Raw genomic sequence first — 576716 nt, 5'->3', positions numbered from 1 at the left:
TTAATGCATCAAGTAATCATCTATGACAGCGGTCCCCAACCTTCTTGGCACCGGGACTGGTTTCATGGAAGACAGTTTTTCCACAGACGGACTGTGGGGAGGCGGGGGAGGATGGTGCAGGCGGTAATGCGAGCGATGGGGAGAATCGCGGCAGATGAAGCTTCGCTCCCTCGCTTGCCGCTCACCTCCTGCTGTGCGGCCCGCTTCCTAACGGGCCGCGGACCCCTGATTTATGAAGCACTACCAAGTGCCGCTGCCTTGCTGGGCTCTGGGGATCCAAGAGTACAGAAGCAGACTTGCCTCTGAGCAGGCTTACTCTCCATCTCCCTGACTGCCTGCCACTCTCTCTTTAACACCATCTTATCCTATCCCCTGTCCTTCTTATACGATGTTAAGCCCCCTAAAGTCTGTGTTATTCATCTTCTGCCTGGAGCACTTGCTCCAAGATCTTCTGGGCAGAGGTGATGAGAAAACAGCTTTGAAAACGAACCTACTGACACTTTGCGGGGGGCTGGGGATGGGTGCCTCCCGAGCTGGTGCCTAGAGGGGAGTCCCTAAGGTGGCAGACTTCAGTCTGGAGGGACTACCTGCCCTGGCCCCAGTAACAAAGTCTGCGGACACTTGCAGGGCTGAGCCACAGTTGTATGCCTGTGTGTCCGGGGACTCTGCAGGTGGAGACGCGTGTGCACATGTCTGCTGTGCAGGCATGTGCGTCTGGGCCCTGTAGGTACTTGTTGGATACATCTGTGTTCCTGGACCCTGTGCACTTGTCTGGGTCTGCGCATGTTGGCATGTCTGTGCGATTTCCCTTCAGGCTCTGTCTGTTTCTGTGAGGATGAAGAACCCCTGTCTCACCTTGGAAACAATCCCGTTGTTTGTGATTTCCTGATGGTGACAGTGTCACCGCACCCGCCTGTCACTTGTGCACAAGCACACACATACCGGGCAGTGCTCCAGAGCTGCTTGCTCTGGGAATTCCTGAGAGACTGCCACGGCCCACCTTAGTGGCTCACTAATGGGCTCGCTTCCTTCCTCGGAAAAATGGTCCAGGAAACGTTTCTGGAAATTAAATTTCAGTATTGGTTTAACTTCGGTAAAATACAACAAAGATGAAGTAGCAAGGATTTGGGAACTTCCTCTGTCTCTGCTTGGTGGGAAATCTTCTCCAGCGTCTGGCGTCTGGGAGGAGAATCCTTCCATGAGGTTCTAGGGACTCAATAAAACCCAAAATATGTGTGTCCTTAATGATGTTTTATACCCAGGGGCCTCTGGAGAAGAGAGCTTCCAGAAGATTAAGTGGGACAGGAGGTCCTGCTTTTGGTCCTGAGCCTTTCATCAAAATGCTGACAGTGAGGCCAGGTGCCCTAAAGGGTGCATCTCTGCAGGTGCCAGAGAATAACCCAGCAGTCATGAGTCAATTTGTCCAGCCAGCCTCATTTTCCCACTGGAGACAGGCACTTATAACTTTGTTTCTAGACTCAGCCATCTTCACAGACTCCTTTCTTGGTGAATGGCATTGCCTTCCTCTCTCAGGCATCACCAGCTCCTAAATCTCCATGCTTTCAGTCCTCCCTGGAACAAGATGAGAAAAGAAACAATTGACTGAAATCAATACCCACTGTTCCCCCACGTGTTACCGGTCGCTCACAAGCTCCCTCCAATCTGCTTTCCCCTTTTCTCTTCTCTGAGTGTATTTGAGAAACGGAGAGGACCTCATTTGTATTAAAGCTGCCTGAGGCAGCATTCGCTTTTCTTGTTCTCTTTTACTTCATAGAGAGGCACTGCAGGACAGCTGAGCTGCAGTCTTGTAGGAAGGCAGCTTCGGGGGCCTCCTGGTCAATAACATGTTCAGTTGGCCCTCGGCCCCCACCCCATCCCCCCACCCCGTGCTCTTTTCAGGCTACATTCCTGAGCTGGGATGGTGATAACTGACCATCAATATAAAGAAGACCCTCCTCCCTGCCAAGAAATGCAACACAGACTCCAAGAGCCAGGGCTTGAAGTGACTTTGGAGTTCCTTTACTTGCACCCCTCTTTTCCAGATGGGAAACTGAGGTTCAGAGAGGCTTAAGCAGTTACTCCAAGTCGGCCTGATGGAGGCAGGCCCAGAGTTCAAGTACCCGGACTCCAAAGTCGCTGCTTTACTTCTCTGACCCGGACTACAGACCATACAGAGGGGGCAAACCACACCATTCTCAAAAGATTTTCAGCCAGCGTTGACGCAAATAGTCCTGACAGCATGATAAAAAGCCAAGGCTCTGCAGTCCCCAAAACCTGGGTTCACATCTCATCTTTCCATTGACCAGCTGTTAGTCATAGGCCAGTTACCGTCATTCTTTGAGCCTCAGTGCCCTCATCTGTAAAACAGGGACAAGGGTTCTACCTCCTCTCATAGCCCTTGGGAAGATTCGAGGAAATCCCCTATTTGCAATCCTTCTAGTATCCCTGGCTCAGAGTAAATTATCAACAATTGTTAGTGCCCCCTCCATCTGGAAGGGGACAAATTCAATTAACCAGAACTGCCCCCCCCACCCCCACTTCCCGAGCCTCCCCTTTCACAGACTCATAAATCTTGTGTTGGAACGGAGCTCCATAAATCAACTGGCGCAGCCCCCGGTTCGCAGAGCTCTCGCTGCATGTGGCTCTGTGTGGTCCCCAGTCTTCTGCTGGCTCAGCCTACCTTACTGCAAGCAGAAGAATTCCCACCAGTGCAGACAAAAAAAAAGGGAATAATGCTATCAGTGGCTTCCACAAACGTGCTAATATTAGCTGGGCAGAAGGATAGGCAATGTACCTATATTTAGAATCGGTGTCTTCAGCCCTTTCCTGAAGCAGCAGAAGTTGGGGGGAGAAGGGGAGGAGTGTTTGCAGCCAGCCGACCCCCAGGGGCAGGCAGAACAGCTGGGCTGGTTCTCCTTTCATCTCTCCTCGGCAAGTAGAGGAGCAGGAAAGAAGGCCGGCGGGGAGGGAGGGCGACTGCAGAGGGCGCCCCACAGAGCAGCAAGGAGTATGATAGTGACAGAGGCCTTGGGGTTCCCACTGGGACCCCAGAGCGATTGGAACGGGGTGGGGAGGTGGCCCAGATGTGCAGCGTCTGTAACCGTCTAGTCTGATGGTGTCCAGAGAGGGATTCCTGGCCTGGTCCTCCTAGAGATGCCTGCAGTCAGGGCCCATGTGTTCCAGGGCACTGGGCCTGGGCCAGGAGAGAGCCGCAGAGACTGCGGACTCTGATACATCCCTTTGCACGTCCTCCTCTCACAGAATGTCTGCCCTCCCTTTCTTTGCCTCATAAACTCGTCTCAGGGCCTTGCTCCAGTCTTTCCCCTGTAAACACTTCCTGCTCCCCGGAAACCCTGCTGGCCCTTGCAGCACTTCTGTGAGAATGAGGAAAAGATGCCCTTCCTCCAGGCAGACACAGCCCTGCACCAGGGCACGCAGCTGGGCGGGCAGAGTGGGAGCCAGGTATCAGGTCTCATTCGCTCCAGAGCGGGTGCCCCTTGTGCAGGGCACAACCTGACCAACCGCGCGTGGCAGCCCTGACGCTCCTCCTACACACGGGTACCATGTCCCCACATGTGCTGTGCACAGCCCTTCTGTCCTGTCTTACCACAGTGTGCTGTGACCAAATGAAGGCCACAGCAGGAGACTTGAGCCTTAGCAGGTGAGTAAAATGGCCAATGGCCTGAGGTCCAGACTAGCTGGATGATCTCCAGCAAGGAGCTTCCTTACATGGGGTCTCAGTTTTCTCATCCTTCAAATGAGGCAGGTGAACTAGATGATCTCTAGGGCCTCTTTCAGGTTTATAGTCTACGTGTCTCCCCATTTTTAGGTGGCATAGTGAAGGTATAATCAGAAAAGCATGTGTGCTCTACCTTTCCCCCAAATAAAACCCACAGGATCCAGAGAAATAGATTATTATATATTATTATTATTATTGTAGATTTATTCACAGTCTGGCTTTCCTGTCATTCGCTCCCCTCTGCTGGAGTCTTAGGCTGGACCAGAAGGCCTGTCTGTGCAGAATGCTGAGGATTACCTGTCACCCAGGGAGAACCAGCCTCAAATCTTATTTTCCCTCAGGCTGTCTCTGCAGCTGTGGTGCTGGGATGGGCCTGGGTCTGGAAGTTTCACCCAATAAGCCTTGGGAAACTTTGTAAGTCTGCAGCCCTTTCCGTGCAGGTTTTCTAGTATCACATCACCGTCTTGAGATGGTTACCAGATTGCATTTTCTATCTTCCTTTTTCCATCTTGGAGAGATGAGAAAGAATCAGGGAAGGCCTGGGGGAAGGAGGCAGTCCATCAGGAGAAGTAGAAAGCCCAGGTTGTGGGTACCTGCCTGGCAGAGCTGTGTTTCTCTCAATTGGTTTGCTCGTTTGTAAGCCACAGGGCAGCAGTGTCCTCCCCACCTGCAGAGGACAAAGCAGAGAGCTGGCCTGGGCACAGACACGCATGTGTCTCACATCACCTGTGGGCATTCTGTGCACAGAAATAAGTAGAGAGCAGTCAAACTTCCCAGGTGACATGTTTGCATGTGGTTTGTGTCTGAGAGACTGAGGCATCCAAAAAAAATGTTGAAGGATTGAAAACACACACACACACACACACACACACACACACACCCCACTTACCCATATCCAGCAGCTTGAGACTTCTTTGGGCATTGTTTGTTCCGGCAAATAGATTGTAACTTGGAGATTTTTAGAATCAGAGAACGTCAAGTCTGAAAGCAATATACGAGATTATTCAGTCTGGCGGATTCCGAACTTTTATTGGCCACAAAAACCTCTCTTCAAAGGAAATTTTATAGGGTCCCACAGTGTATATAAAATAGAGGAAGGCAGGATAGAGTGGGGGAGGAAGGGGATGGGAGGCCTTAGGACACTCATGAGTATAGTATGAAAGACACTGAGCTCTCCCAGCTCCTGAAGGAAATTGAGGCCCAGAGAGAAGTACCCTGGCTAAGGTGTACAAGTGAATGGCGGAACCTAGAATGATCCCAAGCCAAACCACGAGGAAGGTCAGGTCACAGCTGAACTAAGATGAAAATACCGCTTTCCTCTGTGATCCAAAGCCAGCCATCTTTCTACTCCATCAGGCTGCACTCTTACATGGCTAGGCTTTTTCCCCCCTAATTTATAGGAGAATCATTGAAGGCCACAGCCGGAAGTGCCAGCTCAGTGGCTTCTAATCTCTCTTCGGCCAGTGCTGGGGTTTCAGCAGAGGATGGAAGGGGAGGGGTCTGATGGGTAGCCTGTTGAGTCCTGCCTTCCACTTGGCCAGACTAGCTCCTCTCTTACCTGATTTCCAAAGATGTATTCTAGAAAAATTATGACGGGGATGGAGGGAGCTACTTTAAACAAAGAGAAGGCCTGAGAAATTCTCATGAAGTCTAAACTTCCGTAGATGAAGAAATCAGGGACCTGGTTTATTTGACACCATGGAAAGAGGCTTAACTTTCAAAGGCAAGAGAATTAAAGGCGCAAACCCCCTGTATCTTCAATCTGCAGGAACAGCGTTTGACATCCATCTCAGCCTCAGTGAGCCTGGGAGAGCAAAAGGCTGATGCCTCCTGCGAAAGACCCTCACAGGGATTTAAGAGCAAATCCGGTCCCCCATGGCTAGCGTGAAGCTTCTGCTTTTTTGTTTTTTGTCCCCCGCCCCTGCTACCAACTAGGTGTTTGCATTTGACGTGTAAATTTCAAGCACTGATGACTTCAGGTGACCCCCCCGACACACACACACACACACATACACACTAGGGCCTCCCTTCTGACAGCACCCCCAATTTTCCACCCCTGGCCATCCCAGCCCTTTGGACTCTTCACCTTTCTCCCCACCCACAAATGGGTGCTCTGGAGGAAGGTTGAGGCTTGCTGAGGCCGTGGAGGGGGAGACCAGTGTTCTTTCTTCCCTTCCACTGGCTGTGGAGTGAGCAGAGCTGTGCAAACCCCTCTCTCTGCCAGCCTGCAGCCCCTGGAGAGCGAGGCTCCGCTCCTTTCACAGATCTTTGCAGGGGTCTCCTTAACCTGTAGTTTGCAAGGTTTGTTCCTGGCATTAAATCTAATAAGCTCACGCCTGGCAGTTTGATCCTGAGCTTGTTTGAGGAGGTTAGGCCTTTACGGGGCATTAACAGGATGCTGCTGACAAGGCTTGGGGAGCCTGCCTCAGCCTCAGGAGCCCAGGGCTTTCATACTGGCTGGGCCGGCTGGAGATAGCGGGGCTCTGCTGACACAGGCCCAGGCTACAGTATTCTAGCTGGGCAACTTACCCTCTCTGAGTCGCCATTTCTTCCTTTTAAAAATGAGGAGTATACCCAAGAAGATTGTTTTGAGGAGTAAATAAAACAATAGTGGGCACTCGGTTAGAAGTCATTCCTCACCTTCCAGTGAAGCCCTAGTCTCATGACTCCATGTAATTTGACACAAATCAGAGCTTATTAGCATCTTCTCCCTAAGAGTTCTGCTGGGGTACTCTCCAGGGGAAGAGGGGAGCTTTTACCATACGTCCTCAATTAAAGACACATGCAATTTAACATTTTAACATCTCTGAAATTGAGATGCGTGTTACACGTCATAGGCATGTCAGAGTTTAATTGGTACTGTTGTTGAAGTTTTTTCCTCTTTTCTCAGTGGCTAATAAAGTAACTATGTGTCTTATGACTGGAGCAATTGTCGTTGATGTCATCTTCAATGTGATGAAATTGGGTGTTAGGTACTTACCATGTGCCCGGTGCTATTCTCAACCAGTTTACATCAGTTGCTTAATCTGTGCAACAGCCATGCAAGGTAGAGAACGATAGCCCCACTTTACAGATGGAGAAACTGTGGTTCCAAGAGGTGAAGGAACTTGGCCAGGGCCCAGATTTATTAAGTTGTGGAATCAGAATTGGAACGGAGAGCTGCCTGACTCCAAGACCTGTGGATAGGTTGGTAGGTGTGTCGAGAGGAAAATCTAGTTTCTTTTTGTTATTGGCAATTTATTTTATTGATGTATAGTTGATTTACAATGTTATATTAATTTCTGCTCTACAGCAAAGTGATTCAGTTATACGTATCTATACATTCTTTTTCATATTCTTTCCCATTATGATTTATCACAAGATATTGAATATAGTTCCCTGCTCTATACAGTAGGAACTTGTTGTTTATCCATCCTATATATAATAGTTTACATCCGCTAATCCCAAACTCCCAGTCCATCCCTCTCCCACCCGCCCCTTGGTGACCACAAGTCTGTTCTCTATATCTGTGAGTCTGTTTCTGTTTTGTAGATAAGTTCATTTGTGTCATATTTTAGATTCTACATATAAGTGATATCATACTGTATTTGTCTTTCTCTGTCTGGCTTACTTCACTTAGTAGGATCATCTCTAGGTCCACCCATGTTGCTGCAAATGGCATTATTTCATTCTTTTTTATGGCTGAGTAATATTCCATTGTATATATATATACCACATCTTTATCCATTCATCTGTTGATGGACATTTAGGTTGTTTCCATGTCTTGGCTATTGTGAATAATGCTGCTATGAGCATAGGGGTGCATATATTAAAAGCTAGTTTCTCTTTGCTTCTTAGGACCATCCTTGAGTGGATCCATGTCCAAGGTCTGGAGGGTGCTTTATTTTAACAAGCAAAATCACATACTTTACTGGGTGTCTGTTATGAACTAGGCACATCATAGGCATTGGAGGTTCAGTGATAAATAAAATACATGTGGAGCTTAAAGTCCAAGAAATCTGAGCAATTACAACCCATTTAATAAGTGTTCTAATGGGACTCTACAGAATGCTGTGGGAGCATGTAGGAGGGACCCTTACCCTAGGCTAATGGACCCATGGGGAATTTCTAGGAGAAAATGACCTGATTTGAAAGTTTAGCCCAGCAGTGTGGGTTGGAGGTGGTGGAGGGCATGTTCCAGGCAGAGGGAAGAGCATGTGAGAAGAGGCCAGAGAGTGTGTGGCCCCTTGGAGAAGCTGAAAGAAGAACTAGATCCACACTATCCAGTATGGTAGCCAGCAGCCACGTGTAGCTATTGAGCACTTGAAATGTGGCTAGTCTGAACAAAAATGCACTGTCAGTGTAAAATACACACTGGATTCCAGAGACTTAGTATGACAACAAATGTAAAATGTCTCATTCATAATTTTATATTGATTATGCATTAAAATTATGTTTTAGATAATGTGAAAATTAATGACATTTTTATTACTTTTTTAAAGAGTGGCTTCTAGAATATTTAAAACCGCATGCGTGGCCCAGATTTGTGGCTCACATTATTGTGGGACACAATGCACCAGGAAATGGGAAGTTATTAAAGGAGTGTAACCTGGGGAAGATAAAGCTAGGGATATCAGTTAAGAAGTTGCAGAATTCCAGTGCATTTGCTATGTTAACTCACGTAATCCTCAGAGCAACTCTAGAAGTAGAAATTGTTAAATTCGCGTGTACAGCTAAAGAGACAGAAGCTGAGAAAGGAGGATGACTTTACCAGGTGACCCACGTGACGCTGCTCTGTGCAGGGCCATCTATAAGCAGTTCAGAGCCCACAGCCCAATATTGCCAGGGGCACAGCAAGAACCCAGGTCTTCTGAGTCCAAGCTGGCACCCTTCCCACTTCTTATACCCCATCTCTGGCTGTCAGCCTGAAAATGACGTTGCAGCTTAGGACACAGACGCCTGGATCATCTGAATCTAAACTTTTCACACCATACCTGCGATGGGGTTCCGTTTTGCAGGTGCTTTCCCAGGTCCCTTACTCCAAGCAATTAGCAAAGATGTGACACCTGGCAATTACCCGCCCCCCCCCCCCCGTAAATGAGCTCTGATGCCTGGCTATTTCCCCACCTTCATTATTGATTGTTTAGATCATAACTGTTTTCTGAAAGAACCTGGAGCACTTCTGAGCGTTCACCACCACTTCTAGAAACATTGCTTTGTGCCCACCCCCTTGACATGAACATATAACACACCCTGTTCTCCATTAGTACCATATCCTGTTCACCAGAAGCCACAGGGTTGAGAGGCAGCTGAACAGAGCCATGGGAATGGTTCCAAACTCCTTAAAGGACAGCGTCTTCCTGGGGAGCAGCATTTTGTTTTAATTTTCTAAAATCAAAGATATACTTACAAATGATTGCAAAATAAAATAGTGCAGAAGGTCTTGTAGTAAAAAGCAAAATCCTTCCCCAACCTCATACCCCCTCCCCGAAGGCAGCCACATTTAACTACTTTTGTTTTTAGTTCTTACGGTGGTTGCTTCCACATCATTAAATAGCATTTGCTTAAACTGCTCCAAAGTGATGTATCAGCTTTACACGGTATCTGTTGCCTCCCTGCTGGATTAAGTGAAGGCTTAGCTCACTGACACCCCACCTCTCCCACCTTCTCCCGGGGTGCACTTGCAATTAGGAGTCAGTATTATCACATTTTTAGTTCTTCCTCTGGTTACCTTTGTAACTCTAAATAATATACTTAAGACAATGGTTCTGAAGGGTCACTTCTTCCCCTGGACGCATTTCTCCAAAGCTTCTCTTCCAGCCATAAGATAGCTTTCTGCAGAAAGGCTCCTTTAGAGAAAGAATTGTTATATGCGTAGCACCTAAAGGGTGCTTGTTCTTAGTATTTTGAGGTGGGTAGCTCTCATTAATTCTTCAAAGTTTGAATTTCTACCTTGCAGGAGGATAGGGGGATGGTAGGGCTGTTGGAAAGCACTGGAACACATCTTGCCAAATGTGCAGTTGTGGTTAAGAAAGCTTACTCATCTCCATCATTGAAAAGACCCTTCACAATAGTGAACCTCAGAGGTCCTCTTGCCTGATTCATAGAACATCACAGTTTTAGTTGGAGCCTGACTGTGTTTTTCTTTTGAAGAACTAAGGTATAGGGAGATGAACTAGAGAGAATCAGGTTAATAAGCTACTTAGAGCAGGTTCTAGAAACCCAGTTCTTCCAAATGTGATACAAGAAATAGTGCATTTCTATCACATTACACCTTCCATAAGCCTGGGATTTCCAAAGTCATCTGCATGCCACAGAAAAGGCTAAGAGCAAAGTTCAGAATAGGTGGAAGTTAACTTTCTACCAAGGTCTGGAGTTAACCAGGGTTATAATAAGTAAGTTGAAATAGCAATGAAATTTTAGCAGGAACAGCGCTGTCTTGGACTTTGTGTATGTGTGTGGGTGGGAGTGAGGGGGTGCAAAATCATTAATGCTAAGCTTAACAGTTAATAAAATATTTGTCTTAATTTTTAGAAAATAAAAAACATGTTTCATTAGAGACCGATAGTATGTAGGGCACTCTGCTGAACACTGAAGATATAGGAACACTTAAAATATTCATTTGATAAAATTCTAGTAAGTAATGACTAGGACATCCAAATGCAATGCAGGCCTTAGAAGATAAATCAGTGATGCTATTCCGGCCTTCGAGGAGTGCACCATCTGTTCACCGGTGGATAGACATCTACAGAAGGAGACAAATACAATACCAGCACAATAAAGTAAGAATGTGGACTTAAGGGTCAGACAGATCACCGGCACGGGTCATTTTATCGTACTTGGCAGATACAGTTGACCCTTGAATAACATGGGTTTGAACTGCGTGGTCCACTGATATGCAGATTTTGACCAGTAAATATGCAGTCAGCCCTCCTTATTAGCAAGGTTTGAATCTTCAGATTCAACCAACCAACCGCGGATGTTTCCACTGGCTGGTTGGTTGAATCCAAGGGTGCGAAAGTTGAGGATACAGAGGGCCGACTGTATTCATTAAACGACACCATTTTATATACGAGACCTGAGCATCCTTCTGTTTTGGTGTACCCAGGCGCTTCTGGAGCCAATGCCCCACAGATACCGAGGGACGACTGTATTGCACTCTTTACAAATTGAAGGTTTGTGGCAACCGTGCATGGAGCAAATCTATCGGTGCCATTTTTCTAACAGCGCTTGCTCACTTCATGTCTCTGTGTCACATTTTGGTAATTCTGGCCATATTTCGAACATTTTCGTGACTATTATACTTATTAGGGTGCTCTGTGATCAGTGATCTTTGATGTTACTGTAGCAAAGATTACCACTCGCTGAAGGCTCAGGTGATGGTTAGCACTTTTCAGCAATAGGGTATTCTTTCATTAAGGTATGTACTTCGGTTTTTTTAGACATAATACTATTGCACACGCAGTAGACTACAGTATAGTGTAAATATAACTTTTACGTACCCTGGAGAACCAAAAAATTCATGTGACTCGCTTTATTGTGATATTCGTTTTATTGCTGTGGTCTGGAACCAAACCTGCAATGTCTCTGAGGTCTGCCTATAATTCTCACTCTGTTGCTCACAAGCTGGATGACCTTGAGCAAGCCATGACACTCCTCTGTGACTTGTTTTCTCTTCTGTATCATGGTAACACCTGCTTCATGCAGTAAGAAGTGTAGAAGCAAAGTGAGATTTAAAAAATGTAATTATGTGAACCCCCCCAACCCAATGCCTTGTAAATGCTAAACTGTTCATAAGTTGAGTCCCCCTTTTTTTCCTCCAACCCCCAGATCTGAGACCTGCTAGAGGAGTTTAGAGGAAGAGGTGATCATTTATCTGAAATGGAGGGGGGAAGACTCCAAGGGAGGCTGGGAGTGATCTGGACCTTGCAGGGTGAGGAAAACGGGAGAACCCAGGAGGTGTGTGGTGACAATGCCTATGGCACACTAGAGGAGAATGTTGTGTTTCTTAGGACCAAAATCAGGGGAGAACTTTTAAAATCTTCAGTGAATTACCTTTGCTTTTGTGAGGAGTCCTAGAAGAAAGAGACTGGAATACTGTTTGGGGCTAGAAAGCCACCTGCTCCCAAGAAGCCTTTCTTGACCCGCGGGTATAATGCACAGTCGATTCTAGCACAGACTTTGTCTTTGGGCTGACCTGGCCAGGCCTTTGTCCTCACAACAGTGTGACCATGGACAGATGACAAAGTCACCTTGAGTCTCAAATCCCTCCATCTGTAATATGGGGAATAACAATAGTATGTCCCCATGGTGTCGTTACGAAGAAACAATAAAAAGCCTTCAGAACACGTCTAGCCTACAGTAAGCACTCAGTAGACGCTAGTTGCTTTTGAAGTCTTTGCCTTGCCTTACTTCCTAGCATGCACCACTTCCTGCTGAAAGGAAGGCTTCCACGTTGGGAGGGCAGGACTGTGCCTTAATTATCTCTGTCCTATGGCCCTGGGGTGGGGGATCACATCCAGCTGGCTCTCAGGGAATGATTACTGAATGGGGCTGAACTTGCACTGACTGGACCTCATGATTCTGTGAAGTGGAGCTCAAGATGGAGTGAGTCAGCCCAGGAGGTTGGGGATGTAGGTGGTGTTAGAAGCACCCAGACTTTGGAGTCATGAAGACTTGAGTCTGAAAACCCCTATTTTGCCATTTACTCTTGGCCTTGATTTTGTCATCTGGAGAATGGGGACAGAAATCGCGACCTCCTGGGGTTGTTATGGGAACCAAATGAGATAACCTGTGTTATCATGCTACTTGGCTATAGGCTGTGTGTGTGTGTGTGTGTGTGTGTGTGTGTGTGTGTGTGTGACAAGGTATCTGGTACATAGTTGGTGCTTAGTGCACAGTGAATATATATTTGCTTCTGCTTCCCTTTTCTGGGGCTGGGGAATATGGTTACAAGGTGGTCTCCCCCAAGAGGCAATGCCAGGTCACACACCACCACTCCCTCTGCTCCCAGCCCCGGTGGGAAGCTTGTGTGCTGAGGAGCCCATGCTGGTGCCATTCGCCGAGTCCAGGACTCGTGGGTGAGCAGTGGAAGTTGGGTTCCCCCCAGCTCCACCGTTGAACATTGGGTGCCTTGGTCAGAGCCCCCTGCAGGCTGGACCTGGGGTCCCTGTGGTAAGATGAAGAGGTGGCCTCAGCAGACCCAGTGTCCCTCAGGGGACAAGTATGAACACAGTTCATCCCCTCTCCCCCAGAGAGAGGCCATGGTCTCTTACAGATAAAGGATCAGTTAATAGAACATTCTGGAATGGTGTGGAAGGTACAGATAAATGCACAGACACACAAGAACCCAGAGGAGCAAATGGCTTTACAGTCTCTGAAGTCCTTTAGAAAGACACAAGAAAGGCTCTAGAAGCATAAACCTGTCTTCCTAGTCAACATTCCGTGGCCTCTTCCAAGGCATGAGTCCTCTTGGGAAGCTTATGTGACAGGTCAGGATAGCTGGCTGTTGAGGGCAGTCTGAACCTTCCCCTTCCAGCTTTCTCTCAGTCCAGATCTCAGAGTCCTCATTGGCCAGTGAGGTGTACAGTTACCTGCAGGCCTTTTACCCTCAGACTGACTTAACACCGTCGTGAAGAAGTTTGAGTTTGTCTCAGTTTCCACATCAGGCGAACTCAATGACTTAGGACATTTCCAAAATGTTTGTGACAGTAGAACTTTTCTTCAAACAAATTCTCTCATGAAATCTGAGTAAATACAACAGGAGGAGGCAGAGCTGCTTCTAGTTGGGAAGAGAGGGGCTGTTCTCCCTCCTGATGGGCTGCTTCTGTAAACCTGGCTCTCTGCTGGGCACTGAATCCCATCTGCTTCCTGCCTGGGCCTGTCGAGTAGGGTAACTGCCCTGCAAATTATACAGATTATACAAGGGGAGCTCAGAGAGGCAGCCTGAGGATGAGAGGAGTCATGGTCAGCTTCCTGGAGGAGGTGATGCCTTGAGAGCCTTGAAGGATGAGTAGGCATTTGTCAGGGAAGGAGGTAAGCTGGAAGATAGACTCTGGACAGCAGGCAGAGCTGGAATCCAAGTGAAGCGGATGCTGGAGTGGGGCTGGGAACCAGTGGGGAGCAGTGAGAAGAGATAAATGGGGGAGATAGACAGGCCTAGAACTTGAGGAGTTTGCGCTTGATCCTATGCGGTGATACCTAGTCATGTAAGAGTTTTGAGTAAGGAAGTATGGTAACTGGATTTTCAAAATATATATAGCAGATTTATTTGGATATAATTCATATACCATGCAAGTTGGTAATTAGATTGTGGGACTAGAAACTAAATCACCTTGGCTATAAACTGGCAAGGGGAATAAAATCACTGGGGGATCATTTTGGATGGCACATTCTGTGTCGTGCTCACCCCCAGGCCCCAAGCACCAGTTACACTCCCTGGCTTGTGTCTCACAACCCAAACCTGCCCCACAGGCTTCCAAAAGCCTGGTGGGGGAAGGAGCCTTCTGGATCGTGAACAAGTGAGGGAAGCAAGCTTGAGAGGCTCTTGTTGGCGGCCAGTTTAGAGGTGGTGCTGGGGAGAGAGGGCGATGGGGACAAATCCAGGAGCCACTGGGGAGTCCTGGCCCGGCGAGGCTCTGTGCAGGCCTTGGTCTCTCCATGAGGCCCGTGAAGGTCTAGAAAGGAACCTGCTGGGGGGAGAGAGAGGGGACACCCACAGAGCCGCAGGGAGAAGAGAAAGCCCAGAAGCAGTTAACCCTGCCGGTTGAATTGTTTTATAAACGACACTCTAAAATCAAATAGATGCAATAAAAACACAGTGGTCTTTTCATTAAACATGCCACAGAGGCCCCTTGTTTAGCAGCCGTTGTCAATCAGACCGAGGCCATTGTCTCTTTCCCCAGCCCCCCATAATTGGCATCTGTGTGGGAGCAAATAAATAAATACCAGGCTGGCATTTTAACTAGGGCAGCAAGGAGAGGGATGCTGCTTTCCAGAGTCTGCTCGGCCCTCCGAGCAGGGAGGTCCTGGACAGGCCTGTGTTCTCCGGGAGGGCCCAGCCGCAAGTCCCCACCAGGTACAGCTCCCTGCTTCTCTCCTGGATGGAGCCACTCAGACCGTTACCCCAAATCACTGCTCCAGAGAGCCCTTATTTCTGTTTTCTGTCTGCAGAAGCCCCTGGAAGATAGTCAGTAGAAAGGCCTTCTTTTTGGTATTTTGCCTGCAGGATGTCAAGGGGAAAAAAAGACATGAACACATTCTCTAGCTGATTTTGTCTACAAGCACTTAATAACAGCAATCTAGCACCCTTATTACATAATACAAATAGAATTGAAGCAGCATGGTTAATTAGTAATAGCATCGTGGCAGCATAAGGAGATAAGACTATTGTGATTCACTAGTAAGAATAGCATCGTCACAGCATTGTTACTTACTGAGAGTTCTGTAATGGCATGACTGTCGCCCACTGCTTTGGACAACATGTTCCTATACAGGCGATTCTCCTTATTCCTGGCAGTTACGTTCTAAGTAGCCGTGAACACTGAATGAATGAATGCTGAACCACTGCTCCTAGAGAAATACAGAGTTAGGTGCCTGCGAGCCTCTGGTCACATTTTCATCAGCTGATCAATACATCATCTTTTTTCATGGATGTTTCTGTGTCAAAGCACCTTTTAAAGTATATTTTGTTGATTCATTAACATTGAACTCAGAGCTAACGGTGCTGTAACTGATGCCTGAACGAAGCTTATCTAATGCGCGTATTTTCTCGGAAGGCACATCAGAGCCTTCTTCCTTAGGAACATTAACAGCACTTCAGCGCTGTGCCTGGGGCCACTTTAAACAGCAAAATCCCCAACAAAAATGTGGAAAATGTGGCGCTAAATAGACCGCGAAAAGGATACTTGTTTACAGGATCAGAGCAGAAACTAGACCACAGAGCCTTGCCTGGCTCTGCCTCAGCTGGGAACTCGAGCATCAGGAGACTCAAATTCCCCCATCCTGTGTGTGTCCCTGAATGACCACAAGAGCCCACGAGTATTGACGTGGGGGTGACAAATAAATTGTAGGCAAATTCGCAAATACATAGTCCACAAATGAGGGTTGGCTAGCTTTTACTGCACTTAGTTCTCAATCAAGCCAGTAACTCCCATCTTTTGGTATTTTGAACTAAGGTTCAAAGGGCAGAAGTAAATTGTTCAAAGTCACATAGCTGGATTGTGGTTCATCACATGACACCAGGGGTCAGTGAACTGCAGCCCAGGGGCCAGCTGCCTGTTTTTGTAAATAAAGTTTTACTGAAACACAGTCATACTCATGTGTCTACATCCTGTCTACGTGGCTGCTTTTGCGCCGCAATGGCAGAGTTGAGCAGTTGCCACGGAGATCAGATAGCCCACAAAGCCTAGAATAGTTACAATCCAGCCCTTTAGGAAAAAGCTGGCCGATCCCTGTATTATCCCAAATTCTCTCCTTTTTAGTTCAGAGGGGAAAACGTTCTCTCTGGTCTCAGTACCGGAATGGTTTGTGCTTTTCCTAAACACTCTGTTTTTCTCTCTTGAAGAATGGGAATTTTATAACTGATTATGTTTCCTTCTTTACATTGACGTAAAGAAGCTCAAAGCCTGGGCTTCCCTAGTGGCACAGTGGTTAAGAATCCGCCTGCCAATGCAGGGGACACGGATTCAATCCCTGGTCCGGGAAGATCCCACATGCCGTGGATCAGCTAAGCCCGTGCGCCACAACTACTGAGCCTGTGCTCTAGAGCCCGAGAGCCACAACTACTGAAGCCCGTGCACCTGGAGCCCATGCTCCGTAACAAGAGAAGCCACCACAATGAGAAGCCCGCTCCCCACAACTAGAGAAAGCCCACGCACAATGAAAGACCCAACACAGACAAAAATAAAATAAATAAATTTATAAATTAAACAAAACAAAAAAAGAAGCTCAAAGCCTAAAAAAGCTAGAGATAACTGGCTCTCACATGATAGGAACAGAAAGGATCTTCCATCTCAGTTACACTAGAAGGGGGGTTAGATTATCTCCACACAAAAATGTGATCAATTTAGAGAAGGTTATACAGGCATCTGGAACTTTCCAGTAATGAATTGTTTCATCTGGAGCAGGACCAGGATTCTATAGGAATGGTAGTTTTCACTAAGGAGAAAAAGACTTACTATCTGAAAATAATCTTTTTAGCTCATTACCATTTACTGAGAACTCATTATGTGTGAGTGCTATACATGGCTTACATCATTTTTTCTCTACGGTATGTAGTATTTAGGCCAAGAGAGTCTGTGCCACAGAGCTCAGTGTCATGATCCCTTTTCACAGATGAGAAAACCAAGGACCAAAGATGTTGATGTGTCCTAGGTCACAAAGCAAGGCAGTGAGAGATTTGAGATTTGAAGCCAGGTGTGTCTGACTCCAAAACTTATTCCCTACACCCTACTCCATCATTCTAGATAGTTACCCAGCATCAACCTTCATCCTTCCAACTCTCAGAATCAGGACTGTGGGCTAGGCAGTGAGGCGTTTCTGACATTCCTCTCATGCTAGGACATTCATCTTTGGATCTGAACAGGGTGGGTGTCCTTTGCAGAGCATTGGGGTGGGGCGGGAAAGGGGACCGTGCCCAGAGCAGACTCACGGCGTTTGGCGAGAAGGCTCTGCAGCATCCGGGGGATGTGGGTGATGGTGGCTGGCGTGAATCTCAGTTCTCTGAGATTGGAGAGAAGACGAGGAGCTGGTTCTGTGTGGGCTGAGCTTGAGGCTCCATGAGACGTTCAGAGGAAATGCTCACTTGTGAGTGCTGGGAGCCTTTGTCCATCACTTGTATGTATTTCATAATGTATGTCTCTCACTCAAAACTCTGTGGGATTGAAGGGCGGAGAGCCTTTGTTTAATGAATGTGATGGCTTCAGTTAAAAAAATTTTAATTGTTCCTCTTTCTTGATTATCCTGAAAGTCTTACCAGTCTTCTTGGTCGCTTCCGCTATGCCTGTAAGAAAAGGGAAAGCTGTGCTTGGGTCAATTCAGAACCTCCTCCGTCTCCATCAGAATCCATAAATATCCACTGTCCCACTGCTACAGCACCTCCTAAACTCTTGAGTACACGGTGTAAGTGGAGGGCTGTAAAGACTCTGTTAAGGATGTCTCTAGCGAGAGCAGTAGCAGATATAAGGGCCTGTGCCTTTCAGGAGGATGGGCTCTGGAGCACAGGAACTTCTCCCCCCCACTACCCCCATCATTCCTCTTCTCCAGCAGCAACATTTATGAATATTTGTTGAACATCTGGGCATCAGGATGATGCAAGGTACTTACCAGCACTAGTGTGGAAGCTCCTGAGAGCAGGCATTTGAGAATTGCTGTATTCTCTGGGCCTAGACTGTACTTCGTAGGCTTGATACATGGTAGGTCCTCAGGAAGTATTTGTTGAGGGGATGAAGGAGTGAAAAAAGATACTTCCCCATGACAAGGAAGATCCAGTCCGTCATCCAACACTTATTCAGCACGTGTCAGATCTTGAGTCAGACCTTGGGAACACACTGAAGTGTAGACCAGCCCCACACTCAAGATGTATTATGAAAGAGACCAGCTGGTCAAAAGATCAGAACGTTCCTGAGAGAAGTGTGACTATAGTAATAGGAGCTGAGTACTAAGAGAGGCAAGAGGGGGTCCTCTTGACTCCAGCTGGGAGATTGGGGCGGGCTTCACAGAGGAGGCAGCATTTGAGCTGGTCTTGAAGGATGAGTAACAGTTCCCTGAGTGGGCAATGGGAAGGGTATCCAGACAGAGGAAATCTTGGGCTGAGGGAGCTGAGACAGTTGTTCTGGTCATTTACAAGGAAACATGTTGGCCAGTGGGTGGGAGGTGGGAATAGACAGTCTATCCTCCCAGCCCTAGGGAAAGACTAGTTGTTTTTCATCTAAATACCTGCTCCCTCCCCATCTCTCATATTATCATCCTTCTAGAAGATGAGAAGGAGAGGAGAAGAGAGGGGGATAAAGTTTATTGGTGGGAGAGAAATGTTGGGGTAAAAAAGCATGCACAAGAAAGACATGGATACATACCTGAAAAAAATGGCTCAGAGCAACACTTTCCAATAGAAATAAAGTATTCAACATTTTCTAGTAGTCACATGTAAACAAGTGAAGTTAACTTTAATAATATATTTTATTTAACATAAAATATTCAAAATATTATATCATTTCAACCTGTAATTAATATAAAATTTATCAGTGAAACATTTAAATTCTTGTTTTTCATTCTCATTCTTTAAAATGTTATATATTTTATACTTACAGCACATAGCAATCCGGACTAGCCATATTTCAAGGGCGCATGGCCACACATGGCCACACATGGCCAGTGGCTGCTGTATTGGACAGTGCAGACCTAGACACCTACACTTTTTAGTTTAGTACACAGTGTAAAACTGAAGAATTAAGGAATGTCCGGGGCTCACCCATTCCCATTCATACACCTTTGTTCACCTGTTCATACATACACACAGCTTTTATTGAATGTCCCCTCTGCACCTGGGGCTTCTGATATGAAGTCAAACAAGGGATGGTGTGTGTCACCAGCAAGCGTGGAGTTTCATGAATCACAGGCCAGTGAGCTGGCCATCTACAGGGGCCTGGGATATGTCTGTTTATCAGTGGTCTCAAACCAGGGCCTGTGGGCTGTCTGTGGCTGGCAAATGCTTTGGGTTTGGCTGTTTGAATTTTCCTATACCATGTCTTAAAAACAATATAACCCAGCAGGTGTTATGCGTAGTCTCAAGGCAGGTTAGCATCTTTTTCCCGTACCTGGTACGCTTCACTCATTAGGCTACCGGTGGGCCCACTGCAGGCATTGGTGTCTGAGAACCCTGGATGAGAACTCTCTAAGAAATCCCAAGCGTTGATAAGACCAAAGGTAGGATGGACCTAGAGAACCACCAGGTTGTGGTTGGCCATCCCCGCTTGCGTTCTAGAATCACCTGGAGCTCTTCTCAAACACACTGTTTCCTGGGCCCCGCCCTCAGGCATCTGATTCAGTTGGTCTGAAATGGGATGGAGACCCAGTCTTTTTTTAAAAGCTCTACCAGTAATTTTAGTTCAGTTTCTAACATGCTCCTGCTGAGAAACCGCAGCTCAGAGAGGCTGTTTGTTTTGGCCAGAGTCACAAAATACACTAGCCCCCTAACTTCCAACCCCCTGCTGTTTCCCCCAAACAGCCCTGAAGGCAGAGGGGCCCCCCTAACCTCCCTGAATATTCAGGAGGCGTCCCACACATTAGGAGCTTGGAGCAGGGGAGGCGGGAATCTGTAACTGCTGTGTCGCCTCTTCAAGAACAAAGCCCTTGCCGGTTTACCACTCTGGGAAGATTGCCAGGCTCAAGTATTAATAATAATCTCTTTGTTTTTTAAATGCCTTATAACTGCATAAATAAAGCTTACTTTCTCTTCTTTAATGGTAATGAGGCTTATTTGACTGATTTGTTGATTAATAATACTCTAATTTCTTTACTGACAAAACACGAAGGCCAAATGATGGATGCTGGGTGCTAGTAGCTTGGGATGTGAAGCAGCCATTCCAGCCTTTTTTTTTTTTTTTTTAACTTCTTTATTAGAGTGTAATTGCTTTACAATGGCGTGTTAGTTTCTGCTTTATAACAAAGTGAATCAGTTATACATATACATATGTTCCCATATCTCCTCCCTTTTGCGTCTCCCTCCCATCCTCCCTATCCCACCCCTCTAGGTGGTCACAAAGCACTGAGCTGATCTCCCTGTGCTACGCGGCTGCTTCCCACTAGCTATCTACCTTACGTTTGGTAGTGTATATATGTCCATGCCTCTCTCTCGCTTTGTCACAGCTTACCCTTCCCTGTCCCCATGTCCTCAAGTCCATTCTCTAGTAGGTCTGTGTCTTTATTCCCGCCTTACAGCCCCTAGGTTCTTCATGACCTTTTTTTTTTTTTTTTTTTAAGATTCCGTATATATGTGTTAGCATACGGTATTTGTTTTTCTCTTTCTGACTTACTTCACTCTGTATGACAGACTCTAGGTCCATCCACCTCACTACAAATATCTCAATTTCGTCCATTTTTAGCTACTGCTCTGGCATCTCAGAGAGAAGAGTAGCAACGGCTTCTCTGCCATCGGGTACTGATAAGCAAGGGCTACAGCAACTTCAGGAAGATGGCCCCTGAGTCTTCCTGCAGGGCTATTCCTGAACACCCTTTTCTTCATATTATGCAGTGTCTGTCCTATGAGGACGTGTGGGAAATATTTCTCTCTGATATCAGTACCAGTAATGGTTGCACTCATCCTGGTAGTATTGTACACACACTTGTAGACTCTGGGAAATTGTGAACTTGATAATGTTTGCTGTTTCCCATTGGACATCAGGAAACTCGGAGTCAAACCCATGTCCTACCAGCAGCAAGCATAAAGTCCTCAGCAAATGTTTGATGTAATAACAGTTCACATTTGTTGAGCATTTACTGTCTACATGGACTCCCTTTATGTAACTTACTTTCTGCAAGCTTCAAGTTCCTGGAAAACTACAATGCAGCTCTCCCTTTTATAAATCAAGTAATGTTTTTAATGCCCTAGGGGAATAAAGAACTCATTTAAATCCGAGATCCTGGTGCTGTGAATAATGACCTCCTTACTCCACCGTGTTTGCAGTGTCATCTGCTGGTTTTCAGACTCTCTCTTGACCTACAGAGGAGGCCAGCTGGGATGGCTGCTGCCTCCGAGTTGGCTGTGAACTTAGCTTTCCTTTCCTGAGCCCAGAAAAAAACCCTGCTCTAGCTACGAATCACAGGCCAGAGTTGAGCCCTGACGGGGGCCCACGGTTGCGGACGGCTTTGCACGGCCACACACTGGCCCAGAGACAAAGGGAAACGGGAGAGCTTTTATTGGTCACCTGCCTCCTTGCAAGGGATTCCTGATAGATAACAGATGGAGAGACGAGGGAGTTAATGAGGTCGGCGTTCTGGCCAAATGCTTTCCATCTTCCTGTAGCCACTGAGTCCACTGGAAAAGAATGTTGTGCTGGGCGGGTGGGGCAGGGAGAGCTAGTGAAGCTGAGCTTTCACCAGAGATGTTGGGTGGAGGCAGGGAAGCAAGAATGGTGTGCGCTGACTCGATTCATCTCAATTCAGTGAATATTTATTAAGCATCTCCTACGCTAGTCACCTTTATGTATCACCCCACCCCCACATATGCCTCCAAAATACTCTTCCATGTAGTTATCCTTATCCCTGTTTTATAGCTTAGCTACTTAAAAGACTCAGAGATGTTAAGTAACTTGGCCAAGATCACACAGCCAGCCTAGAACTCAGCTGGGATTCGAATCTAAATTTTTCCCTCTCTTTAAACCTAATACATCACGCCGCTTCTCCAAGCGGTTCGACCACTCGCTGTGTCACACATTCCTTTTAAAATTGTTTTCAGGGTTGCATCTCGAGGTCTCATTTCCGAAGCATCTCTTCTTGCTGTAGTGAGGAAATGGGGGTATGAAAGAGCCTGATCTTCAAAGCATTGGGAGAAATGGGTGGAAGGAGCAGTTTACACTTAGAAAATTTGTGTTCGGTTCTAGCCAAGGGTTAGTGGTAATTTAATCGTCGGGGCCGATGTCCACTTCCTGGGGGGCTCCCTGCCCCGAGCCAGATGTTTTTTGTTGAATCTGGTAATCTTCAAAGAAAGGTCCAGGCTGGTCTCCATGAATAGAGCTCGTGGAAGACCATGAGAAACCTCCCATAAACAGTGTGCTACATGGCACTTTACAACTCCTCAGCCTCTCGGGGCTCTCTCACAGCAGCCCCGTGAGGCAGGCTCATTACTGGCCCCATTGTACGGGAGGGCAAACTGAGCCCCCTAGACTCCCCCTGGTCAAGTGCAGAGCTCGGACCCATTGTGTGTAGGAAGGTGCAGGCTTGGTGCCTGGCACATCTGGGCATTCACAAACCACTGGAACTTCAGATTCCTAGCTCTGAGGCTTTTTCCTTCCATCACGCTGTCTCCACCTCGAGAAAAAGTAATCTATCCTGAAGGCTGTTTTTCTCAAAAAGTAAGGAAACCCTTGCTGGGCTGTGATCTCATGTTCCTCACAGGCCCCTTTGGAGCCTCCATGGAGCATGCATATGACTTGCTTTCATCCATCCAGAGGTTATAAGAAACCAAATGTTGGCAACATAACATCTTTCTTCGGAGGAACTCGGAGGCCTACCCCAGGATTTGTCTCTGGGGGTTGGGGAAGAAATTTGAGAGACTGACTGTGGAAGAAGCACTGGCTTTGTTTTGTCGAGATCTGTGCTTTTTAAGCAGTTTCATCCCCAAACCCATAACATCCCTCCTCCTAAAGAAAACAACAATCAAAAAAAAGTGCAAGCTGCCATATCCCGCTGCACCCACAGCTCGCTCTCTCTGTCCTTGGGTATTCCTCGACTGGCCCCCAGACCCAGTGGAGAGTGGGGAGAGCTCTTCTCGGGGGTCAGTGGTGTGGGATGCAGAGGGAGCTGAGGATGGGCTAAGGGCTCAGACCCACGCCACACCCAGAGGGAAAAGGCAGGTTGGACTCTAGAGGAACCATCCCATGGTTGAGAGTCCTTGAATTCCAACAGATCATGGGACCCTTCAGAGTAAAGAGCAGGGGTGAGGACCTGGGTGGGGGAGGGGACCAGAGGAGGGCACCAATGCTTGTGGAGTGCCCTGTATGGGCCAGCTAATTGCCATACACGTTCTCCTCTTTTTCCCCAACGAGCCTGTGAAGTTGCAAGATGAGGAAGTTGAGGCTCAGAGGCCCAACAGCGCATCCGTAGCTTGTCAGAGGCAGAGCTGAGACCAGAGCCCAGGTTTCCGATGCCAGAGCTGGAGGTCAGGGAGTAGCCAGGCTTGCTAACTGAGCAGCACGCAGTCCTCGTGGGCCTGGCCTGGTATATCGTGTGGGGTCAGAGGTGTGCGATCATGAAGTCAGGTGTGCATCTATTCAGACACGTCATATGTATTAAAGGTCCAGACCTGTGCGCCGCTAGCCATATGGACTATTTTAATTTAGTTAAAAGAAAATAAGATGAGAAATTCAGTGCCTGAATTGCATTAGTCACATTTCAAGTGTTTTAGTCTACGTGTGACGAGTACTGTATTGGACAGCGCAGGTGTATAAAACACGCTGTCAGTGCAGAAAGTTCTATGGGACGGTGCTGGTCTAGAGGGGTTCAGAGCCAGCCAGTTGCAAAAGCGAACAGTTTGAATCACCTCTGGGTCTGAACCCCCTCCTGGGCCTGGCGCAGAGCGGCATGAACAACCCTGGCCCCTCCTCTGGGTGCTGTTGGTGGCTCTGGAGCTCAGAGTCCTGTGACCCTTGTGTGTCCAGCACTTTGCTTCCCTTGGCCGGGCTTGTCAGTATCAGCTGTGTGTGTCCTGCAGCTTCCCCAGATTTCCTGAGTCAGCTCCAAAGTCACATATTTTGTGCTACTGCACCTTTTAGAACATTTCACCACAATCATTTTATCCTGAATATGTGCAGAACAGAACCCAGCACAAAAGCCCTAGGCGTTGGTGAAATCATAGCTCTTTGAAGAAGACAGATGAGTAAACAGTCATTACAGCCTTGTGATAAGGGTTACTTACAGGCAGGCATTTAGTCACTCGCTCACTCACTCATTCATTCATTCATCAACAATTCGGTAACTACCATAACTGGAGACAAAAATAGTGATATTTAGGAGGGAGTGGCCATCCTTCATAGGTAGGACAAGGGGGAAGATGAAGTCAGGAATTAACAAGGTTTCTGGGGAGCATAGCCCCAACTCTGTGTGGTCAGGGGGCCTCCTCGGATGCTGAGAATCAGGAAGGTCACAGGTAGGGCCAGCGCGCCTCCAGGACTCACAGCCAGTGTGTAGCCCTGAGACAGCAAATTGAGTGGGGACCAGGCCTTGGACTGAGAATCTTAGGGTTTTAGGGCAAAAGGAAGCTTAAAGGTTTCCCGTCTGACCCTTTCATTTAACAGAGGACGAACCTGAGGCCCAGACAGACGCAAGGAACAGCAGGGCTTGGTGGCAGAGCTGTATTCAGAACCCAGGCACCAGCTCCCGGGCCAGGGCCCTTCCCTTTCCTGTGCTGTGTCTGAAGGACTGCGTGTCCACATTCCCTACTCCTCTGTAACACTCACCCCAAGGGTCACTCCAATCCCAGCAGCCTTACAGAATTTAGATCTCGGGGAGGGAGGGCACAGGGCAGAGTCAGTGGTAGTGAGACAGGGTGTAAGGGGGCCCGTCAGCCTCATAGTGTAGAGGTTGTGTTAACTCAAGCCAGAAAACCAGGGCTGGAAGAACTCTGCCACTTACTTGCTGTATGGCCTCTGGTGACGTACCACACTTCTCTGACCTTCAGGCCTAAATGGGATTATAGTACCTACCTCGTCGGGTTGCGGTGGGGTGTAAATTGGTTGTTATATCTGAAGCCTTTAGAAGAGTATCTGGCGTTATCAAAAGCACTTATAACTGTGTAAGGGTTGTGTTATCATGATTTGTCCCCTGTTCCAGAGCTGGACATGTGATCTGACATGTGTACCAGTGGGGACACTGGGGCAGAAGTTTTGCATTCCCAGCGCAACTTAGAAAACCTCGAATCCGTGACCCCTCTGAGCTGGTTCTGACAAACTCTCATGTTCCTGCTTTAATCTCCCGTGGAGTACTTACCCTGTTCCATCTTACATTTTTTAATAATTTGAGTATTTTCCTTCTCTTCCCTATTAGAAAATAGGGATTGGGATTGACATATATACACTAATATGTATAAAATGGATAACTAGTAAGAACCTGCTGTATAAAATAAATAAATAAAATAAAATTCAAAACAAGAAAAGAAATCTGAGAGCAGGAACTGTATTTTATTTAGTTAGAGATTCACACCTTGAGTTAGAAAACATGGATTCAAATAATATCCTATTAGTGATACACCTTTTCTTTTTCTTTCTCCTTTTTTTTTTGATAACAGCTTTATTGAAATATTCACAAGGCAGATCATACACAGTTCAGTGGCTTTTAGTAGATTCATCAAGTCGTGAAACTGTCACCATCATCAATTTTAGGACATTTTCATCACCCCAAGAAGAAACCCATCCCCATTCCCTGTAGCACTTCATGGGATGGTGATGAATACATGGAAACAGGCCTTAGCACAGGGCCAGGGACATGGTTGGTGCCTAATTAGTGTCTGTTCCACGGGCCCCAACACAGGCCTTCGTGCAGGTTTGTGAGGTCAAATTCTACAGCTTTCCCCCACCCCAGAAGCATGATGGCAGCTCTGCTGGGTCACCTCCCAGAAGCCCAAGGAGGCCCAGGTCCACTGCCAGGTACTGCGTTATGCTCGAACGTGGGGTGCGAAGGTGTTGGGGCGAGGGGTTCAGTGGATGGGGGAGGTATTGCCCCAGGAATTTCCCGTACATGAGGTCCAGTCTGCAGGGCTCATTGTCAGAAATTACCTGCTAGGCAGCCTCCCTCTCCACACCTGTCAGATCAAGGTACACAGGTACACGGGAACACGGGTCCTTGTGCCTCATGGCAAATTGTTGTTCAGTTAGAACCACTTCAGAGCCCAGGTGATTACACACTGACTGGGCTGCCCTCTCAAAGCAGCTTCATTTTCTCCCTTTTCTTTTCCTCTTCTCCCAAGAAGAAGAAAAGCCAGGCTCCAAAAGCATCATTTTCACAGCTCAGTCGTCTCCTTGCTCAAGGAGTTGCTGGAGAAAGGAATGGAAGGGCTCGGGGAAGACCGGGCACTGTCGGGTTTGGGTCCCAAGCAGAGCCTCAGGCCCTCTGTGTCAGGAGCAGGGACTCCAGGGAGGGTGAGATAATGTGGGGCAGCCTTGGAGAGCCTTGAGCTGCCACCAGGAGGTGAGCTGTCCGGGGAGGGGGAAGGGAGCTGAATTAAGGCAAGGGGTTGATCACTGATCCCACGAGCATGTGTCTTCTCCAGGACGCGCTCCACTGCCTGCTGGCTCACAAGGGGGCCGAGTCACATTGTCTGCCCTCGAGGGGGTCTCTAGCCAGAAAACAGGCAAGTCTGGGTTCCATGGATTTCCTCATCCTGTGCCCTTCCGTAAATCACATACTTTCTGTAGCCTCAGTCTGCTCTCCTGTAAAATGGGGCTGATAAAATCTATTTTGTAGGATTAGTTTAAAAGCTACATAAGGTGATTGCCAGGTATTGTGAAAGCTACGCACTTTGCCAGGTACAGACCAGCATGAAGGTGATTTGCCTGCCTAGAGAGGTGAGGGCTCACGTGAGTGACAGACACATCATTCTCGGGGGCCCAGGAGACAATGGGGCACTTGCATACAATGGCAAGCCGCTTTCCCTGGCACCCTGGTTGAAATAACTGGGGGTGTCTGCCTAAGCCCCCAGCTTTGTTAGCAGGAAAGGATTATGTGATGTGCTCCGAAGGCTGGCCATCTATTGGTATTTAATGGAATCACTGCTGGTAAAGATTCCTAAAGATTCCCTGGTGCAGGAGGCTAATAGGATTTAGAGATGCAACAGGAAACTTCTCACACTTGAACACTGGCGTTTTACAAGTCGAGGTCACTTTTACTTACTGCAGACTTGACCCCCGTGAGATAAAGCCTTGTCCTTGTTCCTCGCCAGCAGTGGATGAGAGGTTGTGTGCAGTTGTTGAAGGGGCTTAACCTCTGGCTTCACAAAGACTTGGGCTCAGATGTGGCCCCTGCCTCCTAGCTTGGGGACGCAGGAAAAGGACGTAAATGGGAAATGCTTTCTGGGCATCCAGTTCGTACCAGGTCACTTGGACCATTGTTGAGGTGCGTTAATTCATTTAATCCTTCTGTTAGCCCTGCGGTGCGTAGGTGTAGTTATCTCCGTTTGACGCACAAGGAAACCAAGGCTCCGAAAGGTTATAATCTTGTCCAAGGTCTCACCGTCAGTATCTGATAGAGAGGCCTGTCTGACCTCAAAACCCCTTTCTACCTCAGCACATGACAAGCCACCAAGCCTCTCTCCCTCTCCTCATTCATGCAAGGCATTTTCTGTCCCCTCTGTCTGCACTGTGAATGGAGTGACCCCTCACCCCCGGGGGTGCAGGAAGAAGGCTTGAACTCTTGCACCTGCGCAGCCTCACATCCTGCAGGCTGTCTGCACCCACGATGCTGGCGGATTCTCAGATGATGAGCTTCTTGAACACTTGCCAGTATCTCAGCCCTTCTAATTAAAGCCACATTATCTATGATGCTTCTTAATGATAGCATTTGTGGAATCGGGATCCTCTCTGGTCTCAAGTTCAGCTTGAAGTTTTCCCTTCTGAACAGCACATGCAGTGGCCTTGATAACAGGTCGGGTGGAGATTCTGTGTGATCTGCTCTGCCGGCCTGTATATTCTCTTTTACTCCAGGAGCCTCTATTTGGGGCAGGAGGTGGGCGGGGGGGGCGGGGGTTGGTAGCCCATGTGCCAAAGACATGTGTCGGCTCTTTCTCATTTATTACTTTTATTTCTTTAGCTCTGTGCCCCTAATCCTCCACCCTTCTATAGGGCAGGTGAACAGAATCAAGTGGATCAGTATTTGTTTGTCTTTTTTTTTTTAATTGGAGTATAGTTCATTTACAATGGAGCGCCTCTGGCTGGGGTTCAGCTGGCTGACCCTTGATGCCTCCCACTGTCCTGTCCTTGTAACTGAGGGTCTTTGCACCTGCAGGCCAGGTGAGCTTCAGGCCCTAGGTCCAATCCTGATCTGAAACTGGAGGAGATTACAGAACAGCACCCTGAGTCATAGGTCTGTAGGGGTTCATTAAAGTATTGTCTTTACTTCTGACCAGGTTTGAAAACTCTTTAAATAAGTTCTTTAAGAAGGTAAAGCAGTCTTTGGGGAGATAACCATACAGTTCTTGAGGCTTCTAGGCTGGCCTCGACACTGAACCCTAATCTTAGAACTTAGGCCTAGTCCCTTAGTACCCTGAGCAAGACCCACCATGTCTGTTCCTTGGGTGCCTTTCCAGCCCATTTTCCACCACTGGAAATGCTGAACTTCTGGCATTCCCTGGCACTCATCCTTTGCTCAGGCTACTTCCTCTGCCTGGACTGTCCCTGCCCTCCCGCCCGGCCCCGCCCATACCCCCACCACCCTAACTCCTACGCATCCTAAAATGCAACTCAGGGGTTGCTTTCTCAGGACGCCTCTGCCACTGATCCTGGCTAGGTGAAGTGCCCCCTTCTGTGCTCACACTACATCTTGCACAGATCTCTTTCCACCACATAAGACATTCTGCTGTGTTTTGCTCATCTTAGCAACCCCACGGGACCCGGAACAGAGCAGTCCCTTAGTAAATGGAGTGACCAGATGAACGGATGAGTAAAGACGTAGAGGATTGATTAATTACCTAGCTGAGCATCTCCCTAACTCCCAAGCCCCGTCCCCAGAAAGCCCGATAGCCCAGTGGAAGTCACAAAATCTGAAGGTGGCTTGCCTTGTGAGACTTGGAGTCCAGAAACAAGACGTTTAGGAGTTGGAATCCAGGAGGCAAAGTAATTGGTAAAATGCAGGATTCCTACCAGATCTAGACACACCTGTCATGAACAGTCTTAAAGACCCAGCCTTCTAATCCTTTCAACTCTGAGAAACTTTCCAGTGGTTCTCTTGTACATTTTGCAAATTCTCACTGATTGCTTTGGTTTCTCAGCAGTATAATCAAGCTGTCAGATCACTAAGGTTTAGGGTTAGACATACCAGGCTGGGGATTCTGGTTCTGCCGTTTCCTAGAGGTACGACCACAGGCAAGGGGTCATCCTCTTTGAGGCTCTCTCTTCTCTTGGAAATGGGGACACTACATGAGACAATGAAAGGTAAGTGCAGGGCGCTGATGGCCACACTCAAATGGGGTGATTGAGGAGAGGTTAATTAATGTCAAATTGTCAGGAAACCAGTAAGGGACGGTGCAATAGCCCAGGATTAGCAATAGCAGGGAATCATCACCACCCCTAGGCCTACAAGGGAACGGGTGGGAGCAGTTGCTGAGAAAGAACTGTGTCTACAGGAGAGGATGCTGGGCGGGGACCCATGGCCTTGGAAAGAAGAAAGAAGCCCTTGCCAACTCACAGCCTAGCAGGGAGGTATGGGGGGGAGGAAATACCCCAGCCTCTCTGTCCTCTGGCCCTCCGATGCCAGTGCCTCCCATTGGCTAAACCCAGGCAGAAGTCAGAGGTAAAGGAACACCAGCGACAGTACCTCCAAAGGTCAGCCTCCTGGGGCACAGAACAAGGTAGGAAAAAGGAGAAAAAGGAGGTGGAGGGGCAAACAGAGAATGCCCAGCCCAGCCCTGGCCTGACACACAGTAGATTCTCAGCACAGGCCACTTCTGTCCCTGACCTTATCAACACGTCTACCTCTACAGAAAGAGGGACAGAATAGAGGATTCAACAAATCTGAGTATTTCTTATAGGTCCTCACAAGAGCGTGTTCGGGACAACATTGAAATGGAGAGAAAGAATAAAGGATTGTTCATTTTGATTATCTGTGGATTTCTTTTATCCACGTTATCTCTTTCCGCCAGTAGCCGGGATAATTGAAACCTCCTTGCCTTCCCTAACTGCAGCTGTTCAGTGCGCTGAATGCACATCAAAGGTGTTTTTGTAAGGAGCTGTATGCTGTAGTTTTAAATTAATTTTAATTTTACATTTGATCTCATAGAGTCAAATGAATCTTTATTGTTTAGATATTGCCTAACTGGTGAAATAGGTCAGCCTTTCCAGGAGTTCTCTGAACTTCTCTGCATGGATAAATAACTTCTGGCCACAGAGCCTGTGCTCTGAAGGCTACCTGGCTGCAGTGTTGCAGGGATGTGTGTGAGATGCAAACAAGGTGTCGGGAAAATGAGAGGCCAGACTGAGCAGCAGGTGTCAGGCATCCCATTTGTTCCACAAACAGGTCCTACTGTGTGCTGAGCGGTAAAGGAGACAGAGAGTCTTCCTGGGCTTCTCAGTTAGAGTCCGGTGGGAAAATAAACATGGACACTTGAGATAGAATAATAGGAGGCACCTTTATTTTTCCCCCTCACCCTGCCTAACTAACTGCGGGAGGATTTGCACCATGCCCACCCCTCCCCAGTGGCTTCCAGAACTTTCCAGTCGCGCATGGGTTTGCTGCTTATGCTTCTCAACCCAGGGGGCCCTCTCCTGGGCTCTCGCCATGGCCCTCCTGGGATCCTTCCCCTCCCTGTTGCCTGGAAGGCATGCTGTGCCCTTGCAGTATCTTGAGACTTTGTTCTATTCCCTTCGTGTCTTTCAAGGCTGCACGTGGAAGCGTCTGCCCAACTCTGCCATCCACTGTCTCCTTTCCACCTCCCAAGCCCCAGTTTTGTCTTTTTTCTGATTGTCCCCAGAGAGGACAACTCGGGCTTTCCAAAAAAACCCGCTTAGAGGATTCGGTCTCTCCTTCATGTCCTTCCCTGTACACGAGGCCACTTCCACGCACGTGGGTGACTCCCAGCCTTGGCTACTTCACCCTCACCTGCCTGGCACTTGAATATGTTAGGGTTAACACATCTTTTTTTTATAATAAATTGTAACATTTATTAGATTTTTAACGTGTGTGAGGGTAAGGAAAACAAAAAAGACCTTTAATCTCCTTGCCCAGATAATTCCTGTTGTTTAAAAAAAAAAAAAATAGACATGGGGGAGTTCCCTGGTGGCCTAGTGGTTGGGGATTCTGGGCTTTCAGTGCCACGGCCCGGGTTCAATCCCTGGTTAGGGAACTGAGATCCCGCAGGCCACGCAGCGTGGCCAAAAAAAAAAAGCATAGACCCGCATGGTCAGAAAGGGCAGCGTACAGAAAGATAAAACATACAACTCATCTTAGGTTCCTAATTGCCTCTCTCCAAAGGTGATGACTGTAAAAGATTTTCTTGTTATTCTTCCAGGAAAAAAAAAATGTAGACCCAAGTTTTATTTACACGAAAGAGGTTTCTCTACCCATTGCTCTGCACCTCGTGTTTTCCCCTTGATGACACGTCTAGATGTTTTGCTTTCAATCCCTGCAGAACTAACTCACTCTTGTTCACTGCTGGATATTCTTCCATTGTTTCAATGTACCTGAGATTGTTAACTTCAACCTCTGTCCGCAGACACTTAAATATTTCTAGATTTTTGCCATTACAGGTAACTTCTTAGTGAATTCCTGACACGCCTATCTTGACCTATTTGGGGAGGTGGGTATAGCTGGAGAGTAAATTTCCAGTAATAGAACTGATAGGCTAAAACGTATGTAGTTAAATTTTGATGGATGTTGCCAAGGTGTCCCTTAAAACGTTCCACCAGCCTGTGCTCCCATCAATAGCATATGAGATCGCCCCTTCCCTAGGGGCAGACACTGGGAATTATCAAGCATTTCCAATTTTATCAGCCTGACGGGGGGGGGGGGGGGGGGGGGGGGGAAGGCATTTCATTATTGTTTTGATCTGCATTTCTTCAATTATCAGTGCGGCCAAACATCTTTTCATATGTTTATTAGCTGTTTGTGTTTGTTCTTCTCCGAATAGACTGTTCCTATCCTTTGTCTAATTGTTTTCTACTGAACCAGAAATAAATTTTAAACTATTTTGTGAAATCAGAAGCAGGATCCAAATCTCAAGTTTTAAAATTTTATCATCGATTTTATTTCTGTTTATGTTGAGATGGCCAATCTCACAGAGGGATGAGGGTCTAAACACGTTTCTCCTCTGCTACTTGAACAGGGACCCTCTGTAGCCTCTCAGAAGGGTCTGCCTGTTCCCACCCCAAGTAGAACAAGGCAATTAATTATTTACCATCCCAGCGGTTCAGGAGGGGAGCTATTCCAGTCAGACTGTGCTTCTGCAGCTGCTAAGCACCAGGCTCTAAGACACGGATCAGCTGTGGGCCTCCGTGTCGTCCATTTAGATGAGGCCTTCGTCAGCTGCCTGTTGTGAACCCCCAGAGGTCACATCCTTGACACCCTCTGTTGGACCATGAAGACCATCCGCTTGCCAGCAAGCCTGACAGTCTGTGATTATCTTCCACTCCAGTGCCGTCTTTTCTTCCCCCTGGCATGAAGGGGATTCATTTCCTGGGCAAGCTGTTTGTGTAGCAGACACCTCATAAAAGGAAAATGAGCCTCTTCGGATACGTTGATGAGTTTGTTGTGGACTTAAGGTGGACAGGCCCTAAGCATGCATTTGGGTGAGTGCAGTCGATGAAATGTTATTCATCTGTTCGTTCATTCATCCAACCAAACATTTGTTGAGAAGCAGTTTGATATAGAAGCTAAAACTTTGGGCTGTACAGGCTGAAGGAGCCTCAGTTCTTGAATCTGCTCTTGCGTGACACAGGGCACGTTGCGTTACTTCTTGATTCTTGGAGCCTTTGAGTTTCCTTAACTGTAAAATAGGGGCCACGATGCCTATACCAGAGTTGTGAAGTCTTTTGAGATAATATATGCATTCGGGCAACTGTTGCCACAATCACGTGGCATGAACAAGCAACTGGAAACTTCAGGGGTTTAAAATGATCATTTATTCCCACTCATGTGGCTAGGGCTCAGTTGGGCGTCAGCTGAACTAAATTGGGCTTAGCTGGGTTTGACTCCAGTCTGTGGGTTGGATCTGTATTGTATTGACTGTGTAAGTCTCTCATCTCCCTTGAACTAGCAGGGTAGCTGGGGCACATTTTTCCCTCTGCCTTTAATAGGAAGTACTGAAAAGTTCAGGGCAAAGGGCATGAGGTGAGGAATGAAGAATTAGGAACACTAATGAAATCTTCCACTCTATAGCATTCATGGTACATAGTAGTTACCCTGGTTTTCAGACTGATACGATAGAGAACAGAATTGCTTGACAGAGCACCAGTCTCCCCAGGGATGATTGCCCAGTCTTGTGTGTCTTTTAATCCATGGACGCTTCTTATTTCTTAATTCTTCAGCTGGCCAAAGATTGATCCCTTTGAGAAAACTCAAAGAAACCAACACTTAAGAGCTTTTATAATTTTTTCTTTGCCTTTACTATTCCGTAGTTTCATGTCATTCATCATTTTTGGAACATTCTCCTCTGTTATCACTTCAAATATTTCCTCTCCCCCATTCTCTCCTTTTGAAATTTCCATTAGATGTACATTGGATCTTCTGATTCTCTCCTCCTTTGTCTTAACAGGTCTGTCATATTTTCCATCTATCTCCCTGCACTACGTTATGGGAAACTTCCTCAAACTTCTCTTTGAGTTCATTGTATCCCTCTTGAGCGGTGCTTAATCTGCCATTTTATTCAGCCTGTGAATTTTAATTGTAATGACTGTGTTTTTTCATTTCTCAAGTTTTATTTGGTTCTTTTTCAAACCTGCCTTCGTAGTGCCTTGTCCTTTTAATAGATTGTTATCCCTTCATTTATCTTTTTAGTCGTTGAAATACATTTGTGATCTCTCAGACTATTTAAGTATTTCAAGGGCGGTAAGCCTCCTTATTGTGCCTGCTGGTAAAGTGTTTTCTTGGGTGATTTGTGATTTTTATTTTTGGTAAACTCATGTTCAGGTGCTATGGTTTTTGTTCTTGTTTTTATTTTTTCCAACGGGATTTTCTTGCATTCAAGGTTATGGAAGTGTCCTTACAGAGTCGATAGAGCTGTTTTGTGCTGGATTTAACCAAGCACCACAGAGGTTTCATTGGCCCTGGGCCAGTTTTTACATTAATTTCTTGGTTTAGGATTCTAGTAACCCACAGTTGGTGCAAATTTAAGATTTCATACTTGCATGTGCCACAGGCTTGAGTTTTTCTATATCCTGGCATAATTTGTTTCTTTTTCTATCCAAAGACCTGAGCGAAAGCGAGCTTCTTTGCCTCCTCTGTAGCTCGATGGGCAGAGATCTCATGCATGGATGGAGGAGACTCTTCCAAGGTCCTGACATCATGCAGGGGTTTCGGGCTCTCTGTTCTAACTTGCTGCCTCATGTGGCCCTGGGGCCACATCTTATTCCGCTGACACGAATGTTCAAACCCCAGCTCTTAGCTGTTAAGGTTCATGCTTATGCCTTTATACTTCTGGGCCATCACAGCTTCAGTTCTTTCACTTAATGCTCTGGTTAGACATTCCTTCCTTAATTTTCTTCCATTTTATTTTGTTCCACATTTCTATATGGCTTTGGCCTTGGTACTGAATTCTCTCCGTAAATTCAGTCTACCATATTGCCAGAACTGGAAGTCTAAATAACACTTACAGCTTATCAAAAAAATCACTTCTAGGTCCTTTTATTTTTAAACTTCTTCCCAGGATATAGCCGAAAGAAATGCATGTTCATTAAATAATTGAATAACCAGACACCTATTGAATTTAAAAAGCGAATGAGAATTAAAGCTTTTGCCTAGCAAGTTGCTGTCTAGAGTTGCCTTCTATTGACTCTTGTAATAATTGGAGTTTCAATTATTAATTTTCAATTAGAAGCATGGCATAATGATCAGAAATGTCATTAAGAAATTGAAATTGTGTCTAATGTTGGATTGATAGAAGGCAGTATTTCCCCAGGACCACTCCTTTCTTTAATGCCTAGAAACCAGGCATCCTCAACGAGAAGAGCAGAAGTCACGGCAGAAATTTTGAAAGTTGCAAAAAGGAATGTAGGTCAGCTGAGTTGGCTTCAGTGACTTGGGAATGTGTGAGAATCTATTCCCCATTTGGGACAAATGTCTCCAATCTAATTATTCCCGGGTGCAGGATTGGAAGCCACCAGATGTGTGTTCAAATTTTAGCTCTGCCACTTCCTACCTTGTGTCCTCGGCTCCAACAAAAACAATGGCCCTGTAGCCAGAGAAGAGCCTTCAATGGGCAGAACCGAAACCATCTGTGTGCCTGTCCTATGCCTGGTACCCTGTTTAGCCTGTACACTGATTATCTCATGAGTCTCACAACTGACTTCCTGGGTATTTTCTTAGATGAAAATAAGTGCAGAGCATAGACAGAGTGCTGGGAATCATCAACACATTGTAAGCGTTTCTGTAGTGAATTAGTAATGCCACAACTACTGCTAATAACAGATTTTTCAGCTCCTACTAAGTGTCAGTTTTAAGAATAGTCACCTTACATCTATTTTCTGATTTAATCTTTAAAACCACCTCAGAGATATTACTTCTATTTTAAATATTAGAAACAAGCTTGAAGGAGTTAGGTAAATCACCCAGTACTCCATAGCTAGGGAGTGATGGACCTGGAATCCAAACCCAGATCTCTGATTTTAGATGACCAGCTATTTACATTGTGTATAGAGAAAGTAAAGAAGTTGGGGGAGTATTTCTCAAATAAATGTAGTGCGTGAATGTTACGGTATGTTTGGGTGGCTCAGAGACTTTTTTGCATAATTCTTTTTTCTCACAAGAGCTTCAGACAGCTGAGTTTGCTGAGTACATGAATTTGAAAGAGGGCCCAGTACTGTGCCTGATATATAGTTGAGGCTTAATAAATATTGAGTCAATCAATTCATTCATAATTTAGTTACTGACTGAGGGTTATACTATCATTTCTTTTCAAAGGTAGACTAGAAGCATGGTAGAAAATGTGTGGACTAGGTTTGGATTTGAGGGACCCATGTCCAAATCTTGCTTTGGGTGTTTATTAGCTTGGTGCCTGTGGGCAGGTGGATTAATCTCTTTGTGCCTCAGTTTCCTCATCTGTAAAATGGGGATAATCTTAATATCTACACGGTCCCTGTGAAGCACATGTAGTTCACATATACTTGTCCCTACAGATAGTAAGTACTAGATAAAGACTATCATTCTCATTGTAAGTGCTCCAGCAAATGGAATTCCTAATAATTGTTACTGCATGCTGCTAGGGTTGTTGTTAATGATGCTGAATAAAATGGGAGAAGAGTAAATCATTGCTGAAGAACAGGTGAGAACACCTGGATCCCACAGGTAGCATCCTCCGAAAGTAGGAATTCCAAGGACATTCTTCCTCTTTCTCAGCCTTCTGGAAACCTGGGAGCCAGCTTCTACTATCACAGAGATGTGGCCGAGGAAGTAACCACATCAAAAGGAATGGGGCAGAGGAGGGGAACCTTGTCTTCCCACAAAAGGAACAGAAACAGCCCATTATTCAACGTCTCTGCTGAAAGGGAAAGAAAGAATATCCTCTGCAGAAAAAGTTGACCATATTCAGTGGAAGATGCTTTGGTTTCCATGGCAATTAATGGTGTTAAGTGCGCTTCATAACTCAAAGGTCTTTGGTGAAGATGGAAAAGGAGAAGAGAGGAAGGTGTGTGTTTTTTTTAAAAATAGTATTTGAAGGGGTTTCTTGGTGGTGTTGTTTTTACTGAAAATCCTTTTACCACCTCTATCAGGCAGGAGTTTTATTTTTGAATACTTGCAAAGATGTGCAAAATGACTTCAGGGATAGAATTATAGATACAATTGAGACACCCAAAATAGGCTGTCTCTGAGGCGTGGTGGACACTTCTGGAAGAATCTCCAATACCTTTACCCTGTGCGCCAGCAGAATGCCCTCCTCTGGCCCTGATGGGAATTCTGTAACGCTGTGGTCCCTGGCCACGAAGGGAAGGATTTGCTTATTCAGATTGCCAGAACTGTGCAAACTCTCACGAAGGAGAGGTCTGCAGGCCCCCTGCTCTAACCCCTGAATCGTCTAGGCCATTCAGTGAAAACTCAGTCAACAGGCGTTTATTTATTAAATGCCTACTGTGTGCCAGGCGCCTCACTGGGGGCTTTGCACCGGTAGCCCACCTAATTCTGAGTTAGTGTGGTAGTACCTCATTTTGGAGGGGTCTGGGCCTCGGAGGAGCTCAGTGAAGTTCCACTAGGTCACCGCAAAGTTGCAGAAGATCCTTGTAATCTCAGGCTTTTGTATCTTCAACAAGACAGAAGACTTGGTCCTGTGCCTTTGTAAAGGGCCAGAGTATGAGCCCTCAGGGTGAACAGGGCTTCTGTGCCCGCTTGTGAAGACCCAGCCAAAGGTACGGGCCACTCTGCAGCTCACGCCCTTTCTTTAGCTTCCTTTCCTATAAGACGTCGGAGGCAGGAACACACTTTCTTTCCATGCACGTACCTGTGGGTTTTGGCCTGAAATTATATAAGGCCTTCACCTCTTACACTGCTCTCTCTGTCTCACATTTCGGGTCTCATGTTCTAGTAACTGGATCCTTTCTTTTCTTCCCTTTTCTTTTTTGACTGTGTGCTGTGTTTTTCATGTGTCATCTGATTTAACCTTCCCAACGATAACCATGGTGCCAATTTTGTTATTATCTCTGATTTTCACACGAAGGAACTGAGGCACAGAGAGGTGAAGTGGCTTTCTCTAAGTCCCCCGGCCTGAACGAGGTGGAGCGGGGTTCATAGGCTTGCTTTCTGCCTCCACGGAGGGTACCCAGCCAGGACGCAGCATGGAGGAACAGATTTGGTGTCAGTTAACGCCCGATTGACGTCTGCCCACTGACCCTCTTCCTAGTTTGGGTTTTGTTCGCACAGCCTGGGCTTACTTCCACCTAGGAGGTTTCCTCCTTCAGTGTCTGAAAACAGACATGGAGACTGAGGGTCTTTATAGAGTCAATCAGTCAGTTAGACATGCAGGGTCACAGTGCCATTGAAGAGTGATCATGGCCATAAAGAGCTGGCACAGAAGGAGATGGTCCTCTGTGCTCAGGGGCAAAGATAAAGGGCCATGCAATCGAGAGCATGTCTGCCTGGGGAAATCAGGGAAGGCTGTCTGGAGGAGTTGACCTCCAAGGCCTTTCTTCTTCAAGCTACCGCTACTCTTAGCAAGTAGGCCCAACATTAAAGAAGGCTTTTTCCTCAGGCAGCCTCTCTGGGCTCTGCCTTCCTTCATCCCAGAAGTCTCTGGTTAATTAAGAAAGGCCCGGGGCAGAGAGTTCACCCCTCACTCTAAGTCTCCTTCCCTGTCTTCCCTTTCCTTCCCCCGCACTGCGGGGCTGCTGCAGATACAGGCTTGTGAAAGAGAGGACTGTTTGTTTTATAACAGGAGCTTAACATGATTCATTTCAGATTCCCCAAGGACTTTTGTAAAGTTTGGAATGAGTCATAATATATTTTTTTATTAAACTCCAAGACCCAACAAGCAGGAAGCTCTGTTCGACAACGTGATATAACTGATGTACTGCAAGGTGGACTTTTTTTAATGGTGAGTCTTCAAGATGCTGCAGAAACTCTCTGGCCTCTCCTATCACTGTCTGGTTCTGGAAGGAGATTACAAGGGCTTTGGAGACTCATCATACCAATTCCCAACACACACACACAGACACACAGACACACAGACACACAGACACACAGACACACACACACACACACACACACGTCCTGTCCCTCCTAATGCCATAGCCAAGTGCTGAGGGTCTCAGGACAAAAGTAGTGCCTCTTTGCAGTCCCACTTCCAGACCTTCCTAAGAACCAGGGCCTACAGTATTCTCCAGAATGCAGAAAGTCCCCCAAAGCAGCATCTGAGCAGTCTGAGAACTGTTCCCCCACCACCCCAATAGAGCTATAGTGTAAAGCAGGATTCTCAGAGGGTGGTACCCAGACCTGCAGCAGCAGCATCACCTGGAACCAAATTCTCAGGCCCCATCCCAGACTTACTGAGTCACAGACTCTGGAAGTGAGGCCCAGCAACTTGTATTTTAAGGGATTCTCTAGGTAATCTGATGCTAACTAAAGTTTGGAACCACAGTGATAGGGTCTTGCTACTCCAAGTGTGGTCCCTAGACCCGCAGCATCAGTGTCACTTGGGAGCTTGTTGGAAATGCAGACTCTCGAGGCCCTCCACAGACCTGCTGAATCAGGATCTGTTTTTTAGCAAGACCCCCAGTTGAATCTCATGTATGTGAAAGTTTGAGAAACACTCCTGTAGGACATCGTTGGACCCAGCCTCAGCTGGCCCTACATTGAATTCTCGCTCTGCCTCTTACTAGCTGTGCGATTATGGCTATAGACACATGACTCCTCCCAGCCACAGTGTCCCGATCGGTAAAAATGGAAGCCTTGGCTCTTCTGGCTGTCCCAACATTTACGAGAAAAACCTCCCACAGTCCCGCTTCCCCAGGAGGCGCTCAGAACCTTTCTTTCTGCCTCTCCCTGGTGAGCATATAACCTCCTGCCCCGCTGACACTCACCCTCCCTCCCTGGATGCCAGCGGCTCTGTTCCTTCAGCCCTCCCTCCTCTTGTGTTTATGTTTTTCTCATGATTAAATATCCCCCATGGCGTTTGGCTGGAGCTCTCCGATTCTGCTTGTGGAAAGGCTCACACGGTGTCCCCTTTGAAGTGTTTTGTTTTTTTCTTTAAATTCAGCACTGCCCTTGAATCAGGGCATGACCGGTGACCTGTATAGTACAAATCAGAAAGAGGGTTTCTCCAGGGTTCTCCAAAACAGACGCCAAAACACACTGGGTGAGGATGGGTTTGAGTACAGCCAATTAGACTTGTGCAGCAAAGTCTTCTCATGCGCATGGTGGTGATACTTAAGAAAGGGAGCAAACAGGACACCTTGAGTCTGATAAATTGCTGAGAAGCCCTAAACAATGACCTCGGAATCACAGACACCTCCCCCATTCCCCGCCTCCTACTGTGTCAGGGATCCTTGCTGGGAACAAGAGGCTCACAGAGCCCTCTCAGTGCCCCAGATGAAAGGCCTGAAGCCAGACACAAGGGGAGGGGACAGGGGGGACAGAAGTCCACTGACCCTTCCTGGGGCCACCAAAGGGGATTCAGAGGAATTAAAGCCCTCCTCAGGCTCCAGGCCCCAGACAAATGGCAATGTCCCTTCCCAGGGTGTAGGGTTTAAAAAATGCACCAGACAGGGCTACCTGTATGCACGGAGGGGCCCTCACACACTGCAGGGGGTTGGGGCCGGTGCAGAGGTTGAGACTGCTGCTCAGAAAAGCAGTCTGGCAAGAAGATTCAAGAGCTGCAAAAAAGTCTATATCCTTTGACCCAGTAATTCTACTTCTGGGAATCTGTCCTAAGAAAACAATCTGAAATGCAGACAAAAATTTATACACGTGGGTGTTCCCTGCAGCTTTATTTATAAGAGTGAAAAATTGGAAACCACTAAATGCTCCACTTTGGTGAATTGGTTAGGTAAATTACAGTTCATTCATAGAATGGAATATTTTGTAGCCGTTAAAAATGATGTTTACAGAGATTTTAACGACATGCAGAAATGTTTATGGTATATACCATGAAGTGCAGAAGGCGGTATATAAAATCACACATACAGTGTGATCTCAGCCACGTAAAACAGAGAAAAATTACAGAAAGGAAAAACACACAAAAAACTGTTAACCGTGGTTGTCCTTGGGTAGCAAGACTGTGGATGATTTTTTTGCCTTTTCTTTCCACCTTTCTGGGGTTTTTCTACATTTGGAAACGATTTCTCATGAGCTTTGGGAACTATATTTATTTAAGCTTCACAGGCGGTGAAGGGAAAAATCACCATTAGTCTGAGGGCTGGTGGGGGCTAAGACAGCTGTTTTCCCCTCTTGCCCATATATTGTTTTTGGAATCAGAGAAAAAAATTAAATAAACATTATTGACCAAATTAAAATCAAATCAAAATAAATAAATAAAGCATCTGAGGAAGGCCTCTACTCCCCAAACAAGAGATTGTCTGTCTCCCGCTTATCATTTTTCAGGGATTTTATAAAACCAACCACTGTGAAATTGACTTCCAACTGATCTTAATTGAGATGGGGCCCAAATGCAAGGCTTAGAAATGAAATTCGGGAGGACCGCCCCGTGGGCTAGCCTGTTGATGGGACCCTGCAAATCCCAGGTCACAGATAAGCTCATGGGAGGTAATTTCACAGGGCCAGGTTTCACCTGCTGCCTTTCACAAAGGACTCCAGGGTCCCGCCACCCATTGGCTTTTTTTGGGGTGTTTTGTTTTGCTTTACCTAGCTAAGGGCTGAGTAGTCGTTGACGTTATACTTCCTCGGCCTGCAAGTATTCTCTGAAGGCTTGTGGTTGAAGGGTTCAGCCTCAACCCTACCAACATTCCCCTGCCCCACCACGCGCGCAGTCACTCACGTCACGTTTGCACGTATCATGCATGTGTCCATCCATCTACAGAGTGTATATGACATTTAGTGATGGTCTGCAACAAGCAGGCACCATGCTAGGCCTCTAGCGTGCATCATCTTGTTTAATCCCCACAGTGACCCTATGAGTTAAGTATTAATCAAGTGTAAAAAACTCACTTAAGCATTCTTCCTTCTATCGGCTTAGGAAGCTCCCATGATTTCAGGGGTGAGCCTAGTCTCCTCACTGGGATCTCCTCCAACCTTGAAGGGACCAATCCTCTTCATTTTAAAAGCAAACAGCCCAGGCCCCAACCCACAGACTGCATGATGCCCACGCCCTCCCTTGTCACCCCAAGTCTCCCTGGCCAACCTTTCCCTGCTTGCCACCTTGGTGCCTGGCCCTCTCTTCCTGTCCTCTTCCCTTTGGGTCCCCCCAGAACCCCTCTTCCAGCAGTCCACGGTCAGATTCATTCATTGTTTGTTTAAACCCAGAAGGCCTCCCCTTTCGGAGCCAAACAGTCTTATGATGGCTTTATCCTCACCAAAAGAGTCCTCTCTCAAAGATATATTGTGACTCTTTTTCAAGCCAGGCAGCTTTCTCTGTGACCAGCATTTTAAAATAACTTCGTGCGTGTGTGTGCACCTCGTATTGAACCGTATACTGCAAAATAGATGTAGCACTGGAAAATCATCTTCTGTTAAAAAGAGGAGAACTAAATACATGAGAAAGGAAATAAAGCAATGATGTGATTTAAAATGGTAACAATACAATGCACTAGTGTACTCTAACAAGTTTGCAAGTCTCCATAAGACAGGCTGTTTTCTGGGAAAGTATTCAATACAAGCTTCTCAAACTAACTCAAGAAAAAGTAGAAAAACTTTAAAAAGGTCCTGTGTAGGGAGGAACATTGAGAGAGAAGTTTTAATGAAATGATTGCTTTTTAAAAGACCCCAGGTTAAGATGGTTTCATGCTAAAACTCTCCAAGTATCAGGGCACAGATGCTCAAATGATTCCCATGCTTGCATGGACAAGTTTTGGGATCCAATGTCCTGAGTTTAAATCCTAGTTTACCATTTACTAGTTGCATAGCCATCGATGAGTTAAAAATCTCTGAATCTCAGTGTCCACGGGAATTCAGCAAAGGAAGTGGTTATGGTAAGACAGAGTGGTCCAGGTGAGCTTTCTGGAGGAGCTAGTCTGTGATGAATCTCAGTTTCCACGGGAATTCAGCAAAGGAAGTGGTTATGGTAAGACAGAGTGGTCCAGGTGAGCTTTCTGGAGGAGCTGGTCTGTGATGGATTTCATTTATGAGCAGTGGTTATCAGGAGCCTTTCTCATCCTTGCTCAGACCCCTTACAATTAAGGGATGGACTTACAACTTGCCTGGCCAGAGTTAGGGTAGAGTCCATGTCATAGAAGGGCCGAAGATTCACAAGTTCTATTATTAATTCTTGGATATCTATAGCAGAACTTCCAACACTGCTCATGACGATTTAGATCCCTGTGTCAGGCACAATGCTAAATTCTACATGCAGTAGCCCACTTAATCCTCAAAACAACCCTATGAGGTAGATGCTATTATTGCCCCCCATTTTAAAGAGGAAGAAACCAGGGAATTCCCTGGTGGTCCAGTGGTTAGGTCTCCGTGCTTCCACTGCAGGGGGCACGGGTTCAATCCCTGGTCAGTGAAGTAAGACCCTGCGAGCTGCGCGGCACGGCCAAAAAAAAAAAAAAAAAAAGATGAAGAAACCACGACAAAGTGCCTTACCTAAGGTCACGCTCTCAAATAACAGATATTAAATGGCCAGGATTGGAACTCAGGCTGTCTAGCTCCAGAGCACTTAACCACCATAGTTTTCAGCTTCAATTAGTGTCTTGCTTTGCAGAGCTTTTTTTTTTTTTTCTTTTTTGTATATTTTATTATTTTAAAAATTTTTATAGGGGTATAGTTGATTTACAATGTTGTGTTAGCCTCAGGTGTACAGCAAAGTGAATCTGTCATACATATACATATATCTACTCTTTTTTAGATTCTTTTCCCATATAGGCCATGACAGAGTACTGAGTAGAGTTCCCTGTGCTGTACAGTGGGTCCTTATTAGTTACCTATTTTATATATAGTAGTGTGTATATGTCAATCCCAATCTTCCAATTTATCCCTCCTACCCTCCTCACCTCCCAGTAACCATAAGTTTATTTTCCACATATGTAACTCTATTTCTGTTTTGTAGATAAGTTCACCTGTAGCCTTTTTTTAGATTCCACATATAAGTGATATCATACGGTATTTGTCTTTCTTTCTCTGACTTACTTCACTCAGTATGGCAATCTCTAGGTCCATCCATGTTGCTGCAAATGGCATTATTTCATCTTTTTTTATGGTTGAGTAATATTCCATTGTATATATGTACCACATCTTCTTTATCCATTCCTCTGTTGATGGACATTTAGTTTGCTTCCATGTCCTGGCTATTGTAAATAGTGCTGCAATGAACATTGGGGTGCATGTATCTTTTCAAATTATGATTTTCTCCAGATATATGCCCAGGAGTGGCATTGCTGGATCATATGGTAGTTCTATTTTTAGTTTTCTAAGGAACCTCCATACTGTTCTCCATAGTGGCTGTACCAATTTACATTCCCACCAACAGTACAGGAGGGTTCCCTTTTCTCTACACCCTCTCCAGCATGTATTGTTTGTAGATTTTTTGATGATGGCCATTCTGACCCGTGTGAGGTGATACCTCACTGTAGTTCAGATTTGCCTTTCTCTAATAATTAGTGATGTTAAGCATCTTTTCATGTGCTTTTCAACCACCTGTATGTCTTCTTTGGAGAAATGTCTACTTAGATCTTCTGCCCTTTTTTTTTTTTTTCGGTTTTCAGCATGTGGTGTTTTTTTTTGGTTTGTTTGTTTGAATTTTATTGAGTATAGTTGATTTACAACATTTTGTGAGCTTTTGACAGTTGATGGCATGATGTCATATACCCCTGCTCATTTGAACACTGCAGCAATCAGGAGTTCTCGCCTTTACAAAGGAGGAAACAGGCCTGGAGAGCTCTGAAATGACTTACCCAGAGTCATTCTGCTAAAAAATGATAGATCCAGGATCTACCACTAAGGCTTCCCTGTGGCTTTTGGAGGCCCCAGAACTGTGGGGAATACAGGTTCATGATAAGACGTCCCTGTCCCTAAGTAACTTGTAGTCTACTTATGGAACACAGCATGTGAGCACAGCTAACGTGGCAGCAGTGCTCATTGGTTTGCCCCCAGGACTTGCCAGGCCTCCTCTCTGCACCCATCAAGGCCACCACCTTCCAGAAGCCTTCCCAACCTCTGCATCCAATTTCTCACCTCTCTGATGTCCTGTAGCCCTGATGCTCCTTAGCAGCCCTTTGTGTAATGAGTGCTGAGTGAATGTCAATAATGAGTGTAACTGTTGTTATTATTATTATTAAGTGACTGTTATTCCCTTTGCCCTCCTGGAGCACAGGGACATGTATCTAATCTATGCTCTGTGATGCCCAGTCCGTATCAATGCACTGTCATAACAGAGTTAATGAATGCCAGTTGTCCTGGACAGAGCATGGGCCCTAGATTCAATGCCTCCAGGTCTCTGTGGCCTCCTACGTTGGTCCCACACTTTGTGATTGACCTCCTTGAACCTCAGTTTTTGCATCTGTAAAATGAGGATGATAACATCTGCCCCACAGGGTACTTGGGAGGATTTATGAGCTGATGTATTTTAAAAGTGTCTGACTCAGAATGTGCAACAGCATATATGACTTCCTTGCCCTTCCTTGGTTGTGTTTTTCATGGAACAGAGCCATGTTTTCAACAAAAAGCAGACATATTGCAGGGTTTCTGTTGTGTTTTTAGTAGGACATTTCATGGCTGGTCTGATGAGAAAGCATTAACTGAGCACCTACTACGAGTACAGGGCTATGTGGGGATACAGAGAAAATATAAGTGTGCCCCTGCCCAGGGCGTCGTGTGATGTTTTGCCGGTAGCTCAGATTCCGGTACAACCAGAGCTGGCTCTGCAGAGAGAACTCATCTGCGAGCACCTAATTTTGGGGTCCCATTGCCTTGAGTCCCTAAGTCAAGGACAGCTTTCAAGGAAATGTTTATTTTCAAGTAGGTAGAGGAATCCAATCCAGACAGCAGTCCCAAACTGTTAGCTGCGTTATCAATCTGCAAGGACAAATATCATAACAAAATCAGTACAGCAGTGCTCCCGGCTTAATTGAAGATGCTGTATATGAGGGCAGCTAATGAGAAATGCAAGGTTTGATGATTCAGCACTGCTGAGATTTAGCGGTTTAGGGGGTGTAGCGAGGAAGTGTTGGATTTATTTCCCTTTGTTATTCTCTTTGTACATCTGGACAGGAAGGGGTCTGAAAGGAGTTACTAACAGTATGTATGGTTAGAGAACTTTGATTATCTGGAAGTCGCTCAGCTACTTGGAACACGGCAGAGAGCCAGCCAGGCGGGAAGCGGGGGGGGGGGGGGGGTGGTGGGGGAAGCCTCTGCAGCGACAAAACACATTTCGATTTGTCTGTGCACCTCGGTCCTTTCACTTTTCTGATAAGAAGTCCTCTCAACCCACATCACAACCTATTTGTTTATTGTTCCTTTGCACAAGATCTTAATAAAGGAGGTGATCTGATTTCCCAGGCATTAGCAGGATAGCAACAAAGCATCCTGGCAGTAGTGGGCGGGGCCTCAGGAGATACCTGTCTGTCCACCCTGACCTGAGTTTAGTCCCATAGTCAGTAGAGATCTTAAAGGCACAGAGTATGTTTTGGCCCCAGGGGAGAGAAAGACGCGGGAGAATCCCTGCTCTTAAGGAGCTTACAGTTTGGGGGCGGACAGATGTTGTCTCAGTCAAGATTCTTAATTTCAGACAAGCTACTCTGGATAGTTTAAACAGAAAGGGACTTCAAACAGGATATTAGGTGGCTTGAAAACTTTCCAGGAATGCCAGGGACCCAAGCTTGGATGCTGCAGAACCAGAGAAGTACCCAAACACTACATAGGCCTATTGGACTGGAGTCTCCTTTATCCCCACCCCATGGGACTCAAAACTCTAGGAACTAAACAGTTAAACCTCCATGCAGCCGTCCAGATAAATGATCACCTTGGCCACTGTGCTTACGGGAAGCCCTGATTCACCTGAGCCCAGCCACCACGTCCCAAGCCAGCGTCTGCCCTCTGTGATCCTGTGGGTGTGTTTGCTCAGGAGAACCTGGGTGTAGCTACAAGGGAGTCTGTGTGATGTTTCCAGCTATCTAGCCTCTGTAGAACAGAAAGCACACTGGGCCGGGGTGGGTAGGGGTGGACAAGGGTGTTGGGAAAGCCAGTCTGTGGAATCGGCTGAGTTGGAGCCAGATAACTACAGCCCAGTGAGCCAAGTCCTCTTGTAGAGTTGTTCGAGGGCTGACTCACGGACAAGGTGCATGATAGAGCACCGCACGAAGTGTCCCCTGAGTGCTGATGGTCAGGGAGGAGATGCCAGCACGAGAAAGAGTAAGCATAGAAACTTCACAGGCACAAAACACTGGGGCCATTTCATTTAGGAGCAAATACCCCTACAGAGGTACTCACTCCATCCGGAGGGGCGTCGGTCATAGACCATCAGTAGTAATAGAAAATCAGTAACAGTCAGTGACAGACCCCACAACTAGAGAGGCAGACAGGACCCCTATCCCAGATCTCAACCCCACCTCTCTCACTTCTGCCCTACCACAGGACCAACCTGCCTTGTGAAATTAATTAGAATTTGTCGGGGAAATTCTAGTGGAATTTTTAGGCTTCTCCTCTTAGTGTGATGACATGGCCCTGTCGCCTCCCTGGACTCCATGCCAGCTATTTGGTTCTGGAAATCTGAATGCTTCCGCAGGTATTTGCTCCTTGCCTGGTCAGTCCTCCGGGCAGGTGCCCTGCACCCAGGGAAGGAGCCCAGGGCAGAGCTCCAGCAGCCAGGATGCAGGAAAGGCTTCGTGGGCACGCTCTTTCTTTTCCTAAAGCACCAGCCCTGGGAGATAGAGCTGCCTCCTTTTCCTCGTAGCAATTATGTGCACAATTACATTTCCAGCAGGTGTCACTTAAGAGGGTGAAACCCATTAAGCGTTCAAATGAGAAAGCAGAAGGGAGCCTGTGAGAAGGCTGGGAAAGCTGCTGAGGTTCAGGAAGTGAACTCGGACGTGCCCTGAGCAGTTGCCCCCTTGGCACTCACTTTGCCGTAAGTGATCTCATTCCAGCCTGGGGACAGCCCTCGGTGCAGAGGTTAACAGGCCCTGTTTGAACCTGTGAGAAAGCTGAGCTCCGAGCCCTGCAGTGAATTGCCCGAGGTGACTTGGCCAGGATGGATGAGCCAGCGGGACAGGAGGTGCGCATGTCTATAAAGGGAATGGCGTGTGTGTAGCCATCCATTTCCTTTAAGTCCAGAGAGGACCAAACCCTCTGTTAGACTTTTCTCTAGCTTTCACGGGGCCCAGCATAAAGCAAGTGCCCAGTAAGTACTTAACAGGCTTCTTTATGACAGTTTTCTCCCCATTGCTCTAATGATGAATGAGGTATCCAGAGGAAAGAATGCAGGCTTATTTAAATAGAAATTTACAATCGAAAGTGGGAATTCTCACCCGCTTTTATGGATGAGGAATCTGAGGCTAAGAGAAGTGAAGGGAATTGCCCAAGACTGCTTGGCTAATTAGCAGTAGACCTAGGATTGGAACCCAGGTCTGCCTGACTCCAGAGTCTGCGTTCCTTGCAGTCACTGAATGGCCTCCCTTGGAATCCATCACAGGGCAGAGGTGACCACGTGCTCCCCTTGGGGATGCGGTGTGAGCGGTGAATTCAGGGCTGTCAGCCTCTTCCCTGCAGCCATATAGAAAGAGCCCCTTTCTTCCTGCTTATTGGAAGGTCCCCAGATGCTGTGCTGAGTCAGAAGAGCCTTCTGTTTGCTCTAATCACCTAAACCCTGTCGGGCCATCTTAACCACGGCTTGCCCACTGAAAGTTCATGAAGGGCCACCAGAGGCAGGGGAAGAGTATGTACTGGAACTCTGCCAGTCCCTAGGCCTCCTTCCATGCTGATAAAACTGGGTTCACCATCTCCTTTCCCAGTTCCCCACCCCTCACACCCAATATGAATCGTTACCACTGGGTCCCTATCTTGCCTAAGTGCATCCCATTCTGCTCCATCTGGAAGCCAGGGGTCAACTTCCCTGCACCATCTCTCTCAACCTTTCCTCTCCGTGAGCTTACCAGTTTCTATTAAGTCCCTCGACCAAACCCACTGGAGTCCTCTGCATCCTTCCCATCTCCCTGCCTCTGCCATAGTCTAGACTATTGCACCAACCTCTCCACTTGTCTTGTTCATATCTCTTTCCATACCCCACCCACCCCCTCCGTCTTCCATACAGTTACAGGTGAGCTTTGTTAAAACATTTATTTTATCCATCCAACCTTCCATCCAGCCAATAACTATTTGTGGGATATATGAGTACTTGGCATCTGTCAGGCTTCATGCTAGACTTAGGATGCAGCATTAGATAAGAAGTGGTCCAGTCTCTCGTGGTAGAGAGAGAGAAATAAACAAAGTCAACTGCAGGTGAAGGGAACCCAAAGGAGTGATGTCTGACTCAGGTGGCATCCTCAGCAGAGGCTTCTGGAGGAGCTGACATGGGATCAGAATTTTTAAGGTGAGGGTGGGGAAAGGGGAGACAATCTAGGGAGAGCGACTGCACACTTACAAAGGCTTGACACTGCCTTACACCTTTGGGGAACTGCAAGTGCCTGGTGAGGTTAGAGAGAACTGTGGTTGCTGGATCATGAAGCGCCTTGTTCTGTGAGTCTGGAATTTCCTCGTGGATGGTTTTCAGAAAAGGAGCAGCATGGACAGAGGGCTCTCAGCCACCCACTCTCCGTGCCTCACTTGAGCCTCCTGGCCGTTTTTTGTCCAGGCTCCGACCTCCAAACAAATCACTTGATTAGGCTCCTTTTCTGGCTGGCTGAGGTTCTGCCTGAAGGACACTTGTGGTCTCCTAGACACTGCTTATCCATAAGAGTTCTGAGCCACGCTCAAAGAGATTCCTTTTCATTCTCTCTGTTCCCGGACACAACGTGTCTTGAATTTAGTGCCTGGGCCCGTGGCTGTTGAGCGTGTGGAGAGCACATTGTTCGGGGATGTGCTCAGTCATTCCTGCCTCACTACATCTGCCCATCACTCCAGAGTGTCTAGGAGGAGCAGATAATACACAGGCCAGCTGCCACCTCCTGCTTTTCTAATCATCTATCAAAGAAATGGAAAACCCACTCACTGTCATTGCTGAACGCAGATGGGGTCCACAAGCACACCTTCAGTTTAGGAACAAGTTAAGAGGAAGGGCTTAGGGAGTGGACCACCCCCTGCATTCCACCCCCACCCCCGTACAGTCCGGCCCCACCTGGCCCTCTCTCCTAACCTCCCCCCAGCCTCTGAGCCACCCGAAGTGGTCGACTCACCAGCCTCTCTTCAGAGTCCCTTACACATTCCTGCTTATGCAGGAAGCAGGAAGAACTGGGTTGGACCCTTTGGCTATATGACTTGGGGCGAGTAACTTCACCCCTCTGAGTGTGGGTTTCCACACTTAAAGCTCAGGACTAATGCCCCCTGCCTGCCAGTTTCAGTGCTGGGTGAATCACAAGTGTTAGCATATGTGAATAAACTTTGTAATTGTCACAACTGCCCTAGGGAGAGGTATCATTATCCTTATTTTACAGATAAGGAGATGGGAAGCTCAGAGATGTTAAATAACTTGCCCCAGGTCACACAACTAGAAAGTGGATTGTGGCTGGTATACAGTAGGTGCTAAATAAGTACACTTAACTAACTGGCTCCAAAGCATTATGAGGAAAAAAAAGGTTACTAATTTAGGTATAATGGCATTTTATTTTTTGTTCTAATTTGTATTTCTTTGGTTACTAGCGTAACTGAACATTTTTTCCATGTGTGTATTTGCTTAATATACTTAATGGGTAACATGCCCATGTCTGCTCCCAATTTATTTATTGGTGTCCTTAAATTTGTTCCCACATCAATTTGCACCAGATCTTTTTTGAATGGACATTAACCCTCTTCTATGCTACAGATATTTTTCCTGCTTGATGTCTTTTTCACTTTATTTTCTTTCCTTTTCGTTGTGTAGAATTGTAAAGTAAAATTAATTTCCGCTTACGTTAACTTGTATAATCAGTGTGCTAAAACCCCAGCCAAGGTTTGGAAGCAGGTTTTCCCAGGCAGCACATACCTCTTCCCCAGCACATACCTCTTTCCCAGTGGGTCCAGTGGGTTGAAAGGAACATCAGAGGCAGACTAAGCCCAAGACCCTTTGATAAGCAGCCAGAGGACACATCTTTTGTACCATAAACATATGATTGGCTTATGTGTATGTTTTATAGTAAACACTTGATTTTGATCTAAGTCAAAAGGCCCAGCGACTGGTTTATAAAGTTTAACCTGGTAATGCCCATCCCCCCCACGTGCTGCCTGACTGCATTATGGGTTATGGAGGGCCCAAGGGCTCCTGCAGTGTCATGGTCTCGGAAAACTTGACCCCTGGGCTAGTTGTTGGTGATGTCAGCAAAAGTGCTTTAGATTGGGTTTGACAGATTGTAAAGTGCTTTGCCACCCATTTTTCAATCGCTCACAACAGCCCTCTAGCAGTAGTGTGAGTAATGATGTTATTTCCATTATCTGCTGAGGGAACTGGGGCTCAGGGAGGTTTGTCCGTGTCCTCATGCTAGTTACTGGCAGAGACTGGTCTCCTCTCCTTAGGTGTCAGGGCCAAGTTAGCTCCTGGGGATGGTCCCAACCGTCCAGTAATGGAGCAGGGGCATTGTTCCAGGCCAGAAATCCAGCTCTAGAAAGAGAACGGCCTCACCCCTGCTTAGAGCTCTTAGATTATAAACTTCTGGAGAAGATCTTGCATAATAATACGCTGCCTGTCCCTTCCAGCCACAAGGAGATGGTACTCCAGAGAGTGTGGGGGACGTCCTGAAAGAAGGGACAGCAGTTAATGATAATCGGGGTGTCCTGAAACGATCTGCAGGACATGGCTTCAACACAAGGCTTCTCTTGTTAAATAGGATCTGGTCATTCCCCTGGAAGCTCATCGTCACGTGAAGAGACAGAGACCTACCCAAACATCAAGAGGCTTATATTCTGGCAGGGGAGACAAACAATAAATAAGTTAAACATAGAGCACGTCAGATGCTGAAGAGTACTATGGAAAGAAATAGGGAAGGGGCTGGGAGTGTCGGAGGGTGTCACAGTTCTAGGCAGGGTGATCAGGAACGCACAGAAATGTACAAAGAAGCACAGAGAAGAAGGCCAGTAATTCTGTTTGGGATCAGAGAAGACTCCAAAGAGGATGCTTTTTTTTTTGTGCTAGGTCTTGTCTTCCAAGGGAGGGTTTCCAGGTAGCCAAGGGGAGGGATGCATTTTTGGCAGAGGAAACAGCAACTGCATAGGCATAAAGATCTGAAGGTATGGGTGTGTTTGGGAAATTGCAAGCAGGTCTGATACGGCAAGAGAAAAAGGAAAGGAAAACGCAGCACTTGATGCTGGAGAGGTCGGTTGTGGCCACATTGTGAGGACTTTGTGGTGTACAGTGTGACTCCGTAGATGCTGTGGTGACTCCAGGGCACATCGACCACAGCTGCCTTCCTGAGCTAGTGACCAGTGGCCCCAGCTGGGCTAGAGCCATGGCCTTTATAACAAAGAAAGAGTTAAAAACAAGGCACATTTCCTCCCAATGGCCCATAACCTGAGTCTTATTAGACAAATTCCAGTAGTGGGGCATCCTACAAAATACTCTTCCAGTATTCCCCCAAAGTGTCAAGGTCATCAAAAACAAGGAAAATCCGAGAAACCGTCATAGCCAAGAGGAGCCTGAGAACCTGTGATGACTGAATGGCATGTGTTGTTCTGCGTGGGATCCTGAAACAAAAACGACACTAGGGAAACACTAAGGAAATTCAAATAAACTATAGACTTCAGTTAATAATAACATTAATATTGGTTCATTAATTGTGACAAAAGAACCATACTGTAAGATGTTAATCCAGGGGAAAATAGAAGCAGGGTATATGGGAACTCTCTGTACTATGTTTGCAATTTTTCTGTAATCTAAAACTCTTCTACAATATGTTTTATTAAAAAACATAATAGACGTGATAACATGGAAAAAATTAAAGTGGGGAAACCTTTGTAACCCCCCAATTTACTTGGGTTTCCTCATCTCTGGAAGGACTGGTTCTTTTCCAATTCAGTTTCTCCCCCCACAAATGTTTCCAGCTTCATGAACATAGAAACAAGCACGTGTGTCAGCGTGGGTGGGGATGCTGAGGTCAAGACCACATCTTTGCTGAAGTCCCAGCACTGGTTTTCCCTCTGGGACCAATAGAGGTTTCCAGGGAGGTGAGGCATGTGGCAGTTCGTTAACAGCCCTGCTCTTCCACACCTGGTGGTCCTTTCAGTTCCTGTGCGGGACATTGGTCTGGGACAATTGGATCAGTCACTGAAAGGCCACCTGTGACAAAGGGCCTGAGCAGAAGCAGAAAGCAAATGCATCAGGGTTCAGAGCCCCCGTTCTGACTGTAAGAAGCTGACCTTTGCTAGGAAACTTGCCTGCCACCAAGGGGCTAGCTCACAAGGAGAGCTTGCAAAGCCATTCTCCCTCAATTTCTGGTGCACTCTTTTCTCCATTGCCTCCTCTGTCCCAGCCTGTGTCTGTCTGTGTATGTATACTTTTTCACATCTAAATTCTTCTTTAGTAACCAAGAATGTTCTCTCAGCAGTCCCAAAAATGTTCTCCTATTTTATTCCTGTCCCCATCCTCTCTCAAGAAAGCATGGCTTCTCCCACCTGTCTGAATTTGGAAAGACCAGTAATAACCCTTAACAGTCGTAGGTGTCAACAGAGACAAGATCCAGCCACATCACGTTAAGTCTCAAACATCTCACTGAATCTGCTAAGAGATGTCTTTCTGGATCTGTCTCAGTTTCACTAAACTCCTGGTTTCCCTACAGAGACCCAGTACACCCTAACCTGCCAAAGGATCCTGAAGCTTCACAACCAAGCTCCTTGGCATCCCTTGCATCAGTAATTGGCCTTTCCCACATTAGTTTACTGACTGACACAAGAAGTCACATTCAAGCTAGCTAAATTCATGGGGGGAAAAAAAAAGCAGAGACCTGGCTTTGTCCTCCTTCCAGGGATGCCTTTCCAACCTTCCAGTGCCTGACAGGTGCTTCACCGATCACTTATACCTTCCTGGGCTTGACTGCAGTGGTCAGTTTTGCAGTGGCTCCCCATCCCAGCCCAAGCACTGGGAGGCTTCATGCATTCATTGTCCTCGAGGCTGCAGAGTGGCACTTCCACCTGCAGATTCTTTCTCAGCACCTCTATCCATCAGAGTCTAGGCAGGGAAATGGAAGCCACCATAGGTCTTTCAACAGAGGGAATTTAATAGAGGGAATTGGCCGCACAGTTAATTAAATGGCTAAGAAGCTAAATGGTACAAGTTGAGTCATCCCAGAGATCAACAACAACAGGGAACCACTATCACCCCTAGACCTGGAGGTACAATGAGAGCAGGTGATGTTTCTAGAGCCCCAAAGCTGGGACAATCCAGCAGGAGACAGAACCATTTTACAGGGTCAGGACCTGAAGCAACAGATGTTATGTGGCCACTGCCAGGGATGCTGTCTAAAACAAGCAAGAGAAGGAGAGATACCCTCGCTTCTCTCTTCTTCTTACCTCCAATCTGCTGCCAGGGTCCTCCATTCATAAGCCCACCTGTCCATAAGCCAGTGAGCAAAGATTCTGAGCATTGCTGTTCCCCATGAGATAGAGCAGAGGAGCAAGTGTGGGGAAGGGGCCTGAGAGCAAACAAACGAAGGGCACAGCATCCATTCAGTCCTCTCACCCTCCCCACCCTCTTTGTTCAAGGCTGAGTTGTCCCTCACCCCTCCCAGAAAACTGCTTTTTTTTTTTTCCAATTTCTCTCATCAAGACAGCTGGCAGCTTGATACAGGCATCATATTCTTGTTTGTTCTCCTGGATTGAACAGATGTGGAAAAAAACCAGGATCCTCCTTTACTTTGGGGCAGGGCAGTGAGCTCTGTAATCTCTGCAGTCATCAAATCTTGCTCATGTGGATAATTGCTGTCCCTAGTCCTTTGGAAGAGAGCCGTTTCTCTCTTCTTTTGTGGGATGGTCAAGGTAGAATGATTCCGCTTATTCTTACAACGGTTGCAGCCGCAGAGGCTCAAGGACAGCTTGAACAATTATCTTCTATTCTACAAGAGCAGACTCATAAACCAGACCCCGCTATGCAGCCACATTCTGCCCTGGAGGGCCCGTGTGCACTGGTTATTCCAGAGGGCTGGTGAGTTGCTTCAGGGGACCTCAGCTCTTGTCCAGGATGGTGAATACTTTCCAAGCTGCCTTCCCTCTGACTGCCTCTCTCCTGCTAGCTTGGAGCCCTTGCTGCTGACGTAGGAGGTCACACAGAGGGGAATGTGGACAGGAAGCGTCCAAGGGCAGAGCAGAAGAAACAAAGGCCCCTAAGTTTGTGCAGCCAAGAAAACAACATGAAAAGAGATGAGGGATTTGGGCTGGACTTGTTTTGTTTTGGAGCATTTCAAGGGGCCAGGCACGCAGTTGTGTTTGGATTGGGAAGAAAGGCATAACTGTGCAGAAGAAAATCCTTTTCAGATTTTATTCTGGCTGTTGCTGGATTAAAGAAAACAGCAAGCAGATTAATCTGTGTGAATATATGACAGCTGCCGTACCCAGATAGGAGGGAACCCTGTCTCTTCCTGGGACATGTTTGGACAGCATTTGGAAGCAGTGAGCTTGCTTGTCCATCCATCACCATTCTGGTCAGTTCAGCACCGCTTGGAGCCACCTCCATTTCTTTTCTTTTCTTAACATTAATGATAATGATTAAATATTAATAACAGTGCTGCTTAGGGCTCTTGATTCAAAGCGACAGAAACCCCAGAATTAACTTACTCAAAACAGAGGGACTTTTACTACTGCCTCGTCAAATCCAAGGAGTTGAACCTTGCAGCCAGAGAAAATGCAGCGGTGCAGTGGAATTGGGTTCACACTTCTAATTCTGTTAAGATTTGTTCTGTTTCTTTTTGCTGCTCTGGTCACTTCTCTTATACTTGTGAGCTTCTTTCTCTCCCTGCAAACCAGCTCTCCCTATTTTTTCCGTGTTAGTTTGCAGGGCTGCCATAACAAAGCACCACAACTGAGAGGCTTAAACAACAGAAATGCCTTGTCTCACCGTTCTGGAGGCTAGAAGTCCAAGATCAAGGTGTGAGAAGGACCGTGTTCCCTCTGAAGGGAAGGGTCTACCCCAGGCCTCTCTCATGGCTTCTGGCAGTTCCTTGGCTTGTGGCAGCATAACTCTGATCTTCTCTGTGTCCAAATTTTCCCGTTTTTATAAGGACACAAGCCATATTGGATGAGGGCTCACCCCAGTAACCTCATTTTAACTTGATTACCTCTGCAAAGAACCTATCTCCAAGTAAGGTCCCATTCTCAGGCATGGGGGCTAGGATGCCAACATAACCTTTTTTGGAGGACATAATTCAACCCGTAACACTCACATGGCCACCAATAGCTAGCAAATTTTCATATCTTACAATCATCACTACTAGAGACTACATTCTTCGTCACTTCCTGTTTTCAGAAATCCCAGGGAAGAATTCTAACTGGTCCAGCTTTGACCAGTTTCTGCTCTCACCGAGAACTGTGATTAATCTGGCTTTACTAAGGCACCCAGCCTTGAACCAATCAATGATGGCCAGGGAGGCAGGGTCCTTCAAGAATATGACAATTCCATCTAAAAAAACAGCACAAATGAACTTATTTACGAAACAGAAACAGACTCACAGACATAGAAAACAAACTTATGGTTACCAAAGGGGAAGTGGAGGGAGGGATACATTGGGAGTTTGGGATTAACAGATGCACACTACCATATTTAAAATAGGTAAACAAGAATTTACTGTATATCACAGGGAACTATATTCAATATCTTATAATAAACTATAATGTAAAAGAATCGGAAAAAAGTGAATTTATATAACGGAATCACTTTGCTCTACACCTGAAACTAACACAATATTGTAAGGCAACTATTCTTCAATTAAAAAAAAAGAATACGACAATTCTCATAGAACCCATGAATCTGTCAGATCAGCTTGTTAATGCTGGGTACACATCACCCCCAAATCATAGTGGCTTATAACAACAAAGGGTTTCATTCTCTCTCTTTTTTTTTTTTTTTTGCGGTATGTGGGCCTCTCACTGTTGTGGCCTCTCCCGTTACAGAGCACAGGCTCCGGATGCGCAGGCTCAGCGGCCATGGCTCACGGGCCCAGCCGCTCCGTGGCATGTGGGATCTTCCGGACCAGGGCACGAACCCGCGTCCCCTGCATCGGCAGGCGGACTCTCAACCACTGAGCCACCAGGGAAGCCCAAATCGCAGAATTTTTGATGGTGTGCTTGAAGGGCTTAAAGGTGAACATTGGTGCAGTAAAAGCAAGATTCAGAACACTGAGAAAACTCTCCACTGCTTCCACAGACATCAGCAGGTTGCTTTGTAGTGCCTGAGAACTGTTTGCCCCCACCCTGTGCTTGCTTCTACACCACGTCTTATAGGCAGAGTTCGTATGCATCGCCGTAAGCAGATGATCTTGTCTGGCGAGAGCCCAGTCTCTCTTGTCTTACCCTCAGGCAGCTGAACGCTGATGCCCCCATCTGCTCCACCCAATCTTCTCCCTGACAAAGGTCCCTGCAATAGCATGGACCCGCCTCAATCCTTTGCAAGAAAAATCCGCATGTGGTGCGGATTTGGGCAGCTCACCTGTGAAGGATTCATGAGCCATCGTCTGCCGTGGCTAACATTGAGAGCTGCTGGGGAGGCCACAGGGGGAGAACCACATAGGAGAATACTGAGTGGAAACCTGGATACAGCCTATGGACCAGAAAATGGCAAATGAGCTCCACCCACCTTCCCTGCATGAGAGACCCATCCTCACCGGCCCCCAAGTCTGGGGCTGGCTCACTGGACCCATGGAGGTCCTGTAAAAAAAACTCTCTCAGGCCTTCGTGAATGAGGATACCCAGCGAAAAATTCACAGGAAGATTACATAAAACCATCTGCTGCCTTTATTTCCCCCTGTGTGCATTAAAAGTGCACAGCTGCTCGACATGAAACATTCCATTATGCTGCTGTGTGGCTCACCAGCTGGGCTTGGACGCTGGGGCCCGAGAGGAGGCGATGTGGGAGGGGAGGCAGGTGGTGAGCACGTCCGGGGATTCCTGCCTGGACCTGAGTGTCTCCAGCAGGACAGTCCAAATTTCTCCGCCCCCTGGATGTGCTCTCTGAAGGAGGTGTCCTTCTGCGAACGTAGTAGATGCTGTCGATGAGTTTGTCTCTGGGGGTGTGTATATGTATTTTTCTTTTTAATCTGAAAATTGGTCTGGCGATTCACAAGCGGCAGCTGGAGCAACCATAATTAAAATGAAATAACCTGCTTCCTTCAGTCCTCAGGGAGAAAAGCTTAAAAAAAAAATCAGTTTTCTAAGTGGACTCAGGAATGTGGCGAATCTTCTCTTCTCTCCCCGTTTGCTTGAAACAAGTTTCATGGCTTTGCTTTTCTTTGGAGTCAGAGGAAGAGAAGGGAATGAACCTTTGCTGAGCATGTATCCCCATTGCAGGCACTACACAGGGCTGTCCCAACTGTACAAGCCAGGGTTTGAATCTAGTTTTAATGCTTCATCTCCTTCCCGTCTGCCATACACCGTTCTGGTATCTTGTTAGACCCCAGCTCTCTCAACCTCATCCGATTCTGTCCAGAGACCCGGGAGGTTTGGCATTATTAAGATGTTATTGAATATGTTGGCTCATGTAATTGGCTTGGATTAGGAACCAAAGGTCTTAGCAGAGTAACAAGGTGAAGCATTCCATGCTGATGATTCCATGCTAAGGAGATGGTTTTCAGAGGATTGGATTTGCTCTTGAAGGCGTTGCTTAGAAGTCACTCTTCAAACCAGGCTGGGAAAATAAAATCCCAGAAGAACTGCAGACGGTGTGGTTTGCTTGGATCTCAATCTAACGGAACTAAGGTAGAACGGGACAGCTGTGTGCCGGGAATTGAAGCCACTGTGGTCAGCGTCTTCAAGGAGGTCCCAGTCTGGTGGAGGAGAAGGACGTGTTGACACATAATTCTAAGACACTGGTAATAAGCGCTAGGTCAAGGGTATGAACAACCTGCTATAGCTGCAGCATTTTTTTCTCCAAATATCCATTTCTTCAGTTGGTAACTTTGTGAGGAGGAGAGCAACCTCACTGGGAGGGTGAAGCCAGAATGTTGCACATAAAGACAAGAAGAAATTATTACACATTCTTATGTATGTACCAAGTGCCTGGCGCTTAGTCTCTCTAATCCCTTATGATCATTCCCATTTAATAATGAGGAAATTTAAGGAGCTAAATGGCTTGCCCCAAACCACATAGCTGGTAACCCAGTGGGGTGTGATTAAGACCCACCCTATTTGCTTCCAAAGTCGCTGCTCATGCCACTGTGCCAGGCTTCCTCGAAGAAAGCCTGCACCCTCGATTGTCAGGTGTACGGTACAGCCATCACCATGTCCCGTACTTAGAATGAGGAAATCTTTTTTTTTCCCTTGAAAAAAAACAAGTTTTAGCAGCAGGCATCTTGATGGGAGGGATTCATAATCATCCTCTCCAGGCTGCAGGTGGAGTACATCGAGTCCTCTGGGCAGTTCTCCCAAACAGTGAAGTCAGCCCATAGATGCTGAGTTCTTCATTGACATCCTCCATGGCCCAGCAGAGTCTTGGGTATTCAAATATGTTCCCCTGGGCTCCTGGGTCCACTGCTCCTGTGAAGCTTAACTGAGAAGGGAAAGACAGAAGCAAGCATGCCTTATAAGAGAGGAGGGTGGTCTCCCGCTACCTTTGAAATTCTCTGCAAGAGACTGTAGTCCATGTTGTTTCGGACCTAAGTCAAGGTATTGTCTTTTTTGCTTGATTTGGGGTCACTTTGGGGAAAGCTAGCAGGAGCAAAGGCCCTTGGCACTTAATTTCATCTGAGTCTCTCAAAAGGCAGCCCAGGAAATATCCTGCTTCCCCCCATCCTAGGGCGGGTGGGAGGCATGTTGGGAGCAGAAGGTGTACTGGGGGGTCCGGTGTACGTGTCTGTGCAGGGTCACAGCATGCTTTAAGGCTCACCTGGAAAGGGAAAACACAGGATCCAGATGTCGTCTCCACCACTTCCTAGCTGGGGGATTAGGGGCAAGCTGCTGAAATTCCCCAAAGCCTCATTTTCTCGTCTGGAAGGAATAGGCTTGCTTCCTACGGTTGTTTAGAAGGTTAACTGAGATCAAATATGTACCAGCACCGAACACTCTGCCCAGTGCCTGGCACACAATTAGCTCCCTCCCCTTCCAATTCAAACTGTGCAAGCTTGCCAGATCCATCTTCCTACAGCACATCTCCAATTACATCCCATCTCTGCTCCAAAGCCTTCGGTGGCTCTCTATCACTCATTGAATAATGGCTACTTTCTCTGCCTTGGCTTGCAGGGCCCTGCTCATTGGGGTCCACGTCCCCTGTCAGGTGTGATATCCTCTGCTTCCCTCCACACAGCCCGCACTCATTCTTTTTTTTTTTTTTTTTGCGGTACGCGGACCTCTCACTGTTGTGGCCTTTCCCGTTGCGGAGCACAGGCTCCGGACGCACAGGCTCAGCAGCCGTGGCTCACGGGCCCAGCCGCTCCACGGCATGTGGGATCTTCCCGGACCGGGACACTAACCCGTGTCCCCTGCATCGGCAGGCGGACTCTCAACCACTGCACCACCAGGGAAGCCCCGCACTCATTCTTTGTCACGCTTTCTCCTCCTGTGACTTCCTTCCTCACACGAGTGCCCTGCCCTGTGCCCATGCCACCCCACCTGACACTATCTCTGGTGCAAGGCTGGGCTTAAACGGTATGCTGTGACTCCCGTTTGCTCCCTGATTTGTCAGCCAGGGTGACCTCTCCATTCCTCCCTCCTCTCACTGTTTTTTCTGTATCCACTTACAAAACTGCCAAGTATTTCCATTACCTGTGGCCATGTTGTCATATTTTCCTTGTCATCCTGTGAGTTTCCCGAGGGCGTGGTTTGCTTCTGAGTCATCGGTGTGTCCTGAATCACACCTAACACTCAACATAGAGATGAATGAGTGAGTGAACAAGGAAAGGAATGGATACACCCTCATTCCGACCTAACTGGATTTCCCTTCATAAAGTGCTAGGGCATAAGTATAATACTTCTAAAACCTTTGACCAACCCATGGGCATTTTGGTTCCATTAACAGTTTGGGTTTCATTAACAGTCATGTGGTGCTTATTGGAGGTACAGCCGGCTGTTTATATCCATTGGGTTCCACATCTGTGGATTCGACCAACCACGGATCAAAAATACTCGGGGGGAAAATTTCTAGAAAGTTCCAAAAACCAAACTGGAATTTGCCCCACTGGCAACCGCTTACGTAGCAGTTACATTGTATTTACAACTACTTCCATATCATTTACATTGTATCAGGTATCATAGGTAATCTAGAGGTCATTTAACGTATATTGGGAGGGTGTGTCTAGGTTTTATACAAATACTGCACCGTTTTATATAAGGGACTTGAGCATCCATGGATTTTGGTGTCCATGAGGGGGTCCTGGAACCAGTCCTCCTGCATGTGCCACGTGATGACTGTACCTTGAAAAAGAGGGAATTCAGGGATACACCTTGAAAATAAAAGTAAATAGAAGAAAAGGAGTTGAGGCTTTCCCTGGAAGCGTGGCAAAGATGGTGGAAGAGGGGTAGAACTGCAGTTCTGCAGCTTCTTAAAGGGCCGGGGGGGGGGTGGCTTGGATCAAATGAGACACAGATGACGGCCCAAAGCACAAGCTTTGGCCTGAAGCTATGGAGGCAGAGTGGAATTGTGTGACCTGCACAAAGGAGAGAGGTTTGAGAAAGACCCTGAGTGTTTCATCCAAGTCACAGGATAGGACTAGGACCCCAGCAGGACCCTTGGGGGCAAAGCCAACAGCTTTGAGTCCTAAAATTCTCAAGGCTCTGGGCATATGGGGAGAGGCCCTTACACAAGAGAAAGGGCCTCTTACCATGTCCGTTGTTACAGTAAAACAATTTCCTGCTCCTCTCTGAAATTTTGGAGAGTAAACTGATCATGAACAAGGCGTAGTAAATAGAAATTAAGGCACAATAACTATTACTGCTCAATAAAATGGTAGTCATCTCCTATGGAGTGTACTGCCAGTTGTTTATTTTAGTGAATATAGCATGATTTATCAGGACTTTTCTAGGTTTACCTCTAAACTTTGTCTTGTTGATTCTCTTTCGGCCCATCAGATCTTCTACCTGGGGGGTGTTCGGGAGCCTAGCCCCCGAGGGAAGGGGTACTCTGCACCTGGGCAGAGGCTGGCGAATGTTCCCACCTAATATAGTCACTCTGTGTTTAGAATAATGAGAATTTACAATAAAGAAACAGGAAATGCAGATGAAACTAGCAAAATCTCACAGCTAGGAGAATTTTGTCTTTAATGATGATTACCAGTCATTCCTCACCTTATGATAGACAATAATGTCTTCTTAGCTAGGCTCCTAGGTATATTTGGCAAATAGGTATTCAGGGAATTTCTCCAACAATGACTTTTTGCCTCAGATGCCTAAATGTATCCTTCATGCATTGTCCTTTAGCCTAGAGTGTCTTTTATATAAAAAGCTCCTCCTCTTGCAATGACCTAAGTATATGAGGACCTGTGATCAAATCCCAGCTCCTCCTTTTGCAATGACCTAAGGCAAATGGCTTACAACCTTTCAGCCTCTCCACACTCTTCTTTTGAGTGAGATAGGCATTCTTTTATTCATTTCACAAACCTTTATTGTGTACAGATATCTCCTTGGGCACTGGAGGTGCAGAGATGAATCAACATTGTCACAGAATTCTAGGGGCAGAAAGGACCTGACTAGTAGCCTAGTTCAGAATTTTTCTCTTTCAGACAGAGGCTCAAGGAGGGGAAGTGATTTACTAGAGGTTTGCAGAGTGATAAGCAAGTGGGCCAGGGCCAGGCTCTTGTGTGTAAGGAATTCTGCCTGCGTGACTCCCAATACTCCCATGCGGTATATCACAGGGAAGATGGGCCCATCCTATAGGGCAGGACACTAAGGTTCAAAAGGTTCAGTGATGTATTTATTTGCCCAGTGAATCAATGGTAGAACTCTTGCAGGGGCCAGTGTCTCGGCCACATGTTCCACACGCTCCCCACCCCCGTCACAGCGTACAGGCAGTCCTTTGCGAAACACTCTACTTCGCTCCAAGCTGCCTGGGTTGTACAGAGGACCGATCTGCAGTCCCTGCCCTTGAGGGGTTTGGTCAGCTTGAGGAAAGATGTCAACAATGGCTGTCAGACAAGACCAGAGGAGATGGGAGAAGAAACGAAGGTTGCAGAGAGTACGTTTGTGTGGGATTCCCAGGGCGTCTGGGACCCCACTTGCTTCTCTTCATGGCTATGGGACCAGTAACAAGCCCCCTCTCCCTACTGGTGTGCATTTGCCCTGACTGCCAGGGACAGATCTGTGAGACCGGGTCAGGGACACCTTGCCACCTCGCTCACTTGGGTCTGTGTCCTCTGCTTTAACAGAAGGGATCCCGCCTCATCCTCCAGGATCCGATGGCCCCGGAGAGAGGGCTGCAGGGCCCACGGACACTGCTGACTCTTCAGAACATGCTGACATGGAGCCAGGTCAGTCCCCTTGTCTGCTGTGATCTTCTGCATCATCGACTGCAAACCTGCGGTCTTGATGAGAAATGTCATCTTGGAATCTGAAAAGAGGCATACTTTCTGTTTGAAGGCTTTTGCCACTAAGCCACATGGGGAGTGGAGAGGGTCAGGCCGGGGTGGAGGTGGCTTTCTTGGGAAGCGGATGCAGTAGCAGGACTGGTGGCTGCTGGAAGCCAAAGCCAGCAGCCAGCATTGGTGGGCGGACAGAACAGGCAAGGGCCAGCCATCCAGTGAGGATGTGATGGGGGAGCTGGCAGCCAGGAAGCACCGTGCAGGTCCCGGGCCCACAGAGGCCGCAGTGGCCATGAGAGTCATTCTGGGGCCCAGGTCACCAAGGGCGGCGTCCAGAGTTTGGTGGTTACATTTCAAACTGAGTTGGAGTGGGATCAGAGGCATAGCTGGGAATGAGGTAGGAGCAGGTGAGTGGGCGGCTGCCCAGAGGACAGGCAGTCCGGGGGCCAGGTCCAGCTGTCCAGAATGGTTCTCCAGAGGCTTTTCTTATACTGCTGTGCAATGACAAAAACAGAACACACTTGGGGGGTTGGGGGGAAGTAGAAGGATGTTTCAAGCTAGAGAAGAAACACGGCAGAGAGAATGTTCTCTCTGTTCTGTCTGCCATGTTTCTTCTGTAGCTTGAAAGGGAGAATCATACATAGAGTCTGGGTCATGAGGAAGGCTACAGAAGCCGAGGAAGGAGCCAGGACCCAGGGAGTGAGCCCTGTATTGAAAACCTACTAAGAACCAAGCACTTTTTATCTTCGGGGCAATCTTGTAGGGTAGAAGTCTGAGTCTGTCTTGGCTCAGTTAATGCTGCAGTAATAAATGAACTCCAGAATCTCAGTGGCTTAACACAGTGGTTTATTTCTTGCTCTAACCCGGGGAGGTGGAGGGCTCTGCTCTACCTGGTGACTCAGAGGCCAGCCTGATGAAAGCTCTGCCGTATTTTAGGTGTAGCCCCGGGAACAAGTGGCCACCTTGGTCTCCGCAGCAGGGGAAGAGGTAGTCAGAAGGTTAGGCACTGGCTCTGAAATGCTTTGGCCCAGAAGTGACACGCAGCCGGTGGGCCAAAACTAGTCACGTGGTCCTGCCTGACTTCTAGGCCTCTGGGAAATGTCGATATTTGATGCGCAGTAACTGCTTCTGCCATAGTAGATATTATGATTTCCATTTTACAGGTAAGATAACTGAGACTCAGAGAATTTTTTTTTTTTTTGTACATTTCATTGAGTTGTTTCAATCTGGTGTACCTACCAAATAACTCATATTCGGACCTAATAATATTAACACATTCTAAAGGGATTATCAGTAATTTATTTTTTTTGACTCAGAGACATTAATTATCTTGTCTGAGGTCTCCCAGCTAAAAAGCACCAGAGCCTAGATCATTCATAACCTCTGATTCAGTCATTTATTTAGCATTCAGCAGAGACATATTGAATATTGACAAAAAGGCCCAGCACCATGCTAGACTCTCAGGATATAACAGGAAACAAAAACAAAGACGAAGGAAGCCTCTGCTCTCAGCCTGATGAATGTTTATAACTACAAACTTGGATAAATTCTTGGCAGTGGAGACATAATGGTTCTCTGAGGACACCTATTAAGATTTTTGCCTTTCGTAGAGAGGGACAGGTAAACTAGGGTCACATTTATTGACGCACTGTGCCAAGTACTTGACTGATGCATCTCATCGAACTGCTGCAACCCCAAGAGGTAGTTCTTACAATTTGGTTTTTTTTTTTTGTTTTTTTTTTTTTTTTTTTTTTTTTGCGGTACGCGGGCCTCTCACTGTTGTGGCCTCTCCCGTTGCGGAGCACAGGCTCCAGACGCGCAGGCTCAGCGGCCATGGCTCACGGGCCCAGCCGCTCCGCGGCATGTGGGATCTTCCCGGACCGGGGCACGAACCCGTGTCCCCTGCATCGGCAGGCGGACTCTCAACCACTGCGCCACCAGGGAAGCCCCACAATTCCATTTTTAAGATAAGAAAACTGAGGTTCACTCAGCAAGGGAAGATGATCGGGCTGAAGGTAAACTCTTCAGCCCCATCCATGCTCACTTGTAAGGAGGACGTGACTGTTAAAATTAAAAATTGAATCTCCTCCTCCACTGCATCTAAACCCAAGAAATGTGGTCTCCTCTTCCTCCTCTAAATCCCCCCCAACCAGGGCCTTTGTCTCGTTGGTTCCCCCAACATCCCACGGTGTTACATGTGAACGCAGCTCTCAGCTCTGACAGAGGGGCCTCTTGGAGCCTGGAGACGGGGTCGCTCATCCCCACCCAGAGAGCTGGGTCCAGAGCAAGGCTTCTTGAACTCACCTGCAATGAGAGAGAGAAGAAATGAAGAAACATAGGTAGTAGGATCTGAGCCTGGCATGATGGGGTTGAATTTGAGCCTTGGCACTGGTGGGCTCTTCTGTCTGGAATGGTCCCCCTTTTCTCTCTGGCCTCATCTCCCCCCTTCCTTCCCCTCGCACTTTGTGCTACATTTACACTGACCTCATCACTTTTCTCCCCTCCTCAGCACATGTGACCACCTCCTCTGTCCCCACACTGGCCCAAGCCAGCATCTCAGACCTGGATTCTTGCAGCGGCCTCCTCAGGGGGACCTGCTGCCACCATTCCCTCCCAGGATCTGACACAGAGGCGTCTGTTAAGACATCAGTCAGATCAGATCACTCTTCGACTCAAAGCCCGCTAATGGCTCCCCAGCTCATGTAGAGGAAAAGCCACAGGCCTAACCCTGACCCACCAGGACTCACCTGAGCCGGCCCCATTTCCCTGCCAACCCCATTCCTCACTCATGCCAGTGACCTCTTCGCTCTTCCTTGAACCATAAACACACTCCCACCTCAAAGCATAAGTCATAGAAGCCTTTTTCCAGTCTTGGAGAGAACTCTTCATGCAGAGGGAACAGCAGTGAGTAGATCTCCAGGTCACCATCCAAGGGAGCAAAGCACTGATGCGGCTGAATCAGCAAACCAGTGTGTTTGCTGCTCAAGGAGAAGCAGGAGGCCACCAGCGTGAGCAAAAGTGGCTATAGAGGAGGTGAGAATGGAAGGCAGTCCTCACTCTCTGGGTCTTTCTGTGCCCCTCTTCGGTTTCAGTGTGTCTAGGTAGCATTTATCTCCACCTAACGCATTGTATATTACTCTATAAATTTAATTGTTTTCTGTTCTTCCCCCATTGGAATGTAAGCTCCATGAAGGCAGGAAGTTACTTTGTGCTGTTCCCCGCAGGGTTCCTACACCTGGAACAGTGCCTGGAATGTAGCAAGTGCTCTGCTTGCCCAGCAGGGCCACGCCCCTGCAGTGCATCACACAGGCACTGTCCCCCCCATCCCCATGGGCCCGGGCAACCACGGATCCTCATCTGTAAGCCCCCGGTGCCTGGCACGCAGGTAGGGCCCAGTTACTGTTTGTTGGCCTGAGCTGAGTGGACCAGAGCACTCTGGGAATTGCAGCCCAGGGGCCCTGTCCTTCTCCTCTGCAGGTTCCCTCACCCTCAGTCAGGAGGCAGGAGCCCTCGCTGCCAACTGAGTCGCCTCTCGCTCAACACCTGCCTCGGAAATCAGGAAGATGAGGCAAATGGGACACTAATGAAATTCAGAGAGAAAACTAAATTGGGAGGTGTTGCAAACACCGTGGAGGAAGGAGATGTGATTTAAAAGGCTCACTCTCTCTCCAGGGTGGGAGGGGGAGTGGGGGCATATAGAGAGCACTGAGCTGGAGGGAGCATCACACAGTCCCGCCGCCGACACCTCCGTGTGGGGTGGCCTGTACATCACTTTAGCTCAGGGGCTTCACTGTTCTGACTTTAAATGAGGGGCCTTTTCTTTGCTTGACTCATTCGGTCATTCATGCCTTCCCACCACCTTGCCAAAAAAGATGTGAGTGGGCTACCAAATTTTAATTGATTAGTTAATTAAGACCAAGAGCATTTAATGCAAAAATTAAGGTAGAAATTAAGGGAGGAAAATTAGGGAAAGGAAAAAGAAAAGATGATCGGGTTCTTGGGAAGGGGGGTTGCAAACCACTCTCCACAGGATGGCACAGATTCTTGTGACAAGCACATGGGGCTGTGAATGTGAAAGATCTTTAGGGATAGGAGAGCTCTGGTCCCGTTGCAGTAAGGATGACCAATGTCTCAGAGTACTTCCTAATCCATTGTCTGTTTCTTCAGTTACAGGCATTGGCTGGCTGCTGTGTGCCAGGGACCCCTCATAGCTCACTTTTTTCTCTCTATCTCGTTGAGGGCTCACAGTACCCTACAAGGCGGTCTTTCCAAGCTTGTTTTAGAGATGAGGTGATTGAGGCTCAGAGACACTGAGGTGCTTATCTCTTCAGCAAATGGTGCTGGGACAACTGGAGATCCACATACAAAAACATGAAGTTAGACCGCTTCCTCACACCATATACAAATATTAGCTCAAAATGAATCATCCACCCAGCACCCTGGTGGGTACCACTAGGGTAAGCATTGCATGGAAGAGTGTTGGGAGGTTGAGCACTCCTGTTGGCAGGCTTAGGATGCCAGGCAGAGGAGCTGGGATGTTCTGTTATTCTTGTTTAAGAAATGAGAAGCCACTGAAAGGTTTTGCACAGGAATTGATGACTTGATCGTATAAAATTTACATGTGCAGAGGCCTGTAGTCATCAACGGGCAGATAAAAGTCATCCACTACCCATTCAAATTCACTAGCAAATAAAGTCATGTCAGTGATCTAGAAGAGACGGGGAAATGAGGAAAAGGAGGAGGAAAGAAACTAACAGCTAATCAAGCACTCACTGTGTGCTAGGCCTTCACCATGTTATCTAATCATCACAGCAGTTAGGTGGTATTTTCTCCATTTTACAGCTGAATAAACTGAGGCATCCATTCCCTCCCCTCCTTTCCCCAGGATACCTTACTAGTAAAGGTAGTGCAGATTCAAAGCCAAGTCAGTCTACTTCTAAAGCCCACGATTGCTTTTCCCACAACTCCACCTGGGCTTGGCACTGTTTCTTTGACCTAGCATGTTTACTGCTACATCCTGCTCTTTTAAAAATGCGTTTCTATCTTTCAAGTACACTTTTTTTTTTTGCGGTACGCGGGCCTCTCACTGCTGCGGCGTCTCCCGTTGCGGAGCACAGGCTCCGGACACGCAGGCTCAGCGGCCATGGCTCACGGGCCCAGCCGCTCCGCGGCACGTGGGATCTTCCCGGACCAGGGCACGAACCCGTGTCCCCAGCATCGGCAGGCGGACTCCCAACCACTGCGCCACCAGGGAAGCCCTCAAGTACACTTTTTAGCTCTTGAAATGTCGAACAGGAACACCAGTTATGCTTTTTTGTTCCACCCTTTTGGAGTCTACCATGGCAGCTCCCCTGCACACAGCAGATAGTCAATAACCTCACTTCTGTATTGTTCACTTTTCATAGAAGACTTGGCCATTATTGAGATGTTAGCTATTAACTAGCGTTATTAGTGACTCAGAGACTACTGAGTGGTCAGGCCCTGCTAGAACCATCCATCCTGGTTGGCGATGGGAACCTGGAGGTCAGAGGGCTTGGGACAGATTCATTTTGCTCGGGTCAAGTTGGAGAAATAATCCTAATTGGAACATCCTAGTTCTTGTATAAATACTGAGTAAGGCAAATAAGGCTTCTGAGGCTAAGAATGTGTTGTCACAGATGGTGCCAATTATGGCAGTGAAGCCAGGATAAAAGAACATTGATTGAACTCGTTCTGTGGGTTAGTATCTGTGCTGGGCACATTGCATATTTTATTCTCATTATGAAAACCTATGTGTTTTGGGCTCTATGAGATAGAGAGACTCCCATTTTCCATCAATCAAACAGAGACACAGAGAAGAATCTTGCTCAGGGACACATATGTCCTAGTACCTGGTGGAAGTGTGGTATGAAGCCCAGGTCTGTTTGACTCGCCCTTGGGGGTCACCACGCTGTTCTCCAGCTGGAGAGAAGATGCCGAGTCTTGTCCCGGTGAGGCGCCGTGCTTCCACTTGTGAGGTCCAGTGGTCCAAGCAGTGCTGCCATGGCCACCCATACCCTTGTGCTGGTTTCAGGCTCTTTCTGCCCAGACCATCTGTTTATCCTCCAAGATTCCTTTTCCCTCCCTGAGTTTGCACCTTCATCGTCACTCCAAGCATATGGCATGCCCACCACCCTACCATGCTACCGGCCTCTTTTCAGTACCCTGTATCTGCTTAATCAATGTCTGGGCTCAGTGAACACATAGATGGTCTTAGGGGGAGGAGGAAGGATCTGGTGACCTAAGATGAAATCTAAAAGGGGATAAAGATGGAGCTTGAAACTCAGGAGTTCCCTATTTGCTCAAAAGAGGAATCCCTGTGAGGGAACCATTTTTGGACAGCCTCCGCCAGTGTTTTGGGAAGTGAAAACCAGGCAGCTGTAGAAGCCGAGGGTGGAGCTCTGCCCTTCCCCGAGGCCTGCAGGGGTCGGGGTTCGTGTAGGGATGCAGCCACTGCTGCGGATGTCCCTGCCCTTCTGCACCCCCTTTAATGTAATCCCTATTTACCTGTCCCCCATCACTCAGGCTGCACAGCCCTGGGTGTACAGATTGATTGCAGAACCATTTATAAACCTGCTTTATTTCCAAATGGGAAAGTCAGTGTCACTCCCCTAGGCGGGTTCAGTGACCAGATCCTCATAAAGGTAGGGCTTCCTCCCTGTTGCTAGTGGCATCTTCAGCTGTGCATCTCCGTGGCTTTAGCCAAAGCAGCCCAGGTCATGGCCTGAAGGCCCTCTTCCGAGGCTCTAAACCTCTGTCACCATATTGCCTTGGCTCACCTGCTGTGAAATGGATGTGCTTAGCTATCTTCCACCCCCCCACTTCTTTATGAAAGCTCCCCAGGTGGGAAAGAACAGCCATCCAGCATCTCTTAGCACAGAATCCTTTGCCTCTTTGGATTCTAACCCTGGTGGAGAAGCCGAGTGTGCAGAAAACGCTCCACGAGTGAGAAAAGACATTCGTTGGGAACCTATTATATGTCAACCACTGCACTAGGCATTTCACAGTCCATTTAAGCCTCACAACTACCTGTGAGGTAAGCATTGTTATTTCCGATTCACAGACGGGGCGGTGGAGCCTCAGAGAGGCTTGAAGTCACACATGCTGGGAAGTGGGGGAGGCTGGAATGGAATCGAGGGCATCTGCGGCCAAGCCCGACTTCTGCCCGCTGGGTTGAAATTAATAAGAACAAAGCAAGAGCCACCGTCGGCGGCGTGCTCATGACACACCTGACTTGTATTAACTCACTGAATCACAGCAACAACCCAGGGATATCAGGTACTGTTACCGTCCCGATGTTACCCATGAGGAAACCAAGGCACAGAGAAGTGCTTTCAGAATGAAACATTTTCTGAAAGTGGGTGATCAGGAGGTAAGCCCTAGCAGTCTGTCACCGTTGGCTGCTCTGTCATATGTACGTCTTGTCTGAAATGAGCAGAGGCCTTGCTCATAGGATATACTTAATAATATTTGGTTACTGATAATTAACTCCACGATGTTCTTGCTACCCACTGGAGTTGGAATCCTGGTTGCTCTTAACAGCCTGGGCTAGCCACTGAGCTGCCCCTTGCTGTGGGAGACTTCTAGGTCAGGGGATCCTAGAGGTGGAATTCCAGGTGTTAGGAGTCAAGCATGGTAGAAGGATATATAGTGGAAGAGAGCAGGCTCTACAGTCAGGCTGGTGGAGTCCGAGCTGGCTTACCAGCTCTGGACTCTGAGCAAGTTACTTAATCTCTGCTTCAGTTTCCTAATACATGAAATGGTTATAATAAGAGCCCCTATCTCAATGGACTATTGTACGGATTTAAAATCTCATAAGATGCTTATAATCAGGGGTAACTCAAAAACCAGGTGCCCGATAGCTGAAGTGTTGTATCACAGAACATCAGTTGACAGTGTTGGACTCAGGAGGTGATCTAGTTCCATGCTTTCATTTGCAGTTGAGGACACTGATGCCCAGAGACAGGCAGTGATTGGCCCAAGACACACAGCATTTTAGTTTTCTGATTCCAATGCTAGGGTTCATTCTGATACTACACACAGACCGTATATAGAACAGCCTCAAGAAGCCCATATGTCAGTCCCATTTATAGAAGTTTTAGTTGGTTATCTGTCAACCCGTTTTTATCTTTTTTGAGAGTCTGTTCTTTGTTTATGCTTTGACTACTCTTATATATTTCTTTAAATATTATACACATTTATTTTATTTTCGGTATCTGATCGTTTTAGTACTGTAGTACTAAATCTAATCGTTTTAGCACCTGTAGTACTCATAGGTGTGATTCTTTTGTTCATTATTTCTGCTGTCTCTTGCTCACGGTGGCTCATTTCCTCCCATGTTCTGTGAATTTTCAAATCATGGGTTCATGGTTGTTAAAACTTTGTGGGGCTTCTTGGAGGTCTGAGTTGAAAATTCATCGGTCCAGAAAGGAAGGATTTGCATTTTCTTCTGCCAGGTGCCTGGTGGAACCACCGACTTGGGGTCACTTTACATTCAATGCTCAGCTTGGACTTAGGGGTCTTTTCTGGCCACAAGGTAATACGTAGTCAAGCACCAGACCCACGTGAGGACCACTTTGTGATTGGGAATTTTCAGAGGAGACTGTAAAAACTTTTCCTTTCCCTTCACCCAGCCCCAGGGCCAAGTTTCCTCACTGTCTCCTTTTGTGGGGTGGAATTTAGTTTTTTTCTGATTCACCTGTTCATTAAGGCATAAATGTCTCCCTTTGAAATCCTAACCTAAGTGAGGTCTCAGTCTGACTTCTACCTTTTGAAGGACTTTGACTATGCTGCTTTCCTTGGACCTTTAAAACTAAAATCCCCAGACCACTAGGGACTGGCAGATACCCCCCCAGGACTGTCCCCCGCTCAGTGCTTGGGAACCTCTAGCGATTTGTGATATCTCGTGGTCATCTGACCTCTGAGTATTTCCTTCTCTTTCTTGACAGGTCATCTCTCTATATCTTTTGCATATTTATTTGTTTATTTATTATTTACTTATTTATTTTTGACTGCACCGGGTCTTAGCTGCAGCACGCGGGATCTTTTAGTTGTGGCATGTGGACTACTTAGTTGTGGCATGCGGACTCTTAGTTGCGGCATGTGGGATCTAGTTCCCCCACCAGTGATCGAACCCACGCCCCCTGCATTGGGAGCGTGGAGTCTTACCCACTGGACCACCAGGGAAGCCCCTCTCTCTCTATTTTTTAAAAATTGTTTGTTTATATGTTTGTTTGGTATTTTCCATGTCCTGCATTAGGGGAATTCCTTAGAGTGAATAAGCAGCCATATTGCTGGAAACGGAATTTGAAAGCGGTCACCACTGTCTTTCTTTGGTGTGAACAAGGAACTTCATCAGCTAGGACTTCCCTGGTTATTATGGGTTGGCAGTTTATTGTGTTTTTGCTCCGGAGTCCGTGAAATACGCCAAGAGAGCCAAGGGGAAGTTTCCAGGCAACAGGCCAAGCCCATCTCGCAGTGTCATCATCTCTCTTCTGAGATCTCACCCTGTGCTCATCTTAACCCCACAGGGGCCTTGACCAAGAACCTTACCTATAGATGTTGTCAAATGAAAACTCTGATTTTCTGATAACCTTGAAGCAGGCCTGCGTGTTACTGCTGTGATCCAGCCGTCCCCAACGTGATCCTTGCTAAAGCTTTAGCCATGTGCAGCAGAGGCAGCGTGAGCATTTGCCCATTGGTTCATTCACTCCACAAACATTTACTGAGGACCTGCTACATACGGTACCCATGTTAGGCCTTGAGATGCAGAGATGGATAAGCCATAGTCCTTCCTCATGTGTACAAGGACATTTACATGGACAGTTGACCATTGTCTGACCATTGCTTTGGCAGAATGAAACTGGAGGCAGAAGGGAGCCAACCCAGCCTCGGGTAAGGAGGTCTAGGCAGGCTTCTCATAGGAAGTGACAAATGAATGTAAAGTATGAGGAACAGATAGCACATCTAGAGACAAAAAGACCATGACTTGCCAGTCCCTCCAAAGAAAACATGGACACTGCACTTGAGAAGAGATGGTACATCTTATTTTCCCCTCCTGGTTTGGGTTTATGGGGTAGACATTGCTGTCGTCCACTCTGGGGCCAACACTTTGATCCCGCTATAATGTACACATCCTCAACAGGGGCACTGTCATCCCCAAAGGGCGAGATGGGTCCTTGGGGGTTAGGGGCGAAAAGAAATCTCAGTTATTACAATGGCTTGTGGTCCTCCAAAGAGTCCAGTACATAACAAATATATAGCATACGTGTGGTATTAACATTTCATGGGAAGTAGGGGAGTTTTGGGAGTCTGTAAAGTCTTCTTAGCAGTAGGGTTTTGGGAGTGCGGGGTGGTGGTGGGAAGGATTATAGTGGCAAAAAGACAGAACCGCTGGTGTAACTGGATGAGCAGACGCGTTGGAGCCAGATACACCTGTTCAAAGCCACCTCTCTCACAACTGATATAATCTTGGACAAATGAATAGCTCTCTCTGTGCCTCAGTTTCCTTATCTGCTACATGGGATAAGAACACCTACCCTCACAAGGTTGTTCTAAGGATTCAATGAAATCATGCATGTAAATCTCCTGGCACTTAGTAGCTACTCAATAAATGTTATTAGACGTGAGTTCCCAGCCTAATATATATGTGTTCAAGAGAGGGCCCAGAGCTGAAGGAACTTGTTGCAGAAGTTGTTTTCATTGCAGACCATGAACAGCCTGTATAGGAGAATTCCCCTCTGGGGCTACGTGAATGTGCAATGTCCCAGGAGCTCTTGGAATTATCCAAGAGAGGGATCGGGTGATCCATGTGAGTTATCAAAGACAACATTTCCTGGTTCTCGCTTCAGAGACACAATTAATATTCAGCCTGTTTGGAGCAATTAGTGTCAGGGAAGCTGACACATGCAGGTGGAGTTAAAGCTTTTGAGTGATTGTCTTTTAAGGGAGAGAGCCTGGGATTTCTCCCAGGGGTTACTAGTTAATTTGGGAGGCTCAACTCGAGCTCTTGGCCTCTGTACCACCATTTAGGGAAGACACTGTTGACCCAGCGCCAGCCAGGTGGGGTGTGAGTAGGAGGGAGTAATCTGTGGAAGGAGGGAGGAAGGATAGCAGGAAGAGGAGGCTTGGGTGGCCTTTCTTTGTTACCGCGAGACTCCATGCTTCGCTCTGTCGGCATCCTCACCAGTGCCCCTGTGAGGGCCTGCAGAGATTAGAGTTACCGGAATAGTGCTTGGCACAGAACAGGCCCTCATTACATATATGTTGGACAAGTCATGAACTTTCTCCCCTTCCCCTGATAATTATAACTAATATCATTACTAAATACTGTGTTGTTTTACTGTTTTATCTCAACCCTCACAGTAACTCAAACTATTATTTTCACCATCATCATCCCCATCTCCCTTTTACAGATGAGGAAACTGAGGCTGAGAGAAGTTAGGACTAGGTTGCAGAGCCAGGGCAAGAAGCAGCTCACCCCGCTTGGCTTCCAACCCTGAGCTCACGTGCACTCTGCTGTCTCTGCCTCTTCCTGAGGGCGAGGCCAGAGGCTGGTGCAATTCTGAATCCCAGTAGCTGGCACAGGGAAGGGAGAGAGCCGCGCCTTGCAGCAGTGGGCCTAGCTGGCCCCCTCCCCCAGCACCTCTGCAGCCCCGATTCCCGTCTAGGCCTGTCCGAGTCAGGTGAGACTGGAGCGCGGCCGCCTCTATATCACTGACACGCAGACCAAGCCCATGAGCGGGGAGCGCGGTGGTGCTCCTAGGGGCCTTCTTTCTGACACCTGCTCTGTTTCCCCACAAGGCCTGTCTCCTGCAGTGATGAACGGTGTCGGAGTGGGTTCATTGCCTCTGCTCGGCACGTGCCAGAGCACAGGCCCCACAAATCCAAGCACGGTCTGGAGGAATTCGCTGCAGCTCCCCCAGCTCCTTCAGCCCCAGCGGACACCCCTTCCTCATTCTTCTGCCCACCACCAAAGGAAACACACACACACACACACACACACACACACACACACAAGAAAGACAGGGAGTCGGGAGGCACTGGAGATAAACTAGGTTATGAAATAATGAAATCACCTCTCGCTCTGTAAAGCACGTTGCTGTTGGCCTGTATTTTCCTGTCTGTTCTCTGGTTCATCTTCACAACGACCGTGAAGGGGTGGAGGGTTTGCTGTTGCCGTCTCAGCCGGCAGGCGAGGGCATGCTCAGCCCTGGGCACTGCGGGTTCTCTGGGAGGAGTTCCAGGGCTGGATGACCTTTGACATCTTCTCACCCAACCTCCTCCCTACCTAGACGCCCAGAGCGGGGAGCATTCTCCTGCCCACACAGGTGGTAAGTGGCAGCACCAGGGCTTGAACCCGGAACCCGCTGGCTACAAAGGCCACGTCCTTCCCCTCCTTTGTGTGGGGGTGTCTCAGGAGATGGGAGAGAGGCCCTGGACAGCCACTGGGCCCAGACAGCCGGTAAAGTATGGGGACCCTCAAGGAGGACAGCATCCAGGTTTGGAGAAATACTGACCAAGCGGCTTCACCGCGCTTGTGTCTTGTGCTGGAGGCTACGGGCTGGACTCGGATCCAGCCATGCCCAGTGGCGGTTTAGAGTGGGGAGGCAGATGGAGCAGGAGTGGGTGATGTAGAGCTCAGTGGGTCTGGAACGCTGGAGAGAGGATGCTTCTTGTGCTGGTTTAACAACCTCACCGGGTGCCTGCAATTATGGACAGAGGTGTTGCCTTATTCTCCAAAACAAGAGTAATATTATCTCACTGAAATATTAACATGCAAGGCAGGGAAGAGGCTCCAAGGAGCTGGGCCTTCAGGGGTGTTGAGGAGGGAGCTCAGGGCGACCTCCAGGATAGCGTCCTCGAAACAGAAGTCTGCTTGTGACCCTTGTCTCCTTAGTGATTTTCTGTGGCTTCCCCTCGCCTCCAGAGGAGCCCCAAACTTCTCATAGTGTCATAGCAGGCTCCGTAGCATCCCTTTTCTCAGAAGAGTTTGTCATCAACAGCAAAGAGCTCAGGCTCTGGGTTCAAATCCTGTTCCTCCTTCCAAGGTGTGTCACCAGGAGCAAGTTTCTTAACCACCGTGTGCCTCTGTAACTTCGCGTGTAAAATTGACACGACAGTAATTTGTCATGGTGGTGGTTGTTAGGATCAAGTGAGATGTTTCACATAATGCTGTGGGCACAGCGCCTGGCCCATAGCATTTTCAATCAGTGTGAATTGTGATATTATTATTATTAGCAGCAGTGGTAGCAGCTGTAATTATAGTACGTCCTTGCCCCAGGGCCTTTGCACATGCCTTTCCTTTGGAGTGGGGAGCCCTTGGGATGCTTTGAGCCTGTCAGAATCTTCCTCATCCTCCCGAGCCTGCCTGGAAGGTGAGCTCTGTGGCAACCCTCCCTGACCTAGGCCGGTGCCTTGTTCCTGCCTCCCTCCAAGGATGGGTCATCACAAAGCCCCCTGGGCTTCTCAGCACGTTGGTTCTAGTTCCCTGGGCCACACAGAGCATTTTTGGGTGTCTGGGGGCCTCCTGAGGGCACCAGGCAGCCCCCATGGGATGTTCAATAAGACGAATCTGTCACTGCCCCACGCGCTGCCCAGGACTAAGAAGGTCATAATTGATGTTTGCAGGGATTTAGGCAGAGCACGTTAAAGCTACCTGGGCAGAGGCGTGGGTGGCACACAGGAAGCCAGGGCCACCCCTGTCCCCCTGCACCTGGCAGTAACAGATAGGATCAGGGTCTCATTATCCACCCACTGGAAAGAAAATCCCCAAACAGCTTTAACCTGAGGTTAAAAGGAAGTTCCCAGTGTTTTCTGTTTCCTTCCAACTGGCTTTCTCTACTCCAGCACTGTTCAGACAGCCACTTTGCTGCAATTCTGGAGTTTTCTCAAGGGCCTCAGGAGATGCCAGACTTCACTCTGCCTCCCTTGAGTGCTACCCCCGTTTCATCTGCTCTCTTGGTGATTTTCCCATTTGGGGGCAGCCCACCCACACACCCAGGCCAGAGAAGGAGCTTGGTGACCAGAGGTGGCATTTTTTCAGACACTTGCCCCAGAGGCTGAAGGATTTGGACAGGCTTCCTTGCACCCACGTGAGGCTTAGGATTGCAAAGCAGGTAGGTGCCTCGGTCCCACTTCCTGAACACCAGACCTGAGGGGGGGCCAGAGCCTTGGTCTCAGTTGTCACCCTGAGCCCTGCACTCTGGGCCACCCTCTTGTCTGCACAAGAGTGGACCACATTAGTAGTATCCCTTCCTCCCTCCCTCCCTCCCTCCCTCCTTCCCTCCCTCCTTCCCTCCCTCCCTCCCTCCTTCCTTCCCTCCCTCCTTCCTTCCCTCCCTCCCTCCTTCCCTCCCTCCTTCCTTCCCTCCCTCCTTCCTTCCTTCCCCCCTTCCTCCCTCCCTCCCTCCCTTCCTTCCTTCCTTCCTTCCTTACCTCCCTCCCACCTTCCCTCCCTCCTTCCTTCCTTCCTTCCTTCCTTCCTTCACCCCTTCCTCCCTCCCTCTCTCCCTCCCTCCCTTCCTTCCTTCCTTCCTCCCTCCCTCCCTCCCTCTCTCCCTCCCCCCTCCCTTCCTTCCTTCCTTCCCCCCTCCCTCCTTCCCTTCCTCATTCCTTCCCCCCTTCCTCCCTCCCTCTCTCCCTCCCTCCCTCCTTCCCTCCTCCTTCCTTCCTTCCTTCCTTCCTTCCTTCCTTCCTTCCTTCCTTCCTTCCCCCCTTCCTCCCTCCCTCTCTCCCTCCCTCCCTCCTTCCCTCCCTCCTTCCTTCCTTCCTTCACCCCTTCCTCCCTCCCTCTCTCCCTCCCTCCCTTCCTTCCTCCCTCCCTCCCTCCCTCTCTCCCTCCCTCTCTCCCTCTCTCCCTCCCCCGCTTCCTTCCTTCCTTCCTTCCCCCCTCCCTCCCTCCTTCCCTCCCTCATTCCTTCCTCCTTTCCTCCCTCCCTCTCCCCCTCCCTCCCTCCTTCCCTCCCTCATTCCTTCCCCCCTCCCTCCCTCCCTCCTTCCTTCCTTCCCTCCCTCCCTCCCTCCTTCCTTCCTTCTTCCCTCCGTCCCTCCCTTCCTTGCCTTCTTCCTTCCTCCCTCCCTCCCTCCCTCCCTCCCTCTCTCCCTCTCTCCCTCCCTCCCTTCCTTCCTTCCTTCCCCCCTCCCTCCTTCCCCCCTCATTCCTTCCCCCTTCCTCCCTCCCTCTCTCCCTCCCTCCCTCCTTCCTCCCTTCCTTCCTTCCTTCCTTCCTTCCTTCCTTCCTTCCTTTCTTCCTTCATTTCTTCCAAGTATTAACCCCCTTCACATCAAAAAGTAGAGTAAATACTATAGTAAAAATCCAAATACCTGCCATCCAATTGTAGGACTAAAGAAATCATTGTAGGTATTCTAATAGCCAAACACTAGAATGAGTCCAGATGTCCTTCACAAAGTGAATGGTGTAACAAGTTGTGGAAAGAAGTGAACCGTTGATACCTGCAACAACTTGGATGGGTCTCTAGAGAATTGTGCTGTGCAAAAAATGAAAGCCAATTCCAAATCATTGCGTACTGGTAGATTCCACTGATAGAATATTTCGAAATGACAGAAGTTTAAAAGTGGAGGTCAGGTTGGTGGTTGACAGGGTTTAGGGACAGGGCTAGGGGTTCAGAGTGGAGTGGGTGGGTTATAGAAGGGCAACACAGAGATCCTGGCAGTATCTTGACTGTGATGATGGACACACAAACCTAGACAGGATAAAAGTGGGTAGAATTTGACACACGCGTACAGGAATACAAGTAACACTGTAGAAACCTGAATAATATTGGTGGATTATATGAATATCAGTCTGCTGGTTGTGGTAGTATATTTTGCCATTGCAAAACGTTACCATTGTGGAAACTGGGCAGAATATATAAGGGATCTGTGTACCCTTCTTACAACTGCTGCCCAGTCTTATCCCTCTCCTTCCTAAGAAGCAACCAGTGTCCAGAATTTGGTACTGATCATTCCCACGCCTGTTTTTAGACTTTTGCTGCATATGCCCCTGTGCATAAGTAACGTAGTGTTGTTTGGTGTGTTTTTAAACTTTGTATACATTGTATTTTGGTGGAATTTACCTACTGTGTATAATTCATGTGTGAGTGTAACAGTTTATTTACTCGTCCTCTTATTGATGGGCTTGGTTATCTCCAGTCTTCTGGTGTAAACTGCGCTACCATGGACCTTGTTCATGTTCCCTTGTGCCTCGTGCAGGAGTTTATCCAAGTGATACCCTAGGGGCACTTGGAATGTCCAGGTCAAAAGGCCTGTGCGTCCTTAGTTCTACTTGAATGGCTAGGTTGTAGGGCATGTGTATCTTTAGGTATGCTAAACACTGCCCAGCATCTTTCCAAATTATACCTATTTATTCTCCCTCAGACAGCGTATCAGAATATCTGGGGCTCTGCATCTTTGCCAATGCGGTAATGTCAAACTTTTAAAAATGTTGCCAACCCACCGGGTGCGAAATAGTATCCTCCTGTTTAAATTTCCTTGGCTTCTTCTCCCATGAATCATGATTATCTGTGCCCACATCCTATCTCTTCCACCCGGACTAGGAGCTCCTAGTCACAAGTTCCCAGATAATTTGCCAAACTCATAATAGGGGATCCAGATTTGTTGAATGAATGAAAAAAATTATAATAATTCTAGATGCTCTTACTTGGAAGGATCATGACTTTCTTTTTCATACCTTTAAAATAGTTAATCATGGGCTTTAAAAAAGAATATCTTGGTGGAGATATAATTCATCATTTAAAGTATGTGATTCAGTAACTTTTAGTATATTCACAGACTTGTGGAACCATCACCACAATCAGTTTTAGAACACTTTTATCACCCCCTCCTCCAAAATACCCATATCTATCACGGTCACTCCGGATTTCCCCCTAACCCCCCAGCCCTAGGCAGCCATTAACCTCCTTTCTGTCTCTTTGAATTTTCCTATTCTAAACATTTCATGTAAATGTAATCATACAGTATGTGCCCTTTAGTAATAGGCTTCTTGCACTTAGGATAATGGTTTCAAGGTTGTAGAATGTATAGTACTCCACTTCTTTCTATTGCTAAATGAATTCCATTGTATGGATATATCAGTTCATCAGTTGATAGACATTTAGGTTGCTTTCACTTTTTTACTATTATAAATAATGCTGCTGTAAACATTCACATACAAAGTTCTTTGTGGATATATGTTTTCATTTCTCGTAGGCATATACCTAGGTGAGGAATTATCGGATCACATGGTAAATCTATGTTTAAGCATTTGAGGAGCTGCCAGACTGCTTTCAAGTGTCTGTAGCGTTTTGTGTTCCCACCAGCAATGTATGAGAGTCCCAATTTCTCCACACTTATTATTTATTTTTTTGATTACATCTCAATCATGGGCTTTTGAGTCAAGCAACCTGGGTCTAGAATCCCAATTTTGCTGTTTACTAGCTGTGAGACCATCATTAACATTTCCCTCCATTGTCTTCCTCTGTAAAATGGGATTATTATTACCCACTTTTCAGGACGGTTGTGAGAATGGATTAAATAAAACAATAGGCTTATAAAACCCTTAGCACAGTCAGGGGTGCAGCCAGCTGTCCTTGGAACAAAGTAATAGAGATAACTTATCATTATGGGTCTCCTCTAGTCTGCTGTCTTTCTGACTGGGTTACTCTTAAGTCACCTAGAACCTTCGTGAGTACCTCTTCTCCATTGGCTGGGGGCTAAGCTGTGAGTGAAAAGCCCAGAGAGCTGCCCATCATTAATGCCCAGAGCTCAGAGGGGATGCCAGAGCAGTTCCACCGTAATGGCGATTCCCAGAGCTTCCAGGGGCCACCACTGTGTGCTGTCCCACCTTGGCAGGGTCTCACAAGGCAACTCCTCACCCCTGTCAGGGTAGAAGGGCAGAGAACCTTAGCAGGCCCCAGTTTAAGAAGCCTCAAATTGGGTCTGAACCACTTGAGTTTATTTAAATAGATTTTTTTCTCCTTTTCTTTGTCAGGAGCCCCAGTTTTCAGTCCATCATTTTTGCAACAATCACAAACTTTATCTGCACACCCAGGCATCGTATAAGAAAAACAAAAAAGATGATCGCTTGGTGATTGCTGCTGGTGGCCATTTTGGTGATGACTCCACGGATGGGAAGGACGCAGCTCTGTGTTAGAGCAGCAGAGCTCAGCCATGCCAGGGCATGGGGAGGGAGGACAGGGGGAAAGTTCTTCACAGTGGGGGAGACCTGGCAGTCAAAGTGGCAGTGGCTCACGGGACAGGGTCTGTTCATGGCCCTGACACGTCCAGGAGGCACAGGCTTAACATCTCCATCCTAATCACTTACCCATTCCTCCCCACCTTAGTCAGTGAAGCAGAAACCTGGGTACTCTCTTGATTCTGCCGCCTTTTTTGTCCTGCGCATCTAATCTCTCAGATGCATCCATTTCTGTCCATCGTCTCACTCCTGCATCACTGCAGCAACCTCCTTACTGTCTTCCTGCCTCTCTGCCTCTAGCCTTGCCGCTCCCAGTGGACGATCCATGCTCCAGCCCACGATGATCTTCCCATAAAACAAATAAGAGCAGGTCACTTTCCACCTTAAACTCCTACAAAGGCTTACTTTTGCCCTGAGAATAAAATCCAACTTAAGCCACTCACCCATCTCTTCTCCATGCTTCTACAGCTTACTGTGATCTCTGCTACTGCATCAACTATATCAGGGGATCATTTATCTGTCTTCCCCATCCACCCCTGGGTTCTCTAAGGACAGGAATTCTGGCTCATTCATGTCAGTATCCTTACATATAACAGAATTTCTGACTCATGGTCAGCACCCCCCAAAATGTTTGCTTCCCCTTACATTTGAATAGTTGTTACAATTTCTAGAACTCTTTTGCCGTATTTGTTTCTCTCTTTGACCCTCACCACTCTGAACTACAAAGATTAGTTGTTATTCCCATTTTACAGATAGGAAACCTGAAGCTCAGAGATGATTAGTGATGGTTCAAGGCTCCTACACACCACGCAGATGACAGAACTATACTGGCATACAGGTCTTCCAGAGGAGGCAACATTAGAACCCCATGAAGAAGGCCAGACAGGTTACTATTGCCGGTGGTTCTCAAAGTGTGGTCCCTGGACCACCAGTACCAATATTGCTATTAGAAATACAAATGTGGGGCCCCACGCACAAGATTATAGAATAGCAAGTGGTCAAGCCCAAACTTCCCAGCTGCCTTCCAGCCAAGATAGCATTCTCTGTGTTGTCTGATGTCTTACTTCTGGAGTTACTCATGTCCTTCAGCCCTAGTCATGGGCTCTGCTGTACCAGTTAGAAGGTAACCTTCTTCCTACAGACCCTCTGCAGTATGGCCTTTTTTCCATAAACTCAGAAAGCTATGTGGGACATAATAGTGCCCATCCTTCGAGCATACTTCCTACCAGGACTGATTAAACCTGGTCTGACAAGTATCTCTCCTGGGTGACTCTGAGTGTTAAGGTGACCAGAGTATGAGTCACTTGTAATGCCCCGGGTAGAAGTATTTCCAAGGCAGGATAATCCTCCAGTGTGAACAGAAACTACATTGTCAGGCACAAAATTCAGAGGCTGTGCTTGTGCCTGGAGCAACAGCTTTGTCCTCTCCTGCTCTGCCTTGACTTTGAAACATTCTGTCAAGAATGATCAGCCCGGAATTGAAAGGCCTCCACATGCCAGCTGAGCAAGAGAGAGGTGGGATGAAAATAGAAGTTTCCCTCAGTGGTTTTGCTGGATGCCCACGTCCCTCAAAGACACCAAGCATGGCCACACAGTGATGAGGAGTAAGCCTAGAAGGCCTGGCCTGCATCCTCTGATGTGTGACCTTGGATGATTCTTGCCCCCTCTGGGCTAGATTTGCAAAGCTGCGAAATCTCCAAGGCCATTTCTGGCACTGATGTGGCACCTATGGCATGTCCTAGGGGGACTGCAATGGGAGTCTGGCCGCTTTCTCCCAACTTCACGGATGGGGAGTCAGTTGATACTGCAGAACACAAGTCGGTCCCAGCTGTTTCAGCTGAAATTGTGTGGCCGTGGCATCTGAAAGACAAGGGGAGAGGAAGGAGGGAGGTCAGTGTCCTCCTGAATCTCAGTGTCTCTGGCTCTGAAGGTTTGTTAAGGGTCATCCCGTCCTTTCCAGTCTGCCTGTCCATTCGTAAGTCTCCTCTAGCCCGTTGGTTCTCAAATTTCGCTGTGCACCAGGATCACCTGGAGGGCTGGCAAAAAAACAGACTGCAGAGCCTCAGCCCCAGTTCCTGATTCTAGTAGATCTAGGGTAAAGCACCAGAATTTGCATTTCCAACAGGCTCCTGGGTGATGCTGCTGCTGTTCTAGCATCACAGTGAGGACCACTGCGCTGCGGCATGTTGCCCGGCGGCCATCCTACTTCTGCTCTCCTGTGTCCTGTTGGGAGCTCTCCCTCCTGAGGCGGCCCTTCCAACCCTTGGGCAGACCCTCCTTAGATGGCGTTTGTAACCTGTCTCCTCTGTGGCTTCCACCTACTTTTGATAAGTCTTAGAATCCAAGGCAAGTACAAATACTTGAAGGTGAGAATAACCACAGTTACCCTGTCTTGCCAGGCACTGGACCAAGCACTTTACACGCAAAACTTCGTCGATCCCCTCCAATTATACAGGGATTAAAATATGCTTTCTACCTCCCAAGATCACTGTAAAAATCAAAACAATCAAAAAATATGAAATTACTTTGGAAACGTATACACTGTTAAGAGTTTTGTTTTTAAGCTTTGTATTAATTTGCTAGGGCTGCTATAACAAAATACCACAGACAGGGTGTTTTAAACGACAGAAATTAATTTTTTCACAATTGTGGAGACTAGAAGTCCAAGATCAAAGTTCCAGCGGTTTGCTTTCTCCTGAGGCCTCTCTCCTTGCCTTAACAGATGGCTGCCTTCTCACTGTGTCCTCATTTGATTGTCCCTATGTGTGCATTGTCCTAATCTCTTCTTATTCCAGTCATATTGGATTAAGGTCCACCCACATGACCTCATTTTACCTTAATTACCACTTTAAAGGCCCTATCTCCAAACACAGTGACATTCTGAGGTGCTGGGGATCAAAGCGTCAACGTATGAGCTTGGGGAGGATACAGTTCAGCCCATAACAAACTTCTAAATAAAACTTGATGAATGATTAGCTGTGTGGCCACAGAGAAGTCACCTAACCTCTCTGAGGTTGTTTTCTTCATCAGGGCCCAGCTTGTAATGCTTCTAGGTGCCATGAAAGGATCTAAGCGGAGGAAAAAGATACTTCAACTTCCTAGGGAATTGGATATAGAGATGAAAGGTGATCAGGATGGAATCTGGCTGAGAATCAGAGGAGGAAGCCCACTGTCCAGGCACCTCTTTAGGCTGGAGGCACGGGGCCCTAATACACATAGGGGAGGGAGTCTGCAGAGGGAGCCCGCACGTCACATCATTCCAGAGCTTTGGGGAGAGGCAGGGCTCCTGGGGAGATCATGTGTGTAAGCCTTTGCCAGCTTGTCCCTCCCCACCCCAATCCACCAGCTAATCTGTCACTCATCTGCAAAGTTTCCGGCCAGGATGCCACCATCATAGCCCCCCACCCCCACCCCGTGGATTCCAGAACTTCCCAGAGAGGGGAGGAGTGGTGGGAGAACGTGGGCTTTAGAAACAAGCTAAATAGCTATCAACAGGAGAATCATTAACTCAATGATAGTTCAGTAGAGCTTGTTGGTGGTGGTATTATCATTACAAGCATTTACTGAGAAGTTTTAAAGAAAGTACTATACTTTACCTGCCTAACAATCCTGAGATGAATACTATTATTGACCCCATTTCATAACTGTGAAAACTGAGGCTTACAGAATTTAAGTAGTTGCCCATGGCCACAAAACCTGCAAGCCACAGAGTCAGAACTTGAACGCAGATCTTTCTGAAGCAAAACATATGTACTTTAACCTCTATATTATACTCAAATTAAAAAATCGCGTTGGAGAAGAATACTTAGTGACAAAGGAAAATACCTTTGATGTGATAGTCAGTGGAAAAAAAGACATAAAATGCACTATCCCAATTCTATAAATAAATGTATGTGTGTGTGAGTGTGTGCTTGCGCGTGCGTGCACGCGCGCGCGCGCGTGTGTGTGTGTGTGTGTTTAGAGAAGGGAAGAGAGAGAACAGAATAAGATTAGCGATTACTTCTGGATGATATTACCTTTCAGTGTTTTCCATAATACCTAGAATAAATATAATACTTTTAAATCAAGGGGAAATGGATTTTTTTAAGTGGAAACAGATAGAGCAAGGGATTTGGAAGGAGACAACCTGGATGAGACCCCCAGCTCTGACTCCCCCCAGCATCTGGAGCTGCTATGCTGTCTCTGAATCCTTCTGAAGGATTCTTTCTGGGGCTGGTGGGGAGAGAAAAGGAGTTAGGAAGTGTACCTGATTGGGGTTCTATTTTTGAAAGAGGCCTGCGCTGGCATCTCCAGAGGTGGAGTACAGTGTATTTCCCTAAGTAACCACTGCTATTTATAGAAGGCGCCAATGAACTGCACCCAAGGACAGAGGAAAAGAGGAGCGACTGGATGCTTCTGGACACCCTGCAGGTCCTGAGCTGGATCTCAGTCCCTGTCTTCAGAGGTGCCTGCCTGGGAAGTTGCCCACCAGCTTTGCTGTGCCCTTAGTTGGTGCAGCAGCAGGGCCGCTGGTGTCCCTTCTGCTGTGACGGCAGAGAAGGCTGGGGGGCCAGCTTGAGGGGACCACCTTACACCCTTGAATGACATGCTCTTTACAAGCATTGTCAACTTCTGGGGCAGGACATGTCTGGATTTGATGTCTCTTTGCGGAGGCAAGAAAACAGGCAGAGGAGGAAGCCCCCAGGATGTGTTTGTGAAAAGTTGTAGAGCTGGGCTGAAATTGACAGAGATTAGAGACAGGTAGAATCACAGATTCTTGGCCTGCAAGGGCACTTCATGCAGCCGCCCTGCAGAGGGCCCTGCCCAGCCCTGGGCTTGCATTCCTGCAGGGAAGGGCACTTCCCCCGGGAGAGCCCCTCCCATTTCTGGAGAGTCGGTTGTTTACAAGCTTGCTCCCAGAGGCGTGGCATATCCTCTGCCCAGCATACTTGATGATTAAATGTAAACATGGTGATCCTGAACTTGAATGGCGTGCGTACCACGATTACCAGGTAGTGTCATCAGTATTCCAGCTCTACTCTCTCATTTAATCTTCACAAAAGCGTTCTGCGTTAGACATGTTGTTACTCCTATTTTGTAGACGAGGAGGCTGAACCAATGCCATGATAATAATGATATCAAATGTTTATATACTACTTAATGTGTTCCAGGCACTCTTCTGAGTGGTTTGTGTGAATTAACTAATTGAATCGTCACAAAAACTCTTGGATGTAGGTAGCATTGGCATCATCTCCAATTTGGAGATGGGGCCTCCAAGGCACAGAGAGGTTAAGTATGTAACCCAAAGTCACAGAGCTTGTAAGCAGCTGAGGCAGGATTTGAACCTGGCACTTCAGCTCCAGCAGCTGTGTTCCTGACTGCCAAGGAACCCAGCCCGCTTTCAGTCACACCTTTGCCATACAGAGGAACCAGCACCAGCCCCGTTTTCTAGTTGGCACAGGAAAAAAGCCCTGGGAAAGGGTCTGCGGTTGGCATGGAACGTCCAGGACTCAAAGCCTTTCTCCATTTTGCTGAAGTCCCATCACCCGAGGCATGGCATCTGTTGACCACACACATAGCCTGGCCTTGGGGGGAGAAAGTGCCTTCATTCCCAGGACCCAGACTGCTTGCCCCAAGGAAGCTGGTTGGAAGGTTCTAGAAATGTAGGTAAGGCAGGCTGTAGGCCAGGCCTATCACAGCAGAGAGACAAATCCCCAGGTCCTGAGGAGAAGACAAAGCGAGCTTTCCGGCCTCCAGAGCCTTCTGTTTGCTGAGCAGCGTGGTGCGGGGAGAAGCCTGAGAACAGGTGTCACAGAGGCCCTGAATTTCCCTGGAAACAGCCCTCAGGAAACATGGAGAACGAGTCCCGATGCACGTGCAGCCCTCTGACCTGTGCGTTCCTGACGACAGTGGCTGTCGCTTGGAGGACCAGGCAGGTCTGACGGCTCAGACATGGTCACTACCCCCGACAACCCTGGGAGGCAGGGCTGAGGATCCCGATTCCACAGGCAGAGAACCTGAGGCCCAAGGGGCCACAGAACTAGTAAGTGGTGAGGTTCAGGCTTTTGAGAATTGTAAGCAGCAGCTTTCAGACCGTTTTCTCATTTGATCTTTTCAATAAGCCTATGAGATGGACAGAGGAGAGGTTGTTATCCCTATTTTAAAGATGAGGAAAACTGAGGCTCAGAGACACACGGTGATTTCTCCAAGTGTCACAGAGCAAAAGATCACCAGTGCCTGGACTCGAGGCCGGGCCTGTGGGGCTCAGATCGGTGTTCCCTCCCCTCGGCCCAGGCCTGTGGCACATTCCCTGCTGTCTACCACTCCTGTCCCCCTCTGGACGCCTCACAGGCCAGGCTGCTCCAGGCTCCAGACACTCCCATCCTTCCTTCCCCTCCTGAAACCCACCCTGCTTGCCGTTGGCTAGCTGTGTGACATTGGACAGCTTGATTACCCTGGTCCTCTCTGAGTTTTCACTTTCCTGCAAGGTGGAGAGCCCACCTCCCAGGGTTACTTGAGAACAAATGAGGTAATAGTCCGGGTACCGGGCCTCGCACAGGGTCCCTGCTTGGGAAATGGCTGGGCTCCCTGCTGGGGGCTGATGGAGGCTTACTGGATCTGAGAAATTAATCTGTGGGGGATTTCACAGAGCATCACCCAGCTCAGCCCTTCACTTACAGAGGAGGAAACTGAGGACAAAAGGGAACAGTGACTTGACCGGGGTCACACAGCAAGTGGAGGCTGGGCCAGCTGGCCCCCAGACCCCTATATCCTGATTCCCTGTCCAGTGCTACACACGCCACACCAGACAGCACCCTAGGACCTGGGGAATGGACAACACAGGGGACCAGACCTGGGAAAGATCCCACTGCTGTAAACCCCTAAAATGGAAACCATCCTGGCGGGTGGCAGCGTTTCACTAGGAAGCAGCATCCCTGTTCCCTGCCCCGCAGTTTACCAGTGTGAGGTCCTAGGCAGGGTTAGGGGTCCAGGTTCTGGAAAAGTCTGTGATAAGAGGGCGGAGAGGACTGCTCAGGAAGTGGTGCCCATGGTTCTGAGGCTTCTTCTCAGCCCTCGTGCCCTGAAGGGAAATGGCGGAGTTGGTGGTGGTGGTGGAGAGGCCAGTAGGACATCTCCGCTGTCTGGGTGTCCGGCCCCTCACTGCTCGGGCAGGGTCCTGGGAGCTGGGAGGTGTGGAGGATGAACAGATCTGGGTGGAGCTTGTGTGGCTTCTGGTACCTTCTGCAACATCCCGGGACCCTGCCCCCGCACCATCACCTTGCTGGGAAAGGGGTCACAAGCCAGGAACTTGGAGCTGATGGCCGAGAGAGGTTGTTGCCCCTTTATCCCTGTGGAGAAAGTAGCCATCATTCCTGGATTCTTCTCCAAAACTTTTTTTTTTTTTTTTTTTTTTATGCCTAAGATGCAGACTGAAAAGACTGAAAATCTTTTTTTAAGCCGTAATTATAATTAAACCTGCTTTGCAACATGGAACAAAAAACACTCCTTGTATCGCACCACCTATTTGAATTATTTGTGTTTTTATGTGATTCCTTCCACATTTATTCTACCACAGACTGTATTTCTGTTTGGAGGGCAGTCTGTACGGTCTGTATTAGGGTCTTCATGGTGCTTGGTGGGGAGGCATGGAGGATAGCACAGTGTAAAGTCTGACACTCATTCATTGTAAAAATAAATACGGAGCATCTCCCCTTTATCAGGCTCTGTATCAGGTCCTTGAGAGTCTTAAAGAAAATCAGACTTGGCTCTTCCTTCCAAAGAGGGCAAGGAGAGGAAAAAGAAGGGGGGTTGCCATTTACGGGGCACCTACTGTGTGCAAGGTCTGGTGCTAAGCACTGTGCACACTTTGTCTCGTGTAAGCAGAGATTCTTACACCCATTTTACAGATGAGGAAGCTGAGAGCCTGGAGGTAGAGCCCGTGCCTGGGGCAATCTAACTGGTAGCTGGGAAGAGGCAGAAATGGGAGCTTGTGCCTGTTTCACAGGAAAACCTGATCATCTTTTTAAGTGCCCTGGTGGCATCTACCAAGTAAGATAAACACGCACACAGTGAACCAACCACCCTGTGATGGGGATAAAGCTACAGGATTTTTTCTCTCAAGCTATATAGCAGGAGCACAGAGAAGGGAGACATCAACGTTGCCAAGACAGAAGACTCCAGAAGGCTGCCCAGAGGGGCTTCATTTCAGTAGACTGGAAATCATCTTAAACCCTGCGAGGTGTGGGGAAGGCAGCCTCCATTACAGTAAGTGACTGACTGCCCGCTGAGGCCTTTCCTCTGAGCACCAGTGGCCTGGAGGTCCTACCGTGCTCTGTGAAGTGACACCAGGACTAGGGCCATCAGCTGAGTCTGCCTGGACTAGATCTAGTCTAGATCTGGGCAAGCCCGCAGGACTGATGGTACACTCTCGGACCTCTTTCTTCTATTATTCATGCCAACTGTGGAACCCAGTAATATTAGCTTTGATTCTATCTCAAATCGAAGTAAAATGCATTTGGCAAATATTTATTGAGGCCCTGCAACTTCTCCTATAGGCCCTGCTTACCCAGGGTTGAGAAAGATGGGTAGGACCTAGCTTCAAACTTCAGGGGGCTCTCTCATTCTAGGAGGGAGAAGAGAGCTAATTCATATTGCAAAAGCTATCACAGGCACCACAGGAGCATTTGAAAAAGACATGTTTGACAGATTAATTTGCCACTGTTTCATGAGCACCTACTCTGTACCAGCATGGTGCCTTGGCCTGGGAACCGGAAAGGAAGAGGATATGGTCCCTTTTTTTTTTTTTACAGATGTGAAATTGAGCCTAATGGAGTTAAAATAACTTGCCCAAGATAACCAATTATGAATACATAAAATTTTGCATTCCATGTAAACATCCATATTTACATTCATGTAAAACAATGTTTTAAGTGACTTGCTGATAAGTAAAATTGATACCCACTGGGATTTACCTCATGTGTCCACTGCTCACTCTTCCATCCCCTTGTAGAGGTTCAGCCTGAGAAAGTAACAAGAGTATCGAGAACAGGAGGAAATAAACAAAAGCCCTGGCAGGTATTTTTACATTCCCTAAAATGCAGCAAAAAAGAAATCCCACCTAAGGAACTGTGCCAATTACATCTATTTTAATACCTGTGGATTTCATGCTAATAATTTTCTTGAGCATATCCCTCTTCACAATTTCAATGAGAGGTTTAAATATTTATTTTGCACGTGTTCAGGTAATACCTGTGCTAAATGTCTCCATATTTGAGCCTCCAAGTATTGACTGCCCTTCTGAGGTTAGGACTTGGATTTGCCAGCTGCCACATGTTAGCCCGGCCTGGACCAGTCGTAGACAGAGCTCAGCCCCAGACGGTCCCCTCTTGCCTTCTCCCGGCCCCCTCCTCTAATACCCTTCCGCCTTCTCTCCTCCTGCATCCTCCCCTCCTCTCTTCTCTTCTTTTCCATCTTTGCTCCCTTTCTGCTCCCCTCCCTTCTTCTCTTATTTTCCCTTCCATCTTCCCGGCATTCTCTTCTCCTCACTGCTCCATCCTCTTTTCTTTCCTCCTCTTATCCTCTGTCCTCCTCTCCCTGACCTTCCCTCCTCTCCCTCCCTTCTCCCCACCTCTCTTCTTCCTACCTTCTACTCCACCATCTCTTCTCTATTAGGACTCCACTGAAAGCCTCTAGTCTAGTGGCTTATAAGCTGGAGCTCTTGATTCCCTGCAGGGTCTGTGCACAAGTTGAAAGTGTTTATTAATCCTGGGAATAGAATTCAGCATCCTACATTTGTGGACAGAGGTGTCTCTTCCGGGGGAGAAGTTGCACACCTTTGACCAGATTCTCATGTTCCTGGACTTGGGCTCACTGCTTCTCTTTTCACTTCTTAGTTTCCAGTTCATTGTTTCCTGAACGTCCCACAACAAGTGAGATTCACAGTGTACTTATAATTGATTGAAAAATTTGCAACTATTGACAAAGTAAGTGCACAGAAACCCTTTGTAAAGAGAGCTCACCGCTAGGGAAGTATGAGCATCTCCAGCCGTTGTGTGGATTACATGAGATCTCATGGGTCAGTGTTCCGCATGTAGACAGTGCTAAACAACAGCTAGTTTTCACCTCGCCCCCCAGCCTACACTGAAATGCTGTTCCTTGCAGATGGGTAAAATTGTTAATCATTTGCTAGGGCTGCCATAACAAAGCACCACGAACTGAGTGGCTTAAACAACAGAAATGTATTTTCTTCTAGTTCTGATGGCTGGAAGTCTGAGATCAAGGTGTTGATAGGACGGGTTTCCTCTGAGGCCTCTCTCGTTGGCTTATAAATGGCCATCTTCTCCCGGTGTCCTCACAGGGTCTTTCTTCTGTGTGTGTCTGTGTCCCAGTCTCCTCTTAAAAGGATACCAGCCACATTGGATTAGGGCCTACTCGTATGACCTCATTTTACCTCTTTAAAACCGTATCTCCAAATTAAGTCACAGTCTGAGGTATTAGGGGTTGGCACTTCAACACGTGAATTTGGGGAGGGGTACACAATTTAGCCCATAACGAACTGGATGGAATCCCTCCCTTGTACAGTCTCACCAGGGCCCTGCTGAGGAGGCAGGCACAGGGAGGGGAGAAGTGCCCAAAGGCACTCAACTGAAAACTAATTGCATTTAGAACTTGGTCTTAATTCAAACCACTATGGACACAAGGTTATTTAGGAAGCGCTTTCTGGCTGAGTGGGCCCAGGATTAATTATTAAGGACCCATCCATGGACCTGGCAGGAGACGTGGACACTACATGAGCAAGGGACAGGCCCACGTGGCACCCTCATCTTCCTGACCGATAGGAAGAAGCTGTCTTTTATGTATATGTGCAGCTATTCTTAGTCTTGTACTCTCCCCTTATCCCCAGTGGAAAGGATTATCGTAACTATCTTGAACCCCTCTCATGGTCAAATTAATAGATGGGGTTCAGGTCATTGCCCTGGAGTTCAAGAGCCAGGATGTATTAACCCAAAAGCATTAGCGGGTCATTAGAGCTGTGGGTGTAAAAGTTGAGTATCCAGAACAGGAAGGGGAGGGAGGGATGGGAAGGGGGTAGGGGCACCGGAGCTAAAAAACATATTTAAAGATTTCATATAAATATGCCACTCTCTTGTGAGAGTCTGGTTAACAAAATCCTTCCTATAACGTCACCTTCTGTGTAAGTACATGGTCTGAAGAGAATCTTTTGCCAAAGCCAATAGCTGGAGAATCAGGCTCCACGGGGCTGTTTCAGATGCAGTGAATTAGTGCTTAATAATATACATTGGATGCGGATGAATCAATAATCTCAGTGCATTCAAATATAGATTCAAAGTCCTTTATTCCAGGAACAATAACCTGTGTGATTGATTTGCATAGTTCTGTGACCTTAGGTGATTTCTTTGGAAAATTTGAGATGGTGAGGGTCTCTCTACTCTCGTTGTCCCACCTCACCCTCCAGTGGTTAATCTTCCTAGATTGCCTGCCTCATGGGTTGTAACCTAATTGATAACCTCGCCACCCTCTGTTTTTCTCTGTTGTGCAGACTGATTCTGCGTTCTTGCCATGAGGCACACTACCATAGGAAGGGGAAGGTTCGCCCCTGACTAGATGTCATGCTTCGACGTGTCATTTACTTTTCCCAGCCTCATCTGTACAATGAGGATAAAATACCTGCTTATGGAATTGCTACAAAGATTAGAGATAAAGCATGTGAAGCCTCTTCTATAGTGCCTGGTATCCCAGTTCCTTGACAAATAGGTGAGATCGTTATTACAAGGCTCTGTAGATGGCTTGGAGGGGTTCTCAGGGCAAGCAGTACCCCCAGATTCCTGTGTACTCTCTGTTACCTAGGGCACCTCCTCTCTGAGCTACAACTACCAGCCTAGAAACTACAAGCTTGCCTAGCCAACTACAAGCTGGAGGCTTGGCAAGGTGATAGTAATTAACTCATCTCTTAACTAATGAGAGCATTAGTTAAGGTGGTGTGATATAGAAGAATATGGTTTTGCAGTTAGAGAGATCTAGGTTCAAATCCTAGCTTTGCCACTTTATCTTGGGCGCGTTACTTCAATTCTCTGAGGCTTGGTTTCTTCATCTTTGAAAGTGAGGTAAGGACTATTTGCTTGGAAAGATGATTGGGACAATGAAATTAAATCTTCTACACATGTAGAGTACCACCTTTAGTTGCTGGCACAGAAAAGGCACTCAAACCTGGTAACGGCGTTGTTATCATCGTCATGATTATCATTGTTACGCATATTACCTCACCGGCAGTCGTTTCTGGAGGTTTTGTGAAACCTCATCAGGAAGAATTTCGAAAATGGAAGGATTCTCGGCAGTGGTCATGTTCTGTTGCTATTGTTGCTGTTTTCTAAGCCAAAGCACTTTTTCTAAGGACTGCCAAGGTTTATGATTTCATCAGAATAAAAAATTTGGCGATGAGCATGGACAGTTGTGCCCCAAACCTTGGTTATTTATGTATCAGTCGTTATTTTCACATGGTCCAAACATGTGAAAATTGAATAGTGTATGCCAGTACTCTTGGTAAATAGGTTTTCTGTGGAAAATCCCACATGGATTGTCTCCTTATGGTACCAAGGCAGCTCCTCCTGGTGCAATATGGAAATTGGCTGGCCATTTAACCGGACCCAGTCAACCTATTAGGCACTGCCTCAGATATGAGGCCATAAACTTCGATTCTGTCACTTTTGCAGTCATGGGCCCAGAAGTAAAGAACTCTGATTTTATTCATGTATTTTTTAAAGTATTTTTTTTCATTTCAAAGAAATGTATAGATTGGTTTGGCTAGAATATAAAGCATAAGCTCCATTTGTCATTTACACCTTAGAATGAGATATTGAGTCATTTATTTTTATAATTTTTTGAAGTGTGGTAAAATATACCTAAGATAAAATTCATCGTTTTAACCATTTCTAAGTGCACAGTTTTATGGTATTAAGTACATTCATATCGTTGTGCAACCGTCAACCATCCATCTATAGAACTCTTTTCATCTTCCAAAGTGAACCTCTGTACCCCTTAAACAATCACTCCCCCTTCCACCCTTTCTCCAGCCCCTTCAACCACTGTTCTGCCTTCTGTCTCTGAATATGAGTCTGCCAGCTTCCTGTAAGTGGAGTCATATGTTGTGTGTCCTTTGGTGACTGACTTACACTTAAGCATAATGTACTCACCATAATGTTCTCAGGGTTCATCCATATTGTATCATGTATCAGAATTTTCTTCTTTTTGAAGGCTGGATAATATTTTATTGTGTGTACCTATTGAATTCTATTTATTCATTTGTTGATGAACATTATTTGCTTTCACCTTTTGGCGGTAGTGAATAATGCAACTGTGAACATGGGTGTACAATTATCCGTTCAAGTCCCTGCTTTTGATTCTTTCAGTTATATACACAGAAGCAGAATTGCTGAATCATATGGAAATTCTATTTTTAGGTTTATGCCATACCACTTCCCACAATGGCAGAGCCATTTTACATTTCCACCAGCAATGCACAAGGGGTTCCAATTTCTCCACACCCTTGCCAACATTTGTTATTTTCTGGTTTTGATAATAGCCACTCTAATGAGTATGAAGTCTGGAGATTTATTTGTTTGTTTCATTTCTCCTTTTTTATTAATAAACTGTATTTTTAGGGCACTTTTAGGTTCACAACAAAACTGAGCAGAAAGGATAGAGTTCCCATATGCTCCCTGCCCTCACACATGCACACCCTCCCTCACTACCAGCAACCCCCCACTACAATGGTACATTTGTTACAATAGATGACCCTACACTGACACATCATTGTCACCCAATGTCCACAGTTTACATTAGGGTTCACTCATGATGTTGTACATTCTGTGGGTTTTGAAAAATGTATACTGACATGTATCCACTATTATAATATCAAACAATAAATTCACTGTCCTGTAAATCCTCTTGCTTTGCCTATTCATCCCTCCCTCCCCCAACCCCCCGGAAACCACTGATCTTTGTACTGTCTCCAGAGTTTCGCTTTTTCCAGAATATCATATGGTAGGAATCATACAGTATTTAGCCTTCTCAAACTGGATTCTTTCACTTAGTAATATGCATTTAAGGTTCTTCCACTTCTTCCCCTTGCTTGATAGCTCATTTCTTTTTAGCGCTGAATAGCAATCCATTGACTGCATGTATCACAATTTATTTAACCATTCACCTGCTGAAGGACATCTTGGTTGCTTGCAAATTTTGGCAATTACAAAGAAAGCTGCTATAAACATCCCTGTGCAGGTTTTTCTGTGGACATAAGTTTTTAATTCATTTGGGTAAATACCAGAGAGCGCAACTGCTGAATCGTATGGTAAGAATATATCTAGTTTTGTAAGAAACCTCCAAACTGGCTTCCAAAGTGGCTGTACCATCTTGCGTTCCCATCAGCAATAAATGAGAGTTCTTGTTGCTCCACATTCTCACTAGCATTTGGTGTTATCACTGTTCTGAATATTGGCCGTTCTAATAAATATGTAGTGGTATCTTGTATCTCATTTGCAATTCCCTAATGACATATGATGTTGGACATCTTTTCATATGTTAACTTCCCATTTGTATATTTTCTTTGTGACATGTCTGTTCAAGTCTTTGGCCCATTTTTAATTGGCTTGTTTATTTTTCTATTGTTGAGATTTTAGAACTGTTTATGTATTTTGGATAACAGTCCTTTATCAGATGTGTCTTTTGCAATTATTTTCTCCCACCATGTGTCTTGTCTTTCTCCTTGTCTTGACATTGTATAACAAAACAGAAGTGTTTAATTTTAATGACGTCCACCTTATCATCTTTTTCCTTTCACGGATTGTGCCTTTGGAGTTGTATCTAGAGTCATCACCATCCTGAGGTCACCTAGATTTTCTCCTATGTTATCATCTAGGAGTTTTGTAGTTTTGCATTTTACATGTAGGTCTATGATCCATTTTGAGTTAGCTTTTGTGAAGGGTGTAAAGTCTGTGCCTAGATTCATTTTTTTTGCATGTGGATGTCCAGTTGTTCCAGCACCATTTGAGAAAAGGCTGTCTTTGCTTCATTGTATTCCATTTCTCCTTTGTCAAAGATCAATTGACTGTATTTATGTAGGCCTATTTCTGGGCTCGCTATTCTGTTATGTTGATCTGTTTGTCTCTTTTTCACCAATACCACACTGTCTCAATTACTATAGCTTTAAGGTAAGTCTTGAGGTCAGGTAGTGTCAGTCCTCTAATTTTGCTACTCTCCTTCAATATTGAGTTGGCTATTCTGGGTCTTTTGCCTCTCCACTTGAGAATCAGTTTGCCAGTGTCTACAAAATAACTTGCTGGTGTTTTGATTGGGATTGTGTTGAATCTGTATATCAAGTTCAGAAGAGCTGACATCTCGATAATATTGAGTCTTCGTGTCCATGAGTATGGAATAGTTCTCCAATTATTTAGTTCTTCTTTATTTATTTTTTTTATTTTTGAATTTTATTTTATTTATTTTTGTATACAGCAGGTTCTTATTAGTTATCCATTTTATACATATTAGTGTATATATGTCAATCCCAATCTCCCAATTCATCCCACCACCACCACCACCACCACCACCCCCGGCACGTTCCTCCCTTGGTGTCCATACGTTTGTTCTCTGCATCTGTGTCTCAATTTCTGCCCTGCAGACTGGTTCATCTGTACCATTTTTCTAGGTTCCACATATATATGTTAATATATATTTGTTTTTCTCTTTCTGACTTACTTCACTCTGTATGACAGTCTCTAGATCCATCCACATCTCTACGAATGACCCAATTTCATTCCTTTTTATGGCTGAGTAATATTCCATTGTATATATGTACCACATCTTCTTTATCCATTCATCTGACGATGGGCATTTAGGTTGCTTCCATGTCCTGGCTATTGTAAATAGTGCTGCAAAGTACATTGGGGTGCATGTGTCTTTTTTTTATTATTATTATTTTTTGTGGTACACAGGCCTCTCACTGTTGTGGCCTCTCCCATTGCGGAGCACAGGCTCTGGACGCACAGGCTCAGCGGCCATGGCTCACAGGCCTAGGTGCTCCGCGGCATGTGGGATCTTCCCGGACTGGGGCACGAACCCATGTCCCCTGCATCGGCAGGTGGACTCTCAACCACTGCGCCACCAGGGAAGCCCGTATGTGTCTTTTTGAATTATGGTATTTACTGGGTATATGCCCAGTGGTTGGATTGCTGGATCACATGGTTATTCTATTTTTAGCTTTTTAAGGAACCTTCATACTGTTCTCCATAGTGACTGTATCAATTTACATTCCCACCAACAGTGCAAGAGGGTTCCCTTTTCTCCACACCCTCTCCAGCATTTATTGTTTGTAGATTTTTTGATGATGGCCATTCTGACCAGTGTGAGGTAATACCTCATTGTAGTTTTGATTTGCATTTCTCTACTGATTAGTGATGTTGAGCATTCTTTCATTTGTTTGTTGGCAATCTGTATATCTTCTTTGGAGAAATGTCTATTTAGGTCTTCTGTATTGGGTTGTTTGTGTTTTTAATATTCAGCTGCATGAGCTGTTTATACATTTTGGAGATTAATCCTTTGTCCATTGATTCGTTTGGAAATATTTTCTCCCATCCTGAGGGTTGTCTTTTCGTCTTGTTTGTAGTTTCCTTTGTTGTACAAAAACTTTGAAGTTTCATTAGGTCCCATTTGTTTATTTTTGTTTTTATTTCCATTACTCTAGGAAGTGGATCAAAAAAGATCTTGCTGTGATTTATGTCATAGAGTGTTCTCCCTATGTTTTCCTCTAAGAGTTTGATAGTATCCAGTCTTACATTTAGGTCTCTAATCCATTTTGAGTTTATTTTTGTGTATGGTGTTAGGGAGTGTTCTAATTTCATTCTTTTACATGTAGCTGTCCAGTTTTCCCAGCACTACTTATTGAAGAGACTGTCTTTTCTCCATTGTATATCCTTGCCTCCTTTGTCATAGGTTAGTTGACCAGAGGTGCATGGGTTTATCTCTGGGATTCGTATCCTGTTCCATTGATATATATTTCTGTTTTTGTGCCAGTACCATATTGTCTTGATTACTGTAGCTTTGTAGTATAGTCTGAAGTCAGGGAGCCTGATTCCTCCAGTTCCATTTTCTTCCCTCAAGACCACTTTGCCTATTTGGGATCTTTTGTGTCTCCATACAAATTTTAAGATTTTTTGTTCTAGTTCTGTAAAAAATGCCATTGGTAATTTGATACGGATTGCATTGAATCTGTAGATTGCTTTGGGTAGTACAGTCATTTTCACAGTATTGATTCTTCCAATCCAAGAACATGGTATACCTCTCCATCTGTTTGTATCATCTTTAATTTCTTTCATCAGTGTCTTATAGTTTTCTGCATACAGGTCTTTTGTCTCCCTAGGTAGGTTTATTCCCAGGTATTTTATTCTTTCTGTTGCAGTGGTAAATGGGAGTGTTTCCTTAATTTGTCTTTCAGATTTTTCTTCATTAGTGTATAGGAATGCAAGAGATTTCTGTGCATTAATTTTGTATCCTGCAACTTTACCAAATTCTTTGATTAGCTCTAGTGGTCTTCTGGTGGCATCTTTAGGATTCTCTATGTATAGAATCATGTCATCTGCAAACAGTGACACTTTTACTTCTTCTTTTCCAATTTGTATTCCTTTTATTTCTTTTTCTTCTCTGATTGCCGTGGCTAGGACTTCCAAAACTATGTTGAATAATAGTAGTGAAAGTGGACATCCTTGTCTTGTTCCTCATCTTAGAGGAAATTCTTTCAGTTTTTCACCATTGAGAATGATGTTTTCTGTGGGTTTGTTGTATATGACCTTTCTTATGTTGAGGTTGGTTTCCTCTATGCCCACTTTCTGGAGAGTTTTTATCATAAATCGGTGTTGAATTTTGTCAAAAGCTTTTTCTGCATCTATTGAGATGATCATATGGTTTTTATTCTTCAATTTATTAATATGGTGTATCACATTGATTGATTTGCGTATATTGTAGAATCCTTGCATCCTTGGGATAAATCCCACTTGATCATGGTGTATGATGCTTTTAATGTGTTGTTGGATTCTGTTTGCTAGTATTTTGTTGAGGATTTTTGCATCTATATTCATCAGTGATATTGGTCTGTAATTTTCTTTTTGTGTAGTATCTTTGTCTGCTTTTGGTATCAGGGTGATGGTGGCCTCATAAAATGAGTTTGGGAGTGTTCCTTTCTCTGCAATTTTTTGGAGGAGTTTGAGAAGGATGGGTGTTAGCTCTTCTCCAAATGTTTGATAGAATTCACCTGTGAAGCCATCTGGTCCTGGACTTTTGTTTGTTGGAAGATTTTTAATCACAGTTTCAATTTCATTACCTGTGATTGGCCTCTTCATATTTCCTATTTCTTCCTGGTTCAGTCTTGGAAGTTTATACCTTTCTAAGAATTTGTCCATTTCTTCCACGTTGTCCATTTTATCGGCATAGAGTTGCTCTTAGGATGCTTTGTATTTCTGCGGTGTCTGTTGTAACTTCTCCTTTTTCATTTCTAATTTTATTGTTTTGAGTCCTCTCCCTCTTTTTCTTGATGAGTCTGGCTAATGGTTAATCAATTTTGTTTATCTTCTCAAAGAACCCGATTTAGTTTTATTGATCTTTGCTATTGTTTTCTTTGTTTCTATTTCATTTACTTTTGCTCTGATCTTTATGGTTTCTTTCCTTCTACTAACTTTGTGTTTTGTTTGTTCTTCTTTCTCTGGTTCTTTTAGGTGTAAGGTTAGATGGTTTTTTTGAGATGCTTGTTGTTTCTTGAGGTAGGATTGTATTGCTATAAACTTCCCTCTTAGAACTGCTTTTGCTGCATCCCATAGGTTTTGTATTGTCGTGTTTTCATTTTCATTTGTCTCTAGGTATTTTTTGATTTCCTCTTCGATTTCTTCAGTGATTTCTTGTTATTTAGTAACGTATAGTTTAGACTCCGTGTTTTTTACATTTTTTTTCCCCTGTAATTGATTTCTATTCTCATAGTGTTGTGGTCAGAAAAGATGCTTGATATGATTTCAGTTTTCTTAAATTTACTGAGGCTTGATTTGTGACCCAACTTGTGATCTATCCTGGAGAATGTTCCATACGCACTTGAGAAGAAAGTGTAATGTGCTGTTTTGGGGTGGAATGTCCTATAAATATCAATTAAATTTATCTGGTCTATTGCGTTATTTAAAGCTTGTGTTTCCTTATTAGTTTTCTGTCTGGATGATCTGTCGTTGGTGTAAGTGAGGTGTTAAAGTTCCCCAGTATTATTGTGTTACTGTTTCCTCTTTTATAGCTGTTAACAGTTGCCTTATGTACTGAGGTGCTCCTATGTTGGGTGCATATATATTTATAATTGTTATATGTTCTTCTTGGATTGATCACTTGATCATTGTCTCTTGTAACATTGTTTATCTTAAAGTCTGTTTTATCTGATATGAGTATATTTACTCCAGCTTTCTTTTGATTTCCATTTGCATGGAATATCTTTTTCCATCCCCTCACTTTCAGTCTGTATGTGTTCCTAGGTGTGAAGTGGGTCTCTTGTAGACAGCATATATATGGGTCTTGTTTTTGTATCCATTCAGCAAGCCTGTGTCTTTTTGTTGGAGCATTTAATCCATTCGCGTTTAAGGTAATTATTGATATATATGTTCCTATGCCCATTTTCTTAATTGTTTGGGGTTTGTTTTTGTAGGTCCTTTTCTTCTCTTGTGTTTCCCACTTAGAGAAGTTCCTTTAGCATTTGTTGTAGAGCTGGTTTCGTGGTGCTGAATTCTCTTAGCTTTTGCTTGTCTGTAAAGCTTTTGATTTCTCCATTGAATCTGAATGAGGTTCCTGCCGGGTAGAGTAATTTTGGTTGTAGGTTCTTCCCTTTCATCATTTTAAATATGTCATGCCACTCCCATTTGGCTTTTAGAGTTTCTGCTGGGAAATCAGCTGTTAACCTTATGGGAGTTCCCTTGTATGTTATTTGTCCTTTTTCCCTTGCTGCTTTCAATAATTTTTCTTTGTCTTTAATTTTTGCCAGTTTGATTACCATGTGTCTCAGTGTGTTTCTCCTTCAGTTTATCCTGTATGGGGCTCTCTGCGCTTCCTGGACTTGGGTGGCTACCTTTCCCATGTTAGGGAAGTTTTCGACTATAATCTCTTTAAATATTTTCTCAGGTCCTTTCTCTCTCTCTTCTCCTTCTGGACCCCTATAATGTGAATGTTGTTGCATTTAATGTTGTCCCAGAGGTCTCTTAGGCTGTCTTCATTTCTTTTCATTCTTTTTTCTTTATTCTGTTCCGCAGCAGTGAATTCCACCATTCTGTCTTCCAGGTCACTTATCCATTTTTCTGCCTCAGTTATTCTGCTACTGATTCCTTCTAGTGTATTTTTTATTTCAGCTATTGTATTGTTCATCTCTGTTTGTTTGTTCCTTAATTCTTCTATGTCTTTGTTAAACATTTCTTACATCTTCTCGATCTTTGCCTGCATTCTTTCTCCGAGGTCCTTGGTCATCTTCACTGTCATTATTCTGAATTCTTGTTCTGGAAGGTCACCTATCTCCACTTCATTTAGTTGTTTTTCTGGGGTTTTATCTTGTTCCATTATCTGGCTCATAGCCCTCTGCCTTTTCATCTTGTCTGTCTTTCTGTGCATGTGGTTTTTGTTCCACAGGCTACAGGATTGTAGTTCTTCTTGCTTCTGCTGTGTGCCCTCTGGTGGATGAGGCTATCTAAGAGGCTTGTGCAAGTTTCCTGATGGGAGGGACTGGTGGTGGGTAGAGCTGGCTGTTGCTGTGGTGGGCAGAGCTCAGTAAAACTTTAATCTGCTTGTCTGCTGATGGGTGGGGCTGGGTTCCCTCCCTCTTGGTTGTGTGCCCTGAGGTGACCCAATGGTGGAGCCTACTGGGGCTCCTTGGTGGGGCTAATGGCAGACTCTGGGAGGACTCATGCCAAGGAGTACTTCCCAGAACTTCTGCTGCCAGTGTCCTTGTCCCCACGGTGAGCCACAGCCACCCCCCGCCTCTGCAGGAGACCCTCCAACACTAGCAGGTAGGTCTGGTTCAGTCTCCTATGGGGTCACTGCTCCTTCCCCTGGGTCCCGATGCGCACACTACTTTGTGTGTGCCCTCCAAGAGTGGAGTCTCTGTTTCCCCCAGTCCTGTCAAAGTCCTGTAATCAAATCCCGCTAGGATTCTCTAGGAATTCCTCCTCCCGTTGCCAGTCCCCCAGGTTGGGAAGCCTGACATGGGGCTCAGAACCTTCAGTCCAGTGGGTGGACTTCTGTGGTATAAGTGTTCTCCAGTTTGTGAGTCACCCACCCAGCATTTATGGGATTTGATTTTGTTGTGATTGTGCCCCTCCTCACGTCTCATTGTGGCTTCTGCTTTGTTTTTGGATGTGGGATATCCTTTTTGGTGAGTTCCAGCCTATTTAGTTCTTCTTTAATATCTTTGATCAGAGTTTTGTAGTTTTCCTCATATAGATCTTGTTCATATTTTGTTAGATTTATACCTAAGTGTTTCATTTTCAGATGTGTGAATGTAAAAGGTAATTGTTTTTAATTTCAATTTTCACCTGTTCATTGCAGTATATAGGAAAATGATTGACTTTTTATATTAACCTTGTGTCTTAAAATCTTGATGTAATTGATGATTAGTTTCAGGAGTTTTTTGGTGTGAATTCTTTTGGATTTTCTACAAAGACAGTCATGTCATCTGCAAACAAAGACAGTTTTATTTCTGTATTCCCAATCTGCATACTTTTTATTTCCTTTTCTTATTTTATTGCATTAGCTAGGACTTCCAATATGATGAGAGAGGACATCCTCATCTTGTTCCTGATCTTAACAGAAAAGGTTCACCTTTCTCACCATTAAGTGTGATGTTAGTTGTTGGGTTTTTGTAGGTGTTCTTTATCAAGTTAAGAAAGTCCCCCTCTATTTCTAGTTTGCTGAGAGTTTTTATCCTGAATAGCTGTTGGATTTTGTCAAATGTTTTTCAGCATGTATTAATATGATCATGTGATTTTTCTTCTTCAGCCTATTGATGTGATGGATTACCTTCACTGGTTTTGAATGATTTCCAGCCTTGCATACCTTGGATAAATCCCATTTAGTTGTGGTTTATAAATCTTTTTATACATTGTTAGATTCAATTTACTAATATTTTGTTGGATATTTTTACACCTGTGTTCATAAGAAACATTGAACTCTAGTTTTCTTGTAATGTCTTTGTATGGTTTGGGCATTAGGGTAATTCTGGCCTCATAGAATGAATTAGGAAGTATTCTTTCTGCTTCTGTCTTCTGGAAGAGGTTGTAGAGAATTGGCATAATTTCTTCCTTAAATGTTTGGTAGAATTTACCAGTGACCTCATCTGGGTCTGGTGCTTTCTGTTTTGGAAACTTATTAAGTATCCATTCAATTTCTTTAATAGATATAAGCGTATTCAGATTTTCTATTAGTCCTATTTATTTTTAACCGCATTGTTACAAAAATATTAGGACAATACAAATTACTGAAAACAAAAACAAAATGAAGCATAGCCATGACTAACCACCATGACTACTATTTATTAAGTGCTCCTACAGGCCTGCAAACTTATGAAGCACGCATTATTATTTTCACTTAACAAATGAGAAACCTGATGCTTAGAGAAATTAAAGGACCTAACCAAGGCAACGCTGCTGGTTCATATCAAGCAAAATCCAGTTCTGCCTGATTGCTTCGCTAGTGCTCTAGACACTGCACCACGATGCTTCTTCAGTCTTTAAGATAAATAGTTTTTATGTGCCATGAGGTTCCTGTGAGGAAACCCATGTCTGATTCCAGGCTTTGATTATCTCCCCTATGGTCACATTCCTATTATGGTAGCTCCACACTCAGGCATGTCCGAACTGTAGGGTACGGTCATGAATACAGGGGAAGTTCTGTCCGAGGGAAGTTCTGTCCGAGGGGGTGATCCACCCCCCTCCCCACTTTTTTTGTCAAATGCATTTTTCAAACCATGGTAATGAAGCTTGAAAAGCAAAATCAGTGTGTTCCCTTTGCATGTCTCCTTGGTTAATGATCAGCCTGTACCTAAATATATTTACACAAGATGGCACCGTTGAATCTGCATGGCAATCCACAGGCTCAGACCTTAGCCTTAGGTGTCAGAGGTCCTGATTCAACTCCCAAAGCTACTATTTTCTCATTGTTTGCCAACGTGGGAAACACTGAATCTCTCTAAGCCTCAGTTTCTTTACCTGTGAAATGGGACAGGGTTATAATTCTGAACTCATCAGAGGGTTGTGTGAATTAAATGAGCTAATGCATATGAAGCCTTTGGCACTGCTCTTGAAACAGGCTAGTGATTCGGTAAATGTTAAGTAATATTATTCCAAATCATTCTGAGTACCTACTCTATGCCAGGCCCTCTCTTGTATCACCTGCTGCATCCTCAAATGTTTTCAGCATCTGCCCCAATAGTAGATGGTTTTTGACTGTCCATTCTCAGCACTTTCATCTTTATTTATAAATTAGATCCATGATTCACTCTCAATCCATGTACTAAGCATTAAGAAACTTAAATGTTCCTTTTCTTAAAATTAAGAAGAGAGAGAGAGATGTTGGGATATTTTCTTCCCAAGTCCCAATGGGTTGTCTTGAGCACCCTGTTTTAGGGACCTCTGATTTAGCTTGTCTAAGACAGGTGTTGGCCAGCTTTTTCTGTAAATGGCTAGGTAGTAAAGGTTTTCAGCTTCGCACAGTCTCTCATGCAACTACTCAGCTCTGCTGGGTAGCACAAAAACAGCTGGAGGCAATATGCTAACATACAGGCAAGGCTGCGTTCCAATAAAACTTTATTTACAAAAACAGGTGTTGGCCACAGTTTGTAGACCTCTGATCTAAGGCAACTTGCCCTGCTAGTTATATCCAACTTTTCCTTAGGGGACTACCTAAGCCAGCAGCACTTGCAAATGTTGTGAGGTAATTGGTAACGAGGAAAAGCGAGGTGGTGCATGTGATAGGCCCTTCTAAAATGTACGAAGTATACTTTATGCTAATCATCATCGTTGTTGTTGTTAAAATTAAACATTTTCCCAGACATAAGTGAGCAAAGACACTGACTTCCTTTTACCAACCTAATTATGTAGGCATGATATGGAGTCTTGTGTAAACAAGGGCAGCCCTAGCTGAGCCTTTGCAAAGAAGAGATAGTCTTCTATTTGATTTTCTTTCTTACCTTCTTCTAATCCCTTCATCTGGTCCAGATACATACACATAGGAAAGGAGTAGGTCTTTTCTGTGAAAATTATTAGGGTCCACGAACAGGGACATATAAAAGATTAGTGACTTCATGGAGGAAATGGCTCATCCATCACTAGATATTATTGCCCACTGTGTGCCAGGCACTGTGCTGGATGCTGAGTTGCGGAGGGGAGGGTCATGGAGGATACAGCAATGAATGACAGGTGGTGTCTGCCCTTGAGGAGCTCCAGTCAGATGTTCCCCCCACCTCCCATCCAACATCACTCCTGTTCAAGGTCTCCAGGGATCTCCATGTTGCTAAACCCTGTGGTCACTGCCCAGTCCTCACATGACTGGACCAATTTACATGGATGGTAACACTCCTTCCTGAGTACGTCCTTCACCTGTGCTCAGGAACTCCATGCTCTCCTGGTCTGTCTCACCTCACTACCCACTACTTTTTCTGCCTCTTTTAGTGTTTCCTCTGAGTCTCAAACCTCTAAATGCTGGGAGGCCCCAGGGCCCAGTCCACAGACCTTTTCTCATTCCACTCTACACTTCCTTGGAGACCTCATCCAGTCTTATAGTTTAAATGGATTTAAATGTAGACGACTGTCAGATTTATATCTCCAGCTTGGACCTCTGTCCTGAGCTCCTAATGCGTATATCCACCCAAGCAGGCAGTAGCTCTTCTCAAACCTAACACGCCCAAGCCCATTCCCTGGTTTTCTCCCATCACCAACCTGTTCTTCCCACAGCAGCTCCACTCCTTGCTTTGCTCAGGCTAATTTCCTGAGAGTTTTATTGTCTCTTCTTTTTCTCTCTCTTTTTCCAAATCTAATACATCAGCAGACATTGTGAGCTCTACCTTCAAAAGCATGTAAAGAATTGCACCATTTCCCATCACCTTCACACCCTCACCCTCGTCATTTCTCAGCTGGATTCTCACAGTAGCCTCCTACCTGTGCTTCCTGCTTCCTCTTTGCTCCCCTCCAATCTGTTCCTGTCGTTCTTCTGCTCAAAACCTTTCAAAGGTTCCCCATCTCAGAGGAAAAGTCAAAGCCTTTACAGTGTCCCACGGGGCTCTGCACGTCTGTGAGAGCAGCATCCCACCCTGATGCCCCCAGCTCATTTTGCTCTCTCCTTGGTTCCTCCCAGCCCAGCGACACCAGCCTCCTTGCTGCCCCGCTAACACGCCAGGCACTCTTCTGCCACAGACCCCTTTTGCCCTTGCTGGAACTTTAATCCTCCCAGATACCTGCAGAGCTTGCTGCCTCGCTTCCTTCAGGTGTCTGCTCAATGCCACCCCTTCAGCGAGGCCTTCCCCGACCTAACTGTACAAAACAGACCGCTTCCACCAATCTCTTTCCTTCTTATTTCCCTCTATTTTTTTCATAACATTTACCGTCACCTAACATGTCATGTATTTGTTGTCTGACTTCCACTTTAGACTCTAACACCCTGAGGTTTTGTGCTCTGAGCCTGGAACAATACCTATAGGTACTCGCTGACGCTTTGAAAGGGGAGGGAGGAAAAGAAAAGAAAAGAAAAATGGTCTACTATCCACTAGAGCTTAGCACTAAAGTAATTATGTGTAGGTCAGTGGGTGCGGTAGATCAGAAGACCATGGAAGCCCAAGGGGGTTGCAACCCCTCACTTTAATTAGAGCAATTCTTGTATCTGTTTATCTACTGAGCGCCAATATAAGTTTCATTTTAGGAGGAAAAGTCCCTCTACTAGAAAAAAGTATTTAAACAGCTCATTAAAAACAACTGTTCTAGGCTATAGATGGCCATCTGAGGGCATGGAGCTGGCAGGTGGCATGATTATGTCTGCCTGTGATGACGATGAGCCTGGCATGGGTGTGGAGGTTAGCAGGTAGGGCTGAGAACCAAGCAGAGAATCTAGGAGCAAAGGCCATAGCCGGGTCAAGGTGAAAGGTAATGACACTGAACTTCTCAAGCAGGGAACCAGCAACTTCCCACTTCTTTCTCTAACCTGGTAGACAGATGCTAGCAGCTTGCTTCGGCCCATGCCTTCCCCTCTTCGGTGAATAAAATGGATGTGATTGTATTTACATGTACTAATACTATATTATTACTACTAAATATGTACTATATACTGTATATTCCTGTATACTAAATCCTACATCTACATGCATGTATAGGAAGTTGTCTTCACATACACAGGAATATGCATGCAGCTTCATGTTGGCTAATTAGCTTCCTTGGGTCCTTTGGAGAAGGAGGCAGCGTAAAAATGAAGGAGTAAATAATTAAGTGTCAAATAATTAAAAGTACTGTTGAGAAAGTATGTCTTTTAAATCGTTTTTTTAATTGGGTTCTTCCTAAGACTGACTTGGACAGTTTCTCTTAGAAGATGTATTGATTGACGGCCTATATAGGTATTAATAATATGCAATCTGCTAGGAATATATGAAGTGTTCAGGAGAGAGAACATCGGGAACTGGATGCCAAGAACGCAGGCAGCAGTCTCGACTTGGAACACGTCGTTTTCTTGGCAGAGAGTCAGTGGCCATTGCCCAGAGCTGGAGTTGTTTGTGTATAAGACTGCCTAAGGGTCTGCCTCTCACTGTTCTGAAATGTCAAGCACTTCTAGTGAGACCAGAAGCCATCAGTTAAATGATTGGTCCTACGGGCAGTGCATTCAACAAATAGTTTATAATCAGAGGCTCCTGACCAAAATTTTAGGCGTGTCTCTGAAACTGGGTGTGTGACTTAAAAAAAATTTGTTGTCGTATTTTCTCATTTAAAAATTATACTTATTTATTCTTGAAAATTTAGAAACTACAGATGAGCAAATGGAAGAAAAGAAAAAATATCGATTACCTTACCACATTGAAAAAAAACACTGTGGCTCTTTCTGTTGTGTAAACACACACACACACACATCACCTTTTTTTTTTTATTTCTAAAAATGGAAGCACACTCTGTATTAAATGTTGTGCTTTTTTAATTTAACGATGTGTGTAATATACAACTTTCTATGTCATTAAATATTCATCTACAGAATCATTTTGTAAGGCTGCATAGTATTTCATCCTACAGAATGCCAGAGTGTATTTACATTTCTCCTGCTGTTAGACTTTCAGGTTGTTTCCTACTTTTTTTCAGTCCTGCACTCACTATTGTGATGAGTGCCCGGTGCCGATATTCAGCCAGTTGGCACTGATACAATAATATAGTCTGTCCTGCTCAGTGAAGCAGTGCTCATATCATTATATACTTTTAATATCACCCTAGAAAACATCTTTATATAAATCCAGGGATTCCCTGGGATACTTTTTAGAACTATTAGAATTTCTGGATTATCGGAATTCAACATGTTTACTGATTTTTGCTATATTTTGACAAACTGACTTCTCAAAAACAAGCCCTAGATAACAGCAGGTTGGACAGTCTAGGAAGCCCTTCTGAGCTCAAACCTTCTGGGGCATTTGTTCAAGAAGTTTGATGAGGAAGAAAAGCAAGAAACAGAGCTTGCTTTTGAGTCAAATAAAGACTGACAGAGATATTGACATAGAGCTATTGCGTTTCAGTTGGGGTCCTGGCAAGAAACAGTGGCATTTGTTTTGAGGTATAATTAAGGGGAGTGTGAGCAAGGGACTGTTTTTTTTGTTTTGTTTTGTTTTTTTTATCTTTATTGGAGTGTAATTGCTTTACAATGGTGTGTTAGTTTCTGCTTCATGACAAAGTGAATCAGTTACACATATACATATGTCCCCATATATCTTCCCTCTTGCGTCTCCCTCCCTCCCACCCTCCCTATCCCACCCCTCCAGGCGGTCACAAAGCACCGAGCTGATCTCCCTGTGCTATGCGGGGCTGCTTCCCACTAGCTATCTATCTTACATTTGGTAGTGTATATATGTCCATGCCTCTCTCTCGCTTTGTCACAGCTTACCCTTCCCGCTCCCCATATCCATTCTCTAGTAGGTCTGTGCCTTTATTCCTGTCTTACACCTAGGTTCTTCATGACATTTTTTTCCCTTAAATTCCATATATATGTGTTAGCATACGGTATTTGTCTTTCTCTTTCTGACTTACTTCACTCTGTTTGACAGACTCTAGGTCTATCCACCTCATTACAAATAGCTCAATGTGTGGCAGGATTGGGGGCAATCACAGAGGCTGGTGAAGCCCCCTGGGGCTAGTAACAGCTGGGAGCTGTGACCACCCGTAGCCCAGCTGGGCAGGGGAAGGGAGCAGGCACTGGAACCTGGAGAGAGCTGTAGCTGTATTGTAGTTCTAGCAAAAGGCTGCCCCAAAAGAGTTGTGTCCTCCCACACAGGAACACAGCCACTGCCAACCCACAGCCTCCCAGGCAGCCTGCCAGGAGAATAAATACCCCAAACTCACTCTCTTCCCAACTTTGACTTCCTGCCAGGGCTCCCGCTGGCCGAACCCAGCTGGTAGCCAGAGGGAGCCCTTTGATGCAGGTTAAAGAACAGCCTCCCAGGGCACCAAGCGGGCTGGAGAAGGGCGGGAAGGCTCTGGACAGGCACACCAAGACATCTGACTGGCATCGCCCTAGACATAAGCAGGGATGTCGAGTTTTTATTTCAAATCAGGGTCTGAAAACTGAGGGAAGGATGGATTGAAGAAAAAGAAATTAAGGACAGTGAGGAAATGAAATCAGAATTCTGACCTGGTCTTTTGCCTGCTGTGGAAGTATCCCAGACACAGGAATGTATGAGTCAGTAAATCTCTCCCCTGACAGCTTCGTGAACTAGGTTTCACATTTGCCACTTCTTACAAGCCACTCCCAGCACAGTTTTTGAAGGTTTTCAGTAGCATCTGGGCAAAGGACAAAGGACAAAGGGAGGTGGGAGGGGGGAGGAACCAAGATAATCTTATGTAACTTACATCCTTCTGAAAACTGTTTTGCTTTTATTTTAAGAAGTGCTATTTATGAATTCTCCAGGGGGTTAAAAAGCCTAAGAGATGGCTTTTTGATGAGATGTCAGTAGCACAATCTCTTAGCTCCTGGAATAAATGATGCTTTTGTTTGGGCTTTCTGTTTTTCAAAAAGGCCATCTGTTTTCATAAACATAAATGAGAATCTCTAGCCACCTTTTCCCTTCTAACCCTCTGTCTCTTTGCACAAATGACAATATTCCCTTCATGATTCATTCCTGAAGACGTTCTTCTGGGCTAAATGCTGCTACTAAATTTGTACTTGGGTTTTCACTGTGAGCCCCGCATGATCATTGCTCAGTGGCAACTGCATTATTACAGCTTTCATTTCTCAAGTCCCAGATTGTTATACCCTTGGGTTGCCAGGGGCTCTGCACCAGGCTTTATGCAACTGGTTTCTCCTGTTTCTCGTGGGAGGTTCGAGGTCTTTGGGGGAGCCCAATAAATATCACCCCTCTTTCCATACGAGCTCTGAACAAACTGAGAAATAAACAGGGTGGCAGATGGCAGCCAAAGATCATGTTTATTACTGATAATGAATCACTTGGCTTGGTATGAGAGCCAAATTGACTTGATAATTGGATCCAGGATTAGGCAGACTGACCCACCTGGTCACGGGCAGTGCTGGATGGGAGCAGAGGAAGAGCCAGCCCCTGGAGGAATAGCAAAAACATGTGGCCAGCTGCCAAGGGGAAGAAGAGTGGGGCTCAACTGAGCATGCCCAGTTTCTTCCTCCTCAGTTTACCACCAGTGTAACTCACTCCACTCCCTGTGAGTAAAGGGGCAGAGACAGGCCAGAAGGCTTACTGATGGGGCTCCCTTCACGTGGAAAGAAACATCAGGAATTAGAAGGGAGTTTTCTTCCCAACAGTGACATGGGTCACACTGAAGCTATAAGACACGCCTTGCATGAGTCTAGCACAGTTGTCCCTCAGTATCTGCGGGGGTCAGTTCCAGGACCACCTCCCCACTGTGGGTACCAAAATTTGAGGATGCTCAAATCCCTTATAGAAAATGGTGTACTCTTTGCAATATAACCTACCACATCCTCCCCTATACTTTAAATCCTCTCCAGTACTTACAATACCTAATACAATGTAAATGTTATGTAAATAGTTGTAAATACAATGTAAATGCTATGTAAATAGTTGTCAGTGCGGGCAAATTCAAGTTTTGTTTGGGGGAACTTTCTGGAACTCCCTCCCCCGCCCCCTGCAAATTTTTGATCCACTAGCAGATGTGAAACCTGCGGATGCAGAGGGCTGACTGTACATAAAATATACTCAGCAAATACTTGTTGACTTGTATGTTTGTTCACTTAACACATACTTATTGAACAAAGACATGGAGCCAAGATAAGGAGTTTAGCTTTTTTATTCTCAGTACCGTAGAGAGCTGCTAGAAGATTCTGAGCAAGGGAGAAACATGATCAGATTTACATTTTTGAAGAATTACTCTTGTTGCCTTTTGGATAATGGATTACGAAAAGAACATGTGTGGAAGTGGGGAGACGGATTAGAAGGCTCTCACTGCTGTCCAGGTGAGAAATGATGATGCCTAAGACTAGGGTGAAATCAGAGGACAAAGACATAGATGAACAGGTGGGGAATAACTTGTAGATGGAGTTATCAGGATTTGCTGATGGTTTGGAGCGGGGCCGGTGGGGGGGGGTGGCGGGGGAGGGGGAAGACAAGGGACCAAAGGAGACGAATTGCGGGTGACCTGGATTTTTATTTGAGCAATTAAATAGATGGAGGTTAAATAGACAGAGAGGGGCAGGTTTGGGGTAAATGAATGAATGATGACGTCTCTGGGTTACCCAGTCTCTTTTGGAGGCTTGTGGTGGATTGATCATACATCCCTGTTTGCCTGGGACTGTCCTGGTTTACACCTGCTGACCCAGCATAATTATTAAGAATGCTTCCTTTGAGCCTCAAAAGTGACCTGCTTTGGATGATAAAGTACCTGGTCACCCAAGCTTAGAGAGAATTTTAAGCTTGTAGAGAATTGTTGGAAAAGTGCTTTGAAATGTGAAAAACAGTACATAAATGTAAAGCATCAATCAACATTAGCTATGTTAATGAAGATTTGTCCAAAAGCGGAATCTTCTTTTGCTCATTAACTTACGTGATTATTTTAGGTTACATTCCTTTGCTGTCTGATTCATCATCTATGCCTTGTAGCTCCAGAATAGGACCCTGTTCCCATAACATCCTCCCCTCAGCCCCTCCCCCTCCCCCTCCCCCTCTTTCTCTTCACTCCAACCTTCCCCCAGTTTTCAGTGATTTTTAAAACACCAGACTTCATTGCCCTATGGGGACTCTCCACTTAAGGGAACCCAATGGTTAATGTTTTTGTAGATCAAAACTTTGTTAGGTATTAAACAATGGTTCCCTGCTCTACAGCTTTTTCTTGGCTAGGTTCACCTCAAGGGAGACAGTCTTAAAAAACAATCCTCACTCATCCTGGCTCCCAGAGTACTTTATGAAAATGAAAATAGCCACGTTCCAGCCGCCTTCCCTTCTTGAGAACGTCTAAATACACAGTTGTGCCCACAGAGGCTTTTGCATTTCACACAATGCCACAGCTCTGTATATTAGCTGGGTGAGACATGTCAAGATTTGGAGAAAGACATCTGTAGGTGCCAGGGTTCTGGTCCCACCTCTACCCCTTTGTGGACTGTGACAAAAATACTCCCCCACTGAGGTCTTCATCTCCTTACCTGTAAAATAGGGGAAGGGGTCTCTCTAACCTTTGTGATTCCGTCCAACTCACCATTTCTTTTCACGATGTAAAATGAAAAAGTGCGGCATGGGTCACAATGATTGTGGAGCCAGGGCGAATTCTATCACAGCCCTTATTTCTCAAGTCAAATTTAAACTGACTTGAGCCTTCACACACAGATTGATGCAAATCCAGATTGTTCTCTTATGATTCCCCCCGCCTGCTTCCCTTCCCAACGTATACTAGAACCAAGGACATTTATACAATCTGCCCCCCAACCAAAGGTCTCTCACACTCCCCTTCCTGTATTAGTTTGCTAGGTCTGCCATAACAACGTACCACTTACTGGGTGGCTTAAATAACAGGAAGTTATTGTCTGGAGGCTAGAAGTCAGAGAGCAAGGTGTCGGCAGGGCTGGTTCCTTCTCAGGGCTGTGAGGGAGAATCTGCTCCTTGCCTCTCCCCCAGCTTCTGGTGGTTTGCTGGCATCCTTGGCATTCCTTGGCTTGTAGAAGCATCATTCCAGTCTGCCTTTATTTTCACATTCCATTCTCCCTGTGCGTGTGTCTGTCTCCAAACTTCCCCTTTTTATAAGAACACCAATCATGTTGGATTTGGGGCCCACCCTACTCCAGTATGACCTCGTCTTAACTATTTACATCTGCAATGACCCTATTTCCAAATAAGGTCACATTCCGAGGTACTGAGGGTTAGGACTTCCAACATACGTATTTGGAGGGACACAATTCAACCCATAATACCTTCCAAGTATTGAAATGCTGTTTTGTTCAACCCACTGCTGTAGTTAGCACCATTTTACCTTATGGATAGCCACTGGCCCATGGCCCTCTGTCTAGTACTGGTCTCCCAGTGTAGCAAAGTCTCACTTGCCCAGCTTCCTACTCAAGCCTGCATGACACTTGGAAGGAGAGGGGTCTTCTTCGTGCTAAATTTCACCTCTGATGTTTTCCACTAGACTTCTGAGACGACTAGCCCCCTTAGCAGCATTCTCCTCCTAGCACTGCCAAGGTCCCACCATCTCAGAGGTGTTCAGCACAGCTGAACATGAAGAGCTCATAAGACTGCAATAAAGCCAGCCAACTCTCTTTAGGGGCAAACCCCAGGCCCCAGAAACAAAGTCCTCTCTCGTTCTCCTTCTTCCTTGGAATAGGGGGAAAAAAACTTACATTTTTTTCCAAATTAATGTCAGCTTCCCCTGCCCTCCCCACGATGGCTTTCTTGCTCTATCAGCAAAAAAAGAGACACAAGTTAAGTTCCCCATGAGACATCCTGCTGTAATGTATGCAATCAGTAAATGTTCACTGAGCAGCTACAATGCATTGTACTGGGTCCTGGGTTCAAACGTGACCACCCCATGTTTCCGCCCTCAATTTATGGTGAATGACCCAAGTTTCAAATAATCACTTGACACCCAGTCTTCCAGAGAAGGGCAGTGACTTTCCCAAGGTCATGCAGTGGGTACATGTCAGAATTAGAACTACCATCACTAGCTCCTCGTCCATAGTAAAAGTCCGTGTGGCTTTCAACCTGTGTGTCAGGACGTTCTGAACACGTGTCTTTTGCTGCCTGACAGTGTTGCCTTTGTGCAGGTCTCTGGCCACGGTGGGACTAGTGGTGGCTTGTGGTTGAGTGTAAGTCTCATCACACTTCGTGTGGGAAGAAGCATATCACACAGTCTGACACTGGATCTTGTAAAGGAAACCATCGTAAGAGCCTAGGCATGACCAGAGATTCGTTAAATTAACAGTCTCTGGGGGAGCTCCAGTTACTGCAGCATAAATGTGCTGACTACAGAGGCAGCTTGGTGGAAGGGGAAGGTCTGGGAGACCTGGGTCTGCGTTCCATTGCCAATATGCACTGGCTCTGTGGTCCTGAGCGGGTGAATTAACTTCTCTGAGCATCAGTGTCTTCCCTCTCATGACCCACTCAGTGCCACGTTCAAGGAGAGGAACCTGGTTCGTTCCCGGTACTGAGGCCGAGAACCTGGGCCTCATTCCCAAACGTACCGGCGTATCTGTTACCCATTGGCGTATAACAAACTTGGTGCTTTCAAACCACAAACTTGGCGCTTTCAAACAACACGATTTATCATTGCATCCCCGGCTGTGGGTCAGCTGGGCAGCTCTGCTGATCTACGTGAAACTTGGCTGGGCTCATTCATACATCTGAAGCCAGTTGAGGATGACCTGCCATCCCCATTTGCCTGGGACTGAAAGCGTCCCTGGGGTGTGGGGCATTCCGTTTAAAACTAGTAAAGTCCCAGGCAAAAAGGGATGACTTGGTCACCCTGGGTCAGCTGGTGGATGGGCTGAGGTCTGATTGTTATCTGGGGCCCTGGAGGGATAGGGGAGGCGTGGCTGAGCCATGTACCTCTTGTCATCCAGTAAAATAGCGTGGGCTTGATCACCTGGCAGCTGGGCACAACTCCAAGAGAGCAGGAAGACGTGGGCTCAGAGCTGACGCGTCATCACGTTGCCTCATTCTGTTGGTCAAAGCAAGTTACAAGTTCAGCCCAGATTTAACAGATGGGGAAATGCTCTTCATCTCTTGATAATAGGATCTGCAGTCACATTGCAAAGGGGGATGAATACGAGGAGGGGAAGACTTGTGACAATTTTATGATTAATCTGCCGCAAGCGCCAGGAGCTCTGCCTTCCGCAGTAGTCTGATACTGTGTCTATCAGCCGCTGGGATGCCAGAAGCCAAGAGTGTGATGTGAAACAGAGCAGGCTTGGGTCCTCCCCAAGACTCTCCTCTTTGTGCCTTGCTTTCATTCTGCTCTCCTTAGCCCATGTGGTTCCCATTTACTGGAATACCCTTCCCTCCTCTTTGCCTGGCCAACTCTTCTCTTAAGGAATGCAGCTCGGTAGTCACTTCCTCCAGGAAGCCCACCCGGACCTCCCAGGCTGGCTTAGCATCCCCTCACTACCCTGGACCACCACCCCATTCTCCCACACCCTCTGTGCTTCCCTGTATCTCAGCACCGATCACTGGCACCAGCTCTGTGGAGACCTGGAGCTCCTTGATGTCAAGGGTGGTGGGATTTGTCTCTGCATCCTGGCAGCCCACTGAGGGCAGGGGACATAGCAGGTGCTCAGGAGGTGTTTGCTGAAGAGGTGACTTGAGGTCACCACTAATTAAAGTTCCAGCTGGGCTGGAAGCTCAGGTCTTTTTGAGCCCCGGAGTCATTGTTTTGCCCGCTCCACTCAGGCCCCCGTCAGCTGCAGACATCAGCGTCATCGTGCTCCCATCTGCCAGGCACAAGACAATGATCTGACTGTGGCCTCACCTCTACAAACCGGTTCCTGCACTTTTGGGCCTTGGCACTGTCTAGGGTGAGAGTCTGCACACGAACGACAACAATGATGGGGGTGTCAGTGTGAAAGTCAGACCTGTGTCAGCCTCTGCCTGCCACCGTGCTGTGACTCTTTTTTCAGGATCCCTGCAGCTGTCCAGCATTGGCGCCCCGGCCACAGTCCTGCAGGCCCTGTGGATGTGGAGGAGTCTGGTTCAGGGACGGGGAGAGTCAGACAGTGCTGAGGTCCTCCCCTTCCCCTCCTGCCTTCCCCCCTTCTCCACCCATGGCTACCACCCTTGTATGGGTCCCATCCCCTCCACCTGGAGGGTTCAAACAGCCTCTACACTGAGCTCCCTGCCTCTACAATCACACAGCCTCCGCACAGAGTACGCTTTCTAAAATGCAGGAGAACGTGGTGATTAAGAACAAGACTCGGGAGCCAGACCACTCAGTTTCTGCCACTTCTGGCTGGACAGCCTTGGGTGATTTGTTTTAACCTCTCTGTGTCTCCCCATTTGTAGATGGGGATGTACCTGTGTCTTAAGGTTGCTTTGAGGATTAGTTGTAGTACATGCCTAAGGTGATATGTGAAATGTAGAACATTTCCTGGGGCAGTTAGTGGTCAGTCCATGTTAGCCAGTATTGTTACCATCTCTGCCCTGTCTCAGACACTTCAATGGGTCCCCAGTGGCCACAAAATGGAGTTTGAGCTCCTATCACAAAGATCAGACTTTTGCCGTTTACCCTTCCTCCTTCCTGCCTTGAACACAGATAGACCGCTGGGAGGTGCAGCAGCCATCTTGCAACCACGAGGAAAATGTTAAGGATGGCGGAGCTATAAGGGAAAAGGAGCCTGAGGCCTTGACGACACTGCTGAACTGCTATGCCAGCCTGAACTACTTTTGCGAGACTGTTTATTGCATGAAACAAATAAATCCCATGTTTATTTAATAGGGGGAAAAAATCCTAGCTTCTGTGCCTGACATTCATGATTCTCCAGGAGCTGGTCCGTTTTCCTTCTGCAACCTCATTTCCGAAATCATATCCCATCCTGCCTTCCTTGACTTTATGTTTTAGACTTACTGAACTACCTGGAATCCTTTCCACACACTGCTCTGTTTTGAACCTCTCAACCATTATTCATGCTTTTCTCTTTTTAATTCTGTCTGGAACTTCCTGATCCACTCTCACCTATTTTCTGCCTGGCAAACTCGTATTCATCCTGCAAAACCCTGCTCTGATATTAGCTCCTCTATGAAGATGGAACTGACTTCTCCCCCTATTCTGGGCAAATTAATCACTGCCTGCCTACAAAATTGAGCTAGAATATCTGAGTTTGATTCCCACTTCTGCCACTTTCTAGTAATTCCTATCTCTCTATGCCTCAGTTTCCTCATGAATTAAATGAAGCAAATAATAGGGTCTTATGGCAATTAGATAAGATAATGTGTTGCTCATTCTGAACAGCCAATAGTAAATGCTCAATTAGTGCTAGCTCCCGTCCTCTTCATCATCCTTATGCTACCAGGTCTGTCACCCCCTCTTGCTCATAAACTCTCAAGGGCAGGCACTGTTTGATTCCTCTCTGGAGCCCCTGCCCCTAGTGTAGTGCCTGGCACACAGAGTGGGCATCAGGAAGTGTGGCTGAATTTGCCAATGAAAGCCTTTTAGAAAGCAGAGCATGCTCTATCCCCTTGGCGTTCCCAGAAATGGAGCCGATAAGGCCTGGAAGAGGAAACGGCCTCGGCTTCCTGCTCTGGAGCCTTTCTCAGTGAGATCACTAGTGGAGCCTGTCTCAACCTACATCACCTCAGAGGAGATAATAAAGGTATGAGTCCTGGGGCTTCCCTGGTGGCGCAGTGGTTGAGAGTCCGCCTGCCGATGCAGGGGACACGGGTTCGTGCCCTGGTCCGGGAGGATCCCACATGCCGCAGAGCGGCTGGGCCCGTGAGCCATGGCCGCTGAGCCTGCGCGTCCGGAGCCTGTGCTCCGCAACGGGAGAGACCACAACAGTGAGAGGCCCGCGTACCGCAAAAAAATAGGGAAAAAAAGGAGAAAAAAAAGGTATGAGTCCTCCGTGGAGTGTAAGGAGCCATTGAAGCGTGGCAGCACCACTGCTGCTGCTGACACGGAAGATCCTTGGATGCAGTGCGCATGGAGCAGGAGCCAGTAGAACCTGCTCTGGGGCTCCAGGCCCCTCTGGGTATGGTCAGGACCTGAGAGACCCTCCCTATTTGGAAGGCATGAAGAAGGTATGAAGGCATGAAGAAGGCCTGTCTGATTCTCCTGTGGTGTCGAAGAAAAAGTTAGGCAAACCTGGGCATCTCTGACAGTTCCGGGCTACGTGGCTTGAACAAGTGATTTCAGCCTTGAGCCTCAGTTTTCACATCTGTTACAATGAGCTTATAGCATAGGACTGTTGTGAGGATGAAATGTAACAGCAAACGTGAAGCACCTGGCACAGTGCCTGGAAGGCAGTACGTACTCCGCTAGTGTCCCTTCCCCTTTCCCTTTCCCCCTTTACCTTCCCGCCTTCTGTACACTTGGGCCCGGGGGATTGCCATCCTCCCAGTGACAGGGCCTGGGTGTGTTGTAAGCAGGCTGGCTCTTGAGATTAAACATGCCGCTTTCACCTAGGACGGGGTCTAGGAGCCCGCAGGCAGAGAGGACCGCGTCTGTGCCTGCAGAGGCAATTTGCTTTCCCTGGAGCACCGCTCGGGCTACGGAAATGGCCCCTCCAGGGCTGAAGAGCCGTCCCGGCTGGTGCGGACACAGACTGGGGGATCCTCACCTGGCCCCGTGGTGACCTGACCGGGCTGCATGGCTCAGCGCACTGAGCGCCTGACTGGGACTGCTGGCGCGGGGAGGTCCTGCTGGGCTCCAGACCTGCTACCTTGGGTCCAGGAGGGAGAGCTTCCGGGCCCTGCTAGCCAGAGCCTGGGAGCCCAACAAGCAGACCACATGGGTGTCTGAGCAGCCAGGGTGGGTGGAGGAGAGGGATTTAAGGGGTGACTGTGGGCTGCCATTTCATCTGTCTGAGGTTTTGTTTCCTTGTCTGCAAAAGGAGGTTGATGAAGATTCAATGCAATAAGTGTCGGGGTTCCAGGGGAGCTGGAAAATAATACCCACCTTCCTGGTCTAAACTCAAAATTAACTGAGACATAGCAGAGTCAGATAATAATAACAAATACTTACATACTGTCATCACTAGTTAAGTGCTAACACTGTCTTAGCACTTACTGTTTGTCAGCCTCTGTTCTGAGCACTTCATGGTATAACTAATACAATTCTGTGTAGTAGTAGGTACTATTATCATCCCAGTTTTACAGGTGAAAGACACCAGTGAAAGTCTAATTAATTTGCCCCCAAATCCCACAACTAGTAAATGGTAGAGCAGGGTTTCATGCCGGTGGCCTGGCTTCAGAGGCTGTGATCCTGACCACTACACTGCACCAAAGATGGAAAGCAGTGCAGCTACAGATCTGTAGCCAGAGGGGCTTGCTAACACTGCATTCTAGAATTAGAGACAGCCCTATCCATTCCATGCAGGAGAAGAGAGGTTGGCTTTCTATAGGCCATTTGGGGGGCCTGGGGCCAGAGGTGTTTCAGGTGGGGGGAGGCAAGTCCAGTTCTGTCTGCCAAACCCACCAGTCCAATAGCTGTCCCTTGTAGCACAGTGTTAGTTTCCTATCCCAGTTCTAGAGTCTAAAAGTCTGAAATCCAGGTGTCAGCAGGGTTGGTTGGTCCTTCCTGGAGGCCCTGAGGCAGAATCCATTCCATGCCTCCCTAGTAGCTTCCTCGGTGTCCCTTGGCTTGTACGCACATCACTGCAGTCCCTGCCTCCATTCACATGGCATTCTCTGTGTCTCTGTGTCCTTCTCCATCTTTTTAAAGGACATTTTCATTGGATTTAGGGTCTACCCTCAACCCACACGAGCTCATCTAGTTCTTTGCCTTGATTACTTCTGCAAAGATCCCAATTCCAAATAAGGTCACATTCTGAGACTCCCAGCAGACAAGAATTTTGAGGAGACACTATTCAACCACAACAGAGAGGATTAAGTGAAGGAGTGGGAGAAGCCAAGAGTGTTTCCATAAGGAAACACGATGCAGAAGATTCCTCTGGCATTAGTAGATATTAGCTTGGCTGCTTTAACAGAGATCAAAACAACAGTATCCAAAGCATAACAGAAGCTTGTTTCTCTTGCACATAAAATCTCAGCGTGGGGGATAGAGAAGTTCTTCACAAGATTCTGTGGGGACTGAGGCTTCTCTGTCTGGGGCTCTGCTGTGCCCTAGGATATGCCCTCCATTCCAAAGGCAAAGTTGGCTCACTAGAGAGGGCCATGCTTAAGCTGGCACGTGGTGAAATTGGAAGTGGAGGGCATCCAGCTTCCTTCTAAGGGCACAACCAAGAAGTTGCATATAACACCTCTGCTCACACCCAGAACTTAGCCAGTCACACCTGGCTGTAAGGGAATCTGAGAAATCTAGTCTTTGGCTGAGAGGTCATGTGACCAGCGAAAACTCAGAGGATTCTATTTCTAAAAGAAGGACAGGGAGCTGGATTATCGAGGGATGCTAACATCAAGTATGGGAAGTCCCTGGCACTTGGTAGGTAGTTCAGCTAATTATGATTTCGATCTTCTGCCATGACATTGCTGATAACTTCTTCTCACTGGCCCTGTGCCAAGAAACCTCTGCCTTTTCCACTGACCATGTCACCAGTCATCACAGTAACCCAATCACAGACTGATCATGACTCTATAATCCTAAGACAGTCCACTCCTTTTCACACTCCTTCTCACACTTCTTAACCTGGCTCACAAAATCTGCTGCTCTTTGGGCCTGCCCTCCTCTCCAGCACATCACTGGACCCCAGGTTACAGATCCCGGGAGTAGGGAGGCTCTCCCATTTTCCTGCATCTCTGACTGCGGGAATCCCCTGTGTCCTAGAATCTGAACCCACTGGTGCTGCAGGCCCTGACCATGCTGAGTGGATGACTTCCTGCATGCTGGAGGAGCTTGTAGAATTTTCTGGCATTAGAGGGTGAAAGACAAAACGGTAATTACAAGAACATCTGTTCCTGAGTGGAAAGCATATCCTCTGCACACCAGGACACATGCCTGCACAGTTCAGCAAGCTGGTTGTTAAAATGGAAGGGAATGTTCTGGGAGTGGGGACTAATGGACCCAGCCGTGACGGAGGCTCCGCTTCCTGGAAGGAAGCTGTGCTGGGAAATAGGGAGGAATAAGTGTAGGTGGCGAGTGAGGGGCTGAGGGAGTGACTGCATGGAAAAGGCAGTGGGCGCGTAAAGGAGAGAATGAATGAAAGGGTGAACGAATGAGTGAGCTAATGAGGAGCAAATGAAGAAATAAAGAAGTGAATAAATGAATGAATGAGTGAATGAGTAAATAAATTGAAGAAGTCAATGAGTAAATGAACGAATGAATGAATGTGTGTGATTTTGAGTAACTGTATAAGTAAACATTGGAGAAAATGAGCATGAGTGAATGAGTGAATAATTATGAATGAGTGAATGAGTAATTAAGTAAAGAGATGAATAAGTGATTGAGTCCATGCATGAGTGAGCCAGCCGTTGAATTACCCTTCTTTTCCCGGCAGCAAGACTGGAATTGTGGGGCAAGACTGGAGTCTGGTCTAGGTGGAGGTCCAAGGTCAGGGCTAGCATGGCAGAGCCAGGGCTCATACCCTGGCTGTCTCATACCAAGGGGTGTCCATCTGCAGCGCTCACCATCACCCATGCTTTAGCTGCTGCGAATATACTTGGTAGGGCGAAACGATCCTCTCTTTCTTAAAGAACCTTAGCAAAATTCTGGTGCAGCCAGAAAAGCTTAAGGTTCTAGAGGGACTTTTTATTTGTGAAAATGTTTCAAAGGTTGATTTTCTTTGGATCAGGCACGCTCATTTCCCAGCAAATTCACAGAAAGTCTTGAGAAGGAATCAGAAAGGGGGTCAGAGGATACAGGTGCAAACTGTCAGGGTGCAGGGAGCAGAGTCCCTGGGTCCCCTATAAGCTGAGAATAGTCTCTGAGAGCAGAGGGAAGCTGCTGAGCGAGGTAATGTTGGGTTTGCTGGCAGGACAGGTAGTAAGACAGATGCCCTTCTGTCTTTTCCTCTGAGTCTGGGTGAGTTAGAACGTGCTGGTCAGGAAGTTTTGACAGCAGTTCATTTCAGCCAGGCTTTCTCCAGCACTTGCTGGGTGCGCACTGCCATGGATACAGTGATGAAAGTACACCGGCCAGGGCCTCACGGAGTTCAGAGCAGTGGAGCCACCAGACAAACCCACCAGTGCAATATGGTGGAATCATGGTAGAAAGCAGGGGGCTGTGCGACCCCAGCAGGAGGAGGTCAGGGAAGGTGTCACAGGGTTAGGTGGCTTGAGGACTAAACCTTGGAAGGGGCTTAGAAGTTTGAGAGAGTCCAGGCAGACACACTGCATGAACAGAATCGTGGAGGATTGGAAGGACAATGAATGTTGGTGACGTCCACAGCTCTAAAAACTGCGTGACTCAGTACCAGGAAGGGGGGCCTGCCTCATTAAGAAGGCAGGTCCTGGGTCAGGTGCTTGGTGAGCATTTGTTGAATGCATAAACGAATGAAGGTATGAAAGAAGGAGAAAGCAAAGGAAGGGGGAGAAAGGAAGATGGAGGGGTTTACTCCGAGTTATAGAGCAGGTTGTTTGGGGCAGCCCAGGGCTTTAGAGACCTGCATATGGGAGCAGGTCCAGGGGAAAGTGTTGGTCTCTGGGTGCCCTCTGGTTGTGCTCAGGTCGGCACCTGGCACACAGTTAACACTTAGTACATATATTTTGAAGAAATATTAGTAGGTTCTTGAATTTGTATCAGAATAAGACAGATGAGGCGACATCACATGAACAGTGGTCTGTTTACTCCTCAGCACTTTTTCTTTTTTTTTTTTTCTTTTGTAACCTCAGCCTCATAGGATTTACAAGCTGGAACAGCCTCCAAGAATGATCTACTTTAACCGTCTGCTTTTGTGGTTGAGAAAACTGAGGCTCAGGGAGGGGAGGTGGCTTCGCCTTCTGCAATTTCCATTTCCAAGGGGATCTAGAATTACCAGAGTTCTAGAGGCCCGAGTTCTGTTTCCTGTGCTTTCAAGAACTGGGAGGCTTCCCCCCCATCTCCTCTCTCTGACCTCAGTTTTCCTCATCGACATGAGTGATCTCTAAGGCCCCTGCAGGTCCTGCCTTCCATTCGTCTCACTCACCCCACAGACACTCACTGAGCACCTCCACGTGTCAGATTCTGTGCTAGGTTCCGGGGGAGACCAGAGGGAAGACTCCCCCAGCCCCACCCCAGGCCTCCACCCACATCACATCATCTCAGCTCCTGTCATATAATATTTTTTTTAATGCTTATGTGTCTGCCATTCTACCCGACTCTAAGCTTCTCAGGGGCATTTTTCATTTTTGCGCTGCCTTAAATTCTCCCTGGAGCAAGGCACAAAGTTGATGCATAGATTAACCAATATACTGATTATTATTTTTTTGTACCCAAAGCTCCCTGCCCTGGTAAGCGTTCATCACTGGAGTTATTCATTGGAGACAGTGAAATAAGCAAATAATTTCACCAAAGTGAGAATCGTGCCAGCAGGGGAAGCCCAGGGCCTGTGGAAGCTCAAAACATGGGCCCCTGATCTAGCCAGAGGGTGAGGGAGGCTTCCAGGAGGAGGTGACCTTCAGCTGAGCCTTCAAGGACAAGAAGGAATTAGGGGAAGATGAGGAGACAGAGACATAGGAAATAGTATGTACAAAGTGCTTGAGGCCCGAGAGAGCCTTGCCCATTTGAGAATCTGCTGGTAATTTCTGACAATGCTGGAAACACACCCTACACCTCTCCCCTCTCCAGGATTCCCTGAGGGGCGTGTGTCACCCACACAGGAACAAAAGCCAGGGGGGAGCTGGGTACTGAGCCGTCCATGCTGATGGGCACCCGGGGAATAACCCCCTTACACACAGCACTTTGAGAATGGGGCCGGGGTGCTGGCCCAGCAGGCAGCGCAGACTCGAAACGTCACCTCCCCAAGCTGCCGGTCAAGTGCAGCCAGAGCTCAAGGCGCATCCCTCTGGAGCCTGTGCATCGATTGAATACCACCCGGCCGGCCTTTATTCTGGGCGGGTGTGTGCCGTGGGCCAGCCTCCTTCCTGCCAGGAAAGTGAGTCATGGTTGTTTGCACTTTTCATGGAACTGAATCTCACCTCTTTGTGGGGAATATCTTAAAACCATTTTTAAAATGTAAACATTTTGGGGGACTTCCCTGGTGGCGCAGTGGTTGAGAGTCCGCCTGCTGATGCAGGGGACACGGGTTCGTGCCCCGGTCCGGGAAGGTCCCACATGCCGCGGAGCGGCTGGGCCCGTGAGCCATGGCCGCTGAGCCTGCGCGTCGGGAGCCTGTGCTCCGCAACGGGAGAGGCCACAACAGTGAGAGGCCCGCGTACCGCACAAAAAAAAAAAAAAAAAAAAAAGTAAATATTTTTGAAGTTCAGTTAGTCCCCTGGTAGGCCCCATGTAGGTCGGATGGATTGGCTGGGAGGAGTGGGGAGGTGGTGGATGGAAAAGAGTGATGGGAGCCAGCGAACCCAGTCAGGAGGCAAGTTCAGAAACCCACATATGCCCCAGATGCACATCTGCATGCTATGTCCCAAATTTCAGGGAGAAATCTAAGGCCAAGATGTTCTTAGAGTAGGAAGGGAGGAAGAGGAGAAGGGGGCAAGGAGCGGGGGAGGGAGGCGAGCTAGCGAACTCCCCTTGGAAACAAACACCCGCTTTCATTTAAACACCTAATATTATTAAAGGAAAAAACAGCAGGTTTCCAAAGTGCTCTGGAGTCTATCTGGATAGGTTGCTCTTGCTGTGAGGTTAATGTGAGGAAATAGCATTCTTAAGCACCCATATTAACCTGTCTGTTGTTCTGTGGACTGTGACAGCTGCATTTTACATCTTAATGGCTAACCATTTATTTCACTCCAAAAAAAAAAGAAAAGAAAAATGCATTGTTTTAGCTCATGACGCAGGTACTCAGGCCGGAAGCTTTGCCCCCAGAAACACGTTTTGGGGCAGAATCTCCAAGTGGACTCAAGTGGTTGCCACGAAAAGACCCCACCCCCTCCATGAGGCCCCCTCTGTTTACCCAGTTTGTCTGGCTCTCTCCCTCTTCCGAGTCCCCCCTGGCTTACCTCTCTAGACCTTCCTCTGGGCTGCTGTGGTCTCTCCGGGGAGACAAGTTTGTTATCTCTGGGATAGCAAACAGTGTGTGGAAGGGTCCCCAGTGCAGAGAAAAGCCCTGAGAGCTAGCAGGAGGGCCAAGCTGGACCAGCTTCAGAGAAGAGGAGGGATGTGAGCGGAGTCAGGGCAAGAGGATGAGGAATGATCTTGATAAGAAGGGATAGCCACACTTAACTAGTACCTGCCTGGCCTTGCTCCAGGAACTTTCAATATATTATTTAATCCTCACAACCATTCTAGGAGGTAGGCACAACTATGATTCCTTTTTGAAGAAACTGAGGCACAGAGACATGAAGTCACTTCCCAGAGTAACACAGCTCTGAGTGGAGAGCCAAGGTCACACTGAGTGTTCTGTCTCCAGAGGCCATGATTTTAACCTCCTGCTATACACCCTCTCTAACCAACCTTTACACGTGCATTCATCCAACAAGTATTTATTGAGCACTGACTGCCACGCAGGCTCCAGGTGCTAGGGGTACACCAGTGAACAAAACAGACACACTGAGTGGCTGAAGACACCCCTTGAGGACATCTTGGTGACAAGACAAAAGTGGGCCCTGCCCCGTTCTAGCTGGGGAGGCACACATCCATCAACTGTCATTCAAAGAAGTACAAGTGCCCTGAAGAACATGTAGCAGAGAAAGTTGCCCCAGGAAGTGACTCCCAGTCTAAGCTGAGACCTAAATGGGGGAGGTGACTTCTGGGAGAGGAAACAGCATTTGCTCCCTGAGTATAATGGCCCGAAAGATGGCTGGTTTGCACAGAGCCAAGGAAACAAGGGGTACAGACAAGAAGATAAGAGTCGACGAATCATTCTGTGAGTTGGGAACAGAAACAAAATTTCATGTTCAGTGAAGGGCAATAGGCATCTCTTGAGGGTCTTGAATGAGAGTGACAGATCCTTCAGTGTTTCGCACAGTTTCCAAAGTTTTTCACACTCACCCTCTTTTGTCTGACAGCAGTCTGGTGAAGCAGGCAAACTGGGGGTCTTGTCCCAACCTAACTGATCAGAGCACTGAAGTTCCCCCAGAATGATCCCTAAGAATTGCAAGCGTGAGGCTGAGGGTCCGCCTGCTCAGGGGGCTGGTTGGAGAGGCAGAGGGGAGAGGAGACTTCACGGGCTGTACACGGTGTAAACCAAGGTGCCATGTGACACTGTGACGGGGGTCACCTCGCAGGGTGTGAGAGGAGCTGGGAAAGGTCGGGGAGGAAAAGACTTTCCTCTGCTTTACTAGCCAGGTTCTTCTGGCTGATCTGAGAATGAAATTGACAGGAGACAGATTAGCAGGAGAAAGTCAAAAGTGTAGTAACGTGTACATGGGCGAGACCCCAAAATGGCTGAAGCCCTCACCTTAAATACCATCTTCAGCTCAAGACAAAAGAGAATGTTGGGGGTAGTAGTTTGGGACTTGGAAGCGGTGGGGGGAAGGCAGTTGACGTGGAGATGGAAAAACAAATGTTTTGTAAATAAATGTTTGCTGGTCCATGCAAATAGACAGTGGGCCACAGAGTAGACTCTGATCCCTAGGCCCTGTTTCCCCTACCACACGTAGCCCATATTCTTTGCAGATGTCTCTGGTGATAGCTCTATTTTGGGAACAAGCCCTCTATCTAAATTTTTTAGGCAATTAGGGGGAAGGCCAAAGTTTCTTCCTGAGTCTTTTGGGCCTTGATTGTTTTCAGTTCGAAATAACTGGCATACCAGAGAGACATTTGTCGTGGTGGGGTGAGGGGGCAAGTTTTGCTCCCCTGCAGAAGTGAAAGGGCCCAGCACTGTGCCTGTGGCATGTGGTCGATGCCCACTGAATGCCCATTTCCCCCGCCTTCAACGGGAGGATGCAAGCATTGCTTTGGTTTTGCACACCGCCTGGCCACCGTCCTCACCTTCCGTGTCAGCGTGTGTTCTGGAGGGTGTTTGGCGCAGTGCGTGAGAAAGGAGAAGGTGGTTCACGTCCCTTGCCCACAGCAGGATCCCTGTTTCCTAGCGTCACGATGTCCTGCCGGGAGACCTTGCGGGAAGTGAACGGACTGGCCTCTGCCTGGATTCTGCAAAGGGAAACTCAAGAAGACAACTTTCCAGGTTTTCTGCTGCCCACCCCTGGCGCCCTACTACAGCATGCCATAGTGCTTTGGTCAGGAAGAGCCCTCATCAGAAAGAGCTACTCTGGAAATGTATTCAGTCAAAAAGAATCACCAGTATTTACTTACAAAACCCTTTTGATACATTTTTTTTTCATTTAATCCCCATGATAATCTTGTGAGGAAGTTACTTATTTGTCAACATTTTATAAAAGAGACTTGAGTGGCTGTTATTCATGGCACACGTGAAACAAAACCCAAACACAGTTCCCCTCTGACCCCACGCAGTCTCCTTTTAGCTGCATGGCCATGTCCCTCTTGGGCCAGCCTTTGATACTGCCTACTCAGAGACATCTCAACAAACATTCCCTGCCCTTGGGTTTTCCAGCTCATTGGAGAGATGATTTAGGACATCATCCTGATCACTGGAAAAATGAGCATGGACCCTTCGTGGGGCAGGGTTGGGGGGTGCTATATTCTAGAAGTCATGCTTCCCAGGAAGCCCAGAGCTCAGAGTTACAGCCCTTTCTCTGTGGCACATCCATCAGACATCAGTAGATGGATGTCAGCCAGCATCCAAACTGTGGCATCGGGAAGGGGCCAGAGGAATGCGGCTGGCTCCCCGCCTCTTATTTTAACATTGCACTGGAAGGTCGTGTTCATTCGAGCTTTCAAACCAAAAATAAATTATTGTAATCCATTTGCTAATTACACCATGCTGAAGTTCTAGACGCTGTAAACTGCAGCCGTGATAGATCTAGATGAAGTTTCTGGGAGTTTATTTTTAGCCATTCAGAGAGCACTCAGTTTCCTAGAGGCTTCATTTGCAAGTCGGGGAGGGGACAGGGAAAATGCGTCTGCACAGTCCTTCCTGCCCTGTGACTTGGATGGAGCCATTTAACCTCCCCAGCCCTCCTCTGTACAGCAGGTAGATGTAGTAGCTGATCTTGAAGCCCTGTCTAACTTTAAGCTCTAACTCTCATTTCCTAACTTTGGAAACTAGAATGTGTTCAGACGTGGTCTTTGCCTGCCTATTCCATCCTGGAGAATGTCAAAAGCCACCACCCCAACGTGTTGTGAACCGTGGGACACAGGCCTTCAGAAACCTCGGGCTGAGTGGATGCATGGTCCCCCTTTTCTGATCCTTATTGTTTGGGGGTGGAGAGAGACGGAAGGATTTTATATGTATTTTGCACCAGCTGTGTGCATCCTCCAGCGCTAGGTGCTTGCATGTGAGTGCTTTTTGGATGGCCTCCCCCATTCAAGGCCAACGTCATCCGTTTCAGTCGGCCAGTCGCTCATGATTATCTGTGTGTCAGGCACTGGGCTTGGTTCTGAAAACATCATGAAGGTGAAGTGGGTGCAATTCCGAGCTCCAAGGAGACCAGCAGGGGAGGTAAAGCGTGAAATGAATATGTTGAAGTGCTTTTTGGAACTGCAGTATTAGCCATAAAAGTGCTGAGTGTCATCGGAGATGTCACAGACTCATTCTGGTGGGGGTCCAGGTTCATTCGTGCCTAACGGGGGAGGAGAATCAGGGAAGGCTTTGAGGATGAAGGGGTATTTGAGCCAGGTTGGATGTATAAATAGGATTTAGAAATGTAGGGATTGGGTAAGGGAAATTGCACAGACCTGCTTTGGTAACCTTGGAAACCACGCTGGGCAGATCACAGGGATGGCTGTCCCTGACCAGTCAGCATTCCCAAATGCCTAGCAGAGCACATTTCTTCCCCAGATGCCATGACCTCCAGCAAATTTTCTTCAGCTTTGACAGAAGGATGACATATTTTTTTCCAAAGTGTGAGCATAAAAAATTCCTGTGTTTAGATGCTTCTGGATAAACAACCTTCTACTGTATTTGTGTGATTCTTGGGTGGATAGATGGATGCGTGGTCAGATGGATGAATGGATGGTTTGGTATCGTTGTGGTGCTGCCACAGGAAAGAGGTGGAAGCAATTAAACTGGCTGGGCTTGTGGGTAGTTTTATGGGAAGAGGACATTGGAGCTGAGCCTTGAACAATGAATTTTCTCAGCTCACGGTGCAGATAAAGGTCTTCCATTCTGAGGGAGGCAAACTGGAAGCATGAAAATGCGTGACACTGTGGAGAATGGCGAGTTGCAGAGGCCAGGGCATAGGAAGGGAGGACGAGTAAATGTAGTAGCTGAGAGCACAAGCTTTGAATTAGACAGATGGTGTTTTGAATCCCAGCTCCGCCACATAGTAGCTGAGTGATCCTGGGCAAATTGCATTTCTTTTCTTAGCTTCTCCTTCCCCATCTATAAAAAAGGAGCTTTAATAATAGCCACCCCAGGTGGTTACTGTGAAGATGAAGTGAAATAGTGTTTAGCACAGCGATTGGCATGCACTTAATATGCACTTAATAAATAGTAGCTTATGGTTCTTATTTTATCGAAACAATTCTAATTAAATTATGAAAGACATAATGTCACATACCAATTTTAGGTCAACAAAAAACAAATTATGAAAATGCCAGTTTAAACCACAGAATTTAAGGAAGAGGGGGCTCCTTACTCTTTCACATGTAAAGGTGAGGCAAAGAAAAAAGAACTAGCAAAAAAGGCAGAGGAAGTCCTTGCAGGAAAAAGAGAATCAGAAGACACTGGTGTTGTAGATGCCAAGGCAGGATTGTTTCTAGAGGAGAAGGTGATCCTGCTGGCGGATGACCCAGGGAGGCCACTGCAGACTGAGAAGTCTCTGGAATTTGCAGTGACAACATCATTATGATCTTAAAGAGAACATTCTGGAGGTGGAGCCCCACCACAATGATTTGTGGGGTGCGTGGGTGTGCAGGAAGTGGTTTAGATGACTCTTTCAGGAATTCTCTCAGAGAAGGAGAAAAAGAACTTGGACTGGGATGGGGACAAGGTCACGGGAAGGGCTTAGTTAGACGAAGACTATTTGAACTCAGTTATTTTCGTACCTTTTTAAACCCATGCCTTCATTTGATAGACATAACATCACTGTCCCCTTCACGATTCTGATATTCCGGCACCCATCACCCAACACTTACCCTAGTCCCACTGGGAGCTATGCCTGCCAAGAAGATTTTGTCTGGATGTATTTCTTGTAGTTGCATTTTAATAACAGTAGGAATTTAATGATCTGTTGGAATAAAGCAGGTAACAAATGATGTCGGCATTGAGGGTGATAAGTTGACAGATTCGAGAGACAGTAAGTAAGCTGACTTGAGTGGATGTAAGGAGTGAGGGGGAGGGGAGTCAAGGAGGGACCCTTGGGGTTCTGGTGTGGAGGGCTGAGTGAAGAGCCACACCAGCTGGTGCGTGTCCCTCCTCCATGTCGGTCCTCACCTCCACCCATCTGGGTGGCGCCTCACGGGCTCGTCGAGAGTAAGAAATCAAATGGCAGATGTGGTCATCATTTGGAAGCTTTCAAATGCTTTATAAATCTAGGTATTCTTATTAACATTGTTATAAGCAAGAAATGGTGCATCCAGCTGTCTTTCTTATGCACTGTCTCTGTTTTTATCTGCACAGCCTCTTCGTCAGTAAGTGTTGTAATTCTAAATGGCAGGAGGGAACTAGTGTGTATTGCTCAGGTACCTTTTTACAGATAAGGAAATGGAGGGGCAGGGAGGCTTAGAAAAACTAACCTGAGATTGCACCCAGTGACTAGAGGATACACGTTCTTTCCAAGTACACATGGAATATTCACAACAATTGACTAAATCCTAGGCTATAAAATGTGTCTCAGCAAGTTTCACGGAATCAGTATCCTGCAAACCACATTCTCCTGCCACTGGACAGTTATAAGCTAGAAATCAATAACAGAAAGATGAGTTTAAAAAAAAATACGTTGAGGGGGAGGGATGAGTTAGGAGTTTGGGGAAAAAATGCATTGAGAGATATTCACAAAAACACTTCTAACTAACTCATGAGTCAAAAAAGAAATGCTAATAGAAATTATAAAATATTATAAATGAATGATAAGAGAAATCAAATATCGAAGTTGTGGAATATAGCTAAGACAGCAAAAGGGAAATGTTTGGGAAAGAAGAAGGGCTGGAAATGAACTAATGGGCTAAGTATCCAATTTAAGAACAATAGTAAGGGAGGGTAGGAGGGAGATGCAAGAGGGAGGGCACATGGGGATATATGATAGGTATGGCTGATTCACTTTGTTATACAGCAGAAACTAACACAACAATGTAAAGCAATTATACTCCAACAAAGATGTTTTAAAAAAATAAAAACAATAGTAAACATAAATAAACAAGACAGCCCAAGGTTGCACAGTTATAAGTGGTAGAGCCAGGATTCAAACATAGATATGGCTGCTTCCAAAGCCCTCACTCTCTCCACTACACCATGAGCCTTTCTCTGTGCTGCTTTCCATAAATATGCCCAGTGCCTGGAAATTGTTTCTCCCTAAGGCTCAAAGAGCTGAACCTATAGGGTAACTCCCTGTATCAAAGGTTGATGATAAAGCACACTCGTTTATTCATCCGTCCTTTCCCTCATTCATTCATTAAATATTTATTGAGCATTTGCTATGTGCCAGGCACTGGGATCACTACCTTAGTCGCCTTTCCTCTGAGTGTTCCAAAACCAGTCTTCAGCCTGGGGCCCAAGCTGCCGCTGCTGCCCACCCCCCGCCCCTCAAGCTACCTAAACCTCATCTGCTGTTTGTCAGAAGAGCAAAACCTCGTCAAAAATGACTGATTTCTCTCTTGTCTCTTTCAACAGGTAGACTGAAATTACCATGTGTCCACATTAAAATTGCGTACTTCGAGGATTATTTGAAGGATTATTCTTAGACCCTGTTAAGAAGATTTAAAGAAAAGTGAGTTGATTTTTTTTTTAACACTTCAGAGAGTATTCATGATTTAAGTTAATGATGTGGGTGCTTTTTTATTCTACACGTTAAGTATATGTTAATAGGTAGATTTTATAAGAAATTGTTTCCCTAAAAACAATGAGCAGGGAGTACAGGATTACTGCTTGGCTTCCCTGTACGATTTTAGTGCATTTCAAAGGCTTGTGGAATCTTAGAGATGAATGGTTCTTAGAGCTGTGGATCTTTGGTAGGTAGGTAGACAGATAGATAGATGATAGATGGCTAGACAGACAGATAGATTTGGTCTGTGCTTGGAAAACTCCAGGGATTAATGAGGAACTGGTTATCTCCCCCCATTTATGATTTTTATTTTAAAAATCTGGATTTGACATCCAGTGTATCCACTTCTCCTCACATCTTGCCAAGCCTCTTTTTCACTACACAGTCCTAAAAATGTTTGAAGACAAAAGATCATGCCCTTCCTTGAGATCTTTTTTTATTCTTTGTCCCTCATAATTTAGTTTTAAGAGCAATTCCTTCCCTGGTCATCTTCTTTCCAACACTGTAAATGTCTCCTCAAAAAGAGGCATCGCCTGGAACACAGACAGTGCTCTATCAGTGTCCTTTGTCCCAGGAGATGCGTGAGAATCAGAGGAAGATAAACCCAAGGACCAGACCTGGGTTCCAGTCCCAGTTCTGCTCTGACGATGCTCTCGGGAAAGTCCCTTCACCTCTCTGAGATTGGAGAAAACAGGAGGGTAGGACAAGATGGTCCTAAGATGCTGCCCACCTCCATGTGGATAGTTTTGCTGACTCAGGGTAAAGAAGTTGCTGCTTCCCTCTGTCCCGGGCACTGGAATGGGCCAGGACTTGGGGATCAGTGGGATGTGGGTACAATCCCAGCCCTATCACTTGCTATGTGACCCTAAACTGTCTCTTCTCTCTGAGCATCTATTTCCTCATTTGTGAAGTAAGGATATTAATACATGTGGCAAGGGATTCGTGTGAGGTGTGCTGGGATAAAGTACATAAAGCGGTTGGTACCTGGTGTGTAGGAAGTGTTGAATAAATGATAGCCCCTAGTAGCTGCATAAGTAGTGATGGGGCTCCTTACCTCCAGCTGGAGGAGAAGACAGCAGGTGGTGAAGAGAGAAGCGTGAATATGTGGGTGTGCTTGTTAGGGATGGGGGAGGAGGGGCCACGTTCCAAAAAGTCTCATGCAAACACAAGCCCAACACTGGAAAGTTCATGAAATTAAAACTCTACTCAGAATCAGACAAGGAAAGATTGGTTGCTGCGGAATGTACAGTTAAAAGGGAAATTTTTAAGGAGGATCTGAGGGGCTGCATAGATTCTGCCAATCTCTGGCTGCTGCCACCGCCCCAGTCCTGGATAGTAAGGATTGGTGTCCCCAGAAGGAAGGTCCTTAGACCCCCAGTAGACCTGGGGGGCTTGAGAATCATCATATATCTGTGTATGTTCAGAAGGCTGGTTGTGAGGTTGAGATGAGAGACTGAGTGTGAAAGGGATTTACAAACTGTAGAGCACCCTCCACATATATGTACGTTTGTATTATTTATGTATTATGAGATATTTCAGTACTTTGGAAATCAGGAGAGGGGGGAAACTCCATGTGTAATGAAGCAGTAGGGTCCAGCCCACGGATTCCTGAGCAGAGCAGCGTGTGTGTGAATGCATGCACATGTCTGTGTGTGTGCACACGTACGCCTGTGTGTGTCTGCTCATGTGTGTGAGTTTGTGTGTGCACGTGTGTGTGCATGCGTGAGAGAATCTTTGGGCCCTTGGGATGTGGTCATCACTCTGCACCGTGACTGGCGGCCTGGAGAGAGTGTGACATAGGAATGAAAGCACAGGGTGTGGGTCAGTCAGCTTCGCTCTATAACTGACTGGCCGTGTGACCTTGGCCGCATTTTTCCAAGAGTGCCCCAGCTCCTGCCTTTGTGGAGGTTAAAGGGTATGGGCAGGGCTACTCTGGGGAACTGGGAGGGAACTGCATAGAAGGTACCCTTCACACTGAGAAGGCGTCCAGGATGTGTGAGTGCCCTTCTCCTGTGGTTAATGGAATTTGTCAGAGTTTAGGGAAGTCTTCTTGACCTGTTGGCTGAAAGGACCCTACCCTGAGGGCCCAGGCGCCTGGCTGAATGGAGAAGAGCACACCCTTCAGCCCTGTTGCAAAGGCTCATTCCAGAGGTGTTTCCACACCTCGGTCATCCTTCCCAGTCCCCTCCCTCAATCTGGCTGTGGGGCTGATAAATCTTAAATTCAGGAGGACTGGGAGCTGTGTTGTCAGTGAAGGTGTGGAACAAGGATTTTTTTTTTTTTTGAAATTATTATAGCTAATGTCATGGCCTTTGTTCTCCAGACAGCTACTGGCTCTTCATAGCAGGGTGCTGCCCCAGGCTAACACTGCAGTGGATGCCACTGGCCAGAGGTGCCCATTTCGAGGTTTCCAGATCCGGGGAATACTATATAATCGTGTATTATAGTGTTTTTCGAATTGTGGGTTGTGACCCATTAGTGGGTCATGAATTTAATTTGGTGGTTCAAGATCACCATGCATTAAGGTGAAGCAAAGTGATCCAGTAGCCCATAGAGTGAGTGACGGTATTTATATTATGTATTCAACACAGGTCTCATATCCAAAATATATACAGCTGACCCTCGAACATGCAGGGCTTGGGGCACCAACCCTCTGTGCAGTCGAAAATCCAAGTACAATTTATAGTGGGCCCTCCACATACACAGTTTGTCAGTATCCCAGGTTCTGCACCTGCAGATTCAAGCAACCATGGACATATTGAAAAAAATCTGTGTCTAAGTGGACCCATGCAATCCAAACCCATGTTGTTCAAGGGTCAACTGTAAAGTAGGAAGAAAAGAGGAAACTCCTACAAATAAGTAAGGAAAAGACGAGTAACCTAATAGAAAAGTAAGCAAAAGATATTTCAAACAGATACTTCACAAATGAGGATATCCAAATAACCAATAAGCATACGAAAGCGTTACCAGTTATCAGGGAATTACAGATTAAACCAGCAATGAAATACCACTATACACCCATAAGAAAGGCTAAAATGAAAAGAGAGAGGCAATACCTAGCGTTGGCAAGGATGTGAAGCAGCGAGAACACTCACACATGTCTGTCTGAAGTATAATTTGGTATGATGACTTCGGAAAACTGTCTGGAAGTATCAACTAAAGTGGGACATATGCATACTAGCCATTCCATCCTTAGATGCACTCATGAGATGTGTATACGCGTGTCCACCCTAAAACATGACCATCGGCAACGGCATGGATACATGGTGATACAGCCCCACAATGGAATATTGCCCCCAGCAGTATGAATGGCCCTCACAAATACAGTGTTGAAAGAAAAAGCCAGGCACAGAGAAACTTTATGACTACATGTATATGAAGTACAAAAACAGACACACTGAGCTGTGTTGTTAGAAGTCGGGAGAGCAGTTATCCTTGGGGGAGGGGCTGGTAAATGGGAGGGCGCAGTGGAGGCTTTCAAGGTATGGGTAATGCTCTGTCTTTTGATCTGAGCGCTGGTTACATGGGTGTTTTCAATTTGTGAGAGCTTATCCAGCTCTTTATCTATGACACGCACACCTACGAGACTTACATTTTGCTTCAATAAAAGTTTACAAAATGAATGTATAAATTATGATTTATAAATGAATAGAAAAGAGTAGAAAACGCAGCAGGTAGTAAGAGTAAGCACTGTAGAGGGAAACTCAAGTTACATGTGGGAACTGTATGTGTGTCTAGGCTGAGCTGAGACGTCCAATGTACTCCCTCCTGGGAGTCACAGGCCAAAACATGGAGAGCCACTGATAGCGTCTAACCCTCTCATTTTAAGATGAGGAATCTAAAACCCAGAGCAAAGGGAATCAAGTGCAGAGCTAGGAGGAAAGCAGGGCGGGGGGAGAAGACTGACTCTAGGTCTCCTTCTGCCGAAGCCGTGTCTCCCGTTGCCACTGCCAATCGGTGGAATGGCGAATTCGGCTGAGCAGGCTCCGTCTGGCACCGTAGTCTCTGGGAGGCGGCCCCGTGCTTTCAGTCCAAGGGGAGCATTGTTTTCCCACCGCAGACAGGTAGAGTCGGAGACCCAGCCGCCTCTGCAGGCGCCTGGCTCTAGCTCCCCACGTTCCCTGCCTCCTCCTTCCTGCTGCTTCTGCCTCATCTGCTCCCCTCCGAGCTCCGGAAACACCACTGCACTCAATCGTGCTTTCATTTGTGTAAAACAACTGTCATGCCAAAGCAGTTTTATGGTTGTAGAAGTTGGAAAACTGTGAAGAAAATACATTGGGAGAACACGAGCCGACAAAGCATGAGTCAGTCCTGGCTTTGGGCTTTTATTTTGTTACAAAATTGTGAGTCTGTTCCTCAGACCTCTCCTGGGAGGGGTCATGGGGCTACCAGCCCCTGAGGGCACCAGAGGAGCAGGGATGTAACCCTGTCTCTGCCAGGCAGAGCTTCACAGAGGAGGAAAACGTTGTGCAGATTTTAAAAGGCTCAGTATGAACCTCGCACAGAGCCTGGAACCATCTGAAATAGGAGGGTTACATAACATCAGGGGCTTTCCAACTCTTTTGACTGTGACCCAAAGTACAGAACACATGGGGCATCTTCACTCAGCACACACCCCTACCCACACTGGGAAACAGGTGCAGTTTACGATGTAACAGCCCAGGCCCCCCCAGCACGGGCATCTAGCTGAACCCTGGGGAGGGGACGCCGGAGGGAGTCTCAGCGGTTTCACGGAAGCCAAGAGGTTTGAGCTAAGGATCAAAGAAAGAAAAACTGCACAGGCAGATTGCTGAGAACTGGCCAGCAGGTGAGAACCTCATTTGAAAGAAGCCATCTTGCATTCTGGAAACGGCCTGAGTTTCCACAGAGTCAAGGCTGAGGAAATGTGTGGTGTAGGAGAGGATCCAGAAGAGGTGGACGGGGGCCAGCTGAAAGCCTCCATGTCCTGACAGGGAGTGTCTGGGGTGAAGAGGAAACATCGCCTGAGATTTACATAAGCAAGAAATGCCTGTAGCCTTGGAGACAGGCTAAGAGATGCAGGCAGACGCAGGTATGAACCTTGGTGCAGTCACAGAATTTTGTTTTACAGCACTCACCTGTGTCATTTGCAAAGAAAACTTTCAGAGAACGCTTCTGATCCAGGCCTGGCTGAAGGCAGGAGCTGGAGAGATGAGTAAGACAGAGTTCCCGGCCTCGTCGTCCTGCCAGTGGACTGACAGGTCAAACCCAAACATTTGACATGGTAGTTATTATTCTAGGGCAAAATGTCCCAAATAGTGTTTTATGATACATCAGCCCCACAAAATGTTGTTTGAAAAAAAAAGGAGTGTTTCCGTGTTGAGCAATCTGGAAAGTACTGTATCACTGACTCGCTCTTGGAAGACCTCACTGCCTCTAGCACTCTAAAGGCTCTGAGAAGTCCTGCAGGGAGGACGCTCATCTAATATTTCCCAAACTTACTTGCCCCAGAACACATTTTTGCATGTCTATTCAAATCCCTCTGTTTTTCCACATTGATTTTGGGAAAGTCCATCCTAGAGAATGGCAGGAAGGCTGGTGGGGGGCTCTGAGGAAGGAGAAGTGGGCTCTGCCTGGGAGAGGACAGGGAGAGCCTCCTAGAAGAGGGAGATTTTGTGCCCACTCTAGAAGGCCCAGTCTGAACCTAGCACAGGGTCTGGCCCCCAGCAGGTGCTCGGTAAATAATTAATAAATGAAAGAATGGCTACTGCGTTTGCTGGTGAAAGGAGCCTGGCGTTCTCGGCAGAGGCTGGAGACAGAAAGTACTCAGAGCAGTAGGGCTGTGCAAGTGTGCCTTTGGCAGTTGAATGTAGGGTTTCTTTCCTCAAACTTGCCCCCCTCTCTTGACCGTTTTGGAAAAGGCAACAAACAGGAGGCAGCAAAGGCAAAGTGGCTTAAGGTCACGTGCTCTGGAGCCAGACTGCCTTGAATCCCAGCTCCATCACGTCCTAGCTAGTTCCTTGTACAAGTTGCCTTAACCTTTCTGTGTCTCATCACCTCCATCTGTAAAATGGTCCTAAAAATAGTGCCCAGCTTCCTAGCGCCCAGGATTAAGGGTTCCTATAGGCATGGCCTTAGACAGGGGCATGCAGTAAGTACCCCATAACCGCTAGCAGCCCTCATCTGTTGGCTACTTTCGGTCATTGCCTCCCAGGCCGTTGTCCGAGTTCCCTTCCCCAGTGTTTCCCCGCAGACTGCGGTCCTCATATTTCTGAGTGAGGTGATCTGCACATTTGTTTTCCTTCCGCCAGTATCAAGAAGGGCCAGGCTGATGCTTCTGCGTTTTCAGTAGTCGGGGCTGCGTGAGGTGAGGCTCGGGTTCCGCTCCTGGTTATTAGCCTTCAACCACTCCGGCTGGGTAAATATTTCTGAGGGAGTCCAGCACATCTATTATTAATTTACCGCAAGCAGTTTCTGTACTTTCCGGAATAGCTCTGTGGACAGATGTTTTGTAGGCCGTGTAGAGTTCTCGTGACCTTAATGCTTTCTGTGGGGTGTGGTGGCAGCGTCCCTGCTGGCTTGGCCTCCCTGGGGAAAGGTGGACGGTTGTGCGAGCAGTGGGTATGGGGGTCCGTGCTGGATCCTGGGTAATTCGGGTGATGGAGCTGGTGAATCATGTGCTTTACACCCCTACTTTCAGTATCATACCTGCCTTACAGGCCAGAGACCTGGGTGTCTTCCTTGAGAGCGTGCTGTCTGTCATGGCCTCTTGTCCGGGCGGTCACCAAGTCCTAGTGATGCCATCTCCAATCCCTTCTCTCTTGTACTGCCCCCAGCCAGCTAGTCCAAGCCACCATCTTCCTCATCTTCCAGGTCCCAGCTTCCCTGATGGCTGAACTAAATCAGAACCCCTGCTTTGTGTTCCCATTGAGCCCCCCACCCTGATTCTTTTTAAATCACTTTTCAATCTTTAAATTACCTGTTCTTGGTCTGGCTTCTCTGCTGGACTATAAGCCAATGAGGGTAGGGATGAAGTTCATCTTCCTTTTTTTTTTTTTTTTTTTTTGGTACGTGGGCCTCTCACTGTTGTGGCCTCTCCCATTGCGGAGCACAGGCTCCGGAAGCGCAGGCTCAGCGACCATGGCTCACGGGCCCAGCCGCTCCGTGGCATGGGGGATCTTCCCGGACCAGGACACGAACCCGCGTCCCCTGCATTAGCAGGCGGACTCTCAACCACTGCGCCACCAGGGAAGCCCAAGTTCATCTTCTTAATGGTGCTCGACAAATATAAATCTCTTCCCAGTTAGCAATAGACAAGACTGTGCTTTTCCTTTCTCCCTCCCTCCCTTCTTCCCTTCCTTCTTTCCTTTCTTTTTCTTAACTACCGTTAAAAGGGGCCTAGTGATCAACTAGTCAAATTCCCCAGAGGAACCTCAACACCACAGTGGGAGGAAAGGAGGCAAAATTGGCAGGACCCTGAGCCCCAACCCCTCACCAACGCAGAAGCGACCCTTTATCTCCTTTAGACATTACAATTTTACTTTAGCTTTTCTTTAGAGAAAGTAAAAAGTGGTTCTTCTATGATAAAAGGTTCGGAAAACACTGATCTATTCTTAGATTCTCATTTTTCAGAGCAAAAATCTACCAAGTATTTTGCATATGTTCACTCAGATACAAGGAAGGTATCGTCCTCATTTTATAGATTCAGAAACTGGTGCCCGGAGTAGTTAGGAAACTTGTCCGTGGTCACACAGCCAGTGTGTTCAGTGGGTCCAGAATTCCTACCCAGGGTTGTCAGACTCCGAACTCTTTCCACTGCCACCTGCTGCCTCCCCACAAACCATCATCCAACAAACTGTGGCTTCCCGAGCCAGCCTCTCCGTCTGGCACAGCAACCAGTGGCCAGAAACAGATCTTCGGGATTTAACTGGACACCGCTTGCTCAGAGGGTCAGGGCCTTCATCCCTAGGGCTTCCTGGCTGTGTGGGCCGTGAGACACTAAGCAGAGAGAAGCAAAGACCGTGTAAGCCAAGGAAGAGCTGGGCTGCTCCAGCAAATTGTCCTTTATGCCTGAAATAAAGTGACTTGAGCTGGGATCCCTGAGTCCCTGATACCTTCAGCAAAACCTGGGTCTTGCTTCCCATGTGTCAGGAATTTCTCCCAAGGACATCCTGGACAAAGTGACAACCCAGGAAACGAAAACTGCTCTAGACTGTACAAGAAGAGAGCATATGTTTCATCGTGAACCTTAGTGTCTCTTGCCTTTCCTTTGTCCCCATGCCCAGGTTATTTTGACTTTAACTTGGGAATGAAGTCTGGCTTATTTAAACAATAATGACACCAGAATGGAGAACGGGAAATCTAAGTTCTCACCCCCAGTTCCCTCAAGAACTCACCGCGTGACTCCCTCTGGACATGTCACATGGCTTCTCTTAAGTCTCAGCCTCCGCATCGTTAAAATGAGTGTGCTTGGACAAGGTGCCCCTGCCCACCATGACAAGGAGAGTTCAGAGTACTGACTCTGCACCTGTACTTCCCAAGTCTAACTCCCAGATCCACCCTTACTGATGTGTGCCCTTCGGCGAGTTACGGAGGCTCTCATGGGCAGCTTTAGCATCTGCCAAGTGGGGTAGTGGTAGCGTCTATCTCATAGATTTATTGTGGGGATTAAAAGGTAAGTAAAGCACTTAGAATAATGCCCAACACATCGTTAAGTGATTTATTTAGTCCACGATTGTGGTGATGGCTGTGATTATCTCCATTCGTGGAACCATACGTTAGGATTCTGCACTTTCGTTGTCTAGACCGTGTCCAGATCTCCCAGTGGTTAGTATTTATACTTTTATTTTTCCATTGGCTCAGAAAAACCATAGTGACAGAAAGCTTCATTGGATTCAGTAATTTTGAACTCGATGTGAATTCGTCATAGCACCCCTACCCATATTGTGTGAGACATTGATTCAGTTATAGACAATGCTTGGTGAGCTAACATACAGGTTCCTAGATTGTTCCAGGAATAATACGTCCCCGGTTAGAAACCTCTGAGCTAGGATCGTTGCTGTTTCTTCCGGCATAGTTCACGGCCCACGGTAGGCACAGAGTTAATGTTTGAATAAACAAGTGACCGGATGGATGGATGGATGGATGGACGGATAAGTTGTTGAATGAATGGATGGATGAGTCTGTTTTTTATTTGCCTCTTGATTTACTTTGAGTAGAATCATAAGTTTGTATATGTGTTAATGTGTGTATGTGCCTATGAACATTTTCAGAGAAAGCCCCACCTATTTCTGTCCCAAGGAAGAAGCTAGTCATAGTTTGCATGATCCCCTCTCTTTTAATGTATAGGGTCATTTTTCACTGGAGTCCTTTCAGCTGCCTGGCACTGACAAAAGATAAGCACTCCCTCTGCCTCTCCCATGCTTTCCTCCTCCAACAATTAAGGCTTTGTGCTGAGAAGACTGCCTCTAGATGTTTCTTTCCCAAAGCCCTAGAGCCTTGTCTGGCTTCTACCAAGAGTATTGATGGGGGAGGGGACACAGACAGTTGAATTCAGGGAGCAGTGCCTATGGCCTGGTGCTAACTCGACAAGTCGGGCCAGGGTGGACAACTCAATATCTCTTCTGGGATATAGGCAGCCCGGTTACCTGAGCTGGTTATCCAGCTGTCTGCAGCCAGCGCCCTGGAAGTCCTCAAGCTCTGGTTTCCCAGAGTCTTTTGCTCCGCGCCCAAGGGAGAATGCAGGGCTGGAGGGGATGGGTGGGAGATGGCGGAAGCAGAGGGACGGGGAGCCAATCTCGGGGTGTGAAGAAGTTCACCCCGTAGGCACAAGGGGCTGCCGCGGCTACTGCGTCTTAGGGCTTCAATTCACAAATGAGATTAAAATGCCAGCAGCCTGCCTCTGTACACACACTTAGGAACACGTTGGCTTGAGCTGCTTAATGAGTCTTATTAGTCAGGAATCGAAGAAAGGCCGGGGCGGGCGCCTGGCTGATGCCTCGTTGATTAGAACACTAAATGTGTCACCCTTTGAAAGCCAGCACTTGGAGAGCAAACCCAGGGTTGAGATCTCCTAGGAACCCTTACATTCCCCGCTGTTTCCGGATGTTTACAAATCAGTAAGCTGATCTGAGTAAGGGATGGTTATGAGGACATTTGGATAACGGCAAGGACAACGATAATAAGCATTGCCTCAATAATAAACAGTGGTTATCAAACCTGGCTGCCCACCAGAAACACGGAGGGTTGGTTTGTTTCTTCGTTTGTTTGCTGTTTGTTTTTTGTTATTTTGAAAATACACACTCCTGGGTCCTATCCCTAGTGATTCTATTTCTCTAGGCCTGGGGTAGGAATCTATAAGTTTAACAAGTACAACATGTACTTGTTCATCATACTGGATGATTCTGATGTTTGTGGCTGAGCCCTGGCCATGAGAACCGCTACTCTGTAGAATGAGGCCACGTTGGACCCAGGTTGGCATCAGACTGTCCCTTCCTAAGCTATGGCCTCAGGTCTATTGCTTAGCCACTCAACCTCAGATATATCATCTCTAAAAAGGGATTAGGTAAAATCATGCAGCCGCTATAGACAACAGTGTATGATGATTCCTCAAAAAAATGAAAAATAGGATGATCATGTGATAAAGCAATTCCACTTCTGGGTATATACCCGAAAGAATTGAGGGCAGGGACTTGAAGGGATAATTTATATGCCCGTGTTCATAGCAGCATTATTCACAATGGCCAAGAGGTGGCAGCAGCCCAAGTGTCTGACAGTGGATAAATGAATCTACAAAATGTGGCATACACACACAATGGAATATTAGTCAGCCTTTAAAAAGGACAGGCGTTCTGACACATGACACAACATAGATGAACCTTGAGGACGTTGTGCTAAATGAAATAGCTCAGTCACAAAAGGACAAATACTGTATGATTCCACTTATGAGGTACCTAAAATAATCGCATCGTAGAGACAGAGAGTAGAATGGTGGTTGCCAGGGGCTGAGGGGGAAATGGGGAGTTTTCCACCCCAGGCTGAGCAGGTTGCTCCTCACTGTTGCTCCCACTGAGTCTCTCCATGGGAAACCCCACTGTGTATTGTAATTTTCTCTGTGTGTGTGTGTGTGTGTGTGTGTGTGTGTGTGTGTTTGTGTATGTCAACACCTCCCCCATCTCCACCATCCAGGTGCTTATTCCCTTCCTTTCAGGTCCTGAATCAGATAGTAATGTGCCCTCCTCTTCCAGACCTTTCTGTCTCCCTCATCCTGATTCATTTTTCTTCATAGCACTACCCAACATAGATAATTGGTTATTCGGTTATTGTCTGTCTACCCTGACTAGCACTGAAGCTTGATAGAGTGGGGACTTGGCCTAGTTTGTTCACGACTGTGTTCCTAGAGCCCAGGAGAGAGTTTGAGGTGCTCGGCAAACAATGGCTAAGCGTCCCCTGGCTCTTGACATGCCCAGGCTGAACATCCCCCGTTCTCATGACCATCCTGGTCACAGCCTGTAGACCTGGAGACCCTTCCCTGACACAGCAAAGACTACCTGCACTGTTCAGCCCTGAATAATTAGATTGTGATTTCTCTTGATGAACATACTCTGATGAACAGGTCCAGTTACATCATCTGTGGGGTAAAGTACAAAATAAAAAAGTGGATCCCCTGTTTAAACATTATTAAGAATTTCAGGATAGTCAGAGCAGAGCATTCACCCAAGCCTGGGCCTTTCTGAGTGCAGGTCCCTGTGTGACTACACAGGTCACACATTCATGCAGCTGGCCCTGTAATGAGGACCAGGTCTTAGAAGGTTGTAAATACCAGTCTCAGGGTTTCTATTTTGTCATGTAGAAAATAAGGAACTACAGAAGGATTCTGAACAGAGGTGTCATTTAAGGTTTATTTCATTTTTTTCCCTGACTATAAACTATACTCATTGTGAAAATTTGCACAAGTAAGAAAGATATGAATCCCTGTTAATCTGCTTGTCCCTCCTGCCCTGGAGGAACCAAACCCAAAAGGTACCAGTGAACATTTTGTTAATTCCCTTCCCTCTTTCTGAGGTTGTTTTGTTTTTGCTTTTGTTTTGCGTGTAACGTAGTTAAGATCATAGTTCAGCTACAGCTTCTTGTCCTGCTTTGTTCATGTGACAGTGGAAGAGGAGGAGAGGGACTTCGGTACGTGGGCCTCTCACTGTTGTGGCCTCTCCCGTTGCGGAGCAAGGCTCCGGACCCACAGGCTCAGCGGCCATGGCTCACGGGCCCAGCCGCTCCGCTGCATGTGGGATCTTCCCGGACCGGGGCACGAACCCGTGTCCCCTGCATCGGCAGGCGGACTCTCAACCACTGCACCACCAGGGAAGCCCAGAGAGGGACTTCTTAAATGCATGCTTAGGGGAGACCGGCCTGGAAGTCAGCTTATAGAGCAGATTGCGGGTGCGGAGTTGGCATCAAGGATTGAGATGGAGGCAGCTAGGTTCCTGGAAGAGAGAACAGAGGAGGCCCAGGATTAAGGGTCAGAGGTAAGAGTGGAGGGTCAGTTTGGGAGTTGGAGCCACTCTGATAGGAGGTGACCGCAATCCCCACCCCTTTTGAATTCCCTTGACCAGTGGGAAAGAACATCAAAGTCTAGCCCTGTCTTTCAGGGATTCTGCAGTGACAGCAAGCACTGGGGCCATTTCTCAAACACAACTCTTTCGCTCCTGCCCTCTAAAGCTAGACCTTCCCTTCCCCCTCCCTCAGGGCTCAGACTCTTAAAGCTGGGCCCCGGGACAGCCTATGACAATAGCAAGTGGGAATCCACGGAGAGACCAGGCATGGTGGGGTCAGGGTTTCCAGTGGTCGGTGGCAGACGCCTCAGGGTTTAGATTTGCCCATTTTGTTGGTAATCCCCAGTGCCCGGGCTGGCAAAGGGGAGCGTTAACATTGTCACTGGATCCTTAATTGTGCGTTGTATGAATTTTCATGTTTCCGCTTGCAAGCTTAATGTTGCTTCCTTGGTGAGATTTTTTTTGTACTTGAGCATAAGAGCCTTGTAATTACAGAGTGTTGTGGATTGCAGAGGGTGATTAAAATGGATTTCATGACATCTGAAGCTCCCTCCCCCTACCTCACACACACACACCGCAGCCACCACCGGCAATCCAACAGGCGACAGGGAGTAACTCAGACAGAATCCCACGAAGTTCAGAGGCTCGGGTTGTGAAGGATATGAATTTTCTTCCCCGTGCTTTTCCTCCCCGGGTCTTGGCTCTGCTCCCAGACAGCCCCCCTTCTCCTCCTCCCTTTCCTGAATGAAGTCCAGCTACATCCCTGACCCCCAGCCAACTCTGACCCCCAGGGCTCAGCACAGCAATAATAAAACAAGAAGTAGATTTTCATCTTTGCTTTCGTACAGCCATTAAGTGTGTCTCACTTACCTTTACAATCAGCCTCTGCTCCCGTCTCAGAGGGTGGTTTACTTTGAATAGAGGCCTGAAGATTGCTGAAACCTGCGAGGGTCTAAGAATTCCCATTTCAGCATCTCTTCTCCTAGGACAAGTTGATGCTTGATGGCAGTGAGATCTGCTCTTCACCTTACTCTGAATCAGGGAGGGCTGGCTGGTGCTCCGAGGATGTTTAAAGAATAAGTGACCTGGGAGCAGGGCGTGGGGAGGCGGGAGTGGGTGGCTGGAAGGCTTCCTGGGGGAAGCAGTGATCTGCCTTGAAGGAAGGCAGATCCCTGGAGAAGGACAGCAGAGAGGTGGGGAGTCTAGGCTGGCCAAACCAGAAGACGATGCTGTAGGAATGATCCTCCTTGACCCATGAGGAAACCAAGTGCACTTGTGCATGTGTGTAATATTAGTGCTGGAAGGGACTTGAGACATCACCTGAGCCAGTTCTCCCATTTAAAAGAACCTCTACTTCACCACAGCCAGCCTGACCAGTGGAGCTCAGGCAGCCTTTTTGTGTGAATTAGGAAATGATGCTCCTTCCATCCCCAGGTGAACACAAGTGAGCCCATCCCTGAATCACTCCCATCAGCCGTATGTCCTTGAGCAGTGAACAACCTGCGCAACCGTATGTAGCATCCCTAGAACAGAGACCGAAACTGGGTCAAAAGCAGGCTTCTCTCAATTACAGCTCTCTCTGTGCCTCCTAGCATACCCTCTGCCACGCTGAAACCCTCACCATACTGAATTCTACCTGGTTTCTAAGAAGTTCCCTATATCTCAGAGCTCAACCACCCACATTCTAGAATTTGAATGTTCATATTATATATACACAAGCATATATGAATTAACAGACCCTGGTATACTCACGTGTGTGTATACATCCCCTTAAAGTATTCAAAGATGGCACTGCTGATGGCAGAACGTGTATGTATACAGGATGGGCAGGTTGCCGCTTACTTCTGCGCTTGTCACCCAGCCTCTCCCTGCTCACACCTTGACCTTTCACTGTGAATGCAGGGTTCCCCCCACAGACAATATTTTTCAACACTCGGTCCCTTTTTGCTGATCCCTCTACCTGGAGTGCTTTTCTCACACTGATTCCACCTAGCAGATTCCTTCACAGCTGTGCTCCGGCCACAGCTCCTCTCCGAGGCCTTCCTTGAATCACGCTCCCACCCCTCTTTTTACCCGTGTCCCTTGTGCATCTGTTGCATGCGTGGCACCGTATTGTATCTGGGTTTCCATGGTAGTTTCTGCACTAGAGAGTGAGCTCCCAAGGCAGAGCCCACAGTCTAACCCATCTCTGTGTCCACAGTATACATCCTGGCACACTGAGGAGGCACCCACGATGTTTGTGGTTGGATGGAGCTGATAGCCCGATGGTGAATGAGTTAGCACCGAAAGAGGAAGGGAGATCCTTCATTGCACGGGCCCAGGAAAATGGACACAGCTTAATATCCTGGGAAAGCAGGGGCAGGTGCTCGACTGACCAAGGGCCTGTCTCAGATACCCTGTCCCAGGTTCTGGTGTCACCCTTCCAAAGTAGACACATCCCACCCATCCTCCCAGATAGGGAGCCTGTGGAGAGGACAACCTCTTTTTTACCCTGCACTTTGAAACTTAGCTGAAATGCACATCCCCATGCACCTGGCTGGGTCTCCCTTCTCCGCTTCAACTTGTAGATCCAGGAGCCCCAAACAGACAGTCCTTTCCTCTCCTCAGCCAGCACTGTCACCTGGTCCTACTCAAACTGTTAACACGGAGAGGTGGCAGCTGCTAAGAAAATCCGCATGACCCATCTCATCTTTCTCTCCCCAGCACACATTGTCCTAGCAGCTCCTGAGTGCTGGGCCATAGCCTCTAGGCACCAGGCCAGAACTACCCACCCCAGGTACCCAGTGTGAGTGAATGAGTTAACACGGGGGCACAGCTAGCGATCCCCTCTGCTCCAGGGTGGTTAGAAAGGGGGCTGCCAGACCAATACAGTCAGCCCTGCTCTTCATAACCACAGGTTCTGCATCTGCGCATAAGGAGGGCTGACTGTACTACAGCCATTCTATATAAGGGACGTGAGCATCCACGGATTTTGGTATCCATGGGTGTCCTGGAACCAGTCCCCCTCGGTTACCGAGGCACAACTGCATAAGGGCTGGGCAGCTGTGTAGTAGGTTTGCAGCAATGATAAAACCTGGTCCCACCCTGAAGGTGGTACAGGTAGGAGGGTCTCCTATAAAAGAGGATGGGCATCAGGCTGTGAGAGCGATCGTGATGGAGATGTACAAAGTGTCTCAGCTGCAGACAGGGGGATGGTATTATTTCTGCAAAAGTGATCTAGAAAGACTTTACAGGAGAGGTGATATTTAAACTAAGCCTCAAAAGATAAGTAGAAATTTACCAGCAGGAAATGTCTCTGGGGCCAGACCATGGAAGGTGATAGGCAGAAAGTAAGGGAAGAAATGAAAACAACAATAAGAGCAGCTCTATTAGGTACTGACCGAGTGCCCGCTATGAATTATCTCATTTAGTCCTTAATACAGCACTGCGGGTATCCCCATTTTACAGCTGAGGGAACTGAGGCACAGAGAGGTTCACTAATTGGCCAGAGTCACACAGCTAGTAAGTGGCAGAGCTAGGATTCAAAACTAAGCTTTGTTCCATAGGCCACCTTCTTAGAAACATTAAACTTCAGATATCTGTGTACCTGTTATTTGGAAGGCCCTGGATGGTACTTTCCAAATGTGGACTTATTAAACCCTCTCAGTAATCCTTTGAAACCTTTTATGCCCATTTTACATGTGGAGAAACAGAGGCTTAGAGGGGTTGCCCAGCTTGTCCAGCTCCCATGGCTTTGAACCTGGGCTTTGAACCTCCACCTCCTGCCTGGCTCCAGAACTCCCTCTACCGCATGGTAGAGCCAGCCTCTCTGGTTCCATCAGTCTTTTGCACCCCTTGCTTCCTTGCTAGAAGGCCTCCTGGGCTTACCCCCTGGGTGATCACAAAAAGAACCACTGCCCCAAAAGCCCATAAAAATAAGGCTGGTTCATGGCCAGGCTGGAGAAGGCTCACTTCACTGACTGCCTCTGCCCTCACAGCAGTTAGGCCCTGTAGCACCAAGCCTGCTGAGAGGGCTTCATAAATACTTGTGCTCAGCCAAATTTATTGGCAAGAGATATTAATCACATTTTAAAACTAAAAAGTGAAATAAATAATAAGTGGCAATATTCTGCTTCCGTAAAAACCACCCGCAGCTCCAATAGGTAGCTGGCACCTTGCTCTCTTGAACTGTCACACAGCCCTGCTCACTGCCGTAAATGTTACCATCCCTCCTTAGACAGGTGACCAGCTCTGACAGGAACTCACAGATGTGTGCAAGTGACTCACGGCTGCCCCGGCATCGTAAAATTGAGCAGACGGAATTTTCCTGGGCCTGCTGGGTGGCAGAGAGGAAATTACTAACTATGAGTATGTTTGAGTCTATGTGTGTTAGGGGGTGGAGGGCGAAGGCGGCAGAGAGAAGGGGAGGGCCGACAGAGAACAGATCCTCATCTGGACACAGTCACCAAACGTGGACCCATTTCTGGGCCAGGGGCATGAAGGTTACCAGGGCCAGCGACCAGTGCCATTGCTGGCCTGGGAGCACGTGAGGAAAGAGGGGAGATCTGTTTTATTGTTTGATTAATAGTTTGTCTTTTTCCGATTACAAAAGTAATACTATCTGAACGATGTGTCCTTCTGAGGGTATAACATTTGCAGGTACATGACACCCTTTTGGCCCTTTTGGGTGATGTTAATTTTGATCACGTTGTTAAGATGGTGTGTCAGGGTTCTCCGGAGATGCACAATGAATAGAATATATATATATAAAGAGACTTACATATCTATATGTATGGGGAGAGAGAGAGAGAAAGAGATTGACTGATTGATGGTAAGGAATTGACCCACAATTGTGGGGCTGACCCATCTGAAATGTGCAGGGCAGGCAGGTAGGCTGGAAACTCAGGCAGGAGTTGATCCTTCAGTCTTGAGGTAGAATTTCTTTCTCTGAGAAACCTCAGGTTCTTCCCTGATGGTGCAGTGGATAAGACTGCACGCTCCCAATGCAGGGGGCCCGGGTTCAATCCCTGGTCAGGGAACTAGATCCCACATGCATGCCGCAACTAAGAGTTCGTATGCCGCAACTAAGGAGCCCGCGAGCTGCAGCTAAGGAGCCCGCCTGCCGCAACTAAGACCCCACGCAATCAAATAAATAAATATTTAAGAAAAAGAAAAAGAAACCTCAGTTTTTGCTCATAAGGCCTTTCATCTGATTGGATGAGGCCCACCCACATCGAGGATAATCTCCTTTATTAAGTCCACTGATTTCAGATGTTCACTACATCTACAAAACATACTCACAGCACCGCCTAGATTGAGTAATTGGGTATTATAGCCCAGCCAAGTTCCCACATAAAACCTACCATCACACATGGTTTCCAGGTCCCCTACTGCAGTGTTTTCCTTTGTGGTAACTGTTTTGTAGGGAGACACTTCAGGACTATGTAAATATCCTATTTCTCATCAAATCGTTTCCCCCTCAATTGGCATCTATTACTGATTTTTGCTGGAATCGGTCTTTACAGGGACAGTTCCATAAAGTGCATTCCCCGGGAGAGGGGATTGGGAACCTGGTTTCAGGCCCCAGCTCTACCACTCACTTGGTCGTGTGACCTGGGAGATGTCACCTGACTTTCCTGAGCCAGGGTCTTCCCTGCTCAAATAGGGGTGACCGTACTTGCTCTAAAGGCTTGGACTGGTTACTAAATGCAGTAACAGGTACCAAGAAGACGCTCCCCGAAGTCTGTGGCATCAAAGGCGCGAAATATATATGTCCATGCCTCAGTGAAGTAACAGCTGACTCGTCCTTGGGCAACGTTGATTAGCAGAGTGAGCTGAGACCACTGGGAAAGCCCCTTAAGCCAAATCATCGCTCTCCTCATCCCCCTCGTCATGGGATGCAATGTTAAATCCCACCATTAGCACTGCCCCAGGAATGTTAACCAACTGTGACAGGAGACGCCGTCTGAAAAATGTTCCCAGAGCTAGCAACATTGAAGCCGAGTCCTGAAGGACAAAGAGGAAAAGTGCCCCCAGTGGAGGGAGTAGTGTGGGCATTGGAGTTGGGGTGCGGGGAGGAAGAGGGAGAGTGGCTATCTGGGAAGCTTGGGCAGGTATTATTGTTTTCCCGAGAAAGCACAGAGGGAATTGTCTGTGTATTGTCCTTTTCCCTGTTATTACTATTATGATTGCGATTATCATTACCATTCTCAAGTAGTGCATAGTTACACTCTGGTACACACAGAAGAAAGCATCTCAGTCTTCTGAGTGAGAAGCAGCATGGCACAGTGGTTATGATATGGACTCTGGAGCCAGAATGCTTGGGTTCGAATCTCAGCTCTGCCACTTCACTAGTTGTAGGACCCCGAGGAAATTAATTAACTTCTCAGTGCCTCTGCTTCCTCCTCTGTAAGATAGGGATGACAGTAATAGTAACTTCCTCACAGGACTGGAGGGATGATTAGGTGAGTTCATGTTTCTTAAGGCCTTAGCATGGTACCTGGCAGGCACAGAGTAAGCAATGTGTACGTGCCGGATAAATAAGAAAATATATTTTAGACATTTACTTAAAAAGTTACTGTTTTCCTTCAAGCTACCCAACAACACACTGTCAGTGCTCTCATTTATCTCCAGCCTACTTACTTTACAGTTTACTTGGCTACTTCACTGAAGAGCTCGTCACTGCTGTCGTAGAAACTGCAGGAGACGGAGAGGGGGAGGGTCAGGAGATGTGAGTTCTGGTCCCAGCTCTGCCATTACCCTGCACTGTGACCTTGGACAAGTCACCATCTCTGTCTGAGCCTCGATTTTCCCATCTGTAAAGTGGGAGAGTTGAACAAGATGTTATCAAAGAGCACTTCCAACCTAAAACCCTGAGTGTTGGTGACCCGTGGAGTGGCTTTCCTTTCAGGGACAGGCAGGGTACTGGTGTCCATCCAGCACCTACTATGTGCCAGGCGCTGCTGGGTCCTCTCCTCACATTCTATCTGCATGTGGTCTTCACAGCAGCCCGGTAAGGGAGGAATTCTATTCTCACATTACAGTTGGAAATGCCAAGACTCTGAGAGGTTAGGTGGCCAGCTGGTCACTCAGCTGATAAGGATCACAGCCAAGACTCCAGCCTGGGACTCCCCATCGCCAAGCATTTTTTTTCCATTAGGCTGGCGTTCTCCCAGTTCAGCAAAGGTTTAATGAAGGAGTGAGTGAGTGAGTGAAGGAACAAAAGCTTCCTTGCCAGTTATGCTTGGGGACATTTCTCCTCTACCTCCTCCTTCAAGTAGCTGCACTTTGGAGCTAGACAGATGGTTCGAATCCTGCCTTTACCGCTTACTAGCTGTGTGACTTGGGGCAAATTATGTAACCTCTCTGGGTCTCAGGTTCCTGGTCTTTAAAAGAGGGACGGATAATGATTCGTACTTCATACAACTATCTGGAGGCTTGAAGAAAGAGCACGTGTAAAACATTTACTACAGTGATTAGAATCTAGGTAATTTTTTAAAATAATGTAATGTGGTTGCATAAATCAGTGGTTTTCAGATTTTGAAATTTCACAGGAAAGTAAAATTTCAAAAGAAAAGTTGCCAACTTTGTGTTTTGCTAAGTAAGCCGATTAAAGAACATAATTAACGTCTTCTAGCACCATTAATTGATATTAGTAACTAGAGTCTGCCCGGAACTGAGCTGGTTCTCACAACCACCCAGCTACTTGATTACCTCACTCTTTCAGAGGGCTGCCCAGGGTCAGCCCTTTACCTCTCTGGTTTAGATAAATATTTGCCAAAGTGAAGTTTGGGGAATCCTTTAGGTCAGCACCGAAAGGTTGAAACTAACTAAGGGGAGAGGGCAGGGGATAGGCACTGACCAGCCTGGCCCATTTGGCAGGTCCCTCCAGCCCTACCCTGATACAATGGAAATAGCTCTGAACTAGGAGTCAGAAGATGTCGATTTAGCCTCAACTCTACTTCCTGTTTGCTGTGTGACCTTGAACATGTCCCTTCCCTGACTTGAGACTCAGTTGACTCATCTCTAAAATAAGCGTTACTGCAATAACCCTGCTGGGCCAACCTCCCAAGGTCATTGTGAGTATCGGGTGCCACAAAGGGTGCAACACATATGATAGCCTGTGATGTGCTGTTTACATGTGAAGGGTCAGCACCACTCTGATATCTGACTGCAGTTAAGGCGGTCCAGGCCAGAGCTGGGAGGGGCAGGGAGAGAGTCAGATTTTGAGGGTGTGAACCCTAGAGGATGGGGAAGTCCATGTTGTCACACATCCTTTGTTCCTGGGCTTCCAAACTGGAGGATTTTACCCAATGTTAGACCGGATTTGTGGGGGACAGAGGTGACATGAATTGTAAGGAAGCAATGACAGAAATGGGAGTTCCAAATGAAGCCAAATTATAGTCATTGGTTTTACACTAGCTATTAAATATGTTGAGAGGGAGAAAATAGTGATTTCACCCTTTTGAACTGAAATCGGGGTTAGTTGGTGGCTCACACCTGTGCCGTACTAAGTTGTGGATTCGGTCAAATATAATTACAGAATTTAATTATAAATTGCACTTCACTGGCATGTGCATGTGTATTTATTTCAAGAGACAACCTTTCAACGTAGTTCAACCTTTCAAGATAGTCAACATTTAAAAAAGAAAAAATGTCTACCATAAGAGTGCTACCACTAAGCCTGTACCGGTTCAAGCACTAGCTCTGGAGGGCTGTTGAGGCGGGGCTTAGGGCCTTCGCGGGGGTGTTCGGCCCTGAGTGCTGTGGCCCTGGGGGATTTTATAAATCTCTCCAACTAGACAGGAGTTGCCCAAGGAGCGGAAGTGGGCCAGTTTCCTATCTTTTTCTCAACTTCCCCTGAATCTTGCAAAGTTCTTGTGCACAGTGGGATTCCTCAACTGAAGAGCGGCCCCATTCTTACTGTCTATCCAAAGTCCGGTAGTAAGTCCATACCCTTTGGCCCAATAATAACACTTTAATGGACATAAGCAGATAATCATGCAAAGGTATTTGTACAAAGATGTTCCTTTGCAGCACTGCCTGTCATAACAGGACTGGGACAACCTAAAGGCCACTTGCAAGGGCTGGTTAAATCCAGTAGGGTCACTCCGTACAAGGAAATAGTATGTCCCCTTTAAAAACAGGATTGGCCAGCCATGCATATGGATGTGAAAGGTATTCATGATATAGTAAGTAGAGGGGGAAAAAAAGCAGATTACAAAGCAATGTAAATAGGTTGCATCTTTAAAAAAAAAAAAAAGAAAAAAGTGACTGTGTGACCACACACACCTGCAGGAAACACCCAGAAGGATATTAATTGTGATTCCCTGAGTAGTGGGGACACAGGGGTCTTTATAATTTTCTTTAATGCTTTTCTGTGTTTTGGGTTACTCACAAAAATTGCTTGAGTACCTACTAGACAAAAAAAATCCTTGCTTTTGAGTAGCTTGCAGTGTTGTTGGCAAGAGACAGAGAATCAAAACATACACAATTAATTCCAAATGCTGATAAGTGCTGGGAAGAAAATGAGATCCTTAATGTGAGAGAAACTGACTGGGGGAGGATGAGACCAATTTTAGCAGGGACAGCGGGGAAGGTGGCTCTATAGAGAGACCATTTAAATGAGACCTGAAAAGTGAGAGAGAGGCACCAGATAAATCTGGGATAGGAGTGTTCTGCGAAGAAGGAACAGCTAACGTAAAGGCCCTGGGATGGAAAAGAATTTTGTACCATAACCATGTATTATTTCTATAATCAGAAAAAAATTTTATTCAAATATCCATTTGATCCATTCAAAAAAACATAGGACACATCTGAGTCCTCCTGTCGCAGGGGCCCAGTCAGAGAGCAGTAGGAATAAGACTGAGGCTCTGAGGAAGGTGCCCTTCAGGTACCACATTGAACGATGCTCTAGAGGGACATCTCCCAAGAGGCCAACTCAGGTTTGGCTCGTTTTCTTGGAGGCAATTTTTTTTCTTTACATTTTGACATTTCTGAAAGCAGAAAGTGTCTTACAATCAATGTGTCATTTACACACATTGTGCCTTGTTTTCTTTTTCTCAAAAAGGCTACCACTGAACTGATGATGTACTTACAATTGCTGGTGTCTTTGGACTGATGGAATACAGTGATGTGTGTGAGGGATGCTAAGAGGACCGGCCTTGGGAAGTGGAAGGACCTTGGTGGAAGTCGATGCTTCTTCCTAGAGTGGGAGCATTGTGGGACCATAAGGATGGACTGTGTCTTCTAGATCTCTGTGCCCCCCAGAGCACCACCCATAGCCAAGCCTTGGGCAGGGCCCTGGGGTACAGAAATGCTTACAACATGGCCCTGGTCAGCTCTCAGGGAGCAACTAGAAAGGGAGAGAGGCCTGTAACCACTCAAGTACAACCCTACTGTATAAATGCTGGGGTGAGGAGAAGCCCTGGAAGCTGGCATAGCCAGAGGCGGTACTCTTGGCCACTTAGGTGGGAGGGGGTAGGCTGAGAAAGCTTCTGAAGAGATTACCATGCAGATACAGAAGGCAGGAAGGGCATCCAAAGCAGAGGGATGCCGGCACAGGCCAGTGTCTGCAGGTAATGGTGTGCAACGGTGGTTGCAGGGCAGGGTGTGCGGAGACGGCACCCTTCCTCTGGAGGCTGTGCTGGGCCTTGGGTGCATGTCAGAGGGATTGGAGAGCTGGAAAGATGACAGGGCTACATACCGTGCTGTCCAGTATGGTAGCCATCTGTCACAGGCAGCTGTTTAAATTAACTAAAATAGCCTTTTAAAAAGCCATGAGAACAGCTGAGAAAAAAGTTAAATTAGATAAAACCTCAGTTCCTCAGTCACACTGGTCACATGGGCAGAGCTCAGCAGCCACATGTGACTTGTTGGACATATGGGCAGTGCAGATACAGAACGTGTATCTTGACAGAAATTTCCTTGGGGCCGTACTGCTTTCGGATGATCCCTTGAGGATGGGTGGGCGGACAGATGGACAGACAAAAGAAATAGCAATGACCATAGTGCTTACTGTGTACCAGAAACCGTCTAAGTGTTTCACATGTGTTGTTCCTTGAATGCTCATGACACCCCACAGATTCATGAACAGGTCCACCGGGGGACAAGGCTGGGGGCCATTTATCAGCTTTTCCAAACCTCTACCCTGCTCAGATTCTGGCTTCTCCTGAATCCCGGGTTCTATTGCTTGTATTTCTGAAGAGCGTTGGAGTCCTAGCTTTGCTAAAATGTTTGCCAACTCAACCAGATCATAGTTGGCCAAGAAGGTGCTAAGTGGGCATCCTCCAAATTCCATGATGAGCGCTAGGCAACCTTGCCAGGAAGTCCCTCCAAGTGTCTCACCCAGATCTCCAGTTGATAATGGGAGCTGTTGCCTATTTATTCTGTTTAATTTTTCCCCCTCAGAAAATGGAGGTTATAGCACACTAATATGGGCTTATTCTGTTCTAGGCACTGTTCCGAGCACTTTGCATACCACCTCATTTAATTCTCATAAGAGCTCTATGAGTTTGCTGTTATTTCCCCCATTTTACACATCAGAGAACCGACTGAGCCTTAGAGAGGTGAAGTAACTTGCTTAAGGTCATCCTTTGTCCAACTAGTAAGTGGTGGTGCTAGGATTTGAACACGTGCTGTCTGGCCCTGGAGTCCGGTTCGTAGCCACGGCATTCTCATCATCAATCCTGTGGAACTAGAAGACAGATGCTAGGTGTACTTTCCACCTGTTTTGGCTGGAGTGGTATGAGAACTTGATTCTGTTCCAGAAAACCTTGGCTGAGAGGTATGCCCAGTCATTAGACAAATGCCTCACAACTGGGGGGCACTTTATGTCATTTTTAGACCACTTCTCTGCCAGGAGTAGTTATGGCAGTAGTCATCCTACAGTTTCGCCATGTTTTCTGGTTTACAAAGCACCTTCATTTGCATGTTCTCATTTCCTCCTCACATCAGCCCTGGAGGAAGGTGAGGCGAAGACTGTAGTTTATCCATTTAACACAAGGAGACCAGGGAAGTGAAGGTACCTGGTCGGGATCACTGAGTCCCTCAGGGATGCAGCTGTTTCTTGAATTCTGCTACCATTGGTCAAGAGCCTCTCAGCGTTGTCAGTGGGTTTCAAAGTCAAGCCAGCGTAGGGGTTGGAAAGCCACGACCCTGGGTGCCAGCGCTGTATGCCAATGTCAAGACACACAGTCCAATAAACAGAAATCATTTCAGAAGAACTCGAAACCTCCACTTACATTTCTTAGATGTTGCCAGAGACACCAAATCCACAGCAAAACTTCTTAAATCTGCCTTCTCTGTGTTCCCTCCACTGTACTTGCAGACAATAGCTTCCACTGTGTGTCTTTTACAATATTTATTATGAAATTTTGTAATAATAATACTCTTTCATGGTGAAGAGTATTTATAACAAATGTGTGGGGTTTAAAGAATAAACTCTCATGTCCTCACCAGTGGGCTTAAGAAACAGAACATGATACTGCCTTCAAAGCCCTGTGGGGTCCCCTTCCCACCCCTTATCCCGGGGAACTGCTCTCCTGCAGTTATTCTCTTTATAGTCTGGCTTGGTCATCTCGAGCCGCTGTAACAAAATGCCATAGACTAGGTAGTTTATAAACAGAAATTTATTTCTCACATTCTGGAAGCTGGAAATCCAAAATCAAGGTGCTGGCAGATCCCATGTCTGGTGAGAGCCCACTTCCTGGTTCATAGCCGGCCTTCTTTTCACTATAACCTCACATGGCAGAAGGGCTGAGGGAGCTCTCTGGGGTATCTTTTAAGGACACTAATCCCATTCGTGAAGCCTCCACCCATGTGACCTAATCACCTCCCAAAGTGATTAGAGACCTGATACCATCACATTTTGAGGGACGTTAACATTAGTTTATAATGTAGTCCTGGACCACCCTTCAACCCTCTCAGAGGAAACAGGTAGAATCCTTTTTCAGTTAAAGGAAGTGGGAGATTAGGGACACTCGTGTACACACATTGGGAGGAGATGGGGAGAGGCTTCCTTATAAACTTATTCCTGGAGCAGTTTGTCACTGTGTCACTTGGAGCAAGCCTCTTCACCATATGGACTTCTAAACTGGAAAGGGACTGGGGTTTCCTAAGATTGTCACTTATTCTACAGATGTTAACTAAGCACTTGTGTTCCAAGCAGTGTCATAGGCACAGGGGATGTGGTGGGAAAATCTCTGACCTTCAGGAATTTGCTGTCCAGGATAGGTCTTGTCCCTGCTCCACCACTGGCCCTCATCCTCCCTTTGTCACCATTACTAACTTACTCATCTTTAAATGTTGGTGTGGGGATAAAGTTGCTGATAAATATCCAAGTGCCTGGAAAAGCTGAGGCAGATCCTGGCTGACATTGCTTGTAATCACTGCAACCCCTGAAGTGACGTGTGTGAGGCACATAATGGGTCTGGAGCTTTGGGTACTCACACCTGCAGTTATCCGCTCTGCCACTAGATGTCAGTGACGTGTAGGAGGGGGGCAGGGAGCTTAGGGTGATGAGCTTTTTGACGAAGTCGTAGAAAAGTGCAAAATAACTGCTTACTGTGTCCTGGATGCTGATCTGTTATATTTGTATGTCATTTGATGCCCACAGAAACCCTCACCCCCATTTTACAGACAAGGAAACTGGTGCTCAGAAAGGGGGTATAAATGGCAGTCTCCCCTGCTCCATCTGAGAGTACCAAGCAAGACTGCTAAAGAGGCAGAAAACAGCCCTGGTATGAACGTGTTCAGCCATATGGCCCTTACTGCTACTAAACTGCAATGAAATCTCTCCACATATGAGACAGCAAATGGCTACACAGATGCATGAAAGCCAGAAAGCTCTGCAGTCATTAAAACCCCGTTGGATGCCCATGAGGGCTGCAGTACAGGTGTTCATTAGGCAGATACAAGGATGCGGCTGACTAGAGCCAAGCAGTGGGAGCAGGGCTCTCTGTGTTCTCTGTCAGGTATGTTGGAACCAACAATGGCTATTAGCATGAGCTTGATCTAAGGATTACGGAAAGGCCCCTAAGGACCCAGCCCTAATCTTAAAGAGCACGTGGATGCACAGAATGTCAGCTATGAGGGACTCTAGTCCAGGTCCTTTCTAAATATCCCTGAAAAGTTAAAGAGGAAAGTAGGGGAGGGTTCAAGGTCAAATTCAGTTGGTGAAAATCTGCATGTCATAGTTCCAGTGATAGTTTCAATGATGACATCGTCCACCTCCTCATTTTACTCCCCAGGGAGCAAGTGCCCATGGGAAGAAAAATGACTAGCTCAGGGTCACACAGACAAAGAGGAAACCAATTCTCCGACATAATTATCCACAGACCTTAAATTCATGGCATGGGGCATGACAGAGAAAAAGGCATGACCTACGGGATGGGGTGTTCCACAAAAAGACTGCAGGGAGATCTTGCCAAGGGGAGAAGGGCTGGTGCAAAGGCACTGGGGTTAGATCCCCACTGAAGAAAATCCCAGCAGCACTCTTTCAAATGCAGATCCTCCCAGGAGAGGGACCCAGGTGATGCCAGTAGCAAACCAGAGACCCCCACCCCATCACACCTACCCCCGGCAATGGCTAAGGGATGGGAATGGCTAATGCTCAGACAGGAGGAGGGAAGACTCAGAAGTCCTGATGGCAAGATTAGAACCATCTCTGTGTGATGTCTTAGGCACCTGTAGCCACAGGGTAAGTTACCAGGAGGCAGATTTCAGTTCAGCAGGATAGATGCTTACATTCGTACAAATTAAACAGTTTATAAAACCATTTTTATCTGTATCATCTCATTCAGTCCAGACAGTCACCCTTTGAGGGAGTTTTTAATCCCCATTTAAGGATGGGGAAAGTGAAGGTCAGAGAAGTTCACTCATTCCCCCCAAGTTTTGGGGCTGTGATTAGAAACCCAGAATACCATTAGAAAACCAGAACACCGTGTTCTTTTCATACTGAAATTGTCCAGAGATGATATGGGTGGTGTTCATGATGTTTTCAATGGCAACAAAGTGGGACTTGTTAGCTACATTTTACAGATGAAGGGTCTGAGCCCCAGAAGGGACTGACCCATCACTCGCCCATCGTGGCACAGCTGGAACTGGGAGAGATGGGGATGAATGCAGACATCAGTCCTAAAGCCAATTTCTTTTTCAGCTCCTCTTCCTAATGGGAGTGAGTGAGCCCCTCGTTCCTGGAGCAGTGAGGGCAAGTTCCAGATGACTGTCCGCCAGCTCACCTGTAGGGTGAGCGCTCCCAGGAGAGCAGTTGGGAGGTGACGGTAGCCAAGGCCCCTGCTTCCTACCTGGAGGTTCCCTGGCTGTGCAGAGTGGAGAACAGCACACAGCCAGGTGCCTTGCTTGAAGCAAATTCCTGGGGAGTGATGAGCAGAGGTTGTGGGGTAGGGGGAGGCTGCCAGGAGCAAGGGGCCGGGAGAAGGGTCCCGGCAGAACTAAGTGTTTGGCTTTGAGGAGAAGGGAAGCTGGGAGAGATAAGCAGAGCAGGGAGTGACGTGATCAAAAAGCGTTTGTGAAAGACAATTCTCACTGAACTGGGAGATGGGGTCGGGGAGACATAGGAAACCCATGTGGAGGCTTTTGAAGATGCAGAACCAGGGGTCTGGGCAGCCCGGACCAGGACAGCAGACAATCCTGAGGACGGCCGATTCTGTGAGTTGAGAATAACCCCTGCGCCTTGGCAATTATTCTTGCTTCTTTGCAGCCTTCACCAGTTACCGGATAAACACCTCCCTTCTTCTCTGGGCTCAAACTTTACGCGACCAGTTTAGTTTACCTCGGGTCGCTGTCTTCTTGGTTTCACTAAATTATCTGTATAATTTTAGGTTTAATTTGCTTATGGTTGGTCTGTTAACTCAGAATTGCAACCCAGGCAGTGTTCATTCATTAAAGTCTCTTAATGTTTTAGATCTGATTTTAAAGGAAAAGGAACTTGTGATGTAAAAGCCCAATGAGGAGTTTGGGGATGAGAAATATCACCTACTGTAAACCTGAAGTTGCCAAACGGTGTTGAGACAGGTCCACACGTTCGCTATTCTGTAATGTCTTGGAAATGCCACACGGAGTGTTGATTTTTCTGTTCTCAGCTTACAGGGCAACATGGTGTTCACTTTTTCTATTTAGTTTTGGAGAAAGTTCAGGAGAAAGAAGAAATTCCTTTGTCATATTTCGAAGAGGACAAAAGTACAACCTGACTTTTGTGTGGTGAAAACGTGGGAAATTTCCATTTCCGAGTGTCTAGGCTAGAGGAAGCAAGCTGAACTTTGAGGCTTGGTTCCCGGGCCCTGGATTCAGAGGAGGGGATGCCTGGCAGGGGCTGAGCTGTACCAGAAAGTCAGCAGTGGTTCATGTTAGAAAATTCAGCTTGGGGTTCCTTCCCCAGCCTCCAGGGTCATGGACTCCAGTGGTGAGAAAGACCCTCTTCTTAGCCAACCTTACATGCCCAAAGAAAAGAAAAAACATCCCCAAGGAAAGAAAATCTCTCCAACCAGTTAACTCCTTCAGCATGTTTGAGAAGGCAGCACAGGGCAGAGATGGGGCCCCTGGGCTCCAGGCCCTCCAGATCTGTGGCAGTGACTAGCAGCATGCCCTTTGCACAGGAGCCCATCTCTGTTTCCTCATCTGTAAAATGGGGATACATAGAGCCCCATCTCAAGAGTCATTGTGAGGACTCTATGAGATGGTGAGTTACTTCTTAGCATATACTGAACAAATATTAGTTATTGCTATTACTAGATTTGTCACTGAACTTGTATTTAACTATACACAGGAACAAATTAAAAGTGTATGTGTGCCTGGGAGGCTTGGAATTGGTTTTCCAAGAAAAGAGATTTAAATGTGTGAGAAAGGAACAAATTGTTCCCTTAGAGACTAGGATATCCTGGGAAATTTCCTATAAGTTGCTGAGACTATGTCTTCTCATAGCCAGAATATTCCAGGGAACAGGGGAGAAGTCAGCCAGTGGCCCAGCTGTTGGCTCTACAGGGTCAATGATCCATATGTCTGGCCGGGTTTGTCCTTCTGGCATCCCAGCCTTGGGGGCAGGGGGGTCGCACATCCCAAAGAGTGGCGGCCCTGGGTGGCTTCCAGACAGCTGCTTTGCTGAAAAACAGAACACAGGGGGAGTCTGAGGCACACCAGGAGAAGGGAGGATTGGCGCTTTCCTGGCTCGGGTGGGCCTTGTAGGCAAGGGAGCCCCAAACCGTGGAGGGGGCAGGGGGACTCCCCAGGGGCCTGAGCCATCGCACTAGATGCTGGTGTTGAAGAGCTCCATCTGGGAACCTCCCCACCTCACCCCACCAGCAACAGCAGCAGTTTTACCCAACACTTTGGCAGTACATCATCCCAGTCCATCTCCTTGTTGAGTCGACAGGCCTTTCTTATTGACTGTGGACTCAGTGTCAGCCCCGTGCTGGCCACCAGGGGGAGCAGGGTAGTCGTGACAGTGAACACTTGTTGATTTCTCCCCACAGCTAGTCTGGTGCTGGGTGCTTCCTGGGATGGTCCTCGGCACACTAGGTCCCTGAGGTAGGTAGGCAGGCAGGATCCCCCACTTTGAAGAGTAGAAACAGAGACCCAGAGAGGTCATGTTACTTGTGTAAAGTCACACAGCTGGTAAGAGGCAATGCTGGGATCCAGAGCCAGGCTCTGACTCTAAAATCCACACTTGTAACCTCTACTGTATGCATTATTGCCCTGAAGTGAGTTACCATCTGGCAGAGAAGCAGAGATGGCACTCACAGGGCACATCATGGACCCTCTCTGGGTTAACCCAGGCTGGCTGGTCTTAGAGGCTAGATACTGCAATGGGAACATAGTGGGGTTAGAAGCAAATACAGCCAGGTTGAGCCCTAGTTCTGCCACTTACTGGCTGTGGGGCATTAACCCCTCTGAGCTTCTGCAAATCAGATAAAGATATTTATTTTGCCAGATTACTGAAAGAAATTGTGATAACTGGGTGTCCCGGTACCTCCTAGGTGTCTTTAAATGGCAAGCAGTACTAGGATTGCTTGGGCCTGGGAAGTTACAGCTACAGGGAGCAGTGGGGGTTAGCTCCCCTCCCATCAGGAAGACCAGGCTAATAATCACGAGGGCCTCAGTTGGGAAGAGAACTCCAGAGGTCACCAGGCCCACAGCTCTTCTGGCAGATTGCAGCCTGGAGGTTGGCCCTGGCAGGGGACTCATCTTGTTTTATAAACTTCCCAGGGCTGGATAATGCAGCCTCCTCTCACCACTCATTCAAACTGATGAAAGAGTTTGAAAGACTGTAAAGGAATGTGTACTCCCTATTAAAGACAGAAGTTGTAAGTTTTGTCTTTGTTGGTCAAGAAAGGCTTGCTGAGTGTGGGGTGCTGCACGAGGACACAGAGTGTGACAAGCAGGGGTTTGGTGTCAGACCTGGATTCCAATCCTGTCCTGCTGCTAACCTCTTGGGCACGTCACTTGACCTCTGTGAGCTTTCACTTCCTCCTGTGAAAAGGGGGCAGTCCTAGCTCTCTGGAAGGGCTGCCATGAGGACCGAAGGCTGGCTATAGGGCTGCTGCTGTAGACAGAGCTCCCCAACTGCAGCCTGGACCCCATTTCCAAGAGTGACCCGGCCCTGCTTCTTCACCCCTCTCCCCATTCCCTATCAGATGGACCAAAAGTGCCCCGGCTGATCCAAGATCCTGGAGATGGACACATCTCCTGCCAGGCGTGGCTGACTCCAGGCTATCTTGCGGGGGAGAAGAAACAGATCCAGCCCCAAGCTGGGTCTAGCCTCAGATACTTTGATCTATCCCTGGACTAATGCATAGCTTGGAGCTGGTGCAGGCGCTGCTCTGGGACAGCTTGGAGCCGCTGGCAGCCTCGTAAATCAGGCCTCGGCCTTTGAAGCTTCTGCAAGCTCCCTGGGAGAGCCTGAGCAGCTTGATCTTCTTGCCGAGGGATCTCCTCCCCCCTGGTCTGGAGTCTCCAGGAGTGACGGGGGCCTGATTTACAGAGGTTTGTGACTTATGGAGGTCTGTGACAGCAACAGCCTGGCCTGGGAGAGGAGGCCCAGTAAAGAACGAGTCTCCCTATGACCTGGTCTCCTGGGCCAAGGAGACAGTTGGAGCTACCCCGAAGTGGGGGGTTGCCTCCCCCTGGGCCTGTGTGGGCGACACTCCCATCCCTACTAGAATTCGGGCCTCCTTGCTGGAAAGGCTCATCTCTTCCCTCCAGAGTCCCTTCAGACAAGAGTGAGGGAAGGAAGGGACTCTAAGTTGACTCCTGGAGAGCGGCATGGTAGAGGGAGCTGGGTTTGGAGTCACATCTGGGCTCCTGTCCCAGCTCCAGCATTTCCTAGGTGTGTGGCCTTGGACAAGTCTTTTCACATTCCTGAGCTTTGGTTTCTTCTTCTGTCACTTGGGGTTAATAAATGGCAATGGTCTAGAGTGGGTGGGACGGGTAAATGAGCCAGCAGATGTAAGGCACTCTGCACAGTGCCTGCACACCCTCGGCTCTCAGAGAAACCTCTGCCCCCTCCTTTCTCCTTCCTCAGTCCGAACCCCCAGGCCTGGTTCCAGCTCCATGCTTGGGTCACTGTGCAGGCCTGTGCTCTCCAGGCAGGGATCTATGAATTAGTCTCTGACTGTCCCAAGCGTCTGGACCACTCCCAGTCCAGTAGCCACTATCCACATGTGACTTTTGTACTTTTGAAATGTGGCTAGCGTGACCAAGGGACTGACCTTTATCTCACTTTAATTAGAAATTTAAATTTAATGAGCTGCGGGTGGCTAGTGGGCTGCCATATTGGACAGCATAGTCCTGGACCATGAGGCAGACCTGACTTGCTTGGTATTGACTTAAATATGTGACCTTGGGTGAGCCATGTCACCTCTCTGCACTTCTGGTTTCCTCATCTGTAAAATATGGGCCGTTGGTACAACTAGATGAGGCAAGAAAACGTGCCTCATTTGTAGACACACATGTTCAGTATGCTTATTCAGTGTTTATTGAGCTGCGAGCAGTGAGAGGGCATGACCACGTTCTTTGGGACGTCATGCAGGTGAGATGTTCACCTATGACGCAGAGACAAAGGGGCAGTTCCAGCCCCTCCTCCAGCTTTTTCTGACCTCTAAGCCAGTCCCACTCTGGCTGGGGCCTCCGTCTTCTCTGCTCCGAAGACTTTCCAAATAGGACCATAACTACTTTCCGGATCAGCATCTCCCCATGCTTCTCCATCTTAGCAGCTTGACCTCCAGAGTTTATCATCAGACGGTATCTAGTTAGAGGCTGTAGCCACCATGCAGGAGAGAGAGGATGGGGCCTTGAATGGGGTGGGTGCCTCAGGAATGCGGGGAGGGGGAAAGGAAAGTAGATCCTCTCCACCATCCTTACAAGGTGATTTTTAGTCCTCATACCTGTCACTTCACGGCCCCGAGAGGGCCACCAGAGCGCATGTGTTACCACATTTAAGACGTGAATTAGGAGAAAAGTGGTATCACCTACAACCCTCCCCAAACTCCCTCTGCCAGTAGACTTCCTTTTCCACCTTATTGGCCAGACGTGGGTCACATGGTTACCGTTAGCTGCAAGGGAGGCTGGGAAATGGGGTATCTGGCAAACAGAAAACAGGCTTGTCTTGACTGCCTGAACCAAATCATGATTCATTGCCCAGGCCTGAGCATGTGGCTTTCCCAAACAAAATTGGGCTTGCATTAGTCTGGGAAAAAAAATGGCCCTGGGGTTGGCCACTAATACTGCCTGCCTCAGTAACCATTGCACAATTAGTACAGCACTTTACAGTTTACCAAGCACTTTTGATTTGTGATTTTCCAGTTTGTGAGACAGCACAGGGATTGGAATCCACATATTACAGATGAGGACGACGAGGCTCTGAGAGGTAAAATGGCTTAGTGGGCCAGTAAACACTAGATTCCAGTTCTCCAGACCCTCAAGCTGCCTCCTGTGGATTGGGAAAATGACCCCAGCTGAAGGCAAGGACTAAAAGTCATTGAACTTTGTATCGCAGATATCTGGCTCAACGGCCCGGCACAAAGTAGGTGTTCAGTAAATGTTTCATGGATACATTAATGAATGCATTGCTTTAATTAATTAGTCCTCATCCCTGCCACTGAGGACTTCAATTAATTTATTAACTTGACCCAGGGTGCATGGGATGGGAGTAATGGGAGTTGGCCACCTATTCTTCCTTCAAAATAGGGAAGCATTGGGCCTCCCTGGTGGCACAGTGGTTAGGAATCCGCCTGCCAATGCAGGGGACACGGGTTCGAGCCCTGGTCCAGGAAAATCCCACGTGCCGCAGAGCAACTAAGCCCATGTGCCACAACTATTGAGCCTGCACTCTAGAGCCCACGAGCCACAACTACTGAAGCCTGCATGCCACAACTACTGAGCCCACATGCCACAGCTACTGAAGCCCCTGCGCCTCGAGCCCGTGCTCTGCAACAACGGAAGCCACCGCAATGAGAAGCCCGCGCACCACAACGAAGAGTAGCCCCCGCTTGCCGCAACTAGAGAAAGCCCGCACGCGGCAACAAAGACCCAACACAGCCAAAAATAAATAAATTTATTTAAAAAAAAGAAAAAATAGGGAAGTATCGTCCCTTTCCACGCCTGACTGGCTGGAAGCATGTCACTCCCTAGCACTCGAGCTAGACATGTGAGAATACAGAGGCCAGGCTGAGGGGGGCCCCGTAGCCAGGAAATGGTTCACACACGTGACTCAGCCTCTTGAGAACTCAGTCCCGAAGCCAGGAGTGCTCCCTCAGGGGACAACGAGAAAGTTTGCTGGGAAAGAGATGAGGAGGGGGAGCCAATGGTCATTTGCCCAAAGAGTAAAGCAATCTGGCTCCACCAGCCTTGCAAATGGTTCAGCTCAGCAAACATCATATCCGTTGCCACAAACCTATTTCAAAAACTTGCACTTGTTACTTCGAAAGCCAGCCTGGCCCACCAGACTGGGTGCTCCTCAAAGCAGACTCTGGGCCTTCCCTGGTGGCGCAGTGGTTGAGAGTCCACCTGCCGATGCAGGGGACACGGGTTTGTGCCCCGGTCCCGGAAGATCCCACATGCTGCGGAGCGGCTGAGCCCGTGAGCCATGGCCGCTGAGCCTACACGTCCGGAGCCTGTGCTCCGCAACAGGAGAGGCCACAACAGTGAGGCCCGCGTACTGCAAAAAAAAAAAAGCAGACTCTGAATCCTCTCTGCATCCCCAGTGATTGGCAGCACAGGGATAGGGTAGTTGGATGTAAAGAAGGAAAAGGACCACCCCTTGCCTCCAGGGCTCATTGTTTTTTGAAGGAGACAGATGCCCACCTACACGACACACACAGATTCCAGCACACTGAGCTGTTTAGCAGACACGCAGACACTGGGCTGGCTGCGGTCGTGATGGGACGATGGGGCCACAGGTAGGAGTCAGACTGCAGGTAAGAAGGGAAAAGGGATCTGATGAAGCTCCTAGAGGATTTAAGTCTGACTTCCATGAAAGGAAGGAATTGTAACTGGCAGCCAGCAGGGGAAGGGTATTCTGGATAGAGGGCCCCATGTGTACAAAGGCTTGGAAGTGGGAGAGGACAGGTGGGCAGGGCAGACTGGCATTGAGTATAATGTGTTTGAGAAAAGGGGGTGGAGATGAGACAGGTAACAACAGGTATCAGGATGTGAAGGGTGGTGTTGACATCTTATACTTCTGTACTTCTCAGATCCCAATGTCATAGAAATCACCTGGGGACCTAACTGCAGATTCTCGTTGAGTAGGTATGAGGTGGAGCCTGAGATTCTGATTTCTAATAAACTCCAGGTAATGTTGATGCCACTAGTCTGTGGCTCAAAGCTACTCTGAGTAGTAATGCTTTAGGCAATAGGGAGCCATTGAATGTTGTGAGCAGGGACATGACGGTAATCTGATTTGCTTCTTAGAAAAATCACCCTGAAAGCTGTGAAGAGGCTTCAGCAGGGTAGAAGTATGCAGACAGGGCGAGAGGTTTATTTTTTCTGTATCTCCAACACCCTAGGATGGTGTCTGGCTCATATCAGATAGCCAATAGATATATGTAAAGGAATAAATTGGCCTTTTATGATAGACTTTTTAAATGAAAAGACAGGAAGAATAGATGAGTCAAGTTATGCCAGGCTGATAAGCCAATATTATATAAAACACTCCTTCAGGCAAACAAATTGGGAATATGTCTTAAGGCAGTGGTTTTCTAACTTGTTTTTGGCCAAGGATCTCATTGCTTAAATGAAACCCTAAGTGGAGGCCCAATATGTGAATCAGATAAAAAACAATTCAGTGCCCTGGTTGGTGCAGGGGTGAGGGCCCTGGACCTGACACCCTGCTCCTCCCCTTTTCTCCCCTCTCCCAATGACTGGCAGATTCCCGCTGCATCACCAGACTCTGGAAAGCATCAGGTGCCCCCAGGAAGCCAGCCCAACTGGCTGGGTGAAGTGACTCTTCTGCAAGATTCTGGATGGGGGTTATCTGTTTCTGGCTCGGTTTCCCCTGCTAAACAGTGCAGGCCTACAGGAAAGGACCATGCAAGACCACCTCGGAATCCTCATGCCCAGCACAGGGACCTGGTCAGACAAGGCACTCAGGGAAGGTTGATGGGCAGAGGTGGATAGGTGACCCAGCAAATCCCAAAGAAAGGGCTTGAGTTCTCAGAGCCCCAGACATATAACCCTGTCCCTTCCAAACAGGAAAGGTAGTGTGGGCAGCAGAGAGATGCAGGGGATGGAGTTGAGATTTTAGGGCAAAACAATTCTGGGTTCAAATCCCAGCTTGGGCACTCACTGACAGTGCAACCTTGGATAAGTCATGAGCTTCTCTGGGCGTTGGCTTCTCATCAATCAAATAGGAATAACAAGTCCTCCTTCGGACTTGCAGTAGAGAATGAATGGGTTTAGATGAGAGCAATGCTTTCTAACCAGTGCGGCCCTCTTCACACGCCGCCGCTGTCGCCCGCTCACAGCCTGCCTTTCTTCTGTGCAAGTGTCTGCACGCTGCATTTAAGCAGGAAGCATCAGTCACACTGACAAATCTCTGTGCCCCTGGGTGGTGTTCCTAACCAGTTAGAGGCTTGGCATTTATTCTCAACTGTTTGTTGTTATATTTTTCAAATAGCCGAGTATTTAAATATCATCAGTCTGATGGCTCCTAGAGATTTGTAGCTTTTGTGCAGTGCTGGCAGGTGTTCCAGATGGCAGCTGCAGCCTAATGGAAGGGACAGTGGGCACCAGAACATGGAGATCAAGTCCCGGCTCTGCTCCTTGCCAGCTGGGTGACCTTGGACACGTCACTTCACCTCTGGGAGCCTTAATTTTCTCAGTAAGGATAACAAATATTTGTATAGGACTTCCAAGCCGCATCCACCTGCTCCTGTGACACTCCAACCTCTGGATATAACTGATCTTCATCATCTCCATGATATGGCTTAAAAAATTGAGACTCTCCGTGTAGGGCTCTGAATCCTAGCTCTCTTAAAATGCTGTGTGACTCAGGGCAAATCCTTGCCCACTCTGATCCTCAGTTTATATAAGATGGCAACAATTTGGCAAACAAGGATCACCAGGCACATACTGGGTGAGCCACAGTTTGTATTCACCATTTATGTATTATTGGCATTTGCTTAGGATCACAAAGCCAGATCTCAAAGTAGGGTTCTCCTGAGCCAGAACCCCACATTCCTGCCTGCCTGCCACACTTCCCTGTTGAAATGAGGTTGTAAAACCTACCTCTCAGGGCAGTAGAGGGTGAGCAGAGGTTGCCTGATTGTCAGTGCTGTGTAAACTCTAAAGTGCCAGGTTTAGGAAATGCCCCAGCATTATGTTTTCTCAGTGTGGCCCCAGGGCCTCTCCCTCTGGCAAGGTAAATCCAATTGCTTGTCATAGACTGTAAATTTTAAGCCTGGACTTTTTCTAGATGGTGCTAAACGTCATTCTGCAAGCCCTTCCCATTTGCTTCTCATTTTTTTTTTTTTTTTTTTTTTTTTTTTTTTTGCGGTATGCAGGCCTCTCGCTGTTGTGGCCTCTCCGTTGCGGAGCACAGGCTCCGGACGCGCAGGCTCAGCGGCCATGGCTCACGGGACCAGCCGCTCCGCGGCATGTGGGATCCTCCCAGACCGGGGCACGAACCCGTGTCCCCTGCATCGGCAGGCGGACTCTCAACCACTGCGCCACCAGGGAAGCCCTGCTTCTCATTTTAAGGCTCCGATTTAAACACTGTTCTGTTGCACTGAGGATAAGAAGAGAAAGAAAGGCAGCAGGCTCCTTCCTCCGGCATCAGGCTGAAGGGCACACAACTCAAGAAGACTGAGGCAAAGGGGCCAGTTTCCAGCCATGTGGCCTCCCTGAGGGGCCTGGCCCTCCTGGGGGCTGGTCCCTGCTTTGTGATGCTCCCTCAGAGAGGACACAGAGCCTGAGCCAACTAAATCCCTCTCTTTGAAGGTGGTTCAGGTTTCCCAAGGCCACTGCTTTAGGGACCACTCTCCTCTCCCCCCAGCTGGCCAGAGTTGGAGGAGGGCTGGGGCTCTGGTCTGGAAAGGTTCTAGAACATACTCCCCCTCCAGGCCCCCAGATGACCGCGTGCGTCCTCGGAAGAGGCAGGATGGCCGGGCTACAGATAATTCCCCATCTCACAGATGAGGAAAGGCCCAGAATGAGCTGCCCATGGCTCATACCTAGTAAATGCAGGGCTGAGATTCAAAATGGAGCATTGTTCAAAACTGGTGCCCTTTCTGTCTTTCTGGAACAACAGTCCTTGCATCCCAGCACAGCTCTGGGCACATAGTACATTTCTAGTAAATATTTGCTCAGTGACTGAATGAGTAGATACATAATGCTGAAGAGGGATATAGATGTCCTAATACATTAGTGTGAATGGGGTAGAGAAATCCAAACCTGCATCAGGGCCAGAACGCGATACCTTATAATAATAATAGTCATCATCATCATGGCAGCCAAGTGCTAAGCCTTTTCTAAGTACTTTGCACATATTAACTCATTCAGTCCTCCCAAAAACTCTACCTTGTGAGTACAAGTATTCTCTCCACACTTTAGTATGAGGCACTGAGAGGTTAAATAATGTGCCCAGGGTACACAGCTGGGGAGTGACAGAGCTGGGATTTGAACCCTGGCTGTCTGGCTGCAGGGTCGATGCTTTTAACGGCTCCGCGCTGCTTTCTCTCTACCAGGAAAGCCCTCCTCTGTAACCTGGAAACAGTGATGACCTGCACTCTGCCTGGCTCAGCTTTACGGTGTCTTGGTGACTTTTGAGATAGGAAGGGGCTTTGCATTGGAAAGAACACACTGGACAAATCTGAGGAGTTGCCTAGTAGAGGTCAGGCTGGGCCCTAGATAATGTGATCCCCCTGGGTTCCTGCCCTGGAGAGGAGCAAGCAGCACCCCCATCCCACTGCCTCTCCAGGCTGGCATCACCTTAAAGACTGGTACCGTTAACAACTGAGCTTAACAGCCCTAAAAAAAGGCAGAATCAATGGAGTGACAGGCAGAGCTTGTTAATGAAAACAAATTTAGGGCTACAGTAAAGAGAACAAAGTGAGGGTCTGGCCCCAGGAAGCAGGACTGCGGCGACCCAGGTGTAACATTAGCCAGCAGAGGGTCCAAGGGTCAGAGCTTCCCCACAGAGAGGACAGGCTCGAGGCCCTCCTGGAAGGCGGAGAGGCAGCTGTGGCCACCGAGGGGGGGGCTCTGCTCAGCCCATGTGAGCCCACTGCGGTGCTCGGGCAGCCTGCTGGTTCTGGAGGAGCATGGTGTCTGTCCTCAGAGCTTGGTGCTAACATCTGCCGGTTCCTCTCAAAGGAACTCACGGGCTGGCCCATGGCTGACAGCAGAGCTGCTTAGGGGGCCTGTGCCTGCTGGGTGGTTATGCATTTGACTGGGACGCCCCATGGGGATTTGGGGCTGGATGGTACCAACGACGTGAGACTTGTGCTAACAGGCACCTCTGATCCCGTGCACTGGGGTTCACATCGCGGCACATTTCTGTCCAGCTGGAAGCTTGGTTTGGTCAGAATCCTCTTAGCATGGGGATTGGCATGCCTGAAACATATGGAATTCATCCAACAACATTCCTTCCTAACTGTGGGGTAGTAATTCATTTCCTTGTCTGAGAAACCCTCAGGATGCACAGAGAATTTAAGGCAGACCTCTGCACTTAGGGTCAAAGACCTGGGCTGCATCTAAGCACTGCCTCTTGCTGGCTGTGTGACTTTGAAACAAGCACTTCACCTCTCTGAACATCAGTTTTCTGTCTAATGTAGGATCATGACATACCTTCTCAGAGGTATTTGTTCATTTATCCAGCCAGTCATTACTTATTAAGTGCCTACTGTTTTCAAGGTTCAAAGTTGACATTCGGTGCTGAACGAGATAGACATGATCCCCACCTGCTTAGAGCATATAATCAAGCAACTACTTAAACATAAATGTAATCTTGAAAAATTCCAAAAAAAGAGAAGTACAGGATGGTGGATTAAATGGCACAAAAATGTGGAAAAATGTATAAGCTCTGAAGTACTGTTTAAACATTAGGTGTTACTCTTTTCGTCCTCATAACATTTCCTCTTATTTTTTAAGGTACTTTAATGATCTGAGCCTCAGTTTCCTCACCTGTAATACGGAAATTATAATACCTATATCAGTTAGCCTTTCTATGTAACAGATCTCTGTAAAATATGGTGGCTGAAAATGACCATTTTTTTCGAATTTTTATTGACATATAGTTGATTTACGATGTATAAGTTTCAGGTGTACAGCAAAGTGATTCTATTATACATATATATATATATATATATATATAAATATATGTATTCTTTTTTTCACATTCTCTTCCATTATAGGTTATTACAAGATTTTGAGTATAGTTCCCTGTGCTATACAGTAGGTCCTTGTTGGTTATCTATTTTATATAGTAGTGTATATATTTTAATTCCAAACTAATTAGGAGTTTGGGATTAAAATGACCACTTATTGGTTCCTGTTTCTCGGGGTCAGAAATTTGGGCTGGGCGGAGATGGGTGGTCCAGCCACTGTCATCTGGGCTCACTCCTGTGGCTGCAGTCTGTGGGGCTGGTTGGCTCAGCCTTGGGTCTCTAGCAATAAGCTGGACAACGTGGGTCTTGCTACATGATGGATGTTTTCCCAAAGTAGCAAAACAGGCAAGCCCAAACACTCAAGGGTTTTTCATGCCTCTGATTCCTGATTGCTAATATCCCCTTGGTCAGTGCAATCACATGGCCAACCCTGGAGTCAGCAGGGAGACTACACAAGGGTGTAGTACAGGGAGGTATCATTACTAGAGCAATCGACCCCCATACCTAACTTCCAGAGTTGAATTTAGGAAGTTGAAGTTGAATTTAGTTGGGAATTGAATCAGAAGAAGGCACAGAGATAATTATCCTGTTGATAATGGAGTCCTTACTTATGCACCGTGCATAGAGTTAAGTATTGCCATGGATTGCCTCATTTAAGCCTCAGGAAAGCCCTGTAAGATAGTAGATACTATCCCCGTTTTATAGATGAGGAAACTGAAGCTCAGACAGTTTCTTTGTCCAAAGTTGTACAGGAAATACACAGTAGGTTCAAGGTTCAAACCTAGGTTTGCCTGACTCAAAAACCTGCTTTTTTTCTCTTCCGGGCTGACCTTGTTTTTTTTTTTAATTTATGTATTTTATTTATTTTAATTTATTGAGTTATATTGATGTAAGATATTATATAAATCACAGGCGTACAATATAGTGATTCACAATTTTTAAAGGTTATGCTCCATTTATAGTTACTATAAAATATTGGCTATATTCCTGTGTTGTACAGTATATCCTTGTAGCTTATTTTATACATAATAGTTTGTACCTCTTACTCTCCTATCCTTAACTTGCCCCTCCTCCCTTCTCTCTCTTCACTGGTAACTACTAGTTTGTTCTCTGTATGTGTGAGTCTGCTTCTTTTTTTAGATTCACTAGTTTGTTGTATTTTTTAGATTCCACATATAAAGTGATACACAATATTTGTCTTCCTTTGTCTGAGTTATTTCACTTAGCATAATACCCTACAAGTCCATCCAGGTTGCTGCAAATGGCAAAATTTCATTCTTTTTTATGGCTGAGCAGTATTCCATTGTATATATACATTACATCTTCTTTATCCATTCATCTGTCGATGAACATTTAGGTTGCTTTCATGTTCTGGCTATTGTAAATAGTGCTGCAATGAACATTGGGGTGCATGCATCTTTTTGAATTATGGTTTTCTCTGGGTATATGCCCAGGAGTGCATGATATTGCTTATATGTGGAATATTAAAAAAAAAAAAAGGTACAAATGAACTTATTTACGAAACAGCAGTAGAGTCATGGATGTAGAAAACAAACGTATGGTTACCAGGGGAAAAGGTGGGGGGAGGGATAAATTGGGTGATTGGGATTGACATATACACACTACTATATATAAAATAGATAACTAATAAGGACTTACTGTATAGCACAGGGAACTCAGTACCTTGTAATGAGCTATATGGGAAAAGAATCTAAAAAAGAGTGGATATATGCATATGTATAACTGATTCATTTTGCTGTACACCTGAAACTAACACAACATTGTAAATCAACTATGCTCCAATAAAAATTTAAAAAAGAGATAATTGTAGTTCATGCGCAGTTGTAAAAAATAGCACAAATATATCCTGGGTACCCTATTCCCAGTTTCCCCCAGCAGCAGCATGTTGCAAAACTATTGTAAGAGAATAGATATCACAACCAGGATACGGACATTGGTACAATCCATTCGTTTTATTCAGAGTTCCCCAATTTTACTTGTACTTATTTGTATGTATGCGTGTGTTTACTTCTACCCTATTTTATCATCTGCGTCCAGTCAAGACAGGGAATATTTCCATCACCACAAGCATCCCTCTCACTGCCCTTTTATAGCCACACCCACCTACCTCCCACCCCTACCCCATCCCTAACCCCTGGCAACTACCAATCTGTTCTCCATTGCTAAAATGTTGTCATTTCAAGTGTTATACAAATGGAATCATATCGTATGTAACATTTTGTGATTGGCCTTTTTCACTCAACATAATTCTCTAGAGATTCACGCGTATCCTTAACTCATTCCTTTTTCTCACCAAGTAGTATTCCGTGGCATTCCATTTACAATAGCCATTCAGCTGTTGAAAGACATCTGGACTGTTTCCGGTTTTTAGCTATTATGAGTAAGGCTTCTATGAACATCTCTGTAGCGGTTCTTGTGTGAACCTAAGTTTTCATTTCTGAGGGTTAAATGCCCAAGAGTGCCATCGCTACGTTGTACAGCAATTGCACGTTTAGTTTCATAAAAATCTGCCAAACTGTTTTCCAGAAGGGCCGTAATATTTTATATTCCTGTCAGAAATGTATGGGTGATCCAGGGTCTCTGCATCCTTGCCAGCATTCAGAGTTGCCACTATTTTACATTTTAGCTCGTCTGATGGGTGTGTGGTGACACTGTGGTTTTCATTTGCATTTCCCTGCTGGCCGGTGATGTTGAACATCTTTTCATGTGCTTATTTGCCATCTGTATATCCTCTGCAGTGAAATATCTGTTCATATCTTTTGGCCATTTTCTAATTGGGTTGTTTGGGTTTGGTTTTGGTTTGGTTTTTTACCGTTGGGTTTTGAGAGTTCTTTCTGTGCTCTAGGTGCTAGGCTTTTGTTGGATATGTGGTTTGCAAATATTTTCTCCCACTTTGTAGCTTGTCTCTTCATCCTTTTAACAGTCATTCACAGAGCATGAGTTTGGATTTTGGTGAGGTCCAATTTTATCCTTTTTTGTTGGTGTGGGGATTGTGCTTTTGATGTAGCTTGTGGTTTTGACCACTGTGCTCTACTGTTCCCTGAAGCTTGGGGGAGAGAAATCGTGATCTGGAGGGCAGGGATTAGGCTTGTCTGTGAGGTTTGAAGGCAGAGTTAGGGTCAGTGGGAAGGCTCTTGAAGGAAGCAAACTTCAGCTCACTATCAGAATGAACTAAGGCCAAACTTAGGGGATGAAACATGTTAGGAGTAAGTGGTATCATCGGAGATCACGCAAAGGCTGGCTGGTGTCCATGGGGACGCAGAGGAATGCACGCATCAGATGGGGCTGGGCCACTACGTCCTTTATGATCCCTCTACCTGTAAGAATCTAGGATAGTGGAATCTGAACTACCCCCACCTGATTGGACGCGTCTAACAAATATATCCCCCAGAGACCATCCAGCTTGCGACATTTAGAAAGGCTTTGGTTGGGGCAGGTTGAGCCAGGCTCCACAGGAGGTGGCCAGCGGCACCACAAGGTCCGCAGTTGTCCTGTCTTGGGGCAGAATGCACCAGGCCAGAGGCTTAAAGGGCCCAGTGTCAGGGTCGGGGCCTCTTCCTTGCCCTCTGTCCCCAGCCTGGGGGCCAGCGGCATGGCCACCTGCCCCATCCCCACCCCAGCCTCCTCTTCTTCACTCAGACTGCCAAGGAGAATCCCTTTCTTTACGGCACTTAGGAGACTTAATTACCACAGGCGAAGTCCTTTGAGGCCTTGGATGAAAGGGATGGGAGCCGTGCAAGCTTGATTAGGCTTGTAGAACTCTGGGCACAATTAGCTCCATGAGAGACTGGCCCTCCCTTTATCTGTCTCCAGTTCTGTGTGACTTACAGCAGCTAATTATTGAAATAAAAATTGCCTGACCACCCAGCTGCTGGAAAGAGGGCCCTGATACCTATTAAGTCTGCCTTTAATTATTGAAGATGGCCGCAGCTTCAGGCAGTTGGGGTTTTCCCATCGTTATGGGCCTTTTCCTCCGCCTCTTTGCGACTTGAGTACACGGAGATGTAAGCGAAATTCTGCCAAAGCCACTTCTGTCTCCCTTGCTTTCCAGCTGGACATCCCTTTCTGGGACACCTTCGCTAACAAGCTTTGTCTGCTGCAAGCACCGCTCCTGGCACCTCCCCAAGGGGCTTTGCAATCTTTGCACTTTTACAGAACTCCTGGGCCTGAGAGAGAGAGAGAGAGAGAGAGAGAGAGAGAAAGAGAGAGAGAGAGAGAGAAAGAGAGAGAGAGAGAGGGAGAGAGAGAGAGAGAGTGTGTGTGTGTGTGTGTCCTCTTCACTTGTTGGCTGTGGCCGTCAGCAGGTCACAGCCTCTGAGCCCCAGCTTCTCCTCTCCATGAACGCAGGGCCCTGGACAGCTCTCGGAGGGCACAGCGGTTGCAACCTTCACCATTTCCAGGAGCCTTAAACTAGTGCCTGCTCCCCTGGGGGGCTGGTTTTCCCCTCCAGCTCTCCCTGTTCAGGGCTCCCCGCCTTACAGAGTGGAGGCCTAACACAGGAACCCCCAGGTAATTACAGGATAAGCCTTGGACACCACAGGGGATGTGCTTGCCCCTGATTATCTCATCATGTGGTCCCAGAAACCGACAGAAACTCAGAAATCGGTGTAGGGCCCCTGTGCACTTTTTACAGAGAGCCAACACTCAAATAAGCTGGGTTTCAGGCTTGACCCTTGACTGGGTTTTCTAGGGAGAAGGAAAGAGGGCCCTATCAGGAGGGGCTGCACTGCAGAAGAGACCGTTTCTCCAGGTGTTGTTCACGGAAAAACTGAGTCCCAGCAGACAGCACATCCTGAGGCCCCCTACTGGGTGTGCCCCGTGGGAATATGGTGTCCGGTGCAGGAGAGAGTGGGGGTGAGGGACATGCAGACTACACCCCACAAGAGAGGCATGTGGGCACTCCCCTCTCCTTGTCCCCTGTTTAACTCCTGCTCAGACTTCCCTCCTCAGCGCAGGTGTCACCTCCTCCAGGACACCCAAACTGGTGTCCCTCTCTGACCCACAAGTGTCTGTGTCAGCTGATCTTTTGTGTTCACTGTGCTGGAATCACCTGTAGATGTGTCTGTCCCTCTGACTGCTTCTGGTCAAACTGCTCGTTCCCAAGTCTTACCCTGGATTTTTGGGGGGTTGGGAAGAAGGGAGGATTAATTACTTGCAGCAAGTAAGGAGAACACTGGGGGTCTTTTCCCAAAGCAGTGTCTCCCCAAACTGCAAAGCTGGGGGAGTTTTAAACTAAGGGTGCGTGCGTACTCATGAGGGGGCTCGAGCAGGAGAGTTCAGCACAGAATTGGGGCAGAGGTCAACAGAGTCCAAGCTGTAGTTGATTGAGGTCAGGAAGGTTGATATCATTCCGTCCTCCACCTGGGTGAGGGCCTTACTTCCTGATGTGAGGACTTACCGAAGCTCAGGTTCTTTATGTCTCAAGACAGAAAGAATGCAGTGAGAGGCAAAGTGACAGGTAAGAAGGGTATTTATTTAGAGAGGTACACCACATTCCACAGACAGAACGCCGTCTGTCTCAAAAGGCGAGAGCGGCGCTGGGAGAGAAACACTCCGCAGGGCGTGAGCCATCTCAGAAGGTGAGAGACCTCACCCTGGATCTTATAAAGCCTCGTTAGGTGGGAAAGAGGGAGTGAGATAGATGAACCTGGGGAAAGGTTACTGGGAAGGTGAAACGTTCAGTCTGATGAGAAGACTCAAGGATGCACAGACTGGTGCCTCTTCAGTCTGTAAGGCTCTTGCCAGGGCAAATTGTTAGACTTATTTCCTGAGACCCCAAGGAGCAGAGCTGAGGCTTGTGGAAGGAAGCTGAAAGGAGGCAGGTCCAGCTCCATGTCAGGAAGCACAATCTCACAGCTAGAGCTGTCCCTGGGGGGAATGAGGTCCCCAGATTTGGAGGGGGTGTGACCACCTGGTGGGGATGGGACAAGAACCTGCTGACCTTTGATGGTGCTTTCAATCTTAAGACAATAAATGCCACAGGTTCTGATTCTGACATGCCACCATTTGTAAAGGGGAATCATTTGGCTCATAAAAAGCTTTGAGAGGAGAAACGATAGATGATGGAGGAATCCGGATACCCCGGAGCCCCCGTAATAGCTCCTGTTAGCCAAGGGCCGAATGTGTCCCCTGTCCTGCGTGCGCTCAGCCCTGGGAGGGGTCAGGGCCACCCTGGTGGGAGCTCCCCACAGCCGGGATTGGAGGAGCGGTGCCCGTACAGCAACCAGCGGCCCTTTGATGCCTGACCTGAAGGGCGACATGGCTTCTGTGGGCAGCGGTACCATCTGTCACCTGCCTGCCAGCCACTGATTAGGGACGTCCCCACAGCCAGGCTGGGCACAGGGCCACACTCCACTATGTTCCCAAGAAAGCCCTTCCCCTGGCCCACAGTGCTGGCTTTCTAGGTGGGGACACTTGGAGATGAAGCTGTAAAAGCCCAGGTCAGGTGCTAACTGAAGAATTCTTCTGAAGGTTCATCAGAAGAATTAATACTGCTTAAAATACTAAGTGAGAGAGCAAACAGAACAGTTAAGCAAACTAGAATAAGGGGTGACCTGTATGAGAAGCAGTACAGGCTCTGATTAAAAGCTTGAGCCTGAGGGTCACACAGACCCAGGTTTCAATCCTCACTCTGCCCCTTCCTTGCTGTGGTCCTCTGGGCCAGGCATTTAACCACTCAAAACCCCGGTTTCTTTCATCTGTCAAATGAGAATCGTTGAAGGGCCTGGTGAGGGTTAAATGAGGTAACGCATGAAAAGACCTTGCCTTTAGCCACCCTTATTATCATCACTCTCTTACCATTTTCAAAGGCAAAGAATTCCCTAGTGTGACAGATCAGGGAAATATGCTCTACCACAGGGAGAAGAGAGCAACAGATTCCAGTCTTGGCATTTTGTGTGAACTTGAGCATACCTTTGTTTCTCCGAGGCTCAGTTTCCAAATCTGTAAGGTGGGGATACGGTGCCTGTCTCTTTGGTTTGTTCATAGCCCAGCACAGTACCTGGCACAGACTAGGTGCCTCTCTCCCTGGCATTCCCCTTCATATCACACTGGAGTTGTGAACAAAGGTCTTGCAAGAGCAAACTTTGAAGGAAAGTAAAAATTTATGATGACTTTATGCACACATACACACTCAGATACTGCCTAGGACTTATATTTTGCAGAACACATTTTAGCTCAAATATTTATGAGCCCTTTTTGACACACTAAGAACTGAAAATATCACCATGTGCTTATGTTAAGGAAAACTTATAAAACTTTAGTCCAGTAGGAATTCAGTCAATTTCCTGGCTTGTCTCTGGTCATTTCTGAGGTTGCGAGGAAGTCCAGGGTTGTAACAGCCCCCGTTTCCCTGAGGCTTTGGCAGGGGCAAAGGGTCCTCGGCAGGTCTGTAGGTCTGATGACGTCTCCCTGTGAATGCTCCAGGCCCCTGCCTCTCATAAATATTGCTGGAGCCCATGTAAAGGGCCCAAGTTGGCTTTTTGAGTTTCTCCCAAACACCAAAAGCTTTGTTTCCCCATCTCCTCCTCTCCCCCCGAGTCCCACATCCTCCTTGTCTTTCTTCCAGGCCAGCTCCCGGCACCACAAAACCAGCTAGAGGACATGCTCCCCTGGGATCGCCAGATCCAGGCTTTCTGCCACCCGCACTTTTACATTTTACTGTCCACTTGTGTTATCATCATTCATGGAAGTGCCTTTTTATTTTTTCTACCAGGCTGCTCACTCCTCACCTCTCAAGCTTCATCTTAGACCTCTTTCCCTCACTGAAGTTTGGATTCTGTCTGTTCCCAAACTCCCTCACCCCTCCCACTTTCATGCAGGTTGTGACCTAGAATGGTCTTTTTCAAACTGTAGGCTGGCAATCCACCAATAATTCTCTTTTAGTCAAATAGAATAAGAGAGAAAATATCAGATTCCACCCTTGAGGAAAGGTTAGGCATGGTTTTTGAAATTTTTGTTTTAGTTAGAACTTTGTAGATTTATGTGTGTGAAATAAATGTTTACTGTAGGTGAGAGAAAACGGGGAAGTCACAGATCTAGATTCCCTTTCTCTCCTTACCTCAAAACCATCTGGCCTGTCTCACTTTTCCTTGACTTTCTTTGGTCATGGTTTAGATGTCACTTTCTCTGAGCGGTGGTCCCTTAATCATCTCTCCATCTTTGGCCCACCTGACCTAGGTTAGGGGCCACTCTGGTGTCCTTCCCCTGCCTCTCTCCCTGTCTGACTTGCCCACTATCTAGAAGCTCCAAGGAGTAAGAAGCTCATTTGTCTTGTCCACCGAAACCTCACACAAGGCTTGGAAAGCAGGGTAGGAAGCCAGTGTTGGGGGGAGGCAGGGAAGGGGGAACAGGGGGAGAGGAGGGGAGGGCACAAGGGAACCTCATGTCTTGCCTTCATGCAGCTTCCTCCACAGTTAGAAGAGTCCTTAGCAATTATTTACTGAATGAATTAACCTCTGGTACTAGGTGTGTGTAATACCTTTCTTCAGGTTTAAACATTTTCTTCTGATTCAAATCTAGACCCTGATATTTGGAAGCCATGTGATTTAGAGCAAATCACTTAATCTCTTTGAGCGTGTTATCTCATTTATAAAATAAGAGTAAGTAAGAGAAAATATAAAATAAGAGGATAATATCTAACCTGCCTAGTTGTTGTAGAGATTAGAAACAAAATGTACAAAGTTCCCAGCATGAGTAGGTATTAAATTAACAGTCATTTTGGGACTTCCCTTGTGGTGCAGTGGTTAAGAATCCGCCTGCCAATGCAGAGGACATGGGCTAGATCCCTGGTCCGGGAAGATCCCACATGCCACGGAGCAACTAAGCCCGTGCACCACAACTACTGAGCCTGCGCTCTAGAGCCTGTGAGCCGCAACTACTGAAGCTTACGTGCCTAGAGCCCGTGCTCTGCAACAAGAGAAGCCACTGCAATGAGAAGCCCGCGCAGTGCAATGAAGACCCAATGCAGCCATTAAAAAAAAAAAAAGTCATTGTATTGTCACTGCCTCTCTTCCTATCACTACCATGTGTCTCCAGGCTTCCCCACGTTAACAGACCTGTTCAAACCTTCCAGATCCATCTGAACCAGCTCCATGTAAAAGAAAAAGAAAAGTGGATTTTAGAATCACTGGCTCACTAGCTGTGTGAACTTATCAACCAACTGGCTCATTGAGTCAGCTCTATAAAATGAGAAGTAATTAGGGCACTTCCCTGGCGGTCCAGTGGTTAAGACTCCATGCTTCCAATGCAAGGGGCGAGGGTTCAATCCCTGGTCAGGGAACTAAGAGCCCACATGCTGTGAGGTGTGGCCAAAACAAACTAGAGTTCCCGTGGGTCTGTGTGGGAAGCACCAGCCACAGCACCCGATGCAGACATGATTCTTCCCTTCTCTTGGCCAGAGCCCACTCTCCTTCCCTGTAGATAGACCAGAAATGACGCCCGAAAGTTATACAACTACGGTTCATGCTTTATCAAAGCACTCATCATTGAAGGCCCCTATGGCTGACACCCTAGAGAGACGGTAGCTGCCCCCGCAAGGCTTGTGTCCTGCTCATCTCTGGGCCCCAGTCCCAGCGCGAGACTGGTCTGTAATGGGTTGTGGAAATGAACTCCTCTGCAAAGGCATATTTGTGTGCTCGGGGCTTACCTGGCGAAGAGTTTCAGCAGGCAGTAGGGGCGTGCGTCCGTGAGAGTCGAGTTGGGTGGCGGGTTGTTCTGTGGGCAGTGAGAGGAAGCAGAGGAGGATCAGGAACCGGCAGGTGGGGAACCCGGAGGTCAGCAGGGTAAGCAGGGACTGACTTGTGTAGGCATGGACGTGTGCAGGTGCTTCTGGCGCCCTTCCCGGTACTGCTCCCCCCTCCAGGGTCTCAGAATCGCTATGCTGCAGACCCTTGCTCCGAGAGGAGCTTTTCTCCACTGTCACTTCTTTCATCCCGACCTCTTCTTTTTCTCTCAATTAAATGCCAATTTGAGGGACTTCCCTGGCGGTCCAGTGGTTAAGACTTCGCCTTCCAATGCAGGAGGTGCAGGTTCGATCCCTGGTCGGGGAGCTAAGATCCCACATGCCTCGTGGCCAAAAAACCAAAACATAAAATGGAAGCAATATTGTAACAAATTCAATAAAGACTTTAAAAATGGTCCACATCAAAAAAAACTTTTTAAAAAAAATGCCAATTTGAGTGTGAACCATGACTGATCTCCCATCTGTTGAAAAAAAGTAAATATTTACTGAATTACTATATTAAGACTGAAAAGGAAATGAGAGCAAGGCAGACGTTCTCCTTGCCTCTGCTTTGTAATAGGGAAGCCATGAGTTTGGGGACTGTGTTCTTAATTTGCAATTACTGAGCCTCTGCTTTGAAGCCAATGTCTTCAGTCAACAGGTACACACTGGTAAGACACGTAGTCATCCACCAACTTAACAGCCTAAAATGTGTCTCAGCCTTATTAACGTGTGTTTGAGGGAACGTTCCTTCTCCAGTTATAACGGACATCTAGCTGGAGCCTTCCAAAGTATGCCTTTTAAAAATAAAAGGTGGGTTTTTTCTGATGATAATAATGGCGAACGTGTATTGAGCACCCATTGTGTATCAGGGATCATATGTACCAGGGACATGTATTAACTCATTTCATCCTCAGAACCACCTAAGAGGTGGTTCTTCCCTCTTGGGAGGGAAGAGAGCATCCTCAGGCCACAGGGATACCGATACCTTCAATGTCCACGATCAAAGGCAGAATTCGGAAATCGCTAGCCCTCAGAACAAAACTGACCCATCAGTGTGTTTAACTTGGCCTACATGTAATAATGGATTACATTTAAAAATCATACATTTTACATCCAAGTCCAAATTTCCAGCTTGTCATAAAAATTCACAAGACCCCCTGCACTCCTATGTCACAGCATTGGTAGGCACTGAACACCCACTGCCCCGTTGAACAGGCCCGCCCTCTTTGTTGGTCAGAGGCCCCACCCTGGGCACTGAGACTCCTTGATGACAGCTCTTGCTCTGTTGTTTCTCTAATAGGACAGTGACGCAGTAGAAGGTTTTGTATACCCATGTTGCTCTGGAAAGTGGAACAATGAAAGAACTGAGAAGGTTGTATGTTTCAAGAAGGAGCGCTCATCATCCTTTGTGCAGGATGTCCTGCTTTCCTCCTGTGCTGACCTCCTGGCTCTTGTAGGGGGCTACGTTTGCTACCCCAGAGCCAGAGGAAGACATCTGGAAAGAAAGAGGCGGTGTTATAAGAGCTTTAAAAAATGTGTCGGCCTAGGGCAAAAGGGTCAAGATGGGGAAAAGAGGAGAAAGGGAGATTAGGAGCTTCCTACCAGCCACACAGCCTGGCAAACCCGACATATGCGGCAGGTGCTGCGGCTTCCCCAGGTGCCGATGGTGCCTCCGATGAGATGGATGAGTCTGGAGGTGACGGAGTTCTCTGACCAGCATGGTAGTCCAGGCCCAGCCCAGCTGGAAGGACACTTCTGTGTGGTGGGAGGGAGGGGACTCAGGGAGCATAATAAAATAGGAAAAACTCGGACTTTAGAGCCAAACAGACCTGGTTTCAGATCCTGACTTTGATACTTACCACCTGAGTCACCTTGAGGGAGGTTTGGAACCTCAGTTTTCTCATCTGTCAGATGGAGACTGGTTGGATAATTACATATGCATTGGAGGCACCAGGCTTCACTTCAGGTGCAATAGATCAGGAGTGAGCAGAACAGGTAAGGCCCCTGCTCTCATGGTGCTTACATATGAGTGCAAGAAAACAGGCAATAAGCAGGTGATTATTTAATCATCTGGTGGTGATAACTGTGGATTGGTTGTTTATACCTTGGCTCATTTCCAGAAAAGGTTGGAGACAGTAATAATATCTCAGGACGTGTGACAATTGAATGAGGTAATATATGCAAAGCGCTTACCCCAGTGCCTGAATATAGTCGTTCATTTCACAAATTCTTAAAGAGCCCCTGTTCTGCCTGAGGCCCTGTCCCAGCCGGAGGCCTGATGGGAACACACACGTGATTCACATCTATAGCGGGACTGGGAAAACTAGTGTCCTCTGGCCTTTGTTCTCAGCTTCCTTGATAGACATCATTGAAGGAGAGGCTGAGGGCATCTCCACAGGGGAGATAGGTCGGTCGTGTAGCAGGAAGAGAAAGGATTCACCATAACAAGCCTTGGGTGCAAGTCCCTCTGTGCTACTTACGGCTGCGTGGCCGTGGAGCGACGCCCTCACCTCCAGAGCCTGAGGCCCCTTGTCCACAGCACTGCCGGGTAAATCGAGGTCCGGGATGGACCCGGGGATTGCCTTTGTCCTCTGGGGCCGGAACTGACGCCCTTTCTTTGGTTTCTCGGGCTCCAGACCACTCGGCCCTGAGTGCGGCGAGGACCCTGTTCGTGGATGTGGAGGAGCGCCGGCCTGAGGCCATGGACGTTAAGGAGAGGAAGCCGTACCGCTCGCTGACCAGGCGCCGCGACGCCGAGCGCCGCTACACCAGCTCGTCCGCAGACAGCGAGGAGGGCAAGGCCCCGCAGAAATCCTACAGCTCCAGCGAGACCCTCAAGGCCTACGACCAGGACGCCCGCCTCGCCTACGGCAGCCGCGTCAAGGACATGGTGCCGCAGGAGGCCGAGGAGTTCTGCCGCGCAGGTGAGGGCGGCCGGGGCGGGGCTTGAGGCGCGCCTGCGCACTGGTGTACCTCCTCCCCCCTCCCCCCCGGGCGTGGGCGCGGGCGCGCTTGAGCAGTGACTGCAGCCCAGCGGCGTGGAGGGCGCCAGTCCGCACAAACACTCTGCTAGTTTGGCACCTAGACCTGGTCAGAGCCTGCCCTGTAGTTCATTCTTAGTTCATTCGTTTCATGCTCACCCCCCTCGTGGGCGTAATGAGGTGGTTAGGAGCTGAGTTCTGACCACCACCAGCTCGCCTCCAAGCCTCCCCTGTTAGATGGCCATGAGTACTCGCTACTGCACTGAATTGTCCTGAGGACTAATGAGGTGACGCGTTGCGAGGTAAGTGCGATGACGCCATGCCTCTCCCACTAGGCCTGGATCCACAGGAAAGCTGACCTGTTAACAAGGCTGCCTCTCCTGCTTTAAAGACGAGGGGTCTGGGCTTCCCTGGTGGCGCAGTGGTTGAGAGTCCGCCTGCCGATGTAGGGGACACGGGTTTGTGCCCCGGTCCGGGAAGATCCCACGTGCCGCGGAGCGGCTGGGCCCGTGAGCCATGGCCGCTGAGCCTGCGCGTCCGGAGCCTGTGCTCCGCAACGGGAGAGGCCACAAGAGTGAGAGGCCCGCGTACCGCAAAAAAAAAAAAAAAAAAAAAAAAAAAGACGAGGGGTCTTCAGCTCTTTCCCATTTGTGGTTAACAGGTCGAACTCTGACATCAGACCGACCTGATTTGAATTCTGGCTCTGCCATTTTTACTGCCCTCAGTGTCTTCACCTGGGCAGTGGGATCACAGCCATGCCTCCTAATTGCAAGGTGGTGGGGAGGATTGATGAGGACTGAAAATAGAGCATTTGATCCTTGCACAGAGCAAGTGCTTCAGAAATGCTGCTGGCTACTGGCCTCTGGGTCTCAGTGAGCGGAGAGGACAAATGGTGAGCCCTGCCAGGCCCAGGTTGGCCTGGATGCCATCCTAGCACGGGAGGCTCCAAAGGGAGCCCCTCTTATCTTCATAAATAACAAATGAGAAGCATTCTCAGCTCATAGGCAGGCATGGGCACTACAGCTTACAAAGTTCTCTCTCTCCCGTTACCTCCCTGGAGCCCCAAAAATCCTGTGAGGGTAGCAGAGTTCTCTCCTCCCACCTTCCCTCTCCCTTTATCCATCCTCCAGAGTGCTACCAGAGTGTGTCTGTCTGATTATTTAACTACCTTTTGCTGAGCACTTACTCTGTGGCAGGCTGGACACGGAGCTGACTAGGACCCTGGGAGGCACAGGGGTTCCTGGTTAAGAGCGATGCACATGACTGGGAGAGGAGGCCGTCTCTGGGGGTTCCCCTCCTGCCTCACTGGCAGTTCCTTCTTCCTTCCTTTGCAGGCTTGTCCTCTTCAGTCCTGACCCTGGTTGCGGGATCCTTCAAAGCACGGGCATCTACCTCTTCTCTCTTCTTACTCCGCTCTTCCCGGTTACTCTCATCCACAAACCTCTGAGCTCCCACCCTGGTACCCCGCCCTCTGCCTCTGTGCTCCCCGCACACTCTCCGTGGATCCCCCCACTTAGGGCTTTAGCCCTTCATCATGGCCTGGGCTGTGTGTCCCCCGCTTGACTGTGAGCTCTGTGAGGTCAGGCACCACGCCCTGCTCGTTGCTGTACATCAGTACCTGACGGCAGCTTGGATTGGGTTAAATGTGGTGCTGCCTGGTTGTAAGTCCATTTCCTAGATCGGTGGTTTAACTGGAATATGATCCTTAGCGCCTTCGTCTACCGGTCTTCCTCATCCCCCACGAGACACTCGTGGAAATGTTAAAAATATGTAAGAATCTGTCCCTGAGTAAACACTGAGTAATGTGGAGGCTGTGTTTCCCATGGAAGTCAGTATCCCCTTTGTCCCTCAAACACTGATCCCTGAGTGAACTCCCCTCACCCAGGTCTTCTCGGCCTCTGTCGTGGGCACAGCCAGGCTTTCCCGGGGCTTCGAGAGACCTGTCAGCGGCCCACCCTCGGCTGTGTGCTTGGCTCCCTGGGTTACCCCAGAGGCTGCTGGTTCCTGTCACAGCCTACCTGGCATGAGGAAACAGAAGGCAGAGCCGACCTCCTTGTGCAAGGCCCACTTTTCTCAGCCGGTCACCATCTTCTTCACTTTCCTGCTCCAGGCTTTCCTGAGCTGGCTGGAAAGGAACGTCTGGTCCCAGGAAACCATTGGCATTTCATGGACCAGGCTTCTGCCCTGCTCAGGAGCCCCCCTTGCTGGCAGGCCCTCCCTGGGCTGGAAGAGGAGAGCTGAAGCTCTCCGTCCAATTTAGCAGACACGTACTGAGCCCGCACTGGGTACCGGGTTGCCTTCTAGGCCCAGGGAATAGGAATGAACGGGACACAGTCCCTGCCCCGGTGGAGGCATCTCGAGCAGAGGACCCAGGCTCTTACGCAGTTCTGCTCTGCAGGATGACCAGGGCCGAGGACTCTTCAGAGGCAGCTCGGAGGAAGAAGCAGTGACTCCCACACAGGGTGTAGGATGAGGGGAGGCTTCTCAGACGAGGGGCCGTTTGTATTGGGCCCTCCATAAAGGGGTGGAGGGTTTGGGCTGTGGAGAGGGTGCAGAGGAAAGGCCCGGGCATCGAACATCACAGTGAGCTCAAAGGACAAGAGTGGGTCCTGGGGTAGGGGCCGGGCTTCTGGTGGGGAGATCCCCCCCCACGCCCTGATCCCGCTCCCCTGCCTTCCCTCCTAGGCACCAACTTCACTCTGCGTGAGCTGGGCCTGGGGGAGGTGACGCCCCCGCACGGGACCCTGTACCGGACAGACATCGGCCTCCCCCACTGTGGCTACTCCATGGGGGCCAGCTCCGAGGCCGACCTGGAGGCCGACCCTGTGCTGTCCCCCGAGCACCCCGTGCAGCTGTGGGGCCGCAGCACACGGTCGGGGCGCAGCTCCTGCCTGTCCAGCCGGGCCAACTCCAACCTCACGCTCACCGACACGGAGCACGAGAACGCGGAGACCGGTGAGTAGCCCGCTTGGCCTGTGCCGGGCGCCTGGGTTATGGGGCCGGGGGTTTTAATCACGGTATTGGTCTTCTGCTCCATCCCTTGGGGCTCCGGTGAAGTCGGTGGAAAATTGCGTTGCTGTCCGTCGTCAAAAGGTAGAGCCTCTCGCAGGGTCGCGTGAAACCTCCGCCCGTGGGTGACAGGCAGGAGACTTTCATTCCAGATGAGAGGGGTGCCGAAGGGGCAGGGTTACTGCTTACAAGGTGCCTGTGCTGGTGGGAGCAGACGGGCCAGAGGTTTCCACTCGGAAGCCCATCCCCTGCAGCTCATCCTCTCTGGCGGTCGCCGTGCCTGGTCCTGGCAGAACTCTGCTCACGCAGCCTCCAGCCTCCAGGTGCCCAACCAGCCTGGGCGCCCGCCACGTGTGCTGCCCCACCCCAGGGTCTTACGCTGATCAGAGGATAGCTTTCACACGAAAACTGTCACGCTGGAGTAACTTAAAACTCGTATTTTTACGCCAGCTTTCCCATGATCTCATCTGCAGATTGGAGGAAGTGCTGTTTCTGGACTCTATTCCACTCTCATCTCTGTAGCTCTCTTCCAAGGCCAGAGAGATGCTGTGGGAGAAAAAGAGGACAAGTTATTCACACATCTCCTTTTTTGTGGGGAAGGAAAGGGAGCCGTGTTTCAGGATATTCCTCTTCACTCGGACCTTGCTGGCAGATCTCTGAGGGGCCCTGAGATAGATGCAGCCCTGCAGTGGGCCACCCGCTGAGGGAATTTCCCTTTCTGTGGCACCTTGTGCCCACAGTCTCTGGGCAGCTTGTGGATGAGGCCCACATGAAGGAAGGAGGGTCCTGCTGGAGTCCAGCAGCAAAGACTTAGGGAGGGTGGCAGAGACCAGGACAGCCCCTCTGCCCCGGGGAGGGCTTTGTTTCCCAGAGGTCCAGTGAAGGGGTCTGCTGGCCCTGCCACACCAGAGGTGGGAAGGGGGACGTGGGGATGGCAATCTGAACGAGAACTGGAAGAACCAAGCCAGGCACCAGTGCCCCCTACTGGTTTCCAGCTCTAAATGCAGTATCCTTTGATTCCTCCCCAGGATGTGGGGGGAATTGGAGAAGTGGTTTGAGGGTGGCGGGGGGAGTGTGTCGAGACACCAGGTCAGAGGTGAAGGCTTACGTGGGTTAGTCTCTGGAAAGGATGCTCCAGTGGGTTATGGCACAACACAATCCCAGATTTGGGATCAGGCAGAAGACTAGGTAAGGTCAGGGTCAGGTGGAGAAATCCATCTCCTAAAAAAGTCAGGTGCAGCAGAATTGCAACTCTTTGTTCCACCACTGCTGCTAGAGAACTTGGAGTTTTTCCTAGGGAGGCACCTGTTTGAGGGGTAGAGGAACAGCAGGTCCCAAATACCAGCTTGGTAGTGTCACCCTCCCCTGATACTCCACCAGCCCTGGGAGGGGGTCAATGACCTCAGCATCTGAAGGGGTTCCCCTCTGTGCAGTGGGGAGCCATCCACCCTCTCTCATCCACCTTCCCACCTCCTAGGCCCAAGCCCAGCCAGCAGCCTCCTTCTCTCCTCTGCACTGCACGCTGAATTTGATGTGCGAGGCCTGTGCAGAGAAAATGGTGTCTAACTGGGAGGCAGGAAGCCTCAGTGCCATCACTGACCTAGGGTGTAGCATTGGATAAGTTAGATCCTTTCTCTAGACCTCAGTTTCCTCATCTGTAAAATAAGTAGTTTTAATGAAATCAGCATTCCTTGTATTCTGAGAATGTTAATAGTTCTTAGATTGAAGAGGGGTGGAGGGGAGTGCTCTGTAGTCAAATAATGTAGGAAACACTGAGTTAAAGGAATTTAAACCAGTTTCCTTACTGCAGGACTTCTCAGAGCCTTTAATACGTTAATATGCATGCTAACGGAGATATTAGCAAGGAGGGTTATATGCAGCATCCCTCAAATTGATCTGAGAATAAAAAACCCTTTATTCTCAGAGCATGTGACGGGACCAGTGTTCCAGTGAAAACTTCTGGAGAATAAGTGAGCTGAATCACCTGTAGGCCCTTCTAGATCTAGGATTCCGTGATTCGAAGTCCTTACATTAAAGTGAAGGTGCACAAGAGGAACATGATAGTAATAACAACAATACTAGTTAATACCTGCTACTGATTACTAGACCCCCATGCCCAGTGCTAAGTGCTTAGCTGTATGATCTCATTTACTCCCTCTACAACACCTTGAGATAGGTTTTATTACCCTCACTGTACCGGATAAGGAATCTGTAGCCCAGAGAGGTTAAGAAACCTGTGTAGGTCACATAGCTAGCAAGACGAGATCTGAACTCAGGCCTGTATGATTCTAAAACCTTTACCCTTGTGGCCCTAATCATAGTGAATTTCCTCTGCAGCTAAGTACTTGGGTTGTTTGTTCGTTTGAAGGCTTCTTGCCATGGTGACAAATGATCATTTTTCCATAAAATCATGACAGAGTGAGGCACACATCACCCACTTTATTGTATATTCCCTGAGAGCTGAGTTACAGCTGAATTAAGCCTCTGTTGTGTGAAAACGACATAGTCGGCAAGCCTGAAGCGCTTCAGGCTCTGATAACAGGGGCAGGGAGATGGTTGCCTGCTTCCCTGGCCATACCACCCTCTCCTTCCAATCATGCATTTCGGCATTGGGCCACAGCACTCTAAGTCTCACTGTGCTCACGGAAGATGGGGAGGCAAAGGAGGTGGGCAGGTGGATCTAACAAAGAGCTCCTCCCTGGCCGCCTCGTCCCTTCCAGGCCTGGACTTCCAAACTCAGACATCCTGCACCTGTCCACTTGCTTCAGGCTGCAAAATTATATTAGTGGCTTTGCTATACTGGAGTCTAAATAATGACAGTAACTCATCCTGGCAGTGAAGGAGCCATAGGGATGGCTCCCCTTTATCCACCGAAGGAGGTTGACAGCTTTGTTGTCAACCGGAACTTACAGCTGAGGACTGGGGCTCAGAGGTGAAGGGCGTGCGGCGGCCGTGTACCTTGCTGAGCTGGAGCCAGGCTCTATGCAGAAGTCTCCGTTCTTTCCCAGCTTCCCCCTCTTCTTCCTGCCCCTTCCGCTCTCACATCTTTCTCCCCTGCCCTCGTCTCTTTGTCTCGCATTCATCCCCCTGAGCCCACTTCTCTCTTTTATCTGTGATGAGAACTCTGATCTTACCATCAGAACAGGGCTTAACTCCACTGGCTTATCAGCCAACACATCGCATTACGGCCAGTTTCAGGAGCCGGGGGAGGCCACGCTGAAGACCTGTCGTGTCAGGCTGCTGCACAAGGGCCATTGCCTTCAACCCTCATGACAGCACCGTGGCACCTCCATTTCCCAGATGGGAAAACTGAGGCTCCCAAAAGGTCAACTGACTTGCCAGAGATTGTACAGCCAGTCATTCAGCAAGTCGGCAGAGCTTGGATTTGAACTCAGGTCTCTCTGATGCTACAGTTTGAGCCCTCTGCCCACCTCTTTTGGAATCAGCAGTTGAGGATAGCAAAGCATGACCCCCCACTTCCAGCCACAGGAACATCGACTCTGCCTCCACGTCCGGCCTTGCATTAGTCAATAGTAATTGTCAACGGTATTGATAGTGGTGGAGGCTTTTGCTGAGGCCATGGTGAAGCTGCATGCAGCTGCCATCAATAATAACTTTTTATGGGGCCCATTAAGGCCAATTTCTGCCCCCGAAGGTTAATGTCAGCAGCTTTTATGTCGCTGCTTAATATCCAAAATAAATACAGAATTGACGGGGTAATGTAAACACAAATCTTCCCCCTCAGGGGCGTCAGGCGGAGCCGGCCCCCAGGCCTCTCCTGCTGAGCAGAGCCACAGCAAGCAGGATCTGGCATCATGCCGGGCACACACTTGGCATCCTCTAAGTGTTTTTTAGAAAGCAGAGGTTGCACTGTGAGCTCCATTTCCAACCACAGGGTCAGGTGGACGCAGTGTCTATTTTGTAGATTCCTTCTGTGATTTGTTCTGTAGCTATGCTGAGCTCCTTCAGTGGACCAGGCATCATTCTAGAATCAAGAATCTAGATGAATAGCAGGGGAGGTGGAGCTATGACAGCCTTGCAGCCCTATCTGTGGTGGAGGTTTAGCAGGCAGTGTGGCAGGGTGGAAAGAGCTGGTTCCAGATCTAGTGAGGAGACTTGGTCACAAATCCTGGACCATGTCCCAGCTCTGAAACCTTGAGCAAGTCACCTCACCTCTCTATGCCACAGTTTCCTCATTTCTAAAACAGTGTGCCAGCGATTACCCAGGGCTGGGAGAAGGGAAATGGGGAGTTCGTGTTTAATGGGTACCAAGTATCAGTTTGGGATGATGGAAAAGTTCTGGAGATGGAAAGCGGTGATGATTGCACAACAGTGTGAACGTACTTAATGCCGTTGAATCGTGCGCTTAAAAACGGTTAAAAGGCTTTTAGCTATTAATATTGTTTAAAGAGCTGTGGGATGACAGTAGAAGGAGCCATTCGTTTTGCCCTGAGGGTACAAAGGCTCATCCCTTAGTTCCACTCACACTGTGCACCAGAGTTTGAAGTCCAGCCGAGTAGGATTGCACTGAGCGTGAGGGATCTGAGAGAGGCATTCCCAGTACAGGCAGGTTGCTGGAGCCAAGGTTTGGAGGCATGAAGAGGTGTGGTGGGACTGGGGAATGGTGAGAATTTACTCCCGAGCTCTAATCCCAGAGGCAAATTGAGAAATTCACTTAGAAAAGAAACAATGAAACAATCACAGTTACACCCAAATTATCAAGCAGCCTGGGTATCAAAAGGGAGATTACTGGTTAAACTAATTAGGCAGCCAAACTGTTTATTGAGAGTCTGTAGATTAGGTGAGCATCTTGAAGCCCAGTGAGAAAGAAGCTCATTACCAATTTAACTCCGTTTATCCTCTACCCTCCCTGGCCCCATGCTCACCAGATTTAGTTTTTAAAATCTGTAAGAAAAGCTCTCATTAATTCCCTAAGCGGCCAGAGTACTGTAGCTACTCAGCCACTGGACACAAGGCTCCCTTCTCTAGGACAGGAAGCTGGATTCGTTCAGCTGGGGCAGGGATTATACCCCTATATTTGACTACCCTTCTGCCCCATAAGCAGGCTCACACTCCCTCCCATACTGCAGAAGTACCTGATGTTTTCAGGGAATTAGAGTCTCTTACTGGACAGAGTTATCCACATAATGAGGACTGTAAGCCCCCAAGTTCCAAAAAGGATTGAGGAGGGCCTAGTACAGTCAGAGCATCTGAGAATCTGGGAGCTAGAAGGAACCTTAGAGGCAACAAACGCATGGATTCTTAACCTTTCCCCATTTTCCTAGACTAGTTTCTTAGTCAAGAAAACTACGATTTAGAGAGCTTAGGTGACTTGCTAACCGTGGCACAGCTAGTCAGTGGCAGAGCCAGGGTTTGAATCCAGATCTGCCTCACCCCACCGCCTGTTACCTTTCCTGACCACTTCACTCTGCAGTTTGTTCTGCTTTATAGAAACATGTTTTCATTAGCTCAATGCTAATAAAATATACACAACCTGAGAGCTGATTCTTGCTGTATCCGGAAGGTAAACTTCTTTGTCACTGTTAGAAACTGCCGGAAGAGAAATTGAATCCGTAACCTGTTAGAGCTACGCAGGACCCTAGAGATTATACCAGGTCACTCTCTAATTGCGACATGCTGGAGAAAAGACATTTAAAGTAGACATTGTAGAGGTTTAAGGGAAGGAGTCCAACCAGTAGGTTTCTGAGAAGGTTTTATGGAAGAAGTGCTGGTCCCTGGGCTTTGAGGGACGGGAGGGATTCTACCAGGTAAGGAGGGGGAAGAAAGGGCATTCTCTGTGGACGAAGGCATGGAGGAGGACAAATGTCAGGTGTGTCCCGTGAGGCTGGAGCATCGGGTGTGACTGGGGATATGGGGGCAGAGAGTGCTGGGAGGGAAAGTTGGAGAGTTAGGCAGATCCTCTGTCATTTAGCAGCTGTTTGTTGAGCACCTACTGTTTTAGGTATTGGGGTTCCAGCCTGATCCAGACAGACAAAACTGCCCGCTCATCAGTGGGGAGACGGATCAACAAGTTTAAAAACTACACTATATAGGATGTTTCAAGATGTTAAGTGTTACAGGAGAGGGGATAGGGAATGCCAGGGTGGGACTGGGGGTGCAGCCAGAGGAGGCTTCACTGAGAAGATGACATGTGAGGTAGGCGAGGGAGCTGGCGGCGAGGAAGTCCGGAGGCAAAGACATCCCGGCAGAGGGAAGGGCGGGTTCAAGGGCCTTGGGGCAGGAGGGTGTCTGCATTGTTCCAAAATATCAGGGAGGCCAGTGTGGCTGCAGTGGGGAGATCAGAGAGGGCACGTGGGGTAGGGCCCACGTGCAGGCCATTGCAGGGAGAATCACAGGAGGCTCTGGGCTGGGGACTGACGGGGTCTGACTGATACTTGGACAGGGTCGTTCTGGAAGCAGCAGTGTTGAACTCCAGCAGGCTGTGTCTGAGTAGGAGGCTACTGCAGTAATTCAGGAAAGGGGGTGGGCGCTCAGGCCAGGACCAGTGCATGGAGATGGTGAGGATGGGGTCTGTACCTGGGGAGGGGAACCAGCTGCCCTTCCCTGCTCCACCCCAGGGCCTCGTGAGCAGTGAGGAAGACCACAGTATTCTTAGGTTCTGTGACCAAAATGGGGTCCCAGGTACTCTAAGGGGAGGGGGCTCACACCTGATCCTTCTCCTGGCCTCACAGCTCCTTCAGCCCAGCTGCAGAGTCCTTTAGCGTTGGCCTGTCCCGTGCTGCTCCCCACTGTCTCTCTCAAAGCTCATGGCCTTGGTCATGAACCACACCCCTTGTCCCTTCCTCACACCATACTCCCTCCATCCAGCTGCTGATCATCTGGATCTCTGACCTTGTTGCCCAACTCCCGCTTCCAGCCTTGTCATGCTGCCCCCAGGAGACTCTTGGTCCCATCTCTTTTGTTACCATCTTGGCTTCTCTGTGTCCATAATTTCAGCCCTTCCTTCTGCTCAGCTGCCTCAGCCTGCCTTGGTGAAGTCTGACCTGGGGCCTCCTCTCCATAGTACCACCTCTGCTGGAATTGCTGTGATCTGGGAGCTGGTATCTGACAGCCACTAATATTGTTGTTCTTGTGAGCTCCTTGTAAGAAGACTTTAAATACACCCCAAATCCGCTCCCCACTGGTGCGCACTGCAGCACTCCCTGGTGGGCAGTAGGTGCTAATACAAGCGCACCCTCCTGAACTGGGAGGAGGGAATAACAGGCCCGGGAAGCTACGCTAAATTAAGGTAGATTGCATTTGTGAAACTAGGTTAGGACCCGCTGTGTGTGCTGAGAGGTGCAGTGATCTAGAGTTTTGCTTTTAATTTGAGCCAACATGACTTTCAGTTCCAGTGGAAGCAATGATGTGCACAATGACAAACTTCCTACCAAAAGACATTTGCAAGGCATTATTTCCTATTGTAAGCTCAGCTTTGTCCAGGGAGAGTGGCTCTTGGCCAGTTTCAACTTCATATAATCCAGGATGACTTCAGGGAGGAAAGAGAGTAACCGATGGTGAGGAAGGAGCTTCCTGCCCACAGGAACCTAGTTCCAGTGCTGGTGTGTGTGGAATCCAGGGATGAATCTGGTTTCAGTGTTAGGCTCTATCACCAGACCCAGTGTGACCTTGAGCAAGTTACTTCTCCTTTCTGGACGTCAGTTTCCCCCTGAGCCAAATGGGATCATTGGACTCTCAGGCAGCAAGATAACTGGGAACAGCATGGGCTTGGTGTCACACTCAGAAGCCCAGCTCAGCCACTCAGGAATTGGGTGATGTTGTGCGAATGACTGGATCTCACTGAGCCTCAGTTTCTTTATCTGCAACATGGGAATGAACACATGCCTACTTCCTAAAGCTGTAAGGAGCACAAAAGGCAAGTGTGCACATGAAAGATACAGGGCTTCCTTTTCCCAGCTGTGGGCCGTAACTGATCCTGAAATCAGTGCTGTGTTTCAGCACCATCATTTAAAATAACGGGAATAAATGGATGGGAGAGGAGCAGAATAGAATAGAGTACATCAAACATACTGAAGTCAGTGTTATTTTGTGAATTTTTATTTTAGCTGTACTTTACACACAGCACCTGTACTGGGTCGCCACTTACAATGTATTTCTTACTATGCAATTCAGTTAAAAAAATAATAAGTTTAAAAGATGGTACTTGGCACATAGCAGGACCTGATGAATGTTAATTCCTTTCCTTCAAGGACCCCTCAGCTTGAAGATTCCATGATTCATGCTGTCATAGTCTTGTCTAAAAACTATTGGTGTAGTATTTCTAGGGCCCCCTTATGGAGAATGAGTGCATTTCTGGGCAGGGCCTCATGATTCAGTTAAAAGAAGCTGGGCGGGCTTCCCTGGTGGCGCAGTGGTTGAGAGTCCACCTGCCGATGCAGGGGACGCGGGTTCGTGCCCCGGTCCGGGAAGATCCCACGTGCCGCGGAGCGGCTGGGCCCATGAGCCATGGCCGTTGGGCCTGCGCGTCCGGAACCTGTGCTCCGCAACGGGAGGGGCCGCAACAGGAGGGGCCTCAACAGTGAGAGGCCCACATACTGCAAAACAAAAAACAAAACAAAAAAAAACTAGCCTCAGGTCTGACTCCTGGCTGTATGGACTGTTGAGGAATTAGCAAGAAGTTTGTCATGACTGAGCCTATGGAAATTAAGCGTTGAGGCCTGAGAGGAAAGCTGGGTTCCAGCATGGTAGACGATGGTTAGGAATTGCAGGCTTCAGCCTTTCCCATGAAGGTCATAAGAAACCACAAAAAAAAGGTTTAAGCAGGGAGTGGTCAAAGGTGGCAGGTACTTTCCCTGATTCAGATGAGGACATCAGCCCATTAGATAGAGGGTTTTTTCCCCCCATTTTATGGATGATGAATGGATGGAATTGTGTCCCTCCCTAAATTCTTATGTTGAAGCTCTCACCCCTAATGTGATGCTATTTGGAATTGGGGCCTTTGGGAGATATTTAAGCTTATTAGGTAAGGTTATGAGGATGGGGGGCCCCTTCTGATGGAATTAGTGCCTTAGGAATAGGAAGAGAGAGATTGCTTTCTCCAGGCACACACACTGAGGAAAATCCATATGTGAACACAGCAAGAAGGCAGCAGTCTGCAAGCCAGGAAGAGAGTCCTCACCAGAACCTGACCATGCTGACACCCTCCAGAACAGTGAGAAAATACATTTCTGCCATTTAGGCCACCTGGTCTGGGTACCCCAGGCTGACTAAGGCCCCCAAAGCTTAAGTCACTTGCCAGCCAGGAGATCACAAAGCTGATACGTAACACAGGGCAATTAGAATCCAAAGGTCTTACCCCTGAACACATTGCCTCATGGAAACAGGAATGCAAAAATTTGAGTGAATGACAACCAATGCTTTTGTGGTTTAAAAGGTGCGAAAATCCCCTCCAAAAACACCACAACTTACACTTATAAGCACAGAGTCTGGAGCCAGACTGCCTGGGTTTGAACCGCAGCTCTTCTACTTATTAACTGTGTTACCTTGTGTTACACAAGACAAGTTTCTAAATCTCTCCGTGCCTCAGTGTCCTCACCTATAAAATGGGGATAATTCTACTGACTGCCTCATTGCATGGTTATGAATTACATGAGCTCAGAGAGTTACAGCACCTAGGATAGCGCCTGGCGCCTAGGTAGTGCTATATAAGCATATAGTGTTGTTATTATCAATTGTGCAGCATTTTGTGAACCACAAAGTGTTTTCACTTTTTGTTTAACGTTTGCAACGACCTTTGAGATAGACAGAGGTCTCATCGTCATTTGAAGGTGCTCTGAGCTCACACAGCTGGAAGGTGGCAGAGATGGGATTCAACCCCAGGTCTCTCTGACCCCACACCCACGCACTGCTGTTCACAACTACAGGCAGACCTCAGAGATGCTGCGGGTTTGGTTCCAGACCACCCAAATAAGAGAGTATTGCAATAAAGCAAGTCACACAATTTTTTTTTTTGGTTTTCCAGTGCATATAGCAGTTATGTTTACACTATACTGTAGTCTATTAAGTGTGCAATAGTATTATGTCTAAAAAAATTATATACATACCTTAAGTAAAAAATACTTTATGGTTAAAAGATGCTAACCATTATCTGACAGCGCAGGGTTTCCACAAACCTGCCACAATTTTTAAAAAAATGAAATATCTGGGAAGCGCAATAAAATGGGGTATGCCTGAATATATGGCAGCTGGTCAGAGCCGACTCCCCAGTTGCCAAGCTGGCTCCCCAGTTGCCATGGTCAAGTGTGAAAAGACTCCAGCAGGCCTGATTTTCCTCAGACCAGTTTCTCCCAGTCGGCTCTGTGAGAAGGCTCTCAGACCAGGCTCTCTGTTCTGGAAGAAACTTTCCTTCAAAGAAATAGCCAAACCCTTTACATTCAAGACACCAAAGAGGACTTTTCTTTCCACTACCGCTCAGCAACCTGGCTCCCAAATGAGCATGCCGCTCTTCACTCTGTAGGACCTTAACTACAAAACAAATTGCTCTCCTGAATGTGCCCCCAAGAAGTAAATAATCATATGGAACAAACCAAAGTGTGGTGTAAACAAATTACAAACAATTGTAAACACTTGTTGACTGTTCCAGCTGCTGTATGGATGGCAGAGGGAGGAGAGAGGAGCCATCGTGGGTGTGAAGTGTGCTGTGAAAAGGCAGAGGAGGCTCTGCAAACGGGAACCAAACGTCTAAGTCAGAAGTTAGCATGTGACCAGCGAGGCTCCTTGGGCATCTCCCGCCCTGCGGCCTCATGTGGTTGGAAAAGGAGAGAAGCAGCTTAAGCCCAAAGGATTTACCCCGCTTTCTACCTGCATCCACCACTTTCAATCATTTCTCACCTCAGCACTAGAGTTAGTGCTAAAAGATGCGTTTTAGTTGGAGAAAATATCGTGTCATTTTTTTCCCCAACTAGATCTAACAAGCTCTTCAAGTGTCTGCTCTGGTTTTTGTCTGTTACTCTTCACACTTAGGAAGTATGTCAGAGCTCATGACACCATGAATACCTGACATTTCATGAATTATCACATCGCCACCTTGGTCCAGGGCACCTGAGCCCCCATCCTGTCTTTGAACCCTGACAGTGGACCTTCGAACTTGAAGCCTGTGTCGAGGAGTGTTGAAGGCTCTGTGAGTCACTGGAAGGGCTCACAGGGCTCAGCACATAGTGGGACTCACGGCTAATATTTATTATAGCAAAAGGATAAATAGCAAACCAGCAAAGGGGAAAGATGCACAGGGCGAAATCCAGGGGAAACCAGGTGCAATCTGCCAAGCGTTGTCCCTTAGCAGAGTCACTCAGGATGTGCTTGATTCCTCCAGCAGCGAGCTGTGATGACAAAAGTGCTGTCCAGCAGGGAAGCTCAAGAGAGACCCCTTGGCCAAAGATTTTATCGGGGGCTGGGCACACAGGCACCCTCTGCCTAGCACAGGCCAAAATGCCAGACTCTCAAAGGGAAGCAGGTATTTAGCATAAGCCCTCATTATTTGTCCACACAGTCTAGGCACAGGAAGCCACCCTTCTCATTTAGAGAAGGTTCTATATCAGGTAAGGAACTGTTTACCAGCCAAGTTTCCAGATGCCAGCCAAGAGCCAACCTTGCAAGCACACCTTTCTAAGGATCTTAGGCTGCTGTGTTGACTCTTCTCTGCACAAGCCTCTGGTCCTCCCCTCCTGTTTACTAGTGAGTAACCCTAGCCGCTCACCCGGCGTATACCTCTCAGGTCAGCTGTGTAGACATTTCTCTATGCTTGTCTTTCAGGCATTAACAGTGATTGTAAACTTTATTGAGAAAGAAAGAAATTAAGAAATTGCTTAATACAGAAAGCTCACTGCTGGTGCTGGTAATGAAAGAGAAGAGAAAATAAAATGATGGATCTCAGGAAAAAGAAAAACATGTTAAATGATCTCACAGTGGGACAGTGCTACTTGGTCTACAGTGGTATTGATGGTTTGAGGTGGGGGGGAGGGAAGTTGTGAGGCTCAGTGACTGAACAGGTGCCATGGACACGTGTGCATCCTTTCAGTAGCACGTGGCAGGCAGCGTGTTAGTGCTGCACGAATGCTGAGGTGAAGCAGGCATGGTCTCTGGCCCCAGGGGCTCACGGTGTAGAGAAGACAAACACGTAGCTAGGCAGTATCCCACAGAGTGCCACGTGAGTGCCATCAATGACCCTGGATGGCCGTCAGGCAGAGGACCCGCCGAAGAAACCTGGCCCTGCTGAGGCAGCTGAGAGAAATGATTCCTAAGACCTACAGCTCTGAGCACCCATCCAGGGAGAGCTGGGACAGGACCACAGGAAGAACGTTCACCACGATGGCCTCTCAGGCCTACCGATCCTGGAACGCAGCTGTCAGGACTTCCAATGGCAAAAGGCAGCTTGGAGGCTGTGGGTCCAGCGTGCCTATGTGATAGAGAAGGTAGGCTAGGGAAGAAAGCTTCACCTGTGGTCAGGTGTGAAAAAGTCCCATACTCCCTCTCCGCTAGGGCAGGGCAACATCCAAATCCCTTTTAGGCCTTCCAGCCAAAGGTGACCAGGAACTCATCTGTAGCTGAACCAAGATGGGTTTATTGACTCTTTTCGAAGAAGGAGGACACATATCCTGGGGATTCATTGGGTGTCCCAGGAAAGGGTGTGTGAAATGATATACAGGATGTGGCCGTATATTAGATTATTTGGGACGGTGGGGGCAGGTGAGTTAAAGGAAGTGGGGAGCTTTGCTCTGGATACTGTCAGGAAGCAGGGGTGATTCTGTGCCTGGGTGTCTTAAAGAATCGTATGTAGAAGGCAGGAAGAATGAAGTGAGGTTAAAGTTGTAATTGGAAAAGAAGCAGCAGTTACTCACATCAGCCAGGATGGTGGGGGGCGGCGGCTTTTTGGTCATTTTGTGGCTTGGACAATTTTCAGTTTTTGTCTAAGGTCAGATGTGATTGCAGAGTGGCCTTGCCTTTGTCCGGGTCCATTATGATCAGAGTTTCCTATCTGAAGTTGGTGTGTAATATTGTCTATATTCAACAGGAGAAAGCCACTGCTGAGCTGTGAGGGCCAGGCCACTCCTGGCTATTAGGAACTACTTTTGTCTTTCTCATCCCAAGACCCAGTGTCCCAGGATGACAGCTGGCTTCAAGGCCCTTCAGTGGCCTGTCCCACGATAAATCACAGCACCCTGGGAAAATAATAATGAAAATTACTTAGTTAATAAGAAGTACTATTATATTAATTAAGTACTACTAAATAATTACTTAACAATACATAGGTACTCAATAAATAATAAATGTTATTGAATATTTATTATAAGTCAGGTACCAGCTGAGCCTCTTTAAATAGATAATCTTGTTTCATCCTCTTAATATCTCAGCATGATTGGTATTTTGTGTGTTTTTTTGTAGATGAGGAAATAGAGCCTCAGACAGGTAAAGTGACTTCCTGAAAGCCACCTGTCAGTCTAGTAAGTGGTGCAGGATGAATTCACACACGGATCTGCCCGACTCCAAAACCTGTGCTTTCTCACTGCCATGGGACATCTTTGACACGTAGGGACAGGTGGGCCCTGACGGGGATGGTTTGCCAAGCTGTGGCTGAGACTGGTGTTAGTGCAGAGAGCATGAGAGCTCTGAGACAAATCCAAAGCGTGTTCACAGACAGGGAGTTTGGGGGACCACAGAAATGTCCCAGGCCGCAGGAGTCCAGGCCCTGGTAGAGTGCGGTGGTTCCTGGGAGCTGCTGTCATAGCACCAGCACAGTGAGCCCATGCCGGCATCCCCAGAGGGGACGGGGGAGCTGGGTCTATTTTTTATTCCTGCACAGCTGGCTGATTCATATGGAAAAAGAGCTGCCCATTATTAAGTTTGTTTTCTACCACAACGATGTCTTAATGAAACTTAATATCTATAGCTCAGAAGCTGGGAGGAAACTTTTAAGTCGGAGTGATTGTTAACTTTGCCGTCCCCTTCAGAGCTCAGCACTGTTTTATGGGCTGAGGGCAGGGGTGAGGGGGATCGGAAGACCCGCTGAAGTCGGTGCCTTGGCCGGAGGCATTATTTTTCTTTCAGCGGCCCGTTTGGTATTTATGTAGAAACCTTCTCACAGATTTTTGTAGCTCTAGGCAAGACCATGGTTTATTTATCTATCTCAGTATAATCGGGACCTGGCACGTGACGTTCCGTTAATATGTGTAGCTTAGAATGGGTTCTCACAGCGTCCCCCTGATGACTGTTCATGCCCATAGTGCCGAGTTGTAGACTGAAGCCCAGAAAGGGCGAACAGGAGATCAGAACTAATACTTGTTGGATGCTGTGTTAGTCTGCTGGGGCTGCTGTAACAAAGTACCACAAACTGGATGCCTTAAAACAACAGGAATGTATTGCCTCACAGTTCTAGGGGCTAGAAGTTTACAATCAAGCTACTGACAAGGCCATGTTGCCCCTGAGACCTGCCCGGGAATCCTTCCCTGTCTCTTCCTAGTTTACAGTGGGCCGCTGTCAGTTCCTGGCGTTCCTGGCTTGTACAGCACGCTCCAGTCTCTGCTTTATCATCACACACCTTTATCCCGCATGTCTCTGTCTTCACGTGGCTGTCTTCTTATCAGGACGCCGGTCATGTTGAGTTAGGAGCCCGTCCTACTCCCGGTTGACTTCATCTTAACTAATTACATCGATAATGGCCCTATTTCCAAGTAAGGGCACATTCTTGGGTACTGGGGGTTAGGACTGTCTCTGGCTTTTCAGGGTGCTGTAACAAAAATACCATCGACTGGGCAGCTTAAACGACAGACATTTATTTCTCACAGTTCTGGACGCTGGAAGTCCAAGATCAAAGTGTCTACAGATTTGGTGTGTGGGGGGGCCCCCTCCTGCTGCTTTCTTCACATGGCAGAAGGGGTGAGGGAGCTCTTCAGGGTCCACCCTCAGGACCTAAGCACCTCTCAAAGACCCCACTTCCTAATACCATCACACTGGGGGGTTAGAATTTGAACATATGGATTGGAGGTGCAGGGCTGCAAACATTCAGTCTGTAGCAGACTTCAACACACCTTTTTCAGGGAAAAACACTTCAGTCCATGTGAGCTGCCTATTAGGTCCCAGGCCCCATCTCAGGCCCCATCACCCCTCAGCAGCCTGGCTCTTAAGTGAGTCTGCAGCTTCTTAGTGTCCTAGGAGCTATAAACAGGAGAAACCATTTTAGTCTCAATGATATGGCAGTTGGGACTCTCCACGCTGGACCACGGGGCCCCTGAGGCCTGGCTGTGGCGTCCCCTTCCTCTCCCTGGCATGTACCACCCCCACGGCCAAGGGAGCCCGGTCAGGGCCCCAAATCTTGAGTTTCTTCTAAGTCAGTGAGCCCCTTCACTGGAGGTGTGGATGCCGCAGAGAAGATACCTGCCTGAGACCGTGGGGGGGACCCTGTGGCCTTGACTGTAATGCCAGGGGGTGTGAGCGTGTGAGGATACACACATGCGGCTGTGTGCAAGTGCACGGCTAGGCCTGCCGCTTTCAGTGGGGGGGATTAGGGTGGTGTGTGTATGTGTAAAGTACGGGTACACGTGACAGTGTAAGAGCAGGGCTGCAAGACAAGGTCGGTGTCATTAATGTTGGGGGAATAAATGTCTGACGGTGTGGGAATCACATGTATAAGGGTGTGTGGGTCTGACTCTCCGTGAGGGTGTGTTTGTGTGTGTCTGTGCCCGCGTGAGGGAGCAGGTGGGGATTGCCGCCAAATAACCTGTTGTATTTTAGACTCAGGCAGCAAGCGAAGGTGAAGCCTTTCCTCCCATGACAATGGGGAAGAAAGGCTTTGGGGGCCTTTTTTTGCTTTGAAAAAAGAAAGCGGTATCATCCAGTTAGTGGTTGTTCATTAGGAACAGGTCCCAGGAAAGGCGCTGTGCGGCAGTACCAATAAATCACTCATTAATTGTCCGCGGCTGCCCGCCTCCATGCCCGCTGCTCTGCAGCTAGAGCTCCATCGGCAGCCGGGCCAGGGCCTATCCACTGTCGATTTATCAGGATGGGGGATGGGGAATGCATGTCTCCCTAGTACCCACCCTCTTCTAAGACCATCCCCAGGATGTACTAGACCAGAGAAGAGAGGGCTGAGCCTCCACTCATTGGTTCGTGGACTCAAGTCCAAGTTTCTGTGCATAAAGACCTGCCCATCTCACCCCTTCTGGCCTCATTGACCTCATCTCTCACCATTCTGTGTTGATTCAGGATCCAACTCAAGTGTTTGCTCATCACAGCCTCGCACATGCCTGATAGCGCTGTTACTAGGCATCTACCTGTGTAGTTTACGGAGGGGAGCAAGCTCGTGGTGGGTACGCAGGAAATAAATTCTTGCCCAACCAGCCTCTGCCAGCTTTCGCACCAAAGCAGAATCCACCAGCAACGGTTTAAAGTGTGCAATGGAGCTAAAACCACCATAGACTTTCCCATAGGAGGTGGAAAAGTAACCACTGTTTAATGGGTTACAGGGTTGGTTTTTTTTTTGGCGGGTGTGGAGGGTGATGACAATGTTCTAAAATAGATGGTAGTAATGGTGGCACAACATTGGGAACGTCCAAAATGCCACTGAATTGTACACTCTAAAATGATAAATTTTATGTTATATTTTTCTGTAATTAAAAAAACTTAAAACAATCTAAAGCACATTATTCATCCATTCCTTCAGCACACATTTATTGAGGGCACCTGTAGAATCAGGCCCCAGGGACACAGAAGTGTTTGGGATTAGGGAAAGCAGACAGACACGCTGCAGATGGGTACTTCCTGTTTTTTTTTTTTTTTTTTTTTTTTTTTTTTGCGGTACGCGGGCCTCTCACTGCTGTGGCCTCTCCCGCTGCAGAGCACAGGCTCCGGACGCGCAGGCTCAGCGGCCACAGCTCACGGGCCCAGCCGCTCCGCGGCACGTGGGATCCTCCCGGACCGGGGCACGAACCCGCGTCCCCTGCATCGGGAGGCAGACTCCCAACCACTGCGCCACCAGGGAAGCCCGGTACTTCCTGTTTTAACAGCAATTTGTGTACGCCTCAAAACAGTGGGAGGTTGCTGTGTTTGCCGGTGCTTTGCAGTGAGCAAACTAAGAATCACAAAGCCTGAGGACTTGGCCAAGGTCACAGAGCTCCTAGTGGCCGAACAGGATGTGAACCCAAGTCTATCTGCTGCATGCCCATCGCATTTCCAGTACCACGTGCTTCCTCCCAGTTTCAGGCCTGGCGCTTACCAGCTAACTTAAGAACAGCACAGCTAGAGGCTGGAGAGCCCATGTGGATGGCAAGCCAGACATTGCCAAGTTCAATTCCTCCCCCACCTCTGTGGGTTGAGGCCCCTACCATCTCTCCTCCTCGGGCTTCCTGCCCCCGCCTCGCCACCCCACTGCATCCTCAGCACGCCGATCTTTCTGATCTGATTAGCTGGATGCTCCCTGCTAGATGTTTGTGTTAGTGCCCTGACCTTCTTGCTAAGCAAAAATTTGAGGAACCTATGACTTTGTAATGACATTCTTTATGTTTGTGTTTATTTTTGAAAGTGTGTAGAACCAATCCACATCTTACAGCCTCTGCTTTTGTGCTTAGCTGAAATGTGTTGAAAGACTCAAGGATAATTTCTGAATATTTTCCCCACATTTAAAAGAGATATTTGCTGTAATGAGGCCATTCTTTAACTTGGTTGGGGCATGGCGGGGAGTGTTAGAATTAGAAGCCTTTGTTTGGTTCAGGGAGCTCAGGAATCCCCATCTGGCCGGCGGAGTCCAGATGTAACCCTGGAAGCATGAAGTTCAAAGGCAGTGGGATTATGGATTTGTGGAAAACTGGCAAAAATATATCACCAGTGCCCTTTCTCCAGACACGGAGGCATAAGCTCGGATCTGCGTGTAGTTTTGGTTGGCATTGGTACAGAGATACTTCAGAGAGAGGAATCAAAAGGTTAAATCCTGCCTCTGGAACCAAATGGAGATAAAGAAGAACAGTGCACTGGTGTGGGGGAAAGAAGGATATGGGGTGGTTATTAGAGGCTGTCTTCTTTGGACTCCAGATCTCATGTTCTTTTTCCTAGGCTTCTTTGTTCGTTCATCCATTCCTGCATTCATTCGTTCATCAAATGTTTATAGAACCTGATACTTCTACTAGGCCCTGTTTCAGTGATCACAGACAGAAATTGATTTCTATAGTAGTCAAAATAGGTTAATTTATGTTGCAGTAACAAACAACCCTAATATCTCAGTGGCTTTGCAGAGTTTATTTCTCACACTATGTACTCAACATGCTTTGGGGGTGTCAGGGGAAGGGTTTCTCCACAGAGTCTCTCCAGGACCCAGGCTGATAGGGGCTCTGTCATCTTGTAGCTGCACCATCTGGGGCAAATGGCTTTTTTGACTGATTCTCACAGCCCATAGGCCTGACTTAGTTATATAGCCCCACCTGAGTGCAAGGGAGCAGGGAAGTATGCTCCTCCCATGTACTCAGAAACAGAACCAGCTTGATAAGCACCAGAAGCCCTTACACAACTTAGCAAAAGAAGGACTGGAGTATGAACACAGTTGACATACCTGCCCATGAGATGTTTCCATCCAGTAGAAGAGATGAGTAGAGAGACCTGACAGCTCAGGGAAGTCAGGAGTGTGCTGGAGAGGGGGAAAGGGGATGTGACGTGAAATCTGAGAGGAGGGAGCCTTTCGTTGGAATCTTCCAGGTGGGAGGTAGGGGTGTCTGGCAGACTAGCCAGGAAATGCATGGCACACTCATATGTGCATGTACTGTGTGGCTGCTGAAGTGTATTGGGTGACTTGTGTGCCAAGAGGTAAATCTGGATAAGCAGGGCCTTGGGCATCATCTGTCGGTGTTTGAACGTTATCCTGTAGGGGAGGGAAAGCCACTGAAGGGCTTTAACTAGGAAGGGATGTGATCCACCCTCTGTGTGTTTTTGGAAAGATCACCCTAGGTTCCTTCTGAAGGCGGAGAGTAAGAGACTGGTGGTGGCACCCCAAATTAGAGTAGTGGTCATGGGGACAGATTTGAGAGGTACTTAGGTGGAAGAACTGATAAAATTTGGTGACTAACTAAATGTGGGCTGTGGGAGAGGAAACGGATACAGGCTGGTGACCCTGTTTTTGATTGGAGTAGCGACGTGGATGAGTGTAGAAATGCTGGAGCACGTTTGTGGAGAAAGATAATGGGCTGAGTGTTAGACATTGTTGAGTCTGAGGTGCCTGTGAACCTCCAAATCAAGATGTCCAGGGGCTTCCCTGGTGGCGCAGTGGTTGAGAGTCCGCGTGCCGATGCAGGGGACGCGGGTTCGTGCCCCGGTCCGGGAGGATCCCACATGCCGCGGAGCGGCTGGGCCCGTGAGCCATGGCCGCTGAGCCTGCGCGTCCAGAGCCTGTGCTCCGCAACGGGAGAGGCCACAACAGTGAGAGGCCCGCGTACCACACACACACAAAAAAAAGATGTCCAGGGAACACTTGGATGTTAGGGCCTGAAGTGTAGAGGAGAGTCCGCCAACCCCCCAGAGCATCTGAGAAATTAAAAGTGTGGGGGTAACCTCAGCCGAGAATAGCTCTTTCCTCCAGGGATCTCAAATTGCACATCTATGGGTACCAGAATTGCTTTTAAAATTGTGTTTCAATCTGGGTGCTTTCAAAATGGTGTCATTTCTGGCTGATCAGCTTCCCAAGACCCAGTTCCTTAGGCTGAGAGAAGTCACTGCTTTATGGGCTTCCGAAGCCTCCTTTGTGGTCTCTGTCAAGTTGCTGTCATTGTTCAGACCCTGAGTCCCCAGAGCGCTAACACTTGTTCATCTGGCCTGGCACCCAGGTGCTTAATCAATGTTTCTTGAACAAATGAATGAATTAACCACAAACTATGCAAAACTGTTGGGTCCCTGGTGAGAACATAAATAGTACTTCCATTTTCCAAAAGCCTTTAATAAATTATAACTCACCAAATTAAAATAAACATTTGTTTTAACTCCCACCAACCAAGTCTCTGGAGGATTTGACACCTTTTCATCTTCAAAGTGCTTTCACAACAAGAGCTGGCTTCCCTCAAAGGCCCCTCTTTGGAAGTTGTAGATTGTAAACAGGTACAGAAATGTATTAACATTCAGGAGCGAAGATGCCTTGGGCCAGTTTTGAAGAAAACCTTTTCCAGGAAAGAAAAGCAAATTCTTTTTTTTTTTGAGTGCCTTCAGTGTGCCAAGGGTTGTGTTAAGGGCTTTCAATATCTGTTACTTTATTCTCTCAACGTTTTTGTGAGGTAAGTACTCTCATTCCTACTTTAGAGATAAGAAAACTGAGACCAGGGAGATAAAGTGATCTGCCCAAGGACACAGAGCTGGTAAGAGGGAGAACTGAGAACCAATCTTAGGTTCTTCTAACTCAAGGACCACTGACCTTTCCTTTGCATCACTGTTTCTCAACTTTGATCTGCAGATTACCTTCAGTAGGTACATGCAGGGTGTAAATTCTGGGGTGCCATGCCACACTTACTGGATGAAACTCTGGAGAGAGATGCTCGGGAACCTGTATTTTATTTTTTTTAAATGTGAATTTTTTCATTAACCAGTTCTTTATTGAAGTATAGTTAATTTACAGTATTGTGTTAGTTTCAGGTGTACAAGCAAAGTGGGGAATCCGCATTTTAAATAAACTTCCCAGGTGCTTCTTATGCACACTGAGATTTGATAACCTACATTTTACACCCATGGTGGGTTTCTAAAACTTAGATTTTTGTCTAAAGGGATGAGAGAAACAACACGAAGGAGGAATATAGGCCCTGAACACCATGTGCCTTCCACTGAGCTTGGCAGCTTTTGCCTTCTGAGCACTAAGTGCGGCAACATCTTCCTCCCCCCTGCCTTTCCAGGCTGCGCTGGCTGAGATGGAAAGCTTCCTCTGTTCCCCTGCTTTTCATGGCAAGCTTGGGCTGATGTTTTTTCTCTACTCCTTATGGATTTTGCAATTAACTCACTAGAAAAGTAAATTACAGGATGCCTGGAATAATAAGTGCAGTGAACACCAGGTCTCAGCCAAGGAGTCTGGGACTGGATCCAGCACATGAGAAGTTGCTGGGCTGGTGCAGCAAAGAGGCAGGAGGCCAGAGACTGGCAGGTCCTCGAGGCTGGACAAAGGCAATAGATTTTTGAAGGAGGAGGAGAGGGGACTTCTGGTTGAGATTGAGCACCTTTTGGATGTGTGCAGCATAATGCTCAGGGATTTATAGTCTTTATCTCCCCAATTCCACACAACTCTTTTTGGCCAGTATTACTATTCCTATTTTATAGGAAAAGACACTGAGGCTCAGAAAGACAAAGTCACTTCCCAACTTCCAGCGTCTCTAGGAAGCCTTAATTCCTTCTCACTGTAATCTTTCCTTTCTCTGAGCAGCTAGTGTCAAAAGACCTTCTTACGGGGGCGTCCCTGGTGGCGCAGTGGTTGAGAGTCCGCCTGCCAATGCAGGGGATGTGGGTTCGTGCCCCGGTCGGGGAAGATCCCACATGCCGCGGAGCGGCTGGGCCCATGAGCCATGGCCGCTGAGCCTGCGCGTCCGGAGCCTGTGCTCTGCAGCGGGAGAGGCCACAACAGTGAGAGGCCCGCGTACCGCAAAAAAAAAAAAAAGAGCTTCTTACGAGCAAGCAACCTAAGGACAGTGGGGACAATGAGAGCTGATCTCTAGGAAGCTGGCTCCTCATCTGTGAAATGGGATCGTGATTGTGCCTAGGTGGCAGGGCAGCTGTGAGTATGGAATCTGACCTGTTAGGTGGGAGGTCACCTAAGACAGTGCCAGGCACATAGTAGGCACTTGGAACATTATTCCCCTTGTACCTCCGCAGTACTCATCTAAACTTCATCTCCTGTCACAGAATGAGTAACACTGTTTTCAGAGGTGAAACACCACTGGGTTGCTCAAGGAACAGGGACACATTCAAGCCAGCTCAAGGAATGGGGTTAGTGGAAGGGTTACACGCGGACTTTGATAAAGCGGCTCACGTGGAAGTCAAGAGCGGGTGCCAGGCCAACCTGGCTTGGACTGGACTAGAGCTCACTGGGGGTTCTGGGTTTGAGGCTGGAGGTAGTAAATCTTGACCTGACCCTCTTGTTCTCTCAGGGCACTTGGCATGTTTTGGCCTCTTGTTTCTTGGCGAGGCCTTTCCTCCTTCCGGTTGAATTTCTGAGAGAAAGAATCTGCTTGGCTGAGCCCATCTCTGTGTGTCAAGCCATAGGCCAAAGATAAGTGGGTGGAGTCGGGCAGGGCAGTCACGTGATATACAACTTGGCCACCTAGGCCCCAGAAGACACAGGCGTGCTCCCTGCTTCTGAAGGGGCCATGGACAGCCAAGCATAAGATGATCTCTTTGCCCCAAATGGCCCCCGTCTAGACTTTTCACTCCAGAAGATTTTGTCTTCTCCGTCTTTCTATCTTCTCACACTGAGCCTGTACTCAGTCCTCAGAAAAGGCTTACAGGAGGAAGCACAAAGGGAGTAAAGATGCATAGAGGTCCTGTTTGCTCTGCCTGGTTGTGGGCTTTTTACCTAAACGGCTTAACTGAAAGTATGGGTGCCTGCGTCTCCATCTGAGGGAGTCCTGCTTCTGCCCACCCGTTGGTAAATGGCGTTCTTTTCTGTGAAGGAACTCTGCCCAGGACGTTATGCACTCCTTCCCTGTGACGGCCACATCCAAATTTGTTCAGTTTACAAGTCAAAAGATGTTTTCTCTTCTTGCTTCTGGAGCTTAAAAATCAAGCTGGCTTCTTTTTGCTTGTCACGGCTTCCTGAGCAGTAAAGATGCTGAAATCTGAGCCAGGCTGACGGTTCTCTTGGTGTACAGAAAATGTCAGGCAGGGGTTTGCCCTCTGTTCTGTGGCATTCACTGTGCCGTCATCATAGCTCCAAAACCCTTTGGGGGCTATAAGGCAAGTGGGAATGACTCAGCAAAGCAACAAGGACAGACAGACACTGGGAATCAGAAAGACACTCCAGCTCTTGATAGGGGCTGATCGTTGTTTCTTTGCCTCACTAGAAAATAGAGCAAACGGGACAGGACTTGAAAGGCAAGTACTACTTTTTAAGCTGGACTCAAGGGGCACCCACTTCCTCTAGAACTGCACTGTCCAAGGGAACTTTCTGTGCTAATGGAAATGTTCTGTCTCTGCACTGTCCCATACAGTAGCCATTAGCCACGTGTGGTTATCCGGCACTTGAAATGTAGCTAGTGCAATGGAGAAAAGGAATTTTTTACTTAATCTGATTTAATTTTAAATCTAAGTTAGTGGCTACCATAACTTAGCCATACATACCATAACATATGTAGTTAGTGGCTACCGTATTGGACAGCACAGCTCTCGAATCGAGTCTATTTTCAGCTCTCTGAGGGCAAGGATCATAACTTGTACACATGTCTCCAGTGCCCAGCACAGTGGCTACCATGGGCTCAATAATACTTGAATGAGTGGGGTAGACACTGGTAGTGATGAAATGGAGGCAGCATTTATGTAGAAGGTAAAGGCACAGGATTTAGAGTTGATCAGACTTGAATTCATGTTCTAGCTCTGAAATTTACTTACCTCTGTGCCTGTGGGAATGTTACTAACATCTTTAAGCCTTTCTTACCTGTGAAATTGTTACAGCGCCTACCTCTCTCATAAAGGTTATGTTATGAAGAATAAATGAATTAATATATACAAAGTGATTAGTTCAGCGCCTGGCATCCAGTAAGCCCTGCCATAGAATAAGTAGTAGCTTCAGAGCAAAGACGGAGAAAGTAAACAGCAGCCCTGCTGGCAACCAGACTGTGACATTCCCAACAGACAGAAATAACGCTCTGAAGGAGACACTGGCAGAACCTCCCTGTGAGCATGTTCAGGGCAAAAACGTGGCCAGTGTGTAACCAAAACAATGGTGAAACATCCCCCTCTTCTGACTGCCATTGCCCCCCCCGAGAGTGAGTGCTGCGCCTTTACCTATTGCCAGCTCTAGTCCAGCTTTAATCCTCCCACCTCTAAATGAAAAGGCTCACTAGTTCCATTGTCCCTGTTTCTTGAGAGTATCCAGCCCAGAGCTAGCCCCTGCTACCCTGATTCCTCTTTAAGTTCATCCCACACAAGCCCAAACCGGGTAAAAGGCCCCTCCCAAGCCTGAGGTAACCCTAGGGTGCATCCAGCAAGCTACATACACCTGTTTTATGACCACAGATGTCGTCTGGCGCTCTTGGGGCAGTCAGTGGACTTCATCAAAAGTTTCAAAACTTACTTTTCCATTGGTGATTCCTGAAAGCAGAATAGTCACAAAAAAGCTTTTTCCCTTTTCTGGCTTTTTCTGTGTGAGGCTAGGCTTCCTGCGACCTAACAGCTGTGTTAAAACTCCTGTGCAAGGCAGGGTTTGAACTCATGACATCTGTGGTTAGCGGCCAGTGCTCCTGGCCATCTCTGCTTCCCTCGAAGCAGAGTTCTGTTTTATTGCAGCTAGAAAAGCAACAGAAGGAAATGCAAGAGCAAGAGTTTTCTTTTTCTCAGCTGAGACAGAGCTCAGAGAGAGCTCACCTGCCTATGTGTTTGGCCCAGCCTTCTCTTGTCAGTTTGCCAAAAGCTCTTGACAGACATCACCTCAGACTGTAATCAATGTTTAAATAAGAAAGGCCAGTGAGGAAGAGCAGGCGAGGAGTGTCCAGGGAAAGCATCGGAGAGGAGGCAGCATTTGCGCTGGGAGTTTTGTTGATGAAGGTGAGAGATAACAGTTCAGACAAAGATGGCGTCCGAATTCCAGCGCCCCAAAGGAGCAGTTTGCAGGGGTAGGGGTGGTTCTTGATGACTTGGAATTTGAGATAGGATGAATTTGAATTATCTCTAAGTAGAGATAATTACTAAACACCTGGAGCTGAATAAGGGGTCCCGGAAGTATTGATTTAGATTGGATCATTCATTCTCCCATCCACATATCTATTCATTTACCCATTCAAGGGAAATGTATGCAGTACCTACTCTAGGCAAGCTCTGTGCTAGATGCTGGAATACAATGATGAGCAAAACAGAGGTCCCAGGTGATGGTGGTCCCTGGCTTCCTCTGCATAGCTTTGGGTCTTGCAGGACCTCTGGTTGGGGTAGTCTGGTCATATATCCCTGTTACGTTTTCCTTGGAGATGCTTCATAAAAGGAAGACCTGTTAGTCTTGAGGCTGACTCTCAAACATTGCTTCTCAGGCCCAAACCCGCCTGCTTTGTTCCACCATACGAGATATTTTCTAGCACCATTGTTCTGATGTGATTAGGAATTTCCGATGATTCTCATGCAGGGCAAATTCATGAAAGGTGCGTTAGAAATATATATTTAGTTCCCTTGCCCCTTGCATTCTTTGCTTTGGATATCCTGATGGATTTGAATGAAAACTGTGCCAATAAGTGTCCACTGGCTTTCTTGGGCAGGTTTCAGTTATTCGGGAAGAATGATGCTTATATACAAATCGTGGAGAAAAGTCTCTCGCCTCAGCAAAGAAAATTTGAGACGTGGTGGTCAATTAAGGAAGGGTTTTCCCGAGCAGGTTTGGACTCAGCTATTCTCTAGGAGCCCACAGCTTAAAAAATGAAACAAAATGAAAAGTGATATGCTTAACTGTAGAAATTGGAGGCGATGTGTTTTCCAGATTCTTGTTGTACTATCACTAACCAAGTAGAAATCCCAGCTCTTCAGTTCTAATATAGTAGCCAGAGGGAGATTATCATCAGACCTCCCAGACTGGTGAGAAGCCTGACTGTCTGATGAACTCTGAAGGCACTGCCCTGTCCCACCCCAGTGTTGAGGTCACTATGAATTGCCAAGGGGCTGTCCTTTAAGAACCACGCTGGGTGGAATCGGCCGTGTTGTTAAGGGCTCCCTTTTATGTGCGGCAGCAGATGGCAAGAGAGCCTCCTACAGGGGTCACACCTGAGGCTAGAGTAACAGGTGACGCGAGGGCAGGGACAGGATGCTTTCACTGTCCCTCCCATCCCCGTTCCTCAGCCTCCATCCACCACTTCAACTCAGTCGCTGAAAAGTGCTTGACCACTTCAGCTAAATTGGGGTATCTAAATCTCACTGTGCCTATCTGGGGTTCTCTCCTCCACTGAGGTTAAAACCTCCTCACTTCTGCCCCCCTTGGGTGTGTTTTGGCCAAGCGTTTGCGCCCCGCTTTTCAGGAGGGAGTTTGGCCCTCTGGTTGTGATGTCTCTGCTCCTCTGGGTGTTGCTTCTCTGCAGAAAAGGCCTGAACCCTGAGTTCCTTTTATTATGGGACCTAGATCCCCAGGAACTCCATAACACCAGGTACCCCAAATCTTGAGGGAGTTTCATGCATTGAGCTTGATTCTGGCCAATCAAGGAAAGGTGGTGATGCAGGAGTGTGGGATACATGGGAGAAGATGGCCGTCTTGGAGTTTATACAAACCAAGGAGAAGAATGCAGGATTTGGGCAGGTATGTACCCTGGAGCCTTGCTCCTCAAAGTGGACCTACAGCATGAGCTGGTTAGAATGCAGAATCTCAGCCCCACTCCACACCTACTGAATCAGAATCTGGTTTTTAACAAGATCCCCAGCTGGTTCATCCATACATTGAAGTTGAGAAACACCGCCCTAGACTTTTAAGAAAGTTGATTTCAGAAACTTGAGAGAAAATACTAGGATGAGTTTGAAGGCCAGACACTTGGAAAAGATGATTCAAGAGGGTTGAGAAATAAAACAGTAAGACCATCTTTTATGTTTTTAAACGTCAAATACTGTAATATGGAAATAAATAGGAAAACGTCTCTATAAATACAGCATTCAACGGTCGTTTCCTCAGGAGGCAAGTGGGATGGGGTGGGAAGGAGTGAAGGAAGACTTGCATTTGTTTTCCGCTTGCTTCTGTATTGCTTGAATTCAAATATGGGAATACATGCTAGTATTATTTTGGAGATTAAAAGTATGCAAATTAAGTTATACAAAAAAAGAATAAGAAGGATGTGTGATTTTGGTAAATGTAAGTTTGACAGCACAGCAAAGAATAACCCGAGAAAGCACGGGTATTTCTCAGATGAGCTTAAATGGAAAAGGAACACATTAACAGCCTACTTCCCAGTGGTGGAATTACAGGGTGATTTTTTTGTTTTTCTTGTTCTCTTTTTTATTTTTTTCTTGTCTGAATTTTCTAAATGTTCTGCATTGAATGTGTATCACTATAAAATAAGAAAAATTGATCAAAAATGTTTTCAGGAAGAATTACCAAAGCAAGATAGACATAAAGCAACATGGTTGCAGAGGAGGGTGGCAGAGGGCTGTAGGATGCAAATGACTATAACTGATGGTGAGCTCAAAAAACATTTTTTTAATGTAAAAAATAAAGGCAACTAAACAATGTTTTAGGTGTCCTGGGTGTCGTTTCTAGAGCCTCTGCTGTGTGCCAGCTATGTGCCAGTGCATAGCCTGCATGATAAGCACCATTGCCATCGCAGAGCTGAGAAGAAGAGGTTGAGAGAGGTTAAGTACCTGGCCTAAGGTCAAGGAAGGAGTGAACTGGCTTTCAGGCATCAGCTTGTCGCTCTGTACTCTGGACCCCTTGGTTCAGAACAGGGAAGGCATTGTAGTTTGAAGATTAACACAATGGTGTAAGCCAGGCAAAAGACCCCATGTCCTCATCTGTTTTAGAGCAGTGGTTTGCCACGTTTTAGGGAGCTGCTCTTCAAGAGCAAGGGGGCTGTCTCAGTCTGTTCGAGCTGCTATAACAAAATACCATGATCTGGGTAGCTTATAAACAACATAAATATATTGCTCACAGCTCTGGAGGCTAGAAGTCCAAGAGCAAGGTGGCTGCATGGGCAAGTTTTGCTGAGAGCCCTCTTCCTGGTTAATAGCTGATGCCTTCTCCCTGTGTCCTCACATGGCAGAAGGGGTGAGGGTGCTCTGAGGTCTCTCATCCTTTAAGAACGCTCATCCCGTTCATGAGAGGGATAAATTGAGAGATAGGGATTGACATATACACACTACTATATATAAAATAGATAACTAATAAGGACCTACTGTATAGCACAGGGAACTCAGTACTCTGTAATGACGTATATGGGAAAAGAATCTTAAAAAGAGTGGACATGTGCGTATGTATAACTGATTCACTTTGCTGTACACCTCAAACTGACACAACATTGTAAATCAGCTATACTCCAATAAAAATTAAAAACATAAATACTGTAAAAAAAAAAAAAAAAAGGAGAGAGAACACTGATCCCATTCATGAGGGCTCTACCCTCATGACCTAATCACCCCCAAAGGCCCTACCTTCTAATATCATCGCGTTGGGCTTTAGGGATTCAACATATTTACTGGCAGGGAAGGTGGCAGGGATGGCCACACACAAACATTCAGACGACAAAAGGGGCCTTAGCTCTAGCCCGCGGGAGCCCCTGAGACCTCCTCCGGGAACCTTTGGGATTCTGCCGAGCACAGTGTGAAAACCAGCTTTAGAGCAGAGGTTCTGTTCTGCGGAAAGGTAGTCCTCCAAGTGCCCTGAGGAATAAAGGTTCCCAAATGTACGTGGAAACCTCTGCCCGCTGGGTCTGCCCTTGGAGATGTGCTGTGCACACCAGCAGGGCACATGCCCTGACAAGTCCTGGGTTAACCTTGTCGTTAGGGCTTTTCCAGACCTGTTTGACTACAGATGACGTTTTTTATGGAATGCCCCTTAACAGGAATAGTGTTCCAAAAAAATAGTTTTTTGAGATGTTTTTTAAGCCCCATAAAGACCTAACTTTTTATTTATTCATTATTATTATTTTTTTTTTTGCGGTACGCGGGCCTCTCACTGTTGTGGCTTCTCCCGTCGTGGAGCACAGGCTCCGGACACACAGGCTCAGCGGCCATGGCTCATGGGCCCAGCCGCTCCGCGGCACGTGGGATCTTCCCGGATCGGGGCACGAACCCACGTCCTCTGCATCGGCAGGCGGACTCTCAACCACTGCGCCACCAGGGAAGCCCCAAACAGCTACTTTTATTAAATGTCTATTAGATATGAAAACATCATGAGCTGAAACTCTGATGTGACAGATTCCTGCCATTCCACGTAGGCATCATCAGGGTTTTTATAGGAAATATATTGTTTATGTAGCAAGAGGCAGCCTGATAGACCAGGAAAGCTTGTGCTTTGGTGCCATATCATCGTGGCACTCTGAATGGTCTTTTCCTTATCAGCAAACTGGGGAAACAATAATACTTCACTTACAGGCTTGTCAGGAGGACTAAACCTGTGATCATAGGTGCCTTGTGCATTGAGGGGATCAGGAAATTGTAACATCCTTCCTTCTTTGGTAGAATCTGAACATCAAGACAGTTTTTAGTCCTCCATCCCCAGCTCACACCCGCCCCCATTCCTCTTCTGGCATATACCTTCTCCATTGGGGTACCACTTCTCCCTATTTTACATCAGTAAATCAAATATTTGTTACACATCTGCTGTATGCCCACCTTTGTGCCAGCCACTTGGGACAGATCTCACAGCGTAGGAGAGGAGATAAGTTCATTAGCATATCAGGGGGCTGGGATAGATGTATGTAAGGGTCAGTGGGTCATCAAGTGGTGCAGATTTAATTCTTCCCTGAGGAGGGAGGTTAGAAACACTTTAGAGGATGGGTGATGCAGAGGAGAGTCTTCAGAGAGGAGTAGGTGGATGGAAGGTGGGGGGCAAAAACAATTACTGCTCTGAACTTGTTAAGCTACCCCACTTTTCTGGCTGAGCCTGTGCTCTTTAATTTTCACTCCAAATGAGCTAATTGCTGGCATATTCTTCCCAGGCAAATGAATAGCAGCTTTTTGTCATCAAAGTTAAGTCTGGAGGGCCTGGGTGTGAGGAAGAAATATTAATGGCTGGTTTTTGGTGCTAACCTTTTTATTTCCTGGTACCACCTTTCCTTGGGATGATAGGGGGGAAATATTCTAATTATTTATAAAGTCATCTTGGTCTTTGGGCTCCCCCACAAATGCTTAAGGACATCTTCTTACCTTTCTATCTAAGGTGAATTATTCATCAAAGCCCCAGGCTCTCACCAGAACCTTCTCTTAGGCTCTTGGTCCCTGAACAATGATCAGCCTCAGGTGTGCAACACCTGATTACCTGCACATTTGAAAGGCTTTCAGAAAGTCGCTTACATGTATCACATACTTCGCAGTATTGTAGGAGGCACTTTTTGGAAACTTAAGTCACCAGAGGCTCTTTCTCATAGAGAAACCTGGAGGTCTGGGTTCCAGGCCTGCCTCTGCCACTCACTTCCCATTGACCCTGGACAAGTCAATTGTCATTTCCCTCTTGGGACTTCAAGTCTTCATTTGTAAAAGGAGGCGGTGAGAACACATGCTCCTATGACCCCTTCCTGTTCTAAGGTCTGGGTTTATAAATTCCAGAAGGTTGAAGGAAAGTCACAGGCACAGAGCTCCCTATGGGTGCAGTGGGGGTGACTGGCGTTATCCTCAGGTCTCTAGCTGGGCGGTACAGAGGATTGTGTTCACATTGGGCTTCTCTGCGTCCTGAACCACTGTCATCTCTTTTAAGGAAAAACAGTCAAGATGACATGTATCTGTTTTTGCCTGTCAGGGCTCGATAAATCTTTATTGACGGTAATGATCTTAATTATGGTAACTAAAATACCTCAAAATGAGACCCTGGATTCATGACGGGGGGTGAGGGTAGTGGTACTCCCATAGAGCTATAGTGCAGGGTTTCTCACCCACCGTATTTGGGCCAGATAATTCATCAATTTGGGGTCTGTCCTGTGCATTGTAGGATGTTTACCAGAATCCCTGTATCTACCCAGTAGGATGCCAGTAGCAACCCTCCTCAATATGACAGTCAAAACTGTCTCCAGGGCTTCCCTGGTGGTGCAGTGGTTGGGAGTCCGCCTGCCGATGCAGGGGACACGGGTTCGTGTCCCGGTCCGGGAGGATCTCACGTGCCGCGGAGCGGCTGGGCCCGTGAGCCATGGCCGCTGAGCCTGCGCGTCCGGAGCCTGTGCTCCGCAACGGGAGAGGCCACAGCAGTGAGAGGCCTGCGTACCGCAAAACAAACAAACAAACAAACAAAAACTGTCTCCAGACATTGCCAGATGTCCTCTGGGGTTCCAAATCACCCCTGTTGAGAACCACTGCCCCAGAGTGAAAGTAGAAGTAACATTCAATCAAGTTGGCCCAGAGGCACCAAGTCATAAGCCGGGGCATGTCCCCACCAGCCCAGCATTCCCTTTTGAGCCTCTCTGCTCACCTCACAGATCACACTGTCCTTCCACAGGTGCAGTCCTAAACCCCTCACCTTGACCTCCTCATCCCAATACCCTGTTCTCATCCATTCACTTAGAAAATGGAGATTGTGTGCGTTGCATGCCTGGATTCATGCTGGATTCTGAGAAAGCAGTGATGAGCTCCGGACTCAACCCCTGACTCCCTACCCGTCCTCTGTTCCAGAGATTAATGCCTGCTGCTGCCTTCCTAGTGCCTATTGGGAGGCTCTTTTCCCTTCTGATTCCCCACCCTGGCTTTGAGGCCTCAGGCCTAGGCTCTGATCAGGTGCAGCCCTTGGCCCTCAGCCCTCAATACGTTCTCCCCTTGGTGGATCTACTACTGCATCCGTCCTGGAAACTGGCTTCCCTCCCAAACCCTCCAGAATACTGTCTGTATGTAGGTATGTAGTCAGTCAACAAGGATGTACTGAGCAACTCTTATGTGCCAGGTCCTGTGTTCTCTGTACTCTTATGTCTCTTTATTTTCAGTCTCATTCAGTAAGTACTTAGGAGAATCTCCTGTGTGTCAGGCACTGTGCTAGGTACCGAGGATACAGGAGTGGGCAAAACCAGACGTGGTCCCTGCAGTGTGGTGGGAGGTGCAGTGCAGGCTCTCACTGCACAAGCATCGCCCACATAAATGGCCCTTTTCCACCTCTGTGTCTCCCTCCTCCGTCTGAGTCATCTTCTCACTTTCTCTCTGCCTCTCCCTTTTTATCTCCATCTCCTATGTCTCTCTGGCTCACTCCATCCTTCCTCCCCATCCATCTCCAGCAGTGTTTGCTGGGGCCGGCCAAGTGGCTTCTCAGGGACACTGGATCTCATTCAGATCCCTGCCACTGTGGCTTCCTCCTGGTGGGAGAATTACTGTCACTTAAGAGGTCCACCAAGGCTGTTTGACAGGAGTCAGCTGGGCTGGACACTAAGTTAGAAGAATGGCTCCTTCCTGGGGATAGTGGAAGGATATGAGGCCTGTCGATCATCTGAGAGCCGGGTGCGCACATAGCTCCACCCTGCTCAGTGTGCCACTGGGGGATGTTCCTAGACACGGAGAGGGATCGAGGGCAGCACCCCGAGAAGGATGGCTTCCAGTACCCCGTGTGGGATCCTCTCCCCTCCCTGCCGAGTTTTGCTAGGTGGCGTGTCCAACTGAAACAGTTCTTTTGCTTATTGGAAGAGGTACAGCCTTCCCATCTTCAGGCCAAGGTGGCGCCAAAGCCAACATCTCAACCAAGGTGAGAGCCGTTCTCTGAGACTTCCTGATTTCGAGTGAGAACTTGGGAACCCAACCCGGCTTCCACATACTGGCCAGGGGAGCCTGAGCAGGTGTCTTACTTCTTTGAGGCTCAGTTTCCACTTATGTAAAACGGGAGTAACCTTAGAAGCCACATCATTCAGCAGATGTGAGGCGCCTGTTAAATCATGCTTGTAAATGGCTTAGCACGGTACCTGGCACCGAAAGTGCTCAGTAAATGCCAGCTCTGGCCCCTGTGTTGCTCTCTGGGCTTCCCAGTTTCTTCTGCTGATTACTGGATGCCAAGGAGGCAAGAAGCTTGCTTTGAACCCTGGGTGCATTCGGATTGCCCCCCACTGAAGGAGGTGGGGCTCTGCCTGGCTCCTTTCCCTAAATTCTTCCAAGGCCCTAACCTCCCTTTCTTTCCCTAGATCAGTGCAGCTGTTTAACAGCTGTTCCCTTTCTTCTCTCCAGGACATCAGGTTCATTGTCGGGGGATATGACTTCTCCCCATCAAGGGCTTGGGGATTTCTCAGCATGAGAGCTGTTCCCAAAGTGAAGAGTGTTATTAATAGGGCTTCCTGGAAAAGAGCCCACCTGGATAGAGAAAGCTACTCTTCACAAATACCAGCTCACTCTTGTCCCATTTTACGCCCTCCCCCGCCTTTCCTTTGCCGTCCAACTTTGTAAGTACTTTCCGAATTGAGATTCCAACTGCGAAGGCCCCTCTGGGAATGGGACTGAGAAACTTGGAGGCCTGGTTTGGAGGAGTTCTAAATCATTCAGTTCTCTTGGGTCTTCCGCTCTCACAGGGCCTCTTGGGTTACCAAGACAGCCAAACATCTAAGGTGAAATAGATTGCTGCCTTTGGATGAGAACGGTTTAATGATCCAGAAAGTAGAGAACATGGACAGAGGAGAAACTAAACCAGCCGTACGCTGCCCTCGGAGAGAGAGATTGATTGTGCGTGGGGTAGGTCGCAGGCCCAGGCAAGGCAAGTTTGCTCACTCCAGCAGAGCACAGGTTATCTGATCTTAATTATGGTAACTAAAATACCTCACATTGAGACCCTGGATTCATGACAGGGGGTGAGGGTAGTGGTACTCCCACAGAGCTATAGCTGGAAGTTGCCCTGTGTGTTACCTCTCTGCTAGACTTTGAGCTCCTTGAGGGAAGAGGCTGGGTCTTAATCTACTTGCATCCCCAGCAGGTGGCGAAGATACAAAGGGGAGGCAGCTGGGCTTCTCAAACAGGGGTGTGGGTGTCCTCGGGCCTGTGTGGAGGTCGTCAGGGATGATAACGATGACCTGTACTTCTGAAGATAGGAGGAAAAGGTATTTGTGTACGAGAACAAACATGTATATATTATTAAGAGGATGCAAAATTGGAGTGAATTCTTAAGGTGAAATAGGAGGATTTAATGAAAGGTCAAACAAGCAACTGACCACTTCAGGCCCCTCTTTCATACTCTTCAGGGCAGTGGATCTCAGATTTTAGGGTGCACACATACTATTTGGGGTACTTGTTAAACTTGCAGAATCCTAGGCTCCCTACCCAGAGATGATGATTGACAATAGTTCTAAGTTGGGACTCAAAAATCTGAACGTTGGCTAGTGCCCAGGCAGTATCCATGCAGCTACACTAACACAAGCCCTGCCTTGGAGAGGGGATACTTACCCTCTGCTCTTCCGGGTTGTGGTGGATACTGTCGTGCCTCACCCAGATGCCCCCCAAGATGAGACCCTCATTTTCCCAGATGCTACAGAGTGCTGGCAGCTCGCAGCTCACACTACTTCTTTTGGGGAATTGCCTTCTCTGAGGGGCTCCTTACCCAGCCCAGGTTGACCCTGGAGGCTGCCTGTATCCAATGAGTGGTCCATGGAGAAGGGGGTTGGGAGTGAGGATTATAAAAAGGTCCAGACTCCTTGGTCCAATTTGAGACAACTCCGAAAGGCAGGCTCAGCTCCTGAGCTCTGAATGAGATTAGCCAAAGCCGGCTTTACAACTGCATTGCAGCTCCAGGTCTTCCTCTGCCCAATCCTGCTTCCCTCACTCCCTTCCAGGAGGTGTTCTTGAGAGCAAGAAACCTCCCGCTGGCAAATCCCCACCTCAGAGCCTGTTTCCCAGGGAACCTGACCCAAGACACATGCACTTCAGAGTTTGAGAAACGTTAGATGGAGGAAAGTGCATAGTCTTGTGAATTAGACAACCTGGTATATAATAGTAGTAGTAGTAATAATAATATTTAAATGGCAACAGCAACAACTAATATTTATTGGGTTCTTACTATGTTCTGAGTGCCTCATATTTATTTCCTCCCTAAATAAATACAACAACCCGATTACTATGTCCATTTCACAAATGAGGAAACTGAGGCACAGAAAAGTTAGGCAACTTGCCCAGGGATCACATAGCTACTGAGTGGCAGAGCTGGGGTTCAAATCTATCCAGTCTGGCTCTAACAGACTCTTAACCCCTACACTCTGCCACTTCCTGGGGTCAAATCGAGGCTCTTCCACACACTAGTTAGATGACCTTGTGCAGGGGAACCCAGCTGAGCTTGAGTGTCCTAATCTGTGAAATGGGGTTTGTTGTACCTACGTTGCAAGACTGCTGTGGGGTTGAATTGAGACTCAATCTGTATAAAGCGCTAACATGTGCCTGGGGCCCAGCAGGCACCAGGTGGACAGGTAGGTCTAGTGATCCTGCAGCCTTGCTAGGTACTCAGTAAATACTGAAAGACAATTTTGAAACGAAAGGAAAGAAAATTCTGTTTTGCCCCTGATTTAGCCACATGAAACTCATCTCATCACCCTTTTCTGGGTCTGAAGCTGCTGCCTCTAAAAGTGCCATCTCATCGTGCTTTGTATCAGTTAGTGCTGGAGAAATCTTGAATAGCTTACGTACAAAACTTTTTAAATTATATATTTTTTGAAACTTTGCTTCTTTGGGCTTGGGGCACACTGGTCACCCCATCTGGCTGTGAGAGCTCTCTACAGTCTGTGGGCTAAAAGTGTGCTATCTTTTAAAGTTTTTTTCCCTACCTAATCCCCCCTTTACGGAAAAACCTGAATGAACCTTTTGGCCAACCCAATACTTTTCAGCAGATGCACGAAGGAAATGGGCTCTCCTGCAGGAAGCCCTGAGATGCTCAAGGGTCAAGGAATGTCAGAAAAGAATGGCCAGGGAAATAGGAGGCATGGATTTAAGAGAAGACGAGAATGTGGCCTAAGACTGAGGAAAGGGAGAAATAAATCACATGAATCTGTAACTGCTGAGAAGGCAGAACATCAACTCAGGAAGCTGAAGATGAGACTGAGAATTCTGGTTTCCAGGTCTTCATAGAAACAGTGACGTGGGAGACCCAGGGTGTTCTGATGGGATCCAGGCACTCTGGTCACCTGACCCAAGAAATCCTCAACCCAAAACTGCTAGACTTTGACTTGAAGAGGATCTTATCCTGGCTCTGTCACAAAATGGTTGGGTGATCTGGGGCGAGTCAACATACCCTGATGTGGAAATGAAGGTAGAGCTCAGGACTCATGATCCCCAAGACCCTACTAGCTCAGCAACTCGGTTACTGCATGAATCTCTGCAGGAAAGTCCCTTAATCTGGAGAGAATTGCTAGCCCTCTGTGGTTTGCAGAAGGAAACCACAAACCTATTGTTAGAAGCATTTTCTGCTCTAACCTCTTCCCCCGACTTGCCCAGGGTTCCTTTTTAGAACTTTTATGTCTGGATAATTCTAAGTTCAAGTCTTTGTTTAGCCCACATTTACCCCTTCTCTGCCTCCTCACTTACCACTTACCCTCTTGCATTACACATCTTTCAGCACCTTTGAGAGAGATATCTTAATTCTTCTTCCTATTTCTGTGTCAAATTAAAAAAAAAAAAAAAAAGTAGTGGAGGGAGGTGACCTCAGGGTGGAACATGCAATCAGAATACCCAGAATTCTGACTTAGAGATCTCACTGCCACTCCCAGCATTCTCCCCCCACTCCCACTTATCTCCTCTCTCCCTCTCCCGACAGGTAGGTGGGTAGGCGGGTGGATGGATGGATGGATGGATGGATGGATGGATAGATAGATAGACAGACAGATAGATAGATATAGCTCTATCACACACACACTCCTACACAGAAGGGCACCAGAATCTGTACAGAATGGCCAGCTCTCCACAGGGTTGTTTGGATGGCAGGCTTCCAGGAACTTCCATCTGCATTGCTCTTTTATCCAAGTCCAAGAAGCTCTGTCCGTTCTCCTACCTAATCATGTTGATTAATCCATTCTGTCAAGGAAGTCCACAGCCACTCTGTAGGGTTTGGGGATCAGACTGCGCAGTTGTTGAGTCAACCTGACAAGTCATTGGATTCCCTTAGCTGTAAAGCTGGATACTAATCTCCCCTCTCCAGGTTGTTATGAGGATTAGAGGTGACAAGTCATAGAAGGTACCCAGCAGTGCCCGACCCAAGGTAGGCATTCTAAAAAGCACTAAAGTATTACTTCTAATACCACTGCTGAGGTTCCAGGAGGGCTGAACTGTGTTCGATATTGGAGGACATTGTCTGAACAGCTCAGTTCCTGCTTAATTCTACTAGATTTCTTTGGTAGAAAACAGTCATGTGCACTGTCCATGGTGCTCTTTATAAACCTTCCTTCCATTCACTGCTTTCAGTGATGATCATTTGTTCTGTTGCCCGATTACTGTCACAAAGAGCTCTGCTTTGAATCCTGCCTGCAAACATTGGTTCTCTTCCTCCCCGAGATAACAATGCCTGGTTGGCGGGGCACCCTCTTTAGGTTGGTTTTACCGTAGTCTCCATTACATGTTAACTATCTCTGGCCTCATACCCAGTGTCATGCAGGGCTGGCAGAGTACCCTTAATGAATGTGAAACAAAATAAAAATCAAGAGAGTAGATTTCAGGTGCTCTCGTTACAAAAGTAAATCAATAACTATGTGATAAGGTGATATGTAAACTAGCTTGACCACAGTGATAATTCCATTCTGTGTACGTATATAAAATCATCATGTTATGTCCCTTAAATATATAAAATTTTCATTTAAGAAAATAAAATAGGGCTTCCCTGATGGCGCAGTGGTTGAGAGTCCGCCTGCCGATGCAGGGGACACGGGTTCATGCCCCGGTCCGGGAAGATCCCACATGCCGTGGAGCAGCTGGGCCCGTGAGCCATGGCTGCTGAGCCTGTGCGTCCAGAGCCTGTGCTCCGCAACAGAAGAGGCCACAACAGTGAGAGGCCCGCGTACCGCAAAAACAAATAAATAAATACATACATACATACATACATCATACATACACTACCTGTGATCGCTCTCAGCACTAGGATACTTGCCCTCCAGTTCACACCTGGCCAGGCCCTGCCCTGGATCCTGCTCACACACGCCGTGATGGCTAACGCCATTACCCTATGCTGTTGGCACATAGGGATTGGAAGCCTTGCAGCACCTAGATTATTTAAGAGAGGAGATCTGAATGGACCCATTGAATTTTCTGCCTCAGGGAAGATAAATAAACACACACACATACACTTATAAACAGTGTGCACGTGACCCAGGGCTAGCCGTGATGCTCACATGCAGACCCATGTTCCGTGTAATTGATTAGAAGGGTTTGTTTCTGTTTTCCTATAAAATTCCCAATTAGCCTGCATTCACCTGACAGCGCCTCATTAGGGCATCCAACCCCAAGCTTTAGGGATGTTGATCCCAGCAGCCTGGCCCTAAGTAGAAAATGCTCAGGTTTGGGAGTCAGAACAGTTTGGCTTTAAATAAAGTTACCGCCCAGGTGACCTTAAAGCAGGTTACCGTCTGGGGCCTCAGTTTTTCTCATCTGAAGAATGGAGATAATAATAACCTATCACAGAGGGTGGTTGCTGAGGATTAAATGAGCTATTTACCAGCAAAGGGTTGGACACAAGCTCAGTAAATGGCAGCTGCTTCTACTGGGGCAAATCTCCCAAACTGAGATGATAATCCTTGCCCTGCAGAAGCATATACAGAGCTTCATAGAGCCACGGAGGTGTTGATTACCATTATTGTCCATTAAAAAGCACAGACTGTTTTTAGGGACTGTGAGACCACACCTGCTGTTTGAAAGCATCTAGATGTCCCCCTACTGTATTGACTGAATCACTCATTCATCCATCCATTCATTCGTCCCAGTGTTCTGCCAGATCTTCCTGGGTGTTAGTGGGCTCTACAGGGTTCACAGGCGTGTGACCCAGACCCTGGCCCAGGAGCTCTCAGGCTAACGTGAGGGACAAAGAGGCACTTAAATAACCAAGTTCTATAGCAAGAAATGGCAGTTCTTTGAACTGGAGAAAGTTCAAGGAATCTGCCTCTCACTTTTCCTCCTAGAGTTCCCAAAGCATCCGTGACCGTTGTCTTAAGTGCTGCCCCTGGCAGGTGTTTCTAAGGGGTGCCTCTGTCTTCAGGAGAGGCGTTCCCTAACGTCCTCATCCCTCTCTGAGGGGAGCTGGTCCCTCTGTCCAGGGCCAGTGACAAGAGCCTTGGCCTGGGAGTCAAGAGGCCCAGTGCCCGCCCCAGCTCCATTGCTTCCTGGTTTTGCGGCCCCTGACCAAACCGTTTGGCTTCTCTGAGCCCCAGTTTCCATCTATAGAAAATGGGGATAGTATTCAAAGTATTGTTCAAGATGACCTCTGTTGTAGTACAAGAAGGCGCCATACACAGGTGCTGAGACATTATTTTTCATAAAAATTCGAGCAACCATATTTATCAGTCCGTTTCTATGTGCAGGACTGTGCTAGGGTTATTATGGGCGATGCAAAAGAAGCAGAGGATGCAGTCCCTGCTCTCAGCCGCTCACCTTCTTATTGGAGAGAAAAATGAACATGGATGATCTAGGCAGAGAATGAGAGAATACAAGGAAATAGATCTGGTCTTAGGATGTAAACTAGTTTTCTAGATATTGAATCTGACTTTTCCATTGAGGTACCTCTTTATTCCAGGGATGTGTTTTCTTGTCTGTGAATAACTTTACAGTATCCTAAGTCTTTCCGTTGAAGCTGCGTAGATCCCCCCACCCAGCCTGTCTGTCTCCTGTGGTCCTTGTGATCAGATGAGTTAAAGAATTAGGTGAGCAATCTGTAAAACAGAGTCTTAGAAGTTTGGCGAGGCTGGAAAGGACCCAAGAGATGCCACAGACCGGCCACGCCTCTTTACAGATGAGGATCCTGCAGGACAGAGAACAGAGATGTTGCAGGCAGCCTCACAGCCTAATTCACTGGTTAGAACAGAACCTAGAACCCAGAAGCCCTGGCTGCCAGGCCTGTTATTCAGGCCAAGTCCTCCCTTATTACTCCAAGTCCTCCCTTATTACTGGCCTTCTCACTACAGGAAGTGAGGAGGGCATCTGTATTTATGGCAACTCTTAGGTAAACTTACAAACCTCATAGACAGATACAGACATATCTTAAGTCCCCCATTTATTAACCAGATGATCTAGAGAAGTCATTTAACTTCCCTGAACTGTGGAATGGTTATAATAGGGCCTAATGCTCCTTTCATGGCGCCACTGTACAGATGAAGTCTCTGGCAGTGGCACTCAGTAAACGCCAGAGGATGAAGCACACAGTTGCCCATCAGGCCACCCCAGGGAATAGAGGTACAGTAAGTGCTGCCCAAATTTCAAGCCATGTTTTTCTCCCAAGTGTCAGCCCAGCACCATCAGCCCTTCAGGAGCTGTTCCTGGGAGCCACCCATCCTACCCCATTGGGCCCCCTGCCTAGAGCACGGGTTTCAGTGAAAAGTAAGACAACCTCTCTCCTTACGAACCAATTAAGGAGCATCTTTTTACTGCCACATTAATTAAACATGAAGCAGATCATTGTCATTAGCTTATAGGAGCTGAAAAATCATTAATAGTTCTTTTCACACTAGTTTTGGGAGCATTTATTGTGATGAATCTTTTTTTTTTAACGTCTTTATTGGAGTATAATTGCTTTACAATGGTGTGTTAGTTTCTGCTCTATAACAAAGTGAATCAGTTATACACATACATATGTCCCCATATCTCTTCCCTCTTGCATCTCCCTCCCTCCCACATTGTGATAAATCTTGATTTGAATGCAATTCATCCTCATTTTCATTTATCCCTAATACGAGGATAGAGGCAATTTTTTGACACATTGGAGGTTAGAAGGGTCTAGCAGCTATCTTCGGTATACCTGGGACTAAGTAAATATTTTGAATAGATGAATGAATTTTTTTAAAGAGTTAGGCAAATGGAGGAGTAAATGAGTGAAGCAGGTAGGTGAGTGGTTAGAGGCACAGGATTTGGAGTTAGCATTCAAGCACTAATCTCTATCAGTGCCTTTCCATGCTGGCGTTCTGAGCCTGGGCAGGTTACTTCACTTCTCTGAGCTTCAGTTTCTCACGTGTCAGGTGGGGATGCGAATCCTCGTCTTACAGTGTTACTGTGATAATCAGAGACGGTGTACATGAAGCGCTCAACATAGTAACTGACTCCTACGGGCACTCAGGAAATGGCAGTTCCTGTCGTCATCACCTTCAGTTACCATCACTCCATCATCACCACCGTCTTCATTGTAATCACCGTCTCAACACACTCAGCGTCACTGCCACCATCATCTTCGTCCATCATCATCACCGTCCTCTTCATCGTCTCCCTCACCCTTATGTTTTACGAAGCTTTATAAACCTTGATCAAAGTTAATCTCTGTCCTTATTGGGAATATCAGTTTCAGAAAAACAAAGGGCTGTCTTTTTGGTGTGTGCCTTTTAGAAACCTCTTCTTTGGAAATAATTGCATTTCTAGACAGGATCCTTTATTTTGCAGTCAGCAGAGTAATTGCTGCAGCCACTACTGCACTGAAAGGTTTCCAGGGCCGTGTGAATGGAGGAATGCATGAAAGTGAGGACCGCTCTCCCCCGGTCCTGGGACTGATTATCTCGTTTGCCTTTAATCACAAATCAGCACAAAGATCCTTTGCTGGGTCTGTTTACTGCGTAACTGAGCCCAGTGGCACATCCTTCGAAGGTCTGTGGATGAATAGCTGTAGAGAATAGCACCCTGGAGTCACGGAATGAGAAGCAGCCTCACATTCCCACCTTGGGTTTGCATTTACCATTGGGGCTCTTTGATCCTCAGTTTTGTCATCTGCGAAATGGTATTTTTATAGCATCTTCCAAGTTTTCTGTGATGATTAAATGATATAAATTAATGTGGGCAAAGAGCAACGCAGTGCCTGGTGCAAAATAGGTGGTTGGTAAATGTCAGATGATTTGTTGGGGGCCCACAAGATGATTGGATCTCCCTAACATTTCACATTAGGACTCTAGCCCACCGTCTCTCCATCATTGTGGGTTTTCTCACCATAGTGCCCCTGCGTTTCTCTATAGATCTGCTTTCACATAAGAACGATTGAGCCAAATCACAAATATCCCCCATCACCCTCCTGTTACACTCATTCCTCTTTTACTTTCTCAATCCAAAGACGAAAGGATTTTCTTCTGAAGATGATTTGGCCTTCAAAAGCCGAGGGATACACGGAGTCAAGACATTCTAGAATGTTAGTACTGTAGAGATCTCCACTTATATGATGCATGTCCAAATCCACACTTCTCCTTTGCGTGCTCTGGGGGGTCCTGTGCCATCATATGGTCAGAATTCCTCACCTGCAGCTGCTTCAGTGGACACCCCATTCATACCCTGTGACCATTGCAGTGCAGCCAGCTTAACTTCCAACTGTACTTTTCTTCCCCTGAGGCTTTCTCTGGCCTCAGAAGCCACCTTTACTCATGTGTAGGGCAGGTCAGAAGAGACAGGGATTTAACACCCCCTGGAAGCAGCCCCCAGCCAGTGGTTGATGGGCGTTGGTGTATAAATACCTCAGTTCCCTCACTGCTCAGGTGGGATAATTCAGAGGACATACCTGTTACTGGCTGCCTTGTCTTTCCTGTCTCACATCCTTGACTTCTTTTACTCTCAGATACTACTTGTACCTGGATCCTTTCTTCAGGGTTTGCTCCTGGGGGAACTTGAACAGTAGGACCTTAGTCTTAGATACAAGAGGAAGCACTGGAGGAAACGTGACCATTCACTCAACAAAAATTTCTAGAAGGTCCATGAGTGAATCACAGAATGGCCCCTGCTTTCAGATGCTTACGTTCTTGGGAAGAGACTTCGACACATTCAAGTTCAGTGTGATTGAGGGGCTATGAAAGGAGCTTACTCTCTGGGTTGCTGTGAGAAGTCAATAATGTATATAAAATTTGAAGTGATTCATTAAGATTCAACAAACATTTGTTGCTGCGTTTTCTGTTATCTGCCAGGCTCTGGGCTGGCCCAGCGGAGATGCAAAGATGAATAAGATACATCCTCTACCCTTGAGGCACTCACTATATATTGGAGGGGATGGAAACAGGGAAGGTCATTTCAACACTGTGGAGGTGTGCATCTAGCTGCAGAGGGTATCATGGGAGCTCAGAGGAGCAAGGCATGGGCTTAGCAATAGCTGTTTTTCTTCCCTTGTGGAATTATCTCTATGGACTTGGATCTAGCTCAAGGCCTGGCATAGAGCAGGTGCTCCATAGATGTTGGCTGAATTGAACTGAGCAGTTCAGTGCAGGAGGAAGAGGCCTCTGACCACCTGATTCCTTTGCGCAACCGAGAAACACCTTTCTCCTTAGATTATTGATCTTGAGGCCCAAGTGGTTTGAACGTTGTCAGTCTTGGTAGATAACTGGGTCAAAAATACATACTTTTTTTAAATGCCAGAAAAATTCACATTTATATTCCAAGGTTTAAAAGCATTTAGAGGTGGGGTGGGGTGGGGGGGAATCAGAGCTGCAGGCTATTGGTCATGCTTGGTGATATTTAATCAGTTTGTTGAGTCGTAATTGAGAATACAGCTCCAATGGCACATAAATTCCAACGATCAAGTCAAAGCCAGTGAGTCTTCCTCATTATTTATCTTACAGTAGAGATAACCTCTTCATTATTGAAATATAATTGCCAAATGTGATAGTTAATATTACAACAGAATCAGCAACATGAACTCAACATTTGGAAAGAAATTTCTAATAGTGCTTTTTATGCCTGCAAAATTAGTGTTCGGTGTCAGTCTTACCATAGCATTAATTGGGGGCTGAGGCTCCACGAGAGACCAGTCCCAGCTGCCCTGCTCTCCAGCAAGGGGGTTCTCTTTGAATCCTCTGGATCTGGAAGGTAGCCCGATGTGGTCTGCGCCTGGAAGGCAAGAAGCTTTGTGTTAGCCCACGTGAGCTATTCTGTCTAACAAAGAAGTGATGAGTTCTGAGAAAGGTGTGGGGATATGGGGTGTGAAAAGGTGAGTCCCCACAAAGCTAACAGGCTGGTAGGGTGGTAGGGTACTGAGATAGGTGATAGCAGTAGAATACCAGGTGCTCGGTGCCTGGAGGCCTCACACGTCTTTATCTTTCACCTTTGTTGCCCCCAAACCACTTCAGGCTCATCTTTCAAGATGCAGCTCAAGTCTCACTTCTAAGAATTCCCTTTTGAGCCTTGAGGCTGGTTTGAGGGCGGTATTCCCTTGGCATTCCTTACCTTTCAGCACTTCCTTCTAACCCCGTACTTCAGTAGTATGCTGTCTCTGTTTCCACATCCCTCGATCCCCCTCTCCCAAGACTGAGAACTTGAGCAGAGTGGTTGGATCTCATGGTCTTTGTCTTCTCAACTCCTAGCACGGAACCAGTACGTCGTACAGAACACAGTACATAGAAAGTGATCAATAAATATTCCCTGAAATCATAAAGAAATGAGAATCGGGAGGAAAGTGATTGATGAACAAAGTAAAGGGAGAAGTCCTCTTTGAGGGCTTTCTGGAAGAGGTGACTTTCGAATAGGAACATGAAACATAGGGAAGGTGATTTGACCTTTCCCAGCAGAGTCAGCAGTTCAGGGGAAATGGCTCCCCGGGTAGTTTAGAAATATAAGAGTTGCACTTTGGAGGGGGTGGGCTGTTTTACTTTGTGTCCTCCACTGATAGCCCTTTTCCTTCCCCTTCGCTCTTAGAAGGTTCAGTATGAGGCCCAGATCAGTGTGGCCAGACGGCTGCCCTGACTTCACTCATGCCGCCTGCCCTGCCGCCTCCCTGTGCCAGGCCCTGGACTAGGCCCCTGCTCGTAGCGAAGGCTCCAGCCCTTGGAAGAGTTTACGTCTTCTGCAGGAGCAGGCAGTGGCATCATAGGCAGAGGCAGCAGCTTTCACAGAGACATGCAGGTGTGCAGGGAAAGTAGGAGGTCCAGAAAATGCCTCTGAATATTTTTTGTAGCATCTTTGCTTTATTTCCCCACGAGTTCCCTCCCAACTACTGCTGCAAAATACAGAGCTCTCCAGGAGAAATCCAAGTGAGGAGGTTGCACTAGCTCATCTCTAAAATCCTGCCAGCCCTGTCTTTCTAAGGCTGCTGATCTGAAAGTCTGGCTAAAAAAGTCAACGAATAACACGTGGATTAGCTTGGTTGGAGTGATTCGCCTTCATTCCTCACTCCCTGCCCTGCTCAAATCACATTTCACATATTAAACTCATTCTGAGTATAAAGAGGAGGTTGGGGGAAGGTCTCTGGGAAGCAAGTAAACATATTCCAAGTAATCTCCCTCTGGCCACTGTTTCGTCTTGAGACAGAGATAAGCACATTGTTTCAATCAGCCCTGCGTTCCATTTCCTTATCTTAAAACTGTCTTCTGCCACATTATAAATAATCAGCTTACTGGTGAGCCATGCCAGGCATGTGTGTGAGTGTGTGTGTGTGTGTGTGTGTGTGTGTGTGTGTGTATATGTATGTGTGTGAGATGTGTCTAGGGGTAGCAGATGGGGTCCAGGCAGCAGCCTCAATCCTTGAGCAACCCAAATGAATGAAGTGTCCCCCGGCCTCTCACACCAAGTAGGTGGCTGTTGGCAGGAGAGCCTTAACTTAGGGTGGCCATATAATTTGTTGTCCAAACTGGGACACTTGTCATAGTGAATGACATCACTTAATAATTACACTGGAACAACAGGCACAAACCAGAATCATCCCAGGCCAACAGGAACATGTGGTCATCCTAGCTATAGGGCTCAGGTGGAAGAAACACCTAGTGTTAGGAGTTCCAGCATTCAGCCAGCCAACAAGATTTCATTTCAAGGTCATGCAATCCATTCCCCCCCACCCCAGGCTTGAAGCTGTCCCACAGCATTCACCCCAGTGGTTTCCTAGCCCCAGCTCACTGTTCCCCAAGGTTGAGGACCATTGTTTCCCCAGCAGGATCTGCTACATCACTTGAGGAACCCAGTGCAAGATGAAAATGCAGGGCTCCATGTGCAAAGATTATTAAACATTTTAAGGCAGCAGCAACAGAGCACTGAATCAAGTTTAGGGCCTTCTGAGCCCACGGCCCTGTAGGGTTCCATAGGCCCCTCAGCCCATGAACCTGGTCCTGCTCCCCAGGCAGCCTGTGCCATGTTTGAGCAGCTCTGACATAGGATATAGATGCTTTTGCCTGCTTTCTTGCATGCTTGCTTGCTTGCTTCAGTTATATTTCTAATTTAGCTTTTTGCATATGGAATATGTTCACATTGTTCAAAAGTCAAACAACATAAAATGGTATATGATGAAAAAGTTTTACTTCCAACCCCTCTCCCCACCTCCTTCCCACCCAATTCTCAATATTCCTCACTCCCTTCCCATAGGTAACCACTTTTTAGTTTCTGGGTATCTTTCCAGGATTTCTCTTTGGAAATATAAATACATATTCTTACATTTCTCCCGTTTTTAAAACCCAAAGGTTGCGTACTAAACAGATCTTCTGTGCCTTGTACAGAACATCCTTCCTGATATCCACTAACTAGCGGTTTGTTCCACTAAAGGTGCCCCTACCAATCCCCCTGCTTTGGAACCACCCAGAACAAGGGCAGTTTTTCATCCCTGGCAAAGTCCTCCAGAGGTACGAAAACAGAGACCAGTTCTCCATCCACTCCACCTTTTCCAGCCTCAGCTTCTTTTATCCAGACTCTTCCTTCTGCCCTTCCTCACAGGGTCCGAGGTCTGGACTTCCCTCATTTGTCTGTGACTTTCTGTGTGTGTGGGCCTCACAGTTGGCCAACTGATCCACCAGGAGTGGTCTGCCCTGCTTAGAACAGAGAGAAATTGATCCCCCCATCATTCTAATCACCCAACCTCTGTGGATCCAGCTTAGTAGTAATAATAGCTCCCGTGGGAGTATACTCTGTGCCAGGAACCAAGTATGCACCTGCAAACATCACTTTCACCCTCATGACAACTCTATATGTAGTAGGTCTTATAGTAGTAGGTCTACTCCTTTACAGTTGAAGCATCTGAGGTTCAGGGAGATAAACCAGCAAGTAGCAGTGAAAGGAAGGATCCAAACTCAGGTCTGTCCACCTCTTGACCTCGCTTTGGACCATCTCCCCTCTTAATCACCTTGGGGTCTCTTGGTGACCCCCAGTATGGGGCTGGCAGCCGAATGCTTCCCCCTAAGAACTTCCTTACACACGTGCTATTAACTATGAAATTTCATCCAGCTGTTTTTTCTGGGCCTGGTGAGTACTGTCTCTCTCATGATCTGTCCTGTCATTTAATAGTCCCTACCTTGACTCTCAAGGTACGCTCATCCATTTTCATGCTTTAAATACCAACCAAATTCGTATCTTCAGCCCAGGTCTCTCCTCTATAAACTCCAGACTTCTATCTCCAACTCTCTGTTGACATCTCTAGCTAGATGTGTGGTGAGCCTCTCAAATTAACAAAACTAAAACAAAACTCATAATCAGGACCCCAAATCCTGTATCTCCCCGAAGTCTTCCCCATCTCAGTAAATGAGACTGTCCACTTGCCCAAGTTAGAAACCTAGGCCATCTTTGATTCCTGCCTTTCTTTCAGTTTCCATGTCCAAATCACTAACAAGTCCTATTGGTTCCACCTCCAAAAATGTATCCCCAATCCATCTTTCTCTCTATCTCTAATCATAATTCAAGACCCCGTGGTCTCTCACCTGAACAGGCTGTCCTGTTCACTCTTCTGCCTCTTTCCATTCTTGTCTCCTACATGGTAGGTCTTTGAAAGACATAAATTAGAACATTGTTATATCCCTGTTTAGACCCTTCCATGGCTTCCCTTCATTCCTAGAATAAAATCCAGAGCATTTGCCATTGTCCACATGACTCTCCAACGTCTATGGTTCAATCAGGCTCCTTCCTACCACTCCATCTGCCCTGCCCTAGCCACACTTGCAGGTCCTTGGCACATCAAGCTTGTCCTTGCCTTTGGCCTTTACACATGCTTTTCCACTTTTTAGAAAGCTCTTCCATCTACCTTTGGCATTCTTTGCCCCTCTCATTCTTTAGGTCTCAACCTAATTGTCACCTTCTCAGGGAGGCCTCTTCTGACAACCTGATCTGAGGGAACACCTTGGTGTCCTCCCTCAAGGGTCCTGTTAATTTACATCTATTACAGCACCATGGTCATACATTTTTGGTTGTGTGCTGTGTTTTCTGTGTATTGTCCATCTCCTCATCAGACCATAAGCTCCATGAGGACAGGAACCATGTCTCTTCCACTCACCATAGTATCTCCAGCAGTGAACCCATCACTCGACGTACAGCCGACTCTCAAATACTGTGGAATTCTTTCCGCTCTTTTCTTTGGTTCTTTCTCATAATAGACCTTACTAGAAAGCTGCAGTATAAAATTTTCTTACCTGCTGTTTTAATTGAACAGTTTTTGCACTGTGGAGGAGTTGAACAGTAAAGATGTCGCTTAGAACGAACACACACACACACACACACACGCACACACACACACACTTTTCCCATATGGCGGTGATCCACATATGAAATGGAAAGAGGTGTGGCCACTTCTTGCCACTGTGTGGGCAGCGGAGCATCATTTGGTTACAGTGATTGCAATTGTAGTGGCTCAGACCAAGGACTCAGGAGCCAGACTGCCCGGGTTCAAATCCCAGCTCTGCCTCACTCCACCATCTCTCCAGTGGGGTGATAGAAATAGTACGTACCTTCCATCATAGCTGTGAGGATTCCATGTGTCAATATGTGTAAAGTATTTAGTCAGTGCCTGGCAGCCGTAAGTACTTAGTAAGTGTTTGTGATCATTAGCATCATTACCATGTGGGGAGCTTCTTACATATATTTTCTCCCAACAGCCTAATGAGGTATTTTTATTTCAGTTCAGTTCAACGAACATTTCCAGTGTCCCTCTGCCAGGGTCTGAGATACAAGGATGAGTCAGTCCTAATTGGTTCCCCAGCTTCTTGGGAGTATCACACAACTACTGTAGAGTGAAGCCATGAAAAAGTGCAGTGTCAGAGTATGCCTGAGTGTGTCAAAGGATGCAAGAGTATGCCCATGTGTCAGAGTATGTGTGGTACGTCAGTGTGTCCGTATGTCAGAGCCTGCCCGAGAAGTTCAGGGTACCATTCAAGTCCAGTAAGAGGAGGTAAGCCCCAAGGAGAGCTGTCTGCAGATCCACTGCCCTTAGCCTTCCTGGTTGTAAAAGTCATGGCACTCAGCCAAGGCAGCGGTAAGCCCCTCTTGCCCACCTTTGCCCGTCTTCTCCCAATCTCCCAGAGCCCACTGTCTCTGTGGTTATAGCTCGATTTGCAAACAACAAGTAAAAGGCAGTTCTCCCCGAAAAGGGTTTTGCTCACTCATTTCCAGGACCCTGGAAAGGCTGCCTCTCGCCCTCTAAGAAGAGCCCTGGTGGCCAGTGTGCAGCTATACCATTTGGGGCCTAATGAAGTGACAAGGCACTTCCCTGCTGTGGACCCGGGTGTGCAACAGTTTTTGGCTACTGAAGGCAGACATTAAGGAGAACCGTTTTAGTTGATTCGAATGCGCATATGCTGTATGAGTTTAGTTCCAGGGCATTTTGGAACAAATGGCTGTGTCATTGTGGGCCTTAATTAGATAAGAAATTAGTAGATAAATGGATCCCAAAGTACCGGTGGCCCCCGCCTGCTCCCCCCACCCTCTTGCCAGTGCCAGCAGGGCAATAGAGGCTTCCTCCTGCATTGCTAGTGAGCTGCGGGGGGAGAGAACAGAGGGGACGGTCCACAAGGTCTTGTCGGCTCTGGCATCGTGTAGATAACATTTAAATTAGATACTGAGGGAAAGGGCAGCCTTTCATTCTAATGTGGAAATGGCACAGAGCGTGAGTTCCAGACTCACTCACTTCTTCGCTCTCAATTCTTTCAACAGATATTTATGGATTGTCTCCCGTGTGCCAGGGACTGCACTGGGCACTGCGGATAGGCAGCACAGGGAAGTAAATGAAATTGTCAGAGTATGTTAGGGAGTAAAAAAAAAAAAAAAAAAAAGACCAAAGAGAAAATGTTGGAAGGAGGGAAATTAGGAATGCAAGGTAGCGAGCTTTTGGGGTGTGCGTGGCAGGCTGGGGTTGTGGATGGTGTTGGTGTTTAACCATTGGTTAGGTACGCGGGGTACCCAGGCTGGGCCCAAATTTAGCTGACAAGGCAAGTAGAAAGACATTGGGCCTGCGCCTGTCCCAGAGAGGTCAGTGGATGGGTGGGCAGGGAAGGAGTCATCAGAAAAATAAGCATAGCACAAGTCTGATAAACACTACAAAACAGAAACAGACTCACAGACTTAGAGAGCAAACTTATGGTTACCGGGGGGAAGGGTGGGGAGGGAGGGGTAGTTTTAGGGAGTTTGGGATTGACACCTACCCACTGCTCTATTTAAAGTAGATAACCCACGAGGACCTACTGTACAGCACAGGGAACTCTACTCAGTACTCCGTGATAACCCAAATGGGAAAAGAATTTGAAAAAGAATAGATACATGTATATGTGTAACTGAATCACTTTGCTGTACACCTGAGACTAACACAACATTGTTAATCAACTATGCTCCAATAGAAAATAAAAATTATAACAGAAAACACTATAGAGACACAGTGGTTAATCCTACCTGGGGAGAGCTTCCCTGAGGGGGTGACATTTGAGGGTATTGTGAAGGTAGGATATTATCGGTATGAAAGAGCATGGGAGCCTGAGGAGACATCATGAGGAATGCAGGGGGGCTGGAAAGGGGTGGGGGACCGCCTGGTGTGGCTGTGCTTGGTGGAGGAGATAAGGGAAGGAATCCAGGAAGCACTTAATCAGGGCCCCGTGTCCCCTGAATGTTTGCCATGCCCTGAATGTTCACTTTGAAAGGTGCATGAAAAGATAAACTGCATCAAGTATATTAGTAAGGATAATGCCAGTTATAGTAGAAAACCTCACAATTTCAGAGGCGTAGATAAATATATCTTGTCCACGTGTCAGTCTAATGCACCGTCCCTAATTGGCAGGCAGCATTTCTTTATGCCAGGAATGATTCAGAGATCCAAATGCCTTCTATCTTGTGGCTTTTCCATCTTCTGGAGCTTCAGAGCCATCTGCAAAAGAGGAAAAAATGGTGAAGAAAGCAGACCTGCTTCTTTACTGTTTGGGCTGAGAAGGTGTTCAATCCCATAGTGAGTTCCATTTCCTTGGTCCCACCTAGATGCAAGGGAAGCTGGGAAATGTAGTCCTTAGCTGAGCAGCCACTCTCAGCCACAGTTCTACTATACTCTGGAAGGAAGAGTATACATGTGATGGACAGTTAGAGGCTCTCCTGTGTGAATATCCCCAAAACTCAGTCATCACCATCTTGGACCTCCTGTATATCTCATTCAGCACAACAAACTACACTGATAGTAAGAGTTACAATTCTTCACGTTTCCAGAAAACTTTATCGTTTCTCAAGAGCTTGGAGATAAGGTCAGGTTGATAAGCATTTATCGAGTACCTACTTAATATTAGTGGGAAAGCTCTGCCTCAATTTTCTCCTCTGGAACTAAGGGTAAATTCCCTCCATGGATCAAGGCTATTACAGGATTAAATGGGGAATTACCTGGCACGTAATAGGTGTGCAGTAAGCATTACCCATCCCCCCTTCTTTCGAGCTTTTCCAGGAGAGACCCTGAGGGTAGGTGGGCTGGTCCAGCAGCCACCTGTCTTATGTAGGACCCTGGCTTGGAAAACTTTGCCCCATCACCGGGGAGAGAGAGTCTTCCGGCAGAGGGGGCCATCAGGGGAAAGCTGCACAGGGGTTAAAGTTAGAGGTGACCCTCACAGTGACTTCTCTGAGTCAAAGATCTGGAAATTCTTGTGAGAAAATTCAATTGCATGTACCCCATCCCGTTTCTCTGGATTTACATGTAGTGAGCCTGTGCTCATCCATGCTCCTCCGAGGGCTGGTGGCTTGGATTCCCGTTTGTCAGGAGGGTTTCAGCAGGCCACTGGGCTGCCACCTGCCAACTTTTATACAAAGATGCATGGAGGTGGGAAATCAGCTGGGGGTCCCTCCCAAGGAGAAGTGGGTTTCGTTGAAAGGAAGGAAAATGAGGGAAGCACTTTCATCAGAGTTTGGTTTCATGAATCAGAATGACAGTGAGAGTCACTGGGTTTTTTAAAAGGCAAAAAAAAAAAAAAGATGGTCCTTTCCAGAGGAAAAACGTCTGCCCTTCTCCATGCTTAGCGATTGTGCTGGTGATTTCACTTGTGATCGTCCTCTAAATTATATTCATTTCTCGCTGTAAGTTTCCCCCGACTGTCAGGGCAGTGAGGAAGGGTTGGCGTCAGGCACTAAGCCAACTCCTTGAGGCTGGACAGGGGCTGCCAAGTGAGGGGGATCAGATCCTAGCCAGGGAAGCTGGCCCCTGGGGAAGGAAGAGGGGTGCAGGCAGAGGATCTGGCCCCAGATTCCATGCTCGGGAATCTAGGCACATAGGCCATGGACCTCGGGGAAATTAGTTTTGGAAGAAGGTCTCATAGAAGAAGCAAGGCAGGACTGGCAGAGGAGAGCCTTGGTCAGGTCACCAGAACGGGCACTCAAAACAGGACCGTATTAGTCAGGCTCTCCAGAGAAACAGAAGCAATAGGATAGATATATATAAGAGATTTATTACAAGGGATTGGTTCATGCAAATATGGACGCTAAGACATCCCATGATCTGCCATCTGCAAGCTGGAGACCCAGGAAAGCCGGTGGCGTACTTCCAGTCCAAGTCCAGAGGCCTGAGAACAGGGGCCCAGTGGTTTAATTCTCACTTCACGGGCAGGAGAGGACCAGGGTCCCAGCTCAAGCCGTCAGGCAGAGGGAGCACATTCTCCCTACCTCTCTTCCTCCACCTTTTTGTTCTCTTCATGCTCTCGATGGATTGCATGATGTATCCCCACCTGTACTAAAGAGGGCAATCTGCTTTACTCAGTCTGTGAATTCAAATGCTCATCTCATACAGAAATACCCTCACAGAGACATCCCCCAAGACGCTGTTTAAATATCTTGGTACCCCATGGTCCAGTCAAGTTGACACATAAAATTAACCATCACCACATCAAGGCCAAAACAGGTTTGGAGACTAGGAGTGAGAAACTCCCAAGTAAGAGCTTTGTTAGCAGATGGGAGGCACACAGCCTGCACTGTGATTCTGATTCAGAGAATCATTCAGGGGCCCAGGGGTCAACCTCAATGGGAGCTATAATCAGAATAGTGCTCAGCCAGAAGGGAGCAGGCAGGGGGGCAGAGGCAGCAACCTCTAAGGAGCAGCGCGGGTCAGAGCCCGTAGGTGGGCCCATTTGTGACGAACTCCCCCAGGCAGAGGCCAGAAGATGAGGTATTAGCCGACATTTGTTCCAGATTGAGGAACTTTTTAATAAAAGAATATTTTAATTGAGCTGACTAAGGATGGGGCCCATCCTTAATAAGGATGAGCTTAATAAACGAGGGAGCACACCTACTATGTGTTAAACATTCTGCCATGTGCCTTATTTATTTCTCACAAACAAGGCCCATTATAGAGATCAGAAGACTAAGGCCAGAAAGGAGAGGTACATTGTCCAAGGTGCTAGTCAGGGGCACAACCTGACTCTAAAGCTTGTGTTCCTTCTTCCAAACCACTGTGAGCAAGGTGCCGAAGTGGAGCTTTCTGCTGGGGCCTGTGCTTGGCCTTCGCACGCTTTGCTGTCACCTGGCAGACTGAGGGAAACTTACCCAGGACAGCATAAGCCGAATGAAGACTTCTACCTTGATCTTCTCAAGCCACCTCTGAGGCCCAGCAGCCCAAGGTGCTTGCTCTAAGTCCCTCTGATGACTTACACAACCCCTGCTACTGACTGTGAACTCCTTTGGGGCAGGCACCATATTTTAACTCCATGTCCTAGTGCTTGGCACATAAAAAGGATCATGTAAAGGTAGGCAGGTGAGTGACGAGCCAGGAAAGAATGCTGTGTAAAGAAATTGAGGGGCTCCAGAAAAAGCCTAACCGGAAAGCAGAAGACTTGGATTCCAGACCAGCCCTGCCACTAACTTGCCCCAAGACCCTGGTCAAGTCTCTGAGCCTCAATTTTCTGACCTGTAAAATGGGGAGGTTCAAGTAACTGCTAAGATCCCCTCAACACCAACATTATGTGATCCTGTGGCCTAAGAGTCAGGATTCCTGGGTTCAAGGACTGACCATAATACTTGATAGAATTTAAGAACCTGAATCTCAGCTGCTGGCGCCATACCCCTAACAAAGGGCATTTATTACCCCCTGCCTTGGACTCCTACTGTAGGTGTACTTGTTTAATTTCCAAGTACGCTGCAAACTCATTAAGGGGCTGCATCTTACTCATTTCCAAGATCTGGACATACAGGGTCAGGCTAGCGAGGAGAATCCAATACTTGGTTGAGGGCCTGCAGCTACATTTGGGCCCAGCCTGGGTACCCCGCATACCTCACCAAAGGTTAAACACCAACACTACCCACACCCCCGCCCTGCCCCACACACACCAAAAGCCAGGGCTTGGGACGTCCTTGGAATGATCATTGTACAGCTAACACGAGTAACTGGAAACCCATGTGTGTCAGCTTTGGGTTTTGCTTGAAAAGTCTGCCAGGAGTAACAAATCTGTTAAAAAATACCTTTGTGGCAAATATGGCAGACAATTATTTCTGTAGTAAACAGGCAAACCCTAAGACTCCAATAAAAAAAGAAACGTAAACAGATGATACACAAATGGGCAAAATGTCCAACCTTACTACTAATCTGAAAATGCAAATTAAAACCCAATGAGATGGCATTTTGTACCTTGGAAATTAGTAGACATGTCAAAAACTAAAGATCGCAGTGTTGGCAAGAGTGTGGTAACAGAGGCATTCTCAGTGTAAGGTGGATGGAAGTGTAAACTGATAATACCTTTATGGAAAGCAAGCTGGCCATATGTTATCAGGATACTTTAAAATGTGACATCGTTTGATCCAGTAATTCCACTTCTAGAAATCTATTCCAAGGAATTCATTGGAAATATAAGCAAAGCTTCATGTTCCCAGATGTTCATGGTGTCATTATTTATGATGAGAAACCAGAAACTGGCTCCATATCCAACCATATGGAAAATAGGACTACCACTTAGGGTATGTCAACCTAATGGAATATTATAAAGTGACTTAAAATGAAGTCTACAAAGAGATTTTCATGACTTCGAAATGTTTATCATAAAATGTGGAACAAGTTATAAAACCGTATCATAGCTACGTCCAAACTATGGCAAAAATATATGTGTACACATAGCAAAATGTTAACAATAGTATTGAGTGGATGATGTCATTGCCACTCATTCTTCAAGCTTTTTATTATTTTATTTTAAAATGTATGTTTTTAAACAACAGAAGGGAAGAAAAGTTTGCTGGCAGAGCAGGTAGGACCTATTTGTCTTTGCAATCACCAGGGCCCGGCTGCTAAGGAAGCCCGTTAAACCCAGGGTGGCAGTGCCCCTGTGCTGAAATCACTGTCTCTGGAGCATATTTTTTCTTTACTGAGGACATTGCTTTCCGTAAAACCAGCTCTCTGACATCTCTGAGTACCAGGGAACCATGCGCGCCCGCTTTCCTGGGGACATTCCCTCATGGGGAACTCCATCACGTTCCACCTTGGTGCTTCCAACAAATCCCAGCCAGCCATAAAAATCTTTAGCACCCTGTATGCAAGACCGATTGCAGCGGCCTCATAAAAATCCCATTCACCCAGCAAGAGCTGCACCTCTAAAACTCTCGAGTCCCCTGCTGTTTTAAACCCAGTGGCGAGGCACACTGCTAAGTGATGCCTGGTAGAACTCGACACAGCGAGTCAGGACTGGATCTGGGCAGGAACTAGGGAAAATACAGGAAAAAAAGGGGCCTGTGCAGAGTGTGCAGTGTATAGTCATGACCGAAAGCCACCTTCTCGCTGCTCTTTTGGGCAGGGAAAGGGGACTTGGCCTAGCAAGGGAGAGGATTTAGGGATGATGGCCAACCTTTGGGAAGGGAGAGGGGTTGTGAGGCGTGTGGGTGGAAGAATGAGCCGTGGGGGACGTCATGCTCCCATACACACTTCAGCTCCCTTGGGATGGGGACACCCCTTTCCTGGCTGCCCCTAGATGGGAGTAGGGGGCACAAAGGCTACTCAGTACCCCTCTGCCCTCTGAGAGGGCTCCCCTGACTCCCCACCCCGTGGTGGGTTTCAGCACCCCTCCAGCAGTGGCCAGATAACCTATTGCCTGCACACAGCTTGCATTTCTTCAGTTATGGGGCCCTGATGCACAATACAGCTGCTTCTTTCCACACTCACTGGGGTCCAAGAGACCTGGGCTCTAGACCCTGCTTAGCCCCTAGTTAGCTTCGTCATACCGGTCAAGTCACTCACTTACATCACCTGTCTCTCAGCTCTGGTTTTCTCCTCAGTAGAATGGGGATAATAAAGTCCTATCTTCCCCTCTGCCACTCCCCACACACATCCTTTCTACTCATTGTATTAAACTGTTGCCATAAAATATTTCAGTGCTCCAATCAAATAAAATCATTCAAATATCACTTAAGAAATCATTGTTAAGTTTCTAAAAAAAAACCCTCCGTGTTCTCTGCAACTCTAGTCTCTGTAACAAAAGACGGCAAAGCTTCTGTCTGATGTAGGACTCAAGGCCTGTGCCGTGTATCCGAATTTGGTGAATTCACATCTCAGGCCATGCACACCTTATGTGGCTTTGAGTAACTTCCTTAAGCTCTCTGAACCTCAGTTCTCTCCTCTGTAAAATGAGAATCATGCCTACCTCATAGAGTTTGATAAAGAGTCAATAGAATACCTGATCTAAGTTAGGAATTCAGGAAGTGACCCTGCCCTGTACTTCCCTGAGTGTGAATTAGACTTCTGAGGACTGCTCAGAGCACCACTTCTAGATCTGTGGGTGTTGTAAGTGTCCTGTGAGTGTCTAGGGTAATTTAAGTGAATACTCCATTTTCATGGTTTCTGACACTGAACATCAGCCTACTTAAGGGTCTCCCAATAGATATGGAGCCACCCATTTTCTTGGGGTTGCAATTTCTAATTGAATGGAGAGATAGGGGGGTATTGATAAGGGAGGGGGAAAGAGAATCAGGGAGAACAGCATTCTGACTTCCTCAGAAAGTATCCCTTTCCCGGGAGAAGGATAACTACCCCATCATCTGGTTACTGCAGGCCATGCTTTGCTAAACCAGGAGAGGGATTTAGAGGCCTTATATTTCTTTATGTTGTTGATTTCTAACGTCTGGTTAAAAGACACACCTTGTATGATTTCAGTCCCTTTATATTTATTGGTATTTGTCTTATGGCCTCGCATATGGTCTATCTGGGAGAATGTTCCACGTTCACTTGAAAAGAATATGTGTCCTGCGGTCCTTTAGAGAGTGTTCTGTACATGTCTACTAGGTTAGTTATAGCATTGTTCAAGTCTTCTGTATCTTTGCTGGTTTTCTGTCTAGTTTTCTTGTCAATTGTTGAGATTGAAATATCCAGTTATTATTGTTGAACTATTTTTTTAATTTATTTTATTTTTATTTATTTTTGGCTGTGTTGGGTCTTTGTTGCTGCACACGGGCTTTCTCTAGTTGCGGTGAGCAGGGGCTACTCTTCGTTGCAGTGCGCCGGCTTCTTATTGCGGTGGCTTCTCTTGTTGCAGAGCATGGGCTCTAGAGCGCAGGCTCAGTAGTTGTGGTGTACAGGCTTAGTTGCTCCGCAGCATGTGGGAATCTTCCTGGACCAGGGCTCAAACCTGTGTTCTCTGCATTGACAGGCAGATTCTTAACCACTGCGCCACCAGGGAAGCCCTGAGCTATCTATTTTTTCTTTCCGTTCTGTCAGGTTTTCATTCATGAATGTTGATGTTTTGTTGTTAGGCACACACTGATTTATAATTGTCATATTTTCCCAATAGATTGACTCTTTGTTTCTAGAAATAATTCTTGTCCTGTATCTATCTTATCTAATATTATAGGACTACTCCAGCTGTCTTATGGTTTCTGTTTTTATGATAAATCTTTCTCATTCTTCTACTTTCAACTGGTTTGTGTCTTATAATCTAAGGTATGTCTACTGTAGATAGTGTATAATTGATTTTTGCTTTTTTATCTGGTCTGACAATGTCTGCCTTTTGATTGAGTCATTTGGACCATTCACATTTAATTACTTTATTGATATTATTCAATTTATATTTACCACTTTGCTGCTGTTTTCTGTATGTCCCTTGTCGTTTCTTATTCTTCTGTTTCTTCTCTACAACCTGGTTTTTGGTGTTAAATAAAAATTTCTAGTGTAACATTTTAATTCCTTTCTTGGTTTTTTTAACTATATTTTAAGGGCTTTTTTAGTGATTGCTGTAGGGATTGTGATATGCATTTTAAATGATCATAATCCACTTTAGATTAATACTAACTTAATTTCAGTAAAACCTAAAAACTTTGTTAAAAGATAGTTCTAGTCCTTCCTCCTTCCTTATGCTATTACTGATATGTATATGTAGCATACAGTGTATTATATATATATAGTATATATATGGTGTATTATGTACTATATATTGTATATTATATATATATATATATATAAAACCTAAATTCAGTGTTATAAGTATTGCTGTACACCACCTTATGTTTTTAAAAGATGTTAAGAGCAGAAATGAAAATATATGTATATTTATATCAATCCACATATTTTCCATTTCTGATGCTCTTCATTTCTTCCTGTGGATTTGAGTACATCCTGGTATCATTTCCTTTCAACTTGCAAGACTTCATAAGACAGGTCTCCTAGCAATGAAGTCTCTCCACCTTTGTTTATCTGGGAATGTCTTTATTTTGCCTTCAGTTTTTAAGGATAGTTTTGCTGGATGTGGAATTCTTGGATGACAGTATTTCTCTTTCAGCTCTTCTGGCCTCTGTTATTTAAGATGAGAAGTCAGCCATTAATTATATTGATGCTCTGCTGTAAAAAAATGAGTCATTTTTCTCTTAATGTTTTCAAGATTTTCTCTTTGGCTTTAACAGTTTGACTGTGATGTGTCTATGTTTAGCTCTCTTTGCATTTATCTTATCAGGGGTTCACTGAATTTCTTAGATATATAGATTAAAGTTCTTCATCCAGTTGGGGAAGTTTTAGCTATTATTTCTCCAAATGCTTTTCCTGACCCTTCTCTCTGCTCTTTCTGAGGCCCTTATTATATGTTTCCTGGTGTGCTTAATGTTATCCCACAGGTCTCTGAGGCTCTGTTCATTTTTCTTCAAATTTTATCTCCCTGTTCTTCAGATTGATTAATCTTGATCTATCTTCAAGGTTACTGATTTTTTTTTTCCTCTTAAGCCTGCTCTTGAGCTGCTCTAGTGAATATTTGTTTTAGTTATTGTACTTCAACTCTAGAATTTCCTTTTCGTTCTTTTTTAGGGTTTCTGACTCTTTATTGAGCTTCTATATTTGTTGATTAATTGTTGCCATACTTTCCTTTAATTCCTTAGACATGATTTCCTTTAGGTCTTTGAACATTTTTTAATAGCTGCTTTGCAACATTTATCTGCTAATTTCAACATTTAGGGACACTTTCAGTCAGTTTCTGTTTACTGCTTTTGTTTCTGATTATGGGTCATACTTTCCTGTTTCTTTGTATGTCTTATAATTTTGTTGTTGTTGAAAATCGGATATTTTAGTTACCATATTGTAGCAACTCTGGGTTCTGATTTTCCCTCATGAAGATTGTTGTTACTGTTGTTTTTTATCTTTCTTTATTTGTATAGAACCTGCCTAGGTTAAATATGTGAAATCTTTCATTCCCACAGTGTGACCACTTGTGTCTCTATTTTGTTAGTTTCTTATTCTTGCCTTTAAGCTTCTGTCTGCATAGCTTAGTGGCCAACCAATGATTGGATAGAGATTATGCTCAGACACATCAAGCCAGGTGTTCTGTCAGTGGAGCTGTATGTGGGGAAGGGAGCACATTCAAAGTTCAGGTCATTTTTAAGTCTGTTCTGGCTTTTGCTTTCCGCTTGGTCCTTTTGCATCTTCTCTATTCCTGCACACACCTCAGGGTTGACCAGGAGTGTATGGATAGCTTGGGCTCTCTCTGAACTCCACTATTTATTTACATCTTAGCCAAGAATAGGCTTGCCCCAACCATGACCTTATGCTAGTAGAACCGCTGGCCCTTCCTACTTGCCTGCTGCCAAGGATCATAACTTCCACTGACAATGTCACGGACCAAGGTCACCACCCACTGCTCCGAATCAACTGAGCCCCTTCAACCTCAGCAGCCAAGTTGCCAGTCCTCATGTGGCCTTAACCTGGCAGAACCTCTATAATGACCAATCTGTGGAAGATGGAAAGAGCCCAAGGCAATAACATCACTGAGTCCCATTGTTCTTACCTAAAGTTCAGCAGTTTTTCAAGCATAAACATTTCTGAGACTGTTGTATGCCTTTGGTCAATTTCCAGAGTGCTAAAATGATGGTTTTGTCAGTTTTGTCCAACTTTATAGTTCCTTTTGAGGGGAGAGAGTTTGCCCATCTTCTCACTCTGTCATAGCCAGAAATACCCCCTATAGTTTCTCAAGTCCTTTTATATCCATGGTCTCATTTGATCAAAACAACTTCTAAATGAGATAGGCAGAGCAAGTATTCTTAGTCCCATTTCAAAGATAAAGAAACTGAAGCTCAGAGAGGTTAAATGACTTGCCCAGTATCATCCAGCTTGAAACTGGCTGAGCCAGAATTCCACCTTGGTTTTCTGTCTTTCAGGGCCTTTTCTACTATACCTTGGAGCCTGGGGGGTGGGGGGAGGCTCTGTTGAGCACCGAGCAAGGAGGCTGTCTTAGTTCAGGCTGCTGTAACAAAATACCTACTTAAGCTACTCAAGCTTAAACACAGGCATTTACTTCTCACAGTTCTGGAGGGTGGAAGTACAATGTCAAGGTTCCAGAAGATTTGGTTCTTGATAAGGGCCCTTCCTGGCTTGTCGACAGCTGCCTTCTCACTGTATTTTCACATGGCCTTTCCTCAGTGTATGTGCATAGAGAGAAAGAGAGAGATCACTGTCTTCCTCTTCTTAGAAGGGCACTAATCTCAGCATGAGGGTTCCACCCACATGACCTAATCTAAACCTAATTACCTCCCAAAGACCCTACCTCCAAATACCATTACATTGGAGATTAGAGCTTCAACATAGGAATTTGAGGGGACACAAATATTCAGCCCACATGGAAGCTAGCCCAGATCTTTCTCTTGCTGCCTTGAAGCCTAGAAAGTTTCACTGGGCCCTCATGTTCATCAAAAGCCAAACCTCAGAGGGGAGCAAAGGATAAACTCCAGCCATGGATGCTGAAGCCCAGGGCCTTTCCTCTTCTCACCATTAAGATGAGAGCTGATAGTGGAACTTCCTTTCTCCTACAGGCAACCTACTGAGGAACGCTGTGCTCTGTCTGGAGGTAGCTCCTGAATTACAGCTATGGCATATATTTTGTTCGATATTAAGGTTGTTACAGTCATTTTCTTTTTCCAGCTTCCTCTGTTAAACTGTCCAGCAGAGAAAGGTGACATTTACTTTAAGATCCAGGGATTCATAACCCCTCAAGTCAGAGTATTATCTTCTCTGCCAAAACAAAGGCTTACATATGCATACTTCGGAGCCTGACAGGATTTGCCTGACTGTCCAGAGAGTAGTCTGAGCTCTGCAGTCTGAGGGTGACTGCTGCTACCTCTGAAAGAGCCCCAGAGCAGTCAGCAGGGGGCAGGTTCCTCATGGGTAGAAAGTCCAGGACTGCTCTGTTGTTAATGTGCTGTACGACTCTAGATATTAGGGCCAGTTCCCTAGTGATGATGATATTGAGCATTTACCATGGACCAAACATTACATGAGGAGCTTTACATGTAAAACCTGGATGTCCCCAGACCTCCTTAGCCTATGGTCTCATTGATGGTAATAATCCAGATTTCCTGGATTTTTCCCCCCAACAACTTGCGCAGGACCTCTAGCTCACTCAAAGTCTTGCTCAGGACTTTCGGGGAGACTCCAAGGGCCTTACATGTTCTCAGCAAGAAGTCTGCTATGGTCCCTTTACATCACATTCCTTGTTAATGTTCTCTCTGCCCACAAGCCACTGGGAAGGTGGCACCGTGCCTCTGCCCTTCCAGCTGGAGTCCACGTAACACCGTTCTTCTACCTGAGGGGCTAGCCCTAAGGATCCCCAAAGCTGCAAGCCCTCAAACTGTCACACTGTCTACACTGCACCATAAACATTCTGTTCCCTGGAGAAGGAGGGAGCAGGACCCTCACCCTAATTGTGTGCTAAACCTCGGCCCCGCAGCACCAAAGCATTACTGCTTGGGTCCAGAATGTAATATTCCTTCAGCTTTCCAATAGGCTCAGACCTGACCCTGGGCTCAGGCAGGAGAGCTGACCTCCGTATCTCTGCCGGGGGTCCTTTGCTATATAATAAACTACCCAAAACTCAATGGCTTAGAATAATAGCCACGCATTATTTTTCACACAGGCTGGCTGAGCGGTTCTGTGAGTCCTGCCCAGGGTGCTCGTGAGCCTGCAGTCTTGGGGGGCTGGAACCAGAAAAGCCAGAATGGCTTTGCTCCTATATCTGGTGCCTTGACTGGGCCAGCTGGGAGGCTGGTGCCTCTGTCTCCCCAAGTGGTCTTTCCGCTTGGCTAGTTTGGACTTCTTTTCATCATAGATGGATCTCAAGAGAAAACATTCAGTAAGGAGGAAGCAGAAGTTACTAGTTCTCTTAAGATCTAGACCCAGAACTAGCATAGTGTCACATCCACTGTGATGGTTATTTCAGTTGGTTAAATAGTCCCAGGGCCAGCCAAGATTCAAGGGGAGAGAAAATAAACCCCACCTGCTGATGGGGTTAGTGACAGAGACTTTGCAGCTATTTTTAATCCACTGTCATGCCCCCCAGTTCTTGAGGCTGTTCCCAAGGAAACTTTCCTCCATGTGGGCTCCCTACTCTCCATGTAAATCAGTTGAGCAATTGAATGTGTGAGGAATTGATGACCCTACATGAGCAAGCTCAGTTTAGGCTCAGCGGGAACCACTCCATGGACTTCATGAAGGTCTTACTTCAATCAAGAGAAGTAGGTTTTGTTACTCTCCAATTTATAGATGAAAGACTAAAACTCAGAGAGATTAGGTGATTTGCCCAAGGTCACAGCCAGTAATGGCCAAGTCAGGATTCAAACTCAGGTCAGCCTAACTCCAAAGCCCCAAAGCAGTTTTTGTTACCCCTATTCTGCTTCTCATATCTCTGCGTCTCAATTGCCTCCAGTGTAATTATAAAATTAGGTGAAGAACAGAATGTTTTTCAAGAACCATTATAGCCCTAAAATTTTATTCTTCTTCCCCACCTGCCACCTTCCTGAGGAAACACATCTTCACCTGCTGCCTTTCCTGCTTTTCTGTATCTCTGTTGAGAAGATTTCGACACTATAGGATTTGTTTGTAAGTGTCTGCTACTGTTTCTTAAAAATCCAAATGGCTCTCACGGAAAGGTCCTTCAAATTCCTGGTGGAAAAGAGTTAAATTCTAACAGCTCTCCCTAGTCCCATAAATCCCTTGAATATTCAGTACATTTCCTGCCAGCTCAGTCAAGGGTAGGAGTTTTCAGGCTATCTCTCCCTTGTTTAAAAGCTTTCCATGGCTCCCCCATTGCCATCAGGATAAAATCTAAGCCCTTAACACGGCACAGAAGGCCTCTCAAGGTCTCTTTTGCCTCTCCAGTCTCATCTTACACTGCCACACTGAGATACTTACAGTTTCCTGTAGGTACCTTGTGTTTCTGTGCCTTTGTTGCCATTGCGTAGAAAGCCTCCCTCCACTCCTTCTTTTCCTAGTTGACTCTTCCTCTTTCTTGGAGAGACAGCGCATAGATCATAAAGGAACCCAGACTAAAAGTCTGCCTCTCTCCTCCCATAGCACCCCAGGTATAACATTGTCATCTCACTCGCTACTTGATGTTGAAAGTAACTATTTCTCTCTCTCCCTGCAAATACTGTGAACTCCCCGAAGACAGGAATTGTGTTTTATTCTTCTTTCTAACACCACCTTCCTGTACCAGCAGTGTCTTGCACAGAGCAGGCATCCAGAGAATGGTTGAAATGAACACAGATTGGAACAAGCTGTAAACTCCATTAGGGCAAGGCTCCATTTGTCTTATTCCTCACAAAATCCCCAGTGCATAACACACAGCAGGAGCTCCGTAAATATTTGCTACTCATGCTGCTGCTTCTGCCTGAAGTGAGCTTCCTCATTCATCGCCTTATGTCCAAATCCTACCTATTCTTCAAGTAACTATTCCAGTTCTCCGTTTTCCACACCTCCACTTTTGACCATGATGGAGTAACTGGAACTGGACTAGCCATGCTACCATAAACAATTGTAAAAATGGACAAAATACATGAAATTACAGTTTTCAGATATTGGAAAAAAGGTAGCACAAAACGGTGTTCTCAAAGAGAAATAAAACAAACAATTTGAGCTGGTTGTTGTCCCAGCTGTCAATTTAGATGAACTTTATGAAACTGGAGGGGAGGAGCGGTCAGACAGAACACAGCTTTCTTACTGAGTTAAAGGCAACTGACAAGTCTGGATTTGTAGGAAAGGGTACTAATAAGAAGAGGTGAGAAATCTACAGAGAGATCCTCTTGAGTCTCTGGCCAGATACTAAGCTTCGCATGTGCAGAGAAAGATCCCAGGAGGCTAGACAAAGAACATCTACTGGGGAAGGAGCAGCTATCAGGAAATAAAACAGCTACCAAGCAGCTGCATGCTGAAGCTCACACAAGACTGAGAGCTGTTTAAGTTCCAGCCATCCAGAGTAGAGAGACCTTGTTGAACATCCCTGGCTTTCTGTAGAGACCCCCAAAAGGGTCTCTCCTTAGGCACAGTGGCCTTAGGAATAGGGTTAATCTACCCATAGAGTAAAGGCAACTTTAAGCCTATTCTAATGAAGCCAAAATAAGCATTGAAAGGATCAAGCTAATCTGCAAGTAAATTAACTGCCTACCTAAATAAAAACTCAACACTTTTTAAAGGAAGACAACAAAAATCCAGACACCAAACATCCCAGCATCCATAATGTGCAGTGTACAAGAAAAAATTACCATAGATGCAAAGAAGGTGGATATAGGACCCATAACTAAGAGAAAAATAAGTCAATAGAAATAGAAATCACAGAGATGATGGAATTAGCAGACAAGGAGTTTTAAGTGGCTACTGTAAATATGTTCAAGGAGTTAAAGAAAAATAGGAACACAGTGAGTGAGCAGATAAAGAATTTCAATACAGAAATGGAGTTAGGTGGAAATTCTTGAGTTGAAAAATAGAATATTTGCAATGAAAATTTTACAGATGGGATTAACAGCAGATTAGACACTGTAGAAGAAAAGATTCATGAACTTGAATATAGGGCAATAAAAATTGTCCAGCTGAAGCAGAGGAAGACAAGAAAAAAGACTGAAAAAAATGAACAGAATCTCAGTGACCTGTGGGACAATATCAAGTGGTTTAACATGTAGTTGGAGTCCATCTAACATGTGATTAGAAGTTTTTAGGATCAAAGAAAGAGAAGTAAGAGAGAGGGACTGCAAATATATTTGATGGAATAATGACTGAATTTTTTCCAAATTTGTTATAAACTATAAACCCACAGATCTAAGTTCAACAAACCCAAAGAAAAATAAACAGAAGATCATAATAAACTTTCTGAAAATCAGTTATAGAGAGAAAATCTTAAAAGTAGCTAGAGAAAGACAGAAATTGATTTCTCCATCTTTAATGCTCCCTCTTCCTCCAGGCTCATATCTTCGTGTCTGTGCCTCATCTTCCCTTCAAGATTTTGAGCTTTTTGATGGCTAGGAACCCATCTTACTCTCATGCTGTCACAGCATACCGCAACATCTTGCCAATAGCAGTTGTTCGGTGAATGTTTGTAGAGGGAATTAATGAAGGACATGAATGAATAAAGATAAGAACAACACAGATTGGTTATCAAATCCTGCACCTCTAAGCAAACAATTGCCAAGAAGCAGTAGGGTTCATGTCATGCCACAAGGGAATTATATCTCCCCTTTCAGAATACTATATTTAAAACTACATTTTATAAAGTACTCACTGAATACATGGTACTGTGGTAAGTCCTTTATACACACCTAATTAAGTCTTATAATGAGAAAACTAACGGGCAGACAGTTAAGTAAATTACCTCAGGTCACATAGATAATGATGATGTTGATAGGATTTCCTCTCAAAACTGATTTTTTAAATTGTGCTTTTTGCCATTTTGCTCTGCTCTCTACTCACACCCCATTTCTTAATCCTATAGTTTCATACTTCTGTGCTTTTGCTCATGTTACTCCTTCTGTCTGTACTGCCCTTTCATCTACCTGTGAAGCCCAGTTCCTTGCTCAAGGACACATCAGATGCTGACTTTGGCAGGAAGTGGGTTTGTACACCACCAAGAATCTATAAGGTGGAGCCCTGACAGTGCCTGTGCTGTTTTAAGCCACTGGAATTCTGAGATGAGCGAGGTACGTTTTCTGTCCTAAAGAAACACACAGTCCAATCAGATAAAGAGTTCTGTGACGAGTGAGATCAGTACAGGAGAGAAGGGAAGACTGGGGACTTGGAGGGCCCTAAACCAGCCTGGAGTGGTCAGGGAAGGCTTCCTGGAAGAGTGATACCTGAGATAAGTCTCAAGGATATGAGGACTGGCCAAAGTATAAAATACTACAGTAAGAAAAAATTCATTGTGCCTACATTTGAGGGCACAGTGGCAGAGAGGCCAGAGCCTTTGGGATGGTGGGAGGAAATCCTCTTGGAAGCTGCTCTTTCTTCCTAGCCTCTCTCTCTCTCCAGCAAGTTTTTGTAGGTCTGAATTCCTGTTCTTTTCCTAAGAGAAGTGTGCAGTAAGTAACTCTAACTCCTGCTTACCAGAAGGCACAGAGAATTAACTTCCTTTTGAATGGATCTACTTTAAGATTGAGAAGTTAATGGCTCACAATTTTTCAAATTTAGGGAAAATCCATAGTTGTCCCAACTTTATAGCTTGGTATTATTGGATAATCAAACACAACTATTTTGTCAAAATAGAATGGGATTTCCCCTGCCCCCTTCCTTGCTCTTCCCAGCTGCCTCCACAGGCAGTGGCAGAGGGAGGGGGAGCCAGTGTTTTGCCTGGGTCCAGGCCCACATTGCTCTTTTTATTCTAGACTGTAAAATTGGCCCTTGCAGACAGAGGTTAATTTCCCACTGTGAATTCCCTACCAAAGTAGCATGGGTCCTGGGGGGCGGGGGGAACCAGAGGGGAAATAGCTTCCAGGTGCCACCTGGTCTCCTCGCATGGCTGTGAGAGAGGCCACGTGGGGAAGGTACAAGGAGCGAGGGCTTTGGAAGTGCACAGACCAGCGTTTGAGCTGAGCTGTTTACTAGCCAGGTTCTCTGGGGCTGGTGTTGTAATCTCAAGCCTTTGCTTTACTCTTCTGTAAAATAAGGCGATACCACCCTATTAACCATGGTAAGAGACAGAACAGGCCTGACACAGTGCTTATGTGAACAAGCAACCTCTCAGTTGCTAGGTACAATACTGTCACTGTGTGCATGTTTCTTCCTCTGGGCATACTCCCTTTCTGAGTTATTTGGGTAGCCTACCTTCTGGATATTTCCTCCCTATCAACAGAAGTAATAATGAATTTCTCTTTTTTTAAACCTCAGAGGGGATGTGAAGTGTAAATGAGAGGATAGAGACATTTTCAAACCCTACATTTCAATATTCCACCAGTGTTTCTTGACAGGGCTCCACTGGCATTTTGGGTGGATGTTGTTAGCATCCCTGGCTTCAGGGTACTAGGTATCGGTAGCAGTCTCCTTAGTCATTGTGACCACCAAAAACCATCCCCAGCAGCTCCAGGCACACCCAACACACACACACACACACACACACACACACACACACACACACACACACACACACACACACACACACGATGCACCATCTGAGTAACCACCGCCGTGTGACAACTTGATCTCCCCTGTCCGGAGTGGACCATCTCTGTGCCCTGTGTCCTAAGAGCATTACTATAGAACCAGCATTCAGATATGAAGCATTATTTTTAATGTGCATTTATTTTTAATATTTTTTTTGTAATTACACAACTAATACATGGTAGTTGAAAAAGTCAAACACTAGAGAAGTGTGACAAGTGAACAACGAAAGTCCTCAACATTAACATTTTAAACATTTGTACTATTTTTATTATAAAAGTAATAAAGCCACGTGGTTAAAAATTCAAGCAGTGCTAAAGGTATGAAATGAAAAGTAAAAGTCTTTACCATGAACCCCATCCTGTCGTTAAGAGTTTTAGTGCATCTTTCTAGAAATTTCTATGCAGAATCACATGTGTGTATACCCTTTCCAAATACATGTGGAATCATATACTCTATCTGCTGTTCTGCAAGTTGGTGCTGGTCTGTTTTTCCACTGAATAATATATCTGGTAGATCACTCCCTAACAGCACATTTAGATCTTCCTCATTCTTTTTAACAGCCTCAGAATATTCCATGGAATAGAGGGCCCCGGTTGTTTTCATGTCTTCACTGTGACAAACAGTGCTGCAATGGAGATCGTTGTCAGGACCAGCTGCAAAGTCCTGTTGTTGACAGTGGTACTAAGAGGGTACAGATCCAGCACAGGTGGGAGGACACACCCAGATGAGGCCAAACCAAGCAGGAGAGACTGGAAGGGCACGTGATGGGAAGTCAGGATCCCTGGGTCCCAGACTCAGCTCAGCCACTCTGTCACTCCGTGACCTTGAGAGACCTCTTTGGGCCATTGTTTCCTCAGCTATAATATTCGGGGGTGGGACAAAATGACATCTATACCTCTAACATATCTCCGGTCTAAAACCCTGAAAATAAGTTCTAAACGGACACGGTGATCCCATAAAGGAGGCAGAAGAGGGAAACCATATTTACGCTCTGCGCTGGGCCACGGCTGCATTTCTGAAGCACCGCAGCTTGGAAGGGAGGAAGCAGTCAAGGAGGGCCCCCCGTGGGGCACGGGAATCTCACTAACCCGTGAGGTTAGCACGAAGGCGCTGGAGCTCCTGAGCCTGCAGATGAGAAGGCTGAGCTGGGGTTTAATTACTCTCTGTGAATCTATCGAAGGCCTTCTCTAAAGAGAGTTCTTAACACTCGTTCTTCGTGTTCTCAGAAGGTGAAGCAAGAGCAAAGGAGCTGAAATGAAAGCAGGGGAAATGTTCGTGGGATAGGAAGGGACTTATTTGATGATTAAGATTAAACAAAAAGTAGAAAGCAGCATTTGCTACCGCAGGATATTGTGAGTCTCTTACTCTAGATGTATTCAAACATAGTTAAAACATCTGCCTAGGGACAGAAGAACTGGGCCAAAACTATTTCTAGGTGCTTTCCTGTGTCCTGTGATTCTTCCACAGTCTTTCAATGCTAAGTCCTAATCAAAATGTTCCCTCTGGTTAATGTTAACAGAATGAGGCAAATCTTGACACGAATGATTGATATTCTAATGAAGAGAGTTGGTATCAAACACAGCTGTTGATAAGCTGTGGGGTTCAATAGGGCTAATTTATTAATAAACAAGTTGCAGATTTTTATTTCTTCTTTGTAAGATTTGACAGTATTCAGGCCTAGACGATTAAGGTTAAGGGGATGCAGCTAAAGAATGCAGTAGCTCAGGTCTGGGCCTTTGCTGTGTGGATGTAGCACAAAAAGGAAAAGTTAAAGGGAATCACGAAGACCACAGAACAGCTAAAAACCAGGCTCTGCGTTGAGAAGCAGCCACCTGAATCTTAGCCCTCAGGCAGGGCAAAGATGATTGGCCTTGTGAATCCTTTAAGATTCAAGCTCATCTGTGAGGGCTGCTCACCATTTAATCCAAATGGCCCTTATGTATTTTCACCTGCTATGTAACAAATTACCTTCAAATTTAGCCGCTTAAAACGGCAACAACAACATTTATTATTTCACACAGATTTTGTGGTTCAGGAATTTACTAGTGGCTTCACTGGGTGGTCTAGCAAAACTGAAAACTCTCATCACATTCTGTCTGCCTCAGCGTTCCTCCACTTCCATTTCAGGAGGGTGAAGAGCCCAGAAGAAAAGAGAGAGCTGCTCCTTGTGAATTCAAAATGAGAATCAAGTTTTATGCAGGGATTGTATCCTTCTCCTGATGCATCCTAGAGGGAGACTGGGGACTTGAAAGGACAGGGTCCGTCAAATGTGGCAGGTCCCCTGAGTGCACGCAGGATAGCGTGGGGCAGTGCCCCTGTTTTGTCTGTAGGAGCTTCCTCGCTGGTCCTCAGATCTCTAGGGAGCCCGGGGAGACCTGATGACAATTCGGGAAGTAGGCCGATCTTCACCGAAGCCAGAAGCCATAAAGAAAAAGAATGAAGGATAGAAGTTAAGCATTTCTGCGTGACAAGAAAACAACAACATGACCATTTTGTCAAAGGAAAGTGGGAAAATATTTGCATATTAGAAAATACATTAATCTTTTTAACATACAGAAAGCCTTAGAACCAATAAATAGGAAAAGTAAACAACCCAATAAGAAAAAATTCAGACATGTACATCAATTCATAGATACATTAATACAAATATCTGATAAACATAGAAAAATGCTCAGACTCACTAATAAAGTAATGAATATGAAAATGACTTTAAGATATTTTACATCTATCAGATAAGCAAGGGTTAAAAATTGTAAGACTATCCAGGGTTGCTCAGGTTATGGGGAAACACGTATGTTATTGGTGAAAGTGTAAAATCTGTACCTCCTCTTTTGGAAGGTGATTCCACACTATCTTTGTAAAATGTCAAATATTCATGTTCTTTAACCCAGCAATTTGTCTTTGGGCTTGTGAAAAAACTCATTTGGGTGTGGAAAAAAATGTGTGTCTGACATGTCTACATCAAATGTCTAGTACGGGGCTTGGCACAGAGTGGGTATCAAACCAGTGACGTTTTTATTAACAAGCAAACACTCGTAAAACCAGCGTGTTTCTAAGCACTTTCCATATTTTCATTTATTTAATTCTCACAGAAGCCCTGTGAAGCAAGCACCATTTTTATCCCATTTTTATCTCATTTTACAGATGAGGAAACTGAGGCATAAAGAAGCTAAGGAACTTGAGTAAGATCACAAGGCTAGTGAGTAGCAGAGCCAGGGTCCTATCCCTGACTGTCTGGCCCTAGAGCAGAGATGTTCACTGGGGCTATTAAACATTCAAAATGTGGCTCCTGTGACTGAGGAGCTGGATTTTTTGTTTAATTTTAATTAATTAAAACTAAAGTTTTTTTCATTTAAAATTTTAAATGGCTAGGAGCTCTGGAGTCTGTGTTCTTAATCACTGTGCCGTTACAGGCGTACCTCATTTTGTTGCACTTTATTGCGCTTCACAGTTGTGTTTTTCACAGATTGAAGATTTGTGGCGACCCTGCATCGAGCAGGTCTTTCGGCGCCATTTTTCCAACAGCATTTGCTCACTTTGTGTCTCTGTGTCATGTTTTGGTAATTCCCCAATATTTCAAACTTTTTCATTATTATATTTGTTATGGTGATCTGTGATCCGTGATCTTTGATGTTACTATTGCAAAAAGATTGCAACTGGCTGAAGGCTGAAAGGATGGTTAGGATTTTTTAGCAATAAAGTATTTTTTAATTAAGGTATGTACGTTTTTTAGACATAATGCTATCGCACACTTAATGGATTACAGTGTATTGTAAACATAACTTTTATATGCACTGGGAAACCAAAAAATTTGTGTGACTCGCTTTATTGCGATACTCACTTTATTGCCTTGGTCTGGATCTGAACCCACAATCTCTCTGAATTATGCCTGTGTTAGTTACGATTAGTGATAGTAGTAGAAGCGGCAGTAGCACTCTTTTGCCTCATTAGAAGGAAGAATTTTATGGCAGTCAGAGCTGAATCAGACAGGAACAGCCTGCCTCTGGAGTGAGTAGTGAGTTCCTTGTACCGGGAGGTATGTCAGCAGCAACCTTGTCTTGGAGGAGGTTCAGTCATTGGATCTGGGAGGGCAGATACAGGAAGGGGGTGGACAGTTGTTGATTTTCAAGGTCCAGTCCAGCCAGGAGACTCTGATCCTAAGGGGCAGATGCAGTCTGCACCCCTCATCCCACTAACAAGTCAGGTGAGAAACTGTGTCACCAGAATTTTCCTTTTGAAGTACTCTCAAGGGCATCTCGCCCCTCAGAGGAGGAGGAATTAACATTTACTTGATATTTACTCTGTGCCAAATACCGTGCCAGGCGTCATTTATCATATTCTAAGCCTCATACCAATATAACAAGGCAGATGCTGCAAATCCCCATTTTGCATCTGAGGAAATTAAGGCTCAGGGAGATGAAGTAACTTATCAGAGATCACAAAGCAAGAGGCAGAGATGGGGCTGAACTTAAATCCGTCTGATTCCGAAGCCCGATCCCCTTGTTCTCCAGATGAGAAACCTGAGGCCCAGAGCGGTGCAGAGAATCCAGAGTCAGGAGGGCCTGGGGACTTCATCCCGGCCCGCTTCTTCTCTCCTTCCCATTGCTGGAATCCCTTCCCCATGATCCCTGACAGATGGATGACCAGCCACTTCTTCTAGAACATTCCCTGAGGCCTCCCACTTGATAACTGAGAAAACCAAGTTCTGGTTAGGCTGGCAGTTTGCTCAGAGGTAGAGAAAGTTAGTGACAGGCTGAGCCTGAAAGCCAGGGCCCCTGACTCCCTGCCCTCAGCGGCCACCCCGTCCCCTCCCCCACTCCTCCACTGTGATCGGAAATTCCCCGGGACAGAGGCCAGCCAACTCCAGAGGCTGAGCAGAGCATCTCTTGGCTCAAGAAACAATCTGTGAGTGGAATGCCTCCCCTCTGCCAGGCTCGGAACAAGGCAGGCTAGGCCTCTCCCCACCTTCAGGAGGCCCTAGGTCTCCAGCACATACACTTTGCTCATCAGTATCCCCAGTTAGACTGTGAACTCCCTGCAGGCAGAGCTGTGCCATCCATCTGTGTCCCCAGTGCCTGGAACAGGGCCTGGCACACAGTAGGCATCAGTAATGTGTTGTTGAACAGACAGCAGATGTAAAAACGAGCAAAACAGAAGCACAGAGGAGGGCCGTTTAGCTGACGACGTGTAGCATCAGCAGAGATTCCAAAGAGCAGGAAAAGCAGGGACTTACCACCAGCAGGTGATGCAGGGCCAGGGATGCCTCAGCTGGGCGTCAGGAGATAATTTCTGACATGGAGAGCCATCTGTCAGCCTTTGGATAAGCCCCTCCGAGGGAAGCGCGTTAGCCAGGGCCTGGCTGGATTGATGGGCATTGCAGCTGGGTGGGACACTGTCAGCCAGGAGAGAGGCAAGTCTCCAGGGAGTGTGAAAGCGTCCCAGGGTGGCAGGCCCAGGGAGGGTGTGAGGAGGGCTGGAGGGGCAGCATCCAGCTTGCCCACTTGAGGCACAGTGACTCTTGCCTGGACTGGTGGCGGGGGACCCTCTGAGAGGAAGTCAAGGCTTGCAGCAGGGGTGTCATCACTTGTCAATCACAGAAGCAGACAGGAAATGGGAGCCCAGGGGATGGGACATTGGACTCTGGCGTCATCCCTGAGAAGAGGGCAACTCTAACCACCAGTTTTCAGAAGAGGCTACAGCCCTCAGAGGGCCTGGGGCTAACATGAGACGAGGCCTCCAAGCATGTTTGCCTCATTAGACAAGAAATTCAAGAGAGCAGGGTGGCCCTGTTTGCTTGCGACTGGTTCCCAATGTCTGGCATGCAGTACTTGCCAAACAGGGGATCCAGGGATTATCGCCCATTAAGGAAAGTGGCGTGTCCTTGGAGGGAGACCGAGGGCACCACCCACTCCCAGCCCCTCAACCTGTCTGCAGGGCAGGTATTATCATCCTGCTTACTAGCTGAGGAAGCAGCAGCAGAACCATTATGCAGCCGCCTTCCCCAGCTTCTTGGGAAGAGGGTCCTTCAGCCTTCCCTTTGGCGAGTCCTGGCCCCAGGGACAGAGCCTGCAGGAGCTGCTCATCGTTGGTGAGAGGGAACTGAGCTACAGTTTGCTGGCCACCCGGTGAGAGTAGCAGAGCAGCGTCCTGGAAGAGTATGGGCTTTGGGATTTGGGAGACCTCACACTACCTGCCTGAGCTGTGACCAGGCCAACCGTAACATGCAAACAGTAACACCTACCGCTCGGAGGTACTGTGAGGATTAAGTGAAGTTCATAAAGTACTTAGCATAGGGCATGGCTAAGAGGGAAAAGCACAAGTAGTAGGAATGAATGTTTATGAAGACTTGTCTGCAGTGAAGTAGGAAATCTGAGGATGCCTTATACAAAACCCCACCTCAAACTGGCTTGAATGATCACTGTTAACTTCAACATTTATTATCTCACTGAGCAAGAAGTCCGGAGGTGGTGCGACTCCAGGTCTGCTCATCAGAGCTCAGATTTACCTTCTTGGCTTCAGCTACGGCAGCCTCAGGCATTGTGTCCAGATGGCACAATGTCCGGGGAAGCCCGAGACCTCTCCTCCTATCTGATTGGACAGTGGTTCACAATCCCCTAAGAGGAACAGGACTGCTGTGATTTATAAAAGTCAGGATCCATGACCTGACACATCTCGAAGGCATGGCTAGCTGAACAAGTCAGGATTCTGTTAGCAAGGGCCAAGTCAGGATTCTGCTAGCAAGGGCCATTGATGTTGGTAGGCAACCAAGAGTGGCTGCTACACATGGAAAATAATGCAATTAACTCTACTCCCCTCCCTCCAGGGCGATTATGGGGGATGCAGTGAGATAATAGATGTGAAAGAGTTTTCTGAGCCCTAGAAGACTCTGCAAGCAGGATGAATTGTTGTTATCCTTGTAGAATAATTTTAATTCTATTGTGGGATAATAGATGGTACTTGGATGGAACCATCCATCCTGCTTGTGGTTGTGCTTTCTTGTTCATCAGAACTTCTCACACACACACGTGCGCGTACACAACTGCCATAGAGATATGACAATTATCAGCATTTAAAAATAGGCCCATACTTCGTAGTGATGAGGTGATGGATGCCAGTGCTCTTGGCAAGGCTGGATGCATGGGGAGGGGTTATTATGGGATATGACATGGACTTGGGCGTCCGACAGACGTGGCTTCCAACCCAGCGTCTACAGCTTGCATGCCGTGTAAGGTCGGGCATGTTATTTAATTTCTCTAGACTTGTTCCCCCATCTGTACCATGGGGATGATGACCCCTCTCTGCAGTTGCTGTGAGAATTACAGATAAAGTGCGTCAAGCACAGAGCACGTTGTGAATCAATGGCAACAGCAGGTGCTGATAGAGAGCTTACGTTATGCCAGGTGCTTTCATGACCCAGCTCTTTAATCCCCACACGACCCTGTGAGGTAGGTATATCATCATCCCTATTCTACAGAGAAAGAAACTGAGCCTCGGGGAACTTAGGATCATGCCCAGGCTTCTGCTACTACTAAGTGGCAGAACTGGGATTCGAACTCAGACAGTTGGCTTCAGAGTCCATTTTCCACCCTCTGTGTTAGGCTGCCTCTCGTTCCCGTTACTATCACTGATATTAATGGCACAGAACCACCCTCTGCCGCACCTTATTATGGACCTTGGGCTCATTCTCTCACCTCTCCAGGCCTCAGTTTCCTCATGTGTAAACCCACAGGTTGGACTAGAAGACTTTGCTCCTTTTAAGAGAAGTGATTAGGAGCTCAGGCTGTGGCTGGAGTTGGCCACCTGGGGCCACCGGCCACCTGGGGCCACCTCCTGGCTCTCCCATTCCCAGTCAGCCCAGTGACCTTGGCCAACTGGACTGACCACTGTAAGTCCAAGTCTCCTCGTCTCTAATGAGGGTAAGCTTGTTGTGAGGGTTAAAATGGATGCATGTCTGTACACAGCTTACTATGATATCTGGCAAAGGGAAGGTTCCCAATCAGCGGTAGCTATTGTTATCATTGGTGTTATTAACAAGTTCTCTCTCTCCTGCATAAAATTCCTCTGAGAGCAAAAGACTCAGTTATTCAGGCAGAAAGCCTGAGGGCAGTTTCTTTTAGAAAATCAGAGACTTACAGAATGTAGTCACTTAACCTTCTTTGAACTTCTCTGCTCCCCTCTGCTAAATGGGGGTAATAAAGAGAAACTCAGAGGGCGGATATGAGGATTAAGCGGAATCACGTAAGTCAGTCTGGCTAGTTTGTATTATTGGGGCTCTACCAGAGCTTAGAAGGCCACCTGTGTAACCATGGGAATTTTCAGCTAGAGACCCAGAGAAGTTGGGTGACTTAATTCAGGTGGCCCAGCCTAGTTGCTCACCACTGCTGGACTGAGAACCCAGGGAATAGGGGCCGGCCCTGGAGCCTACCAGAGGCCTCTATAGTGCCAGAACCCTGCTTCTGTCTCTCCTTCCTCTCTCTACCACTTCCCCACCTCTCCTCCACACATAACCGCCGTTAATACTTGCAGTTCCCTACCTTGGGCCCCCGCACATGCATTTCTCTCTGCCTAGGACACTGAAACCAGCCCCTCCCCCGAAACACACACACACACACACGTGCACACACCACTCACAAGCACACACCCACCCACAATGCCGCCTTCGTCTGGCCAGCTCCTGGTTCACCTTTAGGCTTCTGCTTAGACATCACTTCCTGCAGGAAAGTGCCACTGTGCCCCATGCTCCATTAATCAAGGGCCTGCTCTTTGTGTTCGCACTCTCCCAGCACTGTGGGATAATTGCCCATTCAGGGTTTGCTCGGCCACTAAACTGGAAACTTCTCAAAGGCAGAGAGAACCCAATCTGATTCCCCTCCCCAGCTCCGTGGGGGTGCTGGTTGGAGTCCCCTGGGGTTGCTGAGAACTGGGGCAGGATCTAGTTGTCAGGACGCTCCAGAAGGATGCTTGGTCTTCTTCCCCAAGAGGGTGGCACTCTCCTCCCTGGATTTGCCCAGGGACCTGTGACAAATTACACATAACCCATCACCCAGCCTCACAGACCGCTGGACTCTGTGGACTTGGCACGTAGGAACATTCTCAGTATCTTCCCCACCCTGCAGGCACCTCTCTCTCCTCTCATTTTCCCAAACCCTGTGAAATCTGAGGCAGATGCAGTCCATGTGTGCCTGTGCTAAAGTGATAGGGATGCTGCTCCTCTGGCTCTGCCCAAGAAACCCCTGAGAAGATTTATACTCAAGCGTTGCCCAGGGCCCTCCCCTCCAGGAAGCAAGAAATCCCATTTGCCACCAGGGATCAGACTCTGCTTGCCAAGGAGTAAGGGGAGATCTGAACTCCTGGGCTCAAAATATTGAACGTCTTTAGCTTCCAAAATACAAATTCTTCCCTCTCCAGATGAGCCTTTCTGGTTAAAAGAAACAGACCCAGCCAACCTCTTTCTTTTCCAATCCAGTGCCATCCGTCAGGGTGCCTGTCCTTCCCCGGGGCAGCCTTGGAGATAGGGCTTTCCATTAGCTGGTTGTGTTGATTTCTCACTCCATTTCCGGCATCCAGTCCCCCACCATGGGGCCATTGATCTTGGTGTGGCTGCAGCGAAAGCCTGGGTACAGGGTCTAACCTACTTGGGTTCAATCCTGCGCCTCCTCTTGCAAACTGAGTGACTCCAGCCTTTCTGGAGCTCGTTTCCTGTGTCAGTAAAATGGGAATAATAGTACCTACCTCGCAGAGGTGTCACAAGGACAAAATGTGATGACGTATGCAAAATCTCCTTTGATAAAAATGACCACCAGCTGAGGAAACCCCACGCCGGCAGGACAGGGTGGCATGGCAGACAGAATATGGGCTCTGGACTCAGACCTGGACTTGGGATTTACTACCTGTAGATCTTGAGTGAGTCACTTGGCCTCTCTGTGCCTCATCTTATTCATCTTCAAAACAAAGCTTCTATAGTATAAGCCCTACAAGGACAGTGTTATGAGTTGAATTGCACCCCCTCCAAAAAATAAAAGATATGTTCGAGTCCTAACCCCTAGTACCTCAGCATGTGACCTTATTTGGAAATAGTGGCCATTGCAGATGTAATTAGTCAAGATGAGGTCATACTGGAGGAGAGTGGGCTCCTAATCCAGTATCACTGGTGTCCTTCTAAGAAGACAGCCGTGTGGGGACAGAGACGGGTGGAGGGAGAAGGTCCTGTGACATGGAGGGCAGAGGTTGGCATGGTCCAGCTGCAAGCCAAGGAACAGCAAGATGGCCGGCAGAGCACGAGAAGCTAGGAAGAGGCAGAGAATGATTCCTCTGCAGGTGTCGGCGGAGCACGACTCTGCCAACACTTTGATTTTGGACTTCTAGCCTCTAGGACCGTGAAGCCATAAATTTCTGTTGTTTAAAGATAACTCAGTTTGTGTCACTTGGTTACAGCAGCCCAAGGAAACTTGCAGCTGCCCAAGACAGGCACTTCACACGATTCTGTTTCTCTTGGTGTCCCCAGCTCCTCGTGGAGAACTTGACATGGGGGGGGACCTCAGTGATTTGTGGAGGGAGGGAGGGAGTGACGCTTGCTCTGAAGGGTATGTCGGAAACCTGTGTAAAGTGCTTAGTGTGGCACTCAACACGCAGACAGCATTTGGTAGATGTTTATTCCCTTCCCTTCCCATCTCCAAAGCTCCGTTCTGTACAGAGTATAGTTTGGGAGAAAAAAACAACCCCGTTTTGGGACTTCCCTTGTGATGCAGTGGTTAGGAATCTGCCTGCCGATGCAGGGGACACGGGTTCGAGTCCTGGTCCTGGAAGATCCCACGTGCCGCGGAGCAACTAAGCCCGTGCACCACAACTACTGAAGCCCACGCCGGTAGAACCCGTGCTCCCCAACATGAGAAGCCACCACAATGAGAAGCCCACGCACCGCAAGGAAGAGTAACCCCAGCTCTCTGCAACTAGAGAAAGCCCACACGCAGCAACGAAGACCCAACGCAGCCAAAAAAAAAAAACAACCCTGTTTTTCTTCCAGTTTTTGCCCAAAACCTCCTACAGGGCCCCTGGCTTTGAGAGCCTCTCTCTGGGGAAATTCAGTCTTTGGGAGACCCAGCCGCTTGGGAGCAGGTTTAGGCAACCATCTCTTTACTTGTGCACTGTCTCCCCCTGACTGCTTTCCTTGATTTTTCACGCTTTCCTGAAGTGGGAGTAGAGAAATTTCTGGAAAGCTTAGCCTTTACTACATTTGTGCTTTCCCAAAAAAGTTTCAAAAAGTTCTGTGGAAACCTGATGGGAAGGAGGCTTTGGCACAGTGAGTAAGCTCCAAGAAAGCTGTTTAGAATCAGGGCATTTATGGGAGGAAACTATTTAAGGAAAATTCTCTCACTATATGCTTACATTCACACCACAGGGCCTTCTGGTATTTTTTAAAACCTTTTGTTGAAATATAACAGATATTTGGAAAACTGCACAAACGGTAAATATACAATTCTGGCTTTATTTTACATGGAGGTTTTTTTTTTCCTGGTTAATCATTGCCCAGTTCATTGATTACACTAATCCTTGACCCTCATCTAAGACTCTGAAAGAAAGAGTGAGTTTCTAGGAATAACTCTGGCCGTGGGCTCAGGTGGCTGGCCTGAGTTGGAATCCCAGCTCCACACTCACTAGCCCTGGGGCTTTGAGAAAATTAACCTCTTTAAACTTATAGTCCTGTTGCCATGGCTGATGAGAGATCAAGGAAGTAAACCCTTCATTCAGATTATATTAGTGGCACATATAAGGGCTTAGGGTCTGACAGAACAAGGCCCAGAACCCAGCCTTGTGCCCACCAGCTGGGTGACCCTGAAGAGTCTCTCTTTGAACCTCAAGTTCTGCATCTGTCATCTGGAGAGAGCCTAACACCTTCACAGGGGTGGGGGTGTGAGGGTTGGGTAAGATGATGTATATATAAAGCTTCCACAGTGCTGCACACGCAGTAGTTGCCCAATTAATATCAGTGCCCTCCCCTCCTTCCATCAACTGGGCCCTTTTTTCTCCCCAGCTCCCTATCTTTTGCCTCTTTAATACCTCCACCCTTCCCGCAATGTCTGAGTAGTGGTGGGGCTTGGCAATCAGGTTGTGCTCTTCCTGTGTCTTAGGGCCTGGAATTTTGCAGCTGTGTAAGTTGAATCTGGGAGAGGGAACTATATATTATATATGTGTGTGTGTGTGTGTGTGTGTGTGTATTTTTTTTAACCCAATGATTTTGGGAACAGCTGTTGGGAGGCGCTTTCTTAATCAAATCTCACTGCAAAAATGCAAACTGAAGCCTTCCTGTTCAACAGAACACTCTGTGACCACAGATTGTTCGAGACCCACCATAAATTTCAGTGGCTCCTTGATCATGTTTGCCAGCAGATTTTGACAGACAGAGATAATCCAGCTTGCCCTGTGCCTTCCCTCTCCCCGACATCCCACAGAAGGACACCTCCCCGTCAGGCTGATTTGAGCCTCCAGCGGCCTGGGTGGACCATCTTAAATCCCTTTGGGGCAGCTCTTGGAAAAGGTTAACAGCACCTGGGAGAAATCTGGGGTTGCAGCTGATCATCAGAGCTCCATGGGTCTCCCATTTCCCCTGCCCTGCCCCTCGGCACCTCCCTCGCCACTCACCCCCCTCCACCGGCATCCCTGTCTCTCTCATGTTAAATAATGCGTTTGTTTCCTTCACCCATGAGACCGGGCTCCCCTCTAGGGGAAGGGCTGGTCTCAGCTCTCTGTCTCCAGTACCCAGTCAAGGCCTCACACGAAGAGCCTGCCTGAGTGTATAGCTAGGGCTGGTAATAAAGGGAAGCTGGGGAAGAGCTGCCACTGTTGAGCACTTACTGTATGCCAGGCCCATGCTAGGCCCCAGACACGCATGCTTTGATTATATACTCTTCACAGGACCCCTAGAAGGTAGGCCCAGATCCTGAAGATCCCAGAGCTCTAAAAGAGGAAGCAACCTACCCGAAACCCACAATAACCAGTTTTAAATTCAGATCTTACTGCTGCCCCTCCCCTGGGTCGGAGTCCCACTTAGCCCCTTACCAGCTGTATGTCCCTGCACTAGTCCTATCGCCTCTCCTAGACTCAGTTTTTCTATCTGTAAAATGGGGGTGATGGTCATTACCTCACTTGGATATGGTAAGGATCAAATAAGATCATGGATGTGAACATTTTCTGTAAACTGTAGAGTAAATACAATTCACATGTGGGCATTGTTTTATTAGTAGCTCAGTAAGTTAAAATAGATTCCAGTATGTACTGGTACCCGCTATATATGAAGTCATTGTGTGGGCTGTGAACATATGGAGATAAATAAAACCAGTCCCTGCCCTCAGGGAACTCACTAATAAGAACGCGTATGCATAGTGGCCTTTGTTTGCAATATGCACGTCTGTGATCTGGCCCCCTGGCCACCTCTCAAGGTTCATTTCTCAGCACTCTCTTCCTTATACTCCTCCAGCTGTACTAGCTTCCTTGCTGTCTCTCAAATGAACTTGCTTCTACTGCCCGGACTTTGCAGTTGCTGGGCACTCTGCCTGGAAACCTCTTCCCGCAGATGTTTGTGTAGCTCACTCATTTACTTACTTCAGGTCTCTGCTTAAATGTCACCTCCTCAGAGAGGCCTTCCCTGACCACCTTACTTAAAACAACACACCCACCCCATCACGCCTAACCTCTTATTGCATTAAACTTTTCTTCATAGCATCTCTCATCACCTGATCTTGCTCTACATAGTTATTTGCTGACTTGTGTATTGATTTCCTCCTCCACTAGAATGTACGCTTCTGAGGGCAAGGCTCTGTCTTCCTTGCCTATCAGTGATGCTTACAACAGCGCCTGGCGCAAGGTAGGCACAAAATAAATATTTGATGAAAAAATCAATGCCTGCCACTCAATAATAAAAAAAAGACAACTCAATTTACAAACGGGCAAGTGATCTGAATAGACATTTCTCCAAAGAAGACACAAAAATGGCCAATAAGCACATGAGAAGATGCTCAACATTGTTAGCCATTAGGAAATGCAACTCAAAAACCACAATGAGATGCCACTTCACACCCACTAGGCTGGCTATAATCAAAAGGACGGACAATAACAAGTATTGGCAAGGATATGGAGAAATTGGAACCCTCAAACACGGCAGATGGGAATGTAAAATGGTGCAGCCACTTTGGAAAACGATCCAGCAGTTCATCAAGAGGTCGAACACAGTTACCGTACAATCCAGCAATTCCACTCTTAGCCGTATACTGAGAGAAATGAAAGCATGTGTCCACACAAAAACTTGTACGCAAATGTTTGTAGCAGCATTATTTGGAAGAGCCAAAAAGTAGAGTTTCCATCAACTGAAGAATGGATAAATAAAATACGGTACATCTGTACCATGCAATGTCATTCAGCAATAAAATGAAATGTCATCCTGATCTGTGTTACAACATAGATGAACCTTGAAAACATTATATTCAGTAAAAGAAGACAGTCACAAAAGAGCACATATTATATAATTCCATTTATATAAAATGTCCAGAATAGGCAAATCTGTAGAGACAGAAAGTAGATTAGTAATTGTCCAGGGCTGCAGAGGGTTGGAAGGAAATGAGGAGTGACTGTTAATGACTGTGTGGTTTCTTTTTGGGGTGATGGAAATATTCTAAAATGTATTGTGATGGTTGGACTACTCTGTGAATATACTTAATGCCATTGAATCGTACACTTTACATGGGTGACTTGCATGGTATGTATTTATACCTCAATAAAGCTGTTATTACAAAAAAAATCATTGAATGTCCTCATTTAATATACCTGTATCAAACAAACTAGCAGGCAGCGGACAGGTCATCCTTGTGGGAAGACCAGAGAGACCTAAGTCACTCTTTATTCGGTGTTGATGTGGAAGGTACACGAGTCACTGGGCTTCCCCAGGTGGGCAGGTGAAAGCAGAGTTCCTTTCCTGGTGAATGCTTAAAAAAAAAACAAAACCAAAAAAAAAAAAAAAAAAAAAAACCTGGCCCTGAGAAACCTGTGAGGAGGAGAGCTGGAGATCAAATGAGCTGAGCCTGAGAAATTTACTGTGTCCTGTTTTCCAGAGACTATTTTCCCAACATAAGTCACAGAGACAGATGGCCCCAGACCTGCTTCTGAAAATAACCACTGTCGAGGAGAGGAGAGTTGACTTAGTGGGAGCTGCCCTGCTTGGGGAGTAAGACCCACAAAGATTTAATGGGCTGGAAAAGAAGGCGACTTTGGACCCAGGAGGCTGTGCTTCTGCCAGGCTCATCCCATGAGGGACACAAAGCAGAAGCTGCTGTCTTTGCTTCTTTCTGTGTGTGTGTTTTCTTCTTTTTAAAATAACTTTAAAAAAAATCTTATTATCACATTTGTTCCTTGAAAGAATTAGAAAATATAAAAAAATATAAAAAATAAATAAAATTTATTCATAATTCTACTGCCCTAAGATAACAGGCATTAACATTTTTGTTAATTACACACACACACACACACACACACACACACACACACACACACTCAAACAAATGTCACAGTTATTTTTTATACAGTTTTGCCCCATGCTTTTTTAATATCCTATTTCCCAGGTCCTTAAACATTCTTTACAAACATGGCTTATAATGTCTACATATTAACATTCTACTGATATGCCTTAATTTACATAATTAGTCACTTTTTAACATAAAGGATGTTTTTCCTCTTTAACATTTTTTTTAATTTTACTTTTGACTATTACAAACGATGTTGTGATGAATACCCTTATAAATAAATCTTCTGAAACGTCATAATTGTGTTCTAGGGTAAATTCCTAGAAGTGGAATTGCTCAATTAAAAGCTTTTCACATTTTAAAAATCAACTATATCAAATTATATTACCAATATCAGTGCATAGAATCTTGTTTGTATTTAAAACCAACATCTATTTTAGCACCTACTAGATGCCAGGTATTGTCACATTTATTATTTCATTTTCTCCTGAAGTTTTAAAAAATAATTTTTAAAAGTATAAAGATAACTATATATGCTCAATGTAGAGAATTTTGAAGACATATTTTAAAAATTAAAAATTGCCCATATCAGTGATAACCATCGTTAAAGATTTTTTTCAGCCAATCTTCTGTATAGGAATGCATTTATACAAATTCATTTAGTCTATAAATGTCTTACGAGCACTCACTATACCGAAAGGGCCTAACTTTTCATTATAAATGAAATCGTTTTTATCCTGCATTTTTTCCACAGTCTCCTTTAATCCTCAAAACAACCCCTTGAGGTATGTACTACTGTTACTCCTATCTTGTAGAATGTTGGACCACGAAAGAACCTTAGGGTATTCTGCTCCAACTCCCCAAGTGGGAATGTGAGGGCCAGAGAGGCCAGAGGCCCTGCCCATGATGCCACAGCACACTGTTGACCTGCACCCAGATCTCTTGACCCCTAGTCTGTTGCAGCAGACTATAGCCTCTGATATGGAACCGAATCTATACTGCCCTCAAATGGGGTGGCCATATAATTGTCCAAATCAGGACATCTTTAGAGTAAAGGCAGGGCACTATGATTAATCGTTGCAGGATAACAGATGTCAGTTGGGGCTCTCACTGGCAAAGCAGAACAAATGGTCCCTCTAGTGCTGTAGCTTCAGATTTTCAGCACTTTGAGATGCTTGCCACAGTGGATTTCAATCCATTTAAAATAACGGTGGGAACTGGTTCTGCAGACCTTTTCTAAGCTGAGACTCTGAGCCAGGCCAGGACACAGAGATGAGCAGCTGTGGTCCCTGCTGGGCAGGCTGGGTTGTTTCAGCTACAGGCGTGACCATCACTCACTGCCATCAAAAGCAGGACACGCTATCCCTGCAGTGGAGTTCCTGGTCCTCTGGCAGCCTCAGACCTTCATATCGGAAGGAGATCCAAGTTTCCCTTAATGCCCCATCCTCTGCTCAGAACTGAATAAGGTTTTCCTTATTCAGTGGAGCAACTGGCTGCCCTGTGAAGAGGCAATAGATATGAGGTTGGCTCATGAGGAGAGAGCGAATGCATTTGGTTTTAAGTGGGGGGGGCTTGAGTATTTCTAGAAGGGAGACTGAAGAGGTGAAACACAGCCAGGCTTCACGGGAAGGATGAATCCATCAGCTCAGGGTTCCATTGAGATGAGCTACCTGTTTAGGTCTACAGGTTTTGTTTTGGTATTTTCTAGGTATCATTTACTAAGTAATTGCCGTTTACTGGGCACTATGCTAAGCATTTTATAACAAGCTTCTACAATGCGGGGCTGCTGGTTCGAAGGTTATTAGGAGGCTCTTCCCTTAACCCAGGGGCTCCCTGCAGCATACAGCTCGTGCTCTGGTTTCACAGCTAGGACTCACACTTCCCCACTGTGTGAGCAGGCCATGACTTTCCCCACTGGAGCCTAGATGGGGTCTCATGGAGATCAGTAAGGTTCCGTTTGGGTGTTTAGATGGATTTCTCAGGACTGCTGAGAAAAGTGTAAAAAAGTGCATTTTGTTAATGGTCTTCTTTTCTTTGACAGAGTAATAAACTCGTCCATCAGCTAGCCCTTCACACTTTAGTCTCATGATGTATTCCAAAGACAACTCAGAATCCAGAATGCTAGAGGCTCTTCCTTGAGCACCAGCTTGCCCTGGTTATAGGTTACGTCTCAGACGCTAAGGAAAGCTACCATCAATGCACACAGAGGTGTGAGGGACTGAAATGGCTCTTTCTGTAGATCTCAGGACTCCCCTGTCATGTGCTCCTTTCATATATCCTGTCCATCTCCCTAACACTTTTCCTCTTATATGATGTCAGTAAGCGATGCATATTGATAAAGGTGTCATTGGCAGCCTTGCAGATCTGTCATTATTTATTCCCCCAAATCACCCTGTTCTTACTTTCGAAGACCTACAGCTGGAGGGATGGCAGAGGGAATCCATGTTGGTTGAGCCCTCACCTTGAGACTCCCAGGTTCCTTGCAAGCGTACTCTCAGCCTCCCCTCAAAAGCTCTTTACAGTGGCTTTTTTTTTTTTTTTTTCCCGGTACGCAGGCCTCTCACTGTCGCGGCCTCTCTCGTTGCAGAGCACAGGCTCTGGACGCGCAGGCTCAGCGGCCATGGCTCATGGGCCCAGCCGCTCTGCGGCATGTGGGATCTTCCCGGACCGGGGCACGAACCCGTGTCCCCTGCATCGGCAGGCGGACTGTCAACCACTGTGCCACCAGGGAAGTCCCCAGGGCTGATAAATTTAATTCACACCCCTCAGTGGACACAGCACTGCAGTGCGGGTTCTCACCCAGGTCCTGTGACCACAGGCAAATGTAGGCCTCTACTTCTTGACCTCGGAAATGGGGATGGATTTTCCAGTGCATTGTTTTTTGTGAGGAAGAGATCTTGTAAAACACCTGGCCCCGTTCCTGGCCTCCAGAAGGGGTTCTGCAAATGTTTATTCCCCCAGCCCCACCCCTCGACCACAGGGGTGTCTGCACTCTCTCACTTTGTTTTTTTTTTTTCTTTCTCCACCCTTATCTACTATAAGCTCGAGCTAGGCTCAGAGAGACCCCCTCTCAGGAAACTTGCATGGCTCCCCTCTGCCCTTCACTGGCCGCCTTGGTTGTTGAGGTGAGACATTCCAGTCATCCCATCTCATTTTGACACAGTGGAAAATTCTACAATACCAAGTTCCCTTCAGCTGATGAACAGGATACATGGAAAGGCAACCCCAAACCCCAATTTCCTAATCCCATGGCATGGGGCATCCTTTTTTGCCTACAGGAACCTGCAACTGGGCCCCACCTGAAAAGCAAGCCCAGATCATGTGGACTTTGAACATCCTGGCTGAGCTGAGCCAATTAGAAAGGAGATCTGGGTGGCTGAGCAGATGCCTTAAGTTTCAAGAGCAGATCCTTCTAAAGTACAGCTCTGGTCTTGTCATGGTCCTGCTTTAAAAACTTGCGTAACTCCCCAGTTATGGTCTGATTTCCTTTTCCTTGTGTTCAAGGCCTAAACCTGCTACTCAGAGACTCATTTCCCACTTCTCTCTTTACATAGACCTTTTGTGCTATAATCAAGGTCCTCCTCTTCCCTCCTACCTTCCTTCCATCCTTTCTTCATTTAACAAATATTTATAGTGCTTTCTATGTACCAGACACTGTGCTGGGCACTGGAGAATATGGTAATGGACAAGCCAGTCAGGCTAGTGGGTGGCCACAGACAAGTATACACTGCAGTGTGGGCAGTGTTGCAACAGGGAAAGTACAGGGAGCTGCGGGAGCCCCCGGAGGGGCGCCAAACCCAAACTCAGGCTTGAGGCATCATGGAAGACTCCCTGGAGGTGATGATCATGAGGTATAAGCCCAGAGGCTGAGTGGGGGCTAGTGAGACACACAGAGTGGTAGTGATGAGGAAAGGGGAACAGGAAAGGAAACACTCAAAAGGGACAGCATGTGCAAAAGCTCAGAGGCAAAACTTTGTAGTTGTGCTCCAGGGGGTGCCATTCAGATAGATTCAATGCCAGTGGTGCCCTGAAGTTGTGCAAATCGGTGAACCTGAGCTGAAGAGAGAGCAGTGAGTGCGTGGAAATGAGGGCAGGCCAGCAAATTTCAGCACCCTCGGTGAGAAGTTAATAATGGTAACACATGAGACTTGAGAGGTAAAGTGATAGTGGGCAGGTTGCTTGAGACCAGGTGAAGGATGAGGGCCTGAGGCGGAGTATTCCTCTCTCTGCCATGGATGCTCAAGACCCCATCTCTTCATCTCTTCCCACTGGAATCCTCTATGGCTCCAGAAAGCCTTCCTTGGTTCCTCCAATTGAAGTGAGGTCCCCACCTCCATCCTGTTCTGACAGGTCCCACCTCTGCCTTGCTTACAGCTGCATGTGACACTCTCCCTCCCCTTCCACCAGCTCCTTGGGGGCTGCGCCTCTCACAGTTTATATATCCCTCACCTTCTAGCCTGCTCGGTGGGTGTTTAGGAAATGTCTCTGGAATGAAACAGTGTTCACCATACTTCTACGGTTGCACACTGCTCTTAAAAGATAAAGAAACGTAGGGCCCCTCACTTTATATATACATATTTATGCATACTAATATCTAAAGTTCATTAGGTGTTTACTGGCTGCCACACTGTTCTCAAGACTTCGCTTGTTTTAACTCCTTTAGTCATCAGAGCAACTCTGTAACGTAGGTATTCTTTTTTATTTTTTGATCTCCATTACAGAGATGAGGAAATTGAGTCACAAAGGGTGAAGTAACTTGCCCAAGGTCACTACTACGGAACTAGCAAGTAGTGCAACTAGAATTCAAATGTAGGGTCTGGTTCCAGAGCCCATTCTTTTAATACAACCTGCCCTGCTTCTGTAGATGCCGAATTGATACAGCAGTGCATTTTATTACGTGTATTTTGAGCACAAATGCATTACATATATTATAAAACATATACAAAATAGATATTAGAAAAGGGTGACATAAAAGATAAATACTTCTAGAATTTTCTTGCACCCAGGAGATGGTTTTGTGCCCCCACTTGGGGACCACTTAAATTAAAAGATGCTGATGAATAAGAGGAAGGAAATTAACATGTGTCCAGTAGTTTCTGTACATCACAGAAACCTTGTGGGTCATTGTGCGCCTACCAAGGGTCTGGCACCTTGTTAGGTCCTTTGAATGTTAAGTTATGAATATTCAGAGCAACCCCAGAGGCCCAGGGTGAGGCCTGGAGACTGGATGGAAGGGAGAGGAAACAGGCGTGAGGAGTGGGAGGGACTGTGCTGTTCTTAGCCCAGGGTCTCTGAAGTTTGTGACGGAACAATTTACCTAGTTCGGGAACTATTTATTTCATAAAGCTTGACAGATCTACTCAGGAAGAGGCTGTAACAAGTACCCTGGAACAACATATCATGTTTCTTAACCTTTGTGTGAAATTCTAACAGCTCAGCATCGTATGGTGCTGTTTATTTCAAGCTCATCAGAAGCCCTGACTGGGGATTAGAAGGTGCCTTTGGTTAATAAAAGATGAGGAAACGAATGTATATTGCTTAATAAATGCAGCCTGGCGGACAAAAATCTTTCCAATACTGGGACTGTAGAGGAAGGGAAATCTTAAATGGGGTTCTTCGTGGGGTGCTTTCATTCAATTTAATAAACATTTGGTAAGCACTGACCCTGGGATTCTGCTTCTTCAAGCATACTGTGTGCTGGTGTAGTATAGTATCTTTAGTCCTTATAATAACTTTATAAAAGGGGAGGAGTTCCCAACTGATAAATCAGGAACTGGAAGAAATCTACCCAAGATCATACAGCCAATAGGAGGCTATGGTGTGATGCAAACCCCAATTCTGTTGAACTCCAAAGCCCACTCCAAGAATGTACTGTATCCCAAGAATGTGCCATATGCTCTTATACAGGAGAGAACGACAGATAACTACAAATGCAGCAGGGCAAATATGATAACAGAACTAAAAAAAGGTTAGTTCAGAGAAAGGAATGATCATCCCTATAGTGCTGTGTGGTAAGTGGTGTCAGGGAAGGTCTCCCTAGGGTGAACTGGAAACACTGGTTGGGAAGATTTTAAGATAAATCATAGCCCAGATTTTTAGGTAAACCAAAACGCGGATGGAAAAGCTACCCCGAGATTGTACCGTGATCGTGGATCCCTGCTGCCTCACTTGCTCTTACTGAATTTCTAATATGAACCAACCAAATGGCATACACAGCAACTCTATAAAATGTTGTCACACGTGGTTGGGCTCAAGGGTTGACATGAGAGTCACGGAACCTGCAAAATCCTGCAAGATATGGTGACTGAACTGAGTGAGCTTCTCTTGGTAGACAGACCACAAAAAGCTTCTTTGTTTTGTTTTGCTTTTTTTCAACAATCAGCAGCTCTATTTGCCACCTGCCCCATAGAGCTCTACCAAATCTTATGATGACATGTCTGGGCTGCCTTATGTTTCCTAAGTTTCAGCCTCTGAAAAACTGGATGGATCTGATTATGTTTTAAACCTTCTATCAGTCAAGGTGGGAAAAAAGACATAGCCCTTGCTATCAAGTGGATGCGTTGTCTTGTACTGTATACTTTTATGTGTCTGTGCTTGTGTTCCCTCTCTTGTAGATGATGTACTGCACATGCCTAAAGCCCAGACACAGATAGGACCGCAAATTGTTGCCCCCAAAGGTCTTGTCCCTGGCCAGCCATCACCTCCTCCTTTTGAAGAGTTGGGAGTGTGCTCACAAAACTATAGAAAGCTGGGATTTTTAGAATCATGGAACCCTGACATGTTAGAAACTTGCAGTCAAACATCCTAACTTAGTGCATCTTGGAATTCACAGTGTTAGTGTCCTAAATAGGGTACAGTTTTTTCATCTGAGACTATTAGAACTTAAGAATCCTAGTCTGCTGAGACTCCTAAGAATCCCAGTCTGTTAGGCACCTAGAATTTATCTCTTCAGCATATATTTATATAGTGCCTACTATGTGCCAGGTACTATGCTAGATTCTGGGGATACATACAGAAGTGAAAAAGACTGCTAGATTTCTTGCTCTCGTAAGAAGTTTGCAGAGAATGTCAGGACTTAAAAATCGTAAAATGTCAGATTCTTAGAAAAGTAAAAGATTAGTGTGTCGAAATCCTGGAATGCCAGCGGTGGAGGGGGCTCTGGATCATTCTCTCCAGCTCCCTCTACCTTTTATGAGGCCCAGAGCCTGTTCCAGGCATGTTGGATTAAAATCTCACCAATAAGAACATTATTTCAGTTCGGTGACATCACAGAATGGCCAGCTTGCAGGGGCTCAGCGATCACCCAGTGCGGCTGCTCATTTTACCAGCAAGGCCACTGAAGCTCAGAGGCGGGCAGCTGTTTGATAGATGACACAGACCCACCAGGACTAGACCCCAGATTTTCAGACCTCTCTCAGAGAACAGGCAAAGCAGGAAGGGCTTCCCAAGGGTTTTCGAGGGACGCCTTCTTTGCAAGCATGCAGACTTCTGCACGAGGCCAGCTCTTCAGAAGGTGTTTGCACCAACTTTAAGGAGGCATCAGGCCCGCCCCCGGGCCACGTGTGCAGTAGATCGGCCTGTGTTGGGAACCCCCTCCCCTGTTGATGCGTGTTTTATTTTGCTCCCTCCCCCTCCCCGTGTGCCTCAAAACCAATTTTCATTATTTTTTTTTTCTGTCTGTGTTTGTGTTTGTGGTTCGCAGGTGCTCCCTTGCATTGTTCATCCGCTTCATCAACCCCTATTGAGCAGTCCCCCTCCCCGCCCCCTTCCCCTCCGGCCAATGAGAGCCAGAGGCGGTTGCTAGGCAACGGTGTGGCCCAGCCAACCCCGGACTCAGACTCTGAGGAAGAGTTTGTCCCTAATTCATTCTTAGTTAAAAGTGGCTCCGCCAGCCTGGGGGTCGCGGCAAACGGTAAGTCCCTCTCTCTTTCTAACTTCTGTGGGTTTGGTTTTTCCTTTCGTTGGCGATGCTGATTAATCGGTCTGCTTGGGCTGCTTGCAGGGGCGGAAGGGCCTGGCGCATGGGGGCACTCAGGGTTCTCGGGGACCTGGGGGGCTCGGTGGGCTCGGGAAGCCCCGCTACTGCCTGGTTGCGCCGCTGGGGTGTGCGGGGGGTGGAGGGCTCCTGTTCCCACCCCCGTGACAGACGTCTGGCAGACATAGCTGCAGGGGTAGAGATGCACAGGCAGACACAAGGAGACAGAAAGTTCAGGTAGAGCCTGAGTAGGACAAAGGTACTGAGACAAAGATAGACACCGGAAAAGAAAAGAATGGTTACAATGAACATAGCACCGACTGACTACTTACTATGTGCCAGGGACTGTGCCAGCCACTGTCACGTGTTGCTTTATTGGATCTTCCTCGGAACCCTGCCTAAGAGACCAGTATGATAGTTTTCCCACTGACCATGAGAAAGCTGAGAGAAAGGCTCCTGGCTCTGGAGGTTCTTGGACTTTCACACTGCCCAGAGACGGGGCCCTGGAGACCCAGGCAGCTGCAGAGCTGAATGCTGACTGCAGAAAGAGCCACTGGGCTTAAGCATGGATCTGCCCATAATCACACGCCTCTTCTAAGCTCTGCCCCCCTGACTCCCTTAAGGAGAAGAGGTGTGTGTGTTGGGGGGCGGGGGGCGGTACGATGCAATAGCTCCAAACTCCAGGCTGACCAGGAGCCAGCAGACACAGGTTTTAGCCCCCGGTCAGGTGCTGTGTGACCTGGGCCAAGGTGCTTACCGTCTCTGTGTCTAGCAGTGGCCAGTCCACTTCTTTGCAAGAATTCAAAGCCTGGAGGAGATTCAAGCCTACAAGGGGGGTGGGGTGATATATGTGATGTAACTTGGAATCTCCCTAGTGGCCCATGATTTCCTGATTATCGAAGAAGAGGAAAGGAAATGAGACTTTCCTCACTTAATATTGTAGGTTGCGTGTTGATTTTGCAAACATTTATTAATAAGTGCCTGTGTGGCACTAAATTTCAGGCCAAGTTCTGGAGAAGGAGGCAGAGATTCAGAGAGATATGAGGTAGGATCCACGGGCTCTGCAGTCAGACATCTTTGCATTAAATATAAGCTTTATTGCTGTGGGACTTTGGATAGGGCACATTGCCTCTAAGCTTGCTTCCTTAAGCAAGTATAACATGGGCAGTATGATACCCAGCTCATGATGAAGGCTCATCACGGGACCTGGGATAGAGAAGGAGTTTAGTAAAGGTTAGTCATGGTCACAGTCACCACCCACCTCCCTCCAGGGAATTTATAGACAGCCTCTATGTGAAAGCTCCCACCATCCTGCTTGACACTTAATAATGCTCAGAGAATGTCAGACTTCTTTTCTCTTGGGATCATTACAGCCCAAGGTGATAAGGGAGATAGGAACCTGGTGTGGAGGGGACTGAGGAGAAGAGCCTTCAAGGCGCCTGAGGAAATCAGGAAATGCTTCCTGGAGGAGGCGTTCACTGGATCTGAAAGAATTAGTAGGGTGTGCCAGGTAGAGATAACCAAGGGCTTTAATAACCCAGGACATTCTGGGCAGAGAGAAAACATGGACAAAGGACCCAAGGTGGGGAGCTGGTGGGATCCTGCCCCCAGCTCTTTTACACCGAGGAACCTGGACAGTAAATAGGCATTAACCTTGGAAGGGTGTAGAAGGCCACATGGTAAGTGACCTGAGCTCCTCTGGGTACTGAGCTGAGGCCCTCCAGGCATCACCCCATCCCCCATGACAAAGAAAGGTGTTTTATCCCCAGCTCCCTCCCCTAATCAGGAACTCTCCCAGCCTCTGTCCTCTTTGAAACTCAGGGAGGAGGTCTTTGGCCTTGATGATTCTCTTCTTTTTTATTTTATTTATTTATTTATTTATTTATTTATTTATTTTAATTAATTTATTTATTTTTGGCTGTGTTGGGTCTTCGTTGCTGCACGCGGGCTTTCTCTGGTTGCAGCAAGCAGGGGCTACTCTGTTGCGGTGCGCGGGCTTCTCATTGCCGTGGTTTCTCTCGTTGCGGAACACAGGCTCTAGGCACGCAGGCTTCAGTAGGTGTGGCACGTGGGCTCAGTAGTTGTGGCTCGTGGGCTCTAGAGCACAGGCTTAGTAGTTGTGGCGCATGGGCTTAGTTGCTCCACGGCATGTGGCATCTTCCTGGCCCAGGGATCGAACCCGTGTCCCCTGCATTGGCAGGCAGATTCTCAACCACTGCGCCACCAGGGAAGTCCCTATTTTTTTTTAATTAATTTGTATTGGAGTATAGTTGCTTTACAATGTTGTGTTAGTTTCTGATATACAGCAAAGTGAATCAGTTATACATATACATATATCCCCTCTTTTTTTTGGATTTCCCTCCCATTTAGGTCACCACAGAGCATTGAGTAGAGTTCCCTGTACTATACAGTATGTTCTTATTAGTTATCTATTTTATACATAGTATCAATAGTGTATATGTGTCAATCCCAATCTCCTAATTCCTCCCACCGCCTCCCCCCACTTTCCCCCTTGGTATCCATACATTTGTTCTCTACATCTGTGTCTCTCTTCTGACAGGATCTTTTTTTTTTTAATATTTACTTATTTTATTTATTTATTTATTTGGTTGTGCCAAGTCTTAGTTGCGGCAGGCGGGCTCCTTAGTTGCAGCTTGCCGGCTCCTTAGTTGTGGCATGCGAACTCTTAGTTGTGGAATGCATGTGGGATCTAGTTCCCTGACCAGGGATCGAACCCGGGCCCCCTGCATTGGGAGCGCAGAGGCTTAACCACTGCACCACCAGGGAAGTCTCTCTGACAGGATCTTGAGCCCTGCATTATCTGTGACCAGAAACCAAACCATCCTCCAGGGCCTTCTTCCTCTGTGCTCCTGAGCGTGGCATTGTCCTTTTTGGCGGGTCAGTGTCATTGCTCCTCTAGAGCTTTTAGCTGCCCATGTTTTAAAGCATGCAGAGAAATAGGAACCTGGAATGGGTTCCAGGCCCAGCTCTGTAGCTCACTGGCTGTTTGTCCTTGGCCAATCACTGTCCCTCTTCAGGCCTCAGTTTCCCCATCTTGCCAATGGTGGAGCAATTTCTAAGGTACTCTGATTTTCCTAGTGCTGTGTGATGCTGACAGGTGTGTCAGCCAGTAACCTTCTTAAGATTTACTTGGGAAAAAAATATATATATATGGTGATATTCTTTGTTCATTTCTAAGTAAATAAGCCTTGTAGGTAGAAGAGAAGGCAGGAGATTAAAGTCCTTAATCTCTCCCTTTGCTAATTAACTGAATAAGAGCAATCACGTTGTTGCAAGTTCTGCAGCAAATTGATGGCATTACTGCGCTATTGATGTGCAGGGAAGATGGGGGGAATTTGGCCTATAGCTGTCTGCTCAGCTACACTCCTCTGTACCCCTGCTCCCCAGGGGACCTAGAGGCACTTCAGAGTCCTTCCCTGGAGCCTTGCTCTGAGTGTGTCACTCTAAAGGTTGGTAATAAATGTGTCCCACGCCTGAAGGGAGAGTCTGGGTCCTTAGTGATCCGCTGCTCTGGGTTTGGTGGGTCATGAGAGAGCCAGTGAGTGTCACCCCACAGGTAGACTCTGCCTGCCACCTTCCTGTCCCCGGAAACCCCAAACTGAGTGGTCTCCGGTGAGCCAAAGGGCCTGCTGGTGTTGGCGTGGACCCAGCCCTAGCAAGTGAGGGTGGGTGGGCCCTGCCGCATAGTGTGCCCCATAAGTGCTTGTTAAGGTTCGTGTGATTTTTTTTCATGGAAGAGTGTGAAATTATTTTAATGGGATTACCTCTATTGTTTCTGTCAATTATAAAAGTAACAATGCTTGCTAACATTCAAATAATGCAGAAAGGCAGCAAGTGAAGTTCTCTTGTAATCCCTCCTCCCAGAGATTAGCCACTTTTAACAGTTTGGTGCATGGCCTTGCAGATGCCTTTTATGCAGCGATAATTAATGAGTGGGAATGAAGGGGTGAGCAAGCAGTACAAACTGTGCAAGGACCACAGTGCAGCCAAGAGAGCAGAGCCACAGTCAACTCTTCCGAAATTGGGTCTCAAGAGGTGCGAGCCTGGACACAGGACCTAACCTCTCAGAGCCTCATCTCCTCCGCAGGTGAAATGGGAAAAACCTCCCGAGGTCGGGAACGCTATGGAGTTCAACAGGGTAAACGATGCGAGGTCCCTGTCTCCCTTCCCTGTCTCCACCCCTCCATTCTCTTCCACCACTTGAAGACTTTAAAGACCACCCTAAATGGGTTAATTGCTCTGGCTCCTTTAGAGGCCTGCTTCCCCAGAGACTTCTTTCAGAAGGTATTTTAAATGACAAAGGCAGCCCAATGGGCGCCTAAAGGGTGAAAATAAAGTTTCCTTTGGCGAGAGCTGACTCAGCACCCTCCTCTGAGGGCTGACCCTTTGGGAAGCAGCCTTCCGGGAGCTGGGCTGCACGCTCCAGTGGCTCCCAGAGGCCCTCTGCCTCCAGCTGTGTCTGCTCCTGCCGGGGCTGCGATCCCCGGCCCGTGGTGCCCAGAACCGCCCTGCGAAAATCCCATGTAAAGAGCACGGAGGCCGCGTGGGGCATCACAGAAAAGAGAACAGGGGAAGCAGCTCCTTCTGTCTTCAAAATCCTAATCCACCCCGAGGATAACCATCTAGAAATCACTGATAGATACAAAGAAAGATTTCCCTAAAATAGCAACTTGTCATAGCCGAGAAGCTAAGGAAGTGGTTCGGATTAAGTAGATCTTGGTCCCTACCGCCACAGAAACTTTTCAGAATAAATATTAAATGTGCCGTGAATTGTTGTCATTCTAAAGTCTTAAGTAAAAGGGCTTTAAAACCTTGGTGGTTAATATTTAAGAGGGTCGGGGAATAAATAGCTCAGAGAAAGCTGTCCGTTTCTAAAAGCTGAGGTGAGGTAGGAGCACGTGGGAGAATTTACGTGTAAGGAGCACCTTCCACGTAGAAGTCTTTTCTTTGCGTGCGTTATCTTTTTTTGAGCTTCCGTTTGTCTCTGTTCAGGAAACCGAGGCCCAGGCAGAGACTCACACTCAAGCCTACCTGATTCTAGAGCCCCACCCAAATTTCTTGTTTTGTTTTCTTTTCAATACCAGATCCTGTTATTTCTGTCTTCTTAGTAGGAAGCTGGAGAAGATAAGGGGAAGTCCACCAAAGAAAAGCTGATTTTTAAAAAAAATTACTAGTTGTTGGATTCCTAGTACTCACCTCACAAGCCCTGATGAAGCCCCTATTATGTGAGAGGCGTTTAATCTCATTAAATCATGAGATCTCAGGGAATCTCATTGAATCTTCATGTCTGTCCTGTGTCATAGCCATTTTTAGTCTCATTGAGGCAATAGCAGGCCAGAGAGATTAAGTGACTTCCCCGAAATCACACAGCTTCTAAGTCATAGAACCAGATTTGAATCCCAAGTCTGTTTGAAGCCATTGAGTGAAATCTCTCAGTTGTGTTTTGGTGAGCATGTGGGAGTTTTCAAATATGAGTCAGGCCAATGACTTAGACACTAAGTTGCGGTGCTGCGTCATGAGAGCCAAGCCCTGGATGCTAGGCCGTCCGTGGCTTTTTCTCCCTTTTCCCCCTATTCCGGGCCCTTCTGCCTCACCTTGCAGATCTCTCAGGCTGGTGACACTGGTCAACATCACTGCTGTTTAGCAGTTTCAGTGACTTTCTCAGGTCTTAAGCAGCTGGGATTATTTTGTTTTGACTTCCAGTCCAGTGGAGGAGTGTTTATTTTTCTTTCTAAATGGGAAACACTGCTATGTATGCGAGCTCCTTCCAAAAGTGTTTTCTTAAAACAAAACAAAACAAAAAATTCAACTTAATTTGGAACCTATCCAGATTCCCGAGGGAGTCTGCCAGGGTCCTTTGAAGTCAGTTTGTGAAATCAGAAGGCAAAATTGTGCCTGTTTCCCACTGTCCAGAAGTATCCAGTGAGGCTTTTGTCTCCTTTCTCTGTGAATTTCATGGAACCTGTGTTAGTTGTTCCATGCCAACCACAGTGCTTGGGTCTGTATGTTGCCCAAGTCCCAAGGGACAAGGACATAGGGGCATGTGAAGTTTTCAGGCATTTTTGTTCACTGCTCTTCGCAACTCTCTTGCATCTAAAGACCCTTGTTGGTAAATAAATCCCTATACCAGCTATGTCGAGAAGCTAAGTACCTAAACTCCTAGGAGCAAGACAAATTGATTTCTTCCTTCTTTCCTGCCTTCATTCACAATGACATTTGAAATGTTTGCAGATGTTTTCCTAACAGATGAGGGGTGAAGGGGACTCTAAGCAGAAAGATCCTATAAAATAGGTATTTAATCTATAGGGTCAAGAATCCCTTAAATGAAGCCCTTGGAGTCAGATGCATTTTAGAATTCAGAAATTTTTAGATTTAAGGAATAAAATACAGTACACATACTGTGTCTTTCCTAGCATTCCCGGAGTGCTGGGATGGCCCACAGTAATCAAATACATTGATATTTCTGCAGTCAAACATATGAACAGTTACACTGGTGAGATTAAAAAAAAAAAAAAAAAAAGACTCTGAGATACGTGTCAGTTCAGGTCAGGTTTTGCAACCAGAACAGTTTTGATAAAACTTTCAGTCTTAGGACTTCCCTGGTGGCCCAGTGGTTAAGACTTCACCTTCCATTGCAGGGGGTGCAGGTTCCATCCCTGGTTGGAGAGCGAAGATCCCCCATGACTCACAGCCAAAAAACCAAGACATAAAACAGAAGCAATATTGTAACATTCAATAATGACTTAAAAAAAAAACTTTCAGTCTTAATTAAGAAAGAAAAAAACCTTTCAGTCTTAGAGTTTTGAGATTTTTGGAATGGTGGCTAATGGATGGTGATCCTGAATCGTGCCTTTTCTTAAATGGGCAGGGTTGGAGGATGTCCCATGACTCAGAAAGGTTTAGTAACAGAATAGCCAGAGAGATAACTAGAAAGCTTGGTAACTAGAAGGCATGATACAGGTGCACGTTGCTGACCGGGAAGCTCCATGTTTATCTGTAATGACTGCTTGGAAAAGCCAAGCCCCTCTGGTATAGACATGGGGGCTCAGGAGGCCAGCGCCAGCAGGCTGGCTGACTCTCAGGCCTGGGAGTTCATGAAGGAGAGAGGCTGACTGCTCAATTCTCCAAAGCCTAGAACTCGGCAACTTAAGGAACCTTTCCTGACAGCCCTTTGGTTGTATGGACCTCCCCTTTCTTTGATGCCCTGCTGTCTTCTTTACAGATACCTTCCTAACAGTCTGGGAACCTGAATGTCCCCATATCTGATTTCCAACTTAGACTACAAATTCCTTGAGGGAGGCCTCGTCCGAGGCTGTATCTTCACAGCTGAGCACACCTGTAGGTGCTAAAATCAAAAATGAAAAAAAGTTGATTTTCTCTCTTCCTCTTTTTCACCAGCCCACCCCCAGCACACACACACACACACGCACACGCACACACCCGTGCACACACACACACACCCGCACACACGCGCACACGCGCACACGCACACACCCCCGCACACACACGCGCACACACGCGCACACGCACACCCATCTCCCTAGGAATAGTACAGTGAGCCACATGCATGATATAACTAGAAATCCGCACAGATGAAGTGATTTGCCCCAGTGCAGAGTCAAGATTCGACGTATGGCCCCACACTCCAGGGCCCTTTCCACCTTACCAGGTACCTCCCTCCACTGGGAAAGCTCTTACCTGCAGCCTCCCGCCAGGGGCCGGCAGTTATGCCCCGCTAAGTGGGAGCAGTGGGGACAACCACACAGGGGTCACTTCTGTTTTTGAACAGTTCACCAAGCCCTTTTTCATATGTTACCTCAGGCAAACTCTGATGACTCTAATTTAATTGCCGCATTGGTTTTCTAGGAGGTAAGGCTTCTTCCTGACCCTGCAAAATAAACAGGTCACGTTTTGAATTAATGTAACCGAACGTCCTGGGAAAACCAGGGCCCTCTAATTAGTCACTCACGTGACATGATTACAGCTCCTTTTCCACTAATTTCCCCAATTGCCATTGCATTAAAAGGTACAAAAATAACATTTCTGGTGTCTGGCTTGATTGGATCTAGTAATTCCTAGACCACCCCTCGAGGAAGGCACATCAGCTGTGTGTCCGGGCTTTTTCCATCTGGAAGCTAAGCCTGGTTTGTGTCCCTGTGGACATGTCAGTGGCCTGCTCCCAGGGGCCCTTGTGGACACCAGACCACATCTTCAAGCATCTCCTGACACTTCGGGGCACAGACTGTTGAAGAGGCGCCTGGAAGGAGGCTAAGGAGAGCTTGGGAGATGAGTGTACCTCATGTTTCCATAAGCCTTGCATTCACCTCCACCATCTCCTTGGATCCACAGCACAGTGCTGTGAGGTTGGCCGAATGTAGAGAACTGGGTAGGAGAGAGGGAAGCAACTGGGCAGAGAGCTGCCCCTTTGGCTACCAGCTTCTTTGGGCCAGTTTTAGATTTGCTCACAGTTGGTGATCCAACCTGCAAGGGCCACTGCCATCCACATAAGCTGAGTTTTCCAGTTATAAGCCTCCCCTGGAGAAGCCTCTCCATCATCCCTCGTGAGCCATCCTGGAGACCTGCTTGGGAGGAAGCGCATGCCAGAGAGCAGCAGACCTGTCTTCTGAGCCCAGCTCTGCCTCTGACAGAGTCTGAGCCCAGGTCTGCCTCTGACCTGCAGTGTGACCTCCAGAGCCTTGTCCTCTGGTTCCTTGGCTCTCTAGTCCGGGCAGTGGGAGGACTTGATCAGATCAACATTTCCCAAGCTTGTTCCTTTGTGTGTCACTGTCAGAGTCTGCACTATAGCAGTGTGCCCACCTCCGTGCCCCTTCCTTTCCTTTCCTTTCCTTTAAACTACCTCCTTTTCCGAACTTTTTTTTTTTTAACCTAAGTGAATTTAGTTATTTTAAAAGGAGATTGTATATTACTGTGGCAATTCACTTGCCATAAATAGAAGGTAGCTGTAAAAATAAATACAGTGAAAGCTGGAGATTAGGCCTGCTCTAGGATGCGGAGATTTGCTTCTCTTTGTTAAACAGGGACACGGGCAAGTGTTAGGTATTAAAAACACACAAGTACCAAACTGAGATTACCTCCTTGACATCACCAAAAAGGTTGAAAGAGGATGGAGGCTATCCTGCTTGTGATTCAGTGTGATTTAATGTCTGCTCGCGCTGTACACCGCCTAAAACCATGCCCATGGGATGCATGACTCCATGGCTTTTTCCAGAACTCTGTCTAGGCTTTTAATGCTACACCCCACGGCCTGCTCACCTTGAAAATAAACATCTCTTGCTGCTCCCAGAACCTCCCCTCCTTCCCTTTCCTGAATGTGGTCTTTTCTGAGCGATCTGTTCCCACCCTCCCCTTGGCAGCCTCCTGCCCTCTGCCCCTGTCATCAGGTCTGAGCTGGGTGCTTTGAGCTCAGCTGGATCCTGCATTACTGGTTAATAGCTCCCAGTTTGCCCCAGGAAACCATGTGGCTTCCTCTTCTCCCTCCCCTTCCTCTCCTTTCTCCCCTCCTCCCTCTCCTTCTGAACTGCCATTATTTATAAAGGTGTCTGAGATTAAACAACTAAAAAAAAATTCCCTCTGCTTTAAATGACCTAAAAGGACCGAAGCTAGAAGGAAAACAGAAACAGCACAATATGGAGCCATGGGAAGGAAAGATAGGTTACAGAGGTCTACAGATCCTTGCTGTGCTGTGTGGCCTTGGGAAACTTGCTTAACCTCTCTGGGTCTCAGTTTCCTCTGTCAAATGGACGTTGGTTTTAATAGTACTTCACAAAATTGTTGTGTCTATGAGAAACTATGGGCAAGGCTTCTAGCATGGTGATTGCTACGTAATAGGTGCTCAATGAATGTTAGTTTCCTTATTCCCTTTCTAGAACCCAAAAGTTTTGGCCAGATATCTCTGGAAGGAAGGCAGATTCCTACGCTCCCACCCCTCCAGGCTTGGAGGAGGTGTAGCAATTAATAGGTCTTTCCCGAGCCCTAAGCTTTAATCCCCTTCCTCCTCCTGGGTGATTTCCAGAGATTTAGGGTGGGAGAGTGAGCCCAAGGCAGCAGCTAAACAAACATAGCATGGGGTCTTAGAAACAGAACCTCCGCCTTCCTTGCAGAGCTCCCTGTGCTGCTGGCCATTCCCCATAGTTCCAGGATTGTGTGTGATACTCGGTACCAGATAAAACACTGTGATGGCTTTTCCTTCTGGTCAGCTGGCCTCCCCCGCAGAGTTGAAAAGAGAGGAAAATGATTGGTAATTCATTTACGCTTCACTCCCTCTCTGGGAAGCTGCTGCACGGGCTAACAATAATACATATCCCTGTACTTCCAGAAACCTCTTTTTAGCTGCCACAGCAGAGGCTCTGGGGGAATATACACTTGTTGTGACCCAAGTTCCCCTCCCCGTTAGCTGCGTGACCTCACCTCTCTCACCCAGTTGCCCATCTGTAAAGCGGGCATACAAGTAGCAGTCTGGGAGTTGTTTCAACAGTGAGATGGGGCAACGCCTAAGACACTGAGATTACAGGGGGCGCTGAGTGTTGACTGGTCTCCCCTTCTAATCTTGGGCAAAGAATGGAGTTCTTAGTCAGTGAGGAGATTATCTGATCAAAATTGAAGTTGCGATCACTTACCTGCTATCGTCTGAGAATAAGCAAAAATGGAAGTTGAGATAATACTGAATTTGCTAGCTTTGCAAAATTCTGCTCCCCTTAGCCAAAATGTTTACTACTATGTCTTCTCTCCCCTGGACCACTGCCGTAGCATCCTCACTGGCCTCCCTCCCTCCCATCTCTTCCTTTAATCCATCTTCACACTGTCCCATGGTGATCCTTTCAAAGCCCAGACCCCTACCATAGAGCCCTTGCAGGGACCCTCTACTTGTTTCCCACCACTGGTGGTTCAGGACCTATCTCCTCAGCTTGGTGGTCAAGGCTCTTCTTCACAGAGGCCCTCCCACTCTCTCAAGCTGCTTACTTCCATGGTCCCACTAGGGAGCTGTGGCCACAGCAAACTAACATGGTTCTTCAGGGGACAGAGGACATTCCTGGTGCCCAGAACAGGGCTTCTGATGAATAGCTGACTATCTTGGGAGCAAAGGCTTCGGCACACAACTCATTAATTTAGAGGGAGAACTGGTGAAGATCTTTCTGATTTGGAATGATGTGGGAAGAAATGAAGCTTGTTCACCCTTCAGAACCAATTCAATTCAGCAAAGCATTATTAAAGACTTACTGTGTGCCAGGTCCCATGGAGAAGAGAAAGCATCCGCTCACCCGCTGGCTGTTGAGGAGAGAGATACACACCTAAACAGCTCTGCCCTAAAGCAGGCATCAGTGAGGGGAGCAAGGTAGGGGAGTGTGCCAGGGTGTGTGGGGCTACAGAGGTTTAGTGCAAACTGGGAGGCTCAGGGGATCCTCCTGGAGAAAGAGGGTAACCCCCAAGGAGCTCTGCCCAGAAGTGAGCTTTAGTTTTATGGATCTGTAAGGCTGCTATGGACTGGATTGTGTCCCACACCCCAAATTCATAGGTTGAAGCCCTAACCCACCATGTGACTGCACTGGAGAAAGGTCCTGTAAGGAGGTGATTAAGGTTATATGAGTTCTTAAGGGTAGAGCCCTGATCTGAAGGAACTGGTGTCCTTATAAAAGAGGAAGAGACACCAGAGCTCGCTCACTCTCTCCTCCTCAAACATTCATTCATCCATTCATTCATTCAGCAGACTTTTCCAGGGGTCCTGTACTGAGGAGGTCTGATCAGACACCATCTGTTTCCTCCGTGTGTAGACATGTGGGAGGGGAGCACGGGGGTCCTCTGCAGGGGGCAGTGGTGGAAGGCAAGTCTGGCTTCCTCTCTATGGAGAAAGAGCTAGTGTGGCAGGGCCCGTCTCCCCCCTCCCCCCTCCCCACCGTCAGGGAGCAGCCTCCTTAGAAGACTCGATTTTCCTGGGGTTTGAGGTGGGGATGGAGTGAGTGGCGTGGACTGAAGGCAGGTGTGCTGCTCTGTACACGTCTAATTTCAGGCCCATCGAGAGGGAGTGATGGTGGCAGGTGCAGCCTCGGGAACCAGAAAGGGCCTGACACACCTTTGGACTGTGTAACAGAAGAGGAGATCCCATTGCTGTGCACCTGCAGGGCACCAGGTGCTAAGATAGGTGTTTAGTCCCCTGCTGAATCTGTATGGCTGGTGGGCTCTGAAGCGTGCAGGTTTGAATTTTGGCTCTGCCGCTGCTAGCCGAGACCCGTAGTAAATGATTTAACCTCTGAGTTTCCATTTGTCCTCATGTGTAAAATAGGGACCATAATAGTATCTACGTGGTGTTGTTAGAATTCAATATGAAATAATGTATGTGCAGTACTTAGCAAAGTACTTGGTTATTATAAAGTCTTAAATGGAAAAAAAAAAAAGTAGAAATGGAAACTGCTATTACTGTTATCATTGTTGTTCTGGTTGTTATTTTACGGCACACAGCCTCAGAAAGGTACAGGAACCTGCCCAAGGCCACACATCCCAGGTGTGCCGGGCTCCACCCAGCCTCTTTTCTTCCCACTGGGCTGCCCTCCCTCATCTGACAGCCGTCACCCCCCTTTCTTGACAACCCTCTGGAAGCCGAAGGTCTCAGGGAGCCTCCCCAACAGATGAGAGATTTCTTTCGCCCTCACCTCGCCCCCGTACTGAGGAGGAGAGCCCCCCCAGAATGGAAACCGCTGGGTTGCACTCTGGCTCTTAACTCTTTCAAGATACCCCTGTTTGGGCCCCTGCGTGGGTGACAAGATGATGCATGAGGTCTGGCTAAGCAGCTTATTTGTCTGAGCTGGTGATGGCCTTTGTCCCAAGTTGGGTTAATGGTAAGGAGCAGTGTCTCTTTAAAGCCTGGACAATGGACAGGCTTCTCAGTTCACAGAACCACTCAGCAAATGGCCCGAGTCCCTCAGAGCTCAGGAGGCCTCTGCCCCCTCTGCTCTCTGCTAACCCTGCTCTTCATCTTGTGATGGGCCGCCCTCACCTAGCAAGGAGGAGCACGCAGAATAATGGGGGTGAAAGACTCAAAGAGCATTCTAGGGACAAAGGACTCCAGAGGAGGAAGCTGAGATGGGGAGGGTACAAAGGATCATTTCTGACTTCCCACTCGCTCGGCCTGTGCTTTCCTAGCTCTGCGCCCCCAGGTGCATCAGGCCCAGTGACCTGACCGATTCTCCCAGCAGCCCCTTTCACCAGTGAAACATAACGCTACGGATTACAGCTCAGGCGTCTTAGGCTGGCAGTCAGGACCTCCGAGAATCTACCCCTTTCCCTCCTTCTTGACCCTCTCTGACCCTCCCCCAACCCCCCACTCCAGTGAGGTCCGTCAGGCAGCCTTCACCACCTGCTTCAGCTGAAGCAGCTTCCTTTTGTCAGATGCCTGCATTTGCTTCTGAGTAAGATCCTCTTTAAAGAACACTTCTAATATGAAACCTGTTTTTTCAAAGTATGAAAACCACTGATTTAAATCAACCCTTTCCTTGTGTGAAGGGTGGCAGAGCTAGATTTGAAGCCAGGCCTTCTGAATCCCAGTCCTGACTTTTTCTTAGCGTATGGACTCATTGATTCATTCTACACAGATTTCTTTTTTTTTTATTTTTTTATTTTTTTTTACATCTTTATTGGAGTTTAATTGCTTTACAATTGTGTGTTAGTTTCTGCTTTATAACAAAGCGAATCAGTTATACATATACATATGTTCCCATATTCCCTCCGTCTTGCGTCTCCCTCCCTCCCACCCTCCCTATGCCACCCCTCCAGGTGGTCACAAAGCACTGAGCTGATCTCCCTGTGTTATGCGGCTGCTTCCCACTAGCTATCTATTTTACATTTGGTAGTGTATATATGTCCATGCCACTCTCACTTTGTCACAGATTACCCTTCCCCCTCCCCATATCCTCAAGTGCATTCTCTAGTAGGTCTGTGTCTTTATTCCTGTCTTGCTCCTAGGTTCTTCATGACATTTTTTTTTCCTTAGATTCCATATATATGTGTTAGCATACGGTATTTGTTTTTCTTTTTCTGACTTACTTCACTCTGTATGACAGACTCTAGGTCCATCCACCTCACTACAAATAACTCAATTTCATTTCTTTTTATGGCTGAGTAATATTCCATTGTATATATGTGCCACATCTTCTTTATCCATTCATCCGATGATGGACACTTAGGTTGCTTCCGTGTCCTGGCTATTGTAAATAGAGCTGCAATGAACATTTTGGTACATGACTCTTTTTGAATTATGGTTTTCTCAGGGTATATGCCCAGTAGTGGGACTGCTGGGTCGTATGGTAGTTCTATTTGTAGTTTTTTAAGGAACCTCCGTACTGTTCTCCATAGTGGCTGAACCAATTCACATTCCCACCAGCAGTGCAAGAGTGTCCCCTTTTCTCCACACCCTCTCCAGCATTTATTGTTGCTAGATTTTTTGATGATGGCCATTCTGAGTGGTGTGAGATGATATCTCATTGTAGTTTTGATTTGCATTTCTCTAATGATTAATGATGTTGAGCATTCTTTCATGTGTTTGTTGGCAGTCTGTGTATCTTCTTTGGAGAAATGTCTATTTAGGTCTTCTGCCCATTTTTGGATAGGGTTGTTTGTTTTTTTTTGTTATTGAGCTGCATGAGCTGCTTGTACACAGATTTCTTAAGCACCTACTATGTGCCAAGCATTGAGGTAGGCCTTGGAGTAAGACGTAAGACAAAGGTCACGCCCTCACAGAGGAACCCAAGCACTAACGTCGGTTCCTGCTGTGAGGGTTCAAGAATATACACTACCAAACGTAAGGTAGATAGCTAGTGGGAAGCAGCCGCATAGCACAGGGAGATCAGCTCGGTGCTTTGTGACCACCTGGAGGGGTGGGATAGGGAGGGTGGGAGGGAGGGAGACGCAAGAGGGAAGAGATATGGGAACATATGTATATGTATAACTGATTCACTTTGTTATAAAGCAGAAACTAACACACAATTGTAAAGCAATTATACCCCAATAAAGATGTTAAAAAAAAAAAAAAGAATGCAAACGTGAGACGTGCCCGCTGACTTTGGCATGTAGATGGCTCCTGGTGACCTTGGTGAGGGCATTTTCAGGGTGTGGAGGCTAAAGCCAGAGGAGGATAGATGGGAGGTGAGAGGGCAGAAACAGTTCAGTTAACTGATTCTAACAGATTAGACTTTGTGTCACACATTGCTTACATGTTACAAAAGAAAAAGGTTCCTTTACAGTGGGGAGATCAGGAATCGTCACCTGAACAAGAGACCAAACTTCGTGGTCATTATCATAAAGTAATAAGAAGTCCGTTCCATCATGCGTGAGATGTACTTGCCTAAAATGTTTAACCTGAGTCTAATTATGAGAAAGCAACACATCCAGAATATAGGACAGTCTGTGGGGCAACTGGCCTGGACTTTCAAAAAAGGTTAATATCTTGGGGGAAAAAAAAGGAAATAGAACAGTTGGGGTAGGTGGGAGGCTCCGCTAGATTAAAAGAGGCTAAAAAAAAGGTAACAGCCAAATGCAACACTTGAATCTTGATTGGATCCTAAGTTCTTTTTAAGGCTTTAAAGAAGGCATTTGGGGAAGAATTAGGGAATTTTTAAAATATGGCATATATGTGTGCTAGGTGATATTATGGTATATAATTGTTCATTTTTCTCAGCTGTGATCATGATATTGTGGTTATATGGGAGAATATCCTTATTCCTAGGAGACGCACGCTGATGGAAAGTTTCTTGATGTCTGCAACTTTCAAATGGTCAGAAAAAAATTTTTATATATATAGTGAGAGATAAAGCCACATGGCCACATATTAACAATTGGCAGATTTAGGTGAAGAGTATATGGGCATTTTTATAGTGTCATTTCGACTTTTCTGTAGGGTTTAAAGTTATCAAAATAAAAAGTGGAGGAGATTTAACTTGGGTTGGGGAGAGATTAGACGATAGCAACTGAGTTTTCGGAAAGGATTCTTGGGATGGGTGACTTGTCGGCACTCTTTGTAGCAAGATTCCTTACCCCCTTTGGGAACTCAGAATACAGAAACCCTCTGAACCTTTACAGAAAATTGATAGTTTAGCAGTTGTGATAAAACAGGCCCTTCCTGGGCGTGGAGGGGACTTCCGCGAGGCGCTGGAGCCAGTGATGGGAACCACATTGGCCGGAGTGCGCGCAGCCGCGCCCCAGGACCAGCCCTTCTGTGCTGAGGCAGGACAACTGGAAGGAATTATGTGCCTTCATACTTGTTAAACTGCCTTGGCACTAGACGTGATCCTCGTAACCTGAGCTTTACGATGGCACCGCCATAGTTGAAGTTGGGCCAGCCTTGCCCCTGCACCCTCTCTGTCGGAGGTTTATAGCTGAAGCACAAAAGAGTTCAACGTGAGCTGCAACATGAAACACTCCTCCAGGTTGTGAAGGCAAACTTTTCTGTTTAAAGTTTTCTGGGGAGGCAGCGCTTAGGAATGAAACCTTTTCCATCTCCTTTTGCTTTTCCAGCCCTTGGCCAGGCTCCCAAACGCTCCACCCCCACCCCATTTCCCACCTTGAACCCAGACCACAATCCAATCCAACACAGAAGCTGCTGAATCATGTGGTTGGGAGGGTTCTGCTGTGGCCGGGAAGTCCTCCTGGTTTCTGAGTCTGAACCCCGAAGCTGTGTGGCCTTAGGCAAGTGGGTTACCCTCTCTGGGCTTCAACCTGTTGGCTATTTATAGACAACATTTATTACAGGGCTGCCCAGCCCATATAGGTGTGTGGTCACTGAGTGCATGGAGCCTGTACACACAGTAGGTGCTTCTATAAATATGGTCTTATTGATTACATCAGAGTATTTCAAATACGTAGAGATCTATAGCAAGTAGTTGTCTTATTTTGATCATGAAGAAAAGTGTATCCAGAATTACTCTTGTTTTTATCCAAAAGGTAGCCAAAGTACAGTTCTTAATGGAAGAGAAATCGTATGGAAAGTCACAGGAAAATAATTTGATTTTATCCTCTTATTAAGAGTTTTTTCGTAAAAGGGTGGATAGGCTTTGAGGTCAGATAGACCTGGGGTCAAATCCCAGTGACAGAGTGACCAGGCAGATTAGTCATCCACTCTGAGCCTTGGTCACTTCATCTGTGTAATAAGGTATAATAATACCAACCTAGCTGGGTGAGCGAGGAATCAACATACTTTATGGAGAGCTCTCAGCCTGGCACCTAGCAAATAATGAGCATTCAGTGAACAGAGCTGCAATTAGTACTGAATCTGAGAAGAGCAGGAAGGCCCCTGATACCCAAACCTGCCTCTCAAGAGTTGTTCTTTTGTACCAGGAATGACAGATCAAGGGCAGCCAACTGACATCAAAAGCCCAAGCCCCACCCTGCAGACCTTCCAATGGATGATGAAAATGCACTGTGATTTCTGCCCTTTTGAAGCAGTCTCTTAGCCTATCCCTTCAAGCTACTGGTGGTTTGATGGGGCCGATGGGGCCGAGAGAACACTGAGGATGAGAAGGAGCTTTAATATGTTATTTCAGAGCCCCTTCTGATAGGGCAAGCTGGTCTGTTCAGAGCCTGGGTACCTAGACATGAATCAGGCAAGGGAGATAACCTTCCTTGGCCTGTTTCTTTTGGCCAGCACAGCTAGAGATGGGCAGGTGAGTGTGGGCCAGAATCAGGCTCCTTGCTTTTTATTTCTGCCTGAATCAGGATGGAGAGCCCCATACTGCTTCAGCATTGTAATTTGCATCACTACAGTGTCAGCCAGTTCATCCTAGGCAGGGTTTTACTTCCAATCCCAGCCCTGCCCCTCATTGGCCATGTGACACTGGAAAGTTACTCTACCTCCTTGGCCCTTACTTTCCTTATCTCTAAAGGGATTAAAACAACAACAACAACAACACCCTGTTCTGCCGGCCTCTGCAGCCTGTCATGTGGCTCCTAGGATATAAGGCACATGGAAGCGTGAGTGCTGCACAAAGGGAGGTCTAAGGAAGGCAGCCCCAGGAGCGTTCTCTCAAGCCAGGAGGATCACTCGGCATTTTCCCAAAAGGCTACATGAAAACAGAGGACGTTATTACTAAAATACTTGGTAAATTGAATATTTAGTAAATGGGAACATTGTAAATACAGAATAAGAGATAAAGAAAGCTAGTATTTACTTCCATCTGCTACCCTTAATTTATTCTGGTTTTAGCATCTGGGTCCTTGACTGTGCATTTTTGCACATTGAAGTAGCACACCCGGATTGTCAAGACCTCCAAACAGGTCATCATCTACAATATCACTAAAGATCTAGATATCTTTCTCTACTAGAAAAAAAAAAAACTGGTTTTCAAATATGCCTTGAAGATCACCATCCCTCTGGACAGGTGAGGATTTATGACAGGCAGTTAAATGATGTGTATTTGCTGAATGTGTATTTCTCCTACTGAAGCAGAGGAAGTCGTATGTAAAAAGGGCAGGTGAGGGTAGAAAGGGGCTGGACTTGTTTCCTGCTTCTTTGCAGGTTGGATTGAATGGTTCCAATCTCTGCATCCCTTGGGATAAGAGTCTGTTGCTCATACCACTCCCAACCCCTCACCCCCTCGTTAGGGTTCCTTTCCTTTTCTGTCTCCCTCTTTCAAGAGTCAAGGTCCTTCTTGGATTGGAAGCTTTAGAACATGCCTTTTCCAGGACGAAAAAATTGCCTAAAAATTGAGGTGTGAAGTCACCCCCTTCCTTGGGGCCTCCCGCCCCAGCTTGGGAGCTGCCGCCTGGGGACTGGGAACAGCTGAGTGTTTGTTGTCTGAAAGGTACACACTCATTAAGGATCTTAAGCTAAGGTCCCCTTTGGGGGGCTAGGAGCAGATGCAGATTTCTGGGGTGGGAAGAAATTGTCTGTCCTCGAGACCCTCACAGGCTCTTGTGCCAACTCTTGAGGGGAGAGTTTCATCAGGTTTAAAAGTCTGCTCAGAACTCCCAGTGCACCTTGAAGGCCCCGTGTACTTTCAGCCTTACAGGGATTCTCTTGGAAAGACACAGGCTTTTGAGGAAGGGCACAGATGTTGGAGCCAGCCAGCACTGGCCTCACATTACAGCTTCTCCAACGTCTAGCCGCATAGCACTGGACGATCTGTCCCCCTCTCTGAGCCTTATTTTTGTCTTTCGTAAAATAGGGGTAATAGTTCTTACCTCAGGGAGCAGGGGTGCAGTTGGCAGGACTGAGTTAGGTAGTATTTGTGGACATATGAGCAGGCATCCTGGTGCATGGGAGACACAAGAATGAGTCGGTCCTTCCTTTCACCCGCGGGATCCCAGAGGATCAGCTCCCCTGAGTACGGCCCACAGAGTTCGCCCTCGTGAGCAAATACGGGATTTGAGAAAGGGGAGGCGGATCAGCCTTTGCACTAGAGCAGTGCCAGCCGGTGAGGCATGGCTCTCCGTCGCCTCGCCCCAGGGCTAACGCCACGCCTGTCCATGTTTAAAAGACCTCGTCACCCCGAGTCTCACCACCACTCAGGAATGGGAATAACGGCTTCACGGGATCGTCCTGGGGACCCACTGAGATCGCATGTACGGAAGCATCAGCACAGTGCAGGCATGTAGTAGATGCTCAGGAAATGCTGAATCTTAACAGCAAGAAATCTGGTTCAAGACAGGCCAAGAATGTAGTCTGTGTTCTGTCGGAGTCAACTCCCCACCGGCTTCAGGGACAGCTTTGTGAGGTGAGAATGAGTCAGGGCAGCCTCGGGCTGCGGGGAGAGCCTACTCTGGAGTGTACGGCACACTGGGGTGGCCACCAAGAGCCAAGTGGTTTGTTTTCCTCTGGCCGCCCTGCCCCAGCAGCTGCTTCAAATGGGGTCCCAGCGGGCGCCCTGCCAGGGCTCACCTTCCTGCCTCCCAGCCCTGAGGCCAGGCTGCCTTCAAGTCACCTCCCAGTGGGTGTTGCCAAGCCCCGAACAGAACAGCCTACCCTCACCCTCCACTGCTGGCAGCCGGCTCAAGTGTCTTAGGCAGGTCCCCAGGCCTTGGCATGTCGGCCCATCTGCCAGCTCTGCAGTGTGCCACTTTCCTGTTCCTCAAGCACACCTGGCCCCTCTCACAGCTCTGCATTTTTCTGCAGGAGCTCCTTTGCCAGGCACACGTGGTGCTAAGTGCTTTCACGTGTCTGGTCTCGTTTACTCATCACAGCGAGTCTGGGAGGCCAGCATTATGCCCTCTTCACAGGTGAGGCAACTGAGGCTCAGAGGGATCAAGCAGTTTGCCTCCGGTCAGGCAGTGAGCAAGTGGCAAGCCCGCAGGGGTCTGGGGCCAGAGCTCCTGTCTTTGCAGCCACCACACCAAGGGCTCCCGGCAAGAGCGTCATGGCTCCTGTGGCTGGAGGGGACACGCCTGCCCAGGCACTCCCAGTGCAGCGTGTGTGTTCACTCTTTCACTTGACAAAGTGAGGCAATTTGTCGGGACCTTTTGGTAACTCTTTGGCAAAGGGGCTCAGGTGAAGATAGCTTGTGGCTTTAACAGACCGTGGCTTGAGGGTGCTATTTCTGGTGCTGGGACCGGAGAAAGAAGAGAAAGCAGCTGTAGAGATTGGGGTAAGTGCTTGGCTTGTCAGAAAGGTAATCTCCCCACACCTGTGCCCTGGAAACACAATCCAGTGCTCTGAGATGCACTTCCATCTGTCACCAGGGTGTCCCCGGGGCGACCTGCCCGACTGTATCCAAGCTGGTGGGGCTCGTGTTACAGGGCTCCTTCTGGGGGGCGGGGGGGGGGCCTTGAGTCCCAACAGTGCTTGTTTGTCCTTTGGAACTGCCATCTCCCAGGAGGAATGTTAATGGGACCTCGAATGGAGGGGGGATGGGAGGGAGACAAGACTAACTTCAGCCCGAGCCCCCTCTCAGGTCAGCCTCCTGAGTGAGCTCATCCAAGCTTGTCTGCTGTCCTTCCAAGAGGCACTTAAATCAGCTCCTGGAAAGAGGATTCATCCTGTGCTTTTGCCAGGCCAGACTCTACTCTTAAGGGGGCAGGGGTGGGGTGAGGGTCTGTTTACCCTGGGGCTTAGTCTACCCCTTAGCAGAGCTTACAGCTAACTGAGAAATAGTTTCAAAAGCAGAAAGACTGACGACAACTTGGCTGTCCAAGAACAGAAAGTTGGTGACATAGCATTGTCTTCTGTCCATACGACAAAGTTTTAATAGCCGTTGAAATCATGTTTTCAAATAATATTAAAGATGTGAAAAGACTCTAATCGTGTAACATTAAGTGGGAAAAAAGTTGGCTAGAAAACTGTATTTACAGTCTGAACCTAATTTGATAAGTATATGTTTACGTACGTATAAAAAAAGACTAGAAGGAAATAGACCAGGGAGTGTTAACAGTGGTTATTTCGAAGTGTTCTCGTTGTGATAGATTTTTGGTTTTTTCCTTTATACTTTTCTCCTTTATGCATACATTTTCTAGTGAAAATGTTATTTTAGAGTCAAAAGAAAATGAACTTCTTTGACTCCCAGTTTATAGCTGACATTGTGCCAGGTGCTGCGGATAAGAGATTTAGAGGAACCTAGCCCGTACCCTTTATGAGCTCATAGCCTCACAGGGCATAAAAATATATAAGCAGATTTTTTTAAAAAATGTTTTTAACAAAGACATCAGCAACAACAACGGTTTTTAAAATTAATATTTTATTTATTCGGTTGCACCGCATCTTAGTTGTGGCAGGCAGGCCCCTGAGTTGTGGCATGCGTGTGGGCTCTAGTTCCCTGACCAGGGATCAAACCCGTGCCCCCTGCACTGGGAGTGTGGAGTCTTAACCACTGCGCCACCAGGGAAGTCCCAACAACAGCAATTATAATGACACATTTGTTAAGTGCTATGGAATGTTCTAAATGCCTTATGTATATTTACACTTAAACCTTGCAACTCCATGAAGCAGGTAGTTATTAACCCATTTTACTGATAGTACAGGCTGCTGTGGGAACAGAGAGATTAATTGTCTTGGGGGGGCGGGGCCAGGGAGGCTGCAGTCAAGAATTGGCACTTGTGCTCTTACAGGATAAACATGAGTTCTCCAGGCAGACAGAGCAGGGAAAGGTTTTTCGGGTACAGAGGACACCATGAACAAAGGCACAAGGGGAGGAAAGAGCAAGACATCGTTATGGAGTGGCTAACACCACACTCCTTCCTCCCCAAAGAGGAGCTGGAAAGACCTTCGGGGCCACTGTGTGAAGGGCATAGAGGATCATGCTGAAAAGTCTGAGCGTAATTCCATTAGGCAGTGGTGAGCCATTGAGGAGCCCTGACATGGTCAGCTCTGCACTGGAGACGATTCTGGCTTCTTAAACCCCGTGAAAAGCTCAGTCATATGTAGAGAGAGAGGTGTTCCTCTGGAGGCTGAGTGTTGCAGGAAGTTTCATCTCCGTTCCAGCTGAGGTAGAAGAGAAGGAGAAAGGAAACAGTGGGGGCCATGAAATGTGTGATTTTCTTTTACCCTTATCTGCTTGTAGACAGTCACTGCAGCCATGTGGACTCCAGCCCCAAGATGAGAGACGTATGTGCACAGAAATGTGTTTACCATCTAGACAGGGGCAAGGTGTTAGCACCAGAAGGGAGAATTGAGAATTCCAAATAGACTTTTAGTTCCGAATGAAATTTCTGTGCTTAATTAGCCCCAAACACTTCTGTCTTTGCCATAAAAAACAAGGAAAAGTCTTGTGTGGCAATGCTATGAGTACTTATAGTCCAAGCTCGGTTAGAGCTACGTCTAGTACAGAAGTCTCCAAACCCCTCATCACAGATCTGAAAGTGCTGGAAAGCTGGGGCACCCTCCTTGTTCCCTTTACCATGGCTTTAGCTAACGCAGGGGTCACCAGGTAATGCTCTGCTGTGCTTGTCCACAAGGGTTCTGCTTGCTGCAGAAGACACAATCAGAATGATATGTTATCAGGATTGTCTCTTATTCTAACATTGCCCTTCTTATGGAAATATCCCTTTTTCAGTGACACAGTGACGAGCAGGTTCTGTTATATTTGTTTTTGACTTTTTTTTTTTTAACTTTACTATGAAATGCAAAAGTCTGGGAACTACTGAGCGTTTGTACCTAATTGATCTATACTTAGTGTCAGGTTCTGGGAAAGATGCGAAGTTGAATCAGACATGGACGTGGCTCTTGAAGACATGATCATGAGTGGTAATCCAAGGTGGGAGGTGATGAGTAGCATTTAGAAAAGGCTGGATGTTATCACGGGGGAGATACTGGGGGAAAGTACACAGGAACTCTGTTCCGTTTTCATAACTTGTAGGTAAATCCAAAATTATTTCAAAATAAAAAGTTTTTTAAAAGGCTAGGGCCTACGGTGAATGGTCAGGGGGTCAGAGGGTAGATAATAGGAAGGAGTCACCTGTGGTTGTCATTTAAAGCTGCATGAAGGAGTATCTTGACCATCAAGCTCGAGTTCACACTTAACTCTTTAGAAAGTATGGAGCCACGGAGGGTTTTTGATTAAGGGTGATCAACTGATAATCAGACACTGACCAGTTGTAAAGAAGTGAGCCTGGAGGCAGTTGCAATGACCCAGATGGGAGAGGATCATCTTTAAAAGTATCCCAAAGAGAACTAGCTCTGCGGGGTGTTCATAGGTGCTACTTGAAAGAGGGGTTCCATGGACAAAGAAATATGAACAATGTTAAAGAGATGCCTTACTGCAGGAGTTCTCAGAGCCATTAACTTGATAATGTGCCCTGTGACTCTCTAAAGAGAGAAGTTTCCCAGTGTTTCCCAAAGGTTTTTGACCATGGAACCCTCTTAAATTCTCACAGGACTTGTATTCAGAAAAAAGCCCTTCAGGGAATACTGGCTGGCATTGAAAATGAGAGGAGCACGTATTTGTACACAATCCCTACGTACTTCTGTATTCTGCAGACTGGAAACCATGGCCTAAACATACTCAGATCCTTTTGCACTGGGGCATTGAGTGCCCCCGAGAACTCCCCTTCCTTCTCCAGCTGTCTGAGCCTGGGGGCTCGGGCATGTCTGGGGTCACCGCCCTTCCCGATGCACGGGAGGCTCTTCTGTAGGCTCCGTAACAATGGGAGAACAATAATATCATAGATGCCTAGGACACATTTCCAACCCAGTTTCTAAAAATTGCAGGAATGAGGGGCTTCCCTGGTGGCGCAGTGGTTGGGAGTCCGCCTGCCGATGCAGGGGACGTGGGTTGGTGCCCCGGTCCGGGAAAATCCCACATGCCGCAGAGCGGCTGGGCCCATGAGCCATGGCCGCTGAGCCTGCGCCTCCAGAGCCTATTTTCCGCAGCGGGAGAGGCCACAACAGTGAGATGCCCGCGTATCGCAAAAAAAAAAAAAAAAAACTGCAGGAATGAGAAATCATTTGATGTTTTTGTAAGAAGGGAAGCATTTTTGAAGGATTCTTTAAATGTTATTTTCTAATTAAGTCCCTTAATCAACCTCTTTTTTTGCATTTGAATGAACAAATGTGTTAGTTTTTCCTCCTCCTCCCTCTTATAAATGAACTCCACCTTGACTTTGACCTGTGTGCTGTAATTAGTTACGGTGGTCTCTCCTCCTTGCCCAGCCCCCTCCTCACTCTACCTTGTGGTTGGCTAGAGCTTGCCGATCACTGAAATGCTCAAGTTATACGGCATTTTCACGATAGTTCGTTAAGCCCTCCGATTTTGTCACATCTACTAGTCTCTACCAGTTGTTTGACCTTCAGCAAGTTATTCAGCCTCTCTGAGCATGGCTTTCTTACCTTTGGTATGGGAGGAGCAATTCCCACCTCCCAGAGCTAGTGCAGAAGAGTGCTGGGCATATAGTATGTTTGGGTACTTGGTAAATATTCCTTCTGATAGTCTCTTTCCAGTGATTAGCGTTGTACTCTTCACTTCGCAATTCCTCAGAGGTGCTTGTTGAGTGAACGCAGGTACCTGCACACGGCAGCTGCTAGCCTAACAAGGATATTAATAAAGGGGCGAATCGTACCCTTTAAGATCGTTATGTATTCTGGTTTCGGTCTTCCTTTCAATAAAAACACTTAACTTGGTGATAATACAACCCTGAGAGGTAGGTGTTATTGCTCCCATTTTATAAACTTGGAAAACAAGGTTCAAAGTGCAGCTATATGAAAATTCAGATCTTTCTGATTCCTAAGTCCACGTCCTTTAACATTGCACCAGGAGTGATAAGATCCATTCTTCCTTTCACTCATACAGTCTACTCAACAGTTATCGACATGTGCTTGGGTGCCAGACAGAAGACACATTCCAGCCCCACCAAGAACTCACCTTCTAGTTGAAAGAGATGAAACATGTGCAAGGACCTTACAAGGCAGCCTGATAACACCTCATTTATCCCTCACTGGGGAATGAGCTGTTACATTAAGTGCATTTTACAGATGGAGCCACAGAGCTTTAACTCAAAGGGGCCTTAGAGATCTCATTGCAAAACCCCATTTTATTTTAAGGGGAAGAAACGCTCAAGGACACGGGGTGACCTGCTCGAGTGGCCTCGTCACGACTATTGTCAAACCAAGATGAGAACCCAGACCTTCTGACTTCCAGCCTAGGACTTTAAAAATATGTTGACAGGTTTCTTAAAACAGGGTCTGTATTTCTTTGGACTTGGTGTCAAGTGGCTGGTTCCCATCTTAGACTCTTCTGCATGTCTTGGGATCATAATCAGCGTTATAACACTAGGCTAGGATGGAGCCATTCCTTTGAACCCGCAGATGTCTGCTGCAATCCCTTTACCCAACCTCATCAGGGCATTTTCAACCCTCAGAAGCACTGTCCTGGTTTTCTTTATACACACACACACACACACACACACACACACACACTCATAAAATTGAACAAACTCTGGGAGCTTTATAGTTAGACTTTTACTTGGCTAATTAGTTGTAGTCAGTTACTTCATTGCTCTGAGCCTACTTCCTTACCTGTAAATGGGCCCAGTGCAGTAACCTATCTCATGGGATTGTCAGACAAGGAGTAAAAGGTGCCTGGAACGTAAGAGGTGCTCACCTCCCTGCTTTCCCTTCCTTTCTTCCAAGGGTTCAAGAAACTCTTAAAAGTTGCACACTTCCTCACCTGCAGAGTGCACAGCAATAATGAGATAGAACCAAAATAAATGTTGGCTGTGAAACACAACCGCCTCCTGAGTAGTGAATCAAACGTTCCTCTGCTCCAGAAAAGCACGTATAACATGTCTCGTTTCTTCCTCCCAGGACAATAAAGAAGGCTTTAACACAGGGCATAATTCATATCATCTCCAGATCTTGGGCCGTAGCACCTCATGAAAACTATTAACACATCTCCCACCGCCTCCTTTATGAATGCGCATAAAAGCAGATCAGGTGAGGCGCTCTAGATAATCGCTGAATCCCCCAAGCATGTGAAATTTGACCTGATGTGAAGCAATTGTTTTAAATTCACTCTGGGAAGAGAGAAAGCCTCTGGGTGATATGCATAAGCACGCTTAATCGCACTCGGCGTGGATTCCATAGACTTGGAGGGAAGGATGTTACCATTGGAAGGATGGCCCAGGTCTGCTAGTCTAACCCCTAAAGAGGTAAAGATACTGAGGCCTGGAGAGGGGTCGAGATTTCCCCCCAAGACAGAGTCTGGCACAGATCCCAGGGGACTCTTGTTTTCCTGAGGCCCCTCTGCTCACCTCATGGTAAAACAATAAGGAGCAATAATCGAGGTCTTCTTGTGGATTTTGTTTGTGCCTTTGCCCTACGGCGTTGTCTCCCCCTTTTAAAATGAGTGTGTCAGACTCGAAGATTCTAAGATTTGGTGGGTCTGTGGGAGATGAATAAATGAATATGTGTGTGAGCGGAGTGGCACCAGAGCCCCTGTGTCGTGACCGCAGCCCTGATTTGTGTTTTTGCAGACTCTCCTCCTGCAGCATCTCCTCAGCCCCCTTTCTTGGCCTTTATTGGTACCAGCTGGCCTTGTCCTGAGGAGCCACCCTCCTTACATCCTTGGCTGCCCTCCCTGGCACACAGCCTGCCCTGAGTACTTGCCTAAGCGATGGGTATGTTTTAAATTCCCAAGAGTAACTCAGACAGAAGTCAGGTCTAATTCCCTGTGCATCTTTGCACCAGGAGACCAGCAAGCCCATCTTGTCCCGTTTCCCTTTGCCCAGGAAGGTGTTTTGAACTTGGATCTACAGTCGGGAAACAGAAATGACCAAATGTCAGGGGGCCCTGAGCTCTTTACGAAGCAAGGAAGGGAAGAGGGGAGCTCACGTTTATCGAGCACCTGCCAGGAGCAACATGTGTTCTTTTCCAGAGGCAGGCATTCCTCCCTTCATTCTCCAGAAACTGAGGCCTGGGTACGTGGGTGAGACCCTCGGCTTACACACGCGTTGCCCTCTGGCTGCCAGTTCGGGTCTGCCCGCCCGCCTGCCACGCTGCCTTACGCTACAGCCCTGCGGCCAACTTCTTTGGCCTCCCAGTGCTTCTGAGATTTCAACTTAACCAACCAGGAGCAGTGTTCTCTAGGTTAGATGTTGCAAAATCTCATCGGCATTCAATGTGGTTGGGTGTTTAAGTGTATTTTGATGTCTTGCCTGGGGCCTGAATAAAAGTTACAAGCAGCACTGAAGCCCAAACCAAGCAAGAAAAGGTGGACAGCCCACCTTGTAACCTTAGCTAATCTTTAATTATGCCTTAATTGAGGACCTATGAAGTAGATTAAGACTAATAATATGTTGAGTTCATGCAGCATTTTAATTTCCCAGACTCCTTCACGAGTATTATAGTAGTAACTGCTGCTATTCACTGAGCCCCAGCTGGGTGCCCGGTACTGTGTGAAGTTCTTTATATGCGCTCTTTCATTTCTCTCCTCAACCTTTTCAGGGAAGTGTTACCCTCTTCTTACAAATGCGGAAACTGACTCTCCCTTGTCCAGAGGAGAAGTTGTGGGTAGCCTCTTGCCCCAGACACAGTCAGACTGACTCTCCCTTGTCCAGAGGAGAAGCTCTGGGTAGGCTCTTGCCCCAGACGCAATCAGGAGGCCTATGCCATGGTGCGCTGGCTTCTCATTTATACACGGTGCTGCCTGTGGTGACAACGGCTAACTTTTCCCGAGTACTTTCTACGTGCCAGGCAGCCTACTAAGTGCTTTACAGAATTATTTGCTAAATCCTCCTGGAACCCAAGAGGTAGGTATTGCTTTTATCGTTGCCACTTGTAAAGAAACTAAAGCACAGGGGTCTGATACGCTGCCTGGCTTCCATAGTTTGGAAGGAGTGGAATTCACATCCAGCCTAGGCTGGAATCCTGATCTGATTTCAGAACCCATATACTACCATTCCACACTGTGGCTTTACCCCTTAGCAGCACAGGGACCCTGGGCCAGTCACTTAACCAGATGGTCTGTGATGGGAACAATGATACCTCCTTCACTGGATGTATGTAGGATTAAATAAGATCACGGTTTGCCAAAAGCCAGCGGGTGTTAATAAATGTCTCTTTCATTCCTTCGTTCGTTCCTTCCTTATGGGATCAGTAACCAGTAATTATTTATATTTTATATAAATAATTTATATAAATTTATATTTTAGATGCTTTGATGCAAATGCAATACCTACTACTTGTTTTCTTCGGCACATCTTTTCTTTTTAACGACTGCGAAAACTCTTGCTTTAGGCTGCGTGTTTTAGAGTCAGACAACCCCCTGGCCCCGGCCGACTCCTTTCTTACCATGCCTCCTTTCAGGGCTGTGGATATCTTTTCTTTTTAATATGTATTGGGGCCTCTGTTAGGACTCAGTACTGGCTTCTGGAAAAAGAATTAGAGAGAGAGAGAGAGAGAGAGAGAGAAAAGAAAAAACCTTGCAAGCCACATGGGGAAATCATGGGCAAGGCACTTCTCCACAACCTGCTTTGTAATTTTCTTCATGCCTGGTGGGCATTGAGAATCCATGTAGAGCTGGCACCTTTTTGGCTGCTGAAAAAGTGCCCTAACCTCCCTAAAAGGGAGGGTTAACAGGCTGGGGGAGAGTTGCTGGCGGCCATCAAAATGATGAAGTGAAATTTTAAATTACATTAGATGTTTGCTTAAGGAACAACAGATGAGGCCCTGTGGATTGTCAGATCCTCTTGGCAACACTGCAAAATGAAAGCATAACCATTTGGAACCCTTCCCCTGGACCGTATGAAGTCTGGGCCGAAAAGATGACCTTTTAACGATAGCTTCCTGCCTCTGAAGGGTTAGAGTGTGTTGAATTTTTCTTTGCTAAAGGCCTGGTTTTAATCATCGCCATAATCAGGAGAAAGGGCTCTTACCACACTGTTCACTTTTTAAAATATCCGAGATGTTTTTCGAGTTTACAGTCAAGATTTTTTTGGATAAGGTTCCTGTCCTTTTCCTGGTAATCTTTAGAGTATGGCCTTTGTCACAATCAACAGCATTCTCCGAGAACCTGCTGTGACCCAGGCCACTTCACAGAGGTGTGTGAATCTAATCTTCCCAAAGATCCTGGCACTGAGGCTTTGTAGTTTTCTTATTTTATAGATGAACAAACTGAGGCTCAGAGAGGGTAAGTCATTGTAAAGATGACACACAGCTAATGGATGAGTAACACACCGCACTAGATGCTCACTGATAGTCCCTCTAGAATTTTTCCCCTGGGGAACGCCAGCTCAGCAGGCACTTCTGCAGTATGCAGAAGCCAGGCCCTCTCTGTAAAGCCCTCAGGGTAAAATTAAGATTAATAATCCTGGACAGAGGTACAGAGTTGTGCCATCTAAGTTGTTCAGTCTTTCTGTCCCCCACCCTCACCCCACAAATGCAGTGGGTCCTGTTCTGTCCAGAATCTCAATTTAATCAGTCTTCAAAGAAAGCTGGTAATACGGGCTCCCGGCAGAGCAGCCTTTGTTCTCAATGTTTGGTGGCTAAAAAAGGCACATTTCGTACCAAAACGACAGTCTGGGGGTGGTGAACTTTTGACACAAGGAGAATAATTCCTTCAAGAGAAAATCTACAGCCACCTGAAGCTTGGCTTGGCTGTATTTATGCAAACCAGCCTCAGCTGGACATTATCAACTATTGTAACAGGGTCTCCACTTTACCTCCTCCCCCAGGGGCCCTGATCCTCAACTTAAGCCTTACGTTTCCATAGTAAAGGCCACCGTCTCCCATTTCATCACTTACTCTCCAAGAACCGTTTAAAGACCCAGGCAGCCCCTTTGTGGGAGGATTTCCCTGGACCCCCTTCTCTGGCCCTCTCTCCCTCTGGTCTCTTCTGAACCTGCTGTTTTTTCCAAGGGAGAGATTGAATCTGTTGCAAGGAGCTGTGTAATTAAACTTTCCCCCTCCTGCCTCTAAAGTTGCTGGAGACTCCTTTTGACCTCTCCTTGGCGATGCCTAATCACTGTGATTTAGCAGATTCTGTAATTACCTGCCACACGGGGAAGCACTTTGATTGCTGTTTCTTTGTCCTGCCTGTTTCAACCTCAACCGACGGCGAGTTTACCCTCCGTGAATCTCTGGAATATGCCACAGGAAGGCAGAGTGATCTGAATTTACAGGCAGCCTTGGAAGGGTCCAGATTTACGGGCAAATGGGGCCAAAGGTGTGGGTAATGAGCATTCTAAGGCTGAGATTCTTTTCTGCTTGAGGCTGCAGGTGTAGACAGGCACCTGCAAGGGCACTGACCCGGCTGGTGCTTGCGCGCCAGGCCTCGCCCATCAGCTTCACAGTTGGCGCTGCTCTCAACCTCTGGGCAGGTGAATTTTTCATTCTGCAAGTGGCAGACACAAAAATGTAGGAAGAGGCTAATACCACCATACTGGGCAAAGGTGGCCATTATCTCCACCTTGCTGATGAGAAAAGTGACCCTAAGCCCTTCCAGCTTATAAGTGACGGAACCTGGGTTCAAACCAAAGCCCACTCCACCCAGCCGGTGCTCCCTCGTGGGTGCCTATCCTTGTGCTGAGTACCTCTCATATTTTCTTGTTTAAGCCTTACAACAATAATTTATTATAATTATATACCAGGTTTAATTATTTCCATTAATTATGTGGAAAACAGAATTCATTTTCATAATGGAAATTATGCAATGGGTACAAAGTCACACAGCTAGCCAACAGGAGAGTTGGTATTTGAATGTGTGTGGATCTGATTCCAAAGGCCACACGGTAACCCTCACATTTTACTCCTTCCTTTATTATGTAGTGAGTTCTCGTGTATTCTGAGATACGTTTCAAGGCTATGAATCCTTCCTGTCAAGCCCCTTTGCAGATTTTGGAACTATGTGCACACCATGTTAATTGTTTTAGCTTTATTACTTACATATCCAAGTAGTTGAGCGGTGTTACATTAAATATTAGTGACAGAGTGGTGTTTTTCCTCCCAGGCTAGGGAAAAAGTCCTCTTTGCTTCTTTTTTTTTTTTTTTTTTTGGCTGCGTTGGGTCTTCGATGCTGCGCAGAGGCTTGTTCTAGTTGCAGCGAGCGGGGGGCTAGTCTTTGTTGCAGTGGGCGGGCTTAGTTCCTCCGCGGCACGTGGGGTCTTCCCCAACCAGGGCTCAAACCCGTGTCCCCTGCCTTGGCAGGCAGATTCTTAACCACTGTGCCACCACGGAAGTCCCCTCTTTGCTTCTTAAAGCATAATGTTGCCCTCTTGAAACTTTCCAGCTAGGTGGGGGTGATAGCCGCAGCTGCAGGCCTTGCGTCTTCCTGGGCCTCCCAGTCTCCTGCCTGGAAACGGTTGCAAGGCATGCAGCTTCAGCAGAAGGGACGGCTGAAGGCCCAGGGGCTGCTCTGTTTGTAGGGCTGCAGAGGAGGGGTCCGGTCCTGGGCCTCAGCCCTCTGCTTGCTGAGAAGCGTGTGGGTGGGTGGTGGTGGTGATGGTGCGGGCCTAAGGGAAGGCGGCCGCGGCATCCCAGGACGCTGTTTTTAGAGGGCAGCCACCAGTGGGCCGGGAGGTGTAAGTTTAGTGCTTTCCTGGGAGAGGCTTTAGTGATCTCAGGGAGTTGGAAATGAAAGCTCTGGCTATCACTGAGGGTTGCTTTGAGTTAAGTGCGATTAAGAGAGAGAGAAAGCAGGACTGTTTTTTTTCTCCCTTCTGGGGTGGAAGGGAAGCTGAGCCTGATTGAGTGCCAACTCTCTGATAGGTTCTGTGCTTTGACGTGGTTCCTGACTTGAAGGACACTGATAGCAGAAGTTGGCAGAAAACTTTATACATATCTTCTAAGCCTTAAAAATGCTGAGCCCTTTGGCTTAACACAGGAGCCCTGTAAGTGTCTGTCCTGCATGACTGGTCCAGTAAGCACTTGAAAGACACTCGTACATCCTGCATTATGGGTAAAAGCTCCTTTAGGAGAAACCTCTCGAAACCACATTAGCCACTATTCAAATCCCATCCCTTCCCCCAAAATATTGCTCTTTATATTTTTGATCCGTATAAACTTTTTCTCCATTTACATCCTTTACCTTACAATGTTCTAAGGTTTCTTGAGGATACGGAGTGGTGTCGAGCCAGCTACTTTCCTTACAAATTTTGTTGGTTTTTTTCTAACATAAATGTAATACACCATTGGTTCTTTTCTTGGAGAGCAGACGAATAAATTCCTACGCAGTCCCTATAGACAAAGAGAATATATCAGTAAAAACAACAGCACACAGCAGCTTGCAAACAACTTTAACACTAAATCAATTCCTTTGCCAGTAGCCACAATGCACACAAGCAAATAATTCATCAGAAATGAGCTCCAAGCACACAGTAAATCATCCATGTGAAGGAATTCCAACATCACGCTCACGCCTGGACTAAAAGCAAATGCGTCACTGAATCTCAGTGCACTGCGAATCAAAAAATGTGAATGGTTTATAGGAAAAACATATTTTGGTGAACATCAGTGCTTTATAACAAGCAGCAAAAATGTGCAGTATCATAAAGATTTTCATCTTTATTCCCCAATAATAAAGAAAATCATCATTGGCAAAGCCAGGCAGCTCAGCATTTCCAGAGTCTTCAAAAGCCCATGTCACTGATGGATTCCGGATGATTCTCGTAATTACTGGTGTGCACAATGTAAGAAAGCAAGTTATCTCGATCTGCCGGATACCACCCTGCAGCTCTGTTCACTGTGTCCTTTCTCAAAGTGTAACTTTAGCATCAAACCTCCTGTTAAAGCTGTTCCTCTATGGCTTTTTTAAAAACTTAATTTGTAGTCATTCTTAATATGTACACAAAATCTTTAAAGGTAAATTTTAGTAAATTGTTTGTAATAAAAAAGCAGCAGTCCCTTGCCCCAGCTCTCTCCACTGCCAGGCCCCACTCTGCAGCAGACAGCAACTCTGATCTCTTCCAGTTGTTTCCCCTGCTCTTTATCTCCGTGTTTCTAAATTAAGTACCTGTAGTGGTATTTCTTCATTTATCAATTTAAGCTACTATCTGTTGACTTCCTGCAATGGAAGAACTCCCCCTCACTACCTACTCTCTTGCTTTTCCTCTCTCCACAATCCTAATATGATGGTTATAATCATTTTTGGTTAAATATGTAGTCATTGGTTATACAGTTACGATTATTTAAAATATGGGCTTTTCGTTTTTGTTTCTTTTGCTCCTGAGCCAAGTAGTGTGCCATAACCATCCCTCCTTTCTTTGCATGCCTTTATTTTTCTTGGAGTTGTTGACTGCCTTTCTTTTATTGCCTTTTTGAGAAATGGCAAGTGGTTCATTGTGGCTAAGGGATGTGATGACAGATGAGGCTGTAAAAGGGACCAGATCTTAAAGAACCTCGAATGCCAGGCTGAAGAACTTGGACTTTATCTTGAAGAGAACAAGGAGCCACGGAAGGACTTTAGGCAGGGAAATGACCTTCTGGAACATTCCTCTGATGGCTGTGTAAGAGAACCACATAGAAACAGTTTTCAAACTGACATGGACGTATGTTGGAAAGCATCCACATGCTCACCATCTTTCCAGCATAACCGGTGCCATCTTTGGGCAGATCCCACACTTGGATAGGTGTTTGTCAAGTGACTAACAGACTCCAGTTCTCCTGCATTTTCCTTCCCCGCCTATACCAATACATTGTCAGGAAGAATAAAAATAATCTCCCTGGCTGTCCCCAATTGGAATTTCCCGAGATTCACTTGGAACTCTCCACTCGTAAAGTGGTCCAAGTTGTGGGCAACAGGGAAACTATTCCTCCCCACTCCCCCTGACACCCACTTTTTAAAAAAGTAATAATAACTCAAATGCTGATGGATGGAATTTGTGCATCACCCATCACCAATGAATTATAATTTATTCTACACCCAAAATGCAGCTCTTAAGCTGAAATCATGCACATCGCAGCTCTTAAGCTGAAGTCACACACGTCTCAGTGGTGCTTTTTGCTTTATTTTGTTTTGTTGGGGGAGAAAGAAAGAAAGGCTGGAAGTAGTCAAGAGAACGAATAATCCAGAATAAGAATTAAGATTGGAAGGTTACTTAAATAAGAATAGAAACTAAGGTTTGTATCGGTGGCAGTGGGTATGAAATTATTTTTAATTTTGCAAAACCACAGCTTTGCTGTCTTAGGCTGCACAGGTGAACCTTGTGATTAGAACTCCTAAGGGGGAAAACAACCCAACTGTGATGGGTGATCAGGGAATGTCCAGATTTCTGAGAGAGCCGCTCACTAACCGCCTCTGTAATGTGTAAAGTGATTGAATTTGCTTGTCAAGTTATTTAGATTTTATTAGCGTAGTTACAAATTGCTGTTTACGCAAAAAGAAGGTTTTGTTTTTGTTTTTAAAGATTGCTGCTGCTTTTATTTCCAGTTTGGAAATTCAGTTCATAACCAACTCATCACCAGGAAATGCAGTGGTAGACAGCTACCAACATTATCGTCATCGTAATCCCTATCATTGATTGAGCCCCTGCTGTGTGCCAGGCACTGTCCAAGCAACTTCACTAGCATTACCTCCTTTGATCTTCACTACAGTCTGATAAAATGTGATTCCTTGTCCTCTCTTTCCAGTGGAGGACAGAAAGTGGGACTTGCCCTGAGGTGTGCTGTTGGTAGGTGGCAGAATCAGGATTTAAAACTTGGCCAACTTGGTGTCAGTTAAGATGCTTTAGACTGAAATTAACGGAATACACCGAGTATTAGGACCTAGATTGTGTCACATAAAAGGAAGCTCAGAGGTAGGGTGGTCTTCAGAGTTGGCTGCTCCAGTGACCAACAGTACCATCAAGGGCCCAGGTTCTCTCCATGTTTCTGTTTTATCATCCTTAGGCTGGTCCCCCCTTGTAGTTGTAGGATGGCTGCTAGTAGCAGCACAGAGGCTATGCTCCTTTTTGTTCATTTAGTGGGCAAGAGAGACCAGCTTCCCATTTCTCCGTAGTAAAAACAAACAAGAATTTGTCCAGGAACTTCCAGCAAACCTCCCCCTCAAAGTTCACTGGCCAGAGCTTTTTCACATGCTCATTCCTGAACCACTCACTGACCCAGGGGATGGCATCACCCTTAGATCTCTCAGGCACCTTGTGTGGAGATCATTTTCCCAGACTGTACTGTTACGACTCAGTGGGGAAAGGGTAGGACGGAGGCTGCATGGCAAAACTCTTTCCTATGTCCAGGACAGGCTGCATTATTTGTGTGACCCACTGCAAAATGAAAATGCAGGGCCGCTTCTGCAAAAATTTTGAAGAATTTTAAGATGGCAGCAGCACATTAAACCAAATACTGGGCCCTCTGAGCGTGGGACCCTGTGTGGCTGCAGTGGTCACACACGCACAGAGCCAGCCCTGGCCGTAGCATGCTGCCCGCTGCCCATGGTTTTTGTTTACTGCTGTGTCTTCCATTTAAGAGCAAGGACCAGGCATTCCTGTTTGTCATTGTGTACCCCGTGCTTCTTTCAATGCCTGGCTTATAATAGGTGCTCAAGTTAAAAAAAAAAAAAAAGAAAAGTTTCTGAAAGGAATTCTGGGCTGAGCTGAGCCCCCTGGACTGAGGCAGTAGCAGTAAGGATGGTGGTGATGCCGAGGATGCCGTGAGCAGCTCCATGCCAGGCATTACACTGTGCGTGCTACATACCGCCTCCTCCCTCCCTTCATTCTGACGTTGATCCTGAGACTTTTCTGCCTCCTTAGTGCTGCTGTTTGTACTTTGTACTTGAGGGACATTTTTGTTGAACATACTTCCTAATTTCTAAAGTTGTCGGCATTTGGGGTTATGACACCTCTGAACTATAATCACACATTTGACCAGGATTTCCACACTGTTGCATCCATTCACTTCCAGTCTTTCAGTCACCGTGCAAAGGATTTTCTTCCTGATGTTACAACCTGCCTTTGGATAGGCTACTCAGGAATGGTATTTGTTCTTACATCAGTCCAGTCAGTGTTCTCTTATCACACTGGAATGTAGCCCTCCTTTTCTCAGGAATAGTTGAGTCAGCTTTTGTAACAAGCAGAGCACCGTGAGAGCTCTGCGGAGAAACAGATTTAAAGAAGTGTGTAGACATGTCAGCCTAGTTGGAGACACTGAGCAAAAACCCAGCAAACTTAAGCAACAAGAACCGTCATCATAAAGGCATCATGACAGCAGGACTTAGTTAACTGCATTTTGAATGGTACAGGCCACACTCCCTTTGTTTTCTGCCTGCCTGCCTTTGCTCAAGCTGTCCCTGCATATTTTATACATTATTGCTATCAACTAATTCTACCCATCCTTCAAGGCCTCCAGAGGTTGCCTCTGAGACCAGATACAGAAGAATTTTTCAGAAGGTCCACCGCATGTTGGCATCTGGAAGGCAGTTACTGCCTTCTCCTAGGCTCTGTCTCCCAGGTTTGCAAGAGAACATCAGTCCCTTCCAGCCCCGTCATGCTCCAAATACACCTTGATACCAGCAGTTCCCCTACTCATCCCGTTAGGGTTCATTGTCTCCAAGCCCATGTCCCACAGGAGACTCGGTGCTTTGGTGTCAGCGATGATATTCATGCCTCACCCTCCCTCATTTAATGACTGTCACCTGGCATTGTACACAGGAGATTCCAGTAAGAGGTGGTTGACTTGACTCTGTACTATGAGGTCAGAGAAGGTAAAAGGGCCTGTGGATTTCAGGGCCCCCAGGGAGCGCTTATGACCTTCAGAAAAACTCTGAGATCTGGAGGAAAACAGGCAGTATGTGACTCAGCCTAGTGATGGGTTCAGGACAAGAATTGCCTTGGTCTGTCAACCAGACACCAGGCTCCTCAGGACTGACACCTCCCTCCTTGCCTTGGCCCTACACAGTCCATTTCCAGGCCTTCCCCATCAGTCCGCTGGGAGAGCAGGATTCCCCCCGAGCCCTGCCTGCAATGCCTGTCTGTGTTGGTTACAGCCCTGCTGTGCTGCCTGGTGGGCTCAGACAAGGCAAACATGGAGAGTCGAGAAAAAGTGTCTGCAGTTATAGCTCAGACCGCAAGTGTGTGTGAAGGGGGCAGTCAGACTCTATCTTCATGGAGGCTTTTGACATTTAGAAATACTCCAAAATGCCACATTTGAGTTCTAGAGAGGGAGAAACAGAGATGTATATCTGAAGTTCCTTTGGGGACAATCCACTTGTCATTGGACATGGGTCACTGTGACATGGCATTCCCTGCCCAGACCTCAGCTCGAGGGAGCTGAGTTATCTGCTGGGTCCCAGTATCTCAGAATATCCAGATAGGACAGACGCAGGCATCTCCCCTATACCTACATAGGCGTAGGTAATGCCAGCCTACACATGGGACCCAGCACACTGCATACATGCCAGCATTCACAGGACTGGCTGTTCCCAGCTTTACTGAATCCCTTTACACACAGTGTCAATGGGGGACAGTGGGGAGAGGTAGAAAGAGCCTATCCTTGTAGAGTCCTGGTTTGAATCCACCACTTACTGGGTAACCTCAGGCTAATCCCTTCGCTTCTCTGAGGCTCAGTTTCCTCTTTGGGGAAATGAGGATGATAGTGATCTAACTTCACGGTGTTGTAACACAGGTCAGTGAGCATATGTAGTTAAAGCACCTCGCCCAGGGCCTGGCCCACAGGAGCCTCAGCTTTTGCTGACAAGGGGAAACGGGCAGCACAAAGATGTGCTCTCTGATTGACCCGACACAGGAAGGGTCGTGAGTAACAGCCACAGCCTCAAGCGTGTTCTTCTCCATTTGGAATGACGCTGCCTGATTTGCATGGGCGGTTAAGAGAATGGAGACATTAAAAGGTTTTCTGGTAACATCTTGTTTGATGACTTCCTTTCGGGGGTGATGCCTAACATGTATCAGATGGCTGCTTTCGCCTAGTTTCGGTCATTAGATTAGGGAGGGACGAGGTAGTTTGTCCTCGGGGGGAAAAAAGAAAACTGAGAGTGAATGTGATTAGTAGCGGTGTCCACGACTAATGCTGTGGAGGACGAGAACCTAAACGTGGTGGGAATTGTGGCGCTGTTCCCAGTGGGCGGCCCTTCCTTGCCTCCAGGCTCAGCCCCGCAGCTGCTCGCATTTCCACAGGGGTCATGGTCTGCCACCTGGACGTGGACGTCCTCTCATTATTTAATATCCACAGATCATTACAGGACATTTTCTCATGAGGTAGAAATGGTCATACTGTATAGGAGTGGAGCATTCTTTTTTAATTGGAATGTTTGTGATCAGGTGCTTTAACGTTGATGATGTCAGAGCATAGGCACCTACCGTGTGGCAAGCATGGGGCTGGGCGCACGGGCCATAGAGGTGAAGAAGTTACCTCGGGCTTACAATCAGTGGAGGACACGTGCGTGCGCACACGTTAGTGTCCTGGGTCTGCAAGTGCAGGGACATTTTGTTGCAGTTCATGGGGCCAAAAGAGGGTGTGACCAGGTCTATCTGAAGATTGTGCAAGGGCTTCGACGTGGTGTTGCCATCTCTGAGTTGAGTTTCAACCTCATGGATTGAGGAGGGGCCAGAAAAGGGAATCTGGATGAGTAAGCAGTCAGAGTGGGTTAGACAGGACTCCCAGCTGTAAAGGATGGAAACCCACCTCCAGCTGCTGTTTTTAAGAAAATGTACTGGGTAATATAACTGAAAAGGCCAGGGGTCATTTTTCCATCAGTGTAGCTAGATCCAGGCATTCAAATAATGTCTGCATGAATCTCTTTCTCTTGACCGTTTCTCTTTGTGTTGGCCTCGTTTTCACACAGGCATTCCCCATCTGAAGACAAAGGGACCCCCCAGGCTTATATGCTAAACCCAGGAAAAGGAGAGTGCCTCCTTCCCCATAGCGCCGGCAAAATCACCATAGCACCAAAGGCAATCCAGGATTGACTCTGAATGGCCTGACCAGGGTCACATGTTCCTGCCTGAATCAAAGACACCCTGGCGGGAGGAATGGGGGTGGGTGGGTGCCCTCCTTGGCCTCCCTGAAGTCAGTTCCATCCAAATTCAGAAGCTGAGAGTAGGGCTCCCCAGAACAAAAAGAAAATTTCTATCATCAGAAGAAATGCCAGGTGAGTAAAAGCCACCTAGGTACCCTAAAGAGGCAAAGGCATGGTGGATGGAAACCACCTTGAGCAGGAGGAATTCTGCATGTCTTCCAGAAACGGAGGCTAAACGGACGACACTTGCCTCATTCTTCCTCCCATTGACTAAGGTCTTTGTGGTACAGTCCCCAGCAGAGCCAGTGTCTGACAGCACCTCCTGCTTCATCCCAAGTGCTGTTGCTGGGCCATTACGGATCTTGTAGATATAGGGATGCTATGAGTGATTGCCGTTATTGCAAAAAGCCCAGCTGGAAACCGTGCTGATCGTCCTGCTGTAAGAGTGCACTAGCCGGCCTGGAGGGCTTCCCCTCAGTAAGGATGGGAGTTACTGTGCTACGTGCTCGGCACTTTGATGACCTACCCGGGCAGTAGAGTGGAGGGTTAAGAACACAGGCTCGAGCCAGACCTCCTGGGTTTGGATGCTGTCTCCATCATGCAAGTCTGTCCTCGGGCAAGTTACATAACATCTTTCTTGTATGTAGTTTCCCCATCTGTAAAACAGGAGTTGATAATAGTAACTACCTCTTAGGCTTATTAGGAAGATTGAGTTAATATGTGTAAATCGTTTAGACTGGTACCTGGCACATACTGTACACTGTATATGTTTTAGCTCCTATTATTTTTCTTATCATTGTCACTATTATTATTAATCAACTTTACAGTGGTCCTGCAAGACATAGCTAAGTGTCTTCCTTTCATAGATGGGAAGGTTGAGCCTTAGGGAGGTAAGTGACCTATCCAAGATCAAACAGCTTGTGAATGGTAGAGCTGGTATCGAGATCCAGGTCTTTCTGACTCTGTATTTTCCCACCATTTAGTGCCCTTCTGCTTAGCACCAGGTGTCCATCCATCCATCCGCCCATCCGTTCATTCATTCACTCATTCGTTTAGTGAACTCAGGGCCTACTGCGTGTCAGCAGTGAGCAGGGTGCTAGTGAATGCACTGAATCCTCTCGGTCCTGTCAGAAATTCTGATCATCAGTTTTACGTGTGTTTGATTTAAAAATGGGAGAACAATTCATGATTAGTTAATTGATATAGCTTGTGTTGGAAACAAAGTATTTTAAAACATAGGGTAATTGTAAGGGGATTATTAGTAGGATTCTAGGAGTGAAGAGTTTGGAAACAACTGACAGAAATATTTGCTGAGCAAATGAATTGGGTCTAATATTCTCCGTCCACACAGGGAAAAACTGAGACCCAGAGAGGTGGGGTGACTGCACCAGATTCCAGCGAGATCAGGGCAGGGCTGCAGCTAGGGCCCAGGCCTACCCCTGCCAACGGGCAGGGGCATAAGTAGGCTGAATCAGACTCACCAAGTACCTGGGTGGGCACCTTCTCTTCCCCAAAGTCATTCAGGAGAGTTAGATCCCTCACTTTTCTTTCTTCTGGGTAGTCCAGGAATCTGGGAAGCCCCAGCAAGGAGAGAAGTGTCTGCCCAGGAACTAACCGTGAGCAAGCCTGCTGCCAATGTTCAACAGATGTTGGCTGAAGATGATGACTAAGCCCCTCGAAATATCCTGAAATATTACCCTGATTTCTGAGTTGCCCCAAGGAAATCTAAAACATGAGAGGACAAAAGGAGGGAGAAAGGGGAAACAAGTATCCTTAAGAATGTGCTGTGTGTGCTGTTTGATGGGTGCTGTGAAAGGAGGGGGCAGGACAGAGAAGTAGAGTCAGCGGGCCTGGGTGTGAGTTCGGCCCTGCCTCTGTGATTGTGGGATTCCTGTTTGCTCCCCTCTTACTAGTTGTGTTATTCGGGACAAGTCTCCTAACTTCTCAGAGCCTCAGTTGTCTCAAAGCTGGAAGGGGGATCATAATACATGCTTTACAGGGTTGTTTTTAGGATAAAATAAGATCATGCCTGTAAAGAATTTAACATCATCCCTGGCACATGGTAATCACTCAGTAAACAATGGACAGTAGGATTGTAGGCACAATCAGTAAACATTTATATTAGACCTACAATAAAGTAGTACTTGTGCTAAGCATTGGGAATACAAAGCTCACAGTCTAGTAGGAAACTCACTGTTCTCTCATTTAATTTTCAATCTGTGAGTAGGGATAATTATCTGCATTTTGTTGATGCTGTCAGAGAGGTTAAGTAACTTGTCTAGGTCACACAGCTGATGAATGGCAGGGCCAGAATTCAAGCCCATGTCAACCAGACTCTGAAGCACTTGTCCTCTTCAGGACAATAAGCTTGGCACTTTCTACTTTATTTCTTCCAGAAAACAAAGGAAGCAGCCAGGCAAAAGTTGACTTCTTCCATTTCCTTATTTAAAAAAAAAGGAAAGAAAGAAAATGTAGTATGACATTCAGGTGTGGGTGGAATTCCTGGAGGATGTGCCTCCAAATCCATATTTGCCTCAGATTCATTAATATGCCAGGCCTGGAGTTCTACACCCCTTCAGCAGTGTCAGCGAGCCTCTGCATTTCATCCTATATCGTCAAGAGACATTTTCTGTAGGAGGCCCTGGGCTGTAGAAATTAGGTAGAGCAGTGATAACTGTGGTTATGAATATAACTGTTTGATTAAGGTTCTATGCCAGCTGCATTGTTTGTTTCACAAACCTGAGCTGGGCTGATTGGATTTCTCTCTCTTTTTTAGCGTAAGTTGATTCTGAAATTGGAAAAATAAAATATTCCACGGCCAAGAGAAAAGAATTGACTTGGGGAATGAGCCCAGGTGGTGCCCACAGACTGTACACTTTTTGCATTAAAATGAAGTTAGTGCCGTCTGTGCCCTGGCTGCAGGGATTTGCTCTGTAAGCTGCTCGTGACGCCATGGAGTAGAAGGGGCACGAGCTGGAGGTCAGTCACCTTGGGAGGGCAGTGACCAGGAGCATAGCACTTAACAAGGCATTCTCAACTATGAATAATAGTAATCATCATGCCGTCTTGGAGCACCTGCCATGCTGGTGAACTGTAGGGTGAAGGGCAGAAAGTAAGCCGTAGCCGTTAAGAGCATGGGAGTTGAAGTTAGATCTGAATTCCAGTCTTGGCATTGAGCAGCTATGGAGCATGAGCAAATTGTCTCTCTGAGCCTCAGTTTCCTCATCTGTAAAATAGACATAACGATAGCTAGCATTTGGTGAGTCCTTACTGTGTGCCGTGAATGCTCTTTGAGCTTTACGTGAATCCTCCCAACCACCCCACGAGTACTGTCTCCATATTTGAAGTCAGGAAAGAGGGCCACACAGCTAGGAAGTGTTGGAGCCAGGATTCACACCCAGGCTGCCTGGCTCTAGAGCCCACACTCCTACCACTCTGTGTTGTGTTCCTCGTACACCGGCCTCAGAGGACTCTTGGGGAGAGGAAACGGGTAAAGAAGTGCATTAGAGATGCTTAGCAGAGGAGCTGGCAGCTCAGTAAGCCTTTGAGGCCATTATTAGTGCTATGATTACATTTATGCGGCCTGGGGTTTGAGCTGGACACTTTGCCGAGGACTTCAGGAGGACAAATGCCTTTTATCTGTTCCTAGTATGACTTGGTTCATGGACATTGATGGGTGGAATACCTGCCTAAGATCTCCTGAGCTTGTATCAAAAGGAAAAGCCACACGTGGTCACGTCATAAATGATAGAAAGCGTCTCTCCAATAGTATAATTAGTTGGATGCCGGAAGTGAGACCTTTTACAGCCTGAGGGAAAAGGTCAGGATCACTCGGGCGGGGGGGGGGGGGGGTGGTGGTCTCATGCTGCCTTGTGACTTGCTGCGGTTGGGTGGGTGCCCTTCTGCCGAGGTAGAAGGAGTGTGTTTCCATGCAGTTTCGAGAGGCTGGGAGGCCACTGCTTACGAGCTCTGCGCCTGGGCAAGCCTCTTAGCCTTGCAGGGCCTCGGTTTCCCCGTGTGTAAAAGGATAATAACACCTGCCTCTCAGGGTTGTTATTCGGGTGTGTCATCAAACAGTAAAGCTTTTGTGGTCCCCAAACACCTCATCCATGGAACGATTGACATGACTGTTGCTCAGTCAAAGCAAAAATATACGAGAGGTTTTGCATTTAATAAATTGCTCAATGCATAGAGCTTAAGTACTTCTGAATTTATTTTTTCTTCTTCCTTTGCCTCTAGGAGGCTTGATCCCCTGCAAGAGTAGAGCGAGCAGAGAGAACTGTGCTGGGATCTTGGCTTTGTATCATTTCCTAGTGATACGACCTTGGGCAGGTTTCTGTAAATCAAGATGTCATATCTCATAAGGTTGCCCCGAATGCTGAGGGCTGAGATACCCCATTTGCAGAAGTCATAGGCAAAGGCGGAGCAGGCTGATGAGGCTCAGTTTCCTTGTCTGTAAAATGGGGAAATTAAGACCCACCTTTAGTGTTGTTCTGAAAATGAAATGAGGAAACCTTTCTGAGGGCCCAGCTTATAGTCATGTGTCAATAAATATTCATTCTCCTCCCCACCGATAGCCTCCTGGTGCCCAGACCCAAAGACCCTGCATGGACAAGGGCTTCTTTCGTTTCATTCAACAAACACTTACTGGTACCTTAATAGCCTCTAGAGGGAAGACAGCTAAAGATACGGTGAAGACCAAGCCCTGGGTGAAATAGATCAGATCTCTGCCCTTGGGGATTCCACAGCCCAAGGGGAATGTAACTCGATGGGATTCTAAGGAGCTGTGAGAGGAGATTCATAGTTAACCTCAACTGAGCCCTTCTGTTTGACAGTCCTGTGCTCAGGACCCAACATGCACCGTCCCACTAAACCTCTGAAACAAGACTAAGAAGCAGATGGCGCCATTATCCCCATTTTACAGATGGAGAAGTCAAGGCTTTCAGAGGTTAAAAACTCACCCAGAGCCAGCCATAAAGCTAGTAAGTGGTGGAACCTGGTTTCAAACTCAGTTCCCTCCAACTCAGCACTCACCCTCCTGGCCACAGTGGCGTGAAACTGCGGTCCCAAAAAAGATTTCTAGTGCGGCCCAGCGTGTAAGTGGGTTTGAACCCAAGGCAGCTTGAGCTTCAGCCGTGGCACTTAACCACACGCAGTAATGCTCTGTGGGTTCTAGCAGCCTGTCGCTTCATCTAGTCACGTCAATGTCTCTTCCAGGAGAAGGCAGTTTCTTCAGAACTACTGATGGATATGAAATGGAGGGAGGGATGTGAACATGATGGATGAAAATTCACCTCTCCGTGTGCTGGTACTTAGCCTCCTGCAGGGCCCATGCAATGGGGGAGGGGCGGGCTTGGGGAGTACAGTAAGGAAAACCACCCAATAAACTACCTTGACCTTCAGTGCTGATGTCTATTTCAACAAAATAGATTCTTCCCTGTGGAAGCCTTGAGATTCATGGTCTTGATTTCCTTTTCATGACCTCTTCAACCATTGATAAAAAAATATAGAGTTGATGCCAGCCTCAGCGATCAGCTGTGTAACCTGTGCAGTTTGGAGAACATCAGGTGAAGTTTAAAGAGAAAGATCAGGGTCCCCAGAGGGCCCAAACCACCCCCTGCCCCTTGGGAACCAGTGTCAGCACCCGGGTGAAAGAGCCCGCCAGGTACCCCAGAGAGAGGAGTCATGCTTCTAGCCTCACAGCCTGTGATGTATGAAGATAAGACCTCCACGCTTGGAGCGTACTGTCTGGTAGAAGAGACAGTTATGCAAACAAGTGATCATAACTCCAAGTGAGCCATGGGGGCTAGAAGTGCCCAGAAAAGGGGCTTTGAACGCAAACTGGCAGGCGCGGGGGTTGAGGGGGTGGTCATAAAAGGCTTCCTAGAGAAGGTAACTTCTAGTCTGAGTTAACCAGTAAAGGAGGAAAAAACACCTTCCGTGCAGAAGGAAAAAGCATGTGCAAAGCCGTGAATGTGAGACAGGCAGTGAGCCGTTTCATGAGTGGTTTATAATTAGCCTGTTAACCTTGGCACCTTCTTAAAGAGGGGAGTGGGGAGCTGTGGGTGCAGCCCTGGAGTGGTGGGTGGGCTCAGGTCAGATGGTGAGGGTCTTGTCCTGTGGGCAATGGGGAGCCATAGAAGCCTTTATGGCAAGGGAGTGACCTGGAGCAGGGGTGAGCCAGTGGGCTGAGACCCCAGTGTCGTCTATGGCCCTGGTCTGGGTGTCCACTGATGAGCTGAGGTCATGACAGTGGGAGAGGTGAGAATCCCAGAGATGTGGAGGGCAAAGCCAGAGTATGGCAATCATGGCTAAGCTGTTGAACCTGAAAAAGAGGGAGAAGGCAATGGTGATCCCCATCCGCCTGCTTTGATGGATGGAGTGGGTGGTGTGGCAGCAGGTGGTAATACTGAGATCAGGAGCACAGGAGAGGAAGCCAACTGGAGAACGCTCCGTACGAATTTCATTTGAGCGGCAGAGGCTTGAAGTTCAGGGAGGAGGTTGAGGCTAGTTATTTCAAACCACTTCATTGGCAGGAAGAAGGGTTTCCTGGAGTCGTGCTGCGAGTTCCTCCAGGTAACCTCCTGGGCTTGGCCCCGATTCTTCCTCCTAAAGCCCATGGAGTAGATGTGCCGCTTCCTCCATCCTTTGGCTGTTTGAAGGCAGCAGTAGTGCTTTGCCCATCTCCTTCTTTCCAGAAAATTCCCCGAGAGGAACAAGGGAAGCCACGAGGAATCAGACTGTCAAAGGCTGGAAGGAACCTCAGGAGATCATCTATCAAATGAAGGAACCTCCTTTTTCAGACAGATTGAGGCCCAGGGAGGGGAAGGGAGTTTTCCAAAGCCACAGCGTGAATTAATGACACAGCGGGGAACAGTTCTTCAGTCTAGGACTCTCTACTGCACCACATAATTGGGTGTTTAATTTCCGAGCTATGAATTGTGTGGCCTAAGTGATGAGACTGGGAAAGCTTATCATAGGCATGTGGTGTATTTCAGCTGGACTCCTAGCCACACACTCTTTGATTAATCCCTTTCCCTAACCTGTCTCCTCCCCAGGCTAACAACATTGGTCCTCTGTTTATCCCCATAGGAACACAGTTTCTAAACCCCTCACCATCCAAGGAAGCCAGGGAAAGCACTGACTAGCTCCAGAGGCTGCAGGGGGGGGGATCAGTGTCTACAGCACTGGCATGACCCCCATTCCAGGTGTCCCTTCTCTGGCCCCATTCCAGCTGATCAGCACAGCCTGACCCTCACCTCCCTCCTTCTTCGTGCTTTCCCTCTATGAATGCAACCCACTGCATTAAATCTGCTCCAGCACACTGCAGCCTCCTGTTGAACTGAATTCCACCTCCTACACTCACTCACTCTCTCTCTCTCTCTCTCTCTCTCTCTCTCTCTCTCACTCACACACACACACACACACACACACACACTCACACTTCTACTGATAGGTAAAGACTCCTTATTGATTTGGGACTTAACAGTTTATGGGTCAGACCATTTTTGAAAAGGGCAGGAAGGTAACAGTGGAAGGAAAGAAAACTTAATTGACAAGAAGAAAGCTTTCCCAGGACAAGTTCTGCCCTAAGGTGGACACAGCTTTAAGCTGGGGGAAAGCCGTGTACCCAGGAAAGATCCCCTGTGGTTGTAGCCGACCTTTTCTGATCGGTCTGTTCAGATTTTACAGGCAGGGACTTCGACTAATCCATCTCTGGGTCTCCAGTATCAAGCACAGGGCTTATAGAGAGTGACCTTTGTGAAAGGAAGGAAAGCAGGGAAGCAGGAAGAGAGGGAGGGAGGAAAGAAGGACCACGTTTCTCTTCCTTCCAGGCCGCCTTTCTGCCTTCTTTGGTGCCCAGTCACACAGCACAATCCAATCCGCCGACTTGCTGTGCATATCTTTAGCAAGCAGATGTTCATTAACAGATTTCCCAGGTTCATCTGCCCAGAATGATTCAGCCTTGATTTTAGAATTAGAGAGGACTCCCACCACCTCCTCCTCCTGTTTGTCAGTTGGGGAAACTGGAGCTCAGATAGGTTAAGTGCCTTGCCTAAGGTCACACAGCAATTAGCAGCTGATAGGGGCAAGCACAAGAATGAAGTTTGGGCAGATGTATACTGGGAGAGAGTTCTTCCAGGTTCAGATGGTGGCCCTGCCAGGTTGTTCCTTCACATGCTTAGAAGATAGTTTTTGATGCCCTTGGCTTAGCTTGTAAATTACCATGACTCTGGAAATAGCAATGCTGATTATAACTCTCTCTGACAGAGACTCCTGACTCTGCTCTTCCCTCACCTGTCCGGTGAAGACAGCAGGGTGTCCCTCACCCACACCCCACCCTAGGAGAGCATTTGTTGCTGGATGAGGAATCCCGAGTGCGTTTTAACGAAGCCTGGGCGTTCTGGTTCACTCCTGTGACTACTCTAACATTTGGCTTTAAAAGGCTGGAAGTTGGGGTGAGCCCTCTGAATACCCTTAAAGCTGCCCCTCTGGCTCCAGGTCCTTGCAGGTGGGCTCTAGCCTCTCCCTCTGCTCCCCTCACAGCTCTCCACTCCGAGTGCCCAGGTGCCCACACCGTCCTGCTGCCTTAGGGGCCTGCATCTCTCAGCCTCTGGGCCTTGGCTGGTGCCAGCTCCCTGCCAAGAATGCCTGCTCCCTCCCCTTTATATACCTTCACCCTGTCTCTCCCTCAGTACCCAGTTCAAGGTCTCGCTCTTCCTAGAAGTTTCCCCAGACCATTCTAGCCTTGTGGGATGAGGCTGCTGCCTGAGACACTGCCCTGAAGCAGGGCTTCAGAGGATGGGGCCGGGGGTGACCTCAACCTCTTCCCCTTCCTCCTTCCAGTGTCCTGCTGTGCTCACAATTAGCCAAACCTATCTGGAGGCCAGGGGCCAAGGGGGCACAGGCGATGGCAGCCCTTAGCAGTCACCTCCTGTGACAGAGAGTGAGTGAGACTGGGGACGGGGGTGGAAGCACACAGGGAATAAAATCGTGTATTATTAGCTATTTCCCCAGCCTAGACTAATTAGGACTAGACTAACCACTGACTGGATGGCATACCCTTTAGGATCACCTTTAAGATTACCGGTTCCTGTGCACGGCAGGCAGCTGTCTTCCCCGGCCCCCTCCTGCCTGCCAAACACCAGGCGCGCTCTCCAGTCATCGGAACAACCAAAAAACAGCCCCTCCCGCATTTCCAGACGGCCCTCTTTGGAAAACCACTGCACTATACACTGGGGCTTTTGCATTAGTTTAAGGCATTGTGCCTTCATTGCTGTTTCTCACATACAAGCACTTTAACAGTCTGAATTCACTCAAAGTGCTGAACGAGGGAGCAGAAAAGCCACACTGTGACCTCAGGGTGCCCTTTTTTACTCCCCATCAAGAGCACTGGGAGAGTAGCCTCAGGAAGCTCCAGCCTGCTGCCCCAGCCCCTGTGGGCCCTCCCTGTTTAGAGGCCCTGCACACGGGCCATGACACAGAACAAACAGCGCAGCAGTGAAAGTGAACAGAAAGCATGTGTTCAGGGAGAGAACGGATGGGCAGAGAAAACAGCACGCAAATGCAGCCCCTGGCCTCGTGCTCAGACCAGTGGTTCCCATTCGGACGCCACTGTTCTTATTCCTTCTGAGGCAATAAGAATAACGCTGATAGCTCTCTCTCTTACACATGGCCCTACAGTGTGCGAGGTGCTTTCATAGACATTTGACAAGAAACCAAAACTCAGGTTCAGTAAATTGTCCGAGATTATATAGCTTGGAGGAGGCAGAGCGGAGGCTGGAAGTCAAGCCGTCAGATCCCGTCTGCCGACTGTGGTGACAGAGAGCTCTCTGGCTTCTCTAAATTGGTCGAGGAGGCCAAGGTTCATTAGCTGAGCTCTCAGCACCGCTACTGCCCCATCCCGAGTTAGTGGTAGTCGATGGCATTTTAATGGAAGCCAAATCACTCTTTCTCTTGGCATTCTCAGGCAGCTGGAGTATTTGTGTTTTATGATAATTAAATACCATCATCCTTCATATCTGACAATCTTTAGGGCCCGATTAATGACTGCAGCGCACGCTTGGTCGTCGTTAACTCTACGGCCAGGAGACCTTTCGGCGCCTGGCGGCCGTTTCACGGGGTTGGAGGTGGACGCCCAGCCTGGCACCCTTTCTCAGAGCCAGTGCAGGCCTAGATCGCAGAGCTGCTGACACATTCAGATTCTTTGCCTGAGCCAAAGCTCTGGAAGTTTATGTCTTTTTCTCATGAATGTGCTCTTATAAAAGGGTAACGACACGCTCCACTGGAGTCTCGCTAGCAGTCAAGCATCCCACAGGCAGTCTGGGTCCTGCCTGCAGCCTGCCCCCACCTGGTTCATCCTCCACATGGCCGCCAGGAATCTGCCTCAAACACTGGTGTGATCATGGCCCTCCCGCCTCAGAGCCCATCGGAGCGCCCTCCCACCCTCCCGATAAAGGCCAAGTTCTTTTGTTTGGCATCTCCAGGCGACCACCACCCAGACCTGCTCCCAGTGTCTCCACCTGGCCTCCTGCCACTGCCCCTCACAGCCATCCCACAGTAGTTAGAGAAATGCCCAAGCCGGCCTCACATTCAGTCTCTCCTTCTCTCTCTCTCTGTCGACTCTGGACCCCCACACATGCATCATCCAATGCCTAGAATAGCCTTTAGACACAGGGCACATGTCACTTGCCATGAACCCTGCCCCGACCCTGACAGTCAAGCTGGCAGCCCTCACTGTGCTCCATTGAGCTCCAGCGGGGCTGCAGTGTAAGGCTAACGAGTATTCTTGGAGCCAGCGCTTGTGGACCGCTCGCCATGTGATGGGCATCAGTGTGGGCACTTTCCCCGTGTCCACTCCCTCCGTGTACGTAAAGCAGGGTGGTTAAGAGTGTGGGCTCTGGAGCCAGATGCTTGAGTTCAGATTCTGGCTCCATCGCTCGGTGGTTTAGGAATCTTGGGCAAAGTTCCTAGCCTTTCTGTACATTAGTTTCCTCATCTATAAATTGGGGAGTAATAATAGTACCTTCTTTATAGGGGCGTTATAAGGATTAAATAAATAAAGCATTCGGAACCAGTCACATAGAGAGTACTCAGTAAATGTTAACTATTATCTCATCATAATTACTGTCTTGTGTAGTATCTATTGGTGTGTCTTATTTTTACTAAATTGTGAGCAGCTCAAAGTCAGAGACCATATTTCTTTCATCTCTAGATCTCTTTATTCATTTGATGATAGCCCTTCCTTTTATTACATTACTACTGTATACTTATTTTATAGGTGAGGAATTAGAAGCTCAGAGAACTTGAGTGACTCGCCTCAAATCATGCAGCTTGTCAGAGACAGAGCCAAGGTTGAACTTAGGTCTGGGAGGCTCCTGAGCTCCGCTCTGGTACTCCTTTTACATCTGTCCCCCAAACACCAGCTATTTGTCAAGGCTGGGGCTCATCCTCAAAACTCCTCAAGTCCCTGCACACAACACAGGGCTGTTCTATTGCTGATTGATTGAACAACCTCAGAGGCCCTCTCCTTAGGGTACACCCTGAACCCAGGTCAGAGCAGCACCCTGGTTTGCTCTGAGATGCTTACCTAACGCAGAAAGGGGCCCTACTCTTTGAGGACATGGAGACCCCGTGTGTCCAGTTTAGTGCTGCGTGGCAGGCTGCAGCCATTCTCATTGCTTCTGATCTGCACGTCGAGCTACAAGCACCTTCCCGAGACCAGGGCTCCTGAAAACCAGTGGGGTTGTCCAGAGTGGGATTCACCTGTAAAAGAAGAGGACCACGTTCCTACTCTTTCTCTCTCAAGGTTTTTTGCTTTGGCACCCCTATTGTAAATGCTGTAGAGTAATCGTCACGGTGACAGTTTAGCACTTTATACCTCATCCATTCAGCATGGCTTTACCATAACCGTGGATTAATAGTTACTTTTTTTTTTTTTTGCATTACTGTATTTCAGGCACTATGCTAAGAACCTTATATATATATATATATATATATATATATATAATCTCATTTACTTCTCATAATGGCCCTGTAAGATGGGCGTTATCTCCATTTAATGATAAGAAAACTGAAGCTCCAGAGAAGTTAAGTATCTTGATCAAGGTCACACAGCTTATAAGTGGCAAAGCCAAACCTTAAACCCAGGGCTGTCTGACATCAAAGTCTAGTCTCCTTCTATCACCTACTGCTCTGCCCAGCCCACTGAAGAAGCCTCACTATGATCCCGGTTCAGGGAGATGCAGCCCAGAGGCATTTGGTATTCAGGATTTTTGTGCATATAAAATGAAAAACATCTGAGGTGTTGGAGGGAACCAGCAACTGTAAATATACGTGAGAACTGGTAGGAAGCAAAAAACCTTCCTGGAAAACCGGGCTTGCAAAACTCAGATAAGCAAGTGGCCTTTACTGACAGAGGTGTGCAATGTAACAGTAAAAATGACTCGTACCTGGGCTTGATTCAGAGAGATACTTAGTGGCTGTATCTGCGAAAAGAGGGTATAAATTAGAATTACACCAGAGCTTTGCAAACGTACCAGTGCTTTACTCCAGGTAGCAGAAGGGAAGCCACTGCTTGTGCAGACAAGAGGTCCACCTACCTGATTTGTTCTCCCTTCTCTGCCCCCCACATTCCGTAAATATTTATCGGTGATTTGGGGTGAATGGCGCAAGGGCCCTTCCCCTCAGGGCACAGCAGGGGCTCACTCTGTATTTGGCACTTGAGCAAAGGATATCCTCCAGAAAGTGGTGACGCAGGAATGTGTGCACCCTTCACAGGTGCACAGACCAAGGACCAGGAAGGTGATGTGAATTATTGGAGGCCACCCAGCCAGTGAGTAGGAACCACAAGAGAGTTCTCTCTCTTAGGCCATCACTGTCTCATTCACCATTGTATTCCCAACACCCAGCTTACAGGTCCTGGCACAGAAAGGGGATTCAGTACATGCTGAATGAGTGAATTGGTTCTGAATTCCCTCTAAAGATGAGAGTATAAATTGGGGAGGATAAGGGGAGAAAAGAAGGCCTCTCCTCTCTGTCTTCCCTCCTGGCCAGAGGAGCAGAAAGGAGTCTCCGTTCAGACCAGAGAAAACATTTGCTCCTTGGGAAGGCCATGTCTTTTTTGGGGTTGTGAGTGCACTCCCATTGCTGAGCCCCCAAACACAGAGCCTTTCCCTGGGAAACCTGGGAGACATCAGAATCCCCTTTCCTAGTGTTCTCAGAATGGAAGGGAAAGAGAGAGCCCAGCTGAAGCATCTGGGACTCTGGTTCCAGGCAAGTAAGTAAAGGGCTGTATGGACCCATGGCCTAGAGAGCCCAGGTGGCCTGCTGTCATTTTTGGCATACAAAAATCCTCCACACCAGCCTTACCCTCCTGGACAGATTGCCCAGACCGCTCACAAGAGCCACTTGCTCAGTAAACCTACATTGAGCACCTGCTTCATTCTAGGACCTGTGATCAACAGCACAGAGGGAACAGGGATTTTTATACCTACTAGAGGAGGCAAGGTGGGGACATAAGTATGCATGCTCTGGGGGAGACAGAATAGGTGAGCCGTCTAGGTTACCTGCTGTGTTAGCATTCAGTGGAGGAAAAGAGAACTTTGGGGAGGGTAGATCAAGGAAGGCTTTCTGGAAGGGGTGGCAATTGAGCTGAGCTTCAAAAAATAGAACGGATTTGGACCAGGACATTCCTTATCCCCATAGGAGAATTTCCTTTTAGACGCTTATACTTAAAATCTCATCATTTCAGGACTCTTGGCAGTGCTTCTATCAAGCCAGAGTCGGGCATCCTACTTAGTCACAAAGCAAGTGTCTGTAGGCTTGCAGGCCAGCCTGCCCTGACCCAGACCTCAGATGCTTGCTCTCTTCACTGAGGGTCTTTTTCTTGCCTTTGGCCATGGACTGAGACGGTCAAGCAGGTATCTGTGTTTTATGCAAAGGCACCATGGTTTGGTAGACAGAAGTCAGGCTGTGGGTTAGTAAGGACCACTCACTAGTTTTGTAAGCCTCAGCTTCCTCGTCTGTAAAATGGGAATGATAATCATGCAGCCCTCTAGGAGCTGCTGTGAGCATTAGAAAGGTTCAGGCTGTGGAAGCACACTTAGTATGTGCTCAAATACATGGCAGCAACCATTAATATCAATTAGGTAAAATGCCGTGGGAAGGTTGACTCCTAGCGATGGGCCAGGGGCAAGGACTAGGTCACCCTTCTCTGCTGGCCTCCTGATAACCACTGGACAGTAGTGCCCTGGACTGAAAGGCCAGGGCTAGGGAGGGACCCTCAATCAACCCAGGAGGCCGCTTCTGCTGCTGGCTTCTTTTCCAGGCTCCACATGTCTCCATTAACGTGCTGCCTGAGGACAGGTGGACCAAACAAATGACCCTGCCTATTCTCGCTTTCTTCCTGGTCCAAGGCTGTCTGTTCTCTGCCTGTTCTACTGGCTCCCAGGTTCTCTCCCTTCCCATCAAGGGGCATCTCTGTTGGCAGATCTTCTGGTCCAGGACCACAGCATGGTACATCTTCAGAGGGTACTATTCATATTCTGTGGCCTTCCTGGAGACCATCTTCATTGGAGTGGCAATGTTAGCCACTCTGTGGCCTAGCAGATCTCTTGGCCTCTGAGAGAAAGGTGTGGAGTGTACAGGGAGGGAGCTGATGAGAGATGAGGCTGGAAAGCCAGGCGTGGATCAAATTCTAAAGGCCTTTGTAGATCCCATGTGGCCTTTATCCTGAAAATGGTTCGTAGGAAGGAAGTGATTTGCTCACATGGGTTCGTTTCTTTTTCCCTTCTATTGCTACCCAGCCCCACTCCCACCAAATTTGCTTTATAACTCGTTGGCATAAAAGACTGGGTTACATAAAAAGCAGAGAGCGACACATCTTCCACTAAAAGTAGCCGTAACACTGATAGTGCCTCACACTTGATTGTGCTTGATGGTTTCCAGAAGGCTGTCTGCTGAGCCAAGGAAGAGCACAGCCTTTGGAATATCATACCTGTCTTGGTTTGGATCCCATATTCACTGACTCTCAGTCCTCTCTGTGAAATACAGGGTTCTCGAGAGGAACAAGTGACGTGGAATACTTTGTAAACTGTGAACCTGAGAAATGTTTCCTTCCCATTGATTGCCTCATTTGATATCACTGTAGCTCTGTGGTTCCCTTAATAAACTCTTTCCCCCATTTTACAGATGATAAAACTGAGGCTCAAAGAGGTAACGTGACATGTGCATGGTTGTCTTAGTCTTAGGCCTTTTTCTCTTTTTCTTTTTCTAAAAATTTTTATTGGAGTATAGTTGATTTACAATGTTGTGTTAGTTTCAGGTATACAGCAAAGTGAATCAGTTATACATATACATATATCCACTCTGTTTTAGATTCTTTTCCCATATAGGTCATTACAGAGTACTGAGTAGAGTTCCCTGTGCGATACAGTAGGTCCTTATTAGTTATCTATTTTATATATAGTAGTGTGTATGTGTCAATCTCAAATGTAAGTTGGTACAACCATTATGGAGAACAGTATGGAGGTTCCTTAAAAAACTAAGTATAGAACTACCATATGATCCAGCAATTCCACTCCTGGGCATATATCCATAGAAAACCATAATTAGAAAAGATACATGCACCCCAGTGTTCATTGCAGCAGTACTTACAATAGCCAAGACATGGAAGCAGCCTAAGTGTCCGTCAACAGAGGAATGGATAAAGAAGGTGTCATGCATATAAATATATTTAATAGATATAAATAAAATTTGTATCTTAATTCTCTCACCTGTAAAATGGAGATACAGACAGTACCTGCTTTGTAGTGGGTCGTGAGGATGAGCTGAATTAACACAGGTAGAGGGCTCGGAATAGTGCCTGGCACATAGTAAGGGCTCAAGAGATGTTAGTGGTGGTTTTTAATCCCCCCCAGACACCAGCGTGGCTCATTCCCTTTAGTCAAAAGTCACCTGAGGCCATCACTGTCTGTGTGACCTAAAGTTTCACCACTGCCTCCGAATACACAGGCCACAGCGCCCTTCCTGGCCTTACGTGTTCTCAGATTTATCACCATCTCGGTAAACTGTGTATTAACTTATCTTGTATTTTTCACTTGCTGTGTACCATTGTGTGTAATTGGTGATGCTCACATTTTAGCACACGTCTGAATCACCTGGAGCATTTGTGGAATCAGATTAATGGACTCCACCCAAGATTCATGGCTCAGTAACTCTGGGGCAGGGCCCAAGAATTTTCATTTCGAAACAATTCCCAGGTGATGTTGAAGTTACTGACTCTAGCCATACCCTAAAAGTACCAAAGAAACAGCAGGAAGCTGATGACATGGGAGGCTAGTCTTTTTTTTTTTTTTTTTAATCTTATTATCTCTCGTACGGAAATGTCAGCTCAGTGGGGACAGGAGTTTTGTCTGCTTTGCTCCTTGATGTATCTCAGCACCTAGAAGAGCAGGCGCTCAATAAGTGCCTGTCGGGTACCTGTGTATTGACCGCATGACCGTGTCCAGTTTGTCAGTGCCTGCGGCTGGCCCGGCTGCTGCCGCGCGGTCCCCGTGGGGCCGTCCCCGCCCCGCTGACTGCGCGTGTTTGTGCCCTAGATCCCCCGGGCGGCCTGCAGAACCACCCTCGGCTCCGGACACCGCCGCTGCCGCTCTCGCACGCCCACACCCCTAACCAGCACCACGCGGCCTCCGTTAGCTCCCTGAACCGGGGCAACTTCACTCCGAGGAGCAACCCAAGCCCGGCCCCCACGGATCACTCGCTCTCCGGAGAGCCCGCGTCCGGGGGCGCGCAGGAGCCGGCCCACGCCCAGGACAACTGGCTGCTCAACAGCAACATCCCGCTGGAGACCAGGTGCGGGGCGCGGGGCGGCCATGGGGCGCGGGACGGCCGGGCTGAGGCCCTCGGGCTCTGGAGGGGCCCCGCTGTGTGCCCGCCACCTGGCCCGGCCCGGGCGGCTGGGGTCTGGGCCGCAGCGTAGGGATACGAGGAGGGCGGTGGGATGATGTAGGGGAGAGAGAGCTTGGGCTTGGGAATCAAGCAGCCCTGAAGTTCAGGGCGAACCTGCTGCTTACTGAAGGTATGACCTTGCTCAATTTGCTGACCCCCTTTGTGCCTCACTTTAATACCCCACGGGGATGCTGCTCACTGGAGAAGGCTGTTGTAACAGTAGATGAGAGCTGATGTGTGTGAGCAGGGCTGTCATGTGGCAGAGAGCAGGCTCCCAGCGTTTGATTTGGGCCCACACCTCTGCTTTTCCCTACCGCGACTTGGTCACCCTCCACCTGGCATGGACTTGCCTGGCCTGCGGTGGGTGCTCGGTGGCTGCCATCTCCCCTCACCTCCTCTCCTCTCCTTCTGGCCTAGCCCCTCTATACCCAAAGCCCTAATAATCCCTAACATTGATACATTTGAGTTTTAGTTACAAGGGCTTTCATATGTGGGATATGATAGAATCCTCACAACTTCAGAGAATAGGTATTACTATTGTGATCCCATTTAAGAGACTTGGAAGCTGAGACTCAAAAAGGGTAGGCAGTCCGTGCACGGCTGAGGTTTGAACCCAGGTGGCCTAGCTTCCGGGTGCAGTGCTGTCTCCCTACACCACCAACCGTCTCCTCCTGGCCCGGACCCCTCTGCCTCTCCCTTCTTCCAGCCTCCTCGATTGCTTCTTTCAGCTCAGGGATTTCAGTCAGCCTCTGTTCATAGCCTTCTTCCTTCCCTTTGCTAAGCCACTATTTTTCCCAAACAGAAGGGATTTTTTTAAGGTTATAAAAACCATAGAAACCCACTGGAGAAAACGCAGAAAGATATGAAGACGAAAGGTAGATGTACCCATAATCCTACCACTCTGAGATGAGCGCTCTTGGCTTTGGGGGACATAGCCTTTTCCTATTTTCTCTAAACTGAGGATGAAGTGTCCCAGGCTGGACATTTGGAAGCTCTTTCTCAAAGAGAAAGTAGTTCTCAAAGTAGTGGGAAACAAAGATTTTCTCAAACTCCTGTTCCTTATCTGGGAAGAGGACAAAAGTCATACCACATTTGAGGAAGTGAAATTAATCTATACGTGCAAGGCGTCCCCATCTGACTCTGCCTGGTACATGACGGTGATATTCCCACACTGAGCTAGTGGGTCCAGTGAGAGAAAATCAACATCCTTTTGTGCCATTTGACTCCTGTAGAATCATTTTTCCAAAAGCAAATTTCTCACAGATGTGGCCCAACCTGCCCCCAGTCTCTTAATTAATATGTCTCTGTTGACAGTCTTCAAGATCATGTGTGACTTTTCCCTGCGCGCCTCCTTTGCTCTCTTCACGGACAGAGTCAGATAATTGTATGTCTTCCTACCCAGAGTAGCTTAATTAGATCTCCATTATTTCCAAAGTGCTTATTGAATGACAGCACATGGTTGGTTGAAAGAAGCCAGCAAGTAATCGATGGTTCTGATTCCCTGCATGGAGCATGGCAGCTCCTCCCTCTGCTTAGATGTTCATTTTTCTCACATAGGATCAAAGTAGGTGGTTCTCATCCCGGGGTGGAGTGGCCCTTCTGCAGCCTCCCAGTCTCCCGAGATGCTGAGCCATGGAGCTGCGGCTGACTTTCCTTGTTGTCAGCCACTGTGCTTTTTCTATGTCCTGTTTTCTTCTTCCCCTGCTGCTAGAAAGGGTATTCTGGGGCTTGGGGAAAAAAAAAAAAAAAAAAAAAAGTAGGTGGTTCTCCAAGTTTTTCAAGGGAAAGGAAGATAAAGGACCAGCAGCAGGGACATTCTCCTGATGGTTAGTTTGAGACGTGAAGGTGGTCCCAGCTTAAGTCTCTTGCCTCGTTAGCCAGTGCCCACATGCCTATCTGACCCTCTCTCCTCCCACATCCATTGCTCAAACCACATGGAACTTTGTTTTCTTTTTTCTTATACTTTATCATTCAACTAATGTTCTGTAGAACAGTTAGGAAATGGAAATAAGCAAGAAAAGAAAGTCACCCATATCTGCCACCAAATGGTAATCATTGTTAACGTGTTGGCATATACTCATGTTTATATAACATTTTCTTGCTTTTCTAAATCCATTCACATGTATAACATGATTATGTAAATTTAGTATTCAGTATATGTGTGTATATGTGAGTGTACATATATGTGTATTTATCAGTATTCCATCAAATCCCCAGGCCTTTCATGCCCCTGTGCCTTTGCACATGCTCTTTGCACAACTCTCTACCAGAGTCACCTTCCTCCTCACTTCTTGGTCTAGCAAAGTCCTTGAAGACCCAGATGAAATGTTTGAGGAAGGTTTCCGCTGTGACCTCAGAGTTCTGTGCATCTAAAGATAGCCTAAAACTGGGCTTCCCTGGTGGCGCAGTGGTTGAGAGTCCACCTGCCCATGCAGGTCCGGGAAGATCCCACATGCCGCGGAGCGGCTGGGCCCGTGAGCCATGGCCGCTGAGCCTGCGCGTCCGGAGCCTGTGCTCCACAACGGGAGAGGCCACAACAGTGAGAGGCCCGCGTACCGCAAAAAAAAAAAAAGCCTGAAACTGGGAGAGGTGCCTAATACAGTGGATAAAACAATCAGAATTCTAGATCTTCATACCGACTGGTTGACAGCACAAAACTAACAAGGTATAGTTTAAGAGGGATCAGTGTCAAGTCTGGCAAATAGAATCAAAAGTAATTGTGATCAACTTGGTGAGGTGGGAAGGATGTGGGCTTTAGATCACATGGATGTGGATTCCTACCTTGGCTTTAGTGCTTACTAGCTGGACAGCCTCCTTAACGTCTCTGAACTTTGATGTCGCCATCTGTAAATTGGGTTAAGAATTCATGCCTGTTGGGTTGGGAGTAAATGAAATGTATGAGAAACACACAGCACAGTGCCTGGCATTAAAATACATGCTATAAAAGCCGTTTCCATTTTTGCCATATATATCTGCTCCCCATACCTACCCTGTGAAGAAAAAAGTCATTCAAAAATATTTATTAAGCTCCTACTCACTAGAAGAATTGAGAGGAAATCACAGGTTCTATCTCTTGTCTGCTTGGAAGAAGTGAGTTTGGCCCTGATGTTCTGAGGGCATCAGTGATGGTCCACTCACTGTAGCGAGTTGTTCAAAGCACAGATTGCAGGGTCAGACACACCCTATGCTCAGACCCCCCACCCCCACCCCAGTGCTCACTAGCTGTGGACCTAGATCTTATAAGTCTTCGTCTCTAAAAGGGAGAAAATATTAGCAAATTCCTGTTCTGATGATCTATTGCCACATAACAAACTACCCAAAACTTAGTGGTTTAAAAAACACCAGTTGACTGTACTTCACAGTGTGAATCAGCAGTTCAGGAAGAGCTCAGCTGGGCTGGCCTTCTGCCCCACGGGCGCTAGACTGGGCTCAATCAGTGGTATTTGGCTCTTGGCTGGTCTGGTCTGAAGGATCCAAGATGGCTTCACTCACGTGCCTCACACCTTGGGGGAGACAGCTGGAAAGCTAGGCTCGGTAGGGCCCCTCTCCTTCTGATGTGGTCTCAGGGTCTCTCCACATGGCCTTCCCTGCAGGGAACTGTACTTTGTCCTCAGCAGCTCAAGGCTCCGCTGCACTGAGACAAGAAGCCGTTGATCCTCCTAAACGGCTTGGCCTGGAACTGGCACGGTGTCACTTTTGCCATATTCTGTTGGTCAAAGCAGTCACAGGCCAGCCAGCTTCAAGGGAGGGACAGTAGACCCCACTTCTCAAAGGGAGTAGTGCCAAGAATTTTCATCCACCTTGAATCTACCATACTGCCTCATAAGGCTGTTGGAGCAATTACATAAAATAATGCCTGCAAATGTCTTAGCACACCGTAAGTGCTCAACTGCTTATCATGTAGTAGTTGTTGTCCAGTAAATATTCACGCAGTGCCTACTGTGTGCCTGAGACGTTTAAGAGAATAGACTCTTGCAGTAGGATAGAGATAAGCACAGGAAATGTGTTCTAATTGCCTCGGGATCCCCAGCACACAACACAGCCTTGCCACCTGCTGGGGGCTTGACAGATAGTAACACACAGGTGAAATGAATGAGTGAATGAATGATGGAACAAATGAATGGATACATATACTCACCTGAGACTTGAGTGGGGGCACAGAGAAGACTTCCCAACGGACCTGGTGCTGTGTGACTGTGTCGAAAAGCAGGTTTCCCCAGGGAGAGGCAGGAAGGAAAGGAGGGCCTGGAGAGGCACAGCCTGAGCAAAGCCCTAGAAGCCCCAGAGAGCAGGGCCTGTTTGAGACCGTTGTCCTAAACAGCTTTGCCAAGCGCCACCAGAACAGGGGGCCTCCTGATGCCAGAGAAACAGCCACAGACCCTTCCCTAATTGTCACACTGAGTTTCTGTTGAGAGTCTAAAATAAATAGCTGAGCAAATACCATAACAGCTGGTAGAATGACCAGGGGGGAATTCAGTTGCATGCTGGCAGGAAAAGGAAGGCTAGCAGAAGGATGGAGGAGAGAGAGGGCCTGGTTAACCCACTCCTTTCTCTGCCCCCGCTGTGCCTCTGACACTCCCCCAGGATGACTGAGTCCCCCAAGGAGGAGATCGAGTCTACCTGTGCTCCCCAGAGCTGGGATGTGATATTGCTTTAAGCCCTGCAGGTGCATCTGTGGTCCATTCTGGTGGGAGCCATGTGTTCAGGGTCCCCTAAAACCTGATCCACTTCTTTCACACTCGGCAGCATCAGACGTGTAATTGATTCCACAGGGACTGCCTGATTAATAAAGCATCAGGCTCCTGTCGGATGAAGGGGAAGCTGGAGCAGAAGGCTGCCAGACCTCAGCTCTAACTCATGTGATCTCAGGCCTGGTTTGGGAGCCTGGGGGCCACTTTGTGGTCATACTCAATTTGGGGAACAGCTCTGCCCACCCCCAGGGATGGGAGACTATCCCGTGGTCTCCAGCCCTGATGCACTTCCCAGAATGGCACACGGTGTCTGCTGGTACGCCAGGCCAGCCCCTGAGCATCGCAGGGAACTGGGAAGGACAGTCGTCCCTGTCATTGGTGATTCCGTCACAGACGTGCATAAGATACAGCCACTGCCACATAAGAAGCTGGAGGTCTAGGGAGGGAGGCAGACCCATAGATGAATGAATGGAGACAGGGCTGTCTGGATGATGCTGTGAGAGGAGAGGAGAGGGTGTGGCTCCCTCGGCTTGGAAGCCTCAAATAACAATCATAACAAACACTCAGAGAGCCCTTACTGGGTGCTCTGATGAGCTCCCAACCGAGGAAGTTCGTTAGAGACTCAGGGCCCAGGGTTTTTACCGGGGGCTGGTCACACGGACATCACCTGCCTGGCAAGTACCCCAAATCCAGACTCCCAGAAGGAAAGCAGGTGTTCAGCATAAACCATATTGTTTGTACAAATAAAACTCAGTGAGTCAGCCCCTCTTATCGGTTGATGGTGGGAACCCTCCTGAACCCTGAGCTCCCAGACACCAGCCAAGGGCCAACCTTATAAGCAGGCCTTTCAAAGGATAGCCGTCAGGACTGCTATCTTAACTCTTCTGCACAGAAAGGTAGTCTTATTATCCTCCTCGCTTTAGAGGTGAAGAATCTGAAGAACAGAAAGCCTAAGTAACTTGCCTAAGGAGCCACAGTCAGCAAATGGCAGGGCCAGGAGCCGTGCCCAGGCCGGCTGACTCTGGAGCTTCTGCCCCTAACCACTGTCCAGCACTGCCTTCCTGATTATTAAAGGTAGCCTCTTGGGGCATGCATTAGTAGAATCTGCAGGGAGAGAGGAATTCTGAGATGAGGGACCGTTGTGCAAAGGCCAGGAGGGAGCTTGGCCTTTTGGAGAGAGAGAGCCAAGAGTTTGGTGAAGTGGGAGCTGCAGGGGCTTCCCAGTGGAGATGACAGTAAATGGGGGTCCCTGGTGGAGGACCTTGAGTTCCATGAACAGGAGGTTGCACTTTTCCCCGTGGGCATGGGGGCTGGGGGTGGTAGAAGTAGGGGTGAGTAGCCGCCAACATCTTGCAAATCGAGAGTGACATCGTGAGATTGGCAGGGAAGACCTGGTTCATTTTTGTTTCTTTGTTCATCCCTTTGTTCACGTGCCAGCTCCGTAACTAACTCTAAGTGTGGTCTTGGCCAAGCCTCTTAACACCCCGCACACCTTGGCAGGGGTGGGGGTCTGCAGAGTGTGGGGTGTGATCCCTGCCTGTCCTGCTCTACCGGGTGGCTGTCCCAGGGCTTAGGGGGTGGAAACATGGTCCAGGACAGTGGGCTCATGGTGAGAAGCTGGGCTGTTGAACAGGGCAGTCCCGGAAGGACTACTGGCCACTGCAGCTTCCCAGCCACTTCCTTCCCCAAAGCCATGCATTTGGTGCTTGGGAGGCAAGCTCAACCGGCCCTGGGTCAGAGAGATGGAACCCTGCTTCAGGCAGCTCAGGGACTGGCCCAGGGCCCCCCTCAGGCTTAGAGGGGAGCCAGTCCCCTCCCCTCTCTAAGAAGAGCTTTAAGAGCAGTCTAGCACTACACTGCAGTTCCTTCTCCAAGCCAGCGGCAACTCTTTCCTTACAGGCAGCTTGGGGCTGTGAGGCGGGAGAGATCTGAGTTTGAGTCCCATCTCTAGCTTTCCACTGCCGTGTGATCTTAGGCTGTCACTTAACCTATCTGGGCCTCAGTTTCCATATCTGTAAAATGAGTTAACAACACCCACCAACATGAGGTCAGATGAATCCAGTGGCCATACCTGAGCTCCCAGCAGCAGTGGCTGGAGACCCTGCAGGACTGTGACCCAAGGAGGGCTCAGCAGCGCAGGTTCCCCATCAGGAAATCCTCATCACTTCTGTGTTTCAGAAGAACCAGAAACCCAGAGTGTTGGGGGCAGAGATAGACAGGAAATTTAGTAGGGAGCTTTGAACTAGGAGTCTGGACACCCGGGTTTTCGTTCCAGCTCTGCCACTGACTTGCTGTGTGGATGGGAGCAGGACACATGTCTCTCTGGGTCTTGGTTTTCTCAGCAGTCAAATGAGACCTAATAATTTGACCCAGAACTCAGTTTTGAAAGTACAGAATGAGGCTTACTATTTCAAGGCAATAATAGCATCCAAATAGGCAGCATTTCAGCAAGTGCTCATGTCACCCCAAACTCCCAAGTGATCTGAATGATTAACATCCAAGTTAGCATGGGTGTGGACGCTCTTTCAGGAAATCGTATGCACTCTATCACTCTAGAAACCCTTTGTTCTCTTGCATTGCCTCTCCCCTTGTTTGAATAGATCTGTACTTTTAGGAGATACTTGTCTGCTCTCTCTTTTTAAATAACTGTTTCCTTTTGAATTACAAAATTAAAAATTAAAATCACTCTTGATCTAGACAGTGGAAAATCCCCACTGTTAACATTTTCATCTTCTATCCTTTGTCTTTTTTCCCTGAATGTATTTATTTATTTGTTTCTGATGCATCCTAAGTATAGATTTGACTCTCTGAGAGCATAGTCCTTACCTAGCGATGCAGGCCAGACTCCTACACATTCTGGCGAGCGTGCCACGCAGCCACCCTAAGGCCCTAGGGCGGCAGCAAGAACTCATCCCTGGGGCCCCCGGACAGGGGCAGTTAGGGCCTGCTCAGGCTGGGCTGTATAGACTATAAGAAGGCTGAAAATTTCCTCGTGAAATGCAGGGAATAGATGAAATAATAATACAACATCACCTGTGCTACCCTCAGTTAAACGCCAGCTGCATGCTAGCGATACGTCAGCACGCTTATCTCTGTGTACCTCATCATCTGGGGTGTCCGGCACATGTTATATGAGTGCCTGCTTCCATGTGTCAGGTACTCTTCTAGACCCTGGGCACACGGGCAGAGAATACGGCCTGAGATTTCTACTCATGAAACTAAATGGCATTAGGAAAAAGCACAATAAGTGTATTATATACATATACACACACACACACACACGTACGCTTGCACACATACATAAACGTATATACATATGTGTGTGTGTGCATGTCTAGTGCTATGTGGAAATCTAAAGCAGTGCGGGGGCCAGTGGGTGACTAGAAAGAGTAGGGTGGGAGCTTTTATAGTTAGGGTGAGAAGGGAGGGACTGATCTGTACAGATGTTTGGGGGCACGTGATTCAGGCAAGTAGCAGCAAAGGCTTAGCCTGTTGGAGAAACAGCGAGGAGGCCAGTGTAGCACAGAAAATGAGGTTGGAGAGGTAGCAGTGGGTCAGATCTTACAAGATCTTGTGGGCTCCAGTAAGGACTGTGGTTTTATTCCTGTGATGCCATTGGAGGGATGAGAGCAGGGCAGTGGCATGAGCCAGGTGATACTTCAGGAGAAGTATCATCTGGATTTCTAACGAGAGTGAGTCTCCTGGCTTATGAACGATCAGAGAGACAGACTCACCTGCTTGAGGCCCCGGGGCATGATGGAACCAGACCCTGCTGACCCCGGGGCCTGTGTACCTCCCACTGTGTCACAAGACCTCCCATCAGGAGGCCATCTGCCTGGGGGCAGAAATGGGGCTACTCTGAGGGACTCCCCTGCAGGAACTCCCAGGCTCTGTGGGATGCCCCGGGGTAGTGAACGCTGTCAGAACCGCCTGCCACGCAGGCTGCTGGACCCAGACTGCTTCAGGATCCTCTCAAAGGGAAGGTCCCCACCACCACAGCGGTACTCAGAGGCCCGGCTGCAAAACAGTGTTGCCTGTACCCAGGAGTGCCCACGAAATGGTGCTCTGAGGTAGTACTTACAACCCCTCGCGTTGGTCTGTGAGGCCGGCCAGGGGCAAAGCCACAGGCTCGGCAGCGACCCAGGATTACAGGCTGGGAGGGCCTGAGCTCTGGCGTCAGACAAACTCAGGCTGCCGTCAAGCTCTGCCGCTTGTTTACTGTACAGTAGGACCTTAGGAGTGTTACTTCTCCGAGCCTTGCCGTGCCAGCCCGCAAAACAGAGATGATGGCAGAGACTTCGTAGGTTGTTGTGAAGAGGAAGATTTACACTGGATAATAGTTGCAGAGTTCTAGACAGTGAAAAGCATATGGTGGATGTAGGGTAGGTGGTCGCTATTATAGTTAGCATTAGTACTTCTGTAATCTTTGTTTAGCCCTTGAAAAGCTTCCAACATTCCTCAGTTGGTCCTGTAGCAACCTGTGAGCTTAGTATTATTAGCCCCATTTTACAGATGAAAAAAGTAGTATAAGATTAGAAGAGGTTAAAGAAGTGTTTACACAAAGTCACACAGCACGAAAGCGGCAGAAAAGGGACTTGAATTTAGGTTTTTCCGGTTCTTACGACCTGGTCAAAGTCAGAAGGATGGTCCCTGGCAGGGCTGGACGTGAAAGGTAGCTTTCTGCAGTCAGTCCTTCGCTTGGGCACACACAGCAGGCTGCATCCGCCACTGGCTTCTTCAAATGATTCAAGGGAGGCGGCAGCAATCCTGAAATATCAGAAAACAGGATCCCACGCACTCGTGTGAGTGACGCCACTTAGCAGGCATGGTTGAGACTAAAATAGCTAGTTGTGTCTACCTGCATTCTGGGTCGCGAAATGCTACACTGCCCTCAGTGCATGTGGGGGGACAAAAGAGCCTCCCCCTCTGTCTCTGTGGGGTGCCAACCTCACCAATCAGTCGTCACCCAGGTCCCTGCACTGCCAAAGGACCCTGACTCTCCAGTATCATCACAGCTTGGGGACTTGTGAGAAATGCAGGTCCCCAGGCCCCCAACACCTACTGACCCCGAATTTCTGGGGCTGGGTCTCAGCAAAGCACAGCTCTGCAGAGGATTCTGGTGCTTACGCAAGTTTGAAAACCACAGCTTTAGAAGCAAATGGCCCAAAATGCTTGTCTGTCTTTTTCCTTTGGACAAGCAAAGTATGCATCGCTGGCTGTTGTTAAAGCAGATGTAGGCAGGGTGAAGTAGAGGAGAAAGCACAGGCTTCGTAACAGATAAACTTGCGCTCAAATTCCTGCTTTGAACCTTGCTAGCTGGTAGCCTTGGCTGGCCCTGGGACCTCTCCACATCTCCATTTCCTCGTCTGTATGATGGGGATGACACTGCCTTCCTTGCACTGCCTCTTTTGAAGACTTGAGATAAATGGATATAACATGCCTAGCTCAGCACCTGAGTCCTAGTCAGTCTTCACCAGTCAGATCTGTGGTTTGATGCACACAACTGGCAGACATACAGGTTTGTATGGAGAGAACTCCCTCCAGATGCCCCGGGCCAGGCAGACCCCGGGCACTTGTGGCTTGCACACAGACCCGTTGCCTGGAAACTGCATCCTGTTGGTCTCACGCACAGCTGCACCCGTCAGCCACTTTGTGTGTTTCTCTACTCTCCCCCTTCATTGATGCATGACTCATTGCTTCATTCATGTCTCCATGTGTGCATAGAAACCTAGGCAAGCAGCCATTCCTAGGGACATTGCAGGACAACCTCATTGAGATGGACATTCTCAGCGCCTCCCGCCATGATGGGTCTTACGGTGATGGGTAGGTGACATCCCCATGCTTCTCCTGTCTGTGTGTGCTCTCCCTGTGGCTCCTGCACTTGTATGCAGACTCTGAGACCTTTCCCTGGGATCTCCTGGGGGAAGTGATGAGGCCATGTTGCATGCCCATCCCCAAGTCCATGTTCAGCTTGGAATACACTGTCCCCTGGCATATTAACAGCAGTCCTGTTAATATGACGCTCCTGGCATCTCATTGGCTGCCTCTGCCATTCTGAAAGCCATCTCATGTAGCAGCTTTTATGCAGCACAGGCCCTGTATTCTGTGTATGCTGGCCCTGAGTATGTATTCTGTGGCCTGAGTCATCTTGCGCCCCAGCAGGGTACAAGATTCCTCTAAGTATTACCTTTGACCCCAAGACTTCAGGGGCATGCAGTGCAACCAGTGCACCCCGTTTCCCAGGCTGTGTCCCAGTGCTCTCATGGCCATGGTTAAAGCCAAGCTGTGGAGGACTTCCTGGCACTTAGTTTGGCCACAACCATGTGCTTTGACCTTGCCGTGCGCCCCTCAAGACTGTAGCCAGGCTGCAGTTGCCCATCTGTCCCCTCCCATGGCTTTTACCAGGGGCTTGGAAGGCAGCGGACAGGCTTTTAAAATTGAAGTATCTTTTTTTATAAGATGTATTATTTATTTATTTATATTTGCCTGCGACGCGTGGGATCTTAGTCCCCTGATCAGGGCTTGAACCCGCGTCCCCTGCGTCGTAAGGCAGATTCTTTACCACTGGACCACCAGGGAAGTCCCAGTAGACTGGCTTTTGAGGAGAGTGCTTAGAAGGCATTTGCTGCCATTGGCTGTGTAACAGCCACTAGGGGGCTCTTGACCATGGCAGAGCTTAGTGGTGGTTTCTTAGTTCCCACTCCTATCAAAACCCCCTTTAAAACGATTGGTATTTTATTCCTCCACCACGGTACAAAGTCAAAGGACGTATTGGAGGGAGATGGAAATTTTTCGGTTTCATAATCTCCAGGGCGCAGAATAGGATTTTAGACACGTTACAAGTTACTGCAGTAATTTTAGAAAACATCTAGTTTATTCCCCAAGAAACAGCATCCCAGCCCCATCCCTTCCCAGGAAAAGGATCTCAACACTCAGCCTTCTGTCCAGTTGGTAACACCTTCCGCCTTGGCTTGGGTGGGTTCCCCATGGGCAGGGCTGTCCCATCCGTGTTTCGTGGAAACGTGTCTTCGTGTGCCCTGTTTTATGGTCTGGTACATGATTCTCTGTTTTTCTGTCCCTCCGTCTCCTCCGTGGTGATTCTCTCTCTCTCTCTCCCCAGGCTCCTCTGCATGCTTCTTCTACTGCTGCCTGCATCCTCAGGTCAGTGTGGGCTCCTGGTGAGTCGTCAGCCCCTGACGCCCTCTGGCTTCTCTCCATCCACAGGCACTTCCTCTTCAAGCCCGGAGGCACCTCCCCACTCTTCTGCACCACGTCGCCGGGGTACCCTCTGACGTCCAGCACCGTGTACTCACCTCCTCCCCGACCCCTGCCCCGTAGCACCTTCTCCCGGCCGGCCTTCAACCTCAAGAAACCCTCCAAGTACTGTAACTGGAAATGCGCGGCCCTGAGTGCCGTTGCCATCTCGGCCACGCTGCTCGTCCTGCTGGCGTACTTCGTGGGTAAGCACCTCCCTCACCCCAGCTTCCCTTGGGTCCCCTTTGGCCCATAGGGCAGTGACCGAGACACCTGTGGGCATGAAGGCATCTTGCCAGCACGGCAGTCAGAGCTTGCAGGGTGAGCCGCGCAGCCCTGGATCACTGGCCTGGCCTGCACCCGCCCCCCTCCCCCCGCCCTGACTATCCAGGTCAGCTCTCAGGGCCCTCTCTCTCGTGCTCCTGCACGTATACCAGGGAGGAAGCTCTGCGTCGGCTCTCTTGTGTGGTGGAGGCCTGGCATCAGGCAAAAGCACTCACCAAGACCGGCTTTTGACGTGGTCATCTGTGACGTGAGTGTCATAGATGGGAGTCCCTAGAAATGAAATGACAAGTTGGGCAGCTGAACAGGAGGCTGGCCTCTCCTGTTGGTGCCACAGCGAGGAGCAGGAAGGAGGCAGGGCGCCCTGGGGTTGGAGACAAACTGCCAAAGGTCAGAGTGTGTGTCCTCAAGCCAGACGGCATGTGCGAAGGTGGTGGTCAGGCAGGGCCATCTGTGGGGAGCCAAGGTCGAGTGTCAGAAAGGGTCCCAGGGAGCGGTCCCCTGAGCGAGCGTAGAGACCCAGAGCAGCACTGATCGGCCTTCCTACCGGACCCCAGGGCACATCCGTGATGTAAGAAACTCCTCCGGACCCACTGCCCCGCTTGCGATGCCTCCCGCTGTGCGCTCTTTTGACTTATTTGCAGCACAGTCTGGTTTCCTGCTTCAGACCCCTGTGTTTGGTCTTTGGCCTGCTCCCAGGAAAGCTATTAATCTGAAGAGATCTCGGGATGTTGTGCAGAGTCTGCTGCCTCTATGAAAATCAGCCTCTTAGTAAAGGCACCCAGTGGGGTGGGCTTAACCCTCTGTCCTTTCCAGCCTTCCAATTCTATAATTCTAAGATTTAAGGTAGGTCAGACCAGCTTGAGAAGGCCTCGAACCCACGCTAAGGCCTTCTGAGGTTATTCTATCGGCAAAGGGAACCTTTTAGTATAAGCCCAATAAATAGAAATGGAACTAGCTGGCAGAAGCCAAAGGAAGACCGAGTGCCGCCCATTGTGAAAAAGAACTTAGCGACAGGCAAAGTCATTGTGGATGGAAAAGAACTGTCTTGAGAGGTCTGGCTCCCACTTGTTCGGGATGTGGAGAAGGGGTTCAAGCATGGTTGGGGGTTTGGGTGCTGTAAGCTGTAAGGTTACTTCCCTTTCAAGATCTTTGAATTAAATAAAAACAAGCAACTAGGAAAACGATAGCCCTGCAAACAAGGAGGTCTCCTTAAACATCTCGAGGTATAATAAGCCTTGTCTGGTATCCGGGGTCTCTTTTCCCCCTGTGAAGATTGGCTTACAGAATTTCACGGCATCAGGGTCAGGTTGGCATACGTGTTTATCTATTCTTCTGTCTGATTGATTAGCTGTCGCCACCTAGAAAGCTGTGTTGAGAAGGATCCCAAGGCTATATTCAGACTCGATGGAAAAGAGTCTCTGTGATTGATTACTGATGTCTGTTGTGGTCACAGGAATGGAGAATATGGATGACATTCCACGTATTTGCCATCCCTGCCCTGGGTCATTGGGTAAAAGGAACAGCCAAACTGGGGAAGGTCAGCACCCACCCAGGCTCTGCACGAGGTTCATAATTGATGTAGATTGGGTTACTGGTGTGGGTTGTGGGGTTCCAAGCACTGTCACCTGGCATGGAAGTTTCTTTGTGGCACTCCCAATACTGTATCCCCACCAACCACTAGCACAGCCCTTGCTTTTGACTGACGTTATTATATTTCATAGATGAGTAGACTTTTGAACAGGCAGTGTCACTGTTCATCAGGAGTTGAGTAGTTCACTACATATAGACATCAACTTGTTTTGTGCTGAAGTCAAGGTTTATACTAGGTACTATGTAACCTAGTTCAGAAAGAAAGCATCAATCTTTATATGATTAAATGAGCTCTCTTCTGCTTTCCATCCCATGGGCTCCTTCGTCTCCCGTTTAGTAAGAATACACCGTCCATCATTAGCTATCTAAAGATAGGGGCTACTGTGGACAGTAGTGAGTTCCCTACCTAGGAAGGGTGCAAATAGTGCTTATGACCGTGTAAGCAAGAAAAAGATTCATTCATTGACTGGGCATGTTCCCTGGAGGACCTTTACTTTGCCTTCCAACATTGATAGTCTCAGAATCTACGATTTTGTGGAGTTTCTTTTTCATTCAGCAAACGAAACAGGGTAGGTACCTTGAGTCAGGCACCGTGCTGAGTGCTAGGACCAACAATATATTCCCTACTCTTGAGGTGTTTGTAGCTTAGAAGCAGTGATTGATATGATATGATAACATAGCGGTGTTAGAAGTGGCTGAGGCAGCTCAGGGGCTATTGGGATACCCAGCCCCAGCCAGGAGGACTAGAGGAGGTTTCCTGTGAAAGGTGATGTTTTAGCTGACTCTTCAAGTCACAGCCAGAAGTAGACGTGAAGGAAAGGAATTTCAAACCAAGGAACATTTCAAAGTCTCGAAAGAGGATGATGTGATGGCAAAAGGGGTTTCTGTGTTTGAAGCATCTGAGGGGTGTCGGGGACACGACTGGAGCTAATGCAGGAGAGTTTGGTCAGATTATGAAGATCACCGTGGAGGCCAAGCTAAGGACCTTACTGGATGGGTAACAGGGAGCCATTGAAGGGCTTTAAGCAGTGGCAGGACATAGTCAGATGTTTATCTCAGAAAGGTAAGGATGGAGGAAGAAAGAACAGGCCCTACTGCATAAACAGGTCAGGAGACGCTGAGGGCTTCAACTAAGAGGGTGACAGTGTAGGTTGGGGGTAGGGTAGATGTGAGGTCGATTTGGGAGAATTCGTCTCTCAAGTTAGGAGACGTCAGTCCACTGAGAATGTGTCCTTGCCAAGAATAAATACGTCCTTCTGACAAAGCCCGATGTATATAGAAAACTTAAAACAGGAGTTTAGATTCCGTATCCAAGGACCAGGTCAGAGAGGCAAGCCTGGGGTGTTCCCTTTGTTACCTGGAAACTCAGCAAGGTGCTGGGGCAGAGCTCACACCGGCCTGAGAACCTGGATTCCACTCCCAGCTCAGCCACTGAGCAGCTTGGGCAACTCACTTCTCTCTCTGAGTTCTGATTTCTCATCTAGAAAACCGGCATGACCCATCACCTCAGAAGGATGCTTATGAGTCTGGAGTAAGAGTAAGCTAATGCAGTGAATGCACTGCAGGTGCGAGGTGAGTGCCTACCTAACCTCATGGGCTGGGTTGGCAGCCTTGTGCTTGCTTTCCTCCAGTTGCTGGGGCCAGGGATGAGCTCTTGTTGCTTGGCCATCATCACAGGCTGTGAGGACTAACTTGTAAGGAACTATCAATTATTAAAACTCAAAGTAATTGTCTCTGTTGAGCACGACTATCCTTAACAAAGACTTTGCTAGCAGACCAACTCATCAACAGGCAAAAAGCACAGATATTTAATTAGATTTTTGATGAAAATTGTGTTTAATTTGAAGGATAATCAATTATTAATTACTGTAATGAGCAAGTCTGACTGGGTTTACTAATTAGCTCATTTAAAAATTATGAATAACCTTTTCATTTGTAATTATTTTCTACATCCTATCAAGTGCCAGATAAGAATTGCATCACCCCACCAGCAGAGGGGGAGTGGAAAACAGAGGGCGGGAAAGATATGTTCTTTCTCTGTTGTCTGCTCAGGGCTGCCACGTCTGGACAGAACTCTGACAGATCCACTTAACATTCAGTTTCTTAGTTGGAAAGTTTATTGGGAAACAAGCAACCAGTGGCCTTTCATTTGTAGAGACGTGTGCAGTTATTTTCATAGGAAGATAGAGAAATTGGAGTCAGCACTTACCACCCACAAAGGCTGCAGGACCCAGGGCCTTGCCTTTGGGCCGTCTTCTGGTCCCCTGGGATGTTACGGGTTGCTCTGGCCTGGGCTGGGAATCCAGGGAGGACCCTCACTGAGCCTGGGAGATCTCTTCCGAGAGACGATGTGTATTTTTGCCTCTGAAGGACACCCATTCAGAGAGGCCGCCATTGGGGTGAGTGCCTTGCTTTAGTCACCCACTCTCCCTATGAAGGTTTTTGGGTCCTTTTAGTCTCCATTTGAATACCCTGCCTCTGCTTTTCCGAAGAAAAGAAATCTGTTTGCAGAACAAAATGGGGAGAGAATGATGTGAGGGGAAAGTTAGTTGTAAGTCAAACCATGAAACTTGTGCAGCCGTGGCCATAATGCTTTATTTGATAGCATTTAATTGTTTTAAAAACATTTTCACCCAAAAAAGCAGTGTGGTTTAGAGTAGTAGAAATAACGGGTCACTTTTTATCATTAATAATCAGAGCAGTTTGCTTTTTTTTTTTTTTTTTGCGGTACGCGGGCCTCTCACTGTTGTGGCCTCTCCCGTTGCGGAGCACAGGCTCCGGACGCGCAGGCTCAGCGGCCACGGCTCACGGGCCCAGCCGCTCCGCGGCATGTGGGATCCTCCCGGACCGGGGCACGAACCCGTGTCCCCTGCGTCGGCAGGCGGACTCTCAACCACTGCGCCACCAGGGAAGCCCGAGCACTTTGCTTTGATTGTGCCCTGTCGACATGGCCCTGACTGTTCTAAGCGCTTTGCTTGTGTTTTCTTACTGAAATCTCCCAGCAACTCTGTGGGTTATTGTCTCCAGTTTACAGATGAGGACATGGAGACCCAGTGAGCTTAAATAACCCACCCGCTGCCATACAGTAAATGGCAGGACTGTGCACTCAGCCTCTTGAGCTGGTGCTTTTAATTTTTTTTTTTTCTCTTTTGTGCTCACAGTCTTAAGCCTTATACTGTAACTTTGCCTCTTTGTATCTGGTATTCTAAATTTTTACTATGTACCTAGCATCGATCCAAGCCATTACTATACACGTATCATCTCTCTGAACACTTGTAACAGTTCTGTATTTCCTGGAAGAGGAAACTAAAGCTCAGAGAAATTAACTACTTGCCAGGGTCACACAACGAGTGAATGACATAGGATTTCAAAGGCCATACTCTCAGCCACTACACTGTAGGTCAAATAATGGAGGATCAAAAGACCCCATTCAGGCCCTGGCTCCGTCCCTTGCTGGCTGTGTAAACTTGAGCAAGTTGCTTAACTTCTCTGAACTTCAGTTTCCACTTTCCTTATAGCTCTTATAATGGATGTGGCTGGAATGATTAGGCCCATTTTATAGGTGAGGAAACTGAAGGTAGCATCATGGTTGAGAGTGTGGGTTCTGGAATAAGGCTGCCAGCTTTTCAAATCTCAGCTCTGCTGCTTACATGCTTTCTGACCGTAGGCAAGTTTATTTAACTGCTCTCAGCCTCAGTTTACCCTTCTGTAAAATGGGGATAATAATAGTGGCCATTTCACAGGGTTTTGTGACGTTCCAGTAAGATAATTTGCATAAAGCACCTATCCCATTGCCTGGTACAGAGTTGGCTCTCAGTAAAAGTTTGATACTATTGTGATTATTAACAGTATTATTAGTACTTTTAGCATCCCATGGAAAAGAGTAAGTCTTGAGTAAGAACTTGGGCCAGTGTTGTTTCATGGCAGTGCCTGTGAGCTTCCCAGCCTGCATTAGTCACAAGGGCAGCTGACAGAACAATCAGGGGGCCCTGTCAGAAAGCATTTGTAGGGATGCCTCACTGTTCCAGGGAGGCGGCTGCAAGGAGAATCGTTACCCGAGAAACAACTCACGTCATTTCTTTAACTAGGACAAAAGTTGATTTTTGCTTCACTGCCAGTTGCCTCTATCCAGAGAAAACTGACAGCTTCCCTCGTGTTCTGAATCCCTATGTAAAAAGCAGACACTGAGTACTGCAGAAGAGTACGGAGTTGTATCTGGAGGACTCGTCAGGCACCTGTCTAGCCAGATAGGCCTTTGGAATAGGAGACCAAAAAGGCTTGTTAACAGTACAAAAACCAGGAAGAGCTTTGCATTTAAACAGAGACCCAAGAGTGCCTGGGAGCTATTTCTTTCATTGTCAGGTCCAGGTCCCCCTGGAGGGGGGTGGGGCTCATCCTCTATGATTTCTCTAAGGCGGCAGGGTGTCCTGATCAGAAGACAGGATTCAGTGGAAATCTCAGCTCTGCCACTCCGCCGGTGTGACCCTTTTGAGCTTTGGTTTCCTTATCTGCAAAGCGGGAAGAAGAAGAAGACTTCCTTCTTGAGGCTGTTGTACAGGTTAAAGGAGACGATGTTGAAAAAACACAAGGCGCGTGACAAAGGAGGAGTCCCTTGCTGGTGGCCTTGGGAGAGGGTTGTTAAGGACCTCAGTATCTCAGCCCAGGATGGGGTGGGAGTGCGTGATCCTCTTAGGTCCTTCCCTCTCTGTAGAGCGATGCCCATAGGAAATTGAACCAGGACATTGAGGGTGGAGTCCCAAGTGTGCGCTACAGCAGCCTCTTGGTAACTGCAGGGGAACTTTCCAACATGCTCCATAGCCATAAGGGGCTCTTTCTTTAAACTAGGTAACATTTTTCACCTCCGCCAGCAGCTGATTGTGGATTGGAAAAGAAATCTGAACCCTTGCTCGAAGTGGCATGAGTTTAATTCATAAGTGAGAATGTTGTGAAGCTTAATTGCCTCTTTTCAAAAGGCAGCTTCCAGAGAGCGTTGCTGGTTGGAATATTATTGCAGTTCGTGGTCTGGAAGAGCCTGGGTCAACCAGCTCTTGAAGTCATCTGGGCAGTGTTGACAGAGGCGGACTTGGGCACTCAATGTGACTTGCACAGACTTTTGCAGGCTCCCTCAAGATCCCTGACATTGACCGTGCACACATGCGCACGTGATTTCAGCAGAGCAGCAATCCAGGCAGAAGGGATCTTAGGCTTCCCTCCTCTTTGGGAGTGTGGTCTCCTGTCTCCTAATGTCTTATTCTCTGCTGCATACTCAGCCCCTAATACTCAGCCTGCCCCAAGGTAGCTGTGCTCAGTAAGATGTGGCTGAATAAAAGACCTTGCAAGATGGTAAAATCTGCCCAGGGTTTTCTAGGCAGGATAGCGTGGGCACAAGCATGGTGGCAGAAATGCGCATTTTATGTCCTGGGGTTCAGGTACCGGGGAAATGGACATGAAATGAGTAGAGAAAGGATTAGGAATAGAGGCCAGGGTGATTGTACCCGCTGCTGCCCCGCAGTTATCCCCATCTGGTTCGAACAGCTCATGCAGTATCAGGATCTCAGATGCCATTTGCTTCCTAAGCACAGGCCCATTGCACTCTGGGCCTGGGTGTTATTAGTGAGCAGTAAGGCTCATTTTCTCCCCTTTTTCTTCGACTTCACGTCAGGCCTTTTGGACAGAAGCCATAGATTTAGCTTTATAGCCCGAAGAATGGGAAGCGGAGATGATTGAACTTGATCTTTTAGGTGGAGAAAAAAGTGATAAAGATACAGGATGCTGTATTAAAGGCTTTCTCTCCAAGATTGATTCCTTCATGCTGCTCTGCGGGAATTGCTAATAGCAAGATATATATAGATTGTTCTCCTTATGACAGACCCCAGACAAATATCCTTCAGCCCCCCAAAAGGAGGACTTGAGGAGGCTAGCGTGGGCCCCTGCAGCGGTCTGAAACGCCACCACGCAGAGGAGGGGGCAGACTTGCTCTGTGAGATTGCCGAGGGCAGAACAAGGCCCTCTGGCTGAAAATGATGGGAAGGCCGATTCCAGCTCTGGGAGAAGACTTCCCTCACAAGACAGCTGCCTGTCTGGAGTGGGCTGCTTGAGAGCGGTGTCTGCAATGAGAGGGGCGACTCTTAAGTGCCCCAGCTCCACAGACCAGGGGATCTTGTCCTCATTATCCTTCTGCCATTCCTATCTATGCCACCCATACGAGGACTTAATCTTCTTCGGATGAGTTTCTGAACCTGTAAAACAGGAGTAAACAAAAGACTAGCTGAAATGATTAAGTCATTCAACGTGCTTCAGCTCAGCATGAGAGAAAATTGTCCATCTTGCGGACCTCATGCTCTCCCCACCCTCCGATCTTCTCCCATTGGTGACTGAACCCAACCAAGAGCCAGAGCCCAAGCGGACCCATTGGTCCAGACCATATGGATCAGCCTCCCCGGGCACAGAGCAGGGTAGAGAAGGATATAGGGTGGATCTGGAGGGCAAATGGATAACATCATTTGCCCTCCAGGAGAAGTATCCCCACTCTTCTCAGTTCTTGTCCTAGCAGTGTTCAGGGCCCAAAAAAAACAGAACAAAACACAAAACAAACAACAAAAAAAAACAGAACACTTCTGTCACCCCAAAAGTTCCATTTTTTTTAATCAGTCCTGTTTCCTCATCTTCAGCCTTGGGCCACCACTCATCCGTTCCACATCTCGGTAGTTTTTGGTACCGTTTTTGAGATGTGTAGTAAAGAAGTGATTTATTTACTGGATTCAAAATCAGGTGTTACCTACAATAACCTTCAAACTTTAAGACATCAAAGTGTTTTTGAGAAAATTTAAAGACATGATTTAGAATTTAAGATACGAGGGCAAACAACGGAAACATTCTAGGGTTCTCTGTGTGTTATACTTGACCTCCTTGGAGGATCACAGCCACAAGCCTCCGTGTAGTCAGCATGTGTATGTTCTTCTGCCTTTTTCAGGGACCATCTTTTTGTACACATTTTTAAGTATTGACACAAAATTCTCATTCTTGTCAAGTTTAATACCTTTATCATATTGGTGCCATTATTATATCATTGTATTCCTTTGTTTCCAACTGTTTGCTCTTATAAATAGCACTTCTGTAACCAGAATGAAAGAAAACCTCTTCTGTTTTCTTCTTTCACTTACTTTGGGGAGGGTGTGTCCCCCCGAGCAGGATTTTTTGGGGGGGGTCACAAGATATGGACAGTTTAAAGCTCTTGTGACTCACTGCTTGCTAGGGGCTCCTCAGAAGGAAAGGACTGAATCCCCAGGCTCCCAGCTAGGTGTCCAGTTTCCCCACAGTGCTGCTAGCATGCAGCTTTGTGTCTGATCTTGGTGGGTCAGCTGGTTTAATGAATGGGGGCCGGGGGAGGTTACAAGTGGCCCCGAGACCCAGAGAGGTAAAGGGATCTTCATTCCTGGAAGGAACCACACGCCTTCTCCCAGTCAGTTCCCTTTCGAGAGCCTAGCTCACACGTCCCTTCCTCAGCGAAGCTCCTCTGACCCCTTCGCCGTAAGCCAGGAACGCAGTCATATGCTCTTATAGTGCTCAGGGGTCTCACGGTCATTGCAGCTGCGGACTATGTCTTGGATTCGCTCAGCTCTGTCTCCACTGTCAGACTGTAAGCTCCATGGGGGTGGAAGCAATTTCTGTCTTGCCCAGTGCTATAGCCACAGCTTCTCGTACCAGGGTGTGGCAGGATGTAGCCTGCGTTCAGCCAAAGTTTGTTGAAGGAGAGAAAGGAGGGACGTCGGGACCAGAAGCGAACTGAGGGAACAGAGGTGAAAAGTCTAGAGGCAGGGAGATCATGTGAGAGTGAAAATGGTTACTGGAAACTAAGGGGAGAGAATACCAGAGGTGGCTTCCAAAATGTAGTCGGTGTAGGGCACAGACTTTGTCTGTTGCTTACACCTGTGAGACTTGAAGCGAGAACCTTGCCCTCTCTGAGCCTCGGTTTCCTCCTCTGTGAAAGCAGGTAATAGGCTGTTCTGGGGATGCAATGACAATCGGGCACCTAGTTCTTTCTAATAAGAGCCACTAGTGAATGACATCTGTCTTCCTCCCCCCCTAGCAAACAAGTTGTGTTGAATTTGAGGGCCAAGCCGTCCCGAGTTTGGAAATGCCTCAAAAAAGAAAGGACCCGAATTTATTAGTATATTCATTTTTTTATAACAGTGGCAGCTCCAGAGACAACACACTGTCCCAGGACTCGGGGGGCCTTGTCCTGTGGGTAGTTTCAAGGCCCCCAAAGAGGCAGCATAGCCGTGGTTGGTCAGGGAGTAGCCCCAGCTATGTGGCCGGGGTGCTCCTTCCCCAACTGCACCCTGGGAGTGTGGAAAAGGAATCTATTTTTACAGATTTTTAGCATCCTTGGAAAGAACATGTCCCCAAGTCCTTGTTTTTATTCTGAACTAATTACTGTGAAATAACATAATTTAATTGCACTTCGATGCAGAGAGAAAGTGAGAGTGGTCTCCCTGATGGCTGTTTTTTCACTGTCGTAAATACCTGGCTTGCAGAGAGGAGGTCCGTACAGTCAGGGCTTTGCTTTGTGCTGCAGGCTAGGGACAGAGGTGAGGAAGCCCAGCCAAGCGGCTCTTCATTTCAGGGGGAAAAAAAAGAGAGGGGCGGGAAAGGGGAGAGGAAGTGAGATGGCAGTAAAGAAACACAGTGTTTTTTTCCTTCCATCAGTAAAACAACAAAACCACAACTAAAAGGCTTCATCCTCCTAAAGACAGCAGTGCAGTCTAATAGCAAAAGCACAGACTTCACCCTCCAGCCGTGCTCACACAGGTTTTTCCATCTCTCTGCATCTTGGTTTCCTCATGGATAATTTTGTCCATTAATATCCAAGAGGTGTTTAAGTGACAGAACATCTGCAAAGGGTCCAGTTCGGTGAGTGGTCCATGGTGGGTGCTGAGGAAATACAGATCTCACCCTTCCGGGCAGCTGGATCACCCAGAGATTTGAACCCACGATTCAGCAGCGAAGGGCCATCTGCAGATGCAGGGATTTCAGGTAATCTGGGATGAAGTCGAGGGAGCTTCCCCAAGCTCAGGTTTGAGACACTGGGGAGCATCCACTGAGCCTGCCCGCTGGGTTGTGTCCTGGGCTACAGGGACAGACAAAGCCAGATAAGCTAGCATCACTGCTTTGAGTCTTCCGTGGTTTCATAGACAGCCAGATGTGTAGGAGCCCAAGGCAATAGTAGACAGATGATAAAAGCATGTTACTGGAGTTTGAACTTTACCCCTGTGGGAGCCTGAAGGAGAGAGCAATTCATTGTAACCAGGAAGATCAGGTAAATTTCCCCAAGGCACTGAGCCTTGTAAATCAAGTAAGATGTTAAAAGAGAAGCTAGGAATGGTTTTCTGGAAGATGGAACAGTCTAGACAAAGGCAAAGGACAATAGATAGGAATGTTGGCTATCTTTTTGGCACGTGTGTCAAGACTGTGCATTAAACTATCCATCTGTGCATTGGATCTACTGCGGGCCTCAGTCTCTCTTTTACTGAAGGCTCTTGAATGTAGAACTACGGAAACCACAGGCACTGCAGGAGGACGCTGGCTGCCTTCCCCCTTAGAACAGAGGCTCCACTGGGCAGATACATAATAAATCCCTTGCCTTCATGTGAGGCCTGTCAAACCCATCAGTCCTCTCCAGCAGTCTCTGCACTGTGTAGGATTATTCGCTGCAAGCCCCAGATGGGGAAACTGGGCCTGCTGCAGTTAAATTACTTGTTTACCTGGAACGACTGGTAAGTAATAGAGCTGGGCCTAGAAACCAGATTTTCTGATTCCAAGTCCTGTGTTCCTTATGTAGACCATGCCAGCTCTCAGAGCCCTCCTCTGACGTCTTTCTCTGCTGCTGTGCTCCATACCCAAGGCTCAGAGCAAACAAGGGGGTGCTTTTTCATTCTGTCTGGGACTTTCTCCTGCCCCTGCTCCCAGCTTCCCTCCCACAACCTACCCTGATCTAACAGAGGTGGCAGATCACATGTGTTGAGAGCTAACCATGTTCCAAGCATGTTCTGAGTGTTATATATATTTCTCATTTAATCTTCTTAACAATCCTACCTATCCAACAAATATTTGTCAGGTACCAGCCGTGTGCTAGGTACCATTCTATTTTTATTTCCATTTCATAGATGAGAAACTGAGACCTGAGGAAATTATTAAGTCAGTTGTTCAAGGCCACATCACTAGTGAGTGTGAGAGCCAGGATTTGCCCCCAGAGCTTGCCCTCTTCCCACTGTGCTCTACGATTCCCATAGCTGGAGTGGGGCTGGAGCGGGGCTGGGACGGTTCACCTGATCTGAACTGCTGAGAGGATGCACAGAGCTCCTTACTAAAGAGAGAAACTACCTTATTTTCCTAAGGAAGAAAAATTAGCATCCATCTGCCCTGGGCCATGCACTGTGCCAGGATTGCTATGTACCTGTGGCATTGAGTGGAGCTGTGGTTTGTACCCAGAGTGCTTCAGGATTGGAGAGCAAAGGAGGCCCAGATGTCATCAGGGGACCTCGATACACATCGCTTGTTGAGCACTAGCCCTTCGTGTTATCTGATTCACCTGTTCTCCAGGCTTCATGTGCTGTGGCATTAGATTGTCACCAGTGTAACATTACATTTTGGAGGGAGCCTTTCCTGCTGGTGTGTGGCAAACAGCTAGATTTATTGCGCCTTTGAGCCTGGAGTTAGGATTTTGTTCACAGCCTCCAGTGGGGGAAGAGAAGAAATGCCAGTATCATTAATTGAGCTGTGGCCTGCATTTCATCACATTGTCCTAAATTTTACCGCTCAGGCCGTCTGCAGAATTCTACAGCAAGACAGACTCATTGGACTCCTATGTGTGTCTTAGTGTATGAGTCCCTGTGCGTGAGTACACACATGACACCACCCAGTGTGGATGCAAAAAAAAAGGGATTTGAGAGGAGATGGAGTTGGGGGTAACAAAGATTAAATGAGAATTTTAGGAGAAGTAGCATTTTTCTTTACCTGAAAACTGGAAACTCTTCTTTTGCTTGTTTATGCCTCCTCACTTTTCTGGAGAGCATTAAGTCCATTGAATTGTACTGTGATTGCCCCTAATGGTATCGGTCTGGGGCTGTGTAGAAAGTTTCACTTGTAAATCTTTGCATTAGTCTGTGTATTAAACTTTGGGTGTTCTTTCTTTCGTTGATTAACTTTTAAACAACATAATAATGATGTCTTATATTTTCAATACACTTCAAAAGGACTTGCCTTAAATTTAATCCTTATAAGAACCTGGGAGGTGGTTTTGTATTCTTTCCCTTTCTACAGATGAAAAAACTGAGGGTCAGAGTGGTTAGGTGACGTATTTGCAGATGCATAGCTGGTAAGGGCCAGAGCTGGGAGTCCAGCTATCTCTGCAGATCTGCTCTGCTGGCTACATAGGTGGACAACAGAGCCAGCAAGGGATGGACGGGAAGCACCTGGATATGGACTGTCAGGGTGGTGTGCAAGGGACAGGTGCTGAAGTAATGGTCAGGAACCGGGGCTGGGGAGGGGAGAGCAGATGGCATTTCTGGCTTGGGGCAGTGGTGGAAATCCTCACAGAAGAGTTAAGGTTTGAAGTAGACCTCGAAGGATGGGAGAATGATTTTAAAAATAGGAAAGGTGGGCTTCCCTGGTGGCGCAGTGGTTGAGAGTCTACCAGCCGATGCAGAGGCCACAACAGTGAGAGGCCCGCGTACCACACAAAAAAAAAAAAAAAAAATAGGAAAGGCAGTGGCCGTTCCACGTAGAGATGTTACATCAACGAAGCCTGGAGGCTGTGTGTTCAAGGGACAGGAGAAACCCACACAGACAGAGATTCCTGGGCAGGGAGAAGCAACGAGGAACGTCAGGTACTGTGCTCAGCAAGTGTTTCAAATGCTCAAGTTTCTATCCTCAGGAAAATATCACCAACAAACTTTGAGCAGTAAGGCAGGGCCATATACTTCCGAGATTTCCTTTTCTATTCTCCATTTCTGTCATTTCCAGAGTTTTACATCTAATCAGAAAGGCAGCGTGTACAGGGGTTAGGGACAGATTCTGCACAATCTGGATTTGGCTCAGATCTGAAGTGACCCTCTGCCTCTTATTAAATGTGTGCTCTTGGGCAAGTTGTTGAACCTCTTGGAGCCTTAGTTTCCTCATCTTGCAAATGAGGATAATAATAATACCTACCTCCTAGGGCTTTGCAAGGATTAAGTGATAGTGTGTTTATCAAGCACTAAGCCCAGTGCTTGGTACTATTAATAACAGTGGCTTTTATCACCACCACATTCACCATCACCACCACATTCATCACCATCACCATCACCATCACCATCACCATCACCATCACCACCACCACCACATTCATCACCATCACCACCACCATCACCATCACCATCACCATCACCATCGTCACCATCATGGTTCCTGGAACTCTGTGCTGCTTTAAACTTCCTAATCTAAGGACTGAGCCAAACCAGGGGTCCCTGCATATCAGAGAACTTGTGCGTATTGCGTGCCTGGCTCTGTGCACAGACAGGGCAGAGAGGCAAGAAAACGTAGTATGATCCCAAAGAGCTAGAAAACGCTCCAGTGGGCAGGAGGCTGGGAAGCTGTGGAGAGTAAAGGGGGGATATCACACACTGTTCTGTGAGAGTTTAAAATGCTCTTTCAGAATGCTTCTCATTATAAAGAAATATCATCCCTAGTTACAAATCTGGGTGGCAGACCCTGCGTTAAGCTGTCCACCCTCATTCTTCCCGCTGAAGTGACTGTTCCAGAGGGAAAAGGCCTATCCTAATAATATACACACAAATTAAAACTCCATTTAGAGGTACAGTGGGGACCACCTCCTAATTGACTTTGATCATTGGAAAAAAAAAAAAACAAACCCAGTTACGTGGTTGATATGCCAAAGGAAATCAGGCAATGGGAGGGTGCCTCACAGAGCCTTGCAACAGGACGTTTTCTAGTAGCTATGGAAATGGAACCTAGCAACAGACACTTTCTCCTTCTGGAGCTCCCAAGCATGAACCAAACCCCGTGTTTCCTTTGGCCCCCTTTGATGGTTGGTACAGGAAGGAGCGGACAAGGCCTCACACATGAGAGGCTGGTCCTTGGCTAAGTTGAGACACCTTTTTATAGAAATGCTTTAGATAGCCTTGTGAATAGTCTTGGCACTTGGATGCAAGCACCACAGAGAAAGGAAACCCAGCAGAGCTCTAGGCCAGCGTTCCGCCCCCTCTCGGGAAATGACAGGCACTTTCCCAGCTTTCCCCGGCTGACATGTTTCTGCCAGGGCAGGGCTGGCTGCGCACCCCAGCAGAGCAGTTGAACAGGCTGGCGACCCTGGGGTGATTTCGCTCCCTGGATCCTTAACGAGGGTTTGAGTATGAAGGGCAAGGTGGTGGGTCTTCCACTGCGTGGAGTCACTTCCTTGACCGCTCTGTCAGCAGTGATTTGATCAGAAGCTGCATGTTCTGATCAGGACTGCATGGAAGCCTGCCCTGGGCTCTGACAGCAGTCTGCGAAGAGCTTAGGGTGTGGAGTGACCCGGACCTGGGTTTGGATCTTGGTGCTGCCATGATGAATGGTGCAATGATGGACTGTTCTGGGGCCTTGGTTTTCTGAAGATCCAAAATCAGGTTAATAATATCTACTTTGTCACTATGTGTCGAGGTCCTAATCCATAAAATGGAGATACTATCTTCCTTAAAAAGCTGTGAGATTAAATGACATAATGAACGTTCATCCTCCGGCACTGTGTCATGCACATGGTACAATTTTTAATAAGTGGGAGCTGTTACTGTTTTGGTAATAATCCTAATTATGTCTGTCTCCTTCCTTTGCTCTTTTTCTTCTCTCCTGTGGGCCAGGTGCTGGGGGAAGGAGATGAGAGAAATGATCCCTGCCCTAAGGGAGGGCCTGCTGGCGGCCTGATATCATTTGCCCTGTGGGCTCATTCCCTTAACTTTAGGCTCAAGAAGATGACTCCTTTAGTCTGGGAGTGCAGTGCCTGACGGAAGAACAAGCCATGAAGGGGCCTTTCCTGCTCTTACAGGATTTTCTGCTGCGACTTAGTGACAGGGCCATTTAGCAGAAAGAATTCGGAACTAAATCCGGAGACTTGGGCTGAGCGCAGTTCCAGGCTCTGCTCCAAGTGCCCCCTTCAAGCCTGAGTCTCATCTGCCCATTGAGTGCGGGGCAGGTTCAGTCATAGCGACATCCCCCCTCCCACAACCAGAGCAAAAACTCAGACTTCTCAACTCCCTCAAGAAATCTCCGTACTTCACTTTCTCAGTGAAAACCTTAATATACACTGCAAATGATGGTGATGATACCACTGTAGAAGGCTACCCTCTGGTAGTAAATTTGAGTAAATACCAAGCAGCATAATAAGCTCATAAAATATATTCTTTCCTTTCACCTTCACAGCAGTTCTTTGGAGCTACAGGTATTATTGTCACCATTTTATAGATGAGGAAGCTGGGAGTCAAAGGATTTAAATAACAGGAACAAAGTCACATAACCATAAACGTGAAAACGAGAACAGGAACGCAGGGCTGTCTGGCTGCCACGGCTGTGCTCGTAACCAACTGTACTTCGTGCCTCCCATCTTCCTGTGTCTGGCACCAGCACTATATTGGGAGTAGGGCAGGGAGACGTCACATTACCGGGCTGAGGTCAGTCCAAGGTGGCCAACCCCTAAGCTAGTCATGCACAGAAGAAGGCTTAGTAGAGCCCGTCGGGTGAAAGGGGCCCAGAAAAGATAGTTTTCTTATTCCATTACTGCAGTAATAGCCGTTCACTCCATTCTGCACAAATTAGATTCCAGCCCTGGTCCCCCTACAACTTGCCGTGTCACCAGTTTTCAGTGCCCTCCACTTAAATTGATCTTTTTCCTCCGCGTTGACGGTGGGCGTGTCTGTTTCTCCCCTTCTCTCGTGCCCATCCCCCCACCCCCCTGTTTTCCAGAACTATTGAGCGGCTGCCAGTGAATCCTTGTTGAAAGGCCTCCTTTCCCCACAGCATTGCATGGTGCAGAAAAGTGATTAACTGTGCCAGAGTCCGTTCTCCAGAAAACAATTAATTTGGGGGTGAGAGACAGTAACCCTGATTGTTGCAGTCAGGTTTATCCAGAGATAGGAAGAAAGGCAATATATTTACTTGATTAAAAATTAGCCCCACGTAGTCAGCAGTGGGATCCTATCAGGCTGCTTTATAGCAATTCCGCTTTTAAAAACTGTTTTATCCGCTGGACAGATATCTCTAGTTCCTGTGCCCAAAGTCTGTCAGCTGATGGGAGCAGGGTAGGGAGAGAGCCCTCAGCTCAAAGAAATTTGCGGTTGGCATGGGAGGGAAATTAGGGGCAATATGTGGAGAGAAGGAAAGGTGATGGAACAGAGCTGGCTTAAATAAATCTTTCAGGGGATCTGGGAATTAGGAAAATCAGCAGAGCAAAATGACAAGGGTGGTGACGGCTACCATTTATTTTGCTCCTACTATGTGCCAGGCACAGTTCTAAGCACATGACATGCATTATTTCATTTAATCCTTTGAGGTAAATATTACTATCTATTTTACAGATGAAGAAACTGAGACTCAGAGAGGCTAAGTCATTTACCCAAAGTCAGGAACCTAGTAAATGATGTGCCTCTGAACGCTCCAGATAGACCCAAACTTGAGGACTGACTCTACCAAAGTCACTTACTTGCATTTACATGGTTTTGTTTTTAGGGGTCAACCCTGTCTACCGTGGTCAGGATGTAAACAGGTGGGGACCCCATGCTTTACCCCTAAGATGAAGGTCCTTTAACAGACTATCTCAAAAGAGAAAACCTGGCTATACTGTCAGCAGAGGCCTTGCCTTAAAATTATCTTAATTTTAATTTAATTTCAGGCATTGTAACTCATCAACAGTCTAGAGGTGAGCCTGGACTTTGGGACCAGTCAGACCTGGGTTCAAAAGTGACTTTATCACTTCCCATCTGGGAAGTATCTTGGGAAGTATTTTTGGGCAGGTCATGCAACCTCTCTGAGCCTCCACTTTCTTCGTCTGTAAAATGGGAATACTAATGATTTTCTCAAGGTTTATGTAAGGTCTGAATGAAATCATGTATGTAATTCCCCTTGCCTAAGTGTCTGACACGTGGCATATGCTCAAAATCAGGATCTCCCCGCTCGGCTCTGTTGTCCTTCTTTACCTCGTGCTCCTAAGACCAAGTTGTAGAACTTCCTTTTTAATGTAAACAGCGTGGAAGTGAGTTTGAAAACTAGTGAAGAAAACTAGTCAGTCATCCTACCACTGTAATTCAAAGCTTGATGTCATTTTTACATATCTCTTTCTAGATTTTTTTTTCACATGTGTACCTGGTATTCCATCCAGTACTTGTATCATAGTTTAGCCAAGTTCTCCTATTTTAAGACATCTAGGTTGCTTCTGATTTTTTTACTAGTACACTGCAGTGTACATCTCTGTGTATATGGCTTCTAGGTTTGAAACTTTTGAATGTTGTGGCTTTGTTGCCAAACCAGGTGAAGAACTTGGGGGATGAAGCTCTGTCGTTCTGCTGTTGTGATTGTCTTGACTTTTTGTTTTTTGCTTTCTACATTAGAGGACCATAAGTCAGAGAACTCCAGTGACTTATATTTTACAGAAGTGATGCTAGTTAAGAACAAACAAACAACAGAGCATTAATAATGTAAAACAGAAAAGTAGGTAGCCATGCAGCTGGGTTGCTTCCTGCTGCCTTTTGAAACCAAGAATGCTGCTTGAATCAACAGTTTCTTGAAGTTATAACCATCTCTAGTCACTACCTCGAGCTGCTAATTTACAGACGCAACTGGGTTTGTGCATTCGATTTTTGGAAGGGAAGCATGCATGTGACAGTGGAAACTCTCCTGTACTTACTTCGGTGACTTCTACATAATGACTTTGTTAATTGCCTCCTGCTGGCTGGGCGCTGGGGGGAGCCTTCAACGTCTGAACATCTACTGAGCATTTTTCTTAAAAATGTCAAGATGGAGCTTGCACTTTCCCAGCCCTCTCTCATGTCTCGCCGGGCAGGAAAAAGGCGACTGGAAAATGTCAGCCCTGGGATCAGATTGACCAGATCTGAGGGAGTAAGAAACTCCCCCCACCCTAGCTCTTGGCTTTTAGAAATCATTAACCTTTCAACGTGGGTGATCCTGTGAACTCGCTACCTTTCCACAGCCTTCTTCTCACCTCTTTAGCATCTTTTCACCTTTTCACTGAATTACAAACTAGTTGAAAGGGGATACCGGTATCAGGTTTCTTATTTAGGTCACTTTCAATGTACTTGGGAGAGTTTTGCACAAACAGGTATAAATACACACTGTGGGGTGTAATTTAGATAATCCTGTGATGTACATTGGTGCTTACTATTAATTCCTCTGGAAGGAGGGATTACGATCATTATAATTTACATTGTTTCAGTAGTCTGGTCTTAAGGCAGGCTGGAGAGGACCATTTATATTATTTAGCTTTTCTGGATCCATGACTGGTGTTTCCAAGTCATCTGGATAGCATGCAGCTACCGCTATCTGCAGCTTTAAATGAGGGTTGCTGTGGGGTAAGAACTACTTATTATCACCGTTGGGACCCCCAGACATGAACTTCAGCCTTTATTTGCTGGTGACTTTAGATTGCCCATGGTTTACCTCCTATTTAAAGTAAAATGTGTAAAAGAGGAAGCTTGGCTGGGAAACACAGGCTCCTGCTTTTGAAACTTGCCTCAAACTTATACCAGCTCTGTGATGTTAGGTCACTTACTCTGAGTAAATCAGAATATATCCCCATAGCTCAATTTCCATTCAGTTCCATTGTATTCATTCTCCAATAACGCTTTTTCAACCCGTCTTTACATGTGGATTAATTCGAATAATATAAATTAAGAATTTGGCCTGTAGTATGCACTCAGATTATACCAGGTTTTGAGTTACTGTTGTTACTTTGAATATTATCGAGGACAAAGACGAATGGTTGCTTGAGCTTGTGTATCCTTTGGACAGCCTCTGACCGAGTATGCCTTGTGTCGTTTGGGAAGAGGAGAACAGAGCAGACTATTTCCCTTCCTTCTTTTTCTGTCGCTCATAACCCAGAACTATAAAACTGACCACCCACCAAACAATACAGTAAAAGAATTGAGGGGCCCCTAGCCTGACTTATATTTAAGACTGGATCACAGATTAAAGGTCCCTTTTATTTTGGCTTTAAGACCACATTACTGGTGGAACTTCACATCTCTGACGCCGTATCATCCTGTCCTCTGTCTAAATCTTACTGTTGCAGGAAGGGGGGACCCCTTGCAGGGCCCGAGAGTGGGCCCTTGTCTAACACTCGGAAATGAATTGTCCAAGGAGACACATGTGCTGACAAACCAAGAGGCCTTATTGAGAAGGGGTGCCCGGGTGGAGAGCAGGAGGGTGAGGGAACCCAGGAGGACTGCTCTGCCACGTGGCTTGCAGTCTTGGGTTTTATGGTGATGGGATTAGCTTCCAGGTTGTCTCTAGCCAATCACTCTGACTCACGGTCCTTCCTGGTGGCGTGCGCATCACTCAGCCAAGATGGATTCCAGTGAGAAGGATTCTGGGAGGTTAGTAGGACATATGAACTGGCATCCCCTCTCTCCTTTTGACATTTCCCCAATTCTTCCGGTTGCTGGTGGCTTGTTAGTTCCGCATGCCTTACGAGGACCTCCTGCTGCAAGATACCTCCTGCAAACGGTAACTGTGGTGCCTGGCCAGGGTGGGTGGTTTCAGCCAGTGGTTCTCCTACCTTCCAGTCGGCCATTTGTCAGCCTGGTGTTGATGGCCTTGTACTCACTTCCCTACCCACCAGCCTCCAGAATTATTTCTGGAGGACTGAATCTCCTGAGAGTCCAAGTTAGAGCTGAATCCAGAACTTGGCTTTCCCAGGTGGTTTCTAAGAGCACATCTACCACAGGCCACAGAGAGACCCACCGGCGTCACAGCTGTGTGGGCCTCTGTTTGTGATCGCCGAGGTGCAAGGCCATGAGGAAGGGGTGCCAGCATGCACCTCTGGGCTTCTGGCCGACAGCCTCCCCCATCCAGCTGTGGACTGCCCTGCCCTAATTAACGTCCCTGGACGCCAGATCCTGTGATCATTTTCACCGGGAACACTCTTTCCACTGGCTTTTCTTACTCCACCACATATTTTTTACCGTGAGAACTTGCTTTTGCATCTTGTTTAAAATAAGAGAAAGTGGGCTTCCCTGGTGGTGCAGTGGTTGAGAGTCCGCCTGCCGATGCAGGGGACACGGGATCGTGCCCTGGTCCGGGAGGATCCCACATGCCGCGGAGCGGCTGGGCCCGTGAGCCATGGCCACTGAGCCTGCGTCCGGAGCCTGTGCTCCGCAACGGGAGAGGCCACAACAGTGAGAGGCCCGTGTACTGCAAAAAAAGTAAAATAAAATAAGAGAAAGCTTTGACAAAAATGTTTCTCTTCACAAAGCTGTGAGAGCTCTATTCATTCTGGGATTAGTTAATTCTCATGACCTTTTAACAAGACAACTCTTCTGCACACTTAGATGAGATAATTGATTCTAACCGGGAAAGAAGTACTGCTCGTTTAACTGCATATATCTGAGTTGTCCGCAATTCAAACAATTTCTCCATTACCTTTGGAGTTGCCAATAAATAGATTAAAACAGTAAGGAGGTAAGCAGAAATGTGAGCTAATTCAACCTTGGAAGTAGCAGCATATTCACTTCTAATTCACTGTTATTATTATTGACAGCTACACAGAGACGGTCAAGAGCAGTGTAAAGCACCTCATTTAGTGTCTGGTACCTAAAAAGTGCTGTATAAATGTTAGCTACTATTTTATCAGGATTATCAATGGTATGAATATAATGGTTATAGAATATAGTAATCACACAGATGTACAGTTTACAAAGTGCTTTGCCATATATTATCACATATGATACAATAATTCTTTGAAATATTTTTATCCCCATTTCTCAGATGAGAATAGCTAGGAAGTGGCAGTTAGGATTCAAAACCAGTTTTCTTGCCCTTGGTCCAGCACACTTCCCACTGCATCACAGTAACCGAAGAGAAAGCAAAGGGCCTGATTGCATTTCTGTTACCAGCGTACGCTCTCCTGATTAAGCCAGACTTGTGTGTATTCCTTGGTGGCTTGTGTTTGGATCAGGAGTCATAAGGATATGCTGTGCTCCGGTCCCCTGTACACACTTTTTTTTGCATCTTGAAGGCAGTCACACAGCCCGTCCAGACCACCAGTGACTCTTCCACAAACTGCGGCCAAATAACACAACTTTCCGTCTACCTCACGGACTCCTATACTGCTGCCTAAAAAGACATGTAAAAGCCTTGGACGTTGCTTGATGTGTAAAAGGGGATGTCTTTATAATCCCCACCCACCTTGCTAGAAAAAGCTGACGAGCAGCAGCATGGTGAAGTGGGAAGAGCCTTCCAGCCAGAAAGATGGATGGTGTGTGATTTCAGGATTCCAGCAGTTTGGGATTCTAGTCTAGACCCTGCCACTTGTTAGCCATTTAACCTTCCCAGGGTTAATTGATGTCTCTGTGTCTTAGTTTCTTCATCGGCAAAATGGCATTATCACCTTTTAGGATTGTTGCAAGGATCAAAGAAACTTTGAAACGTATTTACTGCTCTTAGCACAATGCCTGGCCCGTGGAAAGCACTCAAGAAATCACAGTTTTATAATTATCATAATTTTAATTAACCTTCTGAGTTAATTAAATGTCCACATCTATAAATTGGGTCTGGCAAGGTTGCACGAGGATTAGATGTAATGTATACAAATTACCCAGGGCACTGCCCGGCAAGCAGTTGGTCCTCAGTAAACGTAATTACGATGGGCCTTCATATCTCTGTCGATCCTTCCCTGTGTTCCTCTCACCCTCCTAGTGGGTCAGCCTCTGTCTCCTCTGGGCCTTCTAGTCCTTCTGTCTGTCTCCCCTGCTTGACTACGAGCTCATGGAAGCAGGGAGCGTCTGATTTAGTTCTGGCTCAGTGTCAGCCATGGGTCCTGGCATAGAGTGGGCTTTTAGAAAGTGTTCATCAGCTGAACGAAGGAGTGATGCTACACAGAGGATGCTGTGGGAGTTGGGGACTGGAGTATGCGATTCTGTATGTGGGGAGTCAGGGAAGGCGTCCCAGAAGAGGTAAGTATGGGCCATTGATGAGGCTCAAGTCTTGAATCGCCAGTGGGACTTAAGCCGACGCTTTGTACTAGATTGCAAACCTTTCTGGAAAACACGCTTCCTAGCCTTCACAAGCATTGTGTATTTAAAGGACAACATCCATTCTCTGGTGTTTTATGGTCTCTTCTCAATTGTTGAAGACTATTTAGCAGTTGCTACCTTGCAAAAATAGTTTTAAAACAGAAATGCATGCCCATGAATCAAAATCACAGCATTGCACAAAATCACAAAAATGCACAGAATCAAAATGTGCAACAGATACACAGTGAAATGCAGATCCCATCTCTTCCTTCACGGGACACACCCACCGTTATCTGTGTCTTTCTTATCCTTCCAGAAATATTCTGTACCTATGCAGAAATGTTTTTACCTAAATGTAGTATGTCAAACATACTGTTCTGAATGTTACAATTTTCCTTCCAGAAAAATATATACAAAGAGCTTCCTCACTCTTTTTTATGGTTGCATAGTATATTGTATAAATAAAACTTATCTAGCCCCTTATTGGTGGACTGGTTTCCAATATTTTGCTATTACAAACAGTACCGTAGTGAATAACCTTGTACGTACATCATTTTGTATGTATATGAACATATCTGGAGGAGAACTGGAACCTCTAAGTTCCAGGGTAAAGGGCATGGGTATTTTTGATTTGATAGCTTTTGTCAAATTGCCCTCCAGGGTTTGTACCAGCTGAGTGTGGCAGTGCTTATCTCCTGTTCTCTTCCAGTACTGTATATCTTCAACCTTTTTAAAATCTTTGCCAAACCGTATGTGAAACACAGTATTGCAGAGTTTAACTTACATTTCTCCTACTATGGGTGATGTCTAGAGTCTTTTCATGTGACAAAGAGCCAATTGCATTTCTTATTCTGAAACTATCTGTTCATATCCTATGCCTATTTTCCTACTGACTTGCTGGACTTTGCTTATTATTTGTAGGAGTTCTTTTTCTATTAAGGAAATTAACCCTTGCTGATACAAATTGCAGCTTTTTCCTCTAGATTGTTATTTATCTTTTGAATCAAAAGGCCAAGACCACTACTTACAATACCCAGGACTTGGAAGCAACCTAACTGTCCATTGACAGATGAATGGATAAAGAAGATGTGGCACATATAAAGAGTGGAATATTACTCAGTCATAAAAAGAAACAAAATTGAGTTATTTGTAGTGAGGTGGATGGACCTAGAGTCTGTCATACAGAGTGAAGTAAGTCAGAAAGAGGAAAACAAATACCGTATGCTAACACATGTATATGGTATCTAAAAAAAAAAAATGGTTCTGAAGAACCTAGGGGCAAGACAGGAATAAAGACGCAGATGTAGAGAATGCACTTGAGGACATGGGGAGGGGGAAGTGTAAGCTGGGACGAAGTGAGAGAGAGGCATGGACATATATACACTACCAAACATAAAGTAGATAGCTAGTGGGAAGCAGCCGCATAGCACAGGGAGATCAGCTTGGTGCTTTGTGACTGCCTAGAGTGGTGGGATAGTGAGGGTGGGAGGGAGACGCAAGAAGGAGGGGATATGGGGATATATGTATACGTAGAGCTGATTCACTTTGTTATACAGCAGAAACTAACACAACACTGTAAAGCAATTGTACTCCAATAAAGATGTTAAAAAAAAAAAGGCCAGGACCTCCTGAAACTCCCTCATCCCTGCCCCTCTCCCCACTCCCCTAGACTGTGAGCCCTCGGGGGCAGGGTCTGTGCCTGGATCATCTCTGTGCCCCAGCCCCCTGTGTAGCACTCAGCACTGCCAGAGCTGTCTTCAGGGGCTCTTTGTTGAACTGAACTGAACTGAATTCCTGTGTTCCCCACCCCCACTTGTCCTCCCCTCTGGCTTGGGAGTTCCATGTCCACCTCCAGCAGAAAAAGATGACTTTTCTCATTGCTCACCACAGCCATGCACCTGTTTGGCCTAAACTGGCACCTGCAGCCGATGGAGGGGCAGATGTATGAGATCACGGAGGACACAGCCAGCAGTTGGCCTGTGCCAACGGACGTCTCCCTGTATCCCTCAGGGGGCACTGGGTTAGAGATCTCTGACAGGAAAGGCAAAGGAGCCACGGAAGGTAGGGTTGCTGTGTTGTTCGTGTCGTGAGTCCTCTGTGTCTGCCTTTGAACCGAGGAGACCGCCATTCTGCGCGCCATGTGCCTGACTCACAGCTCCATGCTCTGGTGCTTCCTCCATCCCTCTGCACTCCACACCGGCTGCCAGGCCACCTGTGTCTTCATCGCAGTTCCTTGTCACTGTGAACTCATAGCGGGGCTTGGGCAGGGTTCGTGGTGCTCAGCAACATCCCATCCCATGCCCTGAGGGAAGTATCATGGGCTTTCACACTGCTGGGCGGCTGTCTTTGATTATGTGGAATCATGATGAGGCAACCTCATGGGATGAATGGGTGTCTCCTGGAGTTGGGTGTGGCAAGGTGGGTAGAGGGTGTGTTGTAAGCGAAATACCCTTGGACCTTGTGCTTCCATGGAAACACCACTTCGGCTGTTTTAGCATTTTCAACCATGTGACCTTAAGTTACTTGGCCAGAGTCACATAGCCAGTAAATAATGAAATTTGGGACATGAGCCCAGGTCTGTGTGACTGCAGGGCTCTTGCAGTCTCCATAAGTTGACCTACCTGACTCACCTCATGGTTATAAGACCCTGAAGGAGATGTGGATAAGAAATTCCATTGTACAATGAGACACAGATGTTTCTCTTTCAATGATGGAAGTGGTGGTGACATTTGGAGTTCGGCATTCTTGAACGGGACATCCATAGACCCATGTTCTGAATTTCTTAGGGCTCTTTCTAACACGCCATCAACACAGATTCTTTCACTATCAGCCAAGAGGTGGCAGACCCACAAAAATTGGTACCGGGAAGGGTGTCTGAGCTCATGGGCCAGGCTGGCTGTCATTTTAGGCAGTGCGACCAGCCCTTCTCCTGTGGCCTGCTTTCTCTCTCTGGTGTTACCTCAGTCAGCAAAGTGGTCACAGCGGCCTCCAGTCTTCACTGCTTACATCTTCTTAGCTCAGTTAACTTTGGGTCATGGCTTCTGAGCTTCCCTGTCCTGTCAAGAGTTTGCCTTCTAGGAATCAGTTTGGTTAACAGGGTAGCATATGCTTGGCCAGAGTAGCTATTCATGGTCTCTGAATGGTCGTGAAGGCCAAAATCCACTCTTGACCTATGGTCATCTTCAAGGGAACTGAGGGCATTTCCAAAGAGCCTAATCAGAACCTCTGCCTGCTCTTTTGCGGGGGGCAAAGCCAGTCTTCTCCTTTACAAAGATTCTAAGACTTAAAACATTGAATAACTTACACTTTCTTTGCACCTTAATAGGATATGGAGGGAGCATGGATGAAGCCATGGGAAGAGCTCTGGGTTAGGAGTCAAGAACCCTGAGTTCAAGTCCAGCTGCTGCCACTTGAGATGCCCTTAAGCAAATCCCTTGAAAGGCTTTCTGGGCTTCACTTTCCTCCTCTTTAAAAGGAGGTTATTGAGCTATATTATCTGTAACGTCCATTCTAATTCACAAGTTCTACGTATGAAATTAGTAACAGAATCATCATATGATTAACCAGATTGTTCTTTAGAATTTTTTTTCAGGTTGGCCCTGTCCATGGTCCTTCCTGTTGTCTTGTGATTCCCGTGTCAGCTTATAGTGTCAGATGTCGTAGGTGAATACCATAGATGACAACTGTCTTTAGAATCAACAAACACAGATTTAAGATATGTTGAACCCTCAAAGATCTCATTTAGAAAAATGTATTTTCTCTATCAGATTTTCTTTCAACAGGAGTTGGCTCTATCTAAAGTCTCCCACTATAATGATATTAGTTTGTGGGTTGTTTAGGTTTTGTTTTCTTTTTCCCAAGGAGCAGGAGGTGCAGATAAGAGACAAAATAAAATTGCACCAGCTTATTGGTTTACTTTCACTGGAGTATTTTTGCTTAAAGGGATTATCTGTCATTACTAATGCAAATGGAAAGCCTGTTTACAAACTCCTAAAATGCAGTGCAATGCTGGAAGGTGGTCAGCATCAAAAGCAATTACTGTGACAAAAAAATACTTTGGTCTGGAGAGACAGAGGACAAATATTCCTATAGTTTATGTGAGACCACATGGTTCTTAATTTCTTTTGCCTTGGTCAAACCAGTGTCTACTCAGTTTACGTTTTTAATTGTGTTGTTAAAAATCTAGTTCCTTAGACGTATCTCAAGGGGGAAAGTCCTTAACCCTGATGTGAGTGCATATTTCCTGTCCCTTCTGAGGGTATCCGAGAGCTGATTCCAGAATTAAGATTAGAGCCCTGTTCCACAATGGTAGGGGAAGCAGTGTGGTGGATGGAAAGAGGATAATAGGCCTTGGAGCCAGGCAGTCCAGGATTTGAGTCCTGGCCCTGCCAGTTATTGGCTCTGTTAACTCAGGCCCGTTACTCCATCTCCTTTGGCCTTGGTTTCCTCATCTGTGGAACAAGGGTTGCTAACACCTATCTTTTCAAAGACTAGTTATGAAGAAGCACTCAACAAATGTTAGTTCCTTTCTTCTTGTCCACCCAAATCCCAAGCCATTCCATGTCAGTTATTAGAATCTCAGAAATCCAGACTAATTAATATTTTCCCCTCAAAGATCCCACAAAGTCTGGGGCATTTGTGAATATTTTTAAAGGGTATATATTTTTTAATTATACAAGTGAACTATATGATGAACCCAGTATTTTAAAGGTTCATTGTGTCTTTGAGAATAACATCAAACTGCGATTTATACTATATTTTCAAAGTGGCTATAACCATTTCAGGGTTGTCGTGGGTTGGAAACCAAATACAGCAGCTTTTCGAAGTAAAACCATAAGAACTTATGTTATGCATTAATGGAGAAAGGGAAAAAAGCATTGAATAAACAAGCATTTCTGATGGTTTAATTGGTAGGCCAGGGATAGTATTTTCTTCTTTCTGCAGTGAAATCAAAATTGCCCATCAGTTTGAACCATGCAAATTGCCGCACACAGGCTCAGCTGGGCTCTCCAAAATGGAACAGCTTATTTTGATAACCAAATAAATTTCAAACAGTTGCTAAGGAAACTAAAGAAATCTTTGTGCAAGTTATTGCATTGAAAAGAACCAAAAATGTGGAGGGAGGGGGGAGAGTGTTGGTTGATTAGGAATTTAGAACCTATCTGGATAAATCTCAGTTCAGGAAAATAAAGACTGAACTTGGGAAGTGCATGGAATTTCAGTTCTTCCAAATCTCCCTTATTTGAGCTATCCAATCATTTCAGTAATTTGTTGAGAAATTTCTTTTATAGACATGATTGCATATTTCCACAGCATAGCTGTGGGAAGCCCGAATCTGTATATCTTTAAAAAGAAAAGGACTGTTACCAGTAGAATCTGCCCTGTGAAACCTAATCGTGCTGTTGGAGCTCCTTAATTCTGAGTTAAGCTCTTTGTACTTTGTTAAGCCTCTCGGGCACGCACTGATTGTATAGCGTCCTTCTTATGAATGTCTTGAGATACCGTCTCCCTTTAACTTTGGGGCCTGTGTGTGGGATCCTAGTTCATAAAAATTGTCCATTTTTTGTATCCCAGGATGGCAGGAAGTTCTCCAGCGGGCCTTGGATCTTCCTGGTCTAGCCTTGGTATTAAGCCCACTAGGACTGTGAATTAAATTGGACCCTCGCTCTTAAAGAGGGTCAGTGCACTCTGCCACCAGTGAGAATATCTTGGAAGAGTTTTAAGTAATGATTTATCAATGTAGTGCTCTAAGAAGCCATATTCTAATAAATAAAGGGGCAGCCCAAATGGCTCCATCTCAGTGGCTTCTTAGGCATTCTGAGCATCCGTATATACATTTTCATAGTGTGAGGAGTAACGGAACCGATACATATAAAGATGCCCAGTACGTAGTTGGAACTTAATAAATGATAGATTATACTACTATTAGCACTGCTACCTCTATTACTATTACTGCTAATAATGTTTATTATTATTATCGTTTTCCAGAATGTAGGTAGGAATAAAAAGAGTTCTATTCACAGGACTTTTCGCCTCCAACTGCCTCTACCCTCTACCCCCTGTCACTACTCCACCACCTACACAGTGGGTATCGCCATTTAGTGGGGTATTTTCTCTCCTAGTGCTCACATCTTGGTGCTCAAAATTAAGAACAAAGAATCCTAGGTTATAAGATCTGGAGGGAGAAAGGCAGTAAGGGTTTTTAAAAGACAGGAAAGGATGAGCGTGGTCTCACTCAGAACAGCCCTTAGCCCAGCAAATCTCAGGCCTCTTTCCCACCAGACACAGGTACTCGGCGGGCTGTAGGTCTTCCCTCCCAGAAGCTTCCACCTCATCCTTAGGGTTAGTCCCTGTGGGGACCACTAGGGACCAGAGGGGAAGAATGATAAAGGTTAAATTCTAAGATGAGGATGCTCTTTCCCTCTCAAACTTTTCCTTTAGACTGGGCCCGTGACCCCTTCCCTAAGGATCTGGACAGGGTGACTTCTGGTACAAAGGTCACTTTTGAACCTAAGCTCCAGAGTGGCCGTCACAGACTGAGCCAAGAAAGTCAAGGTCCTGGTTGGGAGTGTGCCGTAGACCAGAATATACAATTTTTATATCATTGTATACACACCAAATATGATTTTTTTTCTCCCATTTTGGCCAGCTTCGGTGAAATACTAGAGTGCTAGAAAAGAATATTCCTTTTTGCCACTCCTCTGGGGTAAGAGCCAACTTACTTATGCCTCTGGGGCCTGCAGACCTCTGGAGAGTCTCTGGACTTGACCTCTGACCTGTGAGGCGAAAGAACTTAGCTGATTCAATAGCTGTCTCCTAAACACATGCTCACTGGAGGGGAAATGAACTGTGCAGGGTTCTCCAACGGCATGCCAAAACGTGGGAGAAGTTTCCATTATTCATTCTCAGACACAGGAATTATTTGACTGCAGACAATTCTCAAATCCCATCAGCTCTCGACTCCTACCTACTCACAAAGGAAATGAGTCCTTGGAATTAGGAGTCTCGGGCTTGTTTCTGTGCAGTTTCTAGCAGTAAAGAGCTCAAAACTCATCCTGCTTTTGTTTCATACTCCCTCCTAGTTCTGCTTCCCTAACAGAATTATAAGCTGAAGGGTATACTCTCTTCTTCCTGGACTATAAAAGGATTGTGGTACTGGGAACCCAAAAATCAGATAAGGAAGAATGTGAAAGTAATTCTCTTCCATCTTAATGCTTTGTGAATTTGGCTTCTGTCTTTGAGCTTTGAAACCATGGTTTGTGCGTGTCTACATTTTCAAGGTAAAAGTCTGGGGCATATTCCTTCCATAAAGGAATTAAATGCAAGCTCTTTCCCATGCCAAGGACAGAATAGTAGTGATACTTTTATTGAGAGCATGCATTTTAACTTTTTTGTTGGCATATTTGTAATTAAAATAACGTTTAACGGTTTAAAGCTAAAAACCTGATGTTTCTGCCTAGGAGTTTATAAGGAATGATAACATATGGAGAAGTTTAACATTTAAATTGAATTTTATTATTTAAAACAGTAAAATACTTTATGACTACAACAGTGCCCTGCCAAGCTCCATTTCAGCATCAAATGTGCTTTGTAAGGAATCTTACAAAGCTAGGGGAAAAAATGACATTTTAATTTCTTATTCCCCAAGTGCTTTTCATAAAAAGTTCCCACAAATGTGTTTTCTTTATAAATGGATTCTCGGTCTCTGAAGTGTCTCTTCCAACATCTATAACACCACCACAAACCTTGGAACTAGGATACCCAGAGGTCTTTCTAATGACAAATAAAATGTGGTCTGTTGACTTGATTTTGGCTTGTTAATGTCCTAAGGGTGGTCTTCTAATGTCCCTGTCCTCTCCTTCTGCCCCTCGCCCAACCCTTCAGAGGGCTGATGTCTGGCAGGAAGTTAGGGTTTATATTTTTCACATGTGAGTGTGTTTAATTACTAAACAGAGGAAGTCTGATAAGCAGCCTTCCTTCCTGGCACTTGGGGTGCCCTCAAAAAGCTGTCAGTCTCCTAATTGGTGACAGAATTGGGCAAGAGACCTTATTCTTGACCACTCCCCCCCACTCCAGCAACCTGCAGGGTTGGGGGCCTGGGTTGAATTTCCAAGTATGTCATAAGGTTTGTGCCTGAACTTGAAAAATCCCCTCATCTTTACCCACTTTAGCACAGTGATATTCATAGCCCTCCATCCAAGACAAAGAAGCGTTTTTCAGGAATGTTTTCTCTCTTCAGACGTACCCTTTTCCTCATCTTCCCCAACCCTACCCCTCCTCCCAACACAAACTCTCATCCACATGTCTGAGCCTCAGAATTTGGCACCCAATTACACACAAACTAGTGAACTTGTAAAATTTACCTGACTCTACTCAGGTCATGCTTCCCACTGCTGGGGGAACCATTCTGAGTTGGAAAGTTAATAACAACACCTCATTCCCTCTATCTTTTCTTTTTTAGCATGCATGCTTTTACACACACACACACACACACACACACACACATACAGTTATTCTCATGTGACTGCAAGTGATTATTTTTAGGATCAAAATATATCTTAACAAGCTGTGGAATTATGCAGTAAACAGATGGCCCTTGGGGAGGACCCATTCTGCTTTGGAAGAATGCATATTTTTAGCAGAACAATTTGGGCATCATTGGAAAAAAAAGTTCTGGGCATTCTTACTCCTCAGTGGGGGAGTCTGGGGCAGGGGGTGGGCTGGCAGCAAAATGTTGTAGAGAGGAGTGGGAGGCATCGGAGAGCCCTGCTTGCTCAGATGCTCTGATCCCTGGTTTCACGTGTGGCTAACGGTGATGTTTTTGTCTTCCCTTCCCCGTGTCTTGGTAGGAAAGCCCAGTAGTTTCTTTCCAGAGGACAGTTTTATAGACTCTGGAGAAATCGACGTGGGGAGACGGGCTTCCCAGAAGATTCCTCCTGGCACTTTCTGGAGATCTCAGGTGTTCATAGACCATCCTATGCATCTGAAATTCAATGTGTCTCTGGGAAAGGCGGCTCTGGTCGGCATTTACGGCAGAAAAGGCCTTCCTCCTTCACATACACAGGTAACCAGAACCCCACGGACCCTGCTCAAGAAGCCTAAGTCAAGAAGCCTAATGCTTAAGCCTGGATCTCTGAGCTTGAAGGAAATTTCATGTATTTTGTAGCCCATTCATCCATTTGCCCTCTCTCAGACCTTACCTTTCGGATGAGTAGGGTTGTATCCTTGGAGCTTGTTAAGAGGAAGGCTTTCTAGGAAATCTCTCAATAGCCTTTTTTACTAGTACCCAGTCTCGAAGTTAATTTATCCAGGAAGTGTAATCTAGAGAAAAAAGCATGCACTTTGGAGTCAAAGAGACCTGGGTTTGAATCCTCTTGTTATCAGCTATGTGACCTTGAGCCTGTTACACCCTTTCAGAGCAAGTTTCCTAATCTAGCCAATGGTGATAACAATACCCACTTCACAGGGCTGTTGTGAAGAGTGGAGAAGCACATCTAGAAGGCAGCCAGTGCAGGACCTGGCTCAGAGCAAAGCATCCTTTCTCTCCTCAGGGCTTCACATTTACCCAGACACACGCACACTAGAAACACTTAAGAAAGTCAGCCAGCATTGGCAGGTGTAAGCTTTTATATATAGAATGGGTAAACAACCAGGTCCTACTGTATAGCACAGAGAACTGTAGTCAATATCCTGTGATAAACCCTAATGGAAAAGAATATTTTAAAAAAGAATGTATATATACATAGGTATAACTGAATCACTTTGCCATATAGCAGTAATTAACACAACATTGTAAATCAACTATACTTCAATTAAAAAAAAAAACTCAGCCAGGATGATTGACACATTACCAGTCATGATGGGTTAAGAGCAGACTTGTGTGAGGTCCTCCCAGCCCTGGGATTGGAGTAATATAAATCATAGGCATCCATCAGACATTCCCCGGCCAAAGGCAGTCTTCCTAGCCCCCGTAGTTATTTAATTTTTAGGTAAAAGCTAGATAAATACATTTGCTAAGGATGGAGTTGCAGAAAAAGTAGACAGAGCCTGGGCCCCTCTGATTTCTTTGTAAAACTGCCATGCTGGTCCTGGACTTCATACCCCTAGACATTTTCACATGAGACAGAATCAGTATCTATTTTGTTTTTCTTTAAAGATAGAGAGACAGGGCTTCCCTGGTGGTGCAGTGGTTGAGAGTCCGCCTGCCGGTGCAGGGGACACGGGTTCGTGCCCCGGTCAGGGAAGATCCCACATTCTGCGGAGCGGCTGGGCCCGTGAGCCATGGCCGCTGAGCCTGCGCGTCCGGAGCCTGGGCTCCGCAACGGGAGAGAGGCCACAGCAGTGAGAGGCCCGCGTACCGCAAAAAAAAAAAAAAGACAGACAGACAGGTAGACAGTTGCACGATTTGCTTGCCAGTAGGCCGGCAGGACTTCCCCAACAGCTGCCTGTTGTTAGCACTGTGTGGCTGACTTCAGGTCTCTCACGCTAGTAGACTTGGGTCATTCGGCACTTGTGTTTGACACAGCATGTAATTATTGATAGTTTTGAGCTAATCCAGTTTAGTTCCCCTAAAACTGCTCCCTGAAACTGGAGCGTTGAGAAAGGGTCATTGACGAAAGGAAGATAGTATAAATCAAACTTCCGTGTGCACTTGACTGACATTTAAGCCACATCCAGTGCTCCAAGCCCAATCCTAGACCCCTGGGATTCCTGCCCGCCATCACCTGCATGGGGTTGGAGTTCAGACAGTCATGAAGTGTCTGGGTTTCTGATCACTGGAAAAGCATGGTTGTCCTGTGCAAACTCTGAGACTTAAAAATAATCCACTAATTACAATGCACTCACAAGAGTATCAGGAGACTATTACCAGGGAAAAATGGCTTCTGGGAAGGAGTTGGAGTTGGTTGGTCAACCTTCACATGGCTTTAGCCTCTTTTGCCTGGTTCAGGTTGTATTTCCCCGTATCCTCCCTGGCAGAAGCCTGAAGAACCTAGCATTGTGGTGAAGCAGGTCCACTGCTAATTATGCTCTCTTTGTACTTCAGTTTGACTTTGTGGAGCTGCTGGATGGAAGGAGGCTCTTGACCCAGGAAGCACGGAGCCTGGAGGGACCCCAGCGCCAGTCTCGGGGAGTCGTCCCCGCTTCTAGCCATGAGACGGGCTTCATCCAGTATTTGGATTCAGGAATCTGGCACCTGGCTTTTTATAATGATGGGAAGGAGTCTGAAGTGCTTTCCTTTCTCACCACTGCCATTGGTAAGGAAGCTCTACCCCTCTGGGGTCTGTGGGATATTGTCTCTTCGGATGAGAGGACACTTGGGGATCCTGGGAGTTGAAGTGGACAAGGGGATGTGTCTTGCCCAGAGCTGCAGAGGCCACCCGGCCTGAGGCCATCCTGACTGGGCTTGCTGGACCAGGGGTGGGAGTGAGATGCAGGGAAACGGGGGAAGGGAGTGACAGGAGGAGCTGGAAGGCCATGTTGGGCTGGCACCTGAGCCCAGCGCTGTTGCCCGCCGCCTTCCTTCTGTTACCTGTGGCCTAGTGTGTGGAGTAGCAGCTACATTTAAACGCCAAGGGGCAAAACTGACAAGGAGACAGGAGTTCTTGTTACTTCTCTGCGTCACCTATATTCGTCCTTATAATCTCCCTTGGTTCAACTCACTGATCTGTTACTTGGGTTTTTGGTTTCTTACGTGAGCTTTTGTTTGCTTGTTTGTTTTGCTTTTGGAGCCAGCAACCCCTGGCAGATGAGGATAAAAAAAAGATAAAGGCTTGGCAAGAGGGTGAGAATAGCCATGCAAAGGGCTGGATGAACTGTCTGATCAGATGGGGGTTTTGTAGAGAACCGAGAGGTCCTGAGCTCTGGCGGACGGCAAGCCCGGAGGATTTAAATGAGCTCTTAGCAGCTTCTTGTCCCTCATAGTGAAAGAGTTCTCATTCAGAGAGAGCGCCTTGGCCACCTCACAAGCCTGTGGGTGTCTGGGGAGCCTGGCATCCTGTCTTAAGAAATTTTTCTTCTTTATGCATATACTGCACAGAATTTGTCTCCTTCTTAGATCACCACAACGTGATATATGATGCGTTGGGCTCAGTGGTTCAGGTCAGAAAACGTTGCTTTGGTTTATATCAGAAGCGCCGTGACACAGCCTGGAGATAAAATCCCCTACAGGAAAATAAAACTTCCAGAAGACAAAACTCCACTAACCAGAACACTTAGGGATGGATTTTCTGCTTAATGAAAACCTCTGTGGTTTTTTTTTTACATCTTTATTAGAGTATAATTGCTTTACAATGGTGTGCTAGTTTCTGCTTTATAACAAAGTGAATCAGTTATACATATACATATGTTCCCATATCTCTTCCCTCTTGCGTCTCCCTCCCTCCCACCCTCCCTATCCCACCCCTCTAGGCGGTCACAAAGCACCGAGCTGATCTCCCTGTGCTACGCGGCTGCTTCCCACTAGCTATCTACCTTACGTTTGGTAGTGTATATATGTCCATGCCTCTCTCTCGCTTTGTCACAGCTTACCCTTCCCCCTCCCCATATCCTCAAGTCCATTCTCTAGTAGGTCTGTGTCTTTATTCCTGTCTTACCCCTAGGTTCTTCATGATATTTTTTTTTTCTTAAATTCCATATATATGTGCTAGCATACGGTATTTGTCTTTCTCTTTCTGACTTACTTCACTCTGTATGACAGACTCTAGGTCTATCCACCTCATTACAAATAACTCGATTTTGTTTCTTTTTATGGCTGAGTAATATTCCATTTTATATATGTGCCACATCTTCTTTATCCATTCATCCGATGATGGACACTTAGGTCATTTCCATGTCCTGGCTATTGTAAATAGAGCTGCAATGAACATTTTGGTACATGACTCTTTTTGAATTATGGTTTTCTCAGGGTATATGCCCAGTAGTGGGATTGCTGGGTCGTATGGTAGTTCTATTTGTAGTTTTTTAAGGAACCTCCATACTGTTCTCCATAGTGGCTGTACCAATTCACATTCCCACCAGCAGTGCAAGAGGGTTCCCTTTTCTCCACACCCTCTCCAGCATTTATTGTTGCTAGATTTTTTGATGATGGCCGTTCTGAGTGGTGTGAGATGATATCTCATTGTAGTTTTGATTTGCATTTCTCTAATGATTAATGAAGTTGAGCATTCTTTCATGTGTTTGTTGGCAATCTGTATATCTTCTTTGGAGAAACGTCTGTTTAGGTCTTCTGCCCATTTTTGGATTGGGTTGTTTGTTTTTCTGTGTTGTTTTGAGTTCACCTCAAAACTCTGTCTTGGTCCTTGGCTGGGAGCCTCTCTGACATGGGAAATGGAGTTGAATAAAAACCTCTGAATCTGGTCGTTGGTTCCTAAAACTCTTGCAAGACCCAGGTTCTTCCTCCTAAACAGAAGTAGTCATTTTCAGGCCATTTTCCTCTTATTTGCAATTTTGCCCATAGAGTTGAGGCGGAGAATACCTTCCCATCAAATACGGTGCACAGTGTATAGGCTTCTGCCGTAACTGCAGGCTCAACATTCTGCCCTCTTAGCAAAATGAGGGAGGTGGAGCTGTTAGGCTACATCAGCTCCGGGGTAGGAAATGTCGCTTTGTGCTGTCCTTGCTTTGGAAGTGCCTGTGCAGTCTTGGCAGCCGCTGTGCTGTTGGTTTCCTCCCTTGATGCCTTCTTTTGAGGTGCAGTAGAAAGTGTGCTCACTTCTAAATCTCCACCACTAATTGGTGTTCTGGCCCTGCACAAATTCCATCTCCTGGTTCCTTGAGACTCGAATTTGAGGTTGCCGCTCGGTGGTTAGTGGTGACCCAGGAGGCTGTTGGCGCAGCCGTTTCCCTCCATGGGAGAGCCAGTCTGGTCCCCACCACCAATTAGACTGACACTCGGCAGGGTCTGCCAGGCTCCAGACCCTGTTTCTTCTCTCTTTCTGGACACGGTGGCTTCAATTTAGAGACATGATTTTCAAGTCATTAGTGGTGCCTGAGTTTCAGCTTCATGGTCTCACAGCCTGATTTCTCTTAGGTGCAGTATCATGCTTGTGCAGAACTAGGGTCTCCTACAATCAGAATTCTGTATTTTTAATAACTGAGCACAGATATGAAAGGAAATTCATACAAACCCCCAAAGAAAGCTACTTTTAATTAGGATGTGCCTCTCAGAGAAAGAAGATGTAGGTACAGTTAGGTACCTTTGCCACCTCTTGGCTTGTCACAGCTGGCTGACCTGTTTTGTCATAATTAAGGAGATGGAGCTTGCTTTTCCCTCAGGTTCTCCTGTTCTCACCTAAATGATGAAATCTGTCTTCACCTCCTTTAACCCTATAATGTCTTTTCGAGCCGTTAGGCTGTATTGTGCTTCTCAGAGTTCTGTGAACCACCTGGCGTCTTGTTACAATGCAGACTCTGCTTCAGTCGGTCAGGCTGGGTGTTTAGTCTGCCTGTTGCACCAGCACCCGGTGAGATGCTGCTCATCTGTGGCCCACATTCTGAGTAACAAGGGGTTACAGTATCTTATGGGGGGGGGTCTCAAATATTGTAGTACAAAGGAATCACCTGGGAAGTGAGTCTAAAATTCAGATTCCTGAGCCTTTTCCCAGGAGGCCTGAGGTAGAGCCCAGGTGATCCTGATTCTGGGGGTCGGTCTGTCAACTAAGCTATGAAAACAAATGCCTTTGGGCTTCCCTGGTGGCGCAGTGGTTGAGAGTCCGCCTGCCAGTGCAGGGGACACGGGTTTGTGCCCCGGTCCGGGAGGATCCCACATGCCGCGGAGCGGCTGGGCCCGTGAGCCATGGCCACTGAGCCTGTGCGTCCGGAGCCTGTGCTCCGCAGCGGGAGAGGCCACAACAGTGAGAGGCCCGTGTACCGCAAAACAAACAAACAAACAAACAAACCAAATGCCTTCCGAGCACTACTTTCCATTCCTTCCTTCTCTCACTGCCCCATGTTAGCTCTGTGACCACAGTCAGTCACATCACCTCTGTGAGCCTCATCTTTCTTGTCAGGAAAATGAAACGATAATAGTACTTGGCAATCCCCATTGTGAAGATTGGAGAGAATGAATATAAAGTGCCCAGCCCAGGCTTCGATACATGGAAGTGGTTAATATTCTCTCCCATCCCCTTTCCCTGTCCACCTTTCTCTCCCTGCCTTTCTGACTCGTCTGTCTTCCTTCAAGCTACAGTGATTGTTTAATGAATACTTTTTTTTTTTTTAATACAAAAACAGACTGACTCTGATGTTGCTATTAATCCCTCTCTCCCCAAGTCTCTGGCATTGCGTCTCAGCTGTCTTTGGTCGTTACCTGTGAACCATGAGTCGTAATTTGTCTTGGCAGGTTAATTAAAAGTTTAGGTCTTGTTTTAGTGAAGTCATCATAGTCCCAATATACAATTGTAACTCTCAGGTTTTGCTTAACACACAAATTGGAATGTGGCCCTCCCTCCGTTACACGCTGAAATGCAGAGCTAGACTTTAAGAAGATCTGAGATGTCAGAATCCAGAGTATTTATGTCTGTTTGTAATTAAGTAGTGGGAGAAATAATTGTGTTTAACTTAACAAATGGCTATATTGTGTACGTTTTTGCTTTTCCCTCCATTTAATGCAATCCAGCTGATGATTTTAAATTAAATAAGTTTATCTTTTGCCTTCAAAAAATCTAAAAGCACTTTACAAACTGTGTACACAAATATATATACACGGAGATGTGCTGCTGACAGAGCTCCCTCTGAACTAGATGCATTTTCTCTCTCACCCACACACAGATGCACACAAGCCACTGAAACTGAGCACATTTTAGAATAAAACATGGCAGCTGTTTTCAGAAAGAATGGCCTTTCCCCCACACGCAGAGATCTCGAATTTGAAGGTTATGTTTTTTCTGGTTCTGGCTCCATTTGGGGGTGGGTGACCTGGCTGACCCCGAGTACTAAAGGAAGTAGGAAGATGTATACCAGCAGCTAAATTATAATTCACCATTGCCATTTACACAGGGCTTTAAATACATTCTCTAAGCCCTGCAGTAACTCCACATGGTGATTATTTTTATTTTCACCCCCTATTGTAGATGAGGAAATTGAGGTTCAGGGATGTTTTGAGAAAAGCCAGGACTTGAATTTGTATCTGTCTGACTCCAAAGTTCATGATCTTCCTTCTTTAGTCATCTGCCTCTTTTCAGGATCAAGCCCCCTTTTTTGGATATTACACTTACTTTGGTTTTCCACCTGTTCATTCATTCAGCAGACATTCAGAGAGTGCCTACTGTGTGTTAGGGACCATGCTTAGCTCTTTTCTGTGTGTAAGAAAGAACGAGAACCTTAGAGAATTCTCATTTTGATCTCAACTTTACAGATGAAGAAACTGAGACTCAAGAGGATTTAATTGACTAGCCCAAAGTCACACAGTCAGTAAGGGCAGAGCTAGGATGGAAACTTGGTCTCCAAATCCCATTTTCTGTCCATGATGCCAGAGTGTCTTACTGTTTGGTCTGATAAAATAAATATTTTATTTCTATTTGTATTAAATGGAATATAATTTCCCCTTTATTAATGTGCCTCCAATATAAGTAAGCATCTTAAATCAACATAGGAAGTTTTCTTGAGAAGTCATTAAAAAGACCATGAAAAAAATCTCACGACATCCAAAATTTTAAAAATAAAAATACCTTTGTATGCATTGCTTGCAACCCCAAGACCTGACGAGTCAGTGTTGCAGTGTTTTGGGCCTCTAGATGTAGCATCTTAGCCTTTAATTTTGGTTGATGCTGAAGCATAAAAGGACAGATCACCCTGACATTGTGGCAATGTGAGGCAAGTTGGAAAATAACAGAGGTTACCCCACAGTGAATTTAGAAACCCAGAGAAAAGAAATTAGAATCCTTGTTAGCAAACATAGACCTTGGTAATTTTACGAGAAACATGCCCTGGTCTTCCTGGTCTGAGGACATTTCATGGTAATTAAAGAGGAGGTTCCTTTTGTTCAGGCCTAGGCAGCTGCTATAAATTGACCTATTCTATGTCCAGGGACTAGAAGCAGATCTAATCCTTCCATCCTACCTTCCTTCCTTTCCTCCTTTATCCAAAAATGATTACATTCCTGCCCTTTCCTAAGGTGGAGATACAGAGAAGGTATAATTTGGTTTCTGGCCGAAGTAGTTCATGGTCTTGACTAAGGTGATGAGCATTTACATAGTAAGTGCCTCTAATCCAGGAAGAGAGAAAGAAGGGTCACTGGTGGAGTCCCTGGTCAAAGTGCCATGAGGGCTGGAGGAAGACAGGGGCACGTCCAGCCAGATGGGTCAGGGAGGGCTCTCTGGATGAGTGACACATGATGGGACCTCAAAGGATGGGTAGAATTCTCACATTTAAAGGAGGAAATGGCAGGGATTTGTCGAGGATGTTATTCCAGGTAGCAGGAAGAGCGTGACCAGAAGAGAGGTAGGCAGAGAATTATGCGCTGGCTGTGGGGAGCCACCGTCCTGATTGGCTAGAGCAAGGATGCCTTGACGGGGACAAGTGAGTTATCAGGGAGCACCTTGAATGCCACCCTAAGGGAGAAGCTCATTCTGCAGGTATGAGGTGCCATTGCAGGCTTTGAGCAAGGGAATAAAATGATGAGAGCTGCAGGCTTTATCTTGCGGCACCCAGAACAAGTGCCCATTAATGTATATAACAGAGGAAGTTTCCTGGGATTGAGCTTTGTGATTTCATGAGAAAAAAGAAGAGGGCGGTGGAGGGGGAGCCAGGAAGGACAGGAGGACAGTTCAATAGCACTAGTGGTGTTTTTATTCGCCGTCCCTGCAACCCATTCCTCTTTATTCCCAGGTGTAAATAGATACTTGCACATGAGCTTCTTCTGTCTTACAACGGTCATCAAAGTTGGGTTTTTCAGGATTTTCCAGAGACCAGTGGACAGTGCTATTTGTATGTTCCCCTTGCTTTGATTGGGTAAGACTACGTTCATCAGCCTCTGGGTGCGTCTGCAAGGATCTAGAGAGAAAAATCTCTGACATTCTGTACTGTGGTTTGTTTAAACACCTGCACTACTTCAAAGAAGAAACTAAGGAGTGATTGAGAAATGATTTTCAGTTTCTCATAAGCTCTGCCCCACCCTTCCCCATATCCCCTTCCTCTGAATTATAAGATATAATACAGCAACGGCGAATCAAGGTCTCTCGGTAATCAATTTAACCTTCTTGTAAATGACATTGGAAGCACTCTGTGAAATTTCTACTGAAAACACCTCTTTGGAAAAGTGCCGTGTGAATTTACCTCTCCCTGATAACAGCGATTTATTGGGAGCAATCTGGTGTAAGTGGAATGAAATTGTAGGTGGGAGGTAGAACTCAAGTCAGCACACTGGAGACAGACTGTGGCCAAAAATCTGTTCAGTGGAGGAGAGCTTGGAATATCAGAACGCTTCACCTGCAGCCTGGAGACCAGCCCTGCCAGCAGTTGTCCTTGCAGACGACAGGGCGGGGTTCCCACCACCTCCACGCCACCCCCTCCTCTGCCTCTGCCATCTATTTTGTAAATTATCTGGGGCCTGGGGCCTGGGGCCTCGAGGACAGGAAAGAAGCAAAGGGAGCTCAAGGACACAGTAGGTACTAGCAATAGAGCTTGTCTCTCCATGGGAATAGTTAGAAATGAATTTAGTGTTCAGGTAACAAGATCTCTGCTAGAGTGGCCTCTAAGTGGGATTTTGATGTTCTCTTGTACACTTTCGGTCTAGGGCAGGCCCATCCAGGGCCAGTACAGCAATTCAGCATGGCATCAGGGACCAGCCTCATTCTGCCCTTGCGCTCTGCCATCCTCAGCTCTGGCTGTTGCTTTCATGCTTGCCTCTCATGGTCCTAAGGTGGCTGCTGCAGCTCCAGGACTCACGTCTGCATGTCAGGCAGGAAAAAAAAAGATAGGGGAAAGAAGTAGGGAAGCTAGTTTTTTCCTAAAACCCTCAGCTTACATTTCTTTCGCAGAGCTGTGTCCCTTGGACATTCAGAGATATGAGGAAGTCTGAGGAATATTTTTAGCTTGCCACCTTGGCACTCGAAACAAAAGGAAGAGGGGAAGTGAATATGGGGTCATCGGTGTCTGCCACAGGCTTCACTGTTTGGTCTGTTTGGTTCAGTAAAGTATTCACTGACAGCCTCTTACTGTGTGCCAGCCCCTGGCCTGGGTATTTAGGTGCAGCCATGAGGCAGATGTGGTGCCGCCTTTGATGTCCTCACAGGCTGGTAAGTGAGGCTAAGTGAGGCTGAGAAAAAGGAGAAGCTGCCCATATACCTGAGGAGGAGGGAAGAGCCTTGGTTCAGTCTCTTTACAACGCATAAGGCAGCAAGGACTTCTTTATTAAGGCTCAAAGCCCCTTGTGTGCTGCTTTAAGGGGCCAGCAGGAGGAGCAGGTCCAGAGTGGTTGCAGGCAGATTTAGACACTACATCTGTTCATATTCTCATTCAACCAGTGTTCGCTAGTTGCCTTTTACCTGCCATGTCCTGAGCAGGCATTGGTGTCCGTGGTATATTAAATAGCCATGCTTCCTGCCCTCGGGAGTTTACAGACATGCTTGAGACAATATGAGATAGATTCTTAAGTTTAATTACAATCATCCAATATACGTGTAAGTGTATAATGGTAACTGGTAAGTATTCACTGTAGTAAAGAAGAGAAGAGGGTACTCTGGAGAAACAAACAGGGGACCTAATTTAGATGGCTGGGACAGGGGTAGATATTCGTTGTTTAGATGAAGGTTTTGGGGAAGAATACACCAAGCAGAGGGAAGAGCATGTGCAAAGGCCCTGGGATAGGCAAGAGCTGGGAGTTCAAGGAACTTTGAGATGGTCACAGTGTGGGATGCGGGTATCAAAGGGCAGAATGGTATCAGGTAAGGCTGGAGAGGTACTAGGAGCCAGACCGTACTGGCTTTAACATGGCATGTGAAGAGCTTCGTTTTGTTTTGTTTTTTAATCTGTCCTAAGGGTAGCAGGAAGCCATTGTGGGACTCTGAGCTGGAGTAACCTAATGTGATTTACATATTGGAAAGTTTCTCCAGCTGTAGGAGCTGGGACACCAGTTAGGAGGCTGTGACAGTGGTCTCGGCAGGGGCTCAGGCTGGCCTGGGCCAGGATGGAGGCCTTGGAAATGGAGATAAATGAATCGATTTGAGCTGTCTACCATCCCTTGGAGATTATTGGCAAACCACAGGTGTTAAGATAACGTTTCCTAAGGAAAGAGATTTAAGCAAGGAGAGAAAAGGGTTGAAGAATGGTCTGTTTTCTGGGTGAGCGAAGACAGGCAGCTGGTGGGAGGGAGCTGGGAGAAGGTGCTGGGGGAGGGTCAACAGAAAGAGTCCAGGTATTTCTGGGCTCTTCTATATCAGCATTTTGGCCTTCTTCCTCCACCCAGAGCCAGAGCTCCCATTTCACTTTGGTTTATGTGTTTTTTTTTTCTTCTTCTTCTGAGTTAGAACTTTATTTATTTATTTTTTAACATCTTTATTGGAGTATAATTGCTTTACAACAGTGTGTTAGTTTCTGCTTTATAACAAGGTGAATCAGCTATACATATACCTACATCCCCATATCTCCTCCCTCTTGCATCTCCCTCCCTCCCACCGTCTCTATCCCACCTCTCCAGGTGGACACAAAGCACCGAGATGATCTCCCTGCGCTATGCGGCTGCTTCCCACTAGCTAGCTATTTTACGTTTGGTAGTGTATATATGTCCATGCACTCTCTCACTTCGTCCCAGCTTACCCTTCCCCCTCCCCGTGTCCTCAAGTCCATTCTCTACATCTGCGTTTTTATTCCTGTTTATGTTTTTGTTACTTTGGGATTACATCTGGCAGGAGCCTACGAAAACGTTTTGTTTATTTAAATCACACTTTTAAAGATAAGAAAACCACAGCTTAGAGAAGTCCCATGACTTGTCCAGGGTCACACAGCCTGGCAAAGCCAAGATCATAATGAGAGCAGTCTGTTGACTGAACACTGATTCCATGCCAGGCACCATACAGGGTGCAGTGTCAGTTCCCAAACACCCTGGAAGTTAGATTACGTGCGTTTCTACGTTATAAATAAAGAAACCGAGGCTCAGAGATCGATGCTAATTGCCAAGATCTCTTAGGTAGGAAATAGAGCTAGGTTAGCAACCCAGAGCCCATGCTCTTTCTCTTACATCTCAGTGACCAGGTTTCTGATGTGTGATGACACTCTCACAGTACACTCGCGCAGTCAGAGAATCATCAAGGTAGCCGGGGTCCTAGAGATCATGGCATTCACATCTCCTAGGCTCGCAGGGTGCAGGCAGTGGGCCTGCCATCCCCGCCTGCAGGGCTCCCATCTGCCCGGGCCTGAAGAACGGGCTGACCTGTACTGACTCCTGCTGAAGGAGCCCCAACTCCCACCCCCATTCAGGTGGAGTTTCCAATAGAAGATATTTTGTCAGCAATGGTTTAATGTCTATGGGACAGGTGATTAGTTTTTATTCTCTGCTGCCTCTTTTTTCTCTCACTTGGTAAAGGCAGCTGCTTCTCCCCATCTTGCCGGCCAGCTTCACCATTTCAGAACAGCGGCTGTAAGAGCGTTCTCACCGTGGTGTCCTTTTCTTTCCCTTTTCAGTACCGCGGATGTGTGGGACATGACTAAATACATGGCCTCCTGTTCTGTGCCGCCCTCTGAGGAATAACCCTGCCCCAAGTCTGCTGGACTCGGCATTGGCAGTAAATAGTTGAGATTGTCGCCATGGCCAGAGAGATGGTGTGGTCCAGAGAAAGGGCAAAGGCTTTGGAGTGAAACAGACCTGGGTTTCAATTCTGGCTGCACTGTCTATGAGCTGTGGGACATGGGATAGGTCTGAACTTCACCTCACTCACCTGTAGTTAGGCTTAAAACCTACTTTAGAGAGTCTGGCGATGACATGAAAGCAGTTGATTTCAGGATAAGTTCTCAGCACGTTTTTAAGGGTCTCTTAATGATTCAGCATTTGCTGAACATCAGCTTTGGTAAGGGCTGGAGGCTCATCAGTGAATAAAACAGAAGCTTTGCCCCCGAAGAGCCTGCAGTCCACTGGGAGAATTGACCCTTTCATAAATAATTCCAATAGAATGTGGTCTGTGCCAACAGGGAGGTCTGGGCGAGCTTCCATGGGAGCAGAGCAGCTACCTCTGCTGGGGATGCAGAAGGAAGTTGTGAGGCATGAAGGACTTATGGTGAGAAAAGTGCTTTGTGAGCTGGAAGGCAGTGTGCAAATATTCATTATTACCAGCTTGGGGCCAGAGCAGAAGTGAGAACCAGAAAGGAACTATAGAGAAAGAGTTACTTAAAAAAAATTAATAAATAAAGGAGAAATAGTAACCATCTCTGCTCAATGACAGACGTGGTCACTGTGGATCAGGCAGGAAAGGACCATTATTAGCTTTTAGAGATGAGAAGACAGAGTCTTTGAACAGTGACTCACAGGAGGACATGAAGCCAGGTCTTCCTTGGTCAGTGAGCACCAACTGAAAGGTCAAAGGTCACAGATACTCCCTGCAGCCTAGAACCTTCTTCCGTGAACATTAACTTCTTGTGAGCAGCTTGAAGGGAGGAAGGCACAACTGCTAGTTCAGGGCACTGCCGGGCACCTGGCTGAGTAATGTTCTTTCTGTCCTGGGAGCTTTGTGCATTCCACGGCTGCTGGATTCAGGGGGTAGAGCAACTCTGAAACTGGTTCAGGTCTGCAGTTCACAAGTGGAAATGCGGGCTCCAGAACATTCCAAGGCACTAACAGTTATTTGTTCTTTTAAGTTTGATCTTCTGATTGCGTAGGGAACTTCTCAAATGCCGCATTCTAGTTTCACGTTTTGTCGGTCTTTACAAACTCCTCCCTGCCTCTCTGAAATCACTTGGCAAAATTAATGATATTAATATTAACAGCTACTGTTTATTCGCTGCATAATGCATCTAAGTGTCATCCTGGATGTTTTAGATAAACCGTTTCAGACTCTTAACAACAGGCATGCAAAGTAGGTATTTTTTCTCCAGAGGAAAGTGGAACTCAGTGATTAGATGACTAAGCAGGAGTTTCATACCTGGTCAGTGAAAGAGCTGGGATTTGAATCCAGGTCTCTCTGGCTCCAGTATCCACACTTTTCCCCGTATGTGCTTTCCCACTCATGCCTTTGTGTGAGAGTGCCTGGTGTATCTACTGGAAGTGGGTAGAGGGCATGAATGGGATGGTTCCCAGAGAAGAGCCTAGAAAATGAGCTTAGGGCCAGCCTGGCAAGGGCTTTATGGACCAGCTTAGAAGTCTGGTTTTGAAGGCAGTGGGGAGCACAGGATAGTTTTTAAGCAAAGATGTAGCTTGATTCGGGGCTTGGATGGATCTCTTTGGCAGTGGTTTATACAAATGGGTTAGTTTCTCAGACTAAAATAGGGGGAAGAATTGGAAGACTGATTCAGTAACCAGTATGGTCAGATGAGAGAAGAGGGCCTGAACTGGGAAAGTGCTACAGTTTTGTATAAAGGAAGAGATGCATTCAAGGACATTATAGACTCGTTTTCTTGACCACTTTGCTGTCAGGAAGTGTCAACCTCGGAGAATGGATACATAGTGATATTGTTAATTCAATTAGGAAATAAGTAGGGGAAATGGATTTGTTGGGGGAAGGAGGTAGGGAGATGGTCAATTCACATTGGATTTGAGCTGCTCATAGGATTTCCAAGTGGGCGTCAGTTGTTGGCAGTTACCAGCAGGCAGATGGATAAACAGGCATTGACTTGGGGTAGCTCTGACCTGGAGACAGATGGGTATCTTGGGTGTCGTGGTGTGGATGTGAGCGGGCAGAACCCTGAGAAGCAGGGAGTCCAGGATGGAACCCCAGTGTTCAGAGGTTAGGTAGGGGAGAGAGACACAGAGATTCGCCTTAGAGAAAAGTTGGAGAGCTCATGACGAAGAAGCTGCTGGCATTGGTCATTAGGAGGTCATTGGCAACGTTAGTGGGAGCGTTTCCACCCCTGTTGCAGGTGGAAGCAGGGTCACCCCAAGTTCAGGAGTAAGAGGCGTTGAGTAGAAACAATTCCTTCTAGACAGAGCAGGGAAGGAGACAGATGGGAGTAACCTGAGGAGGAGGCAAGTTCAAGGAAAGGTTTCCATAAGGTGGGGGGAGTTTTGAGCGTGTTGTCAGCTGCAGGAAAGGAGCCAGGGGAGGAGATTGGAGGCCCAGGAGAGAGGGGAGATGATTGATGCAAGGGGCGGGGGGGAGACACAGAACGGAGGGCTCATCCTAGGAAAGGAGGGGAGACACCTCTTCCTGTGGGACAGGAAGGGGTAGTGAAGATGAGAAAAGGTGAAGTGAGGTTTGAAGGTGGAGGAGAGAGGAATACAGGGTAGGGTGTGTGCTGATCTCAGGGTCAGCAGCGCTTCCTAGAAATGGGTTGCCTTACGGCACAAGCCCTCTGTGGCCCGTACTGTGTGTGTGCCCTTTCATGTAAAGGAAGCCTCAAGGCGGCACTGAATCGGATCAGTTATATTGTGTCATAAAGCAGGAGAAAGAGGGGGAACACGGCTTAGTGGTTAGAGAGTGGATTTGAATCCAGATGGCCTGGTTTGCATCCAGTCTCTGCCACTTAGCAGTGTGACCTTGGGCAAGATACATAACCCGTCAATCCCTCAGTTTCCTTATCCGAAAAATGATGATAATATTAGTACCCATACTGAGAACAATGCTGGGCACATGACAGGTGCCGTACAAGGGTTTGTTATTGTTATTGGCAATAACAGTCACTAATTGTTTTCGGTGCTTATGGGGCCCCAGGAGCGAGCTAAGTGTTGTACATGCATTATCTAACTTAAATTTTGTAACAGTCCCAGGGAAGCAGGAGAAATTACTTTCTTTATATAGATGAAGAAATAAGGTTCAGAGAAATTAACAGACTTGTCCATAGTCACACAAGGAGTAAGGGCAGAGCCAGGATTTGAATCTAGAACAGTCTGACTCCAAATCTATGCTCTTTCTACACTGGCTTTTCTCTACTTTCCCTGGGCCCCTCCCAAGTCGGTACCCATTTCCCTTGGGTCCCGTTTCCCAGGGTAACGGGTAACCATCTGAGGCTCTGCTCTGAGGACACTGCAGGGTGTGTACTTTGTCAGTCCTTAGTGCTTGTCTGGGCCAAAGAATTTGCACCTAAGGATCTCTACTGAGAGAAGCTCCTTTTTCTTCACAATCAAGCGCGGGTTTAGTGATTGCAAATCTAACAGAGGTTTGGGAGGGTTTCTTGCTGTTTAAACAGAGCAGAGGATCTTCTGGTGAAATGACGGGACTATGAGTGTTATATGAATGGTTATAAAAAAGCGTAGGCCAGAAACCTCCAAACATCTGGTTTCACTTTGAGTAGCTGCTTGTTCATGCCTTTATCTGAGCAGCACGCGTGTTCGGGCCTAATGGAAACACAGTTTGTTTCATTCCTGGTTCATATTACATGTCAGCCTGATTTTTTATTTTCATTTGTGTCAGAGGCCAAAGAATCCACGCACGAGTGCAAGGGATGGACAGTAAATTTTGAAAAAGCGAGGAAAAGCCCTATGCACTAAAGCAGGAAGACTAGGATGGTGTTTTTCACAAATATAGTTGGAGTTTTCTCAACCCTATAAACGCAAGCTATTCCTTGGAAAGCTTTCGTTTGGGAAATTGTTTGTACCACCATTATCTCTTTCTTTTAAATGATTGAGGAGGAAAGTGAAATCTGTTGAGCTTCTCATAGGTGCCGAGTACCACACTAAGCACAGTTTATTTACATGAACTCATTTTAATTCTCATAACCAACTTGTGCCATCAGAGTCATTATCCCCGTTTTCCAGATGAGGGGATTGCATTCAGGATCGCACAGAATCAGAGCTAGGATTCAAATGCACGTATATCTGATTCATACTTATTTTGCAAGTTTCCAGTATTTTTTGGGTGCCCTGTGCTGAGATTTGTTTTTTTTTGTTCAATAAGTGATTAAAAACTCCTCTGATCACAATACTAGGTCACAACAATATTGAAAATGAAAGACAAAAAAGATACTTGGTGTAATAAAGAACATTGATTTCTAGTCAAAGGCCAACGCTTGCTGGTTAAATATTAGATAAATTCCTTTTAAAACTAGTAATAGATGAGGGTGTATCTATTAGTTAGCATTTTTTAGAAGTTCTGGCTTAAGTGACATAAGACGTGAAACAGAAACAAGAGGCAAAGACAAAGCTATCATTATTTGTGACAAAAACATTAATCAAAAAACTATTTAATAGTTAATAAAACTATTTGTAACTGGGGTACAAAAAACAGCTTTTCAAAAGTCAGTAGATTTCCCATGTACTTGCAATAACCAGTTATGAAATATAATGAAAAATGTCCCAGTCAAAAAAAATCAATAAAAATTAAAATATCATCTTCATGAGAACTATATTGTGACCTATGGGACAAAAACTGCAAAATTTTATTAAGAGCTACAAAATAGGACATGAATAATAGGAAATATAACATGTTCCCAGACGAGAAGGCAAGCTACTCTAAATATGTCAATTTATCAGTTTAATGGAATGCCAAACAGAATCCTAAATGGAATTTGGGGGATTTGATTGAAGGGTTTAAGACGTCATCTGGAATAATAAACAGATGAAAGCATGAAAGAGATTCTAAAAAGAATAATGAAAGGGTGCTCATCTTTAGAGATATTAACATGCCCTAATTCTATAATAAAAGAGAATAGGAATCAAGCAGATTGATGAAATAAAATCACCTAGAAATAGTACCAGTTATATGTAAAAGTTTAATATTTGAAAAAGGAAGAATTGCACACTAATGGAGAAGAAAAGGCTTAGTCAAGAAATGTTGTTGGAATAACTTGGAAAAGCATCAGCTACAACCAGAGGCTACCAAGTGGTATTCAGAGGGATAGATGTACCCAGTAGACACAGAAAAAGATTTTTAGCCTGCAGTGTTGGCCCAATATTTAAAAGTTGGATGATTTCCCATAAAACTATAGGTTTATGGCTTACCTTGAAAAATTAGAAGACCAAAAACTTCCCGCACAGACAAGCTGCCTCCCCTCAAATACTCTGTAATTCTCCCCGGTCTCCACTTCATCCTTTTTCTTCTACCCGACCTGCTTTACTCCTTTAACTTACCTGCCTGGCTCCTGGAGGAATTTGAGTTTTCACCCTCTGATTCAGACTTCACCTCACACCATATGGCAAAATAAATTCCAGATGGATTAAAGAGTAAATACTTAAAAGTCAAAGTAAAAGAGGATAAAACCCAATACTTGCCATTTCTCTGGCTTAAGGACGTTTAAGCTTAAAAGTCATTGAGGAAATCACGAAGGAAAAAGACTAGCAAATGTTCACATAAAAATGTAAAACTTCCATGTCTTATAAGACTTATCAAAATAAGAAGAAAAGGGCTTCCCTGGTGGCGCAGTGGTTGAGAGTCCGCCTGCTGATGCAGGGGACACGGGTTCGTGCCCCGGTCCGGGAAGATCCCACATGACGCTGAGCGGCTGGGCCCGTGAGCCATGGCCGCTGAGCCTACGCGTCCGGAGCCTGTGCTCTGCAACGGGAGAGGCCACAACAGTGAGAGGCCCGCGTACCGCAAAAAAAAAGAAGAAGAAGAAGAAGAAGAAGAAAAATGGTAGACTGGGAAAATACTTGCAGTAAAAATGAGAGACCAAGGAAAGATTAATGCACTTTAATAAGTGCATATGCTAGGAAAAAAAATTATGATCTCATAGATATATGGCTAAAGCTCATGCAGAAAAGCTTCCAAAAGTATATAGTATACATGAAATATGTTTAACCTCATTAGTAATCTGAGAAGCGCAAATTAAAATAATTGTGCATCTTTTTTTTTTACCTAGTAAGTTAGAAAACCCCCCCATAAGCTAATACCCAACCCCAAAGGGGCTACAGTGAAACTGTACCCACATATATTTCTAGCTGCATTGTAAATCAATACAGCCCTTTGGAAAAGCTTATTGGCATTTTGCATTAAATCATAAAAACGGTCATATTTTCAACTTTTGAGAGTCTTTCTTAAAGAAATACATCAATACCTAGAAAAAGCTGCTTGCTTATTTCAGCATTGCTTACACTTGTGAAAATTCGGGAAAAAATAGTGTCTAATAATAAGAAAGCGTATAAGCAAATGACATAATATTCACTTAATGAATATTGTTCAGCCATTAGAAATTATCATTATCAAGAGTATGAAACATGGGGAAATGCTTGTAATTTTCAGCCCCAGAAGCAGGACGCAGAAGTTATGTTTACAGTACGAACACATCAATTAGTAACAGTGCAGTCCGCCTAATCCTATAGTTTAGAAGCAGAATTTGAACTTGAACTCGAGTTTTCAACTCTGAGACCACTGCTATTTCCGCCTTCCCGCTTCCTGATGTGGAACCAAAGTGACATTTAGAGAGTGTCCATCAGGGTGTTTGTCAGGCTGGCCATTGGAGTCTGGTGCACTTTTAAACTGAACCCAATGCAGTGTTTCAAAAGCACTAACCGATGGGGGCTGTGAAAGAGGAGACCTTTGTCTGCCTTATAGCCTCTAAGACCTGGCATTTTCTAAAAGTTTCCTCCTCTCCCTGGTTGGTACAAGTGATAAAATGGGCAAATCTAGAGCACCAGAAAAGGACCTGAGTTGAACCAAAGCTGGGGCCAGTGTGATTTCTAAGTGCTGCAGGTGCTAGGACACACGTGTGTGTCTTTGGGTCTCTGTTACACACCTGTGTATATGTAAATATTTTCATCGTTTTCTGTTTCTGCTTTTTAAAGAATACATTAAGTTAAAACCATTAACCATGAAAGCACACCATGCTTTCAGCTTTGCTTGAGGTGAAAGTCAAGACCCCAGGTGATCCCTCCATCCTGCATGCCTAGTGTTAGAGGATCCGGAGAAGGCTTAGTGGGGTTTACTTCAAGAAGAGAAAGTATATTCTAAAGAATCCTGAGATTTGAAACCTGGGCCCGCCATTCTGTTTCCTGCACCCTCCACACCCAAAGGAGACAAGAATTTTCTGTGTAGCAGAGTTTACCATGACAGTGATAATTCCTTATGTCGTACAGGACTTTTAGCTTACTCAGCACAATGACATACAGTTTTTCCATTCTTATTTTGACCTTTACAACCCAGTGAGGTAGGACGGCACTCGGATTATTGTCCCTGTTTAGTAGACGGAGCAGCTGAGGTTCAGAAGTTAAGGCTCTTTTCTGAAGACTCTTTTATTGGTCCAAGGTCACACAGCATGTTTACGGACAAGCCTGGGTTTGAATCCACTTCTCCTGTTTGATTGATTGATCCATTCATCCATTTATCTTGGCAAGCATGTGTTGTTCATCCAGTGTGTTTCTATGGTACCTTCGATATGCCATGCACCCTGCTTGGGCACTGGTGACAGCTGTGAACACGGCAGACAGGGAGCTGCCCTGGTGGATCTCTCAGACAGCAGGGAGGAGGGCATTGATCAGTAATGGGACATGAAAAGTTGTGAAGGAAAAGGGTGAGGTCACATGGGGAGCACTTACCAAGGGGAGCCAACCTAACGGGGATAGGGCCAGGGAAGGCTCATTCTGAGTACATGACATCTAAGCTGAGACCTCAAAAAATCGAATAGGGAGAGTGAGGTGAGTGGCAAGTGATAAGAAGGGAGGAGGATTTAAGACAGATGCCCAAGGACCCCCAGCATTGAACAGTTAGAGGAAGAGCCACAACAGGAGAGTGGGGATGAGTGACTACAGTGGCAGAAATATCAGAACGTGTGCTGTTTCCAAAGCTGTGGGAAGAGAGAGCTTCAAGAAAGAGGGACTTAGAAAATCGTCTCCTGCTGTTGAGAGGAACTTGTGGTTGAGTGTTGACACTTACCTCCCTCCTGGAGTCCCACCATGGTGAGAGCAGTGGCTTCAAACAAAGAAATAAGGAACAAGGCCCCAAGGACAAAAAAAAAAAAAAAAAAGAAGAGACAGTAGCCATCAAGAGATGTCAGCGGACTTTTGGAAAACAGAAAGCTGGTTGAGTTAGCAGCGTGGGGAAGGCTGAATACTGGGCATCTGCTGACTGAGATGTCAGTGAGGGCCCCAGAAAACCTCAGGACGAGGCACCAGGCGCTACAGAGGACAAGAAACAGCTACTTGAGCAGAAGCAGCTAGACCCTTAGGTTTCCTCCGTCATCTCACATAGTCAGTCAAAACACCAGCCAGGTGTTGGGGTAGAATAAAGATATTTACAGCCATGCACAGTCCTAAAATCATACGTCCCACCCACCTTTTCTCAGGAAGCTTCTAGAAAATGCACTCCACCAAAACAATAAAGAAAATGCACTCCACCAAGAAGGGGGGCCCAGGAAGTAAGGGATTCAGTGAATGAGAGAGATGTCCCACATTGATGGATGTGTAGCCGCCCTAGAACACAAGCAGACCAGACCACAGCAGGGCAGAGGGCTCCACGAGGGAGATCTCCAGGCAGAAAGAAAACAGTGGACCCGACAGATTGTCCAGTGTGCTTGACCATGCAGAACATTCCATTTCAGAGGGATTTTAGTTCCTTGCCTCATATGAGTAGAGTCATTAATAGGAGCACAGGAAATTAAAGAAGCAAGAAGTGATGCTTTTGCATTGATTGTAGTGGACAGAAGTAGCAGATGACAGTAGTAGTAGATGACATTAGATATAAGTTAAAAATAGCTGTATAAGCACAGCACTTAGAAATATTGGAGTAAATTCTAGAAATAGCCAAAGGAGTTGAGAGCAGTTGTCTGGGAGGTGGCATGGAGAGGTGTGAGTTGGCCAGAGGTCTTCTAGTTTTCATTGTAAGCTTTATAATATTGTTTGACTTTTTAAACTATGTACATGCATTACGTTGATTTAGAAAAAAATTAAATGCTACGGAGTTTAAGGTAGAAAGAATTGGTGAGTGTCCATTGGAGGTAGCAATAGAAACGTCAGCGAGACCAGCTGGGTTCCTGCTACATCTCCTCAGTCAGCCTAGTCCACTTGGATGACTTATTTGACAGGAAGCTCTACCCGGATGAGAATCTACCTCCAGGATTATATCCAAATAAGTGTGCATTTATTTCCTTCCAATAAGAGAGTCTGTTCTTTCTAGGCCTTCATTATCCAGAGGAACCCAAGTTAAGGATGCTGTGGTGGTTGAAATATGTAGACAATCTAGCAACCTTTCCACACAGTGTGATGCTTGGGAAGATAAGCTCTGGAGCCTGACACTGGGTTCAAATTCCTGCACCTCCTCTTATTAGCTCTGCAGCCTTAGGCAAATGTGGTCAAGACAACAAATTGGGAAATGGGAGTAATAATCGGCCCACACTTTGTTATGGGGGGTAGAGGAGGTATCACACATGCAGAGCAGACTCCCCCAGAAGTGCACAATAGTTAATGTTATTATTGTTCCACATTCTGCTTTCATCTTTATTGTTTTCACAAAAGTCACACAGTTGTCTGACTGTAGGTTTCACCTTTTTATGCCCAACTCTACCAATTCTGATAAAAAGCAAATCAATTTAAAATATATATATTGGTTGCATTATTTTTTAGCAAAGCACTGTGCTGCTACCTGGGGGAGACAAAGGCAGTGCAGTCTGGGGTCCTTGGCCTTTAAGAAGACTTAACCCTGATAGCATTGAAGACAAGAGATGGGGGTTACTGCGTAGGGCAAGGCGAATTGTCAAGGGAATTTTGAGGAGGTCAGCAATGAGGGTCACTGTTGGCTAGGGTGGACCAAGGAGGTATAGGAGGATTTGGATAGGGAGGGAGGAGCCAGGGAACCAAAATCCAGGGTGAGAAGCTACTGGAAGTGTAGGAGATGGCAGTGTGTCTGGAGTGAGACGAGTGGGGTTCCCATCTGCATTCTGTAGCCACTCAGCTGGGACACGTTGAGAAAGGGAATTATCCTCCCTGAGCTTGGAAGAATCCAATGAGATCCTGTGTACCCGCACTCTCCTGACACGCAGTGGGCTCTCATATTCTTTAATGTGTACTTTGAGGCTGAATCCCCAAGCAGAGGCATGTTGACTAGCTGAGTGTCTGAATGAAGACATTTTCTGGGGGAATTCAGAGCCCTAGGCCTAGACCTGTAGTTGCAGGCAGCCTGGTTGTTGTCAGTCTCAAAAAGCTGTTCAGAGAGGAACAGTGGGCCCTTTGATTTGCCTAAAGTCAAGCTCCTTTGGGCCTGCAGCTTGGACTGTGGGGCATCTCTTTGGTCCCCATGACTGGCATCCAGCAGCTGACTGCCCTTCACAGCCTCAATTCCACTGCTTATCCTAAGTTCCAGCAGTGCCTCTCCACCTGATTCCGAGAATACCTGCCTTTGAACATGTTCCTCGCATTCTAAGTAACCCCAGGACCCTTCTCTACCTGCAGACTATCTGCCCAGCCCCCAGTGCTGAGCTGCGGTGCCTTCATGGGGGTCCCTGAGGTGTTGCTTTCTCCTCTGGGTTTTACACATTTATCCATTGCAGGAGCTTACTGCATGGTGACCCATCTTCTTGTCACCTGGATCAGACAGTGAGGACAGAGGTTGTGCCTTAATTCTATCTCACCTAACCATTTACCAAGCCTTTGCCCTTCACCAAGCCGTGAACTGGGTCCTGGGGCTACAGAGGGGCTTAGACCCCACCTCGGCCTTCCGAGCTCTAATTGCATTGGCGGAGGCAGGCGTGGAGACAGCTAACTGCAGTGCAGTTTCACCTGAGCCGTACCATAGCTTGAGCAGCGTGGGGAGGGGGATGCAGAGAAGGGAGCCATTGAATCAGTTAATCTGGCACCTGGCACATAGTAGGTTTTCAGTAACTAGTTGTTTGGGAGACCTAACAGTTTTGGGCTCTGCAGTCTTGGGCAAGGCATCTCAACTCTCTAAGCCTCCATTTCTTCTGAAAAACAGGGATAATGATACCGATGTCAATGCTGGGGTGAGAGTTAAATGAGATAATATATGAGGTTAGCATGCTTATCGCAGTACCTAACACATAGTAGAACTCAACAGAGGATGGTGGTGAGGGCCATTATTAGTATTATCGTTACCTTATTGAGTGTCTGAATTTATTTCTTTATTATTAAAAACCTGTGTCTGCACTAGAAATCCAAGAAGCTTAGATGGAAGAGCGAGAGGCCAAAGCCGTCTCTGACTCTCAGAGGATGCTTTTGAGAGTGTTCTTTGCGCAGTGTCTTTCTCTTCATTTGCTGTCCTGGCAGTTGAGTGTGAAGGTTGGGATTTCCTCAGAGTCTGGGAGGGAAGAGTGGTTACCCTAAGCCATCATGAATTAAAGATGCTCCCCCGGGCTTCCCTGGTGGCGCAGTGGTTGAGAGTCCGCCTGCCGATGCAGGGGTCACGGGTTGGTGCCCCGGTCCGGGAAGATCCCACATGCCGCGGAGCGGCTGGGCCCGTGAGCCATGGCCGCTGAGCCTGCGCGTCCGGAGCCTGTGCTCCGCAGTGGGAGAGGCCACAGCAGTGAGAGGCCCGCGTACCGCAAAAAAAAAAAAAAAAAAAAAATTGCTCCCCATCAACCTTCCAAACCGTCAGACGACCAGAGCAGCCGTCCCCTCAGACCAGACCGCTTTGGAGAGGACATGCCCCCGCATCCTCTGGAACACTGGCCAGCGCCGGGAGTGCAGAGCCGAGTGACAGGAGGCTCTGCAGCCACTAAGGCTAATGCAGCCAGAGATACGGCCTCTACAGGCACAGGGCTCAGAGTCAAGGGACGTTTTACCCCAACCCCAAGGGGAGGCAGAAGGTTCAGCAGGGGAGTCTGTTCCCTGGGAAGGTGATGATCTGTTTTGGCTGCTTCTACTGTATTCTTTGGAAGCCTCCAGAGTCCTCATCACCTTCAGGCTAACAGAGCCTCTGTGTGTGTGTGTGTGTGTGTGTGTGTGTGTGTGTGTGTGTGTGTGTGTGTGTGTGTGTGTGTGTGCGTGTGTGCGTGTGTGTGTGTGTGTGTGTCATGCTCTGTCTTTGGCCGCTGGGCCCACACTGTGGGTATAGCGATGGATCAGTCCCAGCCCGCAGAGCTGGCCTCCTCTGTTGTGGCCGCAGGCAGGGTCCTGAGGGTGAGAGGTAACAGAGGGAAGAAGCGAGGGGTTGGCCAGTATGAAGGGGGTTCACAGGAAATGTCCCCAGGGGTTTCTAGGAAAGGCCAGTCCCTTACAACTCATCTTTCACAGAAAGGAGGGGTGATGTCTGTGGAATGTTCGTCCATACCTTAGAGGATTAAGCTGAAAGGAAGAGAGAATTCAGCACCCTGGTACCTCCGTGTGGACACATCCCATATGTTGTAGTGTGTCATGCAGGTGGAAGAAACATAATCTACATGGACTCAGCTGGGCCCTGATAACAAAAGCCAGTCCTGTGTGGAGATGGTGTTGGAGCATTGGTTGCTGCTTTCCCAAGCTCTCGGGCTCCCTCTGTCCTGTTGTCATAAAGTACACACACCTTCAGGTGCAACATGCCAGGAGGCCCTGATGAAGGAGTGAGCTGAGGACAGCTCGGGGGCAGCCAGGAAATACCCGCTAGAAGGGTCCATAGCCCCCATCCATAGGGGTTCAGATGTTAATACTATACCACCTACAGTTGTTATACTATAACACCTATACCTCCTTTTCAGAAAAGGAAACGGGCACAGAGAGGGGAACTGACTTGCTTATGGTCACATAGGAGGTGGCAGAGTGGGGTGCGAACGCCAGGGGTCTCACTCTAAAGTCTGTGCTCGTTCTGTTACACTACACAGCCTCTGATTTGGCCTAGCCAAAAATGGGTTTACTTTGTTTGATGTGTTTTGACTTGGTTTCGTTTTACCTCTACCACTGATGAGACATTTACCATAAGCCCCACTAATTGCTTCACATGCATTATCTCATTTACCCCCAACCCCGCTATGAGATAGGTGAGTAAGAAAACCAGGCTTCAGAGACCCTAAATGGTTTTCCCAGGGAAAAAACTGGAAGTCACACCCAGGTTCTGATTGCATGGCCCATGCTCAGTCATGGGTCAGGGAGCTCCAGACAAGTGAAGCCGAATTATGCCAGAGGTGACATACAGCTCTGAGGAACGGAGGGCCTGGAGACTCAGCCCGGGAGGCAGGACCCAGCTGACCACACCTGGGTGTGCTCACACTCCAGCCCAGGAGACAAGTGCAAGGAGCCCAGGACCTGGGAGGAAGGCTGGCCAGCCACAGGGGTTGTGGCCTAGTGCTTCAGCATGAGGACAGCCTGGCACATGGCCTGGCCAGCGTTTCATTGGTTAGGGAACTTGGGAGACTTCCCCTCCACGTCAGGCCCAGGCAGGACCTAACATTTATGTTATAACCTAGTATACTGGTGGCTTAAAGTCTTGCTTCTGCCAGAGAATCAGAGGTGGCCGGAAGGTTCCATAAACTTTTCACAACAGCAACTATGTCTCAATTCCTTGCAAGATGTGTAGCTTTCACTTCTGCCATGGGGCAGTTTCTCCCTACAGGCTGGGGGAGTGATAATATCCCGGTGGCTAGAGCAGCTATAAAATGTTTAACTTGAACATGTAATTACATTACCATGATCTCTAATAGGTTTTGGTGTCAAGCAGAAGTCCAACTTCGCCTCTGGCCCAAAGATATAGACCCAAGTTATTACACTGAGTGTTACCCACTAGATAAATAAGAAAGAAGTACTGTCCCAATCATCGCACGACTGACCAACATGCATTATAAGTATTGTAAAGAAAAATCCACCAGAGTCTGAGAATATATCCATCTTGTTAATCATTCTATTGTGTTATGGCCAGGTGGAAGTAATTCAAGCGCATAATTCACAGACGCCATCTTGACAGCTCTTGCTGGAGAGAAGAATGGGGGCCCTGCAAAGTTTTATTACTACATGTTCCCAAAACATGTGGTTAGTGCTGTTTGGCGAGTAGAGAGCCCGATATTGCGTCTGGCTGAATGAAACAGGCCCAGAGGAAGAGATATGAAAGTGAAGCCACAGGTCTGGAAGAAAAATTTATAAAAACGAAGTTAGAAAATAAATTTTTAAAAAAAGAAGAAATCAGCAAGGAAATAGACAGTCCAGGCCCCACAGAAGGAGCCCAGCCTTAGAGGCTGAGGCTGGACACACCAGAGGACATGAAGTCAGCCACACACGGCCCTTTGTCATTTGATACTTAGCAAGCGTTGAGTGAACAGCCACTCTAGACAAGGCGGTGTGCCAGCCACTGGGGAGACACGGACAAGGAAGGGGAAGGGAAATGCATCCCTTCCTCTCAGGGAGTTTGCCGCCTACTAGAGAAAAGGAGCCGTGCTCATAAATAACTAGACTGCAAGGTAGACAGCAGTAGGTGATAAGCGAAGGATAGAAATAAATTGCTGTTTAGATTCAGATGAGAGACTGTGAGGTCTGTCTTGCTAAGAGGAATCTGGGGAGGCTTCGTGAAAGAGGTGGTATTTAAATTGGGCCTTGAAGGTTAGGTAGGACTTGGACAAGGGGAAGGGGCTGAGGGGAAGGCTATTTTTTTTTTTAACATCTTTATTGGAGTCTAATTGCTTTACAATGGTGTGCTATTTTCTGCTTTATAACAAAGTGAATCAGTTATACATACACGTATCTTCCCATATCTCTTCCCTCTTGCATCTCCCTCCCTCCCACCCTCCCTATCCTACCCCTCCAGGTGGTCACAAAGCACGGAGCTGATCTCCCTGTGCTATGCGGCTGCTTCCCACTAGCTATCTACCTTATGTTTGGTAGTGTATATATGTCCATGCCTCTCTCTCGCTTTGTCACATCTTACCCTTCCCCCTCCCGATATCCTCAAGTCCATTCTCTAGTAGGTCTGTGTCTTTATTCCTGTCTTACCCCTAGGTTCTTCATGACATTTTTTTTTTCTTAAATTCCGTATATGTGTGTTAGCATACGGTATTTGTCTTTTTCTTTCTGAAGGCTTTACAGGTGAAGTCATCAGCGTGGGCACAGTCAGGGAGGCTGAAAAGGGTGGGTGGGTTCAGGAGCTGGGGGGAGCAATTTGGCAGCAACACAGAGAGGCCATGAGGAGGAGCCCTGTGGCAGAGAAGTTAGCTTGGAAAGGGAATTGGAGCATTCACCTCCCGGTTCCAAAATGTGGGCTTTCTCCCCTCCAGTGTTTCTTATAGTTCTTGAGATTATTTTATATATGCATAGGCAGACTCTACTTCAAAAATTGGGTTTTTATTTTAGTAAACTAGAAAAAGTATAATTAGGTAGATCAAACTATTATTTTGAATTTCTTTTTAAAATAAATTTGTTTAAGAAAATAAATGAGTCTAAAAATACTCAGTGACTAAGAGGACAGATGGTGTGTGGCTATGGCAACAACGTAAAGGCAGCACCCAAATAAGTGACGTCTGGAAGCGCTGCTCGGGGCTGGCGTCCTACGTTCAGATGCCTCGGGGACCCAGGCAGGTGGCAGCAGTGCGGGAAGCTGCAGGTTGGGGCTGTGGACAACCACGGTATCTGGGCCTCTCCTAAATGAGGAGAGATTGCTGCCATGCTGGATCTTCCGATTTTTCAAGAAAAGCCACCATTCAGATTTTTCTGTGAATTCTCCTTTTTGAAAAATTCTGGCAACTAATTCAAATTTTTTGAAACACTTTGCAAACAAAAGTGTCCATAAGCCTCCGGTTTGTGGTATCAACTCTAGATGCTAAGGAACAGCGGCCTTGTCGGTGGCCCGAAGAGACTCAATTTCAGGATGACAGCTCTGGCCTCCAGGTGCAGGACAGACTGACAGGGACGAGGCTGGAAACAGAAGTCCGCTTGGAGGGCTGATGCAGTGGTTCAGGCCAGAGGTGATGCCGACCAGACATTGCCATTTTCCAAGCCAAGGCCAGGCCACCATGGGCCTTTTTAATCTGCAGGTGTCTAGGTCATCTTTACATCATCCTTCTGCGCATTTTCAGACATGACATGCAAGGGGGACTGAGGGCTTGGTTTTCTGTGTGCTTTGTAAGCAGCGTCAAGCTTGGTGACAAGCCTGGATAAAAGATTGGAGAATAATTAGCAGTCCCCCCCACCCACCTCCTCAGAACCTTTTTCTGTTCCTCCATTGTCTGTCATCACAGAATAATTTAACACAAAGTGATGCTCATTAGACGGAACTCTCTAGCCAGCAGCCAAGTTGAGCTTTTAAAAAACTGAACAAAAAAAAACACCAAAAAAACCCAAAATTGATTTCTTAAATAATTTGTTCCAAAGACAGACTTGACGTGGAGTTGGCATGATATCAGCAGATCACTTCGTGGGAGCAGCAAAGGTGATTCCTCTGGATCTGGCTCTCACCCGACCCCCATCTTGCCCAGGACTGCTTTGCATTTCAAAAAGCTGCCTATTCGTTAAGAGCTATTCAAACACTCCCTCCTGGAGGATCAAACCCTTCTCTTTGGAAGTGGTCCATGAATTCTTTTGCATTCTTGCATAGTTTAGATCTTTCAGTCCCCTCTGGCTTGTTTTTATAAACCTGTGTGCAAAAATCTCAGCCTTTCTTCCAGACCAGTGGTTCTCAAGGTGGTACCCAGACCAAGGGCATGAACATCACCTGGGACCCAGACCTATTAAATCGGAAACTCTGGGGGTACGGCCCAGCAATCCATGTTTTAACAAGCCTCTCAGGGGACTGACACAGGATAAAGTTTGGAAAAAACTATGCTAGGGACAGGAGCAAGCAACATTTCCTGAGCACCTGTCATGTACCAGGTGTGTGTTTATACACACACACACACACACACACACACACACACACTGGTTTTATTTAATCTGTACAAGTGTGTAAGACAAGCGATTTTTTCATTCCACAGATGAGTAAACTGAGACTCAGATAGTGACTTTCTCTAAGTCTCACCCTTAGAAGTAACAGAGTTGACATTTAGTCCCAGACCTGCCTGACTCCAAAGGCTCCTTTGGAGCCTTTCTACTGCTCCTTGAGAACAAGGACCACACTTCAGGTCCTCCTGATGGCATCAGCACAGTGGAACTAACAGAGACTTGTTTGAATGAATTATCAGTGAACAAACGATGGAACAATATTATTGCCCAAGTATGATACAGTGTGAGGGGCCAGAGCCACATTTTGATATTTGAACGCTGGCAGGTATGTTTTAAAACCAGAATTTCAATTAACAAAACCAAATTAGGTACCATTTGGAATTTCCTGGCCCTGGCAGCATCCTTTGCGTCGTCCTCGCTCTGTAACTGGAGGCAAAAGGAGTGGGATCGGCGTGTTTTCTTACTGGATTGGCAGCTGTGGTGTAGTCAAGGAATCCCTCAATTAGGTGGGAGGAGAAATATAGATTTTAATACTAGCCCTGTCACTTGTTAGCTGCATGAACTTGAGCGAGTTCTCTGTGCCTTCGTGTTCCCATCTATAAAATGGGGAATAATAAAGAGCACCTTCCCTTCCTGCATACAGAGCTATTGTAAGGATCAAATAAAACTGTATACAGCTGTATGCAGAAATGCTTTAAAAACATCATGTCCTGCACTTGCCACTTATCATCAAAGCCTGATAACTATCAGGTAGAGCTGATAAGGTTCAAGGCGAATGGATGTGTCAGGGTACTTTCAGTTGCCAGAAGCAAAAACACACTCAGCCCACCTCAAGGAAAGGCAGGTGTGGTGGTGAAGTAGTTTCAGAAAGGTTCACAGGGCTTGGGACTAAAATACGCACTGAGAAGCCTCTGGGAGCCCAGTCTGCTCCCCAGTCCCCGTCATTCTCTTCTCCTCATGGGCGGTGTGACCTCGTGCCTCTCTCTGAGCTCCCACTCCATTTACCTCTCCCAGCCAATAGGCCGGCTTCCTCTGCGCACTCAGGACTGCGTCCTCTGAACGTGGGCTCCTACCTGGCCAGAAGAACCTCCCCAGCCCCTCTCTTTCCATCATGTCTCTTGGCTTCCACTCTTTTGACCAGCTGTCGCATTCCCTGGGCACATTTGATTTCAAATACTAGAGTAGGACTCTGATTGGCCCAGAGCCTCTGTGTACCAGGCCACGTCATAGAGCGCTGGGCAGCCTATGAAATGACTCTCCTTGGGTCCCAGTCCAGTCAGCTGTGGCCGGTCATCTGGTCTACCTGTGCCTACTGCTTAGGCAGGAACTGTGGGCAGAACATCGCTCCTCAGAAGGAGCTATGGGTGAAGGATGGATACATCTATAAAGAAAGGAAAAGTGTATCCAAGCATGAGAGCAAGTACGTCTCCTTGGAAGGCCCTTGTGCTCTTGAACAGCATGGCACTGGGCAGTGTCATCACCACTTGCCGTGTGTCTCAGTGGCCTCCCTGGCATATGCTCACGGAGCATGGCCGCAGACTACGCATGTGCAGAGTTCTCTGGGAAAGGCAGCAGAGCCAACTCTGGGGACTCCGGCATCTGTGAAAGCTGCTGCCAGCAGCCCCGGGGAGAGAGGTAGGAGCTCTTAGCCAGAAGCAGCCAGTGAGGCACCTGCTCTGTATTCCCATCCCTGTGCCCTTGGCCTCAGTGACTCACTGGAGGCCCCTCTCGCACAGTACATTATAATGTGAGGCCAGTTATCTGAGGACACAGAGAGAGGTTTAAAAAGTTGGAGTCTGCCCTTAAAGGAGCAAACTTCCTTTCTCTCCCTCAGGCCATAAACATCATGATGATTTATTTTCTCATCTTTTTCATGTGAGTATAGTTTTCTAAGTAGTGACAATTTGATCTGATTCATTAGATCACAGGATCTTAGACCTGAAAGATCATCCAAGTCATCCACTGCACCGGGAAACTTCCTGAGCCAGAGGAGATGCTCAATAAATGTTTGCTGAATAAATTTAATGAATTTTGTAGATGAAGAGAAAGTTCCTGAGAGACGAGGGGACATGGCTAAGGTCGCCTCAGAAGGTAGTGGCAGGAGTAGGATGAGAACCCAAGTTTCTTATTCTTTTTTTATTACTGAAGTATAGTTGATTTACAGTGTTGTGTTAGTTTCAAGTGGACAGCAAAGCGATTCAGTTATACATATATATGTGTGTGTATATACATGTATATATATTCTTCTTCAGATTATTTTCCATTATAGATTATTACAAGATACTGAATGTAGTTCTCTGTGCTATATTGTTTATCTATTTTATATATAGTAGTTTGTATCTGCTAATCTCAAACTCGTAACTTATCCCTCCTCCCCCTTCCCCTTTGGTAACCAATAATTTGTTTTCTGTGTCTGTGAGTCTGTTTCTTTTTTAAAAAATTTTTATTGGAGTATAGTTGATTTACAATGTTGTGTTAGTTTCTGCTGTACAGCAAAGTGAATCAGTTATACATATACATATATCTACTCTTTTTTAGATTCTTTTCCCATATAGGTCATTACAGAGTATTGAGAAGACTTCCCTGTGCTATACAGTAGGTCCTTATTACTTACCTATTCTATATATAGTAGTGTGTATATGTCAATCCCAATCTCCCAATTTATTCCTCCCCCCTGTCCCCCCGGTAACGATAAGTTTGTTTTCTATATCTGTGACCATTTCTGTTTTGTAAATAAGTTCATTTGTACCAATTTTTTAGATTCCACATGTAAGCAATATCATATGATATGATATTTGTTTTTCTCTCTCTGACTTACTTCACTCACTATGACAATCTCTAGGTCCATCCATGTTGCTGCAAATGGCATTATTTCATTCTTTTTTATGGCTGAGTAATATTCCATTGTATATATGTACCACATCTTTTTTTTTTTTTTTTAAACATCTTTATTGGGGTATAATTGCTTTACAATGGTGTGTTAGTTTCTGCTTTATAACAAAGTGAATCAGTTATACATATACATATGTTCCCATATGTCTTCCCTCTTGCGTCTCCCTCCCTCCCACTCTCCCTATCCCACCCCTCCAGGCTGTCACAAAGCACCGAGCTAATATCCCTGTGCCTTGCGGCTGCTTCCCCCTAGCTATCTACCTTACTACGTTTGTTAGTGTGTATATGTCCATGACTCTCTCTCGCCCTGTCAAAGCTCACCCCTCCCCCTCCCCATATCCTCAAGTCCGTTCTCCAGTAGGTCTGCGTCTTTATTCCTGTCTTACCCCTAGGTTCTTCATGACATTTTTTTTCCCCTTAAATTCCATATATATGTGTTAGCATACGGTATTTGTCTTTTTCTTTCTGACTTACTTCACTCTGTATGACAGACTCTAGGTCTATCCATCTCATTACAAATAGCTCAATTTCATTTCTTTTTAAGGCCGAGTAATATTCCATTGTATATATGTGCCACATTTTCTTTATCCATTCATCCGATGATGGGCGCTTAGGTTGTTTCCATCTCCGGGCTATTGTAAATAGAGCTGCAATGAACATTTTGGTTATGTACCACATCTTTATCCATCCTTCTGTCAGTGGGCATTTAGGTTGCTTCCAACCTATGAGTCTATTTCTGTTGTGTAAGTAAAGAACCCAAGTTTCTTGATCCAATCCAGGCATGTTCCCTTACACCATGACTCATAGCACTGTGAGATTTCCGATTTGGAAGATGCTATACTGTCTATCTTTAATCTCCCTGCAATATCCCAGTCATTAATTTGCCCTCTCCTGCAGTACATCAGCGACTGAAAATATATGACCTTATAGCTCACATAGCCTGTTCATTTGGCCATTCAACTAACAAAGATTCATTTAAGACCTGCTTTGAGTCAAGGATGACTATTTACTAGAGATTCAGAGATGAATAACACATTTCCTGCCCTCATGAAGTTTACAATATTTAGGTAGATACATATACATCAACAGAAGATAACCCAACATAGTAAGTGGTATTCTCTTACAAAATTCTTTCTTCTTTCAAACCCACTCCATTGCCCAAGGACTATAGTCCTTACTCATTGGACCTAAGTCCAGTTATTAGGACCAAGACAAAAGTCTAATCCTTATTTCCCATAATAGCCCTTTAGTTATTTTTAAGCAGGGTTCATACTCCCTTAGTAAGCTAAAGTCCCAACTCTCTCAAGAATTCTGTATTTACAATGTGATTTCAAGTTCTCTTAACCATCCGGTTGCTCTTCGATGAACATGCTCCAGTTTATCTTATTGGGCTCTTAAATGTGCCTCCCAGATGTGAACAGCTGAGCTCCAAATACAGTCTGAGAGTGCAATGCAAAGTTGAACTTCCTATCACTCCCTGCATTCTTCTAGACATCGCACATCTAAAAATATAGGATAAGGAAACAACAGCTTTGCTGGCCACCAGCTGTTCTCTTGAATCTGACTGTTGTGCCATGTCCATGACCATGACCCTGACCCCTTTCCTCCATTGCACTCCTGCTTAGCTTCTCTATACAGCAGACATTACTGAGGACTTGCCTCTTTGGAGAACCAGACATAATGCATGTCTTCAAGGAGCTCACAGTCTCATTGGTGAAATTTGGTTTGCCCCCAGAGAAATAATTAACAAAGAACCAAGACTGAATATAATCAAGGGAACAATCTTTTTCTTAGATCCCTCCTTGGAGCTGCTCTTAATGGTGGTTGGTAGACTTCTGGGGTAGGACTGAAAAGAGATCTCCCAGTTCAAATGCCAGTGAAGAACTGGCTTCAAGCCCAGGCTGTCAGAGGCTTTGTCAGATTTTTGTCATTGCCTTGACCTAGACTGTTGCAGACTGAAGGCCTTTGAATCCCATCATCTACAAGGAAAGCTGGGGCACCTACAGACTGACGCCTCATAGGCCGCAGAACAGCTTTCTAGCACCTGCACCTGCCCAGTGCCAAACTGGAGTGCACGGGGGGAAAAGTTCGTTCAGATGTTGTCATGAGCTGGCCTGTGTTTGGGCTTCTGGGAGACAACAGGTTTAATTTGCTTTGACAGTGCTTTTTCCCCAGGAGGAAATTTACCCAAATATCCTGCCGTCAGCACATTCAGCACATTGCTTGTTTGGTTTCCTGTTTTTACTGTGGAGAGTTTCTGTATGTTTCGTGTGTGTATGTGTGTTTACCCCCCAGTAACCCATGTTGCCTTGTTTGGATTCATTAGACCAAGTTAGTGTGCTGTTTTGGTTCACAAACGGAAAGCATGTGTGACCTTCCTTAAAACCAAAATACCAACTCTGCCAAGTCCTGGGCAAACCTCTTTACATGCACGGCGTAGCACTATTTGCCTTCAAAATAACCCTCTGAGGTGGTGCTGTTATTAACCCCATTTCACAGATGAAGAAACTGATGTTTAGAGATGCCTTGTCCATAGGGCTCATAGCTAGTATGGGACTGGATCCCATATTTTGGTCCAGGCCATATACCACAAACTTTGGCTTCAGATAGAACTTGGTTCACCTACCAGATTCACCCTTACAGCTGTGTGACCTTGAGAAAGTGACTTCAGCTCTCAGTCTCCATGTGAGACTGTGAAATGGTGGCAAAAGTACCTAATTCTCATAAATACAAGGAATACATTAGAATATATGATAGACCATTCACAGTTCCATTTGAGGGAATGAAAGGGTCTCTGTCAGAGTAACTGTAGAGTTAACACCCAGCTTTGCTGTCTAGTTTGTTTCCCTCTCTTCTTTTGGTTGTCGACAACAAACCCAGCCCCGGGCTTCAGGATCAAAGGGGATGTAATAGATGTAACCTAGAGTATAAATTTCACCAGCTGTAGACAAGACGATGTATCCAATCATCCAATGGGCTGTTCTGGAGTCCATGTTCCTTCCTTCTTGCCTGAAGCGTTAGCACCCATCCTCCTAAAGAGAAGCCAAAAGGAGGCATCAAAGAGTACACCTCTCTTGGTAATAGGTAGACCTTGGCTCTATAAACAAGTGCCTCCAAAAAGTTGCCAACATCCACTGTTACAGCTTAAGGAGAGACAAGAGAAGCAGAGGAAGGAGCTGTAGGTAGCTAGCGCAGGCTTTTATTAGCTGGGACACATCACAGGCGAGCAATACATGGAGGAGGTGCTGGGGAAGGTGGGGGGATAAGTGCTGGGTGAGCAGAAAAGAGAGACAAGGACGGCTAGTGGGCTCTGACCTCACTCACAACTGGTTCCTTCTGTCTTTGGTGCTGGAATTCAACCTCAGGCTCCATCACTGCAAAGGTTTGCCTGCTCAGAGCAGGGCACGAAGCAGGTGTGCCCACACCACAGTGAGCTAATAAAGGAGAAAAGCCTCCTCTCCCCTTCTCGTATAACTGCCCCTGTGAAACTGGAGTCCAGTAGGCAATTACACTGCCCAGTAGTCCTCCTTCAGGCAGAATTTCCCTCTGTGGTCTCTCCTTGTTTCCTGCAAAAACGAGGCTCCGGGATTTCAAATAAGAAAAGTAGAAGGTGGCAAATGAAGGCAGGCTTTCCCAGACATCAGCCCTAGACTCAGGAGGACATACTTACCAACTGTGATCATCGTTCACCTTGACATGGCGATGCTAATGATTTGTCTCTGGAAAAGCGTGGTGAGCAGACAAAATGAGGCACTGCTGTGGCTTCACCAAAGGCCTCTATAGTTTCCCGTCCCCCGTGTTTTCTCCAGGAAGGACCGTTGTTGTCTTTTCTTCCTTCTGCAGATGCCCCTTTGTATTTTGAGCAATATTTTGGTCAACATCCAGAGAACATGCCCACTCAGAACACATGTCCAGAGAATGAGCTCAGGAAACATTTAAATTCTGCATTCCAATATTGATGGAAGGAAAAACAAATTCCTGAAAATCAAATTTCCTAGCAGAACACACTGTTGTGATAGAAAAGCAAAAGCTGGGGGAAAGGCCCCTGTTTTCTACCATACCATGCACCCAATTATGAAAATCAGTTATTTACAGGCAGCTGAATTTTTCATTCAGCTCTGAGCAGATCTAAGGTACACCTTGTACTACATGAAGGCAGCTGCAGTGTGAACATAAGCAAAGCAGGAAGGAACTACAGGGGGAAGAAACTCACCAGACACTAATTGAAAACATAACATGTTTATGCGATAAAGTTCACACTTCTCCCAAGCTAGTGAGTGTCACTTCTGTACTAGCATTTAGCATAGAGATATCTGGTCAATGGAGACTCATTATTTGTAGGATTCCAAGTGGACCCCAAGTAGTTGAAATCCTTCCAGGTGGAAGAAAAACTATATACAAAAACATTTCATCAAAAAGAAATATTCTCCAGATGTCTCTACTTCCATGTTGCTGTCGTAAAATTATTCCACATCTCCTAAAACTTCTGCCTTCTGACACCAGCAGCCTGGGGCAAGTTTTGTAGCAAACAGGCTTCTATTCTTTCAGATACAGCAACCGACATGATACTCAGTCACAGAAAATATACGTGCCTTACTTTTTCACTAGGAAGACTTTTTGAATTAACAGGTTTGTGTCTTACAGACTTCATAAATCAAAATCTAGAAAGTGTGTGACACTTACCTGCAACTGATCCTATTAAAAACACAGCTGGAAAAGAAAAAAGAAAGATAAAAAAGAGAGAGAGAAAGGGAAAAAAAGAATAAAAACCACAGCTGGAAATTATGGTACTTGTATGAGGAGACATATTTTATACCACTGGGTTTGAGAAGGCCTAGACCATAGAATTTTAGATCTGGGAGGGATCTCTGAGAACATCTAGCCAAATTCTTTCAGGGACAGCATCAAACGTTTACTGAGACCCTTCTTTGGACAGCAGGGCAAATGTGTAAGTGAATATACTCGGTTTCTGTCCTCAAGGATGTACTGTCCTCACAGTCAACAGTGTTGCCTATCTGATGCTTTAATAGGGGTGATGGAAAAAGTCCCAGGAATATCTTAGCCTGTTTAAGAAATGAGGAAGTCTTGTCAGAGGAGGTGACATTTGAGGAAACAGGTGCAGGAAGATCGAGTGCTGTGGCCAAGGTCCCAGAGCCCTTCAGTAGCAGAACAAGAGCTAGAAGCAGGCCTTCTGCCTCTCTGTCCTGTACTCCTCCTGCAAGACTGCAGGTAGAACCCACCCTCCATTTGTACCATTAGCCAGTAGCCTAAAGAGAAAATGATCTCGCCTTAAACTTTACTCAAAATTCTTATTTTTAAAAGAATATTCAGAAGGAAACGTCCAAAGTTATTCTCTATAAAAACAGTGTTTCGGAAGCCACTCCTAATATAGAGGCTTTAGGGACTTAAAGGCATATGGATTCTCCCAGGCAAAACCAATGGAGAGCAGAGATGCTCAGGGCCCTGGCTCGTGAGCCTCACTCTGCCAGGTCCCAGACAGCTTCAGACTCCCTGAAATGAGAACGCAGGCTAGGCTAGGCCCTCTTGTTCTTAACTCTGTGTTACTGCCGTATGCTGCTCAGGATAGCAGACGGACAGCGCGCGAGGGGAATTTTCCACCCGCTCACAAAAGGAAGCATACATCTGAGCCCTTTTCCCAAATGTTTTCAGTCTTTTCCAAGCTGATAACGGCAGACAACTGGGAAAAGACCTTTTTGGGAAATGCACCATGCTGTGAGCACCTCAAAATCCCCCCACCTTTCCCCCATCTATCCATACTCAAGCCATTTTTCAAGCTCACCTCCTCCAAGAAGCCTTCCCTCTGCTAGTTTTACCCCATATCAGCTGCCATTGCATTGCCCCTAAGTGATTTCCTGGATTTAAGTCTTGATGCCCTGTCAGGACACCTTTTCTGCAAGATGCTCATAGAATTTTAGAACAGGAAGCAGTCCTGGGAATCATCTCTGCTATCACCTTCATTTCACATATGAGGAAGGTGAGACCCAGAGAGGGGAAGGAAGTTGCTTTAGGTCACCCAGCATGATTCTAGAAGGATGGGCCCCAGAACCAGGTCTCCTCACCTTTAGGCAGAGCTTCCACGCCCCGTGCTGCTGCCTGGGTGACAGCTGTTATCCCAGTCTCCCAGTTAAGCCACAACTTTCCTGTAGGTACGACTCATGTCTCATATGGTGACATCTCATTTAACAGAGGTCTTAGTCTTGGCTTCATGACTTACACTTGGGAGCTAAGACAACAGGTTGAATCTTTAGCTCTGCCCCACCACACTAACCTTTTCTCTGCTTTAACTTGACTCTGCTGACTGTCTCGGAGACCTTGGGTGAGTCACTGCCCTCCCTATGGGTCACAGTTTCCTTCTCTATTAAATGAGACTATTAGACTAGGTGGTCTCTTCAATCCCTTCAAGCTCTGAAAGTCCTAGAATTCGCTACCTTCCAACTGGTCCTTTGCTGTCTTCAGGACTGGCCTCACTGGCCCACACATCTGCCTTGTTCATCCCTGGCTTCTGCTGAAGAGTTAGTTCCTTTAAGGCCCAGATAGCATAGCATCATTGAAGAAGACCAGGGGTTGGAGTCCAGAGGCCTGGGTTCAGATGTGGCGTCCATGACTTAGTATCTCCAGGGCCTTCAGCAAGTCACTTCATCTCTCTGTCAGCCTTCTCATCTTGTCATTTCTTTGTTGTTTGTAAAATAGGAATATTGATACATGCTTGAAGATTTCGTGACAGTGAACCGAAATAACCTTTGCGGAAATACGTGGCACAAAGAAGGCATTCAGGATGGTAGTGGCTTCTTCCTTTATTCCGTGTCCAGCATTATTGAGAAACGAGCTGTTCCAAATAAAGACTTCCTAGATAACAGGTTTACTAACTGGAGCTACAAAACATTGATTAATTTTTTACTAAAGTCTTTCTGAAATGAATCCTATATTTCCTTGGCATGTCACATACATGATACCGAATGTACAATGTTAGGAAGAATTAGAGAAAGTAGCATCGCTGCAGAAGGTGGGCACTGATCGGCGATGCTGGGGATGCAGGTACGGCAAAGGGAATGTGAAGGAAAACTCTGATGCATTTTGAAAGAGCTTGGATTTTTTCATTTCGGCGAATGGGGGGCCATTGAAGGGTTTTAAGTCAGAGGATGACAGGATCAGATTGTTTCAGAGAGATGGCTCAGGCTGCTGGGTGGTGAATGAATCAGGGGGAGAGGGGGAGAGGACTCTGAGAGGCCAGCCATGAGGCCGTCGTGTGAGCCCCGGTGAGAGATGCTGGGGCCTGGACTGATAGATGGAGAATCAGAAGTGGGAAGAGACAGATTTGCAAATCCCCAGTAGCTTTATGAAAAAACAAATTCATGGAGCGTCAGCCCATTATGAGAAAAATGTAAAACATAGAAGAGTGTCAAGAAGACCCCAAGAATCACCCCATAACCCAGCCTCCAAAGATAACCACTGATGGGTTAAACTATTTTCTCCTAATGTTTGTAGCTGAAATTTCTACTGCATTTGTGGATACAAAGTTGATTTATAAAAAAATTGGTTTAGGCACACATTTTCCCAAACACGTCTCTTAACATCGGTTGAGATGTACCTCGGTAAGAGTAAATATATCATTTTTAACTTTATTGATTCCTTTCACTGACTGGGCCAGAAGCACTCAAATGTGTGGGTCCTAGTTAACCTGAGGCTGGATTCCCAGGCCCTCTGTTTGGGTAAAGAAGCTTCCATGTGCAACTCTGTTTCTCTTTTCTCCCACAGAATCCGTGGATAACTGCCCCAGCAACTGCTACGGCAATGGCGACTGCATCTCTGGGACCTGCCATTGCTTCCTGGGCTTCCTGGGCCCTGACTGTGGTCGAGGTGAGAACCCCGCTTGTGGGCTTACAAGGTCCACCCTGCAGCCCCGTGGGCAGTTCAGGTCCCACTTCTCCGAGCAAGCGCAGAAATCCAGGCCAGCTCCTGCCTCCTGTGAGAAGGGCTCCCAAGAGCCAGTCCTCTGAAGCCCTGAGAGGGAGGTCCGCAGGCAGAGCCCTGGCTGACCCAGCCGTGTTATCCATGGGTGCATGACTGGGGAGGTAAGGAAGCAAGGGCAGCCACAGGGAACCCCATGTCCATTGTGAGAACAGGAGGAGTGGCCATGAGGGTTCTTTTAAAAAGTAGATTTCCCCTTGGGGGACCGATCAGCCTTTTGCCAAGCATCTTGGACGTTTGTCTTTAGCGAGTGTGGTTTGTCTCTGACCTCGTGGAAGGGCCTGAGTTGCTGCTCCAGTTCCTACCATCTAACAGTGGAGGCAGAGTCTTGGCTGAGGCCACCAAGGGGAGGGACTGGGAGGTGAGGCTGCCCTTCTCCACACAGGACACTAATGTGGCCTCCTGTTCGGGCACGTACGATGCTAATGGTCACCACTACAGGGAGAGTTTAAAGGCTGCCCGTGATCTGCCTGTCCCTTTGGCCTTCATTTCTGTCCTGGAAGAATTAACAAGGAAAATGCCAAAGCAGATCTGAACTCCCGAGAATTGGGCACTCCTCTTGGGGAAACTAAAATGGCCCTTTCCTCTGGTTTCTCCACCTCTTCCCTCATGCAACAGGCATTTGCTTAGTGCCCTTTAGGGCTTGGTCCTGTGATGGACACTGAGGTTACAACACGGAGCAAGACCCAAGCCCAGGACCTCTCAGTCTGGGAGACAGACAGGGAAATAGACGATGACAAAGCAGTCAGTGATAAGTGAAGCACGCCTAGAGCGAGGTTAGATGCGGGGAACATCTATCAGCATGAAAGGGTCTTTGCTTGGATGGAATGAGGACCAGTAAAGGCTCCCCAGATGGGGTGACACTGGAACTAAGACGAGATGCTTGAATCGTTCATTGGTGGAAGGCAGAGATGGTTTTCCAGGTCGAGGAAACGGCGCCCTCCAAATACCGTGCCGTGGTGCTGCTATGGGGATCCTGCTTGTTCTTCCTGACGTGAAATAGACCCAGTGTGAGACAGCAGAGCCAGCGGCCTTGAGGAAGCACAGCAATTACCTGCTGAGTGTTTTAAAAAGGAAAAAAGCCAGGTGGGAGCAGGGGGAAGGTGGTGCAGAGAGAAGAGTCATGCCTTCTAACAAGAATTAGTGTCTCATCCCATATGCACTTAAAGTTAAGAGTCATGTATAAAGCAGCCTTATTGTATCTCAGTAAGGCTGGTAGGTACTTACAGCACAGTGCAATGTAATTTATTTTTATATAGTGTCTTTCGTACAGACGATCACAAAACCCTTTACGCTAAGTGGCAAAATGGAAAGATAATACTTTAAAGAGCCAGGTTGGGCTCAGCTATTCTCTTATGGGGGCAGCGGCGTGTGGGGCTTGAGTGGAGACCTGAAAGGCAAGGAAAGCTGAGATTGGCTGGGTTAAAGATGATAGTAAGTGGCCCTGCACGTGAGGAATGGGGATGCAAAATACAGTGCTACTAGGAGGAGGGTGCTGGAGGAGGGATGCGGGGAGGGCAGGAGGCCCAGCTGTCTTTTCCAGTGAGCCCAAGGACCAGACTGAAGCCTCCTATCTAAGGATGCTGGTGACCACCATGCAGCACCAGTAACATGAGGGGGACGGGGGAAAAGCAGCGTTCATTGGGCACCAACTGCGCCAGGCCCTGCACTGTACACCTTCACCTACGATTCCTGATGTGTTTTAACTGGAATGAAATAAAGCAAGAGAAGCAAACAGATGGACACACGTGGGAATTGTGGCAAAGCAGCTGAAGCCCAGGAGAGAAGGGGACAGAGGCCAGATGGGGTGCGTGGGGCGTGGACTCATGCCAGGCTTCCCACGCTGTCTCTGCAGCCTCCTGCCCCGTGCTCTGCAGTGGGAACGGCCAGTACATGAAGGGCAGGTGCCTGTGCCACAGCGGCTGGAAGGGCGCCGAGTGCGACGTGCCCACCAGCCAGTGCATCGACGTGGCCTGCAGTAACCACGGCACCTGCATCGTGGGCACCTGCATCTGCGACCCCGGCTACAAGGGCGAGAGCTGCGAGGAAGGTAAGCCCTGCGGGCAAGCAGCTCAGCACCTCGCTGTGAGACAGAGGCCGGCAGGCAGGGCCGCGAGGGCACCCAGGGAGCAGCGGCCCTGTGACCCCCCACCCCCAAGCCAGGACGCCTTCGGCAACAGTCACTAACCTAAAGGGAGAAGACAGACGAACGAGGGTCCTGCTCAGCGAGGGGAAGAGAAGTGTGTGTATTGAGCACTTCCTGCATGCAAGCCTCTGTGCTAAAAGCCTGGTGTCATTTAGCTTCAAACCCCAGCAGGGAAGGGTAACCATCTCCATTTTATAGTCAAATGACTTGCCCAAGGTCCCATGGCTGGTAGATGGCAGAGCCAGGTTGGAGCCCAGGCTTTCTGGCTCCGTAGCCTGAGCTCTCTCTCCTCCCCTTTAAGTTCCTCTGCTCTCCATTTCTGAAGTGTGAGTCTGTTGTAGACCTCCATACACTGCCTTCCACAGTCTCACTCCTGTGTTTGTGTGTGTGTGTGTGTGTGTGTGTGTGTGTTCATGTTTGTGGCTCTTAGGTGCTCATAAACGTGTCTCCCTCCTTCATAAAGTAAACATGCCTGTGCAGATCGAGGCTAGGAAGTGAACTGCTGACTTAAGGGTGACATCAGTTCTTCCCGAGAAAACCTAACCAGGTGAGATAAGTAAATACTTCTATCCCACAAAGAACCTGCGGCCCAGGGAAGGGCAGCGCTAACTGATGGCAGGGCTGGAATTCAGTCCAGGTCTTCTCACCTCAGACATGGTACTCTTTCCTCCTGACCACATGGGATTTCCCGATGAAAGGAGGGGTCTTCTCACAAGCAATAGAGAGTAGCCATCGGGAGTGCACACTCTGGAATCAGATGTAGGTTTGAGTCCTCGTTCTGCCACTTACTAGCCTCAGTTCCCTCATGTGTAAAATGGGAGTTCCTTCCTCAGAGGGTCGTTGTGAGGACTAGATTAAATGACCCATGTGAAGCACGTAGCTCAGTGTCTGACACATAGGAAATGCTCCAAAAATGTTAGCTCTTATATCATTAGCATCATTCTGGGGACTATTGAAGCACATTTCTTGTTTCACCCCACTCACTGTATCCAGGGTCTTTTGAAATGGATGGACTTTGAAACTGATGGACGATGTTAGTAGTCATTACCTCCCACTGTCCACCGTCTAGGGCCCTGGCACCTTCTCCAGCGGGTGGAAGAGGCTCCAAGGAGAGCTAGTCTTCTAACTCACTGGGGATTTAATGAGTATCCCCTCCTCAAGGCGTCATTTCCCCTAAAAAATGAGAGAATATAATGGGCCCATTTTAAAAGAGTGGGGAATGGGAAGGGATTAGTGTCTGGAAAGCATCCATCACCTCTCAGAGAAAGGGCTGTCTCTAAACTCCGAGTGTGGCCGGAGGTCCTGATTGAGACCTATTAGCTTTGATGCGGATTACTTCGGGCTGTCTGAGCTCAGCAAGGAGCCCGGCCCCTGAACAAAGGAACTTGGCTTTCTCATCCTGACAATGGTGACCTTCCTCTGCTTTCCCTTTTCATTTAGTCACTTGAGGTGAAGGCCCTCTGAAGGAAAGAAAAACAAAGAGGAGATTCCTCCTGAAGCAGTGGGGCTGTCCCACTCCCCGGCCCCACCATGCCATGTGGGCCAAGGAGGGAAAGCTGTCCTCCTGATCAGCCGGTGCCCCGGAGTGCAAGGTCATTTACAGAGAGAAAGAGAGAACCTGTTTAGCAATTTGATTTACATTATTATTTGAAAAGAAATGTTTTCACTCCTGCTTTCTTTGCCGAGAAGGGCCATCTGGTAATGATTCCTCTTATTATTTCTGTTTCTCTGGTGAAGCATCCTTGCACAGTCCTTGTGTTTATAGTGGGGGTTTCTTGGGCCTTCATCCTGTCCCCTCTCCTCCCTTCCATTCCCTCTCAGTTCTGTTCTAACAGGTTTCACTGTGTTTATAAAACACCAGCTAACAAGCTTAAGTTTTTCTCTCTCTCCCTCTTCCTTCTTCTGAAGTTTATTGCCCCCTGTTTTTTTTTTAACATCTTTATTGGAGTATAATTGCTTTGCAATAGTGTGTTAGTTTCTGCTTTATAACAAAGTGAATCAGTTATACATATACATATGTTCCCATATCTCTTCCCTCTTGCGTCTCCCTCCCTCCCACCCTCCCTATCCCACCCCTCTAGGTGGTCACAAAGCACCGAGCTGATCTCCCTGTGCTATGTGGTTGCTTCCCACTAGCTATCTACTTTACCTTTGGTAGTGTATATATGTCCATGTCACTCTCTCACTTTGTCATAACTTACCCTGCCCCCTCCCCATATCCTCAAGTCCATTCTCTAGTCGGTCTGTGTCTTTATTCCCATCTTACCACTAGGTTTTTCATGACCTTTTTTTTTTTTCTTAGATTCCTTATATATGTGTTAGCATACGGTATTTTTTTTTCTCTTTCTGACTTCACTCTGTATGACAGACTCTAGGTCCATCCACCTCACTACAAATAACACAATTTCGTTTCTTTTTATGGCTGAGTAATATTCCATTGTATATATGTGCCACATCTTCTTGATCCATTCATGTGTTGATGGACACTTAGGTTGCTTCCATGTTCTGGCTGTTGTAAATAGAGCTGCAATGAACACTTTGGTACATGAGTCTTTTTGAATTATGGTTTTCTCAGGGTATATGCCCAGTAGTGGGATTGCTGGGTTGTGTGGTAATTCTATTTGTAGTTTTTTAAGGAACCTCCATACTGTTCTCCATAGTGGCTGTATCAATTCACATTCCCGCCAACAGTGCAAGACAGTTCCCTTTTCTCCACACCCTCCCCAGCATTTATTGTTTCTAGATTTTTTGATGATGGCCATTCTGACCGGTGTGAGATGATATCTCATCTTTGATAAAGGAGGCAAGAATATACAGTGGAGAAAAGACAACCTCTTCAATAAGTGGTGCTGGGAAAACTGGACAGCTTCATGTAAAAGTATGAAATTAGAACATTCCCTAACACCATACACAAAAATAAACTCAAAGTGGATTAAAGACCTAAATGTAAGGCCAGACACTGTCAAACTCTTAGAGGAAAACATAGGCAGAACGCTCTATGACATAAATCACAGCAAGATCCTTTCTGACCCACCTCCTAGAGAAATGGAAATAAAAACAAATATAAACAAATGGGTCCTAATGAAACTTAAAAGCTTTTTGCACAGCAAAGGAAACCATAAACAAGACCAAAAGACAACCCTCAGAATGGGAGAAAATATTTGCAAATGAAGCAACTGACAAAGGATTAATCTCCAAAATTTATAAGCAGCTCATGCAGCTTAATAACAAAAAAACAAACAACCCAATCCAAAAATGGGCAGAAGACCTAAATAGACACTTCTCCAAAGAAGATATACAGATTGCCAACAAACACATGAAAGGAATGCTCAACATCATTAATCATTAGAGAAGTGCAAATCAAAACTGCCCCCTGTTTTTTAAAGCCTGAGGCACGCCTCCGGCAGGACGCTTAGAGGGAGCTGGGGGAGGGGCAGAGGGGCCCACCTAAGCCTTTTGCAGTGAAAAGTGAGCCGCTGTGTTGTGGGTCCTGAAGCGAGTCCGATAGCTTGTGTGGTCACTGAAGCGTGGAACATTTGGGGAAAAGAGATGTGTTTGCAGCCTGGCCACGCAGGCCCCATCATTTCATTAATGGGCCAAGCGTCTGCCAGAAATTTTGGCTTGAACAGCAGGGTCTGCACAGGAAAAAAAAAAAAATGTAACTGCTTGGCACCTCTTCTGAGAAGAAACTAAGTTAGACAGTCTTCTACCCAAAGTTGAGCCCACCTCCCTGCCAGCTTCCCCTGTATTCCTTCAGCTCCCCGACCCCCGGCCCGCCGATCTTCCCACGTTATACACAGCTCCCTGCAAAATAAATATTGTTAGGGAAACTAACCCAGTGTGAGGGAAAGAGACCTTTTTAATCGCACCCTAGGGTTCCAGTCTCCCCAGAGGCCCCAGAAGGGGAAGGCAGATGCACAGTCTGTGTGGGACCTCTTGGGCAGAGGGTCACTGTGGCATAGGTAATGGCCCTAGGTTTGGGAACAGCAGGGACAGCATTCTGGCAGGAATCTCAGCCAGTTCAGCCAGGGTTTGCTAGACCACCCCAAGGTGCAGTCCTCTTTAAAACTCCCTTTGCACCCCACACTTGCTTTGTCAAGTTGACCTTCCGAAGTGATGGTTAATTGATGATGAAGTGCCTGGAGGTAGCCTCTCATCAGTTCTTTCTGCTCTTTCTTCCCTGCCTGGACCAGCTTCTGAGAGCATCGGATTCACTTTGCTCGTTCCTGGGTCCCTGTCAGACTTACTGTGTCTGAGGAACAAGTACTGTGATGCTGAGGGCCTCTTGCTAAACTTGCCATCCTCCAGCTTTCTCCGCTAACAGTGCCGATTTTTTTTTTTTTTTTTTGGTACGCGGGCCTCTCACTGTTGTGGCCTCTCCCATTGTGGAGCACAGGCTCCGGACGCGCAGGCTCAGCGGCCATGGCTCACGGGCCCAGCCGCTGTGCGGCATGTGGGATCTTCCCAGACCAGGGCACGAACCCATGTCCCCTGCATGGGCAGGCAGACTCTCAACCACTGCGCCACCAGGGAAGCCCCACAGTAGAGATTTATAGATTCAACCTCGAGGGCGGCTGAAAGATAGCTTCAACCCCAAGCTGGGGTCCAGGCACTCACTGAACGGGAAATACCTTTATAGGCCTCGGGATAGGAACTGCTGAGTCGTTTCCTGTCAAATTGGAAAACTCTCTGGATCTAGGGAATTATCATAGTAGGCTAATGGGCCAGAATAATCCTTCTGAGGTTCTGAGATCTGAGGCAGGTCATGAAAATTTATCACTATTATTATTTTTATCATGTTTAATTACCAGGAACTCCAACAGGTCATGTTTAAACCATTATTAAGTGGTGTCCAGAGACTGCAAGAAAAGAGATTCTTTGCCTTCATTTGGCTTTCTTAATTTTCCACTTTGCCCTGTTTCTTTCGCTGTGCTGTTTTCTTTTGATTTCTGTTTTTAACCGTTCTGTGTGCGATGTCTGTATACATGTGCGCATGTATTTTGGAACCAGTAAGGTTGTAGAAGAGATAGCAAGAGATCTATACCAGAGAAGAGTGCTTCAAATTTAAAGTCCTCCACTTACCAGTGTGTGATCTTGGGCAAGTTATTTAACCTCTGTGCTTCAGTTTCCTCATCTGTAAAATGAGGATAGTAATGGTATCTACCTCAAGGGGTTGTTGTTAGGGTTAAATGAGATAATGCATACAAAAGGTTTAATAGCAAGATATGGCATAGAAGAGGAACTAAATTAACACTAATATCATTGTTACTGTTGTTTTTGTTATTATGTTTTTATCAAATGGTTGCTCCTGGCCTTTGGTCTTCCTATTTATCATTGAAGTAATTACGTTGAGCTCCTTTAAAAACCCAAATAGTGAAAGGGCTTTCTTAATGAGGTGATCCTCAAAATGAACAGCCTGTTCCCAGAATGATGCTCTTTGTAAAGTCTCTGCCCATTTGTGTCTGTGATTCTAATATACCCAGGCCGAGTTTCCCACTCTTTTGTGCAAAAGTCAAATATACTGGGCTATAAAATTTAATTGATAAATAAAGTAAAATCACGTCTGAATTATAAATGAGCTCTGACCACAGTCTGCCCAAGTCATGCTACTGAATGTCCTGATAAAATGGACAGATAACTTCTTTGCAACAATTTACAGCTTATACTGTCCTTTCAAATCATCAGTGTCATTTGGTCCTCATAGCCACCTGAGAGGTAGGTAATTTGACCAGACCGGCTTTATAGATGGAAGCTCAGAGCAGGTACGGGACTTGACCGTGGTCATGGAACCATTACAGCTTGTCCTGTGACCCTTGAACTTAGGACCTCAGAGAGTCAAATGCTAAATTCTTTCCTCAGCAGCATACGGCTTCCTCCTGAGCCCCTACAAGGAGGAGCCTGACTACATTCATAGCAGCTCCATCAACACTTTTAACAACAGCTGCATGTTGGGCCCCATCGGGACTCCACTCTACCCTTCCACTTCCAAGACAGATAGAATCCCCTCCCTCCCTACAATGACCTAGCAACTCTTTGGTTGAGTAGAGAACACGGACAAGCCCTTTGCTGATTCTGTCTCCTCTCTGCTGCCTTTCGCACTTTGCGTGCACTGGAGCCACATGCTAAGTTAGCCCTCAATGCCCTTCTTCTTCTTCTTTCCGTGAAGTGCTTTGCGGAAGATTAGAGGTCTCTGTGAACTTTGTGTAACCCCGTAACTAAAGCTTTGACTTAGGAAAATCAGCCCCAGGAACAGGAATATCACTGGATTCAGAATCAGAGAGACCTGTCTTCAGAGTCCTCTCTGGCAGGGTTTAGCTCTGTGATCCCATATAAATTATTTACCTCTCTGAGCCTCAGTTTTCTCCTCTGTACCTCATTGGGTTATTGAGAAAACAACCTGGTGAAGTATATAAGATACTTCCTACTGTGTAAGCGGAGAGCAGGTAACCCACAATATTATTCTCCTCCCTCTTTCTGGGAGGTCTCTTGAGACCACCTTGACCTTGGGCCCTAAGAGCCCTGCTCGGGGGTTTGCTTGGCTGTGAGCTACAGCTTTGTAGTTCGCCCCCAACTTGAGGAGAAGCTGAACACAGCCATCATATATAGTTTTGAATAGTCATTGAAATGTTTGCCTGGAAACATTTCCAGACAAATGTGTGTCTGGAAAATGAGGTGTGAAAGTTTGTATCATTCTCCAGAGTTTTGGGAAGATGGTAAAACCTAAGGGAATTTGAATGCAAAATAAGCTCTCATTTAAATTAAGGAATCTCTTTATTTTAATCCCACATTCGCGGAAATAAAACTGCACTTATGAAGTGGTAAATACTAATAGTTTGTTCTCCAGTGATGTTTCGAGCACCTCCCACGTGCTAGGGGGTTGGAGATACAGACACGAACGAAATAGTCTTGTCCTCCATTGTTGCAGTTGTTACAGACATCTAGGATAGGCACTGGCTGCTGTATACATATGTCTTACTATGTGCACCCCTCAAGTCAAGAGGTACAAATATGTATGCACGTTTTACAGGTGAGGGAGCTGAGACTTGAGAGGTTAAACAGTCAACCACCGGGTAGGGGCGGGAAACCAGGTCTACCGTTGCTAGAGTTATTCTCTTCACCTTACCAAGTGACCTCTCCACGGAAATCTGGGTCCTTCTCCCTGAGCATGTGAAGCTCCTCCACTACAAAGTATAGCAGTTTGCTTAAAGAAGACTCACCCTTGCTAGTCCGATACTCATCTCTGTTATCTCTCCTCTGTGTTGCAGTGGACTGCATGGACCCCACGTGTTCGGGCCGGGGGGTCTGCGTGAGAGGCGAGTGCCACTGCTCTGTGGGCTGGGGAGGCACCAACTGTGAGACGCCCAGGGCCACGTGCTTGGACCAGTGTTCGGGCCACGGAACCTTCCTCCCAGACACCGGGCTTTGCAGCTGTGACCCAAACTGGACTGGACACGACTGTTCTGTCGGTAAATGTGGGGAGAATAAGGGCACAGCTTAGATGGAGGGAGGAGGTTTCCACTGTGACGTGTACACCGTTCGTTCCTGTTCAGGGCCCTTACCCTGACCTTGGTCATGTAGCAGGGGGTTACCCATGTCTCTGAATGCTTTTCTTCTTCCCCTGAACTCCAGCCTTCAACACCTCTACTCTTAGAGGGGCAGAGGATTCACAAATCCTATATTCACATCATTTCTTTCATAGTGGTGGCCTTGAGAGTCAAAACATCGCCCCTTAACCATATTAATGATGATAGATGTGATTCACTGAATTCTTGTCTCTCACATTACAATGGCCATCCTAGAGGCGAGGCCATGGGGGACATTGTGCCTCCTTGAGCTCTGCAGGGATGGGCCTTTGGTTTTACCCATTCCCCAGAATGAAGTCCAAACTCAGTATGGTATTTAGGGTGCTTTGTGATGTGGCCGTCACCCACCTTTCCGGCCAGATCCTCTACGAGATGGTAAGTTCCATGAGGGTAGCAAACGTGTCTTATTCCACATTCCCAGGACTCAGCATAGGCCTGCCCACAGCAGCTGCCGGATAAACTTTGACGAATGAATGAATGACAAACACATGATTGAATGTGTTCTTAATTTTGGCATTTGGTTCACCACAGAATTTACACGTGTAAGGTTCACAGAATGATTATATTGGCACCCTCTGTTTATAAGCACTTTATGATTTAGAGGCCCTCTCATGGTGAGGATTAGATGAGAACATAGGTGAATCACCTAGCACAGTACTGGTAGGTAGTCAGCGTGGTTGCTTCTAGTATCTCATCTGGACAGTATCCACTGTTTAAATCCACACAAAAACCCTGTGAGAAAGGCATCATCATCCCCATTTTGCCAAGTTATATAGTATTTTACTCAGTGAATACTTACTGAACAAGGCGGAGGGGATAAAGAGGTAGGAAGTCTGTACCCTGGCGAGCTTGCATTCTGGAGAGGGGGGCAGGAGACAGAGCAACCAAACGCATGAAGAGCAATCAACTAATAAAGAAGCTTAAGCCCAGAAAATTTCTAAGTAATCCTGCCCAGGGACACATGGCTAAGAAGTGGTAGCATCTCCATCAACATTTTTTTTCACTCTGAGTCACTTTCCCCACCACACCACGTTGCTGAAACAAAGTGAAGCTCAAGCCAGCTCATCATCTTGTGTATTAACAGTTCTGGTAGTGATCAGGAAAGATGGTTGAGACCTCTGGTCAAAATGAGATCCAGTGCAGCATTTGTGCCTTTGGAATACTTTGAATTACCTTTCCCCATTGAATGGAGAATTGATGTTCAATACGCAGCCTAAATTGGACTTTATCCTTGTTTGCAAAGCTCGTGTAAAGACATGATCACGAACACAGGTGTCTTAGGAATAATTCCTTTTTTTTTTTAACATCTGTATTGGAGTATAATTGCTTTCCAGTGGTGTGTTAGTTTCTGCTGTATCACAAAGTGAATCAGCTATACATATACATATATCCCCATATCTCCTCCCTCTTGCGTCTCCCTCCCACCCTCCCTATCCCACCCCTCTAGGTGGTCACAAAGCACCGAGCTGATCTCCCCGTGCTATATGGCTGCTTCCCACTAGCTATCTGTTTTACATTTGGTAGTGTATATATGTCCATGCCACTCTCTCACTTCTTCCTAGCTTACCCTTCCCCCTCCCCGTGTCCTCAAGTCCATTCTCTACGTCTGCATCTTTAGGAATAAGTCTTTTTATACGGCTCTGTTTATGGCAATATAAGGAATGCTCCTCCGAAATCTACACTGGGTTGTATTGTTCATTATGTGGCCACAAAGCTAGTTTCTGATAGAACTATAACTGTCCGTGCATTGTTAATCCTTGATGAGACTCCACAGCCTCTGACGGAGGCGGGTGTAACTTTGAGTGCGATCGCTAGGCATTCTTGAGTTGGCCCTGTAAGAGGAGACAGCAGGCCCATTGCAAGGGCCTTAAATAGAATTGCGAGTGCCCATTTTCCTCAACTCTGTGCCTCTCACTTCCCAGAGCTGCTGTCAAACAGAGGGCCTCACAAGCTAATGTAGAGAGCTCCGTGTGATAAGGAGAGTCTCTGAGTCTGACAGTCTTAGGTGCAAGTGCTGGCCCTGCTGCTTACTAGTTATAACTTTGGGCAAGTTGCTTCACTTCTGTAACTTGTAAAACGGAGATAACAAGCGTACCTACCTCCTGGGATTAGTATTTGGAAAATAATTATTTGGAGGATTATTTAAGATAAAGTAAAAAAAGCACGTAGCACGCTGCTCAGCGCGCGATATGGGCTCCGTTAATGTTAGCTATGTTATGAGCATGATTACAGCACGCCCTGCTGAGAGCCCTTGATAGTAACGGAGGCATTTGAGAGAGGCAAGATGAAAGGTGCCCTTTCAGAAACGTGGATTATAGTTTTTAAATCTCTAACCTATAACTGACTAAATCAGTGTTGTGATTGCCACAAGGCCAGGAATTTAATAGATGACTTCAAAATTCCTGTCTCCCCTTGCAATAGTGATAACAATTTGTGTTTGTTGAGTGCTTCAAAGCATACAAAGATCTCTCTCTCTCTCTCTCTCTCCTTTTCACACACACACACACACACACACGTGCACACACCAGGAGGCAGGGTGACAGGTATGGTACCATCCCCACCCTCACCCTGAGACTCGGTGACCTACCTGAGGCACCCTGAGCCTACCGCAGCTGGGAGTCCGAGCCCAGCCTGGGGCCCCCCTGCTGCCCAGCACCCCGCGCTGCCTCCCCACGGCCATAGCTTCTCCCTGGCTCTCACTTCCCGCCGGAAGCCAGTTTGAAGGCTAGTGAAAGCGCGTTGATGGTGGTTCTCCCTCCCTGCTGTCCTGGCTGTACCTGCCTAGGCTCCATCCTGGCTCTGCACGTGCTAACTGTGTGACCTTAGCAAGGGACTTGACTTTTCTTGACTGTGGTTTCTTTGTCTGAAAAATGGAAATAATAACAGTGCCCACCTCAGAGGGTCACGTGGTGATTAAGTGGTATAATGCACATGAGCCCGAGAACAGGGCCTGTAGCGGGGAGCACTTCCCGTCTTCCCCCTCCCTCCCTTCTGAGGGCACTTTCACTGAGTGGAAGCTGTTTGCAAACTATGGAGTTTGGGCCCTAAAGCTAAGTGGGAGACGCCTCATTGAGCAGATGCCACTCTAGCCAGGGAGCTGTCTTTGTACTCAGGGCTGCAGCTACAGGGTGGTGAACAGGCACTGAACTTCTCACTAGTTGAGTGGCTTCAGCAAGTTGCTTCCCCTCCTTTCCTTTTAGGTAAATTACCTGTGGGATTGTTGTAAGGATTTAGTGAGAAAATATGGAGAAAGTGGTTAGCATGGCGGCTGGCACAAGTCAGACACCCAGCAAGGGTAGCTCGGGTCACACCTTTTACGTTATTTGCTCCTGGCACGGCAGGGCTGGCACAGGCACTGCCCAGAGCCTTCTCACCAGGAGCTGCAGGCGGGAAGACACATCCTATAGGACTGACTCTAGGTGGTGGGGTTGGCAGAAATGGGCCTCTGCCGTCTGGCCCTCCTAGGAAGCAGGACCATCTCTTGCCTGAGATGAGTGTCATGCTGTTTGGCATGGAGAACAGGATTTAATGAAAGCAGCTTAAATCAACATGCCCTGCACTCAACAACCAGCCTGTAATGAAATGTGAGCTGACAAGTTTCCCAGCACTTTGGTTAGGTTTGTGGAAACAGTGAAGTCAGACTTTACACAAGTGTTTACTCAGGCCTCTGGGTTCTCAGCAGCTTGGCTTGCTGTCTCATCTCAGAAATTCCTCCTTAAATCCTGCCTCATTGATGTGGTCAATGACGAACCATATAAGATAACCGTTTAAGTAGATTCCTGTGGCCTGGAAGAGCACAGGTTATATGTCCCACTGCCACCCCGAATACACCTCTGTCCTCAGCTCTGGGCCCAGTGGAACCTCACTGCGTCAGTCTTTGGGGACGCTGGTGGTGATGGTGGTTGTGATGGTGGTGGTGATGGTGGTGGTGGTGGTGATGGTGGTGATGATGGTAGTGGTGGGGGTGGTGATGGGGGTGGTGATGATGGTGGTGGTGATTGCTACTGCAGTTGTTTTACAGATGGGAAGGCGTTAGAGAGAGGAAATGACTTGCCCGCAGTAACTAATCAGTGGCAGAATTTGAATTGAATCTAGGCCCTCTGTTTCCAAGTCCTCAGCTCTTACCTCAAGTCTTCTTTCCATCCAAAGAGGTTTCTTTGCCATTCATCTTGTCTTTTTTCCTGATAAGTCACAGGATGGAGCATTAATTAGAGAGTTGTCCATTTCTTAATGCTTACCATGTATCAGGTGCTGAACTAAGTGCTTTCAACCATTATCTTAGTTAAGGGTCATAAGAACCCTGTAAAGGAAGTATTACCACGTCTGTTTTCCACATAAGGAAACTGAAGGTCAGAACTAAGTTAAATTCCTTGCCAGCATCTCCCCATTGGAAAGTGGCACAGCACGGATGCAACCCAAGTCTGGCTTCAAGGCCTCTCCTAAGCTCTTCGGTGTACTGAGCCATGTATTATAAATGTGCCTCTCTCTTGTCAAACTGTGAACCCCATAAAGTCAGTGTCTGTCATTCTCCCTAGTGCATGGCCTGACAGCCATTAGGTTCTAGTGATTATTGAATGAATGACTTATCCAGGGAATTATCAAAGAAGAATGAGGGGTTACAGCCAAAGGCTCTGCCCAAGAAGATCCCAGCACACTACCCGCTGGACAGTCTAATCCCTTCTCTCAGGATTCCACCCACCTCACCCCCCTGACCCCCAACCTTATCCGCTCCCCCCACGCCCCCATAACACTCTGCAAAGCTAAAACCGAGTTCCTGGGCCCCGTCCTTCACTTTCCAGACCTAGCCCATGTTCATTTCATGGGCAGTGCCAGCCAGCCAGAGCCCCTCCTGGATGAGAGCTGGCATCATTTCACCTCCTTCAAGCCACCTTCCCCAGGGAGTGGTCCTGCTGGGCTGGGTGCCTCATCAATTTTGCATAAAGGGGGCATGCTCAGCAGCCCTGCGGAGCAGAAGGGCTCCCTCCCCACACCCGCCCCCTCAAGTGCTTTAGTTGGCTTTTCATCCTCTTGGTTCAGAGCTGCCTTAGAAAAGGGGAGGAATTTAACCTCTTTGAGATGGTCCTTAAAATTGGAAAAGCCTACCTTTCTTTCAGAGCCTAATGACTTCTAAATCTTCTAAAGAAGATTTCAGGCTCTGTGGCATTTTCCAGAATACCATATCAGATTCGATCCCTTAAACCCATCATTTGCCCCTTCACTGGCTCTCACGCGGGTCTTCCTTCCCCTCCACCCCAGCCCAGTCATCTCTGTCCTCAGCCTCATAAATTCATTCCTCGTTTCCACTTCTCTACAAGCTCTCTCCAATCTTGTCTTCCATAAATGACCTTTATTTGAGAGGGCCCTCTCACTACATTTTATTCCTTTGGGTTGCCGGCTCACAGAAGCAGTACCTGGCAGAGATTTTGATTGTAAAATGCTCATGCTGGTCGTTTATGATTCTTATCATTTCATTGCAGTTGGGTTTCATGGAATAACAGGTGGAGATCTTTTAGAGATTCAGTGGTATGGATTTGGGCGTAGCATGTGCAGTCAGAAAGAATTGCATGGGATTTGGAGTGGGACCAAGCTAGAATTTCAAGACTGAGCTTATCCAAAGAATATGGCTAATGATACCTGCCTTGCAGGGCTGTTTTTCAAATTAGTTTTGATATGTATATATAAAATGCCTAGCATGGTGGCTGGCACTCAGTAAGCACTCAATAAATAAAGTATTAATGTATATTTTTTCGAATGCATGACTAAGTCTAAATTAGCCAACAGTCCTTCAACTCTAAGCAATTGAAGTTTGAGGGCAGCTTATATGGTGAAGGTCTGGAGCCAGAACTGGATTGGAGTCTATGTGACCTGAACAACTTGCTTTCTCTCTCGGAGGCTCAGTTTTCTTGTGGTTACTGAGACTCTCTACCCACCCCCCTTCCCCCCAACCCCCGACTCTGGTCGTCGCGTCTAAGTGAAGAGTCACTAACGTGCTGACACATTTATCCCCAGACACCAGCACAAGGGCCCTACGGCGCTAACATTGGCCTCTGCTCAGGGACTGAGCTTCCTGAGCTTTTTCCAGAGAGGAGCACAGCCTCTGCAGAGAGCACCCCAGAAGAGCTCCAGATGCGCACCCACTGCTGACAAGCACACACGCCCCCTCCATTCACTCACAGCCCTTCCTGACCTCTCATGTGCTGGACCATTCTAGGCTCCGGGGGATCAGCATGCCTCAGGCCACTCAGGAGGTGACACGGAGTCATGAGGTGTTAAGGCCTCCGACCGTCGCATTTATGGTGGGTTTGGGGTGCACAAGGGCAGGAGCGTGCCCTCGGCCAAGAGGGGGACAGAGAAGAACCTGGGAAGGTCTTCCCCAGGATGGAGACTTGTGAGCCAGATTGTGAGAGGGGACTGAGGTGGGGCTCCTGGTGGAAGAGGAGGGGAGGGCCGTCCAAGCAGAGGGAACAGCATGTGCAGAAGTACAGAGCGGTCCTTCAGTTTGACTGGAGAGTAGGAGCTGAGGAAGTGAGGCCAGGGAGGCAGGCAGGGTCCCAGTCATGGAGTCCACTCAATGTCTTGCTGAAAATCTCAAATTAAAAAATCTTTCAACGCGCACTGAAGATTTCCCTTTCAGACTCCACGTCAGGGCTCTTTCTTTAATTCTCTCAGTGCATCATGGCCTAGGTCCTACCTCAGCTTAGCGAGACCTTCTAAAATTCAAACTCAGATCCTTTGAGCTTCCAGTTTCTTCTCTATTACTCTCCTCCCCTACCAAAAAGAAAAGCAAATCACAAAGCATAATTAATAACAATAATGACCAGATAGATATGGAACAGAAAAGCTCTGTTACCAAATGAAGTCACAATTGATAGCAAAATAAGCCCAATTTTAAAAAAAAAAACAAAAACTGAAAGTAGCAACAGGGTTAAAAAAAATTAAAGCTCTAAACATAGCAGTTGCATTAGCCCTAAATTTTGAAAATGGTAATTCAATTTTATTTACGAGGCAAAATATAATTACGTTTAGATTTGAGGGAACAGAATTTAATTCTTACTAATGACAGAAAGACTGAGTGAGATGCTGTAATGCCAGAGAAATTGTCTTCTGTTCATGGATGGGAGAGAAAATTAGATTCAGCGTTGAGCATTCTCCCCTGTTACAAGTCTCATTTGTGTAGCGGGAATTGTTCACTCTCTGAGAAGCATTTGCTTCTCAGCCCAGAAAGCACAGCACCAACATCCAATTAAACATCAAAAGGAAACGATCAGACTGGGCCATTTCTGTATAGGTATGTTATGGGAGGGGAAACTCTAGGTTAGAATTTCACCCAAGGAATCATGTCCGTTGAGACTTGACATTTCCTGTGCCCTTTCCCAACAGCAAGTGACGGCCTAAACTCAAAGTTCAGAATAATAAATATCCAAGAGACTGACAGTGAAGCAGAGAAAGAAGTGCATGTGTTAGAAGGAGGCAGAGAAGACCCCACCAGTTGCCTGGGAAGTACTGTGGAGGTTCAGACACAATGAGATGGTCACTTCCTAACATTTAATCAAAGCCTGGGAAATTGGGCCCAAACAGGCGTGCTACTAAATACTGCCAGAGTCAACGGTTGATAAACCAGAAGCTGGCAGCTTTGTAATTTAGTAGAATTCCTGCCGACAGCCCTGGAACATTTTCTATCACAACTGGAGCTCTTCAGTATGCAAATCTAAGCCCTTCTGAAATTGGGCTTCAGAATTAGGTTTCTATTTGGATGCCCAAGCTGATATCTTGTACAAAATCTCTGGCTGTCTTCCTGAATCAAATGGCTGGTATGGTAACTTTGTAATTTTAAAATAATAACTGTCCTTTGAATGGAAATTTTATTTACATTTTACAGAACTCCTCCATGTAGGTGCTTCATGATTTATTCAAATGACAAATATATAAGCCTCTGAAATTGCAGACGGTGTTATTCTCAGGAAACCAGGGTTCAGGGAACTTGAGTGCCTTTCCCAAAGGCACTCTGGGAAAGAAAGGATTCAAATCCAGCCTTCTCTGGGTTCAGAACCCATGCTTATCCCCTGCGTAATCCTGCCATTGGCTATTACCAAGGTTTACGCCGATACTGACCATGGATCAGGTATCAGGTTTACAAGGTACCACTTCACTTGGTGACACTGCCAGGAACCATGTAAACTGGATCATGACCACGGTGGACCTGGCAATACTACAGGGGTTCAGGAAAAGAGCAGTTGCTTTCAGCCGGGGTGATCAAGGTGGCTTCTTGGAGGAAGTGGGATTTAAGGTGGGTGATGGAGGTTGGATTTGAATTGTCAGAGATGGAAGAAAGAGGCAAGCACCTTGCAGCAGCCCATTGTGGAAGTCAAAGATTTGCATCAAGTACATAGATGAGGCAGATGCTGGCATTTTCTAGGGAAGAACCACAGTTTGGAGTAGCTTAGCTTAGGATACTTGTGGCGGTAGTGAGAGGGAGAAGAGGTGAAGGAAGTTAGCAGGCATCAGATCATGAATGGCCTTGAAAGAGTTTAGGTTTCATCTGTCAGTGGAAGGCACTGAAAAGTTTCAGGCAGAGCTGTGACGTGGTCAGGTTTGGTTTTAGAAAGCTTATTCTAATATTGGCATGCAGTTTGAGGTGCCTGGGAGACTTCTAGGAGGAGGTGTCCATGGTGGAGGTGGAGAGGTGGACCTTCACAAAAGGGCATCAGGACAGGAGGTCTGAACATCAGCTATCTCTTCAGTATACCCAGTTGGGCCCTTTCAGTGGGGTAGTGGTTCAGCCCTGGCCAGTTACCTTTTTTGGCTTCTCTGCTCACCAGTCCTTTCTCGGCTTGTTATCATTCTGCAAAGTCAGAGCGTATTTGGAGGCCTCCGCCGTGCTAGCTTTGAACTCCTTTAATCAGGAAGCCAGATACCCTCCAATTAAGATGAATAGAGGCGACTTACTACTTCCTGTGATAGGTGCTTCATAAAGCTTGAAATTCTAGTCCTGGGGGAATAGATTGGAGACTGCTCTGCACCAATGTACTGGAATCCATTTTTCTGCTTGGTTTGAAAGCTTTCTGAGCTCCTTGAGTGAGGTGAAAGGCCATGTGGTTTCCAAGGCTCATTAGCTTTCTGCCATCTAGATCTGGGGGACCGAAGCACGGCTTGGAGCCGCTCTGACTCTCAGGTGATAGGGATGGAAGTTGAGAAGCACGGGAGAGTGACTTGGGTTTGGCCTCAATGTCAAAAGAAGATTCATTACTGTAAGGAAGTCAGATGCTCCTTTCCTATACCTTCCTCCCTCCTGACTTCTTCCTGTAACCTGCACTGAGACTAAAAAGCCATCTGCCCAATTTTGTGGGAGAGGGAGGGAGAGAGAGTGGGTGCTATATTCGAGCCAAATTGTTCAAAATGCAGGGATATCTGGCCTGTGGAAGTGAGAGTTAAATTGTAATTGGCCTACTGTGTGCCAGGCATGGTGGCCAGCTTTGTGCTCATTTATACAACTAGATAGACTTGAGTTCCTTAAGGATGGGAATAACTTAATACAATTTCTGAATCCCCAGATTCTAAGGGTATCTGGCATATAGTAGGTCCTCAATATATTTTTAAATCAATTTTAAGATTCATTACTGCCGTTTTATAAATGACCAAGATAAGGCTCAGATATGTGCAATGTTTGTTTCCCAGAGCCGGGAAGTAGCAAAGAAGGCTTTGATACCCAGCTTGCCCAAATCCAGGCCTCTGCCCTGTGCAAAATCATAGTACCTTGAATAGTTACTGGAGTGCCCTGCCTCAGACCACTGGAATCTGGCGGTACATGGATGCAGTCAAAAGATACATTTTCTGTGTGAGACTCACTACAGAGTACAGAGACTAATCTGATGATGGCAGGGTTCTGGAGGCAACACAGGTAGACTAACAACCCTGATGAAGGTTTGCATAAAGTGCTTTGGGAAGGCAGGAGATGAAGCCCCTTCCAGTGTGGGGTCTGGAAGGAGGCTTCAGGGAGGAGGTGGCATTGGAGCCAGACTTCAACATGCGAAGACTGGGGGAAAGGAGCACGTAGACCATGAAAGCAGCCTATGCAGAGGCACAGAGGAGGGGGCCAAAGAGTGGCGAGGCCTCCCCGCCTTTAGCCATTTATCTAGCTGGCCCCTTACATGACTATTTCCTAAGGCAGCCATCAAGTTCTTACTCAAGTACTAATATGCACATGACTGTGTGGCCAAGGACAAGGCACTTCCTCTCTTTGGCCCATGTTTTCCTGTCTACAGGATGGTTAGAGCATCTCTAAGATACCTTCTCATGCTCTGACCAAGAAAACTGCTCCTCTACGTTTTCCCCCTCTTTTTGTCTCTTAACCCCTAAACCCACCTGAAGGTGAGCCCCTGGCCACATCCAGGCCACCTCCTGCCCAGCATCAGCTCCCTCCTGACTCACCCTCCTCCTCCTTCGTGTCCCCCTGTTCCCTCAGCCCTTTACTTCCAGCTGTCTTCCTTCCTCACCCTCTGCTCCCGGTTTCTGTGCCTTTCTTCCACATCCACCTTGCAAAACCCAGGATCACTCCAGCCACTCACCGTCTCTGATCTTACAGCCGGGCTTCTGAGTGCTTTAAGCCAAATCATGTCACGCTCACGATCTTTAGCCCCTCCTGGGTCCTTCGAGCTGCAGCTCTTCTGGTGCTTGGTGAGTTCTTACACTCAGTCCCCAGGGGACTCTTTCAGATGCCCACATCTATCCATTAGCATCCTCCTCAGCAGAGACCCCCGCCTCACTGAGAATATGGAGGCCGTGGCTGAAGTGCTCTCTCATTATCCTGGTCTGTCCCTTACACGGGTCTTTGCCGCTTACCTCTCCCCAGGGCATGAGGGACCCAGGAAGCCTGTCCTTCTGATTGTGCTCCAGATCCAGTCCTCTCCGGCTGTGGAGAGGAACCTCAGTTGTTCACGTCCTCCCCTTGCTCTCCACGGTATCTTCAAACCCTCCCTTCCCCTGGCCTTTCTAGCACATAAACGTAAAATAGTTGCCATGTAGTGAGTGTTTACTCTGTAAAAGATGTACATGACATTAGGCACATTACATGATGTTCTTTTAAGCCTCACATGAACCTGAGGTGTTGGTGTCTCTATCCTTTTTTGCAGAAGAGAAAGCTGAGGCACAGAAAGATGAATTAACTAGCCCAGGTCAAACAGATGGACGGATGGATGGATGGATGGATGGATGGATGGATGGATGGATGGATGGACAGTTAGATGGCCTGTTGACTTAATAGCTGATTGGATGATTAGATGATTGGGTTGATGGACAGATGGATGAGCCAATGGACAGGCAGATGGATGGATGGAGGTTGAAAAGACAGATAAACAGACAAACAAAAGGAAAAGTACTTCACATGATAAACGTTGAGTCAGGGTGAAATCAGACTCTGATTTCAGAGATTCTCTAGTCTAGCTGAGGTGAGGATCTAATACATAATTGATAAGGAAATATGTCAGATTACAGCTGAGGTTTTGCCTAAACCTGATCCCACAGTTCACGGACCAAAAAGCTGTGTTAATCATAGTCACCTTTCATTCTAGCTAAGTACCTTTGAGTAAGTCACTTAGTCTCTCCAAGCAGTTTCCTCAGTGATGGGAAGGGAGTGAAAATAAAATTGCAGGGATGTTGTGAGGATTTAATGAGGTAACATTTGTGTGCCACCAATAGTGGTTCTACAGTTTCTCCTTATTTTTGCCTCAAATGCTGTTTAGTGTAGCTTGGACTTAAAGTGTCCAAGGATTTCATGAGAAATTCCCCCAAGGAATTTTCAAGGACCAGGATTTCGGGGAAATCCCCCAAACTGGGCACTAACTCAGATGAGCTAGCGATGCAACAGAAAATCCTAGTGGAAATCATTTAAAATTATTTAACCCTTACTAAAATTTCTTAAGGTCACTTCTAAGAACCTCAGGTCCTAAGCAGAATAGGACAGTTTTCCCTATTATCCCTTTTAGTGCTAAATACAGACTTATTCAAGGGCTTCCCAGGAGGTCATATGGGGCCAAGGCTCTGCTTTCACATCCCTGAATTTCAACGACAGCTTCACCTGTATCTGTTCCTTACTCAGCAGGAAAGCACACAGATCCTTGTGTGGGGTCCCCTCTATCCCCGACTTGTGTCAATTTTGAACATCTTTCCAAGTCAAAGGAATTTTATGGGAAAATTATATATAAGTATTTACCTTTAGGGGAGAGGCACAGCTTCCCTTACCAGCTATTTTAATGAACAGGATTGTAAAGTAAGTCCAGACAAATTAAAACGTAGCTGTGATAGGTCCCAGGCTTCATCCAGGTTCATATGGGGATTAACATTTAATGAGAGGAGACTGGAGCAGCTTTTTTCCTCGTGTATACACTTTGGAGCACAATTAACCAATAGCCAAACCATATATTTTTCCCACCCTTTTCGTCATGTGTCCACCTGCTTCCACATCATAGAAAGGGAACAGGTATGACACGGGCATTGGTGCGAAGGAAGATGTGTGTGAGGGTGTAAGAACTGAGACACTTTAAGGTTACAAGCTATCAGTCGGAGATTGGAGAAGATAAGTTTCTAAGAAGGTTAAGCACAAAGAAGGCTGAGCCTCTGTGTGAATATATTTAACCAAATAAATTTTGTACAATATGGCGCTGGGATAGAGTTGAGCCAACTGACATAACACCTCTTCCATGAGATTTTTTAAAAATTCATCTGTTCTTTCAACAAATATTTGTTGAAAGCTCATTCTCTGCCAGACCTGGTGCCTGCTGCTGGGAACCAAGATGAGTAAAAGCTAGAGCCTGCCATCAGGTGGGCTTCCAGTCTAGAGAGAAGACAGACGTGGATACCAGTGAGGCAGGGCAGAGGTGGGGTGGGGAAGGGGAGGTGCTGGGGGGGGGCGGCTTTCCCCAGGAGAAGAGCCAGGGTGTTCTTGGGCCTGACCTGGTTGCTCTCCAAGGCCCTGTATAGTTCAGCCAAGAACTTTACAGACTTGGAATGACACTTTAGGACAGTTGGGGATTTTCACCCGCTTTTAAGAGGAAGCCGAAGCTACACATACAGGTGGCTTCTACCTGGGTTTTAATGGTCATGGCTGATGGTGCCATGCTAGGTAACCAGAGAAAGAGCTTCATACCCAAATTTTGAGGCTCTGCTGCTAGAAAATATCTTGCTCTTCAGGGAGATGCTTCCCTTCTCGGTGACTCGGAGGTGCACTGATACAGGATGCCGTAGGTCTCCATCAATCAGTTAATGTTCAGGACACAACATACATAACACAGATTACACAGAGCCATTCACATTTACCCTTTCCTTCAGTTACCACCACTCACTCACCCTGTAGGGGACCATTATTACTCTCCCTGTTTTGGGGGTGAAGAAGTATGGTCCAGAGAGATTAAGTAATTCTCCCAAGGGCTCCGCAAGGACTCAAGGAGACTGGAGAGTCAGAATCTGAATCCGTGTCTACTGTATGGATTGTGTACTCTATGGTACGTCAGAGGGTTCCTCCCAGGCCCCTACCGTCCAGCATGTAGTCAGACAGTGCCGATGTTGATCACATGACCGTCGCCTAGCCTTTATCAAATGCTTGCTTGTGTCAGGTGTGTTGCATAAGTCAGAATTCACGTCTGATCTGACTTCAGTCTGATAACACTTGCCACTACACCCCATTTCCTTTCTTATAAGAATATGTGTGTGCACAGTTCATCATATCCTGACTATGTGCCAGGCTCCGTACTAGAAGCTTCACTTCTATTCATCTTAACGCATTTAATTCAATTAGGTTACGTCCGTCTGCCGTGCTAGAACGTCACTCCTTGAGGTCAGGAAAGAGCCGTGTCTGTCATACTCACCATTGGATCCCCCAGTGCCTGCTCACCCTTGGATTTGCACCCAGTGAGCGCTCAAGAAATGAAGCAAATGAGGGTGATTCCTCCACCAGCTCTCTGCAGTAGTCAGTGTCACCCCCAGTTTACAACCGAGCAAACTTGAGACTTAGGAGCTGTGACCCAGATTTCACAAAGTACCATTGACATTACATGAAGGGCACAGGAGCTGTCAAAGCACATTCTTTAGCATCATCCTATTTGGTTTTCACCAGCCACGCTGGGAAGTTATATCTGCTTCAGTGTAAAAGCAGAATCAGAGAAGCAAAAATAAAGCAGTTCCTTTTGTTTCAAGGACAAAAAAAAAAAAAAAAAAATTGAGGTACATTAAAAAATAACAATGGGGCCTACAACTTGAGACCAAATGAAGCAGAATCTCAGGTTTCTGCTCCTGTCATGAGGCAGTGGGTCTCCTGCACTTGGGCAGAGAGCCCATCTGCAGAAGAGAAGCTCAACACTGACAGGTTGTGTTACCATCAGTTAGCACCACATAAACGTCAAGGTCACCCTGTTCAGGCCCCTTCCATTAAAATGTGTAAGAGCTCACAACCCCGCTTGTAAAGGACTAATGGAGGGGTGCTCAGCCACCAGGCAGCTTTAGCTTCACACCAAGGCAGCATGTCTAGTGTAAACTGGCGGGGAGATGGAGAGTTTGGAGGGACAGCCCCGCAGTCTCCAGAGGAGAAAAGCGAGCTCGGGTGTCTGGGAAACTCTGTGTAAAGAATCTCATTGCATCTCGCACATAGCCAGGGTCTGACTTGAACGTAACAAGGGATAAACAACAGGGCCAGAAACGAGGGGAGATCTGCTGGAAGAACCAGGAGGTTCCCTCAAAGGAGAGCCTGCCTCTGTCTATTCTGTGACTCAGTTTCCATATCTGTAAAATGAGCCTGCCTCTGTCTAGCCTGTGACTCAGTTTCCATATCTGTAAAATGCTTATCTTGCAGCCTTGCCCTGAGGATTGTCAAAATGAGGAGAAAGCACCAGATGAACACACGACCTTGTAGAGTTCCCCTATGCTCTCTGGGTCTCAGTAGCCTCACCTCTAAGAAGGATAATAGCCAGCATTGTTGTGATAGTTAAATGAGAAACTGTATGTGAAGGGTGCTTTGTAAACTGTAAAACCTGATATAAGTGTTAAGTTATTAAGCCAAAAATGGCTTTTCCATACATTACCTCAGTTGATCTAACGCCAGCCGTGTAAGATTGGTAAAGTGGGAATTATTAGCCTCATTTTACTGAAATGGAAATCGAGAGTCAATGAATTGCATAACTTGCACCTTGAAGATTACCCAGCCAATAAGTGACAAAGCCAAGAATAGATACCAAATCTGTCTGATCCTAAGATTCACGGTTCTTTTTTCATTGCACGTAAGCAGAAAGGTGCCGAAGTGAGTAACAGCTGTAGATTACTCAGCTGATCTTAGCAATCAGTTTGGGCTTTGTCTGGGCAATGATCTCCTGTGGGGCAGAGACTGTGTCTTATTGACCTCTGTATTCCTAGCACCCGGCGCAGTTTCTGGCACATAGCAGGCAGGCATGGACTATTACTGGAAGAATAAAGGAATCAGTATGAGCTGTATATCAGGGCTGTGTACCCTCTGAAGTGGGTGCTGTCATCATCCCTATTTTACGGAGGAAGAAAATGAAGCTCAGAGCAGTTGAGGAGGCTGTCTAAGGTCCCACAACTGGCAGAACCAAGATTTGGAGTCACACCTGATTCCAAGTCTTACGCTCTTTCACACACACTGCCTCAAAGTTAACTAGTAAAGGAATGAACTACCCAGTAGTGAGGACCTGAAGTGAGGCCGTCAAGTGCTGGGGAAGCCCTGCCTCTTCTGCTCTCAAGCCCGTGACCTTCAAGTGCCCCACAGCCCAAAACACCAAGACTGTGAACTCCAAGCACCCCGAGGAAGGCTGCCCCACAGCCTGTCCCTCTCCAGGCTCACACCTCGGTGAACAGAAGGCTTGTTGGAAGTTTACTTTCACACCATAAACTACCACCTGGAAAATGTGCTGAGTAAACCCCCCAGAATGCTAAGCTGATCTTTCCTCCAGGCACTCAGGTGAAAGTCCCAGCCAGCCCTGAGTCCAGGCCCTGCCTCCGGAGTCACCTGGGTCGATGCCCTTGCAGCGCTGTGCAGGAGGGATGGAAATTTCAGACTTAGGACGTAGGGAGACCCGGGGACCCGAGATTGTCATTCTTCATCTTGAGAAAAATCCAGGACATTGTCCATGTGAGCAAGAAGGGAAGGAAACTTGAAGAGTTTCTTGAGAAAATCCCCTTCCTGGAGGGCTGCTGGGTATCCTGACACTTTGCTCCACAGCTCCACGCTCGCTTGGGAAGTTTTCACAAGGGCAACCCACCAGATAAGCAGACAGATAGACCAGGCTGAGCAGGGTGTACCTGAATTGTTTTAAATTCTTAGGCACCTGTAGCCCCAGGCACACATGGATTTATTCATTATCCAGCAAACCTTAATTAAGAGTCTGTTCTGTGCCAAGATCTGTGCTGGGTACCAGGCCTAGAGGTGATCAGAATTCATCCAGCCTCAGGTTGTCCTGAGTCTGACAGTGAGACATGCAGAAATGGAGAAGCAGTCTACCACGTCACATGGAAAGGCACAGAGCAAGAGAACAACCGCTGAGTGAATCGTGGGAGACTTCTCAGAGGAGGAGGGACACTCCAGCCGAGCCTTAGGGATAGACCATGCTGTGTGACGTGGAGGATGTTTATATCATAGACTCCCACAGTCTTAGATGCCATCAGGTCCCCCCTGCAGTTGATGAGGAAACCAACACCCAGAGAGGGCAAGTGACTTTCCCAAGGTCACACAGCAGATCCGTGGCTGAGCAGACACAGACCTCACAAACCTGGTCTTTGGACACATAGTCTAAAGCTCACTGTCCTGAGAAATCTTTCTTGAGTTAGTGATCTTGCCATGCCCTTTTCTACTGTCCACTTCACCGAATGCTCAGCATAGCCCTGATGGGTAGAAGAGGTGCTGTGAGGCAGCATCACCAGTGAAGTCAAGGAACCTGCCCAGGGTCACACAGCTTCTGCTCCTGAGCCTGGCATAGAACCCAGGTCCCCTGGCTCCAGGTCAGGGCTCTTTGCACACATTTTACAGCAGCCTTTCTCTCCCCTGGGGAGCTGAGAAACCCAGTGTGGTACTGCACGCATTAACTCCCTTTCCAGCTGCTTTGCTTGGCAAGATGTCAGGCATAGGAACACACCATAAATGGGAACTATTACTGTTTTCTGTTTTGCTTATTTTTTAATTCTTGAACATTTTAGCCGTTGCCTTGTAGATTAATATGGAAGTTCTGAGCCTCTGAGATCTAATTTTATTTTCTTTTTCAAAAGTAGTTGGACTGTTAGTAGCTTCCAAGCCAGGAGTGTAGCTTGGAAGGGGTAATGTGCAAATGCAATTTGACATGGGTGCCAGTCAGTTTAATTTGAAAGAAATTAAAGGTGTTGGGATCTTCATTTGAAGAATGTTGGGCCACGAGGCACAGAATCGAGTCAGGGTCTCCATCACAGCCCTGGCAGAGAGCATCAAGGGCCCCAGTTGTTCAACTGGTTTCCTAAAAAGGAGTTGTGTTTCAAAGCTCTCACAACCTCTGCCTGAGTAACCGTGAAGTTGTCGCTGGCCCTGGGCCCAAGGGGCTTGTGGATCAGGTCGCGTGTGTCTTTTGCACCATCTCACAGACGGGCCTTTGTGAAGGGCTGGGCAACTCCAGTCTGGCTGTGAAGTGCCTCCACCCCCAGTCCAGCTGTTTGCTTTGGATGGGAAAAGCCATTTAGATGGTGCTTGGAGTTGGGGTGATGAAGCAGTGAGCAGGGGAACTGAACATAAACCCAGCAGAGCACCAGAGAACCCCCCTGGGATGCGGGGGTCCAGCCTCCCCTTTCCTCCCATCTCAATTAGAGTCAAAGCTGGAATGAAGTGCAAGCCCAGGACCCTTCATGCACCCCAGCCAGACCCACAGGCACTTCGCCTGGCTCATCCTCACTTTGTTTTCACACATAACTGGTTTTTAATTAAATTTGACTTCTCCTCGCATCTGTTCAGAAGGGCGGTCCCCTTTGGAAGCGGTAAGCACAGAAGCGGGGACAGGCTGGCCACAGAGAAAAGTGAACAGAGCAGAGCCCTACATTCCATACTATTTTGGCGAGGAAAGGGGCTCGGGACAGGCCTCTGGCTGGAGAACTGTTCTTGTCCGAGGGTCCTTGTCCCCAGAGATTAGCCTCCTGAGCCTCTAGAATCCCGACTGCTCACAGAGCGTGTGACCCTTGTTCCCAAGAACGACTGGCTCAATACTTGTCTTTTCTCTCTCCCCCTTCTCCCTCCCCCGACCCAGAGATCTGTGCGGCCGAGTGTGGTGGCCACGGCGTCTGCGTGGGGGGCACCTGCCGCTGCGAGGACGGCTGGATGGGGGCGGCCTGCGACCAGCGCGCCTGCCACCCGCGCTGCGCCGAGCATGGGACCTGCCGGGACGGCAAGTGCGAGTGCAGCCCGGGCTGGAACGGCGAGCACTGCACCATCGGTATGAGGGCCAGGCCCCCGCACCTTCTCCAGGGCTGCGCGGTGCCGTTGTCTGTCGGGCACTTCGGGGCCCCTGTCGCATGTGGGAACTGGGCCAAAAGTCCTTTCATCTGACGACATTATGGTTGGCTTTTCCTAGACGTCAGTTGGACTCAAATTCACAATAGGACATTTTTAACCTTTTCCCTCCCACCCTGCATCTCCCAGATCTCAGCTAGCTGGTCAGCGTGCCTTGGGTTTAGCCCTTCCCGGGCCAAAAGCAGTATAACTTTGTGTTAGGAGCTGGGGTTCAGGCATGAGGCAGATGACTCTACCTTAGCAGCTGTGAGCAAGTCCCAAGGCCTCTCGGAGCCTCAGATTCCTCACCTGTGAAATGGGGATAATAATGCACGTAAAGAGTTTAGTACAGGCTGGCACATCGTACAGTACTCCATAAACATAGCCATTAAATCAAGTTTATGGTCTGGTTGGGAGGTCTTGGGCTTAGCGCTGAACACCCCCAGTAGCCTCCTAGGCTGGAGCTCCCGAAGATGCCTGGGATCCTGGGGAAAGCTTCCCGCAGGCCCCAGGCCACATCTGCATCCCATTAGGCCTGGGATCTCCCCCCTCCCCTGTCCTCGGCTTCCGTCCCGTCTGCATTTGTCTCCTTTCCCCTCTCCTGGTGGCTCCTTGGCACCAGCCCCTGCTGAAGCAGCACTGTTGGCAGCTTTCAAAACAAGCTGATCACTCTGTTCCCTTCTTTCTGCCTTTCCTGCTGGTTTTGTTGATTTTAAACACAGCCAGACGTTTGCTTGGTTTATTATCCTGGAATGAACACTCACCAAAAGGTCTTTATTGAATCAACTGGTCTGTGTATGTGTGTTTTAACTTCTTCCCCTTCCATTTTTTTCAAGGAAGGGTCTGTGATCAAATGGCAAGCACATGGCTCTAGGAGACAGGATTCCGGGTGCCTCTCCAGCTCTGACAGTCACCTCTTGATTACAGAAACTGGGAGGCAAGCCCCAAAGATTATGAGGGAAAAAGGAATTTTGAGCAAATGGAGCTACCTCTTATTTCATATTGTTTTAGGCCGCATGCCTTTTGTTTTGCAGCCTGAAATTAGTTTTTATTCATCATCCCTGCCTCCACACCATCGCCCTTTTTATCAATGGCAGTGGAATACCTTATACTTCCTAATATTATTAATAATGGGTTCTGACTTTTGAGCATTTACAGTGTGGCGAGCACTGTGCTAAGGGCTTTAACTGCGTTCTTTCCCACTCCCATCCATCACCCTGTGGAGGCACACGTATTACCCCCCTCCTTTTCAAGGACCTGAGGCCCAAGGTCACTTAACTGTTAAGAAGTAGGACTGGAAGTTGAGGCTTGGTTTTCTGAGCCTTGGGGAGGAGCTCCTCGCCAGCTGCTTGCTCTGCAGTCCTTGCAGGACAAAGCCCAGGTTTTCTGCAGAGGCCTCTGGCTCTCATCCTTCCCAGAGGCTGGGCCTTCTTATTCCGGTTGGTCTCAGAGTCCCACAGCTAGCTGGCCAGCCACACTCTTACCAGAGTCCAGAGCCGCTCCATAGCCGCCGGCAGCCCACCCTGCTTTTCCATAGCAGAACGCGCCGCGCTGTCTCACTGTGCGCCTCTGGGTGGCTTCCTTCTGTCAGTGTCATCCTATCCCACGACTGCCCTGGACACCTCTTAAAGAAAAGCAGCCCTAGTCACCAGAGAGGCCCACCTGCTTCTTTCAACTCTGCCCTTCCTTCACCTTCACTTTTCTGCATGACTAAGGACAAGCTGACCTTTTAGCCTCCCAGCCCAGAGGGGACCCATCCCTATTAAAACCAAAATCCAGCCCAGAGAGAATGCATTCTGTTTTCTATCACTTGCTTATAGAGTCCTCGGCTCACCTTACCAAGTTCCAAGAAGTTTATGGATGTCAGACTTTTATAAGGTTAAAGCATCTCATCTGAGTCAAATGACGAGGGATTTACGGAAATTCTCCCTGCGTCCAGTCACAGATGATTCATGGCAGGGCTTGTGGGCAGACTGTGTTCCAGCCAGTGTCTCGTGGATGTTCCTCAGCCTAGCTTGAAGAACATCTCTGTTTTGATGCCAAGGAGTCAGACCAGCCCCTCCCACCTCCCCCGCACACCCTGTTGTCACTCTTTAAGAGCAAATTCCTCCTTGGGATTGCAGGTGCTTTTTCCTCTCCGGATAAGAAATACACCAAGGTAAATGTGCACGATTCAAGAGGGAGGTTGACAGTCATAAATACCAGAAAACTGTCACAGGACATTGAAGAAGTAAAGGACTAGTCATAGTGGCTCAGATGAAAGGACTTTGGCTCGGAATTCTATTACCTTTCATTGTGTGGTGCGCGTTTCCTTTGACCCTGTCTAATCTCCCCGCATGGCAACTTGCCCTCTGTGCGTCTCTGCCCGTGGCCAGCTGCATCCCCGCTAGAAACCCAACACCCTAGTGCCGAAGGAACACTTCAGTAACCTTGCTGGATGGAAGGGAAGGAGTACGAGATACAAACGAGGGAAACAATGGCGGTGCCTTCTTTTTTCTTTTCAGAATAGATATGAGAAGGAGAAACCCCTTTTTAATCTTTGATGGTAACAAGAAGCACTTCCTTATGTTCCAGGGAACTTCACTCCCTGCGAGGATCATTTAGGAAAAGCAAAAGCTGCTGGTGTGAAAAGTTAGAAATTCGAAGTGTTAAATGTTCTCTTGTTGTCAGATTTCATCATTATCTAATGCGTCATCGCACAGCTAGCTCGTATTTTTCAATGTGGTTCTGTCCCATACCAGAGAAGAGGCCAGGAGCCACGACGCTGATTCAGAGACCTCCACGCAGTGGGATCCAAAGAGAGCAAGGCCTGTTCATTTGCACTCTGTTGCCCTCCGTAAACGGGAAAGAATGACTTGGTTCCCTAACAGCTGGCATAAAAGAGTAAGACAAGTCTGGGCTTCTTTGGGTCAAGTCCCCAGCTTAAAAACCTTCTTACCCCAGTGACATTTCCCAGAGCAGGTTATATAGTAGGAATTAAATATCTCCTTTTGGAGGCTTGGGTCCACCTTTTCTTTTATGGAAGCTCCCTGTTTTTTCTCAAAACAGGTTGGTTTCAGAACGAAAGGATATTTGGCAGTGGCATCCTGTTTCATGACAATATTTTTGTCAAAAAGCAAGACTATTTCAAATCTTAATTCCTTACGTTAGGAATTATCTGTCTCTTTGCAACTTCAAGAAAGGTCTTGGTGACAGCACCGTGGGTAGACCACATGGTCGCTGGGGGCTTCAGTTCCTTCCTCTGTGAATCACAGAGTGGGGTGGCTGGAGGAGGCCTGCAGGGGTGATGGAATTCCGGCCCCTCCTCCACTGCCCACAGACTGCACACCCATCACCTGCTCCTAAAAATATACCACAAATAAAAAAGGATTTTTCCATTTTCACTCTTACTTACTTACTAGTAATACATCCACTTGTGTATATGGAACCCAGTTTCCCTAGTCTAGAAGTTAAGGTCAGATGGATTGATTAGGATCCATTTCTCAAGTATATGGTCAACACAGAGTCATCAAAAACGTATTTTTGGACGTCTTTTCCAGGAATTTTATGAGTCTCTTAAGTCTGGGGCTTGACCTCCAGTTTCTTTAGAGAAAGCTGAAAATCATAGCTAAATTTAAGAAGGTGTTTAATTTTTCCTCTTTCTTTGAAAACACTTACCAACATTTTGGATCACTTCTATGATAGTTATTTTGTTCACTTCACTGCCCCTTGTCTATGAGGTCCCAAAACACATGTGGGAAATGCTAGCTCCTGATTACATGTGTAAAATTCCAACCTTGACCCCAAAGCTGTGATTGTTCAAGATGCCAGATATGCAGAAGTATTTACTAGGTTCCAGGAGAACTGTCCAATCATATAAATCTTGATTCTCAAACAAATCCTCCTCTGGGAGTAAAGATCAAAATAATACTCTGATGATGCAATTACTAGAGCGAGCAAAGCCAGACTTCCCGATGCAGGGAAATTATAAAGAAAGGCCACACAGTCTTCTGGAGTTCTTTGTCCACTTTTGAACGGTAGCTCTTGAGTTTCTTTTTTGTAATCAGACAATCCGTAACCAAGAGCTCACAAGCCTTCACAAGGTATCAGCGCCTGTGAGATAATCCTATGCTTCTCCCTCCTCCGAGGCATTCTCTTACATCATGACCCATGAGTTGTAGGACAGATGCTGACACGGAGAAAGAGAAAACGGACAGGGATCTACCCCGTGTTATCAGAGCAAGAACTTGATTAGTTGATGGTCCTGGGAGCTTTCAGCCCACACGTGGTTGGAGTGGGAAACTGGAGACCAGTGAGTGGGCTCCGTGAGCCCCTCTCAGGGTGGGTGCCATCCTTCGTCCAAAGAGAGAAGAGCATGAATGTATCCAAGAACTTAACAAGAACATCTCTTTGATGATTTGTCATCCATCTGAAAGAAGTTCAGATGACTGTAGCCACCCCAGTCATCACCTGCCGTAATGATCTTTGTTTCACCTGACCTAACGGGTACCAATGATACAGCTGTTAGAGTCAACGGAGGCTCCTGAAGAATAAGCTTCTTGCCATGTTCTTCACAACCTTTGATGGGGGCCCCTGAAGCTTCTTGGGATTATCTTAAGAGAAATTTCTGGAAACTTCTATTGGTACAGGCAAGTGAAGGAAAGAAGCTTTCACGTTGGAGGTCATAGAAATGCTAGAGATCTAAGACCTCACAGGCTACCCTCTTGCTAAGGCTCAGAGCTTGTCTTATAAATAGCTGTGTGCCTCCACTATCTCCACTTTCTTGCACAGTGACGGGAACATAGAAGCACGTGGTCCAAGAGGAAAATGACTCTGCTTCCATCGTCTTCATCCTGAAATCTGGAGGAGAAAGATGAAGGAATTTGGGGAAGCCCTGAATCCACCATCCATAATGCAAGCTTAGGGACTTGGCGTCATCTTTTCTTAAAGTTAGTGCTTTAAAATCACGATGAAATTTTACGTGACTTGAGTCAAGGGCATATGTGCCAAGCTTTTCAAACAGTGAAAGAAACAGCAGTGTGGACTTCTGCATATGCCTTTTTATAAGTAAATGGCATCGGACTTCAAAGACTCAGTTACCACTTTCAGTTTCAATAGAGGCAAGGAAGCTCTCTTCCATTCCCAGGAAGCTCTTGGTCTTGGTATTGACTGGCTGTTATCAGCTTTTTTCACAGCGTGGCCTGAGGTCACTGTGTGAGGAAGGAATCCCAGGATTTGTGGAATCCACTGTTGTCTCCTGAAACCCACAACATTGATTACGACCTGAGTGTGCCTCCGTCATTTCCACTGGCTGGTGTTCCTGCCTGTGGTCTGAGAAATTAGTAAGCATTTTTTAAAGGTACTAAAAACATATTTAATAGGGATCTTTATTGCTAAATAGTTCTTATAGCAATAGAAGAGAGAGAGAGGGAGCTCTCTGAGGTCAGCCCCTGGGTTTGGGGAGATTAGCCTATATAGTGGATATAATCTCTGCTCATCACCAGAGCCATGATATCACCGTTAAGTTTGGAGACGTTTTTCTGGTCAGAGAATTCCCTCCAAGTGGATGCTGCGCAGTGGTATGGTCATTTGAATCCCAATGATGCCTGTCTCGTCCAGCCGAGTCGTCCTTGCCAACCCTGTGAGAGAAATCTAGGCTCACTCCATCTCATCTGTAGCTGGGTTCAGTGTCATTACCAAAACCTATGATTATGACCCTCCACAAAACTGCAGATCTGAACGCTAAGCACACCAGCTGAGCCAGGAGATCTGTGTGTTGTGTCGTGGTTCTCCTCTGGCGTATCCTGGGAGGTGATGTCTAAGCAATTTTAGATCACTTTGCAAAATTAGATGAATGAGCTTGACTAAGACGCAGGTGACAGATGAACCAAGAATCGAGAAAGTCTTCGCCTTCACCAGAGATGTTTCCTAGGCGGTTCTTCATGTGGGCTCACCCTGTTTCGCACTGTCTGTCGTTCCACAGCTCTGTTTGTTCAGTCCTGTTTAACACACCGCTCCCCTTCACTTTCCCTTCTTACGTCCTGTTAGCTCATGGACTGTGCGGCATCTGGAAGAATGAAGGGGAAGCGTGCAGACCCAGTGAAGACTCCTCTTCCCAATTTTCCACTTGGCTCCGCAGCCTCCGGGCACAGATTTTCTCTTGAAGCACAGACTGCCTGGGTGCCTGAACTAAGAACCTACCCTCTCATCCACCAGTCTTAGGAGGCAAACATATATGGATGAACAGCCACAGTGTCTGTCCTATCCAGAGGATTGAAAACATAAAATTTACATTTCTTTTATGGAGAATGTTCTTACAGTTTATAGAACCCTAGGGCTTCCAGATAAGGCCTCACCATTGCAGTTGAGCCCTCTCTTATGGACTTTTGATTCACGTGTGAAATCGAGCCAAGGGTGGGGACCAGCCTGGCTGAAAGCATCAGCCCATCAGGGAATGGCCATCTCTCCAGCCTTTGTGGGAACACATGTGGAGGAGGTATAGAGAAGGAGGTGCTAGGGAAGCTCCTCCAATGGCTGTGATCACAGCCCAATAGGGAAGGTGAAATGCTGTTACTGATTTATGCTGGGAATGAAGAGGTCTGCCCTGCCCCAAGCACAGAGCCAGGCACCCATGTATATGCACAGTAGGTTTAGTTCAGAGCCACATTTGACACCCATCCTCACAAATGAGCAAAACCTTAGATTGCCAAATAATTCAGTGCTTGGATATAAGCCCCCAGTGATGATGTGTGATGATAACAATGATGTATGCGTTGGAAAACAAAGCATACATCATTCTACCTTTTAAGTTAATCAGCATTGAGAAGGAGTCAGGTTTTCTTTTCTTTTTCTTGTCTTTCACAGCCACATCCATTGACCTGCACCTCACATTCTGTGTAAGATGCAAAGGAGAGATGCATCTTCCTTAGAACACCACGCATTCTGCATTCGAGTCTATGTGGGCACATGGGTCCGTGGAAAATACAAGAATGGCAGACAGATAAGCTAGCAGTATATTTGACCAAAGACCCAACCTACTTCCCTGGCGTATATCAGGGGTGACTCACATTTTGCCTATTTCCGAATTCCAACCTCCTGGGGTCACCTCTGCCCATGCAGGGTGCCCTCGCGCTTGTCCCGCTGCGTCCCCTGGAGGGAAGGTGGATGCTGCTTTGGGTAGACAAAGGGGCAAGTTCTAGTTTTCCATAAAGCTGATGGAGCAGGAGTGTAGCCACTTTTGCAGCTTCCCATCCTCCTTTTTCTGTGGTTCTCCTTATCCGTATGTCTTCTTCTTTGTATGATCACATTTCCAAATGCCTGGATCACAGAGTGAGTTGACGTTCCTTTTGGCCCTTCCTGGAGAATGTGCTTGCTCTCCCTCCTTCTCTCTCGTGTTGTCCTGTCTTTGGTTTTATTTTCCCCGCCCTGGCAGGTCTGTCCCAAATGTGGGGTGCAGCCCCCTTTGTCTCCCTGGCACCTGGCATGGTTATGTGACAGGCAGTATTGCACTTTTTCAATCCTACCTTAAATGTGCTGTCTTTTATTTCCCAAGCGCACTATCTGGATAGGGTAGTTAAAGGTATGGTGTTCTTCCTCTATTTTCCTGTTGTCTTTGTGTGTGTGCTTGTGTATGAGCATAACAGACAGAAGAAATGCCTATCTAGAAATGTATATATACCCCATAAGCAAGGTGTCTCGATGCTGCCACATCCCAGGCTTTGTCACAGCAGCCACTGCCCAGAGGGCGGGGTTTTGGTCACAAGATGGTTGATATACCTGGAGTGTCATTCTCCCCTGCCCCAGGTGCTCAGTCTGTTTTGTGACATTACCACTGTGCTGTTGTCCTTCTCTCCCCATACACAGATACACCCCCTCACCCTTTCTACCCCATCTCATGTCACCCTGCCCATGCTTTATGGCCCCTGGTCCATCAGAATGAAGATGCTGGGAACCAGGGTGGGTGGCCTGAGACAGGAAGAGACCCCAGAGCAAACTAAGAAATCCTAAGAACTCCATTCCCACTAGTACTAGTACTGTGTGCTAGATACTGTGCCAGGCTCTGGAGAAATGGGGGAAAACAGACCCCTTACCTCAGGAAATGAATGGTCTGTTTGTTTGGATTTTTTTTTCCTTTTCAGAGAAGGCCTGACTTTGGTAAGTTTTATTTTTGAAGAGTGTTCCCTACAGGCCAAGTAATTCCTTCTGTTTTAAACATGTACATTAAGTAGATGGTACCCAATTTTCCAAAGAGGCCTCATTGCTCTAGGAATAAGTCTCAGAACGATCAGATACGTGTGCTCCAGAAAGGCCCCAAGCTTCCGGAGGAGAAATACCATGCCATCTTCAGCTTTTTATCCTCAAGCCCTCACAGCCCCAGGCACCAAATATGTGCTCATTGGCTAAGGAAACATAGTCTGAAGTCAGACTGCCTGAGTTTGAATCCAAACTCCAATACTTAATGAACTGGATGATCTTGGCCATGTTTCTTAACCTCTCTTCCCTTCAGAGTCTTTATAAAATGAGGAAAACAGGACGTGCCTGGTGGGATTGGCGTGAGGATTGATTAAAGTAATGAATGTAAAGTGCTTAGCACATGGGCAGGAATGATGCTCAGTAAATGTTAGCTGTGCTGTTTTATCATCATATTCTTAGCCTCACCGTTAACTTGGAGAAGGACTTCATTAACCAGACTAATTTTTGAAATTGTAAAGAAAAAGGTTAAATTGGCTTTTAATAAGAGATAGGCAACTGCTGTTTAAAAAGTGATGGAAAGGATTTTAGGGAAACATCAATGACTAAATGCTTTTCAACTGGAATATCTTTGCCAAATACAGCAAAGGTGGTACTAGGGCCCATCCAATGGTGTTGAGAAGCAAGCTGCCTCGCATTTCACGTACTGGCCTTCAACCAAGAATAAAATTATTCCAGCAAGAAAGAGTAGCACCTCTGAGCCTCTTTAAACTAGGCATTGCACACATAATCATTATCAGAGGAAGCCTCAGTATGGATTAAGTTTAATAGCTGGTGGATTTTTTTTCCTACTTTGTGAGGTTTTTCCATATCCATGAGTCTTAAGGGAGTCCTGTGAATTTTTTCAAGTGAATAGATATACTCATTCGATTGGAGAAGGAGATTAAAGTTGAAGAAGCTGAGTGGCCCATTCTGGATCACACTCTTAGTAAGTGGCAGAACCCAGGATTTTGTGTTTCCTGGCCTAATCCGTATTTCCAGTATTCTTTCATCTGTCACGGTAAGTCACCAAGAATGTCCCACTCATTTCCAAAATTCTTCCTCCAAACTGTCTTCCAAACTGGCAACCTCACCAGGAAGTGACCCGTATTCTCTCAAACCACCCGTTCTGATCTTTAGTTCAGAAAATATATCACCAAACCTTGAGCTGGATTAGGTCAGTGAATCATAACGTGCTTTAAAAGACAAATGTTTCTTGCCAAAATCTAGGTCTGGACCAAGCCCCATCTGGCTGGCTTTCTGGTATCGTGGGTACTGGTAACTCCCCCCCAAAAAAGAATTCAGAGACCGATATAATGCAAACCCCAGACTTTTCAGAGTAGAGTATTTTGCAGTTCAGAGACAAACCAGCCTTTGTTCTTTGCTTTCCACTTGCATTGGAAGACACTGAGGAAACAACCGTCACTCAGCAAGTATGTTGAACTCCTCCTAAGTGCCAGGAAATGTGGATGCCACACAACGGAAGTGGTCCCAGCCTAGCAGAGAAGACACTAAAACAAATAATTCCAACGAAGTATGATGACGATTGTGATAGAGAAAGTCCCACGGCCACTTAGCAAGAAGAGCTCTCCCCAGCTTAGGCAGGGCCCCATAGACCAAGACCATGGGCCGTAACATAAGCATGGTATCCCGCTTTTAAAAGCAGGACGATGACTTGATGACATTTGTGATTTGGAAGGATCGATCTGGCCATATTGTGGAAAAGAGTTGAAAAGGAGCATTTGGTGGCAATGAGACCAATTAGGAGACTGTTGCTGTCATCTAGGAGGGAAAAAACAGTGACCTCGTCTAGGGAAGTGACGGTAGGGATGAAAAAGCACAAGAAAACCAGAAAGAGAAACAAACATAAATGGGACATTTGTTGTGTTAGGTGTGTTGCATAGCTGCTTTACCACTTAAGTAAAAATTAAATACCTTCAAGGATTCTGAAAGTCTTCTAGCTTCAAGGGAGGCTTCTTCCTAGGCTTAAGCAGGAGGTTGAAGATAAAGCGGTCCCCTGTCATTTAAAGGGCATCGTTTCTTTTCAAAAGCTTATTAGCCCTTCTCTAAACCTTAAAATTACATTATTTTGGCTCTGGCAAATGCCTGGTGTGAGTCGTTCCAGAGGGGATTGTTAATCTCACTTGGGCTCTCTGAATTATTGATGAATTTCAGGGTTGTGGAATTAATGAGCTTTAGCAATGGGTAAAGATGGGCATATTGCTTTAAGAAAGTCTGCAAGTCCCCCAGAGGAGACTTCCTCATACTGGCTCATGGGGGTGTGTTGATCCCAGATGCAAATTCCTGCTTGAGAGCAAACCTCATTCAAGCCACAGGTACTACAGTTCTCTCTGAAACCCTGAAACTGGTAGGACAGTGCAGACCCTCGGGATAGAACCTGGTCCATTTGAAGAAAGTGTGGAGAGAGTGCTGTAATTTCACATGTAGAGCTTACCCTCCCCAAGAACACGGGCTCCTCCTGGCAGTTTAAGAGCAGCACAGAATGTGTTGCTCCAGGCACTGTGTGCTAAGAGGAGCTTCCCACAGAGGGTTTTGTGGAATGGAATATTCTGCATTACTGTAAATGGTTGTGGGTAGGGGAGGAATAGCTCTGAGGAAAGCGTTCTGATACTCAAATAAGCAGGTTTCTTTATTATAAGACTTCCCAGAGCCTTTAGTGTATTAATATTTAGTGTGACTTTCTAGGATAAGAATATAGGATATATTGTTTTCCAGACTTACAGAAGTTTGTATTTGAGGACCTCATAGAACTAGTAGTTCAAAGAATTCACTTTGAGAAGTATTGTTTGAGATTATAAGGTCCATTTTAAATTGCCCTGGAACGAAGGGTATCGATAAATAGAGTATAAAAATATTGAGGGCAGAGGCTATGTCTCAGCTCTGTATACCCCAGAATTAACACATGCCTGGTGTCCAGTAGGTGTTAAGTAAAGTTTGTTGAAATTAAGAACAAAATCATCAAATTTGAAGTTGTTTTGACCTTCTCTATTGGGTGGCTGTACTGGAGGGACCTAACAGAGCATCTCATCCAAACCTTCATTTCACAGATGAGGAAATTGAGGCCAAAAGAGGAAAAATCACTTTCCCAAGATCCCACAACTTAGTCAGGCAGGACCTAGGTCTCCACCTCATTCACTGATTCATTTCAACAAGTACATACCGAGTACTGGCTCCAAGCAAGGCACTGGATTAGGTCCAAGGTTGCCTTTGTGGCAAGTATGGCAACTTTATGGCAAGTTTACATTCTAGTGGAGGGAGTAAGGCAGTAAACTATTGCAAAATTAATAATTTGAGTATGCTCGGGACAGTTGCTCTCAGGGGGAAAGAGTGCCAGGAAAGCATGAAACGGTGGGCCTGGTGTGACACTCGTGACCCTGAACCCATCTCGCTGCTTCCTGCTGAGCTGCGTGTTGGCCCCATGACCACGTCATTGGGTTTGTCTCAGCTCCCTCTGGCAAGGTTTATATTTATGAGGACCACAGCTTCTGACCCAAACATTGACACAGTTTGGATTGGCAAAGGGTTATTTTCTGGTTTGTGAGTTTCTTAGTGAAGTTATACAATGTTAAAACAAAATAAACCCAATAATAATAACAGCAGTTGTCATTTGTTAAATGCCTACCAGTGTTACCCACTGTGCTAAATAATTGATATACATTATCCCGTTAATCTTCTTAACAACTCTTTGAATTACATATTACCTCCATTTTACAGATGAGAAAACTGAGGCTTAGAGAGTTAAATAATTTGCCAGTCATCACACAGATAGTAAGTAAAATGGTGGTGCTGGGATTTAAACTGAGGTCTGTCAAGGTACAAAGTCCATACTGTATTTTAACACATGGTTTTTATTAAAAATTTAGGATTAAAGTGTGTGAAATTGGCACTGCCCTAGGAAATAAGGATCTGGAAAATATAACCGAAAGTTACTTAGTTTGGAAATGATATATGTAGAACGTCTAGCACAGTGGCAAGCCATAGGAGACCTTCAGTATATGGCAACTGGCATTGTCATCACTGTCCTGAAGCATCTAAACCAGGGTTTGGCATCTACAGCACACAGACCAAATCTGACTCATCACTTGTTTTTGTAAATAACGTTTTATTGGAACACAGCCATGCCCATTCATTTATAAATTGTACGTAGCTCCTTTCAAGCTACAGTGGCAGTGTTGGGTAATTGCAACAGAGACCATATGGCTCACAAGCCTAAAATATTTATTATCTGGACCTTTACCGGAAAAGCTTGCCAACTCTGATCTAGATAACTGCCTCAGTTTTCTATTTTGCCTTTCTATGACCCCTACCTGAGGTTAGGGATACAACTTATGATATTATAGTCCCTCTACTGAACTAGAGAGAAGGTCAAGGTGAGTAGAAGATTCAGATACTGTGTTCAAGCTGTATGTCGGGCTTTGTGCATCATGCATACATTATCTTATTTAATCCTCCCAACAACCCCATTTTATAAGTAGACTGAGGCTCAGAGAAATTAAATAAGGTGCCTGGGTGTCCTAAAGGCACTGTGTGTCAGAGCCAGCCTTTGATGTGGCTCCCAAGCGTGTGCTCTTAGGTAAGAGATGTTATTTGCATCTTACAAGAGGCTACATCTTGGAGCAAGAGAAAGCAGTCCACTACCATTCTTAACGATTGGACTCTTCTTCCTCCAAAACGGATCTCAAATACATAGGAGGCTTAATTTAAAGTCTCAGCTGGATGGACACAACTTAAATGGGATTAACTGGAAAAAGAGGGAGTCTGTGTTTGCTTAGATCAGGAGGGGTGGCTGATGTTAGCTACTGAGCCAGAGCGCCTGGGCGGTCACCTGCACGTCACAGCACTGCTGCTGTGCTTTCCAACTGCTTTCTCGATCACTTTTGGGGTGGCCGTGCTGCTGGCTTCCCACCTTTCCCAGCAGGCTTCTGCTGTGACCCCATTATCTACATTTGCTTCAAAACTTCCCCAGGAATCCCTCCTAGGCTCAGAGTACACACTCCGTAAATGTTTCTTCCTTTGAATGGACCACAGTGGCCAGATTGATGGATTGGTATTGAACATCTGTATTGAACATCTGAAGTATAAATGAACATGTTCTTTTCTTTTACTTTGTAAGAACAGTCAACTACCAGAAGGCCTTGAAACACTACAGCTTTAGATTCTATTTGATCGGCCATTTAGTGAGTACCTACCTTGGCCTAGGCCTTATATCAGACAGCCACATCCACACTTGTCCCATTTAAGAATAATGGGTCGGTTTTCAGTTATTTCGTGATAGAAAATTTAGTTTGCAGCTGTAGTTGCTGCTCTTAATAATAAAACAAGTTTTATAGATGGCAGAGTGCTTTCACATCCATACCTTTCCCTGAGACTGAGCAAGGGCCAGAGAAGACATCCCAGGGAGGTAATATTTTGATAGCCCCTCTGAGAAAAGAATTGGCAGATTTGTTAAAAGGAGGACTTGAATGAAAACCAAGCAGCAACACAGAAGCTGGAGTAAACCGTGTAACTTCACAGATTCTCAGGCCTAGATTTCTAAGCTACAGACTCAGAGAGAGAAGGGTTTGAAAAGGTGGTCAACAAAAACCTGCAAATCTACTGGAATAGTAACTCCCCACCTTATGATATAGTCAAAGCAGACCTAAGGCAGAGTCTAAATATTGCCTGACCCTCCTTGATTGAATCACCCACAGCCCTCTCAGGCAGATGGCCACTCCTGTATTTGGTTCCCACCATATTTTGTACATCTCCCTCAGGGTACTTAGCAGTGAAATATTTTGCTTATACAAACCTGTCTCCTTTGATAGGCTACATGCTCCTCAAGAATAAGAACTAAGTCTTACTCATCTCTCTACCTCCAGTGCTAGCCCAGAGAAGGTGCTTAATAAATGACAGACAGGCAGACAGATGTACAGATGAAGAAAATTAGGGAAGGGAAGCCCGCCCAAACCTGCAATGGCAATCACAGACAGCCCTACTTAGTGTCTCTCGTGGCAGTCGTCCGGGTTCCCTTTACTCGCTGTAGATAAGATGGGGAAAAAAAGACTCCAGGACTCTTCCTGAAAGCAAAGACAGTTGTTTAGGAGAAAACGGGACAAAATAAATGAGAAACCTAAGGTTCAGTACAATGAACCTAGTAACAAGGCCTGAGAAAAGTACAGCCTTTTAGAATGAGACCCAGAAGTGCTGAGGGGACAAGAGGAGTAAATAGAGAGATGATTCCCTTGTTCCACACAGCCACCAGAGACAGGAAAAACAGGCAAGAGTGAGCAAGCAGCCAGGAGCAGCCTAAAAGCTCCAGTGATCAAATTTGGACAAGTCCACATCCACTGACTCCTGCTCTAGAATCCTGATCACTGTGCATCCTTAGTGAGGCCTTCCACCTCTGAGTCTCAGTTGCCTTCGAGGTAAAGTGGCCGTTCTAATGATAGGCCTCCCCGGGTGCTGCGGGCATCGATGCGCTGACGAATGTGAAAGCCTTTTGTAAGTTGACAGGCAGAGTGTGCGTGTATGTGACCAGGTGGCTGTGGATGATCATACCTTGATTCCGTGTGCTTTGCCTTGCAGAGGGTTGCCCTGGCTTGTGCAATGGCAACGGCAGATGTACCTTGGACCTGAATGGGTGGCACTGCGTCTGCCAGCTGGGCTGGAGAGGAGCTGGCTGCGACACGTCCATGGAAACTGCCTGTGGTGACAGCAAAGACAACGATGGAGGTAGGGCTCTGGCACCCATGGGTGCTGTGCATCTCCAGGGCTGTGGGAAGCACAGAGTGGAGGGTGGGCGTTACTGAGATAACAGGCCACCAACACACCAGCTGTCCAGTCAAGGGGGCCTGCAGGGTAGGCATAAAACGGCACATGTCATCTAAGGAAAGAGTGCATATCACTGGTTGTTCCATTTGAATTCATTAAAATTAGCTGGTGCAAACAAAAGTAGTTACCCTCCTCTGAGAGCAAGTGCAGAGGAGAAGGCATATGGAAGAAGGAATTTTCTAATAATTCACTAATGGAATGAGTTGCCTGGCAACGTTACGAGATACCGCCATTGCAAGTGGACAAGAAGAGGCCACCCGATTCTGTACCACAGAAAGTGGCAGCAAGGATGCTTCTCCAGGGGAGGGAGGCTGAGTTACCTTTGTCAAGGTCCCTTCTCCCCTGATTCTGGTGGTAACCCTCACCAAGCATGCTGGGGGCCACCTTTGCCTCCACACCTTCTGTCCCTGTGGGTTTGTAGTGGAATTTGTCTTTGCCGTTGGGTTTTTTTCAAGTGCTGGGCGGTCAAAACCCTAAGGAAGGGAGGCCTAGTCTCGTGGGACTTTTATTAGCTAAGAGTGCAGAGTCCGGGGTTCTAACCCCAGTTCTGTCTTTGGTGCTCTGTGTGTCCTGAAGCAAGCTACTCGATGTCAGTGGGCCTCACACTCCCTATTTATAAAATGGGGCCATTGGATCATAAGAGCCCTTCCAGCCTTTATAGTAGTCCTAGAGTTAGCCTTTGTCTTTCTGTTGTGTGGAACTTGTATAAATACAAACACAATGCGCTTTGCTTTTCCACTTGGAAGATGGGTTGATCCCTCCTGACTCTATCAATCTCAAGGGGTTACTAGGAGAAGAAAAAGATGGAGATATGAAAAAAAAAAAAAAGATCAAAACAGTTCATCCTTCCTTTATAATGACGGCCTAACGGTTGGCCTAGTCCAGATGTGTTTATGCAGCTCCCTCATATTTATACCAAGGGACTTTCTGATATACTGCACAGAGTAGGAAGTCAACAGGCCAGAAACTCAGCATCCCAGCCTTTGGGAACCTTCTACTTAGCGTGATTCTACGATCTCAAAGCACCAGAAGGATTAAAAGGCCAAGTGTGTGCTGGTGTGATTACTCTGGTTCATTTGCCTTGAGTTGGCTCCGGCAGCCTTGGGCTGTTTCAGGCCACCGGTCTTTGTCTGAGCCAGCTTTCAGTCCTTCGGTCTGCTGCCTGAATCCAGGAGGTGGTCGGGCCTGATGCACCCAGTCCTGGGCCCCGTGGGGTAATTGTCGACAAGGAGCTCGTGGGGTTGGGTCATGGTAGCCAGGCAGAGGCAGTGGGTCCCTGCTCTCCTCTTGAGAACTCACAGGGCTGAAATGTCCCTTAATCAGTCTGAGATTTGTGGAGCTCATTCATTCTGTGCTCCATAAATATCCAGGGTTCCTGTTATGGAGCCAGGCCCTAGACCAGGCACAGAGATGAGTAAGTCCGGTCCCCACACTCCAGGAGCTCAAATGAGGGAGGGAGACCAAAGTTAAGGGCTAATGGACAGTGATAAGGGCACTTGCAGACTTCTGTATTAGCTGTTGTGAGAGTAGGAGAACATTCATCAAGAAGGTGAAGCTTGGGCAGGCAGGCGTTTCTTGGAAAGGAGGGAGAAAACATCATGGGCAAAGCAGGGAAGGGCACCAAGTAGCCCTGTCTTCAGGCAAGATAAAGTACAATCGTACTGGCTCTTCATAGGGAAGAGATGTCAGCCTAAATTATCTGCCTAACTCCCCCCCTTCACTTTGCCTATGTAGACGCAAATCCATGACTAGCAATGACATTCCTATAGTTAGAAAAGAAAGGGAGAGGAGCCGTACCATGAAGTCATTCCCTTCTCAGGGATCCAGGGTCTTGGCCAAAGCTGTTGACTATCTGGGCATTAAAAGAACTGAATGTCCCTGAGAAATGTGGGGAGAGGGTGCACTCCCCCGTAACACGCATACCAGAATAAGTTATAAAACAGGGTTCATTTACCCCCTCACATGAAACACAATGCCAGTGTACCCTCTGTTCACCATCCTTCAGAGGCAGCCCTCCCAGTGCTGGGACTCCCCAGTGCTGACAGGGAGCGTGGGCACACAGGAGCCAAAAGCCCCACAGCTTTGGTGGGAGAAAGAGCTTCTCATCATAGGAAACAGGGCTGATCCCGACCCCAGGGGAACAGAGCCTTCTCCAGCCACCATGGGGATGAACCAGCGCGAAGTGGAAAAGAACGATCAGAAAATCCCCAAGTGTAGGAGAATATACCTCTTCCGTTTATGGAGCATGTTATGGGCTGGAATGAGCTTTTACATAGTTTTTACGAATGCCATACAATAGTACTACTGTAACTTGAGTTCATTCACTCACTCAGCAAACATTAACTGAATGTCTCCTCTGCATTGGGCCCTATCCTGGGTCTTGGGGCTTCAGAGACAAATAAGACACAGTCCCTGCCTTTGTGAAGTTCGCAGCCTGGAGAGAGAAACAGCACCGGTTGCAATGTAGTGGGATAATTGCTGTAATAAAGGAGCATCCACTCATTCAGCTGATATTATCAAATGCCTGGGTACCCTCCTGGGTACTGTGATGTAGCCCCTGTTCCATGGGGCTTCCAGTCCAGCCAGGAAGACATCCCATGGATCATCATGGTGGGGAAGACAGCTAGCTGGGGAGACCGGACTGTTGAGGGAGCTTGGCCTTTGGTTCTCAGCTGAGAAATGAGGGAATGTCTCACCTCAGGACCCTCTCAGTTTGGTGGGCTCTCTACCCATTGGGGGAGCCAAGAGGAAGGGGCAGAGGGTCCCCACTTTGCAGGGTGGCACAGATGAAACAACCGTAAGGGTTAGACTCTCCCCAAGTGCTGGAGGGGGCAAGACTGTCCTCACTGGCCCCTCTGGGTCTTGGCCAAACAGGGACAGTTTTAGTGGAGGGAGAAGCGGGGCAGGCTGTGCACAGCAGCACAGGGGTGAGCCAGATTCAGCGCTTGGCTGTTTGCAGTTCAGGCAAGCACACATTTGCTAGGCTCCTGCTGTCTACCGGGTACCACACTCCTTTCTAAGAGGATATCGAGACCGATGAACGTGACCCTGTCTGTCTCCCTCAGGAAGCTCACAGTTATTTGGAAGAAATTGTCATCCAAACAACCAAATCTAATGGAGATAGAATGAAACAGATGCCTTTATTTCAGCCATGATGTGGGACACAGCATAGTCCCACATAAATAAGTCAGGGTGGAGGGGAAAAAAATGTTAGTGTCCCGCTGAGAGATGGTTTTTGGCTGATGTGACTCAGGGGCTTGGAGAAGGGATTAGCAGAGGTTAATGTGAGTAACAGGCCTGGAGGAGACAGAGAACACAGACTACAGCTCCCTCCTTTACTCCCCTGCACATTACAGACCGGGAAACTGGGGCCCAGAGAGGGGATGTGACATCATATACATGGAAGTCACACAGAAAGTCATTAACACAGCTGGACTAGGACCCAAGAGTCTTGGGCCATATTCTGTGTGGTCTTAGGGACCACCTCCTCCTGGTGCTTTATCCTCCTCCTAGACATGTAGTGTGAGTACTTACTCGAATTTAACTAGGCTACAGCGGTACCACGGAGCAGACCAGAGGATGACAGTGATAACTCATACGTCATTTTACCGTTTGCAGAGCAGTTGTGTACCCACCCAGCAACACTGGGAGGTGTGTGGCATTCTCATCCCCTTCTTACTCTTTTCTTATGATGCGGAAGCTAGGACTTAGTAAGGGGAAGTATTTTGCCCAGGTCACACAGCTGGCAAGTGACAGAAACTGCATAGTCTGTGAGGTCTGGCCACATGAGAGCTTTTCAGCGTGCCCAGACTTCGGACTCACGGCTCTGTCGTAACCCTGACCGTGGCTCTTCAAGTTATCTGAGAACTTCTGGTTTCTCTTCTTTCCCAATTTGCTAGGCTGAAAGCAATCCTTTACAAATTAAACTGGAACTTCAAGCTTCGTTAAGCATGTTGTTGCAGTGTTTTTAAACTGAGTAAAAAGTTACACAATATGCCTGAGTTGGGTTTAGCTTCATTGGCTTGTTTCTGTTTTCACTTGTGGTCGTTGTCTACATTTTTAAAGCGGGGAATAGATCCTGGATATGACTTAGTTACTCCCAGTCTCCTAATCCTCTGTCAGGGCTGCCCAGTCAACCTAGCCTGCCTCCAGATTCACCCCGAGCCCTGGTTGCTAAGGGGGGAGCAACCAGGCAGCAGAGGCCCGGCCTCACCACAAAATGCGAATTCCTCTGCGCGGCCCATTTGACGAAGAAGCTGTTCCCTTTGCACGTAGTGCCCTTTAGGAAGCCCTCTGTGAAGTACTGTCACGTGCACCTTCTCATGCGTTGCACACTGACCCACTGATGGGGGCATTCATGCCCATTTCAGAGATGGAGAAACTGTGGCCCGAAGATGCTGTGTGACTGTAAAATAAGAATAGTAAGGCCTACCTTGCAGGGTTGCTATGAGGATTACAGGTGATGTATCTAAAGCACCTGAGAAGCAACATACCGCAGTGATTAAAAGTACAGGATCTGTACCGAGATTGTCTGGATTCAAATCCTTGCTCCCCCATTTGCTGGCTGCATGACCTTCAGCGAGTTATTCAATTTCTCTTAAGCCTCAGTTCATCACCTGCACATGTCAGTTCTCTTTCTCCCGCTCCTTTCCACCTGTAATCACAGAAACATGATGTTTATTATAAAATAAATATATACTCATATACAAATGATTATTTTTAAAACTTGGAATTATGTTCTCTATATAATTTTATCCTCTACTTTTTGTACTTACGATTATACTGTTTCTCCATATAATGTATTTTGACCTTTTTCATGTCTTAGTTAAATTTTGTATTCCAAACGATTGCACGCTTATTGCTAGAAGGAAAAAAATTCAAATGTACGTAAAGGAAGACAACAGCCACCGTTTAGAGAGCATCTCTAAGGGGCAGGCCCTGCACTGGACACTCTGTGTCCATAACCTCCAGCCCCTCACAACACACTTGCAGGGCAGATGTTCACAGGCAGGGAAACCGAGGGTCACTGAGCTGACGTGATTTTCCCAAAGTCATCCAGTGGATCAGTGGGAAAGCTAGGATGAGGACGGAACCTGTGTTTAAAAAGAAGAAGCCAAGAGAAAAAGCCCCCTGGAATTTAAGCAACCAGACCCCTTTTGATAAAGGATCTTTAAGCAGCTTCAAGGTGTGTTAATCTCTTTAGGCACTGTTGGTCCCATAAAAAAAACAATCATGGATTGCAATTCAGATAACTGATAGATGCAACCTGGAAGGAGAAATTTCAGTAAAACCAAGAACAGAGCTCTCTGTCCTCCCTTCTCCTCCCCATCTCCCATTGTTGGCATGGAGAGTTCACATAAAGCCAAAGAATTTGGCCGCGCTTCAGACTATCTCTAAACCACATTTCTTGTGATAAGAGACAAGAGCGAAATTGACCTTTAAATATCCTGGGTTCCGAGGAGGAGATAAAGATTTTGCAAGCCTTTTCAAAGAAGGCACAGAATTTATTCTAGCAAATGACAAAAACTTCTCCCAGATGTGTACAGACAGGGAGGCACATTCCACCCACCCCACCCACCCCGGGGCCTCCCCAGATGCTGTGCTCACAGCCGGCTGCAAAACACTTCTGTGGCCAGACTGCAGGCAACTGTGAGATGAGGTCAGCTGATGGGCTGTCGAGCCCGTGGAGGAGTTAAGCCTGCCGAGAGCTGGATGGGCTTGTTAGATACTGTCCATGGGATCATCAGGTTAAGGAACCATGCAAACAACTCTGATGCAAAGAGTTTGCTAGTCCGCAAATTTCCCAAACCTGCCCCCAGCTCTGCTCTCCTATTGGCTTATTCTTGTCCTCCTTCTAGTCTCAGTTTAAACATTCCATCTTCCAGGAAATATTCCAGCCCTCAGCCCACGTTGGGTTCCCACCTTTGGACTTCCACAGCCCCCCCTGCTTCCTTCTTTTCCAGCACACGGTCATCTCTATCTGACCCACCACACCAAATCCTCTGGAGACGTGACTCTATTTTCTTCTTGTCTATCCAGTGCCTAGCGCAGGGCCTGCCAGCCATGTGACAGACACTGAAGGAACAGAGCAGACCTGTCCCCTGTGCCTCCTTTCTAAGGAGAGGAACGAGCTCTTCCCGTGGTGGCGGTGGGGTTTCATCATGCCTCACAGCCCTCGATGAGCCCCATCCAACTGATGGAGCTGTTCGATTTGGGATCCTCACGTAATTCATTCATTTTTTCATTCATTCAGCAAATACGCTCACTGTGCACAAGGCAATGTGCTATGCATTTAGGATAAGAAATAAGTCATTTTCTGCCTTCTGTGGATGGGGGACAGGGCTGGAGGATCCAGGATGTCCAAAGCACTAATAGGGAAAGAGATGCAGACTGTGGACTAGTGCCTGGTTTGGAAGAAAGAGAAGAAACCAGAGTCCCAACTCTGCTACTTCACTAGCAGTATGACGTTGGGTAAATCACCTAACCTGACCCCAGTGTCTTCTTTTGTAAAGATGAGAAGGCCAGCTGAGTCACCACCTACGATAGAACTCTCATGCCCGCCTGTCACTTCCTGTGAAAGTTCCAGCAGGCCAGCCACCAGGGGAGATGGTTACCCAAAGTCCCACCACTCCCTGGCATCTGTTAAGGTCACAACACGAATAGGAGGCCACCACTAGTCAGCACCGCAATTGATGGCAGAGGACTTCATTCATTCCTGTGCCATAGCGACCGTCTGCAGAGGGTGAAGGACTCCAAGACTTCTTTCGTTGAATTACGGATTTACTCTTCACGACCCAGGAAACTTTCAGCAATCCTGAGAGGTTGCCAGAGCTTATTATCCTGGTTTGACGTGAATACATTGCATCTCAGACATAGGAAGGGATGTGCCCAAGGTCTCACGGCTAGAGAGTGACAGACTCAGGGACGGAACCCTGCCTTCAGGCTCCTAGCCTGGCTTTTTTTTTCTCCACTTGCCCCTCTCCAAGGTCAGTTGACACGCACCAGCAGGGTGGGTGCTGAGGAGGGAGGCAACAGGAAATGGTGTGGCCCTCATTCTCAAGTTGGTAGCATAGGACGTATGTGGAAATGTTAGCAGAAGCCAGCGCTCCACGCATCGTGCGGCATCTCAGCACCAGAGGGCTTCATGTTCAAGGGTCACAAGCACAAGAACTGCTCTGCAATATTCATTTAGTGCCCCAGAGACCTGGTCCCTTTTTTCTTTTTTTTTCTCTGCTTCTCCCCTTCCTTCCTTTTTCTTTGTCTTTCTTTTTAATCTCTGTTCTGCCTTTTTTCTGGCAGTTTCCTTCTCCCACCCCCCTGCGGCACCAGAGGCCACTGCCTGCCGGGTGTGGCATTGCTGCCCCTCCTGCCCTCCGGGAGCCTGACACTTTCATCTGCCCCTCTTCACTTTCACCGTGTGAGGAGAGAGAGGAGGCCTTCAGAAGTTCAAGGAGAAAGGAAATTTTGGGGTGGGGGTGGGGGAAATGTAATTTCCCAAAAGCTTGAGTTTAGGGTGTAGGAGGATTTTATTGAAATTTCGAAGGAAATAAAGGAAAAATCCTCCCTATTTTCCTGACTGGTTTTTGGGTTTTGTTTTTGCTCCTGTGATAACAAGGGTCTCCCAATGGGAATAGTAAATACAGGAAACATGAACATTTTGTAAGTCAACCAGTGTGTGTGTAATATACAATTAAGTGAGATAAGAAGTGCTTGGAAAATCTAAATGTCTCCAAACTAGCCAAACCCAGAGAATCTCGAAAACCATATATTGATGTATTTCTAATCTAATTTCTAATCTACCCCCAAATTTACTTTTCTGTCCTCAGAACATACTTTTTCCTCTTCCTACAACTTTTCTAAAACATGTCATCTATGCCTAAGAAACTGAAACCGTGGAAGAGTCTCTGTTACCCTGCTGCAGGCTGCCCTAATGCTGCATTTGAAAATAACAGAGGGGTTTGCACAGAAGCTGGTCTCATAAACTGAGACTTTGATAAGAATTTTGTGGGCCCTACTCATTTTTAAAATATGTATCTCATTTAAATATGATGGTCTCTATTAGTGGAGGTTTAGCCCACATTTACGACTCAGCAAATATTTGCCAAATGAATGATAGGGGAGCGTCAACATAGGGGGGTGTAGACGGGCAGCAGCTCTTCTCCAAGAGCTCATTGTGTGGGGAGCGAGACAGGGAAAGTGAGCATTACAATATGGGGAGATGAGTGCAGTGGTGGAGGCCACCCAGGCCACTGAAAGAGCACAGAAGGGTAGCATTTCAGCTACACTCGTAGATTCATGCTTCCCACTCAAGAAATCGTTCCTAAAAGTCTCTTCAGGATCAGAGAACCTTTTCTTTTTCAGAAAGAACTGAGTTCAAATTCTGAGTCACCTTTGTCACTGACTGTGTGACCTTGACCAAGTCACTTTACCACTTGGAACGTCTGGTTCGTTCTCTCTGAAACGGGAGTGATGGTGGCGACAGTGGCTGCTGCGTAGGGTTGGGAAGATCCAATGACACCTTCCTTGAAAACATTCCTTGTAAAGCATTTAGCACAATGCCTGGCACTCAGTAGGTGGCAGCTGTGATTATCATCATCATCATTTCATACAAAAATTAATAATACTAGCAATCATTCCTGGCTATCCTTCCAACCAGGACCAGAGAACAGGAAGCAGTTCTTCCAAGGTGCCACAGAGCCGAGTGTTTATAAAGAGGCAAACGACTGGTTTCCAGGGACCGCTTCGGTGGTAAACAAGAGCAGGCAAGAGCTAATAAAATTTCAAATTAGCCATGACTTTTCACAGCCCTTCAATTGTGCTAGCTGATTTAATGGTCAGCGTCCCTGCTCGCCGCCGGGATTGAATAATGGAGCATTTCTGCAGAGTTATGGATGCAGCAGCTGAATCTGTCATGCTAACATCAATAGCAGAATGCAAATAACCCTCAGCTTGGGCTGTAATTATGTGCTTAGGCAATGTCTGACAGGGGCAGCCCGAGAATGTGTGATGGAGCCCGCCGACTGCAGGAGAAAACAGGTGCTTGGCGAGGCAGTTAGCTGGTATATGTGGAAGCTGGGACAGGAGCCACAAGGTAGGACCCAGGACAGAGCTGGAGTGGAGCTCTAATCCCTTTCCTCCACATCTCAGGATGCAGCCCTACACTTTGGTGAGCCGTGTTCTAGGGTCAGGGTCGGGAAGGGAACTACCTTTATTAAGTACTTACTACGTGTCAGGTTCTCTGCTAGATTGGGGGACATACACTATATTTTTCACTTATGTAAAAAAATACTTAAGTAACAGTCTTAGAATCCGCTTGTGGAACTTCCCTGGCAGTCCAGTGGTTAAGACTTCACGCTTCCACTGCAGGGGGCGCAGTTTTGATCCCTGGTTGGGGAACTGAGATCACACATGCCCCGCAGTGTGGCCAAAAAAATTTTAAAAAAAGAATCCACTTGTAAGAGATGTGGGAAACTGAGGCCAGAGAGTTTAAGTAACCTGCCCAAGGTCACACAGTAGTAAGTTTCAGAGCCAGGATTTCGCCTCAGACAGTCCTGCTCTGGAGCCCATACTCTTTACCACTGTGCTGCCCTCAAGGAGGGCATAGCGTAAAAGGTCTTGGATACCATGCAGAAGTTGGGAGAGAAAGACAAGGGATTTGGGGCCCTAATTTATTAGAAAAAAACTGGGCTTCGGGGAGGTCAGGTAGCTTGCCTGAGGCCACAACATCCCAAGGCCAGAAAGGAGGCTTAAGAGTGCTGCCTGTGTGGGTAGGGCACCCAGTCTAACCCATGCATATGCAGTATTCCGGTGGGCAGCATCTGCGTTGTAAACCCATGGAGACAGAAGTGAGGGAGTATGTCTGTGTTGAGGAGACGGGGCCTCAGAGCGATGAAGCACAGGAACTCACCCAGAGTCATTCTTAGGCGCAGTTCTGGGACTTGAGCTACAATCTCTGAGCCTCACCACCCTCCCACCATACCACACTGTTTAATTGAATTGAATGAAGATAATGGTCTTCTGCCTTTTATGGACTGTCCTTTGGTTTCGTCCCCTTGATTCATTTGTCAATTCATTCAATTTTCTTTCATTTATTTATGTAACAGTCATGTTTTAAACACCTGTAGTAAGTGCTGGGGATACAACAGAGATGACCAGAGCGGGATCCATGCCCCCAGGGTGGTGAGGAAGTTTGCCCAAAGTCACACAGCTGGTAAGCAGGAGAGGCAGAATTCCAGCCTACAGAGGGACACATGTGCTTCGACTGTTCTCTCCCTACAGAGCACACAGACTGGCTTTCCCTGTCCCCCGCTTTGGGCAGTATCCTCTAATCCCTGGGTTTGTCATCTATTTTAAGCTATTCTATTGGGTGCCTGTAAAAGCGCTTTGGGATAATGAGACCAAAAAGTTGTGGCCTGGTGGAATTTCTTTTTTGCACTTTGGGAAGCTGGGAGCTGTAATGTAATTTTCAGCCCTAAAGAAATCCACCCATGTGGTAGAGAGAATTCCCTGCTAATGGCAGCTTGGCGGGTGATCTGAAACCATCCCCTCTTACCCAGAAGGCAGAGCTGGGTGTCCACACATTTGCATCGAGGCCGGGAGAGATGCTGGGGGTTTCACCACCTCCACCAGCACTGCCTCTTGCTTACCCCCGAAGCCCGTCAGTCGCCAGGTCTCACCTCTTGAGCGTCTCTCCAAACCGTCCTCTTCTCTCGGTCTCCACTGTCACTGCTCTAGTCTCAGGAACCATTATTTTCCTCCTGTGTAATCTCAGCAACACTGCCTCCATGCAGCCCCCAGCTTCTGCCTTGGGCCCACTTCAGTCCCCTCTCCACGGTACAGGGGCTCTTTCAGCAATGCAGTGACTTTCAGATAAAATCACCTCTTGCTTAACACCTTTCAGTAGCTCCCATTGTCCAGAGAGTGAAATGCAAACTCCCTAACCTGGTCCAGGAGGCCCAGCTGTTTGCTCTTGCCAACCTCACAGCCTGATCTTGTGCTGTTCCCCTCACCTTCTGAGCCCAGCATTTGAATTTAGCAACTCAAATGTTCAGTGTGTTGTTCTCTCAACTCTGGCCCTTCATATATATAATTCCTTCTCCCTCTCTGAAAAAACAAAAACAGAAAAACACGTCTCGCTGCCCACTGACTTGTCTATCTCTCCTGCTAGGCTAGTAGGCTGCCACCCGATCTCACACCTGAATCTACTTGGTACCCAGCGAAGCCCTTGGCTTCTATCAGGCACTTAATAAAGTTTTCCAGTGAATGGAAAATAGAGAAGTGAATGAAGGAAGGCTCTGTGGACAAACGCTGCTGATTGAACATAGCCATATAAACGTCATGCTCTGTCACCCCTGCAGATGGCTTGGTGGACTGCATGGACCCCGACTGCTGCCTCCAGCCCCTCTGTCACGTCAGCCCGCTGTGCCTGGGCTCCCCCGACCCTCTGGACATCATCCAGGAGACACAGGCCCCTGTGTCCCAGCAGAACCTGCACTCCTTCTACGACCGGATCAAGTTCCTCGTGGGCAGGGACAGCACACACATCATCCCCGGGGAGAACCCCTTTGACGGAGGGTGAGCCCAGCTCTGGCCGTGGTTCTCTGAGGGGGGAGTAGCTCACCTCCAGGGCCACATGTGGGTGGATGGGAGTGGGAGGAGGCCAGGAGGGTGGGCGTTGAAGGCTCCTGATGGAATGGCAGGGGAGGCAGGGAAGCAGCCTCAGGTACCCACATTTAGAAAACTGCTATCCAGGGCGTTTGGAATTTTTATGAGTGAAGTTTTTTTGTCCTCATTGGGTGATAGATGGAGAGAGTGGGAAATCAAAGGTCCAAGGGGAATCTTGGATCAATACCCACTCTGCAGTCAGCGCTTACTGATTCTGTGGTCTCCAGATGGGCTGAAAGCTTTGATACTATCATCCCTCAGAGCTGATGTTCGGGAGATTTTGTTAGGCTGGGGTGGGGTGCATCTGCTGGCACCCCAGGCCATACGCCCATGCATTCTTTCACAAGCGTTCAGTGGTGTCGTCTATTGGACAGGTTTTTACTGAGGTCTGCTCTGTGCCAGGTCCTGTGCTGGAAGCACAGAGATGAGTGGAGCACAGTCCCTGCCCATTGGTCACTCACAGCCCACTAAGGGGACAAAAAATAGTTCCATTGTGATAGACCAGAAATATGCCCCCAGGGTACTCTGGAAGCATAGAGAAGGTGCTCCTGGGTGGGGGAAGGCCGAGACTTAAGAACTGAGTCTTAAAGATGAGAAACAGCTCAGCAAGGGAGAGAGAGTGTGCCAGGGTGAGAGAACTGCTTGTGCAAAGACCCAGGGGCATAAAAGTGTACAGGAGCCAGCAAAAGGCAGCTGTCTGTCCTCTGCTCCCCAGATCAGGGTCTGTGAACTTGGGAAACGTATCCAAGAAGGAGGGATTTATGATAATTTATTTTGAATGTCTTCCAATGTAGTGATACCTCATGCACACAGAGCTTTCTTTAAAAGTCAGCCCAGTTCAGTTCAGCACAGACTGTGTGCCTTCTATGTTCATGACTTCTCTGCCAAGAGAGTTCCTGCCCTAAGGGGACGATGTGGTAGGGATGAGGGAAGGGAAGAATGAATGACATCCCCAGTTCTATTTAAAGAGGGAAATCAGCAGGGATTCATCGTCTGCTGGGTCTGAGGGATGCTGGAGAGAGGAGTCTCTTACTCAGACGCTTGGCAAGTGCAAGGAACGGACTCACCTCGGTAGAACACCCAAGAATAAATGTCTATTTGTAGTTCAGAAGCAAATCTGAAGCTCACACAGAGGTTAGGGCTGGGGTTTTTGATATGTGAGCCATCAAGAAACAAGCAGTAGATGAAACCATGAGCACACAGAAGTTGGATCCAGGAAAATGTGTAAGGGGGCCGAGTGGGGACCTAAGAAGGACTCCTGGGGAGTCTCCCTAGAAGGTAGTATTATGATCCCCAGAGAGTAACTGGGAATCCAAGGAGAAGGCTCGCTTCTGGGACATGATGGAGCTGGGACTCCAGGGCCCATGCTTTCCACTGCCCCAGCCCTTCCTCACAAGGAGCAATGACAAGAGGGGAAAAGTGAAGTCGGGGGAGTTCTCTGAGCCCAGCAAGAGTGTGTCAAAGCATTTGAACTTTAACCTTTTTAGGGATGAAGGTACTTTACAGTCCCTTCAGCTTACCCCGAGAATACTGAGAACCTCAGAGGTTACATGATCTTCCCCAATTCACAGGCTAGTCAAGTGGCAGAGCCAGGAGCAGAAATAGAGTGAGGAAAAACCTATTCGTTTATCTTGGCCAGAAATACCGCTTTCGTCTCTGGGTAGGGAGCTTCTGCTCTTTCATTCAATTGTGTGATTTTATATGTATGCTTGTGGGCCTTCCCATGGTGTGAGTTCTTTTAGTCAACTGGAGATAGAAATATTACTCCTACCAAGGGGAATATTACTTGCTCACCCTTTCTTTACTGGACCTGTTATGGAATCTGATTAGGGCTATGGCGGGTTGGCTGCCAGTGGCTGTTCTGTTTTGGGGTGCCCTTACCATGCCACCCTAATAAGTACCAACAGGGACCATGATCCCTGAGTGTCCTCAGTTCACTCACCAAGCCTGCTGCTTACGTGCCAGGAATCACACGGCACCTGCCCAAGGATTTCAGTATCCTTTCTCCCAGTCTGACATGCCTTAAGGAGCCTGTCAAGTGGGGAACTTGAGAAACCTGTACTGGGAGAAATGGACCGCTCAGCAGAGAGAAAAGATCATAGGCCTTGGAGTCCAGCCAACTTGTGTTTCAGATCCTGCCTCTGCCACCGATGGATATGTGGCTCTGGACAAGGGCGTAATTTAGTGAATATGTAAATGTCTGTTAACCCTCTAAACTGAGTCTGCCAGGACAGGACTGCATCTCACTCATTTTAGCATTTAGTAGTCGCTCAAGATAAATATGCATATATCGATATATACCTTGAACATTGAAGAGATGGAAGGAAAGAAGGAGAGAGGGGAGCGATGGGGAGGGACAGTGGGACACAGGATGGATGGATACATTATCTATTTTACTTAATTTTCTACTGAGGATTCAGAGTCCAGAGAGGTTAAATTATCTGTTAAAATCACATTACAGATTAGTAGAAGAAGCAGGTGTAGAAGTCAGCTCCCAGATGATTGTTTTTATTTTTTTTTGTTTGTTTTTGGTTTTTTTTGCGTTACACGGGCCTCTCACTGTCATGGCCTCTCCCGTTGTGGAGCACAGGCTCCGGACGCGCAGGCTCAGCGGCCATGGCTAAATGCCCCAGCCGCTCCACAGCATGTGGGATCTCCCCAGGCCGGGGCACAAACCCGTGTCCCCTGCATTGGCAGGCGGACTCTCAACCACTGCGCCACCAGGGAAGCCCCCAGATGATTGTTTATATATCTGTCACCTTCAGTTAAATTACATGCTTTGAAAGTAGAGACCATTCATCTCTCCAAACCTGTATTACTTAGGGCAGGGCCCGGAATAGAGTATTTGCTCTAAAACGAATGGATAACGGAAGCTTCCAAATGTTACTGTTAAAATTCCTTTTGCCTGTTATTCTCCTGAATCATTATGCCCCTGCCCCTCACTGATCTAGATTCAGAAGAAGCAGCTATCATTCACTACTAAGTATCCCCAAACAGATTTTTAAGTAAAACAAGCCCAAGTGACTGGAAACCCACAAACACAAGACAGCAGATGCCTTTCTCGTTAGACTGCCTGCTTGGATTCTATCGTCATGCTCTGAACCCGTAATACAGGGCTTATTTGCATCTTTGGGATAAAGTGAAATCAGTTGCCAGGTTTGGGTTGTTGCTTTCTTTCCTCTCATATGAAGGAATGTGGTATCATAGAAAGCGCCCGGAGTGTGAATCTTGGCTTTACCTCCTACTAGCTCAGTGTGGCCCCAGGGAAATGATGGAACCTTTGTGTACCTGCCTCCAAAGATAAACTGGCAATAATAGTAATCGTTTCATGAAAGCCATTGAAAAGACTCACTGAGATAAAGCACCTAGCACGGGGCTTGGTACGTTCGTGACAAGTAAACGGTGGCGTTTATGACAGCAGCGTGGTCTGGTGAAAATGGCCAAGACCTGGATGTGAAGTGTGTTGCATCCACTTTATAGCTATGTGAAAACTCCTTAACTTCTCTGAGCCTCAATTTCCTCATCTGTAAGAGCAGGGTAGTAATGTCTATTGTGCAGGGTTGTCGTGAGAATTAAATGAAAAAACAAGAAGTACATGAAGTCTCAGGCTAGTACTGGCCACACAAAAAATGCTTGCTAATTATGTGATGATGGTGGTGATGATGACCATGAGAGTGGAGGTGATGATGTTAGAAGGAGCTTCCAGCTCTAATTCCTTGATTGGAAGTGAAACTTGAGAGTAATCTGCCCTCCAGGAAAGTCCAGCTGCCACCTAGAGGGGAGCGAGGTTTGGATTGTTGAATCCTTACTTGAGGAAGGGAAACGGCAGCATTCTGCGAGGCAGCTGTCAGCCAGGATCCCTGTTAGGGAGGAGTCCAGTGGCACTTCTCCAGAGAACGGGCTTCCTGATGGGCAGGCCGACCTGACTCTGTGCCTGTGTTTAACAATAACAAGCCTGTGGGACAGGAAAACCCCGTATTTTCCTGCACCCCGTATGCTGCACCACAATTTGTATAGTCTGAACGGGAGTCCATTTAACAGGCTCCTCCAAGAAGCAGGCTGTCGCCCAGAGATCCAGCGGCGTTCTGAGCCCAGCAAGGAGCCCCAGGGGTGCAGCTCCTTTACTCTGCAGTTTCCCAGCTGTGTGACTGACTCAGAGAGACCCAAGTATGAGGCATGCTGGCACCGACCATGAGAGGGAGAGGAATTCAGTGCCAGTTGGAACTGACCGGAGCACCCTTCTGTGGGGAAAGCAAGCCAGCCACTCCTCAGCGCCCAGGGCTCTCCCCAGTATGCTTTTTCACAGAGGCCTGACCACGGCAGGGATGAGGAGGCAGAGGTTCTCCAGAGGCATACACGACACCAGCAGTTATATGGGGGCTTCCTCATGCTTCTGTGCAGCACCTCAGCTGGTGTCAGAGACGCTAGAGCAGGGGTAGCCCTCAGGGAAGAATGGGCAACGGAACCCCAGGATGTGAGGGCCCCAGCCAAGCAGAGTGGGCTCTTGGCTGGGCTGGGCTGGACTTCTTGGAGGAAAGCCCAGAGCTTGACTCAGAACTAAAGTAGAAGTACCTCCAGATGGACTTAGAGTAAGGAAGACCTCCCTCAGGGACCCTGTCTGGTTCATCTGTGTCCCCAGAGCCCAGCACAATGCCTGGCCCAGAGCAGGTGTTTAATACAGGTTTAATGAATGCAGTAGCTCTGTCTGACCCTCTGCCACTGCTGTGCTCAGCTCCACATCAAGTGACAGAGATATGAATGACTTCAGCTGATCTCAAGTAGGTCTAAAGTAGGAGGGAAAAAACAGGCAGGGGAACCACCATCACCAGATTAGGTGGCTTGAATACCATCTTTCCACCCTGGCCTGAGTGCCTGGAGCCATTCTGCCTAGTGGAAGGCACCTGTCCCTCCCCTGGATTCATGGGGAGAATACAACGCAGGGTGCCCTCTACGGAGACTTGTGTGGGAGGGGAGGAACCATTCAGGTCTGCAGGTGGAAGAAGGATCCCCAGCTGGATTGTCCATACTAGGAGGACAGACAACAGGACCCAGACTGTGGAACCTGGGATTAGACAGCTGGGAAAGTGAGGGCAGTGTGAGACAGTTCCTCCTCTAAGACCACTCGAGGCAGATGTTTCCCTGTTACACAACTTTGGTTGTATCTCTTATCTTGGGAAGGACTGACTGGGTCGAAAGAGCTGGACACAGGGCAGACAGATCAGTTCAGTGAATACTTGTGGATTGCCACTGCTAGACAGGGTAGCAGATTATAGGAAGAGGAAGAACCACCGCCAAGTTACTTAATACCGGTTCAGAACATGTCTGAGGACACTGTACTGGTAAGAGGAGGGATGTGATGTTGTCAAGCCTCTCTGGGCTCCTCGAATCCTAATAGGTTATCAGCTCACTAAGGCAAGTGGTTGGATGTGGGCAGGTTGCTACCAAAGTCAGCCACAGGGCACACTGAACCCAAAAAGAAAAGACTTCAGGAGTCAGGGGGACTTTAGAAAAAGGAGGGATGGACCAGAGTGTTCATCTCAAAGGAGGCAGAGTATCGTATCGTATAGAGAGGGTCAGATCCTATGGAGAGGAGAGAATGGGCAGGCGCAGAGAGGGACAGAACTGCCACGCTCCATTTGGTAATCAGCACCTACTCTGCACTAGGCCTGCAAGAAGATGTGCATCTGGCCCCATTACACTGCGGCCTCCTTGTGCGTCCCATGCCTCGTTGGTCATTCAATCCCTAGTGCCTAGCAGAGGGATTGGCACAGGCTAAACCACAGTGAATGGTGGATGAATCAGTGAGCCAGCCAATCAGCTACTGCTGAGTGCTCGAACAGAGTAGAGAGAGAGTGCTTTGAGAGCTCAAAGGCGGGGCCATCACTCCCACTGCAAATCCAGGTCCCTGAGCTCCACGGCACGGGGGCTGCACCTGGCCCATCTTTGTTTCTCCAGCACCCGGCAGAGGGCCTGGCTCAGAACAGGCCACAGTGAATGTTTGGTTTTGAGAATGAATGAGCAAACAAACAAATGAACTAATGAAATAAGACTTCTGGCAGGAGATGGCCTTTGGCCTGAGACAAAGATTTCAGTGAGGAGGGTTAGCCACTGAAACATTATTTATCCCATTTCAGGTCACAACAACCTGTTAGCACATCATGAAGTCAATGCAGTAGTGGGTCGAAACTATTTTTTTAAGAAGTAAACTTAAATGGAATAGTGTACAGTGGAATAAAAAATATCAGTGCAGCACTCTAAAAGGATATATATTTCATGACGCGTGCGTGTGTGGTGTGTACCCTTGAATAGGGTATGTTGCTTACCGTGGGTTTCAGTTGAACAGGATTTAAAAATTCATTCTAGACTGAGGAACCAGCATGACTTTCCATGATAATCAAAGAACCAAGAGAATTTTAATGTGGCCGGAGCATAATTATGGTGACAGTATTTTCCAAATCAAAAGTCAAGAGACATGCTCTAATGTTTGAAACCAGGAGGGTCTCAGGGAATCTAGGATGTGCAGAGGGGCCATGGAGGAAAAAGAAGAACAGAGGGGACTCTGAGACCAGAAAGGTAGTTTGGGGAAGAAACTGAGAAAAATCTGCCCCTCGCCTGTGCACTGACCAGATTAGGGCATGTCACCTCTGTCAGGACTTAAAACTGCCACTAACAGAAGTGAAATAACCTTGATACCACGTCAGCCTTTAGAATTTCTCTCAGACCCTTTATAAAGCCACAATGTTTCCGAGAATTTTGGAAGTAGGAGGTTACAAGAGGAAAAATATAATGGAAAAGAGGGGGGAAAGATCACGTATGCAATATAATTTTTCGTCAGCCCACTGCAGATCTAAAGCCATGTGCAAGTGTCGGTGACAGAGCAGTTCCAGAAATGCATTTGCCTGCCACTCCACCCCCCTCGGCCCGCCCCAGGCCTTAAGACAGCCCTCAGATAGCCCTCCGAGAGTCTGAGCAATAGAGGTCATCTAATGGAGTTCATATAAACACCAGCTTCCTGACAGCTGGCCTCTGAGCGAATTTATTATTGAATTATACTCCTGCGTTTTCAGAACAAGCTGAACTGACAGGCTACCCCATCAGTTTAAAAAAGGGGGCCAGGAAGAAAGACAATGATAAATTACCCTGATGGAAGATGGAAGAAGGTAAAGAACCTGCTTCCTCCAAAATGTCAGCCATTATATATTATTCATGTTGGTTTAAAAAAAAAAAAAATCCCTCCCCGCATTGAAATGAATGTTTATGATGATAAAGCAACTAGGTGATTTAATTCAGGAAGCGGGCAGCAACTCCTCACATCATCCTGATGAGCATCTAACAAGTCCTCCTCTGCCGCTTGATCATCCCTTTATTGATTCCAAAACCGAATTACGATCTGTTTGCTTTGTAGCCTGAGCTTCTTCCTAGCTGTGCATCACAGGAAGCGTTAGCCGACGATGCAGCACTGAAGCGGGAACCACTTGGGGTTTAGAGGGAGAGGCCCTGCATTCAAGTTCTTGGGCAAGTGAGAGCAAGCGACCTTGGGTGAGCGAGGCTCAGTTTCCTCATCTGGAATGAGGGGTTACTCATTCTCACCCTGCAGGTTATTTGGAAGATTAAATGAGATAAAATACCCAGGAAGCCCAATGGCTGGTGCAGAGCACACGTTCAGTAATAACACCGAATATTTACCAAGGATGTTCTATGTGTCAGGCATTATTTGAAATGCTTTGTAAGTTTCATAATTAGTAACACCTTTACATCTCCCCTGAAACCATATAACATAGGGAATTCATGCCCCTTCTTTTACAGATAGGAAACTGAGGCACAGAGAAGTTGAGTAACCTGGCCCAGGACAGACGGCTTGTAAGTGGCAGAGCCAGCATTTGAAGCCAAGCTGATTGGTCCTAGAGCCCATGTGCCGAGCCTCTGTTCTTCTCTGCTAGGTCTTTTATGTTCCCACCTCCACATCTTCAGCTTGGAAATCTGTAAAACATGGTGCTGCTACAACTCTACAACCCCAGCTGGCCCTGACTTTCTTTCTAATACTGTACAACACAGTAAAAAGCTAACATGCGGCAGGTCTTAGTGCTCCAGAGCATGGCCTCAGAGGCAGGTAGCGAGGCTTGAATTTGAGCCCTACCCCTTGCCAGCTGTGTGACCTGGGATAAGTCCCTTAATCATTCTGTTCCTCACTTTCCTCATCTGTCGTATGAGGGTAATAATTGGTACCTCGTGGGGATGTCTGAGGATTGAAGGAGATATAAAACACTTATGTGTCAGAGCAGTAAGCACTGGATGAATGTTAGTGGCTGCTATCACTTACAGCAGGAGTTAGTGTTCGCATTGGCAAGGACATTTGTATTCGTATAGGTTTTAGTGTCTCCGTAGGAACTGGGAGAGAAATGAGAATCTTAGCCCGAAGCATTAATGTAGTTATATAACTGATGCAAGTGCCCCGGCACTGTGGCAGGCAGAGGTGAACAGACCTTTGAGATGGGCAGTCCTTTGTGGTTGAAGAGGAGACTTTGAGGCCAGAGAAAAAACTCTTGGCTCAGTGATGCAGTAGCAGAGCCTGAGTCCTGGCGAGCCTGGAGTCCTCAGTGAGGCTCTCAAGTAGTAATTCCAGTGTCTGTAAGTCAAGGACTTTCTGCATTTCCATCCAACGCTGATAAACTTCAAGCAATGAGAAGTTAAAATATTGGAGGGCCACGCTTCGCATCACTAATATTGGAGAATACAGGGTCAGGACGTACCAAACACCTCTGCAATGAGTCTAACCAGCACCCCAGTCCAATCCTGGAGGCGTCAAGAGCTGGCTCTAAGTGAGCTCCACGGTGCGGGGCTGTGGGGAGGTGATGCTACCTCTGGGCAGTATTCTAGCCGGAGAGAGAGACCTGCCCACCCGCCCTCCCCTGCCTCCACCTCCTCCCACCACGGGGGGGGGGCCCTGTGACTCTACCCTGTGGGTCTAGCCTGCAGGCCTCTAGGACTAACCCCACCCTGAGGAGGAGGGCTTAGAGCAACCCCAGCGGCTCAGCCTCCAGTCCTCCTACCATTCCTCTGCCTGACCCTTTATGTGCCAGCTCTGGCAATGGGTTTCTGTCCTGTCCCAGAATCCCAAACTCACCTGCTATCCGTAAGTCCCTGATATGAGCGGCTTGGTAGCCCTGCCACCCAAGGATGCAAGCCTTGCCTCCCCTTACCTGGCTCCTACCCCTGCCATGTCTGGGTCTGGAGATCCACCAGACCCAGACATGGCAGGGGTGGGAGCCAGGTAAGGGGTGCTCTGCTTAGGAACCTGGGCATCGTTACCTGGTGACACACAGGACATCCACATCCAGCTGCCCCTGGGAGCTCCCTCACCATGCCTGTCCCCTGTCAGTCCTCCTCCCGTGCCCCTGGAAGGACTGTTTCCCTTGAATGCCACCTGTCTGTTGCTCTACACCTCAGGTCCGGCCTGCCGAGCTGGATTTGCATGGCTCTTTTCTGTGTCTCTGCCCCGCACTAGCCCCACCCCAGGAAGTGGGTCTAATTGTGGTCCATCCTAGTCTCCCCTTTCTGAGTAAAGCAGCGAAGTCTCCCTTTTCCGGAAGAAGCAAGACCTGTCCTGTACCCTGACAGGAAGACAGGACACACGGTCGTGAAATGAACTTGTCCACTGAGACACTGTGTGCAGTCATGTTTTAGCAGAGCTGCTTCAAGTTTTTCTAGCAACACAAGCCATCCTCTTAGAGGCCGTCCTCTGGCTGCATAGCCCAGAGAACAGCCTATATAGACACGTACTCACATTCCCTGGCCCCAGGCACACGGTCAGTGTTTCCGAGCCGTGTCCCCCGACCTGGCCAGCCCTGTCACCCAGGATCAGGAGGCTTTTGCTCCTCAAAAATGGTCTCCACTGGCTGGTCTCTCTTAGTCCTGTTTCTCCTTTGCCACAACCAGGACTCACTTCTCTGGAAATACGGTGTCCTGAACAGTCATGGGCTCTGTTCTTGTGTGCACCTTCGTTGGCCAGCAGGAAGTATTCCAGATGACTTCTGCGAGAGCCGACTCAGCCCAAAGCATCAGCGTTCAGCAGCCGAGTTGCCCCCAGGCTTGAGTGTTCAGAGCAGGGGCCCAGGACCTCGTGCTCCCTGAGTGTCTGAAGTAGCTCAACAACCACAGAAAGTTAGGAGATCACAGGACCGTGGCTTCTGGGCTCTGCAGGAGTCAGGCCTAAGGACCCAGAAGCCACTAGCAGTTACCGGGCCATCTTGTCATTGGATGCCCCCAGGTGGGGTGAGAGCATCATAGCAGACCTGTCGATGCCTCAGCCTCAGTGGGTGATGGAGGGGAAGCTCTGTCCATCTCTAGGGATCACGTATCTCACCTGTAAATTAGGGGCTTGGACTCAGGCACCCAAAGGACTCTTCTAGTTAAACATTAAATTCCTGTTAATCTGAAGAAGTCTGTGGATTTCTTCTTTCCGCTCCCCAGATATACACAAAACAGTCCAAGAGCAAAGCTTGTTCTGTCGTGAACTGGAGTATTTCCCTGTGACATTCATTACACACACCCAGCAAGTGATCTGGAAGCCTCTGGTGGAGTCTAAACTGAGCCGAATTCCAAATGGAAGAACAGAGTCAGGGTACTTGGGCAGGGCCTGGTGCTTGATGCTAACTGTGGGGATGTTTGTATGTCGTACTGGAATGACCTTGTAGGCAGCTCCCCTTTTTACCCCATGCTAGCTTTACTTCAAGATACAAGGAATTTTTTTTTAAGTCAAATTATATTCATTCTAAAAGGTGAGTTCCTCATGCATAGGGATTCTGTCTCATTTATTGTTAGTAATTTAACTGCTTAGAATACAATGGAGGGCACTTCCCTGGCGGTCCAGTGGTTAAGACTCCACGCTCCCAATGCAGGAGGCACAGGTTTGATCCCAGGTCAGGGAACTAAGATTCCCCCATGCCGCACGGAGCAGCCAAAACAACAAAAACAACAACGACAACAAAATAAGTAAATAAACAAATATTTTTTTAAAAAGAATACAATGGAAAATAAAACAGAAACTACTGGCACCGTTGTCCTGTAATTTCCATAAGTAAGAAAATGGATGAATAAATATCTTCCCTGCCACCCAGCACCCAGCACTATGTGTGTATAGCACATAGTAGGTGCTCAGTTAAAGTTCCAATAACTGAACCCTATTCTCATTTACCTGGCCTTCATCTATGTTTCTCTTCCCCCAACCCATGTATATCTATTTTTTTACTTTGGACTATGTGAAATAACTATATTCATATTTTTCTGTCATCATCTTTTTTCATTCATTTATGTGATCTTCATTTGTTTCTTTACTCAACATTTATTGAACGCATCCTAGTAGACCTACTCCTGTGATAAACACGGAGTTAGATGAAATGGACATAGTTGTTCCCTTCAAAGAACTCACAATCTAGAAAAGATAAGGTGTTTAAACAGCTGAATACACTTTAGTGGCATAAGTACATTGTGCTTTGTTCACCAAAGGAGGGAGTGGCTTCTTTGTCTTGGAAAATAGGGAAGAGTTTCACTGAGAGGCAGGCCTTCGAGGAGAGATTAGTAGGAATGGGAGGACAGTCATTGAGGCAAAGGAACCAACATAGACAAGGTCAGGGAGGCATGGAAGTGCATGCCAAGGCAGGGGTATGAGAAGTAATTTAACGTGGCAGCAGCACAGGACGTGAGAATGGAAAACCGCGATGTGAGAGGCAGGCAGGGGCCCGATCCTGAAGGTATTTACATGCCAAGCTAAAGAGTGTGGACTTTATGTGGACACAATGGGTACTACAGAAAATGACATGGATGGCACAGGGATACTGATGATGTGGTAAATTGACAGTGGTAAGGTCTGGAGAATTGGGTATCTTAGATTTGCAAGGTGCCTCAAGAGAGGATCTGGTCCAACTCCCTGACCACCAATAAATCGGAACGTTATTAAATGTTAACTGATTAGATCAAGTTCTGTTGGTTTGGGCCTAAGGTTATTGAAAGACATACAAAGTAAACATAGGAAGAGCGATGAAATAAGTTATAAAGAACGAAACACAGCTGGAAGTTGGCTTTTGAATATAGTAATATATAGCATATTAGAGTTTATTTCATACAAAGAAAGCACAGACACACACCATCGTAACTCTAGGGCTGTACAGTGGTCCCAAGGCGGCTGCCCAACGTGGTCCATGAGGTACAGGAAGAAAATATTAGGACGTCTGTCTACATTTACTTTTTATCTTTAAAAATAAGAAAGAATGATTGTTTACTTGTACGGAACACCAGGTTTTCTCTGATTTGCTTGGTCCCAGTATTGGTTACGTGTCTGGACGAGCACATGAGGTGTTCTGAGGGAGATGAGGATCTAGTCCTCACAGAGCTTTACTGGTTTATAACATGACTGTGTTGTGTGTGTGTGTGTGTGTGTGTGTGTGTGTGTGTGTGTGTGTGTGTAAAATCTAGCTTTAACCAAACTTACATAAAAAATGGGGTCCAGGGCCTCCCTAGTGGTGCAGTGGTTGAGAGTCCGCCTGCCGATGCAGGGGACACGGGTTCGTGCCCCGGTCCGGGAAGATCCCACATGCCGCAGAGTGGCTGGGCCCGTGAGCCATGGCTGCTGAGCCTGTGTGTCCGGAGCCTGTGCTCCGCAACGGGAGAGGCCACAACAGTGAGAGGCCCATGTACCACACACACAAAAAAAAATGGGGTCCAGTGGCATAAAAGGATTTTGCAAAGTAACTACCAATCAAAGATGACAAGTGCAAATACAAGCCAGCAGTCAAACGGCAGAGCTGGTATTCCTACTCCTGATGCAAAGTCTTCCTCAACTCCACTATGAAGTTAAAAACAGTAGTGATCATTCTCATCGGATCTAACAAAAAGGGAAGCAAAAGATTCAAAATTATCAAGAAGACTAGTTGAAATATTCATTTTTTGTCCATTAAATCTTGCACCAAGCATATGTTATGCTTTCCAATATTAGCTAATGATAGCATGTGTGTACAATTTATTAATAAATATAAATACACCCATGGAGCCTTCAGAAAATGTTTACAGAAAGGGTGTGTGATCAAAAATAGTTTTCAGAGCCCTCCTCTGATGATGTTAACTCAGACTTTTTAGGCGGCTAAAACAAATTGAGATTCTGTTATTTAGGCGTGTATCTGTGTCAGATGGTAAGTAGCCTGAGAGGTGAAGTGACTTTCCTGAGTTCTCATGGATAATAAAGGAAGTCCTGAATTTGAATCCTGGCTCCCCAGCCACTCTTACGAGAATGGGCAAATCCATCCCCTGACGAGGCTTTATTTTCTCACTTCTGCAAGAAGTGTGAAGTGTGAAGAGAGATGATCAGGAAGGTCTCTTCTCACATGTCATGACTAGTGGGTTCCCAAGAAAACGTACACAGGTGGAAGACAGCAGGCTAGAAAAGCTGGTTGAAGAAACGGAGGCAGAGCGACCAAGATGGAAAGCTCTGAAGAAAGGGCTACAGAATGGCCCGTGTTGCCAGGCTAGAAAGAAGGTCTTGGAAGCTACTGAGTGGACAGGGTCAGGCTTTGACTGGGACCCCCCTTGATGGGGGTCGTTTGACAGGCCATGAAGTGGGGCTTCTTTGGGCCCAAGTAAGGTTCTTACAAGATGTTGGATAAAGTGTAGTTGGTGCTAGAAAGATCCCTAGTCAGTCAGATGAGTTGGCAGAAAACAGTTTAAAGGGTGCGTACAAGTCTGGCATAGAAATCTGTTTAAAGTATGTAATGCAAAGGAGTGATTTGCATAACCAGTAGTGGCACACAGTAACAAATACCTTGAAGCAAAGAAAGGCTAAAGTTACCTTTTGCCTCCTAGATAGATCCCAAATGATTATTCCAGTTTCCTGAATACCAGCTTCATTAGCTGTCTCCATTTAATAACAAAAAATGTTCAAGCTGCAGTTTTTCTTCCTTCATCTTCCTCTGTCTGCTCGTATGATACACAATGAATAACACATCTAACTTAATTTCTGGCATTCTTTTTTTTTTTTTTAAGTTTTCAAAACCTTTAAATGTACAGAAGAGGAGGCTGTAGCATCAAAGCAGTAGGGCTACAAGCAGAGACGGGTGGATCCTCCAGGGGAAGGAACCCAGCCTTGGGATGCAACTTGTGACCAACTAGAAAGCCCAGCCCCTGGAGCCCTCTGTTCCGTAGCCATATCCCTGTCAAGGTCAAGTAGCTCAGAGTTCTTTGGTATCTCTCTCATCTTCAGTTACAGAAACACATCAGCTCTTTATTCATTTAGTAAATAATTTATCAAGAGCTTACTCTGCACCACGCATTCAAATTCCAGGGCGCACCCTTGTGTTGGTGGAGGCTTTCTTTTGCCCACTCAGAAATGAGCATCAGGGCTTCCCTGGTGGCGCAGTGGTTGAGAGTTGAGAGTCCGCCTGCCGATGCAGGGGACACGGGTTCGTGCCCTGGTCCGGGAGGATTCCACATGCCGCGGAGCGGCTGGGCCCGTGAGCCATGGCCGCTGGGTCTGCGCGTCCGGAGCCTGTGCTCTGCAACGGGAGAGGCCACAACAGTGAGAGGCCAGCGTACCGCCCAAAAAAAAAAAAAAAAAAGAAATGAGCATCACCCACGCTCAGTGCTGGCAGTCCAGCAGTGAGGGGGATGTGGTCCCTGTCTTCAAGGAGCTTGTGATCTGCTGGGGGGAAAAGGTTGCCCAATAGCATGACAGCACTCAGAGTCTTTGCAGAGACAGCCCAGGGAGTGCGAGTGCTAGGGTACGCCCCAGGTGGGTCCTGAGGCTAAGCAGGTGGTTTTCAGGTGAAGAGGACAGGTGGAAGGTTCCATGTAAAGGGAACAACTCAGAAATAAGTATCAGCATTGTATGAGCTCCATTAGGATTCTGAAGCCACGTATAGTAGGGCTGCTTGAGCTGGATTGAGGAGCACCAAGTTAAAACTATCATACATTCCACTTTACATCTGTTTGAGAAAATCTTCAGCCTGCATGGACAGGTGAGAGAATGGAAATCCAGAGAGGTCAGGTGATGCCCCAAGGTCATACAGTTAGTTACCAGAGTCAGAACTGGGAACGGACCCCCTGCCCAGGGCTCTTTCACCACACCCCTCCACTTCTCCCTGACGGGCGGCTGAGGTGAGTTTCTTCTTTGCTTGGTTCTGTTTCACGGTGGTTTTGTCTCTCCAACACTTTCCTCCCTTGATCCCAAACCTGGCCGGTGTCCCCAGGAAGCAGTCAGGCAGATCTCCCCTGTCACTGGCGTCAGCCAGGGCACCTCAGTCGGGCCCTGAGTATGTGGTTGGGCCAATGCCAGCATGTTTGACACCTCGCCCCCTTGGCCTGGCATGAGTACTCCTTCCTGGCAGAGTTCACCCAGCCTAATTGCTTGTTTTGTAGCCCAGCTGCCTGACATATGCCGAACCCATGTGTTGACTCACTGGTGTCAGAGACAACTACACTCAGGCGTTTTGCATTTGCTTTGGTGAGCTCTAGGCAGCAGCCGGGGACTGTAATTCGTGTATTTCTATAACCTCAGCGGCCTAACACAGTGCTTGCCTTCGAGTAGGTGCGCCGTTTTCTAAAGTAAGTGAATTTTAGTGAGTGCGGGTGGATAACACAGTAGTAAGAGGAAGGACCTGGAAGTAAGGAGTCCTAGCTTTGAGTGTCAGTTCAGCCCATTGAGTTCTTTGCTGTAGGACCTTGAGCAAGTCTATTCTCTCTGAATTTCAGTTACTTGATCATTTCTCACCTAATAAACACTTGGGAGAATATCTCATGCTTACCTAGCCCTTGGAGATGGAAGCACATAAGATAGCTGTGTAAATGTGAATGATGTCACTGTATGACAGTCACATCATGGAGAGATACTTGGAAGGTTTAGAGCAACCTAGCAGAGCAGAGGGGTGATTAGTTGTGCCAGGAAGAGTTGGAAACAGCCTCACTGAAGTGATGACAGCTTAGATGGGACCCTAAGGATGAGTAGAAAATAACCCCATATGCCAAGACAGTGACTGAGGATAAGCAAAACACATCAAATATAGGACTGGTGATAAGAGGATCATATGAGCCAGCTGGGAAGCCAAGTTGGTGACAGTGATTTGCACCCTGCATTAGTGATTTCTCACCAAGGCAGTCTTCCATTATGGAATTTCACAGTCAAAGCAGCACCTGTTTCTTAGGTGCACTGACCCTTAGTGTGAGGGTCAGTGTTCCAGTGGTGGACAGAAGCTGGCTCATGCCAGCTCACAGGGACTGCTTATTAAATGTTCAGGAGTTCTGCAAGCTAGTTCTTAAGCACAACTATTATTAAAAATTAAATTATATAAAATCACAGTTAAACACATTAGATTAAAAACAAAGGTAATAATCAAAACTCATCACTTTCTAGCTATTTAGCTGTGTTTTACCATCATCTTTACTCTAGAGTTTACTTAGGTCTCTTGTTTCTCTGTGGTGGAAATACTGTTACATACTGGTGTCCTACTAGCCATCTCTTCCCAACTCTGGGTGCAGTGATATCTCATCGTTAGTGTGAAATCGGCCGTGGTGGAAGTCTTTACACCACAGAAATAGGCAAATACCACAAATTAAAGCCACTTTTGTTTTGCAAGCCAATTGTTAAATATTCACCAGGGCACCACTGGTGGTTTCCATTGAATAACTGGATGAAGAAAGAAAATGTTTGGAAACCCAGCAGCCACATCTCTTCAGACCTCCCTGGACAAAAACACGTGGCAGGAGACACATTTCCAGGGCCTCCTGGAAGTCTCCTAGAGCAGACTTCCCCACCTTCTTTGTTCCAGGGAAGGCTTTACGTTGAACTGGGTTTTCTTGACAACTGAAAGTCATGGTCAAATAGAAGGAGGATGGAAGTGTTTTTCTCCAGGACTTAATTCCTGAGCCAAATGCCTGTTTTGGCAGGAGGCCTCTGTGGCCCACAGGGGTACCGGGAGTCAACTTAATCTTCTCCAGGATCCAAAGCAATCCACAGGAGCCCGGGCTAAAATTACATCTGCTCCGGGTTGCTGAAGTGGAGGCGACATGATGGCCAAATGGTGCTGATTTAATGTTTCCCAACTATCAGGAAATCCCCAAAGAGAGATTAATCAGAGGAGGCTGGCCCACATGTGGAGGAGGGGCAGCAGCCAGGGCAGCCCCCCAAAGGAAACCATCCCCAGAGGGCTGGTTATCGTCCAGGCAGAATCTGAAGGCACATATGTCAGGAGGAGGCTGGAGAGTAGCCAGCACCAGGATATGAGATCTGTTAGTAATCCTCTGGAAGGACAGAGTTCCAGCAATAAGAAATTCAATTTTCCTCCATTAGAGAAAGCATCTCTCAGTACCGGCTGAATACAATTGACGGGATAAATCTTTCCCATTAGCGGAGAGATAATTTCACGTAAATATATCGGGAGACCTTCAGAGCAGGATGGAGAGTCTTTGCTGAGCCTCACCCGCTTAACTTGTTTGCCGTGTAATTGCATTTAGACCAAGGGCCTCGGAAGAAAACCACTGACTGAATTAACATTAACCAGATTGTGTGTGGTGAGGGGAGGTGGGGTGAGGAGCTCGGTGCATTGTGGGTAGTTGTTCTTGCCTTCAGAAAGGACAAACTGACACCGGGGAGCCCAGCTGCTTACAAGCCTGGTGTTAATTGCTTTTCTCATCAAACAGAGAAAAGCTTATCACTTTCCTCTGTAGAAAGGGTAGAGATGTAGGTACCTAATAAAGCAGAGGCTGAGTTTGAGATGTTTCTTTATGAATGCCCACAGGCCTCATCACTAGCTCTTCCCCAGGCCAGAAAAAAGCCTTCCGAACTGTGGACAACAGAGCCTTTGCGTCTTTGCCTCAGATTTGTCTTGTCCACGACGGCTGTCTCCCCAGCGCCCTGATCCCTCAGGACATTGACACCAGTGAGCATCTTCACTTCCACCCATTGCCAGTGGTGTACAGACTGGTCTAGAGTTGGACCCCGAGTGTGAGGCCTGGACTCAAGGCCTGGCTCTGCCCCTGCCTCCCTGTGTGGCTTGGAGCAAATAACATGACGTCTGTGGACCCAGTTTCGTCTTCTTCCACTAACTCAGTGATTTTCCAGCTGGCTTTCCTCTGGCTTCTCCAGAAACTAAGACTCTACAGAGTTGCTTTCAGAACCACCCCAAGGGGAAAGTGGGTCCCACCCCTACTTCATCTGGAGCAGATCTCGTTTTTATTGGCTTTCCACTTGGGGATCCTTATAAAATGTCATCTGCTAAAAAGATTCTGTTTCTGAAATATTTGAAAGAACGTCATTCTAGATGATCTCTAATTGTCCCACTTATTTACCCAACCTACTGTTTTTGCTTTTTTAAACAATCACCTCGTACTTCTTAGGCATTCCCGGGCACTCTAGAGAGAAAAAAGGAAATAGACCTTGACCCTGGCCTCAAAGAGCTGGTGATCTAGTGGAGTGGAGAAACATGTACAGTGTGGTAGGGTATCAAGGGGTTTGTGCCAGGTTTTGGAAGAGACAGTGACTAGTTCTAATTAGGGGCGTCAAGAAAGGCTTCAGGGAAGAGGCGTCATTTGAAGTTGGGTCTTCAAGGATGAGAATGTTGGGAGAGGGGTACAGGAATGATATCTGAGGCAGATGAAAGAACATTGCATAGACACAGAGGCTTTGAACAACATTTGACTGGCAAGTTTGGGAAAAGCAGATGGCTTGTTGCCTGGAATATAGAGGGAGAATGGGAGGGGGGATGTTGGGAGAGGTGCCAAGTTCTAGAAACCACTCCAAGGGGACACCAGCATCTGCCCTTCTCCTGTCTCCAATGCCAGGTGAGAGGAAGTGCCCTCTATCCTGTTCACTTTCTTGAATGCCTGCTTCCAGTGAGACTCTTAGTGACAATAAAGATCACTGCCATTTATGGAGCTTACTGTGCACGAGGAAGAAAAAACAGAGACTCAAAGAGCTGTGACAGAGCTAGGGTTTGAACCCAAGTCACGTGACTCCACTATTTACAATAGCCAGGTCATGGAAGCAACCTAAATGCCCATCGACAGACAAATGGATAAAGAAGATGTGGTACACATATACAATGGAATATTACTCAGCCATAAAAAGGAACGAAACTGGGTCATTTGTAGAGACGTGGATGCATCTAGAGACTGTTATATAGAGTGAAGTAAGTCAGAAAGAGAAAAACAAATATCGTATATTAACGCATATATGTGGAACCTAGAAAAATGGTACAGATGAACCGGTTTGCAAGATGGAAATAGAGACACAGATGTAGAGAACAAACGTATGGACACCAAGGCGGGAAGGTGGTGGTGGGGGATGGAGGTGGTGGTGGGATGAATTGGGAGATTGGGATTGACATGTGTACACTGATGTGTATTAAATGGATGACTAATAAATAAATAAATAAACATTTTTAAAAAAGAAGAGCTGTGACAGAGCTAGGTTTTGAACCCAAGTCACGTGACTCCAAATTCACATGCATGACTACACTGTATAGCACCACCCCCCCCATCAGCTTTTTCTCCTTACAGCATAGCATGGTATCCGTAGAAAATAACCCTCTAAGTGAGATATCTGAAAGCCTTTTTCAGTAATAATTCTTTAGAGGATGCTTTGATGACTTAGATTGAGGCAATTAAAAAAAAGGTAGTGCTCATCTTGAGTGGATACCATGAGCCCCTGGGTGCCTAGATATGTCTGAGTGACCTGCCTCAGTCTTCTGACCTGCCAGCCAGGGTTCTAACGTGAAAAGTAGGTCATGTTTTTCTCTCTTTTCTACCCCCAGGCATGCATGTGTCATTCGTGGTCAAGTAATGACATCAGATGGGACCCCGCTGGTTGGTGTGAACATCAGTTTCGTCAATAACCCTCTCTTTGGATACACGATCAGCAGGCAAGATGGCAGGTAAGAGGCCTTTTGGGGACCAGGGTTGGTGAAGGCTCTGCTCTCGTGGTCTTGCCACATAGCTGCTGCTGGAATGACAACGTGCGAAAAGGATAGGACTTGGAGTCAGAGGACCTGAATCCACGTGCCCAGCCCTGCAATGCACTAGCTGTGTGACCTTGTAGCTGACTCTGGCCTAAGTCCCTTTGGCTCTAAATTAAGCAGCTTCTTCTTACTTGTTTCTCAGAGTAAGCATGCAGTACCTTATACATATTGTTCTGTTGCATGGCTTATGATATAAAATACTGTCGAGTGGACCATTCTCCATAGGCCAGAAAGCTCCAGAAGTCTCAGCATTCCTGCTGTGTGGTTTCCATCTGCAACCACCCAGGTCTATGGAAGCCACTGAGCGATCACAGAACTCTGACCTTCAGATCCCTGTGAGAACCTTCAGTTCATCAGCCTGAATGAAGTCAAGTTTCTTTAATCACTGTAGCTCCCCCCATTTGTTGGCTATGTGTTCTTAGACAAATCTCCTTACCTCTCTTGGCCTCAGCTTCTTCATCTGTTAAATGGTCCTAATACTATTTATCTTACATGGTGGTGGTAAGGATTTGATTCTATGATGAATGGAGAAGCACCGTGCACATAGTAGGTGTTTAATAAATCTTAGTTCCCTGCCCCACTCTGATTCATTGCTGTATCTACAGGGTCTAGCACATAGTAAGTATACAATAAATATTAGCAATATATTAAAGTTACAACTTAAAAAGGTGATGATTACAATGCAAGCCATGAGACTGTTTTGGAGAGAAGAGGAGAGGAAGGAGGAAAGTGGAGTATTTAGGCTGTCAGTGGTGACAAGTCCTCTATTTTTAATAAAATCAGGTGGTGGTGTCCATCTGGCTAAGTGTGGGCCCATAAGGTTGATTTTCACTCTGTGTTGGAAATTGTGCTCCAGCCTGATTGATTTCAGCACCTCTTTAATCCAATCTCAGATGTGAACATGTCCTGGCCGAGGTGATAATGAAGTAGGGGCTCATCTGTTTGTAGACATATGTGCCTCTTAGACGGGGCTGGCAAGCTGGGCATGGGGAGCCCTCTCTTCCCTCCTCCCCCTCCCTATGAATGGAAGAGGCTGGTGGCCAGTCCCCAGGGATCATCTGTCCAGGCCAGGCCACTGATCCCCAGAAGCACCTCAGTGCAGACTTGTGCTACAGCAGGGAGAAGTCTCCTTCCTCATGGTGCCTTTACCACCTTCCAGCTCAGGGCTGCCTGCTTTGTGGAAATAGGAGATATGAGCATCATAGGCAACAAGTATCCTGACTACATTATTACCTGCTGTGAAACAGTCATCAAAAAGGAGCCATGGGGACCGCTCTTTTTTTTTTGCCATAAAATTTGTCCATCATTCATGTGAGATGGCGAGTAGTCCGTCCTCTGCCCACCGTGCTTGGTTAGGGTGAGTCCATAAAACACACCAGAGTCCAGTAAACTTGGTGGCCGTTGGGGAATGCCCAGTTAGCACCTCCAGGCTTTGATTTGTCCTGTTGTGCTGCCCTTGCAGTCTCTACTACCTCATGAGAGGATGGGCATCCGGGGCAGTAAGTATCAGCCATATTTCCTGCACCGGCCAGCTTAATTACACCCGAGCAGCCAGAGCTGCTACAGCCTAAAGCTTGCGTTTCAGAACAGTTCTTACCAATGCATCAGGGGGCTTAAATTTTCTTCCCATCTTAGACACTGCATAATGTATGGGAAAGTCATTACTTATTCTCTAATAAGTGCCTGAAGAGCCCTGTTTGTTATATGTAAATGGGTAGCATCTTGCCCATTTCCCTCCGCCTTGTCCCTGACTCACCTTCTTTCTTATTTCTCATACCCGAGGAGAAACTGTAAGGCTAGAGATATCGCCTGGAGATAACAGTGTATGCATGTCCAGGGACCAGGTCTAATTCATCTTTGTATTCCTCACTTTCCCGGCAGGCACCATGACACTTGCCTTTGTCCAGATCTCCCACCCCGGCCCCATGCTGAAATACCAGACCTCAAGTCTTAACAAGAGCTCACAAACAGAAAACAGTGGCAGGGAAGTTAGCCAAAGAGATCATTAAAAAGATGGAGGGGCCTCCCTGGTGGCGCAGTGGTTGAGAGTCCGCCTGCCGATGCAGGGGATGCGGGTTCGTGCCCCGGTCCGGGAGGATCCCACATGCCGCGGAGCGGCTGGGCCCGTGAGCCATGGCCGCTGAGCCTGCGCGTCCAGAGCCTGTGCTCTGCAACGGGAGAGGCCACAACGGTGAGAGGCCCGCGTACCGCAAAAAAAAAAAAAAAAAAGAAAATAGAAATCATGAAGAAAAATATTTAAAGAATAGCAGACAAGGGCTTCCCTGGTGGTGCAGTGGTTGAGAGTCCACCTGCCGATGCAGGGGACGCGGGTTCGTGCCCCCGTCTGGGAAGATCCCACATGCCGCAGAGCGGCTAGGCCCGTGAGCCATGGCCGCTGAGCCTGCGCATCCAGAGCCTGTGCTCTGCAATGGGAGAGGCCACAACAGTGAGAGGCCCGCGTACTGCAAAAAAAAAAAAAAAAAAAAATAGCAGACAAGAGAAGCAGTTCAGGTTCATTGAATTGAAAGATGGGATTATACAGAGCACGAAGCCCAGGGAATGGAGCCCAGTGCTTTCCTTGTCCATTATCTCATCTGTCTCATTAATAACCTGCCAAGTGATGATGATTGTCACCTTCATCTCGCATGAGGAGATTGAGGCTCAGACAGGTGACGGAACTCACCTGTGGACTAAGTGCCAGTGCTCGGACTGGCCCGCACTGTTGGGGCTTCATCTGAGAAGCAGGCCTTCCCTTTGAGGTCAGTGTCACGCCCATGTCCACAGCAAGGTTTCCCTCCAGATGGGCAGGCCTGGCTCTTGGCAAGAGCCAATCACACCCCACTGTTGGCTAGGCCAGCTGCCCCCACCTGGCTCTTGGCCTTGAGAATATGTCTTTTCATGTTTGTCTTCACTCCCTCCCCGCGCTCATCCTGTCAGCACTCATCCTGTCACGAAGGGAGCTTGTAAGTCAGGCCAAACTTCTGTTTGACAGTTAAATGTTCTGTCAAAGTACAGATGCTGTTCGGTTCTGTTCCCTGGGTATTTTCCCCAAGCCCTGGATATTCTCCTGGAAAGCCAAAACCTGAACTCTTAGTTGAAAATAAACACCTTCCCTGGTGTTTCTCTATTATTATGTATTGAAGAATGATGGTACCCAACTTCCTCTACTCAAAGGTTATGTGGGCCTAGAAGGGGCCAAGTGAAGAGTAGGCAAAACAGATGAAAAGCATCTGCAAAGGACAGATGAGTCAGGCTTTGGAGCTTGGGGACCCAGATCTCAGGGCGCCATCTACCCCGAGGTTGACTTACGGTCATAGCCAAAGGAAGAAATAACTTAGGGTGTTTAGTATACAGTCAATTCAGAAGAAACTGACAACGTCACTCATGAGTTCATTCTATAAACTATAACCATCAAGCACGGGGCTAAGTTCTGGAAAGGCTGAGAGGAATCAGTGTCCCCAGGCCTGTGAGTGAATGTATGATTCCAGTGCAGTGTGATGTGGGCTGTTAGAAGTGCACATGGTGCAGTGGGATTCTGGAGGGGAGGCGACTGGAATTCTGAGTGGGTGAGGAGTTAGCAGAAGCCCTCCATCCAAAAAAGCAAGATGAGGACAGGCCTTGAGAATGCATCCTAAAAGTAATAGCTAAAGGACTTTGTCCAAAGAGACATCACCAGGAGGTGACAGGTGGACAGGATCACTGTTTCCAAGTCCTAAAGGACTGTCAAAGTCAGAGGAAGACTAGTTTGAAGTCACCCTAGCAGGTAGAACATGTCCCAATGGCTAAGGAGCTATTAAGAGAGGGACCCAGGCTCAATTCCCACCCCCCTAAAAAAGTCTACTAACAGTCAGAACTAACCAAAGATGGGACAGTCCCCCTGCGGACATAGCAAGCTCCTCGTCACTGGAAATGTGCAAACAGGAACCAAATAGCCCCTTGATAGTGGTTCTGTAGAAGGCACTAAAGCATCAGATTCAGAGAGGGGACTAGGTCAGATGACCTAGTGGTTCAACTGTTACTCGATTGTAAACTCTGTTTTGATGGGGTGGGGAAAGGACACAAAACTTTGGTCTGAATTAATCTTGTTGCACATCGAACATGGGGTCTTAAGTAGCAACCACGCACTCTAGTTGGCAAAGCAGACCCAGCCTACAGGACTGGGCTTACACCTGGGCCTCCTTTCCCATCTTCTATAATGTGAGCTCATCTGGCCTCTGACCACCTAGCTGCTGAACCCTCAGATCAGACGCTCAGTGTCAGAAACATGGAGTGTACAAGTGGGAACTCAGTTTCCTTGGATTTTCAAAAAAAAAAAAAGGTCCATGCTAAGGCTTGGATGGGCAAGTACCCGGCCAGGTTTGTCTGCAGGTGATGGGAGTTAAGATGCCAGAACCAAAAACAGAGCTGCCAGCAAGTTTCTGGCCATCCCGAAAGGGCAATGAACAAAGGCTGGGTGACCAGCTCTCAGGGACACAGCCACGGAGATCTCATCTCAACTGGGAGGTTGGGACTCAGTCTTCTGGTTCCTCTTTCACTTCTAAGTTACGGTAATTCTAATTGTGCCCGTCTCTAAACTACCTTGCTATTTTGTAACTCCAAAGGCCTGGTTGAGTATCATAGTCAGAGATACAATTGCTGTAGAGTCATAGAATCTTAATGACTTCAGAATAATTTATTTGAACCTTTGCCTTTTACAGATGAGAAACTTGAGAATCAGACGGGCTAAAGGACTTACCCAAGGTCACACAGTAGCCCACGGCAGAGCCAGGACTAGGCTTAGAGTTCTAACACCAGGGCAGGGTTTGTTCTGCTTTATTCTGATGAATTTTCACTGGGCTTCAGCTCTAAGACGCCCTAAGTACCAGGGGCACCCAAGCAGAGGCTCCTCAGCGGTCCTGTGTCCTAGCAAATGGCTCCCCAAAGCAGGTTGTTATTTGGTTTTGGCAAGTTCTCTACGGTGAATCACTTTCAAAAAAATAATGCTTTCTGGAACCTCTGTCACTGTTTGTGACCGCGGTCAAGTCTTTCAGGTTTTTTTTTTTTTTTTTTAAGTCTTTCAGGTTTTAGAGTCTCCCTGAACAAGTGCTCAGATCCTTCGGTATAATTTTTCTCCTTTCTCTGCCCCTCCCTCCTCCCTCTCCTCCCCTTCTCACCCTCCCCTCCCAAACAGCTTTGACTTGGTCACAAATGGCGGCATCTCCATCATCCTGCGGTTCGAGCGGGCCCCCTTCATCACACAGGAGCACACCCTCTGGCTGCCTTGGGATCGCTTCTTTGTCATGGAAACCATCGTCTTGCGGCAGGAGGAGAATGAGATTCCCAGCTGTGACCTGAGCAACTTTGCCCGCCCCAACCCTGTCCTGTCTCCTTCCCCACTGACGTCCTTCGCCAGCTCCTGTGCAGAGAAAGGCCCCATCGTTCCAGAAATTCAGGTATACCCAGCTTTCTTAACTGCATTTCTCCATGCCTTTATTTCATTCGGGAGGTGGAGGAGGATCTCAGAGACAGGGGAAAGAGACAGTCCATCAGCCCACCATCCAGACCCCAGCCGGCGTGCTGTGAGGCTATGATGGCCACCCCCTTACACACTTAATACATGTGAGCCCTGTAAAGTGCCTGGCACCCTCCAGCATATAATAAATTCCCACTCCCTCTCCACTCTGCCACCCAGTTCACTTCCACGTCCCCTTTCCCCAGCCTCCAGTGTCTCTCCCGCCCCTCCTTATTTCTGTTAAAAATAACGATGATGGGGCTTCCCTGGTGGCGCAGTGGTTGAGAGTCCGCCTGCCGATGCAGGGGACACGGGTCCGTGCCCTGGTCCGGGAAGATCCCACATGCCTCGGAGCGGCTGGGCCCGTAAGCCATGACCGCTGAGCCTGCGCGTCCGGAGCTTGTGCTCCGCAACGGGAGAGGCCACAACAATGAGAGGCCCGCGTACCGCAAAAAAAAAAGAAAAATAGCAATGGTAGTTTCCACCAAGAGGAGTGAGGCAGAGGGTCCCAAATGTTTGCGTCGTACTAAAGATTAAATGAGGAAATGTGTATGAGATGCTTGGCACAATATCTGGCACCTACTAAGTGCTCAGTGAATTTTAACCATTATTACTATTAAGATTATTTTACCCACACTGCCTTCATGCCAATTAATGAGTGCTTTGGCTCAAATCTATACACGCAAGTGCTTTACTTCATTATCATTAAAAGGAAGTAATTTGGAAAAATGCATTTTCATCTGATAGAAACCAAGATGGATTCTTTGCCTAACAAAGCTGTGTGGACTTGAATTTCTTCTGCCATCCTGGCCCAATTTCTAATGGCAGCAAGGAAGCCTGGGGAGGAGGAGGGACGGCAGTGCAGAAACTGGGGGAGAAGCCCCAGCCGTCCCGCCGGCCTCATGAGAGCTCTGGCGACGTGCAGGCTAATAAGTGATCTCCGGTGCCGGCGGAGCGGGGTGTTCAGGCACGTTCGTGTGTGTATTTCGTGCTGGGCTGAGCAGCCACATCTCTGCGCTGCACCCTGTCGAGTGGCTTCAGACGCCGGCCCTCAAGAAGGAAACACAGCCATTTCGGAATTCTCATCGCACCCATAGCTTGAAACCTCACTCCTTTTCAGACATTCAGCGCTTGTCTCCTGTCTCCACCACCAGGCTGACCTTTCTTACAGAATGGTTGTCAGCGGAGACAGAGCTTGCTGGGGAGGGGAGATTTGTTACTCAGCACTGGTTCAGCTGCAGCGAGACATCTCCCCATGAGCAGGGACTTCGAAACAAATGAGGTGAAAGGTCCCCCTCTCTTTACCGTGCTCCCTGGGCTGGGTGCCTACGAGCCCAGCTGGGTCATAAGCCTTGCTTATTATCAGATTCATGAAATACATGAAAACAAACTCTTGGGTTCTGCCAGTCCTGTCATTGGCTAGCCTTTGCAAGTACAGGGAGATGTACATTTTGAACGGCATGTTAAGAAGAGTAAATACTTTCGACAGCATCTGATGGTACTCAAGCCCGGCTTTGCCTAGAACTTGTGAGCTGAAATTTAAGAAGATCGCTTTGGTGCAGGCCCAATCCCGAAAAATGTTGTATGTTCAGGAGAATGGGTGGGGGTGGGAGTTCACACCCATCTGTGACGTGGACTGAAAGGAAGAGGCTTTCGTTGTGAAGGCCCCGTTCCCCTGTGACCACGAGGGTAAACTAATCATTGTCCTTTTAATGGATACGTTAGCCTCAATTGATTTAACGTCCCCTTCTTGAAACAGAGCCCAGAGCATCAAGCCAATAAAAGTTCTCCACTTTTGCCATGTGCCCAGGCATCTTGGCATTAATTTCAGCTTCCCATCTTGGAGCTGAGCCCATTGCACCGGTAGATAAAGCACTGCCTTTCCCACCACTCTGCCCCTCTGGCACAGCCTTGGAGCACGCAGACTCCGTGCAGCCCATCTGTCCTCTTTCTACTGATGAGCTGGGGGCCTTAGCTTCAGGTCCTTGGCAGCCTGTGTTCCCTACCCTACATAATGGTTCGGTCCACATCTCTAGCCTCCGTTTACCTTCCTGAAGATGAAAGCCACTTGTAACAGATCTTCCTTTAGGAAAGTTTTGAGGGAGAAGGAGGCCTTCTCGCTGAGCCACCTGTCCACATTGGTCGGAGGGAACTTCCCAGTGCCCCCTGCTTCCAGCACCAGCGGCACCATCATCATTAGTAACATTTACTGAGTGTCCGTTATGTGCTGGGCACTTTATGTATGTGACCTTACCCAGTCGTCAGACTAATCCAGTGAGGAAACAGAGATTCAGAGTTTCCATGAGTTTTCTGGGGTGACACAGCTTGTGAATGAAAGGTGACAGTATGATAAATACTTTACACGTGTTATCCTCTCATTAATGCAACGAGATGAGCATCGTCATCCCTGCTGAAAGGAGGAAGCTGAGGCTTATGGAGGCAGGGATGTCCCGAGTAAGAGCTGCCCCAGAAAGCAGGCCTTCTGACTCTCCTTTTCCTCCCCCACCCCTCCCTCCCTTCTCTTCCTTTCCTGCCCTACCCTTCACATCCGCTTCCTCCTCTCCCTTTCTCTCCTCCTCCTTCTCTGCATCCTCCTCTGCCTCTTGAACACCCAGAGTATGTGGGGCTGTGGCCACCTTCCCTCCACCAGTGATTCTGTGACCGTCACCTGCTGTGATCTGTCTCTCTAGGCTTTGCAGGAGGAAATCGCCATCTCTGGCTGCAAGATGAGGCTGAGCTACCTGAGCAGCCGTACCCCCGGCTACAAATCTGTCCTGAGGATCAGCCTCACCCACAGCACCATCCCCTTCAACCTCATGAAGGTCCACCTCATGGTGGCGGTTGAGGGCCGCCTCTTCAGGAAGTGGTTTGCTGCAGCCCCAGACTTGTCCTATTATTTCATCTGGGACAAGACAGACGTCTACAGCCAGAAGGTGTTTGGGCTCTCGGAAGCCTTCGGTAAGCCTCCCAGCCGCAGGCCTCAGTGCCGTCCTCAGAGAGACAGTAAGATTTGGGGGCACGGGGCTCTTTTTCCACCTCCCTTGTTTTTTCTTCCTCCCTTTCTCTTCTCAGAAATACCTAAGGTCTAGTTGGACCTTTCAGTAACCATCCATGACCTAAAAGAAAGTACTCAAAGACCTGCATGTGGAAAACTTGACAGTTAAAAAAGAGGGTTACAAAACCAAAAAGGCCCTTGAAGAGCACTGTGGTGTTATGTGATGGGCTGAAAGAGGCTGGTGCCACAGAGACAGAGCCATGTGGACATTGCCCCAACCCTGCCCCCACCCCCAGCCGTTGGGCCTGAACTTACCCATTAAAAATATGGGAGTCTGGGGCTTCCCTGTTGGCGCAGTGGTTGAGAGTCCGCCTGCCGATGCAGGGGACACGGGTTCGTGCCTCGGTCCAGGAAGATCCCACGTGCCGCGGAGCAGCTGGGCCCGTGAGCCATGGCCGCTGAGCCTGCGCGTCCGGAGCCTGTGCTCCGCAACGGGAGAGGCCACAGCAGTGAGAGGCCCGCATACCGCAAAAAAAAAAAAAAAAAAAAGGGAGTCTGGAGCTTCTGGGTTTTTTCAGTCTTACTGAGGTGCAGGAGCTAAGATTCTTCCCTCATCAGAAAGGCTTTTTGGCCTCTTTACCTCCTTTCCAATCAGGGAGTCCCTTTGTTGATGTTATTGCTGTTTTTCTCTAAGATGAAGCAGAAGGTGACTACAGCCTCACCTGGAGTCCCAGCCCCACTCGGACCTTGGGCTTCCAGGGCTGGCTGTGCTCATCTCAGCTTCCGGGTGAGAGCAAGGCTCCACGAAGGGTTCAGAGCTGGATTGTTAGCAGTCCTAACCCCTGCAGGGCTAATCCTCCAAGCACTTAGAGTAACAGCCCAGGAAGTCCCTCTCAACTTGAAGCTCACTCCAGTTTCATTCCCTTTCTAGATTCGGCAAAGGCAGAGTGAGGAAGCAGATGAGAAGTAATGAAGAAAGAAAGAGAGAAGGAGGGAGGGAGGGAGGCAGGCAATAAGGGAGTGTCTGTTGAGCATCTGCTCTGGGTGATGTGCTCCCTGTACATTGGTATCTCGGTTAATCCTTACAACCACCCTGTGAGTCAGAAATTGTCCTCATATTCTGCATGAGGAAGCTGAGGACCAGAGAGGTGAGGTGACTTCCCAAGGCCACACAAGGAAGGAACTGAGCTGGATTTACCCAAGATCTCCCCTGTAGTTTTGCATCCTGCCCTACCCCATAGGGTACACTGGGAGCAAAGATGCTATCCGTCACTGTTTACGATCCCTTCTGTAAACTAAACTACTTCTATGGTCTCTTCAAACTCAATGAAGTCTTACTACCTCTTTAGATGAAATAAGCACATTTAAGTGCCCACCAGCCAGTTAAGGTCTCTCTGCACAGAGACGTCAAGGGCTGAGGTTTGCTTTCCTGAGATGACAGGGGACCAGTAGGAGGCAGAGTGTCTGCTTAAGGGACTCAGGGTCATAGGGAAGAGGTCACAGGGACATCTTCCAATGCATTCGCTCCTGCCATAGCGGGCCAGCAATCTCTCAGGGCACCTAAAGGAAACTTTAAGGGGCTGCCCAATTGTTAATTCCTGTCTTGATCATGTGATAGAGCATTGCCCAGTGGAAAATAGCATCTACACAGAAAGATACTTGGAAGAAACGGCATTCCTGTCTCTGCCAGTTTCTCTCCGTAGGGCAGTTACTGGGATTTTCACAAACCCAGCCTCAGGGAGCCTGCCATAGTTAGCCTGCCTCCCAGTGCCCCAGGAGGCCTGGATTTATGAAACAAAAGCAAAACCAGGGATTTTCAAGTTTTGAGCAACTTCTAGCTTTCCAAGTTCCCTAACTGAGCTCCTTTTCCATGTATTCATTATAAGTGATTTTTAATTTTTTTCTTTATTAAAGTATTACCATGTTCATTAATAAAAATGTGGTAAGTGGACCAAAAACTAGAAATAAAGTCAAACATATTTCTATAAAAAAATACAACTTCCTATTAACATTAAACTTTATTTTCTTTTTTCATGTATAGTTTTTTTTAACAGAGATTTAATACCGTATATAACCAGTCCTTTCAACTCAGCATTGCCCCGTAAGCACTTTTCCATGTCACCCTGTGATCTTCGTAACCGTAATTTCCAGTGGCTGCATAATATCCCTCAGGTGGATACACTTGGTTTGCTCAACGTCTCATCCCCTTTGGACCTTTAGATTACTTCCAACTTTCCACTATTATAAATAATGCTGCGGTGAAGGCTTTAGTGCCTAAAGTATTTTCCATACTAAAGATTATTTCCCTGGAATCTATTCACCTGGGTCCTTCAACTGGTTCCTTCATAAAGTATTTAGAACATTCGTTTAATGTTTCCTGATGATGTACGATTGCTCTCCAAAAAAGGATGTTCAGGCTCAGCCTCCCAGTGTTAGTATTGCCCATAGGTCTGGTTGCCACTTAGGAATTTGACCCTTCTTCCTTTTCTACCAAAGACAAGCAGGGGCCTTGCGTGCAGATCTAAAGCCAAAGAAGAGGCTTTGCTCACCGGTGCATTTTGTGCCTTTTGTCTTCTACAGTTTCTGTGGGTTATGAGTATGAATCCTGCCCAGATCTGATCCTGTGGGAAAAAAGAACAGCAGTGCTACAGGGCTATGAAATCGATGCTTCCAAGCTGGGAGGATGGAGCCTGGACAAACATCATGCCCTCAACATCCAAAGTGGTGAGTGGATTAGTACAATTTCAGGAACCAGGCCACGGTGTGACCCTTTTCTCATATGCTTTGTTCCCTGCGAGGCAAAAAACACACACTTCAAATTACAGAGTCTTATATGTGATCAGTCGGTCAGAAGCGTTAATACGGATAATTCCTTGGCTACCTTGTCACTGCTAGGCAGCGGGGATGCAGAAGTGAAGGGCTTCAAGGGTTTACACTGTGGGTGAGACAAACACTTCCCAGGCAGTTTCCACGCTGTGCCAGGGACAGTGCCGTCACAGAGGGGAGCCGGGGACACTCTGGGGGCTGTAGAAGAGGAACACCTGACTCAGCTTCTTGGTTCAGCAGGGTGTCTCTTGGGAGAGAATTTCTGAACTGAGCCTCAAAGGGTCTGTAGGATTAGCCCTGTATGTCAAGGAGGGAGAACTTTGTAGGCAGAGAGCACAGCATGTGCCAAAGCACTGAAGCTTGAAAGAAGAGTAATTGGAGAGAAGGTTCATTGTGGTTTGATCAAAGGGTGAAATGAAGGGAATAGCAAAAGCCAGAGCCGGGGGCTTGAGCAGCTGGAGCCCCAGGTAAGAAGATTAGAACTTTCAACTCCGTCCAGAGGCAGATCTCAAGCCTCTGAAAGGTTTAAAGCATGCAAGTGACACAGTCGGATCTGTAGTTTAGATAGCCCTCTCTGACTGTGTCCCAGGATGGGACAGGTAAACATGGTAATGATGTCAGATCTCTCCTGCCTAATCTGTAGATGCAAGAATGCTTATCAAAGGCACTGCTTTGATGTTTGGGGGGTGTGGGAATTGAAAAACTAATGCTAAAGTTTATAATAAAATAAAGATTTGTAAATAGATAAGGCAGTCTTTAAAGTAAGAACAGGGGCTTTCCTGGTGGCGCAGTGGTTGAGAGTCCACCTGCCGATGCAGAGGACACAGGTTCGTGCCCCGGTCCGGGAAGATCCCACATGCTGCAGAGCGGCTGGGCCTGTAAGCCATGGCCGCTGAGCCTGCGCGTCTGGAGCCTGTGCTCCGCAACGGGAGAGGCCACAACAGTGAGAGGCCCGCGTACCACAAAAAAAATTAATTAATTAATTAAATAAAATAAGAACAAAAAAAGAGGCACTTGCCAGATGTTAAGATATCTTAGGAAAACTGCAACACTTAAAACTGTGTGGTGCTGTCACAGGAACAGAGAAATAGATTCCATGGGATAGAACAAGGCATCCAGAAACTGACCTGTGAGTAGTAATCAGGACTACGTTTGGCCATGAGTGTCAGAAAAGCCAAAATAACAGAATTGCAAACAAGGTAAAAGTTTGTTTCTCACTCACCTGAAAGTCTGGAGGTAGGTGATCCGAGGCTGGTTTAGACCTCTGCAGGGTTGTTCTACTCAGGCCTCCATCCCCAAGGTCATGGTCCAAGGTGACTGCTTCAGCTCCAGCCTTCACATCTACTTTCCAGCCAGCAGGAGGGAGGAAAAGGACTGAGAGCAAGCCCCTTCCATTGTAGGGACACCTCCCAGCAGCTGCCCACACCACTTCCACACCTTTAACCAGTTACCTGCCAAGTGTAGCTGCAGAGGGAGCTGGGGATTGTAGTCAGTTCCAGACAGTCACACGTCCAGCTAAACAGCACAGTTCTATAACTACAGAAGGGCAGGGTGGATAGGGTACAAGTTCCTGCCACGCACCATGTGTACATGATATATGGTAGAGGTAGCATCACATGTCAACGGAGGATGGATAGGTGTTTTAGAAATTGGTATTGGGGGAAATGGGCTCAATGTGTGGAGGAAAAAATTCAGTTCACACTGTACACAAAATAAATTTAAAAGTTTGATTAAAGAGCTAAATTTGAAAGATCTTTAAAGTTAATAGAAGAAAATACAGGAGAATGTATTTATGATCTCAGAGAAGGATTCCCTAAAACCCTAAAAAAAAGCACGAACATTAGAATTGAAAAATGGTTGATTAGACTACATAAAAATGAAAGACATCTGTTCAATAAAGGGCAAAGCTAACAGAGGACAGCCTGGGAGAAGATTCTTGTGACCATAAAAACCAAAACTCACTCAAAGCTTCAGTATGGAAGGGGTGAGGCCAGAGGCAGAGAGTCCAATTAGGAGGCTGTAGCAACAGTACAGGAGTTAAAGGATGAGCTGGGCCTGAGAAGAGACAGTATGGATATGGGATGCAGCTTGCACTCCATTGAGGTCAATCCCTTCATTTTGCTGGTGGGGAGACTGAGGCCCAAGGGCAGTTAAAGCACTGAAGAGACCCATGCAAGATCTGCGATCAGCCCATTAGTATCAAAATCAGGTAAAAACCCCAGTCTCTTGACTCCACCTCAGTGAGAAGAGTCTGGAAGTTTCACTTGTGTATTTCTATGAACATTTACTGGTATCTACTCTGTGTCAGGTCTGTGCTAGGCCGTGGGAATACAGAAGGGAGAAGACATTGTCTCTGCACGTGAAATGGTCTCACCCTAAAGAGAGAAAACAGATAAGCGCAGTAAAGAATGCTGTGCCGTGATGGAGACGTACAGTAGGCACGCGAGGTGTGTTCAGTCTATTTGAGAGGCAGCGGGGCTGAATGCTTCAGAGCCTGGAAGCGCTCAGAAGCGCTTCTGCTGTCATCTGTGTGATGTCAGGTCTCCCCTGTTAATACAGGGAGCATAATGGCACCTGTCTTACACACTTGTCATGGGAATTCAATCAGCAAAGCAGCGTGGCCTGTCCAGGATGGCCTGGGTTTTGTTGTGGGGCGAGGCAGCCTTGGGAGATGAGTCTGGAAATGGTAGGCAGGGATCTGGCATGCCTTGCTTTTGCAAGGCGACCCTGTGGCCGGCCACAGGGGAGAGCCGTCTCCTGCTCCATCAGTGATTCTGTTCTTCTGTCCTTGTCCCAGGCATCTTGCACAAAGGGAACGGGGAGAACCAGTTTGTGTCCCAGCAGCCTCCTGTCATCGGGAGCATCATGGGTAACGGGCGCCGGAGAAGCATCTCCTGCCCCAGCTGCAACGGCCTTGCCGACGGCAACAAGCTCCTGGCCCCCGTGGCCCTCACGTGCGGCTCCGACGGGAGCCTCTACGTGGGAGATTTCAACTACATCCGAAGGATCTTCCCCTCCGGGAACGTCACCAACATCCTGGAGTTGAGGTATGTAAGGTGAGGCCTTCCTCACAGTTCCTAATATGTCCCTTTGCAATCCTGTGGGTCCACCTGGCGTGACCCACCAGCCCGAGAAGGGGGCAGGACAGAGCCTCATCTGTCACTCCCCAGAGGCCAAACTGTGAGCTGGGGGCTCTGGGGAAGCAGGCGCTGCTTTGCACGGGGCACTGCAATGAAGACAGACTGCCCTTGGGACAGGGAGATATCTGGGCATCCAGATGCTGTAGAAGGCTGCCGGCAACCGAGAAGCCCTTGGAAGCCCTTGAATCTTTCTTCTGTTTCCTGGCACCAAACTGATCGGAATTCGTCACATGAGTCTTTTTATAAGGACAGGGGATGGTGTCACGGACTAGGCCCTGGTGCCAGTGTTACGAAGCCTGGCCCTGTTACTTAACACGTGTTGGAGTTAGGAGAAGTTCCCTGCAGCTGCCCCACACTGAGATAAGGCCCACGGGCTGCTCCTAAGACGCAGAGGTGCAGCAGAGCCAGCTGTCAGCCTCTGCTTATCCCCATTCTGACCATGAGGGATGGAGCACAGCCACACTCACAGCTCGGGGAAGGGCCTCATATGTTGGATGTCTCTGTGCCTCCTTAAACCAGATCTTTTCGGAACCAGACCAGTCACAGGGTGGGTTCCAAGGTTGTAGAGAAGCTGTGGTTAGAGATGGGGGAGCCCGACTCTCCCTTTCAGGAGAAATTGTACCAAGTTCCTCGCAACTGTTTAGGGATTGGGATCTGCCCATTTCCTGGGCTGGGGTCCATGTGAGCAGGACGGGCCCTTGAGCTGGAAAGCGGCCAGGGGAAAAGGAAACTCTCTTTTTGCGAGGCCTCTTCTATTTGCCTAGTATAACAGTTCTGCAAGTTATGTATTACTATTGCCCTGACAAATAAGATAAAGGAGACTCAGGGAATTTAAGGAATCTGCCCAAGGTCCAGCTTGGCAGGCCCAACCCAGAAGGCCATCACGCAGTCTGCCTCGCCCGAGAATTGTCACATGGCCCGGTGAGGACCACCGTGGCTGAATGCCATGCTTAGTTGTTCCCGGGAGGTAAGTGCCCGCTGAGAGTCTCACCTTGCAGCACACGCGAGAGAGGAGGGGAAGGCTCGCTGGCTGACCGCAGCTGTCACGGCCCTCAAGATGAGGGTGCTGGTACTCACCGACCCACACAGGCACAAAGGAAGGAGAAGGTCTTTGGCCACGAGAAAATCAGAAGCTCCCATTCTGTAGACTCACGGGAAATCAGGTGTCAAGCGGAATGAGCAGCAGCCGCTGATGGGACCTTATCTGCCTTTTCTTCTCTCTTTTATGAGTTTGACCAGTGTAGACATCTGCCAGAGAAGAGGGAACTCTTGAGTGTATTTGCTTTAGTCAGCTGCTCACAGTATCTCCCTCTTTCCTGTGCCATGATGGAAAGAGCCGTGGGCTACGGCGTCAGCCCACCTTGGCAGAGAAACTAGGACTGGACCACTTACCCTCTCTGGGCCTCCATTTTCACATCTTTTAAATAAGCGACCCCCATTTTCCCTGCCTCCCTGCCACAGCTGTGGGGAGATCGTGAAAGACGGTAAGGAAGGGAGGAGTAATTTAAATTTGGAAAGAAAAGCAAATTTGTCGACATACTATCATCTTGGTATATTTTCCCCAGTCTTTTTTCCCAGGCCTGTTTCTCTGTGTCGCCCTCTCCCTTCTACTTGGAGTGTATCTCCAATTCTGTATCCTGTTCCGAGGAGAACTGTGGTGAGCTACGTAGCTCTCCATTGGGCAGTGTCCACACAGAGATGCAGCTTTTTTTTTTTTTTTTTTTTGTCGTACTGCTGTGGCCTCTCCCGCTGCGGAGCACAGGCTCCGGAGGCGCAGGCTCAGCGGCCATGGCTCACGGGCCCAGCCGCTCCGCGGCATGTGGGATCTTCCTGGACCGGGGCACGAACCCGTGTCCCTTGCATCGGCAGGCGGACTCTCAAGCACTGCGCCACCAGGGAAGCCCAGAGATGCAGCTTTGAGTGTGTGTATCTCTGGGAGTGCTTCTCTGTACAGGGGAGGGGATCGACTATTCCGGCCTCTGTCTTACCCTGGTGAAAGCAGCTTGGGTCAACCTCATCCTCTTCCCGTAAGTCAGCAGTGTTGACGCAGGTGAAACCATGCCTCTTCTGTGATACGTAGCTGCTTATAAGTGAGCTCACTGACAAGTAATAGCCAATATGAAATATATCAGTGTCGGAGCTGCTAAGTCTTTATTTATTATAGTATTGTACAGGGCCATTGCTGTCAAGTTTTCAGGCTGCTAATAATGCTTCTAACCCTGCTGCTAACACTTCATTCTTTCTTCTATTCCCTGCTCTCCTGTCTTCTGTCAGAAATAAAGATTTCAGACATAGGTAAGCCAACCGGCGGAGAATTTCCTGTCTCTCCCCTGCCTTGTTGCATGCTGTATGGTAAGCCGCACCTGTCAATTTCAGATCGCTCAATGGCAAACGAATCCTGTGTGATTGGATCGGATTGGGGGTAAATCAGCTACAATGAGAGAAAGTCATCAATAATGGTGGGGGTGGGTTGGGAGAGCCTGAACTCCTTTCATCTCTACCAAAGTGCAGCACTTACTCTGGTCATTTGTGGACATGACAGACTGAGTAATAGGGGGAAATTTTAACCTTGGCATAGTAATTTGAACACCCCGGTCTGCTTATCCTCAGAATGAATGATGACATTATCCTAACTGTGTTGAGTGACTTGGAGGGTCACAGTGGGAAGTCCTGAGAATGTCTCATTCAGGCAAAGATCCTGGAAGACAGGCTTCAGATTTGTATTTCTGTGGGTATTCCAGGTGCCTTGGCTTTGGAGGCTGGGTTGCTAGGGGACCTCTCCAGAAGGTCTGCCAGCAAGGAGAGAATGGGGGAATTTCCAGACCATACAGACCACCCAAAGGGAGCAACCCCCAAACAGGAACTTTGTCACAGAGTAGATTTGTCGTGTAGGCTCATAGTGACCCTGCGGCAAGCAGAAGTGGTCCTCGTCAGACACACCGGGAGGAATGTCTGCCTGTCAGCATCCCCTGTCATTGTGGCGCTCGTCTGGCTCCTGGGTAATGGTCACCTCAGAGTCCCCAAGCCTCACACACAGCTGGGTGACTTGAAAGTAGCCATGGCAGATGGGGATGTGGCTCGCACTGCTACCTAGGTGACTCTCAGTTATTCACGTGTGGCTCAGATCAGAGTGGCACATGGGGTGGTGCTTACTTGGAATAAGGGTGGTAGAAAGAGTCAGGCAGACCCAGAAATCCAATAATGTTTATGTCCATGTCTATATAGTTATTAATGTAATTAATAACTATATAGATATAATTAGATATAGTATTAATGTAACAATCATATATAGTCTTTTAAGATAATAATAATAATATGTAGAGAGCATTTAATGTGTAGCAGAGAGGGGGTTAAGTGTTTTACATGGATTATAGCAGTTCACCCCCAAACCACCCTGTGAAGTAGGTATTCATGATACACCCAATTTACAGATGAGAGAACTGAAGCTCCCCAAGTGTGTGACCTTGAAAAACTTATTTCATCTGTCTGATCATTAGTTTCTAATTTGAGGATAATAACATGTCCCTTGGAGAGAGGAGCACTAATGATTTATTATTACTATTATTACTATTATTATCATCATAAAACAATTATATGATGATATTTATGTCTCCATTTTTCCCCAAAAAGGAATTCAGTCCTCTTACAACCAAAGGCACATGTATTAAAGTAAATTAAGTAGAGTTTGGGAATAAGAGAAAAAAGGAGGAAACGCATATATGTGATTACTCATCAAATAAGACCCTGAGCTTCCTGGAAGCCAGATTAAACAGGGAAACGTAATTGTTTTCATGGTTTACATCATCAGAAGTGGGAAAATATGCCCACATCTAAGCAGAGGAATATTTTTTCCTGACACTGAAATAGAAAAGAGATTTCCAAAGATCTCTGTATGGATGATACTGAACTATGAATTGATATGTGCCCTCAAGTTCAGTTTTATAGAAAGCACAGTACATTTCATATGAAAATCTTGGATGAAAACCTAGCATTTATCATTAAAACCTCCAGTCAGTGGTGGTAACCCCCTGGGACACAGCCGGGGTACAGGGGGACCTAGCCGGGAAGAGTTAGGAGCCAGGGCCCTTGTCCAGCTTTGCTGTGTATTCCTGCGGCCTTGGGCTGCTCACTTAGCTTTTCTGGTTTCCAATTGCATCATCTATAAATTGGGAGAGTTGTGGTTTGGGTACCTTTTGTTTCTGACTTTTAGCAGTCTTTTGATGTATCCATGGTATGATTTCAGGGCTGGATTCCTGCCCTCTCTCAATTCATTGTTTTCTCACGTGCTAAAACCTATTTAGAAAGTGAACCGAAGCGGAAGGGAAAAACTGAATGTTTTTCTGCCTTCCAGTTTTCTAAAGACAATCAGGAGGGAGAAGACCAGGGCTCCGGCTCTGATTTTAACTGGTGCCTGGATACTGGTAAATCCCTTCCTCTCTCAGAGCCTTAGTATTCCCATCAGTAAATGCCAGAAGTAGATTGAAGAAATTCTAAAATTTTGTCCTCTTCGTCCATTAGCATTTACTGTTTCAGCTGCTTCCAGGGATAGCATTTGGCTCCAGGCTGGTGCCCTTAGCCTGTGGGTGTGTGTCTCTTTCTTTGACCTTTACAACCTCAATTCAGCCTACCATACTGGACATGCTCAGCACAGAGACCCCCACCCTGGTCCTTTGGGCATCTTCCTCCCTGCGTCCCTTCAGGGAACAAGGATCTTCTCCTCTTCCCAGATCTCTCCCCTAGCGTCACGGAGGAATGTCTGAAGCCTGTTGTTCAGAAGTACATTTGAACTCAGTTCTCCGTCAAACCCAGCTACACAGATTATGTTAACTCTGAGAGAGACCTTAATTGCCTCGAAAAATAGGTTAGACAGACAGTATTAAGTATGACATACTTGTCTTTTCCATTGTGCAGTAACGTAAATGTTCTGGAGGTTTCGTAAGGTGACCAGCTGCCCTTAATTGGGCATTTTTATTTTTTAATAGAACAGGCACTATGCTCAGAGATTTGCATTCTTTATAGAATTTTGTCCTCAAGTAGCCCTTTGAAATAGATGTGATTATCCCCATTTCTGAGATGAAAAAACTGAGGCTCAGAGTAATGAAGTAATTTGCCCAAGGTCACCTACCAAGTGGGTTGTGGAGCTGGTATTTGAAAACCATGTCTGTGTGGTTCCAGTGCTCAAGCTCTTCCCACTTGTTCCGAGAACCAGTGAATCAAGTTCTGCCAGGGCTGCTACATGATGTGGGCAAAGGACGCTGCTTTGCACAAGCGGATCTTATCCTGAGACAGAGGGAGAATGCTCACTCACAAGCAGGGAATAGATTGCCTTTCGTCCCAAGAGACTTCTGGGCTCACAGCTCCTACTAGGAAATTCCCTACATTGTCCAGAAAGAGGGCAGAGTGAGGCTTCACTGTAGCTCAGTAACTTCAGGATTGCTACCTTATAGCCTCTAAGGTTTTCGTAGCTTCCAGAGATACCAGGCTTATGTTTAAGGAACTAGAAAAGAATGACCATACTCTATGCCCAGCCCTCCTCAGGATACTGGGGATCAGAATCGGATCAGACGCGGTCCCTGTCCACAGAACCAGGCGTGGGGTCTCAGGGGTAGGCCATCTCCCGTCTCGTGCATTTATGGCTTGCTGAGTATTCTAAGTAATGCCCTGCTCCTCCAAGTACAGATAAGCAGCATTGGCATCCTCTGAGAACTTGTTAGAAATGCAGGCTCTCAGGCCACACCCAGAACTGCTGGACTGAAATCTTCATTTTAGCATGATTTGTGGGTACATTAAAGTTTGAAAAGCTCTGCTCCTAAAGCCATGGTTTCCAAATCTAGCTGTGCCTCAGAATCACTGGAGTGATGTTAAAGGGACAGATGCCTAGGCCCTTCGGATGTGATGGGTGAGGCTTTTTTAAAAAAGCTTTCCAGGTGAACCTGATGTGTAGTCATATTCAGAACCATCACCCTAAGACCCTTAGCAGTGGATGTTTCCTGTCTATAATCCCAGACAGGTGGACCATCCTTCACTCACTGATTCATAAATTCAGCAGGTCTTTCTGGAACACTAACTCTGCACCAGCCCGGTGCTAAGCACCAGGGACTGGAAGCCAGGCCCTGCCCTTGAGGAGTCCAAGATGTCCTTGAGGAGACAGACAGCTAAGCAGAAAAGGGTCTTAAGGTGCTAGAAGTATTAAAAGTATAATCTGCTGAGGGTCTCGTGGGACCACAACAAATGAAAGAAGGAAAAGCAGGGTCCCAGGAATCCAGGAATGGTAGGTATTCCAGATGAGGTGATGCTGGAGCTAAATCCCAAGAGATGAACAGGTGCTCTGGAGAGAAAGGCAGTGGATCTTTCTAGGCCCTGAGAAGCAGTGTGGGGAAGTAGAAAGAACACAGACTTCAATGTCCAGCAGATCAGAGATGGAAATCCATCATGCCACTTAACAGTTTCTGGCATTGCTCGAGTCACTTCACCTCTCTCATCTCATTTCTGAAAGTTTTTTTAAAATAAATAAAAAGTACCTGCCGTCTGTGGTAGTTGTGGCGAAAATGAGATTGTGTATATAAAATGCTAGCACAGTGTCTGGGACAAATTGGCGCAGATGCTTCCGTACCAGCAGCGGGCAGCTCTGGTCGCGCTGCTCCCGGGAGAGGTCCAGGCGCTGCTCCCGGGAGAGGTCCAGGCGCTGCTCCCGGTGCGGGTGGCCTGAGGAAGAAGTGAGCTGAAGATTATCCAAGAGCTCTCTGCCAACTGGAAAGGGCTGTTGAGCTGGCTAATTTCATTCGATCCTAATGACAATCCTGTGAGCCAAGCAGAGCAGAGATGCCGTCATTCGACCCTGAGGGACCTAGCGCTTGGACGATTTAGGTGACTTGCCCAAGGGAGAACCCACATCCTCTCAGTTCAAAGCTAGTGCTTCCTCCCCTGCACTTAACTGACCCCCCCAACCGCAAATTTGTCCTTGAGCACAAAAGAGGGGGCCACAGGACAATCCTGACAATGCCACCCTCTTCTGGAATTCACGGACCTGAGAAACGTCACCTAAGTGGCACTTCCCCAGGGCAGTGCAGAAAGACATCAGCTGAAACCTCGGGCGGGGGCTAATCTAAGTGGACAGGGCCCCCCACCAGCCTCCCTCAAGGACCTATTTTCTGCCAAGGTGGATAGCAACCATTTATCATGAGTGTGATACGCGAAGAAATGAAGTAATCACCCCTCCTCCAGCTGTCATCAGGAAGCAGAAAGATCAAGGCTGCCCCAGCATTGCAGAGTAGGATCTAAGGTCACTGCATTTTATTTAGCCAGAATCAGTGCCATCTGGGAAGATTAAATCTGTGTTGCATTATAGGGCTAGTCACGGAACATTTCAAGATAAACAGGGCCTCTCTCCTGTTACCACCACCCCCAAAGGAGAAGTAAAAAAAAAAAGCTAAGTAATTTGATTGAAAATACTGTTTAAATAAACTAAAAATGGAGAGTCCGTCCACTTAATGGCTGCTGTGGGCTAGAAGGCACCAAGCTGAACATTGGAGATACAGAAAAGAATAAAACCCGTCTCTTCCCACCAAGTATTGACAGGATTCGGGAGACAGACACATAAATAAATAGCCACAGCATTATGTTAAGTGTCCCGTAACCCAGATGTGAACAGATATGAATTCTCAGGGAAGAGAAGTCAGGGAAGGTTTCCCAGCTACACAGATTATGTAAGAGGTACCATTTGAGCTGACAGCTGAAGAATGAGTAGCAGTTCAGCAGGCTAAGAAAGGGGGGGCATGGGGTATTCCCCAGAACAGGAAGAGCAGGGGCAAAGGGGCGTGATGGCGCATTTGAGGGACGAGTTGTCCGAATGTCTGAGCACAGGGGGTCTGTGAGGAAATGGCAGGAAAGAGGCTGGGAGGACAGAGCAGCCGCCGAGCATGAGGGGCCTTGTGTGCTGCCAGGCTGAGGAGTCTGAATGAGCCTGTAAGACATGGAGGGTCCTGGAAGGGAAAGCATTGAGGTGACGTGTTGGGTTTGGGGTTAGATCAGGGAGGAATGGCTAGGGGAGGACCCGGGCTGCAGGCAGAGACCTGCCCTTCGTTGAGGAGGTCATGAGACAGGAGGGTCAGGACTAGAGAGGCAGGACAGCTTGAGGAGAGCATGGCATCTTCGTCGTATTCAGGGAGAGGAAACAGGAAGGAAAGCCTCGAGTCTGGAGGCCTGGCCAGTCCCCAAGACACCGCCCAAAGCAAGGGATGGGTGTGATGAGGAACAGTCAGACCAAGACCCTCAGAGAACCTGGCACTGACTATCACAGTGCCTCAGGCTCCATATGTCATTCAAAACCCACTAATCTGTAAAATAAAATTTTGTTTTTCAAAAGGACCCAAAACTTGCATGCCTGATGAGATGCAAAATAGCTTCTTTCTAGTCTCTTCTGGTCGTCTTACTTGTACCTTGCAGGGGTATAGAGTGCCCCTGCTTTGCTGGGGCTCTAGACACTGCTCAGTCTGTGCCCTGAATCCCCTAGCATGGTGTGTGTCCCACCGTCCGGTGAAAATGGCCAGTGCCAGGTCGTCCAGGCTGAACAGAAGGAGATTCCTTATTCCTTTGAATCGGAAGATTTTCCAGAGACTTGGAATCCCAGAGACTAGCAATATTTGGATGCAGTCTGAAGCCCTGGGAATGATCAGGCCACGTGCAGGAACCGATCGTTAGCTTCCCAGGAGTTATGAGTCTGACTCCAGTACGGCCTAGACTTGGAAGAAATTGTAAATCATACCTTGTGATAGGAAAATGCAGCCTTCATAAGAGATACCTACTCTGTAGTCCTCTCCAAATGCAAAAACAGACATAATGACTAATAATTAAAATAACAATTATGATTCTTAAGTACTACGTGCCATGTATCTGCCGAGTATTTTTCATACATGGTTTTATACAATGTTCCCAATACACCAGCAGGGGAGCTGCTCACATCCCCATTTTGCAGATGAAGAAAACTTGAGGCTCAGGAGGCCAGGTAACTTGCCCAGGTTTCAGAACCAGGAAATAACAAAGCTAGACGTGAAACCCAGACTGAGCTCACCCCAGAGCCCACACAGTTTTCCTGCCCAGTGCCTAGAGGTGGCGCCTTGTCTCCATAAGCCCCCTGTACAGTCGTGGTCTAGCTTCGCTTTCTTCTGTTAGCACAGCCTTGTCTTTGTGGCTGTTTTCCAGCATCAGAGCTATCCCCAGCACTGCTCCTCTCTTCCGTTTGTTCTTCCTTGGCTATCACTGCAAATTACAAACTAATCCTGCAATTCATTTATGTCTGTCTGCACTAGGGAGACTGCTGGGCTCTTGATAAGTATAACATGAGCGTCAACAGAAGATGGTATTGACACTGGTTGGTGTCCAGTCAGGCCGAGGCCTTAGCCGTCAGTCCCCAGATGGGGGTGGGGCTGCTGTGGGGGAAGTGTTGGTGTGTCATTTTGTTTTGAAGTGTTTTTTAAAGTCAGAGTCTTTCGTGTTTCTGGTCTGGATTTACAGGCCACCTCTGGTAAGCCTCACGGATAGTCTTAAGAAAACACTTAACTGAGCACCTGATATGGGCATGGCACTGGGCACCACGGTCTTTGGCAAGAGGCATTTGCATTCATAGTTGGGTGGGAGGGATAGTTAGGCCAACCAGAGAGGTCAGAAAAATCGGGCAACCATCACCCCAAATAGAGACATTGTCCCCATAAGACTTTTTTTACTTGGACTCAAGTTGTGCATCTCCGGCTGCCTGTTAGGAAAAAAGAAAGTGCTCACCAACTGCCGTGTCCTTGTTTTCCAGTCACAGCCCAGCACACAAGTACTACCTGACCACAGACCCCACGAGCGGGGCTGTCTTCCTTTCGGACACCAACAGCCGGCGGGTCTTCAAGATCAAGTCCACCGTGGTGGTGAAGGACCTCGTCAAGAACTCCGAGGTGGTGGCGGGGACAGGTGACCAGTGCCTCCCCTTTGATGACACTCGCTGTGGGGATGGTGGAAAAGCCACGGAAGCCACACTGACCAACCCCAGGGGTAAGGCCTTGCTTTTAAACATTCCCAGTAACATTTATTGGGGTATTTTCCATTTCCAAAAGACATATCTGTTTATTATTACAAAAAAAAATGTTGGAAAATGCTAAGAACTCTACGGAGGAAAGTTTAAATTGTCATAATTCCACCTGCCAGGAATTCTCCCAGTTACCATTTCCTGTCTTTCCCCCTAGTCTTTTTTCTAAGCGTTCTTGTGCATGTAATGCTCACCAGAAACAAACAAAATGAAATCACATTAAACAACCTGTTTTAGCAACCTACTTTTTTTCCTAAGTGATATATCGCAAATGTTTCCCCATGTCATTAAAGAGTCTTCGGTGTACTTGCTTTTAATAGCTATATATTATCCCAGCAAATGGATGTCCCATTATTTAGTTATCAATACCCTCCTGCTGGATATTTATGCTACCTTTCATGTTATTGTTTGATAAAAACATGGCAGTGTATCATCTTTGCACATGTTCATGTGCTATAGGATGGGTTAACTCTAAGCTTCAATTCTGAGTGCTTCAAAAAGTTGGACCTCTTCATACCCACAATCACTTTCCATTCACTCATTCAGCAAGTATTTACTGAGCATGCAGTGCAATGTACTTGCATAAATAAGTTCACTGTATCAGAAAAATAAGACTTGAATGTGAACCTCTCAGATGGGAGGGGGGAGAAGTGCTCCCTGAGACGCAAGGAAAAAGAACTGTGCATGGGAGTCCAGAGCCAAGGGAGGTCCCTGTGTCCAAGAGACTGGGAAAGCTTTTTCGAGGAGATGCCATCATTGTCAACAGACACCCATCAGTGTATGTTTACCATGTTGCAGGCCCTAAAGCCAATGACCTATAGTGTCTAAGCCACATGGCCCTTAACAATGAAATAGGAGTAATAGTATCTTCTGTGTCCACCTCTTAGGATTGTTCTGAGGGTCAAAATTAATATATTTCATATGATGTCCTATAAAAATGTCATGAGTGATAGTTTTTTTTAAATAGTGCCAGATTTCAGGGCGTGGTTTTGAATGAAAGCTGTAGGTTTTCAAATGAAAGCTGACTTACTCCTCCAAAAAGCCACAGTGCACTTCATACTCAGGAGTCCTATATTTAAATTCAGACATTGCCACCTAATAGCTGTGTGACTTTGGGTGAGTTGCTTAACCTCTCTGAGCCCCATCTGCCTCCTCTATGAAATAGAAATATACTGTACAGTTGCAGTACAGATTAACTATTACCAGGAATGTAAATGCTTGCTTAGGACAGTAGTACCAGGCACGTGATAAACATCCCATAAATGGTAGTTCGTATTATAATTGTTATATTGTATGTGCAGCATACAATGTATCATATTATTTAATAGCATATGTCTCTACCACATATGTGAAGTGGTCAGCTGGTAACTCCGTAGGGTAAATATTGTGACATCTGTGGTTAATCTCCTTCCTAATCGTGATTTCCTAATACTGAAAGAGTAGCCTGGAGTGGAAAGAACACTGGGCTTGCACTTAGGGACCCTGCATTACAGTTTTGCTCTGCCACTCCCGGCTCTTGTGTCCTCCTTCTCTGGGCCTCAGGTTTCCCGTTAGTAAATGTGAGGATTGGGCAAATGATCCCCGAGAGCCCTTTTGGTCACAACCTTCTGTTCTCTTAGAATTAAAACAGTTTTTTCTGAGAATTTTTATTTTTTCAAAATCTTTTCTCAGTTGCTCTACACATGTGTGTTCTCCACCCTCCCCTCACAAACACATACACACGCACACATGCACAGATGCAGTGACAGTGAAGTCTCCCCAAAGCCTGTAATTAACCCAGATAGAAATGACAAGGGTACCACAATGTGTAGACACTGTGCAGCAGGGAGGAGAAAAGATGTCCGTCTATATAGCACAACAAAAGGAGGAAAAAATGAAATAACTAATCAGGGGACAGATTGCTTCTATTAGCCTGTGCAGCCAACTTTGTAAACAAGAAGCCCAGTTGTTCCTGTAGCCCTCATCCGTCCTAGCAGATGGAAGAGAAAGACTGAGCATAGCCAGGCAGACAAGAAAGCTCCTGTCTCGGTGCTTAAAGAATATAATTAATTTACGTTCTAGGTAGGGACGAATAAAGGCTTCTTCCCCCGCTTTGAGGCTGCCGGGTCCTCCGTGTGAAATCAGTCTCCAGCCCTGAACAGCCTGAGGAGGGGGCAGGAAGAACCACAGCTCCCGTGGGTGTTCGCACTCAGAGGCCCTTGGGTGTCTTAACTCCACCCTCCTGACCGGTCATAGACACGTGGGCCCTGAGAGCAAGCACAAAGTGGGTTCCATGTTCTCATAATGATAAGTCCTTAATAATTATTGACAGCTAACTATTACAGGTCAGACATTATTGTCCACATTTTATCCATGAAGAAACCGAGGCTTGGAAGTAAAGTGATTCCCCTGAGGTTATACAACTGGAAAGCTTCATACTTCAAATGTCTCCACCTCTGTGAAGCTTTTTCTGATCCTTCTTTCAGTTCCTGCCCCAGAGAAAACTGAACAGAATGAAACTGACCTGAATCTCCTTTATTTTCCCGTGAACCTTCCCGGCTTCTGTCACTCCCTGGGTCCATTCTCATTCCCAGGCCTCCCCATCTAGAATGTGTGCTCCTCAGGGGCACATCCTGTCTGCCTCTCAGCCCCAGGACCCCTGAGCAGTTCACATTTTGAGGGGGCATGTCTACCTGTTGTGATTCTCGACTTGGGGTATCAATATCACCCATGAGTGTTTTTAAAACAAGACTTGGTCCCGGTCCCAGCCACCCTATGAACTAATATTTCCAGGAGTGAGACCAAGCAGGTATATATCAAAAAAAAAAAATCTTCAGGTGATTCTGATACATATCACTGGTTAAGAAGTACTGATTTGGGCTTCCCTGGTGGCGTGGTGGTTGAGAGTCCACCTGCCGATGCAGGGGACACGGGTTCGTGCCCCGGTCCGGGAAGATCCCACATGCCACGGAGCGGCTGGGCCCGTGAGCCATGGCCGCTGAGCCTGTGCGTACGGAGCCTGTGCTCTGCAGCGGGAGAGGCCACAGCAGTGAGAGGCCTGCGTACCGAAAAAAAAAAAAGGTTTACTGGAGTGGTCCTCAAACTTTGATTTGTATCATTATTACCCAAGGTGCTTGTCAAAAATACAGATAGATGCTCAGGCTCCACTTGAGATTCTCTGAACCAGGTACCTAGGGGGTGCATTTTAGCAAGCTCCCAGGTGATTGTGACACACATCCAAAAGTGAGAAATACAGATCTAGAACAATCCCTTCATTTCACAGCTGAGAAAACAAATGCAGGGACATCCAGTGACTTGCCTGAGGTCACATAGCTGGCTGGGGAGAGTCAACAGGTGGGACGGTCTAGCAAATGGAGGAAGTGATGTTGAATAATAATTATGACTTCTCCTTTCAGTGTGCCTTTTTTTAGAAATTAAATTCACCAATTTTCCCTACACAAATCCAAAGGATTGTTTTTTTAGGCTCTATAATTCTGAAATAACCAATGAAACTAAAATAGTAATAGGAAACTCCCTGGAGGTCCAGTGGAAAGGACTCCACACTTCCACTGCAGTGGGCCCAGGTTCCATCACTGGTCAGGCAACTGAGATCCTGCAAGCCGCGTGGCACGGCCAAAAAATAAATAAATAATAAAATAGTAATAGACTAGAAAAATGTGAAGGATGATTATCTTGGAAGAAAAGAAAAATTGTTGCCAAAAAGGGATTTGATTATTATAATTACAGGCCTTCAGAAGTAGGTTAATTTAAATAATCCACAGTTTTGACATTGAAAAAGTTCCTCCTTGCCACTACCTCTAGCGCTTAACAAACTCCCAGAAGTTATGAGTCCAGGTTGTAGTGCATGGCTAAGATGATAGGTAAAAATCTCCAGAGGCAGCAAGGTGGAAGGACCAGAGGGCTGGAGAATCTGAACACCTGGGTTCTAATCTCTGCTTTGTACAAGCCTCTGGGCAGCTGTCTTCTCGTCTTTAGAAAGGGCATGAATGTTGTTGGAATAAGCTAATCAAATCATAAAGGGGGAGGTGCTCTGTCCACCCGCAGGTTTCCATGCGTATGTGTGTTGTTACCACCTCGAAGGCTAAATTCCCTGTTTTGGCTTCTGTACCCCAGGCATCACGGTGGACAAGTCCGGGCTGATCTACTTTGTGGATGGCACCATGATCAGACGCGTTGATCAGAATGGGGTCATCTCCACTCTGCTGGGCTCCAACGATCTTACCTCAGCCCGGCCCCTGAGCTGTGATTCTGTCATGGATATTTCTCAGGTAAAAGGAGAAAGCTTCGTCTGCTAGAGCCCTGGGTCTGTACACTCATCCTCTCGCCGGCCCCCAGCCAGCCTGCTGGCCGTTCATCTTTATATTGCACAAGGCTGTAAGCACACTCTTGGTGAAGTGCACTAAGGACACGCAGATGGTTAGGGCACGGTGCGGTGCTCTGGAAGTTCACCATCAGAGGTGACAAGTGGGTGACAGAAGGAGGCTCGGGGGACAGTGAAGAAATTTGCCTCAGGAAGCCTCGAAGGCAGCAGAGCCTCACACAGTGTGAATTTAAATCCATAACCTTCTGAATTCCCACTTTGGAAGCACTTATAGATACTTGAACATTGTTCTCTTTCTAGACTGTAAGCTACGTGAGGACAGGAATTCTGTCCATCTTTTCCTCTACTGTAGCCAGGGTACCTGGTATGCACAGGAGCACGGCCAATATTTGTTGGTTGATTAGTTGGTTGACTGACTGATTGAATCCCAGCTTTGCCATTCACTAGCTGTGTAACTTTAGACACGTTGCTGAGGTCCTTTGAGCCTCACTTTTCATATCTGTAAAATGGAAGTAATTGGCATTGGCCTGGCAGGATTGCCTTTAGAATATGTGAAACGGTGTACGCAGGCCTCCTAGCACTGCTTGACACTCTGGAGGTGACCAATAAACAGAAATTCTAGTCCTGCTTTCACAAAGGAGGTGACATTTGTGCCAGGTTTTGAAGGTTGAATAGGAGTTTGTTGGAAGAAAGGAGACATTTCACACAAGGAAACAGCATGTGCAAAGGTACAAGGATGTTAATGGGCCTGGAACGTTCAAGGAACATTGGAAAATTGGACACTGAGCATAGGGTTCTTGGAAGGAAGTACCAGGAGTTGCAACTGGAGGCATGCTTTGGGGCCAGTTAGGGAAGGACTTACCTTACCATACCAGAGTTTGGACCTTAGCAGGTGGGTGCTAGGATCCCAGTGTAGACCCAAGAAAGACACAAGGTTCTGGCTGTTCAGCATGTCCCTGGTTTGTCCTGCAGTGACTTGACAAGGGATGTGTCCTTTGTTGCTAGATCCTTTAGCAGGACCTGGCTGGTGCCGAATCAGTGAACATCCATCTTGCCAACATTAGCAAAACCAAGGAAATAAGGAGGCTCGAATCACATTAGATTTTGAGTTGGTGTCAGCAGTCGGCACACTTAGCTTTTTAAACCCCCTCACTTCTAGGGGAGCCTGCACACGGGCCCTTTGCCACTGACCGCAGACCTGCTCCCTCTACTCAGCGGGCGGCGGCTGGGAGACCTCTCTGGTCATGCCTGTCCCTACTACCGATGTGTGTCGCAGAGCCCCTTCCCCAGAGCTCAGGGCTGCTGCCGACGGCCCAGCAGCCGTGTCCCTTCCCTGTCAGATGCTGGTGTGCACCAGCTAATATAATCGTTATGCTCCAGTGTGGAATCTGTTCTCTGCCACCTGTCTTTCCAGTATGGCAGGCCTCCCCTTGCTGGCTTGAGAGTTTCCCTCTCCAGTCCGTAAGCAAGCATGATTTACCCATCAGGAAGCTGCCACGGCCTGAAGACGTGCGTCCAAGTATTTTCAGTTCTCAAAATGGGCCCTCCACCAGCCAGCAGAGGGCGCTGAAAAATTTTCAATCTACACATTGGAAAATTGTTTAACTTTAGGAGAAGTACTGCCAAGCAGCCCAATCAAAGGCTTGCAAGACAACGGGCATAGAGTGGAGGGGGGGGGGAACCCACACTTAAATTCAGAAATCCTGGACTGAAACCTCTATGGGCCTGGTCCTCAACACCTTCCTCTGAATCTAAGCATAGGATTCTTTTTACCAAACTCTCCAATACAGGCATAACCTCTTATACACGTGTACGGGAAGGGGGCCTGGCTTTCATTCTCTAGAGCTTCCTCTGTCACAAACACGCAGCTGCTTTACTGTGCCCTGTGGAGCAGGGAGGTAAGGCAGAGAGATAAGAGCACAGCTCACGCAAGAGTGCAAAGGGGAAAACCAAGGAACTCCCTGGGAGGAGACAAAGACCAGGCCAGAGGAGAAACTAGAGGGAGGCAGAGAGTAGAGAAGGAAGAGAAGATGCTGCAGCCTGTTCAAAACGGGATTAGTGCTCAACTCTGCAGCCTGTGGCCACCACAGACACAGAGTATAACTCTGTCCGTAGAGTCCAAAATGACTTCCTGAGAATTTAGTATGTGCCAGGCGCTGTTAGAAATGGGGATACAGAAAGGTTACGACTTCACTTTTCTTGTTTAGCTGTCACCATAACCTGTCAAGGTAGATATTACGTACCCCATTTTATAGATGAGGAAACTGAAGCTCGGTGAAAGAAAATGTGGTTATAAATGCAGAGCCCTGTGCTAGGTTCCCTCAGGGGTATGGAAATGAAATTTTTTTATGACATCATGTAAAACACTTTGAACTTCTTTCCCCATATGTAGAAGGTGGTAATAAATATTTCATAAGAGCCTAGCACAGTGTCTGGCAGCTAATAATAGGCTGTAAATATTCATTCTCTTTATAATTTACCAAGAATTTCCTTGTGAGTTGTCTCGTTTGATCCTCACAACTACTCTTATGTAATATTTATTACCACCTTCTACATATGGGGAAAGAAGTTCAAAGTGTTTATGTAACTTGAGGAAGATCACACCTGTGGACATTGGCGGACTGAGCTAGGAAGTGTGCTGCCCTGACCCCAAATCCCTCGCTCTCTCTATGCCATTCACCAGTCAGTCATTCGTTCACCCATTTGACAATCCATTTTTGCAAATAACTCTGCAACAAGGTAGTCAGCTCAGAGGGCTTTAATAAAGGCACAGAATGCTCTGGAGGATGGGGCGAGGGAGCTCCATTCCGTCTCAGGACGATAGAATGTGGGAGCTGGAGGGACCTCAGAAATTGCAAACTCTCATCCCTCCATTCTGGTGATGGGAAATGAAGCCTCCACAGGATCATCGCTAACAGGGAGGTAAAATCAAAGAATCATAGGTACTTGGTCCAGAATCATCATGCAGGCACTGTGACTCCAAGGGCACTGCTCCTTCTTTCCCAGGTACCTGTGTGCACATGGGCGTGCAGGAGAGAGCAGGAAGGGCTTGCTCTTCCCTCTTCCCCTCCTTCCTTTCCCTCTCCCTCCCCTGGCACCTCCGCCCCCCTCCCCACCCACCCATCAGGGCGCCGTTGTCTTTTGACCATAATGACAGGCGGAGGTCTCAGCAAGCATGTCCCCAAGGTGCCACAGGACCAGAGGGCATAAAAGATTTAGCAGCCAGTGTTGACAAGAAATGGGCTTTAGGAAACTGAAAATTCCCCTGTCACTTTCAGGTGAACTGCGTTCTTGATGCAGCCGAAGGCACTGGAGATGCTGTGCTCCAGAGACCACTGGGAAGGGCGAGGGAGGCAGCCCGGCTGCGGGGCGGGGCTCTGGGCTTCGGGACGGGCCACTGGCTGCCTCGGGGCGGGGGGCCCCCGCCCTGGGGAGCAGAGGGACCCAGGCTGGGGTGAGGGAGCAAGCAGACTCTTGGAACAACGGCCTTGGGCCGGGACCTACGCCATTCTGAGAATGGCCCTGAGCTGAAGGGGCAGATAGATGAAGGTGGCCACATCTCATATGTATATTATCTCTGGAGCTTCTTTTTACATTAGTAAACTACCACATGCACATTGCAGAAAATATAAAACATTTAAAATGACATAGAAGAAAGTTAAAACTACCTCTCATCCAGATAACGGTTAACATTTTGATATATACCCCTCAAGCTTTTAATCTCCCTTCTATCCATAATCTACCTAATTTATTGTATTTTTTTCCCCAATTGGGATCAAACTGTGCTTACGGTTCTGCAGACTGTTCTTTCCACTTAATACATAGCAAACATCTTCCCACGTCATTAAATATTCATCTATAACATCACTTTGAACTGCTACACAGAGTATTCTAACTTAAATGTATGAACTAAATGACAATTCTCTGTCATTGGGCATCTGGGTTGGTTCCAGTTTTTTACCATTATTAAAAATGGCTGTGATGAGCACCTCTGTAGACAGGGGTGTACAAGAGTGAATTTCTGGAAGCGAAATTGCTTATCCAAAGGTTTATACTTGCTTAAATAAGCCCCAAATTGGACTGAACGTCAAGGACTAGAAGGGGGCTCGGGAACCTAAGGCAATGAGCCCCCAGGGGTGGGGTAGAAAAATCAGCTGGAGGGAGCAGCTGGCAGCCCATGTGCACTATGGCTGGATCTCATGGGGAACACAATTGGCAAAGGGCTTCCCTTAGTGCCAGCACCTCCCAGGGTGATGTACCCAACGTCCCAGCCTCCACAGCCACCCAGGCAAGAAACAAAGCATCCTTGCCTCAGACCTGCTGGCTGCAATCCCCTGCCTGCCCACCTGTGATCCCTGCCAGCTTCCTGACCCGGCTCAGAGGAGGCTCAGGCATGGGGCCCAGGACCTCTGAACCCCTCACTCCCGTAGCCGATGTTGTTAATCTCTCCCAGGTGGACCTGTTCTCTGAGGTGCTAGAAACCATTATCGAGAGCAAGGTTTCACCAACTTCAGCGTGTACGGGAGCCTCCCAGGGATTTTGTTGAAATGCAGATTCGGATTCAGTAGGTTTCAGGTGAGGCCTGCCATTCTGCTTTTCTGACCAACTCTCAGGTGATGCCAACGCTTCCAGTCCAGTGATCATCCTTGAAGGAGAAAGATCCAGTTATGATTTCCAACCCCACATTAGAATCAGCCAGGAAGCTTTCATGCCTCTGCCCGAGCCCCGCACCCAGGGATCTGATTTAATTGATCAGACGTGGAATTTGAGCACCAGTACTTTCTTAAATCACCATCGGTAATCTGAACGTGTGGCCAGGTTTGAGAATCACAGGTCTGGAACTACGTCAGACAAGAGCCAGTGTTACTTTCTCTTTACATCCCCATCACCTAGCCATGTATTAATCCATGAACTCAAAGAATTGAGAAGTCATCCTTCTTGCATGTAGCAACAATTCATGAAGCATCTTTCTTACTCCTACTTCAGCCTCCAGACTCCATCTGCCTTCCCCTACCCCCTCTGCAACATTAGCTGCCATTATTTGAGCGCTTATGGAGGGTCAGACTCTCTGCACCATTGTCATTCCTGTTTTACAGATGTGAATATTGAGGCTCAGTGAGGTAAAGTAACTTGCCCACGGTCGCAAGTAGGGGGACTAGGGTCTGAACCCAGGCCTGTCTGACTCCAGAGTTTCTCCTCTCGCCTGCTTTTTTTGTTTGTTATCCCCTTCTTCGTGTTTTTGTCAGTCTAACGTAGACCACCAGATGTCTCCGTGAGGGCTCTTGCATGCTTTCTGTCTGCTCGGGGGCTGATATCCATGGTGGATGACAGGCTGCTGCGGGGATCAGGCAAGACTGCCATGTGCTGGCACTTGGGACATTGTTATGGGCTCTAAGGGGTGTGGGATGATCAGTGGTGGGCACCTGGCCAGGCATTTGAGTGTCTGTCTCTCCATTGTCAGGTTCGCCTGGAGTGGCCCACAGACTTAGCCACCAACCCGATGGACAACTCCCTCTATGTCCTGGACAACAACGTAGTCCTGCAGATCTCTGAAAACCACCAGGTTCGCATTGTCGCCGGGAGGCCCATGCACTGCCAGGTGCCCGGTATCGACCACTTCCTGCTGAGCAAGGTGGCCATCCACGCAACCCTGGAGTCGGCCACTGCCTTGGCTGTCTCTCACAATGGGGTCCTATATATCGCTGAGACCGACGAGAAGAAGATCAACCGCATCAGGCAGGTCACCACCAGCGGAGAGATCTCACTGGTTGCCGGGGCCCCCAGTGGCTGTGACTGTAAAAATGATGCCAACTGTGATTGTTTCTCTGGAGACGACGGCTATGCCAAGGATGCAAAGCTGAACACCCCATCTTCCTTGGCTGTGTGTGCTGACGGGGAGCTCTATGTGGCTGACCTTGGGAATATCCGAATCCGGTTTATCAGGAAGAACAAGCCTTTCCTCAACACCCAGAACATGTATGAGCTGTCCTCCCCAATCGACCAGGAGCTCTACCTGTTTGATACCAGTGGCAAGCATCTGTACACCCAGAGCCTACCCACAGGAGATTACCTGTACAACTTTACCTACACTGGGGATGGCGACATCACGCTCGTCACAGACAGCAACGGCAACATGGTAAACGTCCGCAGAGACTCTACAGGGATGCCCCTCTGGCTGGTGGTCCCAGATGGCCAGGTGTACTGGGTGACCATGGGCACCAACAGTGCACTCAAGAGCGTGACCACACAAGGACACGAGTTGGCCATGATGACGTACCACAGCAACTCTGGCCTTCTGGCAACCAAAAGCAATGAAAATGGATGGACCACATTTTACGAGTAAGTACCAAGACCAGGCTGTTTGATGGTTTTGTTTCATGGATGCATTGTAGGATTAGAGGTGAACTGATGACGTGTTAATTTGTGGATGTTTTTTATTTTAATTCACTTGGGATGCAAACCATGACCTGTTGTATGTTCTGCATGTTAATAACCCAGACGATTACTCCTAGGAAGGAACATGGTGTAGTGGAAAAGGAGTGAGCTATTTGGAGTCAGAGGAGTTGGGCTTGAATCCAGCTCCACGATGATCTTAATCTCTCTAGGGCTCAGTTTCCACCTCTGTAAAATGGAAACAGAGGATACCTGCCCAACATACTACAGGGAGGTGATGTAGATGAAAAGTATCAGTACTTGGTTAAGTGCTAGCATCTTCATATGACCACTGTCCAGAAATGTGGCAATGGGAGAAAGAACAGTTCCACGTGGAAGAATTGTCCACGTAATCAAAGCCCACATCTTTAAGTTTCAAAAATTTTCTTTCGGGCTTCCCTGGTGGCGCCATGGTTGAGAGTCCGCCTGCCGATGCAGGGGACACGGGTTCGTGCCCCGGTCCGGGAGGATCCCACATGCCGCGGAGCGGCTGGGCCCGTGAGCCATGGCCCCTGAGCCTGAGTGTCCGGAGCCTGTGCTCCGCAACGGGAGAGGCCACAGCGGTGAGAGGCCCGCGTACCGCAAAAAAAAAAAAAAAAAATTCTTTCACTTTTACCATTTTGGATGGAGTTTATGAAGTGCATTACATGCCTCCCTTCTCAAACACATTATACAGACATAATGAAATCTTCCTTTTATGAGTCAGGGTCATTATTAGGAAACAACAACAATGCATTTGATGCTGCTGTTTGAAGATAGTTGCCAGGAAGTGAAGAAATGATAGAACCCTTCATCCCTGCCCGAAGTGATTCTAAACTGTTCTTTCATTAGCTCCTGTACCTAATCCATAGTTTTACCACCTCCTCCCTCAGTGTGGCGCTATCGTGTCATCGTTGGTTTCAGTCGTGGGACTGACTTCAGTAGCTCACTTCCCTTCTCTTCATCCAGGGTAGGGCTTCTTAACTGGTGTAGTCAGAGAACCAGGCATTCAGCTTATTACAATCCTCGCCAAAATTAAATATATATATCCACGGTGTTCCTCTATGAGGTATTTTAACGAATGGACTTTGTAACATCTATTCTACTTGGATTTCTTTGGCGTCTTTTTGAGGTCTTAGCCATGTTCCACACAACTGAGACTGGCAAATACACGACCCTTAGATAAGTACGTGGAAGATGGGGAAGGAACTAGCTTTGCTGCCCGTCACTGATGGGCTAGGAACGGCATTATTGCATTCAGTCCTCACAACAGCTCTGGAAGATGGGTAACAGTATCTGTTTTACAGAAACAGAAACTGAGGCTCAGAGAGGCTCATTTGTTCACTGTTCTGTAGTGAGAACACAGCAGAACAGGGATCACAACCCGCGTCTGTCTGATGCCAGAGCTCATGTTCTTTCAGCTCTGCCCTGCTGCCCCTTGGCTGAGTTTGTTAATCCCAAATGAACCCGAATGCTTGAACTGTAAGTTTTTCTCAAGCTTGATCAAGCATCAGTTTCTCACAATCCCAGAACCCAAAGCAAAGGGAGCTGTAGTCGATTTTTAAATATAATTTGCACACACACAAAAAGTCACAGCAGTTTATACAGAGTTCATGGGCTAAATTCCTTTCTCCAAACAAGGGCCTTGTAAATTACAAAGAAAAGACAAAGATCCAGGAAAACAGCAATTATCTTGATTAACTAATTGAAATGGAAATGCGTTAAATAATTCAATTTTCCCCCCATTGCCCAATGGAGATCTCTTATTGTTATTTAGCCAATACAGGGGTTTCTTTGTCTGAGCAAGTCAGTACACTCAATTAGTTCCCAAGGTCACGCCCTCAAGTCCCAAACTGAATGCTTACACATCACTGCAGCCTTTACTCTCAACCAGCCCTGAAACTGGAAACCATTTCCTACACCTCTACCAGAAAGCATCCTGTTCCTCCCTCCCTGTCTTCCTTGATGAAATACACAGCCATATTTGATGTTTTATGAAGAATTCCAAAGTATCCACTTGATAGCTATACTCAGGAGTAGAAGATAAAAGACCTAAAAGAAAAAAGTGAAATTCACTTTTTTTTTTGAGATCCTACTGTGTGCCAGGCTTTTTCCCATTTAATCTTCACAGCAACCTCAGATGGTAGGAATTATCAATTCCATTTTTTACAGATGAACAAACTGAGGCACAGAGAGATTAGGTAACTAGTCTAAAATCACACAGTGAGCGCATAGCAGAGCCAAAACACAAGTCCATGTTCTTTTAATTACACTAACTGGGTTCACCTAAATTCTTTGCAACTTAACTATATGGTAGGGATTTAAATAGTACCTTTTTCATAGGGCTAGTCTAAGGTTCAAAATTTCAATGAGATAAAACATGGAAAACTCAGTGTCTGACTCAACATAAGTACTCAATTGATAGCTGTTGCTGTTGTTATTATTATTTCAAGCAGTATTAATATTAGTATTTCAAGCAATATTAGTGGCAGTACAAGTAATTGCAGATATGATGTTTGGGCATGGAAGGTACCCAAGGCCTCGGAGCAGCTGTGAGTCACCTAATCAAAGGAGCAGACAAAAGTTGTAATTGAAGTAGGTAGAAATTAGAGGGCAGACCAGAAGAGCAGAATCAAGTGTCAAGTCTGAGGGATCAAGGTATGAACTAGAAAAGGGGTTAGATCCTTGAGAATATCAAAAATGGGCTGGAAAAAGACATGCAGAGTGGGTCAAAGGTTGTGAACATAGCAAGGATACCAGATGCCTATTTTCACTGGATGTTTGCCATGTGATTCAGGGGCAGACTGGCTTCCAGACCCAAGTCTCAACCAGACAGAAATAACACCTGATCTACTCCATTTCAGGGCCATTATGGGGATCAAAAAACTAAATAAATACTGAAAGTGAAAATACTTTGCAAACTATGATGCTCCCAAGAAGTAACGGTCTGATATTATTATCATTATGGTAATTCTCAGCACAGATTTGGACAGATTTTGCCAATGCACATTGCTCCAGTGAATTTCCCACTTTTAGCTCCATGAGGCAGCTTAATGGATTCCAAACCCAAATGCTCTAATATTCTTTTTTAAAAAATCAGCCCAGGCTTCCCTGTTACATGGGCTATTACTGAAACAAGTTTCAAGTTGGCTTTATCGATCCTCTCAACAGATTAATACATCTAACATAAACACCACACACTTTAGAACAGCTTGACTTAAGAGTTTATAATTCTGGGGAATCAAGGTTACTTTTCTTCCCTCAGCCCACAGGTCTGCTGGTAGGAAACCTCAAAGGGGTCTGTAATGCCTTCTTCATCTCCAGCGTGTGGCATCATTAATTTCGGGCTTGGGCTCCTGGGCAGATGACATTTGGTGACTAAGAAAATGGCCTGATGAGCTGAGGCGGGTTCCAAAATTGTCTTGCTGGTTAGGCATGAGTAAGTTTCATAGGGGCAGGTGGCTCTGGCATCCCATGGTGCCCTGTGACAGCCCCTGTCATCCTTATGCTCGAGCTAACTACTCTGACATCCTAACTAATGTATCTCTGTACAAGCTTGGGACTTGCCACCTAGTAGATGCTCAGTAACTATTTTATGAATGAAATTCACATTCAGGAGAGAACGGGGACAATGAAGGGAAGAAAAAAATATGCTGTAGCGAGAAAAATACTAGGTTTACATCGCAGCTCCAGCACTATCAGTGCTCCCAGCGGGAAATTGAATTCAGTTCAAATGGTTCCAATGAAGAGACTTGGCTTCCAGTTTCTGCTGGAGGATGTAAGAGCTAGAAAGAGCATTGTTCCCAACCGTACAATGAAAACAAGCCAAACAAATGGCAAATTCATGAGTTTTCCTTGAACTCCTTCTCTGAAGTCACAGGGCAACCAAGTGGCCAAATCCAAGGAGAGACAGAGTGTCACATTGCAGACAAGATGTGAGCACCAGCTTACCTGGTAGATGCAACCAGTCCCTGGGAGGAAAAGTTCAGCTTGGTGAATCTATAAAGGCTCAGTGTGTACTGGCAAGAGAGCATGAAGCCCTTGGAGACTGCAGAAATCGGGAGAGTCCACATCCTCCGGAACTTTTCTCCACAAACCCTGCTCGGTACTCACAGAAAAGACTAGGGAAAGATGTAAGAAAATATCCCTTGTGGTAGACCTGGGGGAGGGGTACAGCAGGTGCTGAGGGAGGGGCACAAATTTCTGCCTGCTCCACCCAGACCCCTCTCGCCTGATCCCCCACATGGAATAAAAGGCTCAATCTGTGGAGAGGTGGACAACACACACTATTCTACTTAGGTACTGGTGGAAAACCATTGCAGCTGAATGAAGGAACAAAAAAATTTCTAACTACTGCTGGAAGAGGAGCAGGAATATATAATGGGCCCAGACGGACAGCCTGAAAGGGGCAGGAGCGTTGAAGAGGCCACACTCCTGAGACTCAGGGACACATGCAAATATAAGATTGAGGCTTAATCAGAAGAAAAGAGAATTCTCTCAAGCTCACCAGCCACCACCGCTAGCTAAAAAGCTAAACACAACAATGAAAAGCAGACTACTACTGGGAAAGAGATACAAAAGCCTAAAAAGAGACCCTTTCTAAGGCCCAGCATAAAGAGGGGACCTGAAACTGAGAATAGAATAGACACATTGAAAGAAAACCCTCTGGCAAACCAGTTTCACATCCTAAACTCAAGGTATTGCTGGAGGAATGTAACGCCTGTGATGCACGAAGGTTAAGCAGAGAAGTAACACATTTCAAAGCCAGCCCAAATCCTAACTAAATTAACTTAAACTCTCTCACTAAAGTTTGAGCAGAAGGAAACTCGTACTCATACCCCAGATCTATTACCTCAGTGTCTACTGTGTTACACAAGATGTCACACTTTCAACTGAACATACAAAAAGGCAAGAAAAAGCAATATACTCCCAGTAGACAAAGTAATCATCAAAACCACACTCAGATACGACACAGATGTTGAAACTGTCCTTCAGGAATTTAAAATAACCAAAAATTATGTTAAAGGTGCTAATGGAAAAGGTGAACAGCATGCAAGATCAGGTGGATAATTTCAGCAGAGAAATGAAAACTAAAAGAGAGAGTTGACTGGAAATGCTAGAAATGAAAAACACAGTTACAGAAGTGAAGACTGCCTTTGATGGGCTTATCAGTAAACTTGACACAGCTGAGGAAAGTAGATAGGTCAATAGAAATTATCCAAACTGAAACACAAAGAGAAAAAAAGAATGAAAAAAAATACAGAAAAGGGCACCAAGAACTGGGGAACATCAACTGCTCTAATATACATGTAATTGGAATTCCAGAAGAAGAGAGAAAGAACAAGGCAGAAGAACCATTTGAGGAAATAATGGTCGAGAATTATCTGTATGTAATGATAGACATCAAACCACAGACCCAAAATCTCAGAAGACACCAAGCAGAATAAACACACACACACACTATACACACATAGATCTATGCATATCATATTCAAACTGCTGAGTACAAAAGAAAAAGAGAAAATCTTGAAAGCAGCCCCCCAAAAGGCATTTTTTACAGAGGAGCAAAGAAAAGAATCACAGCAGACTTCTCATCAGAAACCATACAAACTAGAAAACAGAAATGCTGAAAGGAAAAAAGAAATCTGTCAACCTAGAATTCTATATCCAGCAAAAATACCTTTCCAATGAAGAAGTGTTATTAGAGGTATAGGCAGGGATAAGGGAACCAAGAAAGGACAGTGAGGCATCCAGGCACTAAAACCAGTGAACAACTATTACCAACTCTCGGGATGAAGGGCAAGGCAGGGAAGGAATACGATATTGTTACTTACTAAAGCCCAATGGGAGCTGTAACCATGAAGGAGAAGGCATCTGGTAGAAGCTACAATTGTGGGTGGATGCACCCACTGTTAGAAATATGGCACCAAAGGACATGGAGAGTAAGGAAAACTCCTCCTTTTGACCTCCAGTCTCTTGCCATTTCCTGCCATTGACTGAACCCAACCAGAAGCAAGCCATCAAGGGGCCCCAGGGATGCAGTCTGCAGGGGTCAGCCCCTCTGAGCACAGAGAAGGGCAGAGTGGATCTGAGGAGTGAACAGAGAATAAACAGCACAGACATTGACTGGCTCTGTGACATTGTACACATAAGTGGCAGAGCCAGGGTTCAGTGTCAGATCTACCTGAATCCTAAGCACTTACCACCAGAGGCATGGCCTCAAATATAACATCAGTGAGAGCTACGACCTGAAGTGATAGGGTGGACCAGATCTTAGAAATCCTGAAGACTGCAGTTCATTCTTGGGACTTAATTCTATGGGAAATGGGCAGGAAGGACAAATTTTTATTGCAGAAGCCAACAAGTAGCCTGGTTCTGCTGCAGTTTTGGAGCAGCTGCAAATGGTTTAGTGATGCCAGTCTCTTACGGTGACCTGGGGTCAAGGGAACCGTTGGTGTGCATGGGCTGTGAACTCTAATTATTCACAGAGGTTACAGTGGCCATTTCCTCCATTTCCTCTTGTTGGTGATGGTGTTGTTTGAAACAATCATAGATGAAAGTCGTAAAAATCAAATCTTTATTTTCAACTAAAAAGTCCCTGATCAGCAAAAGTTTAGTATCAGAGAGGCAATGTGGCATTTTCCTCACCAGCCACGCATAGTAAAATGGCTCGAGATGTGAAGTATTGAGTGTGAAGAAGAAAGCTTTGCAGTGTATGTGAAGATACCCTTTAGTGGTCCTCTTCTGAGAGCCAAGTTCACAGCCACTCTATGAATCTTTTATGTGTGTTCTTTCCTCGTGCTCCAAAGATCCTTTGGGAAAATGAGTGAAGAAAAGTCAGTGAAAGGCAATAGTAAAAAGCCAATCACCTGGCTGTCTCCATCATACCCCCAGATGGGGCTCAGCATCACTGCAAAGTCAGCTGTAATGGTAGCAAAGCAAAGCATCTTGAAGAGAAAACTGTCAGTCTTCTTGACCCCAACTTGAGATTTCCAAACCCAATTTTTTCTTTAACATAGTTGAACAGAAAGGTTTTGATCTGAAATGGCACCATCTTTATGGGAAGCTTGATGAAAGAACACAGACTTTAAGGTCAGACAGACCTGACAGAATCTATATTCCTCTGTTAGCTGTGTGAACTTACTCAAGTTACTTATCCTTTCCGAGCCTCAGCTTCACCAATTGTGAAATGATGATAATAATGCCCACTTTCAAAAATGGTTGTGAGGGCTTCCCTGGTGGCGCACTGGTTGAGAGTCCGCCTGCCGATGCAGGGGACACCGGTTCGTGCCCCGGTCCGGGAAGATCCCACATGCCGCGGGGTGGCTGGGCCCATGAGCCATGGCCGCTGAGCCTGCGCGTCCGGAGCCTGTGCTCCCGCAATGGGAGAGGCCACAACAGTGAGAGGCCCACGCACCACAAAAAAAAAAAAAAACAAAAAAAAATGGTTGTGAGCACAGTGCTCAGTACCTAAAATGTACTCTATGAATATTAATGAATTCCCCTTCCTCATATGGAAAGTGAGAGGTAATAGGGATGGAGTTCTTAGTTATTCTCATCCCAGGTCTTGAAAACACAACAATAATATCTACTATTTATTTATTTATTCATTTATTCATTCATTCATCCAAGAATTATGTATTGAGTACCTTTTATATGCTGGGTCCTGCTTTAGGCACTAAGAATACAAACAAGCTCCCTGTCCTCATGGAGCTTATATTCTAGCGGGAAAAGAGAGACAACAGTCAAGTAAACAAATAAACAAGATGATAAGTGAAAACAGTAAAATAAGATAATGTGGTAAAGATGGGAGGACCCATCAGAAAGGGTGATCAGGGAAGGCCTTGCTGGAATAATAACTTTTGAACTAAAACATGAGTAATAAAAGGAACTAGCCCTACCAAGATTGGAGGGAAGAGCATTCCCAGCAAAGGGAACAGTCAGTGTGAGCACCCCAAGCCTGGTTTGAACTCAGTGTGTTTGGAGAACAGAAGCAAATGTAATGGAACAGAGGAAGTAGGAAGGAATAGGGTTCAAGGTGAAATCAGAAAGAGGCAGGAAAGAGCAGATCATTCAACCAGCACTCATTCACATTATTGAGCATCTACTATATGCTGGGCACTCTCCTAAATTCTGGGGATACACCAGTGACTGAACAAAGTCCCTTCCTTCAGGGAGTTGATAGTCTGGTGAGGGCAGTCTCATGGGGTCCTTGCAGGCCCTGGAAGGAATTTGCATTTAAATATGTTACCGTGTTTGATCTTCAAGTATCTCTCTGAGACAGGTATTATTACCCTCGTTTTATAGAGGAGAAAACAGAAGCACACGAGGTTATGTTATATAACCTACCTGAAATAGCATCATTTGTGGTAGGAGTTGGATGGTTAGCAGAAAAACAGAACTGAGTGCCCACCCTCTAGGGTTGCATTGCTAGCAATTTTTTGGATTTAAAGCCTAGACCACCTGGCTCCAAGGACCTTCCCACACCAACATGTTCCTTCTGTTCCTCTCCAACAGAAAGGAAGAAAATTAGCCAGTAATTTAAGTAAAGCTGCAACAGACGTATCTAAGCCATTGTCCAGAAGTTTTCCCTCATGGGGCCAGGGTTTGAGGCAGCCACATGTAATCCAGGGAGTGCAGACAGAGACCTGTCCCCAACACCCTGTTGGGGAGCACCAACATCCTTTCCCTTAGCAGCTCTGTAGCAGGAAGAGACAGGGCCCCACCAGGGGGGCCACAGGGCAGAGGTCAAGGTCCAGAGGATGGGCAGCTCCAGCTCCTCCCCGCAGAGGCAGAAGCAGCAGCGTTCTGATGGCATAATCACAGGTATTGATCAGGCGGCAGAGAGATCCAGTGGCATTTCTCAAGCTCCAGGAAGTGCTGAAATGAATGAATAAGGGACAAGAAAATTCTATAAATTGGCTGTTCTGTTGGATGTTCATTTAATTAAGACATTGAGTCCTTCTAATGGAAAATGTGAGGAATGGAAATTACTGTTTTTGGCCATCTCATATAAAATAAAAGCAGATCTTGAAAGCATGGGGCCTTTTCATTGTATCGTCTTCAGGCTCAATTTAATTATGTATTACAGGCCACCTTCAATAATAATTACGATTGTCTGCCTTTATGTAAAGCCTCTTTCTATCTTGGAGACTAAAACTCTGGGGAGATGCCTACGGAGATTGCTAAAGTATCGTTTAGTGAAGGTGGTTGTTTCCCTATTTGTGCATTCAGCAGATGTTTATCAGGGACCTACTGTGTGTCAAGCCTCTGTCAGGTCCTGCAGGGGGTAGCGTGTGAATGAATGACAGTCTGTCTTCTCCCACAGAGCAGGAAAGAGGCCTCACACGTCCAGTCATGCATTCGTTTATTCGTTCAGCCAACACTCCCTGCCCGTCTTCTCTCTACCAGTCCCCATGCTGGGGAAGCTGAGGTGAACTAACGACCAGACCTCCAGGGTGGTGGAATCGAGATCCCCAGTCTAGCTGTCTGACTCCACGACCCTGTCCTGACTCAGGCACTCCGAGGCCAAAGTAAGAGACAGGTTGTGCGTCAGCTCTTATAATGCAGGGGACACATTCTGTGATAGAGCTGTGCCAGAGTATAACTGGGAGAAGAAGAGCTGGGGACACCAGGGAGGGCTTTATGAGGTGGCATTTGAGCAAGGCCTTGATAGAAGTAGTATCGAGCCGACATCTGAGCCCTAATTAATAATCTATTCAGTCTTATTTGTAAGACTCCAAAACTCCATTTTAAGTATCTTGCATGGTATAATAAATCTTTTTTATCCAGTTAGGTCAGGAAATTAGATTAATAAAGAGTGTGTACATGGATCACAGGGGTTCAAAGAACCAGACTAGAACAGCATACTCATCCCATGAAAGTGTTGGACTGAAATGGATCTTCCAGTTGATGTCAAAGATGACTTGGGATCTGACAGCACTCAGCTTGCTCACAGACCACAGATACGGTTAAGGTGACCAGGGCAGAGCCAGTTTTGGAGGGGCGGGGGTCTTGATTTTTGGCTCAGAAATTTGGGATGCCCTAGTAATATTTTACTGAAAAGGCCTAGAGGTTGATATTGGCAGATGTCCTATAAATGAGATGCTTCTATAAATGCCAGTAATTTTAAAAGTCCTCTTCCCCAAGGTGGCCATGCTTATGAGGCATTACTTGGGTTGTCACTCTTCTGATTATGAAAATAATCCATGTTAATTATAAAAAAATCTTGGGAGTATAAAATGCATATAAATAAGCAACTAAAATCACCTGTAATTCTACCTCCCAGAGATAGCCACTGTAAACATTTTTGTGAAATTCCTTCCTGTTCAAATTTCCAGCAGCCATGACAGGTTAAAAAGGACACCAGCCTCTCCCAGAGTTAAAGGGAGCAGAGCTGTGAGCTTCTCCAGGTGAGAGAGGCCTCAGGACAGACATTCCAGATCTTTACCCCAAGACGCTCCCTCCTTCCTGCAGCAGTCTCTCAGAGTCACTCCCTCACCTGGCTCTGAGGGGCACTCTGTACCTTTCCCTCCAGTCCAGGTCAAGTCACACCACCACCCTCCGTTAAGCCAGACTGACCTTTCCTTACAACAACCTGATTCAGTACAAAGGAAGAAAAATGAGAAATCATGACAGGAAACAGGTTTCCAAACCCCTTAACTGCCTCTAAGAGAACCCAAAGGACTAATACAGCTCCACAGTCTTGCCCCACCGAGCTCAGGCCTGACGTATGTGGTCGAGACCCCTGCTTTTCTCGCCATCTTGGAAAGGGCTTCCATTCCCCTTCCTCAGGCCTCAGCACCAAAGATTCAACTCTCCTAGAGCCCCTTGGCCCTTCCCCCAGAGTCGGTCTCAGGTCAAGGACTTGAGCAGTTCATTCCAAAGACCTTCACCAACACCTCCTCTGTGGCAGACCGCACCAGGGACTATTACCATTTGGTGTAAAGCGTGCCGTGATCAGTACCAGCCACAGGGACAGAAAGAGTTGGCAGATGGCAGAATCCATGCAGCATTCAAATCTGACCTTGAACAGAAAATTGCTCAGCAAAGGCCTGCCTAGTCTCACCTACCAAGTCCCACCTGAAACCATAGAAGCTGTGGGACCCCAGCGTCCCATCAGGAAGCCAGGCCCAGCTGAAGGCATCACAAGAAGAGCAAGGATGGAATTGAACTTTCAGGCCTTTCATTTCACCATGATTAAAACCCTCAGGGGCCAAGAGGACAGCTTTACCCCAGTATTAAAAGCCAAGCAGGAAAAAAAGTCCAGTGGGAGACCCAGAGTACATGAGGGAGACGTATACAGCTGAACCCACGCTATAAGCTCGAGCCTGAGTAGAAGTCAGAAATACTGACATCTGGGCGAAGAACTTTTTCCCCATTCGCACGCAAGGGCAAAAAAGGCTCTTTAAAACCTACCTTTTTACACTTCAGCCTCCCGTAATTATGAAATGTCAGTAGCCCGCTCCCCGCTATCTCCCAGTTACTCTGCAGCAGGTAAGAGAGCACACGTGATGGATACTTGCAAATAGACAGCACGGAAATGCTCCCTGAAGACGGAGAATCAGGTGGTGGCTTGGAAGCAGACAGAGCTGAGTTTGAATTTCGACTCTACCACACTTAGCTGTGTGACCTTGAGCAGGTGACCTCACTTTTCTGAGCCTCCTCCAAAAAGGAGCTAATATGTACCTTTTAGACTAGTTGTGAAGATTAAATGAAAGAATGTATGAACATTGTGTGACTAGCACCATACCTGAACAATATGAACGCCACAGTGTAGGTGGTGAATAATTTTAGGTATTTCTTTTAGTCTCATCAGGAGAATGGGAAAGAGAATGAAGATTCAATTAGGATGCTTCAGAAAGACCACACCAGAGTGAAGCTGTGAGTTTTGAGCGCCACAGATACATAGCTGCTTGGTGCCAGATGTGAAGAAACCTAGATGTGAAGGGGTTGCTAGAGCCCATCTGTGTAGCCTGCTTATGTGGCAGCAGAATCCTGGTTGGAATTCAAAGTCCCCTTTTCCCAGGATCTGTAGCTTCCTGGATTAGGGTTAGGGTTATCTCCAGTGCTGTTCAGAAGAAACCTACAGTTCCTGGGGGCGGGGAGGGGGGTGCAGGCGGTGGTTGAGCCAGTATTCAAGCAAGCAGTTTGACTGCTCGCCTCTGGGAGTCACCCAGCTCTAAGACTCTGGGTCTCATATGGGCACCATCATCTCACCCTTCATGGGTGACATAGTGACAGGGCACTTCCACATCTTGCTCACAGGAATCCTGGGTGGTGGGTAGGGCAGGGGTTATCATCTCCACTCTACGGAATTAGGAAAGGAAGATTCAGAGAGGTAAGTTGTTTGCCTACAGTTGAATATCAGCGGGTGGAGTGGTGTCCAAGGAGATGCAGGAGACGTGGAAATGTATCTGACCAGAAAGAAAAGCAGAACATGCAAAACCATGGCATAAGGTAGAACTTGCCAAGTTCCAGCAATGGCACAATTATATTTCTGTTACTCAGAGCCACCCCTTGGATTTCAGGTACGACAGCTTTGGGCGCCTGACCAATGTGACCTTCCCTACTGGCCAGGTGAGCAGTTTCCGAAGTGATACAGACAGCTCAGTGCATGTCCGGGTAGAGACATCCAGCAAGGATGATGTCACCATAACCACCAACCTGTCTGCCTCAGGTGCCTTCTATACACTGCTGCAAGGTAAGCCAGGTGGGGGGTTGGGGTCTTGGAGACCATGGGGTGGGGAGACCCCTTTGAAAGAGGATGACACAAGAAACAAGCTGCTACTGCAGCTGCCCAAGAACAGAAAAGCATAACAACTGGTTTCTCTCTGTATTGCCACCTAATTTGCAAAACACACCAGCCTGAGCCCTGTAAATTCTCTCCCTCAAGCTTCAGAGTAATATTTCATTGTCTCATTCCATTATCAGCAGAACAAAGGGTAGAGAATCCATTAGCTGCTAATCCAGGTGACCTCGCTATTCTGCCATTCTAATGGCTCCCGGATTAAAGACTGACTCTCACTCTGGTGCAGATGAGGACAAAGGACAAGAATAATTACACCTAATTATGAAAGGGATTTGGGCGTGGAGAAGGCCTCCCTGAATCTCAGGTGACAGCGCTTTGTTACTCTCCTAGGATTCTATAGAGAAGAGCCCCTTCTCTGTGTCCATCAAATAATCCCTGATATAAGTTGATCTTTTAGCTTCAGATAAATCACGAGGATGAAACCTCGCTGTGAACTGTCTGCCTCAGTTGTTCTCATGGTCCCTGGTGACCCAGAATGGAGCTTGCAGCTTTATTGGACTTAGTAAGCGTGAGAAAAAAAGAAGCCATCACTAGGGAAAGCCTTGCTTGATGTTTTTCCCCAGCCTCCAGATAGCTTTTCATACTCCCAAAAGCTTTGACACAAAGTAGTAAAAACAGCCTTGGCCTGGGATTCAGAGTCCCAAATTCTAGTCCTAACTCTGCCACCCCATCACCATGGCCCTCAAGTTTCTACTCTGGGAAAAGAAAGCAAGTTGAAGCCACATTGAATGGTGCAGGGCAGTGCAAAGAGCAGCAGTTCTAGGGCAGACACACTGGGACCCCTGTGCCTGCTATACCAGCTCCAACCTGTGTGAATTGCGTGGAGTCACTCTTCTCCGATCCTCAGTTTCTGGGTCTGGGAAATGGGGCTAAATTACAATTCCTGCTTCCTAGGTTTGCTCAGACAATTTCTTTCTTTTATTTTTTTTACTCTTTCAATTTCCAATTTTTTTTGAATTTTATTTTATTTTTTTATACAACAGGTTCTTATTAGTTATCCACTTTATACATATTAGTGTAGACATGTCAATCCCAATCTCCCAATTCATCACACCACCACCCCTACCCCCCCGCCACTTTCCCCCCTTGGTATCCATACGTTTGTTCTCTACATCTGTGTCTTTGTTTCTGCCCTGCAAACTCGTTCATCTGTACCATTTTTCTATGTTCCACGTATGTGTTAATATACGATATTTTTTTTTCTCTTTCTGACTTATTTCACTCTGTATGACAGTCTCTAGATCCATCCACGTCTCTACAACTGACCGAATTTTGTTCCTTTTTTATGTCTGAGTAATATTCCATTGTACATATGTACCACATCTTCTTTATCCATTTGTCAATCAATGGGCATTTAGGTTGCTCCCATGTCCTGGCTATTGTAAATAGTGCTTCAGTGAACATTGGGGGCATGTGTCTTTTTGAGTTATGGTTTTCTCTGGGTATATGCCCAGTAGTGGGATTGCTGGGTCATATGGTAATTCTATTTTTAGTTTTTTAAGGAACTTCCATACTGTTCTCCATAGTGGCTGTATCAATTTAGATTCCCACCAACAGTGCAAGAGGGTTCTCTTTTGTCCACACCCTCTCCAGCATTTGTTGTTCGTAGATTTTCCGATGATGCCCATTCTAACTGGTGTGAGGTGGTATCTCATTGTAGTTTAGATTTGCATTTCTCTAATAATTAGTGATGTTGAGCAGATTTTCATGTGCTTCTTGGCCATCTGTATGTCTTCCTTGGAGAAATGTCTATTTAGGTCTTCTGCCCATTTTTGGATTGGGTTGTTTGTTTTTTTAATATTGAGCTGCATGAGCTGTTTATATGTTTTGGAGATTAATCCTTTATCCGTTGATTCACTTGCAAATAATTTCTCTCATTCTGAGGGTTGTCCTTTCGTCTTGTTTATAGTTTCCTTTGCTGTGCAAAAGCTTTTAAGTTTCATTAGGTCACCTTTGTTTATTTTTGTTTTTATTTCCATTACTCTAGGAGGCAGATCAAAAAAGATCTTGCTGTGATTTATGTTAAAGAGTGTTCTTCCTTTTTTTTCCTCTAAGAGTTTTATAGTGTCCAGTCTTACATTTAGGTCTCTAATCCATTTTGAGTTTACTTTTGTGTATGGTGTTAGGGAGTGTCCTAATTTCATTCTTTTACATGTAGCTGTCCAGTTTTCTCAGCACCACTTATTGAGGAGACTGTCTTTTCTCCATTATATATCCTTGCCTCCTTTGTCATAGATTAGTTGACCATATAGGTGCATGGGTTTATCTCTGGGCTTTCTATCCTGTTCCATTGACCTATAATTCTGTTATTGTGCCAGTACCATATTGTCTTGATGACTGTAGCTTTGTAGTATAGTCAGAAGTCAGGGATCCTGATTCCTCCGGCTCCAGTTTTTTCCCTCAAGACCGCTTTGGCTATTTGGGGTCTTTTGTGTCTGCATACAAATTTTAAGATTTTTTGTTCTAGTTCTATAAAAAATGCCATTGGTAATTTGATAGGAATTGCATTGAATCTGTAGATTGCTTTGGGTAGTGTAGTCATTTTCACAATATTGATTCTTCCAATCCAAGAACATGGTATATCTCTCCATCTGTTTGTATCATCTTTAATTTCTTTCATCAGTGTCTTATCGTTTTCTGCATACAGGTCTTTTGTCTCCCTAGGTAGGTTTATTCCTAGGTATTTTATTATTTTTGTTGCAATGGTAAATGGAAGTGTTTCTTTCATTTCTCTTTCAGATTTTTCATCATTAGTATATAGGAATGCAAGAGATGTCTGTGCATTAATTTTGTATCCTGCAACTTTACCAAATTCACTGATTAGCTCTAGTAGTTTTCTGGTGGCATCTTTAGGATTCTCTATGTATAGTATCATGTCATCTGCAAACAGTGACAGTTTTACGTCTTCTTTTCCAATTTGTATTTCTTTTATTTCTTTTTCTTCTCTGATTGCTGTGGCTAGGACTTCCAAAACTATGTTGAATAATAGTGGTGAGAGTGGACATCCTTGTCTTGTTCCTGATCTTAGAGGAAATGCTTTCAGTTTTTCACCATTGAGAATGATGTTTGCTGTGGGTTTGTCGTATATGGCCTTTATTATGTTGAGGTAGTTTCCCTCTATGCCCACTTCTTGGAGAGTTTTTATCATAAATGGGTGTTGAATTTTGTCGAAAGCTTTTTCTGCATCTACTGAGAGGATCATATGGTTTTACTTCTTCATTTGTTAACATGGTGTATCACATTGATTGATTTGCGTATATTGAAGAATCCTTGCATTCCCTGGGATAAATCCCACTTGATCATGGTGTATGATCCTTTTAATGTGCTGTTGGATTCTGTTTGCTAGTATTTTGTTGGGGATTTTTGCATCTATATTCATGAGTGATATTGGTCTGTACTTTTCTTTTTTTGTAGTATCTCTGTCTGGTTTGGTATCAGGTTGATGGTGGCCTCATAGAATGAGTTTGGGAGTGATCCTTCCTCTGCAGTTTTTTGGAAGAGTTTGAGAAGGATGGGTAGCTCTTCTCTAAATGTTTGATAGAATTCACCTGTGAAGCCATCTGGTCCTGGACTTTTGTTTGTTGGAAGATTTTTAATCACAGTTTCAATTTCATTACTTGTGATTGGTCTGTTCATATTTTCTATTTCTTCCTGGTTCAGTCTTGGAAGGTTATACCTTTCTAAGAATTTCTCCATTTTTTCCAGGTTGTCCATTTTATTGGCATAGAGTTGCTTGTAGTAGTCTCTTAGGATGCTTTGTATTTCTGCGGTGTCTGCTGTAACTTCTCCTTTTTCATTTCTAATTTTATTGATTTGAGTCCTCTCCCTGTTTTTCTTGATGAGTCTGGCTAATGGTTAATCAATTTTGTTTATCTTCTCAAAGAATCAGCTTTTAGTTTTATTGATCTTTGCTATTATTTTCTTTGTTTCTATTTCATTTATTTCTGCTGTGATCTTAATGATTTCTTTCCTTCTACTAATTTTGGGTTTTGTTTGTTCTTCTTTCTCTAGTTCCTTTAGGTGTAATGTTAGATTGTTTATTTGAGATTTTTCTTGTTTCTTGATGTAAGCTTGTATAGCTATAAACTTCCCTCTTAGAACTGCTTTTGCCTCATCACGTAGGTTTTTGATTGTCGTGTTTTCATTTTCATTTGTCTCTAGGTATTTTTTGATTTCCTCTTTGATTTCTTCAGTGATCTCTTGGTTATTTAGTAACATATTGTTTAGCCTCCATGTGCTTTTGTTTTTTATGTTTTTTTCCCTTTAATTGATTTCTAATCTCATAGTGTTGTGGTCAGAGAAGATGCTTGATATGATTTCAATTTTCTTAAATTTACCAAGGCTTGATTTGTGACCCAAGATGTGATCTATCCTGGAGAATGTTCCGTGCACACTTGAGAAGAAAGTGTAATCTGCTGTTTTTGGATGGAATGTCCTATAAATATCAATTATATCTATCTGGTCTATTGTGTCATTTAAAGCTTGTGTTTCCTTATTAATTTTCTGTTTGGATGATCTGTCCATTGGTGTAAGTGAGGTGTTAAAGTCCCCCAGTATTATTGTGTTACTGTCGATTTCCTCTTTTAGAGCTGTTTAGCAGTTGCCTTATGTATTGAGATGCTCCTATGTTGGGTGCATATATATTTATAACTGTTATATCTTCTTGGATTGATCCCTTGATCATTATGTAGTGTCCTTCCTTGTCTCTTGTAACATTCTTTAAAGTCTATTTTATCTGATATGAGTATATTTACTCCAGCTTTCTTTTGATTTCCATTTGCATGGAATATCTTTTTCCATCCCCTCACTTTGAGTCTGTATGTGTCCCTAGGTCTGAAGTGGGTCTCTTGTAGACAGCATATTTATGGGTCTTGTTTTTGTATCCATTCAGCGAGCTTGTGTCTTTTGGTTGGAGCATTTAATCCATTCACGTTTAAGGTAATTATCGATATGTATGTTCCTATTACCGTTTTCTTAATTGTTTTGGGTTTGTTTTTGTAGGTCCTTTTCTTCTCTTGTGTTTCCCACTTAGAGAAGTTCCTTTAGCATTTGTTGTAGAGCTGGTTTGGTGGTGCTGAATTCTTTTAGCTTTTGCTTGTCTGTAAAACTTTTGATTTCTCCGTCAAATCTGAATGAGATCCTTGCTAGGTAGAGTAATCTTGGCTGTAGGTTTTTGCCTTTCATCACTTTAAATATGTCATGCCACTCCCTTCTGGCTTGTAGAGTTTCTGCTGAGAAATCAGCTGTTAACCTTATGGGAGTTCCCTTTTATGTTATTTGTCATTTTTCCCTTGCTGCTGTCAATAATTTTTCTTTGTCCTTAATTTTTGCCAATTTGATTACTGTGTGTCTCGGTGTGTTTCTCCTTGGGTTTATCCTGTATGGGACTCTCTGCGCTTCCTGGACTTGGGCATCTATTTCCTTTCCCATGTCAGGGATGTTTTCGACTGTAGCCTCTTCAAATATTGTCTCGGGTCCTTTCTCTCTTTTCCTTCTGGGACCCCTATAATGCGAATGTTGTTGCATTTAATGTTGTCCCAGAGGTCTCTTAGGCTGTCTTCATTTCTTTTCATTCTTTTTTCCTTATTCTGTTCTGCAGCAGTTCATTCCACCATTCTCTCTTCCAGGTCACTTATCCATTTTTCTGCCTCAGTTATTCTGCTATTGATTCCTTGTAGTGTATTTTTCATTTCAGTTATTGTATTGTTCATCTCTGTTTGTTTGTTCTTTAATTCTTCTAGGTCTTTGTTAAACATTCCTTGCATCTTCTCGATCTTTGCCTCCATTCTTTTTCTGAGATCCTGGATCATCTTCACTATCATTATTCTGAATTCTTTTTCTGGAAGGTTGCCTATCTCCACTTCATTTAGTTGTTTTTCTGGGGTTTTATCTTGCTCCTTTATCTGGTACATAGCCCTTTGCCTTTTCATCTTGTCTCTCTTTCTGTGAATGTGGTTTTTATTCCACAGGCTGCAGGATTGTAGTTTTTGCTTCTGCTGTCTGCCCTCTGGTGGATGAGGCTGTCTAAGAGGCTTGTGCAAGTTTCCTGATGGGGGGGACTGGTGGTGGGTAGAGCTGGGTGTTGCTCTGGTGGGCAGAGCTCAGTAAAACTTTAATCGCTTGACTGCTTAGGGGTGGGGCTGGGTTCCCTCCCTGTTGGTTGTTTGGCCTGAGGCAACCCAACACTGGAGCCTACCTGGGTTCTTTGGTGGGACCAGTGGCGGACTCTGGGAGGACTCACATCAGGGAGTACTTCCCAGAACTTCTGCTGCCAGTGTCCTTGTCCTCACGGTGAGACACAGCCACCCACCGCCTCTGCAGGAGACCCTCCAACACTAGCAGGTAGGTCTGGTTCAGTCTCCTGTGGGGTCACTGCTCCTTCCCCTGGGTCCCGATGCACACACTAGTTTGTGTGTGCCCTCCAAGAGTGGAGTCTCTCTTTCCACCAGTCCTGTCAAAGTCCTGCAATCAAATTCCGCTAGCCTTCAAAGTCTGATTCTCTAGGAATTCCTCCTCCCGTTGCTGGACCCCCAGGTTGGGAAGCCTGATGTGGGGCTCAGAACCTTCACTCCAGTGGGTGGCCTTCTGTGGTATAATTATTCTCCAGTTTGTGAGTCACCCCCAGCAGTTATGGGATTTGATTTTATTGTGACTGTGCCCCTCCTACCGTCTCATTGCGGCATCTCCTTTGTCTTTGGATGTGGGATCTTTTTTGGTGAGTTCCAGTGTCTTCCTGTCGATGATTGTTCAGCAGTTAGTTGTGATTCTGGTGCTCTCGCGAGAGGGAGTGAGAGCACGTCCTTCTACTCCGCCATCTTGAACCAATCTCCTCTCAGACAGTTTCTTTAGACAATATACATAGAGTGACCAGCGTGGGCCAGGCACATAGTATTGCTTAGAAAGTACTTGTTGGATTAATTAATTAACAGGCATTTTGATTTACCGTAAGAAAATAACCATATATTTTCACAACCATTTTTCTTCCCAAATGTGGTCCTGTGCCTTTACCAAAGCTCAAAGGACAATAGCAGTTCTCAGTCAAAGAAAGGGAAATCAAGCCCTGGAATTCCTTCCCCACCAAGCACCTTTAGCGATGGGTTGGGACAGACCCTAGGTGTTTATGCTCTGGCTGGGTTATTGGCAAGAAAAGGTACCAGTTCCAAACCAACCAGGGTTCTGCCTGACCAGGAACAGCAGTGCAGTTGATGACATGCAGACGTCGTATCCTTCAAGCCTGTTTTCTTCCCTGTGGTTAAGAACTGTCTCCTCCGCTCCATACTAAGCCGGCCTTCAGCATTTTTCTCAAAAGTTAATGCAGACCTTCCAATATTTAGACAACTTTTTAAATTCAGAAGTGCCACATCTCCTCAGTTTTAAAATGTACCATCGATTTAATAACAACTTTTCAGGTGGGGGGGTGGGGAGAGACACTGCTCAAAATCCATACAAGGACTTAAGACACATTCCAATTTCAGAAACACTACAACGTGAAAAGGAAAAGTACATCTCAGTATCCAGGAAACGTGGTACCTCTTTTTCTTCTTTGGGACCTGTGCCAAGCTCTCCTTTCGTACCAGGCTCAGATCCTCAGTTTTGCAGCCACCTCAGTAGCGTCTTCGTTAAAAGCTCTTTTGGTTTCATCTTACGTGTGAACTATGGGAAGAAATAAGAAGTAGCTACTAATGAACAACAGCCTTGGGAAGTCACAGCTCACATTAAACGGGGATCGTTTGAGATGGGCCTCGACAGATGCTGTTCCATCCAAAGTCACCATTAATGGACATATGTAGATTCAGCAAGGAGCAGCTTTAAAAGATAAATTGACACCGGCTTTTTCACTGTTCAAAGGAAGTAAAATACAGATTGTCAGTGAATAATGCATAGCAAGTTTGAGGCAGATTTTAGAATTCTGCATGCGTGAGAGAGAAAGGGAGAAAGATGGGGGCAAGGGGGTGGGAGAGAGAGAGGCTGATCTGATGCCATCCTAGCAGGGAAGATTCAGTGAGGGTTACCTACAAAAACCACATCCTTATTGCTTGACGTAGCCTAGTATATAACTAGTTCCATCCAGCAAATATTTACTGAGCACATGCAATAATAATAATGATAGCTAATATTTTGAGCACTTAGTATGAAGTATATTTTTAGCGTTTTACATTCATCATCCTTTTTAATCCTCACAACAACCTTCTGAGATATTATTAATATCTCCATTTTCCAGATGAAGATAATAGGCATTGAGAGGTTAAGTAGCTTATCCAAAGTCACCCAACTAGTAGGGTATTTGGACCCAGACAAATACGCTCTAGAAAACATTCTGTTAAGCACTGATCTAAAAGTAAGGGGGACCTATTGAAGGACCACGATCGGTACTAGAAAAGTTCACTCTGACAGGTGTGCGAAATGGGGCGGTGAAGATAGAGGAGAGATGACTAGAGATAGATGTGACAGTGACCAGCACAGCGCCAGGCACACACAACTAGTAATAGCTAACATTTACGTTCCATGCACTAGACGTGCAGTACTGCTCTCAGCTCTTCATATTCATCATCCTGCTTAATCCTGTGAGGTAACAGTACAATTATTATCCCCAGTGTACAGATGAAGAAACAGAGGCATGAGAGCTTAAGGAATTTGCCCAAGGTCTTGCAGGAAGAGAGCAGCAGAGCTGGGACTTGAACCCAGGCAGCCTGGCTCCAGAGTCCACGCTCTGAATCTCTGTGCAATAGGGCCTTTCACGGTAGGCACTTAGGTATTTGAAAATTCATTCACTCACAGAGTGGTGAACCCCCCTACCCCTCAGCTGCAGGACCACTAATGAGACCAATAAAGAGGCTAAGGGAGGGGGAGGCATTTGTTCCAACCAGAGGAACAAGGGAAGCTTCTGGGAAGAGATGACGTTTAAGCAGAGTCTTGAAGGAAGGGCTTGGGCTAGCATTTATTAAACATAGGGGCAGTGCAGGAGAAGCAACAGCCAAGGAAGGGCAAGAGGCAGGTGACTGCAGCGCAAACTCAAATGTTTCCATGTTTAGAAAAGAACACAGTGTGCATTTTACAGCTGAAATTTACTTTTTCTCCAGAAGGTTCTGTTAGCTAAAAGATCCTAACCAAAATGTTTTAATCAGATTTAAAATTTCAAACTCAAGCCTGTTTCTAAATCATTGTCATATACACATATATGACATATACACACATATATGTATATATGACAGCAATTTAAAACATATATATATATATATATATATATTTGGCATTCTGTCATTGATATACATATTGTACTTATTTTTCACCTCGTTGCAAAGAGTGTTATTACCCTAGTGGGAGAGGCCTAAAAATGTTCAACCCTGTGCTCTAGTAATCCTACATTTAGGAGTCTGTCTTGATTAAATAACCCCAAATGAAGACATTGATTTATCCAAAATGTATATTTTTAATAAAGATATAATTCACATACTATAATATCCACCCTATTAAAGAGTATAATTCAGCAGTTTTTAGCATATCTACAAAGTTGTACAACCGTTACCACTAATTCCAGAAAATTTTTTTATCAGCCCCCCAAAGAAACCCCATACCCATTAGCAGTCACACCCCATTCTCCCTTTCCCTCACTAATCTACTTTCTGTCTCTGTGAGTTGGCCTGTCCTGGGCGTTTCATACAAACGTACTGCTGCGTACAATATCTGGCCTTTCGAGTCTGCCTTCTTTCACTTAGCATAATGTTTAAAATGTATTTATCTGCAGTGTTACCTGTAATTATGCAAAGCTGGAAATAATCAGAATATCTCTTTGAGGGCTGGTTAAATAAATTCTGGTATTTCCAGGCAATGGAATAACATGTAGTCATTAAGAAACACATTTATGGAGCTATTCAACAATATAATACAATGATCAGTGAAAAACCTCCGTAAGCAACCATTTTTAACTGTACATGTGTTCAGAAATACCCTAAAATCTAGGAATAAACCAAAATATTTACAGTGGTTTCCTTTGGGTATTGAACTCATGGACCTCCATGTATTTTCCTGGTTTTCTTCAATGACAGTGTTTCGTTTCTGTAGTCAGAAACATAAACACATTTAAACACCACACCACTGCCTCTGCTGTACACACACCTCCCTCCGTCCTCCCCCCTCCCGAGCAGAGTCCATCCCTCTTCTCTCCCTCAGACCAGGTCCGGAACAGCTACTACATCGGGGCCGACGGCTCCCTGCGGCTGCTGTTGGCCAACGGCATGGAGGTGGCCCTGCAGACGGAGCCCCACCTGCTGGCCGGGACCGTCAACCCCACCGTGGGCAAGCGGAACGTCACGCTGCCCATCGACAACGGCCTCAACCTGGTGGAGTGGCGGCAGCGCAAGGAGCAGGCTCGCGGCCAGGTCACCGTCTTCGGGCGCCGGCTTCGGGTGAGCAAGGCCTCCAGCAGGTCTCAGCCCCTGGGGGTGGTTGGATCCTGGGGGGAAAGAAGGAGGAGGCATCTGAGAACTGGACTCTTCTTGAAACCGTCCCGGGGAGAAGGTGTTCCTGGGCCTCAGTTTCTTCATCTGCAAAGGGGAAAGTAAATTAAGCGACTACCCACAACAAGAGGCTCGTGTATCTTTTCAGTTGTGCTAGTGAAACGATCACTGGCTTTGATGTTAGTCAGGCTTCCAGCTTCTATTATTCCCTGAGTGAATTTGGGCAGATCCGCAATCTCGTAAAGCCTCAATTTCATTATCCATAAAATGGGGGAGATCAAACCAATTTACAAGTTGCTACAAGGATTAGAAATAATACATAGAGTACCCTATACAGAGTCTGGCACATAATAAGTGGTCAGTAATACCTATTCTAGTTGTCCTTTTATTGTTATTCTTATTACTGTTATTGTTATTACTGTTGCTAACATGTACCAAGAGTCAGTTTAGCTCTTTGGAACCTAAGCCACATTCTCCTTCCAGGCAGAGTTATCCTTCCTAAGACAGCAGAACGACCCCACCGTAGCTGTCACTGCCAGGTGCTTGGCATCTGCAGTGTGGCATCTCAGAGCACTTTTCGGTGTGTGGATGCCCTGAACCAGCCCTTTTTCTGCCTGACTCCCATGTCTCTATAGTGTGGCCTCTGCCCCAGGGCCAGATTGCCCAGCTTCTTTTCCCTCCAGCTTCAGAAAGGAAGACAATAGGGAGAGTGAAAACAGAGGACCCAGACCTGGCTTTCAGCACAGTGCCTTGCAGACCACAGGTGCTCCATGGAGACTTGCTGAGCTGCAGGGTACCACAGGACTGAGCCACATGCTCCTGACTCCTAAAAGCCACAGAAGCATCCTCATGCAACACGGCCAGCGCTGTCTTGAGCCCCCTGCCCTTTCTCACAAAGAAAGTTCACTTCAGCCCCTGATTCATGCATGGGATAACCAAGGTCCAGAGAGAAAAGGGATTTTTCCTGATTCACACAGCTGGGCAGCAGTAATGACTAGAAATAGGCACCCTGTCTCATAGTGTCATTCTCACAGCAGATACAGAAACAGTAAGTTACTTATTCAATGTCACACAACTAGAGCCCAGACAACAAGGTTTCCTGTGTTCCTCAACAGTCAAGAACTCAAGCAACTATCTAATGTGGGAAACAGCCTTCCACGGGCTCCCCAGAGAAGGCCTAGCTTTCTTTGTTCTCTGTGGGACACCATCCATGGCCTCACTGAGCCCCCTGTGTGAATTCTCCAGGAGCCCTTCATACACATCTGAGGCAGTGAGCTAAGTAGAAAGTTTGACCAGGGTTTATTCCTGCCTGGGCTACATGTGTAGCCCTGAGCAGCTCCTCTGAGCCTCAGATTCCTCTACAGAAACCAGATGATACATTTGAAGCACCTAGCCCAGTGCTGGAAGACCCCAGGTGCTCAATAAATGGCAGTAATTAGTGCTATTAGGATTTTCTCTCTGCCGTGTAAACTGGACCAAAAGTTTCCCAGGCACTAACTGGTCCCTCTCCTAGCCTGAGATGAATGACAATCCAGTCAGGCAGCCGCATCTCCAAGTCCTCCCAAAATAAATGGCCACCCACAGTGGCGGCATGTGGAATTAGAATGTTAGCCGGGTGCACCTCCCCATAGTGGAGCTCATTTTTTATACAACTGGGAACTTTTTGTAAGAAAGAAAGATGTAAAATAATCTCATTGCCTACACTGCTGAGCACAGGAGGCATTAGGTGGGTCCCCAGTGAGCTACTTAATTCAATTTTATTCATTTTGCGGCAGAGGTGTAGATCCTCTTCACTGGGGGCCCTCCAGGAGGTGAGGGGGGCGGCTGGTTTGGTGGTACCACCTTGGGGGGAGGGCCCCCATCACTGTTGGCAGTGCAGACCCCACATCTTCCCCTGCCCCCTCTGCAAAGAACACAGCTTCAGCCTCCAACGCCTCTGATTTTTCATGGGAATTGTCTGCCACACTGTTTTTGCTCCTGCAATTGTGTTTGATTACCCCTGGGAAGGCAACCTTATTTTAACCAGGCCATTCACAGCTAGAGTCGTCTCAGCACCATCATTATAAATCTTGATTTTCAAGGCTTTAGAATTTGTTTGGGGAGAAGGGGGAGACACACATGTCTCTACTTCCTCTGAGAATGACCGCGATCATCTGTCATTTAATGGAAATAACTGCAGCCGTTAACTCAGTACCTTCTATGTGCCCAGCGCTCCGCTAGGTAATTTACTGAGGTTTCTTCAGTCTTCACAACAGCCCTGCTGTTTCACAGGGGAAGAAATTGAGACTCAGAGAGGGAAAGGCACTGGCCCAAGGTCCCACAGAAAAAAGTCGGTCACAGAGTTGAGGCTGGACTCCTGGCCTGATTCCTAGACTTGAGCCCTTTTCTACCACACAGGGCCCCAGAGGGCCTTTCATTACCTTAATCCACATGTGCGGGTTGGCATCATATGGCCTGCATCGTCTGCTTTCCTCTTGGGCCTTCTTACCTACTTGTCAAACGTAACCAGTAACTAATGGAAGAGTCCGAAAATGTGCCCAAATGCCCCACCAGGCCCAGCACCACTTAGAGGGAACCAGCATTCTAGCTTCAGAGTACCTGACAGTGTTTCAGGGGCAACTGGTGCCCCTAAGGGGTGGATTCAAATATAGAAACAGGCCTCTGAAGTATATTTCATAACTAAAATATGAGAAACCTTGGTTTACTGCTACCCCTGTGGGACCCCTGTATTTCTGACTCTGAAAGGAAACTGAATTGTGTGCTGACCTAGCAGCCCAGGTAGAGATCATACAATGGGCTCCTGAGTCTAGAGGAAGGAGCAAAATGTTCCGAAACCTAGGACAGTGTCTCCTGGCAACCCCCAGTTAGAGAAGCCGTCCCAGACTCAAACATACACTGCCCTCCGGGGCCTCCAGGAAGAAGAAGATGTCTCGGGAGCTAACTGAGGTGACCAAGAAGCCCTAATTGTGGTGGCAGAGGGCAGGAGAGACCCCAGAGGGGACGGGGAGTCCAAAGCCCTAAGAAGGGCTGGACTTGCTAAGAGGACCACACATCATATGTTGGCACGTTGCAATGGTGAGAGTCAAATCCAGACTCGGTCACTCACTAGCCATGGGACCTGGAGCCCGTCCCTGACTGTGGTCTCCCTGGTATCAAACACGAGTGCAAACACTGGCACATAATAAATGGGGTCAGGCACTGATTTGCTGGGCCCACGTGGCCTCTCCCGTTTCAGGAGGGAGTCAAGAAGGATTTGCCTTTCTATCCTCATTAGGAGAATCATATTAGGAAATGATGTAATCGTTTCTGCTACTCTTTACCCAGCATCTGCATTGTCTTCATCCTCACATCAGCCCTATATACTTGGCATGATTATTCCCATTTTACAGATAAGGAAACTTCACAGAGCTGACAAGGACAGAGCCAGGACCCAAACCCTTGTCTGTTGACACCCACGACCTGTGCTCCCTCCTCTCCTCAGGAGCTTCTCAGACCAAGTTCTCAATGTCTAGATTAACTCTCTCTTTCCTCCTACCCCTTCCCCAGGTTCACAACCGGAACCTCCTGTCTCTGGACTTTGACCGTGTGACACGCACAGAGAAGATCTATGACGACCACCGCAAGTTCACCCTCCGCATCCTGTACGACCAGGCCGGGCGGCCCAGCCTCTGGTCACCTAGCAGCAGGCTGAATGGTGTCAACGTGACCTACTCCCCAGGGGGCCACATTGCTGGAGTCCAGAGGGGCATCATGTCTGAGAGGATGGAATACGATCAGGCGGGTCGCATCACATCTAGGATCTTTGCTGACGGGAAGACCTGGAGCTACACGTACTTAGAGAAGGCAGGTGTCTGTCGCCCTCCATCACTGGCCTTGCCATATAGAAGATCCATCACTGTGGTTCAACCCATGGCCAGGCCCAGCTTGCTGATCTCAGTGGGATGGGTCTGACCCATGTGGTCTCCGAAAGGAAATGTTCAGGAAAATCCGCATCAGTGTGCCAGGGGGTCCCGGGTGGTGTATGGATGGATTATGGTGACGGGGTGGTAAGTGGGGGGTCCTGGGTCAGGAGAATGTGAAAGTCCCGCCCAATAGGCTGGAGCTAGACCCAAACACTATCGGACTTACAGAGCAGGATTTCAGGTCCAGACCCAGGCGGGGGTCTGCTCCCAGGTCTAGGGCTCTTGGTGTGATCTGGTCATAGAGAACAAGGCAAAAGCCTGGGGATTAGTATTAAGCAAGAGGTGCTTAGTCCTGAGCTTCAAGTGCTAGGTGTGGCCTTAGTATGTCCCCTCTGCTTCAGGTCAGGAGTCAGTTCATCCCAGGGACTTGGAATCAGAAAGGGCCTGAAATCAAAAGTTGGCCCCAAATAAGAGAAAATGCTAACTTTGATGCCCAGATGCCTTTAGGCCTTTTATCTACTGACTTATTCCTGAAACAGTCTGTATTTCATGGCCCAGTTCTGATACCCAGATCCTTACTTAACGTTTTGCTCCTGGTCACCTGTCCAGGGCCCAGGCTCTGATTGATCTGTGATCTGTCTCCCCTACCCTGTGCAGTGTTCACATCTCTGAGAGCAGCATTTTGTGGTAGTGCTAAGAGAGACCTTGGAGGTCATCCAACATACTGAAAAATCCAACCCAGAGGGAAAGAACTTGCCCAGGGCCACACAATGAGTCCATTATTAGAAACCAGGTTTCCCCATTCCCATCACAGCCCACCCCACCCCCAGGTGGGCATATGACCTGTTACCACATAAACAATTATGCAAAACCTTAAATGTCCTTCTCAGACATGTCTTTATCCTGTAGGCCATAGGGAGTCAACGGACGTTGTTTAGCAGGCAGTAGACGTTGTCAGGCTGTGTTTTAGGGTAATCATTCTTGCCTGAGTGGGAAGGTTGACCTGAGAAGGAATCTGGCACAAGGAAGCCAGAAGAGAGGCTGCTGCAAATACTTGAGGCTAGTGCTCCCAACCCCAACCCATGCTGAAATCATCATTCTTGTACCCCACAAAGGGGCAAACAGACAAGGCTGCTCACTATAGGAAGGCAGATGGCCTGAGTGTTCTGGGGCCCCAGGCCCTGCCAAGGTCAAGGGCAGAGAGAAATTCTTGTCTTAGCACATTTGTACCCCATTGCAATATCCTGGTTGGAAAGCTCTAGTTTGGGCATAACTTAAGAGAACCACCAGCTTCCTTGACCTTTCATTCTTTTCCTTTAAGTCTTGGGCTCACAGACCACCCCTTCCTTCCCAGCACCCTCTTCTCATCTCTCGGTTTTCCTTCCCCTGCAGTCCATGGTGCTACTCCTCCACAGCCAGAGGCAGTACATCTTTGAGTTTGACAAGAATGACCGCCTCTCTTCTGTGACCATGCCCAACGTGGCCCGGCAGACGCTGGAGACCATCCGCTCAGTGGGTTACTACAGGAACATCTACCAGCCCCCCGAGGGCAACGCCTCAGTCATCCAGGACTTCACTGAGGACGGGCACCTCCTCCACACCTTCTACCTGGGCACCGGCCGCAGGGTGATATACAAGTATGGCAAGCTGTCCAAGCTAGCCGAGATGCTATATGACACCACCAAGGTGAGCTTCACCTACGACGAGACCGCCGGCATGCTGAAGACCATCAACCTACAGAACGAGGGCTTCACCTGCACCATCCGCTACCGTCAAATCGGGCCCCTGATCGACCGCCAGATTTTTCGCTTCACCGAGGAAGGCATGGTCAATGCCCGCTTTGACTACAACTATGACAACAGCTTCCGGGTGACCAGCATGCAGGCCGTGATCAATGAGACCCCGCTGCCCATCGACCTCTATCGCTATGACGATGTGTCGGGCAAGACGGAGCAGTTTGGGAAATTTGGTGTCATCTACTATGACATTAACCAGATCATCACCACGGCGGTCATGACCCACACCAAGCACTTTGACGCATACGGCCGGATGAAGGAAGTGCAATACGAGATCTTCCGCTCGCTCATGTACTGGATGACCGTCCAGTATGATAACATGGGGCGAGTCGTTAAGAAGGAGCTGAAGGTGGGACCCTATGCCAACACCACCCGCTACTCCTATGAGTACGACGCCGACGGCCAGCTGCAGACGGTCTCCATCAATGACAAACCACTCTGGCGATATAGCTATGACCTCAATGGGAACCTGCACTTACTGAGCCCGGGGAACAGTGCACGGCTCACCCCACTACGGTATGACCTCCGTGACCGCATCACCAGGCTGGGTGACGTGCAATACAAGATGGACGAGGACGGTTTCCTGAGGCAGAGGGGCAGTGATGTCTTTGAGTACAACTCGGCGGGCCTGCTCATCAAGGCCTACAACCGGGGTGGTGGCTGGAGCGTCAGGTACCGTTACGATGGCCTGGGGCGGCGGGTGTCCAGCAAGAGCAGCCAGAGCCACCACCTGCAGTTCTTCTACGCAGACCTGACCAGTCCTACCAAGGTCACCCACCTGTACAACCACTCCAGCTCTGAGATCACATCCCTCTACTACGACCTGCAGGGACACCTCTTTGCCATGGAGCTGAGCGGCGGAGATGAGTTCTACATAGCCTGTGACAACATCGGGACCCCTCTTGCTGTCTTCAGTGGAACGGGCTTAATGATCAAGCAGATCCTGTACACGGCCTACGGGGAGATCTACATGGACACCAACCCCAACTTCCAGATCATCATTGGCTACCACGGTGGCCTCTATGATCCGCTCACCAAGCTCGTCCACATGGGCCGGCGAGATTACGACGTGCTGGCTGGTCGCTGGACTAGCCCAGACCACGAGTTGTGGAAGCAGCTTAGTAGCAGCAATATCATGCCTTTTAATCTCTATATGTTTAAAAACAACAACCCAGTCAGTAACTCTCAGGACGTCAAGTGCTTCATGACAGGTGAGGATCAGGGCTTATTCAGAGGGCAGGAACCACTATCACTCTGGTCATCTGAAAAGACAGCCTTCCTTGAGAAAGCTGGTATGGGGTAATGGGAGATATTGACTTCCTTTTAGAGCAGCATTTTCCAAAGTATTTTTGAAGAAACACCAGTTCAGAGAAATGCTTTGGAAAAACTGGTTTTGGCATGAAATCAATTTGACAGGGCAACTACCGTTCTTAAACTTTCACGATACATTTCAGCTTATGAAAGGCTCTGAGAAGTCCTGTAGTAAAGAGAACTGTTTCATATATTTACCCACTACTTTTCCAACTTATTTGACCATGAAACCCTAATATTTCACTGGATGTATCCCCTGGAATGTACTTTGAGAGTTTCTGACCCAGAGATCAGGCTGGTTATGAGTCCCCGATAAGTTGAATGAAGGTATGACAAAAAAAAAAAAAAAAAGAAAGAAAGAAAGAAAAGAAGGATTCAGTTCTCTTATTTGGGATGAGGTCATGGAAAATTCAGACTTTGGCAACAGACAGAACTAGGTGAAAGATCCATCATTTCTAAGCTATGACAGTCACAAAATTTATTTAACTTCCCCTGAATTCCAGTTTCCTGATCTATAAATTGAAGTTAGAATATCTACCCTGACTCTGGTAAGTTAAATATGCATATTGTAAATCCTAGAGCAACTACTAAAAGATAAAGCAGAGGCACAGCTTATCAGTCAATAGTGGAGATAAAATGAAGACTAAATTAATCATCCAAAGAGGGTAGGAAAAGAGGGAGAAAAAGGAGCAAAGAACAGATGGACAAATAGGAAAAAAAAAAAAAAAACTTACCTGATAGGATGGTCGCAGGGGTGAAATGAGATACATTTTATAACCTGCCTAGCACAGTGCCTGGTTCGTGTTGGTTCTCTTTCTCTTACCGTCTGATTTTAAAAGTGAAACCAACTTGAGTATAAAATGCCCCATAGGTCACGCATGCCAGAAATGCCTCTAACAGCCTCCTTCCAGCAACAGCCGCTGCCAGGCCAGTCACAGAAGACCTCAGGAGTCAGAGCAGCTCTGGGGATTCAGGTCTGGATAAAACCAGCACCTTTTATAGAACAGAGTTCGTGGTGGACAAAAGTTGGGCATGACCACTTGCAAACGTGGCCGTCTCCCCGTCTTTTGTCCTGTGACATAATCCTCCTGCCCCTAGTTTAAGGCAGCTTCCTTCATTCAACAAGGGCCCCCTCTGTGCAGCCACTGTTTTAGGCACTGGGGATAGAAAGATGATCCCCACCCTCCAGGAGTTCACCCCGCAAGAGGCCAGACAGACAACTGCTGTCCAGTGTGAGGGGCCCACAGCAGAGGCTTGCGCTGATGGCCAGTGAAACACAGGAGGCATGGCTGGTTCTACCCAGGGAGCAGCTGGCGCGTGAGGTCCGCTTACGAGTGGACATTCGCCAGGTAATGGGAAAAAAGGCGATCCAGATAGAGGGGACCGCACGTACAAAAGTATGGAGAGGGCAATGTGTACAGCCCCACGTGAGTGCCCCTTAGGGACATGGTGGCTTCCTGGCCCCCAAACTGGGGTGGCCCAGTCTGGACCTGTTTCTGCTGACAGAATTAGAGGAGTCTTCTTTCGGGGAAGAATTCCAGGTGGTCATGTCGAGAGCAGGAGTCTCAAGAGTGGGAAGGAAGAGAGGACACAGTGGTGAGCAGGTGCGATGAAAACACCCTTGGGGCCTGTGGACGCACAGGAATATCTCAACAAGGTTACACAGCGTTCACCGTACTCGGCTTGCTGCCAGCCCTAGAAAAACTTAAACGACTGAGAGGACATTTCTCTTACATCTGTCTGCATGAAGCACGCCCCCTGCCTCATCTTCCAGTGAATTTCCTGTGAGATGCCTTGGCAGGTTACTGTAGCTGAAGAAAAAAACATTTTACTACTAAAAGCCAAGATAGTACTAATTCTCACTAAACTTGACCATTTAGCTTCCACGTGGGCTACATGCAACCTCATTCACATCCAGCAACAACAACGATAAAAAGGCATCTCATCTTTTTTCCAAAAACAGGATAGGGTCTTAAGCCTATAATACTGGAGAGGCTTATGTCACATGAAAACCCCTGAACCAACCAGCATGGCTGGGGAGATAGAATGCACTGATTGGCTTAGCCTAGGTCACATGCTTCAATGCTAAGCCCTTAGGTGGAGTCAGCGTCCCTAAAAATACATGGATACCGCAAAAAGAAAGAGAGAGAAGGCAGAATGGGACACTAGGAAGGCAACTTAAAAATGTCCACCACTGATCCATCATATACTTAACCCTCACTTGATGGGGACCACTGACCCCGTTTACAAAGGCGGAAAGTGAGGGTCAGAGAGGTAAAGTAACCCGCCCAGGAAGAGGTGGCAAGGCTGGGGTTAGAACTCTGCTGTGTCTGACTCCAAAATCCTCATTCTTAGAGATCTGAATTCCCTCTGTTAAGTGCAAAGCTGTATACGTGTGAAAGGGATTATTATTTTTCACCACTGTCCCAGGCAGCCACGCTGAAGTCTGGGACGAACGGATGAGTAAAGAGCTTTTTAACTTGAGGGAAATGTCTACCTCTGATGTCATAGGAAAGAAGAGTAAAATTCCCACCTCTTCAGAAAAGCACAGTAGAAAAAGCAGTGAATAAATCAATTTTCAGCATTTTTCCTAAAGGCATAATGAGAAAGTTTCACCTTCCATCACTTGTAATTAAGGCCCAGGCCTCTTTTCAGCCCCCTGGCTTCCTGGGAATTTGCAGTATTCCTGATAGAAGCTTTCCTTTGCAACTACAAATTCAGATGCAAGTTCTCAGCCTCAGGCACAATGGCTTTGTGGGGTTGTTTTTTTTTTCCCCCGTTCTGTTTGTTTTAATTTCCCAAAAAACCATCTACCAAGATTCAGAGAATCAGAGATACTTAGAAACTCAGTGAGGAAAGGGACTTTGGAGAAAACTGGTCCAAGCACCTCACGTTACAAAAGAGGAAATGGAGTTCCAGGCACATGGAGGCTTGGGTTTGAGGAAACACAGTCAGCCTTCTATGAGCCAGGAACCAAGCTGGACACTTTAAAATACATTAAATCCAATCATTTATGTAACAAAACAGAACAGTTCCTGCTCTATGTTGGCTGCCCCAAAGTGGTAACACTATTAGTATTCTTCTCCATGACTTGGTGAAAACCATTTCTCCCATGAATTTGCAGATAAGGAAACTGAACCTCAGAGAGGTTAAGGAAACTGTCTAAGATCACACAGTTTGCAAGTTGGGAGCCAGAGTTTGGACCTGGGTTTTGTCTTGCCTCACCATGTTCTTTCCCTTATATGATCTTTCTAGAAGTAGAATCTGGGTTTCCAAGCTTCCTTTTCTACCACTCCTCCACATCAGAACCTCCAGCCTTCACACCCAAGAGAGGGGCTCTGGAACATCGAAGAAACAAAAACCAAAAAGAAAAAGGCAAACTTGAGGTTCTTGAATGGAAAGGCAATGTGGGATGAAGTTGATGACCCCCGAATGGCACTCCCATCACTGGGATGAACTCAATTCCACCAATGCCTGGGCCCTAAGAACCTCCCTGACCAGGGATCTGTCTGCTTTGGAAAAAGCCCAAAGCAGGCCTGAATGCCCACCACCCAGAGTTGCTGGCTCAGACACTTAATTCCAAATCCTGCCTTCTCCTAACTTTGGATTTGAGTCTCTAGTCAACAACTGCTTTGGCATCTTCAGCTGCCCCTTCGCAAGGAAGGCTGAGCCATGCGGGGACACAGGCTGTCTGTCTGTCTCCTGTAGACCCCAGATCACCTCCCACCTGCCATCCCAGGCTTTTCCTTCTCCAGCCGCCATTGTCCTTTCTGGTTCTCTCTCTGCCTTGCTGAACTGCTGTCCGGTTACCCGAACGCTCCCAATACTCACCTCCCCTCTCCAGGCCTTGCCTTATACCATGGCCTTTGCGTTCATCTCCATCAAAGCCTGACAAAATTTGCACAGCTTTCACTGCCTGGCTTCAAGGCAACCTTCTTCATGAAGACTTGTCAGTCTGTGGAACTGAAAGACTTCTGCCCTCCTCTAGGTGTTTTTCCTGTGTCAAGGTTATCCGTGTCCATGTCTCAGCTCCCCTTCAGGGTCCTGTGTGTGCAAGCTGAGGATCTGTGACACCAGAGCTGGGCACATAAAAGACACTCAGCAACAGAGGGCCAAGTAACTGATGACACACTTTCCACCCTCTTTCTTTTCCCGAAGTCTTGGCTTCCTGATTCCACTCTTCAGTGAGCCGGTTGCTCATGACAACATCCCACCTTTCCCTATACTTAGTATTTTATAATTAGTAACCCCCCAGGAATATTATAAAAACCAGTAAATCCAATGCCTATGGGGCTAGATCCTAAAGCCCAATATAAAGACTGGAAAATGAAGGCACAGGGAGCTCAAGTGACTTTCTTAGGCTCCCAGAGTAAATAAAGGCAGGATCAAGGGGAAAAAAACTCTTCGATCTTTGGTCAGGCCACCTCCATGCCCAATGCACTTTAGCCCTGCGGCTCTAATCTCTTCAAAAAGGAGAAAGGAGGGAGAGTTTGCTTCTTCAGTGAATTTTCTCTTTGAAAGTCATTCATTAAAACCTTTCCTTTGGGGCTTCCCTGGTGGCGCAGTGGTTGAGAGTCCACCTGCCGATGCAGGAGACACGGGTTCGTGCCCCGGTCCGGGAAGATCCCACATGCCGCGGAGTGGCTGGGCCCGTGAGCCATGGCTGCTGAGCCTGCGTGTCTGGAGCCTGTGCTCCGCAACGGGAGAGGCCACAGCAGTGAGAGGCCCACATACCGCAAAAAAAAAAAAAAATCTTTGGGGTTGGTTGTCGTCTGTGTCTCCTGTTGGTGTTGCGGCTGGATGTGGAGGAGTGTTCATCCATCGACAGCTGCCCCTGGCTACGAAGCTGAAGGTCCTCGGGGTAGAGTGACAGTAGTAAGAGGAGTCTGGAAACCTAGGTTCTACTTCAGTGACATCTCTCTCAGATACATCCCTAGGAGGGGACACTAGGTCCCAAGAGCGTGTTCATCTTTCATGCCGTGAAACAGTTTCCACCATGCTTGTTGACTCTCCCCCCAGCAGCTCTCTGTGTCCTCACCCCGCCCCGCTGCAGCCTAACTCTAGGCTGCTTTCTTGGGATGTGTCACTCTGAGGTCCACTGACTCCGTGGGGCTGTTTCTGCTTCTCTCCCACCCAGATGTCAACAGCTGGCTCCTCACCTTCGGATTCCAGCTTCACAACGTGATTCCCGGCTATCCCAAGCCAGACATGGATGCCATGGAACCATCCTACGAGCTCATCCACACACACATGAAGACTCAGGAGTGGGACAACAGCAAGGTAATTCACACACATGGCTGCCCACCCCTCAAGCCGTCCAGACATTACAGGAATGGGTCCCACCAGCTTTTCAGGAAAGCCTAGGCCAGTGATAGAAACCAATGTGGTACGTCCACTGTGCCTGCCAGAAACAGTTCAGCAAATACTTAGTAACCCTGCCACTGGCAGGTCACTGTGGACCCAGCTGTAACAGCACGTAGGCCCTCACAAGCCAAATTAAGGAGTTTTGTACGTTACACTGAGTTTGGAGTTCCACACAAAAAAATGAGCCTTTGTCCCAACCCAGTACAAAAGTACAAAGAGGGAAGGTGTGTTCGAAATACAAATGTGACATTTTCTGAGCACCTCAGTGCACCTGGCCTATTCTACATAAATTAACACACAAATATCCCTTGGTATCGTTGTTCTCATTTTACAGATTTCATGCTTGAGGCTTTCGAATGCCACACAGCAAGGATGAAGTAGAGCAGGATTCAAACCCAGATCTGTCTGTAGGTGCTCAAAAAAATGTTACTTTCCCCTGTCTTCCATTTATGACCCAATTTCAAAGACTCATAGAATTTTATGGCTATAAAGATCCTTAAAAACAGTTTCATTCCACCCTCTCACTTCAGACATCCATTTGCTCATTTCTTCCCACTGCCCCCCTCTTTCATAAGATCTGTGCTGGGAGCTGGCTCTTCCAGGCCCCATGCCCCGGGAGCCCAGTGAAGGCAGGAAAGAATCAGGCAGAGACCAGGCCTTCCAGGGGATCCCTGACCAGGGGGACAAGAGACTGAGGAGGAAATCAGAGTTGCCAGATGGCATACTGCTGGCGATCAGAAACTTACACATCCATATCTCTTACTCCAGTCGGATTCCATCAGGCCTCAGCCTAGCTGTTTCCTTCCCCTGACCTCTGGAGAATGTGATTCTGCACCTCTGTGCTCCGGTGGCACCTATAGCTTCCTCTTGCTAAGCACTCACAACGCTATATTTTCATTCCTGTTTTCTTCCCTGTATCTCCACTAGACCCTAAGCCCCAAGAGGGCAAGTACTGGGTCTTATTTGGTACCCAGCATACCACCTCGCACATAGTAGGTGCATGGGAAACTTTTGTTGAATGAACAAATGGTTGAAAGAAGTAAACAACCCCGTGAGTTCGGCCTTTTTCCCCATTTTACAGATAAGACCAGAGTTGAGAGAAACTTGTCCAAGGTGAGCTGGAAAGGCGATGAGAACCCAAGTCTGTCTGGTCACGAAGCCCATCCTCTCTCTGCAGCCCTAGCCCCACCCCCTGCCCCTCTCCAATCCCCGCCGTCCATCCCTCCAGGTACTGCCCAGCTGCCCACAGCGCTGACTGTTTTCCCAGGGCCGCTTCCAGCCACTCAGCTGCACCGCCTACCTCCAGACTCCCTTCTCCACCCCCTCCCAGAGCCACAGTCTCTGACGGTTTGCCAGCCTTGCCTGTCAATGAATTATTGATTTCTGCCCTTGGCAAGCATTGGAGATCTTTGTTGTTTAGCACTCCAGCTTCCGTGAAACTCTAGGAAATAATTGTTCACAGACAGGGCTCTATTAATTATAAAGAGGACTGAATTTCAGTGAGAAACCGCTGGGCCTTTTTCTAAAGCCATTTCTCTAAGTTGCTGATAAGGCCCTGGGGCCTGCCTGAACGTGGCTTCCAACCTATCCCGCAAAGCAGCCAAGAGCGGGGGCACTTGAGGAGCCCCCAGGAAGCACTGTGGGGACAGAGGCCCTCCTTGAAAATCATTTCTAAACATGGCAGAGAGCAACACAGCAGGCTAAGAGGGTTTATGTAAGTAACTACTTTTCATCGTACTAAGCCTTCTTGTCAAGAGTGCGTCCCTCGCCATTCCTGCATCTAACATCATCCCCTCATCCTCCAAGTCCCAACTCCAGCGTGAGCCTGTCCTTGAACCCCATCTCCTTCACCTTGTTTCTCCGCCTCCAGGCTGAGACACCCTGAGCCGTGATTGCTCCTCCCAACTCCAGCAGCCCTTGAACTGAGCCTCTAGGATCAGACAGACCAGGGTTTGAATGTTGGTTTGAATACTTACTGGTCTGTATGACTGCGGGCCAGTTACAACCTCTTTGAGCCTTAGTTTCCTTAGGTGTAAAACCAGAGCAATAACAGTCCCTACCGTATAAAGTTATTGTGAAGATCCAGCGAGATAATGAATGTGAACTGTTCAGCTCAAAGGCCACGACATGTTGGCTACAGCTGTTACTATCGCTCCTCTTAGACCACCCTCATCACATTTGATTGTAGCTATTTGTTGCCACATCTGTCTTTCCCCACTAAACGAGGAATTCTTCAAGGGCAGGGACGATGTCTGATTCATTGTTGTATCTTCCGTGCCGAGAAAGGGATTGGGCACAGAGTAGATGCTCCCTGAACAGCTTCTGAATGGGAGGAAGGGTGAATAGATGGATGAAGGGAGGGCTGGGTGTCCTAGTGGTCAGCAGTAGAGCTAGATGCTACAGGTTAATACATTTGTATAGGTTTGACTTTTAGTCACGTAAGCTGGTTCTCCAGGCCGTTGGAAGTTTTTCCCCATTTATCTCACTCTCTCTCCCCCCACCATCAGTCTGTTCTCGGGGTACAGTGTGAAGTGCAGAAGCAGCTCAAGGCCTTCGTCACCCTGGAACGTTTCGATCAGCTCTACGGCTCCACAATCACCAGCTGCCAGCAGGCCCCAGAGACAAAGAAGTTTGCATCCAGTGGCTCAGTCTTTGGCAAAGGGGTCAAGTTCGCCTTGAAGGATGGCCGAGTGACCACAGACATCATCAGTGTGGCCAACGAGGACGGGCGGAGGGTTGCTGCCATCTTGAACAACGCCCACTACCTAGAGAACATGCACTTCACCATTGACGGAGTGGACACCCACTACTTCGTGAAAGCAGGACCTTCGGAAGGCGACCTGGCCATCCTGGGCCTCAGCGGGGGGCGGCGAACCCTGGAGAACGGGGTCAACGTCACTGTGTCCCAGATCAACACGGTGCTCAGTGGCAGGACTAGACGGTACACAGACATCCAGCTCCAGTACGGGGCACTGTGCTTGAACACTCGCTATGGGACAACACCAGATGAGGAGAAGGCACGGGTGCTGGAGCTGGCCCGGCAGAGAGCCGTGCGCCAGGCCTGGGCCCGCGAGCAGCAGCGACTTCGGGAAGGGGAGGAAGGCCTGCGGGCCTGGACAGAGGGCGAGAAGCAGCAGGCGCTGAGCACGGGGCGGGTTCAAGGCTACGACGGCTTCTTCGTGATCTCGGTCGAGCAGTACCCGGAACTGTCAGACAGCGCCAGCAACATCCACTTCATGAGACAGAGTGAGATGGGCCGAAGGTGACACAGAGGACCGTGGCCGGGACTTCTTGCCAAAGACAGCTACTCTTTTGTGGCCGCATACCTGACTGTGTTGTACTTAAAAAAAAAAAAAGAATCCTTTTTTTAACAAGTGCAGAAAGCAAGCGAACAAAAAAGATACTGGTTGCAGTGTAATTCATGCAACATCCTTTTTTTTTTAAGAAAAGAAAAACACAAATTTGGCCTTCACACATTTTTTGCAAAGAACAGAAGGTATTTTTTTTCCATAGTGTGATCACAATGAAAACTTTCTTGTCTTTTGTTCCCTTTTCCTTGAGGAGTTTTCCTTGTTGTTTGGGGTACATTTCTCCTCACTGAGATGCATCTCCTGGGGTGTGTCCTTGTCTGTCCCCGGGTACCCAGTGTGATGTGAGACACAAGTGTCTGTGCTAACTTGTCCCGTGTGCAACTTTCTCTTCCATGGGGGTCGGGCAGGAGGGAAGGGTGCAGTGGAGAGTAATGGGCCGGTAGCAAATTTCCAAGGGGGCCTGGAAGGAGGGTCCGCAGGACCTGAGGATCTTTGGCTAAGCTCCCGCAGACAAGTGGTGGCTTTTTTACTCACTGTGTTCCATGCCTCCAGAGGACCATGGATGGTTCCATCTTCTCTGGGGGATTTCATGATCTCACAGCACCTTTTTCAAGCTGCCCCAAACTCCTGTCCAAGCTTTATATTTTGATGCGAAATGAAACCCCCCAACCCCTTTTGCAAATCTTGTGTAGTTGTCAGTGCCACCTCCATGCTGGGATGGAGAAAGTGTCTCCCAGGTCCTTTCCCCAGTCTGGTGACAGCATCCTGGGGCTTAGAGCCCAAGCCTCCCCAAGAGGCAGAGGCATCCAGGGTATCTGTGGTTGGTTGGTCCTCCCATGATGTTCCTTATTCATCTCTTTCTCTCTCCCAAAGTCAGACGTGAGAAGCAGCACCGCACAGCAAGCCCTCAGTGTGGGCACCACGTCCAGAAGGGAAGGTCACCCACGGCAAAAGAACGGCAGTGGTGGCAAGGGTACCAGCCTGCCTTCCTAGGTGAAGCCCTCTCCCCATGACTTTGGGTATCTTCCCTCCACTGCTCAGCTGCCACCACTGAGAAATAGGAGTGTGGAGAGAGGTGCTTGGTGGCCTTTGATCGTGGAAAGAGGCTTAAGAAAAAGTCAGCCAGAGAGAGGAAAGCATGCGTCAAGCATCCTTCTAACGAGCTCCTGAAGGCTCCTCTGCCTCTCATGTATTGGGCTAATTGCAGAGCTGGGATGCAGCCGGATAGGCTTTCAGGAAATTCCTTCTGTGAAGTTCTTCTAAAACAGCTTCCCCTCTAGAGGAGCCCAACTGGGGTTTTAAAGCAAGATTAAGGAGAAAGGAGGAAAGAGATAATTTGGTGTGGCCTGGCAGCATCAAACTACCCCACCAGGACTGGGGGCGGTTCCTGAGGCTGGTGCCTATGGATCCAGAAGACCGGGCTGCAGTTGTCCCTGTGAAGACTGTGGTCATTGGGCAGAAGTTTAAGTCCTTTCGGGAGTGAGTACATCCCACACCTGGAGGGCATGCCCAGGGAGAGGCAGCCGCCAGTGGGCTGGGGGAAGCACTGAGAGTAGGGGAGAGCTAGGAGCTCCTTTCTCCTGTTTTATCTGCCTAATTACCACTGTCATTACCTCTCACAGGAGGCTCTGGGAGACCAGGAGGGGAAGCCAAATGCTTCCTTTTAAGCTGGGCTTCTTAGAAAGTGGGACGTTTATGGGTTACATTTTACATTGAGTGTGGAAAATGAATTCTGAGTCTGAGCTCCTTCCCGTGGAAACCTTGTTGGACTGACAAGCTCATGGCACCTTTATAGCCTTACTCACAGAGTCTTCAGAATATTCCATGAGTTAATGAAACCGAAAAGGTCTCTTGCTGCATGAGAAGCGGAGCAGCACGGAGGTCGGGGTCTGCGTAGCAGAGGGAGGCACCCAGAGCTTCTCGGGAGAGGAGGTTTTGCCTTACGTCATCCCACTGGGATGAGAGGATGTGTTTCGCTAAGTGCTCTTCCTGTTTCCAAAAAAAGTGACACTGCTGCTACAGTGTCTTGGACTATTTGCCCACTCCTCCCAGAGCTCCGCTGAGTCAGATGCAGTGCTCCCGGGCCCACTGTGCAAGGCGGGAGCTGGTGGCGGGTCCCATCCGGCGGGATCGTTCTTGGACGGGATGGAAAATAGTTTGGCCTGAAGAACACAAGTGTTTTTTTGTTTTTAAACCAAAATAGACTTATGCCTCTCAAATGTACTCTTGATACAAGGAGCCCTTGAGCAATGGGACCCTGCCCGTTGACCTAGATGATCAGTTCCATGCTGGCTTCCTGACATCAGTCAAGACCTGCTGGGGACGTCGACTTGGAGGTCAGAGACAGCATGAGGGCTGAATGAACCATCTCCCCACACCTCCCCAACCCTCTGACCCTCCACCCCTCACCCCCACCAAAATAATAGTGTGGACTCTTAAAGATCAAAATCACAGAGAATAATTGAGCATTCCTTTCCTTTAAACGAATGATGTTATATTTTTTCTGGGCTACATACCACCAAGGAGGCATAGCTTCTGTATGGGGAGAAGATGAAGCATCCCCAGGCTTTGGAGAGGACCTCAGGTGTGGGGCCGGCAGCATCAAGCACCTCAGTTTCACACTGGTGCTGTTGCTATTGGAGGTGGTGCTTCTGGCCTCGGCCCTTCTGAGTTGGCTTCCATTTGGGCTGGCAGGTGACTCACTGCCTGCACTCTCCGTCTGTCCTCCTCCTGAGACCAGCAGTGCCAATCGCACCACAAGGGTGAGTCTGAAGGCATAAGCTGGAGTTCCCTGTGCCTGCTCAGAGGCCTCCAGGCAGCAAATCCCATCCTTGACGGCACCTGCCCTTTTGGCATTAACCAACCAAAACGCGTGCATGAGAATTACCAGCCCTCCCTCACTGGCTCAGGCTCATTATTCTGCAGGATGTCAGCTTCTGACCCTAGAAAAAGGTTTATTTTGGAAGAGCTCCTGCCTTCTCCCGTATCCTCCACGGCTGCCATCACCTCCTCATCCACAGCCCCTCTGTCATCACCTTAAATAGGACTTCAGTCATTCCCCAACTTTGCTTTTTATAGGATGAGATTTCCTTTTTTATCCACCCTCCAGGCAGACGTCACTGGAGGGCAGAGCTATGACAACGGGAGGAAGGGAAAGGAACTCCACGGTCAATTACCCCTGATGCTTGTCTCTCAGAACTGTCGGCTGAGAATTAACCCAAGGAACAGACTAGTGCCTGATTTCTACCTAGGGATGGAGGATTTGAAACAATTGCTAAGAAACTGACCAGAGGTTGAAAATGGCCAGAGGGCGTGATTTTAAAGAATGAGGTGGGGCTGGGAGCAGAAGGTGATGTAGGCAAGGAAGGGGAATAAAACTGGGCAGTGTTTTTATAGGCACTTAACAAGGAATCAGATTTGTTTAAAAACAAGAAAAAGAGAATAAAGGACCTTTTTAGCTGTGACTTTTAAGTACCGCCTTATAGGTGGCGGGGGGTTTCCAATATGCAAAGATGAGATTTCCATGTGAAATCTTAGAATAGTTTCACATCTGCAGCCTGGTATTTGCAGTTGCCACGAGGTGAGGACCATGAGGCTGAGCTTGGTGCCCAAGAGGAAGGAGTCTGCCGGGCCTCAGTGGGGTCTCGGGTTTGGGGGTTTGTTCCCCTGGTGCTTGAAGTCGAATCTATCCTCCATTCCTCACAGCAGCCACTAAGCCCCGGCTGTGGCTTCTGGTCCTGAGCTGGGGCCTGCCTCCTGAGGGGTCTTGGAAAGCACCCAGTCTCTTTTTTCCCTTGGGATCTTCATTGGGCTTAAAAGCCCTTTATTTAAGGTTCAGAATTCCCAGGTAGTTTATACACTTGTCTGTATTTTACTGGACAGGAGGGCATTAAAGAAAGAACTCTGTAGTTCAAGGCCCTTTCATTTTACCTTCAAATAACAGCAAACTCCTTTTAAAGATGCATTGCTCAGGTGATAGAAACTTTCTCCTCTCCAACCTTTCCATTCTCAGAAACCAGCCTGGTGGACGTGACCGCCCCAGAAAGCAGGCCGATGTTGGGTTTCTTACCCCCTCTGGAATGCCAAAGGCATGATACTGGGCGACCTCCTGGTCCCGAAGAAAATGTGTTTGATTCTGAGGGCAAACTGCCAACGGAGAACCAACTTTCGGGCAGGCTCAGCTATCCTGGCAGGAGCTGAGTCACAGAAGTTTGCTGGGGCCTGGTAGCCCTAGATTCACCCAACACCAGAATCCCACTTTTCTAAACCTGCCTGTTGTTCTCGAAGACTTCTGAACCCACGGCTTCAGCAAAAGGACTCTCCCAAGCTGCCTCTGGACGACCAACACTGGAGACTCTGGCCTTACCATGTGGAAATAGTTTTCCTGAAGTCTGGAACTAATTTTGAGAAGTTTTTTTCTCAACACTTTTGTGTTTCTAACACTGTATTCTTGACTGTGTAAATACCAACAAGGCTGTAAATAAATGCAGATGTAGGTACCTTCTAGAAAAGAAAAAAAAGGCATAAAAACAAAACTAGAAGTGATCCCGTGTAGCCTTCGTTGACAAATAAAAGAATATTTTGTGTTTAAAGCTGTCTGGTGGCCTTTCTTTGGAGTAGTGATTGCTTGAGCCGGTCCTCTGAGTTTGCACTACTAGAAGCTCCTGTTCTCAGGAGGACCTCCAAAGCTCTGGTGCTTGGCCCCAAAGTCCCTCTTAAGCCCTCCAGGTGACAGCTGTCATGGAGAGGCATTTCCAAAGGACACAACGACCCTGGGGCTTAACCTCACGAATGTCAAAGCACCTCTGACATCAACTATGCCCCACTGCTCCCCCGGGGCCACATTGCAGCTGCTGTCCTTACTGGCCTCAGGGACAGACTCCAAGGGGTGGGACAGCTCGACACTGCCCTAAGGAAAGAGCCTGTGCTCTGCCACTGGGCACAGAATTGTCCACTATGTCACACGTCACTGCATTCCACATGGGGTGTCACTGGTTGTGCTTTCAAAAATAACGCATATTCATCATACAAATTATTATAACCAGGTAATACAACTTGGAAAAAAAGGAAGAAAATTCCTTTAGCATTGTTTTTGTTTTTTTGTTTTTGTTTTTTGCTCTGTGTGTTCTTAACCTAAGGTAATTGAAAAAAATCTAAGGTAGTCACAGCATCGAGGTAATTTTTCAGCCTGCTTTTCTCACATAATCTCACATTTAACCTCATGTCTAGAAGCCAGGGATGACAGCTGGTCACTTAGGAAAGTACATTTGCTAAGCCCACCTCCCTCGTGTGAACGGCAAACCTTATGAAAATGCAAATAATTGAGGACAGGAATGAGAACAGAAGGTTCATTGCTTCCCATTAGCCTCAGGTCTGGCCCATCACCAGGCCCTGTGGGAAGGAGCTTCAAGCTTCGCAACTGTGGGCTGTCCAGGCACCACTACCCAAGCTGTTATACTTTTGTAGTGCCAGGGACGGAGGCACCTGAAGTGGTTAAAAAAAAAAAAATTTTTTTTGGGGGGTGCAAAACTTGGCTCTAGCACTTAACTGTGTGATCTTAGACAATTGAACTTCTAAGCCTCAATCTTCTATCTATAATGAGGGTATGATGGCACATACCATACCTTCCTGGTTACTGCTCAGATCACCTTAAAGGAGCAGGCGTATAATGTCGCATGCTGCTCTCTGAACAACAGGACTTGGCCCAGTGTAACTTTT

General features: G+C 47.0%; 1 protein-coding gene and 1 long non-coding RNA gene across 2 annotated transcripts; both read left to right on the top strand.

Annotated features, from left to right (window-relative positions):
- The first annotated feature begins 186071 nt into the window (after nt 1-186071).
- Nucleotides 186072-571128, top strand: TENM4 (teneurin transmembrane protein 4). Its single transcript, XM_022593930.2, has 29 exons — nt 186072-186357; nt 189100-189369; nt 280538-280747; nt 336753-337008; nt 347520-347618; nt 349020-349255; nt 374087-374257; nt 381046-381260; nt 383241-383451; nt 421656-421757; nt 423724-423918; nt 431280-431480; nt 449855-450040; nt 464890-465036; nt 476493-476709; nt 496590-496709; nt 501964-502225; nt 504975-505242; nt 507860-508003; nt 510903-511152; nt 521048-521280; nt 525428-525582; nt 531097-531974; nt 544577-544749; nt 555028-555263; nt 558861-559157; nt 560609-562223; nt 567461-567603; nt 570195-571128. The coding sequence occupies exons 1-29, from the start codon at nt 186135-186137 to the stop codon at nt 570951-570953; spliced, it is 8472 nt and encodes a 2823-aa protein (XP_022449638.2). The 5' UTR covers nt 186072-186134; the 3' UTR covers nt 570954-571128.
- Nucleotides 571129-572446: 1318 nt separating this feature from the next.
- LOC149748751 (uncharacterized) lies at nt 572447-575590 on the top strand. The gene is made up of 2 exons (XR_016393858.1): nt 572447-573334; nt 575011-575590. It is a non-coding gene; the product is annotated as an uncharacterized LOC149748751 (long non-coding RNA).
- The last annotated feature ends 1126 nt before the right edge of the window (nt 575591-576716 follow it).

The sequence above is a fragment of the Delphinapterus leucas genome, chromosome 7, assembly GCF_059928025.1.
Source record: "Delphinapterus leucas isolate spDelLeu-1000000601 "Yukka" chromosome 7, BTC_Dleu_Yukka2, whole genome shotgun sequence".
In the NCBI taxonomy this organism is placed as follows: domain Eukaryota; kingdom Metazoa; phylum Chordata; class Mammalia; order Artiodactyla; family Monodontidae; genus Delphinapterus; species Delphinapterus leucas.
Note: the sequence above shows the minus strand (reverse complement) of the source record. Positions and strands in the feature narration are given on the sequence as shown.

Excerpts from the sequence above, each read along its gene's own strand:
- TENM4 (XM_022593930.2), top strand. The coding sequence starts at position 186,135 with ATGGACGTTAAGGAGAGGAAGCCGTACCGCTCGCTGACCAGGCGCCGC. Across the intron at positions 349,256-374,086 it reads CCTGCTGGCGTACTTCGTGG|CCATGCACCTGTTTGGCCTA; the intron begins GTAAGCACCTCC and ends TGCTCACCACAG. Across the intron at positions 531,975-544,576 it reads GGATGGACCACATTTTACGA|GTACGACAGCTTTGGGCGCC; the intron begins GTAAGTACCAAG and ends CTTGGATTTCAG.